General features: G+C 36.6%; 24 protein-coding genes and 1 long non-coding RNA gene across 36 annotated transcripts in view; 19 read left to right on the top strand and 6 right to left on the bottom strand.

Moving 5' to 3' along the window:
- Positions 1-2416: 2416 nt before the first annotated feature.
- LOC125665723 (uncharacterized) lies at positions 2417-16890 on the top strand. Of its 2 annotated transcripts, XM_048898516.2 has the most exons (10): positions 2417-3517; positions 4514-4620; positions 6154-6322; positions 6474-6633; positions 6743-6964; positions 7972-8149; positions 8261-8542; positions 10785-10904; positions 14318-14433; positions 15215-16890. In XM_048898516.2, the coding sequence occupies exons 1-10, from the start codon at positions 3498-3500 to the stop codon at positions 15557-15559; spliced, it is 1719 nt and encodes a 572-aa protein (XP_048754473.1). In that variant the 5' UTR covers positions 2417-3497; the 3' UTR covers positions 15560-16890. The 2 variants fall into 2 exon arrangements, with proteins under 2 accessions (XP_048754473.1, XP_048754472.1); XM_048898515.2 differs by having other exon boundaries at positions 2417-4620.
- Positions 16891-21583: 4693 nt separating this feature from the next.
- On the bottom strand, positions 21584-28281 carry LOC125665721 (RNA-binding protein 48-like). Its single transcript, XM_048898513.2, has 5 exons — positions 28170-28281; positions 25731-25924; positions 24747-24892; positions 22372-23126; positions 21584-21679 (listed from the first exon to the last, which is right to left on the bottom strand). Exons 1-5 carry the CDS (start codon positions 28275-28277, stop codon positions 21599-21601), a joined length of 1284 nt encoding a protein of 427 aa, XP_048754470.2. The 5' UTR covers positions 28278-28281; the 3' UTR covers positions 21584-21598.
- Positions 28282-28502: 221 nt separating this feature from the next.
- LOC125665722 (dephospho-CoA kinase domain-containing protein-like) lies at positions 28503-37545 on the top strand. The gene is made up of 4 exons (XM_048898514.2): positions 28503-28683; positions 30708-30911; positions 34021-34108; positions 37235-37545. Exons 1-4 carry the CDS (start codon positions 28569-28571, stop codon positions 37518-37520), a joined length of 693 nt encoding a protein of 230 aa, XP_048754471.1. The 5' UTR covers positions 28503-28568; the 3' UTR covers positions 37521-37545.
- Positions 37546-38212: 667 nt separating this feature from the next.
- Positions 38213-45832, top strand: LOC125665720 (uncharacterized). 3 transcript variants are annotated; one of them, XR_007366329.2, is made up of 3 exons: positions 38213-38354; positions 43753-43854; positions 44936-45832. It is a non-coding gene; the product is annotated as an uncharacterized LOC125665720 (long non-coding RNA). The 3 variants fall into 3 exon arrangements; XR_007366328.2 differs by lacking the exon at positions 38213-38354 and adding an exon at positions 38366-38779; XR_007366330.2 differs by lacking the exon at positions 38213-38354 and adding an exon at positions 38366-38921.
- Positions 45833-50907: 5075 nt separating this feature from the next.
- LOC125666221 (ATP-dependent DNA helicase RecQ-like) lies at positions 50908-51640 on the top strand. The gene is made up of 2 exons (XM_048899329.2): positions 50908-51072; positions 51183-51640. The coding sequence occupies exons 1-2, from the start codon at positions 50952-50954 to the stop codon at positions 51638-51640; spliced, it is 579 nt and encodes a 192-aa protein (XP_048755286.2). The 5' UTR covers positions 50908-50951.
- A 27699-nt stretch (positions 51641-79339) lies between these two features.
- On the top strand, positions 79340-88315 carry LOC125665717 (uncharacterized). The gene is made up of 3 exons (XM_056152426.1): positions 79340-80701; positions 87336-87450; positions 87677-88315. Exons 1-2 carry the CDS (start codon positions 79546-79548, stop codon positions 87446-87448), a joined length of 1269 nt encoding a protein of 422 aa, XP_056008401.1. The 5' UTR covers positions 79340-79545; the 3' UTR covers positions 87449-87450; positions 87677-88315.
- A 6742-nt stretch (positions 88316-95057) lies between these two features.
- LOC125667493 (uncharacterized) lies at positions 95058-97493 on the top strand. The gene is made up of 2 exons (XM_056152425.1): positions 95058-95788; positions 96429-97493. Exons 1-2 carry the CDS (start codon positions 95237-95239, stop codon positions 96441-96443), a joined length of 567 nt encoding a protein of 188 aa, XP_056008400.1. The 5' UTR covers positions 95058-95236; the 3' UTR covers positions 96444-97493.
- Positions 97494-99640: 2147 nt separating this feature from the next.
- Positions 99641-512095, top strand: LOC125674557 (uncharacterized). The gene is made up of 2 exons (XM_056152419.1): positions 99641-102916; positions 511029-512095. The coding sequence occupies exon 1, from the start codon at positions 100041-100043 to the stop codon at positions 100953-100955; it is 915 nt and encodes a 304-aa protein (XP_056008394.1). The 5' UTR covers positions 99641-100040; the 3' UTR covers positions 100956-102916; positions 511029-512095.
- On the bottom strand, positions 119685-126824 carry LOC125665716 (steroid 17-alpha-hydroxylase/17,20 lyase-like). Of its 2 annotated transcripts, none has more exons than XM_048898508.2 (6): positions 126176-126824; positions 124833-125042; positions 123189-123318; positions 121294-121556; positions 120816-120943; positions 119685-120179 (listed from the first exon to the last, which is right to left on the bottom strand). In XM_048898508.2, exons 1-6 carry the CDS (start codon positions 126725-126727, stop codon positions 119966-119968), a joined length of 1497 nt encoding a protein of 498 aa, XP_048754465.2. In that variant the 5' UTR covers positions 126728-126824; the 3' UTR covers positions 119685-119965. The 2 variants fall into 2 exon arrangements, with proteins under 2 accessions (XP_048754465.2, XP_048754468.2); XM_048898511.2 differs by having other exon boundaries at positions 125711-126788.
- Positions 135033-145541, bottom strand: LOC125665715 (calaxin-like). Of its 3 annotated transcripts, none has more exons than XM_048898504.2 (7): positions 145404-145541; positions 144614-144754; positions 144072-144176; positions 143359-143444; positions 136827-136895; positions 136039-136143; positions 135033-135565 (listed from the first exon to the last, which is right to left on the bottom strand). In XM_048898504.2, the coding sequence occupies exons 1-7, from the start codon at positions 145471-145473 to the stop codon at positions 135515-135517; spliced, it is 627 nt and encodes a 208-aa protein (XP_048754461.1). In that variant the 5' UTR covers positions 145474-145541; the 3' UTR covers positions 135033-135514. The 3 variants fall into 3 exon arrangements, with proteins under 3 accessions (XP_048754461.1, XP_048754462.1, XP_056008396.1); XM_048898505.2 differs by having other exon boundaries at positions 136827-136892; XM_056152421.1 differs by having other exon boundaries at positions 135033-136143; positions 136827-136892.
- LOC125665712 (glycylpeptide N-tetradecanoyltransferase 2-like) lies at positions 145606-163003 on the top strand. The gene is made up of 13 exons (XM_048898501.2): positions 145606-145841; positions 149343-149610; positions 149703-149838; positions 150268-150395; positions 150540-150631; positions 152915-153031; positions 153340-153510; positions 154381-154489; positions 155700-155771; positions 156082-156180; positions 156791-156955; positions 158363-158500; positions 162572-163003. The coding sequence occupies exons 1-13, from the start codon at positions 145741-145743 to the stop codon at positions 162590-162592; spliced, it is 1617 nt and encodes a 538-aa protein (XP_048754458.1). The 5' UTR covers positions 145606-145740; the 3' UTR covers positions 162593-163003.
- On the bottom strand, positions 169191-212842 carry LOC125665711 (sorting nexin-13-like). 3 transcript variants are annotated; one of them, XM_056152416.1, is made up of 26 exons: positions 212723-212842; positions 210563-210678; positions 208530-208629; positions 206425-206514; positions 205742-205863; positions 204740-204855; positions 202817-202921; positions 201750-201838; positions 199241-199324; positions 195498-195639; positions 191681-191784; positions 191429-191516; positions 190796-190851; positions 189831-189965; positions 187851-187955; positions 186738-186873; positions 182453-182484; positions 181940-182036; positions 180293-180444; positions 179030-179134; positions 176718-176828; positions 175045-175146; positions 174372-174428; positions 173417-173631; positions 172930-173042; positions 169191-172397 (listed from the first exon to the last, which is right to left on the bottom strand). In XM_056152416.1, exons 2-26 carry the CDS (start codon positions 210676-210678, stop codon positions 172135-172137), a joined length of 2835 nt encoding a protein of 944 aa, XP_056008391.1. In that variant the 5' UTR covers positions 212723-212842; the 3' UTR covers positions 169191-172134. The 3 variants fall into 3 exon arrangements, with proteins under 3 accessions (XP_056008391.1, XP_056008392.1, XP_056008393.1); XM_056152417.1 differs by lacking the exon at positions 182453-182484 and adding an exon at positions 185707-185729 and having other exon boundaries at positions 212723-212831; XM_056152418.1 differs by lacking the exons at positions 181940-182036; positions 182453-182484 and having other exon boundaries at positions 212723-212831.
- On the bottom strand, positions 227956-241228 carry LOC125665713 (porphobilinogen deaminase-like). The gene is made up of 11 exons (XM_048898502.2): positions 240998-241228; positions 237069-237141; positions 235144-235193; positions 234612-234745; positions 234423-234500; positions 232741-232816; positions 232393-232506; positions 231787-231945; positions 231460-231513; positions 231023-231115; positions 227956-229212 (listed from the first exon to the last, which is right to left on the bottom strand). Exons 1-11 carry the CDS (start codon positions 241040-241042, stop codon positions 228997-228999), a joined length of 1092 nt encoding a protein of 363 aa, XP_048754459.1. The 5' UTR covers positions 241043-241228; the 3' UTR covers positions 227956-228996.
- Positions 243515-326003, top strand: LOC125665345 (mucin-17-like). Of its 3 annotated transcripts, XM_056152412.1 has the most exons (94): positions 243515-243757; positions 247589-247777; positions 248743-248819; positions 249371-249478; positions 249951-250121; positions 250220-250425; positions 250582-250699; positions 251175-251342; positions 251560-251645; positions 254112-254222; positions 255249-255408; positions 255897-256134; positions 256717-256858; positions 257534-257863; positions 258040-258192; positions 258345-258591; positions 258903-259179; positions 259342-259552; positions 259761-259852; positions 259977-260026; positions 260137-260472; positions 260571-260776; positions 261042-261181; positions 261298-261407; positions 261640-261789; positions 261940-262033; positions 262118-262275; positions 262474-262596; positions 262850-262969; positions 263149-263271; positions 263595-263711; positions 264072-264194; positions 264676-264696; positions 265206-265531; positions 266027-266156; positions 266250-266285; positions 266482-266741; positions 267017-267161; positions 267406-267423; positions 268825-268884; positions 270346-270384; positions 270652-270669; positions 271096-271355; positions 271640-271787; positions 272295-272366; positions 272641-272682; positions 273029-273276; positions 273504-273639; positions 273935-274009; positions 275589-275636; positions 275849-276096; positions 276324-276459; positions 276755-276829; positions 278409-278456; positions 278669-278916; positions 279144-279279; positions 281700-281789; positions 282517-282770; positions 282932-283073; positions 283394-283573; positions 283939-284192; positions 284354-284495; positions 284817-284996; positions 285362-285615; positions 285777-285918; positions 286240-286419; positions 286785-287038; positions 287200-287341; positions 287663-287842; positions 288208-288461; positions 288623-288764; positions 289086-289265; positions 289631-289884; positions 290046-290187; positions 290509-290688; positions 291054-291307; positions 291469-291610; positions 291932-292111; positions 292477-292730; positions 292892-293033; positions 293355-293534; positions 293900-294153; positions 294315-294456; positions 300281-300364; positions 301589-301947; positions 302811-302937; positions 305710-305739; positions 306198-306272; positions 312129-312242; positions 314345-322381; positions 322884-322988; positions 323371-323516; positions 325481-325634; positions 325882-326003. In XM_056152412.1, the coding sequence occupies exons 1-94, from the start codon at positions 243678-243680 to the stop codon at positions 325953-325955; spliced, it is 22386 nt and encodes a 7461-aa protein (XP_056008387.1). In that variant the 5' UTR covers positions 243515-243677; the 3' UTR covers positions 325956-326003. The 3 variants fall into 3 exon arrangements, with proteins under 3 accessions (XP_056008387.1, XP_056008388.1, XP_056008389.1); XM_056152413.1 differs by lacking the exon at positions 300281-300364; XM_056152414.1 differs by lacking the exons at positions 300281-300364; positions 306198-306272.
- LOC130051095 (uncharacterized) lies at positions 333158-335093 on the top strand. Its single transcript, XM_056152424.1, has 2 exons — positions 333158-333537; positions 334234-335093. Exons 1-2 carry the CDS (start codon positions 333378-333380, stop codon positions 334530-334532), a joined length of 459 nt encoding a protein of 152 aa, XP_056008399.1. The 5' UTR covers positions 333158-333377; the 3' UTR covers positions 334533-335093.
- On the top strand, positions 338704-341213 carry LOC130051094 (uncharacterized). The gene is made up of 2 exons (XM_056152423.1): positions 338704-339657; positions 340354-341213. The coding sequence occupies exons 1-2, from the start codon at positions 339498-339500 to the stop codon at positions 340650-340652; spliced, it is 459 nt and encodes a 152-aa protein (XP_056008398.1). The 5' UTR covers positions 338704-339497; the 3' UTR covers positions 340653-341213.
- LOC130051093 (uncharacterized) lies at positions 344824-347333 on the top strand. Of its 2 annotated transcripts, XR_008799511.1 has the most exons (3): positions 344824-345777; positions 346474-346995; positions 347203-347333. XR_008799511.1 is itself a non-coding variant. In XM_056152422.1 (2 exons), the coding sequence occupies exons 1-2, from the start codon at positions 345618-345620 to the stop codon at positions 346770-346772; spliced, it is 459 nt and encodes a 152-aa protein (XP_056008397.1). In that variant the 5' UTR covers positions 344824-345617; the 3' UTR covers positions 346773-347333. The 2 variants fall into 2 exon arrangements, 1 of the variants encoding a protein (XP_056008397.1); XM_056152422.1 differs by having other exon boundaries at positions 346474-347333.
- Positions 347884-354852, top strand: LOC125665342 (mucin-2-like). The gene is made up of 11 exons (XM_056150915.1): positions 347884-348281; positions 348375-348525; positions 348730-348834; positions 349531-349808; positions 349902-350052; positions 350259-350363; positions 351139-351416; positions 353041-353191; positions 353398-353502; positions 354278-354555; positions 354649-354852. The coding sequence occupies exons 1-11, from the start codon at positions 347901-347903 to the stop codon at positions 354850-354852; spliced, it is 2187 nt and encodes a 728-aa protein (XP_056006890.1). The 5' UTR covers positions 347884-347900.
- On the top strand, positions 358052-359790 carry LOC130050690 (mucin-2-like). Its single transcript, XM_056150913.1, has 4 exons — positions 358052-358251; positions 358950-359227; positions 359321-359471; positions 359678-359790. The coding sequence occupies exons 1-4, from the start codon at positions 358092-358094 to the stop codon at positions 359788-359790; spliced, it is 702 nt and encodes a 233-aa protein (XP_056006888.1). The 5' UTR covers positions 358052-358091.
- LOC130051092 (uncharacterized) lies at positions 360328-362929 on the top strand. The gene is made up of 3 exons (XM_056152420.1): positions 360328-360835; positions 360929-361079; positions 361287-362929. Exons 1-3 carry the CDS (start codon positions 360401-360403, stop codon positions 361397-361399), a joined length of 699 nt encoding a protein of 232 aa, XP_056008395.1. The 5' UTR covers positions 360328-360400; the 3' UTR covers positions 361400-362929.
- Positions 363216-434659, top strand: LOC125665341 (mucin-17-like). The gene is made up of 53 exons (XM_056150912.1): positions 363216-363560; positions 363654-363804; positions 365859-366500; positions 368057-368716; positions 369542-369847; positions 370674-371057; positions 371886-372689; positions 373516-374073; positions 374899-375258; positions 376079-376474; positions 377301-378536; positions 379364-379723; positions 380550-381635; positions 382463-382816; positions 385766-388729; positions 390380-390616; positions 391184-391455; positions 392762-392897; positions 393486-393653; positions 394773-395888; positions 397114-398361; positions 399584-400567; positions 401790-402725; positions 403948-404931; positions 406154-408091; positions 409315-409884; positions 411047-411460; positions 421513-421980; positions 422511-422594; positions 423254-423304; positions 423382-423623; positions 424078-424222; positions 425035-425061; positions 425358-425411; positions 425526-425782; positions 425896-426034; positions 426653-426872; positions 427207-427253; positions 427514-427672; positions 427901-428050; positions 428339-428591; positions 428895-428938; positions 429216-429291; positions 429700-429849; positions 430505-430557; positions 430960-431127; positions 431333-431491; positions 432162-432314; positions 432822-433018; positions 433286-433387; positions 433511-433574; positions 433675-433971; positions 434433-434659. The coding sequence occupies exons 1-53, from the start codon at positions 363216-363218 to the stop codon at positions 434471-434473; spliced, it is 23409 nt and encodes a 7802-aa protein (XP_056006887.1). The 3' UTR covers positions 434474-434659.
- LOC130051091 (mucin-2-like) lies at positions 411478-421420 on the top strand. Its single transcript, XM_056152415.1, has 5 exons — positions 411478-413568; positions 414395-415228; positions 416198-416881; positions 417852-418535; positions 419511-421420. The coding sequence occupies exons 1-5, from the start codon at positions 413064-413066 to the stop codon at positions 420218-420220; spliced, it is 3417 nt and encodes a 1138-aa protein (XP_056008390.1). The 5' UTR covers positions 411478-413063; the 3' UTR covers positions 420221-421420.
- On the top strand, positions 441222-480395 carry LOC125665710 (heparan-alpha-glucosaminide N-acetyltransferase-like). The gene is made up of 17 exons (XM_048898498.2): positions 441222-441372; positions 451614-451792; positions 453919-454049; positions 459062-459177; positions 460149-460218; positions 461806-461875; positions 462126-462262; positions 463427-463534; positions 464160-464308; positions 464788-464906; positions 468127-468248; positions 469157-469283; positions 472412-472498; positions 472791-472865; positions 476935-477005; positions 478357-478469; positions 479789-480395. Exons 1-17 carry the CDS (start codon positions 441339-441341, stop codon positions 479965-479967), a joined length of 1887 nt encoding a protein of 628 aa, XP_048754455.2. The 5' UTR covers positions 441222-441338; the 3' UTR covers positions 479968-480395.
- Positions 483751-503024, bottom strand: LOC125665340 (uncharacterized). Its single transcript, XM_056150911.1, has 6 exons — positions 502964-503024; positions 502311-502706; positions 499134-499496; positions 495041-495550; positions 494620-494711; positions 483751-487478 (listed from the first exon to the last, which is right to left on the bottom strand). The coding sequence occupies exons 1-6, from the start codon at positions 503022-503024 to the stop codon at positions 487287-487289; spliced, it is 1614 nt and encodes a 537-aa protein (XP_056006886.1). The 3' UTR covers positions 483751-487286.
- A 28202-nt stretch (positions 512096-540297) lies between the features above and the next one.
- Positions 540298-551188, top strand: part of LOC125665699 (secretin receptor-like) — a 101205-nt gene continuing 90314 nt past the window's right edge. The window contains exon 1 of the mRNA XM_056152409.1: positions 540298-540478. Within this exon, the coding sequence (XP_056008384.1) occupies positions 540383-540478 (96 nt within the window). The 5' untranslated portion in view covers positions 540298-540382. The remainder of the gene's footprint in view (positions 540479-551188) is intronic.

The raw sequence follows: 551188 nt of genomic DNA, 5'->3' as shown, positions 1-551188 counted from the left end.
AAATACTGGCGTACTAGATATCCCTAGCAGCTGCCCCTCTTTAGCTGACGACTTGTCATTAATTGGCATATCACCACTATCGCTCCAAACAATGTTGGATATCGCTTACAACTACTCCAGTAAATGGCGATTTACATTCAATGCGTCCAAATCCTGCGTCTTGCAATTTCGAGCTAAAGGAACAAAGTTAGGAAAATTATCGTGGCACTTAGGTCCTTCCAAAGTGACATGCGAACAGTCCTATAACCATCTAGGAATTGTTATTAACCACAAAAGCAAACTCTCGGACAGAATACAGGAATCTTGCAACAAAGGGCGTAAATCTTACTTCGCACTATCCGATCTTGGTACACAGTTTCTTAGCCCAATGACAATGTCTCATTTGTACAAATCGATCGTACTACCATCAGTGCTTTATGGATGTGAACTCTGGAGCAACATGTCATCTGTTGATAAAGTTCGACTTAACACATTCCAACACTTTATTTGCAAAAACTCCCTTCATTTACCAAAGTTATGCAGGTCAGATATGTGCGAATCACTTTTCAATGTTGTACCCATATGTGCTGAAATTGACGTGCGGAAACTTTTATTCTTTGGAAGATTATGTCGTCTGAATCCAAAAACATTAACGAAGTCAATATTTCTCGCAAGACTATTTTCCTATCTGTACAGTCTCTCCGATGTTCATTCTGGTTTTATTCCCGATATTGTGAAGACTCTTCAATCATACGATCTTGTTTCCCATTTATGGAAATTTCTGGAGGATGGATCCTTCCCTTCGAAGCTGAACTGGAAGAATATGGTACGTGGTAGAGTCATGACCTCGCATCTATCTCAACGTCAAATACGAATGTTGCACGACCGTGAATTTCTTTCCTTTATACAAATTTTCTCGGACTCAAAACCGTCGTCTATCTGGTTTTTAGCAAAAAACTACAAGGAAATTGAACTCTGCAAATTCATATGCAAACTGTGCACCAATTCGTGCTCAATGGACCAATTCCAAAATTGCTCTCTTTGTGGAAGGTCTTTCTCTAATGTGTTTCAACATTCCTCTTGCGCATGTCCTGCAACTGCAATTATTAGGAACAATTGGTGGAACGTGATCACAAACTGTTTTGACATACGCCTATGTGCAGAGTTATGCGGATTGACAGAAAATGAAATGTTTCTTGTTCTTCTGGGGCGGTATACAATACACGAAACCAATAATCAAACCTTCCGCTTACTGAACTTCAATTTTGTTCGAAGCGCAGCTGCGCATTACCAGAGAGCTCTGGCTCAGTTACAGGTATCGCCTCCCTAGCTGTCAGACACCATACCGTTATCTGCCCCCTATCCATCACATACTTTAAGGGTAGTGTATATATGTTTATTCTTCTATATTCTTTTTGTTTGTATATATATATGTATGTTCAAAATGTAATATTCATGTATATGTAATTGTATATTAACTTAATATTGCAATATCTCCACATGGAGGAAATAAAGAATGAATGAAAGAATGAATGAATATCTAATAAATGGATGGTGGAATTTTTGTAATCATGGTATCATTTTGAAGGGTTCATCAAATAAAAATAATCCACCGTAGGAATTTTCAAAATTTTGTTTACTGTTTTATTTATTTCACCTAGGATTTAACATTGAAGTATATGGGAAAAGCATGTTTTATTACAATATTTTAAAAAGAAATTATATTTTCACACAAATCTCTTGGTAGAAAGTTACAAACACTTTCTCTTAGTGAAAATATGAAATAAAATTAATCATTGACCACACACATTTTTAGAAAATTAGATTTTTCTTGATTTTACAAAGGGCAGACAACTCTTCCAAAAAGTCTTCAGTGCAAAAAGGTCAGCTTCTAATCATTTACCAGTCATGTGAATTTCATCTGCTTCACTTTCATCATTATTTAACAATAAACATTTATGTTGATCTAAATCCTTCAAAACTGTTCATTATCCTTTCATTATACATGGAATACCTTAAAATATCCTTTTCCCAATTTCTATTCCTATGAAAATTTTCAAAGGGTTCCGATGCAACCACAGGCACCTGAAGTGTGGATAGCTTGTATAGATCTTAGGTACATACCCCCCCCCCCCCCTTTCTAAAAAGAAATTATTTTCATACAGAAACAATTATGTCAGTATTTCCCCACCGATCACCCTCATACGTCGTTCTAAGATGTACATATTAGTATCTCACAAGTGATCATCTCAAAAGCTTACAGAAGGTAGTTCAACTGACTATTCAGAACGACGTATGAGGGTGATCGGTGGGGAAACAACACAATTTGGAAAATTATTGGTTCTGTATAAAATAATTTCTTTTTAGAAAGGGTGGGGGGGTATGCACATTTATAAGATCTATACAAGCTATCCACACTTCAGGTGCCTGTGGACGCAACTGAACATGAATTCACATATTCTCTTATATATAGTGGATAGGCTTAGTCTGACATAGCCTAGAAATAACCTGCCTGTTAATGTAGGTAAATCCAGGCAATTATTTGCGACGAACCGTAAATCTACCGTCACCGGTTCATGAGTTTAAATACGTTTTCGATATATAATCAAAACATGAAGATTTGTGAAGAGAAGTGGAGGTAGGCTATGCCTGTCCACTTCTCTCAGTAAAGAGAATAGAATTCACACATGACTAACCCGGCATGACCTTCCTGTTCTGGGAGGCCAAGGTCACATAGACTATGGAATGAAATGAAAGTTCTTGTTGTAAGTTTTTATATACATATAATTAAGAAAAAGTACATGTACATGTAGGTCAAACTTCAAGGTCACAAGGTCAAACACTGTGGTGTCACAAGGTCATGTCATAAAAGAATTTAATCTAAATACGAAATATGACAGCACTTACTTACATTTATAGTTCAGGAGATATCCAATACAGTACCTGGGTCATCACTAAATTTTATTTTTTCAATATAATACATATTTCATTGAAAAAGCCTTTCTTGAAAAACTTGTTGCAGCTTTATTTGTGGATCATCTTAATGCATATGCTACAGTATTTTAAAAGAATACAGTTTCTTCACATAATTTTGAAATAATTTCATCTGTAAGCGTTGCGGTAAAATCACATGTCAAATGCAAAATTGAAATTTACATGTATAGGCTGTATATATTGGTTGTTGTTTTTCATTTTTTTATTTTTATGATTTTTATTAATCTAACCCTTGAAATTTGAATTTTTCTATATGTCGACCCATTCTGTTGTTTATCCCTATGTTTGGCTTATCACAAGTATTTCTCACAATTCATGATTTTACACGTGCTTGTCCATGTTTATTTCTTTGCCGCACGGTACCACCACGGCCCCCCGGGGACGTGTTTGATTGATGGCTCTATAACAAAGATGTAAGAAGAGGAAGTACAAAGACATAAAAATAACAAGTATTCTTCTGCTCAGTCAACCGTAAAATACCAGAGGCCCGGAAAGGAGAATTGAAGATAATTACAATTTTGCACATGGAATTTATTTTGATGGAGTTAAGTAAAACATTATCACGTTCGTGTACAATGTAGTAATAATACATTTTAAATGTACCTTTTATTAGCCTTTCTGCATTACTCTAACAGTAATCATGTCATCATAATTCTGATGACCCCCCTCCCCCTCACCTAAGTCCCCTTTTCTGTTGCATATTATACCCTCAATTACAACGCTATTGAGTACCTGGATATTCCGTATTTGTATGGTCGTAATTCTAGGATGTTGAAAATTAACAGATAAGGTAAGAATAACGGGTACTTTTATTTGGAGTAAAATACGAGTAGAATTAACAGCGCAGTGTTAGAATATATAATTATATAATGTATATTCAGTACGTATAATTTTAAGTTCATACAATGTATGTACATTTTTGTGTAAATCAATACACGATTAAATGTTGAAATAATTATAAGGCATACCATCAGCTGATCATTTAATGAAAGAAACGATCTGGGTCATAAACAGATACGGGGTCATACGTTCTGGTGGTCGGCTTCCACACAACAATGATAAAGTTTCTATCAGCTTTGAGACCCCCCCCCCCAAAAAAAGAAACCCCCACAGCAACAATAGAAACCTATACTTAAGTTACATGTACTACATTCTTGTTTGTATAATATATTACATCAACATCAATATTATCATCTTCATCTTCATCATAATCATCATCTTTTCAAAATATTCTTCGAATAATAGTTATGACCATATCATTATTCTTTGTTGTGTCAGAACACTTTAAATCGATGTTCTTATCATCATAAGCGAAATGTCTTAAACCCTTCTTCCCACTGATAAGGAGAATTTTTCTCTGCGTCGCTTAAAAAAAATTGAATTTGTGAACGAGATACTGAAATTTTGAGAGAAAAAAATTCTCCAAGCATGCAATTCTAATGAAAATACTACGTGAATGTAATGTGCACATCGTAAATTGTTTTCCGGTTTGTTTGTGTTTTGATGTTGTTTTGTATAGTAATGAACTTTCACTTTGCAGCATGATTTGGTTCCGATGTTTATTACTGGTTGTGGTTTGGGCATCTCATTGTCCAGTCTCTGTCCTGTGTGGTCAGTTTAAAACATTAGATGTGGATAACCTACTGCGTAAGTACATATCATAAACTCTGACTAATTACTCCCGGGTATGATTAATTGTGGTTTACCATATGAAACAACAAGTATTAACAACGAGTATCGACGCGCCCGCACCCGAAACGCTTAACTATTGTATAGTGTTTGCACATATATATGACATAATCATATATACATGTACATGTATAGTTACATGCCAAATCTAGACCCTTTGACCCGGAGCAGTGCAGTAAAGGTCCTGTATCATAAATATGTACCAGACTCTACCGTGGACGCCCAGCTAGGGGGTCTCCGAATGACTAGTGGCTTTCACTCATTAGTCCGCAACTCGACGAATCTAATCAAGGGCAGATTACTGATACTTTATGCACTTATGAAGCATATTCCATTCTTTTGTCAAAAATAAGTTTCAATCTCAGAACTCCCCGAGTATCTCTGTAGGATTACGACATGGCCTCCTCTACGGGAAGCTGTAGAAGTTTAGCTCTCTGAGAAATAAAATAACGTGGAATAATTTTAATTCGCGGGGGCCTATGTTCGTGATAAACAAAATTTTGCTGGTTCGTGGGGACGTAAGTTTGTTGGTAAGCAATATGATGTCACTAAGAGAGATAACTCTACTTCGTTTAAAAAATGTCCAAGGACACGTAAATTGTGTGTAAGAGTGAACCACAAAATCCACGAACATCAGTTCCCCGCGAACAATGATGATTCCACGGTATATGCAGATGAAGTTTGTTCCAGTTATTATTTTTTATGTTCCCTGAACATTTTCGGGGAAGCATACAGTCACCCTCATGTCCGTCCGTCCCATATCTCATAAACCTTTCATGATTAATCAGGACTTTTGGACCTAGATCTTTCAAGGTCATTTTGGAAAGATCAAGGTCACTCAGAATATAAAAATTCCTTATTTCAAGAATTTCCGATGAAAGGTTTCGGAGATAGGAACTATCTCCGAAACCTTTCATCGGAAATTAATCTTTAATTGATCACAAATATTCCTCGAGACAGAGACTTTTGAACCAAGGTCATTTCAGAAAGGTCAAGGTCACTCAGAACATAACCTTATATAAGTAAAAAGCTTCGTTATTTCAACAGTTTATAAACAGGTATTGATCATGTAAAACTTATACGGTACCAATATTATATCAAACAAATAAGTAATAGGTAAATGGCCTATCTGAAGATCATTTTGTAAAGGTGAAGGTCACTCAGAATATATACTTAGATGTGAGAAACCTTCATTTCAACAATATTTCGACGGTTATTGATCATTGTGCGATTCATTCGTCATATGCAGTTGATTGGTTAGATGAATTGTGGTGAGCATCCATCAATTTTACTGATATTCTGGTTTTACCAGAGAGCTACTGCATAGTTCTAACGTTATATCAATGGGAGGTAATAACCGCATTTATATATCAATAAAATCTGCCCAATTATAAATGGGTTTCGGCTTCTGATGTCAAACATGTTACATTACGCTAAAAGAAAAAAAGAAATACGGATACCACGTTTCATTTAATGACTTCTTCACTGCAGTTCTAAATGTTGCCGTAAAGGGCAGACTCGTCAACAAGCTCACTGATGCGATTGAAGAAACCCAAACAGCACGGCAGGCATTGACAGAGAAGGTCAAAGGTTGTTTGGTCAAAGCCTCGGCTAATCATGTGTTGTGCAGGGAATGTGTCCGAAATTTCTGTGAAAAAAGGTGAGATAGAACAAAGTCGATCTCTATAAGAAAAATGAAATACAATTTTTAAACTTATTTATTATTACTTTTTTTAAATATTGTATATGATTAGATATTTATAAATACATCGGATCCATTTATTTTCTACATGACAAATTATGCATTACAGAACTTTGCAGTGCAATGGTAATATAACCAAGGTGGAAATTGTAATGAAGAGGGAGGAAGAGACCCCTCTTCCGGAAGTAAAAATAGTGGAACCGGATGTAAAGCTGGCCGAATCAGTGATAGAAATATCCAACACAGCAACAGAAGATATTTTACTAGAAGTAAGCAAAGATGGATTCAAATTTACAATGATATCATCTACAGTGATGTATTTCATCCACGGTCACTTTTCATTCATTATAAAAGAAAACTTTAAAAATTCTTTCCCAGGTTCCAGATACTTTACAAGAGGAAGGACACTATATAGTAGAGGAGGCTGAAACCGAGTCTAAACTGGAGACCCTGGGGCGGACAATGAGGGAGGGCTTTAACATGGCCATGGACAATATTCCAAAGTTGATGCCAAAAGTGAAAGAAGCATTCAGTCAGATGGATATCCACCTATCCGACCCTGAAAGCATTGATCGTTTGGCCAATGACGCGGCCCATCAGGTACACAAACCCGCTCAAATCTTCTTTGCACCCGAAAAACCACATGCTTTTCTGCTCGAAAACCGCCGTTAAATGGCTGAAATATTGCTAAAACGGCACAAAACCGTAATCATTCAATCAATCAATCTGCGCGAAAGTGTTATTCTAGATCTCGTTTGCTAAATATTCTATCTCAATTTCAAATGCTATTCGATCCTATGCATTAATGTGGTATCTAAAGTTAGTTAAATGATTACATGGCAAACTCCGATATGCAATTATAATTCAGATTATTTTCAAATTATGATTGAAAATTAGCAAATCTGTATTTAGATAACTTTATTTGTGAATCTGTATTTATAGATTCACAAATAGTTATCTAAATATAGATTCAGAGTTTCACAAATAAAGTTATCTAAATACAGATTCACAAATAAAGTTATCTAAATACAGACTTACAAATAAAGTTCTCTAAATAAAGTTATCTAAATAAAGTTATCTAAATACAGATTCACAAATAAAGTCATCTAAATAATTTAGATAACTTTATTTGTGAATCTGTATTTAGACAACTTTATTTGTGAAACTCTGAATCTATATTTAGATAACTATTTCTGAATCTGTATTTAGATAACTGTATTTGTGAATCTGTATTTAGATAACTCTATTTGTGAAACTCTGAATCTATATTTAGATAACTATTTGTGAACCTGTATTTAGATAACTGTATTTGTGAATCTGTATTTAGAAAACTCTATTTGTGAACCTGTATTTAGATAACTCTACTTGTGAACCTGTATTTAGATAACTGTATTTGTGAATCTGTATTTAGATAACTGTATTTGTGAATCTGTATTTAGAAAACATTTTAAATACTGATGATGCACTAGAATGTATAGATACCGTTAGCCAGGTGGTTAGGGGTTTACAGCGAAAACACATTCACAAACTGCGCGTCGTATTGTACAGATTTAGATTACGCAATATTATATATATTTTGTACAATATCATCACCTTTTTTCTAACAGGTTGCTATAGCAATGCAAGGAAAAGAGGAGGCAGAGAACGAGTTAAACCGTAATTTTGGAATTATTCAGGAGAACCTCCCCCAAATTGTACACAAAGTCAACAACCACCTCAACAACATCATGTCGTCTGTTCAATCTTTCATGAAGTCCACGGTCAATAGGATTTCTCAGTTACCAGGTAAAAGGCTTAATGCTTCTCCCATCATTTAACGCAAAACAAGTCTAAATGGTAAAACGATTAAGCGAGAGAAAGAGAGAAAAACCCATATCAATCATCCTTATTTTTCAGGAAATGAAGGCTTTGAAAATGTCTTCAAGTTTCCTAAGAACGAAAAGAAATGGTCGACTTCAATCGTATCTTTACACGTCATGAAACCGAACGGTCAGGTGACGTCATGGAGTAATCGTCAAAATCAAATTCGCTCACCAGATGTCGCACTGAATCACAATCAGGCGCTGCACTCTACCCAATTTAACCGTAATTCTATCAACCCCCACGCAAGTCCGATTCCTGCACCGGATCAGCAGGTGTTACAGACTGCGCAGCCCACCAGTCCATTCCAAACCAGAGGTGTGTATATTACCTTTAAATACCGATATACTATCAATATTACCTTCTCAGTCATTCCCGCTAAAAATATTTTTGGCGAATTCCGAGAAACATATCATACACGGCTTTCTTGATTATCAGTTGTGAAATTAGGGCGACCAGATAGCGTGCCACGACCTAGAATCAAGGTCATTTGGGGAGAGTGCACTATCACATGAGCTGAAAGTATAATTAAATTCCTGTTAAAACCAAGACTACTATAAATTATAAATTTAAAGCTCATATGTCACTAGAAAGGTGGCTTACAATGCATAAATTTCTCGCTGGTGTTTTACACACTTAAGTATTTGGATACTTTTAAGAGATTTCACAGAAATTGGAAATACAATTTTTTCTCCGATGTTACACGAATTGTTTACATAACAATGTATTCCTGTGGGGATCCAGGTTAGAATAGATCCTCAGTACCCCTTGCTTGTCGTAAGAGGCGACTAAATGGGGCGGTTCTTCGAATGAGACTGCAAAAAACGAGGTATCGTGTCACAGCAGGTGTGGCACGATAAAGATCCCTCAAAGGCCATAAGCGCCGAGCATAGGTCTAAATTTTGCTGCCTTTCACCAGCAGTGGTGACGTCTCCATATGAGTGAAATATTCTGAGAGGGACGTTAAACAACATCCAATCAATCATTACAATGTGATACATAGAACGTGTATATTGATTTTTACTGTATTTTTTGAAAAGTAATCAACTCAGCTTAATGAAACACGGGATGCCTTCAGCTTCTCCGTCGTCAATTTCCCATATTTAAATAGCTATTGCATACGGTGTTTATGTTTCTTAACCCATTCGATACGGGAGAGCATGTCCTGTCTATGATCAATTTCAATATCAAGACAGGCTACTGACAAATAATTTTATGTTACATGGCTTTCAAAAGTTTCGTTTAAAGTCGCAATTGAATAGAACTATGATAATGCGGGTTTTCCCGAATATTTCTATCCCGTGAAGATCCGGGTTAAAATAGGTCCTCAATATGCCTTGCTTTTTGTAAGAGGCGACTAAATGGGGCTGTCCGCATAAACCAAAGCTCCATGTCACAACAGAAGACCCCTCCCTGCTCAAAGGCCGTAAACTCCGAGCATAGGCCTAAATTTTGCAACCAACCACTAGCAATGGTGACGTCTCCATGCGAGTGAAAAATTCTAGAGCGGGACGCTAAAACCAACCGATCGACCGAATATTGCTCATTAAAACAAGCATACCTAATCTGTATAAAGTAGCAATTTTCTGCCCTCAGAAGGTGTAAATTTGCGTAGTTTACAAAAATATCGGAAATGGTTCCCCTCAGTGTCAGTTGGTTATCAATGTCCGCTTCGGCTTCCTTTCGGCGTGTACCGTTGGGATCCGGATTAGAATAGGTCCTCAGTACCCCATGCTTATCGTAAGAGGCGATTAAACGGGGCGGTCCATCGGATGAGACCGAGGCCTCGTGTAACAGCAGGTGTGGCACGATAAAGATCCCTCCGTGCTCAAAGGCTGTAAGCGCCGAGCATATACCTAAATTTTGCAGCCCTTCACCTGAATAATGCTGATAACCACTAAATGCCTCCATATAAATACATTGATTCTACACAATCACTACCTGAATGCATACTAAAGCTTGATTTGGTTACTTTTCAACTTTTCAGCAAGTTTTGCTTATCGATTTTTTTCTTTAAAAATATAAAATTTGGATTTTCATGAAAATATGAGTTTTATTAGAATTTTGGAGCTTACATATGTAAATAAGGAAAATAAGGGCATCTAACAAAACATAAGGAAAAATTAGGAAAATGAGGGCCCGCTTGAAAGTCTGGGATTACGCTAAGCCACTGATCACCAAGTTAGAACATCATATTATGCTAACCTATCTTTGTTCTCTTCATCACTTTGATTTGTTATAATAATCAATATCAGTGCTGAATGAAGTCCCGTGGGGATTCGGGTTAGAATAGGTCCTCAGTATCCCTTGCTTGTCGTAAGAGGCGACTAGATGGGGCGGTAATTCGGATGAGACCACTAAAACAGAGGCCCCTGTCACAACAGGTGTGGCACGATAAAGATCTCTCCCTTCTCACAGGCCGTAAGCGCCGAGCATAGGCCTAAATTTTGCAGCCCTTCATCGGCAATGGTGACGTCCCATATGAGTTAAAAATTCTCGAGTGGGACGTTAAACAATGTACAATCAATCTGAATGATCTCTCTTAATGACTGAATTTTAGGGAAAAGAAGTTTCAGTGACGTTCAGTGTGACGACATAGCAAAGAATCCACAGGAAGCATGCGAAATTTTTCACTTCCGGTGTCAGCAGTGCGCCAATGACACCATACTTCTACAACACGGTAAGATAGCAATTACTTTAGGAAAAACAACAACACCAACAACAAACCTAAACATTTAAAATATATAATTTACTGTCCTTTTAGATGGAACTTAGAAGGAATTCTGTACGAGATCTAAAACTTTATTTGTGTGTGTTCCTACACAAAGCACATGCGCTAGATGCATTATTCTCAGACAATAAACACTACTGGTATAGATAACACACAATATTTTGTAAGGGTACTTCATAAGATATATGTATATAGTATAGATGCATATGTCCTTTTGACATAAAGTAGAAAAACAACGAAAGCGTGCAAGACAACGCGGTGCACAGTGGCGGATTAAAAAAAATTCTAACCGGGGGATGCGACCCAAGTCGTACATTTTCCAACCAAGAAAGGGAGGTGGAAGAACCAAAAGAAAGGGAGGTGGAAGAACCAAAAATGGCAAAAATTACTTTTAAAATACAGCCTAAGAGAGAAGGGGTTGCAACCCCCGTAAGCCCCCCCCCCCCCTCCTAGATCCGCCACTAGTACATCGGGGCGACTGGATCGAAGAAAATAAAGCGAAATCTACGGAGTTCTGCAGCGTATTGCATTTGTTTGTTGTCTTTTATCTATGTATTTTGTTACAGCATTAACTATTTGCTTGTTTGTTGTCTTAGTCTCAATCGAATTTTTCTTCTCTCATATAGAGACCTCACCATTCGTAGGTAAAGTACCACAACTCCTGACCTACTCATAGTATCGGCATCAAGATTTCAATTCCCATTGACGTCAATTTCAATAAAATACCAGCTGTGGCACGACGCATTTTAACGTTGAGAAAAAACTGTAAAAATAGTCATAATATTAAACATTTGGCATTTTCCTTTGGGTACCTGTAAAGTGCGAAACGAAATCGAAACGAAACGAAATCTACCGAAACGAAACGAATTCTACCGAAACGAAACGAAACCTACCGAAACGAAACGAAACAGATTGTATAACTGAACTCTTTTAATTATAATAATTAAAAATGGTATCTTAAGCCCCTGTGAAAGTTACCACATATAAATAAAATTCGCCTCCCCTTTGATGTAGGCTTTCGGCTTGACTGATACAAAGTTTTAAAAGTTGGAAAGGAGGGAGTAAGCACAAAGTACATATCCGTAGTTGATTAAATGCCATGTACAATTACTTTCGGATCCATAAATTTCAGAACGGAGGGTTACAGTCTCAGACGTCTGGGGAAACACACTATACGAGGGGTGGGGTCGCCGACGTTGGATTCGCCTTTGGGCATAGATACATTGTTTGAAGAAGCTGGTGTCTGAGAAAATTGAAAGCAGGAAGACCTCTTAACCTCTTATTTTATCTCTAACTGCTGAGGTGCGAGTACTTTCAGTAATGGAAAAACTCTATACATTTGGGATGTTGCTAAGACGGGGAATTGAAAACGGGACGGAAAACGGATTTTTTTTTAATGCAATAATATTAGCAGGAGGTCGGCATTTTGTAAACTGAAAAGGCTTATGAACAAGGGGATTTTAAGCAGAAATCACAAAGAGAACGGGAGGACACATTCAGAATCCACCGTTTGATATACTACATACAAATACACAATATCCACATGTATACATATATTTGTCTTTAGAGCAAAAAATACTGAAACATGTATTTATGCCCAAAATCGGATTCAACGCCGACGACCCCATCCCTCGTTTAGTGTGTTTCCCCAGACCTCTGACCTGTGAGACTGTAACCTTCCGTTCTGAAATTTATGGATCCGAAGCTAATTGCACATGGTATTTATGTACTCAGTGCTTACCCCCCCCCCCTTTCCAACTCTTAAAACTTTGTATCAGTCAAGCTGAAAGCCTACACCAAAGGGGAGGCGAATTTTATTTATATGTGTAAACTTTAACAGGGGCCTAAGATACCATTTTCAATTATCATAATTAAAATAGTTCGATCATACAATTTGTTTCGTTTCGTTAGGTTTCGTTTCGTTGGGTTTCGTTTCGGTAGATTTCGTTTCGTTTCGATAGATTTCGTTTCGTTTCGATTTCGTTTCGCACTTTACAGGTACCCTTTTCCTTTACGTTGAAACAACGTAAAATTTGAAGACTCTACAATTTGATGCAATGTAACGCTGAACCCAGATCAATGGTTCCATGTCGAAACAATGTTGAAGACGCAAAATGGCATCAACGATGAACTCGCAACGATTTTCCACATAAAAATAACGTTGAGGCTCCAACGTCTTTTCAACATTGAACTGATAGGGGATTTTTATTTTTTTTATTTTTACGTTGAAACAATGTTGAACTGATAATTTTTTTTGTTTACGTTGAAACAACTGATAATTTTTTTTGTTTACGTTGAAACAATGTTGAACTGAAATTTTTTTTGTTCACGTTGAAACAATGTTGAACAGGATAATTTTTGTTCATGCTGAAACAATGTTGAGCTGATAATGTTTTGTTCACGCTGAAACAATGTTACGATATACATCTAAAGTCAGTATATCTCGACGGGTTCTCAACGTTGAGCACGCAACAGTTTTGGAATGTTTAAATATTGAAGATTGACGTTGAATCAACGTTCAAATACCTACTGTGGTGTATCGTGATTGTATTATACGGCTGTTCACCTTGGCACATAAAATGTATTTTACCCTTGGGGATCTGGGTTACAATAGCTCCTCAGTACCCCTTGCTTGTCGTAAGAGGCGACTAAATGAGGTTGTCCATCGGATGAGACCGCAAAAACCGAGGCCCCATGTCATAGCAGGTGTTTTACGATAAAGACTCCTCGTTGCTCAAAGGCCATAAGCGCCGAACATAGGCCTAAATTTTGCAGCCCTCCACCAGCAATGGTAACGTCTCCATATGAGTGAAAATTTTCGAGCAGAACGTTACATAATATACAACCAATCAAACTTTGATATCTCTATAAATTGTAATGATAGCCATTTCCTCATGAATGTGCTGCAGTTGCAAACCATGCACGTACACGTATGAATCTTGATAAATATAGACTGAGTACGTCTATTTTAACGACTGGGGAATCCGACAGAAATGAAAGTATAATGCAAGGATAAGAAATAACTTTCTTTGTTTTTTAAATATACCAGTATAAGGGGGTATAAACTGCAGCACTGAATACGCTGGTATACATTAGGAAGCGCTTTATCTTTTAATAGCGCTTCATGAAGAGCATGCCGACGGGAAGCGTCGCACTTCATACCCTCCTGTATTTTCAAAAATCGAATATATATTCTTTAGAAGAAGTTAATTCCTGGTTCCTAAAGACAGTTACTAAAAATTGGTCCACACTGTCTTTGAGACCAACTTGGCGTTAAAACAACTTGCACATTGAACCATGCAATCAATCAATCAATCAATCTATCTATCTATCTATTTAATCGATGAATCGCTACCTTGTAGGATGCGGGAAAACTGCGTTGAAGACCATGGTGGACATAAAGATGCTGGACATGAAGACCGCTCTGTACGTCACGGTGTACAGGAAGTACTTAAGACGCGGTCTGGTCGTAGAGAAGGTAAAAGTTTTACAATAATCAAAGAAAGTACATTTTGTTTAAGGAGGTATGCTACACTAGAAATGTGATGTAGATGAAAAGTGGAGGATATGTACAACAATATTTTGAAGTTGAAAATTTTCAAATTTACATGTACTTTATTTTGTTAATCTGAAAAAGATTTAAAACCCCTGCTGGACTCGAACCTACGATCTACAGTTCAGCAGTCGGTATTCTAACTTATTATATACTTTCAATTTCATCTGTTCTTTTTTCTTTAAAAGTTTGCGGGCATATATCACACGATATATGCCCACAAACATTCCGGCCCGCAAACATTACGTCACAATCAAATTTCTAAGCCGTTAATTTTCAAATTTCTCGTGTTTTTCATCTTTTACTCAGTTAAACCGATAAAGTTATTGTTAAAAATAAAATTATTGTTAATTTCTAAGTGAAATTGAAAGTATATAATAAAAAGGTTATAAACTTTGTATGGGAAATATGACGACCTCGTTTTTTGTCGCGGACGGACCTCGCAAGCTCGGTCCGTCTACGCGCCAAAAAACTCGGTCGTCATATTTTCCCATACAAAGTCTATAACCTATAACTACTAAGCTACTTGGCTAGGTATTTAAATTGAAAAGGAAAAGTCAAATATTGCTGATATTGATTTTTTTCATCAATGTTTTTAAAGGAAGTTAGCCATTATGACGATGTAGAGTACCTCCTTAAATGATACTTACGTTTTTAAAAGTTCCCAAATGTTCTCATTACTGGAGAATATTGTTTTTTGTTGTAGGTGAAGTACGATGAAAGTAGTTACGATGCAGTGAATGAAATTTACAGGTCCGCATTTGTTACTGCAAAAATCGGAAAGAAAATAATCACTTACGAAACTTCCGCTTTGCCATCATTCACTGATTTAACGTCTTCCGGTGGAGAAATCGGCGAGGAATTGTGGGAAATTATGAACAATGAAGAGGAATTCGAACCTGGTCATTTTGTTAAATCTTTTGAAAATGAACTGGAAGAAGCTTTCCATCTAAAACAGACATCAAATTCTGGTTGTGTTCAATCAACCGTAAATTCTGTTGTCTTTACAGTGACCGGACTCATTGTCTACTTTGGATTTATTGCCCTGTAGACCTAATGAAAGATAAATTGAATCATTTATGGAAACTGGAATAGAGATTATAACTCATATTTCTTCCCCTGTAACAATCTTTTGCGAGATTTCATATTTATAGATAATCGACAGAATATCGAGAAATAAAAGCGGGTCTAACCGCATAGACAATTGGATGGGGAGTGGGGGGGGGGGATGTAGGTCTACATCTATCCCAATTATCAGTCAATAACCTTTTTATTACATGCATTATTTGCCGAGTCATATCCTACATCAACGTCATGATGTCATTATGAAACCAGCATACGGATACTTTATAGGAATATGTCACCCTCTTGGCAAATTGTTATGACATACTGAATGACAAGGAATATTATCATGTTTAATTGTAAAATACGTCTGTTCGTCAAGAGAATCGCAGCTCCTCGTGCTTATCAATAAACATCCCCTCCCCCCGCATCTTTGATTTCCTGTATGCAACTTTTCACATTTCAATGTCAAACTTATCAAGAATATTTTTGAGTAAACCGGATGCAGTTATGTATTAATGAGGGGACACACCCCTTTGAAGGCCTTCCAAGGGGAGGTAATAGGAAACATAAGTAATAACCAAGTGCAGTTTACATACAATTTCTTTAAATTACATCCCATTCCTCGGTATACTCACATTGGGTGTTCCATATTGCACAGGGATACGAAAAATGCTTAAGGAGGTACACTACATCATCATAATGGCCGACTTCCTTTTAAAATGTTAATGAAATTTTAAAATATAAATATTAGCAAGATTCCCGTGAAATTGATTGTCTAGCTGGGTAACCTAGCTAGCCGTCTGTTGATCTGTAGAATGTGTCCAGCAGATGTCCTAAAAAAAAATTTTTTTTAGATTACTCTCTACTAAAACTGCAATTTGGTCTAAATAAAAAATTCAAAATATTGTACATATCCTCCAATCTTCATCCATATTGAATCCTCTTAAAACTAACAAGGCCACAGAGGCGACCTTTCAAAATAAAACAGGATTTGTGTATAGCATGGTTCCCATGTCAAGAAAATACGCACACAATATAAATCAAACCATGGCCAAGGGAGACAAATGGTATGTAAGAAGCTTAAATCACGTGATGTATCGTTCCTTGCAAGCCTGGCGAATCTCGTCTTTGTAAGACCAAGCAGAACTTATGATTTTGACACATGCGTGTCTTGTAGGTCTCGCATTCTTTATTTATTTATACATGTATATAATGTTTACCTGTCTCGGACTGATTATGTCCCCTGAAAAAATTGTAATATTTTGTTTGTACCTATATTCTAATATCGTTTAAATTATTACATTACCATTACAATCAGATGTTTTTTGTTTTTATTTCAAATACATTTGCAACTTTTGTCATGAAATGAATTTTACGTGCACAACTGACAATAAAAATGACAATATCGCTGTGATTAATCTGAATTAGAGTATAGATCTACATTGTGGAATTGGTACAGGACCAAATACTTCACGATCATAGTACTATTAACTTGTAAGTCGCCGAGGTAATGGTAGGCCATCTACATGTAACAAGCACTGGCTAGATATATCCTTGTAATGAGCACAAAAAGTGATGACGTAATTTATCCTCCGCGAGAAGTCAAAAGCTTTTTAATACCCGGAGTAGCCGATTCGGAACTCTATTGTGTTAAGGTATTCAATGTATAATGACCATATCTCATATCTAATAAATGGATGGTGGAATATATGTAATAACATTGAAGTATATGGGAAAAGCATGTTTTATTACAATATTTTAAAAACAAATTATATTTTCATACTAATCTCTTGGTAGAAAGTTACATACACTTTCTTTTTATGAAAATATGAAATAAAATTAATCATTGACCACACACGTTTTTAGAAAATTAGATTTTTCTTATTTTTACAAAGGGCAGACAACCCTTCCAAAAAGTCTTCAGTGCAAAAAGGTCAGCTTCTAATCATTTATCAGTCATTGTGAATTTCATCTGCTTCACTTTCATCATTATTTAACAATAAACTTTTATGTTGATCTAAATCCTTCAAAATTGTTCATTATCCTTTCATTATACATGGAATACCTTAAAAGGAAAAACACTTGGGAATTTGCATACAATATACAAGTTACACACGGATCATTCCATTATCCAGTCCACAGGTGTCTGTGACCCCTCCCCCTCTTTTGTTTACATAAATATTAGTATTTGGAATAAGTATAACCATTTTCATTTATATTTCGTTTCACTATAACAGTATACACCAATAAACTTAAAAAAAAAAAATATAATTGCATCTTTAATAAATCTCCAAAACTTACTTCATACCAAACAACACGTTGTTTACAGGCACCTGTGATCAAGACAGTTTCGATGAACAATTATGATTATAAAAAAAATCTTCATTGAATAACCATATTGAACGGATTGCACGGAACGATGAACGAATTGCAAGGAATGATTAACGGTTCGCACGGAACGATGAACAGATTGCACGGAATGATGAACAGATTGCACAGAATGAAACAGAACACTTCAATGGAGGTGCAGTAGCACGTTTCAGAAGTAAGGACTTACCTACTAGCGCAGTAAATTAATACCTATTAAAGTAGAAAAATCGTAGAGACTGACGTACTAGCGCAGTAACTCCGCGATTTCCGACTTTAGGCAGACCGACAAAACGTCCAAGTCGTCGTAAGCTATTGATATCACACCGGTAATTGTCCAGTCAAAATGAACTTAGTGGATTTTTCTTGTTTTCTCTTAATTTTTGTACCCCTGATAAGGAAATTTTGTGTAATTTGTAGAAATAACCAAGTGTATACTGTGGTAGTTTGGGTTTTACTTTTACTTTTATTTCTGGATTTCGATCCCGATGTAAGTTATTCGCCCGTTGTATTTGACCACGCCCACTTTATCTTTCAGCCAATAACTTTAATGTCAGACAGTTTCTATTGTATAAAGCCATGCAGCTTACTATTCGTCGAAGCGAGACAGCTGGCCTTGCTAGCTACTCTTCTCCTTCCATTCTTCCTATATTGGAATTACGTTTTTGTCTACTTTGTCCTTTTTTACTTACTAAAGTATTATTACCTTTTATTTGGTTGTGAGGATTTCTTGATAGTTTCTAGGCTAAGTTCTAGGCTTTAGGAGTGTGTATTTGTCACATTCATACTGGTAATAAATTCGTAAAGTGTTATTTCTCTTATTTTCATTTCTATTGAATTTATTTTCAAGTTTAAAATCATAGTGTACTTGGGTCGCTTCGAAGTCGCCACTATCAAAATAAAATAAAACAAACACAACGCGAAGTACAGACAATACGAACGCCAGACCTGCTACAATACAAAGGAACTATTTGTTGTTGGTAGTTGAGGCTACTTCCTGAGGTGCACTCCGGCTGTTTACACACATGTGAAAAACACGTGGATTTGAGGGTTGTCTTGTTTGCGGGTAATTCCCCCCCCCCCCCCGAAAATGCCGCGTACGGTGTTGTTTTTCCGGTGTCCGCAGACGAGATAGGTAACATAGAACATTTCCGACTGCGTTATTCGGCATTAATTATGTAAACTGATTTTTAATGATTTTTTTTTTCGTCTATAGTAATATATAGTGAAAATAATTAGCGGTGTGATACCTATAGAAGTAAGGGCTTACCTACTTAACGCAGTAAATTAGTAGGGACTACCTATTTAAAAAGCAAGAAAATGGTAGGGACTACCTATTTAAAAAGCAGGAAAATAGTAGGGACTGACGTACTAACACAGTAAAATAGTGGGGAATGACCTATTAAAACAGTAAATTAGTTGGGACTGTCGTACTAACGCAGTAACTCAGCGATCGCCGACTTTAGGCAGACCGACAAAACATCCAAGTCGTGGTAAGCTATTGCTCTATCATGTATACACATAAACAATTGACATAACAAGAAATTAGGACACGTACTGGTATGGTATCATAAATTCGTACATTTTCTAAAACGATGATAATCTGACTCCCAAAGATGAAGCACCTGATCACAAGCTTTCGCACGATTCCTAGAGCCTATCAGAAAGCAGCGAGTACTGGTCATTATCTGATACTCCTTACACGATATGTGCACTGTCTAATCATGGTTTACTTTATGCTTAGCTCTTTGGGAGAAACATTAGGATGGTTTATCCCAATTTTCTATCCCGAAAGCTACTGTCGTGGAGCGTTGCACAGATAATTACTTTCGATACACAATTTCTCAAAATACGTCTACTGACAAATTCACCTATCTCCATTTCTCCTGGTAAAACATTTTGCAAGAATAAGCCCGTGGCCTTGCTGTTGCGATTTTTATTTTTTCAATCTTTATTCCCATGGAAAATTCCAAAGGGTCTCTACGTAACTGAGCATGGTGGTTTATCATACATGTAATTCATACTCAGAAGCCATAGTTATTATAGGATTAAACATTCTTTTTGAAGAATTCATCGATGTGTAAACTCCGCGGACATTTTACTCACAAACTGAATAAAAGTGCGAAGCACTTTTATGTAAAGTTTATGAGTAAAATGTCCGGAGTTTACACATCGATAAATTCTTCAAAAAGAATGTTTGATTCTTATAATTCCAATTCATTCACTTTATTAACAATTGCAAAAATTTGAATAGTTTCCCCGCACTATGTTATTTGTTTTCAGGCGTGTATGAATACATCGCGTTTTCGGATTTATTGATGTGTAAACTCTTGTTCAGCTTTATTTTTGTCCAATCAAAACAATTGTAATAAATAACATTGGAATTATTCAGCTTTGTAGTGTACTACTTTCCTCACGCCATTTTTTTTTTCAAAACGCATATACCGACTTTCGCTGATCTCCATCCACCTGGTAAAACATTTTGCAAAAAGTAAAAGCTCTCTAGATTTGTTGCAATCCTTTCATATCATATCCATATGAAATTAATGAAACATTATAAATATCAAATCATTTTTTATTATCGGTATGTATATTTACAGTACTTTCTTCCCGTGGGGATCCGGGTTAGCATAGGTCCTCAATACCCCTAGCTTGTCGTAGAAGGCGATTAAATGGGGCGGTCCTTCGGATGAGACCGCAAAAACCGAAGTCCCTTGTCACAGTAGGTGTGGCACGATAAAGTCATATTAAAGATCCCCCCTGCTCAAGGGCCATAAGCGCCAATCATAGGCCTAAATTTTGCAGCCCTTCACCGGCAGTGGTGTCGTCTCCAAATGAGTGAAATATTCTCGAGAGGGACGTAAAACAATATTCAATCAATCAATCTTTCGTTTGTATGCGCGATATTGTCACGCCCCTCTGTACAATAAATTTGTGTAAAACAAAAGAATCCGTAAATATCTTGTGTCATGAATATTCCAAATAACATTGCAAAATTACACGCTACATTCGATGTGGAGATCAGTGACGCTGACTTAAGATTTGGATGACTTTAAGTTACATCTCAAATATGCACGGTAATGGATAATGAAAAAAAAACCAAACAACGTTGATGATGGGTTGGGCACAAAAGTACTGTATATTGCAGATCGTCAGCTACATACAACACGTGCATTTTGCAATTGAGAATCATTAAATATGTGTTAATTAAACACGTAAATTTTGCTTAATCTAATCAAATGCTGCATTTCTTATGTTTTCATCATTGAATAAATGTTACAAAATTGTTGCTTTTCTATATGTTTGTAATTGAGAAGTTGTACTTCGGTTCCGTGGATGTTATTGCACAGCTAAGCTCCGCCCCTAGAAGTTATTGCACAGTTAAGTTCCGCCCCTAGAAGTTATTGCACAGCTAAGCTCCGCCCCTAGATGTTATTGTACAGCTAAGCTCCACCCCTATGAGTTAATGTATATTGAAATTCTCCACAAGGTTTTCTGTTTGAATTAAAGTAAGGCTAAGATCAACGCACTATGACACAATTCAAGTTTTCAGCACACATTCTAAATACCACACCAATCTCACTCTGCCTTCAGTGTGAAACAATAAATTTTATGAGTTCCAAAATAACCACAAAAATCTGAACACATTTCCTTTAATTTATTTCAGTGTATTTTCTTCATTTGTTTCATTTGGTTTCTTCTGTTTTTCTTTCTTTTCATATATACTGGGCTCAAAAACCTGCAAAACAAATTGATAAATTATTATCAACGAAATCTCTAAAACCCTACTGAAATATGAAACTGAAATTACCACATTCTATATATACAGTTGTAAACTTAAAAGTCATAGCTGTGGGAATCTGAAATTCAATTGTAAAATACTACACAGACCCTCTGAACACCATTTGTGTAGAAGCAGTATGATTGAATCACTGTATCACACATTTAAGAAATAAATTTCATTTTTGAAAATACATGAAAGCCTGAATTGCATGCGACACTTTATGCCAGCATACAACATACCTCCTGTAGAGTGATGGCTTTTCATGAAAATTAAGCTGGCTTGAGGTGTGGCTGTTTATACCTTCGTGCATTTTCAAAAATGAAATTTATTTTTCATATTTACATTTTACTTTTAATTAATTTCTTTTCAGAATATTCCCAGCCATCAAGATAGCCCTACTACATGGTATAAATCAAGATTGATATGCACATCATTCACATTCATGAAAAATGCTTATTATTTCAATTGGCTAAGATATCGGTCAAAGCATTTGAAATGTAAATGTTATAAAATTTATTTAATTTTTTAAAATTGTCAGAATAGAGTACCCAGTAATAAGATTTGTAAACACGCCTTTTTCTATCATACATATCAAGGGTACCCGTAAGTTCAGAAGGTCTGTGTAAATACCACACACGAACTGATACCTTTTGAACCCTTTTCCTGATTTGTGAGACAGTGTTGTTCATAGACTTGTCCTCTGCGCTGACCTCTGCCCTCCTCTCACCCCTTGTCTCAGGTCCATGTTTCTTTCCAAGCAGAAATGCATTCCTTTGTAATTCTGACCTGAGAGGGTCCTGGGTTATACCGTCCTCTGTGCTCGGCTTCAGTTGAGTTTTGACGATGTTCAGAGTTTGTCTTGGTATAAATTTAGGGGTGGATCTCTGTTGTGGAATATTTTTCACAATCAATCCATTCACAGTTCTAACTTCACTCTGTTTCTCAGTTTCATCACACGGTTTTGATTCACAGGGTACATTTTGTTGAATATCCACTTTTGAATTATTTCTCATTGTTTGTTGTTTATAGTCATTGCCATCATATTCCTTCCTAACAGGTTCTCTATGATCTTCATTTATCTCTCTGGGTAAAGTAGCATGAGAAGACGGGACTCTGGCATATTCATAGATCCTCTTTGACTGCAAGGCACTGGAAAATTTGGAACCATAATCTTGTTTGGGTGGGGGAGGAATGTGATAGCACTGCTCTGGCTGTGTGACCTGATAATCAGAATCTGTTTGTAAACATATCTGTGAAACCTGTGAGCTTGAATCAGGATTAAAAGGTAATTCAGTATTTTCAGAAATTCTGGCTTTCGTATCTTGGATTTGTGGGGTGTCATGGTGATCTATTTCAGCTGCAGGTCCATCTTTTCCAGTATTTTTCTTCTGTGTTTCAGCATCTGTGTTAACAAGAAAATGCATAGTTAGGATTTACATGTACATGTATAAGAATTAATAATAATAAAGTATACCTGTATTACATGCAACATGATCATATTGATCTAACTATTGGCATTAATTGTGTTTGTAATTTGCCCTAACTATTGACTTTGTCTGTAATTTGCCCTAACTATTGACTTTGTCTATAATTTGTCCTAACTATTGACTTTGTCTGTCATTTGCCCTAACTATTGACTTTGTCTGTAATTTGTCCTAACTATTGACTTTGTGTTTGTCTGTAATTTGTCCTAACTATTGACTTTGTCTATAATTTGCCCTAACTATTGACTTTGTGTGTAATTTGTCCTAACTATTGACTTTTTCTATAATTTGTCCTAACTATTGACTTTGTCTATAATTTGCCCTAACTATTGACTTTGTCTATAATTTGTCCTAACTATTGACTTTGTCTATAATATGTCCTAACTATTGACTTTGTCTGTAATTTGTCCTAACTATTGACTTTGTCTGTAATTTGTCCTAACTATTGACTTTGTTTGTAATTTGTCCTAACTATTGACTTTTTCTATAATTTATCCTAACTATTGACTTTGTCTGTAATTTGTCCTAACTATTGACTTTGTGTTTGTAATTTGTCCTAACTATTGACTTTTTCTATAATTTGTCCTAACTATTGACTTTGTGTTTGTTTGTAATTTGTCCAAACTATTGACTTTGTCTGTAATTTGTCCTAACTATTGACTTTGTGTTTGTCTGTAATTTGTCCTAACTATTGACTTTGTCTGTAATTTGCCCTAACTATTGACTTTGTGTTTGTTTGTAATTTGTCCTAACTATTGACTTTGTCTGTAATTTGTCCTAACTATTGACTTTTTCTATAATTTGTCCTAACTATTGACTTTGTGTTTGTTTGTAATTTGTCCAAACTATTGACTTTGTCTGTAATTTGTCCTAACTATTGACTTTGTGTTTGTCTGTAATTTGTCCTAACTATTGACTTTGTCTGTAATTTGTCCTAACTATTGACTTTGTGTTTGTTTGTAATTTGTCCTAACTATTGACTTTGTCTGTAATTTGTCCTAACTATTGACTTTTTCTATAATTTGTCCTAACTATTGACTTTGTGTTTGTTTGTAATTTGTCCAAACTATTGACTTTGTCTGTAATTTGTCCTAACTATTGACTTTGTGTTTGTCTGTAATTTGTCCTAACTATTGACTTTGTGTTTGTTTGTAATTTGTCCTAACTATTGACTTTGTCTGTAATTTGTCCTAACTATTGACTTTGTTTGTAATTTGTCCTAACTATTGACTTTGTCTGTAATTTGTCCTAACTATTGACTTTGTCTGTAATTTGTCCTAACTATTGACTTTGTCTGTAATTTGTCCTAACTATTGACTTTGTCTGTAATTTGTCCTAACTATTGACTTTGTCTGTAATTTGTCCTAACTATTGACTTTGTCTGTAATTTGTCCTAACTATTGACTTTGTCTGTAATTTGTCCTAACTATTGACTTTGTCTGTAATTTGTCCTAACTATTGGCTTTGTGTTTGGCTGTAATTTGCCCTTAGAACTGACTTTAACAATGTCCATGAATCGAACAAACTGATGTCCTTACCTAAGATCCTAATCCTGGATGCCAATGTCCTTCTTCTCTCTTGTAACTTTTGTCGCGTTTCTTCAACACTCTCAAATTCTGGAGCATAACTGATGTGCAACACACCTCCATACAATGAATAATCATCGAGTTTCCTTTTGGAAAACCTGCAAAAATCACAACCTCTTCATGAAGAAAGAAACATGCAACATTTGCCCATTTTTTTGGCCACTCAGTATAAGTGTTTTAAGAATTGCAGCATGATTGTAATTGACAGGGAATAAACTTTACAGATGAAATATTTTCAGATATAATTTAGATAAAAACAAAGGTCATAAAACTTGAAAACTGTGAAAGGAGTTAAATAGTCAAACCAATTGTACTGATTTTGTAATATCCCTCAAATTTAACTAAAGTTCAACAACTTGTCTCAAACATTAAAGAATATTGAAAATCTCAGGATGCCACATGTATATATTCAATACCCATACAAAAACTTTCTAAAACAGGAAGGTCCTCACTTAAAAACTGTGGGATAAGTTAAACAGACAAATCCTCATCCTGTACCCTCCACATTTAACTTGACAAATAAAGTTGCAAAACTCCAGCAAGGGAGATCAAAATGAGATCAAATTCTGGAATAATCCCCAAAGAAGATGCACAGAAAGTTTAAATTAGCTCGATATGTGACAGAGAAATGAAAATGGAAACAGATAATCCTAAACGGAGGGACATACACACATCGCCGTACTATAACACATCTTGACTATAAAGAAATCTGTCTGTCTCATTTAATGTTGAAATTTTTAGCCTTAGAGACTGCAGATTAATTTTTATAGGCCTAATGAGAAAGCAATTAACTTTGGTAGTTTATCAGCAAATAAATGGACTCTGTACAATCTTTACAACTCATAAACTTTAGGACACACTAATACAAACCTTTTACATGTAATGCATTTAGTTTAAAAATCAAATTACAGACTACTGTTACTAATTAATGCACACCTTGCTGCTTGAATTTTCTGGAACTTGATGAGATAGACATCCGTGTACTTGTCAGATGTTGGATATTCATCTAGAATTCTATATTCTTCAATAGCTCCATACACAGCAAATAATTTAATTAGGTCTTGACTGGTTCCCAAAGCTGGTACTCCTTGCACAATCAAGTACACCGACTCTTGATTGACTGTGTACACCTAAAAATTAATGTGATAGTTTTTATTTAGTACATATACCAGAAATGTATTGATGATTGTTAGCCATTAAAGTTAACAATTAAAATCTCATCCCAAGTCTACTTTCACGGTGTCATAGATAAATGTACAGTGTATTTGTATTAATTAGAAAGGAGAAAATGCTATCAATTAAGTCCGGGCTCCTTAAATTTCCAGTCAGGTGTGCTACCAACTACAAAATGTCTGACTGCTGCACAAGAACATTCCTCCACATTAAATGTATTTCCCACAAACTGACAAAGACAAACAAACTGGTTCCCTTTTGGCAGGAATTTTCACTTGTCTGTTCAAGATGCAAGTAACAGTGTCAATTGTTACAGAAAGTGAGAAAATGTAGGTCAAACCAGGATTTAAAACTGGACCATGAATCCCTAGCTTTGTTTGTATTACAATGTACATGATTATTCATTTTATAATGACTTAATTAAAAGCTATTTTACTTCACCATGTAATGTAAATCATAGAAAATATATAACGTCACAATCAAATCATGTCGCAGAAAAATCAGACATGGCTGTCTCACATGGGTAAAGTTGATCACACACTGGTGATAATGTAAGACAGAAAAATCTCACATGGCTGTCTCACATGGGTAAAGTTGATCACACACTGGTGATAATGTGAGACAGAAAAATCTCACATGGCTGTCTCACATGGGTAAAGTCGATCTCACACTGGTGATAATGTGAGACAGAAAAATCTCACATGGCTGTCTCACATGGGTAAAGTTGATCACACACTGGTGATAATGTGAGACAGAAAAATCTCACATGGCTGTCTCACATGGATAAAGTCGATCACACACTGGTGATAATGTTAGACAGAAAAATCTCACATGGCTGTCTCACATGGGTAAAGTTGATCACACACTGGTGACCATGTGAGATTTTTCTGTCTCACATGGGTAAAGTCGATCACACACTGGTGATCATGTGAGAATTTTCTGTCTCACACTGCTGTAATGCCATTGATTGTGACTTCATATATTTTCTATGATGTACGTACGTTACATGGTAAAGTAAAATATTTTGTATTGTTTTCTTTAAATTACAATTTGATATAGCTTTCTTGTGGACAGCCTTGGGTTTTTTAGTTTACACTTAAAGTGTAAACCACTTTCGGGTATGCTCTTTCTGGCTGTCTGATTAGTTTTTGCATTGAGGTTCAAATGAGGATTTTGATCATTTAAATTTTTTCAAAGCTCTTGAATTTATGTACTAAACTGTGGGTAAAATGTGAGAAAAATAATCCTTCATTAATTATCCACACATGTAGGATAAGGAAATTCTATCTCTGGAACAAGATATGCTGTCTAGGACTTGGCAAAGCCTTGTCCTTGCATGACTGCAAATCTTGTCCCCTCAGTTGAATTTCCCTATCCCACACTTGTACTAAATTAAAGATTCTATTTAAAATCTTTTATTTTTTCAAGTGACAGCGTGGTGCTTGGGTATGTAGGCTATTAATCCAAGATTCCTCTGACTCTAAACCCTGCTTTTATATTTTGACATGGAGAGGGGGGGGGGGGGGGGATTCAGAGCGGAGGCTGTATTGAAAAGTGGGAATTCAGCAACACCAGCTGGTGTTGTGACTCTGCCTACCTTTTACAACTTTATTTCGCGGATCTAACTTCTGAGACGCGAGGATTCAGCCATCACCACTACGATGCTATTCTCGTTTAAACGGCCCGATCACCGTGTTTGTGTGTTGACGTATGATGCGTAAAGAAATCAAATGGCAAGGAGGTGACCAAATTCAAAGTGATGCTTCATTTCTTGGTGTTAGGGCCGTTTAAATGTGATGATTAAGTTGTAGAAGACTCATTCCTTTACTGAATGCTCGCGTCTTGGAAGATAGATCCGCGATTTAAAGATGTACTTTACAATATGGAGTCCAGTCTGACTCTCCCCCATACATCTCACAATAAAAGTCAGAGGAATCTCGGATTAGTTGAGTATGTGTCGCACTTATTCAGCGTTGCACGGAATTTGCTATTATTTTCAATAAAGACGCAAAAACATTTGTTTATGGTAATGTTTACTCTCTCGCTAAAGAGGGATAATCGCGTTTTAGCGAGAATGTCTCGTTTATATAGGGGAAGTGTTCCCAACATGTACCTGTTAAATCTACTATTTAGTACGTTCCTCGACAATTAAAGACAGTGCAGAGTCTTATACTATGTTTATTAAACAGCTAAACTACTCACTTTCGTAGCCTTTGGGAATCTACCTTCTCTGTAAGCAGGCCTATTTGGAGCAACATCTCTTTTGATATGATGCGATGGCACTGTCATGGGTGCAGCCATTTTTGTCATAATGTAAAACATGAAATAGAAAAGAGACTGGAATGATATTTTTTTTTTTTATTTACTTCTAACGTTTTTGTGGAAGGTGTATACTTAGTAAATATTTTTGCAGTCTCATAGAAATACTTCAGAACATAAGTTCTACATAAACCTATATTTTAGTCTGAAAAGAGGCAAAACCTGTAGTTTAACTATACTTAGAAATCAACTCTTATATCCAGTCTATAATATAAACAATGCCAATAAAATGAAAGTAGACCAATAACTTCCGGTGTACGACGTGTGCCCGTGTTGGCAGTGATGTTTTTAGTGGGGTTGACAGGAGGCATTGCCTCGGGTAAAACTTCGGTGGCTAAGATATTAAAGGATGAACTGGGCTGTACTGTGATTGATGCTGACGAAGTAGCCAGGGAAGGTATTGTAGGCATAGATGAATAGCTCTCCATCGTCAACTTCCCATATTAGGCCACGGGGGCTCGGGTGTCAGATATTGAAGTTGTTCCCGAATAATAAATTGAAGTTTTGCATTACTTGTGTCCGAATAATAAATTATATAAATAAAACCCATCATTAAAATCCACTTTTTTCGTCGTTTATAGAAAGGTGTATGATATGACAAAACTTCAATATCTGACAACCGAGCCCCTGTATTAGGCCTAATTTTATCAGGTCCAGCACAATCTCTTGATTTAGTTATATAGCTTTATTAAGCTGTATAGCTTTATAAAGCTATTTGAAATAGGCTAGCTTGATTAAGTTGGTTTATGTAGCAATCTTTCATTATTTAACATGCATGTGGTGTATATGTCTCTCAGCTGATTCGATATGCAAAAGCTTGTTCTGCGTATGATCAGTATTTAAATCGAGGCAAGCTACTGACAAAGAAGTTGATGTTATACAGGGGTTTCAACAGTCTCGTTTAAATTCAGTATTTCGCAAATTCTATGATTGCTAAAACAATCTAGTTTGCCATTGGGGTCAAATGCTGTACGTCTGACATGTTTCAAACCAATTGTTAGGCCATTTTTTACACACTGATTTTAACTGCAGATCGTTCTGTCTACCTTATCGAGATGTAGGGCTCATGGCGGGTATGACCGGTCAAGCTTCCAGGCACCCGAATCCCACCTCTGGTGTGCCTAGAGGTCCATATTTGCCCAACTCTTAATTTGGTATTCCTTATAGGAGTTATTAGATTGATCACTGTTCGCTATCTTCACCTTTTCGTATCACTGATATTAATAGAATCCTTCATTAGTACAAGTGTGGGATAGGGAAATTCCACCGAGGGGACAAGATTCGCAGTCTAGGACGAGGCTTTGCCGAGTTCTAGACAGCGAATCTTGTTCCAGAGGTGGAATTTCCCTATCCCACACGAGTAAATAATGAAGGATTATTTTTCTCACATTTTACCTACAGTTTAGTGCATAAATTTAGGAGTTTTGAGAAAATTCTAAATTATCAAAATCCTCATTTGAACTTCGATGCAAAAACTAACTAGATAAGCAGAAAGAGCATCCCTGAAAATGGTTTACACTAAAAAACTCAAGGTTGTCCACCAGAAAGCTATACTACATTAAAATGTAAAGAAAACAATGCAAAATATTTTACTTCACCTTGTAATGTAAATCTTCACTTTGTAACGTATATCGCAGAAAATATATGACGTCAGAATCAAATAACGTCGCAGCAGTGTGAGACAGAAAAATCTCACATGACTGTCTCACATGGGCAAAGTCGATCTCACACTGGTGATAATGTGAGAAATTAATTTACTAAATTTCCCGTCAAGTCCATTATCAGGAAAGGAGAAAGCTATGGACCAAATTGGAACTTGAATTCCATTGTAGGGCCCCTAAGTCTTTAATAAGATGCTGTACCAACAGATTTATTTGACTCTGGTGATTGAACTTGTCAGGCTGTCACACTCCTCCCCCTTAAATCCTCACCTCTAGTTAAAACACACCATAGCCCATGTTCACTCCTAGATCTGGCAGGCAGTTTCACCTTTCCATTCCTGAAGGCAATCTGACTAAAGTCAGATCTTTGATCCGCTCCGTTATTGTTATGTCACTACACAAAGATCTGAAGACATCCTTTGTGTAGCGACATAACAATATAAACTGAGCGTATCAAAGATCTGATTTTAATCAGACTGTTCCTCACGGTGGTATATGCAGAGGAACAAATTTTCCTTGTATTTTATAGGCATTCGAACACATAAAACATAAATGGTCTGTTAATGGTGATGAATTTTATAAAAAGTCATGATCTATTTTTTTACTCTTGATTGGTTCAATGCTATTTGCTGTCAAACTTGTTATTTAATGTTAATTAGTAATGAATTATGGGAGGTCTAACTCTAAGGATGAAATATGAGACGACTGTAAAGATGACCATATCACAGAGATAAAGTAAGCTGGGTTGTTTTTTTTTCAGTTGTATTGCCAGGAACACAAGGATGGAAAAAAATTCAAAAAAATTTTGGGAATGATGTTTTCCAACCAAATGGGGAACTGAATCGAGAAAAACTAGGACAAATCATATTCAATGATGCAGAAAAGAGGAAAATTCTCAACTCCATTACACATCCTGAAATTTACAAAGCTATTGCATGGAAAGTCATGAAAAACTTTCTTCTTGGTAAGATTTATAGTTCTATAGTACTTCAGCTTAATGTCAGCAACGAATGAAACTGAATTTACCGTATAAGCAGAATTTTTAACAAGGATTTAATTTTGGCATTATTAGCGAGGGTGCTGAGATTGCTAAAATTGAAGATCGCTATTTACAATTTATTCCATATTGTAGGTAATAAAATATCTTTCTTGGAATTAAAATTTCGCTAAAATTAGCTCTTGCTTTAATATATGTACCAATTTTTATGGGAAAATAACTGAATTTGTGTCTTGCTAAAAATTCCACTTATACAGTATGCTACTTAATGTCAGCAATAAATGAAACTGAATTTATTCTGACTACTCTATTTGCAGATCAATTATTATAATAGCAAGGACATACCTTTAATGTTGTTTCATTTACAGTCGTCAACCTCAGATATCGATGTTTGAGATACTGAAGTTCAACTATAATGAGGTGAAGTCTGTAAGCTATAATTGAATTTTACATGATTAATGATTATCATGAAATTACTTTAAAGTCTACTTTCCTTTTCAATAAACTACCCTGAAATAGCGAAAATGGACATACATGTATTTATAAATGCAAGAATTCTCAGGTAAATGTAGAAATCATGGCTGTGGGAGGGTGGGTGGGGCCACAATAGGGGAACAAAGTTTTATATCGCTAGAATATATAGGGAAAGAAGTTTTTCATGAACAGCAAGGCCATGATTAATCACAAACACTAAAGTGCTGTAAGGTTAATTATAGAGCTGTGTATGATCACCTGTTGCCAGGGATCTCTCAGTCTGTCGATCTGTCTGTCTACTCCTCTCTAAACTTTACACATTATTTACTCCTTCTCCAGAACCAATGGATCAATTTCTATCAAACTTGTCATAAAGCATCCTGGGGTAAATGAGATTTACAGTTGTTCACATCAAGGGTTACACCAATATCAAAGGGGAGATAATTAAGAAATAGTGAAAATACGGTGGTATCTTTTTAAAAAAAATTTCTCAAGAACCATTGGGCCAGAAAAGACAAAACTTATGGAAAACTTCCTTTTTTAACTGTAGATTTAAAATTATTCAAATCATTTCGGAGGGGGGCCACACTTGTGGATAAATTTTACATGGGGTATATAATTTTAAAATCTTTTAGAACGTTCTCCTCAAGAAGAATAGGGCCTTAAGAAGTCATAGTAATATGCAAGCATCATCAGGTAGTTCAGATTCAAGTTTCTTCTAATTATGATAAGGTGGGGACACAATATGGAATCAGTTTTATATGGGAATATGTAGGGTAAAACATTTAGAATCTTTTTCTCAAGAACAGCATGAGCATGATTAGACATATGAATAAGCAATCATCCTCACTAGGTAGTGCAGAGTCAAGTTTGTTTAATGCGCGAGTCCTGGAGGTTGGATGGAGCCACCAATGGGGGATCAACAGTGAATGGTTTACATGGAAATATATGATAAAAGTCTTTAGGTATCTTCCTGTCAATAGGCAAGCATTCTCAGGTTGTGCAGATTCAAATTTGTTGAAATTGATGCCCCCGAGGATAGAATCAGGCCATAGGGGTTACATGGAAAGTTTTATATGAATATACGAAAAATGACATTGTCAAAACTTAATGATGCCTGTGTTTTCTTTCCAACCTTGTGCAATATATACAATATACAAATAAAGCTGACCAAAGATGTCTGAGAGTACTGAACTTTTAAAATTTTGACCCATTTCTTTCAATTGGGATGAAATCAAATAGTTTACATTGCATAAGTTATTAGAATGCTATATTTAAACCATATTAGTGTGGAAACCTAAAATCTTATTAATCATAAAAACATTATCCAGTATACCAGTATACATGTACATGTAGGTACCTTTAAAAATGGTTTATAATATTTCATAACAATGCCTCTTGAAATTAGGAATGGTGTGTCATTCTTGGATTTTCCATTCCTGTTTAATGCTCTGTATATACTGCACTAGCCAGCACAGTGGACTAACTAGTTTAACAAAGTTCAATTTGGATGCTAACGATGTATTCTGTGCTTCTTAATTGGATTTAAATTTAAGGGTCATTAAACGGTCATTCAAACTTGTGACAGAGCTAAGGACTTGCTACTTAATTGTGTCAGACTTAGTTTATTCTCAGACCACATCTATCCCAAAAGACTTTGTTTTATACCATTCACCTGTTTATTAGCTTGAATTGTCTATTTTGTTCAAAAGAGTGCAATATTTTTTTAATTAATGAACAATTTTTGCTCAAAGGTGGACACTTTCAGTTGGACTTATAATGGAAAGAATGAGTGGCATTACACCAATAATTGTATCAATGAAGGTGTAGACCTTCTGCTTTTCAACTTCCAAAGATAATCTCTTTTTCAGGACAGCAATTTGACATTGTTTAATGGTGGTGAACTGTTAAGAAATCTCTTTTTATGCCCCCGAGATCGAAGATCAGGGGGCATATTGTTTTTGTCCTGTCTGTCACTCTGTAATCCTATCATTCTGTCTGAAACTTTAACCTTGCTAACAAGACCTTTCCATGGGTACCGACATTTTTTACCCTGTGACCTTGACCTTGGAGTTTGACCTACTTTTTGAAAACTTTAACCTTTCTAATAACTTTCGAACAGAAAGTGATAGAGCTATGATATTTCACATGAGTATTCCTTATGACAAGACCTTTCCGTGGGCACCAACATTTTTGACCCAGTGACCTTGACCTTGGAGTTTGACCTACTATTTGAACATTTTAACCTTACTTTTGAACAGTAAGTGATAGAGCTTTGATATTTCACATGAGTATTCCTTGTGACAAGACCTTTCCGTTGGTACTAAACCTTTTGACCTTGACATATGACCTACTTGCATTTTTTTTTTTTACATTGGTCATAACTTCTAAATGGTAAATATTAGATCTTTCATATTGTACATGAGCATTTCTTGTGACAAGATCTTTCTACTGGTACCAAGATATTTGTCCTTGTGACCTTGGCCATCTTCGGAATTGGCCATTATCGGGGGCATTTGTGTTTCACAAACACATCTTGTTTCAGGACAGCAATTTGACATTGTTGTAATGGTGGTGAACTGTTAAGAAATCTCTTTTTCAGGACAACACTTTATTGTTCTTGATCTGCCCCTGCTGTTTGAATCCAAGAAGATGGTTCCATTTATGAGTTATACAGTGGTAGTGAACTGGTAAGAATTCAATTTTGACAGTGTTGTGAATTGATAAGACTCCATTGTCTTACAGTGGTGATAAAGTAATGTAGATACACATAATGCCCTGAAAAAGTCACAAGCTTCCTCTCCGGGGAATACAAGTTCAGTTTGCATTTCAGCTGAATTGCACTGTGACCTAATTTAGGGCTAAAAGTAGGTCAAACTGTTATCCATCCTTTTTTTTGTTGTGGATTAATAGATATTGGCCTGAAATTTAGTCACAAGCTTCCTCTCAGGCGAATACAAGTTCGGTTTGCATTTCAGCTAGATTGGTGCAACCATGACCTACTTTAGGACTAAAAGTAGGTCAAACAATTTTCCAGATTTTTTTTGTAATGGATACAGGTATTGCCCTGAAATGTAGTTACAACCTTCCTCTCAAAGAAATACAGATTCAGTTTGCATTTGAGCTTAATTGGTGCACCTTGACCTACTTTAGGGCTAAAAGTTTGTCAAATTTTTCCTGAGCCTTTTCTCATTATGGATACAGATATTGCGAAGAAATTTTATCATCACTGCAGTTCAACAGGTGTAAAAATTGCCATGTTGCAGAAGTTTTGTTAATTTGAATATATTTTTGTATAGAAATTGAATTAAAAAAGGGATGTAACTCTAGCTTTTTAGATCACATGATTTGAAAGCTCAAGTGAGTTATTCTGATCACTTTTTGTCCAGCATCAGTCTGTCTGTCCATAAACTTTTAACATTTACAACTTCTTCTTCACAGCCAAACTTGCCACAAAGATAAATAGGACTCAAGTTAGTTCAAATGGAGGGTCATGCCCTTTTGGAAGTGGAGATAATCAAGAATTAGTAGGATGGGGCCACAATAGGGGATCAAAGTTTCATATAGGAATAAATAGGGAAACATCTTTAAAAAAAATTATACCTTGATTTTTTTTTCTTGTGACATTCTATCATGGCTAGATTGGGGCCACACATTATGAGGTCAGAATTTTTCATAGGAATAAAAGTTGCAAAAAATTCAAACAATATCTAAAGAACAGCATACTGGGCTAAGGTGACTCGTGTGAGCACTGTGGTACATAGGCCTTTTGTTGTGAATAGAAATAGTGTTTATCATACTTTAAAAGTTCACTGTAATTTCTAAGGTTACAGAAGTTACAACTGTTTGAAAGTAAGGACGTGTATGAGGTGGGGTTTAGTATATATCTTTAATGGCTGTGGTAGTGTGGTATGAGCAGGACTTGGACCTGTGACCAGGGGGTTGTGGAATCAAGCCTTGCTTGCACCTTGTCAACATCAAACCTAAACCATAAGAATAAAGAGTGACTGCTCCTTTACCAAACATAGATTAAAGGTTAAACACATTGGCAGATGGGGATGGGGTGGGGGTGGACCCCCTTTCTCTGGGACATCTATGTAGTTTTTTTTTTTATCATTATAATGCTTTTGTAGATAATTATTTTTTCTTCATCTACAAGTTAAATATTGCAAGTCTTTTATCAACCAGCACTGAATGATACACACATTTATTTTTATTGATTGATTTGATATGACCTAGTGCAGTTGGACCCCTCCCCTTTTCAAATCGATGGATCCGCCTCTGAAACATTAAATTGACTATTGACAGAATTACAATAGCACACAGTATGCGCGGATTCATTTTTTTTTTTCAGTGTGGGGTGTCAAACTTTTGGCAAGGAAGAAAACCCTCTTTGAAAAAAAAAAAAGAAAAAAGTAAAAGGCCTAATTCAACCCAAAGCTCAGATTCCTTACTCTTGGGAAGGACGTCCTTCACTGCATTGATTCAATTCTTCCGCTCAACCTGACACGTTTCCACCACCTTTCACTAGTTGCCATCAAACAATGGGGGGGGGGGGGGTCTGTCAATCAAACTTTGCGTGTAATATACATGTATGTTAATGTAATTAATGGTCTTGGTATGTATTGTATAAATAGGAGGAAAAGTATATTGGTTAAAAAAAAGGGGGGGGGGGTCAGACACTCCCCCCCCCCCTTGCTACGTACGAAATTTAGCCAAATAGACTCTGAGGATTAAAATTAAAATATCTTCGTTTTCAAAGGTTTATTGTACATTGTCCGGAAGTTTGTTGTTTGCAAAATAGGTAAAGGTGTAAATATTGATACCTACCGTACGGTTAAACATCGAGTATGAATGAAATTGTGACATAGATTGACTGTACAATGTAATTCTGTGAATTGTAAATCAAATATACATGATATTAGTAATTGATTATTAACTTTAATACCAGTGTTAATTAATTAATTGGGGCCTCCGTGGCCGAGTGGTTAGAGCATCACGCTCAAAATCACATGGCCTCTCACCTCTGGTCGGCGCGGGTTCGAATCCCGCTTGCGCCGGTAAGTGAGAAAGTTTCCCAGTTTACTTTCGGAAGGTCGGTGGTCTCTTCCCAGGTACATTGTATTTGGGTTCTCTCTTCCACCAACAAAAACTGGGCGCCACCAGATAACTGAAAAATTGTTGAGTGTGGTGTGGCGGAAAACTGCAAAATCAAATCAAATTAATCAATTGCTCTTAATCACTACTCCTTTAGATTAGGGGGTAGAAAAATCTCTTCCTTGAAATTAGGCTTTAATTTAATTTTAAAATGCTGATTGATATAAATAAATAACCCATTTAATTTGTTTTAAAATTGTTTAATATTATTGAGTAAAAAATGGTTAATCTTCATTTTTGCTGTCTGTAAAAAAACCCCTTCCCCCCTGTGAAACAAAAGTTTTTGGTTAAAATTTGATAAATTTTATGATACATGTAAAAAGGATTTGTGGCTCACGTCCGGGGGGGGGGGGGGGGGGGGGGCAGATGTTCTATAAATATTTTCCGTTTTTCATTGATTTTAATAGTGTAATACGCGATTTTAACCCAAATTATAGAGTTATCACTCTTTGTTTAGTTAAATATATCAACTTTTTGAAAATTCGTATAAATATCAATATTGACATTTTAAAAAAATTATTTAAAAATTATAACTTTTAGAAATTGACCAGAGGTTAGACGGCGAAACAATACATGTACTATCGTTCGCAGTTCTTTTATACCCTGAGTCATCTGGATTGAGTTTATAAATGTATAATACGGTTTTCTCCTTTTCATAGCTCAGAGGAACAGCAACTACAGAGACTAATGAAGAGAAATAATTACTCACGGGAAGCCGCTGAAATTAGGATCAGAGCTCAAATGCCTTTGTCCGAAAAGTGCAGGCTGTGTACTCATATCATTGACAATACTAATGATATCGAAAGCACATATCACCAGACTGTAAAGTTTCATAAACAGTTGTCTCAGAGTCTTCTGTACTGGAAAGTTCGTGTTCTGCTAGCCGTATGTGCTGGATCAGTGATTGGACTGACAATTTATGTTGTGAAATTGATATTTAGGTAGCAATAAATCTTTGATATTAAATTCAGTATATATTCTTTATGATTGGTGATAATTCATAATTAATTTCAGAGTCAACCTCGCTAAAGGATACACATTAATCTCATACTAATTGCGAATTAAAGAAAATATTCTTGAGTCCTTTCGGGAGAGGGGGGGGGGGGTGATGAAAGAGACGGATAAAAGTGTAGAGGAGGGGGTGGGTGGGGGGGGGGAGATGACTTACAATAAAGGCCTGAAATTTACCAAATGATCCAGTTTTCGAGTATAGAGGCCCCACAAGGATATCATCCGGATTTCACGCGTCTAGGGGCTTAATCCACAAGGTCCCGGGGGGGGGGGTGATAAAAGAGATGGATAAAGGTGGCGGGAAGGAATGGGGCAGGGCAGAGATAGGACGAATTAAGTTCTGATTCAGAGATAGACCTTTAGATTTACAAAATGATCCAGTTTTCGAGTAAAGAGGTCCCAACAAGGATATCGTCCAGATTTCACGCGTCTTGGGCTTGGCGACGCCACCAGCAACCATCTAATAGGGACTGAAATCTGGCGACAGTCTCTCTGTATATTTAGACACTACAAGAGCGATTGTAAAGATGGGAAGTTTAGGGATAATATATTCAGGTAGAGAGAAAGAGAGAGAGAGGAGAAAGGGTTTATTGATTTATCGAGTGTTTTAGAAAGGCTGAGATTAATGCGGTTTATTTTCTACGAAGCAAGAGTTAGCGAGATAGCAACAATGCGGGAGTGATTTGATTTTTGTCGTGAAATGTAAAGCTCAGGACATAGATCTTTCAGACCAAGTGTAATTTGGAGTTGACGTGTGGTTATACCTCGGTAAGACTCCATTTAAAGACCCGGAGACCTACTATAGCAGAGACGTTGCATGTGTTTCTGATTATTGTAACTTCAAATCCGACATAAAATCAATTTGGTTGTGAGACGGAAAGCGCTAGCATCTTTTTCAGTGTAAAAGTGGGGTTTTCGGGAAAGCGCTGCACGTGTACATAGAAGGACATCGCACGGAAACTAACATGCATTTAGCTATATAGATATAATCGAATGAGTTAATACCTCATCTTTAGAGTGTTTCAGAATTTTTGAAATGATGGTTACCGAATGTATTACAGTTTCAATATCTACATGACTAGGCAATTGATCTAACCTTTGACGACAGGATGAGACGGGCGTGTGTACACACGTTTGGAACACGCACGTGTAGAGTCTGAGCCGGTACAGCTTGTTAGGCGCACGACCACGGGGTACGCATGCTACAGTGTATAATTTATAAGTCGTTTAAAAAAAATAGAATTACGAAGCATGCATGCAGTTGGGTAATATAATAAGGAATCAATAAATGCGTTATATTTCTGCTGGGGTTATCAAACCCATGTCATAATAAAGGTAAGTCAATTACATATATTATGAAATGTCGTATGGGGGTCTAAATCATTCATTACCAAAACTAGGCCATCATTTATGTAACATCTGTCATTGTCGGCGATTCTTGCGATACCTGGGGAAAGGATGGAAGAAGCGAAACTCTCGAAAAATCCGGAGGTTTGCAAAGTACCCCATGAAGCTCTGGGGGTTTAGCATACATCTATAAATTCGTGTTTTATTGTTGTGTTTGGCGTGTCTGTTTTCGCCAGTTTAAATTATATTTGCAGTCATTTTTACGACGATTGCGTGGCACAGCTGTCGTGGCCCTCTACCTGTATAATCAACAAATTCAGGTTTCAATTTTCCTAACTATGTAAGGCCAAGTAAAATTAATTTGTAGATTATCATTCAAACTTCACAAAAAAATGGGGCGGGTGGGAGGATTTTATTTTTTATTTTTTCGCCATGGTATTCTTGACCTCGAAAATGCCTTCTCTCATTGAGAAAAGGCTTTATAAATCATAATTACATGTGTATTTGGGTTTCTAAAAGGCAAGGTGAAACAAAGTACGTTTACGATACCGGACCGGACATAAAAATATCCGGAAATCGTAATTTTGAAAAATAAAAAAAATCGGGGCGGGGCGATTTTCGAGGGGCGGGCGGGAATGATAATCTACTAATTAATTTTACTTGGCCTAACTACAGTTGGTCAATCGTATGCATGCCTTCCCACAAGAGTGCAAATCATTGCATATTTCTTCAGAAAATTAAAAAAAAAAAATCAGGTGCAAATTTTTATAATTTTTCAGAAAGACTAGTAACAGTTGATAGACATTTTTGACATTCAATGGGAATAAAAAAAAATAGAGAAGTACATTTATGAACAGGTCCTTCCATTTATATTTTTCTTTCCAATTCACGTTTTAAGATATATATGAAAATAATAGCCTTGATAGATATTAACACTGCATACGATGTAGGATTTACGAGTTTGTGCAAGACAAATAAAAGGCACAGCAGATGTTTCATTTCGTGATCTCTACAATTGATTTTCCCCCATTAAAGATTTAGTTCGTTTTAAATTAAAGTATACTTAATTATCTTTGGGATTAAAACCGCTGCCGCTCGTCGGCGCTACACTATTTCTAGGCAAATCATTATAAGGAACTAGATCAAACGGAATCTAATTTCCCTGCAATTTAAATGCGACCTCGTGATCATGCAGATAAAAATCGAAATAAAAGTTTCACTTGTAAAGTGAATGCATGCTTGCTCAGGTAAGATGATTCGGATAAAGACTATCTTTCTTCTATAGAGGTATGAACCCTGAGCAAGCATGCGCTCATACCGAATGTTGAAATTTACAAAAACATTGCAACTTTTTGCACTCAAAGCCCGGAATGATTCAGAATGAGTCCTCTTAATTTCTTCACCTCTCTCCCTCCCCGCCCCCCCTCTCTCTCTCTTAGGACGATGAAACCTGTTAAAAGAGGACGTCCTCACAATGTTTAGAAAAGAAAACACGGATATCTTATTGTAAAGGCAAAAATTGTACTGTGTTAGGTATAGCTATACGGACACCTATAAAAGTTTATCTAATACTCTCTTTCGAATTGTGAAAAAATGGTTTTGAGAGAGAGTATTAGTGAGAATATGTCCCCGCACCACTTGTCCTCACTAATCTAATATTTTGTATCTACATTTTTCACATGCTGTGGATCACGTTTATGGGGACGTGACTGGGGATATAATTTTGTCCTCACAACTTCTGTCAAATGGTTAAAAATTGTCCTCACTTTACACATTTTATCATATCTCTCTCTCTCTCTCTCTCTCTCTCTCTCTATATATATATATATATATAATTATAATATTTCAACATAAATAGGGAGCATACACCAGATTGTCAAGTCCCTATTTATTCCTATATTTTCCTATAAACTTGAAGGTTCCTATATTTTCCGTAAAAGTCATTAAAATCCCAATTACGCACTGGTTTGACAATCTTGCTAGGCGGTGGGTGCCGTACGTCGCTGGTTCGTCCCCGGGCTGGGGCGAAAATTTTCAGTACCTAGTTGTGATTATTTAGTGCTTTATATATATAGATAGATAGATATAAATGCCAGTCCTATTTTCAAAAATGATAACCCAACCTCCCCCAAAAAAATCCAGGAGCTGATGCAGGGTTGATATTTAATTAGATTGTTATGAAGAGAATAACTAGTATGATGATTGTATAAGAACTGTCTGTTGGATGGAAAACTGTCCACATCTGAAAGGATTTTGTCTTTGTTTATGTTTAATATTATTTCTTTTCCAGTAAGATACTATGCTTGCTAGATTTTTATACAGAAACAATAAACTGTTATACAAATTCTTTAATAGAAACCTTATTTATTCGTATACATCTGCTGTAAAAATCCCTATATTTGCCCTATAAACTGCAAAAAAAAAAAAAAAAAAAAAAAAAAAAAAAAAATCCTATAATCCTATATTTTTCAGACCAAAAGTGGCTTGACACCCTGATACACTAGTAATGGCTCATCATTTGAGGCATGGGGTGTGTATGCCTCAACATTTCAAGGATTTTGATGGATTATGATATGATTGAAACAGAAAACTAGTCTATATAAGGTTAACTTGTAAAAGTTTGACACGTTTTATTGATAGGGCATTGTGAATGAATGTTTATTTCTGTTTATTATTCTCTCTCTCTCTCTCTCTCTCTCTCTCTCTCTCTCTCTCTCTCAGGGTTCCTAAGCCCGACCTGACGTTAAACGTACAAATTATTTTGAATGGTCTTACCAGCTATCACGCTATATATAGCTACTAATTAGTGTCTTCAGATGTGTCTCAGAAAATTGATGCTGTCTGGGAGGGGGTATATTGTTTAGCGTCCCGCTCGAGAATATTAAACTCATGGAGACGTCACCTTTGCCGGTGAAGGGCTGCAAAATTAGGCCTATGCTTGGCGCTTACGGCCTTTGAGCAGGGAAGGAAATTTATCGTGCCACACCTGTTGTGACACGGGGCCTCGGTTTTAGCGGTCTTTTCCGAAGGACCGCCCCATTTAGTCGCCTCTTACGACAAGCAAGGGATACTGAGGACCTATTCGAACCACGTTGAATAAGCCAATTTTGGGTCCTAACTCTGTGATACCATAAATATATGTATGGTATCACAGAGTTCAGGCCCTAAAACGGACTTAGCCCCTGTGATTCTAACCCGGATCCCCACAGGACTGGGGGGGGGGGGGGTGTTAAACTTTCGACATGGACATTGTAACATTACTCTCATAGCTAGTAAGTAGGTGTACTGTACATGGTTTTGATTTAATTCTATGAAGCATTTTGATTAGATATAAAAAATGTATAACCTTGATGAAAATGACTTTGAAAATAATGAAATATTGTCATGCAGTCTTTAGAGGTTATTGATCTGTGCTAGGCAGACAAACGGACAAAGAACAAGTTCACATTAAGCAGTCTCAAAAAAGGGGCGCAAAAGCGTACCTTTTGGAGAATTTCCCACGATTTTTTCAGCGAAATTCAAATAAAATCCACATGAATAATTGAAAAACTTGTTTCTAGATCAAGGCGGCCTTCCCTTTACACCGATTCATTTTAGTGGAAGAAGCCGGTGACTGGCGGTTTTAGCGCTTTTCTGTATTGCGCCTTGGTTTAGTGATGCGAATGTTCATGAAGCCCTATAAGCCCGTGATTTAATGCTCCCGACAGAGAGATCCCACGGAGTCCAATATTTTCTCTTCTTTCCTGATGTTCTTACTCGATGTTGAATTGTGAAATGGATTGCATAGCACTCGACAGAAATCAATACTACCAATCCATTAACAGGCATTCCTAGGGGATCTAGGGAATTTAGTGCCTCATTGGCGGATCCATAATAACGTTTTTCCCATGGGAATTTAATCCGATTGTCACAGATTAACTGATGGGGTGTGAAAAATGTATATGTGTCAGGCGACTGCGGAGGCTTATTCCTACCACATTTCTTTTGGTGGGATCATTTTATAGCGAAAGAATGTATTGCGATTTTAAATAACTACATGTATGTGAATAGTTTATGCGTTTAATTGCAAACACAATTACTGCGTTGAATTGCGAAAGATAGTTTTGAAAATATTTTCTCCGATATACACTCCGATCCCCTAGTGTGACTCATTCAACCTCCCCATGCGCCTTTCATTATGAATAAGATACAGCGGTTTTGTCAAATATTTTGACACCCCCTCCTTCCCCTTCCCTTCCCTAGGAAGCCGTGTATGACAATGTTACAATGATTTTTACAAGAAGTTGCGACTATTGAAATGATGACGACGGACGACTGATGGGCAGCAACAGAAAGTTACAAGTGCTTCAGGTGACCTGAAACGATAGCCTTAGCACACCCCGTAGTAATATATTAATTTGGTGTGGAGAAAAGTCCACTCCACCACGCCTGTAGTAAGTCATCAAATTATACCCCCCCCCCCTTCTGGGGGCGATGCTGCTCTATAACATGAGTTCTCCGGGGGTTGTATTGCTCTAATTAGAGTACATTTTCCCCGGGGGATATTTAATTCTAGAGCGGGATCGTGCGGGGAAAGGATATTCGGGGAGTTCCCCGGGGGTTGTACCGCTCTAGGTTTTCCTCCAGGGGGAGAGCTCACTCTAGAGAGGACTCATCCGTGGAGCATGTTCTTGATTTAGTGCTGGCCTTCGGGGGTGGGTGGTCACTCTACACATCGGCTTGACTGCCATGCAGCTGTGTCAGTTCCGATATTGTAGTTGAATTGATGAAATACATGCTTCATTAAATATACATGTACAGTCTTTTGTATATATTTCAGGGCAGTAGTATGAATTAGCAGTGACAGATAGCACCATGGATGCTGTAGGCGTTTTCCTTTTCTTGTGCAGTGCACTGATCTTTTACGGACAGACTATCCTAAGTAAGTCGGCTGTTACATGTAATTAACGCCCTTTCCAATCTGATTAAGATAAGATCTTTGATCCGCTCCATTATTGTTATGTCACTACACATAACGTTGCGGATCAAAGATCTGATTTTAATCAGAACGACGTCCTTTCACGATTACTCCACACTGCACTAAAGTTGTATGATGTTTTTAATATTAGTTTCCCCAGCTGTTAACTTACATCACCTATAAGCTGAAGTGAGCTTTTCTGAACACCTTTTTGTCCGGCATCCGTCTGGCGTGCAGTCTGTAAACATTAAAAACAATCTTAAGCATTTTCGACTTCTTCTCCAGAACCACCAGGCTAATTCTAAGTAAACTTTCCTATCTCCACCTCTGTAGCAATCATCTTAAAGGACTGTAATACGGAATGACAATCACTAGTAAGTGTAGTAGCTATTTCTGTCCTTTACGAATTATTTTTATCATTAGAATTGACCTAAACGTGTGATGTTTTCTACTTAGAAAGTCAGTAAAGACACCATCCCCATCCCGTATCCAGATTTGCAATGATCCTTGATTTGGGTGCAAGTTTGTTTTCCCATCAAAATATATTCACTTAAGTTAGTGGGTTATATTCCGCAACAATGCCGATACAGTCAAACCTTGCTATGTTGAACTCCATAGAGTCTTGAAAAAAACACCTCTCTGATATATCCTAGGGATTGAAATATTGAGGTTAAAATACATAAAGAAAATGTAGTTTAGACTTCCAACTTCCAGCTCACTTCGACATATCCATGGTATTCGAGATACATATATCAATGTTCGAGATATCAAAGTTCAACTGTTTTTGGATTTTTTGGTACTGTAAACAGGGAAATATTCGCCCCGTTTTATTTTTGTCCCTTTCGCCCTTGTTTTCAGTGGGTGAATTTAAGACTGGACGAAACTGTTCTTTTCATTATATCTCTTTTAACACAACTGTTTGTGGGTCAATTTAAAACAGAGCGGAACCGTCAGCAAGTGTAGAAAAACGAAAATAAAACAGGGCGAAAATAACCCTGTATATAGTATACCTTTATAATGGTGGTGTGATATGTCTGTTTTGTAGGTCTGCCCCAGTGTAAATGGGCAAACGACGAGTGTTCTGTGAACTCTGACTGCTGCAGTGAACATTGCGTATTAAAGAACCCCGGCACACACCATCGCTGCAAGCAGAGTTTTATCGGGCAGTACTGCCTGTACAGGTATCACTGTGAGGACCGACTGATGTGCGGATCCAACAAAAAGTGCTGTGCTTCCTACTGGGACCCTTGCTCTAACAACACACACTGTTGTGACCCGGAACATAAATGTTTACGAGTGGATGGATTCATCTACAAAGCCTGCCTTTATCGCTCTCCCAACGGCGCCCAGGCCTCGAGTCCATCTTCCTTGTGGAGTAAAATGGTTCTGTGTTGCTTTTTCTTCCTCAGATTTATTCATGCGAGATAAAAACAAACTTAACTGCACAACGTCATGCTTTTTCTATGCAAAATCGTGACAACCAGTTTGGACAAAGCTGTCGATCTTCACATCTCGATATCGTGACAACCGGCTTGTACAAAGCTGTGTATCACGTGATCTCTGGTTAATACACCATTGAGTAGTTTGGACAGAAATAATATATCACGACCAGTTAGGACGAAGCTGCCGATCCTCTGGTTAATATTCATGTATAGCAACGACTAATATATCGCGACATCCGCGCAGTTTTGACAAAGGCGTAGGCCTTCTGATATCTGTTTCATTTACATGTATTGTGATAACCAGTTTGGTCTATTTATCGAAACTGTAACTAACCGATACTTTTGGGCTTGGTTCACTCGAATATATTTTATATGTCTCGTTGTGAAGTTTTCTTCAATATATGTATTTATCATTTTTTTTCAATTAATAGAATATACCAATGTATCATGTCGCATATATATTCACGTTGGAATATTCATTAAATTGTCTTTAAAATTTAGAATAGTATTTAACGATATAAATGTTTTTTTCTAAAAGGAATTTGAAGTCAACAAACGACGTCAATTTATTCATTTCCACCTTGGTTTTCCTATGAAAAAGAAAATTCCATTAATTGCGTTGTAGGGCAATGACACAATAACCATGCTGACGTCACAACGTCAATCTAACCAATCAAATAAGCCTACGCACGCATGACAACGATACATCTTTCAGTCGTATTATGGTGACATATTTCTGGCATTACTAGTCAGATGATTGGCTGTTTGTTTTACGTCCCCTTGAGAATTTTTTTAGTCATATTGAGACGTCACCAGTTATAGACGAAGTGCCACAAATTTAGACCTATGCTTAGCGCTTACGCATCGTAGCAGTGGGGTTTCTGTAACGTGCCAACGCCTGCCGCGACACGGAACCTCCGTTTTTAATTAAGGCAATATCTGAAAGACCCGTGTTCCTCACTTCTAAATGCCGAGCCTCTGGCGAAGGATCAATCACTGCCTATGTTTTTGTCTTAGTTTGACGCGGCTGTGCCACGAGGGCGACTGGAACTTATGACATCCCGGTTACGAAGCGAACGCTCTACCACTGAGCTACCACAATCGGTCATTACTACTCAGATAATTAATGACCTGGCAAGTCCACAAAATGATCTGACGTCACAGGTTCACATAATGATCTGACAAGTCCACATAATGATCTGACGTCACAGGTTCACATAATGATCTGACAAGTTCACATAATGATCTGACGTCACAGGTTCACATAATGATCAGACAAGTCCACATAATGATTTAATGATCTGACAGGTTCATATAATGTTATGGCAGAAATATAGCATCATGCAATCGAGAAGCGTAATTCTATCTTAGATTCTTACAGTCCTGAGGTACATCAATGAACACGCGAAGATAATGTACAGTGATCAATGAACACGTGAAGATAATGTACAGTGATTAATGAACACGTGAAGATAATGTACAGTGATTAATGAACAAGTGAAGATAACGAACAGTGATTAATGAACACGTGATGATAATGTACAGTGATCATAAATTCTATAAAAATACAAAATTAGGAGAGGGGGAAACACGGAGCCCTGGATATACCATATAATATATGTGGGATCAGATGCGTAGTAGGAGTAGCATTCCCCCGTTGACCAGTCACATGATCCACCGTGAGCCTGATTAGATAAGTCGTACATTAAATTATATTGTAATTAACACTGAACAAATCAAATTAAAACAAATCAACAAAAAAAAAGGTACTCGGAATGAATGACTGTTTAGACGATTTAGTTACGTGAAATAATCTGAAACAAAGCAATAAAGGTACGACTCGAAAATTCAAGGTCAAAACTCAAGGAAAAAAGGAAGTTGGAGGAGTCGTAGGTTTATTTAACACTGGGCAGATTAAATTAAGGCGAGTCAATCAATAAAAACGAGTCGAGCAATAAAAATGAAGAGAGAACGGGAAGTCACTCCGGAATTCACCGGTGTGCCTCATTTGGGATCGGGTTATGCCAAGTGAAAGTTCGCACAGTTTTGTACATACCACACTCCTTGTTGTAGGTACACATGTACACTGTATTATATATAGAGAGATACGATAAAGACGTTTTGCTACGAGAAGGGAGAACCCCTGTGCGTTCTTTCTATTCTCTACCCATAGGTGTCGCTGATCGCCAACACCTCTGTCAATGCAGAAATTACAAGATTCTTGTCTAAAACGCATTGTAAGCTTTTATACAAACATTTAAATTAGATTAATCAATTTATGGTGCAGAATTTGAAGATAAAATTCTTTTACCGCCTGAAAACAAATTCCTAAAAAATTTAAACCACATTTCCACGATTTTAGGTGTTATCTTAGCCACAGGTGATTCTATCGCTTGAGTTCGAAATTGCTCTAAAACTGTACTCTTTGGTAGTAAATTGGAACCCAAACGATACAATTGCCTGTGATCTTAGCTACACCGTCAGTCTAATTTTTATATTCTTTTCCGTTACGTGTTTTCTTTTCTCTAAAAACATGCAGTGTCGGAGGAGGGGGAAGATGGGGTGGGTGGGGTGTTAAATTAATTAATTAGTTGAATAATCAAATTGAAACTGCTTCTGATCTAGCAGGTGCAGGAATGTTCATGTTATCAGATCTATAAGATATTATCAATATGTCCAAGCTGTGGCAGAGACGGACAAAGTATATATTAAATATCGATTCATTGGCATCGTATCATATTATACTTATCTAGTATGTCATTCAAAACACAATTGGACATTTTATAAGTGCGCTTTAGCGCACGCAATGAAATTATAATTTTATGAGTAAACTGAAGTAAGGTATAATGATGATGTATTCTTCCGCGTTTCCTCTATTCACAAACCTTTTAAAGATATCGGGCTCGGGATTTAAGATTTTAAAAATCCTGAGTCTTCCTTCTGACGTTTGGCTAGTCAGGTTCCCGAGACCCCTCTGCATTTATTATAGGGGTCAGGCAGCAGCTGACGCCATCTTGAAAACTGTCTGCTGCAATGGTAGGTCGAACCGAGAATTTCTCGGGCACACAGGAAATATTAATTTTTGAACACCATAACATTTTACAAGCCTTTTCTTTCACTGAAATCGATTCACGAGGGTGTATTTGCTCCATATATGAATAATTATACACGTACAATTGCTTATTGATTTGTTTAACCGACATTATTTAATGTAAACAAACATTCAACACTAACCCCTCTATTGAATTTGACACCGATAACTTCAGTTCTAGGGGTGAACTAATTCAAAACGATATATAAATGGAAAGCCTCATCATTTTACTCTCGATTGATACCAAAAACGTTTATTGTTCACGCATATAATAGTGGAAATCGACCCTCCATAGTCCGAATTTACTCGTCGTCTACGTAGGCCTAATTTTAGACGCTTTTAACAGTGTTTAACCCTCATCCTGTTCAAAGAAATAGGGAAAAACCCAATTCAGAGTGCTTTAAGGTATAATTGGGCTCCTTTTGACTTCGATTTGGTCAAAGCTTACCTCATTCAAATAAGCTTCTGGGCCAAAAAATAATATTTAAAATTTTAATAGCTACATTTAACTCTAATCCAGAAGTCATTGTTATGCCTTATAATTATCAATTCTGCTGCTGCGGTGAAAGTTTATTGTAAATATAGATATATATATATATATATAAAGCACTAAATAATCACAACTAGGTACTGAAAATTGTTGCCCCAGCCCGGGGTCCAACCAGCGACCTGCGGCACCCACCGCCTAGCAAGACTGTCAAACCAGTGCGCAAGTCCACTCGGCCACAACGACTTCCCTGATATATATATAGGTGTTATAATTGTTTGTTTGTGCTTTATATTAAATATTCTATACAATTGCATCGAGAGATCCACTCTCCTTATAAAATATCTTAAACACTGAATGACACAGCGACTGTGTGAGATTGCATCAGTATATATATATAGTTATACACTGTCACAGATGGTACAATTTTAAATACTTGTAACCTTCAACTGCATTATAAATATGAATAAACACCATAATTTTCAGGATTCATTGGATCATATCTTGAAAGAAAAGTTGGCTTTAGTGAACCACAATAAGAGATTTGGAACGAGCGTCAGCTACTTAAGGTCGAAACAAATTGAATGCCTTCGTGCATTAACAAAATCTGATGTAATGACAGTTCTTCCAACTGGTTATGGTAAGTCTCTTATATTTGAGCTTTTACCTTTTTACATGCAGTGTGTCTGTAAGCAGAACATTGTTGTAATAGTGTTAATGCCCCTGAATGTCATTATTCAACAAGAAGTAGAAAGACTTGGCAACCATGCTTTGCATGTTACAGTGGATTGCATAATGAATGCAAATAAAACATACAAATATTTCATTGGACATCCTGAAGACATTCTCATCCGTGTGTCAGATCTGGCTAAAGTATCAAAACTGTTTGATAAAACATTTATTGTGACAGATGAAGCACACTGTGTTATAGAATGGGGGGATGATTTCAGGCCTGATTACAAGTTTATTGCTGACCTTCATGTCCATTTGCCATCCTGCACATTCCTTGCATGTACAGCCACTGCAAGCAAAGAGGCCCAAAAGGAGATTACTACCCGTTTAGGAATGAGAAATCCGGTATTTATTAGAAACATACCCATTATTAACAACAATGTGTGTTTACTTTTAAACAAACGAATTCCATCTACTGGAGGACACAATTCAGCAAAAGATGCTTACAATTATGTGTACAAGCCTTTACTGCTTGAACTATTTGCATTGGGATGGAATTTTCCTCTAACAATTGTGTACTGTAAGCTACAATGGTGTGCGTATGGTGTGGAGCTGTCAAAGAGACTTCTTGGGCCATCTTTCACTCTACCTGGTGACAAAGCACAAGAGCATTTTTGTGTTGTACAATACCATTCACAACAACCCAGAGAGGTAAAACTCAATATTTTTAACAATGGGTAGAAATTAAACACTTATCATACTGGCAGTCTGTTAATAATTCCCTGCTATATGGCAGGTGCCTTACAGTAAACATTCTGTCTGTTTGCCAGTACTTTCTATGGCACATAATGACTTTAAATTTTCCATGGGACGTTTTACATGATACTCCATTCGTGAAAAAATACAATCTCCACCAGAAAATCGGGAAAAAAATGTAATGTGAGCAATAGTGTCTAGATATTAAAATCATGAATAATAAAATATTATAGTACATACTGAGATACACAGTATATAGTTAAAAGTTTATGGCAGTGGTCACAGAAATACTATCGATTAGTGAAATGAAATGATTTAACATTTCATTTTCCAGATTTATCATAGCCTTTTCAGAATGTTTATTGAACATGAATCATTCTCAAGATGGTTATGCAATTGACAGACTTTATGAACTTGAACATTAGTTTGCCATTGTAAATAGCTGTTTTGGATGATTTAACTCACAACATGATCATTTACTGCTGGACAGTTGGATGCTGGATCATCTAGAGATCTTGTGAGTATATCTATCACTCTACATATATGTATCATTTTGTACATGTATTCAACTTTGAACTTATCTTCACAACAGGTAAATGAACGAATCATCCAGATGATGAGTGCAGAGAAGTCACCAATCAAACTTGTATTTGCCACTGTGGCTCTAGGGATGGGTAGTGATTTGAGATTTGTGGAGAGGGTGTACCATGCTGGAGTTCCATCATCTCTTGAAGGTATATACTTTCATTTTATAAATTCATGTATTAAACATACATGAATAACTATGGTATGTTACGTAGTTATTACAAAATGCTTTGTTGCAACATTGTTTGTCTTGTTTTAGCATATACACAGGAAATAGGACGAGCTGGCCGAAGTGGAGGACAATGTGAGGCAAAGATGTTTTTTAACAATACTGACATTGCCCAGAGACATGTACCACAGTCCTTGAAAGACTTTTGCCAGCAGGAAATGTGCAGGAGAGAGCTTATTTCAGAATATTTTAATTCCCCAATAACCCATGCTCAGCTCTGTTGTGATGTATGTTTGAACATCTCAAAGTCTGTAAAGTACTTCTTGCCAAAACTTGAAGATAGAAAAATTGTGTATGATTTCCTTCGAGCATACAGAGAATCTGATTCTTCTGATATCAGTAGATTGGTTCTTAGTGATCAGCACATTATGTTTATAAGTGAGACTTATGAATTTGTAGAAAGTGTGGAATCTTTATCGCAAATGTACAGAATTCCAATTGTCATTGCTGAGGCATTGTTTAGCATTACAAATTTGACCAAAATATGATTTATAACACTGCATTCACTTACATGCATACACATGTAAATTGTTGCTTTTGACTACTTATACCTCAGAACTGTTTCACTTGATGTGCTTCATCCTATGATGATATCTGACATTGATAACTGTATTCTTTTCTATCAATTATGAATATTCCTGCTTTGATTGGCTGATTGGAAACACGTGTGCTATACTTGTACGTGATGCTTCGTGTTTGACATGCAATACATTTGAAATATATATATAGTATTGTAGTCCTACCTTATTTTCCTGCTTCAAATGTCAGAGCATTTTGATGATGTTTGATCCAAGCTTCATACTGATCTGGGTGAAGCATATCAGCTGGAGCTATTATATTGTTGAATTTATCAAGTTCTCGTCCCAAGACACACTGAAATGGTCTAACTGCCCTTAAATCAGAAAGAATCTTCAGCTCTTCAGGTTGTGCATCCTTAAGTTTATGTTTTTTACTTCTAATTATGACGTTGCTTGTTTCATCAAAATTATTGCATATTTGCATAAGTCCAGATAAACACTTTGACTTCTTCACCATGAATCCTTGAATATTGAATGGACCAGAATGTTTGTAAAGTTTTTTCAATCTTCGAATTATGTGCTCCATTTGGAGGTCTGCCGGGATATGCCCATCAATTTTACCTGTGGTATTCACAAAGAGTCCATAAAAGCTTTGATGTGCTTCTTGAAGACTGTATGTTGCTTGTTGATGACACAAAAATCTCAGCATTTCCAAGGCATACTTGCTTTTTGTATTCAAAGCTTTCAAAACCCTCATCATAAACTTAAAAGTTGTGATCATTCTTTGTCTGTCTGGCACTTTACAAATATCTAGGAACTGAATGAACAGAAGGCCAAGTTGAAGTACAGTATGTGCATAATGTTTAAGTCTATCATGGGATGTTTTTACTTCACTGGTTCTTGCAACACGTGTAACATTGATAGTAACAGTTTCTCCATCTGGAAGATTTACTTTTAGTGGGGTAACATTTGAAGCATCCCTATAGATTCTTTGATCACCAGAGGCATTGGTAGAAATGGCTAGCACATAATGATCAATAAATATATCCAATTTGTTTTGAAGCCACATCTTTTGCTCTTCATCATCCATCTCTTCAGGAGGTACATTCTTCGTTGGAATATCATTTGGCCCTTCCATCCCATAGAAATCACACAGCGCCTCAACAACGTAACTTTTTAAAAATGAAATGAAGAAATCTTTGTCATGGTCAAAGTGATTTTTTACATCTTCATGTACAGTTTTTCTAGCCAGTTTTATTTTTGCGGCATTTAGAGTCCCCTTTTCATATGAATCTGGCGAAAATAAGATTTTGAAAATTTGAGTGAGAAAGTTCATTCCTGCATGCCACATTTCAAATGAAATGGGATATAGGTGATCAAACCTCTGCTGGGGTGTAGCTCCTCCAGTGCGAAGGCCCTTGGCACCAGAAAACCTTTCACGGGTCAGTTGGTCCCCCCCAATATGAACATTGTGAAAATCTTGCTCAGCAGCTGTAAAAATTTGAGATAAGGTGGACTCGTAATTGTCTAAAATATCAACTACATCTGCATATTTTTGTTCGTTTAAGGGCAATGTTTGGAGGGGAACAACCAAGTTTTTCTGTTGCAGAGTGTCTGTGTAATCCCCCCTTATGACATTTTGTGCGTTTCCATGTAGGAATTGTAAATTGGGACAAAATTCTTTTGCAATGCGGCAGATGTGGACTCCATAATCATTTTTCAGGATTTTGTCATCCATGTCTGTAGGTTGGAAAGCTTCCATGGGGAGGTCTTTACTTTGGCCTTGTGGATGGTCATTAAGCTCTGAAAATGTATTGCTCTGCGTAATAATTGCAGATGCGAACCAGTTGAGCATGTTGGTATGATGGTTCAGACGCTCGTGTTTGACACCAACATGTATATTAATATTGTCCCCAATTAATCTTATTTTTCCACCTTCTCGGACACAATCAATAATCTCATCATGATTATGCTTTCCAACCTCATCCACTATCCGACCTGCTCCTGTATAGGATGTTGAAACTCCCATTATTTGTAGTCTGTCAAACACCTGTAAAATAATTTGGCAAGACTGTTCATTATTGAGAACATCTTTTTATGTGTAGATAAAATACATCTTTCCAAACATTTGGTTCTTTTTTAACACATGGCTAATAAGAAGTTCTAGGCCAAAAATATTTAACTTTTAAGCCCCCCTCCCCCTTGAGAAAGGGGGGATATGACATTGCACTGGTCTGTCACTTAGTAGACTATGTGTTGTCCATTTTATATCTTCTGAGCACAATGCTTGAGGGGCACTGATTACCTACAAAAAGCATATGACCTCTAGTGATTTAGAGGTCACAAGGTAAAAGGCAAGGGCTCAGTTAAAAAAAAAACTAGTTGATATTTAAGTGATTTTAACCACGCCAATCAATTGTCTGAAAATATGTACTTATATTAGGACTTTGGATCCATGTCAAAAATGAAACATTATTAACATTTAAGTATCATCAAATCAAAGTTCTGCATATGTGCTTAGTAGATAGTCCAAAAATATATCAAATGTAACATACCAGAGCCCATGTAAAATTCATATTTGTGTACCATGTTCACGAATTAAAACAGGAAATTTACAATTATATGTTGCAGATTCTTACTCCTCCTAGGCACCAGATCCCATCTCTGGTATGTCAAGGAGTCCGTGTTTGCCCAACTATCTATTTTGTATTCCTTGTGGGAGTTATAAGATTGGTCACTGTTCGTTATCTTCACCTTTCATGTCCCATGTCCGTAGAAGTTAAAACATTTTCAACAAGATGTGTTCTTAAAACTTCACTGCCCTCAAACAAGAGGTACTGTGAGCAATGCTCACTAAGAATACCCCCTGCTTACCCCAATCTCCCAAAGGGTGTTGGTAATAGGTATAAACTACCTCTTTTCTGAGTGTAAAAAACAAATGGCATGACAAACCGAACCATATTGCTACTTCGATGTCCAGTGCGCGTGACCTTTGACCTTTTGACCCCAAAATCAATAGGGAACATCTTCATCCCATAGGTAGTCCATATGTATGATATGGTGACTGTAGGTGGAAAGGATAACGCTTTAGAGCCCGGAAACCATATTGCTACTTCGATGTCCAGTGCGCTTGACCTTTGACCTTTTGACCCCAAAATCAATGGGGAACATCTTCATCCCATGGGTAGTCCATATGTATGATATGGTGACTGTAGGTGGAAAGGATAACGCTTTAGAGCCCGGAAACCATATTGCTACTTTGATGTCCAGTGCACTTGACCTTTGACCTTTTGACCCCAAAATCAATAGGGAACATCTATATCCCATGGGTAGTCCATATGTATGATATGGTGACTGTAGGTGGAAAGGATAACGCTTTAGAGCCCGGAAACCATATTGCTACTTCGATGTCCAGTGCGCTTGACCTTTGACCTTTTGACCCCAAAATCGATAGGGAACATCTTCATCCCATGGGTAGTCCATATGTATGATATGGTGACAGTAGGTGGAAAGGATAATGCTTTAGAGTCCGGAAACCATTGCGTCTACAGACGGACGGACGGACAGACAGACGGACAACCCGATTCCAGTATACCCCCCCCCCACAACTTGTTGCGGGGGGTATAATTATTAATACAAGGATGCAGAACAATAACAATAGGTCACCTGAGTAGTTGCAAATTTCTACCAGTCACATCCAAATTAATACATCACTGTTAGTACAGAGTGTACAAATATTGTAATCAAATGTTGCCCTTTTGAATAAATATCTTTCTCAAATGCTACTTATTTTTGCTCTGTAACATCAAGTATATACTCACCCACAATGATGTTTAACATATGTGCAAGAAAACTCCCAATGATAGATAAAAGGAATAAAATCTGAGGTATGCAACATCAAACATGTTGGAGATTGAAGGAATGTAACGTAATAAAAAGGTCATGCAAATGAAGTATGCAGTGTACATACAATACCCCTAGATGCATGACCCTTTTCTTAATTAAATCCAAATATAACTGCAACACTGAAAATATAAAACAAAACAAACAAGGTATGATTATAATCTGCTGATTATAAAGTCTCCCAAATAGAGTACTGGGCTTTCTCTGAGTACTATTGTTTTCCTCCCCATTAATAATTCCCTAATAATATTTGTCAAATATATATGGCAGTAAAGAAGATTTTCTAAGATTTAATGCATTTTCACTATGGGGCCATAGTGTGGGAATGGGGAAGATTTTCGAAAATTTCGTCCCTTTTCTTTTGTGGCATATTTTGACCCAGGGGAAGTATTGTCATAAATTTACAATTTATATTCCACTTATCCTAGAGATGTCTCAAACCAAAAATGGTAATGATTGGCCTTGTATTTTTCTAGTAGAAGTTAAAAATTTAAAATTGAGATAGAAGGACAAGAAGCAGAAGAATAATAAAAAATGAGCAAAAACAATAAGTCTGTAATAGACTTAATTACATTCTTGTTCAAGCACATACATATTTCAAGTACTAGTATAGTAGAACCTCCTTAAAGTGGTGCTCCAATCAGCGTTGCACAATATAATTCCCATGCTTATATGATCTAATGCCGTATATCAGGTATTTTTGGTGTTGGGAATGTGTAGTGGAATTTCCTTTAAAAAATTAGTTGGAAATCCTTGATTCACTATTTGTGCATTTTTGTCCAACAAGCATATCATTTATATACACTGTAGATAGAAATTTTGACGCTTCCATTAGCAAATTGAACTCATGCACCAAAATTACCCAATATACGGTAGCATAGCAATTAAAACATCATATTAAGAGTCTTCTACTATATTTGTATAATATGTATTTAAAATACAAATTTTCTTCGAAACTCTTTTAAACATGTTACCTTCTGATGAACATGTTCATCAATCAATGTTGAGGATACAACTTTCTGCAATCTGGACAATTCAGGGAATCTTGTTGACATCAAGATGCTGTATATTAGGCTAAGTTTAGGTACTAATCTTAGAAAGAAATCCTCATTGGAAAAGATTTTCCCAGTTGAAACTGCAACACTCAACAAATGGTCAAGCAAAAAAGGTTGGTAAGTTGACATTTCTGTGAAGACATCCGTGAAATTAAATTCTTTTAATTCGGAATACTTGCTGCCAAAAAGGTAGCTGTCCTTAGACCTTACACATCTTGATGAAGCTCCAATACTAGATGATGATAATACCGCAGCTTTCAAGTTAGTTGATACAGTTGGTTGCTGTAGAAGCACACTGACAAAATCCTCCACAGATGTGTTTGGTAATGTTAGTAAGTTAAGAAGATTGTTTCTTTCAGAGTCTGGAATGATATTGCCATCACTAGTAAGAGTTCTTTTCAAAGATGTCACTATTTGTTGAACCGATGCATTGTCACTTACAACATTTACATCATTAGCATCGACCAGAGGGATGTATTTTGTGAACACACTGTACAGGAAGTAAACAGAATGATATAAGAAATCATGTGTCAACATTAACATTTAAGCCTTAAAATAATTACTAAGTATAAAATTCTAATTTTACTAGGACTTATGGGATTTATTGTCATTTGTTATCTTCAACTATCTACTAATATATATCTGAATGACTGTAGTAATGTTTCTAAATTAAAGGGGTATGGACATAACTTGAGCTGAAAATTTTCAAATTTTATTTTTCCATTTTTAATGTTTAGAATACTTGACTATGATATTTCTAATTGTCAGCAATTTTCATTTGTTTTTTTTCATTAAAGAAAAAACCATAGTAACAGGTACCTCTTTTCATTATTCTGCACAGGTATTACTAAATCTGTCTGCAGTGACACAGTTTTGCAGCTCTGTTTGTCTCCTGGCACATCACAGGATGGAAATAGCTTCTTAACTTTGTAATATTGTGCCCTACACATAGCACCTACAATAATCAAACTTCATTTTGGTACACTGCTGACAATAGTTTAGGTTCTGAAAACACAATAATTACAAGAGGCCAATGGGCCACAAACTTGAATCTGCACTATGTCAGGAGGCTTTCATGTAAATTTCAGCTTTTCTAGCCCAGTGGTTCTTGAAAATAGGATTTTTAAATGACCCCACCCTATTTTTGCATTTTTGTGATTATCTCCCCTTCGAAGAGGGCATGACCCTTCATTTGAACAAACTTAAAAACCCTTCACCCAAGGATGCTTTTGGCCAAGTTTGGTTGAAATTGTCCCTGTGGTTCTGGAGAAGAAGATGAAAATGTAAAAAGTAGACAGAAGGACGGACAGACAACAGGCGATCAGAAAAGCTCACTTGAGCTTTCAGCTCAGGTGAGCTAAATAATCTTGGAGTGAAATGTAAGGTCTTGACATAAGAATCTATTTACAAAATATGAAAGCCCTTGTACTTTCAACATTATAATTATTCATAGTACATATAGAAGGATATCATTAACAATATTATATTACCTGTGCGACAAGAACTACAAAATGTGTTAAGTTTGGTTGCGCAATCTTCCCAAAAGGCACTTGAATTAGAATCAGGGATTCCACCTACGAGATCCACAAAATCATAGAGAAAATCTTTCTCTGCTGGTGTCCACCGTTTTCTTGAGGAACTTGGGTCCTAAAGAATTAATGTCAAAGATATCACTAAAATGTATGCAATTAAACTACTAGTAAATACATGGGTGAACATGTGCAGTATAAGGCCAATTCAATTTAATTAGTAGATTATCATTCATAATGAAAAAAAGGCATCATACAAAGTGTTAATCAAGTTAACATACAAAGAATCCTTGGTAGAAGATATAAAACCAGCATTCTGTGACTTCAATCATTCACCCATGTCAATAAAAAATATGTTTTGAGGGGCGGGCGGGAATGATAATCTATCAATTGATTTTAATTAGCCTAACAATGAAATATGTAACTAACAATGTTCTCTTGTTCCATTTGTTGGAATCGTTTTGAACTCTGAGTAGGAGTCTTTCCTGTAGGGGATGATTCAATTCTTCCTCTCTTGCGCTCACTTTTTGCATAGGAATGCATTATAAAACTGGGCCTGCGTCCATCCATATTCATCTGAAATAAAAACATAATAACATGGCAATGAATTGGGTGTACAAAAAAAGGATGTAACCAAAATTCATAATTTTGTATAATAAAAAAAATTACAGCACTCAAAATGGTTCATGCACAAGTAAAAATGTGCATTCCCTAATTTCATTGCAGTTTTTAAAGGAAAAGTATAGAAGATAACTTAAAGGCTGACAATAATAGTGATGGTGAAGTTGAGCAAATATTGTTTACTATAAAAATGTTCAGGAAATGGATTTAAAACAAAGTATTAGGAGAGGGAAAGCATTGTTGATACACAATGGTGATGGACTAGACTTGGTAATCAACCAAATTTAATGCCTTTGAAGCACAAACTAACTTATCCTGACATGAAGATTATAGAAACTTAAAAGCTAATAGACATTTTCTATATTCTTCCATCTATTGTATGGATTGTGCAAGATGTCAGTATGGTCAGTAGATACACATGTATTCAACCAATGGAAATGCATAGGTAACACAATATCTTGTCTTGTTTCGTTAATATAATGTGATACACAAGGTACATAAAGCTACAGACTACAATATTCATAGCAAAACAAAAAACATCTAGCATATCTCGCATATCATATCAGAAGTAATGGTTAAAGTCAATGCAAAACATCCCTACCCGGTGAAAAAATTAATAAGATTGTCAGTAGATTATAATCTGCTGCAGAGGGTAGCAAAAGACGATTGCTTTATGTAAAATATCCACTTCCAGGGACTTTTTAAGGGTCTGTAGGGGGTCCCATTCCCAAAATGTTAAAAATCAGGTATTTTCCCCAATTTTTGCTGTGAAATTCCCAAACGACGAAAACGAATCAAGCAGGGTAGTCTAATTGTTCATAAATCTTCTTCACAGGCCCACAGATTACAATTAAAAGCGTCTAAAATTAGGCCTACGTAGACGACGAGTAAATTCGGACTATGGAGGGTCGATTTCCACTATTATATGCGTGAACAATAAACGTTTTTGGTATCAATCGAGAGTAAAATGATGAGGCTTTCCATTTATATATCGTTTTGAATTAGTTCACCCCTAGAACTGAAGTTATCGGTGTCAAATTCAATAGAGGGGTTAGTGTTGAATGTTTGTTTACATTAAATAATGTCGGTTAAACAAATCAATAAGCAATTGTACGTGTATAATTATTCATATATGGAGCAAATACACCCTCGTGAATCGATTTCAGTGAAAGAAAAGGCTTGTAAAATGTTATGGTGTTCAAAAATTAATATTTCCTGTGTGCCCGAGAAATTCTCGGTTCGACCTACCATTGCAGCAGACAGTTTTCAAGATGGCGTCAGCTGCTGCCTGACCCCTATAATAAATGCAGAGGGGTCTCGGGAACCTGACTAACGTTTGGCGAAATGAACAGACGACTGACAACCAGGTTTTTGTTTTTGGTTTGGTTATATGTATTGGAAGCATGTATATGTATTTGGGTTGGGTTGGGTGGGAAGTACCTTACTTAAGTTTACTCATAAAAATTATAATTTCATTGCGTGCGCTAAAGCGCACTTATAAAATTTCCAATTTTATTTCGTAAACTGAAGTAAGGTATAATGATTTATTGTTTAAAGTCTCTAATATATATATATATATATATATATATATATATATATATATATATATATATACACAATTTCATGACACAGTTTTGATAAGTGTCCTTTTCTTCATTTATTGGTCTATTATAAAACTTCTGAAAGGTTTTGCATGATTTCCAGTTGCCTTTTGAAATGATTTGATCTATTGACAATCCAAATTTGTTTGCTTTTGATGTGCTTGCACCTCTGGTAGAATGAGGTTTGAAAATTGAGATATCTATTCCAGCCAGTTCCATGAGACATTTTAACCAATTAGCAATTGTGCAGGATTTAACTGCTCTGTGAGGTTTGATGTAGTTTACAAAGAGCTGTGTCTCCTCTCTTCTAAGGACTTTAGTTTTTTCTAGGTAAATTATTTTACATGAGATAATGTCCAATTTTTCATTCCCTTCAAATTTGTCAAATTCAATGCTTATTGCATTCTGTCCAACTTGTCTTGATTTAGTCAATTTTGACCAAGTGAAGACAATCTTATCACTGTATAAGCTCATGTTTCCAATATCCAGTTTATGGATTTCCGATGATCTACTTGCAGATGCAAGTGCCATAAGCATGCATAATTTCATTGTAATCTCTTTAAGAGAAAGATCTTGATCACTTTCCATACTGATGATGTATGATAGAACTTTGTTTACATCCCACATTTGTGTATATCGAGGTGGGTGTTTGTTATATATCCCTGTCATTAATTGACATATCAACTCATGCTTTCCAACTTTTTTACCCTCTACCCTTGCATGGAAGACAGAAATGGCTGACCTATAGTTATTAATGGTTCTATATCCATATCCTCTAGCATAAAGCTCTGCTAAGAAATCGGCTATATTTTCCACAGTGGTGCGAAATGGATCAATTTGCCGTGTGTGACACCAGCTATTCCACTGTCTCTAGCAGCTGTTGTAAGCTGTCTGAGTTCCTTTCCGCCATCCTGCTGCCAAAAGTTCGGAAGTTTGTTTAGAAACTCCTGCTTCTTCCTTGATTCTCCTGAAACTTTCCATGCCACTAATTTCAGCGTGTGGGTTCTCATTAGTGGATGCATCTGACCCTCTGGTGATAGTAGCATATCTTGAATGGGAGGTAACAGTACTGGATTATCTATTGACAGTGCCAAAAGCATTGGATAATATGGGTGGGTTTACCATGTTGGAGTTATTATTATTTCTGCTTTTTCCTTCAGCACTTTTGCTAGGCATATTGTTATCAGACAGAATGGGGGGAATGCATACCCTTTTATTTTTTGCCATGGTATTTGATATGCATCTGTTCCCTTTGCTTGTGGGTCTGGGCGCCAGATCATGTACTGTTGTAGCTGAGCATTCAGGCGATCTGCAAACAAGTCCATTTCTAATGGGCCCCATATCTGTTTGAAAATCCCCTGATTCAGCATCCAGTTGCTGGAGTCTTTCATGTGTCGACTTTCTGAGTCTGCCTGAATGTTCTGTCTCCCGGGGAGATATTCTGCAGTAAGCATGATCTGCTTGGATAGGCATAATGACCATATCTCTTTCGTTATTTTTAGTAACAAACCTGAATGGGTGCCCCCCATCTTGTTTAGATGGGCCACTGTTGTTTTGTTGTCTGACTTTATGTAAACATGAATATTTTTGCTTTCCTTCGTCATAGATTGAACTGCAAATTGAACTGCCTTCATTTCCAGTGCATTGATGTGCAGTTCTTTCTCTAATGGAGTCCATGGTCCTCCCATTTTTACTGATAGAATGGGACAGAACTGCCCCCACCCCGTTTTTGAGGCATCTGTCTCTATTATTAGATCCGGGTTCACTGACATTCGAATTTGTTTCCCATTCCATTGATCCAGCTGCTGGATCCACCAAGTTATCTCCTCTTTGCACGTTTTGGGAAGAACAATCATTTTCTGATAATTCTCTTGTGATTTCAGAAGACACGGTCTGGAACATTTGTAACTCTCTTGCGTACAGAGAAACCGGGATAACTGCCTCTATTGTGGCATTTAATGTACCGATTAACCTTGCTAATTCTTGAATTGATACAGTTTCCTTGCCTAGTAGATTTGAACATTTTTGCTTTATACCAGCCATTTTTGTTTCTGAAAGAGTTATCTCCATTTTTAATGAGTCTGTTGTAAGACCTAAGAATTCTAGTTGTTGACTGGGATCTAGAACTGATTTTTTTTTCCAGTTTACAAGCCAACCCAGATTGTGAAGGAGCCACAACAACGTGTCTCTGTCTTTTTGCAGCCCGTCTTGTGATTGATTTAGCAACAATATGTCGTCTAAGTATATCACTAGACGGACCCCTATTCGCCTCAGTAGGGCAACAACTGGTTTCATAATTTTTGTGAAAATCCGTGGGCCTGATGCCAGTCCGAAGGGTAGACTCCGGTACTGCAGTATCTGACCCTTGTGACGAAACCTCAGAAATTTTCTGTGATCTGGGTGAATTGGTATGCAGAAGTATGCATCCTTGAGATCTACTTTGCATAGCCAATCCCCCTTCTGTATGAGATTTCTCACAACCTGAAAGCCTTCCATCTTGAAGTGATTGTAAGTCACATATTGGTTCAGGCTTTTCAGGTTGAAGATTGGTCTCATTCCTCCATCCCTCTTGGGGTGTACAAACAAATGACTGACACACTGATCTTTTGTCTGAGACTGAACAAACTCCACTGCCCTCTTTGATAACATTTCCTTTACTTCTGAATTGAGAACATTTGTTTCCATTTCTGGCAGAACGATTTGATATTGTGAATATGTTTGAATTGGTTTTGTATGAAATTCTATCGGATATCTGGAAATACTCTCCAACAAGTATTTGTCTCTTGTTATCAATTTCCAATTTTCTAGAAAGTGTTTTAATCTTTCCCCTAAGGGAATGTCGTTTTGATAAATTTCTTTGAATTCTATCTGACTTACTGAGGCATGCAGTTTGTTCAGACTCGAGATTTTCACTATTTGTTGCAAAACTAGAGGTACGTCCTCTTTTAATTTCATACCTGCTGTCTCCAGTTCTGTTCTTCTTGGGGATCCTAAATCCAAAACCTCCCTTCTTTGGGCCTTGCCCACTTTGCTTGAAGGACTGATATGTCGAGACTCTGCCCCCCCCCCCCCCACGTCCTTGGCTATGACCTTGCGAGTATCCACGCGAGGGCGTCGTCCAAACGTCTACGCTTTGATTGGATCTCACGGGATATTTCCCTTGCACGCTTCTTCCTCTTGCATCTACGATCCAGGGCTTTATATATGGTGTCACCATACAGGGTATCGGTCTCCTGAGCTAAATCATACTCGTAAGTTTTTAATTGCTCTTTGGCCTTTTTAACACCTTTCATGATTTTGGCCAGGAAGTTCAGGCGTCGTTCGTACAAACAAGTAGCATTTGCCTGCCCGACCAGAACGACCACTTGCTCCATTAATTTGTGCATATCCATGACTGAAAAATTGTCATTTTCTTCCTGTCCTTTCCTATACCCATCAATGGCTGACCAAACTTTGACCAATGGTCCCATAACTTGTGTTATTTTCTTTTGTATAAAAGCTAAACTTTTATAATGCAGCTTAAGAAATTTCATAGGCACTGGTATTAAATTGATGATATTAACGATCGTTACTATCATCCCAATTATATCTATTTGTATTGTTTATTTTGCGAATGATATGTAGGTAAGAAGTATCATACACTAGCAACAATTACGATCAGGTGTTTTATCTTTTACACAGCTCATATGAACAGAAGATTCGTCGTTGAAAAAACAGCAAGGATGATAGTAACGAAAGTTTTACGTTACTATCATCATTCATTTCCATTACTATCGTATTTCTGTTGATGCTCTCATCTGTCAGATGTTTATAGAAGTACTTTCTACAGTACGATGCCATGTCAACATGAACGATGATTCACCCTCAGTAGGGTCAAATCTTTCAGAGTCTGACTCATTGTCAGCATATATTGACAAACTGTCCCCATTGTCATCCCTTTGAGCCTTCTGGACAATTTCACCCTCACTGAAATCTTCCCTACTCGATTCTTGACCCGACTCATATGGGTCACTATCAGAAGAATGGTCGCCAAAATGGCCTTTCTCCATAATGCACAACGTGCCGTAAAATAATCACAACACAACGTGTCAAAAAGTTGCAAAACGTGCCTATATAGTATACACAACGTGTCTATTAAAGCAAGTAATCAAATATTTAACCAAAAATCACGAATTTATCGAAGAAAAAGTCGCGATTAAAGTAGATTTATCTTAGCGATTTTCAGAGCGTCTGCTTATGAAAGAAGCCAACGGATGAAGGAAGACTCAGGATTTTTAAAATCCCGAGCCCGATATCTTTAAAAGGCTTGTGAATAGAGGAAACGCGGAAGAATACATCATTATACCTTACTTCAGTTTACGAAATAAAATAGTAGGATTGAGCGACTGAACTAATGCCGTAAACTGTTAAACACAATCAGAAATCAATTTTTGTACTGTACACATGTTACTGTTTGTTCATTCCTTACCTGTTTGTTATTGTTTGTTTTAAATGTGTGTACTTTCATGCCTCATGTGAGTCCAGGAGTGAAATAAAGTAATAAGTTTCAAAGTTGTATGTTTGTGAAAATCCCGTTAAAAGGAAAACATAATCCGTAGTCTTCATTGCAGAATGAGAAATTAAAAAAAATAAGATGGATGGAAAAATAAACTTCAAGAAAAGCAACTACAATTTTAACAAAACGGGCCTTAGTTAAGGTATTCAATATACAAGTACATGCGCGGATCTAGAGGGGGCTGGGGTCGGGGGGTCCGTACCCCCCCCCCCCCCGGAATTTGCAAAGATAAAAAATTTACAATATAACGACTTATAAGAAAAATGAGTTGACTGTTATTATAAATATTTCTGAATTAACTTTCTTAGTATTGTAATGTCATTATGAGGTTAGAATCAAATTACAAATGTTATTCGAGTTTCTAAACAGGAACGATTTGTTTAATATCCTATTACGAGTGATTGACGTCATAATCTTGTCGTTATGCTACTGCATCGTCATAAAGTCATCGGCTTTAGTATACCTCTGCTTCAGACTCAATGTGATAGACTAGTATTCGTTTATCATTCTAACTAAATATTAATAGAATCCTCTCACAGTAATCCGATTATCATTTCCTTCCAATTTTAACACTTGCTTAGTAATAGATGCAAAAGATATCATGGGTGAAATGGATTTTGATCTTTTACATGCCTCTTTACTGAAAGCAGCAGCCAAAGGTTGGCAAACCTTGCAGCTCAATGTATCTTTAGATACACAAGTTGCAAGAAATACTACACCTATGATCTGAGTAATGAGGTCCGGCCCCACCGTCACCAACATCACTCAACCCATTCCTCAGCCTCAACTCTGAGGTTTTCCCTCAAATACTTAACTTCACACTCAAGTCACCGTCACCACATAAATTTGAGGTTTCCTCAAGTGATAATCTTGAGGAAATCCTCAAATATTTAAGGTTAGCTTCATAGCAACCTTAAAAGTTTCCTCAAGCATATTCAATATGGCAGGTAGACGTCGCAGACGACGTAGGTTTCCGAGATATCGGAATCGACCATCAAAAAGGGTTATTCAGGACCGACTGAACCCTTTAGAAGCCTACACGGACGATAAGCTTTTCGAACGGTATAGATTTCGGCAGGCATCAGTCGTGTATCTACTGGATTTGATAGGTGGGGCTTTGATAGACAGCACAAAAAACAATTCCTTACCTCCGCTTTTGCAGCTGTTTATATGCCTCAGGTTCTTTTCGACGAACTTATAGGTGATAGTATTAAAGTGATTTCCTACACACAAAGAACACCGGAAAAACACTTATAAACAGATATATTCACAAATACACAGAAAAACTTACAAGGGGTTAATAAATACAATAACTACACTGCTGCACTTTCTAAGACACGTCCGCTTCCCTAGAGTTCGCGGGTAAGAGAGAGAGAAAAACACGTGCAGGCTCAGAGGACTCCGAGCCCGACCAGAAATACCAAAAATCCACCCCCCAAAATCACTACACTCCCCCCTGTTTTGAGGAGGAATGTCTCAATTCCGATAAATTAAACCTGCAACACTGTAGCTTACATTAGATACATACAATCTACAAATAAATGAATGAATTACACCTATGATTTACAGAATGATAAACTTTACACTATAAAATCATAGCAATTTAGCAGTCCAAAAAGTTCACAACACAGGAAGTCACGGTCACACAACGCATCACAGAAGATCCAGTAACAGTTAAGTCACATCACAGGGTCACATACGGTTACAAACTTTCCACATGAAAACGTCATAGGACAGGCATCATCTTGGACATCGGACATGGCACATCACACCCGAGGACATCACATATTCCAGGTCAGCAGATCCGGAAACACCACAAGGAAATACCCCTGCCCAAGAACAGCTGGGTTACGGCAGCCTAATCTACCCTTCCCCGCATTTCGGGGTACTGTGTGCATGGAGGAGTTCACACCCCTCACATAACTCATTAACTTTCTTTCGTACCCCCTTGCGATGACCAAACCTGGGTTGTCCCTGGTTCACTCAGTTCAACCTGAGATGCATAGCCATCACCCCACGACCAATGGAAACTCGCGAAGCCACAAGCAACAAACACATCCCATTCATTGCTTAGACGTTTATCAGGAGGAAATCTCTCAGTCAGAGAAGGAACACTACTATCCCACCAGGCCGCACCGGACAAAGCTACAAACCCCGCATCCGCGGGGTCATCTCCATGAGACGCAGACACAACACACCCTCCATCAGACCAACACACAATGGTACATTTATCAGGTGCCTTGGGGACAGACGCCCCTGGGAATTGATAGGCCACTGCTTCAATCATGGCTGGGGCATTGGTAATGATTAGATTGTGCCACTACAACTGAGGCCTGCATGCTTTCACTATTGCATGGAATACCAACACAGCCCTCATCACAAACCTCCGCGCATGCATCGATTCCAACCTGGAATAATCCAGACTCACTAACATGACACTCAACTGCATTCTCGCCCCCAGACTCGTCCTCTGCATCCGAGTACAGGCCATCAACTGAATGCAAAACCAGAGCCCGTGCCACATCAATTTCCCGCCGTCCAGCACTACTGGTCCAACCACTCAAACTCAGCTGATCATGAGCTGAGAGACATGATATACCGACCACACCAGACCGTGCCTCAACCAGACACCCCGACTCGACCGTGGAAGGATCATCATCCACATCGCACAACACATCAACAGCTATGTCAATATCAAAACCCAGAGAACACCCAGAGCTACCCTGAGAAGTCATATCACTATGGCAACCAACACTATCCCCGGTGTTCTCCAGCTCAACACCCTGGTGACTAACACCTGCCTCAGTGTCCTCCGGCCAACCACATAACTTCTCATCTGCGACTGGCAGCACTCCCGTCTGTGCCGACCCAGTGTCCCTGACCCCTACTTCACTCCGGGCCCTCTGAACAACCACACCCGTCGACAACAAAACACTACTGCCCACCACAGACTCACAACTACTCGGTTTCACTGGCATCCTGACCTCATGACATTCGACTGCCGACCCTGCTGTACTGGAGCTACCTAATAAGGGTTTACGGAGCACTTGCCCCGACCTATTGTGAGCCCCGGTCCCTGGAGACCGACCAACTAACACGCACTGACTAGACAACTTGGGACCATCCCTATTAGCAGCCTTACAGTCTTCTGTACTGACATGCCTAACAAGTGGAGATCTCGACCTTGACCTGCTATGTCTAATCCCACGTCTGACTGGCGAGAGACCGAAACGCATACCCCTATCTGCATTGTCCATAGGCCTCACCGGCACGTCACTCGTCTGCACCTTCAACTGTGATGCGCCAACACCTGACTGACCCTGCGAGATGCACTGGTGACATGGGGGCCCTGGGGAACTCTCGTTTGCATAGATGGGCAAATGATGGGGAGACTGAGGTTGGTCATGACTACCACCACTACTAGTACGGCTAATGTAATAGGTGTTCTCTAAAAATACCAACCCATTACTGCTGAGGACTCTATAGCATGGACCACCCACCACGCTGGGACAACCAACCTGCTCGTCCAATATAACTGGCAGAGTTGGTTCAGGGTACCCCCCCCTACTTGACCTACGGACAAGGTATCCCAACCTGGATTTAAAGATGAAACCCCCAAATCACCCCTGGGCAGAGGCCCTGGGGAAGAGTTACCTACATTCCCAGGACACCCCGTTAACTGCTGAGCCACTACTATGGAACTGTCGCCACCCCTACTGTTTCTCCTAGACATTGCCTGACTGATCATGTTACTAACATTGTTAGTCAACTGTGCCAACTGGGTCTCTAGCATTAGAAGCGCCTGTGACAGATTAACTGTCCCGGTCCCATGCCTGAAGCTACAACAGAACCCATTCTATCTAGCTGGTAATGTTGGTCCTTTTCAAGTCCCCCATGTGGCCCCGCATTCCATCCTTGGGTGCCCGTCACGCCCCGCGTAACATCACCCCCCGGAATACCCCTGCCACCCGGCGACCCTGCATCCCTTACTTGGGTACCCGCCAAGCTTTCCTGCCCGACTACCTTACCCCCCGGGATGCCCCCGTCACCTATCCATCTCGGACTAACCTGACCAGAATACCAGGCCATCAGAATTACTGCCTAGCCACAAACCAGAATATACAACACAAGTACAATAATTACATTTAACCATGTAAACTAACAAAATTAACTAAGAAATTCTAACATTTCAAAATGTCTCCCACCTGCGACCACGCGGCCCCCGCTATGATCCGCGGCGCAGGTGGGCAAAATATCCTACCGACAACGCCAATAAAGTGATTTCCTACACACAAAGAACACCGGAAAGCACTTATAAACAGATATATTCACAAATACACAGAACAACTTACAAGGGGTTAACAAATACAATAACTACACTGCTGCACTTTCTAAGACACGTCCGCTTCCCTAGAGTTCGCGGGTAAGAGAGAGAGAAAAACACGTGCAGGCTCAGAGGACTCCGAGCCCGACCAGAAATACAAAAAATCCACCCCCCAAAATCACTACTGTATCAATGTTTCTGAGTACACCGTCGGTAGATGCTGTAGATCGGTCACGGATGCCATCCTTAGAGTTCGACAACAATTCATTGTATTTCCCAGAGAAGCACAAGCACGAAAAACTAAGCAAGAGTTCACCAAAATAGCCGGTATGTTGTCAGTCGTTCTGTTTTCTTTTCTACTTTCTTTTCAAAATTCAGGGAGGATAGCTCGTGCTAAGGGGTCGTGCGTAAATTATTCGATTATATTCCACGTCCCCCCCCCCCCCCATCCAACCAGAATCCCTGGATCCGCCTCTGCTTTATCAATCAGTTCGGATACACAAGACGAGCGAGTCTGCAGTGAGTTGCACTTCGGGTTTACTCGAACAACGTCACCGTCGGAAATCCTCGGAAATATTCGCCAGACCTCAGAATATCCGCTGTTGATCATGTGAATCGTTGCAGATTTTCCCCTAACGATTGATGATTGAATGCACTTGGATTTTCAGCCGCAGGCGATTGATATGCTTTTTCTCAACATGTACAATTTTCCATGTATTTAGACCGAAAATCGTCCTCTCCTGAAATTTGGTTTAAACGTTCCTCCTCCTCCCCGGCCGGGAATTTAACAAAGGATATTCTGCTTGTGTCCATAGTTTCTTTAAACGTGGGCGCCAATTGCAATCAGAGAGACAAATATCATCAGCGGGCTATGTTTTATTAAACTATTAAATGAAAATTAACCTGAAATAAAAAGGAATAATAATAAAAAAAAATTCAATATGACAATGGATATCACAATTACCCATAATTAAATTGATAAATAATGAATAATTATCAAGCACCGACCGGAACACATATTCCGAGTATAAAAAATTAAAAGCTCGAATGCTAAGTAGCTTATCGTATGTTCCCTCCATGGGTAGCGCTGAAAGTGCGGGCCCTGGGTTAGTAAAAGCGGGAAAGTGAGTGAGTATAAGAAATCGGTTAAACAAGTATAGGGAAGTCCAGCGGTTGGTTATAGACACACACGTGGTCTGTCACACTTGAGTGCAGAAACAAAAACACATTTACACTTATGTAACAATGATAAATAGATGATTAATGATAATATATTAACAGAGGTTACCTATAAATAGCCTCACGTACATCAGGAAACTTTAACAAGTTCAAGCTGTATAAATAACATTGTATGGTGAATATTAAAGGAAAACCGTATCAATTCGGGTAATAATTCTATAGTTTTCAGGTTGAGGGTAACCATTCAAAACGTAGTTTTCTATCCCTATCTTCCAATATCCCAGGAGAAAAGGACTGTGAACATACAGGAGATACATCAATGGTTCATATTCATCAAAAGATATACTAGTTAAATCATTTTTTTCCTGGAAAAGAGGGGTAGTAAAAAGAGATCACAACCTACAGCTAAAGTGAAGAGGTCCTTTTCTATAAATATTTGTCTTTTATCTAAATTGTTAAGCAATGAGAACCCATTGTCAAACGTCTTTCCCTATATACAACATGGCTGTTCACGGTCTTAAAATTAATTAGAAATGCTAATGTTGTCTTGAGAGGTATTGTTTTGGTATCCTACCCTAACCCACCCGACCTTAATAACTCTTGTTTTACATCAGAAAACTGCAATATAACTTTGCTTTCCTAAAAAAATCCTCAAAAAATCCCACATAGGTCCCCTGGGTCTATACAGTGTGTGTGTCTTCTGCATTCATTATTCCCCTGTGACAATTCCCGGATCCACCCGTATAGTGTGTTTGATTATTGTCTACATACCTGTGTTTTAATAATCAATGTATTGATGACACTTTCGTTGCCAATCTTTAGGGATAGACACTAGGGTCTAGAGGAACATTGCTTTTTTTGGACTTGATTGGAAAAAAACCCCGAATATTATGAACGAATCAATACCTGTGGAAAAACCAAATGGCACAAAATGAAAAACAAAACACCCACCGCAAACATTTCTGATGAATTTAAAACTGAATAAATCTACATGTTTATAGAATCCAAGTGTGGTGTTTCAATGAAATTTCGATAGACACACGGAAACTTCAGTCGATTACATTACACGGTTGTACACCTGGTTGCGGAAAAGACCTACTTTAAAACTACCCAAGCAGTCGCCATTAGCGTGAACTTGAGGAACGCGGAACAAATTTTGAAAGCTGTGTACAATACACCGTTTACGGGTAAATCATAAACTGGATATCCCACAAGGACGCTGAGTTCTCCATTATTTAAAAACGAAACGTTCAATTAGTAGTACACGTGACTAAGGTCGAACCATTCAACGATCTGACTGCTAATGACTGTTCTTCAAAATGTCCCCTGACCCGCAAAAGGGTAAGTTACATGGTAAATATAAATCATGGGGCGCTGTCTGTTTTATTTTTTTGATATTGAAATGAAATACACTAGAACTTAGGTAACGTGTTTTTATTTACATAAAACAGCGTGAATACTACTTTAACGTAGTATTCATGGTGTTTGGTATGTAGATCAATAACATGTAACTACACATCATAAAAAAAAGTTTACTAAAGTGCAACACAATTTTAGGATTATTAAAGAAATATTATAGTCAATCTAAAATGTGTATGATGTTTTAATTTATATATCAAAATTTAACAACTCTGTCAATTGAAAGTCTTTGAAAATCTCTCCTTTATTGAATCACGTCATCCTCTCTAAGAACATTTCATCTGTGTCACTATCTACGATGTTGATTTCACTTCAGCTCTGACAAACATGCTATATGTCATGTAAAGATCTGGCGGACAATATTCTGTTGGAGTCTGATTTGTGAAAATGCCAAATCTCAACACAGTAGTGATTTAAATCTCTGTTGCACAAAAATCCATATGTTCTGTACTTCACTCGGATCCCATCTTTATTGTCTGTTTGATATATGCAAAATCTAAACTGAACCAACCCGAAATCTGGAATTTGTAATCGGTGAATCGAATCGAATAGTAGAATGGACTGTTTAGCAGGGAGACATCACATATTATCAGATCTTAGTAGGGTTATCACCCGCGGACGCAACCCTACTCAGACCTGATAATTTGTGATGTCTCCCTGCTAAATAGTCTATAATAGTTCGTTATCCTGAAGAACCTAAACATTGAAAAAAACATTAAACATTTATTGACTTGTACTACACTACATTTTGTTTTATTAAATGTATAAAAAATCTTAACTTTTTCTGCAGAAAAATTCGGATCAGTTTTCAATGGTTTTTAAGGGAAGAAATCGATCTTAACGTCAACAACATGTAATCTTTGTGTTAAGTCAATGTATATATAATAAAGAAAGGAAACCACTGAGGTTTGAGAAAGTTAATCGAGCAAAAACTTTCGAATGTAGCAGCACAGTAGAATGATGCGAACACGTAAAATCAAGCGAAAACATTTTGTAACATGTAGCGGTCACTCAGCCAAAAGCTGATCTCGCTCGCCGTTTGCTTAACTTTTGTGATCAAGAGAGACACGTTACCACATAAGCAGAAACGCTAGCTCACTAGGGACTTATACAGTTCCTCTTATCCTGACCGCTACAATTCCTCTTATCCTGACCGCTACAATTCCTCTTATCCTGACCGCTACAATTCCTCTTATCCTGACCGCTACAGTTCCTCTTATCCTGAACGTTACAGTTCCTCTTATCCTGACCGCTACAATTCCTCTTATCCTGACTGCTACAGTTCATCTTATCATGACTGCTACAATTCCGTAATGTATTTCAAAATAAGAATGTAAGCATGAAGGTAAATTTTCTCAAAAATACAATTAGAATGGGAATATTTTTCTTCTCATATTTTATTTGTGCTGTTAATGTTGACACTGCAGTCGCAATTAAACTTTATTGCCAATCAATCTCGCGCATGTTTTTTTCTTCTAAATAGTGGATCTATCTTACTTGGGCCATTAGGATTTATCTTCTAAAGAGAGACAACACAAATTGTCTTCCTTCACGTGGCCAGCCTGCAACCAATGAGATCGACTGAATTATTCTGAAGGATAATATAAATATCTGTTATAAACCACAAAGCTACATTTTCTCAATAGGTCTAAAATACAAACACTATTTTCTATGATAAATATACAAACACCCTCATGTTGTTTAGATTTGGTAGCATTACAAATCGAATGTGTTGACCACTACTCTACCCGGACACCAAAGGTTCAGGTCCCAGTTTAGGGCTATTTGGATTAATTGAGAAATAAAAACACTAAAGAATTCTTAGAAATATTCTCCTTTACACCTGAATAAATAGAAAACATATTGAAATTGTTAGTGTAATAGCAGCTGTAAACAAAGTTACATAGCAATCGCCGTGTCTGTCTGTCTACATGTTCATCTTCTGTCCTTCCTTTTTAATATGCATCAGGGAGACAACTTGTATATGTAATAATAACATTTCATGATCAATCAAAATATTTGAAATCATTCTGTTCTACAAGTTTGAAAATTGCACTCATTGAACCATCAATATGCAACACTTGCAACAAACATTTAAGGATTTCACGTGCGATACTCAGGTGACCGTTTCTGTCCATTGGTCAGTAACCTGAATGTTGAACTTTAATTGATTGATTGATTAGTAGTTACCATGGTCTTTTATAAGAAACTGTTTCAATAAGGTTAATGAGAATTTATCACCATGTTAATTTTTGATTTCTTGATTTTGTACAGGTTCATACTGGACTTTCATGATGTAATGCAGAACTGAGAAAAGGAAGTCGACGTCAAAGTGGTAATGTTCCTATCACACATAAAGTGGTAATGTTCCTATCACACATAAAGTGGTAATGTTCCTATCACACATAAAGTGGTAATGTTCCTATCACACATAAAGTGGTAATGTTCCTATCACACATAAAGTGGTAATGTTCCTATCACACATAAAGTGGTAATGTTCCTATCACACATAAAGTGGTAATGTTCCTATCACACATAAAGTGGTAATGTTCCTATCACACATTAAGTGGTAATGTTCCTATCACACATAAAGTGGTAATGTTCCTATCACACATAAAGTGGTAATGTTCCTATCACACATAAAGTGGTAATGTTCCTATCACACATAAAGTGGTAATGTTCCTATCACACATTAAGTGGTAATGTTCCTATTACACATTAAGTGGTAATGTTCCTATCACACATAAAGTGGTAATGTTCCTATCACACATAAAGTGGTAATGTTCCTATCACACATTAAGTGGTAATGTTCCTATCACACATAAAGTGGTAATGTTCCTATCACACATAAAGTGGTAATGTTCCTATCACACATAAAGTGGTAATGTTCCTATCACACATAAAGTGGTAATGTTCCTATCACACATTAAGTGGTAATGTTCCTATCACACATTAAGTGGTAATGTTCCTATCACACATAAAGTGGTAATGTTCCTATCACACATAAAGTGGTAATGTTCCTATCACACATAAAGTGGTAATGTTCCTATCACACATAAAGTGGTAATGTTCCTATCACACTTAAGGTAGTACTCTACATCGTCATAATGGGTGACTTCCTGTAAAAACATGGATGAAAAAATCGATATCAGCAATATTTTACTTTTCCTTTACAATTTCAATACCTAGCCGACTAGCTCAGTAGGTTTGAATACCGACTGCTGAAATGTAGGTCGCAGGTTCGAGTCCAGCAGGGGTTTTAATTTTTTTCCAAATTACTTTCTACTAAAACTGCATTTTTTGACAAAATTAAGTAAATTTGAAAATTTTCAACTTCAAAATATTGTTGTACATATCCTCCACTTTTCATCCACATCAAATTTCTCTGGTGTAGCATACCTCCTTAAAGTGGTAATGTTCCTATCACACATAAAGTGGTAATGTTCCTATCACACATTAATTGGTAATGTTCCTATCACACATAAAGTGGTAATGTTCCTATCACACATAAAGTGGTAATGTTCCTATCACACCTAGATAAAGAGTTTTATCTTTCGATTCTTGCCTGTCTGTCTGCAATTTTAACTTTGGTCTGATCTTCTGAATTTTACAAGATATATATTTTATACTTGATAAATTAAAAGGTCAAAGTGATTCAACTCATCAAGTCCAAGGTTATTATTAAAAATCAGAGTCAAATTTGCTAATAGCATTTGTGGCATGTCTTTCTTAAATTTATCTCTTTTCCACATGTCCTTTTTTGTGACTCCTTGCGAAAAAAAACAAAACTGTATGTAGATTCAGTGTTTCAGCTCCCTGAATTGAAAACTAGCTATTTTCTTCACCAAGTGCTCGACATTTGAAGTAAAAATCGCAGGTCTTTTGGAAATGACCCGAAAAACAGAGGTTCTGTCGTCATAGTATACGTTGGTTCTATGTAATGAACCATAGTAACTGTTCCGCCTTTGAGCGTCGTGCATAGGTCAAAATTTGTGACACTTCACCTACAGCTTCCGACGAAAAAGACGAAAATAACGAACAGCATTTCTGCATTAAATTTCTAATCAACAAACAAAAACAGCCATCTTTAGACTTGCAGTGTATGCAGTTGTGCATGGGTCGTCATAATGCATCCTAAAGACATCCTAAAGACCATGTCTCCGTCTCACTGCTCTAAGCTGACGAGTCACTTCACAATATAATTTTCATTTTTGAAGTTACACGAAGGTATAAATTGCGGTACTTCATGTCGGCATGCTCCATGAAACATTATACAGAGTTTTATGAATGGTATATGCTGACGTGAAGCATTATACAGTGTTATATGAATGGTATATGCTGACGTGAAGCATTATACAGAGTTTTATGAATGGTAGATGCTGACATGAAGCATTATACAGAGTTTTATGAATGGTATATGCTGACATGAAGCATTATACAGAGTTTTATGAATGGTATATGCTGACGTGAAGCATTATACAGAGTTTTATGAATGGTAGATGCTGACATGAAGCATTATACAGAGTTTTATGAATGGTATATGCTGACATGAAGCATTATACAGAGTTTTATGAATGGTAGATGCTGACGTGAAGCATTATACAGTGTTATATGAATGGTATATGCTGACATGAAGCATTATACAGAGTTTTATGAATGGTAGATGCTGACGTGAAGCATTATACAGTGTTTTATGAATGGTAGATGCTGACGTGAAGCATTATACAGTGTTATATGAATGGTATATGCTGACATGAAGCATTATACAGAGTTTTATGAATGGTAGATGCTGACGTGAAGCATTATACAGTGTTTTATGAATGGTAGATGCTGACGTGAAGCATTATACAGAGTTTTATGAATGGTATATGCTGACATGAAGCATTATACAGAGTTTTATGAATGGTATATGCTGACGTGAAGCATTATACAGTGTTATATGAATGGTATATGCTGACGTGAAGCATTATACAGTGTTATATGAATGGTATATGTTGACGTGAAGCATTATACAGTGTTATATGAATGGTATATGCTGACGTGAAGCGTTGCAGTTCATACCCTCGCGTATTATCAAAAATGAAATTTATTTTAGCTTATCTGAGTTGATTGTTCATTGATCTTTTCTGATCACTTTTTGTCTGGTATTTGTCTCTCTGTGTGCTGCCTGTCCACCCAGTCCTAAAATTTTAATATTTTTTTTTTATTTCTCCAGAATCACTAAGCCAATTTCATTTAAACTTGCCATAAAGCATCCTTGGAAGAAGGGAATTCACATTGAAAACCATGTCCATTTCAAAGGGGAGAAAATTAACAAAAGGCAAGGATAGGGTAGGGTCATTTAAAAATGTTCTCCTTTAGAATCACTGGGTCAGAAGAGTTTGAATTTGCATGAAATCTTCTTGACATAGTGTAGATTCACGTTTATTCAAATAATGCTTCAAGGGGATAGGGTGAGGTCACAATAGGGATTAAAGTTTTACAAAAGAATGTATAGGAAGGAAGGGAAAAATCTTTAATAATGTTTTCAAGATCCACTTGGCCAGAAAAGTAGAAATTTACATGAAGACTTTATGAAATAAAGCAGATTTAATTTTGTTCAAACCATGGTCCCTGGTGATAGGGTGGGGCCGAACTAGGTGATCAAAGTTTTACATGAAAATATATCGGCGATATATTTTAAGTCTCCTTAAAAATAACACCATCATGATTAGTCATACTGATATGCAAGCATCCTTAGGCATGCTACGTTGTACAGATTCTAGTACATATGTTCAAATTGTGACCCCTGGGGATAAGTTAGGGCCAGGCGAGGAGATCAAAGTTTGACAACAGAATTTATAGCGAAAAATCAAAGTTTTTTTTTATAGGAAGGGAAGGTAAACATCTTTAAAAATCTTCTTCTCAATAACTATTTAGCCAGAAAAATTATAATTCACAAGAAGGCTTCCTGACATGAAGTAAAATTTGTTCAAATCAAGGCTGTTGAGGGTAGACTTGGGTCACAGCAGGCAATCAAAGTTTTATATGGGGATATATACAGGATAAATCTTCAAAAATATTCTCAAGAACCACTGGGTTAGCCTTGTTTTAAGGGGTATTGTGGGGCTACACTGGGTTAGTCATGTTTTAAGGGGTATTGTGGGGCTACACTGGGTTAGTCATGTTTTAGGGGCATTGTGGGGCTACACTGGGTTAGTCATGTTTTAAGGGGTATTATGGGGCTACAATTAATTATCAAAGTATTACATGCGGATATAAAGGGACAATCTATAAAAATGTTATTCTCAAGAAAAAACAGCGCCATGATTAGTCATATTGATTTTCAAGCATCCCTAGGTAGTGAAAAATGCAGGTTGGTTCAAAGCAGGGCCACATTAAATCCATCTAAATGCAAATGCTCCCAAGTTGTGTGAATTCAATGTTCCCATTCCCCTGTGTGTGTAATTCTAACCGAACTTTTGAATAGTGGGTGATCTGTGCATATTCTGTAACAAGACCTTTTGATGGCAGAGTTTCTGTTTCTTTGTGACCTTGACCTTTGAGATTGGTCTCCTTTACAGAAAACCCAACATATTCAATATTTCCTGACCTTTCAAAGAAAAAATGTGCATGTTTTCTCTATACATGTACATATCCTTTAGCAAGACCTTAGAGAAAAACTTACTGTTAAGAAACCCTAACCTACTCAATATTTCCTAATACCAGTTAAGATAGAGCTTTCTTATTTTCTACATGCTTGTAGATATCGTATGGAAAGACGTTTCATTTCATACTATATCTGACTTTCTGACCTTGACTTTCTCCAGAATAACAAGGTCATGCTATTTTCCTATTGGTACCAAGGCACCCCCATATTGTGTGAATTCAAGTTTGGTTTTGTCATGACCCTTTGGGGCTAAGTTTGGGGCGACAATATGATTTTTAAAAAAGCTTAGAAAAAACCATAACAACTTAACAACAGCAGGACTCACGTGAGCGATGTGTGTCATGGTGCCTCTTGTTTATGCAGAAAAGGGGTCAATTAAAATTATTCAGTAAATTATGGAGATCTATTTAAATGTATTAATTACATTTTGGGAATGTTTATATCCAAATTGATGTAGGTCTTGGAATATGGATTATGTAAAAATAAATGTAAATTCAATGATTGCTACTTTCCAGTTTTTCTAGCTTTATACTGTTTTTGTTTGATTTCAGATTGTATTCCTAAAGACCCAGACCCTCCACATCATGGACACACTAGGACCCATCACTCAGCTAAAAGTACGACAATGTTCTCAATGTCAGGGGGACACTGCGTTCTACTGTAACACATGTAAACGTGATCTGTGTTTACAGTGTAAAGAGAAACATGTCATTGATCTACATACCAAACACCATGATGTTGTGATTTACCGTGAGAAGTTTAACTACATCCCTAGACAAGAGATCTGTGTCAAACATCCAGACATGTTCTATGAAATGTTCTGTCAGTCGTGTGAACTTTCTGTCTGTTTCTGATGTTTAGAGCACCGAAAACACCAAATACTGGACATTAGAACAGCCTATCAAACAAAGCGACAACAACACCGAGAAATCATTGACAACATCAGAAGTGAGACTCTCTATAACTGTCGTGTTCTCCTGGCAGGAATCCAAACTGATATCCAAACTTGTCCCCCACAAATCTGTCACCGTCAATCACAGATGTCAACAAAAGCCCAGAGACTGAAGGATCTGATTGACACTGTGGTATGTGATGTTAAAACAAGATACCGAGGTTTATTGATTGATAGAATGCAACAACAGAAGAGAAAAATGAACAGACAACTTGTTCACCTACAGAACTATGAAGACGGATATGAACAATCAGCAAACAGAGCGGTACATTTCCTCTTGTTTATAAAGACCAGTCGTGTCCCCCAGATAAAGAACAGTCCTTGTCAGTTATTGAGTGTCATCACAAAAATCCAAATGACAACAGGAAAACAACAAGTAGGAATAGACGAGGTTGTGAAACTGATGTCCACACCTGTATTGCACACGTCTGTCTGTGTGACAGGCATTAGTCATGTGAGACACATATCTCGTGTGATGTCAGACCGGGTCTGGGTCTCTGATGATGAACACAATCTCATCTTGACAGACACAACAGGAGACACTATACACCGTGTGACAGGTATAGCACCATTGTATATAGGAGTACACACAGTGAACAGTTCTGGTGAACTGATTTATATAGACAGGAAACATAACATCAACAATCTGTCTACAGACAATAAAACAGTCACCAGACTGATACAGAGTACATCACCATGGTATCCAGAGTGTGTGTACTGCTCCCCGTCCACTGGAGATCTGATGGTCGGGATGTATAACTATAATACAGATACAGGCAAAGTAACCCTGTACAACAGTAGTGGTCAACACATCCTGACCATACAACACCACAACACAGGTCACACGCTGTATAGTCATCCTCTCTACATCACAGAGAACAAAAACGGTGATATCATTGTGTCTGACTGGATTAAATATATGCGTGGTGTTGTAGTGGTGACAGAGCGCGGGGGGAGACATCGATTCTCCTACACAGGACCTCCATCAGGATCATCACTACATCCACGTGGAATCTGTACAGACGCGTTGTCACACATCCTGGTGTGTGATTATAACACCCACACAGTACAGATGATTGACAAGGACGGTCACTTCCTGTCTCTGTTACTGACACCACAACACGGGATAAACTCACCACGCGGCCTGAACTATGATGATAAAGCTCATCTTCTCTGGGTCGGATCAGAGTACACCAACACAGTGTCTGTATATAGATATCTACAGAGGAGGTACTCTCTGACTGGTAAGGACTAGTAGTACTGTAGTTTATTATACTATATCATATATCTACTGATGAGGTACTCTCTGACTGGTATGTACTAGTAGTACTGTAGTTTATTGTACTATATCAGATATATACAGAGGAGGTACTCTCTGACTGGTAAGTACTAGTAGTACTGTAGTGTATTGTACTATATCAGATACATACAGAGGAGGTACTCTCTGACTGGTAAGTACTAGTAGTACTGTAGTTTATTGTACTATATCAGATACATACAGAGGAGGTACTCTCTGACTGGTAAGTACTAGTAGTACTGTAGTTTATTGTACTATATCAGTCAATACAGAAAACACATGTACCGTGGGATATGAATAGATGTAGTGTCTAGTGTTAATTACAGTGTGGGTTATAATTAGAGGTAGTGTTTAGTTTTAATTACACTGTGGGCTATAAATACAGGTAATGCTTAGTTTTAATTACAGTGTTGGTTATAAATACAGGTAATGTTTAGTTTTAATTACAGTGTGGGTTAAAATTAGATGCAGTGTATAGTTTTAATTACAGCGTTGGTTATAATTAGATGCAGTGTTTAGTTTTAATTACCGAGTGGGTTATAATTAGAGGTGTGTTTAGTTTTATAATTACAGTGCGGGTTATAATTTGAGGTAGTGCTTATTTTTAATTACAGTGTGTTTTATAATTATAGGTAGTGTTTAGTTTTAATTACAATGTGGGTTATAATTAGATGCAGTATACAGTGTGTGTTATAATTATATACAGTGTTTAGTTTTAATTACCGAGTGGGTTATAATTAGAGGTAGTGCTTAGTTTTTATTACAGGGTGTGTTATAATTAGATGCAGTGTTTAGTTTTAATTACAGTGTGGGTTATAATTAGATGCAGTATGCAGTGTGCGTTATAATTAGATGCAGTGTTTAGTTTTAATTACAGTGTGGGTTATAAATAGAGGTAGTGTTTAGTTTTATAATATACAGTGTGGGTTATAATTAGATGCAGTGTTTAGTTTTAATTACAGTGTCGATTATAAATAGAGATAGTGCTCAGTTTTATAATTACAGTGTGGGTTATAATTAGATGCAGTGTTTAGTTTAAGTACAGTGTATTTTAGAGATAGTGTTTAGTTTTAATTACAGTGTGAATTATAAGGTCAATTCAACTTAATTGATATATTATCATCCCCGCCCGCCCCTCAAAAATTGGCCCGTCCCAATTTTTTTTTATTTTGCAAAACTTGCGATTTCCGGAATATTTTCATGTCCGACTCCGGTATTTGCACTTCTTGTTTACATTTCCGGTATAGCAACGTGAATCACACCGGTAATTATTTTCACTATATATTACTATAGAGGAAAAAAATCATTAAAAATCAGTTTACAAAATTGATGCCGAATAACGCAGTCGGACACGTTCTATGTTACCTATCTCGTCTGCCAACACCAGAAAAAAACCACCCTACGCGGCATTTTCGAAAATAAATTACCCGCAAACAAGACTACCCTCAAATCCACGTGTTTTTCACATGTGTGTAAACAGCCGGAGTGCACCTCAGGAAGTAGCCTCAGCTACCAACAGCAAATAGTTCCTTTGTATACATTTGGTTATTTCTACAAATTACACAAAATTTCCTAATCAGGGGTACAAAAATTAAGAGAGAAGAAGAAGAGGAAATGAGAAAAATCGCGCAAGGAAAAAAATATTTCTTTAAATATATGGAACTACAATTGACTGAGTTCATTTTGCTAAGTTCATTTTGATTGGACAATTACCGATGTGATACCTGAAAAGCCACGTGAAGAAAATAGATCTATATGCTGTTCTTAATTTCTCGCGTTCTTACAGGCGTAAATCTTGAAGAAGTTAGGTATATTTTTGTTTGAAATTAAAGCTTAACCTGGAATATGTCTGTGAAAATAGCATAGATTGATATCCACCTGGCATTAAACGATGCACATCTGTTGAAAAAAAATTCGTTTGTCTTTGATATTTTTCTCAGAAAATAAAAAAAAAAGAAAAAATCCTCCCACCCGCCCCATACTTTTTGCTGACCCTGGATGATAATAATACACCTATTATGTTATTTGGAGCCTTTCATCAGTGTATGCACTGATGAGGGCATTGAAGTTGTAAGAACACATCTTGTTTTATACTTTTGCTGAATGTTAAAATGTGGCTTAGATATTCGGAACAGGACATTTTTTTCTTCTAGATTTCATAGCCCTTGGGAGTATAGTGATAATTTTTCACTGGTACTCAGGTTACCGATAAGGCCTGTGGGTCTCTTGTTTGTATCGTACCTTCATTGCAACTCTAAGAACAACAGGAACAGCAGTCTGGAACGCACTTCTGGATTTTGTGAGCGTGTCAAATAAATTGCACAGGTTTTCCACCTATTGATTATTTTGAAATTCGTCCCAGTCAGTAGTCCAGTCACAGTCAATTCTAGTCTAGATACAGAGACACTGCTATTTAGTATATACTAGACTATATGCTTACTTTTATGAATGGATTAAACCTTTGTTCTGTTACTGCAAGGTTTAAAAATAAATTTAAATAAGATATTTTCTTAATTATTTATATTTGAATAATTAAAATTAAATGCAATTTACAATCAATAAACTAACAACTGCTCATTTTTTTTTTACATTAATAAACCACAACTAAAAAAATTCTAAAAATTGAATCATGATACTTAAAGATTAAATTTGTGTTTTACCGCGGTATTTTGCAAATACCATGTATCCCGCAGTACCTTTTTAGCTCACCTGAGCATTTTCAATTTCTTCTCCCGAACCACTGGGCCAATATCAACCAAACTTAGCCAAACGCATCCTTGGGTGAAGGGCTTTCAAGTTTATTCAAATGAAGGGCTATGTCCTTTTCAAAGGGGAGATAATCACAAAGATGTAAAAATAGGATGGGGTCATTGAAAAATCTTCTCAAGAACCACTGGGCCAGAAAAGCTAAACTTTACATGAAAGCTTCCTGACATAGTGCTGATTCAAGTTTTTTTAAAACCATGGCCCCTTGGGGTCTGAGGGCGCCACAATAGGGGATCAAAGTTTTACATACAAATATATAGGATAAATCTTTTAAAATCTTCTCAAGAACCACTGAGCCAGAAAATCTGAGATTTACATGAAAGCTTCCACACATAGTGCAGATTCAAGTCTGTTAAAATCATGGCCCTGGGGGTATGGTGGGGGCACAATAGGGGATCCAAGTTTTACATACAAATATATGAGAAAACTCTTTTGAAATGGTCTTCTCAAAAACTACTGGGTCAGGGAAGTTTAAATTTACACGAAAGCTTTCTGATATAGTGTAGATTCAAGTATATTAAAATTATGAACCTTGGAGGTAAGACGAGGCGACATTAAGGGGGAAAAATTTTACATACAAATATATAGGGAAAATCATTAAAAATCTTCTGAAAATCCACATGCTAGTAAAGTTTACATTCACATGAAAGCTTCCTGATATAGTCCAGATTCAATATTGGGAAAAAAAACCCATGGCGCCCGGGATTAGGTTAGGGTCACAATAGGGATCAAAGTTTTACATGTGAATATATAGGACAAATCTTTAACTAATGAGCCAAGGTGACTCAGGTGAGCGATGTGGTCCATGACCCTCTTGTTTCTGTGGTACTCAGATGACCGAGTGGGAATGTTGGTCTCTTGGCATGTGATGTAGGATTTCTGATTGATTATATTTATGGTCAAATACGACAGTGGGTCACTATGGCAGTGTTGACTTTACTTGCACATGTATTACAGGGATAGTGAGTTACGACTTAATTTCAACATGGTGGTGTTTTGTTTGTTATCAGCTTTTGTAGTTTACTTTAAGTGTTAGTTTGCTTTTCTATTTAGTTTTCGTTTCTATGTAGAAATTATATCGTCCTGAGGAAGAGAGAGGTATACCCGAGAATTTAAGAATTCGCTGTTGTTTGTGCAGTTGGTCAATTTAGTGCTTTTTATATCCTTATTCATTTGACATCGTATCTAATATTAGATCCGACACTTTAGATATTGGGTGTTGTTGGTTTTGGTGCATTGGGTGAAAATAAAGGTAAAACTTGATAGAACTAATTACGCATGCAATCAACATTTCTAACGTTAGGTTTAATATAACGCCCTTGTTTCAACAGTTATCATTTCAGAGAATTTTCATTTTGATTGCAAAGGGCAAAGATCAACCAGAATACATTGTTAAGATTCATGAATAACTAGTGATATATACTGGACCAAATTTCTAACTCCCCAAGTTAATAATTTCTAAATTTTACAACCCTTTACAGTTATGCAATTTGTAATTTAAATTATCGTCTGCTAACTAAAATGCTGACCTTTTTAGCACAAAGATTTCAAGAACGCGTTCGTAGCCACTGGACCGTAGCGGGTTTTGTTGAAATTGAAAATCTCGTGCTCGATTGGTTTTACTGGCTTGCTTTTCAAAATTATTTGTTTTCTTGTTCTCAATACACTCATTTGTATTTGGGGGGGGAAATACTGAAGTCAAATGCGGCGCATGTCGACAGAGGAACGCGCAAAAGCAGTTGGCATGGTCCATGCTGGGTGCAGTTTACGAGAGGTTTGCTTTCTTCTATTACATTCGATCTTTTGAGAAAAACTTTCAGATATACATTGTAGGAAACAATTTAAAAATTCAATTGAATTGATCATTTTCACAGGTTGCTAGAAATTTCATTAGAGGCCACAAGACCATCGCAAACCTAATCCGAAAATTCAATGGAACCGGAAGTGTAGCGGATCTACGCCGACGGCCCAAACGGCGTGTAACAACCCCTTAACAGGATCGCTACAAAGGAGTGACCCATTTACGTGACAGACATTTGACAGCTCGAGGAATAGCAAGGCGCACATTGAGAACACATGGAAGACCCCTCAGTGATCAAACTGTGCGAAACAGACTTAGGGAAGAGGGATTGCGGGCAAGAAGGCCTTATGTAGGGTTGGTATTGTCTGCAAGACATAGGCAACTTCGATTAGCATGGGCAAGACGCCATCTGAGGTATACGCGCGCGGACTGGGGACAAGTTCTTTTCACAAATGAGTCCAGATTCAATTTTAGGCGATCAGATGGACGGTCCCGCGTCTACCGCAGAATTGGCGAACGATACATTGACGCGTGTGTAAGGGAGCGAGGGCAGTTTGGAGGTGGTTCTGTCATGGTGTGGGCGGGAATATCGTTTCACACAAAAACACCAATGATCCCGATCCACCAGAACCTGAATGCAGCAAGGTACCAAAACCTTGTCCTTCAGCCAGTGGCAATTCCGCACATCCAAGCAAATCGCGGAATGGTCCTTATGCAGGATAATGCGACCCCACACACTGCAAGAACCACCCAACAGATGCTGCAGGGTCACAATATCCGCGTAATTGACTGCCCCCTTGCAGTGCAGACCTCAATCCTATTGAACATGTATGGGACGAGGTAGACAGGCGAGTAAGACAGCTTCCCCAGCTGCAGAATCTGACAGAAATTGAGAGAAACCTCATTAACACTTGGAATAACATTCCACAAAGGTTTTTACACAATTACGTGACCTCAATGCGAAACAGGTGCCAGACAGTTATTCGAGCGAATGGGGGACACACACGGTATTGATTGTTGAGAATTTCAAAATTTAGGGTACTGTTAAGTTTTCATGTTTTTAATTGAATATTTTAATAAATGAAGATTGAAAAAAAATTGACTTCTTTTGAAGATATTATACTTTATACCAATCAAAACCTATGTCAAAATAATAGAAAATAAAACCAGTGGATGACAAAACTTAGGTGGGGGGTTAGAAATTTTGTCTAGTATATATGTAGCACTGTATATTTGTAATGTAGTAAGTGATAAACTGGCCCCAGGGGAATATGTCACATGCTACAAAATAAATCTTTTCACTATACAATTATTATACTTCAGTAGTGTGGATGTGGCTTGAATTAAACTCCTACATGACCAGTATGAATTGATGCACAGTAATGATTTTTTTGTTATAATCAAGAAGAAAAAGCTACAGTAACTGTTTGATCAAGTGAGCAATGTGACCCATAGGCCTATTGCCTTGAATCCTAGCATGGCATGCAATATGTGATGAATATGATTAAATGATTGGATTTAAATGATTGATCAATATATAATTGATGTTGTCTGTGGTAGGTTGGGCCCATTTCAACAGGATTAAATGATTAACATCTGCCTCAGTTATAGACAAACTGTGATAAACTTGCTTGTGTTAAGGGTTGTTTTTTTCTTTCAAATAGTGATACTCAGATGACCAAGTGGGCGTGTCGGTCTTTTGGCATGTGATGTAGGATGTGATTGATTGATTATCTTCTGGCCGCGACACACCTAAGTCGTTAAAACAGGTAGTGACAGTTCCATCGCCAAACGCTCGGCATCAGGTGTGAATGTCACGGGTCCTCGGAGATGACCTTAAAAACGGATGACCCGTGTCACAGTAGGTGTGGCACGCTAAAGAACCCTCACTGCTCAATGGCCGTAAGCCCTTCACCGGTCTTGGTGACGTCTCCATATGAGTGAAACATTCTCGAGTGAGACGTTAAGCAAGATACAATCAATCAATCAACCTGTGTGTTTTTTATACCCTTAGACTATCCAGACAGTGAGGAAGAGGACACCAGAGAAGAATCTGACTCTGAGGACCAGGACGCCGGCGGAGAATCTGATCCTAAAATACGTTGCCAGCAGTGTATCTTGGCGTAGATGTAAGAATAAATTTTCCCAGTTGTGTCACATAATCTTCTAGTGAAATGTTGCTTTGATTTTAATATGTAAACATACAAACAATGAATTTCAAATTTTAGTGTGTTTATACATTTAATGAAACATATTTTTTACTCCTGTATATATATATAAATATCACATCTTCGGAAAAGTGTTCCCTTGCAAGTTTACAGAAATGACGTAATAATTGTATTTCATATATTACAGATTGGGTACGATTACCATTACCCTTCCTTCAGGAAATGGTTCTGATCTAATTTTCCTAATTTAGTGATGGTGGACATTGATTACATTTCCTCATCTAGTGCTGGTGGACATTAATTACATTTCCTCATCTAGTGATGGTGAACACTGATTACATTTCCTCATCTAGTTATAGTGGACATTGATTACTACATTTCCTCATCTAGTGATGGTGGACAGATTACATTTCCTCATCTAGTGATGGTGGACATTGATTACATTTTCTCATCTAGTGATGGCGGACATTGATTACATTTCCTCATCTAGTTTAAGTGGACATATATTACATTTCTTCACACAGTGATGGTGGACATTAATTACATTTCCTCATCTAGTGATGGTGGACACTGATTACATTTCCTCATCTAGTGTTAGTGGACATTGATTACATTTTCTCATCTAGTGATGGTAGACACTGATTACATTTCCTCATCTAGTGTTAGTGGACATATATTACATTTCTTCACATAGTGATGGTGGATATTGATTATAATGCCTCATCTAGAGATGGAGGATATTGATTTCTATTTACATTGATTCATTGAAGTTAAGCTCTGTGCTTTGTGTGGCCATTTTCATGATTTAAAACTAAAAATATTAAATCACATACATATGTATTTCCATTGAATTGATGTGTAATTTGTAAATACATGGCCAGATATTGTAATTCACACTCTTGTTTGTCCTGAATGGGAATTTTTTTTTTTAGAAACATTAAAATTGCGAAATAACCTCCCTACATGGTAAACAGAGCTATGAAGCAAACGTTTCTTTAATTTAAATTACATTGAGCAGGTGTTTTGGTGTGTTCACGACTGTGCGTGCGAATATGGGCGCAAGGAGGTATGTGTATTATTTACATGTGAAATTGTTAACTACTAGTATTTGTAAATTTGATATGAACCGTTTTTGATACAAATTAAGGCAAACGTTTATTTTGTTACAGTTTCACATGGAATTTATGAAGTCATGGAAGTTAGAAATGTAGATGCGTGCGAGATTATATGTGCGTGACTGTATGCATTGCGTAAACACAACAGATGAATAAACTTCGTAATATTCCCTAGTTTGAGCTCCGCCTATTTTTTAAATACTGGAACACATCAGAATACTACCCGTCACAAATTTCTTTGAAACTGACAGGTCCAGTCCAAAGACTATTTCTACCTACGTAGCTACTTACAACTACCTAGGTATATAAACCTACTCCAAGTAGCTATTTTTACCTACTTTTTCCTTTACTTGCATTTCGTGGCCAAACGGAGGAACGGAGCAATATGGTGTGTACCAAATTTCTTGATTCACTTACACTGACAATGAATACCACAGAAATATTGGACAAAAATAATTACTTTCTAACCTTTCAAATTTGCATCAATAACTGCACCGCACCCAGTTCCATTTTCTAGGAGCATAGGATCAAAACTACGTGATAAGAAGTCTAGAATGCCTTACAAATATGTACCGCGATATATACATGTATATGACAAATATGACAATTACCTTCATGCATTTCCTTTACATTCTTCATCCTCGTAAAGTATTCACATTTATGCTTTGAATTTTGCCGTGCACATGATACATAAAACTACTGACATGTTTAAAAGATGCGCCTTACTCCTTAGTTATCTATATTATTAAAAACAGTAAAAGTGGGTAGAAGTACATATTGTAGCTACTTTAAGTAGGATTAAATACCTAGGTAGCTTTTAATAGCTACGTAGGTAGAAATAGTCTTTGGACTGGACCTGACCGAGCCAAACGCAAATTGTGAAGGACATGACAAACACTACAGTACGGCCAACTCGGATCCCGTATCCCCCCGCGGAATAGAGCTACCACGATATATATCAGGTAACCCTGCATACCCCCCCCCCCCCCCCCTTGTGGGATAGAGCTACCACGGTATATCTCGGGTAACCCTGCATACCCCCCCCCCCCGCGGAATAGAGCTACCACGGTATATCTCAGGTAATCCTGCATATCTCGCGCTCCCCCGAGGTCCCGCGGTCCCCGCTGCGGTCTCGTATGTAGATGATTAATACCAACAACAAACGCGAGTTATCTCCCGTTAACATAAAAAATATATATCGATCTTAATAACTGAATACAGATCGCTGTTCATCAATACCATCAATAGATCAATTACCATATTACATGTGCATATACCGCTTGTAAAACACATTATACAAAAGCTTCTAATTTTACCTTTATTGAACCATACATTCAATATAAGGGTAGATTACCATATACCATCGTGAAAAGTTTAGAGACAGACGGACGGGCACAAAAAAGACTATCACTATCACCTGAAAAGCTCACTTGAGCTTTCAGCTCAGGTGAGGTAAAAACTACAAATGAAATCAGTTAGATATTAATGCATATCCTAGATACCGTTTCCATCTTGAATTCGTTAGATCTGTTCTCGGAATACAAGTAGTGCAGTGATGGAAGATTAATTGTTCTAATGCTGTGGATATTCTCAATACAAACTCTTCAATTACTGTGAAGATTCTTTGATGATGAATACAAAATGAAATGCACTCCAATTCTCAGTCAGTGTCGCCCAACTTCAAAACAGTGAAAGAAAGAAAGATTGTCGCGGGTTTCAAATCACGTGATCTACGGATCCATGATTTTTCTTCCGCCCAGAAAGGGCCCTTCTACATCTTCCAAGAGAGAGAGAGAGAGAGAGAGAGAGAGAGACATGCTAATATGCATGCACAAATGATATTGACAGGAAATATTAAATACATGTACTGTTTGAATTGTTGTGCACATGACTAAATGAACGATATCTTTACTGCAAATGAGTCTAAGAGCAGTATTTGAATAATTACGTGCGTTAATTATGCTTTTGATATCATGTACAGTGAATAAAACTCGATTATTAGGACGCCACTTGGACCTTCACATAAATTATTTATATCCATATAGAAAATTAGATAATGCAAGGTTTTCTTGGGACTTGATTTTTTTTCATTACGACAGAGAATTCCGAATCCGAGACTTCCAAATCAAAAAGTTCTACTGAAAACTTAAATCATTGCTCTTTAATTTGAATTACATACATCATGAATTATAATTAATGTTTGAATTAATGGGCTCTGTCATCGAAAATAACAACATTTAAAAAAAGACATACTATGCATTGTTATAAGAATGCCTTTAATTATAATTGAATTACTGATATATTTAGCTATTGTTTTAATCTGATTATATCATATTGCATTATTGGCCGGGTTGCACGAAGTGCAAATCCGGTCTATAGTATGGTGAAGTGCGGGCGGGCGGGCGGGCGGGGAAATTTTGTGAAATCAACTCCTCCTACAGTTTTTTATGTACAACCTTGAAACTTTGCAGAAAGTAAGTATATATATTGAAGTTATGCACTAGGTTTTTTGAAGTCTGACCTGTGTCGAATATGGGCGCTACAGCAAAAAGTTGTTACTAAAAATAGAGTTCAACTTGAAAAAGATAAGTGAGATTATCTTTTGTGGTTAAATTTAGTTGCACTACCTCTGAGGAAAAATTCAATTATATATGAATGTCAAATTTTCTGGGCATGAGTTGTAAATTTGCAATATAAATAGAGAAATTCTGTTTATTTATCATATAATCATATACAATTCAAGCACCTGAAGTTACTGTTCATTTTAGTTATTATTACTTAATATTACATATATCAGCAGTGCTCCAAGTTGCGAGTAAAACGGTCGCATTTGCGACCAGAAAATCAATTTTGCGACCAGAGATTATAATTAAGTCGCATTTTCGCGAGTGAAGAAAATTTGGGCAACCAGTAAAATTTTAGAATCGGGATCGGAAGTCTGAATAAATATTTTTAGTCTCGGTCAAAACAATCAAGATGGCGGTGTAGCGGTGATCGCGGTCGCTGGTGCTCAGGGTCGCTCTAAATATAGCGGTAGCCCTGCTTTTCGACGCTCGCATAATTCGACCCATAGGTAATTGTAAACATTTTATATGGTTGTAATCAGCAATAAGTGTGAAGTTTGGTGATGAAAAAAAAACCAAAAGACAATAAAACAATTGGTATTATTGAATTATTTTGTTTTAAAAACCAGAAAATGCTTTGGTTTTTAATTCTACATCTGAAATTGTGATCGGCATATGAACTTCATTTATGCACATATTTTAATAAGAAGACGTGCATTTTAACTAATATATTAAATTATATAACTAGTGCATCTCCTTTAGCAAAAATATCAACAGAAACTTACTAATAATTATTCAATTTACATGCAAGAATCATCGAGATCGGCATCCCACCAATGTCGTCCTGTACTCGAGCGATCGAGTCTCGACTGATTTATATCATTATGATTATGATAACAATACCTTGAAAGTAAGATAGTGGTTTAAAAAGAAAAAGTAAATAATATTGTTTTTATTGTCTATGATTTAATTGCTAGTATGAATAAATGCGAATCATGATCACACTGTACCAGTTTAATTCAAAACAAAGTTGTGACTCGAATTTCCTCTATTGTGTTTTTTAATATCGAAAAGCCATCAGCTATGTCAATGAAATATTTTTATGTAGGTGTTGAAATGCTTAGGTATTTAGTTTTAATTTTTTGCGCAATTACTTATGAATTTAAAGCAGATTTTCGACATAGTTTTGTGGTCAGAATAATCCAAGCCCCGTGACTAATTTTCATTTGTAATTAAATGAGCACAAAGCACAACTAGCCAATCCAATAAACTTATCATGGTTATGTAACACTAACCTGACTAAGAAGATAGGTGCCTGTTTTTTTGACCGACTCAGGTTTACATTTCTAGGTAAACATCAGATCTATAGATATATCTAGTGTTTTTCAATGATAATATCAGACATTCAGTATTTGAAAAGTGGATAATTTATGTTGAATTAATGTTAAGAATGGAGATGTGTGAAAAAACCACGTGACCCTGGGCCATGACGGTCGTGCCGCAGTAGGCTCCGGTGTTTTGGCTATTTTTGAAGTTCTGTGAGGGAAATTTACTTTCTTCATTCAGGATTTTCATTTCTAACTACAAACTGTAAGTCCATATAGTGAACATCCTGTTAAAAACGTGTTACTTATCGTGTTACTATATTTACATCGAAGTTTACCTGTTAATTCCGTCACGCACGGTTTACCTCACGATATTTAGTAGTGAACACGGCTCAACTGACTTAGTTTTTTTCTCCTATTTTGTATTATATATTATAAAAATCTCATACAAACAATCTACCATGGAGACTGGGATGATCAAACCTGTCTATATTAGAAACTCTGACATTGTAATTGGCAACAATACTGTTACCGATTATGAGATTCTAGAATCTGTTATCAAATGCACCAGTGATATCAAATGTATACAACGAGATCGTGGACTCTGGAGGATCTACGTAAATACTCTCCAAAGTAGAACCAAACTACTGTCTGAAGGTTTCGACTTTCGAAACACAAATGTTTATGCTTTTGAAACAAACCCTTTCTCAGCTGGTACAAACTCTCCCAAGGAGGAAGTTTTGAGAATCACAATCAAAGGAGTTCCTCTATCCGTTGATGATGGAGAAATTATAAAGATGCTTGATAACTTTGATGTATCTCTTACAAGCCCAATAAAATATGAAAATATACGGCATCCAATAACCCGGAAAATGACAAGTATTCTAAATGGAAACAGGTTTGTCTATGCCAAACCTCTTCCCCAGGGAAAATCTTTGCCAAGATCAGCTATTTGTGCGGGCTTAAAATGTCTCATCTATCACAAAGGTCAACCTTCAAATAAACAGACGCCTATGTGTACTAACTGCTGGGGCGAGCATTGGAGATCCCAGTGTACGAAAACCAAACGCTGCAGAATCTGTCTACAAGAAGGACATGATCCAGGATCTGAATTATGTGATGCCTTTGTAGAAAACCAGAAGGAAGTCATGTCTTTTGCTGGTTCTGAAAATCCTCTTTCCAACTTTTTCCCGTGCTCCCTACATGTATTTGGCGTTCACCATCAATCCTCCAAACACGCATTTCAGTATGTCAAGGCCATTCGAAATGGAGACATCCAAAAAGCGCAGGCTATTCAAGATGTAAACTCAGCCTTAGAAGCCAAAAAACTGGGGAAAGAGATTCACAGCAGTGATGAATTCCTGTCTAAGCGAGAAGAAGTAATGGAGGAAATTCTAAAGGCTAAATATAATCAAGTGGAAGAATATCACGCTGTACTGAAGAAAAGTACGCCCTCCACTATATATGCTGAAGCCGTCTACGACGATTTCTGGGGCACTGGCCTAAATCGGATAGGAACGGATCACACAGATCACAATAAATGGCCCGGCAAAAATATCATGGGTAAGCTTACTCACAAAATCGCTTGTGAAAACAGACCCCCGAGTCGATCAATATCCGTCCCCAGGAACACTCAGTTGTCGGACCAGAGGAACATCTCAGACATGCTCAGCAGCATTCAAAAGAACGATGCTAAAAAGCCGAGAACTGGACGAAACTCCCGAAACAGGAACACAAAAAATAGTGTTAATTCAAAAAAAGAATGTGATCAATCTGTCAATACGCCACAACCAGTGACAACGGATAGGTAACAATCATATATTGCGATTCACGGACTGAAACTGGACAATGGAATTAGATATCTACAACTTATACAAAACTATCTTTCTATATTTTTTTTTTGCAATTTTATAGATATGCAAACTTTCTTCAACTTATATACATATACATGTATTTACATATTACTGTATTTTTCCTCAAATTATAGCCTAAATGGATAAGTTTGAAATACTGTCGGTAAATGTTCGAGGATTAAACTCGGACGAAAAAAGAGTTAAGTTATATACATGGTTAAATGATATGAATGTAGATATTATCCTTTTACAAGAAACACACTATATTGAGAAAAATATATTTAAATATGACTCAAGGTGGTTCGGTAAATCGGTTCATTGTTTTAGTGATTCACCTTTTAGTAGAGGTGTTAGCATTCTTTTTAAAAAAGAATTAAAACTAGAAATAATTGAAAAACACGCATCATTGGACGGAAGAAGATTGTTTTTAAAAGCAAAAATACATGGAAAAATAGTTTCACTTGTAAATATTTACGCACCAAACACTATAAAAGAAAGATGCACATTCTTTAAAAAATTGAACAATTTTCTGCAAAAACAAGGTATAACAGAAGATGACAATATCATAATATGCGGGGATTTTAACTGTAAAACAGATAACTTTCATGACCAAAGTACGTCGAAGCTTAAAAAGATTGTTTGTTCTTTTGATTTGTATGATACTTGGCAATCAACACATCCAACTTTTAAAGGTCATACATGGTGTAATTATAATTATATGCGGGTGTTTTATAGGTAGTCGGGTTCGAATATCATTTGTATTGGTCACGTGGTGAAGGCATATAAATAGGCGAACATGTGTTTGTGCGGCATTCTAAGCACGCTCGCTAGTTCTACGTACAGGTAAATTTTATACACTACAAAAACTCTATGGCTGAAAGTGACATTGCATGGAAACTCCGGGAGAAGAATTTGGTTTATCTAATGAAGAGGCCGTTTCTTTATTCAGTTCTTCACTGAACAAAGCTTTAGAAAGGCAGAGCAATGTTATTGTGAGCACTATAACGGGCCTTACAGAAAAGTTGACAAAAAGCAACGCGGGGAAAAACGTGCCGCACGTGGAGGAATCAACAGTTTCAGTTAACGGGTCACCAGGATTCGAATTCAAACACGAGGGACACAAGATTCAGTTTAACTTTAATCAAGCAAGATATTCCAAGTTGTCAGAGCTAGGAAAGTTGATTCAGGAGTGTGATTTTCAGAAAGCAGCAGACATCGTAAAAGAGGAACAAGCAGCAATACTTCAAAGAAACAAGATTTTAAAGATTGCAGACCGGCACGGATGGGATACCGTGAGTGAATACCTTGACGACCCCTTAGCGGACGACACCGAAGATGCTACTAAGCTTCGTTACGCTGTTAGTCGTGCTGCTAGGAAACGCTCCTATCGAAGCAAGCCCTACGACAAACGGAGAGGCAATTTCGCGCCAAATGACTTTTTTGTTCTACGTGGCGAGAGTTAAAAACTATCTGTATTCTTATTGAGAGTTTACACAGTTATCTATCAGGGAAACTTGTGAAAGTATATACAGATAATCAAAATGTTGTACTGATTGCATGTAAAGGAAGTATGAATTTTGAGCTGCATCAGCTCGCTTTGGAAATGTTTGGATTGTGTGTAACACATTCAGTAAAATTGGAAGTGGAATGGATTCCTAGAAATATGAACTCGTTAGCAGATGAGTTAAGCAAAATTTACGATTTTGATGACTGGGGTGTTTCAGACAGGATTTTTGAATTTTTGGATAAAACGTGGGGGAAAGTTTACATGTGATTTATTTGCAGACAGTAAAAACAAAAAATGCAAAAAATTCTTTTCAAAATTTTGGACACCCGACACTTCTGGAGTTGATGCTTTTGCGCAAAATTGGTCAGATGAAAACTGTTGGATAGTACCTCCACCCGTGTTGATTTGTCGAGTACTTACGCACTTGCAGATATGTAAAGCTTTTGGTACACTAATTATTCCAAAATGGAAATCTTCAATGTTTTGGCCTCTGATTTGGAATGCAAAGCAAAACAATTTTCATTATTTTGTAAAAGGATTTATTGAGTATAATAATCCAAAAAATTTTTTCAAAGCTGGATCAGATATAAACAGTATTTTTGCGGCATATAAGTTTGCTAGTAATGTTCTAGTGCTGAGAGTTGATTTTAGATAGATCATATGGATGATCAACAAGGTTCCATGAACCACATGGCATATCTTGCATGGCACCATGTGCATAATGAATTCTAGAGCAGTATTTTGAGCACCATGTGCATATACCTTATGAGCTACATATAAAATTGTAAACAAAGCACCATGTGCGTTTTCTTGTGTATACTAAGAGAATTTTGAATTGAAACGAAGTGGGATTTTGTGAGCTAAATATGAATTAGAGATAAGGCACCATGTGCGTTTTCAGAAAATCAAATGTAATTGAATGGGGCATGCATGAACTATATCTTAAGTCTCAAGGTGGAAAGTTGTGGGACAACTTTGCATTGATAAAATCTGTCTTTTTTATAGGTACACAATAACATTCTGTCGGAAATCCAGGAAATGAAAAAAGACAGCAGGTTTGCATCGGCAGCATCACACATTCATTACATTCTACGGAAAGGAAAGAGCGACAACTCTAATAGAAAATACGACACTTATTTCCAAAATTTAAAGGCTGGTGTTCGGCTCACGATGTTTTCTATTAATAACAAATGTGTTACTTCCGCCATTAGATTTTTCTCTCTTTGTTTTTCTAAGTGCTAGCGAGCTGCCATCCTACTTATACTATATAGTTTCTTGTTTTTTGGTAATTAGCATCTAATTAATTTATATTCGGACGAACAAAGTGAGGGAGAATATAATTATAATTATATGCGGGTGTTTTATAGGTAGTCGGGTTCGAATATCATTTGTATTGGTCACGTGGTGAAGGCATATAAATAGGCGAACATGTGTTTGTGCGGCATTCTAAGCACGCTCGCTAGTTCTACGTACAGGTAAATTTTACAATATTTCTATGGCGGATAGTAACCATTTATCAGATGACATTAATCTGTGTATATATTGATGTGTATTAACATGAGTAGTTTTGTTTGCGATATATTTCTTAAGGACATTACGAGTGATGAATAAAGTGCTAGCGAGCTGCCATCCTACTTATACTATATAGTTTCTTGTTTTTTGGTAATTAGCATCTAATTAATTTATATTCGGACGAACAAAGTGAGGGAGAATATAATTCAGAGGATATCCCTAGTAGTAGAATCGATTATATATTTCTGAATAGAAACTTTACATTCGATTTAAACAATATAATCATACGAAAAATTCCAGGTACAAACTTTGGGAAAAGAATGTCTGACCATAGGTCATTAAAAATAACGTTTAAAATAGATGCAAATAAAAGGGGAAATGGATATTGGAAACTTAATAACTCCCATTTAAATGATTTAAACTATAAAAAAGAAATTCATAGAATTATCGATGAGATACATAATGAAGAATTAGACCCAGTAGATAAGTGGGAAACATTCAAAATAAAATCTCGGGATTTTTCTATTCAGTTTTCAAAAGAATCAAATCTAAATACAAAAGATCGCATTAAATCAATAGAAAAAGAAATAAATGGTATAGAGGAGCTTGATTCTTATAGTATAGATATGAATAAAAAACGTAATCTAGAATCAGAACTAGATAAGTTATATGACAAAAAATGTAAAGGTGCCTTCGTAAGGTCACGATCAAAATGGATGCTGGAAGGCGAAAAATGTTCAAAATTCTTTCTAAATTTAGAGAAAAGTAGGCAGAAACAAAGTGTCATAAAAGAATTGAAAGTTAATGAAGATACTCGCATAGAAAACACCAACGATATTTTGGGTGCTATGTGTGATTTCTACAAAAGTCTATACTCGTCTGATAATATATCAGATGAATGCATAGATAATTATCTATCGTCTATTAATTTAGAAAATGTACTGAGTGAGAATGATGCAAACTATTGTGAGCAGTTTCCATCTCTTGAGGAATGCACTGATGCTGTAACAAATCTAAAAACGAACAAATCTCCAGGACTTGATGGTCTTACAAACGAATTTTACCAATATTTTTGGAATGACATAAAAGACCTATTTTACGAAGCGCTAAAAGTAATATTTGATAATGGTCAAATGACTTTTTCACAGAGAACTGCTGTTATCTCCCTCCTGTATAAAAAAGGAGATGAAACGAACCTTAAAAATTATAGGCCAATTAGTTTGACTAACACGGATTATAAAATAATTGCTTTTATTTTTGCGAGAAGACTTCAAAAGGTTGTAGGAAATATCATTAATGAACATCAATCGGCATACATTAAAGGAAGATATATTGGCGAAAATGCTAGAGTAATTTTAGATATATTCGAATATTGTGAGGGAACAGAAACAGACGGAATATTGCTATTTTTAGATTTCGAAAAGGCGTTCGATTCAATAGAATGGAACTTCTTATTTAAAACTTTAGAGAAATATCATTTTAAACATAATTTTATAAAATGGATGAAAATTCTTTATAAAAATCCGCTATTTCGATTAAAAAACAATGGATGGATCTCAAAAACATGTCCCATGTCGAGAGGCATAAGACAAGGGTGTCCTATTTCGGCAATTCTATATCTATTTGTCGCAGATATTCTAGCCTTAAAGATAAAGAAAAATGATAAAATTTTAGGAATTAAACCCTCTGAATTTAGTAAAGAGTATAAACATGTTCATCATGCAGATGATCTGACACTATTTCTTAAAAGTGTAGAATCTTTAAAGGAGGCTTTAAAAACAATCAATGAATTTTCCAAACATGCAGGATCAAAGCTAAACGTGGATAAAACCGAATGTATATTGACAGGTCCACATAGGTTGCATCGTAACATAGAAAAACTTGAGGGAATAAAAGTAAATACATCATCTGTAAAATGCCTTGGAATATATATTGGCGTAGATAAAGAAGAATGTTACAAAAGAAACTGGATTGATAAAAGTGAAAAAATGCAAAAACTGTTTGAGTCATGGAAGAAGAGAAAACTTACAATTTTTGGTAAAACTGAAATAATTAATACTTTAGGCATAAGCAAATTCATTTATGTTTATCAGCTTCTATTACCCAAACTCTGCTTACCGTAGCTCGTTTTTGCTGTCATAAAAAATCTGAACAAAGAATGATTGAGATTGAAAATTTGTCATTTATTACAATACCAAATGACGAAAGAAATCTTCAACATAAGATTTTGGGGGAAATCAGATAATACATTCTACATGAAAGTACCTGCAATTCATTTATGTTGCATCTATACTACCTCTCCCTAGTGAAATTTTTATTAAACAGCTATGTAGAATTATTTTTAATTTTCTATGGGGGTCAAAAGATAGAATAAAAAGAAAAACACTGATTGGTAAAATAGAAGATGGTGGTATTGGAGTAATAGATATACTTACTAAATTCCACGCATTGAAAGCTGCCTGGATACCGCGACTTATAAAAAATGACGGTCATAACTTTATACGTTCACACCTTGATAAACTATTAAGAGCTTATAATGTAAATCTAGAATATATATTGAAAATGAATTGTACTGATTTAAAGAACTTTGATATATTTACCAAACTTCCACAATTTTATAAAGAGGTGTTTATTTACTTTAATCAATGTAAAAAAAAATTCCTAATGTGCAAAATATGAACAATAACGAAATATTACAAGAACCAATTTGGAACAATAAGCATTTTTTGTTTAATGGCAAGACTATATATTTTAAAAATTGGATAAAAAATATTAAATATGTAAAAGATTTGTTCAATGATAGCGGTTTTAAGACCATTGATGAAATAAGCAAAGAAATTTGCAAAAAAGCAAATGTACTTTGTGAATATAAAATAGTCAAATCAGCTTTTAAATACATAAGAGAGAAAATTCATGGATACGAATCAAAATTTATAAACATAAAAGATAAAAGATATTTCAATTTTACTAATAAATATTGTACGGTTGAAAAACAAAAACGTAAATTTTTCTATGAAATACTTTTGAGTAAATTGTTTATATCACCTAAGCACCATAATTTATATCACAAAGAATATAATGTCAGTAAAGAAATGTGGAAACACATTTATCAACAAAAAATCAAGTTAGCTTTAGATAGAATTATTGCTGAATTTAATTATAAACTGATGCATAATTTGCTTTCCTGTAAAAAATACATGTTTAAATGGAAAAAAGAATCTTCTGACAAATGTTCTCTGTGTCTAGAAACAGAAGATATGAGACATCTTATATATGAGTGTAAAAATGTTTCATTGGTTTGGAATATGGTGTCTTTGGCGTGCAAAGTCAATATTCAATGGAAAAGTATTGTTATTGGTTTTTATTTTGAATGTAATCAAAGCACACGCCTGCTTAATAACTTTATTTCCTTCATTGCTTTGAAGATATACAAATATAAAATGTTTTGTAGACTAAGTAATCTTGAAGAAACTGAATATAGCATATCAAATCATGTCAAGAAGTGTACAGTTTTGTGGTGTAAAGTTATAAAGTATAGTAATTATGCATTGAAAACAAATGCTATTGAACATTTCATAAAACTGTTGTAATTTGTATCTATATTTTTTCTGCAATGTATTGCATTGTACCTGTGCTATTGTACTACTGATGGTATTAATATGAGTAATAAACTATGAAATCATAAAAAAAGAAAAAAAGAAAAAAAAGAATGGAGATGTGGAGTTCATATCCCATTAAAATAATTTACTTCACGTAGTTCAAAACACGTGAAATTAGTTTAAATTCATTTCTTTGAAAACATGCCAGAAGAAAATTTATACTAATGCAATAATCAATTATCTTTGGAATGAACAATATGAATTACTTACCCTGTGAAAAACGAATAGAGAACATCCTATATATTGGACATTCTCGAGCATACAGTAAAAATGTGCATAATCATTTGCATGAAATTTCTATATGGTAGAGCCTTGATATTTAGAGGTCAAAGGGCAAGTATTATGACATCATTTACTGATCCTTTTAATTCTTTCTGCATTGAATTTGTCAATTCTCCAAAACATCCAAATTTCCCTCATTGTGATACATTTTAATCTGTGATCCATTTCAATCAGTCTGTTGATTTTTTTGTTGGATTTGAATTATACATTTTTTCGAAGTAATCTGTAGAGTAGCATAATTTCATGTGAATTTGCAATTTTTGAGCTACGTCTGTTCTTTAATAACATCAGGTTGCACTCAAATACAGTGGCAAATCTATACCTTACTGTGGGGTTTGGGGGGAGGTTAACCCATTTAAAAAGAATGATTTAAAATGGTGCATTTTAATGCATTTCTTCCCTTCATTTGTAGTCACCACATCTTTTATATGTTTGGGTGTGGTAAAACAGAAAAGAAATATGCTGGTGTGACATGTTGTCAGTATATTTTTCTGAATTAAAGTAACAGAAAAGCAGTTTTCGAAATTCGTTTAAAACTTAGTACAGACTGGGTTTATGCCAAAACTAGATGACATAGACCTCATTGAATTGGCATAGACCGCAACATTGAAAAAAATAACACAAATTTAAAACATTTTTATTGACTTTTAAAGTACTTATAAAGCATATTTTCTTTCCATTTCCAAAAAAGTGTTCTCTTTTCCTCATAACGTTTATCAGACGTTGACTTGTGGGATAACTCAATTGCTTTAAACTAAGAAAATTAACATACACGTTTTGTTATATCCCAATTACAATTGTTATAGACCAGTGCCATTTGACATAGACTCGGTCTATGGTTAATTTCAAACACCAAGAAACATCCTAAAGGTCAGTTATAAAACAGCATCACGCATATTTGTAATATATCAACAAGTAATTTTGAAACAGTGAACTTTCTTATGTTGACTGTCTGGTATCACCCTCATCTTACTGGAGTTTGATAGACTATATATCAAAATAGCAAAACCGGCTGAAACCTCAAGTGAACTTTTATGATCACCTGTTGTCCGTTGTCTGTCTAAACTTTTTACATTTTCGACTTCTTCTCCAGAACCACTAAGCCAATTTCAACCAAACTTGGCCCAAAGCATCCTTGGGTAAAGGGCTTTCAAGTTTGTTCAAATGAAGGGCCATGAGCCTTTCAAAGGGGAGATAATCATAAAAATGCAAAAATAGGGTGGGTTTCATTTAAAAATCTTCGAGAACCACTGGGCCAAAAAAGCTAAAATTTACATTGAAGCTTCCTGGCATATTGCAGACTCAAATTTGTTCAAATCACGGCCCCCGGGTGTTGAATGGGACCACAGTAGGGGGGTCAAAGTTTTACATACAAATATATAGAATAAATCTTTAAGAATCATCTTCACAAGAACCACTGAGCTAGAAAAGCAGATATTTACATGAAAGCTTCCTGACATAGTTGCAGATTCAAGTTTGCTCAAATCATGGCCCCCGGGTGTTGAATGGGACACAATAGGGGATCAAAGTTTTACATACAAATACATAGGAAGAAACTGTAAAAATCTTTTCCTCAAGAACAGCAAAGTCATGATTATTCATAGTTATATGTAAGCATCTTCAAGTAGTGAAGCAGTTTGCTCAAATCTTAACCCTCCAGGGGTAAGTGAGGAACACAATTGGCAATGGGCAATTTAGTTTTAGATAGGAGGAATGAAGAAATTTGTTTACAAACAGTGATCAGTCTTATTAATATGGAATCATTCTCAGGTATTGTAGATTCAAGCTTTTTCAAATCATGACCTCTGATTTCCTTAATTAAATAATTGCCAAAACCATAACATTGTCAATCCCCAAAAAAGTAGACCAGGGGTCATAATGTGAAAGTGCGTTCTTTTTAAACTAGATACAGATATATATTTACAATACGAGGATGTCTGCTAATGTCACTTCTTTTAACCAAAGTTTTCAAGAATGTCTTGCCAATCAGAATTTCATGCTGTGCTGAATTTTTTATTATTATGGATCCATTGAAAATGATAAAGTTGTTATTTTGCTGTTTTCAAATTACCTTCTACACCATGAATAGTGACCCCCATAATTGTTTTAACTACCACTTTCTTGTACATTATCTAATCAAAGCATTATTATTAGTATTAAATAAATTCAAATTGTGTAATTCTCTTAATGCATTACATGTAATTCAAGTAATTTTTTTTCCGGATTGTGTGAAGTAAAAATATGAAACGGTCATTCTGAAGAGCGACCCCAGACACCGACGCTCATAATTAATTCAAAATAATTATTTTCCCCATTTTTTCTCTCCCGAATTCTGAAACTACACTTAAATTAGCTATTTCAAATCAAACCGCCACCCATTTGCACCTTGTGCAACTTTTACAGACCATACCCTAGTCAGTTCTGACAAAATATGAAACGGTCATTCTGAAGAGCGACCCCAGACACCGACGCTCATAATTAATTCAAAATAATTATTTTCCCCATTTTTTCTCTCCTGAATTCTGAAACTACACTTAAATTATCTAGTTCAAATCAAACCGCCACCCATTTGCACGTTGTGCAACTTTTACAGACCATACCCTAGTCAGTTCTGACAAAATATGAAGCATGTTTTATTACAATATTTTAAAAAGAAGTTATAGTTTCATACAAATCTCTTGGTAGAAAGTTACATACACTTTCTCTTAATGAAAATATGAAATAAAATTAATCATTGACCACACACATTTTTAGAAAATTAGATTTTTCTTATTTATACAAAGGGCAGACAACTCTTCTAAAAAGTCTTAAGTGCAAAAATGTCAGCTTCGAATCATTCACCAGTCATGTGAATTTCATCTGCTTCACTTTCATCATTATTTGACAAACATTTATGTTGATCTAAATCCTTCAAAATTGTTCATTATCCTTTCATTACACATGCCATACCTTAATTCAAAATATAAAGAAGTCTACATATCTATGCAGTTGCGGATTTAGAGGGGGTGGGGGTAAGTCCCTTCCCCTAGGTCTTCTTATTTCTGTCTAGAATCTGTCCCACGAGAACAGTTCCAACTCCGCTGTCTTCTAGGACCTGCACCAGTTGTAGGACGTTTTCAGCCACCTTCCTAGGTTGTCCGTCAACGCTAATGTCGTTTCCACCGAGATGAATGAAAACTCGATCAGGGGAATACTGAAGCAGGTTTTTGCAGGCAGGTTTGATTTGGCTCCTTTGCTGTCATGCCACCAACTCCAAAATATTTTATTCTCGGGTCTGCTTCGGTAGATCTTCCGAGACGCGAGACAAAAGACGATCCAAAGACAGCAGCTTTCATGATGATATTAAACAACTGGACGTCGATACCGTGGCTTTTGTACATACTCGTGAAGCCAGTTCTATCATATTATTGGCTGACTGCAAAGAATGAGATTCACTCAAAGTACTGCTCATTTTTACGTAGTTCCTTGTCATGAATTTGATATAAGAAAATTGTAATTTTATGATATATAAAAAATGATTCAAATAAATGCTCCTAATTAGAACCAGGATCATGAAAATATTTCAACTTTTAAAGTCATAATTAATATATACATTGTGCTGAAATTATGTACCTTTCAAACCATTTACAGCTTTACAAATTACAAAAAGACACGGCCAATATAACCATGGGAAAGTAGGACAAAATGTCACAGGACAAAAAGTCACAATTTTATAAGAAAATAAGACCAAGTCACAATTAGAATTTTATGATAGTAGAACAAAATGTCATAGGACAAAAAGTCACAGTTTATAAGAAAATAAAAAACTATTGATTTTTTTTATATATATTTGAAAACATATCTGTTCTTTTTGTAAAGTTTAAGAAAATATATATGCAAACTTTATATTTTCTATGAGATTTTGATAATAATTATAAAATTGTTATTCCTTTTATCATATTTATTGTAAAATATCATTTTGATTTTTAAAAAGAGAGATTTCTTATTTCGATGAAATAAGCTTGATGATCATTTGGTTTAGTATACTACATATTACATGTAATGATTGTCAAAACAAAATCTGATGACAGAATTATGGTTGGCTTCCTTTCACTCCAGATCATTGTCAAAACAAGAAGTAAGTGAACTATCATATAATAATTGATATATAAACAAGTTAATGATTTTTCCTTTCTTATTATCTGATAATGAACATTTAATAATGAACTGAAGGTGCTAAATGTGGCAAAACAAACATCAATAATGATGACATGTATTCCCTTGTACCTCCTATCCACTGTAAGAAATGTCTGGTGTCTGAACAACAGCTTTAGTGAGCATTTGGGTACCACCTGTTATTATTATCTTAAAAGTATATATGGGGTCTCATTTGCTAAGTCATTTTTGTGACTTTTCTACATATTTTGTGACTTTCTGTCCAGTGACGTTTATCCTGTGACTTTTTGTCCGTATACCAAACATGAATCCTATTTTGACTAATTTCGTGAAACTGAAACGTGTCCTTTGTAAGCAATTATAGTTGGGGCATAAGTGAACAGATATACGTTGACCTTGAAAATAAATAAATAGATATTTGGTAAATAAAGACGAAAAAAGCCGCCAGACGTTAGTTTTGTTGTCTTATGGTTTTTATTGGGAATAAGAAGGATGGAACGATCCCTCATGCCTGCTGGTTCCTATACACGATCCTGCTATATGTACATGTATATAGGGTCTAGTTGGTTAAATTTTAACACAAAAAGAATTATCTCGTAATAGGAAAGTCTTCCACTTTTGTACAAAAACACCCAAAGTAAACCTCCAAGTTGTATACAGTAGATGTGTGGTTGTTCGCATATCGGAGATAATTTGAATTCAGATAATCAGAAAATATATTTGAAATAAAAGAGGGTGAGAGAAGAAACATACTATGCAAAATAGATAAATAAATAATAAAACAATGTTGAATATGTGCCTACGTATTGTTCGTAAATTGGGCGAGTGGTATTTGTACTTATGATTACGAAGGTTGGTCACGGTAGAATAACCTGGTGTTATTTTATTTACAGGTAATTGTTTACACCTGCACGTTAATCCAAGTTCAAGGCGTCTAGCTGTGCCTTGTTCACACCTGTTATCATGTGATTAAAATATAAAAGATGACTTAGGAATTGTTATGGAGATAACACTATTGTAAATATGCTTTGAATAAACAGCCATTGTATTCAAGTTGTTTATTCGTTATTAGATATCTTAGACATAATTCAGAAATCTTATGCATTAAAATATCAATTTTGGAGTTGGATAATACAAGATAATTTGTATCTTTCAAGTTATGATGTGCATACGAAACAGAAAACTGAGAAGGGGGTTTATTATTACTATGGATTTAAAACCAGTAGGGCACCGCTTCGAGTTAAATACCACGCATGCGCAGAAGCCGGTGATCCGAGTCGTTCTTTTCCCTATATATTCTATTAAGAGCGACCCTGGTCACCAGCGACCGCCACCACGGTTACAGCGGGAAAACGAGGTTTAGAGCACTTGGGATTTATCAATAGTAAAAAACAGAAGCCTCAGCCTTGTACATGTAACAAAGAAATTTAAGAATCACACGGGGAAAGTTCTGCATCAAAAGATGGCATAGCAATGTCTAAAGAGAAATGCAAAAGTAAAGGAAGAACCCCAGTCCTGAAATGGCGGAGGAAATTTTCGTGATGGCAAAATGTTTTGCAGAATTTGTGAGGCCAATAAGCCAGAAACGTCCACAATTTCTAGACATCCATTGTCCTATTTCGCCACGACCGAGTGTACATCTTTCAAACGTGGAAATGTGAGTATTCACGGTAACAGTAAGAGACATGTCGTTGTCCTTGACTGCATTATTAGCAGTAAGTCGAGCGGGGCAACTTTTGCTGTTAATTTTCAAAGACAATCAAACTCGGGATGTAGTGTTCTTATTGATGCTGGTACTAATTGTTCAGCAAAAGATCCAACAAAACTAGGAGCTCGTATTCGCGCATAACATGATAAGCAGTGAAGGCCCACTTATTGATAACTTTAAAGCAAATCCTTGTGTAGAACGCTGGGTTTCTTTTCCAGAAGCGTACTGTAAAATATACAGGATGGCCCAATGCAATACAACTTTAGCCAGAGTAAATACTTGACTTGTTAGCATCCAGCATGTTTCACAGTACATTTCTATTCAGTTTCAAAATATAAACAAACAAAATGTATACATGGTGTTGATTTTTTACTTGCAAGATATTCACATTTTAAAAAAAAAACAACCTTGTAAGTCTTATATTTACAAAAGCTTTTACTATGGCGAGTAGAAATTTTGAACATGGCGTCTAGAAATTTGAAAATGGCGACCAGAAATATTTTTAGGTCGCCATTTTGCGACCTGATAGCAGATGCGACTTGGAGCACTGTATTATGTTTTTTTTATTAATCAATAAAAGCCCTGCGGCAATATGTGATGTGTGTTTTTTTATATATATATATATCGGCATTTTTACAAGACAAAAATCCGTACCTGTATCCGGAAACAATCGTGTCCGCTCACGTTACCGATACGGAACTAACATTTTTTCCACTCGTCAAAATTCTGCCTCCTTCAACACTAAGGCCATAACAAATCATAACAGTCCTCCAGATAACTACCACCAAATAAATCCCTACCCAAATTATTTACACTAAATATTGCAACCCGGCCAATTGAGTCTTTGACCCATTTTTAGCTCACCTGAACCGAAGGTTCAAGTGAGCTATTCTGATCACATTTTGTCCGGCGTCCGTCTGTCTGTCTGTCCGTCTGTCTGTAAACTTTTCACATTTTCGACTTCTTCTCCAGAACCACTGGACCAATTTCAACCTAACTTGGCCAAAAGCATCCTTGGGTGAAGGGCTTTCAAGTTTGTTCAAATGAAGGGCCATGTCCCTTTCAAAGGGGAGATAATCACAAAAATGCAAAAATAGGGTGGGGTCATTAAAAAATCTTCTTCTCAAGAACCACTGGGCCAGAAGAGCTGAAATTTACCTGAAAGCTTCCTGACATATTGCAGATTCAAGTTTGTTCAAATCATGGCCCCCGGTGGTAGGATGGGGCCACAAGGGGGGATCAAAGTTTTACATACAAATATATAGGGAAAAACTTTAAAAATCTTCTTCTCAAGAACCACTAAGCCAGAAAAGCTGAGATTTACATGAAAGCTTCCTGACATAATGCAGATTCAAGTTTGTTCAAATCATGGCCCCCGGGGGTTGGATGGGGCCACAATAGGGGATCAAAGTTTTACATACAAATATATAGGAAAAATCTTTAAAAATCTTCTTCCCAAGAACCACTGAGCCAGAAAAGCTGAACTTTATATGAAAGCTTTATGATATAGTACAGATTCTAAATTGTTAAAATCATGGCCCCTGGGGGTCGGATGGGGCCATAATAGGGGTTCAAAATTTTACATACAAATATATAGGAAAAATCTTTAAAAATCTTCTTCCCAAGAACCACTGAGCCAGAAAAGCTGAGATTTATATGAAAGCTTTCTGATATAGTACAAATTCTAAATTGTTAAAATCATGGCCCCCGGGGATCAGATGGGGCCACAATAGGGGGTCAAAGTTTTTTTGGTTTTTTTTTTCGTTTTTTTTTTTTTCGTTTTTTGTTTGTTTGTTGATATAGTGCAGATTCAAGTTTGTTAAAATCATGGACCCCGGGGATTGGATGGGGCCTCAAGGGGGGCATCAAAGTTTTACATACAAATTTATAGGAAAAATCTTTTAAAATCTTCTTCTCAAGAACCACTGAGCCAGAAAAGCTGAGATTTATATGAAAGCTTCCTGATATAGTGCAGATTATAAATTGTTAAGATCATGGCCCCCGGGGGTCGGATGGGGCCACAATAGGGGTTAAAGTTTTACATACAAATATATAGGAAAAATCTTTAAAAATCTTCTCCCCAGAACCACTAAGCCAGAAAAGCTGAGATTTATATGAAAGCTTTCTGATATAGTGCAGATTCTAAATTGTTAAAATCATGGCCCCCTGGGGTAGGATGGGGCCACAATAGGGGATCAAAGTTTTACATACAAATATATAGGAAAAATCTTTAAAAATCTTCTTCTCAAGAACCACTGAGCCAGAAAAGCTGATATTTACATGAAAGCTTTCTGACATAGTGTAGATTCAGGTTTGCAAAAACTATGGCCTCCAGGGGTAGGTTTGGGGCCATAATAGGGACTACGGTTTTACATGCAAATAGATATGGAAAATCTTCTGATATGGACCAAGGTGACTCAGGTGAGCGATGTGGCCCATGGGCCTCTTGTTTAAAATAAATCACCAATTGAATACGGAATTGCTAAATTATTCCATCCAGCAGGAAGAAAGTAGAGATGAAGAATAGCAAGCTATCTTCAAGAAGCCCTTCCCCCGACTATACTGTGGGGATCCGTGGGCGATCGACTCTAGGATGAAAAGATGGATCCATCCACCATCTTCTGCAGGACCTAACTCGGAATCCGAGGGTCGACCACAATCGCCGCCTCGCTGCAACGAAACCTAGTGTAGCAGGGCCCCTATTGGACAGTCTGCACTATAAATCTACACCATCATCATATTCATTTAAAACATTATCGCCTAACTGAGTAGCTAAAATGGTTAGCACGTCGACTGCTGAAATGTATGTAGATCGGGGGATTCGAATCCAGCAGGGGTATTAAATTTTTTTCCAGATTGCTTTTTACTAAAACTGTATTTTTGACTAAGTAAAGTAAATTTAAAAGTTTTAAATTTCAAATTATTGCTGTATATATCTTCCACTTTTCATCCATATCAAATTTCTCTGGTGTAGCATACCTTCTTATAAATCGTATTGACTTTTGTCATTTTCTCATCCGTAGCTTTGACATTTGTTATTCTCCCATCAATTGCAGTCAACAACAATAATGCATAAGGGTGGAGTAACCATGAACGTATTTGAAAGCTTGACAATTAGCTAAAATTAACAGCAATAATGTCTTATATTTGGTCAGGTTAAGAAGGAAATGGGTGAATTTATTGATCAAAACCTAGTTTTAGTTTAGGTTCAGCACTTGAAAATAGTTTTCATGATGTTCGAAACTGGTTTGATGGTTTAATGGTGATGTTGTTGTTGTTGATATTATAGCTGTTGTTGTTGTTGACGATGATGTTGTTGAAGTTATTGTTGTTGTTGATGTTATTGTTGTTGATGGTGATGTTGATGTAGGTCCTCAGTGCCCCTTGTCGTAAGAGGCGACTAAATAGAGTTGTGTTGATATTGTCCGACTTTGTATCATTTAACGAAATTTTACAAAATCAAATTGATTCATTATGTTTGAACTTTGAAATTTAAAAACAGAATAAAATGTTTTTGAAAGAATATTCCGCATTTTCAATGTTAGATTTATTATATTTGTAATTAAGGTAGTACTCTACATCGTCATAATGGCTGACTTCCTTTAAGAACATGGATGAAAAAATCGATATCAGCAATATTTGATTTTTCCCTTTCCATTTAAATACCTAGCCGAGTAGATCAGTAGGTTAGAATAACGACTGATGACCTGTAGGTCGCATGTTCTAGTCCAGCAGGGGTTTTACATTTTTTTTCAGATTACCTTCTACTAAAACTGTATTTTTTGACAAAATAAAGTAAATTTGAAAATTTTCAACTTCAAAATATTTTTGTACATATCCTCCACTTTTCATCTACATCAAATGTCTCTGGTGTAGCACACATCCTTAACACATTCTAATTAATTTCAATTACATTTTTTGTTAAGTTTCACGAGTTTGATCGATCGGAATCGGTGAAAGATATATTTAAAACTAAACCCAGGACCGAAATACCACCGCTTCAGGATATTAAAGAAAATGGCGAGGTACATATTACATACAGCGATACCGACAAGGTTGAAACGTTGAATATTTTTTTGTGCAGATTTCATCAGTACACGAAGATGAACCTACATTTCCAGCATTTTCTTTATTTTGTAAAAGTGTATTCAACAGCATTAAAATTGTGGAGCAAGATATTATTGACATAATTTCTATTCTATAGGTCAACAAAGCCTTAGGGCCAGATGAAATAAGCCATAGAATGTTAAAGGCTACAATCTTTAGCGTCTCAACCCCTTTGCGTTTTCTGTTTAATCGGTCTTTAAAATAATGCGAATTTCCTAAACAATGGCAGGTAGCTAACGTACGTCCTTGGTTTAAAAAAGGTGACCCATCAGTATTGTCAAATTATAGACCTGTATCATTGTTGAGTTGTGTTGGTAAAATTATGGTACGAGTTATTTTTAAATATGTATACAATCATTTTCAATCAAATGATCTTTTTTACAAATACCAATGCAAGCTGGGTTTTTTACTTGGTCATTCAACTGTCTATCAGCTTATTGAAACATATGATCATATAACGAAATCTATAGATGAGGGCAAATGTTGCTGTATGGTGTTTTGTGATTTGTCAAAGGCTTTTGATCGTGTATGACATTTATAAGGGACTTCTTATTAAGCTACTAACTTATGGAGTGAGTGGTAACTTATTACAGTGGTTTCAAAGCTATTTAAATTTCAGAACCCAAAGGATATTGCATAGAAATGTAATGTTTAATTTCAAAGCTTTACATGTTGGAGTCCCTCAAGGGTCCATATTAGGTCCTCTTTTATTTGTGATTTATATCAATGATGTTGCTGAAAACATGTCAAGGTTATGTAGGCTTTGCACTGATGATAATGCTTTGCAGAATTGTTCTACCAATATCTATAATATCCAATGCGTGCTGAATAATGAATTACTTTGACTTGAACGATGGTCTAAACAATGGTTGTTAAATTTTAATCCTTCGAAAACAAAAGCCCTCCTCTTTAGTACAAAGAAAAATGCATATTTCCCTTGTGTACATTTTTAAAATTGCAATTTAGATTTTGTGTCAACACACAAACACCTTGGTATCACTTTTTCACATGATCTTACATGGTCGGCTTACATTGATTCGCTTTTAACCAATGCTTATTAAAAAAAACTTGGAGAACTTTAAAAACAGTTCAAGGTCAGTTCGAAAACTTTAGCTATTTTATATACTACTTTTTTTACTCTGAAGTATGGGGTGGGTGTTCAAATCAATATTCTGAAAAAATTGTAAAACTACAGTTAGCAGCAGCAAGATTAGTTACTGGACTAACATCATTGGCATCACGGGGATCTCTATATTTCGAAACTGGATGGGAACAACTTATTTTTAGAAGATTGACAAAATTAAGAATAACTATGTACAACATTTGTCACAATATGGTACCCGAGTATCTGAAAGAGATTTTACCAAATATTCGTTCACATGAATCAAATTACGTTACTAGACAATCGCAAAATTATGGCATTCCTAAATGCAGATTAAACATCTATAAATCATTTTTGTAGGGGGTACGTGAATGGAATTCCTTGCCTCCTAGGAATAAGACAATCTACGACACTAAGCTCATTTAAAAATTGTTTACGGTTGGCGCCTCCAAAAATCGCACCTTCCATCCTTTTTTTCTTTCGGAGAACGCAATTGGAACGTAATCCATACGAGACTAAAACACAACTGTGTATTGACTATAAATTTATTTAGATGAAACATCATTGACAGTCCTTTGTGTACTTGTGGTCTCTGGTCTAGTGAAATCAAGATAAGGTAACTCTTGTGACATATTCTGAATGTGTACAGATGTAGCAGTTACTTCCCCCTATTTGACCAATGAGAAGACACGGTATTTCAGTGGGTAGGCGTTACCTTTGCCAACATTGGGTTTATGCCACCCAATGTTCGTATATCCCTGTCTAAGTGTGACATATATAGGGGCAATTGTCTGCTTCGATTGATTGATGTTTTCCGCCACACTTAACAATTTTTCAGTTATCTGGTGGCGCCCAGTTTTTATGGGTGGAAGAGAGAACCCAGATACAATGTACCTGGGAAGAGACCACCGACCTTCCGAAAGTAAACTGGGAAACTTTCTCACTTTACCGGCGCGAGCGGGATTCGAACAAGAAACGATGTAGGGCGTAAGCATGGGTGGTGAAAACCTTATGTCTTGAATATTCCCGAAATGCTCACGTGGATTCATGTGACGGGACTGAGGCAAATTTGCAGAGGCCAAATTAAAATGAATACGTGCATGTGTTTTGGGAATTGTCCTTGTAGATTAATCCAAGTAACTGATAGGGGTACTTCTGTAAATGGGAGGCTTTTCTTTCAGAGTTCCACTTGAGCTGGTAATTTAAGAGTTCCCATTTAATTCCAGAAATGCAAGGTCAGATTTTGAAATATTTTTATCTCCATTATCCCTTTCCGAAATAAGAGAAAGTTTTGAAAATACCTGTCTAATTTCTTTTCGAATATTTTACCTGGATTCTTAGGTATCAGGGACACAAAAACCACTTTTTGGTTTTACCAAAGTGGGAGACTTTGCCTCAGTCCAGTAAGGTCGTATTGTGATAAAGAAGTTTCGTCAACAAGGTCGCCTGTGTTTGAATGATATCCATCAATGATAAACAATGACTGAGTCTCGTCTATTATGTCATGTATTGTTTGAAAAGGAGTTATGTAATCAGGTCTATCTCCTCGGGGCGCACGAGAAATATGTGCACTTTTCAGAATACGGTCAGATACTCGAACACTTGGAGTTTTTCTATCTTAAACTTCTAAATCAGCAGAATTCTGCTTTGATTGACGAAAATCTTGTGAGTTTGATGATATATTCGTTTGAGACGGCATAGCCATTTTCTCAAAATTTCACAGATTTCAAACTGATTATACCAAACAGTTGACTACAAATGCAGGGATGCGAAACGCACAAGTGGTTGTATTAATAACCCAAAAAGCACAAAACAGTGGGTTCATATTCTCGGTAGCGGCTCCATGGCCACTTTTGTGATAGGAAAGGTTGACCGTTTTGACACACTTTACTAAAATTTGTCACTCGGACATATTCAAATATCTTCAAAAGTGGTTAAATTTTATGAAATTTTCCTCAAAGCTTCGTTTTATTTTTGAGACAAGTGTATCTCCGTCAGTAAGTTTGATTCAACATGCATTTCATTTCATTCAGATGGCCAAATATGATACCAAACGAACTTAGTTCTTTTGATTATTTCCCAGGCTCTTTAGGGTCGGAGTTCTGTTTGCTCTTTGAGAATACTGGTTTATGAACTTCACACCTTGAGTCAGCCGTAATGATAACATCAGTTCATCAAACACCGACATTTACTGAACAACACATATAGAAAAATAAAAGGTTCATCAATTTCATACACAAATGATGAGAAAAAAATGAAAGTTGAGAGATTGAATACCTGATCAAGATATTGAGCTCAGTATTCTTTATACTGTTCATTACCTCTACTTGTTCATTGATCTAATTGTTAAACCTTTCTTTAAACATTGGTTTTGACTGCGGATCACTCCGTTTACCTGATGAAGATATAGGGCGGGTGTGACCGGTTGACAGGGAGGGGGAGGGGGTGCTTACTCCTCCGAGACACCTGATCCCACCTCTGGTATGTCCAGGGGTCCATGTTTTATCCTACTCTTAATTTTGTATTTATAGGAGATATCCTCTGGCATTTCGATCACAATTCACTCGGACCTATGTGATCAATCCGGAACGGTTGACATTGTTTCAGATTTAATTCAACTTCCATGATTGGTAGAGCGAATTTTGAACATCTGAGTAAAAAGTTGTTGGAATTAATAGAAATGTGGCGAATTTGTGTAGATGAATTAATTTCATTGTGGTTTTTTTATTGAACACGTCTCACTTTTCGACGAGTATGCGGCGAATTTGTCGACTTTTTGGTATTTACTTCTTTCGTGTGGCACGAAAGGGGACAAGGTAGTTGTAAGCTTTGTTTCGTTTTAGTATACGGTGGGTGAAGTAAATTTTCAAACGTTTGTGAAATTAATTTTTACAGCATACCTTAATATACATCAAGATAAATACATTATAAACAACAACAAAAACTCCACATCAAGAAGAGGAAGAAATTTCACGATCATAGTTCGAATTTCCTCTATATTTCTATTCTCTTTATTTACATTATTCAAGATCTGAGCGCCTACGCTTTTGTATCAGTTTAAACATCATGCACATTCAAGCTTCTTTGACAGGTGCTTTTTGTAATTTCACATTTAAGCCATGTACATTTACTTAATGGGATTTTAAGGAACCAACAGAGAGGCAATATTTATCACAATTAAAACGTTCATATTTTAGACACGAGAACCAGTCATTCTCAGCATGCTGGAGTTTTCTATTTATTCTCTTGAAGCAGAACAAATGTCGAATGAGTTATCAAGAAATCCTTCTCGTAAAATAGAGCTGGAGGTAAAGTTCAACAATTTAATCTTGGCTTCCTTGTCCTCCTTGTGCAAAAATTATCTGGAAATAGCATGTCTGAATCTATTTCTGAAAATGTCTGAAAAACAGAGGGCATCTAGGACGATGTAACAAAATTGTTTGTAATGCATCTTTGCCTGCCTTTTAACGTCTCTCATGTTTAGCTTTTCCCTAAAGTTCAGTAGTACTTGGTACTTAGCTTACCCCACTTCCAGATTTGTATGTTAGTTGATGAATAGCCTGCTACAGATAACGATTACGCTCAGTTACGTAATAATTGGTGTCCCCAATGACAAAGTGATGATAAAGAACAGTGATTAATCTCATAATTCTATAAAAAATGCAAACTTAATTTCTCAATGGGCGAGATTTCATTTTCCATAACACTGTTTTATTGACGAGTCTGTTACATATTATATATGAATTCATAAAAGTTGTTAGGGAACTCGTATTACAGAAAATGTAAGTAAAATCATTATCATGTATAATGTACAGTATATGTTATTTGCAGTAAGTATTACCAAATACAACTGATGCTACTATTCGATTAGCATTAACTGAAACATAAAACTCAAAACGTTTTCTTCAAAAAAAATTTTTACGCTGAAATATAAAAAAAATCCCACGTGTGTACTGAAAAATTATTATAAGTTAGATATTTTTTCAACTTTCTGTCAAAATGAAATCATTTTGGTTGCTGTTCTTTTTAGTTGTTTTTACTTAAAAGTGAAGATGAAAGGTGAAGATAACGAACACTCATCAATCTCATAAATCCTATAAGCAATACAAAATAGAGAGTTGGGCAAACACGGACCCCTGGACACACCAGAGGTAGGATCAGGTACCTAGGAGGAGAAAGCATCCCCTGTGGACCGGTCACACCTGCCGTGGGCCCTAAATCTTACCACATACAGGTGAGGTGATTATGGAATATTGCTATATAAATATGGGAAGTTAACAATTGAGAAGCTGAAATCATCCTGTTTGTCAAAAAATGATAGAGAAGGTGAAGTCATGCGGGTTGTCAAAAAGTGATAGAGAAGGTGAAGTCATGCGGGTTGTCAAAAAGTGATAGAGAAGGTGAAGTCATGCGGGTTGTCATAGATTTATTGATCACCTTAGATAACATCTTTTATAAATTTGATAGCTTTCTATCAATAAAGTATCAAACCGTGGCATAGCTTAGCTGAGCTTTTGAATACTATCGACCTGTCGACCAGTCACGACCCCCTTTGCAACCTTTACAGCATTCTTCTTTTATAAGGCTATGAAGGCACTTTCATTGCATTTGGTCCTGCGTGGCTGAGTGGTTAGAGCATCGCGCTCAACATCACACGGCCTCTCACTTCTGTCAGCGCGGGTTCGAATGCCGCTCGCGCCGGTAAGTGAGAAAGTTTCCCAGTTTACTTTCGGAAGGTCGGTGGTCTCTTCCCAGGTACATTGTGTCTGGGTTCTCTCTTCCACCAACAAAAACTGGGCGCCACCATATAACTGAAAAATTGTTAAGAGTGGCGGAAAACATCAATCAATCAATCAATTCATTGCATTTGGATATATTCTCATTCATATTACCTGTGTTTGGATTACCATCTGTCTGGGCCTTGCAGATATTCCTGACCACGGTATAGATTTCGTGGCTATTTTGACCGGTCGACAGGGAATGCATACTCCTGGGCACCTGATCCTCTAAGGATCCATGATTGTCATACTCTTAATTTTGTATTCTTCATACATGTACGACTGTGAGATTGATTGTTGTTCGTTATTAAACTACGGTAGTTCTTGGTTGAAAATCAGACTAACATGCGGATGATAGGCTGCGTCAGACGTTCAATGTTTAACATTTTCCCTTTAAATGCTAGACTTTGGCTTCATGATACAGAGATATTGATTTCCCTCTGTGAATATACACTTTCTTTCTGATATTGTTATTGGTATTGAAACTTTTTAATTACAAACTTTGCAGTGCCCAGAATTAGACACTCGTATATTTAATCCACCTATGTGTTCTTCTTTGTTTCCTTTCAACTATAGTCCTAACTGGACATGTCATTACTGGTGATGTTGATATACATGTAGTTGAAAACGAGGACCAGAAATCACTTATTTTAAATGGTCCTAAATTTTAAAAACCTTTCAATGGGCGACAGAACTTCATCTCTATTATGGATTCTGTCAACGATTATGTCAGACGATGGGCAAAATATGAGAAAGTACTTGATAACTCGTCAGAATGGATTAAAAGTACCAGAGGAATATCAAAATCCCGTTTTAGACACACTTAAACAAAAATACGAACAATCTATCCTTCTGTGCTTAGTAAACTAGAAGTGATAAAAGAATTAGTAAAATGTTTTGGTTCCAGCATACAAAGCTTGTAACAACATTGTCTTTGTTTGTAAGGCTCATTATTACAATTGTATTTTAAACGAACTTGGCATCAATCCCACTTTTGGTAATCGTACTTATACTCCAACTGCTCTGTAAAAAGATGAAATGATTCAAAATCATGCTTCAGTTGTAGATACATTTAATATCCCAGTTAATGGAATGGGTGAATACGAGCTGCCATACCTATGCATCTCTGTACTGGATTCCTAAACTTCACAAAAACCCTTACATAGAAAGATACATTAATATTGCTGGATTGAGTAAATGTTATATTAAGTCTCTATCTTTGCTCCTCACGAAAATTTTAATAGCTGTGAAGGAGAAACTTCAAAGTACGGTGTCACAACATATGCCAGAAGAGGTGTAAATCAAATATGGATTCTTTAAAAAAATTAAAGAACTTTTAGTAAACTTGAAATCGTAAAACCTTTCTCTAATCAACACCATCAAGACCTTTCAGCACGATAAATTAAAGACTAAATGTTTTAACATCATGGTCAATTGCTTCAACAAAAATGGAAAACGGAAATATTCGTAACTAACGATCATAATCCAAAAAATTACTTTGTTATACTCCACCCTGTTTCCACACACAAGTACTCTGAAGTTGAAATAAAAAATATGCTAGAGTTCCTCATTAACAACATCTTCATAGTCTGTGGTGATCAGGTCTTCCAACAGTCTTTTGAAAATTCCCATGGGAACGAATTGTGCTCCTTGTTAGCTGACCTGTTTTTATATTCTTATGAAGCAGATGTATTCAAAAGCTTATACACGAGAAGAAAAAATTTCTTGCTGTGGCCTTCAACTCGACATTTAGATATATCGACGACGTTTTATCTATTAACAATAATCATTTTCATTCACATGTCGATTCGATATATCCCTGTGAACTCGAAATAAAGGACACCACAGAGTCATTTACATCTGTGTTTTACTTAGATATTTTATTGAAAATAAATATTAACAGCAAACTAAAAACTCAACTTTGATGACAAACGGGATGATATAAGCTTTTCCATCATCAACTTCACATATTTATGTAGCAATATTCCATTATCACCAGCATGTCTTGTTTATAGCTCTCAACTGATTTGATACGCAAGAGCATGTTCTACGTATGATCAGTTTTTAAAACGAGGCAGGTTACTGATGTTACACGAGTTTCAACAGTCACGTTTAAAGTCAGCATTTCGCAAATTCCATTGTCATTATAACAATCTAGTTTGTCAATACAACCTATCATTGGGTCAAATGCTGTCTAGCGTGTTTCATACCGATAGTTAGGCCGTTATTGACACACTGATTTGACTACGAATTACTCCATTAATCTGATAACGATATAGGGCTCATGCCAAGTGTGACCGATCGACATGGGATGCTTACTCCTAAGTATCTAATTTCACCTCTGTTATATCCAGGAGTCCGTGTTTGCCCAACTCTCTATTTCGTATTCCTCGAAGGAGATTGATCACTGTTCGTTTATCTTCACCTTTCATTGGTTATCCCCAAAATGGAATGCTGGTAAAGAGAACGTCAACCCAAAGTCGAATTGCCATGTACGTAATTTTCGATTAGATATATATAAAAAAAAATAATCTCAATATGTTTTATTTCAATCTTGATTAAATATGAATATACAAAGAAATCGGAAATGAATTTTTACAACAATTAAACATACAGGAATATTTCTGTCAAACTATCAGTCAATCAACGATATGCCTAGCTCCTAACGATGTCAAGCAAAATCATGTATCCAATGTCCGTGATGTGCACCAATTGTATATGATTTGTATGGGTCATGTTAGATTACTCAGAGGTCAGTTGAATACAGCGAAGCAGCCTCTAGATGTACTGGGGCATCGTTCTTCTTGCGTTACTTTTCTCTCAGTATGAATCGAACTTTGTAAGGTTTGGGTTGTAAGATATGACCAGTTTCCATCTCTCTTGGCAAAAGGTCCGAAAGGTCAGCGTCATCAGGTTCCGTGATGGTGAAACTCTGAAGAACAGTAGCCACGAACAGAAACATCCGGGCCCTGGCGAATGCTTCTCCAACGCAGCTGCGCTTCCCTAATCCAAATACAATCATTCTGAAAAAGAGGATGAGATGATGCCAAATTATTTAAACGAAGGGAACCAAATATCGGCGATAATTCTGAACATATATACAATGAATTTTCGACATCTCTTAATTAAAACGTCCCCAACCTGTCAATGCAAAAATGTATTAACAAATTAACAAAACGCATTTTATTGATTCATCTGATTTCAAATAAAACTGGATCCTGAAAAGTGGAAAACAGTCGGGTAAGAACAGAAGTAAAGCGGGTATAGTTACATGTACCGGATTTGGAATGATATTGATGAAGAACATTTTGACATCTATGTCGCTCAAGGCGATACCAGTGAGGAAACTTTATCTCGGTTTATAAGAATTCATTTGAAAGGTCCCAAATGTAGGTTTGACGCGGCCGTATGATGCAAAACATGCCTCCAAACAACTAAGCTACCTTGGTCGGTAGCCCGGTATTATGTGTTTGACTTTGCATTATTGTCAGTTTTACGCCATTATTTTCCTTTCTGCTTCGTCTTGGTCAATATCTTTGAATCCTTAGATTAACCAGAACAGTCAATAATTGTTTACCATCTTTCATTGAATATGTCTACAAATATTTTTCTTGATTTAAAAAAAGAAGTCCATGTTTAAGTACTGTATACTGAATAACCTTTTCCTAACAGGATCAGTTGAAGGCAATAGACTACCGTCCTTGTCTAAAAACCGCTCTGGTCTAAATGAAAAAGGTTCCTGCCATTCTTCTGCGTTGTGATGTATCGTCCAGAAGTTGAGGAGAATCTAGTAAAGAACAATAGATGAACATGATAATATAGTGTCATAAAGAGTATGTAAGAAAACTTTCAAAATAATTTTCTCTAAGAGATTGATTGATTGATTTTATATTGTTTAACCTCCCTCTCGAGAATGTTTCACTTATATGAGATGCCGCCAATGGGGCAAAAAGTAAGTCTATGCTTGGTGCTTTATCATGCCACACCTGCTGTGACACAGGACCTCGGAATTTGCGGTCTCATCCGAAGAACCACCCCATTTAGTCGCCTCATACGACAAGCAAGGGGTACTGGGGACCTATTCTAACCCGGATCCACACGGAACCTCTAAGAAAGATAAAGAGTCAAACAACATGCCGGGGTATTTTTGCCGACAGGAACACCCAATATTTCTGTGGCCTGGGATGTGCAGTGAGGGGTGATAACTCCATGGGATATGTATCGTAGGGTCTCCAAAGTAACAGCCTCCACCAGATGACATTGATGTCTGTCTGCCAAAGCAGGTTCTCTGGTTGTTCCAGTAACGCTGTCAATTTCATCTTGCATTGCCCTCTGGAGTTCAGGTCGTTTGGCAAGAATTTGGATCAGGGATAGCAGTGCTCCTCTTGTTGTCAGGTAACCTATAAGAAAATATGTCTTTGCACAGCTTTTTAAGAAAAGATTCTGGAAATTCGAATTTTTTTTTATCTGTAACTACGTTGATTGAAAGAGTCTGTGATAAGCATTGAATTCAATCTGTATTCTGGTATAACAAAATCCAAGTATAAACTAGCTTAGGTTTCTTCATATAATCTATTCAAAACTTTCAATGCAACGGAGTAAACTTTTTTGTGTGTGAATAGGATGTAGACCTTATTGTTTGTTGACGTAAGGTAAAAGTGAAACAAATGAGACCTCATGTACATTTGGTTTGGTATGAACGATATCCATAGATACGAATACGTATTTTTGTATTGAGAAAATATCCCATCATATTGACTTTATTTCCTGGTGGACTAGTCTGATTCCCCACATTAACTATGTTGCTGTACCCATATCGAAACACTGGCGGAGTGTAGAGTGTCTGAATCGCATGGTGTTGTTGTCTACGAAATGGAGTACTTGTATGTACAGGTGGACTGTTAGTGCAATGGTAATTTTTTCAATTGAATGAACAAGAACTTGAAATTTTTTCAATTGAATGAACAAGAACTTGAGATGGACAAGAACATATCCCACCATACATGCATGCATCGTGTTTTATCGTTTAGCATATCAAGAATAACGTTGCCAGATTGTATGTTCTGCGTATGATCAATTTTTTTGAGTTGGTTGAGTGATTGATTGTATCTTGTAATGTTTAACATCTGTCTCGAGAATTTTTCACTCATATGGAGGCGTCCTCAAGATCGGTGAAGGGCTTCAAATTTAGGCCTATGCTCTGCGCTTACGGCCATTGAGTAGTGGGGTTCTTTAGCGTTTCACAACTACTGTGACACGGGTCATCCGTTTTTGACGTCATCTCCGATGACCCGTGACATTCACACCTGATGCCGAGCGTTTGGCGATGGAGCTGTCACTATCTGTTTTAACGACTTAGGTCTATCGCGGCCGGGATTCGAACCCGGGCCTTCCACACGCTCTAACCCTTAGACCACCGCGGCGGTTCTTTGAGTGCAGACATGCTAATGAGAAGTAAGTTACTGTTTGAGTTTCAACAATTTCCTTTAAAGTCAGCATTTCGTCAATTCTACGGTCGTTATATAACGATCTAATTCACAAATTTATACAACTTGGTGTGACAGTTCGACAGGGGATGCTTACTCCTACTCTTCCTGGGCACCATATCCCACCTCTGGTATGTCCAGGGGTCCGTGTATGCCCAGTTAGTAATCTTGAATTAATTCTTTACAGGAGTTGTGAGATTGATCATTGTTCTTGAGATAAAGATTTTGACTACAGATTAACGGTGGACAAGGAATGCTTATTTCTCCTACGCACCTAATGCCACCTTTTGTGTTTACAAGGATCTACTCTCAATTCTGTATTCCTTATGGTATTCATGATATTGATCACTTTTCGATATCTTCGTTTTATTTTCACCTAATGACATACCTATCGTCACCACAGGCAAACATTCTAGTCTGTTATTCTCTCCTTGACGACCGCGAGGAGATCGAGTGGTGGACAGAAAATCTTTGTCCTCCAAATTGATTTTGCAAACTTTGTTGGAATTTGTCATAAAAAGTTGAACTATTTCACAGTGTACATACCTCCTGTGACAACGTTTATAAGAAGACAATGGACATTGACATCAGTGAACCACTGCTGGCCATGGCTATCTTTTTCTTGGGTAATTTTCTTCAAGGAATGATAAATCCCTTTCTTTCCGGCATCATGTACCTGTAACAGTCATAAAGACTAATGCAAAGCACATGTACCATTTTCCAATGAACTTGAATGCACTCCAGAGGGAATTAAACAACATTCATAATTAAGCTTTTTCAGTCAAACTTGCGTACAATGCAGAATTAACTTCCATCCATGATTATGTTTAAAGTCTCCATGCTGTGCACTATTGTGATTTAGTCCAGTAGAAATAGAAAATTATTGTGAACTAATTCCAACAAAGTTTTTCTTAACGAAAAAAAGTACCTTGGTATATCATATTTAAACATCCGAAAGTTCAGAAAAAATCATAAAGGGGAAAACCTATAAATATTCATTGAAAAGTTAGCAATTTCGACATTTAAAAGTATGGCCAACGGACGTTTCATACACGTCTATATGACAATGATAGGTTACGACGATTTAAACAAAAACGCAGAATAACGATGTAATACACGTGAGATTGAAAATAAATCACTTAACTTACATTTCAAGTGCGTAACAAAAAGTATCTATTCCTCCAACGTCCAAATCTGCTATTTTAAATAACATTATCTCCATTGTCTTGAATGTCAACTTTCACACATGTAAGATTTAGGCCTATGCTCGGGGCTTATGGCCTTTGAGCAGGGAGGAATTTTTATCGTACCACACTGACACCTGCTGTGACACGGGGTCTCAATTTTTGCGGTCTCATCCGAAGGACCGCCGCATTTAGTGGCCTCTTATGACAAGCAAGGGGTACTGAGGATCTATTGGATAACCCGGATCCCCTCACGATCGAAGACCACATAGGGGAATAATTTTCAGCCAGATAAGTTTTTCTCATGTTTGCATCATTTTATATTTGAAGATATGTACTCTGCATATAAAAAGAAAACTTGAAAATGGCAACTGTTGTTCGGCAGACACACAAGCTCCCTAAATACATCCAATTTATCAAAGCAGAGGTCAACCTAGCCATCACAATATTTTGAAAAATATAGTAAAGGATTTTGAATGGAGGTTCACAGTTTCTGTAGGTTTTTCACTTTAAAAAGTAACGTTTTTGGACTTCAAGCTTTCAGTTCTTTTTTCTAAACCGTCATATTTATTAAAAGATTATATTACATTGATATATCGAAATATAATACATATCAAAGGGCACCAATTGAAACATGGATTTCCAATTTTTGACGATTTTTCGTCAATAAATTGTGTTTCAACCTCAAAATAACAGTTTTCCCTTTAAAAAATATTTCTAAACTTGTCACATCTGTTAAATGATACATTAATGTTTTCAAATATGACATAAATCAAAGAGTTTATTTCGAAACATTTTAATTTTAATTGGAATTTCCACTTCTTGGCGATTTTTATTCATTAAATGATGTTTCAGCCCCAAAATAAGAGCTTTCCAAATCAATATAGATTTTACATAACCTTTTTTGCAATTAGTTCACATTTCGAAGAATTTCTCTATTTCTACCGGACTAAATACAGTTACAATTGTAAGCAATTCATTTGAAATGTTAATTTCTGGAACTTACCGCTTGTTTCTCAAGGGTTCCTATAAATTGCTGTTTCAATTTAAACCACTCTTTGATTTTTTGGGAATAGCTGAGTGGCAAAAATCGCAGAAAAGGGAAAAAGGAATATAGCATATCGATTCCGACGTTCCCTAGGTCATTGCTGATATGATCAAACTGTTTCATAATTCTGTGCATCTCGCTGTCTCTACCTGTGCAATTTCCAGTCATCTGTAAATTAGATTAGTGTTAAATGACTTAGTGAAATCAAACGCGTAAAATTATTGGAAACATTAATTTCTTAGAGTTATTTTTACAAAGAAGACAGAAATCTATCAGTAGAAAATCAATTGAAGAACAGAAATGGCCGGATTGCTTTAAGATATGTTATCTATCAAAGAGACAGCAGTATAAAACATACTGGAGAAAAAACAACATATTAATGTAGAATATTAAAAAAAAAACAGAATAACTTTTAAAATGCCACATGTATACCGCCATTGTACAAGGTCTTCAAAATGTCAAGTAAAAGCTGTGAGTTAGTTACACAAAGTAGGTACCATGCTTAAAAATGACGAAGTTCAACTACATCAAATACATGGGTATTTTTCGAAGAATGTCCGATCACTTCAAAACAGACAAAAGCACTGTTCCATGCGTCCATAACACCTGTACAAGGTCTGAATGGTGTCAAATAAATGCTGTAAGAGGAGTTGATTACACAATATAGGTACCGTCTATTCAAGACATGCTTTAAAATGACAAAGTTCAACTACATGCATTTTTTCCAAAAATGTCCGATCACTTTCAAGAAGACACATGCACATCATCAATGTGTCCATAACAACCGTATAACGTTTGAGGAATTTCAAGTCAGAGGTGGAAGGAGAGTTCATTACACAAAATAGGAACCGTCTATTCAAGACATGCTTAAAAATGACAAAGTTCAACTGCATGTAATTTCTTTTAAAAATTTCCGATCACTTCCAAGAAGACACATGCACATCATCAATGTATCCATAATAACTGTACAAAGTTTGACGTATATCAAGTCAGAAGTGGGAGGTGTGTTTATTACACAAAATAGGTATCGTCTATTCAAGATATGCTTAAAAATGACAAGGTTCAACTGCATGTATTTTTTGTTTTCTCTGAAAATGCATGTTCGATCAATTTCAAAATGCCCCATGCACATCTTCATTGTGTACATACCATCTGTACAAAGTTTGACAAATGTCAAGTTAGAGGTGTGGGAGGAGTTGATTACACAAAATAAGTACCCTATTACCGCCATTCACCATTTCATAAGCAATTTGCACTTTATGCAATCCGACCAAAAATGAATATAGTGAATAAGATTTCACCAGATTCTCAATCCCATTTAAGATGAACTCTTCTACATTGCTTCTTGGGTCAAAGCATTGGTCATGCAGATTCTGAATTTCCTTGATCAATCCGACCAGGTTTTGTTTGATCTGATGTTCGTTGTTCACGAGATCCTCGCCATAGGCATGAAGCAACCGATGCACTAACTTTCTTCTTTTGGTCCATTTCGAATCGGGAGACGCAAAAAAGACATCCTCGTAATTTTCTTGCAAGTACTTTCCAAAGAACGTACTTGGACGAGCAGCTGCGATCGACGCGTTAGGCTCCTTAAGAAAAATTTCTCGAGCAGCATCCGAACAATTCAGGACAATAAATCGCTGTCCCATTACTGCAAACTCGAAAACATTTCCATGTTGTTGACTCCATTCATATAACTTTAAGTGTAAAGTTGTCAAGTCAAAATCAAATAGTACTCCGACAAAGGGTTTGCCAACCGGACCAGGAAAAGTCTTTCGGTTTCGCCATCTTTTCAGAAGCCAAAATGACAAGATGGTTATGATGAAAAAGGAAATGAGAGGAACAGTACACATTTTGTTAAGACTTCAACAAGACATCGATATCAAAGCGAGGCTTAGATACGAATGAATTCCTATTAATACGTCGAGATAACCTATGCACGAGGGAACTACGTCACTGTAGCCGATAAAACTTATTTTTATATCTTTGTTTGGTTATATTTTCAAGATTCCCCACAAGTAAGATGTTTTATTACCAATTAGCACCAGTCATAATTCATTTTAAGCTAGATAAATGTTAATAATGTCTAAAAGAGTGAAGATAACGAACAGTGATCAATCTCCTAACACATGATGTATATTTAATTGCGGTTATAAAATTTAGAAATTCATTTCAAAATTAAGGATTATCTCCCTCATGCATAGCTCTTATCCTTGGACGAATTTGGCTCCACTTTTTGGCACGCTGTTTTTGGCTATATTTAGCTCTAAAACTTCATAGTTATTTCGGATTTCAAACATTTCGGTTGAGCATCACTGAAGAGACATTATTTGTCGAAATGTGCATCTGGTGCATCAAAATTGGTACCGTATAAGTTTTACAATATAAGGAATATAAAATATAGAGTTAGGCAAACACGGACCCCTGAATATACCAGAGGTGAGATCAGGTGCCTAGGAGGAGTAAGCATCCCCTGTTGACCGGTCACACCCGCCGTGAGCCCAATATTTTGATCAGGTAAAACAAAGTAATACGTAGTCAAAATCAGTGCGCCAAGAACGGCTTAACAATTGGTATGAAACACGTCAGACAGAATATAACCCAATGATACGTTGTATTGGCAGACTTGATCATTTTGATTTTGAAAAAGTTCTTTAGAATTTTGTCGAATCCACATTTGATTTACACCACTTCTGGTATATTTTATGGCACAGTATGTTGGAAGTGTTCTCCTTCACAGCTGTTAATGTTTTCGCAAGGAGCAAAAATATGGCTTTGGTCGAACATTTACTCGATCCAGCAATGTATCTTTCTTTGTAAGTTTTTGTCAAGTTTAGGAATCCGGTATAGATACGGTAACCCATATTCATCCACCTCATTGACTGAGGAATTAGATGTATTTAAAACTGAAGCATGATTTTGAATAATTTCATCTTTATTTATTTTTTCTTATAAAAGTTCTTAATCTAGCTATACCGTAGTTCGAATCTTATATAAAGATAAGGAAGAATTTATATAACATTGACAATTAAAACATTCATTTGTAAACATGGTGTATAGCATTCCTTTTGAAGACTTATTACAATTTGATAACCATTTACTTGATACTCAAGATCACTGAGCATTGATATCAATAATTCGTGGTTGTTGCGTATCTGACAGATAATAAATGCACCGTTTCACCACTGTATGTGAATTCCCAGTGAAAACTAGTTGTCACTTTGCAGCAGTGATACTTATACGATAGATTCATTTGGGCAGATTTTATCTCCATTTTGCGACGCAACTTTAGTTAATATTTCAAACAGGCGAAACCACAACTTACAAATGGATGAAATATAGCGATGCGAATCGGCTCATTTAAGGTGATGAAAACGAACAGTGATCAATCTCACAACTCCTATAAGCAATACAAATTAGAGAGTTGGGCAAACACAGACCCATGGATATATCAGAGGTGGGATCGGGTGCCTAAGAGGAGTAAGCATCCCTGTCGACCGGTCACACTCGCCGTGAGTTCCATGTCTTGATCAGGTAAACGGAGTTATCCGTAGTCAAAATCAGTGTGCCAAGAACAGCCTAACAATCGGTATGAAACACGTCAGACAGCATTGGACCCAATGATAGGTTGTATTGGCAAACTAGATCGTTATAACGGCCACAGAATTTGCGAAATCCTTACTTCAAACGAGACTGGTGAAACTCCTGCACCAACAACTTTTTTGTCAATAGCCTACCTCGATTTACAAACTTACCATACGCAGAATAAGCTCTTGCATATATGTATCTAGTCAGTTGAGATATATAAAAACCATATGCGATTGATAATGGAATATTGCTACATAAATATGGGAAGATGACAATGGAGAAGCTGAAATCATCCTGTTTATCGTAAAGTTGAGTTTGTCGTTAATATCTACTTCCAATAAAATAATCTAAATATGAATGAGAAGTTGAAGACTCTGTGGCGTCTTTTATTTCGAGTTCATATAGATATATCGAATCGACATACGAATGAAAAGAATTATTGTTAATAGATAATACATCGTGGATATATCTAAATGACTAATGGAAGACCACTACAAGATATGTTTTTCTTCTCACGTTGAAGTTTTTGAATAAATTCTGCTTCATAAGAATATAAAAATAGGTCAGCTAACAAACGAGCGCAATTCATGCCCATGGGAATTCCAACAGACTGTTGGAGGACCAGTTCACCCAAAGACCACGAAGATATTGTCAATGAGGAACTCCAACATATTTTTTATTTCAACTTTATTTCAAAGTAAGTTTTGGATGACTGATCACTAGATATGAATATTTGTGTTTTCCATAGTTGTTGAAGAAACAACTGTCTATGATGTCAAAAAGTCTAATTTTTAATTTATCGTGAGCAATGGTCATGTAAAGAGTTGAAAAGTCAAACGTTTTGATGTTGTTGATTTGAGAAAAAATTTGAGATTTCAAATTTACCAAAAGTTCTTTAGAATTTTTTAGAATTCACATTTGATTTACACTACTTCTGGAAGACCTTGTAACACTCAATGAAAACCGCAAGAGAAGGTTATGATTTACTAAATTTCAGATTTCAATAATAGAGAAATCGCTAACTCAGGGTGTTCTTCCTGTACCTAACATGAAAATAAGCAAGAACTGCGAACAATTTTTAAAAGTTATCATTTTGAAATGATTTTAAGTCAATATAGATATTTATATATATTTTAATAAAAGTTGATTTATTTGACAAAACAAAGATAGATAACTCTATAATTTGGGTTAAAATCAGGTATTTTACTATATGAATCAATGGAAAACGGAAAACACTTTTAAAACAGCTTTCCCCGTGAAACACGAATTCCTTTTTGCAAGCATTATGAATTGTCATTTAGCAAATTATTACCAAAACGTTTGTTGTTTCACGGGGGGAACATATGTTTACAGATCAAATTACAGCGAAAATGTTCACTGCAAATGGGGTTAAAGTGTGAGGAATGAAAATTAACATTTTCTTACTTGGTAGTATAAAGTAATTGGACAAATTAAAACAATTATTTATTTATATCAATAGACATTTTAAAATATATGACTTTTCAAAGTTCAGTTTCACGGAACATATTTTTCCTCCCTTAATCGAAAGGAGTTGAAATTAAGAGCAATTAATGAATTAACATTGGTATTAAAGTTAATAATCAATTACTAATGGATTCTACTTTGCATTTCAAAAAATATCTTAGCAAAATTGCAAAGCTTTTTAAAATATATGAGTTGAAAATGTAGGCGGAAATCCAAAGTTAGTGTGCGTAGTTCGTCAGTTAGGGATGGAAAGTTCGGTTTACTGATGCCAAATGACGTATCGCTTCAAACTCTAAATTGGGGTTATTGGGGGGTGGGGGTGGGAACTATTTATGGTCAATATCCAATGCCCTGTTTGCCTCGTAAGGCTAACATGTCGAACGTTGAGTCCGTTGAATTGTTGAACTAATGATGTTCTTTAACAGGTACAGATACATACATCTACATCTCGTCCAACCGGACAGATTTGCAGTATGTTCTTGAAACGTTCGTTTCTGAAGACTATAGGGTATCAGCTGACAGGAAAAAAATCTCTGCAGAATGAGATATTATGATCGATGAAAGACATCATTGATCCATATCTATGCACCTGTATATGCCTTGAATCGATCAATTGTCACACCATTTCCATCAATACGAAATGTGACAATAAACAGGGATACACTTAATCAGACAATATATATGTCCTCTTCCTCAACCTTCACTACAACGTCTTCCTATGTTTATGATGTGGACTCATACGTCTAATACATACAGATTTAATCAATTAGAGGCCAAACCATTTCGTATCTTGTCATGAGAAAAACATTTCTTCTCAAAAGTCCACCTCCGAAAGTCCACCCTTGAAAATACAGAAGTCTTAGATATTTTTCCTGTTCAGGATTGTCATTCCAATGACGTTTAACAATCTCGACAAAGATGTACCAAGTAACGACCCAGAAAGACAAATACATGTACAATTTACTTGCCAGAGGAATCGACTTGTAACAAACAGTCACACTTGTGATTCGAATTTAGTCAAATGTTTACTGGCAAAACATTTCTTTCCCCTTCATCATCATCATCATCATCATCATCAACAACAGAAAAGGTAAAGTTAGCAGAAACTACATTTGAAACAGTATCATTAGAAAATTCAACGTTTCGATCTAAATCAGTTGGCAAAGATAAAAGGGAACAAAATATTTACATCCAAGCATCATGGATGCAAAAACACAGATGGCTAATATAAAGCTATGCGCTCTGTGTAAAATCTGAGTTCTTTTCCCACAGGTTGGTATTCATGAGAAGATGTGACCATTATGTATCCATCAACTTCAAAAAAGCAGTAGGCAAATCACAAGAATTCCGATTATCATAGGGCGACAAGTAGAGAGTATCAGCCTATTAAAACAAGTTTGGCAAAACCAAAGAGTACTCTACCGTACAAAATTAGTCAACAAAGTATTTTTTTTTTTACTTTGTTCGCTTAGAACGTACCGTCGGAGCAGCGATATCTACCAAAATTGTCGAAATTTTGAAATGAATGGTCTGTCTGTTGACAATAATAGAGGTAACATTTATGACGCCGGTGTTTCTTCAATGGCCTCTGAAAACCACGGTTGCCGAGGAAGAATCAAAGAATTCCATAGGTTGGCTGTGTATATATGCTGCAAAAGCCACGTGCTCAACCTGAGCATTGCACATACTTGCAAGCTTCCTCTTGTCAGAAATATGATTGACGGAATGAATTCTACATGGATGTTCTTTGATTCTTCACTGAAGCGACAACGATATTTTGAGCATGTTCTGTCACAAGAGACAGAGGTGACCAAAAAGAAAATTATAGGTCTGTGTAAAACGAGGTGGATTGAGAGATCTAGATATTTGCTTCGACTCATTCAAGAGTGTGCATATTGGCATTACATTGTGTTTGCAATATATTCTCAATCCTGGTCTGGACAAAAATCTGTAGGATATTTGGACATGGAATGTTCAGACCAAAGTCACCACCCAAGGCTTTTTGTCTACACTGACATCTCCTAGGCACCTGGTCCCACCTCTGGTGTGTCCAGGGGTCCGTGTTTGCCCAACTATCTACTTTCGTATTGCTTGTAGGAGTTATGAGATTGATCACTGTTCGTTTTCCTCACCTTTCATCTTTCTCTTTTCTTGTGACATTTATGTACATTAAGGCTATCTTCCAAATAAAATTAAAGCCATTCGCAGTCAAGCTTTAATAACATGATTTAGATTGTTACCAAGCTTTTACTTTCGTTGAACAACGTATTACGACAGTGAAAGATATACGCACAAACATCGATGCTGAATTTGAAAGTTGGTTTACGGAAAGCAAAAAGATTGTTGATGAGTTGGAGATGGATGTAAAGGTCCCAAGATTGTGTAAGAGGTACACATACAGAGGCAATGCTGGTGATAGCACTGCTCCTTCTCATTATTTCAAGGTCAGTATTGCTATCCCTTTTTTATTCTTTATGAAAGGTGAAGATAACGAACAGTGATCAAACTCAGTGTGCCAAGAACGGCCTAACAATCTGTAAGAAACACATCAGACAGCATTTGACCCATTGATACATTTTAGGTTGTATTGGCAAACTAGATCATTATAACGACCATATAATTTTCGAAATGCTGACTTTCAACGAGACTGTTGGAATCCCTGCACCATCAACCTGTTTGTCAGTAACCTACTTCGATTTCAGAACTGACCATATGCAGAACAAGCTCTTGCGTATCGAATCAGTTGAGAGATGTAAACACCATATGCAGGTGATAATGAAATATTGCTACATAAATATGGGAAGTTCACGATGGAGAAGTTGAAATCATCCTCTTTGTCACATATGATATCAATAATTAAGTTGCAGGTTCCAGAGAGATGATGGCCCGACTATTCAGTATCATGACTGGCCCATGATCAAATGGCTAAACTGGGCGATTCTGACGTTAGTTGCTTAGCTATTGATCTGATGTTTTGGAGGAAAAACTTGGAAAGTGTACATCCTGATGACCTTAAGTCTGTGCTGTTTAATTTTTGTTTGTCTTTTTTTTTAATCATTTACATGTATGTATTATTTTTTTGCGTACCCATCGAGCTGAGTTAGTATTGAAACTCATTTGATGAAAGGGAGAATTTAACTTTATTCTCTTTAGAGAAGTGGAGAGGCATAGATTACGTCCATGTACGTAGTCTTGTACGGTAGGCTATACCTGTCCGCTTCTCCCAAAGAAAATAGTTCAGTCTGAGAACTTTATCCAATAAGTTCCGAGTTAATGTTCGGCCGTTCTATGGACATACTGTTTAAAATGATATAAAATGCCATCGGTTGTTTGAATAATCTGCAGATGGTATTATCACGAGTGTCTGTGAGATAGACTGATATTGGTACTTGATATACTGGCGCCGTTACCAAATGACTGGCAGAAACCGGTAATGTCGCCCGCACAGCCATGCAGGCAGCGAAATTGTAAGTCTGCATTTTTTTTTTACCATCGATTTTCTTTTGTCGGGGTTGATGGCAGCATTGTTCAATTTCAGTTTATGTTAATGTACAGTCAAAACACACTTATAGCAAAAAAACCGAACAATTACAGTCAGTGAAACACGGTTATAGAGAAGTATTGAGGACAAATAATTACAGTGAAACACGCTTATAGTGAAGTATTGAGGACGAATAATTACAGTCAAACACGCTTACAGAAAAGAGTTGAGAATGAACAATTACAGTGAAACACGCTTATAGTGAAGTGTTGAAGATGAATGATAACAGTCAAACACGCTTACAGTGAAGTGTTGGGGATGAACAATTACAGTCAAATATGCTTATAGTGAAGTGTTGAGGACGAATAATTACAGTCAAACACGCTTATAATGAAGTATTGAGGACACACAATTCAGTGAAACACACTTATAGTGAAGTGTTGAGGATGAACAATTACAGTAAAATACACATACAGCAAAGAGTTGAGAATGAACAATTACAGTGAAACACGCTTATAGCGAAGTGTTGGGGGATGAACAATTACAGTCAAACACACTTATAGTGAAGTATTGAGGATTGATTGATTGATGTTTTCTGCCACACTCAACAATTTTTCAGTTATATGGTGGCACCCAGTTTTTTATTGGTGGAAGAGAGAACCCAGATACAATGTACCTGGGAAGAGACCACCGACCTTCCGAACTTTCTCACTTACCGGCACAAGCGAGTATTGAGGACGAATAATTACAGTAAAACACACTTGTAGTGAAGTGTTTAGGATGAACAATTACAGTCAAACACACTTATAGCGAAGTTTTGAGGATGAACAAATAGTCAAACACACTTATAGTAAAACAATTACAGTAAAAAACACTTATAGTGAAGTGTTGAGAACGAACAATTACAGTCAAACACACTTACAGCGAAGTGTTGAGGACGAACAATTACAGTAAAAAACACTTATAGTGAAGTGTTGAGAATGAACAATTGCAGTGAAACACGCTTATAGTGAAGTGTTGAGAACGAACAATTACAGTCAAACACACAAAAAACAAAGTGTTGAGGACGAATAATTACAGTAAAACACACAGCAAAGTGTTGAGGATGAATAATTACAGTAAAACATACTTATAGTGAAGTGATGGGCAGAATATTTTGATTCGTTATAGGCCTATACGTACTAATTCATTATATCTAATAACTTCATAGTATGTTTTATAATAAATAGAATGAAAATCACCACTGTAAGTGTGAGTTTATTATATAAGCACATCCACTAGTTACTGTTTTACTGTAAGCTAAATTTATAATAAACACAAGACTTAAACGTTTTCCACAGGATTTGGCACTGGAATGGTGGAATGTGTGCATTGAAAAGTTTTTTAACTTAAAGAAAAAAAACCAAATTAATTTATCCGAACGACAGGGGATTGCTTACTCCTCCTGGGCACCTGATCCCACCTCTGGTAAATCCAGGGGTCCGTATTTGCCCAACTCTCTATTTTATAATCCTAATAGGAACTATGAGATTGAGTTCGTTATCTTCACCTGTTCACACTATGTACAATTATAACTCTACATTGAACACTCTTGGACGATAGGATTGTATTTTCAATCTTTATTTTCTATACATATAGGTACATGTAACAATTAGAACAAAACAAGAGAAAGATCTGTCTGAACACAAACTACAATATTTTTGACATTAGCTCTTACTAGTTATTATTTCATACCTTTCGTCACCTGAAAGTGAGTATTTCATACAATATAGAAAAGAGGTTCGTATTGAATATAAATATAATGTCAATCAACCATAACGAGAACAATAACAAAACAACACGCCCTGAAACAAACACCCATCCTATCGACCTTCGTTTTTAACAGGTATACATTCCAAGAGTTTAGAGATGAAAACTTGAATCTGATATGTGTGAACACCAGTGATGTTACATCAGTACTGATTTACACATAATACACGACCCTCCATCAGTATCTGAATATGATTTCATTTTTGACAAATAATTTGACATAGCAGTGAACAAGTGCATTTTCACGAGGTCCCCTGAAATCAGCCCCGCCACTTCTCTAATACTTGGACTCCTTCTGGGAGAGCTCTTCTAGAAATGCATCTCTAAGCTAAAAAATAAAAACTAAATGTGAGCATTAAATAGGTGATTTTCAAGTTGCACAAAATATACAAAGTTTTTCAAATATAAATGCATATGTTCTGCAAAATCCTATGATTAAGCATTTCTTCCAATGAAATTGGCTCACCAGAATCTTGGATAAATGCCGATTCTTGATTTTTCCATAGCAAAGCATTAGTACAATATAGTCACTTATTCACAACATAAATTTCTTGAATCCAGGCCAAACCACAGAGACAGATTTCTGTATTTCCAAAATTTAGATCTGGTTTCAAAAACGAACATTCTCTGCAGTTCAAACTTTGGATTTGGTGTGTAATAATCAAACATGGTATCATATCCATACAGTACTTGTCATAACTATGGTCGACTGGTCAACAAGACTAAAATAAAGGTCATATCTCATTAACAGCTCGTTCCTGGAATTGTGTTGCTGGCATTAAACAGTAAACTGAAACAAACCTTTGGACTGGGTAAACATGGGCCAAATGCCTCCAGTAAAAGGATTTCTGATTCCACTGCTTGTTTGAAGTCGCTCATACTCAGGCGACTATCGTGGTCGTGGTCCTGAAACATTTTTTAAAAAGAATAATTATGTAATAACACCACAACTCTTCTACCTTCAAAATATTTTTCTTGACACAATTAAGATTGACGGAAATGTTTTCTGTTAACAAGGTGGTGGACAAAATGCAGTCTCCTTATATCAGACTTCTTGGAACACGCCCCATATGCTCTGTGTTTGTAACTGACTGTCTATGGAAGTATGTCGGGTTGTTAATGTCCATAGACAGCATACAGTGTAATTCTGAGAAGTATGATTTTCATTAGATTGGACATTACACATGAAAGTCCTGGTGGTGCTAGATTAGGATACTTCATTATCATATTGCCTATGGATGTTATTCATGTTTGGGTCATAGGTACATGTATCAAGAAATTCAATAATTACAGGGTCTTTATAATCCTTGACCTTAAGGTCAGAACCTTAAATTTGCATAAAACAATGTCACTGTACTCAGTCTGCTTATGGACAATTAATGTTTTAAATTGCATCTTTATCTATTCAACTCTCTGTGTCTATACCCACTTTCAATGCCTGCATGCACTAAATGACCCAATTCAAGCAAACAGAACCTTATAATCAAAGAGTCTGAAAGCAAAATGATGTGTTCTATATTCAACATAATTCTCTCTCAACAAATCGCTGGGTTAATGACGTGACAGGGTGTATAGCTACATGTACATACCATCTTTTTCAAAATGAGCTCCACCAATTCCTTGATATTTTCATCTTGGTCTTCCTCAGAGGAATGCTGCTAGTAAAGAAAAAAAAGAAAAATTCATAAATTCATTCAGTTCTTTTATTGATTCATTGCATCTTTGAATATAAGATAAAATTCACTAAAAAAAAAACCAACACATTACAAAAGCAAAACTTCAATTTGTTTATATATGCAGTGCTCCCTTGGTATATTGCCAACTTTTGTTCCAGGTGAATTTGGGCAATAAAGCAGGGGTGGCAATATGCATTCTTGACAATTCACTGAGCAGTCAAAAGAAATTTGATTCTGTAAATTTATTTGGACTCCATTCTGTATAAACGATTAGGTATGCAATCTTAGGTTTAATTCAGCAATTAACCTGAATACAGACAGTTATACACATTTATACTTCATTGCACTATCAAAGTACCAGCGTGATTATGGATGTGTGTTAGGTAATTGACATTATTATTGAGGATGATTATCCCTATAAAATCTTACCATTTGTTTGTGAAAATCAGTGGCATAAGGCATTATGCGGGGTTGGCATTATAATGGGGGTGTTAACATGGGAGGAAATCTGTTCTTTACGATTTTCAGGCAATAAGTGGGGGTGGCATTATAACGGGGGTGGGGGTGGGGGTGGGGGGGGGAGCACTGTATATATTATTTATCTTATACAACCCAATAATACACAGTATAGTTAATAAAGACATTCTTAATTATCACCAAACTACAGACCAGACAAATTCATATCGTAAAACTCACATACATGTAACAACCATTGATTACATGTACATGCACTAATTGTGTATTGTAACTAAGACTAAACATGCTGACATTTTTCACAAATCTCTAAACTACAGGTTACTATACACTATAGTGGCAAAAATTCTGTCTTGTTTGGCATAAGGCATGTTGTCTTTGAAGGAAAATGAAGTTTAAAATTTCTCTATCAAAATCATATTGTTATGATGAAAAAAAATCAAATTAATGATACTTGTGTCACAAAAATACAAGGTGAGCTTGACAGAATGAGTCTATTAACTAAATTAGGGTTTATTTTCAACTCAGAGTTTAGTAAAATACATGTATCTATTCCTTAATTGAACAATGAGTTTTAGATGTGTAGGAGTACATGTATTATACACAAAAACATATGTTAATTATCTGCAACAATTTTCACAGTCTGTCATACTGCCAGATAGTCAATATTTTTGGTATACAATTTTATAATGCGAATCAATTGATTCTTTGCATAAAGATATTGATTCCCTCATATTAGGCGTAAATTTCACAACATGTGTAATGAAACTTGAAGACATGTGAATAAACACATCACATATAAATAGGTTGTAAAACAATCTGTAAGGCGCAGATGAATTTCATTTCATTTGACTCAAATGTTCACTGTTTGATAATCTATCAAAAGTATCCGAAAGAATATCAATTACATGTACATATTACAAAATGCGGCCGACATGCCTAATTATCGATCACCTGAGTATTGATTAGTTAAAAAGTATCACTAGTCTAAAGGGCTATGAAATACATAATAATATTCCTGTTCTGCATTGTCTAGGTTAAATTCTAATATTCAACAGCTAATAAAACAAGGTGTGATCCTAAAACGCAAATTCTAATGCCTCTGAAAAGTGCCCATGCTGATGAAAAACTTTATATAATATACTATAGCAATTCTGTTATATTATATGTAATATTACAAGTACATGCCTATTTTGAACCCAGCCACCTGAAATGCTGGTGTTGCAAAATTCACAATTCTGGTACATCGATATTTTTAGCTTTTCCTAAATATGCATTTAGTTTTATACTGTATCAGCAAAATTAAAGAAGTCTTTCAAATGATAAAGATAATCACTATAATAATTTTGGTCCCACCCTTAAGTTGGTACCAAAACCTCTACACCTGGGGTCATGAAATTTACAACTTTGGTAAAGGGCTACATGAACCTGTTCCTTTTAAATATCCATTTTATTTTAATCTAGTATCATATAACCTTGAAGAAGATATGTCATTTAAATGCTTTACACATAATATATACTATATATATACCAAGTTTGGCCGTCTGCTGGAATCAGAACCTCTACCCCAGGGATCATGAAATTTATAAGTTTTGTAGAGGACTTCCTTCTCTACTTGACTATATATGCATTTAGTTTTTTGTATACAGATGAGGGATTGTAGAGAGGAAGACTTTTTTGTTTTTAAAAATTGACAATTCTGGGCAGTTTCTGGCCCGTCCCAAAGGCACTGGGGATCATGCAGGAGTCCTGAAAATTATGATAATTATTTATTAAGTTCTCTTTGTCCTAAAGATGCTTCATACCAAATTTGAAAAGAATTGGAATATTGGTAGATATCAAGAAGAAATTAAAAAAGTTCAATTGTTGATGCACAACAAACGACGACAGATGCATTTGTCAGTATTTGATGTGATGTCTGTGGCCCTAAGATATAAAACTTCAATATCATGAGTTATCTTTCTTACAAGTAGTTGGAGACAGCAGTAATTATTGATGTTCGCCTTGTAAGTCTTGATTTGTCCTGATCTGTGAATGTGCTAGTTATAGCTATTTGAAACAGACCCTTGATTTTTACACACGTGTAGCGGTCGGCCAGGTTTGATCGCCGGTGGCCTGGTACCTCAGTTCAGGTAGATCATCTGACTAGAGATTTTGGGGGCCTAGGTTCGAATCCTGGTCTGATCCATTGCATTTTCTCCCTTCCTGTTATATTTGGTGCCGTTGACCACCCCTGGACTTTCAGGTGAAAATCCTGCCAGGTGCAGAAAAATCTGTGTTGTGTGTCTTCATTCAAGGGCAAAGACATTTAAGGAGGGAGGAATGTAGCGGTCAGACGGGTTTGATCGCCAGTGGCCAGATAGCTCAGTTGGTAGAGCACCTGACTATAGATTCAGGGGGTGCAGGTTCGAATCCAGGTCTGGCTCATTGCATTTTCTCCCTTCCTGTTACACATGCAATTAGCAAGTCAATTTACAGACCATGCAGAGGATGGAAGTTTATTAGAATAGAAATACTGAGGAAAGACATAATTTGTTTTTGTTAAAAACAAATCCTCCCCCCCCCCCACCCCCCCACCCCCCCCCCCCCCCAGCTCGCAAAATTGAAAAAGCTCCAAAGAAGTAGGTACAGTTTCTACAGTCATCTGGCCCAAAATATTGATGATTTGACTTGGAGCTCAAATCCTGGCATTCAATTAAGGAGTAGTTTAGCAAACCCAAAATTCACTCAGTTTGATCAGCAAAATGACTTGTGTCATATGACGAGAGCTTGAAGTTGGCATAAAATTGCAAAAATGCCATTTTCAATGAAAATATCCACAAATTCAGGTGGTTTTCCTTTTAGAAAACATACAGCGCATGCGTCGAGCAAATTCATATTGAAGCATGTTTTTCATCTCAAAATAATACACAATATATATCATTTTCATTTTGCTCGACAAATGCGCACATCTTTTCCTGAGCAATAATTTGTATGACATTTGACAGTTTTCGGGCTTATTTTGAGAAAAAGGCGGGAAATGTCTTATTCATGATGTCATAATGCTATCCATTTAAAACTATCATTCTGATTTTGTTGACATAGTATACCTGGCATTTATTTTACTTTCTTAAAACGCTGATTAAGGTTAATTCCAGACACATTTTATAGAGAGAAATTTTTTGGGCCTTTTTATGTATACAACCGTACCTTGTTCTTACACCCTTTCTCCTTAATGTACTGCATGGTATGGAGTAAAAAGTATGATCAGGAACACAGACATTAGGAGTTGCACTTTGTGCTCTGAGGAGAAAAGATTCAACGTCGATATGACTAATGTCACTGCATGTTGTATATGATACAAAAATGACTGTTAAGCTGATCGCAAGTACCAGTACTCAGCAGAGGTGGAAAATGAACATGCCCTTGTGCAGGAAAAAAAGCTGTAAATTAAACATATTCCATTTTGATTTTGATCCTCTGTAAATTGTAGGAAAATATGAGATTCCGGGGTCAGAACAATGTAAACATCATTCGGATAAGCCATATAGGAGGAAAAGTGTACACAAGATAATTTAAATCCTCCACCCCTCTTCAACATTCACTTTTAGGAAATTAATTGGATCCACAATTTTTAAGTACTGACAATATATATGCTAATCTGCAAATAGCAATGAAGCACTGCTCAATTTTTTAAGTCTGATGAAACATTGGCCTGACAAATCAGTACTTGTATTAATGGCTAACTAATATACATGTAGTTACAAAGTTTGGACTACCCCCCCCCCCCCCCCCCTCCAATATACTGAATAGTATATATATCATGATACCTGAATTCATGCATACACACATAATTTGTGTTTACATTTTGTACAATAGTGAGAAGAAACATTGAAAGCAAACTACACTGAGCATCATGCTAAGATTTATATTATCATTAGACACTATGCTGTCTGTATAAGTTAATTAGCTAATTAAATCACGATTAAACTGAACATTTACCAAGGTTACCCCAAATTATGTTTATACAACAATGACATTCAAGAAGCAAAAATATTAAGTTTTTACTAGTATGTAGCTTAATAAATACAACACAAATTATTCATACCAATCTGTTCAATCTAACGCTTCACCTACAACACAAAACAGTATTCAGGGTGTACGGCATTATACAGAGAAAATCTAACAATCTGAATATGATAAAAACTTGCCGTGGATCATTCTGCTAAGTATGGCCTCAGCCTCACAATGTGGGAAAATCTTAGATTAAGGTAGCTCACTACACTAAAGCTTATACTCTGTATGACACCACGTCACAAGATGGCGATTTAAATGTTTTGTGAAATTATTTGTATCGATCGATTTGTTTGTCTATCATCATAGCTCGATCAGTGGTTAAAGCATTGGGCTGGTGAACCGCAGATCTCGAGTTCAAATCCGCCAGAGTCTTTTGTTCATATGTGTTGAAATAATTTTTTTGAAAATCATGATTTTATCCAAATTTGTATATTGTTTGCCTTTTTGGCATATATACTTATTGCATATCATCTTATCTTTTATAATTAAATTAATTTGTACTGATTTGAGAAACTATTTCTGGGTGTAGTGAGCCACCTTAAATGTCTTTTACTAGAAACTTGACCTGTCAACTATAGGGTCCCACAGAGTGCTACAATTTGTAAAGAAATCATCTTGAATTCAATAATTCAAGGACCTCAGACTGCTATTATGTCACCTTTGGAAAATTCAGACTCATAAGTGACTAAATATGTGTCAACATTGTGATCTTTAAAAAAAAAAATACTTTTTCCAGTATGTTTTGAAATTGCTATAATGTTTCAGATGATTGGAGGAATGAAGCATGTTTTAGCCATATGCAATATTGTACAAAAATGTGAAAATTTCCAACATGAATATAAGCAATTCCAGTATCACAAGTTTGTGTGTTCGCATAAAAACCTTGTTTATGTTTAGAAAAAACATGGGGACTCCAGTTTAACCCAGTACAGCTTTATTTGATATGAATCATGAAATTTTTGGCAATTTTGTGAAAACTTCATCACTGAATTTATCATGATAGCCAGAATACATAATCCTAGTCAGTATAAAAACAGTGTGTCTTTTAATATCATGATTGAAATTTCTCAACCTTGTTAACATTTTGATAAAACACGATTCTATAAAGGCATTTCAGAGTTAATTGTTACAGGATATCAAAGAAATTGCTATGATTACGACAATCATTTAGATCATACTCGGTAACATACATGTTCATGCATATCAAAGTTTTACAGCACTTTTCTATTTAGTCAGCATTTTAATTCAGACTGAAAAAAAACTCCCACAACTATAGATACAAAGCTCAAAACTGGCCCAGTGTTGAGCTACTAGGTTTTTATCAAGCATTTAGATATAACTATCCATTACACATCTAAAGGGAATTTTTGAGGATGCATGCAGGCATGAGCTCCCTGTCGGGAGCAATCCTTCTTACATTAAAATGTATAAATGACTGATTACTGATATTGGATTCTGATAGCAATAGAAAATGAAATATGTGAAAGGAGATATTTGTTTTAATTCATTACAATCTTTTGTAAGAAAATTCTCAAATCTAAAAGTTTTCTACAACTGAATTAAAGGAAATGTACTTTTACCTGAAAAAAGGGTGATGTTCAGTTTTTGTCAAAAGGGGTACCCTTTACTGGTAGTATAAAGAACCTTTATAAATTCCTGGCTACCTTCAGATTGTTCAACAAGTATTAATATCCATATATCCATTCTGGGATATATGGCAGAGCTCTATCAATTCTTCTTTTACAACAGGGCAATTGTAAATTCAGAAATGGGTGGCACTGGAGCGTTGCACCTATACCAGGTTGTCGCCCAACCGTGGGTTTCTGATGATGGTTGTCGCCACAATATGAGCACCTAGGGAGACATGCAGTAATATTACTGCCCCTATCTATATATATACTTATTTAATGCTCACTTTCAGAATAGAGGTTTTCAAAAGTTGGAACATCTCTTCTCTGGAAATCCATCCATCACCATTCAAATCGTAGACAATAAAACAGTCTGTAAACAAAATGATATTTAATTCCTCTGAAGATCAGAATTTTTCTTTTAGCAGAAACATTTCGTAAACAACAATCCTGAAACTGGGATACATGTACTTTATAAAATTTGACAGACATACAGCAAAATAGAATTGTTCCTGGCAAATGACTGTGGTTCTGAATTGTTATAGAACATGTACACATCAAAATGTTCATTTATTTTAAATTTGTGTTGAAATTTAATCTGGTCTGCATATTTGGTTTGTTGCTTTTTTTCTTGAGTATATATGCCACAACTTTCACTGTTCTTGCAAAAAAATAAAAAAATAAATAAATGTGCCAATTATTTGCCTCGATCACCATTCAGCACAATGTCATGCTAGCAGTTTTTTGGTTAAGTTTTGAAAATCCTCCACGTCCTCTCAGTAGGTTTACTGGTGTTTTGTCAAATTTATCATTTCCTTTAACACTATAACTATATTGTTTACATTTAGAGGAGGGCATTATTTGTGCATTTTATTATATTGTATAAGAATTTTTGTGTGATGCTTGCATTATATTTTGCTAATTCCTATAGTTATACTCTTAAAGGCAATTAAAGTTTTCATCTGACTCATGTATGAATAGGTTATGTAGTAAAACTTACATTTGATTTTGTCATCTTGGGCACCTTTCAGAAATGTGGACAGGCCCAGCACCCATTCATCATGACTCAAATAATTATCACTGTCTTGATCAAAAGCCCTAAATACTGAAAACAAAAATATTTAATGAAAACACTTATTCATATATTTATTTTAAATGATCAGATATAATACATGAATCAAAGCTAGTCACTGGGGTGATTATTATGTGCATTTTCTCATTAAAAATAAATAATAATGCAAACATAGTTCTAAAAAATCATTAATTACCCACATCTGAATGTACAATTTATCTAATCATGATATCAAAATTTGAAAATACTTTAGATTTGTTCCTAAAACAGAGAAGTTGTTCCATTTTTGCTTCCCACATATAGCTATTTCAAAGACAACTTTTAATATTCATGATTTAAAAGATATAAAACAAGATTAGAAATTTTAGATATGAGATTTAAACATTCTTATATTTAACAATATGTACATAATTATCTATTTAACACATGTCAACATTTAATTTAATGAAGAAGAAAAAATTAGCACCTACCCCTGTCCATTAAGATATCATCTGTCATGTTGAAACTGATGTGCAAAATGTCACGAAACTTGGTGCGATCCAACCTATTATTTATACCACCCGTAATGTTGGCAAACATCGTTATCAACTTTTCAATTTCTTGTTTTTCAACTGCAAAGAGGATACAAAAAGAGAACATGTTAAAGACATGGTGTTAAAGCGATATCACTGACTATGCCTTCATGTTTGGGATCTCTAAACAAGTACCATGGAAATATTTGAATAGAATTATATTTTTGTAGTCGATCAAGTTTTCTTTACAAAATTGACAAAGTGTCATTGCTGCAAAATGTCATGAACAGTTATTAACCCAGATGTTTAGGTCTTAATTCATGTAAATAAAGTTGACTTCCATATATGTACCCACTATATACCAAAACCCAAGTACTGTGCTAATAACAAAATATTTAAATTTGAATTGAAACAAAACGCATAAGACACAGAAATACTATTTCAAGGGACTTGCATGAATGTGAATTTTAAAGTAAGTAAAAGAAATTTTATTTAAAGTCGGCACTGTGTACAAATATAAACAAATAATATGAACTCTAGAGAGCTCTTAAACCTACTACGTAATTAATTTGGTACTTGTGCCAATATTACAAAATGAATAATGACAAGGCGGGAAAAAACTACAACAAACAGTTAATAATGTAGAGATAATTCGAGCTACTGAATATGTAGAACATGCATTACGTTATGCAGTTATTTGTTATTAACATTTAGAATGATATACTCAAACTGTAATAATTGTACATACATCTGCATTCTTTCTTTTTTAACAGCTTTTCTGTCAATTTTGAAAGATCTTGACGTTTAATAACTGACATTTTCGATTTCCAACCGCGTCCAAATGCGTAAAGAGCGTGTTGTTGTCAAGCAAATTGAACGCATGCGTAAAAATTAGTTGAGTGCGGTCCTATTGTTTTGTTTTTTGCTCGTATATTATGCTTAGATGTGCAGTAGAAATTAAACTGAACGTAACAAAATATTTTATTTGAAAAATGTACATAAACAATAATTTTCTTTCCATTATGTGAAAAATATATTCACTGTGCGACATTCGTTCGAAATTTCTCTGCAAACTTTGCAGAAGCATGGCGGACGTAGATTCTCTGCACGATTTGAGTTCAGATCAAAATGAAGACCAAAGCGCCATGGATGCTGACGTTGAAGAGGACGAGGTTTCGGAACGAGGGTAAATTATTGTATCAATGAAATATTACTTAATTACTTGTTGAAAGAAAAGTCAGACAGAAATTTGGTTATTGGGTGGGACCGCTGGAGTGATACAGGGTTCTTCTTTCTTGCATATTCAGAAAAATACAGTATCGCCTTTAAAGGAATCCATTTTAACAAATTGACGGACAATGTTGCGACAGGTTGATATATCATATCAGATTCAGGGAGTTTTTTTGTTAAATTTGACAGTACGAAGGTTTTCTACTAAAAAAATTTCCTCCGGACCCTGACAAGTGATACTTACACAAATTTATTAAAATGTCCAGCATGCAGTTCTCATATTTAAAAACCTCTGCAGATCTTGTTGAAATTTTTATGCCCGATATATGATGGATTTTAATTTGTTGATAAGGCCGCCTACTGTAGAGCAAGCACAGACACATGAGCGGATCCAGGAATTTTCTCCATGAAAATGAGCTTTGGTAGGGGTTCACTAGCCAGAGGTCTCAATGTAAGCACTAGAAGCAATTTGTGCCTTGTGTTTACACAGAAATATGCAAAACATTTCAAATTGAGAAGTTTGTATCCGAGTAATCTCAGCTGAGATTCGGCTCGGCTGAATATTTGAGACTGAATCTTGGAGCAGTCCTTCATCATTCATGTCTGTTCAGCAGGGTCACCTTAGTGCACATTAATTGCTAGAACCGGCCGAAGCTGCACATAAATTTCCAGACATGAATTATGAAGGACTGCTCCAAGATTCGGTGAAGGCATCAGTCCAAATATTCAGCCAAGCCGAATTGAGAACTTTTGCATCCAGAGGAAAGCCATTGAGGTTGTTTTCATTAGAAATGATTTCTTTGTTGACACAAAAAAGGAGTGGTAAATGTTCCTATTGTAAATACTAAGACCAGTCTATACGAAGGTTTTAAAGGTCATTTGGCACATAAGACTGACCTAAATTATGTCAGACCGAAAACCCACACAAACAATCTGGAATAAATAGGAAAAGTGCAGAATGAAGGAATTTTTTTTTTTGATTTAACCTATCTGGGAATTACCCCCTCACAATATCATAGTTACCAACCTTTAACCTGTAAAAAGAGGGTCATGACCCTCTTTGGAAAGCAAAAAATCTGGTCAAAATGTGTAATGCCATTCATGACATATTTACTTGGATTATGTATTATAAGTGTTTAGATTTCAAAAATATTTACAATAGAAATGTGTGTATTGCGTATTTGTTGAAGAGAAGCATTGTAACTGACAGTGGCACATTTTGAATTTTTCAAGACTGATGGAGATGGAAAATATTAAAAAAAAAAATGGACAGATTGATTAAATTTACTTCTTCAAATTAAATCATGAAATTAAAGTATTTTTTTTACATGATTTTATGTTTTGACATGTTCTGTCAGATCCTTTTTAGCTTCAGACCCAATAATGTGATTTACACAACGGACAATAAGCTTCATGCTGTCCTCAATAACTTTTTTTTTACCCATGATAATGTACGTAGCCATCGGCATTGTTTATGTAGATCCAAACGTGGGTTGCAAACTGGAAATTACACACGCGAACTAATTTACAAAATCAAATCCGGCAGTCGGGTGAAAGGTATGACCCGCCAGGTCATAAAAAATAATCAGGTTACGGATCGAAAAATCGGGTGTAGCCCGACAAAATCGGGTGAGTTGGCAACTATACAATATTTAAGCTGATACATGTGGTTTAGTTGTAATATCAATACGAACTTGAATTAAAGTGGTAATTTATTATATGAACAAGTATTTATGCAACACCATATAAATGATAATTAAAACTCCCAAACACTGGCTATTGAGGTCCATTATATAGACTTGACACATCGGACTTTAGACACAGTTCATTGGAGGATGTGGTCCGATGTCTATTGATTCACAATCATGATCGATACTCTCATTGGTTGTCAAAGCGATGAAGGAAACTCGAAAGCTGTAAAAATTTGGTGACACAACCTACAGGTTTCTTTAATCCTGATTTAGATTTACTCCATCAGGCGTTGTTATATTTTTAACACATTTTGATTGGATGTGGAGTCATCTCACTTAGTCTACTAAAATTCAGTTTATTTAGGATGCAAAATTCGAACTAAGTCAACCAAGGGAGAAGATGACACATGAGGGATCGCAGATTTACCAACTAATTGCTAAACAGTGTTAAGATCAATAAACAAATTCAAAGTTCAAGGTAAATAAGAAACTTGTAGTAAATCTGCTAATAAAGAAGATGAGAGTAGTTAATGCAGGGATTTTTTTAGGGTCTTTAGAGGGCCGAAATTCGGCCCCATTCCCAATGCTGAAAAGCAGGTGTTTTTCCCAAATTGATGCCTAAAAATTCCCAAATGATGGATACTTTGATGAAAATATGCCATGAGGGGCCGTCCAACCTCAGTGCCACTCTGTTGCAAAAAAAATTGTGACAGTTTTTTCTCTGCCAAAGACCGGAAATTAAAGCTTGTTTAAGCCTGTCACATTAATAATAAAATATCAAATGGTTAACTTTTTGCTTGTTTTCCTTATTTATTTGTATGAAACAAATTTTCCAATTTCAATCAAATATCGCCATTTTCCCCAAACTTGAAGGTCCTGGCCCCTGGATTCAAGGGGCAAAAAAATCCCAGTAATGGAAATCCTTAGGTAGCTAAGTTGGATAAATATCAATAGAATATGTTTGAAATTTATATGTCATGTTATAGGCAGAGTTCTGAAATCTATTGGGCCAAATTTTGTATTCTTTATCATTGACTGTACTCATTAGGTTTTTACACATGTGGCAGTTCATGCCCATTTTGGATAACCTCTTTTTACTGGACAGGCAAGTAAGTGTACATTCATTTGAAAACATGAAAATAACAGAATGGTAAAAAACCTTTCATAAAACTTTATATGTACAATCATTAATGTTGGAACATAATGGTTTTTCATTTCAAGATCAGTGTCAGTACAAATCTTGGTTTTTATCGGGGGGGGGGGGAGTTATTGCTTACTATTGCATACAATAAAATATTTTATTTTTTTTTAGATAGAAAAATTACTTTTAACTTACTGTTGATAGAAAATCCATAAGAATCAATATGTTTGGTATTTTGATAATCCCACTGTGATAAACTGTAGAGAGTTATTTTTGTGCATGGTGCAATTTTATTTGTTCTAATGTAAAGGCAGTGGCTGTGAATCAGATGACTCATTGGTCCTCTTGTGTACCGTTGTACAATACACAAATGTGTTTCACGTCAGTTTGAAAAAATAAGATAATTTGATGGAACAGCATGATCGTGATGTACATGTAATTGAGATGTGTTTGATGAGTTGAAGAAAGCACACAGGATCATATTGATTATTTCAATATGTTTAAATTCATTCAACATGTTGCATGTGGACTTAGCTTAAACAAATTAAAGAAACATGATAAAAAATATATATTTGAATGGAGATGAAATGACAAATATGATAATTGATTTTTATCATTTGATCAGTGGGGATCCATCATCGAGGAAGAAACATAAAAAGTTTCAGAAGAAGAGACGGCACAAAGACTTAGAGCGATCCAGTGGGGACTCCGTTACTGAAGACGACGAGGGGAAACCCGAGCTTCTCCCCGTGATACCCAGTGAAAAAGACCAGCTACAGTCGGGAATGGAGGCTGATTACGAGAGTCAGGACACGGCCTCCAAGACTGGGGAGGACAACAAAAAGAAGGCATCCGCCGGGGCCGAGGGGCCGATCCCATCCGACGCCCCAGAGGTGAGGGCTTTCTAGGAGTGGACTAACATTTTATTGAATTCACAGGGAAGAGTGTTTGCATTGATCAGATGGCCTCTTGATTTTCTTTGCAGACTTCCATCTCAGGGCTACAAAAGATTCAAAAAGCTGTGGAGTTGCTGTCTATGTCCCACGGTGCACCTAAAAGTTTGGAGGAAGCCACAAAGAAACGATACAAGTTCTGGGAGACTCAGCCCGTTCCTGAAATCAGTAAGATGGATATACAAATGTAAATTAGTGAGACAGACATACAAGTGTAAATTAGTGAGACGGACACACAAGTGTAAATTAGTAAGACAGACATACAAGTGTAAATTAGTAAGACAGACATGCACTTATAAATTGTTAATAAATCGGGAAGACAGAAATGCATTTATAAATTAGTAAGACATGTATGTATAAATTAGTAAGACATGTACGTAAAATTCCTGAACCGACCCAACCTGAAAATTTTTGGATCCATGGCAGTCCTAGTCATTCTTGTATATCTCTGCAGTAGACACAGAAATGATAAGTAAAATTCCATGGCTACCTCACCTATCAGCATTATAATTATCTAAGTTATAACTAAATCTTCTTAAATATTGATGTTATTTCTTAAGAAATTGATGGAAACGTGCCACACTTTTCTTTTAACAGATGAAAAAATTCAGGATGTGAACCAAGCCATTGAGGAGGACAAACCAGACGAGGAAATCCGGCACGATTCCTACAGTCTACCATCAGGCTTTGTTTGGGATACGCTTGACCTCTTAGACCCACTGATCGTGAGTTTCACATTAGGGTTAGACGTTTGAGATATTATCATTTCTGGATCATTCGGAATGTCATTGATAAAGGAAATCCTGTTAGGTATATTATCTTCTATTTTTCAAATACAAGTTATTTTTATATCAGTTCTTAATTTACAGCTAAAAGAACTCTACACTCTTTTGAATGAAAATTACGTGGAGGATGACGACAACATGTTTAGATTTGATTACAGTCCAGAGTTTTTACAATGGTGAGTTATAGTTTGTGGAATGTGGACGTTTTTAGTTTTATTAATTTTGACAGAAATTTTAAGTTCACTTCCAGTGTTATAATATAGGTGATATAAGTAGAAATAGCTGGCAGTTTTGTGTGATATTCAGGGTTTCTGGACTCGTGGTTTTTTTTTTTAGAAAAGACCAAGTCCTAGTAAAAAAAAACTTTTAAGTGTCCTGAAGTTAAAATGCATATGAACATGACTACCCTTGTTAGTGTACATGTATTTAAGACGTTGATTAATCACATCAGACATCCTTATTTAAAGCAGAATTGCATGCACAACATTGGCTGGTTTTTACAGATTGTGTGATCATTTGTAGGGCCCTTCAGCCCCTGGGCTGGTTTGGTTTTATAGATTGTGTTTTTATTTGTAGGGCCCTTCATCTCCCGGGCTGGTTTTTACAGATTGTGTTATTATTTGTAGGGCCCTTCAGCCCCTGGGCTGGTTTCTACAGATTGTGTTATTATTTGTAGGGCCCTTCATCTCCTGGGCTGGTTTTTAGCTCACCTGAGCTGAAAGCTCAAGTGAGCTTTTCTGATCACCCGTATTCCGGCGTCCATCCGTCTGTCCGTCCGTCCGTCTGTAAACTTTTAACATTTTTAACTTCTTCTCAAAAACCACTGGGCCAATTTCAACCAAAGTTAGCACAAAGCATCCTTAGGTAAAGGGAATTCTAAATTGTTAAAATAAAGGGCCAGGCCACCTTCCAAGGTGAGATAATCAAGAAAAGGTAAAAATAGGGTAGGGTCATTATAAATCTTCTTCTTGAGAACCACTGGGCTAGAAAAGATGAAATTTATAGATAAGCTTTATTAGGTAGTGCAGATTCTAAATTGTTAAAATCATGACCCCCGAGGGTCGGATGGGGCCACAATAGGGGATCAAAGTTTTACATACAAATATATAGGAAAAATCTTTAAAAATCTTCTTCTCAAGAACCACTGAGCCAGAAAAGCTGAGATTTATATAAAAGCTTCCTGATATAGTGCAGATTCTAAATTGTTAAAATCCTGGCCCCCGGGGGTCAGATGGGGCCACACTAGGGGATCAAAGTTTTACATACAAATATACAGGAAAAATCTTTAAAAATCTTCTTCTCAAGAACCACTGTGCCAGAAAAGCTGAGATTTATATGAAAGCTTCCTGATATAGTGCAGATTCTAAATTGTTAAAATCCTGGCCCCCGGGGGTCGGATGGGGCCACAATAGGGGATCAAAGTTTTACATACAAATATATATGAAAAATCTTTAAAAATCTTCTTCTCAAGAACCACTGAGCCAGAAAAGCTGAGATTTATATGAAAGCTTCCTGATATAGTACAGATTCTAAATTGTTAAAATCCTGGCCCCCAGGGGGTCGGATGGGGCCACAATAGGGGATCAAAGTTTTACATACAAATATATAGGAAAAATCTTTAAAAATCTTCTTCTCAAGAACCACTGAGCCAGAAAAGCTGATATTTACATAAAAGCTTTCTGACATAGTGCAGATTCAAGTTTGTTCAAATCATGGCCCCTGGGGGTTGGATGGGGCTACAAGGGAGGATCAAAGTTTTACATACAAATATATAAGGACATTCTTTAAGAATCTTCTTCTCAAGAACCACTGAGCCAGAAAAGCTGATATTCACATGAACAGCGTCCTAACATAGAGCAGATTCAAGTTTGTTCAAATCATGGCCCCCTGTTGTAGGATGGGGCCACAATAGGGGATCAAAGTTTTACATACAAATATATACGAATTTTTTTAAAAAAAATCTTCTCAAGAACCACTGAGCCAGAAAAGCTGATATTTACATCAAAGCTTTCTGATATAGTGCAGATTCAAGTTTGTTCAAATCATGGCCCCTGGGGGTAGGATGGGGCCACAAGGGGGGATCAAAGTTTTACATAAAAATATATAGGAAAAATCTTCAAATATCTTCTTCTCGTGAACCATTGGGCCAAAGAAGTTCACATTTACATGAAAGCTTTCTGACATAGTGTAGATTCAAGTTTGCAAAAACTATGGCATCCAGGGATAGGTTGGGGCCATAATAAGGACTACGGTTTTACATGCAAATATATATAGAAAGTCTTCTGATATGGACCAAGGTGACTCAGGTGAGCGATGTGGCCCATGGGCCTCTTGTTACAGATTGTGTTATTATTTGTAGGGCCCTTCAGCCCCCGGGCTGGTTTTTACAGATTGTGTTATTATTTGTAGGGCCCTTTATCTCCCGGGCTGGTTTTTACAGATTGTGTTATTATTTGTAGGGCCCTTCAGCCCCCGGGCTGGAAGAAAGACTGGCACTGTGGGGTGAGGGTGGCTAAAAGTGCAAAGCTTGTGGGCTTCATCAGTGCTGTACCTGCTTTTATCAAAATTTATGAAAAGTAAGTGAGGGTCATCAAAAATTAAACCGTAAACTCCTGTAAGTAAGGGTAAAAAATGTACGTCTATATAAATGATTTTTTTAAAAAACCACACTTTTAAGTTCATACATGCAAATGCCTCTGAGTATGTTTAGATTAAATAATACCCACAAAGAATATACAATACATATGTATGTGAAATTTTATAAAATATAAAAAAAAATATTGTTTTACAAATTCATTGTTTTTTCGGATTTGATATATTTAGTGCATCTGTATGGTACAGGGTTTTTTTTATGTGTAAATGCTTGTAAATTATGTTTTTGTAGAAAGAAGCACATGGTTGAAATAAATTTTCTGTGTGTCCACAAAAAACTGCGATCCAAACGTGTGGCTCCGGTATTGATCCGGGAGATCACAAGGAGAGTCCATGTCAAGGGGCTGTTCCAGGCGGTGTACACAGCGGGTGTGGTTCTCCCCAAACCTGTCGCCTGTTGCAGGTCTGTTCAATTCCTGTCTTTTGTATAACACAGTATGTCCTACTGCAGCAGAGAAAAAATGTAGGCATTTGATTGGACGACAAGCCAGGAATATGAGGCCGTGTACCCTGCCAAAAATAGATGGGATACAGAATGGCTTCTTTAGATCTAAATACTTAACCGCTTCGAAAAATGAATATTCATTGATCGCTCTGCTGTACGACGTATTCGTTATATGGATTCTTGGAAGGGTATATGGACGTACATTTCCTGTCAAAATATATATTCTTCCTTGCTTAACGGCTTTGGAGAATAAAAACTTTGAAAGGGAATGCGAGTCCATATACTCTGCCAAGAATCGATATAACAAATAATGTACACAAGGACCAGCGCTATCTGCTTTTCTTTCAATAGGCATCTAGACAACTTCCTTTGTTTTTTCTTACGGTTTCACTAGTGTAGTGGACTTCTCAGGTTTATGTATTTCAGATACCCGGGTAATATTAAGCAGATTTGTGTGAAATATTATGAACTTTTTAGCTGAAAGTGATATTCTGCATGTGGTGATATAGATTGGTTTTATGTAAGGTGATCCCAGTATGATTTTTAAGCCTGATACTGTCCATTCTATATTTTATGCGAGTACTTAATGTTACGAAGTGACTCCTAGGTTTCAAATCACGAGAACATTTTTAACTTGTATTTCAGCTATGGATTTACCTGCCAATTAAATTCTAATGTATTTTTTGCAAAACCATAAGATTTGAAAGCTGTAAGCATTAATGAAACCACCGTAATATTTCTTAATCCGTGTAAATCAAAAGGACTCTTTCTCCATTACACTTCATGGATGATGGTGTACATGTGTTTATATCTTCCTATGTTTTTCAGGTACTGGCATAGGTCTCTAAATCCTAGGAAATTGATAGCAGTCAAATTTTCACATTTGACGAGAAACATGACAATGCAGCGGACGTTAAAGCTGTACAAGTTACCTGATGTAAGTATATATAGTGTACAAGTTACCTGATGTAAGTATAGTGTACAAGTTACTTGATGTAAGTATATATAGTGTACAAGTTACCTGATGTAAATATATATAGTGTACAAGTTACCTGATGTAAGTATAGTGTACAAGTTACCTGATGTAAGTATAGTGTACAAGTTACCTGATGTAAGTATAGTGTACAAGTTACCTGATGTAAGTATAGTGTACAAGTTACCTGATGTAAATATATATAGTGTACAAGTTACCTGATGTAAGTATAGTGTACAAGTTACCTGATGTAAGTATAGTATACAAGTTACCTGATGTAAGTATATATAGTGTACAAGTTACCTGATGTAAGTATAGTGTACAAGTTACCTGATGTAAATATATATAGTGTACAAGTTACCTGATGTAAGTATAGTGTACAAGTTACCTGATGTAAATATATATAGTGTACAAGTTACCTGATGTAAGTATAGTGTACAAGTTACCTGATGTAAGTATAGTGTACAAGTTACCTGATGTAAGTATAGTGTACAAGTTACCTGATGTAAGTATATATAGTGTACAAGTCACAGGAAGTACAGTGTACAGCTAGAAGAACTGTAAAGTTCCCTGATATAAGCACATACACTATAGCTATGAAAGTTGTACAAGTTACTGTACTTAATGTAAGTATAGTATAGTGCAAACAATTGTACAAGGTACCTGATATAAGCTTGGTTCAATGCAAAAAGTATAGGTATGAAAATAGTACAAGTCACATGATGTAAGCAAAGAATAGAACTTGCAATAAAAACTTGTATATTTACAGCATATATATAATTTTAAGTTAAACTGCAGGGGCTTGCTCCCATTAAAAAAATGTAAACAAAATTACGTTTATATTTTAACAAGGGTGGACACGGTGTCAGACCCTTCATTCATTTCTAATCTAGTTTTCCTTGTTATTTTCGTATTTTGCCCACTCACTGCCTTAGATCTTTAAAATAGTCACTATTCTACCAAGGCATCTTTTAAAAAAAATTTAACAGGAGGAAGCCCCTGTGGTTAAAACAAACATTTCTTAAATCCTGCATTAAAAACAATTTTTAAACACAGTAAAGTTATTTTAACATAAATTTGCAAGGTTGCTATAATGCAAAAATTAATGTTGAATTTTTTGCAATGATGTGCTATTTACAAGTGATAAGGACTATGTTTTCTTGTGCTTTTACAGAACACGAAGACCCCAGGCTTCCGAGCATTCACACCAGCAGATGTCTCAGATACTTTTAATTTATTAAGAAAGGTGAGTAGTTCGAGGGCTTTGCCAAGAGTGTGTAAATTGACAATTTTGTGTAATTAGTTAATTATTTTAAACAACATAATTATTTCCCTGATTTTATTTTTGTTAATTTTACTCTGATATTGCAAGAAAGGGCTTTGAATGATGTTGGTATAAGATTTAATAGTTTTTCAATGCATCTGGAAAAATCTAAAACAGAGTAAAAATTTCTTGGTATGCAATATGTATACATGTATGTACATGAATATCTGATTGGGAGTGATTTGATGCACAAAATAATTCACTGACACTTTTCACCATGAATTTTTGGCAGTTTTTAGACAAGTTTGACTTGTCACCAACCTTTTCAATGGAAGAATTCCGTCATTGGTTTATCCCAAGGCCTGGAATTGTGGACACATATATCGTGGAGGTGAGTCTTCTTGCGTTAGATCATCTTCACAAGTCAAGGGTTATTGATTCGTTACCTTGCACTAACTCTTGACATCAGTGACTATCGGGCTTGTTCTGATTGGTTCCACATAAGAGTGGGAACCAATAAGAATACGGTTCTATTTATAACAATGCGAAGCGAGAGATTCAAATAAAAACATGTGTATTAGGGTCAGTGCGAGGTAACGAATGAATAACCCTTGACTTGTGAAGATCGCATTAGATGCTAGGTTTATTTCTAGACCAGGGATTGTTGTCATGCATGTCGCTGAGGTGAATTTTCTTACGTTAGATACATGTACAAGGTTTGTTAATGCTTGGTTTTCTTAGTCTGTTGTGTGGTCTTTAAATTTTCATAAATCATGTCGTAACACTTGATCTGAAATTCATTATATGTAAATAATCAGATATATGGAGGTATCTACTGTATGAACAAAGTCAGTAATTCCACAATTTAGTCGAGCATTTACGTTTAGCATCAACTTCGTTATTTCTCAGGAGCACCACATCTTTGTCAATTCACATTGCTGGAATGCATATTTCCCATATAGATCCAGTGTCAATAATTATTGGGTTTTTCTTTCTCGCAGAGGAATGGAACGATTACGGACTTTGTCAGTTTCTACACGCTTCCCTCCACGGTTATGCATCATCCACAACACAAGCTCCTGAAAGCAGCGTATTCCTTCTACAACGTCAGCACCGTGACCCCCTGGGTAGATCTGATGCAAGACGCACTCATCGTAGCAAAAAATGTTAGTGAGACTTTCTTTGTAGAACTTGTGTGAGAGTGAAGTACAAGCAATTGTGTTTTTATACGCCCGTCAAAGATGGGATGTATTATGGTATGGTGTTGTCCATCTGTCCGGACCTTGTTGGCAAAAGACGAAATGAACTTTACACTGCAGGATCTTACAACTTGGTACATTTTATCACCATGATGAGAGAAAACTGCCATTTGTTTCTCAAGGTCAAAGGTCAAGTTCGTAGTATCAGTTAATAGGAAAACCTTTTAGGCAGAATACAGACTGAACTATTGGGGTTAGGACCATCCAACTTGGTACACATACACCTTATGCCAAGTGGAGGGTGTCTTTTGTTTCTCTAAGTCAAAGGTCAAGGTCATAGTATCATTTAGGAGAAAAACCTTATTTTCGCTATAGATACAGCATTTTAATCATAAGCTGCCTCTTGGAGGAATAAGTTCAGTTTGCATTTCAGCTGGATTGGTGCACCATGACCTACTTTGGGGGTAAAAGTAGGTCAAAACAGTTTTCCAGATTTTTTTTTCATCATGAATACAGGTATAGCCCTGAAATTCTGTCACAACCTCCCTATCAGAGAAAGAAATATGTACATAATCAACTCACATTTTCATTTGATTGGTGCACCGTTACCTACTTTAGGGCTAAAAGTAGGTCAGATAGTTTTCTGGACTTTTTCTCATCACAGATACAAATACATGTATTGCACTGAGGGTGTAATGGGGGTATGTTGTACCGTTTGCGGTACTCTTGTGAGGGTAGACAACCTGGACAGCTGCCAACCAGGAATAGTTAGGAATGTAATTCTTTGTACTGGGGATATTTCTCTGCCATTTAAGAAATAAATTTCACTTTCGAAAAATACACGAGGACGTGAACTGGGATGCTTTATGTTAGTAAGTTAACTGTATAAAGTGTGTTAGGGCTTCACGAAAAGTAGGCTGGTGTGAAGCGTTGCAATTCATACCCTTGTGTACATATGCATGCATTTTAAAATTGTATGTTTACATTTTACTTTCATTTCTGTCGAAATATTCCCAGCTGTTGAAATTATCATACTACATGTATATTCAAAAGTCTCTTTATTAACAGATTTTAAATGAAAGTCTACATACTGTATATACAGTTGAACTTCAGTATCTCAAACACTGATATCTTGAATAACATGGATATGTCGAAGTGATTCAGAAGACCCAACCACTTATTCTTCAAATATTTTACCCTCATTATCTCGAATCCTCAGATATCTCAGAAGTTTTTCCTTGGTCCTTTCGAGTTTGAGGTGACGAGGCTTGATTGTACTAGTAGCTGTTTGTTTTAAGAGCACATCAAGTTCAGAAAAAGAAAAAATGTCTGTAAAAACAAAATGATGACTTGCTGTTCTGCGGCTTTTTGTAGATGGGTTTTGATGTCTTCAATGCATTAGACCTTATGGAGAACAAAGAATTTTTGGAGAAGTTGAAGTTTGGAATCGGTGATGGAAACCTCCAGTATTATCTATATAACTGGCGATGTCCCCAAATGAATCCTCATCAGGTACAATTTATCTATAGGATAAATACAGGTTACAATTATCATCTCATGAGGTACAATTTATCTATAGGATAAATACAGAAATACAGATTACAATTATCATCTCATGAGGTACAATTTATCTATAGGATAAATACAGAAATACAGATTACAATTATCATCTCATGAGGTGCAATTTATCTATAGGATAAATACAGTTTACAATCATCATACTAAATGAATCCTCATCAGGTACAATTTATCTATAGGATAAATACGGTTTACAATTATCATACTAAATGATAACACATAGGTTGTAATCATCCAACTAAATGATAACACATACACTGTAGGTTATAATCATCATACTAAATGATAACACATAGGTTATAATTATCATACTAAATGATGGTATGCAGGTCACAATTATTATAAGGTGTGATAATGTGCAGGTTACAATCATTGAATTATAGGATATCTTTTCTACAGGACAGGTTTTTCTCAGATACATGTTACTGTTATACTAAGATGATTTGGATCTCTTATTAATAACAAATTATATTATGTTTACATTAGTTTTGGGTTAAATTGTATATTGACTGGGCTACAGATATATTGACCAGGCTGAAGAGATATTAACTGGGCTACAGATATATTGACTGGGCTACAGATTTATTGACTGGACTACAGATTTATCAGATATATTGACTGGGCTACAGATTTATCAGATATATTGACTGGACTACAGATATATTGACTGGGCTACAGATTTATTGACTGGGCTACAGATTTATCAGATATATTGACTGGGCTACAGATTTATTGACTGGGCTTCAGATATATTGACTGGGCTACAGATATATTGACTGGGTTACAGATAGTTACTGTTCCAAAGATTGGAGAAGGATGCTATATTTTTATTTTCCATCATGTAAATACCAGAGCAGTTGGTGTTCATTGTGTCCATCTGTCCCCTCTTGTGTTCATTTCTAGATCTGAATTATCTGCTTTCATCATACTTGATTCACAGATACCTCATAATAACAGCATGACTGCCAAAGTTTTCTTACTACGACCTTCAGTATGACCTTGAATTTCCGGATTTGGCAATTAGCTTGTTTCTGAATTACCTGTAGAAGCTGCTTTCATTGTACTTTATTTACAGGTAGTGTTTAATGACAGCATGACCTTTACCTTCCATATAAATTCGACCTATATTTCTGGATTTTGCATTACCTTGGCCTCACATTACTGCACTTCGTAGCTCATTAGATATTTATTTCTGGATTTTGTCTGTGGCACATAAGTTTTCTATTTCTGGATTTTGCCTATAGGTCATTAAATGGTAGCTCAGTGGTAGAGCTTTTGTTTCATGACTGGGAGGTTGTGAGTTCGAGCCCCAATCATGCCATGACCATGTCAAACAAAAGACGTCAACATGCATGTAGGAATTATAGTGATTGTTCCTTCGCCAAATGCTCAGCATTTAGAAGTGAGAATCACAGGTCTTTTGGAAATGACCTTAAAAGCAGAGGTCCCTGACGGCTAAGCATAGGTCTAAATATGTAGTACTTTATCTACAGCTGATGACCATCTCAATATGAGTGAAAAATTCTCAAAGGGACATAAGATAAAGAAACAACATATATTGAATTTCTATTTCTGGATTTTGTCTGTAACTCATTAGATATCTATTTCTGGATTTTGTCTGTAACTCATTAGATATCTATTTCTGGATTTTGTCTTTAACTCATTAGAATGATATCTATTTCTGGATTTTGTCTGTAACTCATTAGATATCTATTTCTGGATTTTGTCTTTAACTCATTAGATATCTATTTCTGGATTTTGTCTGTAACTCATTAAATATCTATTTCTGGATTTTATCTGAAACTCATTAGATATCTATTTCTGAATTTTGTCTGTAACTCATTAAATATCTATTTCTGGATTTTATCTCAAACTCATTAGATATCTAATTCTGAATTTTGTCTTTAACTCATTAGATTCCTATTTCTGGATTTTATCTGAAACTCATTAAATATCTATTCTGGATTTTGTCGGTAACTTATTAAATATCTATTTCTGGATTTTGACGGTAACTTATTAAATATCTATTTCTGGATTTTGTCTGTAACTCATTAGATCTATTTCTGGATTTTGTCTGGAGTTCATAGAATATCTATTTCTGGATTTTGTCTGGAGCTCATAAAATATCTATTTCTGGATTTTATCTGAAACTCATTAGATATCTATTCTGGATTTTGTCTGTAACTCATTAGATATCTATTTCTGGATTTTGCATTATCTTGTCCTCATACATGTAATGTATGACTGAATTTTGTCTGTAGCTCATAAGATATTTATTTCTGGAATTTGCATTGTCTTGACCTCAAATGACTGGATTTTCTCTGTAGCTCATTAGATATTTATTTTCAGATTTTGTCTGGAGCTCATAAAATATCTATTTCTGGATTTTGTTTGGAGCTCATAAAATATCTATTTCTGGGTTTTGTCTGGAGCTTATAAAATATCTATTTTTGGATTTTGTCTGGAGCTTATAAAATATCTACCGTATATACTCGCCTATAAGTCGGATTTTTGGGAGTCAATTTTTGGTCCTAAACTCTATGTCCGACTTATAGGCGTGTCCTAAGAAGATTGGTATTTTTCTGGGCGGCGAAATGTAGTGTTTTTTAAACAACTCTGACGATTATCATGGACTACCACACAAATGATTATTGTTCACAAATATCTAGACGTATTGTTTGTGTATTTTAAAATCATGTATAAAGTACAAGTATTTACATATCTTTATCTAGTTAAAAATTATTTACATACCGATAACTAATATTTTCAATTCAACTAATCTATCGTTTATCGGTAAAATTGAATTACGAACCCGATTTAATATTGAAATATTCATATGTATACCGGCTGAAATATATTTCATAACAGACTGAATATTGTTAACAGATAATTTAGATCATCATTCTTGACTCTTTTAACTTTATTGTTGATACAATGAATTATACCAGAATCCCACAATAACAGTTTGCGCGAGGCGCGTGCCACTAAGTAAACACGGTGTCAGGTACTGGTAATTAGGAGACCATAATTGCTTGGGTAACAAGGGATCATTGCCCATAATAGAACAAGGGTTGCGTTTAAACCCCAATAGATATGGCTTGGATATTGAGTAGATCATAATTATTAATTTCTCGAAATATTTGTTGAAACATAGGTAAAAACACTAGAGCATTGACTTGAAATTGTCAACCGAATCTGACAAAAATTTGTACCGACTTATAAGCGGGTCAATGGCAAATTCCTACAAAATAACCTTAAAAAAATACAACCGACTTATAGGCAGACCGACTTATAGGCGAGTATATACGGTATTTCTGGATTTTGTTTGGAGCTTTTTAAAATATCAATTTCTGGATTTTGTCTGGAGCTCATAGAATATCTATTTCTGGATTTTGTCTGGAGCTCATAGAATATCTATTTCTGGATTTTGTCTGGAGCTCATAAAATATCTATTTCTGGATTTTGTCTGCAGCTTATAAAATATCTATTTCTGGATTTTGTCTGCAGCTCATAAAATATCTATTTCTGGATTTTGCATTGCATTGGCCTCACATGACTGTATTTTGTCTGTAGCTCATTACATATATATGCTTTCATCAATCTTCATGCATGCAAGGATAGATCCAGATGAGAACATGAGTACTGTGTCGAGGTATTTCTTCCTTTATCTTTTGTATGACCCTTGACCTCGCATCCAGATTTTACAATGAACTTTTATAATTGGGCTTTGTAGATAAATTTTTGATGGGACATTCATTTTCTTTCTTTATCCCTTTTGAGCTTTGTGAGATATATTTCATGTTTGATGATTTAGGTGAGGGGCTAGGGTAGGTAAATGCATCGGAAGGTCAAGTGCAAAAAATCAAATTTTTGTCACATGGGTTTAGTAATAATTTACACCAGGAAGGATTTTCTAATTACTTTATGATTTATTTTGAAATTAGTGTGAGAGAGAGAGTTAGAGAGAGAGACAATGATCTAAGTAATGGTTAATTTCTTTTGCAGGTTGGACTAGTACTACACTGAGAGTTACACGGATTAGATTTCCCAATTAATTTATGAGGATACAATGAATTAAGCTTTTTAAAAAGAATGAGGGCAAACTAATCTCCCAGAGACAACAGACCATGGTGCAGACTCGCAGCGGAAAACCCAGTCCCATAGTGCTGAGTTTTCGCAACCCAAACCTGAGTGAACAAACCATTACAAGGAATTAAACCTTCGCGTGCCAACAGATTACATGCAATCCCTTATAGGGTATGATATTATACGGATCATGTTTCATGTGTTTGTTTCCATTGTACACTTGTAATACAATTTTCGGGTCTGCTTTTTTAATTTATGGCACATATACATAGTACTTGGTCATCTGTGCATGGTACATATAGATATTACAATTTGTATTATTGAATCAATAAAATTGAATTACTTTATTTATATTTGAGTGACATATTATTATTATGTGTGTGTGTGTGCTCGAAGCTGAAAGAGCCAATTTCGGGAAAAGTGACAGCAAGGGTGAAAATTGTCAGCTCTTACACTGCGTGTGTAGACAAGATTACATATACTTTCGCATGAATTTCATTCTAAGGACTACTTGTACATGTATAATAACAGCATCAACATTTGAAAGCTTTAAAGAGACTAAATCCCCTTTTATTATACTCCCACAAAAAAAATTGTGGGGGGTGGGGTATACTGGAATCGGGTTGCCGTCTGTAGACGCAATGGTTTCCGGGCTCTAAAGTGTTATCCTTTCCACCTACAGTCACTATATCATATATATGGACTACCCATGGAACAAAGCTGTTCCCTATCAATTAAAAGGTCAAAGATCAAGCGCACTGGACATCAAAGTAGCAACATGGTTTCCGGGCTCTAAAGTGTTACCCTTTCCACCTACAGTCACCATATCTTACATATGGACTACCCATGGGACGAAGATGTTCCTTATCGAATTTGGGGTCAAAGGGTCAAGCACACTGGACATTGAAGTAGCAATATGGTTTCTGGGCTCTAAAGTGTTATCCTTTTCACCTACAGTCACCATATCATGCATATGGACTTCCCATGGGACGAACATGTTCCCTATCGATTTTGGGGTCTAAAGGTCAAGCGCACTCATAGAGAAGAGACTACCCAAGGTTTTGTCATGCCCTTTCTTTTGTATACTCAGGAAAGAGGTAATTTATTAACAATACCCTTTTGGAGATTGGGGTAAACGGGGGTATTCTTAGTGAGCATTGCTCATAGTACCTTTTGTTTCATGACTGGTCACGGTAGCTCAGTGGTAGAGCGTTCGCTTCATAACCAGGAGGTTGTGAGTACGAGCCCTGCTCGTGCCATAGCCGTGTCAAACCTTAGACGTTAAAATAGGTGCTCCTTCACAAAACACTTGAATGACATTAGAAGTGACAATCACAGGTCTTTCGGATATGACCTTAAATATGGAGGTCCCGTATCGCGGCAGGCATTGGCTCGATAAAGAAACCTCGCTGCTACGGCCCTGAGTGCTAAGTATGGTACTTCACCTACAGCTGGTGACGTCTCAATATGAGTGAAAACGTCTCGATGGGACATAAAACAAATAATCAATCAAATCTTTTATTTCATAAAGTTGATCATGTCCAACACTGCAGTCCTACATAATTTGTGTTTGATAAAATATTTACAATCTTTCAGAGTACATGATAAGTGACACATTTTCTGCTCATTTTGATGTGAATATAAAGTTTGTCCAATTTCTAAAGAAAACGAGTACTGCAAATGGTACATCATCCGTGTGTCAGACAGGGATGACAAAATTTCAGTGCAATATCCCAATTCATTATGAGAAAAAATCCAGGTAACTATTTTACATACTTTTAACCCTAAAGTATGTCACAGTGTACGAATTAAGCTGAAATGCAAACTGAATCTGTATATCTCTGGATTGATTGATTGTATATTATGTATGTAATGTCCCTCAGGAGAATATTTCACTCGGTACATGGTCACTAATGCCTGTGAAGGGCTGCAAATTTTAGGCCTATGCTCAGCACTTATGGCCATTGAGCAGGGAGGGATCTTTATTGTGCCACACCTGCTTTGACACGGGGCATCAGTTTTGTGGTCTCATCCAAAGGACAGCCTCATTAAGTTGCCTCTTACGACAAGCAAGAGGTACTGAGGACTTAGTCTAATCGGGATCGCCGCAGGAGATGGTGCACCAATCCAGCTGAAACGCAAACTCACTCTTGTAACCAAATTTCAAAGCTACACATACATCTGTTATGGAAAAAAGAACAGCATCTGTATCCATAATGTAAAAAATCTGGAAACTGTTTGACATACTTTTAGCCCTGAAGTTGGTCATAGTGCACCAATCCAGCTGTAATGCAAAGTCACTCTTGTAACCTATCCATGCAATGGAAATAAAAGGAAAAAGTCTGGAAAACATGACCTCAAACAAATGACAGCACCAAGATTTAATACGTCCCCGTCTGATAATGGACATATAAAAACGTGAAAAATTGTCATTTTAGGTCAAAATATCGAAACTAGGGGGGAAATATAATGTTTGTGATGTCATTAATTCTGGTTGTACATCATGGTCTAATTTTGAATAACTGAGTTGCACAAAATTCACTGGATTTTAAAGCAAAAGCACTATCAGTTACACACATTAGAAGTATATGTGGAGGAGACTATCAGTTAACACACGTTTACTTAGAAGTATATGTGGATGAGAATATCAGTTAACACACTTTAGAAGTATATGTGGATGAGACTATCAGTTACACACATCAGAAGTATATGTGGATGAGAATATCAGTTAACACACTTTAGAAGTATATGTGGATGAGACTATCAGTTACACACATCATAAGTATATGTGGATGAGGCTATCAGTTAACACACTTTAGAAGTGTATGTGGATGAGACTATCAGTTACACACATCAGAAGTATATGTGGATGAGGCTATCAGTTAACACACTTTAGAAGTGTATGTGGATGAGATTATCAGTTAACAACTTTTAGAAGTACATGTATATGTGGATGAGACTCGGTTACACACATTAGAAGTATATGTGGATCAGAGACCATCCGTTAACACACATTAGAGGTATATGTGGATGAGACTATCAGTTACATTACAAGTATATGTGGATGAGACTATCAGTTAACACACATTAGAGGTATATGTGGATGAGACTATCAGTTAACACACTTTTAGAAGTAGTATATGTGGAGGAGACTATCAGTTACACACATCAGAAGTATATGTGGATGAGGCTATCAGTTAACACACTTTAGAAGTGTATGTTGATGAGACTATCAGTTAACACACTTTTAGAAGTACATGTATATGTGGATGAGACTCGGTTACACACATTAGAAGTATATGTGGATCAGAGACCATCCGTTAACACACATTAGAGGAATATGTGGATGAGACTATCAGTTACATTAGAAGTATATGTGGATGAGACTATCAGTTACACACATTAGAGGTATATGTGGATGAGACTATCCGTTACACACATTGGAGGTGTATGTGGATGAGACTATCAGTTAACACACATTAGAGATATATGTGGATGAGTCCATCCATTACACACATTAGAGGTATATGTGGATGAGACTATCAGTTACACACATTAGAGGTATATGTGGATGAGACTATCAGTTAACACACATTAGAGGTATATGTGGATGAGACTATCAGTTAACACACATTAGAGGTATATGTGGATGAGACTATCAGTTAACACACTTTTAGAAGTACATGTATATGTGGATGAGACTCGGTTACACACATTAGAAGTATATGTGGATCAGAGACCATCCGTTAACACACATTAGAGGAATATGTGGATGAGACTATCAGTTACATTAGAAGTATATGTGGATGAGACTATCAGTTACACACATTAGAGGTATATGTGGATGAGACTATCCGTTACACACATTGGAGGTGTATGTGGATGAGACTATCAGTTAACACACATTAGAGATATATGTGGATGAGTCCATCCATTACACACATTAGAGGTATATGTGGATGAGACTATCAGTTACACACATTAGAGGTATATGTGGATGAGACTATCAGTTAACACACATTAGAGGTATATGTGGATGAGACTATCAGTTAACACACATTAGAGGTATATGTGGATGAGACTATCAGTTAACACACTTTTAGAAGTACATGTATATGTGGATGAGACTCGGTTACACACATTAGAAGTATATGTGGATCAGAGACCATCCGTTAACACACATTAGAGGTATATGTGGATGAGACCATCAGTTAACACACATTAGAGGTATATGTGGATGAGACTATCAGTTAACACACATTAGAGGTATATGTGGATGAGACCATCCGTTACACACATTAGAGGTATATGTGGAGGAGACTATCAGTTAACACACATTAGAGGTATTTGTGGATGAGACTATCAGTTAACACACATTAGAGGTATATGTGGATGAGACCATCCGTTACACACATTAGAGGTATATGTGGAGGAGACCATCCGTTACACACATTAGAGGTATATGTGGATGAGACTATCAGTTAACACACTAGGGAGTCCTAACAGAGGTTACTGGTCTCAATATTCATTTAAAAGGCATTGTAGTAAACTAACTGGTGATCAAACTAACTGGTCAATCAATTACTATAAATGTTAGACAAGATGGTAAGCAGTATATGCATGCAAGATATTGCAAAGGCCCAATTCTGCAAGATGGGTTTGTGTAACACAATACCCCCAAAGCATGGGCACATGGAATTATAGAAAATTTTGATGTTTTTAAGTAACATTGACACTGACAGTTCACTAAGTCTCTACCTTGTATGAGGGGGTTCGACAGGGCAGTCTGATTAAAACCAGCCCCCTTCTCCTATCATTGTCAGGGTCTGACGGGTATCGCTTGGAGGTCATCTTAAGATGACCTTGCATAATTTAAATTTCAACCAATCATATTACCAGTAACGCTTATCGATTCTTGAAAACGTAGCTCTTTCGATATAGAAGGTGAAAAAAGATATGATGATGCAACAGTAAGCGATAGAAGGGGGGCTGGTTTTAATCAGACTGTTCAACAGGGTAAAACCGAAGGGGAGAGAAGAAAAGTGAGGGGAGAGATAAAAGGCATGGAATAGATGGTCCCCCTTGTATAGTCGAGGAGGTATATACTAAATCATCATTATGGTCGATTTTCTTTTAAAACAGGAATGACAAGAGGCCTATGGGCAACATCGTTCACCTGAGTCACACTGGCCCTTGTGATTTTCAAAAGATATTTTTTCACCAATCTTTATTCCCATGAAAATTTTTCACCGCATATTGTAGCCCCAAAGGATCACAACTTACCTGAAAATAAATTCACATAACGGACATGCCTCAACAACAGGATCTTGCTGATTTGGATAAGACCAAGGTCACAAGGTCATAGATCATGGTTCATGACATATTGAATAGGTTGGATTTTTACTTAAGTAGGGTGTCCGGATAGCGCGGAGCTTTTCACCACTACGACCCGAGTTTGATTCCTGTGATCAGCAGTGGTTGTATGTGAGAGGGTATGGCGGCTGCCCACTCAGACTTAGGTTTCCTCCCACATAAATGACACTTTAGTGCAAACATCCGTGCATCAAATTACCTTATTGGAAATAAGCCTTTTGAGCTTTCATGGATTATCCTTGGCATTTATGCATGTATATACATGTACTGAATAAACATTTATCCATTCCAGGTCAAATAATCAAACACCAATGCTTCAAATGAGCTCTTTCTGTAAAGAATGTATGTACAAAATAGGAAAGCCCTAGTTTGAATAGTTCTAGAGATATTTCTAAAGATTTTTCCTATATATATCAGCATATTTTTTTTTTATCCCATATCATGGCTTCATCCTACCCCCAGAGACCATGATTTGCACAAATTTGGATCTGCTCTATGTTGGGAAGCTTTTATGTAAATTTTCACTTTTCTGGCCAAGAGGTGCTCGAGATCTTTATATTCCCTATTTTTGCCTTTTTGTGGTCATCTCCCCTTTGAAGGAAGCTCATGGCCCTATATTTGAATAAACTTGAATTCCCTTCACTCAAGGATGATTTGTACAAAGTTTGTTTGAAATTGGCCAAGTGGTTCTGGAGAAGATGAAAATGTGAAAAGTTTACGGACGAATGGACAAACAGAAGGTGATCAGAGAAGCTCATGAGGTTTCAGCTCATGCGAGCTCAAAATATACATATCAGCAATATTTGTATATTCCCTTCAAGTTTGATTGCATAGCTGGGTAGCTTAGTCGGATAACACATCAACATCGCAGGTTCGAGTCAAGTAGGGGTTTTAATTTTTTTCTTTCAGATTACTTTCTACTAAAACTGCAGTTTTTGACTACATGTAAATAAAGTAAATTTGAAAAATTTCAATTTCAAAATATTATTGTATGCATATTCTACTCTTCATTCACTTCAAATTTCTCTGGTGTGTTATTCCTCCTTTATGTTACAAACAAATGGACTAAAAAAATGTCTGCCCCATCTTATGAGGGTTTTTTTTTTTGGAGGACATAAAATTTCAAACTGTGGCTTTGTGTGCCATTAATAATAACAAAATGAAATCAAGCTTAAAGTATTTTATTGACTGCATATCATTTAATTTCAATAACTTAAATGAAAGTATGTAATTATTTGATACATGACTGAATGAACAAATAAAAGGAAAGCTGATGTAGAATTTTACAAACCTTGATGCTCATCAGCTATTTACCACTAAAACATGAAATTTGAACTTAGCATACTCACTCTTTAAAATGGCATATCTCAGTCTTCTGAGTATGCTAAATTAATAAACTTCTTAGATAATCGAGATCAACTCGAGAACCATTTGTATAAATTAATCTCCTGTCCAGTCGCTAAATTTAAAACAAAAACTTTTTTCATTAAGGATCGATTTATATGCATATATCTGTGAAATGGCTAATTGTAATCTTAACCAAGATTTCTCATGAAAGGTATGGAGTTCTTAATGTTGGGGGAAATATGATTGTCTTAACTACAACTTCACATCAATGAGAAGACAACAACCATAATCAGAGAGCGTTCACGTTGTAAAAAAAAATAAATGGAAAGTACGTAATGTTTTATACATACAGGAGCCATACAACTTACATCAAAATACTAAAAAAAAACGAAACAAAAAAAACAACAAAAATAATTAATAAATAAGAGTTTTGTCCTCTCTACTCTTGACCTAAGCTTTAAATTATCTGGAATAAGTCTAACAATACTTCTCATCTTTGCCGCCCACAATGTACTTATATGGTCGATCACCTTATGTCAGGATTAAGTATAACGAATTAATTACGTGCAGTGAATGAGAATTTTCTGTCATGATTGAACAATGATGAAGCAACAAGGTCACAACCTTATAGAACACTTACTCAAACTGATATTGAGAAGCCCTGCCTATTCAAAGACTAAAGACCCCAAAACCTTGTCTACCAATTATACATAAATACTGTGGTCAATCATGGGGCATAAATCCAGCCCACTGAAACACAACATGGAGAAGATGTTCATGACCACAACAGGTTGAAAAAAAAAAAGTGGTACATTTAATACCCGCTGAAAATCATCCATCCCACTAATACATGTACATAGATATTGACCTATTTCTATTATTGGACGAAGTGTAGAGAAGCTAGACTACAGAATAGATTTATGTCTGACTCGGTGCAAATAAGCAACCCACAAAGAGTTACAGAACCTCTATTTATGCATCAAATTATGGAAACACTATCTAATATTTTGATGCATAAAGATAGTTTTAAAAGAATAATACTTATAACGGTTCAAGTTTTACAAAATTAATGTAATCCTATTAAAATCTCATCATCTATGGAAAAACATACAAAGAGACACCATGAATTTTTTTTTTTACCATGGTCTCATATAAATATATTGGAAAATAAAATATACATGTAATTTAGAAATAGAAAGCTAGCTTAAGAAATGAAACAAGCCCCTTGTCAAAGTCCTGTCATAACAACATACATTTACATTTATTTGGATATTACTCCCTCCATATCACATCAATGTCTTTAAAACATTTTACATAATGTGGAAATATGTACATGATTGTGTTCTGTAATATCAATCAATATGCATTTTTAAAATTTGCTTGGCATCATGTAACACATTCATAATTCATAAATATACATAAATTACATGGCATGATAACAATGAAAAAAAAATTCATTTAATTGTACATAATCTTGGCAACATAATAAATAAAATGGCCAGTTACACTCAGTATCACAGTCAGAAATTCACATTTTAACAATTGTCAAGGAACATGCACATTTAGATGATTTAACTTCCCCAAACGCTAGTCACATCTCTTTTCTAACCATGTGCAAAATTTTCATTACTTTTTACGATCTTTATAAATTGATGGCATTTTGTATGATCCATTTGTTTAATTAGGTACACTTATCTACTGTAAAAGTGGTTATTTACGCGTGGGGGAAATTTACACTAATTACATGAGCATGTAATAAGAATGTAAATTTCCCCCTCATTTATAGTTATATATATTTGATATAATATATATTATATTCAGTTACTACATATTTTTCCCCAACGCATAATGTTGGAATTGGAAAAACGCGTACTTAACCCCCAGCGTAAATAACTACTTTTACAATATACAATAATCATTTAAATAAAATATCATCCACCATGTCCACTGTACAGAAGTACAGCTCATAAAAAACTCTCCTCGTGTATAGCTTTTTTCCCCATGCAGTATATTGATGGAAATCAACCCTTTACTATTACACAATAAAAAAATGACACAAAATTATCAAGATAATACTTTGAAAGAAATCTGTTGAAAACATAATGTTACTGAAGAAAATGATTTTTTATGGAGTTGAAGACACTACAGTATTTCCACGTCCACCATTTTTTGAATACATTGAAATTGCAGATGATACTTTCTGATCTACGTACAGTGTGAATCGATTGATGAGGAAAAGCAAGTCTGATCTGGCACACTTAGTGCATGTTCCCTTGAAATTAACATGGTTTTCTTAATTGGAAAACTTGGAAAAAAGTACCCAGTTATGGAACTCTCTGCCATTACGTTGTACCACCTCTAACCACCCTGTAATAAGTCAGATCACTGGGGTCAATGTCATAGCTACCAATCTTTCTCCAGAGTTCACCAAGCAAAGTAAATTAGCTTTTAGCATGGCTACAAAGTCACATTCCCCGCTCAAACTTGTCAGGGCCTATACAGCTGGATCACTGGTGGTAACAACCCCCCCCCCCCCCCCGTAAACAGCCCCTCACAACTGGTTTGACATTTGAAATCTCTGAGGTTTGAATAATATTGCAGTAATTTTTTGACAATGGTGGACAATCACAGATTAGTTTCTGGATGACATCCATGTCACTGAGGTACCCCTCACAATCACTTCGGCCACCACTGTCTGGTGAGGTAACCCCCCCCCCCCCCCCCCCCACAATCACCTCTGCCTGGTGAGGTACCTCTCACAATCACCTGCGTCTCCGTCTAGTGGATGATTCAGCACTTTCGCTGTCCTCCTTCATTTTGGCTAAGTGAATGGCCACCCTCTCAGATCGGGAATGTAGTCTCTGAAACAGCTCTGCGAATTTATTTTGTGGAAACAGTGTAATAATAACTCCCTCAAGAAAGACGTACACAAATCGTTTGTTTAAAGTCTGATGTTGAAACATATCGAACATTCGACTGGTTCCGACACGAATTGTTTCTGTTCCCATTAAGTGTCGGAAGTCATCTGAAATAAAAATGAGAAAGCATGTAATTTCAGCATATTCTTTATTGCATTGAATATTTTTCATTCATGAAGAACGTTAGCACTTCATGAAAAGCACACCCGTGTGAAGTGTTGGAGTTCAAACCCTCATGTACAGGCATTTTCAAAAATGTAATTCATTTTTCATATTTACATTCTACTTTCATTTTTGTCCAAATTTCAAGTCGTCAAAATAGACGTACTATATTTTGATTCATAAACACATTGTTCACAACTGCAGCACATTCATAAGGAAATTGCTATCATTAGTCTGAATTGGTAGTGATGTAAAAAATATACTAGGAAAAGTAAATTTAACATGAAAATTTCTTTTCAAAAGAAATTTTAAAACATTTATGAGAAGAAGAGTTAAATACACGTCAGTTTGACAAACACCATTTGCCATGGTCTGTATGATAAAACACCAGATAGATTGGCTGGCGTTGCCGGTTGACGAGAGAAATCCCTCCGTCAGCTCTGCTACACAAAAAAATGTGCGGAACTGCATCAATACCTGAGACAGATCCTAACATTTTAGCTTTACACAACACCCGCGTCCTCATTTTGGTGTGGTTGTCTCGCTGGGCACGAGGCTCTGCTAGACTGCCACCAGGCCAGAAGGAATCCCTACACAATAAAATCGTCAGTTATCATGGTTACACACAAAACTCTCTGGTCTCCTTCACTCCAAATAATAGATGAGCCTACGTGTACGGCATTTATTGAGTTTCAGTTACAAATATATAGATCTTAAAAATGAAATTGCCATCACTCATCATATTCTGAAGTGAACACTCTTTTTTCATTAACAATCTTCCTCTTTGATACTTGTAGTTTTCAAATATATATATATGGACTAAAATTGATTCACGTACACTTTGTAGATTTTACTAGACTACTGTTCTAACACAAAAACATCTAAATCTCGTACAAATTATAGATACGAAGTAAAATAGAAAATTTCTCTATCACTGTGAGTGCCTCCAGTGCTGTTCCTTCACCTGAACTTTCGGACGTTCTCTGCCATCTGCTCGGCAGAAGTCATCAGCTCCACATAATCCACAATTTTCTTATTAATGGAATCCCCGAACGTCACCTTGATCAGCTGCTTGAGTACGGCAACGATTCGACGTCGTAGCCAGGTGTTTTTCTCTCGTAGGTCGAATACTTCGTCCATCAGTAAAAGCATGACCCGCAAAGGGATGTTGTCTGCATCCTGTCATGAGTACAAAAGTATACCATAATAAATATCATACAACACTTTAATAATCAGGGGGATGTTGTCTGCATTATGTCACGAGTATGTTAAGTGAACCATAATAAATGTCATACATCACTTAATCAGAATAAACAATACTGCAACATACTGTGTAAGCAGAATTTTCAGTGAGGATTCAATTTTGGCAATATTAGCGAGGGTGTTGAGATCGCTAAAATTGAATATCGCTATAAACAATTTATTGACTGTATCATATGTAATACTTATCTTTCTTGGAATCATAAAGTCGCAAAAATTAGCTGTCGCTAAATATAATATATATTAACCATTTTTATGATAATATATATTAACCATTTTTATGAGAAAATCACTAAATTTGTGACTCACTAAAAATTTCACTTATACAGTACTGTATATGAAAATTTCAGTTTAGACTCCTATTATTTGCTAGCCCAGTGCAGTGGTTTTATTGGTGACATAAGAAAGATTCCTAGGCTGTGTATTCTGGGAACTGCGAGGCTACTTAGTCTTTCAGATTAAGTCTAATACGTGTAAATGATTTGTGTTGTTGCAAGCACAAACAAATTTCAAAAGAACACTCCATACTTCTATGTAAATCAGCTGCACAGGTCAAACTGATAACTGCACAGGTCAAACTGATAACAGAAGTGGACTGTCATTGACACTGATAATCATAAAATGTTGCTGAAGCGGCAGAAAAGAAAATTGTAACTTACAACATCGAGTCCATCTGCTACTTTTCCACTGTTCAACATTCTACGATCATTGGGATCCTGTCAAAAATATTCATCAAAAGCTCTTTCAATTTGGCAGAAATGTGTGACAGACGAGAGGAGAGATCAAAGACAGACAGACTACATCATTTAAAACAATGTGCAGATGTGATCATACATAACATAACACATAATGGCAAAAAACTGTAGTCAAATCTTATTTTCATGTAATTTCAGATCGTTTATTGTGGCTACCACTCCTTGTAGTTTTGATCTACCGATACCCTTTAAGGTCCCCATCTAAAAAAACAAAATCCCTCTTATAATTGGCCGCTCTTTTTAATGGATTAACCCCCCTCCAATATAATTTTTTTTCTTTTGTAATTGGCCTCTCTTTTTACTGGATTAAGTCACCACCACCTTAATAATTTTTCTTCTTAAAATGGATCCATCATTTTACAAGATCAGCACCCACCCCTCCCACCCCTTTTTTTAAAACTCTTCTTATAATGGGTTTCTCTTTTTAATGGGTTACCCTCCCCCCTTTTAAACCATCCCACATTTTTAATATCCTCTTATAATGAGCCTTTTTTAGCAGGCTATCTAACCCTAAAAATTTTACGCTACCCACTTTTAAAAATATATTGTCTTATAGTGGACCTCTTTTTCAACTCACACTTTTGAAGACTTTTCCCAGACCGTCCACTAAGGTCTCCGTCGACACAGCTCTGCCCACCGTTTTCACGGAGGTCTTGATTGGATTCACTATTGTGTCCACCTGAAAGAGAATATTAGGACTAGTATAAGCACAAATGACCTCTACCCTGGATATTACACAAATTACCTCTACCCATGGATATTACACAAATGACCTCTACCCTGGATATTACACAAATGACCTCTACCCTGGCTATTACATGTTGTAAACACTTATAAGGGAGTTCCTTCCTCCCGTTTTTCTGGAAGGGAGAGAGATCAATGATATACAGCGTATCACAGATCCCTTACATTACACCAGTACTTCTTCATAATCATCTTTAAATGTCAATGCGCGAGAACATAAAGCTCAGAGTCCTGTTCTCTAATGGACGAAATTCTATATAGATTCCTTGGAAATCATTTTTACTGATTTTCATATCTCTATATTAGTACAAAGCTTCACAAATTAAAATGCTGTTGCCTCCTAGTCACCAGACAAAAGCTACATGTAATATACTGCACATACTCTTTGATCTGTGTACAGGAAAAAATTCATCTTCCAGAAACCTGGAACTCTGAGTTAGGGCCGTTCCAGAAATGATCAAATGGGGGGGTCGGGCGGCAAATGATATTTTTTTGTGTGGGTGGTCGTATTTTTTCATATTTTATTTGGTCCGTGGTTGGATTGTTCAAAAAATATTTATTATGGGTAGTGGGTAGTTTCTATTGTTTTATTTTGTGCCACGTAGGTGTTGAGTTTTCAGAATATTTTTATTGTCGCTCTTGTCGTGTTGGTTACAAAGGAAAATTGAAAACGTGCTTTCGAAATGCTGCTTTCGAAATCGGAAGTAACATAGAACTATTCGAGTTGTCGCTCTTTGCAGTGCATAACTTTCCATTACGGTACTCTTCAAATTAGAGGCGCGTTTAGTAGGGTCCCTTTGGATGTGATGGCGGCGAACTCTATTCTGTAGATTATTACAGTTTACAGTGCATCGATTTTGGGAATATTTTGAAACCAATAGGTATTCCGTTTTCTAATAAAAATAGGCAAACCTTAGTTGATTTATACGAGGGTACCGATGCGTTATATTTATCAGTCAGTGTGATGGTGATATAGAGGCCTCCGGGCACGGGCTCCATTAGAAGACGAACGATTCGTGGAAAAACATATCCATACCCATTTCATGATAATAGCATCGTTTGGACTCCCAATCTTTCCAACATTCCCGCCATAGATGCCTTTGATTGTTGATGTGACATCGTTTCTTCAGAACTACTGTGATACAATGTCGCACAGGCATTACCGCGTCATTGACTAGAATGTTTGTCCCGAAAACCTCGCGAGATTTGTACCGTTTTCATTTTTAAAAATATTTTTGTGGTGGGTCTGGTTAGTTTTTTTTTTTAATTAGATGGGTCATTGTAAAATGAGTTTATCAATTTGATGGGTCATGGGGTAATTTTTAATTTTTTTTTATGGGTGCTTGGTATATACAAAAGGTGCCTCCCGACCCCCCCCCCCCCCCCCCCCCCCCCCCCATGTATTTATTTCTGGAATAGCCCTTTGCATTCTTTACAGTCTGCCAAGTAACGCATCTTTTCCAGGATATTACTGTTACTGTAACAGATTTTACACAGAAATATCACCTTTCTGGCCAGTTCGCTTTTGTGTTTCTCCCAAAGTCCCGGGGCAACAAATTTGAGAACTAGGTCCTTCATTCCTGGGTATTTGGCCCAAATCTCAGGTTTCATCAAAGTCTGTAAATACAAACAGTCCACACAGATCTGTACGTAAAGTTACTTTTCCATGTCTAACATTACACATTGGGTAAAAAAATACATGTTAACTGAATATAATACATATTATATCAAATATTTATAACTATATGCGTGGGGGAAATTTATGCACTTATTATAAGACCGCTTCTAATTAGCATAAATTTCCCCCACGTGTAAATAACCACTTTTAAAGTATGCATAAAAAATTCTTAGAATATGTTAACTCATTTGGTAAACTGTAATCTAAAACATGATTCAATAGAATATTTTGTTGCTAAACTGTAATCTAGAACATGATTACCAATGGAGTATATGCCATGAAGTTTCAATGCTTAAGCTCATTGACAAATGGTATTGGAAATATCTAAAAATACTGTTTACCATATGACCTAGTGACCTTCACTTCTTAACCTATTGACGCAAACATTGTGGGGGGTCATCCTTTTAATAGAGGTTCTCCATGTAAAGTTCCACTGCTAACGAATAAGTGGTATTCACAGTGTATAAGATATCCTACAGAACTCAATAATGTTACCTAATGACCTTGACTTTTGACTATTATATTATAATAGTCATACAGGTTTTTCAAGTGAAACTTCATTGCGAAAGAACATGATATTGAACTATCATTATACAAGGGTATTACAGACACAGGAACAGGGGCAGATAACAGGCCCACATTCACCTCTATCATGTCTACTGAAGAGGGGGCAAAATCTAAAGAAGGGACAAATCTAAAAAGGGGGCAAAAACTAAAGAGGGGGCAAAAGTAATGGGGGGCAAAACTAAAGAGGGGCAAGAACTAAAGAGGGAGTAAAATCTAAAGAGGGGGCAAAAACTAAAGAGGGGACAAAATCTAAAGAGGGGGCAAACACTAAAGAGGAGATGTATCTTTTAACATTGGACAATTGCAGATTCCATTGGTCTATCATAAGGTGTCAAAAATTCATATATCATAACACAAAACTTATATTTCATTTTTCTTTATGATTAAAGTACTTAAACAATCATGTTATTTTAATGAATTCTATGAGTCTCCCTTAAATCTGTATGCATATGTTGTTGTAAAGAACCTTCCTTTCAAATACCATGTACAGTAAAACATCTCTATCTCGAAGTCCGAGGGACCTCAAAAAAACTTCGAGATATCCGGGGGTTCGAGATATCCAAAATCGATCTTGGATATTTTTTTTTTTGAAGAAGGATATTTGATGCATAGTATGGGATTTGCATTATAAAAAAAAAACCCGTTGCCATTTCTTATAGTTTAATATAAGTTGATAAATTAATATTGTGGAATTTCAAAGACAAACATTTCGTTTTTTAAATATATATAAACAACCAATTGAATTCACAATGTGTTTCAAAATTAAGATGATCGTGCCTATATGCTTACTTTAAGTTTACTGATGTCCAGGCTCGACTGGGATGTACATGTAGTTATTGCGTTGTAATGAAAGAACTTATCATGTACGAAACAAAAAAGACGGATTAAAAAAAAACAACAACTTTTAAATGTTTATTAAAGAAATGTTCGTGTTTTCTCTGTACTAGTTTTAATGATGAAGCGTATATTATTAAATGCATTATCGTTATTAAGAGCATTACCTTCAAGCGTACTTCGACGATTCTGTGCGTTTATCTAACCCACATGTTAATGATAGAGCATGTGTCATTCAAAACAACATCCCTGGAATCGGGTGTATTAGTACATAATTGGCGGTGAACTTTAGCCATAATGTTGAAAGGCTTCACTAATCACCCAAGCTGTTGAACCATTTATTGCGACCTGGGTCTACTCGGAAAAGGCGAGCGTGGATTAGCGGTCATTAATTATAATTGATGTAGCTGCGGGTGTGAATGTGTGACTTAACGACCCCAGGTATGGTAAGCAGAGCAGAAAATTGACTGCACTTCGAGATAAACCAGGTGAATTTAGGGTATGGGACCTTGAAAATACTTCGACATAAGCGGAGTATTCGAGATTACCATGTTCGAAATATCAGAATTTTTTTTTAATCACATAGGGAAAACGGCCGGGACCGGCGGTCGACTTCAACTCAAGCGGGGTATTCGAGATAAACCATATTCGAGATACAGATATTTTACTGTACATCACTATATAATACTGTAGAACATTTTTTTGATACTTGAAATAAATATTGGTGAGAAAGGTGTACCTGCAGGTAGACATTGAGAGACCTTTTCCTTTTCTCTAAGAAGTCTTTGTTCATATTCTTAAGAACGGTTTTCCCAGGCAAGGGTGGTCCCTGAAAATCTGGATACTGAAAAACAAAAACAATATACAGTAGGAATTATATATCTTGAATTTTCACAAAAACATAGGTCAAGGTCAATTCAGTAGTATCTGCAGAATGAGAAAAATTAGAGGGTGATTAATTTTAGCTCTTTTAGTGCCTAAGTGCCTGACCAATGATCATGTGCACCATTTAAATAGTGGGCTAAATCACATCATGTTTCTGGAATGAGTGACCCCCCCCCCCCTTACCTTACAAAGGAAATGTACTTTTCATTTCATTGTATCAATGGTAACCATGTTGTATGATCTTTTAACACAACACTTCTACATGTATTGCTATGCAGTGACCTTTTCTCAGATTAACATGACAATTCTACTGCACAGTACAAACCTTTTCTCAGATTAACATGACAATTCTACTGTACAGTACAAACCTTTTCTCAGATTAACATGACAATTCTACTGTACAGTACAAACCTTTTCTCAGATTAACATGACAATTTTAATATACAGAATAACCCGGAGTACAAACCTTTTCTTGGATTAACATGACAATTCTAATATACAGAATAATCCAGAGTACAGACCTTTTCTTGGATTAACATGACAATTCTAATATACAGAATAATCCAGAGTACAGACCTTTTCTTGGATTAACATGACAATTCTAATATACAGAATAATCTGGAGTACAGACCTTTTCTTGGATTAACATGACAATTCTAATATACAGAATAACCCGGAGTACAGACCTTTTCTTGGATTAACATGACAACACAGAATAATCCGGAGTACAGACCTTTTCTTGGATTAACATGACAATACAGAATAATCCGGAGTACAGACCTTTTCTTGGATTAACATGACAATTCTAATATACAGAATAACCCGGAGTACAGACCTTTTCTTGGATTAACATGACAATACAGAATAATCCGGAGTACAGACCTTTTCTTGGATTAACATGACAATACAGAATAATCCGGAGTACAGACCTTTTCTTGGATTAACATGGCAATAAAGAATAATCCGGAGTACAGACCTTTTCTTGGATTAACATGACAATACAGAATAACCCGGAGTACAGACCTTTTCTTGGATTAACATGACAATACAGAATAATCCGGAGTACAGACCTTTTCTTGGATTAACATGACAATACAGAATAATCCGGAGTACAGACCTTTTCTTGGATTAACATGTGTAGGTCGTGAAAGTCACTGTATCTGCGGTACGTCTCGGACACGTCCTCCTCTTCTCCGCAGACCTTTGTAGCGCGGACGGCAAAAACCGCATACGTCTTCCCTGAATTTTTGTCAGATTCCTTAACGATTCCTATTAATGACAAAAATCAATGAAATACAAGATCTCCGCGGATTCCTTCACGATTCCTATCAATGACAAAATCAATAAAATACAAGATCTCCGCGGATTCCTTCACGATTCCTATCAATGACAACAAGAGATGTTTGTAAAACACATATGCCCCCCATGGTGCAAAATTGAAAAGGGTTATACACACACATCATTTAATTGATAGTAGTATCATCAATTCAAAATATTGAGCAGACAATATCTTCCTATGTCAAGAGTGGATTGACCATGTGACCTCAAAATCAATAGGGGTTATCTACTCCTTAGGATGTACCAGCGTACCAAGTTTGATGTCTGTCAAGCACAGGGTTCTCAAGACATTGACCGGACAGTATCCGACCGATATGTGCAAACCAATATGCCCCTCTTCTTTGAAGGGGGGCATAAAATTCAGTAAAATACAAGATCTCCACAAAGCAGGGCATCCCATTGACATGTAGGCAATAAGTTTGTAAGTTTTTTGTATGAAGTCCCATAGTAACCATGACCTTTGGATCCTGACATCAATAGGGTTCTTCCTCTCTTGATAACAAAGCTACATGTGATGTATCAAATCAATTTAGCAAAAATTGTGGCCTTTAGAGTGTCAACAAGGTCAGTGATGTACAAACACATGAATGTTCCTGTTACTGTACACACACATGAATGTTCCTGTTACTATATACTCTCTATTGCAATGACTTGCAAGGGGATATCAAATACCCACAGCATTATCATACTGAAAGAATTGCAATTTGAGTTTGTGCCCAATGGACCTGGCTAATGATAATTTGGTCAGATGTGGCCATATGTCAGATTGCAATAATAACTTTGATGGATTAGTGCGGATGTTGATAATGTTCAATAATAGCTTTGTTGGATTAGAGCAGATGTTTATAATGGTCAATGATAACTTTGTTGGATTAGAGCGGATGTGGATAATGGTCAATGATAACTTTGTTGGATTAGAGCAGATGTGGATAATGGTCAATAATAACTGTTGGATTACAGCGGATGTTGATAACGGTCAATAACTTTGTTGGATTAGAGCGGATGTTGAATTGCAGTGCAACACATGTCAGTGAAGAAGACGGAGATGAATGAGCACGGTGAATAAAGCACTAATGATTCAGTATTGGATGGATGCATACCGTATAAGCGCTATTTTTAGCAAGACACAAATTTAGCAATTTTCCATAAATCATAGGTATAAATATCTAGCGAGAGATAATTTTAAAGACTTTATAATTCCGAGAAAGATAGCTGTTACCTCCAATATGGAATAAATTTTTAGCGATTATCAATTTTAGCGATCTCAACAATGTTGTTAATAATGCCAAAATTAAATTCTCGCTAAATATTCTGCTTATAGGGTATCCTGGATATTTCTCATGCTAGATAATAGAATAACGATTTTAATTCAACATGCACACCAATCTTACGTCACTAAAAATAATATTCCTGACTAGTTTTATACCTGTCTGAGATATAAAGGCTGTAATAAATGTTTCCATGGTTACAGGTGACCCTGACCTTGACCTTGGCAATGAAGAATCTTCGGAACACTCATCCATCTGAAATTGAATACAGTGATATATAGCATGCTTATGATTTTCTCTTTACAGTGTGACACAATATTCTCTATGTTATAGTATATAAAGTGTTGAATATCATATCATATATTACGTTATAACAATCAATAATATAGATCTCTAATACTCATTTTGTAAACACTATCAATTCTTTAATGCAAGAAATTTATGGATTATTCACTTGAAAGTTATAGATGTCATCAATGAATACATTTATATTGTTCTTTCAAATGTAAGAAATGGATACTGTTATTTCAGATATTTTCTTTAAAGAGTCAAACATACAAACACTATGTGTTTTATAGAAACAAGAAACTTGCTTTTAAATATACAGTGTAACCTTTTCAATTTACACCAAAATATTTTTAAAAATAGGCAAAAGTGAAAGTAAAACTTACACTCATGGATGATACCGACTTTGTAGATGCATCTGATGAGAAGCAAAATAGAAGCTAGCTATATTGTGTGTTAAACAGTTGTAGCATGCATATATCGATACAGCACAGGTTACAAAAAGACAATGTATATACTCCATTCAATTCAGAAATTCGCTCTTACATCTCCTTCACTGAATTAATTCATAAAATATTACATGTGACTTCCTCTCAAGTACTGCATTAATAGAGACAGAGAGAAACTGCCAGCATGCCCTAATTCAATTTCTTTTTGACGTTTATTACATCATTCATAATCATACTTTAGGATAACTGAAGATCTGTATTTTTAACTCTCTGGGAAAATAATGGGACAAATCGGAGAATCTCTGTTCCATCCAAATATTTTCAGATCTGCAGCTACCGTAATAGCTTAAAGTCACTGAAAATTGTAAAACTGGCACAAGTACATATCACAGCCAATTTAGACCGATGCCACTAATTACACATATTGACTTCATTAATCCAAATTGTCAAGTACCAATGTTAATGTGGTTTGGATACAATTAGACATATCAAGTTTTGTAACTTTATAAGACTTGTTATCAGCATAATTTGTGTCCTATATTGGATTATTGTTTACTAAAATTAATTTTTGAGCCTTGAAATCATTTTGGGTCATTCATCCTTCTTGGGTATTTAGTGTCACCGGTCAAAATAGCTGTCAAAAGTGAAAGTGCACACAGCTAGGTTTTACAATTTTCAGTCACTTGAAGTTGGAACTATTACGGAAATCATTTTACGAATTGGGGTAAGAAATTCGACTTAAAAATGATATCTAATGTTGCACATTTTATGTAATTGTTTGTTGCAATGCACAAACAATGCCAGGACCTGGCTAAAATTCAGTTACAATAATGGAACATTTTTCTGAAATTGTTTCTGCCTATCTTGGGAAGTAAAAGGAATTTCAGGATGAACCTTGGTAGTAATGTAGATTGTTTATGTGTAAATATTCTAGAATACAGAGTAGCTTTGTATTAAGTCTACATAATTTGGTTTATTGCTTTTCTCATTGGCAAACTTGAGTACCCTATATATTAGGAGCTCTGCAGTTTCTAGTTCAGATGACCAGGCCATTCTGTTGTTTATGACCAAGATCAAGGACAGTCTATTGTGTTTATGATTCAGTTATAGAACTTTTACATTTAAAGTCCCCCCCCCCCCCCCAACAAGTTTGGGATTTAAAAAAATGCCTCCCTCATCTACATCGTATTTTATTGCTAATGAAAATGAACAATAAAAAACCTCCCTCCCTCATCTGTTTTAGAGAAAATTGGCTTGAGAACCAGAGAATTAATTTTATGTAGCCTTATTTCAGCAAGATTGAATTAAAGGAAGGATACTTAGTGCTTAAGTTGTATTTAGTTGGCTCAGTGATTCTGTTTTCTTTATGAATTTAAAGTGAAGGTTCAGGACAACTCCAAATATTAATCTTATCCCCCACCAGAATTCATATCCTTTTTCACATCTGTATGATTAATATACACTGTGATAAATGTTTCTGCAATATTTATAACATACTACAGTCCTCCTACACGTCAAGTAATTCTGATTATTTTCATGAATTTACATAATATACAGTAAAATATTGAATGCTGTATCTAGATATTAATAATATATCAAGCTGTTTGAAATGACAGGTACAATACATATTTGTTTACTATTCACACATCTAAGCATTCTGGTGACCTGGAGTATCTACTCTCTAATTTATTTCATATCATGCCTTGAATACTGTGGAATCATAAGAATTCATGGTGGCTCAATTTCTGTGGAATTCGTAGGTACCCCTCTCCCATGAATTTACACCCCCAACGAATAACTTGTTTCAAACAAAAACAAACGTTCCAGAGTTATCTTTCTTACAAATATATAAATCCACAAAATTACGTCTCAAAAAACCCTTAAAAATTCAGCAATCCCTGAAAATTGCCCCGCCCCCAAACAAATTTAAATGATTCTACAGTATGCAGTATGCCTATCGAAACCTTGTATTGCGCCATAATGTTTATACCTAATACCCTTACCCCTACACTACTGTGTAACTGTGACTGCCAGTGGGTGCAATATCTAGAACACAGTACATGTTACATGAATACTAACACTAGAAAAGACAATTCCCATCCTACAGTATCAGCTGTTTACTGACTGTATATGTACAGTTGTGTAGACACAGTCAGGTCTGTAGCTCAATAGCGCTGTTCTCCAAATCACAGCTGGCAGACCACACATTATGATCCTAGATCAATTTCAAGTTTTAAGTCTTAAAATTAAATTTAATGTAATGACACTGTGATCCTTTTTATTCAGAAAGTGTGTGTGGGGGATGGGGGGGGGGGGGGGGGGGGGGATGGGGGATGTCCACAGTCTCTGTGGATATTTTGTGTGTTTGGTGGATCTGAAGCTAAACTGTATCTGAACATTGCAGATTAAGAGAACAAAGAGAAGAACATGTAAGAACAAGAAACAGTCAAACCAGACAAATGATTACCCAGCATGCATCCACAACACAAGGGAACCTCCCACTAAAGGATACCATGACCAGAATTTGTGACATACTTAACCAAAAGAAACTGTAGGACAGCAATTTACTGTAATTCAGAGCACGTACCGTCACTGGTAACCGTGACTGTATTTGTCCGTTATTCTGCGATTAATTTCTGGGAGAATGTCGTATGAAAAATCGGAATGATTATAAACTGTTCTGTGTGTTACATGGTTCCAAATGTTAAAACAAGATTTTTTTTTTTAGCAGAGTTGCACAAATGGCAGACAGCCTGCTTACTATCAGTGACGGTTGAATTAGAATTTGACAAATTTCAAGCATGTCACAAATTTACGCAGCCAAAATACAAATGCAAAAATGTCACATGTCCCAGTCTGATCATTCACAATAAAAACTCTGACAAATATTCTACACCTCATTTCTGCTGTTGCTGTGTTGGAAATCTCCAAAAAATTAAACATCTACATAGTAAATAAAGACCACCATGTTGTACTGCAGGATAGAATATCAGAATGAAGAATTCTTTTAAATAGGCAGTAAGTTAGTTGAATTTTGTGTAGAGAAAAATTTCAGCTAGTAAGCCATTACTTGTAATAAGCTTAATATGTCTTTTTATTGCTTGAATGATAGGGCAAAAGCAGAAATAAGATAAAACGTTGACATGACAAAGACACCATATGCCTCAGAAGGAGACAGTTTTCCAACATACTTTGAACCAGATTATCCGGGGCACTGGAACATAACAAGGTAAGAATCAATCACTAAAATGTTTTACAGAGCACTGGAATTTTTACAACTGTCAAACATCTTAAAGATCAGTCTCCTGGTTAAAACCTCTAAATTGAAATCAGATAATCTGTACACTTACTAGTATATTTAACAAGAGACCCATGGGTCATATCGCTCACCTGAGTCACCTTGGCCCATATCTAAAGATTGTCCATATATACTCAAAAGTAAAACTTTGATCCCTATTGTGGCCCCAACCTAACCCCGGGGGCCATGATTTGAACAAACTTGAATCTGCACTATGTCAGGAAGCTGTCATGTATATGCAAACTTCTTTGGCCTGATGGTTCTTGAGAAGATTCTTAAAGATTTTCTATACTATATATTAGTATGTTAAACTTTGATCCCCTTTAAAATTTGTGGCCCCATCCTACCCCTGTGGGCCATGATTTAACAAACTTGAATCTGCACTATGTCAGGAAGTTTTCATGTAAATTTCAGCTCCTCTGGCCCAGTGGTTCTTGAGAAGATTTTTAAATGACCCCATCCTACTTTTGCATTTTTGTGATTATCTCTCCTTTGGAGGGGGCATGGCAACTTGAGAGCCTTCACCCAAGGATGCTATGTGCCAAGTTTGGTTGATATTGGACGAGTGGTTCTGGAGAAGATGAAAATGTGAAAAGTTTACGCCGACGACAGACAACGGACAAATTTTGATCAGAAAAACTCACTTGAGTCTTCGGCTCAGGTGAGCTAAAAATCAGTAACATATAACAAACATCAAAATAATCAGTCAGTGATACTTATAATCAATAGCTTATCCAAATGCCATAGAATGTCTTTAATAATTTTTATATTATTTTTTTCTTTTACCACCACCTGACTACAGAGTCATCAGATTTCAACATACCCCAGTTTGTATGCATGGTAATACCGAATGCCAGCACTGGTGTTTGTGGGAAGCTGGTGACACCTGGGTCAGATACTGGTTCCTATTGACTGGTTACCTACCCTCGTCAAGACTGCTGGTGTCACCATCCTCTGGGTTGTCCGGTTTGGACAATCCCATTTCCTGCAACATTTTAAGGTAGACTTGGCTTTGAAGGAATGCTTCATAATACTGCTCAGAATGGAGAATTTGATACACCTGGAAAAAAAGAAGAGTTTTCACAATACAAAAGTTACCTTCCTCACAGTCTCAACTACATCTCATACTTTAAATATTCAGAAATCACTGTAAAAAAAATTGAAACATCAAGCTTCACTTCAGAATTCCATTCAATGACATGTGGGAAGCAGACTGAATTTAATAAACACAATATGTCATTTTGCATTGGATATGAATATTTAGAACATAACATTCTGATACAGTGCCAAACACATGGTGATTTTTGTTTTTTGGCATTTTATGTATACATAAAATATAGACCTATTTATATTCTGCAAAGAGAGGTAACCAGTCATAATTAAATTTCTAAATTAAATTGTGTACTATCCCATTACGCCAACACTTTATTCTAAGCAAAACTTCTTGCTTATGCTTCTACTCCATAACAAAATGATATCCAGTCAAACCTTGTTATCATGAACTCGATGCCCAAAAAAACTTTCAAGATATCTGAGGATTCACAATATCGAGGTTAAAATACATAATATTTCAGATGTCTATGTTTGAGATACCAAATTTCAACTGTAATTAAGGAAGAAACTTGATAATTAATTAAATATGCCATACCACATACCTAACTATACAGAGTCCTACAATCCTATCTCTTGATCCCCACTCACAAGCTTAGGACAACTCAAGATAAAACTAACCGCTAGCCCTTTAATCCAGTCTCTTGATCCCCACTCACAAGGACAACTCAAGGTAAAATTAACCCCCCAGGCCTACAATCCTGCCTCTTGATCCCCACTCACAAGGACAGCTCAAGATAAAACTAACCCCCAAGCCCTACAATCCGTTTTCTTGATCCCCACTCACAAGGACAGTTCAAGATAAAGCTAACCCCATGTCCTACAATCCAGTCTCTTGATCCCCACTCACAAAGACAACTCAAGATAAAACTAACCCCCAGCCCTACAATCCATTTACTTGATCCCCACTCACAAAGGACAACTCACCTTAGACTGGACCTCATCAAACAGATCCTCAGATATATATTTATTTTTTATCTTCTGCAAAGTCCTTTTCACAACATCACTTTCTATTTTGATTTTGGATGATGCCTGCAAGATTCAAGATGTGTTTGTGAGTCATTACATATTTTACCATTTAGTAATTATCCTTCTAAAAGAGTTTAATTCTGAAACTAAGACACAAATCAATGAAATGAATGCATTTCCTCAAAAATACTCGATTTCCAGTATCTTGCATGAACAAATATGTCAACTGGACCATAATTTTATAAAAACTAAAAGAAAACCCGTCTGTATTGGGGAGTTATGTCAAAATCTGTCTGTACTGGGAAGTTATGTCAAAATCTGTCTGTACTGGGAAGTTATGTCAAAAATCTGTCTGTACTGGGAAGTTATGTCAAAAATCTGTCTGTACTGGGAAGTTATGTCAAAAATCTGTCTGTACTGGGGAGTATGTCAAAATCTGTCTGTACTGGGGAGTATGTCAAAATCTGTCTGTACTGGGGAGTTATGTCAAAATCTGTCTGTACTGGGGGGTTATGTCAAAATCTGTCTGTACTGGGGAGTTATGTCAAAATCTGTCTGTACTGATGAGTTATGTCAAAATCTGTCTGTACTGGGGAGTACTTCAAATTTAAGCACGTCTCTACTGAGGAGTATATGAAACCCCGTCTCTAGGGGAAGCATATAGAAACCTGTCTGTACTGGGATCTGGAGTATTTTAAAATCTGTCTGTACTGGGATCCGAAGTATTTCAAAACATGTCTGTACTGGGGAGAATATCAAAACATGTCTCTCCTGGGGAGCATTTCAAAACACGTCAATATTACTGTTACATGTAAGTATGGCAATGTAGTGTCAATATCATTGTTTAATGTGGCATTGTGATGTCAATGTTTAGTGTGGTATTGTGATGTCATTGTTTAATGTGGCATTGTGATGTCATTGTTTAGTTTGACATTGTGATGTTATTGTTTAGTGAGGCATTGTGATGTCATTGTTTAATGTGGTATTGTGATGGCATTGTTTAGTTTGACATTATGATGGCATTGTTTAGTGAGACATTATGATGTCATTGTTTAGTGTGGACTTGTGATGTCATTGTTTAGTGTGGCATTGTGATGTCATTGTTTAATGTGGCATTGTGATGTCAATGTTTAGTGTGGTATTGTGATGTCATTGTTTAGTGTGGCATTGTTTAGTGAGGCATTGTGATGTCATTGTTTAATGTGGTATTGTGATGTCATTGTTTAATGTGGTATTGTGATGGCATTGTTTAGTTTGACATTATGATGGCATTGTTTAGTGAGACATTATGATGTCATTGTTTAGTGTGGACTTGTGATGTCATTGTTTAGTGTGGCATTGTGATGTCATTGTTTAATGTGGGATTGTGATGTCAATGTTTAGTGTGGTATTGTGATGTCATTGTTTAGTGTGGTATTGTGATGTCAATGTTTAGTGTGGTATTGTGATGTCATTGTTTAGTATGGTATTGTGATGTCAATGTTTAGTGTGGTATTGTGATGTCATTGTTTAGTGTGGTATTGTGATGTCATTGTTTAGTGTGGTATTGTGATGTGATTGTTTAATGTGGTATTGTGATGTCATTGTTTAGTGTGACATTATAATGTCATTGTTTAGTGAGACAATATGATGTCATTGTTTAGTGTGGACTTGTGATATCATTGTTAAGTGTGCCATTGTGATGTCATTGGTTAGTGTGGTATTGTGATGTCATTGTTACGTGTGGCATTGCTGTGGTGGCCTAGAGGTTAGAGTGTCTGCCCTGTATAGTTGTGTCAATATGATTGGTCACAAAATAGACATATTATATTTATCAAGTAGTCCCGTCTGCTAACAACTGCAGAGTGTTCATAATGAAATGCTCATCATTACAATGAGTAGAGATATCACAGGCAAAAACATTATAAATGTATATGCATAATAATCATGACTGCCCACCTTATCAGATAAATATTGGTCATGTATAATCATGGCTGCTCGCCGCAGAGATTCCAGATCCACTTCTGTGGAGATGCCGTTCATGGCTCTCTGATGGGCAGCCAGTATCTGCTGACCTGCAGCTGTGCGGAAACCCTGCAAACACGAAAAAATGTTGATAAAAACTTCAACATCACAATTAGGACCCATACTTTCTTAATAGGAATGATTGATTGTGCTTTGTTAAACATCCCGCTTGAGAATTTTTCACTCATATGGAAACGTCACCATTGCTGATGAAGGACTGCAAAATTTAGGCCTATGCTCGGTGCTTACAGCCTTTGAGCAGGGAAGGATCTTTATCGTGCCATACCTGCTATGACACAGGAGCCTCAGTTTTTAGTCTCATCCGAAGGACCGCCCCATTTAGTCACCTCTTCCAACAAGCAAGGTGTGCAGAGTACCTATATTCTAACCCAGAATTCCATGGGAACTTAATAGGGATAAGATACTGTACATGTAGTGCCCAGATGGTGCAAAAATTCATTTCTCCTTGGATCTGACCCAAAACACTTTGAACAAAAAAACCCAAAAAGATTGACCAACTGTAGATAAAAAGATTTTAAATCTCTGATGTAAAAAGTTAAGCAAAATGGAAAGAAAACTGGAAAACTGACAAATTGGAAATGGCCCTGCAATGATGCCCGGTAGATGCATGGGCAGACAGGGTGAGTACTAAGTGAAAAGAAGGCAACAACTCCAGATTTTGCAGGCAGATATCAAGATGAAAGCAGTTTTAGTGGGTAAACAACTAGAGGGTGGACATAAGAATATCAGTAGATGTAAATATGCTTGATTACAAACTCTCAGGTCTTTATCAATCCAATAACCTGTTTGAGAAGATTACACACATTAGGAATATACAGCTACTAATCACTTAGTTTTACTTCAAATGTTTTAAAAATATCAGAAAACTAGTGACTCACCTCGACATTTAAATAGAAAAATAAATACTGCTGTCCACAAACACTGGTCATAAACTCTGAAAAGAAAGAAATGTGGACTGGAATTGGTGCAGCATTATATTTGTGCATGTACTTAATATACTTACATATCCGTATTCACAGATCAAATTGTCCAAAAAATAAAATGTACATCAGTACATGTGAACTGCATAATACATATAATTATGTATATGCATGTAGCTGTTTGGTTTGCACAAGTAAATTAAGAAATTGATTAAATTTTGAAAATACATGAGGGTATGAACTGCGACACTTCATGCTGGTATACTTCCCAAAGCGTGTCTCAGCTCTTCATGAAAAGTATGCGGGCATGCAGTGTCAGTTCATACCCTCATGTTTTTTTCAAAAAATGAAATTTACTTTTTACATTTAATTCTACATGTACTTCCATTTTTGTCAGATTTCTCGGGCAATGAAATAAATATGTACCATATTTATCAAGATTCCTAACTGCAATGCATTCATGAGGAAACAGGTTTTCATTACAGGTTGTAAAGATATTTAAGGCAGTAACATTAAAAATGTGGATATTTCCATCTGTTTATGTATGTACCTGTTTGGATGATAATGATAAATAAGGAATTAATTTCTTACCTATAAATACAGCTAATGCAATGTTATTTTCAATAATTTCATCTAGACTAAGTACAAATATATTTTTGGCTCTGCATATATCAGGTGCCTACAAAATAAAAAAGCATGTACAATACACATGATAAATACATACAAGTGAATACAAATCAAGATTTGGGGACTGCAACCCTCTGAAAGACAGCACCCCCCAGCATCTTCAAACCTTCCCTCATTTTTCAAAACCACAATTTTTCATATGATTATTTTACTTACTTCCTCCATGTCTTCTAAGCTTCCTTCCTTAATGCGTCTAATTCTCCCTTCACATATATTCTTCACAAATATCAAACTGTTCAGCTTTTGTTTTATTTCAGCGTCTGTTTCAAAACAAAAGTTATCAAAATGTATGGAGGAGGGCATTCAAGGAATTTTAACATTTATGAATATATATCATTATATATCATTAATGACTGTGATAAAACATCCACACGAACTCCTGCATGTTTTAGTCCATTAGATAAAATTCCCTCTAGCTAGCAGACAGCTAGAACCCTCACTGAAGGGATTCAGACCATCACCATAATTATCAGCCATGAGTTGTAGAACTTTACTTAAGGTAGTATTAGCTATCATCAGGCTGTGACATACTTGTACTTTCTCATAATGTATAAATAAAAAAGGTTCTAGCATAAAGACTGTGACAAGAAGTAAACAGACAAACCAAGAACACTGTTTGCAAAATATTTCCCCAAAATTGTTGAAGTTCAACAACTTGTAATTTTTTCAGACTTCAAAGAAATTTTTAAAAAATGTTGAGAGTCAAAATCCTTGCAATATGCACATCTTCAAGTTGTTTGCAAAGGCCTTAACTTTAAAACTGTCTCAGTGGTAGGTTGATTGATTAATTGTTTAACATCCCTCTCGAGAATCTTTCACTCATATGGAGACGTCACCATTGCCGATGAAGGGCTGCAAAATTGAAGCCTATGCTCAGCGGTTACAGCCTTTGAGCAGGAAGGCTGGGATCTTCATTGTGACATACCTGCTGTGACACGGACCTTGATTTTTGCAGTCTCATCCGAAGGACCGCCCCATTTAGTCGCCTCTTACAACAGCAAAATGGTACTGAGGACCTATTCTAGCCCAGATCCCCACAGGATAAACTGTGGTAGGCGTTAAGTGGACAAATCATGTACTCTCTTTGAAATATTTCCTCAAAACTGGTTAAGTTCAACAATCTGTTGTTTTTTTAAAAAGTGAGGAAAATTAAAATTCTTCCCACATGCACATCTTCAATACCCATACCAAACCTCCGTAAAAGAAATGTCTTCACTTGAAAACTGTGGCAGAAGTTAGACAGACAAATCAAGTTCTTTCTACGAAATATTTCCTTAAAACTGACAAAGTTCAAAGTGTAATTTTTCAAAACCTGAAGAAAATCAAACCCTTGCTACATGTATATCTTCAATACCCTTACAAACACTCTGTAAAATATGAGGGTCCTCACTTGAAAACTGTGGGAGGATTTAAGGAAGCTCACTACACTAAAGCTTATACTCTGTATGACACCACGTCACAAGATGGCGATTTAAATGTTTTGTGAAATTATTTGTATCGATCAATTTGTTTGTCTATCATCATAGCTCAGTGGTTAAAGCAATGGGCTGGTGAACCGCAGATCTCAAGTTCAAATCCCCAAGAGTCTTTTGTTCAGATGTGTTGGAATATTTTTTTTTTGAAAATCATGTTTTTATCCAAATTTGTATTTTTGCCTTTTTGGCATATATACAGTACCCGCAACGTTATTCTTGACATTCCTATCGTGTTCTACCGTGCGTGTATCCTATCGCATCATGCGTGTATCCTATCGTATCCTGCGTGTATCCTATCGTATCCTGTGTGTATCCTATCGTATCGTGTTTTGCGTTTATCAGGTTTTCCGTTTTCTATCGTGTTTTGCGTTTATCAGGTCTATCGTGTATCGTGTTTTGCGTATATCAGGTTTTCCGTTTATCATGAAAATCGTTTATCGTGTAGCTTTGGAAACTATCGAAATTGTTTATCAAATCTAATGAAAAAGTACAATACTTTTCGAAAGCTTTATTCGTTTTGTTAAAGAAGCTATTTTTAGGAATCGAGAAAAGACAGTATATTTGAAGGAGAACATAAAGCTGTCGATTTTAAGGCAGAAAAAGAGCTATTTGTCTGTCTCGAAAGGGTGAAAATTCATCACAATTTCATTCTAAGTAATATGAAAAGTAGGCAGTGGTTTGCCGAGCAAACCGGGGACAGTAAATCTCCTTCATGTACAGTTCATAAACATTTGCGTGTCTAGAAACAATTATTTTTTTAATTAACACTAACAGAGAAATAGGAAGTTGTAAATTACATTGTTTATTACATATATTTTAATAAAGGCTCGTTTTCTTCCGATTTTTTCCCACCTTTGTTCTATTTATATACCCACCATTAAACTTGTGCGCATCTGTGTATCACCTGTGTTTCGACTGCAAACATTCTCAGGGACATTGTATTTGACACATTTAGAAGATTAAGTTTTAAAACGGTGCAAGGGTGTTGCATCTCCCAAAAGTCTGCCCAACTGGTCACGACTCAGTTATCATCGTTGTTATTTTTTTTACTTGTACACTTGTACATGTACCAATAGTCGTACGGGTAGATACTGGAAATTGATACCGGGTTTGTTGATTATTTGTTTTGTTTTTTTTTACATATCTAAACACAATTTTTTTTAAGTGTTTCAAAATTATGAATTTAAAAAAGCCGTGTTTTTTTTTTGGTTTTTTTTCCATAGTTTATTTTTGTTATTAAGATATCAATTCAAATACATAGGTTCCAATTACTTATGGATATCAATCATCACTCATCGTGTAGAAATATCTAACGTATGAAGATTTGGTGTAATACAGTGGATCTTTTTAAAGCGGTCATGACGAAAATAATTGTAATTGTTGAATGACTGGTGATCTTAGAGCTTGATGCAAAATAACCCCCTCCTCGCTACACACAAAATATTCCTTGGTTTATTTCACATTCAAGAAAATAGATATTAGAATTAGAGAGCTACTGAAGCATGATATCACTACATTATATTACATTTAATTAATTCACTGTATAATTTATATATTAAACATTAGGTGACAATTATAATTTTAGAATCATTGGCTGGGAAAATTCAAATAGATATCAAATAATGAATTAAATACCACATACAATTTAGTTTTCTGATTTTAGCTGTGATGGCGTAAAAAATTCAAATAATTGTTTTTTAAAGTACGACCTTGTATTATAGAAATTATACGTTTTAGGTGTATAATGAATATTGAAATCCTTCAGTATTATTACCAACATAATGTAATTATGTAAATTGATTCTAAATTTACAACATTTCTATCAGGTTTTCCGTTTATCGTGAAGATCGTTTATCGTGTTTTGCGTTTATCAGGTCTATCCTGAAGATCGTTTATCAGGTTTTGCGTTTATCAGGTTTATCGTGTATCCTATCGTATCGTGCGTGTATCCTATCCTATCGTGCGTGTATCCTATCCTATCGTGCGTGTATTGTGTTCTATCGTTTATCATGTCAAGAATAACGTTGCGGGTACTGTACTTAATGTGTATCATCAAATCTTTTATAATTGAATCAATTCGTACTGATTTGAGAAACTATTTCTGGGTGTAGTGAGCCACCTTAAACAAATGAATTACATGCATGTAACTCGATATATATGTAGTTTAGATTGAATTTTACATGAGTGGCAAAAATCCAGCAAGAGATATCAAAAGGGATAAAAATTGCAACATGATCTAGAGTGACCAACAATGAAGCTCCACAGCAAGTTTCAACTTGATGTGTGACAGAGAAATGAAAATAGAAACAAACCCCAAACGAACGGACAGACAGACGGACATACATTTTGTATAGACATCACTAAGCCATTACGGATCCCATCAAAAGACAGATACATAAACACTTCTCTCCTTGTAGTCTTATCCACAAGTCATTCATGGTCTGAACTGTTATCACACGTTCCATGCGTCAGGATTATCATACTGACAACCATCTTACCATCGTCTCCTCCCGTGTCCTTCGATCGCCACTTGGCGATGTTCTGTTCTGTGATTTCTTTCACGGCCTCCAGTTCATCTACCAAATGTGAAGACTTAATAACATTCAGAAAGCTCTCATTTGTGAAGGAGCCATCTTTGCACTGAAAATAGAATTTTTTCCAATGAATTCATGTTACATATGTAAGACTCTAAAGTGTGATGGTCACTCCAAAGTGCGACGGTCTGTACCTAAACACCGTGTCATTTACAAACCAATGGACTTTGATGTGTCACTCCATCGCACTTTGGTGCATTAGTATGCACCATCAGACTTTGTTGTGACGACAACATCGCATTATGGCGCATTGGTTTCACACCATCGCACTTAAGTGTGTCAGACCTTCGCACTTTGGCAACTCACACCATCAAGGTTTGGCACAGACCATCGCACTTTGGCATGACCATCGCACTTTGGAGTGCCATCGCACTTTGGAGTCCTACACATATACTGTTGAACTTCAGTATCTCGAATATCACAGATATGTCGAAGTTCTTCAGGTGTTTTACCCTTTATATCTCGGTACTTAGATTTTTCTTGATCCCATCGAGTTCAAGATAACGATGCTTGATATCACTACTACATTTTAAAAACCTTGAAAATTAGCTGCAGCTGTAACACATGGGTTTCAAGTTTTAGTAAGAAAATGGGAGCTTTGTTTCAAGACCAACTCATTTTTAAAACCTGGCTTATTTTCGAATCTAAAATTTTGTAAGAAATAAACAATGACTGTCAGGTTAAAAAATAATGCAAAAAGTATAGTACCACAGATTTAGACCTATGCTTAGTGCTGAGGGCTGCTGCAGTGAGGGCTTTTTAACATTACAACACCTGCCACAATACGGGACCTTCATTCATAAGGTCGTATCTGAAAGACCCGTGATTCTTGCTTCTAAATGCTGAGCATTTGGTGAAACAGTGACTATCAATGTTTATGTCTTAGGATTGATGTGGCCATGGCACAAACAAGGCTCAAACTCACAACATGTCAGTTACAAAGTGAATGCTCTACCACTGAGATACTGCGACAGATCTACAGTAACTGTATGGTGGACAGTAAGTAACCATGTGGTGTTAATAAGAGTGTGGTGTAAATAAGTATGTAGAGTAAATAAGCATGTGGTGTAAATAAGTATGTGGTGTAAATAAGTATGTAGAGTAAATATGTATGTGGTGTAAATAAGTATGTGGTGTAAATAAGTATGTGGTGTAAATAAGTATGTGGTGTGGTGTAAATAAGTATGTGGTGTAAATAAGTATGTAGAGTAAATAAGTATGTGGTGTGGTGTAAATAAGTATGTGGTGTAAATAAGTATGTGGTGTAAATAAGTATGTGGTGTGGTGTAAATAAGTATGTGGTGTAAATAAGTATGTGGTGTGGTGTAAATAAGAATGTGGTGTAAATAAGTATGTGGTGTAAATAAGTATGTGGTGTAAATAAGTATGTGGTGTAAATATGTATGTGGTGTAAATAAGTATGTGGTGTAAATAAGCATCTGGTGTAAATAAGTATGTGGTGTAAATATGTATGTGGTGTAAATAAGCATGTGGTGTAAATAAGTATGTGGTGTAAATATGTATGTGGTGTAAATAAGTATGTAGTGTAAATAAGTATGTGGTGTAAATAAGTATGTGGTGTAAATATGTATGTGGTGTAAATATGTATGTGGTGTAAATAAGCATGTGGTGTAAATAAGTATGTGGTGTAAATATGTATGTGGTGTAAATAAGTATGTAGTGTAAATAAGTATGTGGTGTAAATAAGTATGTGGTGTAAATATGTATGTGGTGTAAATAAGTATGTGGTGTAAATAAGCATCTGGTGTAAATAAGTATGTGGTGTAAATAAGTATGTAGAGTAAATAAGCATGTGGTGTAAATAAGTATGTGGTGTAAATAAGCATGTGGTGTAAATAAGTATGTGGTGTAAATATGTATGTGGTGTAAATAAGTATGTGGTGTAAATAAGTATGTGGTGTAAATAAGTATGTGGTGTGGTGTAAATAAGCATGTGGTGTAAATAAGTATGTGGTATAAATAAGCATGTGGTGTAAATAAGTATGTAGAGTAAATAAGTATGTAGAATAAAAAAGTATGTGGTGTAAATAACTATGTGGTGTAAATAAGTATGTGGTGTAAATAAGCATGTGGTGTAAATAAGCATGTGGTGTAAATAAGTATGTGGTGTAAATAAGCATGTGGTGTAAATAAGCATGTGGTGTAAATAAGTATGTGGTGTAAATATGTATGTGGTGTAAATAAGCATGTGGTGTAAATATGTATGTGGTGTAAATAAGTATGTGGTGTAAATATGTATGTGGTGTAAATAAGTATGTGGTGTGGTGTAAATAAGCATGTGGTGTAAATAAGTATGTGGTATAAATAAGCATGTGGTGTAAATAAGTATGTAGAGTAAATAAGTATGTAGAATAAAAAAGTATGTGGTGTAAATAACTATGTGGTGTAAATAAGCATGTGGTGTAAATAAGCATGTGGTGTAAATAAGTATGTGGTGTAAATAAGCATGTGGTGTAAATAAGTATGTGGTATAAATAAGCATGTGGTGTAAATAAGTATGTAGAGTAAATAAGTATGTAGAATAAAAAAGTATGTGGTGTAAATAACTATGTGGTGTAAATAAGTATGTAGAGTAAATAAGTATGTGGTGTAAATAAGTATGTGGTGTAAATAAGTATGTGGTGTAAATAAGTATGTAGAGTAAATAAGTATGTGGTGTAAATAAGTATGTGGTGTGGTGTAAATAAGTATGTGGTGTAAATAAGCATGTGGTGTTAATAAGAGTGTGGTGTAAATAAGTATGTGGTGTGGTGTAAATAAGTATGTGGTGTAAATAAGTATGTGGTGTAAATAAGTATGTGGTGTAAATAAGTATGTAGAGTAAATAAGTATGTGGTGTAAATAAGTATGTGGTGTAAATAAGTATGTGGTGTAAATAAGTATGTAGAGTAAATAAGTATGTGGTGTAAATAAGTATGTGGTGTGGTGTAAATAAGTATGTGGTGTAAATAAGCATGTGGTGTTAATAAGAGTGTGGTGTAAATAAGTATGTGGTGTGGTGTAAATAAGTATGTGGTGTAAATAAGTATGTGGTGTAAATAAGCATGTGGTGTAAATAAGCATGTGGTGTAAATAAGCATGTGGTGTGGTGTAAATAAGTATGTGGTGTAAATAAGTATGTGGTGTAAATAAGCATGTGGTGTAAATAAGCATGTGGTGTAAATAAGTATGTGGTGTAAATAAGCATGTAGTGTAAATAAGCATGTGGTGTAAATAAGCATGTAGTGTAAATAAGTATGTGGTGTAAATAAGCATGTGGTGTAAATAAGTATGTGGTGTGGTGTAAATAAGTATGTGGTGAAAATAAGTATGTGGTGTAAATAAGTATGTGGTGTACAAAACCAGTCTAGAACAAGAGCTCTGCAAGACCCCTCACAAAGACTGTCTACAAGCATTTTCTATAAAGTTCCCAGAGCAACCTTGATTCCCAAAACAATAAGGGTTCTTCCTCTCTTGATGTGAAGTATGAAATCAATCGAGCAAGAAACGTAACCTGTATAGCAGCCACACAATGCCCCTTTATCCAATGAAAATTGTCGACACATCTCACTTATAAAACATTACTAAATATCCTTTACACCTTGTCATAATACACTCTTGCCAAGATACTCCCATTTTATACTTACCAACCAGGATACATATTGGTTTACATAGTCAGGGTCAGACAACAATTCTATGGTGGGAATGAAGATACCATTGACCAACACTTCCTGTGAATAAGCAAACAACTGGTTATGTAAAATTGATGTGTATTATTGTTTTATAGCAATTCTAATATTCCAGTATTATATTTGTTAATTCAAACTACAAGTATTTGGAATTTAAACAAGAGGCCCAGGGGCCTTATAGGTCACCTGAGTATCATGTAACAACCTTCCAATGTTTGAATTAGGTTTGTGTTTAAATATAAGAATTTTACTTTTGGATGGAAGAAACATTGAATAGCTATGTGGTCATGAAGTACATGTGTCATTTTTATGTTCAACCAATAATCCTTTTTAAAAAACCTAGGTCTGAGACATCATAAAGAAAAGGGTTATTTACTCCTTAGATAAAACCAATATAAGAAGATTTTCAAAGAATTTCTACATTTTCACTATATGGCCAATAGAGCCCCACCCTAACACAAGAACCCCTGCCCCAGGAGCCATGAATTTCACAATTTTGGTAGAGGGCTCAACGCTCATTATAATTATGCCCACAGTTTGGCTTCTTGATGTCCAGGAGTAAAGAAGAAGATTTTTTAAAATTACACTCATTTTGATGGTTTTTGCCCCACCCCTCAGGCCCCAGGGGGGCAGGGACCACGAATTTCAAAATTTTTGTTCCCCTCCACCCACAGATGCTATATGCCAAAATTGGTTGAAATTGGTTCAGGGTTTTCAGAGAAGCTGAAAATGTTCAAATGTTAACGCACGACGACGGACAAAAACAGATAGCAATAGGCACCTGAATGATTCAGGTGACCTAAAAATCTTGAAACTCTAAACACTCAACATCTCAAAAAGTGAAAAATAAATTTTTGTCCTTAAGTTTTTGAATCAACAATATACAAGTTACAGTCCATGATTGATGTGTAACCTGGTAATACATGTGTAACCTGGTAATGTATGTGTAACCTGGTAATACATGTGTAACCGGGTAATATATGTGTAAGCAGGTAATACATGTGTAAGCGGGTAATACATGTGTAACCTGGTAATACATGTGTAACCTGGTAATACATGTGTAACCTGGTAATACATGTGTAACCTGGTAATATATGTGCAACCTGGTAATACATGTGCAACCTGGTAAATGTGTAACCTGGTAAAACATGTGTAACCTGGTAATACATGTGTAACCTGGTAATACATGTGTAACCGGGTAATACATGTGTAACCGGGTAATACACGTGTAACCGGGTACTACACGTGTAACCGGGTACTACACGTGTAACCGGGTACTACACGTGTAACCGGGTACTACACGTGTAACCGGGTACTACATGTGTAACCTGGTACTACATGTGTAACCTGGTAATACATGTGTAACCTGGTAATACATGTGTAACCAGGTAATATATGTGTAACCTGGTAATACATGTGTAACCAGGAAATATATGTGTAACCTGGTAATACAAGTGTAACCTGGTAATATGTGTAACCTGCTAATACATGTGTAACCTGCTAATATATGTGTAACCTGCTAATACATATGTAACCTGGTAATACATGTGTAACCGGGTAATATATGTGTAACCTGGTAATACATGTGTAAGCGGGTAATATATGTGTAACCTGGTAATACATGTGTAACCGGGTAATATATATGTAACCTGGTAATACATGTGTAACCTGTTAATATATAACCTGGTAATACATGTGTAACCGGGTAATATATATGTAACCTGGTGATACATGTGTAACCTGGTAATACATGTGTAACCTGTTGATATATAACCTGGTAATACATGTGTTACCGGGTAATATAAATAATGTGTAACCTGTTAATATACATGTATGTGTTACCGGGTAATTCATGCATAACCGGATAATTTATGTATAACCTAGTAATTTGTGTGTAGCCTGGTAATGCATGTGTAACCTGGTCATTCATATATAATGTATACATACAGTCACAGGTTCTTATACTATTATCCATGTTGTCTTCAAGCAATGAAACCAAATTAATCTACAATTTTATCTATATCTGTAAGTTTTAACACTGTACAATTTTTTCTACATCTCTATGTTGAAACACTGTATGATTTTATCTACATCTCTATGTTGAAACACTGTATGATTTTATCTACATCTCTATGTTGAAACACTGTACAATTTTATCTACATCTCTATGTTGAAACACTGTACGATCTTATCTACATCAGTATGTTGAAACACTGTACGATTTTATCTACCTCTCTATGCTGAACACTGTACGATGTTATCTACATATGTTAAGTTGCTACAGTGTACAATCTTATCTAAATGTATATGTCCATCTAAAAGTCGAAATAATGTACAAATTTGTCCACTTCTATAGGATACAACCTTGTACTATTTCATTCTTGCAAAATGGATACCACAAAAATTTATACTTCTCAGGAATGATCCACTTCTGTGAAATGTATGTTTTTCAATTATGTACACGTACCCTTAAAATATATCTAAATGATTTGTTCTGGAAATCATCTGGAGGAAGAAGTAAAAATAGAAGCACATCACTGAGGTTCTGCAGGTACTCTGAAATAGATGTTAGTCAATTACCTCATTGGTCAGTATTTAAAGAACTACATTATTTGTGAATGCAGACTGTATCAAATATAAAAAAGGCAAATACTGTGCAATTACTTTCAAATTATTCTGTGATTTACCAAATGATATACTGGTTCGTGGCGACTAATTTACCCAACGAACATTATCTTAAACATACAAGATACTTTAAAGGACTGATTTGTAGTGAGAAATATTCGCAATGATGAGGTTTTCCAAAATCTCACAAAAATTACTCACAAGTAAATAAAAGTTAGTTTACAGTCATTTGTCAGTCAGCAAGAGAAATACATTTGTAAATGCAGACTGTCCATTAAAGGGACTGACTCACGATTTTCCCCAAAATTTTGTTTTTTGCTTTTTACTGATCAGAATCTACAGTCTAATGAGTTCAAAAGATTTCACATAAAAATCAAGGTTATACATTATTACAGAGGCTCATTTTAGAGAGTCTCTATTTGTTTTGTAAACAAAGATTGTGGTATGTTATTGTTTAGAAAATTTTCAGAGAAAATGGTTATGATCTTTAAGTTTTATGACATCTTTCACATTTCAAGCATTCTTCGGATAAAATTTGTCATCTAAAAGTTAAAATTTGTGTTTATGCAAATTCAAGATGCTTTTTATTAGAAAATTGATATTTCACTGGTTTGTTTGTATACATAAAAAGACTTGAGTCTTTGTTTACATAAAACAGATTTAAGGCTAAAATATTGCTATTATTCTTGCATTAAGTAGGTCGAAAGGTTGGCTGATGACATTAAATGAGTAAATGTACATAATATGACAGCATAAAACTTCACAAATAAAGACAACAGATCATCAGGAGGCGTGGCCTGAAATTAAGTGAAATTAAGTTCAAGTTCTATTGATTCAAATTTCTTTCCACATGTCTCGTATTATGCAAAACAAGACTTTGAACTTTCAAAATAGTTTCCTTAAGCTTACGTTTTTCTGCCTCGGGATCTAAACACACCAAATCTCGACATTTGTCCTTCTCCATAGCAACCTCTAAATCAAAGAATGCGGACTTCACTCGCTCGGCGTAAGTTTCTGAAAAGGCAAATACATGTAATCCATTACGATCCATACAACATGGTTTAAAAAATCAAGGCATCACATGGGGGAGGGGGGGGGGGGGGGTGCAATGAACTTATAGACATGGATATCATCTCATTCTCCAAAAGCAGGTTTAAATTTTAGACAAAAGATTCGCTATGAAGTCCTGTAGTGGCCTTGACCTTTGAAATTTCAAACCCAAAATAGAGCTAGAAATTGATATATACATGTCAGTTCGTTTGGAAAACCCACTTGTCTAATGTCAAACATGCATTTAGCACTCCCTTTATAGATATCAGGGGAACCTGGGAACTAAATAGAGATTTAACAATTTTGTCTGAGGCATATAGAGTTAACATCCAGTAAATTGTGACCACAATTAAAAACCATGGTGAATTACATAAATTCAGTGAGGAAGGAGAGAGGATAAGAAACAAATTACAGCAGGGTCATCTCAGACACAAATGATCGTGTAAAAAAAAAAAAGAAAACAGAAATGCTGTGTGTCGCTTAGTAATGTTAGTGGACGACACATTACCTGAGATCCTTCTATGAAATTCTGAGTCTGTGAGACAAAGAATGCCAAATTACATGAAGGAGGAGCCAGATTATAACAATGACAATGAATCCGATTTTCATACCGTTCCTTAAACAAATGATGTTGCAGTACCGAATGGACTGCAGATGAAGAATTATAATAAAATCTAACATTAAACATGTACACTAATGTTGTTTTATTTGAATGACACGAATTAAATATGCTTGTTAATTTCACGAACACTCTGGACCCAGTTGCTCAAAGGTTAGTTAACCTTACCTAACAGTTAGTTAACTTTAACTAACAGTTAACTTGCCACTAACTCTTATATTCATATAGTGATGACTAGAGTTCACTGTCAGTTAAACTTGACTAACTTTAGTGCCACTGGGTCCTGGTCTGGTAGATTGTTTAGCAGACTTTATACCCCATCAGTCCAGCTAGACTTGTGACATAAAACGTTAAGTTTCAAGCCCTGTGTACAGTGTATACTGTCAGAAGTGGGTTCTTCCTCTCTTTTAAAATAACAAAGCTCTGGTTTTTCTCTTAATAACAAAGACACAGGTCAAGTATGTAATACATTGAGGAAAAAAATGTGGCCTGCAGAGTGTGTACAAGCTCAGTGTTACACACACCACACAGACTCCCCCACACATGAACAGTCCCATTATCCCTCTGTAATGAATTGTGAGGGAATACCATATTCATCCTATCGATTGCCCTTACCTCTAAAAGTGCCCCCTGTGAGACTTTACTCAAGTCTTAAAATGAAAACCCCATGACCCCCCCCCCCCCCCCCCCCCTTTTGAATGCAGTATGACTTCCCTTATATCAGTAATATCTACTATATCTTTGTATATTCACTATGTTGTTTTGACCATTTGAAATAATGATTCCGGGAGAGGGCTAAAATAGGCTATGCCTGCTGCCCAATCCCATTCACTTATTTGAGAATAAAATATAATTGATTAAATGAAATCAATATAATTCTTTAGGAAAGTATAACAACAACTCATTTTGAATTTTATATAGCTAACTGGACATTTCTCAAAGTCAAAATGTTACAGCAAAGACATCAAAACAAAGTTATAAATAACCACCTCCCTTTTTCCAATTTTCTAAGTGCCCAAGTGGCTCAGTAAGATGAATACAGTAATAGAGAAGAATCAGGGTTTACATCAGAACATTTTTTCAGCCTTTCATTAGAGTTCAGGATATTATAAAGGCTACAAGTGACAATGCCTTTTCATCACTATATTATAGATCTGTCCTACCATCCGTTTGGGGTACTGCTGCATGCTCCCGGGCTCGTCTGTATAACCGCAGATGAGATGCGAAGTCATCCACGAGTCTCTGAGAGAAAAATGGCATCCAGTCTACGTCCTTTGTTCTAAAATATAAATACAAATGCATAGTTTTCATTAAGTTAACATACATCATGCCTGACCCCCTATTCAGCCAGCATTGATCAGATAATGTACAATAAAACACAGTTATAGCGAACCTTCAGGGCCAGCAAGCCGAAAAACAATTCTGTTATACAGTAAAACATGGTTATTACAAACCTGCAGGGTCAGCAAAAAACAGTTCATTGTACTCAATTTCGTATATCCAACAAAATTTTCGTTATTTTCCTTTCATGGGGGAATAAACATCACTTCGCGATAAACGTAAATTCATTATAAGTGTGTTTGTTAAAACCGTGTTTGTTATAAGCCTTCATTATAAGCGTGTTCGTTACAAGCAGGTTTGTTATAAGCTCGTTTGTTATAATCATGATTGTTATAATCATCATGTTCGTTATAATCATGATTGTTATAATCATGTTCGTTATAAGCCCGTTCGTTATCATGTTCGTTATAATCATGATTGTTATATGCCCATTCGTTATAAGCACGTTTTGCTGTAATGTCATGGACCGTGAGTAAATGTAATCTTAGGTATAAGAGAATGAAATGTAGGGAGAATTAGTTAAAATGGGCATAGGGCTAAGGTAAGGAGTTAATGATGGCGGTGAGGGCTTGTTTAGTGATTGATCGATTGTATATTGTATAACGTCCCTCTCGAGAATATTTCACTCATATGGAGACGTGGACTTCTTTAGTGTTATGACTAGCAATTAATGAGGCTACGGATACAGATTAGAGCATACCAACCCATCACGGTTATAAATAAAGACAACTTTATTGAGGTTTTTTTTGGGGGGGGAGGGGCTGAGTAAGAGTGATATATCAACACAACTCGGTTTTATCTACAGGTGTTTACAAGTATCTTACCTGGATGCGAATGTGATAGTGAGCTTCTGAACACATTGTCTAATGTCCAGTACAAATCCATCGTGGTCAGAAACCTGCCGGTACCACGACTTGATATAATCTCTGATGGCGTACGTAAGAACCTTAAAAACAAATCCAATCAAACAGTTCTCATTTGGATGAATGTTATTCCATTAATTCGATTTTAATTTAAAGAATTTTTTCTCTCTCTATTTTCATTCAGAGAGTGATATTGTCCAATCAACACCCATTGTCTTTGAAATGATCTATAACACCTTTTTGGGATTACATGTTCCGTTGACTAATTTTGTTGAGACTATGAAAACTTAGCTGGTGTAGAAAGAAAAAACAATGGACTTCATTTAAAATAAGTTGTTTTTAAGGATATTGGCAAATCAGTTGAATTTACAATTGAATTTCATTTTATACAGACAGTTATCCATTATACAACACATGTTTCTATGAAGCCAGCCTTGTTATCAAAATACAGATCCAAGTTAAGAGTTACTCCCCTTGAAAAACAACATTTGATACTTGACAAATAGTTATTTCTTGGGTTAAATTTCAAGAAATTACTGTTTAATGATTACTGAAGAAAGCCTTGTCCCCCTACACCTCGACTTTTACATGGACGGAACACTGCTTCAGTAATAACAAAGTGAATTTCTGCTGATCAAGCTTACCTCGTGAAGAGCTTCGTCTATAACACTGGCACCAGTCATACGTCTGTCGAAGTTCTTCCCTCTGGGAGAAGACTCCATCTTGTTTGCAACCTGACAATGAAAATCAAAATGCATCCAGTGAAAATCAACCAGTTTGTCATCTATGAAACATTTACAGTGAAACAGAAAATGAATAAATCCATGCAGGTAAAAAAAAAATTTTAATTTTCAAAATACTACAGTTTAACTATTCAAATATTACCGCCATGTTTACAGTACATAACTGCTAGCTGATTCACATTTCATTGATAAGGTTATTGAAGGTCTCTTTCATATTTTTCTGTCTCTAATACAAGTATATGTCCACTGATAAAGATCAGTCCTGTAATTTGTTTTATATCTTGATCAAAAATAAATTTCATTAACACTAATGTAACCATGGACACTAACAATATAAGCCAACTCCCCTAACCCTACAGCTGTTTTGTTTGTCTACTCTAAAAGGGACTGATTCACGATTTTCCGCAAAATTTTGTTCTTCACTATTCATGATCAAAATCTACTGTCTAATGTGTTTAAAAGATTTCACAAAAAAATCAAAGTTATACATTATCACAAAAGCTCATTTTAGAGAGTTTATTATTTGTTTCGTAAACAAGGATTGTGGTATGTTATTATTTACGAAGTTTTCAAAAGAAATGGATATCGATCTAGGTTTATCAAATCTATCACATTTCAAGTACTCTTTTGGTATAGTGTGTCATCTATAAGTTTAATTTGTGACTTTGGAAACTTAAGATGCTTTATATCACAAAATTAGTATTTCACTGGATTGTTTGTAAATATAAAAAGACTCGACTCTTTGTTTACATAACACAGAGTTTAAGCTTAAATACTGCTTTTATTCTTGCATTCATCAGGTCAAAATTTTGGCTGTCAACATTAAATGAGTTGTAATTCTAATATTGAACATCAAAACTGAAAAATATTGTTTAAAAAATTGTGAACCAGTCCCTTTAATTAATTAAAATGTCGATATTCTATGCATATTCATGAATCAAGTAATATAACATATCCGATTTGGGGGATTATCTTCGCGTATATAGCACAAAATATTATTGAAAAAAGCTTTTCAAAAATTGTTTACTATCATACACATATAATTTTGATAAAAACAACTCCATTTTTTTTTAATTTTTGCCCGCAAATTATGCCACTAGGGTCCCTGTGTATATACAGTAATGCCAACTGAAGCGATAGCATAAGACAGTGACTATAAATAGCCACCATTTAAAAATGAAACAATTCTCATAGATTTAGAATATTCATATTCTGAGCTTCTTTGCTAGTCAAGGGTTTCCGGTCCACTCAGCTCCCCATAATCGGGGAAGATGATTCTGAGCGGGGAAAATACTTCATTACATAACCTGCTTTCCTATAAATATCATTCAACATTTTTTCATTAATAAAAGACGTTCATGTTGTTCACAAAAGGTTTGTCAAGCATCTTTGAAGATCAGTGAAAGTGAAATGTCGTTGGACCAACGGACATGTCCGGTAATTTGACTATCGGTTTGGTAAACTTCGTTATATTTCTGGTCCAAATGTCTGGTGACTTTTCGGCAACGGTTTCAGAAACTACGTTTCGACTTCCAGTTCCGTTTATAAAAAAAAACATACGAAAACGGCAACATATGCCAATTAAAATGGAACAATAATGCAGTCCCCGGTAAACCTTTAAAATAAAAATCCAATGACCAGGAGGCTCAAAGTCTTTAATGTTTTAATATAAAAATAATACTACTTTATTCGGTCTGGTAAAATGTGATTCGGTCTTGTAATGTTCCTGTGTTTACCAGACTGAATGTCCTGTAAAACATTTCAACATTTCGCGATCACTGAAGACAAATATGGAAGTACATTAAGAACTCTAAATTGAGTTTTATCCCAGGATAAACTTGTGGGAGACTGTAAGGGATGTAAAATGGTGTCTGAAGGATTATGAGCAGGTATAAATGTAAAATGGTGTATGAAGAAATTAGCAGGCATTGATGTAAAATGGTGTCTAATATCACCGTGGTTACACACGTATGCTAAGCACTGCTCTTCAAAAGCTGCAGACTTACTGTGAGTATCCCTGGTTTAGATCTCGGTAGATCTGGTAGCTCAATCGTTAGAGCTATCTGTGAGAGTTGCCTGCCATAATACAGGGTCATAACCAATCCTCTGTAATAGAAAAACACTGTTAATGGCAGTCAAAGTCAACATCTTCATAACATTTAATAGAGTAGGACTAACACAGACTGTACTACTAAACCAATACTCTGACAATTGTACTAAGTTAAACACCGACTGTATTATCAAACAGTTTATTCAATGCCCTGGTAGAATTAGACTTTAGGTCACGCTATTACACAATTCAATGCCCTGCAGTATGTGTTTCATAGTATAATCAAGCTGCACCTATATACAAATGTATGTACATATAAAACGGGCATAAAAAGTAATGCAGTATTAATCTAAACACCGTTATATTACGCAGGATCAATATTGCATTTCCACTTATGACAGTCCGAGATCTTCTTAAAAAGAATTAGATTTTTTTTAAAAATAAGTATGTAAAATACTACATATAAATGAAATTTCATCAAATATTGTGATTGAACAAATGTAAGATCGGAGAAATGGACACAAAATGTTAATGCATATGAAAATTAATAGAACAACCACTACACATGTACTTCACAGTAGTTTTAATAATGCCGATATTTCTAATATTATAAAGAAATCTCTACCTGTCTATGACTGCAAAGTAACCAATAACAATACATGTAAAATCAGGGATTTGTCAACATTCTTTTCACAACCAGTAAATGGTACCTTTCTCCTTTTGTCACAACAATGATTAGTTTCCCTTTCTCAGACTGACAGTGTTACATATAGATAACCTAATCGAAACAATGTGCTGTACAAATAATTAAGGGTGTAACGATATAACCAATATATCAACACATATCGGTATTAAGCTGTCTGGCTATATCTGCTACAGCGGGCAGCCAAAATTTAGTCGGATCTTATAAATGACAATAAGTCATTAAAGGCGAGATTGACATAAATTACACAGTGATTTTTCTACTACTACTAGACCTTAATTACATTGGGAAAAATCAACAATTCTTATCAAATTAAATTATTTTTTATAATATTGTAATTATCCATAATTGATATATGTAAAATACAATATATAATTTTAAAGGGTTCTGAATTAACTTTTTTCATGCAATAGTCCTTACGGACTTAAGTCACTATTGATGTTCACTAGTCTGTAAAGCATTTCACTAGTCCATCCAGTATACATGTATCATAAAATGATCCTATAAATTCATTTTATTCATTTATATTTTATCAAATCAAACATCTAAAAGACTTAGACAAATTTGCTAAATTCTTAAACCAATTAAAGATTGATATCCGGATTTTCATTAGTTTGAACCAGAGTTCCAGATAAGGTGCGTATGAGCGTAAATACCCATTGATTTTTACCAAATATGCATTAAAGTTGAAAACGCTTCGCATTCTTTGTAAAAATTTTAAAGTACATACTACTCTCTCAAAACAAAAACTTTGGGGAAATTCCTGTTTACAACCAGCTGTCAAACATTTCGTCCTCAACATCATGTAAAAACATTTTTAAAACATGAACGTGTAGGAGACTGATCCCAGAATTAACATGAGATTGATCCCACAATTAACATATATCTTCTAATATTAATCCCACACTTAACATATAGAAGACTGATCCCACAATTAACATATATCTTCTAAGATTGATCCCACACTTAACATAATGGAGATTGATCCAACACTTAACATATAGAAGATTGATCCCACACTTAACATATAGAAGATTGATCCCACACTTGACATATACAAGATTGATCCCACACTTAACATATACAAGATTGATCCCACACTTAACATAATGGAGATTGATCCCACACTTAACATATAGAAGATTGATCCCACACTTAACATATACAAGATTGATCCCACACTTAACATAATGGAGATTGATCCCACACTTAACATAATGGAGATTGAACACACTTAACATATAGAAGATTGATGATACTTATTCTAATTTACAGGAATTACTTACCCACATAGAATACAGAGGACATAGCCCAGACTCAGGAGACCCACAGAACCAAACGTCACCAGAAACAGAAACAGAGCTAGTGCTGGCCACTTCCATCCCTCATCTAACGACAGCATCTGAAATCAGAAAGAAAAGTCACAAAATGTCCAGTCAGTCACATCTGAAATCAGAAAGAAAAGTCACAAAGTGTCCAGTCAGTCATATCTAAAATCAGAAAGAAAAGTCACGAAGTGTCCAGTCAGTCACATCTGAAATCAGAAATAAAAGTCACAAATTGTCCAGCCAGTCACATCTGAAATCAGAAATAAAAGTCACAAAGTGTCCAGTCAGTCACATCTGAAATCAGAAAGAAAAGTCACGAAGTGTCCAGTCAGTCACATCTGAAATCAGAAATAAAAGTCACAAATTGTCCAGTCAGTCACATTTGAAATCAGAAAGAAAAGTCACAAATTGACCAGTCAGTCACATCTGAAATCAGAAAGAAAAGTCACAAAGTGTCCAGTCAAATACATCTGAAATCAGAAATAAAAGTCACAAATTGTCCAGTCAGTCACCTATTTTAGCAAATCAATCAAGTGTATAAAACAAATTGTCACCAAGGATATGTGAAACTGCATTCTCAGTAAACCAACATCAGAATGACTATCCAATCAGAACGAGACTTTGTAATACATACATGTACCAGTAAATACATTGTATACAGATAATCTGTTTACAACAATGGAGGATATGAAAATTATGCTGTGATATGTTTATTCCTGTATTTTTTTTTATTTTCATTGGGGGGGGGGGGGGGGGGGGGGGGGTGTCAAAGTTATGTGTTAAAGTTACTCCACCCTCATATGACTTAGCCTTTTGAAATTAAAAACCTTCAATTAAATATGCACATAGTGAACAATCCAAGGCATCTGACAGTTGGACAAAACTGAGAGAATAATAAGGTCAACTGGTGAAGGTCAAACACCTGGCCATTCATCAGACTCCAAGGTGGTGAATGATGATATCAATTTAGGAGATGAACTTGATCGATACACTAAATGTTACATATAAAATAAACAAATATTATGACAGATATTTTTATGGCACTCTGAGGAGGGGAAATTTCTGTACAGAAAAATAAAATTGTGCAACTCTATTTTTTTGTTCTTACTTCAATTTCGGTTAGACAAAGTTCATTTCATTCCATGACAGATGCTTAATGCTGTACATAGGACCAGTCGTCCTATGCAGATAAAATAATAATACAGTATTTACAGTTTGATGTGATGTATAGCCAATAGGTAAATAAAATAAATGAGCATTTTTTTTATATTTAATTTTTTTTTAAAAAAAACAACATAAAATAGATGAGCAGTAAAATGCAGTTCTATGTAGTATATTCAACAATGGCACAGTGATCACTTGTATAGGCACAAGATTTTTTTTTACTCAAAATTTAAACAACCTACTGACCATAAGCAAAACAAACCTTTTCAAAGCCTCATCTACCACAAAATTTTAGGTGATTTGTGACACTGAGTATTGTGAAATTCAGTATTGTTCTGTTATGCGGAACCTCGAATTACCGAAATGCCAGTGATTTACAGAAAAGCCCCTAGTACTTACCGAAATGCCCTCTAAAACTACCAAAGTTCCCCTTCGTGGGCATTTCAGTAATTCAGGGGTACCCATCTGATATCTGTAAGAATTTAACACAGGGTCTGGGGTAGCCTTTGATCACTGTAGGAACTCAATCAATATGGTCTGAACATCGATTTTAAATTATTTCCTGTTAAGGACTTCAGAATTTGCCAAAATAATACATGAGCATCTATACGTTAATGGTCATTAATCGACACCTTCCCTGCAATTCTGCCTGCCTATTCTCACGTGTGTAGGCTCTGGCAGGTATTGATTTTCTTGGTTACAGTCGACTTCATCGAATCTGTCTTCTGCAGACTATATTGCAGATACATCGATTCATTCACATTTAAAGCAAACATATTGTCTACACAACACACTCGTTTCTAGTCTACAATCAATTTTACAAAATACATTTTCGTAATATTCAATTTCATCAAGCAATCTGACACTAAGTCGAGCAAAGAAATCGTTTCCCTCGCCCAAATATTAACTGCATTTAACTTGATGCTATTTTAATATGAAGGTAAATTCGTTTACCTTTTCCGTAAATTATCCTGTTATACAGCACAAATTACATTATGGTTAATTTCAATTTGGAGGCTTTCCTCCTACCCACGTCCATATTGGTGAACCTTGCAACCTATTCAGTAGACCAATGAAATCTAACCTTACATCTATGATTTGTTTACGTGTAACTTTTTGTTAAACCCAATGTTGATTGGCTAATATTTTGAAATTTAAAACTGGAAACTGCATAATCTGTATTTCCGGATATATCAAATTATGAGATTTTTATTGCACGTGAAAAGTTTTCCTTTGTCGGGGGTAAAATCTCACCACTTTTTAAAAAAATTCATTGCATTACTACATATGTGCATCTGTATAGATTAAGATTCATAAACTTATGTACATTGTATTTCCTATATACATGTATTCGCTATCAAAATGCAATTTCATTCAGGGATTGAATAATATTCTCTCTCTCTCTCTCTCTCTCTCTCTCTCTCTCTCTCTCTCCCGACCAAACCTACTAAGTGAGGACGTTCCCACAATGTGCAGAAGAGAATACACACATATATTATTCTAAAGGGAAAAATGTACTGTGTTAGGTATAGCTATAGGGATACATATAAAAGTTTATCTAATAATCTCTTCCGAATTATGAAGAAGAAAAAAAGGTTTTTGAGAGAGAATATTAGTAAGGACATGTCCTCACACCACCTGTCCTTACTAAGCTAATATTTTGTACAGATCTACGTCTGAGGACGTAATTATGAGGACATTTTTTTTGGGGGGGGGGGGGTCTCATAGTGCATTTCTGTCCTCACAACTTCTGTCCATTGGTTGAAATTTGCCCTCATTTCACACGTTTAAGAATTCTCTCTCTCTCTATCTCTCTCTTTCTCTCTCTCTCTCTCTCTCTCTCTCTCTCTCTCTCTCTCTCTCTCTCTCTCTCTCTCTCTCTCTCTCTCTCTCTCTCTCCGGATCTAACTCGTCTTGGTTTATCGCTGTTTTACGGTGCTATAGGGTCAATATCTGCACGCGGTTAAAATTCTACTGATTTATTATAAGGCGTGTGTTTTACTGTGACCAACGCCACCAACCATGTGCTATAAAACACTCTTACGATACGACACGCCCCCGGTCATCAGAGACGCGGGGGCACGTCCGTGTAAACCTGGAATGGATTAAGATATGAATGTAATATTCTCCCGGCTGGGATCGTTTTGAAACGCAAACCAAAAAATCCATTGCCAGAAATATTACCGTTTTACTAATTCACGTCAATCGACATAGCTGACGGCCGAATATTAAAGGATTATATAAGGAAAATATATTTAACATCTATTAAATTCCCATGCTACATACAGGTTTGAATTTATAACATCTTAAAGAGGAGACGTTACATTCACGAAAGAACTTCTGTCTTCAAAAAAGGCAATAAAATTTATAAAAATAAATTAATTAATAAAAAGTAAAGAATGAGGCGTAAATTACCATATTTTCAATGACAGTTCATAGAAAAAGATCGCAAAATGTCTTTTAAGAAAGAAAACAAAAACAAAAAAATCAAGTGGACATTCTTAAAAGTCACGAATGGAGTAATACGAAAAATTAAAAATAATTAAAAAATTTAATGATAGACTGTCAAATTTGAATTATGAAGTAATACGAACAATTCGAGACAATTTCAAAAATTAAAGATAGGTTGTCCGGTTTAGATTATGAATACGAAAAATTAGAGACAATTTTAAAATTTAACGATAGATTGTTAGATTTTTTCCGTAAAGTTTGTGTATTATGCCTGTACTTTTAGATGGTTGTGAGATATAGGGTTTTGAACATCCTCACATTTTTAACGTACAGATGTATTCACACAAAAGTTTTGAAATATATATATACATGTATTTTTTATTTTAAAAAGTAATATTAGCTCTAAATCTGAAAGTTTTATTTTGTTTTAAAAATGTGCTATTATGATAGTTTTGTATATAACTTAATTAACCATATTCATTGATAAAAAATAAAACTAAAGGCATTATATAGAAATCATTTTTTTTTTTTTTTGTACGGGAAGACAATTCCGTAATGTAATTTTGCTTCATTCGGAGCCTCAGGATAGGTTTTCTAACACAACTATTATCACAAAAGTTTATAAACCTTATTTTTCTGTCATTGAAGTAGTAAAGCACAATTCTGCAGCAAAAATTTTCGACACCAGAATGGTAGTATTGCTTTGAGAAGTAGTACTTCTAGCTACATGCATATTGTACATGTATGTATGGAGAAACAGGCAATTTACTGTTATAGATAAGATAAGTTTATTCCAATTTTGGCCCCAGAGGGCATAACAGTAAGACAGTTTATAAAGAAGAAAATTCAAAAAAGAAAGAAAGTTTACAACATTAACTACAGGTTACATAGACTGCAAACTGCATGTGGATGCAGCATGTTGGGGAAACAAGTACATACATATATGAATTGCTAATCATGTGTATACACAAGTAAATGGATAGTATCAGTATTATACCAACATATGAATAATAATTAAACTATAATGATATTTGCAGTTTTAAAGCATCACTTCTTTTTCTGAAAGTTTGCACTAAATATTCACTCAATTTGACAATTACTGGTTTGTCTTCATTAATCATCAACCAAGTAAATTTGTCCTTATTTGTTAGATAGATAAAAAATTTGTTGAGCTTGTATATACCATTAAAAACATATTTCTCTCTTCAACATAGAATGGACAATCAATAATATGTCGCAGTGATTAGAAGACTTGTAAACTCTGAATATGAGACTGTTCGAATTTAATATTTTAATTATTTTTTACGAGTAGTTTTGTGATAAAAATTATAACGAATTGAACAAGCCTTTACAAACATAAAATGGGCAAAACAACCTTTTAAATGCTTAGTATATATAAAAGTAATTCATTTGTGTAAAAGGTAAGATATTTAGTATACATTTAAATCAAATTTTGACTTGAAAATATATATTACTGCGTTACCGAGAACAGCTAGAAAAGTAATCTATTTAGAACCGCAAACCATCTCCTCCTAGTCGAGACTGGAAAATATGGTATGGCACTCCAAAAATGAGTAATATTTGCCATGTCACCTAGCCAGTCATTTCCATTATATCCTTGATCGTCAGTTTATTGCCGAATCCGTATAAAACTTTTTTGTGACATATCTAATTTTTACATATTTTTCTTATCATTGTCACTGCCGACTCCACTGAATTAACAAAATTGTATATTTTCATATAGATCGTGTTTATCTTCCATAGTAAATTCTCTCTCAGGGGCGACTGCATCGCTTGGGCTCCTTGAATAATAGTGGATTCGACCCCAAGCGATGCAATCCCCCGTATTCCCTCTGTTAACTCGCATTTCCCTGCGTGACGAGTTTTCACCTGCACAGGATTTATTGTTTGTGTGTAATATAATGCGCATGTCATGTACCATTTTGTCATACATGTCCAAGACCGAGTGTAATGTCGATATCGACGACATCGACAATGTCGTGTCGATATCGTTTCGATATCAACCATATGGAGTTTTTGTAATTGACTGAGATTTGTGAAATAATTAATATTGAAAATTTACCACAGACTAACTATCATGTCGATATCGACGATATCGGCAATATCAGTTCGATATCGTATCGATATCGATAGTTGTATGGATTTTGTTGTTGAAATCAATCATCATAAATGACGCTGGGTGCTTTGTCGATATCGTCGATATCGACAAAACTGTTCCGATATTGTATAGATATCGATCGTGTTTCGTGAATTTTAAGGGTAAAAATATATGTGCACCATTATTGAATTAAAAGTTGACATAAATATGTTGATGCATTCGTGAATGTAGTATTACGGCAAAATGTAACCAATGTTATATAAGGAGAAAATAATTATCATATGTTGTTTAATTTACCAAACCTTGATTCAAAACTTCAAGCGATCGTAATTTAGTATCGATGTCTGCTACCTTACAAAGTTACTTATATGAAAATATTTCAAAATGTTCACAATAACTATGGTATCAAGTACAAAAAGGACTTTTCAAATGATAAGAGTTCGATATCGATACGATATCGTCGATATCGACGATATCGACAATAAGGAAAACTTGGGCAATGAGATATTTCTAATCATAAGCACAAGTTTAAAGAAGGATAGTAGCAAAAAACTTCATAACTTACCAATCCTGATTCGATATCGACATGATATCGTCGATATCGACAGTAATAGAAACTTAATCAATTTAGAATGCTTAAACACATGCACATCTATATAAAAAAAAAAAAATGGCAAGGATGGTCACAAAAAACTTATAAATATCATGGTTCGATATCGACATGATATCGTCGATATCGACGATATCGACAGCAAGGGATACTTTGTTAATGCAAATTACCTAAACATCTGCACAATTATCAGAATGATGCAGGCAAGGACATGAACAACCATTTGTTTTATAATCATGATTCGATATCGACAACAAGGGAATCTCAGTCAGTGTTAAATTTATAAACAGACAAACAACAATGAAGAAATATAGTTGGTAAAATGTCACAACAAAATCTTGAAACGGTAACGATTCGATATCGATACGATATCGTCGATATCGACAGTAAGGGGAACTCATTTAGTGCAACATAGCGAAATTTATACATAAGTGTAAAGAAATATAGTAGCTAAGACAGTCATAACGAATTGTTTACAATACTGATTCGATATCGACACGATATCGTCAGTAACGGTATGTGATTATTAGAGTGGTACATATATATATATATCGGTACAATGTCATGTTTGGTTCGTCGATATCGTATCTACATCGTGTCTTGGACATAACTCCAGTTTGTGATTTGAGTGAAATATAAAATTGAATATAGACATGCTTATTAATTAATTCCATGTAATTACTGCATCACATTTGTATATTTGATCAATGGTGATCGAGATCTACACACCCTTGATATCACTGTGACTGTTTGAAGAAATGAAATTATTCACCAAGGGATTGTTTTTTGCAAAAATTAATTTTTCCTCATAAAATGTTGCTAAATCAATTTAACATTGAAGATTATGAGAACACTACAATTCCTGTCAATATGTTAAAAAGAAATAATACAATATGGTTACTGTTCGTGTCACTGGTCATTTCATGTTGTATAATATATATATGTTCACGCACGATCAGTTCGACCTGTATACATGTAATTAAAAAAAAAACCCACAAAAAATGCGCAGTTAACAAGATTATCTATCTGTCTGTCTGTCTGTCTATATATATATATATATATATAAAGAGAGAGAGAGAGAGAGAGAGAGAGAGAGAGAGAGAGAGAGAGAGAGAAGAGAGAGTTTATTCCAATTTTGGGCCCAGAGGGCATAACAGTAAGACAGTTTATAATGAAGGAAATTAAAAAAAGAAAGAAAGTTTACAACATTAACTGCAGGTTACATAGACTGCAAACTGCATGTGGATGCAGCATGTTGGGGAAACAAGTACATACATGTATGAATTGCTAATCATGTATATATACAAGTAAATGGACAGTATCAGTATTATACCAATATATGAATAATAAACTATATATATATATATATATATATATATATATATAATGAACTTAGTCTGAGTTTTGCGTTTCAAGTCTAGCCAGTTACATCAATTTACCATCAACATGTCACCGTCAGGGCACATCTCAAAATTATGTTCCTTGTTCTGAATAAAGATGATTATACTTGCATGCACTACGTCATCATCTGTGGTCACAAGGACCAGGGGCGACAGTGGTCCCCTGATTGACAGGTGTCGCGTCGTAACCGGTCACTCGATCATGCATCGATGATAATGTATTTAAGTTAGCTGGACACCAGAGTCCGAACGGAAATAACTCTTCTAGGTTGGACCTTAACGTTGCTGGTCACTATGCTTTATCGTCTGCTTCTTCTGGGATGTGTCGTCTGCGTCTGTTATGGACAGTTCTGGGGATTTGACGACATGTATGATGACCGCTTTGAAAATAGATTCAGCAGTCCCTATGCACAGAGAGATGATTTTTATGACGACAGATCGTTTGGTTTCGGTCTGCAAAGATATTACCAACCGTATAGGAGACAGAGGCAAGCGACATTCAGACAACCTCGTTATTTCCAGCCCAGACAGTTTTACCAGCCAGCATTTGGTAAGAGTATTTTTGCTGAATTTGAAATCTTGCTCTGGTTGATTCTTCCAAATGTCTATCCTTTAATGTAGAATTTGCGTAAAGAATTTAATATATACGTTTTTAATTCAATACATCTAGCAGCCGACCAAGATTGCTGATGCCCCGATCCTCTTGAAATCAGTAGAATTTCAGTGACAAATTTTGAACACCCTCTTATTTTTATTCAATTACATGAATATTCTTTATGCATTCTTTTATCACTTTCTATTCATTGAAGGCGCGATAAGTATCCGTCTCCAAAATACCTCTTAGAATTGACTATTTTGAGTCATGCATTTAGACCACACTTCTAGTGGATCAAGCCCTTGAATCCAACTAGAGGAATTTTCACTTGGGCATTCATGTCCTTTTTGGATGAAAAATCCAGGATCCACCTCTAAATTTTGTAAAATAAAACTAAGGTAATGAAGTTTGATTGTAATCTTAAAACATCTAGAAACAAATTCAGACTGTGATATCCTAGATCCATCACTACTTGTACAAAGGGGGGGGGGGTTTACATAATTGTCCAATCATGTCTAGGGCCGAAGTTCCGAAACTACTGAGTTATGAGAAAATGAGAGAGAGAGAGAGAGAGAGAGAGAGAGAGAGAGAGAGAGAGAGAGAGAGAGAGAGACAGACAGACAGACAGACAGACGGGGGGGATCTTATTTGTGAAGGGGCGTGCTTTCTGTGCGTCTACGTTGGATCCATACTCGTAAGTATACTCGTGAACTAGTTTGTTAACGTGTACATATGATATGGTGTCATGTCACGGTAGAGAGTGCTCGAACAGAATTGTGGAGAGGGGAATTGGTTACAGATTTGAGTTTTAAGGTATCGAGCTAGCTTATCCTTGCAGTATAGAGTAGTGTTTGTCATAGTGTAAATTAAATTACAAAATATACGTTGTCTTGTTATAAATTTATTATACACCCACCATATAAACTTTCAACATATGGCATGTTAGAAGATTTTGATAAGAGATGAATATGTTAAAAGAGTATAAAATCTTTGCGAGCCATATCCACTTTTATAAACTGTGACTGAAACTTTGCATATTATGTACCATCTTGCTTCCCACCCCTCCTTTAACATTTCCTGGATCCGCCCTTGCTGTGAAAAAGCCCCCCCCCCTCCCCCCTCGCCAGGTGTGAAAACCTTACTTTTAGGCATGCATTAATGCATAATTTATTCATCTACTCACTAGCTATATTCTATAATGTCTTTACCTAGAGTTACCTCAGCTGATGTACCTGTTCTCGTGAAATAAACCACCTGCACTTCTGTCTATCATATAGATTTAAAACGACAGTCATTCCCTAACACACTGTATATTATTCTATGAATATAACTGCTCTGTTGCTTGTGAATGTTCCACTTTACAATGCCTTTGTCAGTAGACATTAACTTTTTTATCGCTATATTTTCGGCAGGCAATTTCTACAATGACGACTTCGGATTTGATTGGTAGACCCAGAGGAGTCTAGCCTAGTGACCAGAAACTCATTCAACTGTGATATCCCTATCAATATTGATATAAAACTCCCAAAATATGTGTTTGTGTCGTTTTTATTATATATTTCACAAAAGTATTAGAATATCACAAGATTTCTTCTCTCCTTAAATTGCTATCAAAAACTACTTTGAAATGAAGGAGGCCTTTTATACAGGACTATGTATTGAATACATGTATGTCTCATATTGGTGTGCAATGACGTCATTGATTTAAGGGGGAGGGGGTAAATTGTGGCATAGGCGTAGCTTGGGTTCGAATATTACCGAGGCATTTTAACAACGCAAAAGGTGGTGTTTTTTTTTTTTACCGAGGCAGCTGCCTCGGTTGCCTCAATGGAAGCTACGCCACTATGTGGTATCTTGTTTAGAGAAATGTACTAGACGATAAAAGAAGCAATAATTCCTTCCACTCCCGGAGAAATAAATGACAAAATATTTTGATTTCTTGAATTACTTTATTGGGAGAGCTTAATATTTTTTTCTCTCCAAAAATCCTTAAAATTTTGCTCATTTTATCATTTTCACCTTATCTAAAATGATAGAAAATAGTTCAAATGACTAAGTAGGAGATATATTTCAAGCCCTATAAAATCTGTAATACCCAGAATCTTCCGGGCTTCACCCCCTGGGCCCACACCAGGGCTTCGTCCTGAACCCCAGACCCCCTGCCTCATAAAGTTGAGCCCCCCGTAACTGCAATTCCTGGACCCGCCCCTGTTGATTATTTATCCATTCATTCATTGTTAAATTATATATAAATCAAAATTTCCATTTCTTACCGAAGAAGTCTTGGCAGTTAAATCTCGAAATGCAAATCAAAACTTTAAAGGTCTAACTACATGTAACAAATGAAATGCCAATTTCACTATGAACTGTTTAAGTGTGATGGGAACTCGAAGTCTACATAAACAAGATAAGAATAAAGTTGCTACTTGGGGTGGATTTAATGGGGGGGGGGGGGGGGGGGGGGTTAGGGGTAGGAACGTATACACAGTGATTTCCCTCTCATACAATCCGCAAAATTTAAGTATAAAACATCTGACTCCGACTAAGGACTGTGCAAACTATTCATTACAAAACACATGAAACATCAACTTGGGCACAGTGGCATATCAATATTGAATATTAAATTCGATTATCAAAGAACTTAGTACTATTTCAACACCAATCAAAATACAATGTTAAATAAATAAACAATATTCAAACTCTCTCTCTCTCTCTCTCTCTCTCTCTCTCTCTCTCTCTCTCTGTTGTTACATATAAAAATGCATATGATCGCCAATATTTATTTAAATTAATTATATACATGTAATATCGTAATTGTATGACTTATGAATATGGGTCCAATGGGCTGGATTCATCTCTCTTTTTACTAGCGCATTGTACATACTAATGTCCCAATGATTATAAATCTATATTACGAAACTGAAGTGCATGTACACCGAACGTTAGACCTATATTCACAAATTTTAAAAGTGAAAAATGATTAAGGTTTATAATGCTTATACTTTAACATTTCGGTGAAAATGGTATACAAGACCAAAAAAAAAATCAAAAAAAATAAATAAAGTCTACATGGAGCAATATCCGTACAACCCTTTCGTACTCTTAGATAAACAGATATTGACGCACACCACTAAAGATTATCCTATTTTAAGCTATAACGTTATAACAACAGTCTTGCATAATCATCTGTTACAGATATATAGGAAAGCCATTTATCATACTAATCTTTTAAATTAATGGCAAAAATATCAATATTTGATTCACAGATGTTTCAGATGAGCATAAAAGAATACTAGAATAATTAAAGATCTGTTTTCTTTATCTTTTTCAAGTCGATCCTCAATTAACAATTAATCAATTACTATTAGCATTATTACGATAAGAAAATGATTTTACAAAATCGTTTATTGAAATCAAATTGACTTGATTTAATTCATTATATTTACTTTTACTATCATTTGAAAATCTTACAGGACTTATAAGTCATTATGGAGAGAAAAGAAGGAAAAAAAGAAAGGCTTTTTATTTGTAATAGTACTAGCGGTTTATAGGACGACACGAAGTAAATATAATTATATATATATATATATATATATATATATATATATATATATACTTCATTTGCCTGACATTTCATTTAAACAAACTCGAATCCTCTTTAAATAACCAAGCATGCATTGTGGCAAGTTTGGTTGAACGAATAAAATGTTAAAAGTTTATGGACGGACATTTGCTTCAAGTGTGCATGTATGACTGAAACAAAGAGCAGAAAATGCAGTCTGATTAAAATAAAACCTCTCACTTCACTCGATATATATACGGACAATCGCTGCAGCGATTATCGAGCTACGTGAAAGATTTGATGATTTTAATTAGACTGCAGAAAATGAGATATGTTTGTTTTTTCAAAGTCCTCAATCCTTTTAAAAATTATTTAACATGAACCAAACTTTACCTGCATATTTTCATCTACTAGTATATCCCAATTCTCAATTCAAATGTCCGTATAAGAAGTGTGAACACCAAGGGGCATAATTCTGCCAATTTCATTTTTTAACCTGAGACTAGACGTGTCATGATTGAGATAAAAAGCGGAAATCAGAAACTGTTTGAATTTTTCTAAGTTCAAGGGGCATAACTCTGAAAAATTATTCAACCAGAAGACCTGGGTATATCTAAATTTCTGTTGAACATGTGCATCTGTAGCAGAGAGGATGAACGGAAGCTGAAAAGTGTTGGTGGAATGACAGAAGGACGGAAAATGCCCCGGAGCAACATCAATGTACATGTACACTTTACAAGCCACTGTAGTGAGGTTTTTTAAGTCCATAGGAACAATGATCTATCTTTAAACTGAACGACAACAATAGATCGATGAATATTGCCGCACAACACAGTATCGATATCACTTTTTTTTCCCTTCCTTTATTTATGGTGATGAATATGATGTGACAATGTTGAAATGTTTGAATCTGTTCAAAACTTATTTGAAAACCAGGATATATTGAGACATATATTTCTCTACGGTTGTTGGATTGTACAAGTTACATGTATATATCTAACCTTATCCTGCCCCCCCCCCCCCCCCCCCCACTTCTTTTTTCCTAAGCTCCCATTATCAGCCTTTTCTCTGTTTTGCTTAATTTGTATGTAACTCCTTATCATTGTACCTTTTCTTGTTGATAATAGTTTCACTTGTAATATCTTTAGACAATACAATTAGTCATTAAGGACCATAATTTATGTCTTATAATTGCAAAGTACTTTGTATCTTAAAGGGGAAGGTTTAGACCCAACTTGCTGCCTAGTCGTAATCATGTTTTACATAATAAATTTTGTTTTTAAAAACAATATAGAATACCCTAAACCCCAACCTAATTAGAATTAGCTGTTTTGAATCCTCCTGACGTTTCTTTGAGAAGCGGTAGCGGAATAAAATATCTATAATTTTAATATTGAATTGGCCCACACCCAGGATACACATATTTCATACAGATACTGAGATAGAAGGAAGGGCTGCTGATCGATTGTTCAATTTGTTTGCTATCCACAGAATATGCAAATTCTCTGTCGATATGTCGGGATTTACAATATTTGTTGCTGTCTCTCTAAAGTGCATGTTCACCCAGACATCGTTAAAAGAGTATTATTACCCCCCCCCCCCCCCCAAAGAAGTTTAGGCCACTCAAAGTGTGGCACAGGTGACATGAAAATCATACACCGCGAGCTACGCGTTTATTTATTGCTTTATCTAACTTTGATATCATTTGAAAGAAAGAAATTTTATTTTCGAAAAAAAAAACCACCCCAACATAAATTCTTAAAATCGATGATATACTTCCTTTTTGTTGAAAGAAAACATGCGGTTTAATGTGTATGTTAGTATCTAACATGCTAACGTACGCAAAAAAAATAAAAATAAATGTAAATTAAAACATATTCTCGGAAACTCTCAATCAATACGCATTTCTTTTGAGAACAAGAAATATTAGAAGTCAAGCATTTGACATGCGACTGTCATGTAATGGAGAGACCAGCTGTCGACGGGGCTATAAGTGTTTGTACATTGTTTATTCAATACACAACTGTCAGTTAACAAAATGTTTTGTGGAAGCGTGATTTTGATAGAAAATCCATCAATATTCATCCCCTCCCAAACACGGCAGATAATGGTTTACTTAATGGATTTTCATGTCACAGATGGGCTATCTGCTTGCTTTTGAGAAAGCTTCGATCGTTTTATGAAATTCAAAAAAAAAAAAAAAAAAAAAAAAAATCATCAATGGTGTGATTTTATGGCCGATTTATTCAATAGAATAAAAATGTGTTTTATCGTTTAAAAAAAATGTCATACTGAAATGAAACAGCATACGATTTTACATGTATGTACATTTTGAATATTTTTTATGAATATTTCGATGACTTGAAATTTTTATCACAAATGGGGATATTTGGTTTCTAGTATGTACATTTATGTATTTGTCAAATTCCAAATTCCTTAAGGTTACGTGTCTCTTCAAAAGTACAAGAACTATTTGTTAAAAATGACGAGAGGTAACTAATAATACTCTTTTCGATCGAGTAGTGACATGCGCGTCTGTCCTATCTTGTCAGTTCTAAGTAGACATACTCCTAATGTACCCATTTTTATTGCGGCTGCAGAATATTTTCGACATTGACACATTGTACTGCAGTACCGATAGGAGGTATGGAAGGGCTAGCGAATCAATCAAGTGTAACGACCACAGAGCGTACTCGGTTAACAGGCAGATAGAGCGTATCAGGCATGCGCGAAAAGATGATGACCTCACAATAGCTTAACTCCTGTCAACAGCAATACATATGGTACATAGTAATATTGAATGCAAACTACAAGATAAATTGTAGAATTTTCAAAACAAATTTTGGTCTAGAAAATTATCTGTTGAATTTGCCTAGCGTTATCTAAGGCCAATTCAACATAATTAGTAGATTATCATCCGGGGTCACACAAAAAATATGGGGCGGGTGGGAGGATTTTATTTTCTAATTTTTATTTCCCAGAGAAAAAAAAAATTAATGACAAAAGGCATCACACCAAGTGTAATCAAGTTAACATTCAAAGAATCCTTGGTAGAAGATATAAAACCAACATTCTGCGACTTTAATCAGTCACTCATGTCACTGGGAAGCAAGTTTGTTTGAAATCGTAATTTCTGCGAAAATAGAAAAAATCGGAGCGGGCCTTTTTTTGAGGGGCGGGCGGGGGTGATAATCTATCAATTAATTTTAATTGGCCTAAATTGTTAACTTGTAATCATCGTCTTTCTGTGGAAACTGGTAGACGGTATAATATTGTGAGTAGGACTTGTGCAATGTGTGACTGCAATAACATTGGGGATGAATTTCATTATGTCATGGAATGTACATATTTATTTCAAACGACAGAAGAAATAATCTTAACAAAAGATTTTATAAAACCCCGACATTATTATATAAAGTTTAATGAACACAAACAATGTAGTATTTTTAAAATCATTGGCAAAATTTGTTAAGAATTTTTTTTAGTGCTACCTGCTCTTCCTGAACTAATGTACTTGCACCCGGTCCTATATGTTTATTTATTTTTCAATATGTATACCTGTAAATTTTGTGGTTATTACCTGTAACCTTAGTTTATATGTACATATGTATATGTATTTGTTTGTATACCTCATGTACCAGTGATCTGGTTTTGAGTGAATAAATAATTGAGTTTTAAAGATGTTAAAAACTGAAAAATCCATCTCTCCATTCAGGTGTTGTAGCGTGGAGACGGCCTACATGTTACCCCCCCCCCCCCCCCCCCCCCCCCCCCCCGAAAAAGACAAATGTTAGATATTCACCCTAAGAAAAATAAACCCATCCACTGATGATAAATGTTGCACTAAAAACCCCAACTAATGTTGATATAAAATCCACGAATGATAAATGTTGCGCCATGCAACGAATGTAAATAAAACTGATGTAAAATACATTAATGATAAATGTTGCACTAAAGAATGCTGATATAAAATCCACTAATGCATGATAAATGTTGCACCAACGCATGCAGCCATTCCTGATATAAATCCACTAATGATAAATGTTTGCACTAACTAATGCATTTGTATTAACCACCGATATTTTGAGTTGGGTCTAGTAAAGGAAAATCTTTTGGACATCGATCGATTTTTCACGATACACGATACATTTCGTTCTTTTGATAAGAAAAATGATATATTCTGGGTTCTAGGAACCTTGAGCTTTGGACACCCGGGTTTCTAAATAAAAATATCACGTGTTGCTTTAAATTCGCTCGTGGTCAATTTCACGATTTTTTTTTTTTTTTTTGGTCTTACATCAATTTTCCCGCCATAACTAATCACAGATCTAATGTCCACTTCAGGTAATTGTTATGACTAACTATGTTTTCGCCTCTCAAAAACCGCAAAAATTAAACAATAGAAAAAATAAAGCTTTGTATTTTGTTAAAAAATGTGTTTTCGTGGAATGTGTAGATATTTTCCCTATCAATTTCAAACATAACACTGTAAGCGTCATGCATTTTATCGCACGCGTATATATATCTTGTACAGTGAATATTTTTCTATCACAGTTTAAGAGCGGGAAAGCAAAATATCAACATACATCATTGGACATAATCTTCAACAAGTTCCCAAAACGATATCTTGCATCATTTCTAAGATTTAATGTTCTTTTTGATTATGTTACAAAATTGAATACGAAAACTAAATAAAAGTTCAACTTTTTCTGCAGAGAGGTCAACTATGAATATATCTAACTCAGAAGTACACATAAACACGGACATGCAACGTCTCCATTTTCTTCCTGGTTTTATGATCGTTCATAATGATAGACATCATATTTTGTAAATTATTCTTGATGAAATTATTCTGAGAGGAGAGGGCAAATATTGACTTTTCTTTTAGGATTCGAGCTCTCTCTCTCTCTCTCTCTCTCTCTCTCTCTCTCTCCACAAATACATTCATCTTTACTAAGGTTTAGTCTGAATTTTCTGATATACATGCATTTGATTTTTTTGTCATATAAAATTTACAGCAACGTGTCGTGATCATTTTTATACATGTGCATTGTATTGTAATTGAACGTATAGTCACCAACAGCTGGTTTACACATAAAGGTTTATATCTTCTTTCAAAAAATGTGTTTTATTACCAGGCATTAATACTACATGTATTCATAACAACTGTTTTTGTTTTATCTTCAGCTTTCCTCTACAGTGGTTGATCCAAGGGGGGGGGGGGGGATTCAGGGGATCGGATACCCTTTGGTCAGAAATTTTGCTAAAAAGGTAAAAATAAAAAAGAACGCATTTGAGGGTGCCCCCCTTGGAAACCAAAATTAATGGTAACACCCCCACCTTTCAATTTTTTTTGGGATCCGCCCCTGCTATATACAAGTACCTACTTATACATAGTGTATCTTAAATTTCCTCCCTGTATGACAAAATACAACAACATTTACAGAATAAACACTGCACAACTTTATTGGAATGTTGATTACAAGATTGCACACTGCAATTTACAACGTTGTTACAAATTTCATGTAGATCTATTGCACCAGGATTCACAATAATAACATTGAAGAAACTTGAGTAAATAAACAGATAATCTTTATTTTTGTATAATTATTCATCTATCACTCAGAGAGAGAAAAAAAAACCTGCACAGATCTACATTCATAAGACAGAAAACACCATATTGCCTTCCTTCTCCTCAAAGGTTTAAAAAAAAAATGTATAACATATAGGCCTATAGATAAATTTGTCTGATTATAAAACTATGCGAATCAGCGATGAAGCATTGTGCATTTAGGATTTTTATTAATTTTGTGTCTAATGTGATACATTGGATGAAATTAATCAATTCTCCCTCCCCTACTTGTGCTCTGAATTAATTTGTTTTAATTCTACATGGCTAAAAGGAATTAATATCTAGGTTTTTTTTATTGTCCACTATTACGCCATTAGTTTATACCTCCAAAATACAACTGTCCAATTTAGTCTAAAGTAAGCAAGTTAAAAATCTAGACAATTTCGTCTATGAAATACAGTAAGTATTCAGCCTTAAATACAGAAATTAGAATATTTCTAAAAATCTGACAAAATATCACAAGTGTTACAATTATTAATTATTGTTTTCGATATATTTACATTTCCAATGATTTTACCTTCGATATCTTTATATAAATGATAGCCATTTCCTCAGGACTGTGAACATTGGGTGTATGAATTTTGTTAAATATAGTGCGACTGTTTCAACGGCTGGGAATATATTCCGACAGAAATGAAAGTAAATTGTATATATGAAAAATTCCACCATATTGTAATAGTTAATAGATAAAGTGCTTGTGCATTTCAAATAGGCATACATGTACATACAGTGTATATATATGTACATGTATATATACTTTGTATATGACAATATCTCTCACATACGAAAACTTAAGACATTGTCAATCCTTAGCATTTGAATGGAAAATAGATATACCCCCCTCCCGTCTTTTTAGCACTCAGACTTTGATTGCCCGCCGTGTTCTCTCCAGTAAAATGGCATTTTCCGTAGACACTTTAGCTGTCATCAGTACGTCCTTAGCGGCCGAGTTGAGAAATTCCTCCGCCAGTTTGGCCCCAGTACGCTGCGCTACTGCCATCTCCTCCCTCGGGGCCTTGCTCCCCACCGCTACCGACATATAGTTAGCGTTCTGGGTAGGTATCACATCCCCTTTCTGTCAAAGGAAACGTATATCGAAATTTTCAGGATCATTCATGCACAATATCTTTGCGTATATCCATTGTTAATTGTCCACTAAGCATATATTTTAAAGAATTGATATACATTGTACATGTATTAATGATAAAAAGATATCATATATAAGGCACCAATTGAATACCGCGTAACACATTGAAAGACTTGGACGTTATAAAACAATATCAGGATTTTTTTTTTTTTTTTTTTTTTTTTATTGGTTTCTGACGACAGAAAATCGTCTTTATAGTTTTCATACCGTGAGATTCTATTTCATGGAGATTCATATTTTGTTCATCTACTCATTATCCTCTTATTTTTATACCCCCCGCAACAAGTTGTGGGGGTATACTGGAATCGGGTTGTCCGTCTGTCTGTCCGTCCGTCTGTCCGTCTGTAGACGCAATGGTTTCCTGGCTTTAAAGCATTATCCTTTCCACCTACCGTCACCATATCATATATATGGACTACCCATGGGATGAAGATGTTCCCTATCGATTTTGGGGTCAAAAGGTCAAAGGTCAAGCGCACTGGACATCGAAGTAGCAATATGGTTTCCGGGCTCTAAAGCGTTATCCTTTCCATCTACAGTCACCATATCATACATATGGACTACCCATGGGATGAAGATGTTCCCTATCGATTTTGGGGTCAAAAGGTCAAAGGTCAAGCACACTGGACATCGAAGTAGCAATATGGTTTCCGGGCTCTAAAGCGTTATCCTTTCCACCTACAGTCACCATATCATACATATGGACTACCCATGGGATGAAGATGTTCCCTATCGATTTTGGGGTCAAAAGGTCAAAGGTCACGTGCACTGGACATCGAAGTAGCAATATGGTTCGGTTTGTCATGCCATTTGTTTTTTACACTCAGAAAAGAGGTAGTTTATACCTATTACCAACACCCTTTGGGAGATTGGGGTAAGCGGGGGGGGGGGGGGGGTATTCTTATTAGTGAGCATTGCTCACAGTACCTCTTGTTATGTTGAAGAACAATTAATTGCACTTTCCAACTGTGAATTTTTAGAAATTAAAAACAACTAAGCACACAATTACGCTCCAATGAAGATGTTACTTTCTAGCAATCCAATACTTCATTGTATCACACTAAACATATTACTGATCTAATATCAGATATAAATACAGTAGAACCCGCTTATAGCGAAGTGTTGGAGACGAACACTTACAATAAAACACACTTATAGCGAAGTGTTGGGGGGGGGGACATTTACAGTCAAACACGCTTACAGCGAATAAGGACAAACATTTACAGTAAAACACGCTTATAGCGATGTGCTGGGGGATGAACATTTACAGTAAAACAGGCTTACAGCGAAGTATTGGGGATGAACATTTACAGTAAAAACATGCTTATAGCGAAGTGTTGGAGGACGAACAATTACAGTAAAACACGCTTACAGTGAAGTGTTTGGGACGAATAATTTCGATTTGAATAGTTATGTAAACATAATTTGTTATATCAAATGAGTTCATTTTTAAACTACAGGGAATGAAAATCTCTTCGCTGTAATCGTGAATTTATAATAGGCATGCTCGCTGTAACCATGTTTTACTGTAGTCATTTTCGATGTCTTATTTTCGTCTGTATCCATGTTTTTATATTCGCATTTCCAATATTTTGGCCTTTGCTATCTTGATAGCCATTTCATCATGAATGCGATGCCGTTGTGAACCAAAAATGAAATTGATATCTGAGAGGTGCACGTGTGTTAATTTAGGAGGATGGGAACAAATACTAATTGTATATACATATGTAATACATACTCCTCTTTGTCCATCAGGATGAAGGTCAGCTCGTTTGTCCAGCACCTGCGATTCTTGACCATCCAGACTGTACACAGCTCCACTTAGACGGATCTGTTAATTATATGAACTTTACAGTGTGTCACAGAATAAACTACACAACGTCATGGGCATGCGCTCTATGCTTGCGTTAAAAAAGAAGACTTCTTTGGCATGTCGCCAATAAAAATCATGGATTTCTGATATGCTTAGTATGGCAAAGAACTAAAATACAAGCATGATATTACTTTAGAATAAGACAAAGTTTCATTTGGATTAATAGTGCATGTAGGATGACGTAACTCATTCAATGCTACATGTATATTTATAAACTTAGATAATTAATCTTTAGTGGTGGTGGTGGTAGTGATGGTGGTGGTGGTGGTGGGGGGGGGGGAGGGGGGGGGGCTAAGGCTTACCTCATCCTTTGTGATGTCACAGTGTACACACACAGGCGCTTTGTATCCTACACCCTGAGACATAAAAAACATGGATGATGCAAGTATTTAATAGAATTAGAATTATTTCAATAAAAAGGATCAATAAATACAGTTTAATATGAGTTAGTTCAATCCAAAGGATAGGAATGTCCAGTTTGACCGGAATTAGTTCAATCCGAAGGATATACGTGTGCAGGTTAACCGGAATTGGATCTACATGTACATTTTAACCGGAATTAGTTCAATCCAGAGGATCGACATCTACAGTTTAATCGGAATTGTCGAGAGAAAGCGGATAAGATGTACCAGATGTTTTATGAAAGATCGCTCTGTAACACACTGTAGCATCGTCTCCCGATCTGTGATGGCGTCTAACAGAGACAACGTTTCTTTATCGTCTTCTCGGCATTCTACACCAATGGCTCCTTGACAAACTGCATACAGACAACCACTGTCCTCAAGTCTCTGCATAATAGGAAACAATGGACGCTGAATTTGGTAATCTAACTCTTTAATTTTCGCAAGTTATATAATTAAAAGCAATCTGAGAACAGCAACATCTAAACAAAAATGACATATAGCAGTGTTATACTTTCATATCAATTTGACGAATTTGATTGGTTTAGAAACATTTGTTAAAAATTACTGTAGCCCCAGTGCGTGCATAAACCACGCCCTCCGAGAAACAGTATATAGCAACGATTAACAATGCATGACGACGGGTAACGATATCAAAATTGTTAATTGCGCCGAATGTTTGCGCGTACGGTTTAAATATTCAGTTTTACAAAAAATATTACATGTTTTGCAGAATGACAATTTCACATGTTACCCTACAAAACATGTTATTTTATAGTGTGTGTGTGTGTGTGTAGGTGCCTCGCCACCCCCACTCTGCTGAAGCTAGCTTACCTCAGACAGTCGGTTCTCCCACCCCATTCTGGATAGTCCGGCCTCCGCCAAAATCAGGGCAGCATACTTATTGCAGTCGTCGAGCTTCTCCAGACGGGAGTTCAAACTCCCTCTCTATCACAAAATGGTTATAGTGATTTTGTGTTCATTTGATAACATATAAATAGATATCATATGGAAAATACCTATCTATTTTCGTTGAATTGTATATATGTATACCTTTCCCACATAATTTATGATAAATTTAATGCAACTGAAATTGAATTTCAATATCGAAATTTTTCATCATAGTTCTATAACTATCCCTTGCATTGTTATAGTTAATTATGCTTAATCACATTTACTTACGATGCTTTCGAACTTGAGATGGGGGTGGATCCTGGATACCTGTGCAATTCGACGCAAAGAACTCGTACCTACAACACTGAAAAAAAGATAATAGTGAAATACATGGGCGGATCATGCATCACAACGTGCCAACAACACTGAAATAGAAGTAATCGTGAAATACAGGGGCGGTTCTTACATCACATCGCGCTTACAACACTGAGCTAGAGATGTATCGTGTATCATGTATTCTCTACAACACTGAAATAGAGATGTACACCGTGTATCATATCCTCTCTACAACACTGAGATAGAGATGTGAACCGTGTATCATATCGTCTCTACAACACTGAAATAGATATGTACACCGTGTATCATATCGTGTCTATCAACACTGATATAGAGATATACACTGTATCATATCACTTCTACAGCACTGAGATAGAGATGTACCATGTATCATATCATCTCTACAACACTGAGATAGAGATGTACCGTGTATCATATCATCTCTACAACACTGAGATAGAGATGTACCGTGTATCATATCGTCTCTATAACTAAGATAGAGATGTACCGTGTATCATGTCGTCTCTACAACACTGAGATAGATATGTACCGTGTATCCTACCGTCTTTACAACACTGAGATAGAGATGTACAAATGTATCGTGTATCACATCGTCTCTATAACTGGGGTAGAGATGTACTGTGTAGCATATCATCTCTACAACACTGAGATAGATATGTGAACCGTGTATCATATCGTGTCTATAACACTGAAATAGAGATGTATACTGTATCATATCATCTCTACAACACTGAGATAGAGATGTACACCGTGTATCATATCGTCTCTACAACACTGAGATAGAGATGTACACCATGTATCATATCGTCTCTACAACACTGAGATAGAGATGTACACCGTGTATCATATCGTCTCTACAACACTGAGATAGAGATGTACACCGTGTATCATATCGTCTCTACAACACTGAGATAGAGATGTACACCGTGTATCATATCGTCTCTACAACACTGAGATAGAGATGTACACCGTGTATCATATCGTCTCTACAACACTGAGATAGAGATGTACACCGTGTATCATATCGTCTCTACAACACTGAGATAGAGATGTACACCGTGTATCATATCGTCTCTACAACACTGAGATAGAGATGTACACCGTGTATCATATCGTCTCTATAACACTGAGATAGAGATGTACACCGTGTATCATATCGTCTCTACAACACTGAGATAGAGATGTACACCGTGTATCATATCGTGTCTATCAACACTGATATAGAGATATACACTGTATCATATCACTTCTACAGCACTGAGATAGAGATGTACCATGTATCATATATTCTCTACAACACTGAGATAGAGATGTGAACCGTGTATCATATCATCTCTACAACACTGAGATAGAGATGTATACTGTATCATATCGTCTCTATAACTAAGATAGAGATGTACCGTGTATCATGTCGTCTTTACAACACTGAGATAGAGATGTATACTGTATCATATCGTCTCTACAACACTGAGATAGAGATGTATACTGTATCATATCGTCTCTACAAGACTGAGATAGAGATGTACTGTGTATCATATCGTCTCTATAACACTGAGATAGAGATGTGTATTAACAGAATATCTGGAAATGACCCATTAAAGAGGAAATCCTACCTGCCCGCAGGGAGTTCCGACAGGGTTTTCCCAGTGTTTTGAATGTTCATCACCACCACATCATAAGGACTGTCTCGTCTGGAAAAGATGTCAAGAAGTTTCAAACTTTGTCTACACTCGGAATAAACATAACTACTTATAGCACATATTTAATTCTTCAGAAACGTTTTAAGGGTGGTTATTACTAACTTGAATACAGTTCCGATGACTAGACCGTTGGGAAGCAGTGCCGGACAATCCTTCATGGAATGGACGACAATGTCCACGTGATTCAAGAAAAGGGCTGTTTCCAATTCCTTTGTGAATACTCCTGACAATCCAATCTAAAAAAAAATCCAGACAATCCAATAAAAAAAAATCCAGACAATCCAATCTAAAGATCCAAGATTCACGATCCAAGATTCACACACTGTCAATACTGTAAATCCCTAAATATACATGTACACGAGGACTTTATTATAACATAATTTTGTGAGAGGCATCCCTCGCGAAATAAGACTACCCGCTTTTAATTTTCTGTTGCTAAAATACATGTAAAAACTCTTGATTAACAGACGACACGCGAATTCATGTTCACGCGATTTCACGTATGCAAGCCATTTCGCCATATTTAGTCATCGAGTAAAATAAGGAATCCCCAGTATCGATGCACCTCGTGTGAAATAACCGAAATTCTATTTTTCAAATCCATTTTTTTGAAAATGTCATACACTTAACTTACCTTTGGTAAAGCGACATCCTGGACTTTATCTCCAATGGTTTCCATAGAAACTGAAATGTTTAGAAAACATTGAAAGAACTACATGAAAGGCGAAGATAACGACCAGTGATCTATCTCATAACTCCTATAAGCAATATAATATAGATAGTTGGGTAAACACGGACCCCTGGACACACCAGAGGTGGGATCAGGTGCCTAGGAGGAGTAAGCATCCCCTGTCGACCGGTCACACCCGCCGTGAGCCCTATATCCTGACCAGGTAAACGGAGTTATCCGTAGTCAAAATCAGTGTGCCAAGAACAGTCTAACAATCGGTATGAAAATATGATATCAACCTTTTTTGGCCCCCTCTCAAACTCTCAGTTTTCATGGTTTTTAGAAATATGAAGGTTTTATTATTTTATTTCATAAAAAGATAGGGTGTAAGTACTTAAGTTTTATTTAATATTTACAGTTATTTGAAGTATTAAAATTGGCAAATATTAAGTTAAGGGCTTTATTTGCACACCCCAGTCTACATCAGTGCTTTTGCTTTAAAAACCAGTGTTTTGCGCAAAAATTCTGATGTAGCTTGGTTTTTATGATCATAATGACGTACATGTACAACCGCATGACATCATAATCGTTTTTGCTGCTTTTGTTGTCATTTTGACATAAATTGGCTATTTTCACGCAGTTTTTATTTTGGAGAAAACATCGACCGCAGGTTTGGACAACATTCATATTCAAACCATTTATTTATCTTTGCATTACACATATATATCAGATATCAAAATTGTATCCTCAAAGCTGCGATCTGTTTTCTGAAAATGGAGAAATTGCGTCAATATAAATGGTATTTACTCCAAATGACTTAAAATATGTGAAACTGCGCTAGACACGTTCTCCTTCATATGAAATAACGGAGATTTTGGCTTCCTTTTAGCAAACGAATTCCAAAAAATTAAATAAGGGACATGGGACTTGTATGTTCAAAAGCTGAAATATATTGTCCCTCTCTCTATATAGCTATCTATATTTTTTCTCTTTGTAGAAATTATGGGAAGAAACTAGGAAGAGTTGTTTTATCACACTAAAACTTCCATTTTTCATAGTTTTTTAAAAAACATTTTTAGGGATCATCTTTAAAGTAGAAAATTAAGAGTTACGGTACATAACAGTCACCTATATGTATATGTACTTCCACCAAGGAACAGTTCACATGTGATAGTAAATTATACTTGCCAACACATCAAACATCAAAGGCCTATGTAAAAAAAAAAAAAAAAAAAAAAAAAAAAAAAAAAAGATATGGTCCGGACGAGACTGATTGTATATTGTTTAACGTCCCTCTCGAGAATATTTCACTCATATGGAGACGTCACCACTACCGACGAAGGGCTGCAAAATTTAGGCCTATGCTCGGCGCTTATGGCCATTAAGCAGGGAGGGATCTTTATCGTGCCACACCTGCTGTGACACGGGACCTCGGTTTTTGCAGTCTCATCCGAAGGACCGCCCCATTCACCGGTAGTCGCCTCTTACGACAAGTAAGGGGTACTGAGGACCAATTCTAACCCGGATCCCCACGGGACTAGACAAATGCCAAAAATTGTACTAATTGATCTTTACATTAAAGGTCATGGTAAGCGACACACCCTCTAATCATGGTATACCAACATGCCAAATATCAAAGGCCTATGTCAAAAAGAGTTAATTATGGTCCGGACAAAAAAAAAATGTCCCCCCAATTCTTTTATTTGACCTTTACATAAAAGGTCAAGGTTACAGGTAATAAAAATGATACACTACACACTTTCTTATCATGGTATATCCACATACCAAATATCAAAGGTATATGTCAGAAGAAGATAAAGTTATGGACCGGACAAACTTTGTATGAGAAGAAGAAGAAGAATTCACACTGATACAATGTATGCGCTTACCGACTTCAAATGAAACATCCGGGTGTGCTGACGTCAAGGCCTCTATGATGGTGGTAGTTTGTATCATAGCCAGCTAGAAAAAATATAGTCATGATGTTCATACAATCGGCACAAAAGTAGCATCGTTTTACAAAGTGAGGGCAGTCAAAGAAGATGACTTGACTACCCCCTACCCAAATAAAACCAAAAAAAAAAAATAAATAAAAAAAATCACCAGGATAATTTAGAAAATTTTCAAAATCCTATACCGAGAGGAGGAGGGGGTGTTGTTGCCGTACCTACATCGATCTACCTCAAAAATTTCTTTTGCCCATTCTTCGATTTCTTAAATCGTGGGGAGGGGGGGGGGGGGGCTTCAATACATGGGGGAAATATTGATAAATTCAAACTAGCATTCTTACGTCAGGGAATTTTGAAACTCTGAATTTTAAAGATCAGTTCATTTTGGTTCATGAGAACAAGGACATCCTATATTTAGAAACTGTATTATTGTGTTTTGGAGCCTTGTAAACTCTTTTGTCATTTTTAAGTTTAGATGTACTGAAATATTGTATTAGTAGGTATTTGTATAAATTTCATGTTCCCTCTAACTTGAATAGCATACTTGGGTAGCCACGTACTCATAAACCCCGATAAATAGGGGATATTTTATTTATGTCAATTTTTCCAAACTCTTGGCGAGTTTTGCAGGTAACTTAAAAAAAAAAATAATAATAATCTAACCATGCATGAGGACAAAATTAAGTAAGCGATTTCCTAGTATGTTAGAACTTTTTTTTTGCTTACATACCAGTCCTAATTAAGAGGGGGGGGGGGGGTGTTGGGGGTGTGACCCAAAACTCAAGTTTGTATCTTTTCCGCCCAAGATTGGGGGAGGGAGATTCATGACCCAAAAATGGCAAATCAATGACCTTTTAGAAAGATAAACCAAAGTGGGTGGAGGTAAGTTTCAACCCCCGTTACACCCCCTCTAGATCCGCCACTACACATTATAATATATAAAGGTACATGACGTGCAGTTGAGACGGAATGGTTATTATAACATTGATTTAAAGGTATACATGCATAATTAATCATGTTTATGAATATGCATGATGTACATAGTAAATGTTGGTGCTGACAATTCCTTCATGACCAAGGACACGATAACTGGTACAGTGATGCTATATATAGACCTGTAGTAGACGGTTTAACATTTGATAGTTGTGATCGGGAGGATCATAATCATAAATCAGGGGCGGATTCAGGAAATTTTCATCGGCGAACTGAAATCCAAATTTGGTACTTTTCCCGTTCAAAAAGGGGAAGTGAGAGCCTAAAATAACAAACATGATCATCTTTTTTTGTTTAAGGTGTTCAACCGGGGGAGGGGTGCAATTCCCGAAACCGTTTCCCTAGATCCGCCACTGTACATACATGTATATACTATTTTCTGTTTTCTTTGTGGAATACACAAAAATTGTGTGTATTGGATAGTTGTATTAATGCTGTTCTTCCTGGGACCTTGATCACATTGCATTGTGCCATTAATTATTCGATGTCAGTTTTAAAACATGGAGGCATGAAAAGATTCTGGAATTAGTCAAGTTGACCTTGTCGATGTAGAAGTTGATCTTGTCGATGTAGAAATCGCACCAAGTTTAAAGCTGGGCGAGACCGGAGGTTGGGATGATTCGATAGTTCTGTCAAGGTCATTAATGATACACGTACTTGTAAATTGCAGTATACATGTAAGTAAAAAAAAATCGTGGAGAAGAGGATTCAGTGAAAAGGACACCAGGCGATTATATCGCTTGGGTTAGAATTTACTATTAGACTAAGAGAGTACCTTTGCTTTTTATTAGTAAATTGTAACCGAAGCAATATAACTGCCTGTGAAAAATATTACATATTTCTTTAATGTTTTGTCCCGAAATACTGAAGTATCACAGATTTGTGAAAATAATAAATGTGAAAATAACAACTTTTATTCAAAGGATAAATTCCAGTATTTCACTGTTGAAAATGTAATAAATTTTTGTATCCTATAATAATCATGAAAAAAATATACATAGAAAGGAGTAGAAATGTTTTCTCAATAAAATTTTATAGAAATGTGTCAGTGGTGTATCATGAATTATAGATATATAACACACACCTATATAGTATAGTAAGAAACATTATTTTCCATATGCTCTTTTAGTTTTCTTTATTGTGCGATTCTGAGAAAGATTGCTACTTTAAAAAAAAAATCTGAATTACAATTTCCGGTCATCTAGTATAGCAAGATAATAATAATAATAGCATATTAAAAACAAATAATGCTAATGAAAATTAAGCATTACAAAACTAATAATTAAACAAAATTGAATAAATAAATGAAGCAAAGTTATGTGTAACAAATTCTGAGTAAAGGGAAGTCCACCCACACGGTTTTTGTGAGGTCCTACGAATCTTAGTCCAGTCGTCTAAGTTTTCCTTTTTGTTAAATTTTGTGGTTTAATGGGAATATGAAAGCTATATCTGATGCATTTATGTGGACCCGGTGTTGTAGCATAGACCTCCTCCAACAACCCCCCCCCCCCCCCCCCCCCCGCATAGACTTCCCTCCGGAAAAACGGGCCCGGGATAGATCTTCCCCCATAGGGGGAAAAACCGCCCTGGTATAGAATTTCCCCCCTCCTGTTTCCGAATTTCATCGACCGGAATCTTTTTTCTTCTCATGTAGAAGCTTTTGAATAAATATAGAATGAGGCAAACTCTTGAAATTGAAGATATTAATCAATTAAATTTGCTACCATTGCTATAAAGAGTTGAATGTTATAAAAAAAAAGTTACAAAAAAGAAACAAATATTTGCTGTTAAATTGTTATAGTTTAATGAAATAGAATAATTAATATTACGATATTCATAAAATAAAGGAATTTTGTTTTAGATGTTGAAGTTGGGTTTACACGCTGAAAACTTTAAATTGCATATTATAGTAAATACAATACGCTTCCCAAAAGACTTTAACGATGGTCAATATCATTAGGGTTTTTCATAAAATGTCGACTAAAAGATATATAATTAAGATATCTGAAAAGTAAAGTAGATGCACTGTATGAATAAAAGTAATTTAATTTTTCCGTTTATTTAAATTCGAAATTTTAAATTAAGAAAAATTTAACTTCTTCCCAACTTCACTATTTCAGATGTTAACAGCAAAGACTTGAGATGTCTGAAAGAATTTTGATATACCATTACACGACCTTAATAATTTCCTTTTAAAAAAATAAGATGATGATTGTGATACACAAGACCCTACTCAAAATTAAAAAGAAATGATCAGAATGCCTGGGTCTAGATAAGCAAGAAAATTCTAGTAATAGAACAGGAAACGGATACATAGCTAAAATGTAAGAAGGGGGGAAAAGTGTACTGTCATTTAGGGGGAAATTCTATACTGGGACGGTTTTTCCTAAGGGGGGGGGGGGTTTAGACCCGGGTTCATTCTTCCTAGGGGAAAATTCTATGCTAGGCCCATCTTTCCGGGGGGAATGTCTATCCCGGGCCCGTTTTTCCGGGAGGAAAGTCTAAGCGGGGGAAAAATTCTATGCTACAACACCGGTATCTCAGATGCGTGGATGAAAAGATTTTCTCCGAGGATGGTCCAACTAAAATGTATTTTATAACTGAAATTGCATAGAAATTGGGCAAATATGATTTCTTGACCAATACCATTGGAGTCCGGAGCCCCGTCTCCCCTCTAGGTCCGCGTCTGAGATGGCAATTAACCCACTAATTGCACGAGTATGATCCAGAACTAAGATATCGCGTAAAAATAATGTATAGACTAAAATTAACGGTGGTTGGAATACTTTATAACAACGCATGCAAAATCTTATTTAGACCAGTCATTTTTTTCCTGTTTTTTTTATTTTTACATACGTAAATGTTCGCTTACGTACCTGACTTTTTCTGGAGCCAACACGGATTATTTTTTTCGGGTCCATATCCAATTATCTCCTCCAACTTTATGAAAATGAGGATTTGTTATTCCTATATTTACCAAGGTCTGTGTATTTCTTTTAAGACCTTCTATCACATGATGGCCTTGGAAAAAGAGTTTTCTGCATGATTGTCACAAGGCATGAATAAACTGGAACAGCTACAAGAGGCATGAGATACGGCACCAACGGTTTTAGAATAAGTTCAATTAGGAACCAAATTAGACAATATTTCAGAAATATGTTCACCTTATGACACTATCAAACACAATCTAATTAGAATTAGATGGTAGATATGCTTGCATAACTCGCATATATAACGAGTATGCGAGCGAACCAACATCTAAATTTAATTAGATCGTGTCAAGCACCACATTTTCATGACCCCCCTCTTAAATCTAAGTTAACCTAAACGTCGAGATATTTTACAAAATTCGGCTTAAAATGATTAGTCTAATAAAACAGATTGAAGAATAAAGGAATGTAAAATAAATAAATAAATGAATCGAAAAAAAAAGCTGTATTGATGTTGTTAAAACATATATATCATATAAGTATGTCGTAATTTTCAATAACGGATTTTCCAACACCAAAAGTTTTGAGTTAATTCTCCGGTAAAACAAATTTCTGCCTATAGATCCGCCCCCGGTCTTCCGAAGGTTAAACGCATCTACTCATGTGATCGGGGCTATTCAAATCACACGACATGTTTACACTCAAGTGACGCGAGCTAAATGTGTAAAACTTTTGATCGTAACACCGTGTTTATTTCTCTGTCGTTACCTGTGGTACCTGCATGTAGACTAGGATTTACCTTTGATTAAATGCCAGGTGTAAACACCATGGATTATATACAAAAACTAGCATATTTTATTCAGTTACACAATTGGATCGACACTTTAAACTCGTGCATAATTCTTAGTGTTTTCATACATGTATTTTATTAGTTTTGGTCTTGGTGGGTAAGGTATAAATTTTTACCTTGATGCCCCCCTCACCCCCCGCACATAGACATGGACTAAGAAACCTATAGATAGCACTATTATTATTTTAGTATATGATATTTTTGTTCTATCTAATGGACAGGAGTTTCATGTACATATGAAAACGTTTACCGGTAGTAAAGATTTAGTTTGATTACTAAATTATGAAATAAACAATCTATTGGTGTGTCACTTTTGTAGATTATAAACATTTGTCGTTTTTTCGTAGTGTGTATAGTATGTGATATTTGTTTATGTATTAAGTGTCTCCTGGTAAAGACGCGGGTTGTGTCGAAAATTTGATGTTTAAATAACCAAGTGTCATGGCCTCTCTCTCTCTCTCTCTCTCTCTCTCTCTCTCTCTCTCTCTCTCCTTAAAAAGAAAAGAAACATTTGCAGTTCAAAAATATATCGAACACATTCACAAATCACAGGCGCTTTTTGGATATTGTGGGGCCCTGATTTGGAAATGAATATCTATCATAGGTGGTGATTAGAAGAGTTTGATCGCCGAAGGCCGAACAGCTCAGTGTGTGTAGACCACCTAGCTAGAGATTGTATAACACACCGTTGGTTTCTTATTACATTGTACAACATACAGTTCATTTCTTATTACATTGTACAACACACATTTAATTTCTTATTACATTGTACAACACACAGTCGATTTCTTATTACACTGTACAACACGCAGTTCATTTCTTATTACATTGTACAACACACAGTTCATTTCTTATTACATTGCACAACACACAGTTCATTTCTTATTACACTGTACAACATACAGTTAATTTCTTATTACATTGTACAACACACAGTCGATTTCTTATTACACTGTACAACACACAGTTCATTTCTTATTACATTGTACAACATACAGTTAATTTCTTATTACATTGTACAACACACAGTTCATTTCTTATTACATTGCACAACACACAGTCGATTTCTTATTACACTGTACAACACACAGTTCATTTCTTATTACATTGTACAACACGTGCACACAACTGATTTTCCATTACATGTCACATAACTGATATAAATTCAGTAGAATTCTGTTGTATAATTGTTAAGAAAGATAATGAATACATTATTCCATTTGAAACCTATCAAAGGTATTATTGAACATTTGAATGGGGAAAAAAAAAGGCTGCATTAAATGCATTTTGTCGGGGAGACAACATATGAAATCATGTCCTCGATGAGTGATCTTGTCAGATTTTTTTGTACCCCGGACACGGACATCAAACAAAGAGACAACAAAAGTCGCTATCGACCCCCGTCCCATCTCGACATCGATTCCCCTGTCCCTCCCCGCACTCACGAATCACGTCCCTTCAAGCTGTCGCGGAGTCTAGTAAGTATAAAGGAAAATCTTTAACAAATTATTGATATGCTGTTTTCTGCGCTTTTTGTTTTGTAGAACCTTTTGTATCCGAAATAGATATCCACAATGCCCAGCTTACGTAAAACGTAGGTGTATAAAATCTTAGTCCTCCGTTACTCTGCTTCAGTGGACCAAACTAGTCCCTCCTGATCATAACTCCGAGTTTTAATTTTTTTTACAAAACGAAGGCGCAACAGCAAAAACGAAATTTCTAATTGGACTCTGTAGTTTTAAGACTGTTTGAAGTGAGTTTGCCCCTCGTAGGGCGATGGAAAGGGGGTCTATACCCATACACCTTGGACTGTTACTATGGATTCTGACTCTGACCCCGGCTGTTCTCACCCAGAGGTAAGATCAACGACAGAAAAAAAACTAACATAACTCGTGTTTTGTAAAGATTCTAAATTCACCCGCTCACCTTTTACCAGTTTGTCATTTCTTCTTTACATGTCTAAATCAATTCCTGGAAATTTTATACATATATCTCCAAATTGGGTTTCTTTTTTGTAAATATATTGCGTTTATATCTAACGTAATGACAAATCATTTTCAGTGCCATTGGCTTTAGCGCGATTTCTCCAAATTTAATTGTAGTGGCATTAATATAAGTACATGTACATATAGTACATATATATTGCATAGTTAGTACAACGTATGATATAATGTTTCTGGATAAAATATTGTTTAAATCAGTTAAGAGATGAAAATCGGGAATAGTTGGTGTGTAATACGTGTAAGATGCGGAGCACGGGAAACGCCACTCGATATAATATCGATGTGATATACATCTAACAATACATATGAATACATATTCACAGCAGTGTTTTTTGTGTCCATCCGCAGAGAAACCCAGTGCGGTACAGGGTTTTAATAGTTCAATTGTCACAGCTGTAAGGCTATGAAGGCCGCTTATCGTGGACATTTCAATTTTTTTTCTTCATTTCAAAGTTTTATACAAAAACTAATTTTGATGTTTCAATAAGAAATATAAAATGCTACTATTAAGAACTGATTAATCCTGAGGTCGTTAAATCTGAAAGTCAATATGAAAATACCCTTAAAATACTGGAGAAATTTATACTTGCTCACCCGATTGAGTTACAATTTTCCAAAATTAGTTTGAAGAGTTTGAAAAACGAAAATTATATGTAGAATTGCAAATAAAATGCTCTGAAGGCTAAGTTAAGGGAAAAAAATATTCAGATGGACGTGATGTACATCGAAGAGGCAGTGTTTGGATAATGTTCATACCGAGGCCGTAACTATGTAGAATAATTAACTACGGAATTATGACTGTAACTATGTAGAATAATTATATACGGAAATGATTATAAATGTAAATCTGACACAAAGATGACCGGAGGGATATGCACTACAGAGTTGAAAACAGAATGAATTCCTATCCAAATTATCCTCTAGATAGTATTGTATTATTCCAATAAAAATGTAAAAACTCAAGTTTTTAAAAAAAAAAAAACTGTAGCAGTATAATAGATAAATGTACCTATACCTAAAAGAGCGGCGGATCTAGAGGGAGTGGATTAGTAGGGGAGAGGCTGTAATCCTCTTGGGTTAGAAATGTTTAACTAAAGAGGTTATATTGTGCCAGTTTTGTTGCAGGGGTAAGGGATTACCAGCAGCAGCCTCCTTTTTTGTGTGGAAAAAGTATTATCTAAGTTATTACGGTCGCACTCCTCCAATTGAATTTACATGGATCCATAATTCCTTTCTCTTTAAAAAAAAAAAAAAAAAACCCACAAAAAACAACAACACACACAAAATAAATAAATAAATAAATAAAAATAATGATAAAAAAAAAATAAAGCAAAGTACATAAAAGTAATCTAAGTTACATTAATGAATTATTCTAGTGTGTTCAATTCTGCGTACCATGTCGAAATCACCTCGACAATGCACGTTGAAATACTCCGTGCCTGTAAATCATGGATTAAGGTAGATTGTAACAAGCAGCACAGCTGCTGCAAGCGATGATACCGGTACTCTGCTACATCATGCGATGTGAACTTTCCTCGAGAGAATCGTATAGAAACTAATTCAAGTTTACCGATCGCCTAATTTATATATGTGTATTAATTATTAATTTAATCTATCAATCTATGTGAAAGCATTGGATACTAAAACTAAAATGTAAATTTTTTACGCTTAGAAATTATAGGTTTTCTGCCTCGTGTATGTACAGGATATGACCGAACTAAGGCACCTATTCGTTTTTCAATTTTCTTTCAATTTTCCCCATCTACATGTGTATTTGTTTCTCCGCCTAGATTCTCCCTCCTGGCGGATTTTTAAAAAAACTAACCGCGTCTACCAGCCTCTTTTCGATAGCTTTTATTTCAAAAGCAACATTATTTGTCATTTTGGTGTCGGGACTTTTTGTTGTATAAAATCGTGATTTTGTATTTCAATGACAGGAAAAACAATCAGGTTATAAAGTTTTGTTATTGATAATTATATTTAGAAAACTTATTCAAAGTATCTGAATTGAAGCAAAATTACGTCATTGTCTTATCATACAAAAATTGATTTCTATATAATGCTATATATTCATTAGAACCGATAGAACTATCATATTAGCTCACTTTTACAACAAAATAAAATTTTCAGATTTAGAGCTAATACATGTATTGCTTCAAGTTGAACGCGGCGCGCCCGGATCGAGAATCTAACCCACAAAATCGCTGATGAGAAGCGATCACTCTACCCATAAAAGCTTCAATAACCACACAGGCTTTGATAATTAAAAACTTGGCCAAAGCAAATGCCGTATTCTACTTCTAAAATATCTACACTGTCATGCGCTTGTTGACGTCATTCACCTCAATATCTGAATTCTGTCTACGTGTCAATGTAGTATTTTTCATCATATGTAGTACTATGTAAATATGGATTTACCCTGAACACGCATATATTATGTAAATGTGGACTTGCCCTGAACATGCATATGTATTATGTAAATATGGATTTACCCTGAATATGCATATTCAAAATGTCTCTACTTTGATAGCTAGTAATGATTTCTGAAATATTTAATGTCGATGTATTTACTGATATGATGGGGTGGTGGTGGTAGGGGGGGATCAAAAAGAAAACAGAAATGGGTTTTTACCAAATATCATGATATCACAAATTTAACAAAAGAACACGTATAGGGGTATTACATATGTACCGGGTACGGATCCTGACAACTACCAACAGCTGACATGTTTAGTCCCAATCCACACGCCTAGTTTGCTAATCTGTACAAAGGATACATGCACCGATGAATGAAAAATAAATTCGATAATACGCATTTTTTCTGGTTACGGCATTAGTTGAAAAAAAAAATGGAGATATGATAAGAGGGAAATGTTACTACAATCCACTAGCTATTAATTGTTTAAAAGCGTTCTCTCCCTTGCTGTTTCTTTAACACATTTTGTCTATTACTTATTAGTTTATCATTAATTAGGTAATTTTTAACCGGGAATTTTCTTAAGAAATTCCCTTTTTGAGTTCTTTATGAGCCAAAACAGATAAAATGTTATAATAATAATTATTATCATATAATTATGCACTATTTATATATTATTATATATAGCGCTACATATAATTGGTAAAGATCATTCAAGTCAAAGCGCTGTACCATATGAATAAAAAATAATTACAATAAAAATCCATAAAAACATTGTTAGGAGTAACTGAAATGACGGTTGCTCTCAGAGATGAAAATTACATTGTGACTGTGAAAAAGTTAAGTTTAGATATGCTGCGAGTTAAAGTAGAGTCCATGATGATTACTAAAAGACACAAATTTCTATGGGATATACGATATATTAGGTACATTTTGGAAAAGGAAAACTAAGATGTGTTCATGAAACATTAAACCAAGCCCCCGCTCATCAAAGGACCCTCACTTATATTTTCAAGACTAAAAAGCAATTTATTTATTATATCTTTGATGTTGTAAGTTTCACTTATTGGATCCAATTGATCCAATTCAACAATTATTCTATTTCATAAATAACTTTTCTCTATTGTAACTTACGGCGAAATCCCAAAAGAATAAAAAGTTGTGAAACTGACAGGGAAATACACATGCACGCTCTAAATGTGCCAGTCATTTTGTTTCCTATATTGAAACATTGGTTCTGCGTCTAACCATTTTCTTTCTACTTTCAGCAATAGTCATGTCTGCAACAACACACGGACGGTGTACGAACGAGAAACTGCCAAGTGTAATAAATTCATAGACTACATAATCAATGGATTCAGTCTAAATAAGACAATGTCCTTCCCAGGGAAAACATCACAGGAAATCAACGTCATCCTCAGCAATCCTGGGCCTGACATCGACTGCTATTTTTACAAGTAAGATTGATACCATCCTAGCCAACATACAAATTGCAGGACTCCTATTTATACAGTGTTGTAGAGGACAGATAAGAATTTTAAAATGCTAACGCTGCCAAACATTCAGTAAATACGTCATTATTCTTGTTTTATCATTGACGATTTACTGGCGTTATGTACAGTTAGTGCTGTACTATTCCCCTAGTGAAACACTCTCCTAATGGTGAGATACTATCAACTCTTAATACTGTGTAGTCTGTTACTCTCCTATTGGTGAGATGTTGTCCCCTCTAAGTGAGAAACTCTCCTATTGGTGACATACTGTCCCCTCTAAGTGAGAAACTCTCCTATTGGTGACATACTGTCCCCTCTAAGTGAGAAACTCTCCTATTGGTGAGATGTTGTCTCCTCTAAGTGAGAAACACTCTCCTGTTGATGAGATATTGTCTCCTTTAAGTCAGAAACATTCTCCTGTTGGTGAAATACTGTCCCCTCTAAGTGAGAAACACTCTCCTGTTGGTGACATACTGTCCCCTCTAAGTGAGAAACTCTCCTATTGGTGAGATGTTGTCTCCTCTAAGTGAGAAACTCTCCTATTGGTGAGATGTTGTCTACTCTAAGTGAGAAACTCTCCTATTGGTGAGATGTTGTCTACTCTAAGTGAGAAACTCTCCTATTGGTGAGATGTTGTCTACTCTAAGTGAGAAACTCTCCTATTGGTGAGATGTTGTCTACTCTAAGTGAGAAACTCTCCTATTGGTGAGATGTTGTCTACTCTAAGTGAGAAACTCTCCTATTGGTGAGATGTTGTCTACTCTAAGTGAGAAACTCTCCTATTGGTGAGATGTTGTCTCCTCTAAGTGAGAAACTCTCCTATTGGTGAGATGTTGTCTACTCTAAGTGAGAAACAATCTCCCTTGATGAGCTGCTTTCTCCTTTAAGTGAGGATCTGTTACTGAACAATCCGTTTTTGTGCTTTATAGGAAGAAGGATGAGAAGTATCAGACATGTTGTACCGGGTGGATCAGTTCCATAGAGGGGAGTCTGTTGTGCGACATTCGTAAGTACACACTCATTAGCCAATTATTAGTCATAAATACTTTTTAGCATGGACTTAAATTATCGATAGTTTCGTTGATTACCCATATACATATCAATCTGGATATTCATTAGTTTCATTTCGAACTGAGAAATGTTAAGATCTACCTGAATGAAAAAGTAGGGGAACTGAAACGCAGTTATCTTCCGTGAAATAGACCAAAGCGAGATAACTCACATTTTTCTCCGATATTACTAATTTACTATTCATTGTCTTCAACATTGTTTATTACTTTGTACTAGTCTACTGTGCTCCATGTAGAGCCTCTTAATGTAAAAAAAAAATTACAAAAAGTTTAAAATTTTCAAGAGAGTCTGGAAATATAATAAGATATACCTCACAACTGATAGTCTGCCCCAACTTCACACCAATGTAGCTAATCATCGTTGATAAAATGCATCCCCGGCTAAATACTCAAGATTCAATGCAATATGAATATATAATCATTTGTAGCACATTCCAAACTTCCAAGTTTACACCTTACGACTCAATGTCATTATATTTGTTTGCAGCACAATGTACCCCGGCTTGCCAGAACGGTGGCAACTGTACGGAACCTCCGAACGTCTGCTCATGCCCAGCAGAATATACCGGGTTCAGGTGTGAGGACAAGATATCAGGTAGGGAAGAGAAAAAAGTCAAGGGTTAAGAACAGTTTCTTTCGTTATATCTCGGTTTATAAAAAGACAATCTTTCTCTAAGAACCACAGTGTTTTGTTAATTTTTCTCAGCCAGAAACATTTGTACTTCCTGTCTCAGCCAAAGTAATATTTCAGATATGTGAACAACATTCCGATATGTGCTTTCTTCAACTACACAAAACACATTTCTTACGCTGGTTTGCGTTAAATTCTTCCTCGATGAAAAATTTTAAATTGCTGGGAACAGTTGTCACAGTTCGTGATAACATTTTCTATAACATGTAATTGTTTTTCTAATCAACAACATACGACACTTACTTTACAGCTGGTTGTCTCATTTTGCGATAACATTTTCTATACTATTTGAATTTTCTGTCATTAACAACACAGCGCTTACGTTAGAGCTGTACGTTGACACGGTTCGTGATAACATTTTCTATACTATTTCCAGCTGCATCCTCCACCCACAAGTTTTGTTATACTGACCACTTCTGCTCCTACTCCAAGATCGAAAAGTACTACTCACAAGTCGTGACGGAAGCAGATTGCTGCACCAATGGAGGAAAAGGATGGGGTGTCGGTCAGGGCACGTGTACTGCATGCGCAAACGCAAATGGCACAGGTTAGTTTAGAATTCTGCTATTACTGTCATGCTAACGTAATAAATGCGCTAAGAATTATTTCTTTGAGAGCTAATTCTTATAAATCATACCTTCGCAGTTCCAGACACCTCGGTGATAGTGCAGACTAATGAACTACCATTCAAGACTTGTTTGAACTTTGGGCCCAGCTATTACAGGACCTTTGACGGTTTGGAGTACGAGTTTGGAGGAATGTGTACATACACGATTCTTAAAGACACAGACAAAGGCTGGAAGGTCGAACTCACGCCAAAGGACTGCGCAAAAGTCGGCGATTGTACGAAGGTACACCTTTCTGAAAATGGTTTCACACGTAACAATCAGCAATGAATACAACGTAATTTGTTGTAGACCACTCATTTAGAAGACGCAGAATTGATCTTATTGCATTTTCTATTTTTCTAATATACATATGATAGTGATTGGTTTGATGGGTTTTAGAAAGTCACGATGTTCCTGGGGAGCGGAGAAACTATCACGGTTGAGGGAGGAAGTGTCAAGGTCAACGATGCGGAATTCCTCCTGTCGGGCGAGACCCCCAAGTCTACCCCTGAAAACAGTACGTACATACATCATTGCGGGACTAAATGAATTCACATGTTTCACAATAGTATCCTGGCGATGACTCGAGAACACTAGAATAGAAACATCCCATTGGCGGATCTAGAAGGGAATAAGCACGGGTGGTAGCACCCCCTTTAGTGGAAATCGTTGGTTCAAAAGGTCATTTTGAATGCCAGTATGAAGATTTTAAGGAATGGTTCGAATATATGTGACTTGACCAGAAATTGAACTCAGAACCCCAGCATCACAAGTCAGGTGCTCTACCTATTGAAATATCGCACGGGTTCGATTCCCTATCCAGCCACATATTTTCAAAAAATTCCCTGTTCCTAATCACATTGGTGTCCAACAAAATAGCCCTTGTAGAATGGATATAAGTTAACATTAACATCTCACTGCCTTTCAGCTTACAAAGTGCGCAACATAAGCGGATGAATATTAATTAACATTAACATCTCACTGCTTTTCAGCTTACAATGTGCGCAACATGAGCGGATGGATATTTGTGGATTCTGCTAAAGGCGTCAGTCTGAAAGTGGATAGTAAGTCTACAGTGGAGGTTACTGTGTACAGCGACAAAGTTCAGGGCGACATCAAGTTCCAGGGTTTATGTGGAAACATGAATCGTGACCCCAGTGGTAAGACACTACAATTAAACACCTCTTGTGCAAAAATCAGCTGAATATGTCGTTTTTTTTCCGTCTAGGAAAGAGTTGAATCTTCCTCAAAATAATGACATGCAATATCGTTTCATATTGGGTTTTTTGAAACAAAGTAATGAAAAGAGATTATTCAAGTTTAACGCAGTGTCCTGCTGCAGATTTTGATGAGAAATAATGGCGGTCATTCTTGCAGACGAGTTTAAGACGTCCTCAGGCTCCATGTCAAGCAGCGCTGTGTATTTCGCCAACTCCTGGCAGGTGGTCAACTCAGTGGACGGGGTAAGTCAAAAGAAATTCAACATATTCATCTTCTAGAGTACACTCGGATCACCTCGGCCAATTTCCTTATCCCTCTAATCTCGGCTGTATGACGTAATTATAAATTACAATTTCCCGAATTGATTCGTTATTGAAGCCTCTTTGTAACTTGTATCTGGAATATTTCGGTTCCAGTACCCTCGTTCTTAGAAAATTCCGGACAGTCCATCATTTGGAGCTAAATTTGCAAAACTGTAATTGCACGCTTTCCACCGATTTCCCTATGTAATGAAATATAAGCAGCTGGAAATCTACACTTTAGAGATTTCCCTAGAATTAGGTTTAAGTTGAATCAATTTAATATATGTACACATCACGTGACATGTTAACCTTAAATCTCCCACATGACATGAAGAAAAGACTTTCTACTCTTCATGGAGTAATTGGGTTAAGTTCCGGTGAATAATTGTGACGTAGACACGAATCACCTACCGTGATATAGTCGAGGTTAGAGTGAGAGTGGCGAGATCGGCTTAGGTTCGCATATTACGTTTTAATGTACTTGTCTTTAGGAAAAACTTCTTCTGATTTTGAATGTCGTCAAAGCAGATTAATTATACTGTATTATGACTAAGTTCATGAGAGAAGTACAACCTCGGCAATAGAAATACATGTAAAGTGCTGCATTGTTAGAGTGATTGGTTGATTATTTACATCTCTTTATGTGCGAGAGGAGTGATGTGATTGGTTGATTATTTACATCTCTTTATGTGTTAGGGAAGTGATGTGATTGGTTGATTATTTACATCTCTTTATGTGTTAGAGGAGTGATGTGATTGGTTGATTATTTACATCTCTTTATGTGTTAGAGGAGTGATGTAGAAGAAGTAAGTGTTGCCTAAATCCACACGATTTGCTTGTTTAAAAGGGAAGCTGGTTTGAAGTGCTTTTACAACATCTGAAATACCCAAACAATTAAAGCTTTTAAAAGATAAATCATATTTACTATTTTTCAAATATCTGAGCAGACGTCATCAATGAAATAGCAGTATTATTACGATTATTTTTTTGTTTTTATATCAACTGGTCACCTTTTGTCTGGCGCCCGTTTGTAAACTTTACACATTTTTAACTTCTGCTACAATTTCAATTTCAGTTAATTCAACTGTGTTCAAAGCATGTCCCCGGAGGTACGATGGGGCCTCAATAGGGGATCAAAGTTTTATATGACAATATATGTATGGGAGAATTCTTTAAAAGTCTGCTTCTTTGTCTTGGGATTAAAGAGGATAAAAATCTTCTTCTGAAGTGCAACAGGGTCAATGTGACTCAAGTGAGCGTTGTGGCCCAATGGGCCTCGTGTTACGAATTTACACATTGCATCTTTGTGATGCCCATATAACGGCATATTATGCAATCGTTTTCATGAGAGTTTAACACCAATACTATATATAAAAAAAAACCCACTTTCAAACGAAAGCGTTGCATGTAAGTCTGGTTCCGATTACAATACGGTTTAATTGAAAACTTGAAAATAAATCTGAGCGAAAGTTTTGAAAAAAGTGCTGCAAATAATGTTAAATTAAGTAATATCCAAATTACAGCTACACTCTCTAACACGCATGTCCTCTGCGCACTTCTCCATTGCCATTCATTGTCCTTTTTGGAAAGAAAAATCCTCTTCGGTGTATGGCGCGCACTTTTCCAACTGTCACTTCACAAAATTTGTCACACAATCCACGTGGGAGAAAGGGTGAATTCCCCCCAAATTTTCTTCCCATATTGTCATACAATTTCTTTTGTAAATATAATTTATTTGAATTGGTTCTGAGAAGGTAAGTTTACAAAATAATGTCATATCTTCCAAAACCATATGCGGCAATAATTCAAAATTATTTTTCGCGTATTCTAGTTTACGTTAATATGAGTTTTATATCATTACGAGGTTAATTTTATAATTTACATTCTAAAACATGTGAAGCAATCTAATTAACTTTGATGTTTCCAACCGGTAACCCCCCCCCCTACTTTTTTTTCTCTTATTTTATAATTGATTTTCATTTAATAGTAAGTATACTTTTCTTTCTTTTTCCTATATATTTTTATAATTTACAAAATATATCTACACGTGTTTGTTCATTGTGATCTTGATCGGGAGAGGGTAAAAATAGGTTGTGCCTGCTGCCCAATCTCACTCACTCATTTGTGAATAAAACATTGTTTAAATCAAATTTTATTGAGGCTATATTCATTTTCGCAGAAATATGGCAAAGTGAATAATCTTCGTATTATATATACACATGTATATCGTTTGATTTAAATGGATATGAGTTAACTTTACTGTTGTTAAGATTATATTAATTATCGCAGAATTGTGGCATTGAAAGACATTCAATGATTACATCTGTTCACATACTGGTCTTGAAGTTTGCAACAACAAGAAAAAATGATATTCAATATGTCATAATGCTTTCTATCATATTACAGTGCAGTCCTGCTGGTTATATGCCAAACTACTGCCGGACACCGGAAGAAGAAAAGTCAGCAGCTGACGCATGCGCCCTCATAAACACGTTGCTTCATCCCTGTCATACAGCAGTACGTCAATTGAACATTAAGATATATATCAAAGATGGCAGACAACTAAATCCTACAGCGTTATCAAACTTTGAAAATAAGCAAGACTTAACAAAGTGACAAAGCTTGCCAATACAACCTATCATTGGGTCAAATGTTGTCTGACGTGTTTCATACCGATTGTTAGGCCGTTCTCGGCACACTGATTTTGACTACGGATAACTCCGTTTACCTGATCCAAATATAGGACTCACGGCGGGTGTGACCGGTCGACAGGGGATGCTTATTCCTCCTAGGCACCTGACCCCACCTCTGGTATATACAGGGGTCCGTGTTTGCCCAACTCACTATTCTGTATCGATTGTAGGAGTTATGAGATCATTGTTCGATATCTTGACCTTTCATCCAAATAATATTTTCAAAGGATTTTTGGGTGCATAGGTCAAAGGTCAAGGTTACGTTATGATGATACTGAAAGGTCTTTGACCAGTAAGTAACTGTGATACTATATGGAGGCAGTAAGATCATGTTGAAGCTGGAAATCATGTCGAAATTACAACGCTAGTTATATGTCTTCTCCCAAAGTTTTTTTTTTGTAGTCAGCATGTAAATATGTACATTGAATTTTTGAAAATATTGACCAGAAGATACTTCTGATAGATGTATGTATCTGTAAAACATGAACATTTTCAGATAAACATATCGCGGTCAAACTGCCTCTGAATGAGATAATTATGAATATAAAAAAAAAAAGATAAGCGAAACCGAAAATTAACCCAGATCATCTGGCAACAGTATAAGAACTTGATACTTGATTTCCTGATATTTTCAGTATGATGCATGAAAAAACAATATGTGACTCACTTGCACCGCAGTCTTATAATTCAAATAGAACAGTGCAGATTAATAATTATCACATTTACACAAACATTTAATATGACGAAAGTGAAACAACTGATTTAACATCTAGTGTAAATTGCACATTTCCTTTTCTTCTTTCTAAAATTACGAAGAAAGAAATTTCACAAGGTATGTTGCTTTTCACAGATTAACCCAAAAATGTACTACACGATGTGTAAAAATATGCACTGCAAAGCCACATCCGACGAGGAGAGAAACCAAGTACGATGTGAATATGCCAACTCTTACTCTCAGGAGTGTGCCGCTATCAACATCGTCATGAAGTGGAGGTCCAAGTACTTATGTCGTAAGTATGATAACTTACAGGGAGGGGAACTGATCCTATTCTTAGTAGCTAGTGTCATCCAAATTGTCGTGACGTCAGTGTGACGTACAGAGGTATTGGCGTTCGTATTCGTATGAGTTTCTTGTCAGCATTCTTAACAAGTTGTTTCAACGAATCTGATGAACTGAAAACACCGTGCTTTTTGATGGGTTCTTCCTATATGTTAGTCACATTAGCTGGATTCTGCTGCGTTATCTCCCAGTATGCACAACCCCAGACTCGGGGGAGGGGGGGGGGGGACCTACGTCAGGGTACACGCAGACAATAGATTGCTTTAGATATCAACTTCTATTTCCACTCGGCATTTATCACGTGGGAAAAGTCAGAGGTTTTTTTCTGTTTGTAAACAGCTTGTGCCAGTTTTAAAATTAGTATATGGTTGTATATGATAGTGCATTGGGCCTATAAATATTTGAGTCGAAGACTCACCCTCTGTTCTTCTACCACAGCTCGGACCTGCCCCGCCCCTCTGGAATATTCAGAGTGCACGTCCTCCTGCCCTCGCACCTGCAAGACGCTGTACCTGGTGGAGCCTGACGAGTGCAAGATGTGCATCAGTGGATGTCAGTGCCCCCCAGGGACCTTCCTACAAAACGGCCAGTGTGTCAAACCAGAGGCATGCGTGTGTGAATTCAACAAGAAGCAGTATAAACATGGAGACACTATCAAACAGAGATGTAATCTCTGGTAAGTATTATTGGGCTGTTCTAAAGCTATATTAGTTTCAAAATTACAATCTTCTTTATGTTTTGAAATTCTGACAATAGTCCGAAATTACTCGGAAGAATATTGAATAGGAAAATACTAGCACTGTATGTTAGCTTTTGCTTTAGACATAAAATTGTTCTGTAAAATTTTCATAACACGGGATAAATTTGCCCTTGTATTAAGTATTTTGGGGGAATATAAATATGTTGCTGCAAGAACTGAAAATCTAGATTAATTTATTTAGTAATAGACATCTATTCATTTAAAACTACTGTTTATTACCGTAGCTGTCGTATTTCACGGAATACTTAATATCGCGAAATAACTCGTAGACATCAAATCGCGAGAGCATGAATTCGCGAGGGGATCGTTGATCAAGACGTCTTAAATGTAATTCACCAATATGATAATAACACGATTATAAATTCCTCGCAGAGTATACAGGAGTCTACAGTATTTTAGAGTTTGTTTTTCTACTAAGCGATGTCTATTACGCGATTATAAATTCCTCGCAGAATATACATAAAAACACAGTATTTTAGAGTTCGTTGTTTACTTCAGTACCTGTGACAGAGGCAAATGGACGTGTGAGGAAGATCGGTGTTCATCCAGCTGTGAAGTCGTGGGATTGAATCACATGACTACGTTTGATGGGAATCGCTTCAGTTTCGCACCTGACTCGTGCTACTACACCTTAGTGGAGGTATCAATCTCAGAAAGCATGGGGATGGAGTCTCATATGATGCTTTACAAAATAATTCTTTTTAAATAATTTTATTATTGGGCGTTATTGAACATGTATAAAGTCTCTTTCATACATTCAGCTTTATCCACTGTTCTGTTCGGTATGTTGTCGTGTAAATTTAATGTAATAAATATAAGCATACACATGTATAATAGGAATCATAGTATATAAATATAAATATATGCCACGCATATACTATAATCTTAACAGAAAGACATAAACACATACACAGAAAATTCAAAGATGTAGAGATAAAATAATTTCAAAATATTAAAGAGTTTATACAAATTTTGATTTGTTTTTCTGATCTATCTAATGAACATATAGAAGTATGAAATAAAAATAGAAGATGCATGCACTCTGAATTATCTGTGAGACCACATCACCACCACAGTGGCGAGTCTATTATTGTCTCCAAGATAAATCATATTTTGGATAACCGTTCTTATTCTGAAATGAGACCATGACTAAAGTTAGAAAAAAGTTACCAAATCAAATTGATTGATAGATAATCAGTCATGATTGACATGCAGAAGAATTAAAAGAAAAATATGGATATGACACTTTCAGATATTAGATTTGTAGACACAGTAAATTTCTTTTTGGTATAGCGTGTAACTTATGAATTTTCAGCCGGACTCTCTCATTGCACAAGATAATGAACGAGCGAATATGACAATCAAAGTGAAAATGGACAAGTGTGCAGACTTTCAGGACGTGAACTGTTTAAGTGGCGTCACACTGACGTATCAGAACGCCATTGTCAAGATGGAGAAGGACAAACTCTACATCAATCACGTGGACTACAGCGACACCATTCAAAAGACGCCATACTCCTTTGGAGGAATCTACGTGAAAGACGTCACCAATATGTTTAGAGTTGTCAAAGCATTTGGCGTCAAGATTCTGTACGACAAGAAAAGAACACTGTACATAGATCTTAAACCATTTTATGCAAACAAGGTAAAAAAAAATTGTTCGTGTATTTGTGAGCAAATAGAGATATTTATTATTCTATTTATTGTGATAAGATATCAATATCTTTTGCATCTGAAAGTAAAATGATTTGGATTTCATTTTTTAGGGGTGGGTGGGGTGTTGCATTTGCAGGAAATATATCATATGTCACAAATTTATAGGTAAGGGGTATGTGTGGACAATTTAATTACGACATCACCGACGACTTCAAAGTCCCTAATGGCGGCGAGCAGGCGGCCATCCAGAACTTTGCAAATGCCTATGGAGATTCGACCTGTCAGACGTCAGTTTACAGCTACAACCTAGAGATGGAGGTTAGTAATTCTGAGAACCATTAAACATAACAGTAGCCGATCTTAAACTTAAAATGGTGGAATAGCTTCCTTCTTTAAGACGTTAACAGATTTTAAGAATCTTGTTGACGTTTCAATGACGTTGTATGTTTCAATGACGTTTTATGTTTCAGGAGAAGCATGAAGCCTGTTACCCTCTGATGAATACTTCTCGTGGAGCATTGTTTTCCGAATGTATCCAGAAACAGGAGGATCTGTCAAAGTACTATTACACGTACTGTAACTATGACATGAAGAAACGAAGCACGCAAACCAACATGGAGGCACTGTGTGACATCGTGTCTGCCTTCTCTCGCCATTGCACATTTAGCGGGTTATTTGTACCGTGGTATAATAACAGCGCCTTTATAAACCGATGTGGTACGTTTGATATACATAATTCACGTAAAACAAATATCTAAATAGGTACCTTGTGGCATTCATAACTAGGTAAAGGCTTGAAAAACCTTTTGCTTTATTCCACAAGGTAGAATTCTAAAGATGCAAGTAAAATTAACTGACATGTAGGGACAACATCCTCGATGTCTGTCTATACGTCTGTAATGTCCGTCTGTACGTCTGTAACACCTGTTTCCTCATGCCTACATTGTTTCCTTTGAATATTGTATCAGCAGGCTCCATGTTGTGTTCTGTCGAACAGAAAGTGATTAATCGTTAATTTGTTTTTAAAGAGAATTACCTGAGCTGTACCCAGCATGGTTCCGGTGCCGGATCAGTCTACACAGACTGCGCGAGAATCTGCCACGGAACATGTCGAGACCAGCAGCTAGCGGATAAAAACTGCGAGGAGGAGTGTGTGCCCGGATGTATGTGTCCCAGTGGTCAGGTGCAGGACGATTATGGTACCTGTGTCAACATTGAACAATGTACCTGTTATGATCAATACTCTCCAAAAGAAAACAGAATAAAGAAAGCCGGTGACGTGGTATCGAGAAGGTGTACTGACTGGTGAGAATAAGTTCAAACTTGACGTAACTACACGTATTCATGTAACTAAAAAAGTCTTAATTACCTGCATCTACTATCTATTGGAATATCGATAAAGAAGATACACGTATTGACTTTTCTTCTATTATCTCTTTGACAATTTCTTTTACACAATTTTTCTAGTACTTGTACAAACGGTACATTTGCTTGTGGAAAAGAGAGCTGCGAGGAGGAAATAGTCTGTCCAAAGAACCAAGTGTACCAGAAGGGCGTGTCCGCTTGTCGTAAGACGTGCGAGATGTACGGTCGAGAGATGATTTGTGATAATGACGTCCTGATGGATGGCTGTATATGTGATGGCAAAAACAACCAAACTGCTTACATGGCACCAGATGTAAGTAATGAATAAAACATTTGGCTATTCGTAACCTTACGATTATTCATTTTATGTTAGATAAGTAACATGTTCATAACTCTTAGATGGAATGAATTAATCTAACACGATTTCTTTACACACTGTTGGCATGATTTCTTAACATACAATTGAGTGCTTTGATTACGATTGAATGAGTTTTTGTTGATGTGTAAATTGTTTTACGTAGGGTACCTGTGTGTCTGCAGACCAATGTCCCTGTCTATTCGGTACTAAGTGGTACAAACCCGGAGAAAGCGTTACATACGGATGTAAAGTTTTGTAAGTTTCAATTAGAAATTAACGTCCTGATCTTTTATAATTTTCTCATAACATTTAACCCCAGACGACGTTATAAAGAACCTAATGGAATCTGTATTATATGTGTCTGCTTGTCGTTCAACAGTCGATGTGAGAACCAGAATTGGAGAAAAATTGAAGACAAAAATTGTCCAGGTGCAGTATTATGCTTTTGAATATTTTTCCTAAGAGTCGCGCATTCACTACATAATCTCTTTTATCGACAACATCAGGCAAACAAATCTACCATTAAAAATCGTTTGTAGCTGTCTGCCGAGCCTCAGGAGACCCCCACTACACCACGTTTGACGGAGTTGGATATTCCTTCCAAGGAGTCTGTTCCTATATTCTCTCCAGAGCAAAGGACAGAAGTTTCCAGATCATCACAGAAAACGTCAAGTGTGGAAGTACGGACGTGTCCTGTACTAAATCCATCCAGATCTCCATCAAAGGTCAAGAAATCAACCTTGTCCGAGGAAAGGATGACGTAAACAGCACAGCAGACAATACGTATAAACTCAATGACATCGTCATTACTAAACAGAGTTTCTGGACGTCCATTCACGCCCCTAACGATAACATCACTATCTTATGGGACAGTGGTAAGATGTCTGCTCATGAAACTGCATTTTTGCGTTAGATCTAAGGATGTTTCATGTTGCCGACTTACGTTTAATGTCTTTGTGTTTCTTTTCGACAGGTACCCGTGTGTATGTGTTCTTGAAGCCGATTTGGCAAGGTAGAGTTGAAGGTCTCTGTGGTAACTACGACGGCGACTCCGTCAATGAGTACAAGAAGGTAGATGGAAGTGAAGGCACAGCCTTAGACTTCGCCAACAGCTGGGCAGCCTCTACCAGTTGTCCTACAACCTCTGTTGGATCTTCGTCTGAAATCATTCCTTGTTCGGTGAGTGTCATTCCTGCATTTCCATAATCTGTACACTCCATTTCATATGTTTAGACCCTTCTCTATTCAATAAACAGAATTCGAATTGATTTACAATGGAAGTTAAAGACTGGCATACACTTCTGTTCACTATTGAAACTGTACAATTTGCAAATTTTGTGCATGTAATTTGATTTCAGAAATGAAAACGTATCTACTTCGATACAGATGGCGCAGGATTTACTTTATGAATTAGACATGAACAATTCATCTTTTTGTATTACAGGGAGAGCTGTCACATAGAAAACAGTGGGCGGAAGAATCTTGTGGTATAATCTACAGCGACATCTTCAAGTCCTGCCGGGAATTCCTCACCGACACAGTGGTTACCAGATATCATGAAAACTGCTTGTTTGATGCCTGCAGGTATGTTCTTTTAGGTGTACTGAATCATACAAGCTCACTGGCTACATCTTGACCGAACAAAATAAACGTTCACTGTTTTTCTATTTCACAAAAAAATATGTTCCCCTTCTGCACAGATGTGACAGTGGTGGTGATTGTGAATGTTTCTGTACGGCTGTTGCTGACTTTGCTGAGCGCTGTAACCAAGCCGGATATCCCGTCAAATGGAGGAGTCAGAAAGTTTGTCGTAAGTAGATCCAATCTAAATAAAGAGAGGGGGGGGGGGGATTGAATCCAAACAATTTCAAAGTTACTCTCGGAACGACAAGACTGTCTTGCATCTTATTGGTAATTCCACAGCGTAACATAGACTGAATAGATTTAAATACATAAAATAGTCCAGTGTTTACTTGCATTCTTGTGTTGAATAAAGCGTTTAAGCGGAAGTGGTTATCGTTGTCTAACGCTTAACTTTCTAGCTATCATGTGCGAGAATGGATTCCGTTATACACCCTGCGCTTCCCCTTGCCCTCAGACTTGCAGAAATATCGGCGATGAACCGGAACCTTACTGTAACGACACACAGTGTGTGGAGGGCTGCTTCTGTCCCGAGGGATACGTCCAGAAAGGTACGGATCTAACAAACGGAATCTAAGGGGCTCATCAGATAAACCTTAATCTCTAATGGATAGTTTTAAGTAGTATTTGTTTAGAAAATCGGATAAACGAACTAACAAAGAAATGATATTCACATGCTTGTTGATGTGTATCGTTCACAGACATAAGATGTGTTTTGGCCGAAGATTGTCCTTGCTTCTACAATGGTCAGGAGTGGCCGAAGGGTGCAGTCATCACCAAGGACTGTCTTAACTGGTGAGAGTTAGGGAACTGTACATTGATGCGAGTATACCGAGTCTTGACAATTCCTGTTCTGAGTATATGCCTTTCTATTTACAGTACTTGTATTAATGGTAAATTCCATTGCGCTGGAGAGAACTGTACGTTGTGTAAGGATAACGAATTTACTTGTAATCGGACTGGGGACTGTATCAAAGGCGAATACCGCTGTGATTCTCATGTGGACTGTCGTGACGGAAGTGACGAAGAAAATTGTGGTAAGTGACTTACGCCTTGCACAGCTGCAATTGACTTGGTATGAGAACATGAATGACAATTTTCATTAACAATACCCAAACAAAATAAAAACATATGGAACTCTGAAATGATACATTGAATTTGCAATTCAGTTGAAAATATGATCCGCATATTTAATCTTATGTATACACATTTATACCTTCTTTATTCTAATGTAGAATACAAATGCAAAGTTGGTCAGTTTGAGTGTATGAACTTGAACAAGACTTACTGCGTGGATAGCAATGTGCTTTGTGACGGAATGAGAGATTGCATCAACGGCGAGGATGAGATGAATTGCAGTAAGTGGTCGATAACGTTATGGAATTTTATGTAAACGGACAGAGGAGTGTAATTTCGGAAATTTACCTTAAACAAATATCAGAAAATAAAGGAGTGTTATTTCTGTTTTTGGACTATTTTAGATAGCAACAGCAACAAAACGATATCTTTCACGAAGTAAAATGTGTTTAGTGTAATGTCTCTCTACGCCATATGGATATTTCTAGATGTAAATGTACTTAACTGTATAGGAAATTTTATTCCTCTTTCAAGCTTACACGTGCTCCGAAAACGAATTCACCTGTGATGATGGAAAGTGTATCCCGAGCACGTTCAAATGTGACGGCAATATGGATTGTGGTGTAGGAGACGATTCTGACGAGAAAGATTGTGGTAAGTCTAAATTCGATTAGTTTGAAATAAAAAAAACCCCATGAATATTTAGCCCCGCCCCCAGCGAAAAACTGAGGTGTATGGAAACTGCATTAAATGATGCGTTACCACATTAAAACAACCATTGTGCAGTACTTGCATTACCATTTCTTAAACAAGCATACATATTTTCATTTTAGGACCTCCTTGTCCCCGTGTTCGCAGCTTCCGGTGTGGCGCGGACAACGACAAATGTCTACCGATATCACTCAAATGTGACAAACATGACGATTGCGGGGATGGATCAGACGAAATTGGATGCAGTAAGTTATCAATTTGTACCACAGATATATTTTCATTTAACAGGGGTAAATACAGAAAGTTTCACAAGGGTGAATAAAGAAAGTTTAGCAAGGGTGGATACAAGAAGTTTAACGGGGATGGATGCAGGAAGTTTAACAGGGGTGGATGCAGGAAGTTTAACATGGAGGGAAACAGGAAGGTCGCTGAAAGACAGTGACGTCTCAACACTCAACATTAGTGAAATATTCTGGAACGTAGAATAGCAAGCATATGCCATAATGACTCGTTGAAGATCCTCTATTTATAGACCCGTCATAAATGTGGTAAATGTTTTTATTTTTAGATTGCACCTGTGATAGCACCAAATTCACCTGTAATTCGTCATGCGAGTGCATATTTCCCACACAACGTTGCGATGGAACTTTGGATTGCGGGGACGGTTCCGATGAAGTGGAATGTCGTACGTATTAATCAAAGAACAACCAGCAATTCTGAGAAGATCATCGTTTTTTACATGTTGAATATGTTAATTTGATTATTATTATTATTTTTTTTTATAATTTCATCATTTATTAGAAATTATACATAATATTACTTGGGATAAAATATCCTCGGATACTGCCGCATAATTCTCACCAATGCTGCCATGGGCCATCGAATGGAATGTATTTTATTATTATTATATTATTTCATGTAAGGCATATATATGATTGATATAAAAATACATAATATTACTATATGTATAATAATATATATCAAATATTTGTTAGATGTTAATTTGATTAAAAAATTAATAATGTAATAATCTCTTCGACATCAGCATGTACCTTGAACGAATTCACCTGTGACAACGAGAAGTGCATCAACGGTACCCTCCGGTGTGATGGAAAGTATGACTGTTCTGACAACTCCGATGAGAAGGACTGCCTCACTACCACCACAGGTCAGTGGGAACCAGTTTTCCTTATGACGGAAATTACGTCTGTTCGGTATTCTATGACTAATCTCTAAGTATCACGTGCCAGCATATTGTATTGCGTGGTAACCGTGCGCGTTAATGTGACGTCATTCTCGTCCATGATCAGATACCGCTTTGTCCCCAAACATCGATTAAATTTTGAACACTGCGTTCCTGTAGATTCTGTATTTTAGGCGAGTACTTAATAAGGTGAAATTACCTGCATACAGTACTTCAAATCGCGTGTATATGAATTCGTGAGCCGTATGTTAATCAGCAGTTTTTTTTAATACATTGTAGCAACAGAAGTTAAAAACGAGTAATTTTATTTTGCGAGTGACGCCTCTCGCGAAATTACGCTATAATAAAGTCCTCGCGTATATTTAGGGATTTACAGTATACGGTAAACGTTCACGTGATCTACATCGTTACTGTTTTAAACATGACATTTTTTTTTCCATTTCAGCAACAGTTACAACAACAATACGTACGTATATTCAAACATTGCATAAACCTGGAGGGGTGAGGGTTAAAATTGAATAAAAGTCATTAAATTCCACGAAATCAAAGGACTATTTTCAAGCTCATGAATTTATTTTTAAATGAAATGTTGAATAATTTACTTTAGAAATAATTCTGCATAGATGCAGATGCAAGTAAAACAATACTGCGGTTTCATCATTATTCGTTGTGCATGATTTTCCTCGTTGAGCAATACCACGAAATCATGTGATAAATAAAGCACACCTCTTGTATGGAAAGGTAAAGACTATAGTCATCAACGAATTTACGTGCCAGGGAAATCATATTCCTCAGTAAAACCACGGAATTTGATGTCTACTATACTTAATCGAGCCACAGTATATAGAAAGTCTTAATGGAAATGATATTTAATTTCACCTCAGATATCTCAGATATATATTAGGGCTTAATTGCATACAACACAGCGATGATTAACAAATATATTTTCATAATTTCACCTTTATAAACAAACAGCCTTGAGCACCACACCCACTTCTGTGACCCCATGTGTGACTGAGGAGATCATGGCGAACCCTGCAGCTCTACCGTCAAGCAAAATCTACATCACCCCAACTCCTGTGAGTCCATTCACTACCGAAAATATCCGGCCAGGATCTTCCACTCCCCTGGAAGTAGACAGCAGTACCGTAACTATCAGCGTAGATCTTACCTCCACAGACAACCCCGAGGGCAACGTTATAAAGAGTCTGAATATCCTCGGAGACGATAGCAATGTGGCGCAAATCTCTGTCTCCTACAAAGCAACACCCACATCGTCCTCAGAAGACTTTACAAGCTTTGTAAGTGGTGCCAAAATGGAGTATTCTTTTCTAAAGATTAAGCATTGTCACCTTCTGCTGTCCTACATGTATTTACGTTTTTGATTTCTTAAACGTTATACTGAAAGACGTATGGGAATGAATATTGACCACAGAACGATGTACGGTAACCCATACCTTTATTTCGTGATTTACCAGTAATTTACTAGTTCTCAGCGACTAATTTTATGACACATCTGTAACAAATACAAGATACATTTAGGGACTGCGGTGAGAAATATTCGCGACGACGAGGTTCTTGTGAATCTCGCGAAAATTTTCGCAAATTAAAGTTGGTTTACAGAATCATGTTTATAATGGTTATTTGTTTTCCCCAGTGTATGTAGTGACATCATACGGGGAATATTGATCTGTAAAGAAGCCTAGACTATATCGACAAATACAATATATTCCATACTGGGAACATCAACTAAAATATTATTTCACAGTATGTCTATATTTCAATCTTGATTTCAGACTGGTATCGGCCCGGTGACTTTCCCACAGAACTTTAAAGCGGCGGAAGTAGAAATCACGTTCACAGAAAGAACTGAGGACAGCCAGCCTTACAAGATAAAGCTCGAAATCATAGCCTGCGTACACGGTGGTTCGTGCTCACTTTTGAAATAACGCAGCATGATATATTCAAATAATAGATATACTTTAAAAATTTCTTATTCAACAATTTCTTTTGTTGCAGTTACTCCAACACCCACTGTAACTACACCCACAACACGTAAGTCAATTATTGTGACTAGTCATAGTAGACAAATTATCTTTAAAACAATAATTGCTGTCAAAACTAAAGTAAACAGCACAAACGGAAAGATGATACCATTATCATATCATTTATTAAACATTGTGCAATATCTATAAAAGACAAGCCATATCACTGTTGCTTGGATATGAAAAGAACTATTTTTTGCACTCAGCTTGCGTGGACGAGATGCTGCAGACGACAACATCCGTCATGACTGTGACGACCACTGGTCTGCCTCCCGCTACTGTACCCACTGACGTGTTTTCGACCACTGGTGTTACGTCAGCACCAGGATCGGTGGCCCCGGTTACAATTCAATTGACCTTTAATACTCCACAACCTCCAAAGGTCACCGATGTGGTTTTCACGGTAACCAATGGAAAGGATATCTCGGTCATATTCACAGACGAAAACGGAACTCCCACCAATCTGGTTCGTTCATTTGATAAGTGTATGCCAATCTTCATTTTTGTATGTTTGTTGTAGTGGACAATGGTAACAGAGAGTTACATACTTCTTAACGATGATCGTGTGACTTATACCATTGTCGTTTATATCATTTGTATTACTATTCCAAAGTACACATCTCTATGATTTAAACTAACAAATATTAGTACATTATTCCGTATACCAATCTGTATTTCATATCGTTCAGTTTGACATTCAATAGCACAGGTATATCATAATTCAAACCCAATTTTCACTAGACACCAGTTGTAACCCCAGGTGGAAGGATCATTTTGGATTTTAATGGAAAACCAAGCAATGGAATATTCATAACAGTCACTCCGAAATCGTCCACGGAGCCCGTGACGATCAAAGAGGCGGAGGTGAAGGCTTGCACACAGCCAGGTACGCTGTCTCCACTTCTCCACAAATCTGACAGAAGCGTTATTTTGCTATCTCAAAGAATACTTCTGTTCACAAATATGAGAGAAACCTTAATTAACTATTTTAAGGAATAGTCTTTCTACCCACAAATCTGATAGAAGCCTTATTTTACCATTATTTTCCTTGATTGAATATTGTACAATATTTCAACTTGCGATTTCCAAGAAATGCCCAATTATGTATGAACTCCTAATTTGTATTTCAGCTACAACACCAACAACAGGCAAGTTGATTTTTCTTTGGTGGTTGTTTGACTCCAAGACATTGTGCGTCACTGTCTGCTATTTCTTCTACTACACTCATCCACTTCATTAAAGCGGATTAACATTTCTTAAATTACTAAATTCATCTGAAGTCGATATTGCACTCCTGGTTGGTGCAATAGAACCATGGAGTGACGTCTTCAAACTACTACAATTATATAATATGCAGCAGAATCTGCTTCTCCGCATGCAATCAGCAAATGAAGAAATGATATGAAGTTCTATAAGTAAATTGTAATCACGCAAATCTCTCTCTCTCTCTCTCTCTCTCTCTCTCTCTCTCTAACGTTATTATCAAACGTTTTAAGTAACTATGGTAACAGCATCATTTGCATTGCATCTAGCTGCGTCAACTACTTCGACAACTCCGCCCACACCCCCTACGATTGCGCCTCCAACACAAGGAAATCCACCGGAAGTGTCAACTACTGCAGGTAATGCGGCATTGCGCCTTCAACGCAAAGTGCCAACCATTTCACGAATTCCTGCAACACGTCTTCAACATAAACAAAACCACCCGAAGCGTTAACTATTTCAGATAATTCTTTTCATTTTTAAAAAATAAATTCCTTTGGGTGACATTGCCATATATATAAAAACTGACCCAGGTAAACTAGTTTTTAAAATTTCCAAAGCTATAATCTACATTAAAGTAGACATACTCGCCCTAGTCACAATCAAATTCAAATGCGGAACCACGCTTCCGTCTTCTGAAATGTGCTATTTTAACGATATCGGTTTGACTTTTACATAGCGATATAAATATCCAATATCGATTCCTTGCAGGGCGTTCTTGTCAACTACGGTCAAATTTAAGTTGAGATTTGTATTTTAAAAAAGGGGGGTGGTCTAAAGATGATTCAAGCTTTAGAAAAAAATCGGTTGGAGAACAAAGCTTATATATGTGTAGTTATAAAGGTAGATAAGTTTTCATAATTTTTCGAAATCCTCTTATTTCCTGCAACTACGCCACTCTGCGTTTTTTTTTTGTGCTTGTGACAGGTCATCAAATACTGTTCAATGTATCTTTATGTGTGTTTAATTTTCAACTTTTCAACTGATATGTCCGTAATCAGACAGTATCAAAACGTGTATGATTGGCTTCCTGATGTTATATTTCCAAAGTGTACTCCATTTTATTTCAGTATTCTGAGTTTTTCCTTGTCATTGAAATATGAATAGCAATGTTTCAATTTGTTCTACCATACACGTGTTCTTATTTTTTGATTCTGAGGGAGCAAATCGCCAGGGAACAACCATGTTTCAAATTATGCCAATTTACCATTGATTCTGTGATTTGTGAAAAAGACATAGGAAAATAATGAAATATGTTGTATATATTTGTGAAATGTCTTTTTCAGCAACTCCTTCCACGACAGCAACTGTTCCGACCCCCACCACATCTGCTACAGCCCCGACAAGTAATGTGTTATTTATGATAACTGAAAAAGATATATTTGTGTTAAGAGGCTGGGTACATCAGGCAGTGATTGAGACATCAATTTCCAGATCGATTTGCATAAGATTTATCAATGGAATAGGATGAGACACCCATATATTGTTTAAATCTAGCATTATGTTTTGAAGTTTTTGGTAGTGTTTGGTGTGTCTCATGTTAATAAACATTCTATATAATGTATCATATGAGACAGATGACTCTTGTTGATGTGTTGATACAGGGGGAAATCAGGCCTGCATTTAATCAAAGTAAAACAAACCATTAATATTGTTGTAACAAATGTTATTGAGGTAAAAAGCGGGACAGAAATTGGAGAAACTGTTATTCCATGTGATATCAATAAGATAACCACTGGTATTTCCTAGTGATAAACTCTCAATGATTACCACTGACTGATATTTCCTAGTGATAAACTCTCAATGATTACCACTGACTGATATTTCCTAGTGATAAACTCTCAATGATTACCACTGACTGATATTTCATATTGATAGCCTCGCAATGATAACCACTGACTGATATTTCCTATTGATAAACTCTCAATGATAACTACTGACTGATATTTCCTATTGATAGACTCTCAATGATAACTGCTGACTAATATTTCCTAGTGATAGACTCTCAATTATAACCACCACTGATATTTCTTATTGATGGACTCTCAATGATAATCACTGACTGATATTTCCTATTGATATACTCTCAATGATAACTACTGACTGATATTTCCTAGTGATAGACTCTCAATTATAACCATCACTGATATTTCCTATTGATAGACTCTCAAAGATAACCACTGACTGATATTTCCTAGTGATAGACTCTCAATGATAACCACTGACTGATATTTCCTATTGATAAACTCTCAATGATAACCACCACTGGTATTTCCTATTGATAGACTCTCAATGATAACCACCACTGATATTTCCTAGTGATAGACTCTCAATGATAACCACCACAGATATTTCCTAGTGATAGACTCTCAATGATAACCACAGATATTTCCTAGTGATAGACTCTCAATGATAACCACTGACTGATATTTCTTATTGATAGACTCTCAAAGATAACCACTGACTGATATTTCCTATTGATTGACTCTCAATGATAACTACTGACTGATATTTCCTAGTGATAGACTCTCAATGATAACCACTGACTGATATTTCCTAGTGATATACTCTCAATGATAACCACCACTGGTATTTCCTATTGATAGACTCTCAATGATAACCACCACTGATATTTCCTATTGACAGACTCTCAATGATTTCCACTGACTGATATTTCCTAGTGATAGACTCTCAATGATTTACTTAGACATACTTATTAAATATCAAAACATTAGATTCACACAGTTGTTGTTTGTTTGAGCTGTTGTACAGTGTATGTTTGAGTGGGTTTTTTAATTATATTTTAGGCACCACTGTACCCACCGTTACCACCTCCACTGCAACAGGTAAAATTAAATTTATAATGCTTTTGCTTAAGACATGAATTGTTTTATCTATACATATTACATTCAATTTTCACGAAATTATTTAACAAAATGATCTCTTAATCATGGGATATTGAAATTAGTGGATTTTTTTCCTTCAAAATAAGTTAGTTATGTAATCTGTAGTTTCGTAAGCGATGTAATATGTTGTAAGTTGCATTGCGTATAAATCCCATATACTCTATGTATCTATTGATACAATAAGTGTAATTGCTTTATTTTCTTCAGTTTCAACAACGCCAACTCGTAAGTAATTCTTTTACAAAGTTTTCCTTAATTCTGATCCATTCATTTACGGTTTCTAATGTGGTCAAACTGTACATGTATAATACTCTTTTCAACAGTGTACAAATGTAGCAAGTAATAGGGAGATTTCGCATGCGTTTCATATATTTGTTATAAAGGATTTCTGAAAATATTACTGATAAAAAGTGACTTTACATTCATGGAAAAAGTTTCAGTAGAAAACAATTACGATGAACAACATGAGGGATGAAATAAGATAAAGCGTAATTGAATGCACGATGTTTGATGAAAATCTGATCATGATATATCATTGCCATTTGATTTTAATACAGCATTACGTGTATATAAATTTCTTTTCCCTTAAAAACGTGGAAAATAACAATAGTTTTTGAAGGAGCTACCTTGTAACACGTTCCTTGTTTTTAGCCTGTGTCGATGTTATGCTGACTCCGACAGACAGCTCCGTAATGACTGTCTCTAGTTCGTCATTCCCACAAACCGACTTGCCAGACCTGTTTACTTCCGTCGGAGTGATATCGACTACGTCAGGAATAACGACCGAGTTTATTGTGACCTTCACCACAGCCACCCAACCCAAGGTCACCACTGTCACCACGACAGTTACAAATGCTCAGTCTGTGGAGTTTACACTGCTGGACGAAACCAACACTCCAGTTCAGACTCAGGTGTGTTGACGATAGTAATAATGATATCAATGTTAGCATAATAATAATGAGGATGATGATGAAAATATAATTCTGCTGTAAGGGAGGTAATTCGATTAGTACTATACACTATTTTCCTCAGGGTGAATATTGTGCTTCTTGGAAAATTATTGTATTAACCAAGAACTTGTCAATAATTGTATAATTTCCCAATCAGAGCGATTTCCTGTTTAATTTATGAATATATTACTGATAACAGAATATAATTTTTTCTAACTTCCATTCGTATCAATTTTTCCAATTAGACTCAACCAGTAGCAAGTGTGACAGAAACACCGGTGAGTACCTCGTTTGATGGTGTGCCAGGTACAAAAGTGAAAATCGTCATCACGAAAGCAGGATCCGACACCCAACCGACAGTGAAAGAGACCTCCATCCGGGCGTGTATTGAGGGTGAGTAGAACATGCTCTGTACGAATTGAGATGTTAAGAGTTGGAATTGGGCTTACTTGGCACACTGCTTTTGACTACGGATTACTCCGTTTACCTGATCAAGACATATTATTCACGGCGGATGTGACCGGTCGACAGGGAATGCTTACTATTCCTAGGCATCTGATCCCACCTCTGATGTGTCCAGGGCTCCGTGTTTGCTTAATTCTTTATTTTGTATTCCTTGTGGGAGTTATGAGATAGATCACTGTTCGTTTTCTTCTCGTTTCTAAATATTTCTCGATTTAAAGAAATCCTTTTAAGCATATCACCATGGTGTTTGGAGATCATATATTTTTTTTATCTAAAAGAAACGAAAAAAGAAAACAATTCTTTTAGAATGCGTTTTCGGACTACACAATTTTGTGATTTGATTGTGATTTTTGAGATGGAAGTGTTTATGGCTTCCGTATGACGTTATGATGGAATAAAAAGTGATTGAGAATAGAAAAGGAACTTTTTTTGCAGTTTCAACTACGACTGTGCCAACACTACCTACAACCGCGACATTCACGGAAACTACCCCCATCATCTCCACAAGTATGTATGAATATTAATGTTCGAAGGGATAATTAATGTAACTCGCAGGTGTCCTGATGTCACAATTAATTATCATAAAGATTGCCAGAGTCTGTAAAATTTGATACACCTTTTAGAAATTACCATGTAAATATTAACAATAGATTTAAGGCAAAAAAGGACGCTGATCCCTTTGTATTTCATTAAAATAACTCTACATGGGAATGAAAAGTATGTAAGAATATTGGCTAACTACATAGCTTTTGTTAACGGTATCTATGACTATTTGTTACAGCTCCGTCAGTGTCAACAGAGACTACTCCAATTACAACCACATGTATGTACAATTATTCATTAAAATTAGTAGCCCTTTCATCTATGCAAACATATCTTAAAGATTTAGAGTTCTTTGAACATCTTCTTCGCAAGAACCTGTTGTGGATAATATGTTCAACGAACATGCAAGCATGCTGATGTTGTGAAGATTCAGAATTGTTTACATCATGATTTTTGTGCTCAAGGTGAACCCATACATTGGGATTTGATGATTTATAGAAAATAAAATTGCCCTGATTAGTAATGTGACTCAATGGTATTTGTCATAAGAGAGATCGTCATTGAAAGTGACCAGTTTCGAAACTTTGTATTTTAGATAGTAATCGTACCGATTCTTCTCTGTTTAGACTGTCAGGATATCATGGTAAATGAAGCCAATTCTGGTATGGTAACAGTGACTAGTAGTGAATATACCAACCCCAAGGACATGTTCACTGTAACAGGAACCACCGAAGATGAAAAGCTGTCCCAAACTAGTGCTACCTTGACGTTTAGCAATAATGCTAAAATCGGCGAAGTGAAACTGACTGTAACAAACGCATACAAAACCATTGTGGAGGTTTTCAGAGAGGATGGCACGAAAGCAGATACTAAAGTAAGTTATGATTGGCTGTTATCAGTAATGAATTAAATGAACATAAAAATTGCTATAAAGAAATGATTTTTCTGGAAATATCAATGTTTGAATATTGGGCAAAATGCCATGACATCTTTATTGTTGATTTGATACTTACTTGTATATTAAATTTAAACTTGTTGAATCGATATATTTTAAGGACATTAGAGATTGGCATATGTTATATCATAATGTATTGTATTCAGACGCTCACCTACACCGGCCATTTGATGACAAACTTTAATGGAATTGAGGGAAAAACTATAGTAATCCGAATTTTAAAATCTATAACCGCAACTCCTTCAACAATCTCCGCTGTCCAGATCCAGGCATGTACACAAGGTAATGCCACACTCCTTGCGCTGAAAATGTAGTCTACACTGAGAATAGTAAAATGTTAGACTAGACAACACAAACTGACTTTGCAGTATTGTTTGTGTAATAAAAACTGTTTCATTATTGTAAAACACTTCAGGTTTAAGGAAATATCCTTTTTTATGCTAGCTGATAATATTGAACAGCTTTTATGATCTATTTCTTTATTTCGATAAGGATGAACATACGTTTTACAAGGTGTGATTGATGTTGACAATGGTGACGATCATCGAAATAATCATCATTCTAATTATCATTTTAGTTGTTACAACCACAACTGCTTCAACAACACCGTCAGTGACAACAGCAAGTGTGTCAACCAGCACTACAATTTCCAGTGAGTTAGATAGTTTTTATTTCACATTGCATACTGGCTTTTTCAATCATATTTTGCTTGGTATCTAACCGTTGTTGTAAACTTTTCACATATTTTCCATCATCTCATAAAACATGGATTCAATTCGACCAAACCTAACGTAAACTACGACCAAACCTAATGTAAAGTATTTTTAAGTAGAAGGATCTCGAGTTTATATTATGGAATGTACGTTTTCGAAGACGTGTAATTGGGCAACACTTCTGAAATGAATAGATGCTTCAAAAGCCCCTCAAAACGCATAAAACCAGCTAAAAAGTCAGATGTTGAACGATAGTTTTCCTATATACTTTAGTTTCAAATTTATTCAATTCATTCTTGAATTGACTAGGGCGTCAAAGCGTGAGTCTAACAACTTTTGCATTGGAAAACAGTGGACGAATGTTGAAGAAATCTTATCAAGCATCTCAGCTATTGTAGATTCACTTTTCTCGACATTTTCGTTCCTAGTTCGGGATATAAAACAAATTCGCTTAGATATATGCAGAGGTAATATTCAGAATGTTCCCTTTAATTAGAACCACGATGACACAAGGCATGAAATTGATTTGCAATGGTCCATGAGTACCGTGGATTCATTTAAGTCACACTATAAGCTATTTAGCCACAATAGGAATTGAAAGTTTCACTTGTATCACAGAAGAATACCGGAGACATGGGCGTATTGACGAATTTAAAGTGCATGTCAGTTTCATCGTTCTAAAGGCCTGCTGATTTCAGAAATGTGGTGCGGCCAGTGGAAATTTGGACGAATTTTTCTCATCTCATTCAAAATGTGTTTTATGGATTCATTGATTGATTTCGTATTGTTTAATGTCCATCTCGAGAATGTATTCGTAAGAGATTTAGCGGTGTTTGAAAATGAGCCAATCAAAATTGAGTGCATGTGCTGAAGCGTGGTGTTCAGTAATGGAAAACATGCTTATTATTTTACAATTTAAAGACATACTTACAACATAAATTTCTAAAGAATTCATTGAAAAGCACAAGTGTTATACCTCAATAATTGATTTTAGATGTTACAAATTACATTGTTTGATTACACAATCTTTGTCTACACCATTCTATAGGCGTCTTTGTCGAAAACCTACAGCAAAAACCAATTCTATTTGAGATTTAATTTGTAACTCCAATATTGATTAAGTAATTGTTTTACGTCCCGTCGAATTTTTTTTCACTCATATTGTGACGTCATCAGCTGTAGGCTAAGTACACAAATTTAGATCTATGGAACCCGAACTTCACAAATTCCAGGAAGTTGACAGCTTTCCGGACTGAGTTGATGAAAGTTTATAAACGAACTTGTACCATGGAATACAGATCAATTTTGAGTATCGGATTAATTGACCTAATTAAAAAAAGAATTATGGACCGTGAAACTAGCAAATTATACCACACAGCGAGACAGGTTTGCTGTGATCCTAATGATACCTAGTTTGTCTACATCTGTTTAAGCGATCTAGTGCGCATGTCAAGCGTTGATAGAAGCTTCGAAGTTTAACCACTGCTCCATATTTTAACGTACGTAACTATCTTGCAGCTTCCACTCCGTCGGTGTCCACAGTGACTACTCCAATTACAACCACATGTAAGTTCAAACATCACTTTTATCTATATAATTCCATTTTAGAATTAGTCCAGATTAACTTTATTTGAGATGATTACCAAGACAATCCTGATGGTACATGTTCAGTGCCAAAATTTGTCTGATTTATAAATTTTAGAAAGATCCCCCATTCAAACTATATCAATTACTTAGATTTGTACGGCTGTTAAACGTCACAGTTCTTTTCTGTTTAGACTGTCAGGATATCATGGTAAATGAAGCCAATTCTGGTATGGTAACAGTGACTAGTAGTGAATATCCCAACGCCAAGGACATGTTCACAGTAACAGGAACCACCGAAGATGAAAAGCTGTCTCAAACTAGTGCTACTTTAACGTTTAGCAATAATGCTAAAATCGGCGAAGTGAAACTGACTGTAACAAACGCATACAAAACCATTGTGGAGGTTTTCAGAGAGGATGGCACGAAAGCAGATACTAAAGTAAGTTATGATTGGCTGTTATCAGTAATGAATTAAATGAACATAAAAATTGCTATAAAGAAATGATTTTTCTGAAAATATCAATGTTTGAATATTGGGCAAAATGCCATGACATCTTTATTGTTGATTTGATACTTACTTGTATATTAAATTTAAACTTGTTGAATCGATATATTTTAAGGACATTAGAGATTGGCATATGTTATATCATAATGTATTGTATTCAGACGCTCACCTACACCGGCCATTTGATGACAAACTTTAATGGAATTGAGGGAAAAACTATAGTAATCCGAATTTTAAAATCTATAACCGCAACTCCTTCAACAATCTCCGCTGTCCAGATCCAGGCATGTACACAAGGTAATGCCACACTCCTTGCGCTGAAAATGTAGTCTACACTGAGAATAGTAAAATGTTAGACTAGACAACACAAACTGACTTTGCAGTATTGTTTGTGTAATAAAAACTGTTTCATTATTGTAAAACACTTCAGGTTTAAGGAAATATCCTTTTTTATGCTAGCTGATAATATTGAACAGCTTTTATGATCTATTTCTTTATTTCGATAAGGATGAACATACGTTTTACAAGGTGTGATTGATGTTGACAATGGTGACGATCATCGAAATAATCATCATTCTAATTATCATTTTAGTTGTTACAACCACAACTGCTTCAACAACACCGTCAGTGACAACAGCAAGTGTGTCAACCAGCACTACAATTTCCAGTGAGTTAGATAGTTTTTATTTCACATTGCATACTGGCTTTTTCAATCATATTTTGCTTGGTATCTAACCGTTGTTGTAAACTTTTCACATATTTTCCATCATCTCATAAAACATGGATTCAATTCGACCAAACCTAACGTAAACTACGACCAAACCTAATGTAAAGTATTTTTAAGTAGAAGGATCTCGAGTTTATATTATGGAATGTACGTTTTCGAAGACGTGTAATTGGGCAACACTTCTGAAATGAATAGATGCTTCAAAAGCCCCTCAAAACGCATAAAACCAGCTAAAAAGTCAGATGTTGAACGATAGTTTTCCTATATACTTTAGTTTCAAATTTATTCAATTCATTCTTGAATTGACTAGGGCGTCAAAGCGTGAGTCTAACAACTTTTGCATTGGAAAACAGTGGACGAATGTTGAAGAAATCTTATCAAGCATCTCAGCTATTGTAGATTCACTTTTCTCGACATTTTCGTTCCTAGTTCGGGATATAAAACAAATTCGCTTAGATATATGCAGAGGTAATATTCAGAATGTTCCCTTTAATTAGAACCACGATGACACAAGGCATGAAATTGATTTGCAATGGTCCATGAGTACCGTGGATTCATTTAAGTCACACTATAAGCTATTTAGCCACAATAGGAATTGAAAGTTTCACTTGTATCACAGAAGAATACCGGAGACATGGGCGTATTGACGAATTTAAAGTGCATGTCAGTTTCATCGTTCTAAAGGCCTGCTGATTTCAGAAATGTGGTGCGGCCAGTGGAAATTTGGACGAATTTTTCTCATCTCATTCAAAATGTGTTTTATGGATTCATTGATTGATTTCGTATTGTTTAATGTCCATCTCGAGAATGTATTCGTAAGAGATTTAGCGGTGTTTGAAAATGAGCCAATCAAAATTGAGTGCATGTGCTGAAGCGTGGTGTTCAGTAATGGAAAACATGCTTATTATTTTACAATTTAAAGACATACTTACAACATAAATTTCTAAAGAATTCATTGAAAAGCACAAGTGTTATACCTCAATAATTGATTTTAGATGTTACAAATTACATTGTTTGATTACACAATCTTTGTCTACACCATTCTATAGGCGTCTTTGTCGAAAACCTACAGCAAAAACCAATTCTATTTGAGATTTAATTTGTAACTCCAATATTGATTAAGTAATTGTTTTACGTCCCGTCGAATTTTTTTTCACTCATATTGTGACGTCATCAGCTGTAGGCTAAGTACACAAATTTAGATCTATGGAACCCGAACTTCACAAATTCCAGGAAGTTGACAGCTTTCCGGACTGAGTTGATGAAAGTTTATAAACGAACTTGTACCATGGAATACAGATCAATTTTGAGTATCGGATTAATTGACCTAATTAAAAAAAGAATTATGGACCGTGAAACTAGCAAATTATACCACACAGCGAGACAGGTTTGCTGTGATCCTAATGATACCTAGTTTGTCTACATCTGTTTAAGCGATCTAGTGCGCATGTCAAGCGTTGATAGAAGCTTCGAAGTTTAACCACTGCTCCATATTTTAACGTACGTAACTATCTTGCAGCTTCCACTCCGTCGGTGTCCACAGTGACTACTCCAATTACAACCACATGTAAGTTCAAACATCACTTTTATCTATATAATTCCATTTTAGAATTAGTCCAGATTAACTTTATTTGAGATGATTACCAAGACAATCCTGATGGTACATGTTCAGTGCCAAAATTTGTCTGATTTATAAATTTTAGAAAGATCCCCCATTCAAACTATATCAATTACTTAGATTTGTACGGCTGTTAAACGTCACAGTTCTTTTCTGTTTAGACTGTCAGGATATCATGGTAAATGAAGCCAATTCTGGTATGGTAACAGTGACTAGTAGTGAATATCCCAACGCCAAGGACATGTTCACAGTAACAGGAACCACCGAAGATGAAAAGCTGTCTCAAACTAGTGCTACTTTAACGTTTAGCAATAATGCTAAAATCGGCGAAGTGAAACTGACTGTAACAAACGCATACAAAACCATTGTGGAGGTTTTCAGAGAGGATGGCACGAAAGCAGATACTAAAGTAAGTTATGATTGGCTGTTATCAGTAATGAATTAAATGAACATAAAAATTGCTATAAAGAAATGATTTTTCTGAAAATATCAATGTTTGAATATTGGGCAAAATGCCATGACATCTTTATTGTTGATTTGATACTTACTTGTATATTAAATTTAAACTTGTTGAATCGATATATTTTAAGGACATTAGAGATTGGCATATGTTATATCATAATGTATTGTATTCAGACGCTCACCTACACCGGCCATTTGATGACAAACTTTAATGGAATTGAGGGAAAAACTATAGTAATCCGAATTTTAAAATCTATAACCGCAACTCCTTCAACAATCTCCGCTGTCCAGATCCAGGCATGTACACAAGGTAATGCTACAATCCCGGCACTGAAAATACACACATTACACTGAGGGGTTAGACTACACTAATTACAATGAGAGCTTATACTACATTAAAGGACACAACGCATGTTTCTAAACTTATTTATTTTTTCAGCAAAATTAACTCTTTTTATGCCTAAAACTACTTTAAATGTGTTTTAAATGAAATATTTTGCGTAGTTTTTGAGTTTGAAAGCGATGAAATTCAAATCTTGCGATATGCATATTTTCTTTCGCTAGTTTACGCGCCATTTTGTGTGACGTCAAATGCGCCCTAGGGTTTGAAAACATATATTAGCCATTTCATAAACAGATTAGATTTAATCGACAAAAAACCAATTGTCACGTTAACGGCTTGTAAATAATAATGCATTAAGATGTTTTGTGCCGTGTTCGGGTGTACTAGTTGTCGGTAGAAAGGATTTAGAGTATTTTTCAATTTTTCGAAGGAAGGTACGAGAAAAAAGACGCGGATAATTTTTTTGTTGGAGCAAGAACTTTACCTTAAAAAACACACCCAGTCACCTTTTCAAACATCGCTTGGACAGAAACCCTGATAAACTGCGAGAAAATGGATATATCGAAGCTATAAGCAGTGGTAGGCCTATAGCATACATTCTGTTTTGCTCTTCAAATTCAATACACACTCGGATCAACTGACCTTCACCTTGTAACAACATATATCGACGATACAATGTAACTACCAACTGGTAGATTTACAACAACAAAAAATAAAGATACAAAATAATTGAACTTTTAATTATACAAATAATAGAATATTGTATTTCCTAACTTTAAATTGAATTATAAAATTATTTCTTTATTGAACTCGTAGCATCTTGAGTGCGTCAGTAGGCTATAACGCCGTGCTCCCATTTCGTACTTCCTAAAGACGTGCAGATCACAATTCAAAAATAGTAATAAGATTGCTTTATCAAAATAAAATAATGTGATTACCACTTTAAATTTGAATATTTTTATTGATTTGTGTATGTGTTATCTTTTTCTTTCTTTCCGAAATGCACGCGTGACAATAGCTTGGCATAGGGCCTAGTTGTCAACAATTTAACGTATCATAATTTGTCTAATCCAAAAATAAATAATGATTGCACTGTTTATTTTAGAAAAACAGCGCCAATTACAGATGTATAAAGGAATAACATCCCCAAACAGTTTGTAGACAGCGACCCATATAAACATTATTTACTCACAATTTTGCCGATTTCATACACGCTTTACTCGCTATATTTGGGTATTTACATCGTTATATGTGTGCACTGGTGGCGAACACATATAAAACTCGGACAATTTATCAACATCGATTTAAATGTTGCCCATGGTAAATTAATTAGGCCCCTAAAAGTTGAGTTTTTAATAATATATCGCAGTACTTTCACAATCCGAAGGGCGCATGTGACGTCACTGTACCACGTGACTACCTACCTAATTAACTTGACTTTTTGAAATCGGGGCTTAGATTTAAGTCTGTATTGTGGTTAATTATCGCAAAATTTCGGCGAACGAACTATTAGAATTAATTACTATAAGCATAAAGAAGACAAAATGCATGTAATATTGTATACTTTGAAAACATGAGATGTGTCCTTTAATTACACTAATATCTTAGATATATTCTTCTTAATGTTTGTCTTTCACCCTTCAGTCTTGTTTAAGGTTGAATAACACGGACACCTGGACATACCAGAGGTGGTATCAGGTGCCTAGGAGGAGTAAACATTCCCTGTCGACCGGTCACACCCGCCATGACCTCTATGAATATATTCTAATGCTCTTTCGTAAATCATGTCTATTGTACTTTAAAGATAATTAGGCCTGCACTAAGTGACTTACTAGTTTTTGTTAGACTACAAAGTTCATTAGACTTTAATAGTTGGTACAGCTAAGATTTACTTGAATTTGAAGTACTAAATTTAAAGATTAACCACAGATGAAAATATATTGCTTCCCTATCCTTTGTTGGCTTTTTATGGAAAATGAAGTTTGTTAAATGCATAAAATGCATAATTCAATGAAATATTGATGTTGTATTGTATGATCTTTACAATGGTCTCGTGAATCACATCTAATCGCCTGCAAGATATTTGGATGCAAATTGTGAACACAATGACATAATATTATCTCGATACGTTGGATTATATGATGAAGCGTTGTAATGTTCCTGTATGCAAACCTGATCGTCATGAAATATGTCTTGCACTTTGCTTTGAATTAAATATATTGCTTCATGTAACTAAGAAATTTGAATTTTAAATCCATGTTTCATTATTGTTTTCAGCACGACCCACGGTATAAGGCCAATTACAATAAATGTGCAACACCTATGTTGTATAGATTACATACATGAGTGATTTAAAATTGAAACTAATGATCAAATTGTCATTGTAGTTGTTACAACCACACCTGCCCCAACAACCAGTGTTGCAACACCATCAGTCACTGAGTTGACGCCAAGTGCAACTAGCACATTAACCACTAGTAAGTGAAATGTTTTGTTTCTATGAAAGGCGCAATGGCAAGTGCAATTTGTTTTATTTGAATACAAGACTTGATAAGGTACATTGGACTAATAGATATTTTTTCTTTCCAAGCTAAAATGGTTAGTGTATCTATAATGGCGATATATACCTTATGCACCGATAACTATTTGATTTCATCCAAAACGAAAGAATAAATCAAAACATTAAGTTAATTCTTAGTTAAATCTCGGGAATCTTTGCGTAATAAATGCATTGTGCGATCCGTCTTCGTATGTGGTACGTGCAGGAAAGAAAACGATAGCATCGATTAGTTATGAAATCAAGTTAAACAACTCTAGATATAGGAGTAAGAACGAACCAAAAATAGCTGGAAAATAGGACGTGTCTTTTCAGTAACACAGGCCGTGGTCACTACTTGTCTAGTTTCGAAAAGAAAGTGTGTCAAACACAAATTGTCTTTGGAAACTATTTGAATTTATATCTTCACAGCCCTAGCGTTTTGCATGCATGTTCAGCATATTTTGTTTATGTTATTTAATCTATTGAATACACGTACCTTAGTATTTTATTAACGAAATAGCTTAATTTTGGAATATATACCCTATTGATTTTTCGATAAACGTTTGTACGGATGTGTTTCGAACATAACTCATTGAGGATTGTGACCCACGGCCTCTTGTTATTCATAGAATATATCTATAATATGAGATCTTATGTATTATTAGTTTGCACGGACGAGATGTTGGCCGCTGGTACGAGTGTACTGTCTCCTAGCAGTGACGATATTCCCTCGGAATCACTTGCAAACATCTTCACCCCCACTGGTGGTAGTACCACCACAGACAACCCTAACCCCACAGTTGTATTCACGTTAGACGAGAATAATCCTCCACATGTGACTGAGGTCAGTGTGACAGTCACCAATGCACATGAAGTAACTGTGGAACTTCTGCTACCCAACGGAGACAAAACTACGAAGGTAGGCAAAAATGATATATCTACTGGTTAGAAGAGTTGTGTATCGTTTTAAAAGGAAATTGAAATGTGTTGATTGGATATATTGCTTAGTGTATGTCTGGAAGAGGCAAAAACATTAAGCATATTTATTGTGTATACATTGGAGTCCTTATTTGTTTACAGACACCAGTGTTGACTTCCGGTGGTGTGGGAACAGTGAATTTCCTTGGAGAAGCTGGAACAAAGATAACAGTGAAGATAACGAAGACAGACACTACTCAGCCAGCAGGAGTGTCTGGTGTCACCGTAAAGGCCTGCACAGCGGGTGAGTTTTTAATGAGTGAAATTACTGTTCATTAATGTAGGAAATTGGAAATTGTGAATTCATCTGATGTTTGCTAGTAAAGATGTTAAAAGTATGAGAAAATAGAGAATTTTTTTTAGAATGCATGATTTTGTAGTTGAATGTCAAAATAACTGAAAGCAAGATTTGTTTTGTTGAGGAAGTGGAATTGGAAAAAATAATTGATTTTGGGTAGCTTTGTAAAATAGAAAAAGATAATCACAATAAATGCTGGCAGTGCTCAGTACAAAGACTTCCGAAGCATGTATGAAAAAGAATTATCAAATTGTTTCGTTTTATAGTCACGACAACACTTCCTACGACAGTGGTCAGCACCACACCGTCCGTAACAGGACCTACAACGACACTAACTGGACCAACACCATCAGTAACAGGACCAACTCCAACACCCAGTGCACCAACACCGTCCGTTTCTGGACCAACGCCAACACCCAGTGCACCTACAACTACTCTCACAACAAGTAAGTCAAATTCATCCATCTTGGGCTAAATGTGTATAAATGAAGTGGTTAAGGAGGAAACATCTGCCTAGGGTCAATTGATTTGTAATTTGAGCTGACATGAGCCCATGGTTAACATGAGCTTTCTCGCCTGGGCCAAATAGGAGAGATAGTAGATATTCACAAATTTTACGTTAAGGTGTGTACAAAATGTTCGTATGAGAAGCACAGAGCAATATACAATGATTGTGAAATAATCAGTTTAATAGAGGTCTTTAGTTATGGTTGAAACATTATTTATAATCTAAACATCTTAGTGTAATTTCCCCGTCTGTAAGGTAGGTCGTTAAGAGTTATCTATAATATGAGATCGTATGCATTATTAGTTTGCACGGACGAGATGTTGGCCGCTGGTACGAGTGTACTGTCTCCTAGCAGTGACGATATTCCCTCGGAATCACTTGCAAACATCTTCACCCCCACTGGTGGTAGTACCACCACAGACAACCCTAACCCCACAGTTGTATTGACGTTAGACGAGAATAATCCTCCACGTGTGACCGAGGTCAGTGTGACGGTTACCAATGCACATGAAGTAACTGTGGAACTTCTGCTACCCAACGGAGACAAAACTACGAAGGTAGGCAAAAATGATATATCTACTGGTTAGAAGAGTTGTGTATCGTTTTAAAAGGAAATTGAAATGTGTTGATTGGATATATTGCTTAGTGTATGTCTGGAAGAGGCAAAAACATTAAGCATATTGATTGTGTATACATTGGAGTCCTTATTTGTTTACAGACACCAGTGTTGACTTCCGGTGGTGTGGGAACAGTGAATTTCCTTGGAGAAGCTGGAACAAAGATAACAGTGAAGATAACGAAGACAGACACTACTCAGCCAGCAGGAGTGTCTGGTGTCACCGTAAAGGCCTGCACAGCGGGTGAGTTTTTAATGAGTGAAATTACTGTTCATTAATGTAGGAAATTGGAAATTGTGAATTCATCTGATGTTTGCTAGTAAAGATGTTAAAAGTATGAGAAAATAGAGAATTTTTTTTTAGAATGCATGATTTTGTAGTTGAATGTCAAAATAACTGAAAGCAAGATTTGTTTTGTTGAGGAAGTGGAATTGGAAAAGATAATTGATTTTGGGTAGCTCTGTAAAATAGAAAAAGATAATCACAATAAATGCTGGCAGTGCTCAGTACAAAGACTTCCGAAGCATGTATGAAAAAGAATTATCAAATTGTTTCGTTTTATAGTCACGACAACACTTCCTACGACAGTGGTCAGCACCACACCGTCCGTAACAGGACCTACAACGACACCAACTGGACCAACACCATCAGTAACAGGACCAACTCCAACACCCAGTGCACCAACACCGTCCGTTTCTGGACCAACGCCAACACCCAGTGCACCTACAACTACTCTCACAACAAGTAAGTCAAATTCATCCATCTTGGGCTAAATGTGTATAAATGAAGTGGTTAAGGAGGAAACATCTGCCTAGGGTCAATTGATTTGTAATTTGAGCTGACATGAGCCCATGGTTAACATGAGCTTTCTCGCCTGGGCCAAATAGGAGAGATAGTAGATATTCACAAATTTTACGTTAAGGTGTGTACAAAATGTTCGTATGAGAAGCACAGAGCAATATACAATGATTGTGAAATAATCAGTTTAATAGAGGTCTTTAGTTATGGTTGAAACATTATTTATAATCTAAACATCTTAGTGTAATTTCCCCGTCTGTAAGGTAGGTCGTTAAGAGTTATCTATAATATGAGATCGTATGCATTATTAGTTTGCACGGACGAGATGTTGGCCGCTGGTACGAGTGTACTGTCTCCTAGCAGTGACGATATTCCCTCGGAATCACTTGCAAACATCTTCACCCCCACTGGTGGTAGTACCACCACAGACAACCCTAACCCCACAGTTGTATTGACGTTAGACGAGAATAATCCTCCACGTGTGACCGAGGTCAGTGTGACGGTTACCAATGCACATGAAGTAACTGTGGAACTTCTGCTACCCAACGGAGACAAAACTACGAAGGTAGGCAAAAATGATATATCTACTGGTTAGAAGAGTTGTGTATCGTTTTAAAAGGAAATTGAAATGTGTTGATTGGATATATTGCTTAGTGTATGTCTGGAAGAGGCAAAAACATTAAGCATATTGATTGTGTATACATTGGAGTCCTTATTTGTTTACAGACACCAGTGTTGACTTCCGGTGGTGTGGGAACAGTGAATTTCCTTGGAGAAGCTGGAACAAAGATAACAGTGAAGATAACGAAGACAGACACTACTCAGCCAGCAGGAGTGTCTGGTGTCACCGTAAAGGCCTGCACAGCGGGTGAGTTTTTAATGAGTGAAATTACTGTTCATTAATGTAGGAAATTGGAAATTGTGAATTCATCTGATGTTTGCTAGTAAAGATGTTAAAAGTATGAGAAAATAGAGAATTTTTTTTTAGAATGCATGATTTTGTAGTTGAATGTCAAAATAACTGAAAGCAAGATTTGTTTTGTTGAGGAAGTGGAATTGGAAAAGATAATTGATTTTGGGTAGCTCTGTAAAATAGAAAAAGATAATCACAATAAATGCTGGCAGTGCTCAGTACAAAGACTTCCGAAGCATGTATGAAAAAGAATTATCAAATTGTTTCGTTTTATAGTCACGACAACACTTCCTACGACAGTGGTCAGCACCACACCGTCCGTAACAGGACCTACAACGACACCAACTGGACCAACACCATCAGTAACAGGACCAACTCCAACACCCAGTGCACCAACACCGTCCGTTTCTGGACCAACGCCAACACCCAGTGCACCTACAACTACTCTCACAACAAGTAAGTCAAATTCATCCATCTTGGGCTAAATGTGTATAAATGAAGTGGTTAAGGAGGAAACATCTGCCTAGGGTCAATTGATTTGTAATTTGAGCTGACATGAGCCCATGGTTAACATGAGCTTTCTCGCCTGGGCCAAATAGGAGAGATAGTAGATATTCACAAATTTTACGTTAAGGTGTGTACAAAATGTTCGTATGAGAAGCACAGAGCAATATACAATGATTGTGAAATAATCAGTTTAATAGAGGTCTTTAGTTATGGTTGAAACATTATTTATAATCTAAACATCTTAGTGTAATTTCCCCGTCGGTAAGGTAGGTCGTTAAGAGTTATCTATAATATGAGATCGTATGCATTATTAGTTTGCACGGACGAGATGTTGGCCGCTGGTACGAGTGTACTGTCTCCTAGCAGTGACGATATTCCCTCGGAATCACTTGCAAACATCTTCACCCCCACTGGTGGTAGTACCACCACAGACAACCCTAACCCCACAGTTGTATTGACGTTAGACGAGAATAATCCTCCACGTGTGACCGAGGTCAGTGTGACGGTTACCAATGCACATGAAGTAACTGTGGAACTTCTGCTACCCAACGGAGACAAAACTACGAAGGTAGGCAAAAATGATATATCTACTGGTTAGAAGAGTTGTGTATCGTTTTAAAAGGAAATTGAAATGTGTTGATTGGATATATTGCTTAGTGTATGTCTGGAAGAGGCAAAAACATTAAGCATATTGATTGTGTATACATTGGAGTCCTTATTTGTTTACAGACACCAGTGTTGACTTCCGGTGGTGTGGGAACAGTGAATTTCCTTGGAGAAGCTGGAACAAAGATAACAGTGAAGATAACGAAGACAGACACTACTCAGCCAGCAGGAGTGTCTGGTGTCACCGTAAAGGCCTGCACAGCGGGTGAGTTTTTAATGAGTGAAATTACTGTTCATTAATGTAGGAAATTGGAAATTGTGAATTCATCTGATGTTTGCTAGTAAAGATGTTAAAAGTATGAGAAAATAGAGAATTTTTTTTTAGAATGCATGATTTTGTAGTTGAATGTCAAAATAACTGAAAGCAAGATTTGTTTTGTTGAGGAAGTGGAATTGGAAAAGATAATTGATTTTGGGTAGCTTTGTAAAATAGAAAAAGATAATCACAATAAATGCTGGCAGTGCTCAGTACAAAGACTTCCGAAGCATGTATGAAAAAGAATTATCAAATTGTTTCGTTTTATAGTCACGACAACACTTCCTACGACAGTGGTCAGCACCACACCGTCCGTAACAGGACCTACAACGACACCAACTGGACCAACACCATCAGTAACAGGACCAACTCCAACACCCAGTGCACCAACACCGTCCGTTTCTGGACCAACGCCAACACCCAGTGCACCTACAACTACTCTCACAACAAGTAAGTCAAATTCATCCATCTTGGGCTAAATGTGTATAAATGAAGTGGTTAAGGAGGAAACATCTGCCTAGGGTCAATTGATTTGTAATTTGAGCTGACATGAGCCCATGGTTAACATGAGCTTTCTCGCCTGGGCCAAATAGGAGAGATAGTAGATATTCACAAATTTTACGTTAAGGTGTGTACAAAATGTTCGTATGAGAAGCACAGAGCAATATACAATGATTGTGAAATAATCAGTTTAATAGAGGTCTTTAGTTATGGTTGAAACATTATTTATAATCTAAACATCTTAGTGTAATTTCCCCGTCGGTAAGGTAGGTCGTTAAGAGTTATCTATAATATGAGATCGTATGCATTATTAGTTTGCACGGACGAGATGTTGGCCGCTGGTACGAGTGTACTGTCTCCTAGCAGTGACGATATTCCCTCGGAATCACTTGCAAACATCTTCACCCCCACTGGTGGTAGTACCACCACAGACAACCCTAACCCCACAGTTGTATTGACGTTAGACGAGAATAATCCTCCACGTGTGACCGAGGTCAGTGTGACGGTTACCAATGCACATGAAGTAACTGTGGAACTTCTGCTACCCAACGGAGACAAAACTACGAAGGTAGGCAAAAATGATATATCTACTGGTTAGAAGAGTTGTGTATCGTTTTAAAAGGAAATTGAAATGTGTTGATTGGATATATTGCTTAGTGTATGTCTGGAAGAGGCAAAAACATTAAGCATATTGATTGTGTATACATTGGAGTCCTTATTTGTTTACAGACACCAGTGTTGACTTCCGGTGGTGTGGGAACAGTGAATTTCCTTGGAGAAGCTGGAACAAAGATAACAGTGAAGATAACGAAGACAGACACTACTCAGCCAGCAGGAGTGTCTGGTGTCACCGTAAAGGCCTGCACAGCGGGTGAGTTTTTAATGAGTGAAATTACTGTTCATTAATGTAGGAAATTGGAAATTGTGAATTCATCTGATGTTTGCTAGTAAAGATGTTAAAAGTATGAGAAAATAGAGAATTTTTTTTTAGAATGCATGATTTTGTAGTTGAATGTCAAAATAACTGAAAGCAAGATTTGTTTTGTTGAGGAAGTGGAATTGGAAAAGATAATTGATTTTGGGTAGCTCTGTAAAATAGAAAAAGATAATCACAATAAATGCTGGCAGTGCTCAGTACAAAGACTTCCGAAGCATGTATGAAAAAGAATTATCAAATTGTTTCGTTTTATAGTCACGACAACACTTCCTACGACAGTGGTCAGCACCACACCGTCCGTAACAGGACCTACAACGACACCAACTGGACCAACACCATCAGTAACAGGACCAACTCCAACACCCAGTGCACCAACACCGTCCGTTTCTGGACCAACGCCAACACCCAGTGCACCTACAACTACTCTCACAACAAGTAAGTCAAATTCATCCATCTTGGGCTAAATGTGTATAAATGAAGTGGTTAAGGAGGAAACATCTGCCTAGGGTCAATTGATTTGTAATTTGAGCTGACATGAGCCCATGGTTAACATGAGCTTTCTCGCCTGGGCCAAATAGGAGAGATAGTAGATATTCACAAATTTTACGTTAAGGTGTGTACAAAATGTTCGTATGAGAAGCACAGAGCAATATACAATGATTGTGAAATAATCAGTTTAATAGAGGTCTTTAGTTATGGTTGAAACATTATTTATAATCTAAACATCTTAGTGTAATTTCCCCGTCTGTAAGGTAGGTCGTTAAGAGTTATCTATAATATGAGATCGTATGCATTATTAGTTTGCACGGACGAGATGTTGGCCGCTGGTACGAGTGTACTGTCTCCTAGCAGTGACGATATTCCCTCGGAATCACTTGCAAACATCTTCACCCCCACTGGTGGTAGTACCACCACAGACAACCCTAACCCCACAGTTGTATTGACGTTAGACGAGAATAATCCTCCACGTGTGACCGAGGTCAGTGTGACGGTTACCAATGCACATGAAGTAACTGTGGAACTTCTGCTACCCAACGGAGACAAAACTACGAAGGTAGGCAAAAATGATATATCTACTGGTTAGAAGAGTTGTGTATCGTTTTAAAAGGAAATTGAAATGTGTTGATTGGATATATTGCTTAGTGTATGTCTGGAAGAGGCAAAAACATTAAGCATATTGATTGTGTATACATTGGAGTCCTTATTTGTTTACAGACACCAGTGTTGACTTCCGGTGGTGTGGGAACAGTGAATTTCCTTGGAGAAGCTGGAACAAAGATAACAGTGAAGATAACGAAGACAGACACTACTCAGCCAGCAGGAGTGTCTGGTGTCACCGTAAAGGCCTGCACAGCGGGTGAGTTTTTAATGAGTGAAATTACTGTTCATTAATGTAGGAAATTGGAAATTGTGAATTCATCTGATGTTTGCTAGTAAAGATGTTAAAAGTATGAGAAAATAGAGAATTTTTTTTTAGAATGCATGATTTTGTAGTTGAATGTCAAAATAACTGAAAGCAAGATTTGTTTTGTTGAGGAAGTGGAATTGGAAAAGATAATTGATTTTGGGTAGCTCTGTAAAATAGAAAAAGATAATCACAATAAATGCTGGCAGTGCTCAGTACAAAGACTTCCGAAGCATGTATGAAAAAGAATTATCAAATTGTTTCGTTTTATAGTCACGACAACACTTCCTACGACAGTGGTCAGCACCACACCGTCCGTAACAGGACCTACAACGACACCAACTGGACCAACACCATCAGTAACAGGACCAACTCCAACACCCAGTGCACCAACACCGTCCGTTTCTGGACCAACGCCAACACCCAGTGCACCTACAACTACTCTCACAACAAGTAAGTCAAATTCATCCATCTTGGGCTAAATGTGTATAAATGAAGTGGTTAAGGAGGAAACATCTGCCTAGGGTCAATTGATTTGTAATTTGAGCTGACATGAGCCCATGGTTAACATGAGCTTTCTCGCCTGGGCCAAATAGGAGAGATAGTAGATATTCACAAATTTTACGTTAAGGTGTGTACAAAATGTTCGTATGAGAAGCACAGAGCAATATACAATGATTGTGAAATAATCAGTTTAATAGAGGTCTTTAGTTATGGTTGAAACATTATTTATAATCTAAACATCTTAGTGTAATTTCCCCGTCTGTAAGGTAGGTCGTTAAGAGTTATCTATAATATGAGATCGTATGCATTATTAGTTTGCACGGACGAGATGTTGGCCGCTGGTACGAGTGTACTGTCTCCTAGCAGTGACGATATTCCCTCGGAATCACTTGCAAACATCTTCACCCCCACTGGTGGTAGTACCACCACAGACAACCCTAACCCCACAGTTGTATTGACGTTAGACGAGAATAATCCTCCACGTGTGACCGAGGTCAGTGTGACGGTTACCAATGCACATGAAGTAACTGTGGAACTTCTGCTACCCAACGGAGACAAAACTACGAAGGTAGGCAAAAATGATATATCTACTGGTTAGAAGAGTTGTGTATCGTTTTAAAAGGAAATTGAAATGTGTTGATTGGATATATTGCTTAGTGTATGTCTGGAAGAGGCAAAAACATTAAGCATATTGATTGTGTATACATTGGAGTCCTTATTTGTTTACAGACACCAGTGTTGACTTCCGGTGGTGTGGGAACAGTGAATTTCCTTGGAGAAGCTGGAACAAAGATAACAGTGAAGATAACGAAGACAGACACTACTCAGCCAGCAGGAGTGTCTGGTGTCACCGTAAAGGCCTGCACAGCGGGTGAGTTTTTAATGAGTGAAATTACTGTTCATTAATGTAGGAAATTGGAAATTGTGAATTCATCTGATGTTTGCTAGTAAAGATGTTAAAAGTATGAGAAAATAGAGAATTTTTTTTTAGAATGCATGATTTTGTAGTTGAATGTCAAAATAACTGAAAGCAAGATTTGTTTTGTTGAGGAAGTGGAATTGGAAAAGATAATTGATTTTGGGTAGCTCTGTAAAATAGAAAAAGATAATCACAATAAATGCTGGCAGTGCTCAGTACAAAGACTTCCGAAGCATGTATGAAAAAGAATTATCAAATTGTTTCGTTTTATAGTCACGACAACACTTCCTACGACAGTGGTCAGCACCACACCGTCCGTAACAGGACCTACAACGACACCAACTGGACCAACACCATCAGTAACAGGACCAACTCCAACACCCAGTGCACCAACACCGTCCGTTTCTGGACCAACGCCAACACCCAGTGCACCTACAACTACTCTCACAACAAGTAAGTCAAATTCATCCATCTTGGGCTAAATGTGTATAAATGAAGTGGTTAAGGAGGAAACATCTGCCTAGGGTCAATTGATTTGTAATTTGAGCTGACATGAGCCCATGGTTAACATGAGCTTTCTCGCCTGGGCCAAATAGGAGAGATAGTAGATATTCACAAATTTTACGTTAAGGTGTGTACAAAATGTTCGTATGAGAAGCACAGAGCAATATACAATGATTGTGAAATAATCAGTTTAATAGAGGTCTTTAGTTATGGTTGAAACATTATTTATAATCTAAACATCTTAGTGTAATTTCCCCGTCGGTAAGGTAGGTCGTTAAGAGTTATCTATAATATGAGATCGTATGCATTATTAGTTTGCACGGACGAGATGTTGGCCGCTGGTACGAGTGTACTGTCTCCTAGCAGTGACGATATTCCCTCGGAATCACTTGCAAACATCTTCACCCCCACTGGTGGTAGTACCACCACAGACAACCCTAACCCCACAGTTGTATTGACGTTAGACGAGAATAATCCTCCACGTGTGACCGAGGTCAGTGTGACGGTTACCAATGCACATGAAGTAACTGTGGAACTTCTGCTACCCAACGGAGACAAAACTACGAAGGTAGGCAAAAATGATATATCTACTGGTTAGAAGAGTTGTGTATCGTTTTAAAAGGAAATTGAAATGTGTTGATTGGATATATTGCTTAGTGTATGTCTGGAAGAGGCAAAAACATTAAGCATATTGATTGTGTATACATTGGAGTCCTTATTTGTTTACAGACACCAGTGTTGACTTCCGGTGGTGTGGGAACAGTGAATTTCCTTGGAGAAGCTGGAACAAAGATAACAGTGAAGATAACGAAGACAGACACTACTCAGCCAGCAGGAGTGTCTGGTGTCACCGTAAAGGCCTGCACAGCGGGTGAGTTTTTAATGAGTGAAATTACTGTTCATTAATGTAGGAAATTGGAAATTGTGAATTCATCTGATGTTTGCTAGTAAAGATGTTAAAAGTATGAGAAAATAGAGAATTTTTTTTTAGAATGCATGATTTTGTAGTTGAATGTCAAAATAACTGAAAGCAAGATTTGTTTTGTTGAGGAAGTGGAATTGGAAAAGATAATTGATTTTGGGTAGCTTTGTAAAATAGAAAAAGATAATCACAATAAATGCTGGCAGTGCTCAGTACAAAGACTTCCGAAGCATGTATGAAAAAGAATTATCAAATTGTTTCGTTTTATAGTCACGACAACACTTCCTACGACAGTGGTCAGCACCACACCGTCCGTAACAGGACCTACAACGACACCAACTGGACCAACACCATCAGTAACAGGACCAACTCCAACACCCAGTGCACCAACACCGTCCGTTTCTGGACCAACGCCAACACCCAGTGCACCTACAACTACTCTCACAACAAGTAAGTCAAATTCATCCATCTTGGGCTAAATGTGTATAAATGAAGTGGTTAAGGAGGAAACATCTGCCTAGGGTCAATTGATTTGTAATTTGAGCTGACATGAGCCCATGGTTAACATGAGCTTTCTCGCCTGGGCCAAATAGGAGAGATAGTAGATATTCACAAATTTTACGTTAAGGTGTGTACAAAATGTTCGTATGAGAAGCACAGAGCAATATACAATGATTGTGAAATAATCAGTTTAATAGAGGTCTTTAGTTATGGTTGAAACATTATTTATAATCTAAACATCTTAGTGTAATTTCCCCGTCGGTAAGGTAGGTCGTTAAGAGTTATCTATAATATGAGATCGTATGCATTATTAGTTTGCACGGACGAGATGTTGGCCGCTGGTACGAGTGTACTGTCTCCTAGCAGTGACGATATTCCCTCGGAATCACTTGCAAACATCTTCACCCCCACTGGTGGTAGTACCACCACAGACAACCCTAACCCCACAGTTGTATTGACGTTAGACGAGAATAATCCTCCACGTGTGACCGAGGTCAGTGTGACGGTTACCAATGCACATGAAGTAACTGTGGAACTTCTGCTACCCAACGGAGACAAAACTACGAAGGTAGGCAAAAATGATATATCTACTGGTTAGAAGAGTTGTGTATCGTTTTAAAAGGAAATTGAAATGTGTTGATTGGATATATTGCTTAGTGTATGTCTGGAAGAGGCAAAAACATTAAGCATATTGATTGTGTATACATTGGAGTCCTTATTTGTTTACAGACACCAGTGTTGACTTCCGGTGGTGTGGGAACAGTGAATTTCCTCGGAGAACCTGGAACAAAGATAACAGTGAAGATAACGAAGACAGACACTACTCTGCCATCACGAGTGTCTGATGTCACTGTAAAGGCCTGCACAGAGGGTGAGTGTTAGGAAGTGTTTTTGATAGGAGACTAGTGTTTATAATATTTGGTATAGTAGTACAAATGACTAATTGCATCTGCCTTGGTTTTGCCTTTGAATTCTGTATGAAAATTTATATATAATTTGATTCAGTTTTCATAGTGGCAAAATGGAATTCTTATAGATAGATCAGTGATTTAGTTTTGGGAATCGTATATACGCTGAATCTTAGAATGTCATCAAATCATGTCACACATATGTTATCCCAGATTATATGTTACAATATTTCAAATGTTTCGGGATCTAAAATGGAAAACTGCATGGACTTGTTTCAGTAATAAGTACAACTGAAACAACAGAAAAACCGAAAGTTGTCACAACAACAGTAGTTGCAACAACATCAGTTATCACCACTTCAACGGCAACAACACTTGTCAGCACAACGACTGGTTTGTTTTTTTGAAAGCTATAGCTTTTTATTTTGAAGCTATCTATGTAATGTATTGTCAGTATTATTTCACAATATATAACCATTCACAATTGAAATGCTACTTAACATTGTGATTGTTGATTCTAAAAAATGTACAAGAGAAAATTATTGAAAGCCGTATGATAATTCTATGAAATCGGACCATAACATTGGGAAAGTTGAAACCCTCCGTTACAGAACAAACAACCAAAGCTACTAGTACGACAGTGTCTCCAACACCTACTACTTGTGGGTCATGTACAGGTCCAACTCCAAGCGGACCGACTCCTTCAGTCACACTAACACCATCGGTAACTGGGTCAACATTAACACCAAGCGGGACAACATCGTCCGTTACAGCGACGACAGCAACATCGACGGAAACTACACCAACAGCAACAGGAACTACGTCAACACCTAGTGGCCCAACACCATCTGTTACTCCAACACCATCAGTTACAGGGCCGACTCCTTCAGCCAGTGGACCAACCCCATCTTTTACAGGACCAACACCAAGCGGACCAACACCGTCCGTTACAGCGACAACGGCATCTTCAACACCAACAGAAACTACATCAACTGCCACAGGAACTACACCAACACCTAGTGGTCCCACGCCATCAATAACACAGACACCATCAGTTACAGAAGAAACAACCAAAGCTACTAGTACGACAGTGTCTCCAACACCTACTACCTGTGGGTCATGTACAGGACAAACACCAAGTGGACCGACTCCTTCTTTGACACCGTCGGTTACTGGGTCAACGCCGCCATCAAGCAGAACAACACCGTCCGTTACAGCAATGACAACAACATCAATATCAACGGAATCTACACCAACTGTTACAGGAACTACAGGATCAACATCAAGTAGACCGACACCTTCAGTAACCCTGACACCATCAGGTCCAACACCATCACCAAGCGGACCAACACAATCCGTTACAGCGACGACGGCAACATCAACAGCAACAGAAACTACACAGAGTGTTACAGGAACTACAACACCTAGTGGCCTAACACCATCGGTAACACCGACGCCATCAGTTACAAGGTCGACTCCTACCCCCAGCGGACCAACACCATCTTTTACAGGATCAACACCAAGCGGGCCAACACCGTCAGTTGCAGCGACGACAGCAACATCAACAGCAACAGAAACTACGCAAAGCGTTACAGGAACTACAACACCTAGCGGCCTAACACCATCAGTAACACCGATACCATCAGTTACAGGAAAAACACCTACCCCCAGCGGACCAACCCCATCTTTTACAGGATCAACACCAAGCGGACCAACACCGTCTGTTACAGCGACGACGGCAACATCAACAGCAACAGAAACTACGCAGAGTGTTACAGGAACTACAACACCTAGTGGCCTAACTCCATCAGTAACACCAACGCCATCAGTTACAGGGTTGACTCCTACCCCCAGCGGACCAACCCCATCTTTTACAGGATCAACACCAAGTGGGCCAACACCGTCTGTTACAGCAACGACGGCAACAGCAACAGAAACTTCGCAAAGCGTTACAGGAACTACAACACCTGGTGGCCCAACTCCATCAGTAACACCGACACCATCAGTTACAAGGTCGACTCCTACCCCCAGCGGACCAACCCCATCTTTTACAGGATCAACACCAAGCGGACCAACACCGTCTGTTACAACGACGACGGCAACATCAACAGCAACAGAAACTACCCAAAGTGTTAGTGGAACAACAACACCTAGTGGTCCCACGCCATCAGTAACACCGACACCATCAGTTACAGGGTCGACTCTTACCCCCAGCGGACCAACCCCATCTTTTACAGGATCAACACCAAGTGGACCAACACCGTCTGTTACAGCGACGATGGCAACATCAACAGCAACAGAAACTACGCAGAGTGTTACAGGAACTACAACACCTAGTGGCCTAACTCCATCAGTAACACCAACGCCATCAGTTACAGGGTTGACTCCTACCCTCAGCGGACCAACCCCATCTTTTACAGGATCAACACCAAGCGGGCGAACACCGTCTGTTACAGCAACGACGGCAACAGCAACAGAAACTACGCAAAGCGTTACAGGAACTACAACACCTGGTGGCCCAACTCCATCAGTAACACCGACACCATCAGTTACAAGGTCGACTCCTACCCCCAGCGGACCAACCCCATCTTTTACAGGATCAACACCAAGCGGACCAACACCGTCTGTTACAACGACGACGGCAACATCAACAGCAACAGAAACTACCCAAAGTGTTAGTGGAACAACAACACCTAGTGGCCCCACGCCATCAGTAACACCGACACCATCAGTTACAGGGTCGACTCTTACCCCCAGCGGACCAACCCCATCTTTTACAGGATCAACACCAAGTGGACCAACACCGTCTGTTACAGTGACGACGGCAACATCAACAGCAACAGAAACTACGCAGAGTGTTACAGGAACTACAACACCTAGTGGCCTAACTCCATCAGTAGCACCAACACCATCAGTTACAGGGTTGACTCCTACCCCCAGCGGACCAACTCCATCTTTTACAGGATCAACACCAAGTGGACCAACACCGTCTGTTACAGCGACGACGGCAACGTCAACAGCAACAGAAACTACCCAAAGTGTTACTGGAACAACAACACCTAGTGGCCCAACGCCATCAGTAACACCGACACCATCAGTTACAGGGTCGACTCCTACCCCCAGCGGACCAACCCCATCTTTTACAGGATCAACACCAAGTGGACCAACACCGTCTGTTACAGCGACGACAGCAACATCAACAGCAACAGAAACTACGCAAAGTGTTACTGGAACAACACCTAGTGGCCCAACACCTTCAGTAGTATTGACACCATCAGTTACAGGACTAACACCTACCCCCAGCGGATCAACCTCATCTCTTATAGGATCAACACCAAGTGGAACGACACCATCAGTAACACTGACACCATCAATATCAGGTCCAACGCCAACACCAAGCGGACCAACGCCGTCCGTAACAGCGACGACATCAACAGCAACTGAAACTACGCAAAAATCTACAACACCTAGCGTTCCAACACTATCAACAATAGGAACTACGCCAACACCTAGTGGAGCAACACCTTCAGTAGTATTAACACCATCAGTTACAGGGCTAACATCAACATCCAGTGGACCAACCCCATCTTTTACAGGGCCAACACCAAGTGGACCGACACCGTCAGTAACAATGACACCGTCATTAACAAGCCCAACTCCAACAGCAAGTGTACCAACACCGTCCGTTACAGAGACGACGTCAACAATAACACCAACGGAAACAACAGCCACAGGAAGTACCACAACATCGAGTAGCCCAACACCTAGTGGCCCAACACCATCTGTTACTCCAACATCTAGTGGATCAACACCTTCAGTAGTATTGACACCATCAGTTACAGGGCTAACACCTACCCCCAGTGGATCAACCTCATCTCTTACAGGATCAACACCAAGTGGACTGACACATTCAGTAACACTGACACCGTCAGTAATAGTTACACCATCCGTTTCAACAACAACACACAAGGGCACTACAACTGCTATTGTTACCACACAAAGCAGAGAAACACCTTCAGTAACTGCAACACCAAGTGGCCCTACTCCATCGGTTACAAGTTCATTGACAACACCCCGTACAGGGACACCATCTGTTACATTCAGTGGATCAACGCCTTCAGGAACTCGAAGTGGTACAACTACAACTTCTAGTGAGTGTTTTAAAAATTTAGTTGTGGACTCTGATAAAGGCAGTGCTTTCTGCTTGATGTGTAATGTATGGAATGTACGCTAATATATATATATATATATATATATATATATATATATATATATATATATATAGAAGCAGTATCTATGTTATTTGCAAATATGGGTTTTTAGGACAATGTCGTTTTTAGAATTTATATTTTTCACATTTTGTGCGGATTGATATTTACTAAAAGTAAGGAGAGATATAATAAACTTTCTTGATGAAATGAAGATTATGATAAATAAAACATCCTCTGTTTTGTGGTTGGATATCTATGTTTTTATTTCCTTGCTAATGAAACTCGCTGATATTGAATGAACCATGTCCCATCATAAAGCAAATTATAATTTATTTATTATTCTGCTTTGAAAATACAGTAGTAGTGTTCCGTTATTTTGATATGAAGTAATGCATAAGGAGTGAATGTGAAACTTTTATGATGATTGATTTATTTACTTTTACTATTTTGAATTAAAGTGTTTAATTTATTCTATTGTTAAAGTCACTGTGGAAATCAAATATGCGTTTATTTCATGGCAGTACATAATCACCAATATAAACAGCTGATGCCAAATTCAGATTACAATTGTATTGAAAAGCAATATGGATTCTTGATGATAATTGCAGCAAAGCTGACTTATTTTTTAAGTATCGTCCTTGGACAACGCTAACCTATTCGGTATTCTTTTTGATGTAAAATGTCGAGTTCAACACTTAGTTTTCTTTTCAAATTATTGATGTAAATACTCATATATTGATATACGGGATTGAAAGGTTTACTTACAGTGACAGGAACTGCGGTGGGGGAAATCAATTATTAAGATTAATGACATATAACGGAAATAAATGTTATTCAGAGATGTACAATATCAACGATAATAGATTGCATAATATTAACAATAAAATACGAAGCTTTCTGTATTTATAAGTTTTACAAACATGATAATATACATGCATTTTCTGTTTGTAAAGTAGTAATAAGCTACATGTAGGAGTCTACTTTTTCATCCTTGACAAAGCTATATATTTGATAACCCATTTATTGTTTACGGAAATTGAATCTTGTATCACATGAATTTTGTACGTTCAGAAACGTTATTCGATTTTCGATTTTCAATTTAGCTGCAGAACTTTAACACTTGTAATGTTATGATTTATACCCTAGAGAAACAGGTCTAAACTTTATAAAACATATTTCCCCAGCAATCTACTGTTCTGCAGGTATTTGATTTTTCAACCACGATAGGGATTGAACAGTGTTTTTTATCATCATCATACGTTCTGACCTAATGTGCATATGTGGACCAAGCTATTTATTTGACACATGTTTGTCAAATACGTTTGATCATTCTCAATTGAATGTTTATGTTTTCTTCATTGTAGTAGAATGCACATGTTTTCATTATTCAGTGTACATGTTTCCGCAACTGATGAAAATGTGTTTTGTCTTTTGCGGTTGTTAGCCTTGGAGTTAACATTTCACCACAACATCAATTTCTCCCGAACCAGTGGGATAATTTAAACGAATTTGGAGAAAGAAGATAATCCTGATGTTGTGTAATACAGTCTCTTGGTAATTTTGATGTTTTTTCTAGTTACAAGCACAACCGAAACAACAGAAAAGCCAAAGGTTGTCACGACAACAGTAGTTACAACAACACCCGTTGTCACAACAACTGGTATGTTAATTCCTTTTACTTCCGGGGATTGTTAAGAGGAAACCCTTGATTTAAGGGAACAGAAAATAAAGAATGTCTACGTTGACTTCTAAATACTTCAACAACGTTGTATTCAGAGTTTAAAATGTATTTATTCAAACAAGCATTTAGTGCTAAGTTAGGTATACATGTACATTTGACACTGAATGTTACCGGTATGTCTTGTATCTTTTTTATGTGAAACTTTGTTGACAATATCGTGCTATGCAGTTGTTGTTATTGTATTATTTTATTGTATATCAACAATATCAACTTTCATTCATATGTCGATTCGATATATCCCAAATGAATTCGCATTAAAGGACACCAAAGAGTCTGCCACATCCGCTTCATATATGGATATCTTATTGAACGTGAACAGCAAAATAACAACTCAACGTGGTGACAAACAGGATGGCGGTAGCTTATTCGCCGTCAAATTCCCATATTTATATAGCAATATTCCATTATCACTTGAATATGATATATATGTCTCTGAAAGGTGAGAACAAATTTTAAACTGAGGCTGGCTACTGACACGCAAGTTGATGTTGTAGGAGTTGCAATCGTCTCGTTTAAAGTCTGAATTTCTCAAATTGTATGGTTGTTATAATGATCTAAATTGCATGTACAGCCTGTTGTTAGGTTGATTGCTGTCCGATGTGTTCCATAGCAATTGCTAGACTGTTCTTTATATAATGATTTTTACTACGGATTACTCTGTTTATGTGATCACGATATAGGGCTCACGGCGGGGTTGACTTGTCAACAGGGGCGCTTGCTCCTCCTAAGCAACTAATCTCGCTGCTGATGTTCTGGAGGGGGGGGGGGGGGTCCGTGTTTTCCCTACTCTCTCAATCTTGGGTTCTGTGTAGGATTGATGGGATCGATCACTGTTCGTTTTCAATGTTGCTACAATAGTTCTCCAGTACTTAGTTAATTTTAAACAAAATGGACACACAATTATTTTGGGACGCAATAGAAACTCACGTGGCAAGTTAAGATGCTCGCATCTGATACAATCTTTAAGAAAATACCACAGTTCACTGTCATTAACTACTAACATGAGAAATATGCTATTCGGTGCGAAACATCGATTTACTTTACTGATAGTAAAGTAGTACCCTATATCTAAGAGAAAATGTGAAATCATTTTGTCATATATTGAAAACTTTGACAAGTTAATACTGATACCCTCTTTTTAAGGTGTCACTGCATCATCAACCTCAACGACAGTGTGTGTCAAGCATGAGGGGATGGAGGATTTTGCACAGATCCCTTCCGCTAATATAGACTTTCCAAATAATGATGTTCCATCATCGGATGTTGACAAAGTGCGACCTGGAAGTGTTGATGGTCCTCTTGCAATAACACAAACTTCCCCTACTGAACCAATAATGATTGTGGTCACTCTTCCCCCTAATGGTGTAGAAGTTGGAGAAATTAAAATTAGCCCTGATGACCTTCTACCTCAAAGTAATGTCGGTCAGAGCAATGTTGACTCTTTCACAGTGTCATATAAAAAGCCAGGAGATACCACCCTATATCCACTGGACAGTGGCACAGTAAGCATACTTCTTTTCTGAGCGTTATTGATTTGAATTGTTTTGTAATATAATCCATTTAAATCACATTACATTCCTCATTATTTGATTGCTTTTATATTGTTTAACGTCTATCGGGAATCTTTCACTGATATGGATATGTCACCATTTCCGGTGAAGCGCTGTACAATGATTGTATTTGTCTCAGATATGAATGATTTGTTACTCTGTTTACATCCTATTGTTTATTGATTCGAGAAGAAGATTCGTAACAAAATCCATTACATTCCTTATTGTATTTATCTTAGATATGAATTATTTCTTTATTTGTATGACATCATATTCGAAAATATTTCACTCATAGAGAAACGCCTCCAACTGTAGGTTAAGTACCACAAAATCAAATTTATGCATAGCACTCGGGGTCTAAATAGTGAAGGTTTGTTATTGTGTTAATACTTACCGCAATATGGGATTTCCATTCCTATGATAACACCGTTAATACCCGCGACGCTTATTATTAGTTACCGAGCCTCTGGCGAAGGATGAACCACTACCTAATTTATCGTCTAAGGTTTGACGCCGCAAAACAAGAGTTGGAGCTTCCAAAATGTGAGTCACGAAGCAAACAGTCTGTCAAACGGAGCCATGTACAACTTGTAGGTTGGAATAATTATAAGATTTTTCATAGTGTTTGGTTGTAAAATGTCAGCTCAATAGGTACCAAAGGTATTGTTCCAGATATGTTGTCATGGACACATCATCATGATTGTAATAGGTCCGGTCAATAGGTTCCAAAGGCATTGTTCCAGATATTTTGTCATGGACACCATCAGCTGATATTTTGTTTACAGAAGAGTTTTGATTTACCTTATTTGTTATAGGAGTTCCCAGGAAGTGGGCCAGCTGATCTGAGAAGTAAATTGGCTACGGAACTAGTGATAACAATTAAGCCCATTGATTCAGCTTCAGATGTATTGCTGGTACTTTCCGTGAAAGCCTGTTTTGGAGGTAAGTTAATTCCAAACAATATGATAAAGTAGAGCAAACAACAGGACACAATATGTTAGAGGTTAACAAATTTATCTAATGTATACGTGGGATACTGCATCTGCAGTGCAACTAATGTTTAAAGATCAGCGTTTATTTCAATTTTCAACGGTTTAGTAGCGCATATATTGCACGATGGTATAATATGTCGGAATTCTCATTCAGGTTCATATAAATTATAGTTTTCAGGAACTGAACTAAAATTTACTATTTTTCCCTAAAATACTATAATCGTTTCACGTCCCGACCACGCCTTTCCCTTGTGATATTAATGCGATATTAAGAGTGTAGATACCTGTATGCCATATTATGAACCAGTATATAATACCAAGATAAAATACTAGATGGTCCGAATTCATCTTTGATTGATTGAAATTTGATCTTTTGATAAAGATTTGATTAAAAGTGAGATCTACAAATATTTGTTTACTCAACATCAAATTAGACGTATGAAATTGAAATGGATATCACGGGTCATTTTATTTTTCATTTCAATAATTGATCTTTGAAATCGAAGCCTTCGCACGAATTCAATTAAATGTAATTATCACAAGTATGAAGTAAAAAACCACACACAGTAGGCGTGTTGTGCTTCTGTGATCGTTTTGTGTTTGTGTTGTGAAATTTTGTTTATGGTTCATAAAGTCACAGATGCAGATATATCTTCCTAGAAAATCCATGCTTCGAATATACATATACTGATTTCCTTCACAAATAGCCCTCTTATCACCATCAATTTACCCTGTTTTGCACACATTGTACTTTGCGAACAGGCATTACAACAACGATAACCCCATCAATAACAACATCAACGTCTTCGCCTTCTTCGTCTTCAACAACACTTACTTCAACACCGACTGTAGTGTCAACGACCGGTAAGTAGTATATATGTCCATGAATAGACGTATATATCGAAATTTTGAAATTACTTTCGACGATGTATAATTTGGTGGTGCATGATGATAACAGGAATAACAAACCAGGCTGGTGTAACACCGGCAACTATATCTGCTTCCACTCCAACTTCAACATCAGTATCTTCAGTAACATCAGCAGGAACAACAGCTGCAGCAGGACATACACCGGCAACTATTTCTTATTCTCCTCAAACTGGTGGTGCTCCGACGTTACCTCCGCTACCTACTACTACTCTATCTTCAACAGGTATACAAATTTACATAGCTCAAAAGACTGGACTACCCAATATTACCTGGAGTAGAGTGTAATTGATCTACGTCAGACAAGATATAGGCTACTGCGACTAGTGTGTATTAATTAGCAAAATACTTTCAAATTTACGCCTTCATTCTAGCAGTCACCTTCGGTAGTTGGTTTTTTCTTCACTCGATTCTTAATGACATTGTCAGGGACGATATTGCTTTCCTGTATAAGGTAGTTTATCGCCGGTGTATTAGAATAGGTCATGATAATTTGAAAATAGATAAATAAATGAATTGTTGTGGTTTCGATATTAATCGACATAGATATTTACGATGTTATTTAACCTTTAGCATTGTAAATGCAGATAAGCCCAATGAGACATGGAAGACTGTTAAAACATATGAGTTTTCCCGTCGAGTCAATTGTGTCTTACATGTATAAAGCTAGAACGATGGCGACATAATGATGCACACAAAACAGTTCTTACTGTAACTTTGATACTTTCTATAACCAAAAAAATTCAAAGACTGTACGATGCACGCGTATTAATGAATTTCCTTTCTTGGCATATCCACATATGTTCATTTTCGCCAAATTTTACATAAATTAAACGGGCATTGAAACATTTCATAAACATTCATACATATTTAAAGCTATAATGTAGTGAAGCATATCGGCACACAATAATTAGTATTCATAAGGTACGTAAAGAAACCTTTTTATTTAATTTGCATTATTCTTACTGCTTTACCGATAAAGAAATTGGGCCCAAGCTACTGTGTTAAAGCTTTTTCTTACTGTTGGTATTGCTAACTATCAACATCTTCATTATACTCGGACTGTGACACTTGTTTTTCAAATATTCGAAATAGAAACGCTTAGAAGACGGATGTACGGCATAAGTGCTCTTATACCTATCATTCTGTCAACGAATTTTTATTATATGAACGATGATTTTTTTAAAATGAAATCCAACATTCTTTAATTGGAATAAAATGAAATACACCAGAGGGCAGGAATGTACAATGGTATGTAATGAACATTAGCGTGAACTTTCACAATGTTTGAATGGAGTTGAATTTTAAAAGGAATACCGATACATTGCTTACCAGAAATACAGAAGAGTTTTTATCACTTTGAGTTCTCGGACCCTGATTCGTATTTTATAGCGTTTGTTAAATACATAATGCGTATTGTTAGTCAAGAGAATATAATACAGCGAATCAATGGGTTAAAATCCTGCTGGATATTCATACAATTCCTTTACACTTGTATCATACATAATCTGAGTTTTCCGAGAGTTTTGTTTTTCTATATCCTGTATGGAAACCCTATTTTTAGGTTAGTTGTATTATTCTATTATTACTTAACTTAAACGCTGAAAAGTATGCGTTTATTGTGAAAACATTAGGTTCCGGGACTCCATAAGTGTCCGATGCAGATATGTGGCTTTATGGTTCACTTATAAAGTTGTTGTTTTAAATGTATCATTTGTTGCATAACTGTTCATTGTATCAGTTCTACTTGGCATTTGCGGTCATTACTTAAACATGTAATTTTACTTACTTTCAGCTCCACAAACAACGGTTGCTACTACTACAGGTAAATCTTTTGAGATTTGGAGTTTTGAAATAAGATTATGAGGATATAAACGTTTAAAATGAGTTATAATGATCTCGATTTAATCCTGTAAGAAATGGAATTACCTTTGATAAGATGAAGTAAATAAATATGTTTAGTTTGATAAAAAGATCAATATTATTGATGCAGTGATGTTCACACAAGCAAATCAATCTTGTTAATCAGTACTAGTAAAGCACATAGTTTTGTTGGGAAACTGATGGATGTTTCTTAACACCTATGTGATTTTATAAAAATATAGCAATCAAAATCATGGTAAGAAAAGACATGACTGGTGTTACTGAACAAGAGACATAAACTGGTTGGAAATAAAAAAAAAGAATATACTTTTCTGTATAGAAACATGAAAAACTAGGTATTTGCCTACGATCGAAAGAACACTTGATGCAGCAAGTTCTGCTTTTGCGTTTTGTCTTAAGGGGCGACAACTCCAGTAACCACCGTACTCCACGAGAGTCCGCCTACTCCTCCACAGTTCACATTGCCAACACCTGGTATATATACGTATCATAGAAAACAGTGCATTACATGCAATTAGCGCAATAGCTCGCTTCCGCAATTAACAACACTTCAAGTACAAGCATCAACTTTAGCATCTACTTCATAGAGTGCTACACCGGCTTCTATAGTGCATTTGCTACGCATTCTTTCAACATCACCACAATGATAGCAATTTACCGTATATTGAATATTCTCTTTGATATAGTTGTGTATCGTAAATGTTTAGAAACTCTTCCTTTGCTTTTTAGCATTTTTCTTCTTCGTATGTTTCATAAAATATAGGTTATATCCTACATAGGTATGCGTGTATTTTCTCACATTGAAACAATATTCCAATGTGTCACACCAACCGTTAAAGACTCGCTTCATGTTACGCTGAAATTTGATTTAAGTGTAGACAAAGCATTAAGTATATTTACAAGAAATGACACTAGAAAGGCGATTATTAGATCGGAATGTGTATGATTGTATGTAAGTGTCATGATTGTATTTTATGTAAACTCAAAATAGATAGCATGATTAGTTTTTGCTTAGACTGAAGAACAGGTACCCAATATATTCACAATCCATATCTTATAAAATACATACACAGTGGCACTACAACGACCAGTGTGCAGCAATCCATAATATTTGAAATAAAACGTCTCTCAATAGAACATCTGACACCAGTATTACCTTTGATTTGTCCTCATACTTATATATGATTTCAAGGATATTTTCAAGGCCATTTTCAAGAATGTTTAAAACTTTCCAAATGATTAATGAATGCATCTATCTGCCATAATAGAATGAACAACAGTTGATAAATACTGTCAAGAGAAAGTAATATTTTAAGGAGGATTAATATAGTCTGTCAAAAGTGACATTGAACATATAGAGAAGCCCACTAAGATATAACTTGCGACGCCAGGCATTTCACCAAGCATCAAAACATCTGGTACACCTAGCGTGACTAATTTCTGGTACACCTAATATTCCCCCAATATCACACAAAGCGTAACACTAACGCCATCTGCTACCCCAAGTGCAGTAACTTCATGTGTCACTCCTATAGTCACTCCAAGTACCACACCAAGTGTGACTCCATCTGGAACTCCTAGTGTTACACCAAGCGTAACAGCAACGCCATCTGCCACACCTAGCGTGACTCCATCAGGTACCCCAAGTGTCACACCAAGCGGAACACTAACACCATCTGCTACAGCAAGTGTTACACCCTCAGTCACTCCAAGTGTCACATCAAGCATCACTCCATCTGGAACTCCCAGTGTTACACCAAGCGTTACACCTACACCATCTGCCACACCTAACGTGACTCCATCAGGTACCCCAAGTGTCACACCAAGTGCAACACTAACACCATCTGCTACAGCAAGTGTTACACCCTCAGTCACTCCAAGTGTCACATCAAGCATCACTCCATCTGGAACTCCCAGTGTTACACCAATCGTTACACCAACACCATCTGCCACACCTAGCGTGACTCCATCAGGTACCCCAAGTGTCACACCAAGTGCAACACTAACACCATCTGCTACAGCAAGTGTTACACCCTCAGTCACTCCAAGTGTCACATCAAGCATCACTCCATCTGGAACTCCCAGTGTTACACCAAGCGTAACAGCAACGCCATCTGCCACACCTAGCGTGACTCCATCAGGTACCCCAAGTGTCACACCAAGCGGAACACTAACACCATCTGCTACAGCAAGTGTTACACCCTCAGTCACTCCAAGTGTCACATCAAGCGTTACTCCATCTGGAACTCCCAGTGTTACACCAAGCGTTACACCAACACCATCTGCCACACCAAGCGTGACTCCATCAGGTACCCCAAGTGTCACACCAAGTGCAACACTAACACCATCTGCTACAGCAAGTGTTACACCCTCAGTCACTCCAAGTGTCACATCAAGCATCACTCCATCTGGAACTCCTAGTGTTACACTAAGCTTAACAGAAACGCCATCTGCCACACCTAGCGTGACTCCATCAGGTACCCCAAGTGTCACACCAAGCGGAACACTAACACCATCTGCTACAGCAAGTGTTACACCCTCAGTCACTCCAAGTGTCACATCAAGCATCACTCCATCTGGAACTCCCAGTGTTACACCAATCGTTACACCAACACCATCTGCCACACCTAGCGTGACTCCATCAGGTACCCCAAGTGTCACACCAAGTGCAACACTAACACCATCTGCTACAGCAAGTGTTACACCCTCAGTCACTCCAAGTGTCACATCAAGCATCACTCCATCTGGAACTCCTAGTGTTACACCAAGCGTTACACCAACACCATCTGCCACACCTAGCGTGACTCCATCAGGTACCCCAAGTGTCACACCAAGTGCAACACTAACACCATCTGCTACAGCAAGTGTTACACCCTCAGTCACTCCAAGTGTCACATCAAGCATCACTCCATCTGGAACTCCTAGTGTTACACCAAGCGTAACAGCAACGCCATCTGCCACACCTAGCGTGACTCCATCAGGTACCCCAAGTGTCACACCAAGCGGAACACTAACACCATCTGCTACAGCAAGTGTTACACCCTCAGTCACTCCAAGTGTCACATCAAGCGTTACTCCATCTGGAACTCCCAGTGTTACACCAAGCGTTACACCAACACCATCTGCCACACCAAGCGTGACTCCATCAGGTACCCCAAGTGTCACACCAAGTGCAACACTAACACCATCTGCTACAGCAAGTGTTACACCCTCAGTCACTCCAAGTGTCACATCAAGCATCACTCCATCTGGAACTCCTAGTGTTACACTAAGCGTAACAGAAACGCCATCTGCCACACCTAGCGTGACTCCATCAGGTACCCCAAGTGTCACACCAAGCGGAACACTAACACCATCTGCTACAGCAAGTGTTACACCCTCAGTCACTCCAAGTGTCACATCAAGCATCACTCCATCTGGAACTCCCAGTGTTACACCAAGCGTTACACCTACACCATCTGCCACACCTAGCGTGACTCCATCAGGTACCCCAAGTGTCACACCAAGTGCAACACTAACACCTACACCAAGTGTTACACCCTCAGTCACTCCAAGTGTCACATCAAGCATCATTCCATCTGGAACTCCTAGTGTTACACCAAGCGTAACACCAACGCCATCTGTTACACTAAGTGTTACACCCACAGTAACTCCAAGTGTCACTCCTTCAGTCACTTCAAGTGCCACACCAAGCATGACTCCAAGTACCACACCAAGCATCACTCCATCTGGAACTCCCAGTGTTACACCAAGTAGTACACCAAGCGTAACACAAACGCCATCTACTACACAAAGTGTGAAATCATCAACTACTCCAGGTATTACGCCAACAGGTACACCAAGTGTCACATCATCTATTACACAAAGTGTCACACCAAGCTTGACTACATCTGTTATTCATAGTACCACGTCTTCATTAACCCCGAGCATCACATCAAGTATTACACCATCAGCTACACAAAGTGTCACACCTAGCTTTGGTACTCCAAGTGTCACAACTTCAGCAGGCACACCTAGCGTGACTCCAACACCTTCTGTCGAGACAAGTACAGGAACTGAATCAACTCCATTTACTACTTCATCTGGAACACCAAGTGTGACACAAAGTATAACTATTTCAGGTACACCAAGTATCACACACAGTTTTACGCCTTCTATAACACCAAGTGCAACACCATCAACAAGTAGTACAGCAAGTTTTACACCAAGCGTTGGTACTCCAAGTGTTACACCTTCCGTTGGTACACCCAGTGTCACATCAAGCGTTACACCATCTGGCACATCAAGTATAACACCAAGGGTGACTCCATCAGGTAGTACTGGTATCACACCAAGTGCAACTTCAAGCGTTACAGCAACACCAAGTGAAATTCACTCCGGTACAACAAGTGTCACACCAAGCATCACATCATCGGGTACGCCAAGTGTCACACCATCTGTTACACAAAGTGTTACACCAAGCGTAACTCCATCCGTTACTGCAAGTGTTACACCTTCCATTGGTACACCTAGTGCCACATCAAGCATTACACCATCTGCTACATCAAGTATAACACCAAGCGTTGGTACTCCAAGTGTTACACCTTCCATTGGTACACCCAGTGTCACACCAAGCGTCACACCATCTGGCACATCAAGTATAACACCACGCGTGACTCCATCAGGTAGTACAGGTATCACACCAAGTGCAACTTCAAGCGTTACAGCAACACCAAGTGAAATTCACTCCGGTACAACAAGTGTCACACCAAGTGTCACACCATCTGTTACACCAAGTGTCACGCCATCAGTTACACAAAGTGTTACACCCAGCGTAACTCCATCCGGTACTCCTAGTGCTACACCTTCATTTACACCAAGTGTCACATCAAGTCTTACATCATCAGGTACAGCAAGCGCAACAACGACACCAGGCACACCAAGCGTGACTCCAACACCGTCTCTCGAAACAACTACAGGAACAGAATCAACTCCAATAACTACTCCAACTGGTACTCCACTTACCCCAAGTATAACACAAAGTGTCACACAAAGCTTTACACACTCTATCACACCTAGTGTGTCACCAAGCGCAACACCATCAACAAGTACATCGAATGTCACACCTAGCGTTGGTACTCCAAGTATCACACCTACTGCTACATCAAGTGGCAGACCAAGTACTACAACTTTAAGTACACAGAGTTATACACCATCAGGTAGGTTTTCTGTCAGTCCAAATGAAGTATCATATGATACATTATATGGAAAACATTTGCCAAAGCGCCAGTTGCAGTTAACATTGTTGCATTTCATACAACAGAAGTATTGCATTATCACGAAATGACCCAATACATATGATTTCGTATGGTATGTAGTCTCGTCAAAGTTTAGCAGAATTTAAGTTTACATGTATGTACGCTGACGGTTGAAGGGAGCATTTGTTGTTGTTACAAGTCGTATCCCACTTCAGGGAAATATGATAAGCAATTAGGAAAGTGGGATTTGCTAATTTACGATTACAAAATGCAATAATCATGTGATCAGAGAATAAGAAAAATACAGATAGATAATTTGATAGCAGATAGAATGATTGTAAATATATCAACTTCACTACTTTTCAAAATATTTGTTTTTATCTATCTACATGTATCTATCTATCTATCTATCTATTTGTGTATATCTATCTATCTATCTATCTATTTATCTATCTATCTACTTATCTATGTATCTATCAATCTATCTATCTATCTATCTATGTAATCTCCCTTTTTCTCTATTTTTCTATCTATCCATCGATTCATCTGAAAACGGTAGCTTATTGAAGCATCCGAAGTTAAAATAGCATTGAAGATTGTAAAGCATATAATGATGGACCGATATATTTTGATTTAAGCATAATCATTGGAGAAAAAAAATCAATGACACTTCCGTTGTTTAGACAATATAGCTACTATCAATGATGTAACGGACTTAATGAGCATAATGTGATTAAATTGTTATAAGCTGTTGTACGAGTGAATTGCTATATATTATATCATGTGATTGCAGTTCCTGTATATTAGCATATCAGTAGAATAACCACGTCACGTTTTGCTATTGTTGTCACAAAGCTTGATAGCTAGCTAAAAAGGAAGTTGCACATTAAGATATTTACAACACTTAGTAATATAGAGTGGCACCACAGGGCAGCTATACATCATGTGTAGCTAAATACTATGATTTTTGCCATTGAGTATTGCATGTGCATCATAAAAGCAATTTTATTTAAGGTATGTCTAGTACAATTTCTTTTGTTAAATAGCTTCGGAATGAATATAGTCATTAAATGATTTCTTATTTTATGAGCAGGACAGACACCTTCCACAACATTGACACCCAGTGGTACAACCACCACCCCATCATCTGTTCCATCCACTCCTGCCACTAAAGTTTCCACTCCTTCAATCACTACACCTTCCTCAAGTAAACCATTTGTTTTCCTTTTTACCATTTTCTTCCTGCCTTTATTTGTTGATTGGATGTTGATGTTCTTTAGTAAAAGGGTTTTATTTCAGCTCAGAATGCCATTATCTTCATGTATTTTATTTATGCGGATTAAGGCTGTGTAAATATTATTGAGACATCTCCTCCCACTCCTTAGTTAATTGCATCATTACATATCGTACGACAAAGGTAATCTTTTATATTTTATATGTTAATTTATCCGGAGTAATTAACAGATATTTCCCCCACGTCATTGTAACTCACGTGTTCCAATCACAATTATTCTATTTTAATGAATGCTCCGTTTAAGTGGACACATTTTTGTGTCGAGCTGCCCAATTCTCATATTCAGTTTTGCACCAGTTGCTATTCAGGGATTTAACAACAGTTAGGGTGACATACTTTGATTCTCTATTATCTAATAATTTAAGAGGCTAAATCCGGCCTTTATGTCGAATGCTGAAGCTTTTGAAGTTTGATTAACCCGATTTCCAGCTACGTATTACATGCTTTTTTGCGTTGTTTTTATGGAAAAGGAATCCGTCAAGCTGACCGCAAATCTGGTCGTTTTCTTAGGTTGAATGACTCGTCTTAGTTCCTAACCAAATAAAATATGCTCACCATCATATATTATGTCTTTTAAACGGACTTGTATAAACTATGGAAGTTAAGTTGCCAAAAGAAAATAATATTTGGTTACACTTTTCATATCATTTACATTGATGAGTGTTGTTTGGTCTCTGTGTCATTGTAAAGAAGTCGGATCTTGTGCATGTTTTAAATTCTATCTAAGAGCTTCCCACCATTATATCTGAAACGCGAAAGGCTTGGGAGTCGTTTTTCACAGAATTAGTATAATAAAGCTATTTCATGTTGACGTAACAATTCATGTAAATAGGTTCTTGTAGCTTAATAACAAATGTTGATGATTTCCGGTTTTGTAATTGAAATTCTATCACATTTTCACATCATAAAGCCACAACATAAGTGAAACTGAAGTTTAAAATCGGTCGACGGTCTTTGATCGACGTAAACTTTTAGAACAGTATAACTTCTTCACAAACACTATTTCAACAGTTGTCACCAAAATTGAATGTGGAATCTGTAGCCACTTGGAATAATTGATGTGGAACAATGCTCTATTGGCGTTCTAAGGGTGGGGATCAAGCTATTTCATAATGAAATCTTTGAATAAACACTTCTATACTCCATGTTGGGGGTAGTCAATAGTTTTAGTTCTGAGAGGCACGTGAAGGTGTATCAAAATTAGGAAATCCATAAACTTTCACACAATCTATCATTGAAATGATGATGCCTCCTACACCACGCTAATTACGTAACACTGTAACGCCCGAGCAGAACAGCACGGATAGCCCTCTCGCAATATGTTCTTTACGACACGAGGACTTATCCGTCGATGCCCATGGATGCTTCTAACGGTCAAAAAAGCCGATTAGAATACATTACGCAAATGCGACATCTGTATAATTATAAGTATATTAATGAAGCGACGTCCTGATCGTGTGTGGTCCAGAACGGTGTCAGTTTGCTGATATCGTTTTCATAAAACATTTAGTGTTAACATGAACTCAAAACTGCCTTGCCACATTTATTTCAGACTTCCCAGCTTTCAGAATTCTAAAAGCATGCAAATGATCATTTTCAATCATGCAAGGCATCTCTCAATCAAAATATTATTATAAAAACTAATAATTTTCTTTTTTCAACACATTGAATACTGTCAATGAATTCAAGGAATTCTAATCAATTACTAACCACGTATCACTTAAGCCCAAAACTCCAAAAAGGCATGCTGTAGCTGCTATCAAGGTGAAGATAACGCAAAATTAAACACATTTAAGTCCTCATCACATGTATCGTAAATCAAACATTGCTTTTAAGAATAAAGAGCGATCACAGAATATGTTTCATGTTCTAACTGATTTTCAAGCATACAGTTTCCCTTTTCCGCTAGTAAACATTTGAAGTTAAAGGTTCTTCTGGATACCCATTACAAATTGAAATAATGTGAAAAAGTTTTAAAAAATGTAACACAAGTAAGAATATTTCATATGTTTCAGGGACTACAACCCATTCGTTTACAACATTGACTCCATCCGGTACCCCAAGTATCACACCTAGTGGCACCCCAAGCTTAACACCAACGCCTTCTGCAACACCAAGTATTACACCCAGTGCAACACCTAGCATAACGCCAACACCAAGTGTTACTCCAAGCGTGACTCCATCTGTTACACCAAGCCTAACACCAACACCATCTGGAACACCCGGTGTCACACCAAGTGCTACACCCACTGTCACTCCGAGTTTAACTCCATCAGTTACTCCAAGTGTTACACCGAGTGGAACTCCTAGCATTACACCAACACCGTCAATAACACCTTCTGTTACACCAAGCGTGACTCCATCAGTTACCCCTAGTGTCACACCAAGCGTGACTCCATCTGTTACACAAAGTGTCACCCCAAGTGTGACACCTTCTGTTACAACAAGTGTCACTCCTAGCGTAACACCTACACCATCAGTTACACCAAGTGTCACTCCAAGCGTAACTCCATCAGTTACACCAAGTGTCACCCCAAGCGTAACTCCATCTGTTACACCAAGCGTGACTCCATCAGTTACACCAAGTGTGACCCCTTCTGTTACGCCAAGTGTCACTCCAAGCGTAACACCTACACCATCGGTCACACCAAGTGTCACTCCTAGCGTAACGCCTACACCATCGTTCACACCTAGTGTGACTCCATCAGTTACACCAAGCGTTACTCCATCGATTACACCAAGCGTTACTCCATCAGTAACACCAAGCGTGACTCCATCGGTGACACCAAGCGTGACTCCATCCGCAACACCAAGTGTCACCCCAAGTGGAACCCCTAGCGTAACACCTACACCATCAGTTACACCTAGTGTGACTCCATCAGTTACACCAAGCGTGACTCCATCAGTTACACCAAGTGTTACCCCAAGTGTCACTCCAAGTGTAACGCCTACACCATCCGTCACACCAAGTGTCACTCCAAGCGTGACTCCATCAGTTACACCAAGCGTGACTCCATCTGTTACACCAAGCGTGACTCCATCAGTTACACCAAGTGTCACCCCAAGTGTAACTCCTAGTGTAACACCTACACCGTCGGTCACACCTAGTGTCACTCCAAGCGTAACGCCTACACCGTCGGTCACACCGAGTGTCACTCCAAGCCTGACTCCATCAGTTACACCAAGCGTGACCCCATCAGTTACACCAAGTGTCACCCCAAGTGTGACACCTACACCAAGTGTCACTCCTAGCGTAACACCTACACCATCAGTCACACCAAGTGTCACTCCAAGCATAACTCCATCAGTTACACCAAGTGTCACCCCAAGCGTAACTCCATCTGTTACACCAAGCGTGACTCCATCAGTTACACCAAGTGTTACCCCAAGTGTCACTCCAAGTGTAACGCCTACACCATCCGTCACACCAAGTGTCACTCCAAGCGTGACTCCATCAGTTACACCAAGCGTGACTCCATCTGTTACACCAAGCGTGACTCCATCAGTTACACCAAGTGTCACCCCAAGTGTAACTCCTAGTGTAACACCTACACCGTCGGTCACACCTAGTGTCACTCCAAGCGTAACGCCTACACCGTCGGTCACACCGAGTGTCACTCCAAGCCTGACTCCATCAGTTACACCAAGCGTGACCCCATCAGTTACACCAAGTGTCACCCCAAGTGTGACACCTACACCAAGTGTCACTCCTAGCGTAACACCTACACCATCAGTCACACCAAGTGTCACTCCAAGCATAACTCCATCAGTTACACCAAGTGTCACCCCAAGCGTAACTCCATCTGTTACACCAAGCGTGACTCCATCAGTTACACCAAGTGTCACCCCAAGTGTCACTCCTAGCGTAACACCTACACCGTCGGTCACACCTAGTGTCACTCCAAGCGTAACGCCTACACCATCGGTCACACCAAGTGTCACTCCAAGCGTGACTCCATCCGTTACACCAAGCGTGACTCCATCAGTTACACCAAGTGTCACCCCAAGTGTGACACCTGTTACACCAAGTGTCACTCCAAGCGTAACTCCATCAGTTACACCAAGTGTCACCCCAAGTGTTACTCCTAGCGTAACACCTACACCATCACTTACACCAAGTGTCACTCCAAGCGTGACTCCATCGGTTACACCAAGTGTCACCCCAAGCGTAACTCCATCTGTAACACCAAGCGTGACTCCATCAGTTACCCCAAGTGTGACTCCATCAGTTACACCAAGTGTAACTCCAAGCGTAACACCTACTCCATCGGTCACACCAAGTGTCACCCCAAGCGGAACGCCTACTCCATCACTCACGCCAAGTGTCACTCCAAGCGTGACTCCATCAGTTACACCAAGCGTGACTCCATCAGTTACACCAAGTGTCACCCCAAGTGTAACTCCATCGGTCACACCAAGTGTCACTCCAAGCGTAACACCTACACCATCAGTCACACCAAGTGTCACTCCAAGCGTAACTCCATCAGTTACACCAAGTGTCACCCCAAGTGGAACCCCTAGCGTAACACCTACCCCATCAGTTACACCTAGTGTGACTCCCTCTGTTACACCAAGCGTGACTCCATCCGTTACACCAAGCGTGACTCCATCCGTTACACCAAGCGTCACTCCATCTGTTACACCAAGCGTGACTCCATCAGTTACACCAAGCGTGACTCCATCTGTTACACCAAGCGTGACTCCATCCGTTACACCAAGCGTGACTCCATCGGTCACACCAAGTGTCACTCCAAGCGTAACGCCTACACCATCAGTCACACCAAGTGTCACTCCTAGCGTAACACCTACACCATCGGTCACACCAAGTGTCACTCCAAGCGTAACTCCATCAGTTACACCAAGTGTCACCCCAAGTGGAACCCCTAGCGTAACACCTACACCATCAGTTACACCTAGTGTGACTCCCTCTGTTACACCAAGCGTGACTCCATCAGTTACACCAAGCGTGACTCCATCAGTTACACCAAGCGTGACTCCATCAGTTACACCAAGCGTGACTCCATCAGTTACACCAAGCGTGACTCCATCAGTTACACCAAGCGTGACTCCATCAGTTACACCAAGCGTAACTCCATCCGCTACACCAAGTGTGACCCCAAGTGGAACCCCTAGCGTAACACCTACACCATCAGTTACACCTAGTGTGACTCCATCAGTTACACCAAGCGTAACTCCATCAGTTACCCCAAGCGTGACTCCATCAGTTACACCAAGTGTCACCCCAAGTGTAACTCCTAGCGTAACACCTACTCCATCGATTACACCAAGTGTCACTCCAAGCGTGACTCCATCAGTTACCCCAAGTGTGACTCCATCCGTTACACCAAGTGTCACCCCAAGTGTAACTCCTAGCGTAACACCTACTCCATCGATTACACCAAGTTTCACTCCAAGCGTGACTCCATCAGTTACCCCAAGTGTGACTCCATCCGTTACACCAAGTGTCACCCCAAGTGTAACTCCTAGCGTAACACCTACTCCATCGGTTACACCAAGCGTCACTCCATCAGTTACCCCAAGCGTGACTACATCCGTTACACCAAGTGTCACCCCAAGTGGAACCCCTAGCGTAACACCTACACCATCAGTTACACCTAGTGTGACTCCATCAGTTACACCAAGCGTGACTCCATCCGTTACACCAAGTGTCACCCCAAGTGTAACTCCTAGCGTAACACCTACTCCATCGATTACACCAAGTGTCACTCCAAGCGTGACTCCATCAGTTACACCAAGCGTGACTCCATCTGTTACACCAAGCGTGACTCCATCAGTTACACCAAGCGTGACTCCATATGTTACACCAAGCGTGACTCCATCAGTTACACCAAGTGTAACTCCATCGGTCACCCCAAGTGTCACTCCAAGCGTAACTCCATCAGTTACACCAAGTGTCACCCCAAGTGGAACCCCTAGCGTAACACCTACCCCATCAGTTACACCTAGTGTGACTCCCTCTGTTACACCAAGTGTGACTCCATCCGTTACACCCAGCCTGACTCCATCAGTTACACCAAGCGTGACTCCATCCGTTACACCAAGCGTGACTCCATCAGTTACACCAAGTGTCACCCCAAGTATAACTCCATCAGTAACACCAAGTGCCACTCCTAGCGTAACACCTACACCATCGGTCACACCAAGTGTCACTCCAAACGTAACTCCATCGGTTACACCAAGTGTTACCGCAAGTGGAACCCCTAGCGTAACACCTACGCCATCGGTCACACCAAGCGTGACTCCCTCTGTTACACCAAGCGTGACTCCATCAGTTACACCAAGCGTGACTCCATCCGTTACACCAAGCGTGACTCCATCACTTACACCAAGCGTAACTCCATCAGTTACCCCAAGCGTGACTCCATCCGTTACACCAAGTGTCACCCCAAGTGTAACTCCTAGCGTAACACCTACTCCATCGGTTACACCAAGTGTCACTCCAAGCGTGACTCCATCAGTTACACCAAGCGTGACTCCATCTGTTACACCAAGCGTGACTCCATCAGTTACACCGAGCGTGACTCCATCTGTTACACCAAGCGTGACTCCATCAGTTACACCAAGTGTCACCCCAAGTGTAACTCCATCGGTCACCCCAAGTGTCACTCCAAGCGTAACGCCTACACCATCGGTCACACCAAGTTTCACTCCAAGCGTAACTCCATCAGTTACACCAAGTGTCACCCCAAGTGGAACCCCTAGCGTAACACCTACCCCTTCAGTTACACCTAGTGTGACTCCCTCTGTTACACCAAGCGTGACTCCATCCGTTACACCAAGCGTGACTCCATCCGTTACACCAAGCGTGACTCCATCAGTTACACCAAGTGTCACCCCAAGTGTAACTCCTAGCGTAACACCTACACCGTCAGTCACACCTAGTGTCACTCCAAGCATAACGCCTACACCATCGGTTACACCAAGTATCACCCCAAGTGCAACTCCATCGGTCACACCAAGTGTCACTCCAAGCGTAACGCCTACACCATCGGTCACACCAAGTGTCACTCCAAGCGTAACTCCATCAATTACACCAAGTGTCACCCCAAGTGGAACCCCTAGCGTAACACCTACACCATCAGTTACACCTAGTTTGACTCCATCCGTTACACCAAGCGTGACTCCATCCGTTACACCAAGCGTGACTCCATCAGTTACACCAAGTGTCACCACAAGTGTAACTCCATCAGTCACACCAAGTGTCACTCCAAGCGTAACGCCTACACCATCGGTCACACCAAGTGTCACTCCAAGCGTAACGCCTACACCATCGGTCACACCAAGTGTCACTCCAAGCGTGACTCCCTCCGTTACACCAAGTGTCACCCCAAGTGGAACCCCTAGCATAACACCTACACCATCAGTTACACCTAGTGTGACTCCATCAGTTACACCAAGCGTTACTCCATCCGTTACACCAAGCGTAACTCCATCAGTTACACCAAGCGTAACTCCATCAGTTACCCCAAGCGTGACTCCATCAGTTACCCCAAGCGTGACTCCATCCGTTACACCAAGTGTCACCCCAAGTGTAACTCCTAGCGTAACACCTACTCCATCGGTCACACCAAGTGTCACTCCAAGCGTGACTCCATCAGTTACACCAAGCGTGACCCCATCTGTTACACCAAGTGTGACTCCTTCCGTTACACCAAGCGTAACTCCATCTGTTACACCAAGCGTGACTCCATCAGTTACACCAAGCGTGACTCCATCTGTTACACCAAGCGTGACTCCATCAGTTACACCAAGTGTCACCCCAAGTGTAACTCCATCGGTCACCCCAAGTGTCACTCCAAGCGTAACGCCTACACCATCGGTCACACCAAGTGTCACTCCAAGTGTAACTCCATCAGTTACACCAAGTGTCACCCCAAGTGGAACCCCTAGCGTAACACCTACCCCATCAGTTACACCTAGTGTGACTCCCTCTGTTACACCAAGTGTGACTCCATCAGTTACACCAAGCGTGACTCCATCAGTTACACCCAGCCTCACTCCATCAGTTACACCAAGCATGACTCCATCCGTTACACCAAGCGTGACTCCATCAGTTACACCAAGTGTCACCCCAAGTGTAACTCCATCAGTAACACCAAGTGCCACTCCTAGCGTAACACCTACACCATCGGTCACACCAAGTGTCACTCCAAGCGTAACTCCATCAGTTACACCAAGTGTCACCCCAAGTGGAACTCCTAGCGTAACACCTACACCATCAGTTACACCAAGCGTGACTCCCTCTGTTACACCAAGCGTGACTCCATCCGTTACACCAAGCGTGACTCCATCAGTTACACCAAGTGTCACCCCAAGTGTAACTCCTAGCGTAACACCTACACCATCGGTTACACCTAGTGTCACTCCAAGCGTAACGCCTACACCATCGGTCACACCAAGTGTCACTCCAAGCGTAACTCCATCATTTACACCAAGTATCACCACAAGTGGAACCCCTAGCGTAACACCTACACCATCAGTCACACCTAGTGTGACTCCCTCTGTTACACCAAGCGTGACTCCATCAGTTACACCAAGTGTGACTCCATCCGTTACACCTAGCGTGACTCCATCCGTTACTCCAAGCGTGACTCCATCCGTTACACCAAGCGTGACTCCATCCGTTACACCAAGCGTGACTCCATCAGTTACACCAAGTGTCACCCCAAGTATAACTCCATCAGTCACACCAAGTGTCACTCCAAGCGTAACGCCTACACCATCGGTCACACCAAGTGTCACTCCAAGCGTAACACCTACACCATCGGGCACACCAAGCGTGACTCCATCATTTACACCAAGCGTGACTCCATCCGTTACACCAAGCGTGACTCCATCAGTTACACCAAGTGTCACTCCTACACCATCGGTCACACCAAGTGTTACTCCAAGCGTAACTCCATCTGTTACACCAAGTGTCACCCCAAGTGGAACCCCTAGCGTAACACCTACCCCATCAGTTACACCCAGTGTGACTCCCTCTGTTACACCAAGCGTGACTCCATCCGTTACACCAAGCGTGACTCCATCCGTTACACCAAGCGTGACTCCATCTGTTACACCAAGCGTGACTCCATCCGTTACACCAAGCTTAACTCCATCAGTTACACCAAGCGTGACTCCCTCTGTTACACCAAGCGTGACTCCATCCGTTACACCAAGCGTGACTCCATCAATTACACCAAGTGTCACTCCAAGTGTAACTCCATCGGTCACACCAAGTATCACTCCTAGCATAACTCCATCTGTTACACCAAGTGTTACTCCATCAGTTACACCAAGCATAACTCCATCAGTTACACCAAGTGTCACTCCTACACCATCGGTCACACCAAGTGTTACTCCAAGCGTAACTCCATCAGTTACACCAAGTGTCACCCCAAGTGGAACCCCTAGCGTAACACCTACACCATCAGTTACACCCAGTGTGACTCCCTCTTTTACACCAAGCGTGACTCCATCAGTTACACCAAGCGTGACTCCATCAGTTACACCAAGCGTGACTCCGTCAGTTACACCAAGCGTGACTCCATCAGTTACACCAAGTGTCACCCCAAGTGTAACTCCATCGGTCACACCAAGTGTCACTCCAAGCGTAACGCCTACACCATCAGTCACACCAAGTGTCACTCCAAGCGTAACTCCATCAGTTACACCAAGTGTCACCCCAAGTGGAACTCCTAGCGTAACACCTACACCATCAGTTACACCTAGTGTGACTCCATCAGTTACACCAAGCGTGACTCCGTCAGTTACACCAAGTGTGACTCCATCTGTTACACCAAGTGTTACCCCAAGTGGAACTCCTAGTGTAACACCAACACCTTCTGTTACTCCAAGTGTAACTCCAAGCGTGACCCCATCAGTTACACCAAGTGTTACACCAAGCTTGACCCCATCAGTTACACCAAGCGTGACTCCATCTGTTACCCCAAGTGTGACTCCATCTGTTACCCCAAGTGGTGGAACTCCTTCTGTAACTCCGAGTGTCACACCATCTAGTACAACTAGTGTTACAACTTCAAGCACAGGTATTAATTATTTTTATGATTAGAGCACATATTTTCAAAGATATTCGTAACGGCTTATGTTAGGTTTGAATGGCCGCGTCAAACTTAAGACATAGCCACAGATAGTTGATTGCTTCTACGTCCAACGCTTGGCATTTAAAAGCAAGATATAGGGGTCTTTTGGATATGGCCTTAAAACGGAAGTTCCATCATTGGTTGAATGTTAAAGAACCCTTGCAGCTCCAGTCTTTATGGAGAAACATAAGTCTATATCTGTAGTACTTCACTTACTGTTGGTAACGTGTCAAAATGAGTCATAAAGCAAAACAAACAAACAAATACACAGAACACTTAGTCAAGTAATCATGAAACATTTAACAATGTAATGATGTTATATTTTGTCCAAAAGCTAAATTTGTTTTTGTAGCTTCTTCCTTTATTCATTGTGAATTTAATTTTTGTACTTCGAAGAAGTCCCCAGTCATTGAGTAAGTAATGATGAAAATATTTATATCCTGTTTAGTGTGTGACTATGTGGATATTGGATCGGAAAGACCGATGGATTTTATACTAACATCACCCAGTGAAGATCCTAGTTTCCCAGTGGTCAATATTCTTCAATCGAATGGTAAATATATCTTTACACGTTTGTTAGATTTATCCATTATTAGGTATGTAATATCAATAAAATGCTGAAAAAATAGGGATTTTGCCTCATAAAAGATGAGATGAAATGAAATTTTGGAAGTAATGAAATCATGTTTGTCCAATATTAAAAAGAATGAACACATCTGCTTAGAATTCTGACTATCTGAATAGTCGACTGCCCATGTTTCTCAAGCAGTTTATATCTTAAAGGCCACTTCAACTTCCATGTTTTTTTCCCCTTCAAATATCTAACTATTAGAAGAAAAATATGAAATTGAAGCAAAGGCTAAGTTGAGTGGACTGTTCATCTACATACATACACTGTGTAGTATTACAAAACAATATATTTTGAATTCATCCAGATGTGTACAAACCAGCACAAGAGCTTACCTATGATGAGAACGTTGTCGTGAAGATTGTTTCACAAGACACACCAACCATATTGAAGGTTACTTTCGTGATTGATGGAGCAGATACAGTCGGTTTGGAATATTTGACAGATTTCAAGGTAATGCACACAGATGTACATACCACTGAAAATATAAACCCGATGTTTGGCCAATTATCGCTCTTAACTCAAGATGGATGGATTTTCTATAGCATGCAATCCCCAGACTTTTATTTTCTTTAATGATCACGCAAATTTCCGAGTACTGTTTAGAATTTCTACAATCAATTCAAACTTTTCTCCAGCCGTAACTGCTCTACTTTTTCCGTGATCGACATGTAATGTCCGGAAAACAGCGAAGGTTGTTCCGAAAGTTATCAACCTCTGTGTAGTTAGCGACACAATTGATGGATTATTTAATGTACTAATTTAAACCCTTCCCTTTATTGTGTAAAACGGTGGCCTGGAGATTTGTGTCGAATTTCTTGTGAAAACAGTTTTTATGTGACGTTGTTGCTGTTGTTGGTGTTGTAATCAATTCTGTTTTATGCAAATATTTGAACTACCAGTAAGTGATTTTATTAAAATCAAAGCCTTTCGCAGAGTGATACAAAGTGGAAAATACTCCTTACACAAATCGTACGGGAACAAGGAACTTAATTAAACCGTGAAAAGTTAGCAAAATTTGATAGGAACTGGAGAATACAATGTTTCTAAGAGAAATATATTTTACAAGGGAGACATGCTTCTTCAGTTCACTTACCTTCTCTTGAAAGTGCACGAGAAATGTGTCCGCTGTCTACTTTAGTCAAGTTCTTAAAATATTCACACATTTTGTAACATATTTTTATATTTCTGCGCAAGCACTGGCTAAATCCTCAGTGATTAAGCCCATTTGGACCCGAACTCTGTGATACCATAAATATAGAAGAGGGTATAACTCTGACCCAGATAAAAAAAACTAGCCACGCGCTTCAAATGCCTACAAAATCAGAAACTAGGTGCGGTATTCATAATTTTCCGGTGTGTCTGCATATATTAATGTTTTAACTACTTTCATGCTACATTCCAAGCCATGGGTTCTCGAAATAACAGAGACATGCTTCATCGTTCTCTCGCTTTTACTAGGACATTTACCGGTCCAAGTCACCGGGTGGTTTCTCGCCTATGACAGCAGCGAAATTCACTCAAGTGTCGAAGATTTCAGACCTATCAATTAAAATTTCACATAAAATATACACTTAAAAATATACATGTATGAGAGAGGATAACCGGATGTTATCGGGAAAAGTCTCTCACAATATCATGTTTAACGGGATTGGTGATGTTTCACAAACCGTTTTTATGTTGAAAGAAAGTATTTTTGATCAAAATTGACAATATTCTGATCAAATAATATTAGAAACACTTGCAAGTAAATTACAGTTCTATTGGCAGTATATTAAACGGATTTCACCATGTTTTGTAAATTGCAGTTACAATATTATTTCCACAAAGAAAAGTACCTCTGGAATCACTTTCCATATCACAAATAAAATACAACCAGTAAATAATGCTCAAATACACAGAAACGGAAATATAAGCAGCGTAAACAAAACTGAGCACTATATGCACAAAACTTCATCACACGAAGAGTATCTATAAAGCATGTGTTAAAAACTTTATGGTAGGTGTATTTACACAACAACTGACTAGTGGCAGCAGGGCAGGTGGGGGTCAGGGAATTCAACACAATACAAACTGTTCTTCTTGGTAAATGCTGACACTGTGAAGAAGCTATCTTCCAACCGTTCAAAATGCACCAAAATAATATACAAAGAAGGCGTTCCCCATAGGGAGAAATTATTCAATGTTGCTAAGGGAAAGTGTTTCTCAAAAAGAAAAAAAAAGAAACAACATACATGTATCTATAATTATTAGGATATCCATCTGCAGATATATATAGTTAAAATATACACAATAAGTAAACATCATGCAGAAAAAAGACAAATTAAATATCTTTTGAATTACACCAAGTAAAGTTTAAAAGGAATAACAGCTTACAAAATTTCAAAGTGTTTTATAAAGTTATCCTTGCTTTTCAGCAAAAACCAGTCACGCAGAGTAACCAAACGATAGAATTTATATTTGGAACGGGAATAAATACAGACACTTTTACCATCAACATCAAGAGCAACTCTCCTATTCAACCGGAAATATCCAATTTAATCGTTCGGACATGTTATACGCCAGTGTCAGGTATTTCTATTTTAAATATGAATATAATGTAAAGGTGTTTGTATTTGTTATGTGAATCGTGTTCTGCATTTGTTATTTTAATCACAACATTTTGAATTGAATATATAAACCTATTCCAAATAATTATGTATTGAAAGCACTATCAGCTAAATTAAGTGATGGTCAACCATGTGTTTCTTGACTTTTATTATTGGGTATATATATATTATATCAAATGTCTACTTAATACCGTTGTATGTTTATTTAGCTCCAACTACGTCAGCTTCCACCACTCCATCGGTGAGTAATATTTTGATAAGGGGATGGGGGCTCAATCTTTAATTAAAGATGGTAAACTGAGTCTTTGTATCAGTGAAAAGTTCTGTGAAATCGAATTGTCGATAAGGTTTCGAATTATATATTGAATTGACATTCACTGTAAAGAGTTTTCATTTTCACTCTTTGATATACAAACCTTTACGTTTTTTTACAGACTTCAAGTGGTAAGTGAAATTGTGAAATGTATATAACTCTACCCTTTACATAGTTAATCTCTAGCGACTACGTTTATCACAACACAAGTACTACATATCCTTCGTTATGTACTTGTATTTATGTTATATATTAGATCTATCTTTATTTTCTTTCACTTTTTCAACTTCTCCTATTAACAATTAGCGTTTCATGCACGTTTATCTAAAGTATACCCTATCGTTCATTTAACAACCCATACCCATTACGGTGTAAACATTAAATACAGATTATGTTAATGTGAACCACCTGTAAATAAATTCATTTACCCACCAAATACGCTAACCACACACGCACACACACGCACACACGTAACGGGATTAATATCTACCGAAATTTGAATTAAACATAATTCAATACAATGCTTATATATATATATATATATATATATATATATATATATATATATATATATATATATATATATTAACATATTTGTTCTTTTGTTTCACGTTTAATTTAGATGTTGTTCTCGTCGGAATGATAAAGTGACACATTATGAAAAGTATTACAACTTTGCGTTATCATAGCATATGAACATAGCGAACACTATACTGTTTGTGCTGTATATTCCTATACAGTCAATCCCGTGGGGATCCGGGTTAGAATAGGTTCTTGATACCCCTTGCTTGTAGTAAGAGGTGACTGAACGCAAACCGAGGTCCCGTGTCAAGCAGGTGTGGCACGATAAAGACGACTCCCTGTCCAATGGCCATAACGTAGAGCATAGGCCTAAATTTTGCAGCCTTTAACTGGCAAAGGTGACTTCTCCATATGAGTAAAATATTCTTGAGTGAGTCGTTAAACAACATACAACCAACCAACTTATACAGTCATCTTTTACATTTAAATCAAAACACACAAAATACTTCAAATGGTACTCATGAACATGTTATTCATTGTAACCAAAACTTTCCTTTTCGAATGATATTCAAACACCCTAGTACATTTAGTTTATAGTTGTTTACCTGTTTTTCATTTTCTCCCTTTTAACCTTGCAAGAAGCGATATCCACAGCAACTCCCCCTTGCGATTTCTGGTGCAATGATGGTAAAACCTGTATCGCTGGGTTCCAACGTTGTGATGGCGTAAAACATTGTCCTAAAGGCGAGGATGAAGAAAGCTGCACTGGTGAATTTAGTGTGACGTTTTGCGTGACGTTCATGTCGTCTGCGTCTTTTTCTGTTTTACGTTTGCGCTTTTTTATATATAAGTATTTCTCACATAGGGATTTCGAATCATGAAATCCAGATACAAATCACACTGTCTCATATCGAGACTTTATCTGCACTTTATCATACTTAAGCTTTATAGATGGTCAATTAAATTAAAAGTAATGATTTGTTACCACAGCGATTAATTCTTATGTAACATAGTTTGATAGTTTTTCAATTAGAACAAAGAAGTACTTTTAAAAAAAATCTTCTTAGGAAGTGACGTTGTTCTTCAATATAGTAAAATATTAATACTAATTTGTTCATATGATCCCCTATTGTGAATAGTTACAGTTTGCTTCGTAAAAAAATAATTACAATGACTAAACTCATTGTTATTTTCTATCACTATCAACAGTATTCATCAACACAGTCTAAACTATTTTTGTGTAGGAACAACAACTCCAGTTTTAACAACAACGTATCAATGCCCACCCTCTACCATTCCCTGTACTAAGGAACCAATTTGCTATGTGACTAGTGAAAAATGCGACGGAAAATGTGATTGCCTGTTGCATTGCGATGATGAGAAAGACTGCAGTGCGTATTTTTTTCTATTCTATGCGCATACGCAAATATTTCATTTCTAAATATTATGGCATTGCGATATGTTTGACCTCAGTTTGAAAACAATGCGTTTGTAATCATCCTTATTATATTAAAGAATTGTACATATGTACAGTCCAAGCAGCCATTAGCCAAGAGAAATAACAGCTGGTTGAAACATCCCTCATATTCAAATAGTAATATAGTGACTCGTGTGAGAGGTGTGGCATGAAGGCTCATTGTTCGAGAATAAATGTAATATGTTCATATGTATGTTTCAAACATATTTTGTATGTAGTGTACCGGGAAAATGTTGTCTCCGTTTTATTTTCTTCCAGTTCCTTTTCACATCGAATTGCAAAATTTCAAAATTATTCATCATCCAGAAGTATCTATCATTAGTTTGGGGCGAATTTGAAAAAAAGGACAAACTCGTTTGTCAATGCATATACAAGAATATGATAGGAGACAAAATTATCGATACTCGTGTGTCATACAATTTAAGGTTATAATATTTAAGCATTTATTGTTTTACTACAGAACACACAACCACTTCTACGACAACGACAACACCAGGTGAGCGGACATTTTAATATTTTTCGATTACATATATGTAGGTGTCAGCAAAAAATCTACCGCATATGATTGTGTTCAGTATATTAATTTCATTTGGTGTAGTTGAATGCTTCCATTGACATGATTTTACAATTTATTTAACATTTAGAATCCTTGTGTGCAGTTATGTAGCTCCGTGAAAGCAATAGAAATCCGATTCAGCAAGCACCACAGTCAAATTAATCTAAAATTCTTTGAGGCACACATTCGATCCGTTTAGGTCTTCCGTGGTGCAGTACTCACTTGCTGATATTTGTAAATTTCTTTAGCTACATGTCGCACATGGACTGATATAATTTCCTAGATATATGTATTCACCTTGTATTTTCAGGATATCCATAATGTTTTTGTTTGTTGATATATGTATATTTTATCATCTATTTTACCAATTTGGTGTTGCGAAGTGCCCTGTTTTTATAATATGTTACCATTCATATGGCACGAGTTTCATCTGTAGCAAGGGGACGAGAAAACCACCACAACTGTTCATATACATTATTTGAAAACCTTGCATTTACACAGTTTATTTTGAGTTTGCAAATATATCCATGTCGCTTTGAACAACACTGTCCAGAATTGGTATGTGAAGTTACACAACAATTATAACAACCACTCATCGACATTCAAGCAAGTACATTTATCAATAAACAGGTAACATAACCGATCACACGATATCTTTGATCTTTTCTATTTTCAGTTTAAACAAGATAGACAATAGCTGTAAATGTATTACATTGATGAAATTTATTCTTTTTGTAAAGATAATAATGCTATTTTATTAACTAGCACAATTCTTTAAGATAATTTGAGTAATTTCTATTGTGTTTTCCATTCAACTTTTAAATACAATTGAAAACTTATCTTAATCACATTTGAATGGATGTACTTTAGGTGAGTCTATGTTAATTGTGTTTTGTTTTTTAGGTACTGTTGCATACAGACCCCAAACACCGGCAACACTTGGTAAGTAAATACTTAGGCAATCAGTGAGTTTAATGTCAATTGACGATATGTTCATTTGAAATCCACATCATCAACCATCGTTGTTTATAACAACCATCGTTATCAGTGATATGTAGGCCTATATTGTGTGCAATTATATCAAAGGTTAGACTTTGGTGGAGTGTTATATTTTTTTCATTTTCTACTAAAGTGCATTCGTGATTTGTTCATAACAACCATATGATGATGTGATACTGAAACGCATATTTTTCACGTTATTGTGATACAAATTGTTCTTAACGTTTTGAAGGTTAGCTGCTTTTTGTTTAAGACAGAATTCAAAAACCGAAATATAAATGCATTATTGGGATTTACGAAAAAGTGACTTTAACGAGCAGAGATCACTATATTTCAAATTCAATAAAGAATACAACTTAGCAGTAGGCCAAACATGGTACCCCGGACACAATAAAGGTGGACTCATGTGTCTAGGAGAAGCACCCCATGTTGGCCGGTCAAACCCGCCGTGTACCCTTTACGTGATCAGGTAAACGGAGTAATCCGTAATCAAAATCCGTATGTAAAGAACGACCTAACAATTGGTATGAAACATGTTATACAGCATTTGACCCAATGATAGATTATATTGTCAAACTAGATCATTATAACAACCATATAATTCACGAAATTCTGAATTCAAACGAGTGTTGAAACCCCTGTAACATTAACTTATTTGTCAGTAGCGTGCCTCGATTAAAACAATATTATACGCAGAAAAGGTTATCGTGCATCGAAACAGTCGAGAGACACAAGCACTCTATTCAAGTGATATTGGAATATTGCTACATAAATGTGGGAAGTTGACGATGGAGTAGCTGAAGTCATTCCGTTTGTCATAAAGTTGAGATCATATTGCTGTTAACTACCGTCAACCTGTCTTAACTTCATTCAACAGGATTACGTTCATTTGACAACAAAGTGCAAATAGAATATACAAATGTTATAGGTTTGTCATCGTCAATAAATATATGTCTCAGAAATATCATGTAGATATTATTTGTCTTGTAGCAGTTTTCCATTGAAGAAAATCTCTTTCATATATATGATGAAAATGTAATTCATAAACATGAGACTAAGTGGTTTGGACATTTATATTTAAAGGCGAATGATTTATAGCTTTTGAGTCGACTCGCGTAGCGAACTACTCCTTGGCATCGCATCCGTCCTGCGGATTCAGCGCTTCACTACCTTCTCAACTCATACGCAGTTGAATATAGTTTGACTGACAGTGTATGTTTTGTTAAAGAAAATCATTGCCGTGCACATAAAATTCTTAATAATGTCAATGGAACGCATATATTGTTTGTAAGAGAATGTGGAACTATTTTCAAATCAGACATCGACCTAGCAGGTCTGCAACTGAATACAGTTGGGAGAAGATGGGACTCTGTGGATATGAAAGCAGACACTGCATGTATTTCATTGAATTTGATTGATTGATTTTATATTGCTTAACGTCCCGCTCGAGGATTTGTCACTCGCATGGAGACGTCACCATTGCCGGTGCAAGGCTGTAAAATTTAGGCATATGCTCGGCGCTTATGGCCTTTGAGCAGGGAGGGATTTTTATCGTACCACGTCTGCTGCGACACGAAGCCTCGGTTTTTGCGGTCTCATCCGAATGACCACCCCATTTAGTAGCCTCTTACGACAAACAAGGGGTACTGGGGACCTATTCTAACCCGGATCTCCACGAAATTTGTTAACATGGTTAATAAAGTTACATGTATGCATGACATATTAAAATCTTAGCTAAACAATAATGGTGAATGCCTTATGAAGTCTATCGAAAAACAAATTTAATTGCGCATGAATATGAGGGGTACGGTTAGAACTCGGGTTAGATGATAAGGACTTTGATATATTGCATTTAACTTTCCGTGAAAATAAATGATATGACGATTTTTGAACTGATTTTCTAACATAATTCTGGGGAAAATGAATCAAAGAATCCTATATTTGCTTTGTTTAAATAAACATACAACGAACGAGTTAATGTCATTTACACAAACACGTGGTACACTGTACATTTATGCGGGAAATCATGTAAACAGAAAGGAAGAGGCAATCAAGATATTTGAAGACTTCAAGAGAATAATTTGCATCGATACTTACTACAAATTGTGTCCGGGCAGTTACTGTTTTGTCTTTTGCTGTAGGCTTTTGATATTTGACATGTACCGATAAGTGATCACTCATGTAAATGTGCTGGGTACCATGGATAGTGACTTTTGATCTTAAACCTTTATGTTCGAACAAAGTTTGAAGCTTTTGTGGGTAAATTCCCCAAGCCGATATGTCGTGTTCCTAGTTTGGGACGTTGTGATTCCATAGATATATAGTTAAGCATAATATACTTATGTACATGTACATTTTGTTTTACCATACTTTAAAGAAGACGGTGCTATACTTATATACCCCCATCCATTGTTAGAAATCATGGACGAGTCGATTCTGAGGTTCTTGAGGCCTTTGGTTAAATATTGTACTAATACCATTTCCTGTATATCTTGTTGTCAGAAACACTTTCCAAAGTAATGAATTTTTGAAGCATTTAGTTACTGACACAAGTGACAAAAATCCGATAACAAACTATACCACCATGCAACCATTGTATATATAGTAAATATATCGAGTGTGTGTTTTAATTAGATATAAAAATGTTCAATATACACGGTTGTATATATACCTTCCAAATGAAATTAATTGAAATGAATAATAAGTAAAGTCTATGAAAACTGATTTAGAACCGTACTATATTCTTGGAGAAGACGCATTTCCATATTTCAGCGTGTCCTGTACCTATTTAAGACGATGTAGGTAAAGGTAAAATACCCAAACTAGTAGACTTCTTTGTTGAAGAAATTAAGTCTCCCAGTTCATTCTATTAAAAGAATCGCCCTTCCATAAGAAGTACTGAACAAATAATCTACCAACAAAGCACTACACGGCAAAATTTCATTCGTTATAAGTATATGCATGAACGATCACAATGTTGTGGTGTACGTGATATTGCACCTTGAAGATGCTTTGAATTCGCATGAATATCATAAAACTCCTTGATTAAACCAACTTATTTATTAAAAAGACTAAGATTACAAAGATCGAATCTAGAATGAACACATGGAGAAGAGGTAGAAGAAGAATGTTTGTTGAACGATTTGTGTATTTCCTTCTTTCAGGCTGTCCTTTTCCCATGTTGGACGATGCTGGTACAGACGAATTACCCGATCTGGTAGAGGTCTTTGTTGACGAACATAAGTCTCCTACTTCGTCTCCTCTAAATGGTACCCTGGGAACGGTAACTGGCGAGCCCGGCCAGGAGGTGAAAATCAGGATTGTCTTTAAAGACAAGGATGATAAATCTCCCATAGGAAAGATCACAGTGACCACTAAAAATACACAAACCGTTACCTTCATTGTTACCACTCCAGAGGATACTGAGTTGAGAAAGGAAGAGGTACGATGTAGTCCCGAGTAATTTTGAATGCAAATGATTATCTTCATTCATGTTTGAGACGTTTTATGTATGCATTTTGTATGATATTTGCAGATCGTAACCAATCCAAGTGAGGAGAGTACTGTTGAGACAGACTTCATGGGCTTGGAAGGCAAAGAATTAGAGATTGTCTTCAACCCACAAGCAGAGGAAACAGAAAGTATTTCTGTCAGTAACTTGGGAATCGAAGCATGTATTGAAAAAGGTATACCCGCTGTTTTATTTCTCTATTTTCCTCATATTCGACTTTTCTGTTGATATGTCCGTCGGTCTGTCTCTTTCCGTCTCTTTTCTCTCTGTCCATTTTTGTGTTTTAATTGTCTTGGTAATTGCTTTTTGAGTTGACATACACCATAAATGAATAAAACCGGAGGATATACTTTGACATTTGATGCATGTTTTTGTTTTTCAGAAGCTGTTAGTACACCAACTACTGTGTCCACACCAACGACTACCACACCACCAGGTCCACCCTACTCAACAACAATCTCACCATCTGCACCGACTAGCCCGTACGGTATGTGACATGGATACTACCTTCTGGCATTTGTATTGCATAAAACGCTGGTGATTGTAACGCATTATATAAGCAGAATTTCCCTTTGATATGAAGTACAGAACCCGAAATATGGCAAGAATAGACTATAAACTTTCCTCCTTAGAAGCTTATGTGTAAAGGAACACCAAAAATAGCCACTCTAAAGCGCTGCAGACAATAACAATGATACAGAATGTTATAAACGTAATGAAAGGAAATTATAATAGCACTAAGACAGATAATGTCAGAACAATGCTAGAAAAACATGAATGATGTGAAGTAAAATTACTAAAATCTAACACATGATATGCATGAAAAAAGTTCCACGCCGTACAATCAAATGGTATAAAATACAATAGTTGAAATGAATATACAATTATACACTTGAAAAGGTCATGTTAAAATGATTGTAAAGAAACCATGAAGATTAACCACCTATAATACTAATGATATGCAAGTCTTAAAAGATGTGTTTTTAAATGTTTTTTAAAACTTTTCAAATTCTGACATCTTTGAAAATGTTTCAAATTTGTACGAGTGTCGAAGAACACCTAAATAAAAGCAATTGTTGTATGAAACTGACTAAGATTACAAAGATGAAATTTGGAATGAAGACATGGAGTAGAGGTAGAAGAAGAATGCTTGTTGAGAGATTTGAGTTTTTCCTTCTTTCAGTCTGTCCTGTTCCCATGTTGGACGATGCTGGTACAGACGAATTACCCGATCTGGTAGAGGTCTTTGTTGACGAACATAAGTCTCCTACTTCGTCTCCTCTAAATGGTACCCTGGGAACGGTAACTGGCGAGCCCGGCCAGGAGGTGAAAATCAGGATTGTCTTTAAAGACAAGGATGATAAATCTCCCATAGGAAAGATCACGGTGACCACCAAAAATACACAAACCGTTACCTTCATTGTTACAACTCCAGAGGATACTGAGTTGAGAAAGGAAGAGGTACGATGTAGTTCCGAGTGATTTTGAATGCAAATGATTATCTTCATTCATGTTTGAGACGTTTTATGTATGCATTTTGTATGACATTTGCAGATCGTAACCAATCCAAGTGAGGAGAGTACTGTTGAGACAGACTTCACAGGCTTGGAAGGCAAAGCATTAGAGATTGTCTTCAAACCACAAGCAGAGGAAACAGAAAGCATTTCTGTCAATAACTTGGGAATCGAAGCATGTATTGAAAAAGGTATACCCGCTGTTTTATTTCTCTATTTTCCTCATATTCGACTTTTCTGTTGATATGTCCGTCGGTCTGTCTCTTTCCGTCTCTTTTCTCTCTGTCCATTTTTGTGTTTTAATTGTCTTGGTAATTGCTTTTTGAGTTGACATACACCATAAATGAATAAAACCGGAGGATATACTTTGACATTTGATGCATGTTTTTGTTTTTCAGAAGCTGTTAGTACACCAACTACTGTGTCCACACCAACGACTACCACACCACCAGGTCCACCCTACTCAACAACAATCTCACCATCTGCACCGACTAGCCCGTACGGTATGTGACATGGATACTACCTTCTGGCATTTGTATTGCATAAAACGCTGGTGATTGTAACGCATTATATAAGCAGAATTTCCCTTTGATATGAAGTACAGAACCCGAAATATGGCAAGAATAGACTATAAACTTTCCTCCTTAGAAGCTTATGTGTAAAGGAACACCAAAAATAGCCACTCTAAAGCGCTGCAGACAATAACAATGATACAGAATGTTATAAACGTAATGAAAGGAAATTATAATAGCACTAAGACAGATAATGTCAGAACAATGCTAGAAAAACATGAATGATGTGAAGTAAAATTACTAAAATCTAACACATGATATGCATGAAAAAAGTTCCACGCCGTACAATCAAATGGTATAAAATACAATAGTTGAAATGAATATACAATTATACACTTGAAAAGGTCATGTTAAAATGATTGTAAAGAAACCATGAAGATTAACCACCTATAATACTAATGATATGCAAGTCTTAAAAGATGTGTTTTTAAATGTTTTTTAAAACTTTTCAAATTCTGACATCTTTGAAAATGTTTCAAATTTGTACGAGTGTCGAAGAACACCTAAATAAAAGCAATTGTTGTATGAAACTGACTAAGATTACAAAGATGAAATTTGGAATGAAGACATGGAGTAGAGGTAGAAGAAGAATGCTTGTTGAGAGATTTGAGTTTTTCCTTCTTTCAGTCTGTCCTGTTCCCATGTTGGACGATGCTGGTACAGACGAATTACCCGATCTGGTAGAGGTCTTTGTTGACGAACATAAGTCTCCTACTTCGTCTCCTCTAAATGGTACCCTGGGAACGGTAACTGGCGAGCCCGGCCAGGAGGTGAAAATCAGGATTGTCTTTAAAGACAAGGATGATAAATCTCCCATAGGAAAGATCACGGTGACCACCAAAAATACACAAACCGTTACCTTCATTGTTACAACTCCAGAGGATACTGAGTTGAGAAAGGAAGAGGTACGATGTAGTTCCGAGTGATTTTGAATGCAAATGATTATCTTCATTCATGTTTGAGACGTTTTATGTATGCATTTTGTATGACATTTGCAGATCGTAACCAATCCAAGTGAGGAGAGTACTGTTGAGACAGACTTCACAGGCTTGGAAGGCAAAGCATTAGAGATTGTCTTCAAACCACAAGCAGAGGAAACAGAAAGCATTTCTGTCAATAACTTGGGAATCGAAGCATGTATTGAAAAAGGTATACCCGCTGTTTTATTTCTCTATTTTCCTCATATTCGACTTTTCTGTTGATATGTCCGTCGGTCTGTCTCTTTCCGTCTCTTTTCTCTCTGTCCATTTTTGTGTTTTAATTGTCTTGGTAATTGCTTTTTGAGTTGACATACACCATAAATGAATAAAACCGGAGGATATACTTTGACATTTGATGCATGTTTTTGTTTTTCAGAAGCTGTTAGTACACCAACTACTGTGTCCACACCAACGACTACCACACCACCAGGTCCACCCTACTCAACAACAATCTCACCATCTGCACCGACTAGCCCGTACGGTATGTGACATGGATACTACCTTCTGGCATTTGTATTGCATAAAACGCTGGTGATTGTAACGCATTATATAAGCAGAATTTCCCTTTGATATGAAGTACAGAACCCGAAATATGGCAAGAATAGACTATAAACTTTCCTCCTTAGAAGCTTATGTGTAAAGGAACACCAAAAATAGCCACTCTAAAGCGCTGCAGACAATAACAATGATACAGAATGTTATAAACGTAATGAAAGGAAATTATAATAGCACTAAGACAGATAATGTCAGAACAATGCTAGAAAAACATGAATGATGTGAAGTAAAATTACTAAAATCTAACACATGATATGCATGAAAAAAGTTCCACGCCGTACAATCAAATGGTATAAAATACAATAGTTGAAATGAATATACAATTATACACTTGAAAAGGTCATGTTAAAATGATTGTAAAGAAACCATGAAGATTAACCACCTATAATACTAATGATATGCAAGTCTTAAAAGATGTGTTTTTAAATGTTTTTTAAAACTTTTCAAATTCTGACATCTTTGAAAATGTTTCAAATTTGTACGAGTGTCGAAGAACACCTAAATAAAAGCAATTGTTGTATGAAACTGACTAAGATTACAAAGATGAAATTTGGAATGAAGACATGGAGTAGAGGTAGAAGAAGAATGCTTGTTGAGAGATTTGAGTTTTTCCTTCTTTCAGTCTGTCCTGTTCCCATGTTGGACGATGCTGGTACAGACGAATTACCCGATCTGGTAGAGGTCTTTGTTGACGAACATAAGTCTCCTACTTCGTCTCCTCTAAATGGTACCCTGGGAACGGTAACTGGCGAGCCCGGCCAGGAGGTGAAAATCAGGATTGTCTTTAAAGACAAGGATGATAAATCTCCCATAGGAAAGATCACGGTGACCACCAAAAATACACAAACCGTTACCTTCATTGTTACAACTCCAGAGGATACTGAGTTGAGAAAGGAAGAGGTACGATGTAGTTCCGAGTGATTTTGAATGCAAATGATTATCTTCATTCATGTTTGAGACGTTTTATGTATGCATTTTGTATGACATTTGCAGATCGTAACCAATCCAAGTGAGGAGAGTACTGTTGAGACAGACTTCACAGGCTTGGAAGGCAAAGCATTAGAGATTGTCTTCAAACCACAAGCAGAGGAAACAGAAAGCATTTCTGTCAATAACTTGGGAATCGAAGCATGTATTGAAAAAGGTATACCCGCTGTTTTATTTCTCTATTTTCCTCATATTCGACTTTTCTGTTGATATGTCCGTCGGTCTGTCTCTTTCCGTCTCTTTTCTCTCTGTCCATTTTTGTGTTTTAATTGTCTTGGTAATTGCTTTTTGAGTTGACATACACCATAAATGAATAAAACCGGAGGATATACTTTGACATTTGATGCATGTTTTTGTTTTTCAGAAGCTGTTAGTACACCAACTACTGTGTCCACACCAACGACTACCACACCACCAGGTCCACCCTACTCAACAACAATCTCACCATCTGCACCGACTAGCCCGTACGGTATGTGACATGGATACTACCTTCTGGCATTTGTATTGCATAAAACGCTGGTGATTGTAACGCATTATATAAGCAGAATTTCCCTTTGATATGAAGTACAGAACCCGAAATATGGCAAGAATAGACTATAAACTTTCCTCCTTAGAAGCTTATGTGTAAAGGAACACCAAAAATAGCCACTCTAAAGCGCTGCAGACAATAACAATGATACAGAATGTTATAAACGTAATGAAAGGAAATTATAATAGCACTAAGACAGATAATGTCAGAACAATGCTAGAAAAACATGAATGATGTGAAGTAAAATTACTAAAATCTAACACATGATATGCATGAAAAAAGTTCCACGCCGTACAATCAAATGGTATAAAATACAATAGTTGAAATGAATATACAATTATACACTTGAAAAGGTCATGTTAAAATGATTGTAAAGAAACCATGAAGATTAACCACCTATAATACTAATGATATGCAAGTCTTAAAAGATGTGTTTTTAAATGTTTTTTAAAACTTTTCAAATTCTGACATCTTTGAAAATGTTTCAAATTTGTACGAGTGTCGAAGAACACCTAAATAAAAGCAATTGTTGTATGAAACTGACTAAGATTACAAAGATGAAATTTGGAATGAAGACATGGAGTAGAGGTAGAAGAAGAATGCTTGTTGAGAGATTTGAGTTTTTCCTTCTTTCAGTCTGTCCTGTTCCCATGTTGGACGATGCAGGTACAGACGAATTACCCGATCTGGTAGAGGTCTTTGTTGACGAACATAAGTCTCCTACTTCGTCTCCTCTAAATGGTACCCTGGGAACGGTAACTGGCGAGCCCGGCCAGGAGGTGAAAATCAGGATTGTCTTTAAAGACAAGGATGATAAATCTCCCATAGGAAAGATCACGGTGACCACCAAAAATACACAAACCGTTACCTTCATTGTTACAACTCCAGAGGATACTGAGTTGAGAAAGGAAGAGGTACGATGTAGTTCCGAGTGATTTTGAATGCAAATGATTATCTTCATTCATGTTTGAGACGTTTTATGTATGCATTTTGTATGACATTTGCAGATCGTAACCAATCCAAGTGAGGAGAGTACTGTTGAGACAGACTTCACAGGCTTGGAAGGCAAAGCATTAGAGATTGTCTTCAAACCACAAGCAGAGGAAACAGAAAGCATTTCTGTCAATAACTTGGGAATCGAAGCATGTATTGAAAAAGGTATACCCGCTGTTTTATTTCTCTATTTTCCTCATATTCGACTTTTCTGTTGATATGTCCGTCGGTCTGTCTCTTTCCGTCTCTTTTCTCTCTGTCCATTTTTGTGTTTTAATTGTCTTGGTAATTGCTTTTTGAGTTGACATACACCATAAATGAATAAAACCGGAGGATATACTTTGACATTTGATGCATGTTTTTGTTTTTCAGAAGCTGTTAGTACACCAACTACTGTGTCCACACCAACGACTACCACACCACCAGGTCCACCCTACTCAACAACAATCTCACCATCTGCACCGACTAGCCCGTACGGTATGTGACATGGATACTACCTTCTGGCATTTGTATTGCATAAAACGCTGGTGATTGTAACGCATTATATAAGCAGAATTTCCCTTTGATATGAAGTACAGAACCCGAAATATGGCAAGAATAGACTATAAACTTTCCTCCTTAGAAGCTTATGTGTAAAGGAACACCAAAAATAGCCACTCTAAAGCGCTGCAGACAATAACAATGATACAGAATGTTATAAACGTAATGAAAGGAAATTATAATAGCACTAAGACAGATAATGTCAGAACAATGCTAGAAAAACATGAATGATGTGAAGTAAAATTACTAAAATCTAACACATGATATGCATGAAAAAAGTTCCACGCCGTACAATCAAATGGTATAAAATACAATAGTTGAAATGAATATACAATTATACACTTGAAAAGGTCATGTTAAAATGATTGTAAAGAAACCATGAAGATTAACCACCTATAATACTAATGATATGCAAGTCTTAAAAGATGTGTTTTTAAATGTTTTTTAAAACTTTTCAAATTCTGACATCTTTGAAAATGTTTCAAATTTGTACGAGTGTCGAAGAACACCTAAATAAAAGCAATTGTTGTATGAAACTGACTAAGATTACAAAGATGAAATTTGGAATGAAGACATGGAGTAGAGGTAGAAGAAGAATGCTTGTTGAGAGATTTGAGTTTTTCCTTCTTTCAGTCTGTCCTGTTCCCATGTTGGACGATGCTGGTACAGACGAATTACCCGATCTGGTAGAGGTCTTTGTTGACGAACATAAGTCTCCTACTTCGTCTCCTCTAAATGGTACCCTGGGAACGGTAACTGGCGAGCCCGGCCAGGAGGTGAAAATCAGGATTGTCTTTAAAGACAAGGATGATAAATCTCCCATAGGAAAGATCACGGTGACCACCAAAAATACACAAACCGTTACCTTCATTGTTACAACTCCAGAGGATACTGAGTTGAGAAAGGAAGAGGTACGATGTAGTTCCGAGTGATTTTGAATGCAAATGATTATCTTCATTCATGTTTGAGACGTTTTATGTATGCATTTTGTATGACATTTGCAGATCGTAACCAATCCAAGTGAGGAGAGTACTGTTGAGACAGACTTCACAGGCTTGGAAGGCAAAGCATTAGAGATTGTCTTCAAACCACAAGCAGAGGAAACAGAAAGCATTTCTGTCAATAACTTGGGAATCGAAGCATGTATTGAAAAAGGTATACCCGCTGTTTTATTTCTCTATTTTCCTCATATTCGACTTTTCTGTTGATATGTCCGTCGGTCTGTCTCTTTCCGTCTCTTTTCTCTCTGTCCATTTTTGTGTTTTAATTGTCTTGGTAATTGCTTTTTGAGTTGACATACACCATAAATGAATAAAACCGGAGGATATACTTTGACATTTGATGCATGTTTTTGTTTTTCAGAAGCTGTTAGTACACCAACTACTGTGTCCACACCAACGACTACCACACCACCAGGTCCACCCTACTCAACAACAATCTCACCATCTGCACCGACTAGCCCGTACGGTATGTGACATGGATACTACCTTCTGGCATTTGTATTGCATAAAACGCTGGTGATTGTAACGCATTATATAAGCAGAATTTCCCTTTGATATGAAGTACAGAACCCGAAATATGGCAAGAATAGACTATAAACTTTCCTCCTTAGAAGCTTATGTGTAAAGGAACACCAAAAATAGCCACTCTAAAGCGCTGCAGACAATAACAATGATACAGAATGTTATAAACGTAATGAAAGGAAATTATAATAGCACTAAGACAGATAATGTCAGAACAATGCTAGAAAAACATGAATGATGTGAAGTAAAATTACTAAAATCTAACACATGATATGCATGAAAAAAGTTCCACGCCGTACAATCAAATGGTATAAAATACAATAGTTGAAATGAATATACAATTATACACTTGAAAAGGTCATGTTAAAATGATTGTAAAGAAACCATGAAGATTAACCACCTATAATACTAATGATATGCAAGTCTTAAAAGATGTGTTTTTAAATGTTTTTTAAAACTTTTCAAATTCTGACATCTTTGAAAATGTTTCAAATTTGTACGAGTGTCGAAGAACACCTAAATAAAAGCAATTGTTGTATGAAACTGACTAAGATTACAAAGATGAAATTTGGAATGAAGACATGGAGTAGAGGTAGAAGAAGAATGCTTGTTGAGAGATTTGAGTTTTTCCTTCTTTCAGTCTGTCCTGTTCCCATGTTGGACGATGCTGGTACAGACGAATTACCCGATCTGGTAGAGGTCTTTGTTGACGAACATAAGTCTCCTACTTCGTCTCCTCTAAATGGTACCCTGGGAACGGTAACTGGCGAGCCCGGCCAGGAGGTGAAAATCAGGATTGTCTTTAAAGACAAGGATGATAAATCTCCCATAGGAAAGATCACGGTGACCACCAAAAATACACAAACCGTTACCTTCATTGTTACAACTCCAGAGGATACTGAGTTGAGAAAGGAAGAGGTACGATGTAGTTCCGAGTGATTTTGAATGCAAATGATTATCTTCATTCATGTTTGAGACGTTTTATGTATGCATTTTGTATGACATTTGCAGATCGTAACCAATCCAAGTGAGGAGAGTACTGTTGAGACAGACTTCACAGGCTTGGAAGGCAAAGCATTAGAGATTGTCTTCAAACCACAAGCAGAGGAAACAGAAAGCATTTCTGTCAATAACTTGGGAATCGAAGCATGTATTGAAAAAGGTATACCCGCTGTTTTATTTCTCTATTTTCCTCATATTCGACTTTTCTGTTGATATGTCCGTCGGTCTGTCTCTTTCCGTCTCTTTTCTCTCTGTCCATTTTTGTGTTTTAATTGTCTTGGTAATTGCTTTTTGAGTTGACATACACCATAAATGAATAAAACCGGAGGATATACTTTGACATTTGATGCATGTTTTTGTTTTTCAGAAGCTGTTAGTACACCAACTACTGTGTCCACACCAACGACTACCACACCACCAGGTCCACCCTACTCAACAACAATCTCACCATCTGCACCGACTAGCCCGTACGGTATGTGACATGGATACTACCTTCTGGCATTTGTATTGCATAAAACGCTGGTGATTGTAACGCATTATATAAGCAGAATTTCCCTTTGATATGAAGTACAGAACCCGAAATATGGCAAGAATAGACTATAAACTTTCCTCCTTAGAAGCTTATGTGTAAAGGAACACCAAAAATAGCCACTCTAAAGCGCTGCAGACAATAACAATGATACAGAATGTTATAAACGTAATGAAAGGAAATTATAATAGCACTAAGACAGATAATGTCAGAACAATGCTAGAAAAACATGAATGATGTGAAGTAAAATTACTAAAATCTAACACATGATATGCATGAAAAAAGTTCCACGCCGTACAATCAAATGGTATAAAATACAATAGTTGAAATGAATATACAATTATACACTTGAAAAGGTCATGTTAAAATGATTGTAAAGAAACCATGAAGATTAACCACCTATAATACTAATGATATGCAAGTCTTAAAAGATGTGTTTTTAAATGTTTTTTAAAACTTTTCAAATTCTGACATCTTTGAAAATGTTTCAAATTTGTACGAGTGTCGAAGAACACCTAAATAAAAGCAATTGTTGTATGAAACTGACTAAGATTACAAAGATGAAATTTGGAATGAAGACATGGAGTAGAGGTAGAAGAAGAATGCTTGTTGAGAGATTTGAGTTTTTCCTTCTTTCAGTCTGTCCTGTTCCCATGTTGGACGATGCTGGTACAGACGAATTACCCGATCTGGTAGAGGTCTTTGTTGACGAACATAAGTCTCCTACTTCGTCTCCTCTAAATGGTACCCTGGGAACGGTAACTGGCGAGCCCGGCCAGGAGGTGAAAATCAGGATTGTCTTTAAAGACAAGGATGATAAATCTCCCATAGGAAAGATCACGGTGACCACCAAAAATACACAAACCGTTACCTTCATTGTTACAACTCCAGAGGATACTGAGTTGAGAAAGGAAGAGGTACGATGTAGTTCCGAGTGATTTTGAATGCAAATGATTATCTTCATTCATGTTTGAGACGTTTTATGTATGCATTTTGTATGACATTTGCAGATCGTAACCAATCCAAGTGAGGAGAGTACTGTTGAGACAGACTTCACAGGCTTGGAAGGCAAAGCATTAGAGATTGTCTTCAAACCACAAGCAGAGGAAACAGAAAGCATTTCTGTCAATAACTTGGGAATCGAAGCATGTATTGAAAAAGGTATACCCGCTGTTTTATTTCTCTATTTTCCTCATATTCGACTTTTCTGTTGATATGTCCGTCGGTCTGTCTCTTTCCGTCTCTTTTCTCTCTGTCCATTTTTGTGTTTTAATTGTCTTGGTAATTGCTTTTTGAGTTGACATACACCATAAATGAATAAAACCGGAGGATATACTTTGACATTTGATGCATGTTTTTGTTTTTCAGAAGCTGTTAGTACACCAACTACTGTGTCCACACCAACGACTACCACACCACCAGGTCCACCCTACTCAACAACAATCTCACCATCTGCACCGACTAGCCCGTACGGTATGTGACATGGATACTACCTTCTGGCATTTGTATTGCATAAAACGCTGGTGATTGTAACGCATTATATAAGCAGAATTTCCCTTTGATATGAAGTACAGAACCCGAAATATGGCAAGAATAGACTATAAACTTTCCTCCTTAGAAGCTTATGTGTAAAGGAACACCAAAAATAGCCACTCTAAAGCGCTGCAGACAATAACAATGATACAGAATGTTATAAACGTAATGAAAGGAAATTATAATAGCACTAAGACAGATAATGTCAGAACAATGCTAGAAAAACATGAATGATGTGAAGTAAAATTACTAAAATCTAACACATGATATGCATGAAAAAAGTTCCACGCCGTACAATCAAATGGTATAAAATACAATAGTTGAAATGAATATACAATTATACACTTGAAAAGGTCATGTTAAAATGATTGTAAAGAAACCATGAAGATTAACCACCTATAATACTAATGATATGCAAGTCTTAAAAGATGTGTTTTTAAATGTTTTTTAAAACTTTTCAAATTCTGACATCTTTGAAAATGTTTCAAATTTGTACGAGTGTCGAAGAACACCTAAATAAAAGCAATTGTTGTATGAAACTGACTAAGATTACAAAGATGAAATTTGGAATGAAGACATGGAGTAGAGGTAGAAGAAGAATGCTTGTTGAGAGATTTGAGTTTTTCCTTCTTTCAGTCTGTCCTGTTCCCATGTTGGACGATGCAGGTACAGACGAATTACCCGATCTGGTAGAGGTCTTTGTTGACGAACATAAGTCTCCTACTTCGTCTCCTCTAAATGGTACCCTGGGAACGGTAACTGGCGAGCCCGGCCAGGAGGTGAAAATCAGGATTGTCTTTAAAGACAAGGATGATAAATCTCCCATAGGAAAGATCACGGTGACCACCAAAAATACACAAACCGTTACCTTCATTGTTACAACTCCAGAGGATACTGAGTTGAGAAAGGAAGAGGTACGATGTAGTTCCGAGTGATTTTGAATGCAAATGATTATCTTCATTCATGTTTGAGACGTTTTATGTATGCATTTTGTATGACATTTGCAGATCGTAACCAATCCAAGTGAGGAGAGTACTGTTGAGACAGACTTCACAGGCTTGGAAGGCAAAGCATTAGAGATTGTCTTCAAACCACAAGCAGAGGAAACAGAAAGCATTTCTGTCAATAACTTGGGAATCGAAGCATGTATTGAAAAAGGTATACCCGCTGTTTTATTTCTCTATTTTCCTCATATTCGACTTTTCTGTTGATATGTCCGTCGGTCTGTCTCTTTCCGTCTCTTTTCTCTCTGTCCATTTTTGTGTTTTAATTGTCTTGGTAATTGCTTTTTGAGTTGACATACACCATAAATGAATAAAACCGGAGGATATACTTTGACATTTGATGCATGTTTTTGTTTTTCAGAAGCTGTTAGTACACCAACTACTGTGTCCACACCAACGACTACCACACCACCAGGTCCACCCTACTCAACAACAATCTCACCATCTGCACCGACTAGCCCGTACGGTATGTGACATGGATACTACCTTCTGGCATTTGTATTGCATAAAACGCTGGTGATTGTAACGCATTATATAAGCAGAATTTCCCTTTGATATGAAGTACAGAACCCGAAATATGGCAAGAATAGACTATAAACTTTCCTCCTTAGAAGCTTATGTGTAAAGGAACACCAAAAATAGCCACTCTAAAGCGCTGCAGACAATAACAATGATACAGAATGTTATAAACGTAATGAAAGGAAATTATAATAGCACTAAGACAGATAATGTCAGAACAATGCTAGAAAAACATGAATGATGTGAAGTAAAATTACTAAAATCTAACACATGATATGCATGAAAAAAGTTCCACGCCGTACAATCAAATGGTATAAAATACAATAGTTGAAATGAATATACAATTATACACTTGAAAAGGTCATGTTAAAATGATTGTAAAGAAACCATGAAGATTAACCACCTATAATACTAATGATATGCAAGTCTTAAAAGATGTGTTTTTAAATGTTTTTTAAAACTTTTCAAATTCTGACATCTTTGAAAATGTTTCAAATTTGTACGAGTGTCGAAGAACACCTAAATAAAAGCAATTGTTGTATGAAACTGACTAAGATTACAAAGATGAAATTTGGAATGAAGACATGGAGTAGAGGTAGAAGAAGAATGCTTGTTGAGAGATTTGAGTTTTTCCTTCTTTCAGTCTGTCCTGTTCCCATGTTGGACGATGCTGGTACAGACGAATTACCCGATCTGGTAGAGGTCTTTGTTGACGAACATAAGTCTCCTACTTCGTCTCCTCTAAATGGTACCCTGGGAACGGTAACTGGCGAGCCCGGCCAGGAGGTGAAAATCAGGATTGTCTTTAAAGACAAGGATGATAAATCTCCCATAGGAAAGATCACGGTGACCACCAAAAATACACAAACCGTTACCTTCATTGTTACAACTCCAGAGGATACTGAGTTGAGAAAGGAAGAGGTACGATGTAGTTCCGAGTGATTTTGAATGCAAATGATTATCTTCATTCATGTTTGAGACGTTTTATGTATGCATTTTGTATGACATTTGCAGATCGTAACCAATCCAAGTGAGGAGAGTACTGTTGAGACAGACTTCACAGGCTTGGAAGGCAAAGCATTAGAGATTGTCTTCAAACCACAAGCAGAGGAAACAGAAAGCATTTCTGTCAATAACTTGGGAATCGAAGCATGTATTGAAAAAGGTATACCCGCTGTTTTATTTCTCTATTTTCCTCATATTCGACTTTTCTGTTGATATGTCCGTCGGTCTGTCTCTTTCCGTCTCTTTTCTCTCTGTCCATTTTTGTGTTTTAATTGTCTTGGTAATTGCTTTTTGAGTTGACATACACCATAAATGAATAAAACCGGAGGATATACTTTGACATTTGATGCATGTTTTTGTTTTTCAGAAGCTGTTAGTACACCAACTACTGTGTCCACACCAACGACTACCACACCACCAGGTCCACCCTACTCAACAACAATCTCACCATCTGCACCGACTAGCCCGTACGGTATGTGACATGGATACTACCTTCTGGCATTTGTATTGCATAAAACGCTGGTGATTGTAACGCATTATATAAGCAGAATTTCCCTTTGATATGAAGTACAGAACCCGAAATATGGCAAGAATAGACTATAAACTTTCCTCCTTAGAAGCTTATGTGTAAAGGAACACCAAAAATAGCCACTCTAAAGCGCTGCAGACAATAACAATGATACAGAATGTTATAAACGTAATGAAAGGAAATTATAATAGCACTAAGACAGATAATGTCAGAACAATGCTAGAAAAACATGAATGATGTGAAGTAAAATTACTAAAATCTAACACATGATATGCATGAAAAAAGTTCCACGCCGTACAATCAAATGGTATAAAATACAATAGTTGAAATGAATATACAATTATACACTTGAAAAGGTCATGTTAAAATGATTGTAAAGAAACCATGAAGATTAACCACCTATAATACTAATGATATGCAAGTCTTAAAAGATGTGTTTTTAAATGTTTTTTAAAACTTTTCAAATTCTGACATCTTTGAAAATGTTTCAAATTTGTACGAGTGTCGAAGAACACCTAAATAAAAGCAATTGTTGTATGAAACTGACTAAGATTACAAAGATGAAATTTGGAATGAAGACATGGAGTAGAGGTAGAAGAAGAATGCTTGTTGAGAGATTTGAGTTTTTCCTTCTTTCAGTCTGTCCTGTTCCCATGTTGGACGATGCAGGTACAGACGAATTACCCGATCTGGTAGAGGTCTTTGTTGACGAACATAAGTCTCCTACTTCGTCTCCTCTAAATGGTACCCTGGGAACGGTAACTGGCGAGCCCGGCCAGGAGGTGAAAATCAGGATTGTCTTTAAAGACAAGGATGATAAATCTCCCATAGGAAAGATCACGGTGACCACCAAAAATACACAAACCGTTACCTTCATTGTTACCACTCCAGAGGATACTGAGTTGAGAAAGGAAGAGGTAGGATGTAGTCCCGAGTGATTTTGAATGCAAATGATTATCTTCATTCATGTTTGAGACGTTTTATGTATGCATTTTGTATGACATTTGCAGATCGTAACCAATCCAAGTGAGGAGAGTACTGTTGAGACAGACTTCACGGGCTTGGAAGGCAAAGAATTAGAGATTGTCTTCAAACCAGAAGCAGAGGAAACAGAAAGCATTTCTGTCAATAACTTGGGAATCGAAGCATGTATTGAAAAAGGTATACCCGCTGTTTTATTTCTCTATTTTCCTCATATTCGACTTTTCTGTTGATATGTCCGTCGGTCTGTCTCTTTCCGTCTCTTTTCTCTCTGTCCATTTTTGTGTTTTAATTGTCTTGGTAATTGCTTTTTGAGTTGACATACACCATAAATGAATAAAAACGGATATACTTTGACATTTGATGCATGTTTTTGTTTTTCAGAAGCTGTTAGTACACCAACTACTGTGTCCACACCAACGACTACCACACCACCAGGTCCACCCTACTCAACAACAATCTCACCATCTGCACCGACTAGCCCGTACGGTATGTGACATGGATACTACCTTCTGGCATTTGTATTGCATCAACCGCTGGTGATTGTAACGCATTATATAAAAAGAATTTCCCTTTGATATGAAGTACAGAACCCGAAATATGGCAAGAATAGATTATCAACTTTCCTCTTTAGAAGCTTATGTGTAAAGGAACACCAAAAATAACCACTCTAAAGCGCTGCAGACAATAACAATGATACAGCATGTTATAAACGTAATGAAAGGAAATTATAATAGCACTAGGACAGATAATGTCAGAACAATGCTAGAAAAACATGAATAATGTGAAGTAAAATTACTAAAATCTAACACATGATATGCATGAAAAAAGTTCCACGCCGTACAATCAAATGGTATAAAATACAATAGTTGAAATAAATATACAATTATACACTGGAAAAGGTCATGTTAAAATGATGGTAAAGAAACCATAAAGATTAACCACCTATAATACTAATGATATGCAAGTCTTAAAAGATGTGTTTTTAAATGTTTTTTAAAACTTTTCAAATTCTGACATCTTTGAAGATGTTTCAAATTTGTACGAGTGTCGAAGAACACCTAAATAAAAGCAATTGTTGTATGAAACTGACTAAGATTACAAAGATGAAATTTGGAATGAAGACATGGAGTAGAGGTAGAAGAAGAATGCTTGTTGAGAGATTTGAGTTTTTCCTTCTTTCAGTCTGTCCTGTTCCCATGTTGGACGATGCTGGTACAGACGAATTACCCGATCTGGTAGAGGTCTTTGTTGACGAACATAAGTCTCCTACTTCGTCTCCTCTAAATGGTACCCTGGGAACGGTAACTGGCGAGCCCGGCCAGGAGGTGAAAATCAGGATTGTCTTTAAAGACAAGGATGATAAATCTCCCATAGGAAAGATCACGGTGACCACCAAAAATACACAAACCGTTACCTTCATTGTTACAACTCCAGAGGATACTGAGTTGAGAAAGGAAGAGGTACGATGTAGTTCCGAGTAATTTTGAATGCAAATGATTATCTTCATTCATGTTTGAGACGTTTTATGTATGCATTTTGTATGACATTTGCAGATCGTAACCAATCCAAGTGAGGAGAGTACTGTTGAGACAGACTTCACGGGCTGGGAAGGCAAAGAATTAGAGATTGTCTTCAAACCACAAGCAGAGGAAACAGAAAGCATTTCTGTCAATAACTTGGGAATCGAAGCATGTATTGAAAAAGGTATACCCGCTGTTTTATTTCTCTATTTTCCTCATATTCGGCTTTTCTGTTGATATGTCCGTCGGTCTGTCTCTTTCCGTCTCTTTTCTCTCTGTCCATGTAGTGTTTTAATTGTCTTGGTAATTGCTTTTTGAGTTGACATACACCATAAATGAATAAAACCGGAGGATATACTTTGACATTTGATGCATGTTTTTGTTTTTCAGAAGCTGTTAGTACACCAACTACTGTGTCCACACCAACGACTACCACACCACCAGGTCCACCCTACTCAACAACAATCTCACCATCTGCACCGACTAGCCCGTACGGTATGTGACATGAATACTACCTTCTGGCATTTGTATTGCATAAACCGCTGGTGATTGTAACGCATTATATAAAAAGAATTTCCCTTTGATATGAAGTACAGAACCCGAAGTATGGCAAGAATAGACTATAAACTTTCCTCCTTAGAAGCTTATGTGTAAAGGAACACCAAAAATTGCGTTTTACGCGATATTGTTCTTTAATAATAGTAATGTTAATATTTATTTATATAGCGCCCTATATGACTATAAATAACCACTCTAAAGCGCTGCACACAATAAAAATGATACAGAATGTTGTAAACGGAATGAAAGGAAATTATAATAGCACTAAGACAGATAATATCAAAACAATGCTAGAAAAACATGATTAATGTGAAGTAAAATTACTAAAATCTAACACATGATATGCATGAAAAAAGTTCCACGCCGTACAATCAAATGGTATAAAATACAATAGTTGAAATGAATATACAATTATAAACTGGAAAAGGTCATGTTAAAATGATGGTAAAGAAACCATAAAGATTTAACCACCTATAATACTAGTGATATGCAAGTCTTAAAAGATGTGTTTTTAAATGCATTTTTAAAAGTGTTCAAATTCTGACATCTTTGAAGATGTTTCAAATTTGTACGAGTGTCGCAGAACACCTAAATAAAAGCAATTATTGTATGAAACTGACTAAGATTACAAAGATGAAATTTGGAATGAAGAAATGGAATAGAGGTAGAAGAGGAATGCTTGTTGAGAGATTTGTGTTTTTCCTTCTTTCAGTCTGTCCTGTTCCCATGTTGGACGATGCTGGTACAGACGAATTACCCGATCTGGTAGAGGTCTTTGTTGACGAACATAAGTCTCCTACTTCGTCTCCTCTAAATGGTACCCTGGGAACGGTAACTGGCGAGCCCGGCCAGGAGGTGAAAATCAGGATTGTCTTTAAAGACAAGGATGATAAATCTCCCATAGGAAAGATCACGGTGACCACCAAAAATACACAAACCGTTACCTTCATTGTTACCACTCCAGAGGATACTGAGTTGAGAAAGGAAGAGGTAGGATGTAGTCCCGAGTGATTTTGAATGCAAATGATTATCTTCATTCATGTTTGAGACGTTTTATGTATGCATTTTGTATGACATTTGCAGATCGTAACCAATCCAAGTGAGGAGAGTACTGTTGAGACAGACTTCACGGGCTTGGAAGGCAAAGAATTAGAGATTGTCTTCAAACCAGAACCAGAGGAAACAGAAAGCATTTCTGTCAATAACTTGGGAATCGAAGCATGTATTGAAAAAGGTATACCCGCTGTTTTATTTCTCTATTTTCCTCATATTCGGCTTTTCTGTTGATATGTCCGTCGGTCTGTCTCTTTCCGTCTCTTTTCTCTCTGTCCATTTAGTGTTTTAATTGTCTTGGTAATTGCTTTTTGAGTTGACATACACCATAAATGAATAAAACCGGAGGATATACTTTGACATTTGATGCATGTTTTTGTTTTTCAGAAGCTGTTAGTACACCAACTACTGTGTCCACACCAACGACTACCACACCACCAGGTCCACCCTACTCAACAACAATCTCACCATCTGCACCGACTAGCCCGTACGGTATGTGACATGGATACTACCTTCTGGCATTTGTATTGCATAAACCGCTGGTGATTGTAACGCATTATATAAAAAGAATTTCCCTTTGATATGAAGTACAGAACCCGAAATATGGCAAGAATAGATTATCAACTTTCCTCTTTAGAAGCTTATGTGTAAAGGAACACCAAAAATAACCACTCTAAAGCGCTGCACACAATAACAATGATACAGAATGTTATAAACGTAATGAAAGGAAATTATAATAGCACTAGGACAGATAATATCAAAACAATGCTAGAAAAACATGAATAATGTGAAGTAAAATTACTAAAATCTAACACATGATATGCATGAAAAAAGTTCCACGCCGTACAATCAAATGGTATAAAATACAATAGTTGAAATGAATATACAATTATAAACTGGAAAAGGTCATGTTAAAATGATGGTAAAGAAACCATAAAGATTTAACCACCTATAATACTAGTGATATGCAAGTCTTAAAAGATGTGTTTTTAAATGCTTTTTTAAAAGTGTTCAAATTCTGACATCTTTGAAGATGTTTCAAATTTGTATGATTGTCGCAGAACACCTAAATAAAAGCAATTGTTGTATGAAACTGACTAAGATTACAAAGATGAAATTTGGAATGAAGACATGGAGTAGAGGTAGAAGAAGAATGCTTGTTGAGAGATTTGAGTTTTTCCTTCTTTCAGTCTGTCCTGTTCCCATGTTGGACGATGCAGGTACAGACGAATTACCCGATCTGGTAGAGGTGTTTGTTGACGAACATAAGTCTCCTAGTTCGTCTCCTCTAAATGGTACCCTGGGAACGGTAACTGGCGAGCCCGGCCAGGAGGTGAAAATCAGGATTGTCTTTAAAGACAAGGATGATAAATCTCCCATAGGAAAGATCACGGTGACCACCAAAAATACACAAACCGTTACCTTCATTGTTACAACTCCAGAGGATACTGAGTTGAGAAAGGAAGAGGTACGATGTAGTTCCGAGTGATTTTGAATGCAAATGATTATCTTCATTCATGTTTGAGACGTTTTATGTATGCATTTTGTATGACATTTGCAGATCGTAACCAATCCAAGTGAGGAGAGTACTGTTGAGACAGACTTCACGGGCTTGGAAGGCAAAGAATTAGAGATTGTCTTCAAACCACAAGCAGAGGAAACAGAAAGCATTTCTGTCAATAACTTGGGAATCGAAGCATGTATTGAAAAAGGTATACCCGCTGTTTTATTTCTCTATTTTCCTCATATTCGGCTTTTCTGTTGATATGTCCGTCGGTCTGTCTCTTTCCGTCTCTTTTCTCTCTGTCCATTTAGTGTTTTAATTGTCTTGGTAATTGCTTTTTGAGTTGACATACACCATAAATGAATAAAACCGGAGGATATACTTTGACATTTGATGCATGTTTTTGTTTTTCAGAAGCTGTTAGTACACCAACTACTGTGTCCACACCAACGACTACCACACCACCAGGTCCACCCTACTCAACAACAATCTCACCATCTGCACCGACTAGCCCGTACGGTATGTGACATGGATACTACCTTCTGGCATTTGTATTGCATAAACCGCTGGTGATTGTAACGCATTATATAAAAAGAATTTGCCTTTGATATGAAGTACAGAACCCGAAGTATGGCAAGAATAGACTATAAACTTTCCTCCTTAGAAGCTTATGTGTAAAGGAACACCAAAAATTGCGTTTTACGCGATATTGTTCTTTAATAATAGTAATGTTAATATTTATTTATATAGCGCCCTATATGACTATAAATAACCACTCTAAAGCGCTGCACACAATAAAAATGATACAGAATGTTGTAAACGGAATGAAAGGAAATTATAATAGCACTAAGACAGATAATATCAAAATAATGCTAGAAAAACATGATTAATGTGAAGTAAAATTACTAAAATCTAACACATGATATGCATGAAAAAAGTTCCACGCCGTACAATCAAATGGTATAAAATACAATAGTTGAAATGAATATACAATTATAAACTGGAAAAGGTCATGTTAAAATGATGGTAAAGAAACCATAAAGATTTAACCACCTATAATACTAGTGATATGCAAGTCTTAAAAGATGTGTTTTTAAATGCTTTTTTAAAAGTGTTCAAATTCTGACATCTTTGAAGATGTTTCAAATTTGTACGAGTGTCGCAGAACACCTCAATAAAAGCAATTATTGTATGAAACTGACTAAGATTACAAAGATCAAATTTGGAATGAAGAAATGGAATAGAGGTAGAAGAGGAATGCTTGTTGAGAGATTTGTGTTTTTCCTTCTTTCAGTCTGTCCTGTTCCCATGTTGGACGATGCTGGTACAGACGAATTACCCGATCTGGTAGAGGTCTTTGTTGACGAACATAAGTCTCCTACTTCGTCTCCTCTAAATGGTACCCTGGGAACGGTAACTGGCGAGCCCGGCCAGGAGGTGAAAATCAGGATTGTCTTTAAAGACAAGGATGATAAATCTCCCATAGGAAAGATCACGGTGACCACCAAAAATACACAAACCGTTACCTTCATTGTTACCACTCCAGAAGATACTGAGTTGAGAAAGGAAGAGGTACGATGTAGTTCCGAGTGATTTTGAATGCAAATGATTATCTTCATTCATGTTTGAGACGTTTTATGTATGCATTTTGTATGACATTTGCAGATCGTAACCAATCCAAGTGAGGAGAGTACTGTTGAGACAGACTTCACGGGCTTGGAAGGCAAAGAATTAGAGATTGTCTTCAAACCAGAACCAGAGGAAACAGAAAGCATTTCTGTCAATAACTTGGGAATCGAAGCATGTATTGAAAAAGGTATACCCGTTGTTTTATTTCTCTATTTTCCTCATATTCGACTTTTCTGTTGATATGTCCGTCGGTCTGTCTCTTTCCGTCTCTTTTCTCTCTGTCCATTTTTGTGTTTTAATTGTCTTGGTAATTGCTTTTTGAGTTGACATACACCATACATGAATAAAACCGGAGGATATACTTTGACATTTGATGCATGTTTTTGTTTTTCAGAAGCTGTTAGTACACCAACTACTGTGTCCACACCAACGACTACCACACCACCAGGTCCACCCTACTCAACAACAATCTCACCATCTGCACCGACTAGCCCGTACGGTATGTGACATGGATACTACCTTCTGGCATTTGTATTGCATAAACCGCTGGTGATTGTAACGCATTATATAAAAAGAATTTCCCTTTGATATGAAGTACAGAACCCGAAGTATGGCAAGAATAGACTATCAACTTTCCTCTTTAGAAGCTTATGTGTAAAGGAACACCAAAAATAACCACTCTAAAGCGCTGCACACAATAACAATGATACAGCACGTTATAAACGTAATGAAAGGAAATTATAATAGCACTAGGACAGATAATATCAAAACAATGCTAGAAAAACATGAATAATGTGAAGTAAAATTACTAAAATCTAACACATGATATGCATGAAAAAAGTTCCACGCCGTACAATCAAATGGTATAAAATACAATAGTTGAAATGAATATACAATTATAAACTGGAAAAGGTCATGTTAAAATGATGGTAAAGAAACCATAAAGATTTAACCACCTATAATACTAGTGATATGCAAGTCTTAAAAGATGTGTTTTTAAATGCTTTTTTAAAAGTGTTCAAATTCTGACATCTTTGAAGATGTTTCAAATTTGTACGAGTGTCGCAGAACACCTCAATAAAAGCAATTATTGTATGAAACTGACTAAGATTACAAAGATGAAATTTGGAATGAAGAAATGGAATAGAGGTAGAAGAGGAATGCTTGTTGAGAGATTTGTGTTTTTCCTTCTTTCAGTCTGTCCTGTTCCCATGTTGGACGATGCAGGTACAGATGAATTACCCGATCTGGTAGAGGTCTTTGTTGACGAACATAAGTCTCCTAGTTCGTCTCCTCTAAATGGTACCCTGGGAACGGTAACTGGCGAGCCCGGCCGGGAGGTGAAAATCAGGATTGTCTTTAAAGACAAGGATGATAAATCTCCCATAGGAAAGATCACGGTGACCACCAAAAATACACAAACCGTTACCTTCATTGTTACCACTCCAGAAGATACTGAGTTGAGAAAGGAAGAGGTAGGATGTATTCCCGAGTGATTTTGAATGCAAATGATTATCTTCATTCATGTTTGAGACGTTTTATGTATGCATTTTGTATGACATTTGCAGATCGTAACCAATCCAAGTGAGGAGAGTACTGTTGAGACAGACTTCACGGGCTTGGAAGGCAAAGAATTAGAGATTGTCTTCAAACCACAAGCAGAGGAAACAGAAAGCATTTCTGTCAATAACTTGGGAATCGAAGCATGTATTGAAAAAGGTATACCCGCTGTTTTATTTCTCTATTTTCCTCATATTCGGCTTTTCTGTTGATATGTCCGTCGGTCTGTCTCTTTCCGTCTCTTTTCTCTCTGTCCATTTAGTGTTTTAATTGTCTTGGTAATTGCTTTTTGAGTTGACATACACCATAAATGAATAAAACCGGAGGATATACTTTGACATTTGATGCATGTTTTTGTTTTTCAGAAGCTGTTAGTACACCAACTACTGTGTCCACACCAACGACTACCACACCACCAGGTCCACCCTACTCAACAACAATCTCACCATCTGCACCGACTAGCCCGTACGGTATGTGACATGGATACTACCTTCTGGCATTTGTATTGCATAAACCGCTGGTGATTGTAACGCATTATATAAAAAGAATTTGCCTTTGATATGAAGTACAGAACCCGAAGTATGGCAAGAATAGACTATAAACTTTCCTCCTTAGAAGCTTATGTGTAAAGGAACACCAAAAATTGCGTTTTACGCGATATTGTTCTTTAATAATAGTAATGTTAATATTTATTTATATAGCGCCCTATATGACTATAAATAACCACTCTAAAGCGCTGCACACAATAAAAATGATACAGAATGTTGTAAACGGAATGAAAGGAAATTATAATAGCACTAAGACAGATAATATCAAAACAATGCTAGAAAAACATGATTAATGTGAAGTAAAATTACTAAAATCTAACACATGATATGCATGAAAAAAGTTCCACGCCGCACAATCAAATGGTATAAAATACAATAGTTGAAATGAATATACAATTATAAACTGGAAAAGGTCATGTTAAAATGGTGGTAAAGAAACCATAAAGATTTAACCACCTATAATACTAGTGATATGCAAGTCTTAAAAGATGTGTTTTTAAATGCTTTTTTAAAAGTGTTCAAATTCTGACATCTTTGAAGATGTTTCAAATTTGTACGAGTGTCGCAGAACACCTCAATAAAAGCAATTATTGTATGAAACTGACTAAGATTACAAAGATGAAATTTGGAATGAAGAAATGGAATAGAGGTAGAAGAAGAATGCTTGTTGAGAGATTTGAGTTTTTCCTTCTTTCAGTCTGTCCTGTTCCCATGTTGGACGATGCAGGTACAGACGAATTACCCGATCTGGTAGAGGTCTTTGTTGACGAACATAAGTCTCCTACTTCGTCTCCTCTAAATGGTACCCTGGGAACGGTAACTGGCGAGCCCGGCCAGGAGGTGAAAATCAGGATTGTCTTTAAAGACAAGGATGATAAATCTCCCATAGGAAAGATCACGGTGACCACCAAAAATACACAAACCGTTACCTTCATTGTTACCACTCCAGAAGATACTGAGTTGAGAAAGGAAGAGGTACGATGTAGTTCCGAGTGATTTTGAATGCAAATGATTATCTTCATTCATGTTTGAGACGTTTTATGTATGCATTTTGTATGACATTTGCAGATCGTAACCAATCCAAGTGAGGAGAGTACTGTTGAGACAGACTTCACGGGCTTGGAAGGCAAAGAATTAGAGATTGTCTTCAAACCAGAACCAGAGGAAACAGAAAGCATTTCTGTCAATAACTTGGGAATCGAAGCATGTATTGAAAAAGGTATACCCGTTGTTTTATTTCTCTATTTTCCTCATATTCGACTTTTCTGTTGATATGTCCGTCGGTCTGTCTCTTTCCGTCTCTTTTCTCTCTGTCCATTTTTGTGTTTTAATTGTCTTGGTAATTGCTTTTTGAGTTGACATACACCATACATGAATAAAACCGGAGGATATACTTTGACATTTGATGCATGTTTTTGTTTTTCAGAAGCTGTTAGTACACCAACTACTGTGTCCACACCAACGACTACCACACCACCAGGTCCACCCTACTCAACAACAATCTCACCATCTGCACCGACTAGCCCGTACGGTATGTGACATGGATACTACCTTCTGGCATTTGTATTGCATAAACCGCTGGTGATTGTAACGCATTATATAAAAAGAATTTCCCTTTGATATGAAGTACAGAACCCGAAGTATGGCAAGAATAGACTATCAACTTTCCTCTTTAGAAGCTTATGTGTAAAGGAACACCAAAAATAACCACTCTAAAGCGCTGCACACAATAACAATGATACAGCACGTTATAAACGTAATGAAAGGAAATTATAATAGCACTAGGACAGATAATATCAAAACAATGCTAGAAAAACATGAATAATGTGAAGTAAAATTACTAAAATCTAACACATGATATGCATGAAAAAAGTTCCACGCCGTACAATCAAATGGTATAAAATACAATAGTTGAAATGAATATACAATTATAAACTGGAAAAGGTCATGTTAAAATGATGGTAAAGAAACCATAAAGATTTAACCACCTATAATACTAGTGATATGCAAGTCTTAAAAGATGTGTTTTTAAATGCTTTTTTAAAAGTGTTCAAATTCTGACATCTTTGAAGATGTTTCAAATTTGTACGAGTGTCGCAGAACACCTCAATAAAAGCAATTATTGTATGAAACTGACTAAGATTACAAAGATGAAATTTGGAATGAAGAAATGGAATAGAGGTAGAAGAGGAATGCTTGTTGAGAGATTTGTGTTTTTCCTTCTTTCAGTCTGTCCTGTTCCCATGTTGGACGATGCAGGTACAGATGAATTACCCGATCTGGTAGAGGTCTTTGTTGACGAACATAAGTCTCCTAGTTCGTCTCCTCTAAATGGTACCCTGGGAACGGTAACTGGCGAGCCCGGCCGGGAGGTGAAAATCAGGATTGTCTTTAAAGACAAGGATGATAAATCTCCCATAGGAAAGATCACGGTGACCACCAAAAATACACAAACCGTTACCTTCATTGTTACCACTCCAGAAGATACTGAGTTGAGAAAGGAAGAGGTAGGATGTATTCCCGAGTGATTTTGAATGCAAATGATTATCTTCATTCATGTTTGAGACGTTTTATGTATGCATTTTGTATGACATTTGCAGATCGTAACCAATCCAAGTGAGGAGAGTACTGTTGAGACAGACTTCACGGGCTTGGAAGGCAAAGAATTAGAGATTGTCTTCAAACCACAAGCAGAGGAAACAGAAAGCATTTCTGTCAATAACTTGGGAATCGAAGCATGTATTGAAAAAGGTATACCCGCTGTTTTATTTCTCTATTTTCCTCATATTCGGCTTTTCTGTTGATATGTCCGTCGGTCTGTCTCTTTCCGTCTCTTTTCTCTCTGTCCATTTAGTGTTTTAATTGTCTTGGTAATTGCTTTTTGAGTTGACATACACCATAAATGAATAAAACCGGAGGATATACTTTGACATTTGATGCATGTTTTTGTTTTTCAGAAGCTGTTAGTACACCAACTACTGTGTCCACACCAACGACTACCACACCACCAGGTCCACCCTACTCAACAACAATCTCACCATCTGCACCGACTAGCCCGTACGGTATGTGACATGGATACTACCTTCTGGCATTTGTATTGCATAAACCGCTGGTGATTGTAACGCATTATATAAAAAGAATTTGCCTTTGATATGAAGTACAGAACCCGAAGTATGGCAAGAATAGACTATAAACTTTCCTCCTTAGAAGCTTATGTGTAAAGGAACACCAAAAATTGCGTTTTACGCGATATTGTTCTTTAATAATAGTAATGTTAATATTTATTTATATAGCGCCCTATATGACTATAAATAACCACTCTAAAGCGCTGCACACAATAAAAATGATACAGAATGTTGTAAACGGAATGAAAGGAAATTATAATAGCACTAAGACAGATAATATCAAAACAATGCTAGAAAAACATGATTAATGTGAAGTAAAATTACTAAAATCTAACACATGATATGCATGAAAAAAGTTCCACGCCGCACAATCAAATGGTATAAAATACAATAGTTGAAATGAATATACAATTATAAACTGGAAAAGGTCATGTTAAAATGGTGGTAAAGAAACCATAAAGATTTAACCACCTATAATACTAGTGATATGCAAGTCTTAAAAGATGTGTTTTTAAATGCTTTTTTAAAAGTGTTCAAATTCTGACATCTTTGAAGATGTTTCAAATTTGTACGAGTGTCGCAGAACACCTCAATAAAAGCAATTATTGTATGAAACTGACTAAGATTACAAAGATGAAATTTGGAATGAAGAAATGGAATAGAGGTAGAAGAAGAATGCTTGTTGAGAGATTTGAGTTTTTCCTTCTTTCAGTCTGTCCTGTTCCCATGTTGGACGATGCAGGTACAGACGAATTACCCGATCTGGTAGAGGTCTTTGTTGACGAACATAAGTCTCCTACTTCGTCTCCTCTAAATGGTACCCTGGGAACGGTAACTGGCGAGCCCGGCCAGGAGGTGAAAATCAGGATTGTCTTTAAAGACAAGGATGATAAATCTCCCATAGGAAAGATCACGGTGACCACCAAAAATACACAAACCGTTACCTTCATTGTTACAACTCCAGAGGATACTGAGTTGAGAAAGGAAGAGGTACGATGTAGTCCCGAGTGATTTTGAATGCAAATGATTATCTTCATTCATGTTTGAGACGTTTTATGTATGCATTTTGTATGACATTTGCAGATCGTAACCAATCCAAGTGAGGAGAGTACTGTTGAGACAGACTTCACGGGCTTGGAAGGCAAAGAATTAGAGATTGTCTTCAAACCACAAGCAGAGGAAACAGAAAGCATTTCTGTCAATAACTTGGGAATCGAAGCATGTATTGAAAAAGGTATACCCGCTGTTTTATTTCTCTATTTTCCTCATATTCAGCTTTTCTGTTGATATGTCCGTCGGTCTGTCTCTTTCCGTCTCTTTTCTCTTTGTCCATATTTGTGTTTTAATTGTTTTGGTAATTGCTTTTTGAGTTGACATACACCGTAAATGAATAAAACCGGAGGATATACTTTGACATTTGATGCCTGTTTTTGTTTTTCAGAAGCTGTTAGTACACCAACTACTGTGTCCACACCAACGACTACCACACCACCAGGTCCACCCTACTCATCAACAATCTCACCCTTTCCACCGAGAAGCCCCTACGGTATGTGACATGGATACTACCTTCTGGCATTTGTATTCCGTAAACCGCTCGTGATTGTAACGCATTATATACTCAACAAAAAAAGAAAGGCATATTTTTCACTCATCAAAGAAATCTTGAAACAGTACATGGAATAACTATCACGTCTATCAATGGATACCTGTGGCCTATTTAAAACAGCATAGCCCTTTCAAACGCCAGTGTCGAAATGTTTCGCTTGGTTAATCATGTTGATAAAAAGAGTGTTTTGCACGGTTTCTTGTAAATCGGGGGTCTATTGTCATTAATATTTTGGATTTGGGGAAACAACAACTACTCCTATCAAACCCATAATTAAGATTTTGAGGCATCTTTGATGTGCAATGTCGTGCCTAAACAAAGATGAACGTAACCGGGTTGTAACGATGCTACTAGCCGGAGCTACGCAACAGGTTGTTGCAACTGCATTTGGAGTATATCAATCGACTGTGCAGCGGTCAAATGTTCGTCTCCACCAGCTGGGAAGCACAGATGACAGGCCAAAAACTGTCCGTCTGCGGGTTACCACTCCCAGGCAGGACCGTCAGATCCGCCTTCAACACCTGTACAGTCGATTCAAAACTGCTGTAGAGACTGCTGCTACAATTGCTGGACGAGGAAATCAGCGTATAAGTGCTCAAACTGTTCGTAACAGACTGCGAGGAGCTGGAATTCGTGCACGACGTCCATATATTGGAAATCCACTAACGCCGAGACGTCACCAGGGACGAATGGATTGGTTAAGACAGCATGGCCCTAGAATTTGGAGGCGACGACAATGGCATCAAGTTCTCTTCACAGATGAGTCGAAATTCAACTTGTATAGAGCTGATGGTCGTTCACGTGTGTATCGCCGGAAGAATGAGCGTTTTGCAGACTATTGTGTCATTGAAAGAGATCGCTTTGGTGGTGGAAACGTAATGGTGTGGGGAGGTATTGCTTACGGAAGGAGAACACCACTCCACGTAATTCATGGCAATATGAATGCACGAAAATATCGTGATGAAATTCTTGCTCCTTTGGCTGTTCCATTTGTCCATCAGCACAATCTGACTCTGCAACAGGACAACACAAGGCCGCATGTGGCAAGGGTGTGCTCGGATTTTCTGCAGACGAACAACGTGGATGTTCTTCCATGGCCAGCGTTCTCACCAGACCTTAATCCAATTGAACATTTATGGGATGAGCTGGATAAATGAGTTAGACGCCGTCCCAGTCCACCAACCACCATCCAGGATTTAGAGCAGGCCTTGTTGCAGGAATGGAACAATATCTCTCAGGTTACCATCAACAAGCTTATTAACTCTATGACAAGACGTGTTCAGTCTGGAATTGATGCAAACGGAGGACATACGCGATATTAAAACTCACTGTAATGCAGTCATTAAATTGTTACCTTGTATGGACCGAGAGAAGCTGTGATATTATTCCTATCTGTTCAACACAGCAACATGAGACATGTTTGATTTTGATCATAGGACCGTTTACTGCATTTAAACTTTTAAAAAATAAAAATAAAATGTAAACTGAAGAATTAAATTATTATGTATAATCTGAATATGCGTTTCTTTGTTTGTTGAGTATATAAAAAGAATTACCCTTGATATGAAGTATAAAAACCGACATATGGGAAGAATACACTACAAACCTTCTTCCTTGTAAGCATATGTCTAAAAGAACAACAAAAATTGCGTTTAACGATATTGTTCTTTGAAGATGTTTCAAATTGCTACAAGTGTCGCAGAACACCTCAATAAAAGCAATTGTTGTATGGAATTGACTAAGATTACAAAGATCAAATTTGAAATGAAGACATGGAGTAGAGGTACAAGAAGAATGCTTGTTGAGAGATTTGTGTTTTTCCTTCTTTCAGTCTGTCCTGTTCCCATGTTGGACGATGCTGGTATAGACGAATTACCCGATCTGGTAGAGGTCTTTGTTGACGAACATCAGTCTCCTACTTCGTCTCCTCTAAATGGTACCCTGGGAACGGTAACTGGCGAGCCCGGCCAGGAGGTGAAAATCAGGATTGTCTTTAAAGACAAGGATGATAAATCTCCCATAGGAAAGATCACGGTGACCACCAAAAATACACAAACCGTTACCTTCATTGTTACAACTCCAGAGGATACTGAGTTGAGAAAGGAAGAGGTACGATGTAGTCCCGAGTAATTTTGAGTGCAATTGATTTTCATCATTCATGTTTGAGACGTTTTATGTATGCATTTTGTATGACATTTGCAGATCGTAACCAATCCAAGTGAGGAGAGTACTGTTGAGACAGACTTCACGGGCTTGAAAGGCAAAGAATTAGAGATTGTCTTCAAACCACAACCAGATGGAACAGATAGCATTTCTGTCAATAACTTGGGAATCGAAGCATGTATTGAAAAGGGTATGTATGCATATTGGAATACCAAAACTCAAATTCTGAAAATTATTCTTATGTTTATTCTGTAAATCACTATTTGTTTGCAATTAATCTTATTCCCCGTTTATAGTTTAATGTTGTGATATTTGATATTATATGCAGTTATAAATATCAGGATATTTCTTTTCGCTCAACCCTTACCTTTTCCTTGTAATATGTTTGCCTCTGTGTTTAATGTATTTTTAATTCAGTTCATTTTAATTGTAGACGCTGAAACATGTACACCGTTACATCATTGTTTGGTCCCTGGACATAATGCATTTTAATTTGCTGTTTAGTTGTATTAGTATAGTACATATATTGACGAATAATATCATTGAACTGTTGACATCAACTATTATTTATTGTGTGGTAGTTTTCAGTTTGATTTATTTACGCACTAATTCAAAGGAACTTCTTGATATAAAACGGTAAGGTACATATATTGAGTCATACTCGATAATTCATGCTGTCACAACTAATTCACACAGTGATCATAAGTGACTGTGCCTCACACTTCCCACTGTTTGGAATGGTTTATAATGTTTGATTTGTATACAGTAATGTATAAAATTGTCATTTATGATTCACTATACGTATGTTATTTCACTGTTTAGTAAATATATCTTGAATTCGTATTTCCAGCAACAACGACAACGACCATGACAACGAAAAGTAAGTACTCTATACTTATGAATGTTTTGGGCCACTTAAGTAAACTCGATTGACCTACTGCAATTTGTATGCGTTCGACTTCCGTCGTGTGTTAACAATAAAAAAAATTCAACTTTTTCATAACTACCATTCCAGTAAAATCTGCCAAAAATTGACCAATTTTCAAAAATATTCTTCTCTACAACCACACATGTATAAGAAATAATAAACGTATCGTGATGTAGAGCAGAAAGACATCTACCAAAATATTAAATTTGATGATCCCAGGGTTATATATTTTGTATCAGTATGGGACCAAAATGGTAGTTATTAAATTTGTCAAAATAGAACTGTTCACTTCTTGATAACATTTTGATAACTACTATTTCAACTGCTTTCAAAGCTTACACTTTCTCCTTCACTTTCACTTAAAAAAGGAAGTATCAAATAGCATTATTCATCCAATTATTAGTAAATTGATGCTGTATATATCTTTTCCTCAATTAATAGGCACACCAAGTGTCACACCAACACCATCTGTTACACCAAGTGTCACACCAAGCGTTACACCAACTCCATCGGTTACTCCTAGTGTCACACCAAGCGTGACTCCATCAGGTACACTTTGTTCAATTCGCTTTTATTACATTGCACTCACTTGATCAACAAGGTTCGCTTGCCATTTGATGGTTTTTGTGGAATTATTTTTCAAGGCGGATATTTTATTGGTTGCAAAATGAAAAGGATCATTTAGTATTAATAACATTTTAGCAAGAGAGGCATTTTAGTGGAGAGGAGGAAAAATGTCTGCAATAAATCAGATCTGTTTGTGGCAATATTTTCCATTCAATTAAGTTTGGAAAGAATAACCCTTTGCAATTAATTCACAATCCGAATTCTATTGTGTCTACAATGACCTAGGTTACCAATACATTTTACTATCGGGTCAAATGATGTCTGACGTGTTTCATACCGATTGTTAGGCAGTTCTTAACACACTGATTTTGACTACGGTAAACTCCGCTTACCTTATCAAGATACATGACTCATAGCTAATCCCACCTCTGGTGTGTCTGAGATCTCAATTTATCCAACTGTTTATTTTGTATTCCTTATGGGAGTTATGAGATTGACAACTGTTCTTCGCCTTTCACTTTGCTTTGATAAATATCGTGTAAATTGTGCCGATAATTCCCAGCAACAAACCATGTGTAAAGTTGAAATGGATTCTTCATAATATGACTTCTACTTCTGTCCCGGTGTACATCATACCCTCTATCTCTCTTTCACTTTAACCGTGGAAAAGAAAATATCATATGGTATTACATTGTATTCATCCAATTATTAGTGAGTTAATGCTCTATGTATCTTTCATCAACAACTAGCCACAAGTGTCACACCAACACCATCTGTCACACCAAGTGTCACACAATCGGTTACTCCTAGTGTCACACCAAGTGTCACACCATCAGTTACACCAAGTGTAACACCATCGGTTACTACAAGTGTCACACCAAGCGTTACACCAACACGATCGGTTACGCCAAGCGTCACATCATCTGTTACACCAAGTGGCACACCATCGGTTACTCCAAGTGTCACACCAAGCGTCACACCATCAGTTACTGTAAGTTTCACACCAAGCGTCACACCATCAGGTACTCCAAGTACCTCACCGTCAGTTACACCAAGTGTCACACCACCACCATCTGTTACACCTAGCGTTACCCCATCTGGTACTCCAAGTATCACACCAAACGTTACACCAACACCATCTGTCACACCAAGTGTAACACCATCGGTTACTCCAAGTGTCACACCAAGCGTTACACCAACACCATCGGTTACACCAAGTGTCACACCATCGGTTACTACTAGTGTCACACCAAGCGTCACACCATCAGTTACACCAAGTGTCACACCATCGGTTACTCCAAGTGTCACATCATCTGTTACTCCAAGTGTTACTCCCAGCGTGAATCCATCTGTTACACCAAGCGTCACACCAACACCATCTGTAACACCAAGTGTCACACCCTCAGTTACACCAAGTGTCACACCATCGGTTACTCCAAGTTTCACACCTAGCGTCACACCATCAGTTACACCAAGTGTCACACCATCTGCTACACCAAGCGTGACTCCATCAATTACTCCAAGTGTCACACCTTTGGGGGTTGTGAGCGGTCGTTAGAGGATGGTTACTCCTCCTATGTACATCATTCCACCTCTGGTGTGCCCGATATCCCTTTCTGTGCAACTGTGTAATTTGTATTCCTTATAGGAGTTACGAGATTGATTACAGTTCCACTGTTTGTTATCTTCACCTTTCACTTTCCTTGATAAAATATGGTGTAGATTGTTCTGTTTATTACGAGGAAGAAATCATGAGTACAGTTGGAATGGTTTCTTTATAATATGACTTCTTTCACTGGTGTACATCTTCCCTATATGTCTCTTTCACTTTAACCGTGAAAAACAAAATATCAAATGGCATTATTCGTCCAATTAATAGTAAGTTAATGCTGTATATCTCTTTTCTTCAATAAAAAGGCACACCAAGCGTTACACCAACACCATCGGTTACACCAAGCGTCACACCATCAGTAACACCAAGTGTCACACCATCGGTTACTCCAAGTGTCACACCATCAGTTACACCAAGTGTTACACCCAGCGTGACTCCATCTGTTACACCAAGTGTTACACCCAGCGTTACACCTACGCCATCAGTAACTCCTAGCGTGACTCCATCAGGTACTCTTTGTTCAACGCGCTCTTATTACATTGCACTCACTTGACCCATAAGATTCACTGTCCATTTAATGGGATGTTTAAGATTCTTTTTCAAGGAGTATTTATTGATTGGTGGCGAAATGAAATGGATCATTTAGTGCTGATAGCATTTTGGCATGAGAGGCATTTTAGTAGGGAGGATAAAATATGTCTTGAAGAAATCCAATCTGTTTGGGGCAAGATTTTCCATTGAATTAAGTTGGTAAAGAAGAGTTCCTCTCCGATTCATTGTTAATATACTATCCAAATTCTACGGTCTTTATAACTATGTAGTTTGCCAATACAAACTATCATTGGGTCAAATGCTATCTGACGTGTTTAATATTGATTGTTAGACCGTTCTTAACACAGTGATTTTGACTACCGATAAATCCATTTACCTGAACAAACTATATGTCTCATTGGGGGTTGTGAGCTGTCGGTAGAGGATGCTTACTCCTCCTATGTACATTATTCCACCTCTGGTGTGCCCGATATCCCTTTTTGTCCAACAGTGTAATTTGTATTCTTTATAGGAGTTCGAGATTGATTACAGTTCCACTGTTCGTTATCCTAACTTTTCACTTTGCTTGATAAAATATGGTGTACATTGTTCTGTTTATTACGAGGAAGAAATCATGTGTAAAGTTGGAATGGTTTCTTTTGAATATGACTTCTTCTTTCACTGGAGTACATCTTACCATATATGTCTCTTTCACTTTAACCGTGAAAAACAAAATATCAAATGGCATTATTCCTCCAATTAATAGTAAGTTCATGCTGTATATCTCTTTTCTTCAATAAAAAGGCACACCAAGCGTTACACCAACACCATCTGTCACACCAAGTGTCACACCATCGGTTACTCCAAGTGTCACACCAAGCGTTACACCAACACCATCGGTTACACCAAGTGTCACACCATCGGTTACTCCTAGTGTCACACCATCGGTTACTCCTAGTGTCACACCAAGCGTTACACCAACACCATCGGTTACACCAAGTGTCACACCATCGGTTACTCCTAGTGTCACACCATCGGTTACTCCTAATGTCACACCAAGCGTCACACCATCAGTTACACCAAGTGTCACACCAAGTGTCACACCATCAGTTACTCCAAGTGTCACACCATCAGTTACTCCAAGTGTCACACCATCAGTTACACCAAGTGTTACACCCAGCGTGACCCCATCTGTTACACCAAGTGTTACACCCAGTGTTACACCTACACCATCAGTCACTCCTAGCGTGACTCCATCTGCAACACCAAGTGCCACACCAACTCCATCGGTTACTCCAAGTGTCACACCAAGCGTTACACCAACACCATCGGTTACACCAAGTGTCACACCATCGGTTACTCCAAGTGTCACACCAAGTGTCACACCTTCTGTTACACCAAGTGTTACACCCAGTGTGACTCCATCTGTTACGCCAAGTGTTACACCAAGCGTGACTCCATCAGGTACACTTTGTTCAATGCTCTCTTATTACATTGCACTCACTTGACCCATAAGATTCACTGTCCATTTGATGGGATGTTAAGATTCTTTTTCAAAGAGTATTTATTGATTGGTGGCGAAATGAAATGGATCATTTAGTGCTGATAGCATTTTGGCATGAGAGGCATTTTAGTAGGGAGGATAAAATATGTCTTGAAGAAATCCAATCTGTTTGGGACAAGATTTTCCATTGAATTAAGTTGGTAAAGAAGAGTTCCTTTCCGATTCATTGTTAATATACTATACAAATTTTATGGTCTTTATAACTATGTAGTTTGCCAATACAAACTGTCATTGGGTCAAATGCTATCTGACGTGTTTAATATTGATTGTTAGGCCGTTCTTAACACAGTGGTTTTGACTACGCATAAATCCATTCACCTGATCAAACTATATGTCTCATTGGGTGTGTAAGCGGTCGGTAGAGGATGCTTACTCCTTCTCTGTACATCATTCCACATCTGGTGTGCCCGATATCCCTTTTTGTCCAACTGTGTAATTTGTATTCCTTATAGGAGTTACGAGATTGATTACAGTTCCACTGTTTGTTATCTTCACCTTTCACTTTGCTTGATAAAATATGGTGTACATTGTTCTGTTTAATACGAGGAATAAATCATGAGTAAAGTTGGAATGGTTTTTTTATAGTATGACTTTTTCTTTCACTGGTGTACATCTCACCCTATATGTCTCTTTCACTTTAACCGTGAAAAACAAAATATCAAATGGCATTATTCGTCTAATTAATAGTAAGTTCATGCTGTATATCTCTTTTCTTCAATAAAAAGGCACACCAAGCGTTACACCAACACCATCGGTTACACCAAGTGTCACACCATCGGTTACTCCAAGTGTCACACCAAGCATCACACCATCAGTTACACCAAGTGTCACACCATCGGTTACTCCAAGTGTCACACCATCAGTTACACCAAGTGTTACACCCAGCGTGACTCCATCTGTTACACCAAGTGTTACACCCAGCGTTACACCTACACCATCAGTAACTCCTAGCGTGACTCCATATGTAACACCAAGTGCCACACCAACTCCATCTGTTACACCAAGTGTTACACCAAGCGTGACTCCATCAGGTATTCTTTGTTCAACGCGTTCTTATTACATTGCACTCACTTGACCCATAAGATTCACTGTCCATTTAATGGGATGTTTAAGATTCTTTTTCAAGGAGTATTTATTGATTGGTGGCGAAATGAAATGGATCATTTAGTGCTGATAGCATTTTGGCATGAGAGGCATTTTATAGGGAGGATAAAATATGTCTTGAAGAAATCCAATCTGTTTGGGACAAGATTTTCCATTGAATTAAGTTGGTAAAGAAGAGTTCCTCTCCGATTCATTGTTAATATACTATCCAAATTCTACGGTCTTTATAACTATGTAGTTTGCCAATACAAACTATCATTGGGTCAAATGCTATCTGACGTGTTTAATATTGATTGTTAGACCGTTCTTAACACAGTGATTTTGACTACCGATAAATCCATTTACCTGATCAAACTATATGTCTCATTGGGGGTTGTGAGCTGTCGTTAGAGGATGCTTACTCCTCCTATGTACATCATTCCACCTCTGGTGTGCCCGATATCCCTTTTTGTCCAACTGTGTAATTTGTATTCTTTATAGGAGTTACGAGATTGATTACAGTTCCACTGTTCCTTATCTTCACTTTTCACTTTCCTTGATAAAATATGGTGTACATTGTTCTGTTTATTACGAAGAAGAAATCATGAGTAAAGTTGGAATGGTTTCTTTTTCATATGACTTCTTCTTTTACTGGTGTACACCTTACCCTATATGTCTCTTTCACTTTAACCGTGAAAAACAAAATATCAAATGGCATTATTCGTCCAATTAATAGTTAGTTAATGCTGTATATCTCTTTTCTTCAATAAAAAGCCACACCAAGCGTTACACCAACACCATCTGTCACACCAAGTGTCACACCATCGGTTACTCCAAGTGTCACACCAAGCGTTACACCAACACCATCGGTTACACCAAGTGTCACACCATCGGTTACTCCAAGTGTCACACCAAGCGTCACACCATCAGTTACACCAAGTGTCACACCATCGGTTACTCCAAGTGTCACACCATCAGTTACACCAAGTGTCACACCTTCTGTTACACCAAGTGTTACACCCAGCGTGACTCCATCTGCAACACCAAGTGTTACACCCAGCGTTACACCTACACCATCAGTCACTCCTAGCGTGACTCCATCTGCAACACCAAGTGCCACACCAACTCCATCTGTTACACCAAGCGTGACTCCATCAGGTACACTTTGTTCAATGCGCTCTTATTACATTGCACTCACTTGACCCATAAGATTCACTGTCCATTTGATGGGATGTTAAGATTCTTTTTCAAGGAGTATTTATTGATTGGTGGCGAAATAAAATGGATCATTTAGTGCTGATAGCATTTTGGCATGAGAGGCATTTTAGTAAGGAGGATAAAATAGGAGTGCAAGAAATCCAATCTGTTTGGGGCAAGATTTTCCATTGAATTAAGTTGGTAAAGAAGAGTTCTTTTCCGATTCATTGTTAATATACTATCCAAATTTTATGGTCTTTATAACTATGTAGTTTGCCAATACAAACTATCAACTTTAAGTCAAATGCTATCTGACGTGTTTAATATTGATTGTTAGGCCGTTCTTAACACAGTGGTTTTGACTACCCATAATTCCATTTACCTGATCAAACTATATGTCTCACTGGATGTGTAAGCGGTCGGTTGAGGATGCTTACTCCTCCTATATACATCATTCCACATCTGGTGTGCCCGATATCCCTTTTTGTCCAACTGTGTAATTTGTATTCCTTATAGGAGTTACGAGATTGATTACAGTTCCACTGGTCGTTATCTTCACCTTTCACTTTGCTTGATAAAATATGGTGTACATTGTTCTGTTTATTACGAAGAAAAAATCATGAGGAAAGTTGGAATGGTTTCTTTATAATATGACTTTTTCTTTCACTAGTGTACATCTCACCCTATATGTCTCTTTCACTTTAACCGTGAAAAACAAAATATCAAATGGCATTATTCGTCCAATTAATAGTAAGTTAATGCTGTATATCTCTTTTCTTCAATAAAAAGCCACACCAAGCGTTACACCAACTCCATCTGTCACACCAAGTGTCACACCATCGGTTACTCCAAGTGTCACACCAAGCGTTACACCAACACCATCGGTTACACCAAGTGTCACACCATCGGTTACTCCTAGTGTCACACCAAGCGTCACACCATCAGTTACACCAAGTGTCACACCATCGGTTACTCCAAGTGTCACACCAAGTGTCACACCATCAGTTACTCCAAGTGTCACACCATCAGTTACTCCAAGTGTCACACCATCAGTTACACCAAGTGTCACACCTTCTGTTACACCAAGTGTTACACCCAGCGTGACTCCATCTGTTACACCAAGTGTTACACCCAGCGTTACACCTACACCATCAGTCACTCCTAGCGTGACTCCATCTGCAACACCAAGTGCCACACCAACTCCATCTGTTACACCAAGTGTCACACCAAGCGTTACACCAACACCATCTGTCACACCAAGTGTCACACCATCGGTTACTCCAAGTGTCACACCAAGCGTTACACCAACACCATCGGTTACACCAAGTGTCACACCATCGGTTACTCCAAGTGTCACACCAAGCGTCACACCATCAGTTACACCAAGTGTCACACCATCGGTTACTCCAAGTGTCACACCATCAGTCACACCTTCTGTTACACCAAGTGTTACACCCAGCGTGACTCCATCTGTTACACCAAGTGTTACACCCAGCGTTACACCTACACCATCAGTCACTCCTAGCGTGACTCCATCTGCAACACCAAGTGCCACACCAACTCTATCTGTTACACCAAGTGTGACTCCATCAGGTACACTTTGTTCAATGCGCTCTTATTACATTGCACTCACTTGACCCATAAGATTCACTGTCCATTTAATGGGATGTTTAAGATTCTTTTTCAAGGAGTATTTATTAATTGGTGGCGAAATGAAATGGATCATTTAGTGCTGATAGCATTTTGGCATGAGAGGCATTTTATAGGGAGGATAAAATATGTCTTGAAGAAATCCAATCTGTTTGGAACAAGATTTTCGATTGAATTAAGTTGGTAAAGAAGAGTTCCTCTCCGATTCATTGTTAATATACTATCCAAATTCTACGGTCTTTATAACTATGTAGTTTGCCAATACAAACTATCATTGGGTCAAATGCTATCTGACGTGTTTAATATTGATTGTTAGACCGTTCTTAACACAGTGATTTTGACTACCGATAAATCCATTTACCTGAACAAATTATATGTCTCATTGGGGGTTGTGAGCTGTCGGTAGAGGATGCTTACTCCTCCTATGTACATTATTCCACCTCTGGTGTGCCCGATATCCCTTTTTGTCCAACTGTGTAATTTGTATTCTTTATAGAAGTTACGAGATTGATTACAGTTCCACTGTTCGTTATCCTCACTTTTCACTTTGCTTGATAAAATATGGTGTACATTGTTCTGTTTATTACCAGGAAGAAATCATGAGTAAAGTTGGAATGGTTTCTTTTTAATATGACTTCTTCTTTCACTGGTGTACATCTCACCCTATATGTCTCTTTCACTTTAACCGTGAAAAACAAAATATCAAATGGCATTATTCGTCCAATTAATAGTAAGTTAATGCTGTATATCTCTTTTCTTCAATAAAAAGCCACACCAAGCGTTACACCAACTCCATCTGTCACACCAAGTGTCACACCATCGGTTACTCCAAGTGTCACACCAAGCGTTACACCAACACCATCGGTTACACCAAGTGTCACACCATCGGTTACTCCTAGTGTCACACCAAGCGTCACACCATCAGTTACACCAAGTGTCACACCATCGGTTACTCCAAGTGTCACACCAAGTGTCACACCATCAGTTACTCCAAGTGTCACACCATCAGTTACTCCAAGTGTCACACCATCAGTTACACCAAGTGTTACACCCAGCGTGACCCCATCTGTTACACCAAGTGTTACACCCAGTGTTACACCTACACCATCAGTCACTCCTAGCGTGACTCCATCTTCAACACCAAGTGCCACACCAACTCCATCGGTTACTCCAAGTGTCACACCAAGCGTTACACCAACACCATCGGTTACACCAAGTGTCACACCATCGGTTACTCCAAGTGTCACACCTTCTGTTACACCAAGTGTTACACCCAGTGTGACTCCATCTGTTACGCCAAGTGTTACACCAAGCGTGACTCCATCAGGTACACTTTGTTCAATGCGCTCTTATTACATTGCACTCACTTGACCCATAAGATTCACTGTCCATTTGATGGGATGTTAAGATTCTTTTTCAAGGAGTATTTATTGATTGGTGGCGAAATAAAATGGATCATTTAGTGCTGATAGCATTTTGGCATGAGAGGCATTTTAGTAAGGAGGATAAAATAGGAGTGCACGAAATCCAATCTGTTTGGGGCAAGATTTTCCATTGAATTAAGTTGGTAAAGAAGAGTTCTTTCCCGATTCATTGTTAATATACTATACAAATTTTATGGTCTTTATAACTATGTAGTTTGCCAATACAAACTATCATTGGGTCAAATGCTATCTGACGTGTTTAATATTGATTGTTAGGCCGTTCTTAACACAGTGGTTTTGACTACCCATAATTCCATTCACCTGATCAAACTATATGTCTCATTGGGTGTGTAAGCGGTCGGTAGGGGATGCTTACTCCTCCTATGTACATCATTCCACATCTGGTGTGCCCGATATCCCTTTTTGTCCAACAGTGTAATTTGTATTCCTTATAGGAGTTACGAGATTGATTACAGTTCCACTGGTCGTTATCTTCACCTTTCACTTTGCTTGATAAAATATGGTGTGCATTGTTCTGTTTATTACGAAGAAGAAATCATGAGTAAAGTTGGAATGGTTTCTTTATAGTATGACTTTTTCTTTCACTAGTGTACATCTCACCCTATATGTCTCTTTCACTTTAACCGTGAAAAACAAAATATCAAATGGCATTATTCCTCCAATTAATAGTAAGTTCATGCTGTATATCTCTTTTCTTCAATAAAAAGGCACACCAAGCGTTACACCAACACCATCTGTCACACCAAGTGTCACACCATCGGTTACTCCAAGTGTCACACCAAGCGTTACACCAACACCATCGGTTACACCAAGTGTCACACCATCGGTTACTCCAAGTGTCACACCAAGTGTCACACCATCAGTTACTCCAAGTGTCACACCATCGGTTACACCAAGTGTCACACCTTCTGTTACACCAAGTGTTACACCCAGCGTGACTCCATCTGCAACACCAAGTGTTACACCCAGCGTTACACCTACACCATCAGTAACTCCTAGCGTGACTCCATCTGCAACACCAAGTGCCACACCAACTCCATCTGTTACACCAAGCGTGACTCCATCAGGTACACTTTGTTCAATGCGCTCTTATTACATTGCACTCACTTGACCCATAAGATTCACTGTCCATTTAATGGGCTGTTTAAGATTCTTTTTCAAGGAGTATTTATTGATTGGTGGCGAAATGAAATGGATCATTTAGTGCTGATAGCATTTTGGCATGAGAGGCATTTTAGTAGGGAGGATAAAGTATGTCTTGAAGAAATCCAATCTGTTTGGGGGAAGATTTTCCATTGAATTAAGTTGGTAAAGAAGAGTTCCTTTCCGATTCATTGTTAATATACTATCCAAATTCTACGGTCTTTATAACTATGTAGTTTGCCAATACAAACTATCATTGGGTCAAATGCTATCTGACGTGTTTAATATTGATTGTTAGGCTGTTCTTAACACAGTGATTTTGACTACCGATAAATCCATTTACCTGATCAAACTATATGTCTCATTGGGGGTTGTGAGCTGTCGTTAGAGGATGCTTACTCCTCCTATGTACATCATTCCACCTCTGGTGTGCCCGATATCCCTTTTCGTCCAACTGTGTAATTTGTATTCTTTATAGGAGTTACGAGATTGATTACAGTTCCACTGTTCCTTATCTTCACTTTCCTTGATAAAATATGGTGTACATTGTTCTGTTTATTACGAAGAAGAAATCATGAGTAAAGTTGGAATGGTTTCATTTTAGTATGACTTCTTCTTTCACTGGTGTACACCTAACCCTATATGTCTCTTTCACTTTAACCGTGAAAAACAAAATATCAAATGGCATTATTCGTCCAATTAATAGTTAGTTAATGCTGTATATCTCTTTTCTTCAATAAAAAGCCACACCAAGCGTTACACCAACACCATCTGTCACACCAAGTGTCACACCATCGGTTACTCCAAGTGTCACACCAAGCGTTACACCAACACCATCGGTTACACCAAGTGTCACACCATCGGTTACTCCAAGTGTCACACCAAGCGTCACACCATCAGTTACACCAAGTGTCACACCATCGGTTACTCCAAGTGTCACACCATCAGTTACACCAAGTGTCACACCTTCTATTACACCAAGTGTTACACCCAGCGTGACTCCATCTGTTACACCAAGTGTTACACCCAGCGTTACACCTACACCATCAGTCACTCCTAGCGTGACTCCATCTGTAACACCAAGTGCCACACCAACTCCATCTGTTACACCAAGTGTTACACCAAGCGTGACTCCATCAGGTACACTTTGTTCAATGCGCTCTTATTACATTGCACTCACTTGACCCATAAGATTCACTGTCCATTTGATGGGATGTTTAAGATTCTTTCTCAAGGAGTATTTATTGATTGGTGGCGAAATGAAATGGATCATTTAGTGCTGATAGCATTTTGGCATTAGAGGCATTTTAGTAGGGAGGATAAAATATGTCTTGAAGAAATCCAATCAGTTTAGGGAAGATTTTCCATTGAATTAAGTTGGTAAAGAAGAGTTCCTTTCCGATTCATTGTTAATATACTATCCAAATTCTACGGTCTTTATAACTATATAGTTTGCCAATACAAACTATCATTGGGTCAAATGCTATCTGACGTCTTTAATATTGATTGTTAGGCCGTTCTTAACACAGTGATTTTGACTACCGATAAATCCATTTACCTGATCAAACTATATGTCTCATTGGGTGTTGTGAGCTGTCGTTAGAGGATGCTTACTCCTCCTATGTACATCATTCCACCTCTGGTTTGCCCGATATGCCTTTTTGTCCAACTGTGTAATTTGTATTCTTTATAGGAGTTACGAGATTGATTACAGTTCCACTGTTCCTTATCTTCACTTTTCACTTTCCTTGATAAAATATGGTGTACATTGTTCTGTTTATTACGAAGAAGAAATCATGAGTAAAGTTGGAATGGTTTCTTTTTAATATGACTTCTTCTTTCACTGGTGTACACCTTACCCTATATGTCTCTTTCACTTTAACCGTGAAAAACAAAATATCAAATGGCATTATTCGTCCAATTAATAGTTAGTTAATGCTGTATATCTCTTTTCTTCAATAAAAAGCCACACCAAGCGTTACACCAACACCATCTGTCACACCAAGTGTCACACCATCGGTTACTCCAAGTGTCACACCAAGCGTTACACCAACACCATCGGTTACACCAAGTGTCACACCATCGGTTACTCCTAGTGTCACACCAAGCGTCACACCATCAGTTACACCAAGTGTCACACCATCGGTTACTCCAAGTGTCACACCAAGTGTCACACCATCAGTTACTCCAAGTGTCACACCATCAGTTACTCCAAGTGTCACACCATCAGTTACACCAAGTGTCACACCTTCTGTTACACCAAGTGTTACACCCAGCGTGACTCCATCTGTTACACCAAGTGTTACACCCAGCGTTACACCTACACCATCAGTCACTCCTAGCGTGACTCCATCTGCAACACCAAGTGCCACACCAACTCCATCTGTTACACCAAGTGTCACACCAAGCGTTACACCAACACCATCTGTCACACCAAGTGTCACACCATCGGTTACTCCAAGTGTCACACCAAGCGTTACACCAACACCATCGGTTACACCAAGTGTCACACCATCGGTTACTCCTAGTGTCACACCAAGCGTCACACCATCAGTTACACCAAGTGTCACACCATCGGTTACTCCAAGTGTCACACCAAGTGTCACACCATCAGTTACTCCAAGTGTCACACCATCAGTTACTCCAAGTGTCACACCTTCTGTTACACCAAGTGTTACACCCAGCGTGACTCCATCTGTTACACCAAGTGTTACACCCAGCATTACACCTACACCATCAGTCACTCCTAGCGTGACTCCATCTGCAACACCAAGTGCCACATCAACTCCATCTGTTACACCAAGTGTCACACCAAGCGTTACACCAACACCATCTGTCACACCAAGTGTCACACCATCGGTTACTCCAAGTGTCACACCAAGCGTTACACCAACACCATCGGTTACACCAAGTGTCACACCATCGGTTACTCCAAGTGTCACACCAAGCGTCACACCATCAGTTACACCAAGTGTCACACCATCGGTTACTCCAAGTGTCACACCATCAGTTACACCAAGTGTCACACCTTCTATTACACCAAGTGTTACACCCAGCGTGACTCCATCTGTTACACCAAGTGTTACACCCAGCGTTACACCTACACCATCAGTCACTCCTAGCGTGACTCCATCTGTAACACCAAGTGCCACACCAACTCCATCTGTTACACCAAGTGTTACACCAAGCGTGACTCCATCAGGTACACTTTGTTCAATGCGCTCTTATTACATTGCACTCACTTGACCCATAAGATTCACTGTCCATTTGATGGGATGTTTAAGATTCTTTCTCAAGGAGTATTTATTGATTGGTGGCGAAATGAAATGGATCATTTAGTGCTGATAGCATTTTGGCATGAGAGGCATTTTAGTAGGGAGGATAAAATATGTCTTGAAGAAATCCAATCTGTTTGGGGGAAGATTTTCCATTGAATTAAGTTGGTAAAGAAGAGTTCCTTTCCGATTCATTGTTAATATACTATCCAAATTCTACGGTCTTTATAACTATGTAGTTTGCCAATACAAACTATCATTGGGTCAAATGCTATCTGACGTGTTTAATATTGATTGTTAGGCCGTTCTTAACACAGTGATTTTGACTACCGATAAATCCATTTACCTGATCAAACTATATGTCTCATTGGGGGTTGTGAGCTGTCGTTAGAGGATGCTTACTCCTCCTATGTACATCATTCCACCTCTGGTGTGCCCGATATGCCTTTTTGTCCAACTGTGTAATTTGTATTCTTTATAGGAGTTACGAGATTGATTACAGTTCCACTGTTCCTTATCTTCACTTTTCACTTTCCTTGATAAAATATGGTGTACATTGTTCTGTTTATTACGAAGAAGAAATCATGAGTAAAGTTGGAATGGTTTCTTTTTAATATGACTTCTTCTTTCACTGGTGTACACCTTACCCTATATGTCTCTTTCACTTTAACCGTGAAAAACAAAATATCAAATGGCATTATTCGTCCAATTAATAGTTAGTTAATGCTGTATATCTCTTTTCTTCAATAAAAAGCCACACCAAGCGTTACACCAACACCATCTGTCACACCAAGTGTCACACCATCGGTTACTCCAAGTGTCACACCAAGCGTTACACCAACACCATCGGTTACACCAAGTGTCACACCAAGCGTCACACCATCAGTTACACCAAGTGTCACACCATCGGTTACTCCAAGTGTCACACCATCAGTTACACCAAGTGTCACACCTTCTGTTACACCAAGTGTTACACCCAGCGTGACTCCATCTGCAACACCAAGTGTTACACCCAGCGTTACACCTACACCATCAGTAACTCCTAGCGTGACTCCATCTGCAACACCAAGTGCCACACCAACTCCATCTGTGACACCAAGCGTGACTCCATCAGGTACACTTTGTTCAATGCGCTCTTATTACATTGCACTCACTTGACCCATAAGATTCACTGTCCATTTAATGGGATGTTTAAGATTCTTTTTCAAGGAGTATTTATCCATTGGTGGCGAAATGAAATGGATCATTTAGTGCTGATAGCATTTTGGCATGAGAGGCATTTTAGTAGGGAGGATAAAATAGGTCTTGAAGAAATCCAATCTGTTTAGGGAAGATTTTCCATTGAATTAAGTTGGTAAAGAAGAGTTCCTTTCCGATTCATTGTTAATATACTATCCAAATTCTACGGTCTTTATAACTATGTAGTTTGCCAATACAAACTATCATTGGGTCAAATGCTATCTGACGTGTTTAATATTGATTGTTAGGCCGTTCTTAACACAGTGATTTTGACTACCGATACATCCATTTACCTGATCAAACTATATGTCTCATTGGCGGGTGTGAGCTGTCGTTAGAGGATGCTTACTCCTCCTATGCACATCATTCCACATCTGGTGTGCCCGATATCCCTTTTTGTCCAACTGTGTAATTTGTATTCTTTATAGGAGTTACGAGATTGATTACAGTTCCTCTGCTCCTTATCTTCACCTTTCACTTTCCTTGATAAAATATGGTGTACTTTGTTCTGTTTATTACGAAGAAGAAATCATGAGTAAAGTTGGGATGGTTTCTTTTTAATATGACTTCTTCTTTCACTGGTGTACACCGTACCCTATATGTCTCTTTCACTTTAACCGTGAAAAACAAAATATCAAATGGCATTATTCGTCCAATTAATGGTAAGTTAATGCTGTATATCTCTTTTCTTCAATAAAAAGCCACACCAAGCGTTACACCAACACCATCTGTCACACCAAGTGTCACACCATCGGTTACTCCTAGTGTCACACCAAGCGTCACACCATCAGTTACACCAAGCGTCACACCATCGGTTACTCCAAGTGTCACACCAAGTGTCACACCATCAGTTACTCCAAGTGTCACACCATCAGTTACACCAAGTGTCACACCTTCTGTTACACCAAGTGTTACACCCAGCGTGACTCCATCTGTTACACCAAGTGTTACACCCAGCGTTACACCTACACCATCAGTAACTCCTAGCGTGACTCCATCTGCAACACCAAGTGCCACACCAACTCCATCTGTTACACCAAGTGTCACACCAAGCGTTACACCAACACCATCTGTCACACCAAGTGTCACACCATCGGTTACTCCAAGTGTCACACCAAGCGTTACACCAACACCATCGGTTACACCAAGTGTCACACCATCGGTTACTCCTAGTGTCACACCAAGCGTCACACCATCAGTTACACCAAGTGTCACACCATCGGTTACTCCAAGTGTCACACCAAGTGTCACACCATCAGTTACTCCAAGTGTCACACCATCAGTTACACCAAGTGTCACACCTTCTGTTACACCAAGTGTTACACCCAGCGTGACTCCATCTGTTACACCAAGTGTTACACCCAGCGTTACACCTACACCATCAGTCACTCCTAGCGTGACTCCATCTGCAACACCAAGTGCCACACCAACTCCATCTGTTACACCAAGTGTCACACCAAGCGTTACACCAACACCATCTGTCACACCAAGTGTCACACCATCGGTTACTCCAAGTGTCACACCAAGCGTTACACCAACACCATCGGTTACACCAAGTGTCACACCATCGGTTACTCCAAGTGTCACACCATCAATTACACCAAGTGTCACACCTTCTATTACACCAAGTGTTACACCCAGCTTGACTCCATCTGTTACACCAAGTGTTACACCCAGCGTTACACCTACACCATCAGTCACTCCTAGCGTGACTCCATCTGTAACACCAAGTGCCACACCAACTCCATCTGTTACACCAAGTGTTACACCAAGCGTGACTCCATCAGGTACACTTTGTTCAATACGCTCTTATTACATTGCACTCACTTGACCCATAAGATTCACTGTCCATTTGATGGGATGTTTAAGATTCTTTTTCAAGGAGTATTTATTGATTGGTGGCGAAATGAAATTGATCATTTAGTGCTGATAACAGTTTGGCATGAGAGGCATTTTAGTAGGGAGGATAAAATAGGTGTGCAAGAAATCCAATCTGTTTGGGGGAAGATTTTCCATTGAATTAAGTTGGTAAAGAAGAGTTCCTTTCCGATTCATTGTTAATATACTATCCAAATTCTACGGTCTTTATAACTATGTAGTTTGCCAATACAAACTATCATTGGGTCAAATGCTATCTGACGTCTTTAATATTGATTGTTAGGCCGTTCTTAACACAGTGATTTTGACTACCGATAAATCCAATTACCTGATCAAACTATATGTCTCATTGGGGGTGTGAGCGGTCAGTAGAGGATGCTTATTCCTCCTATGTACATCAATCCACCTCTGGTGTGCCCGATATCTCTTTTTGTCCAACTGTGTAATTTGTATTCTTTATAGGAGTTACGAGATTGATTACAGTTCCTCTGCTCCTTATCTTCACCTTTCACTTTCCTTGATAAAATATGGTGTACTTTGTTCTGTTTATTACGAAGAAGAAATCATGAGTAAAGTTAGAATGGTTTTTTTTATAATATGACTTCTTCTTTCATTGGTGTACACCTTACCCTATATGTCTCTTTCACTTTAACCGTGAAAAACAAAATATCAAATGGCATTATTCGTCCAATTAATAGTTAGTTAATGCTGTATATCTCTTTTCTTCAATAAAAAGCCACACCAAGCATTACACCAACACCATCTGTCACACCAAGTGTCACACCATCGGTTACACCAAGTGTCACACCATCGGTTACTCCAAGTGTCACACCAAGCGTCACACCATCAGTTACACCAAGTGTCACACCATCGGTTACTCCAAGTGTCACACCATCAGTTACACCAAGTGTCACACCTTCTGTTACACCAAGTGTTACACCCAGCGTGACTCCATCTTTTACACCAAGTGTTACACCCAGCGTTACACCTACACCATCAATCACTCCTAGCGTGACTCCATCTGCAACACCAAGTGCCACACCAACTCCATCTGTTACACCAAGTGTTACACCAAGTGTGACTCCATCAGGTAGACTTTGGTCAATGCTGTCTTATTACATTGCACTCACTTGACCCATAATATTCACTGTCCATTTGATGGGATGTTTAAGATTCTTTTTCAAGGAGTATTTATTCATTGGTGGCGAAATGAAATGGATCATAAAGTGCTGATAGCATTTTGGCATGAGAAGCATTTTAGTAGGGAGGATAAAATATGTCTGTCTGCAATAAATGAGATCTGTTTTTGGCAATATTTTCCATTCAATTCAATTCGAAAGGAAGAAATCCCAAATTCTCTCTCTCTCTCTCTCTCTCTCTCTCTCTCTCTCTCTCTCTCTCTCTCTCTCTCTCTCTCTCATTTAATTATCTAGTAACAGTCTCTGAATATTTATTTGAAAACATTGGTGAAAGAAATTGATAATCTAAGACTTGACAATCTATTTGGTAATAAAAATGATATTGTATGTAAAACTTATACGGTACAATTTTGATTCACCAGATGTGCATTTCGACAAATAATGTCTCTTCAGTGATGCTCGACCGAAATGTTTGAAATCCGAAATAACAATGAAGTTTTAGAGCTATTATATGGCAAAACAGTGTGCCAAAAAAGTGGAGTCAAATTCGTCTAAGAGATATGCGTGAGGGAGATAATCCTTTCATTTCTAAATTTTATCACGGTAATTAAATATGCATCCGTATTTTCAAGCTAGTAACGAAGTACTTAGCATACTATGTGCACATTGAGAATGAATGAGGGTGAATGTAGTTAAAAAATTCTAAATGTCAGGTTTATAATTTATCTTGCTTTTCCAACTCTGACGTCATGCCGTGAACACAGTTCAACCAGGGTCATATCTGTAAGCCTATGACAGTGATGAAGTTTGAGTTCTAGTGTAGTAGAGCGTGTGAGCAGGTTTTTATCGTCACCTTTGTATCCTTCTTTTGAATAGTTTTATCCCTCAATTGGCACATTTTTGACGGTCTTAAATTTTGTCGTCTGTTTACTTTCACGACAGGGTTTAACTAAATATAGTAAACTTAGTGTAAACAATGTTTCCATCTTGAAACTAATTCAGGGATTTCAACAGTCTCGATTGAAGTAAGCATTTCGCAAATTCTACGGTCGTTATAACGATTTAGTTGGTCAATACAACCTATCATTGGGTCAAATGTTGTCTGACATGTTTCATACAGATTGTTAGGCCGTTCTTGGCACACTGATTTTGACTACGGATAACTACGTTTACCTGATCAGGATATAGGGCTCACGGCGGTTGTTACCGGTTGACAGGCGATGCGTACTCCTCCTAGGCACCTCATTCCACCTCTGGTGTGTCCAGGGGTCCGTGTTTGCCCAACTACATATTTTGTATTGCTTATATGAGTTATGAGATTGATCACTGTTCGTTATCTTCACCTTTCATCACAAGCATATCCCTCTTATGATATATAAAGTATGTTGAAAATTGATAGTCTGGTATTTAAGATATGTTTGTTTGGAGATATCAGGACAGGTCAGGAGAAGTGAAAAATTCTCAATATTTAATCTTCATGGTGATATTCTAAAATTGATGTCATAATGTACTGGATTCATGGTTGTGCTTTATATCACATTTGAGCATTTATTGCAACATTGTGGTAATTTTAAGCAAATTATTTTATTTCATGAAGTTTGGGGCAATATATCTCGAATACAGTACTGCAAAATTCTCCCTAAAAGTTATCATTTTCATAAGTTATCAGACATAGGCATCTTTTATGCAGAAAATAAATTGTTCTCCTTTGCATATATGGCAGCTTCCTGATATAGTACAGATTCAAGTTTGTTAAAATCATGACCCTCAAGGATATGATGGGGTTGCAATAAGGTATTAAAGTTTTACATATAAATATATAGGGAAAATCTTTTGAAATATTGTCTCAAGATTCACTGAGCCTGAAAAGTTTACATGACAGCTCCCTGACATAATGCAAGTTCAAGTTTGTTAACATCACGCCCCCCCCCCCCCCCCGGGAAGGGGAGACGACGAAGGGGAATCAAAGGTTTACACACAAATATATAAGGAAAATCTTGAAAGGTTTTCTTCTCAAGAAGCATTGGTCCAGAGGAGTTTACATTTACATGAAAGCTTTCTGACATAATGCAGATTCAAGTTTGTTAAAATCATGTCCCCCCCAGTGGGAAGGGTGGGGTCATAATAGGGGATGAAATGTGTACATATAGATATGTAGTGAAGATCTTTAAACTTTTTCTGAAGAACCATTAGGCCAGATAACTTTACATTTACATTAAAGCTTTCTAATATACTGGAGATTCAATTCTGTTGACATAACGGACCACGGGGGTAGGGTGGGCCCCAGTAGGGGGTCAAAGTTTTACATACAAATACATTTGGAAACTCTTTTAAAATCATTTTCTTAAGAACCACTGGGCCAGGAGAATTTACATTTACATAAAAGCTTCTTGAGAATGCAGATTAAAGATTGTATACAAAATCATGCCAACGGGGGTAGGTTTGATCTAAAATGGGGATCAAACTTTTAGATGCGAATATATAGGTGAAATCTTTAAATATGCACCAAGGTGACTCATGTGATGAGCGATGTGGCCATGGGCCTTTTGTTATGAATTCATATCTAAAACACGTTCGATCGGTACTACTGCGTCCAAAAACTTCATGAATCGTGTAGTGCATATGAGTTTGGGGAAATATTTTCCATTCATTCAAGGATGAAAGAAATGATTCCTTTCCGATTGTTAATTCCCTATCCACTATGGTTGAATAAATATGGTGTAAATTGCTCTGTTTATTTTCAGCAACAAATCATGTGTAAAGTAATGACTACTCGTTCTCCTCCTGGTATATGCAATGCCTATGTGTATCTTTCTTTTTTAAATAGAAAATATCAAATGCCATTCTTCATCAAATTATTATTACGTTAATGCTGTATATATTATCTCTTCAATGAATAGGCACACCAAGTATTACTCCAACACCATCTGTTACACCAAGTATCACACCATCGGTTACACCAAGTGTCACACCATCAGTTACACCAAGTGTCACACCATCTGTTACCCCAAGTGTTACACCCAGCGTGACTCCATCTGTCACACCCAGTGTTACACCAACACCATCTGTAACACCAAGTGTCACACCATCGGTTACTCCAAGTGTCACACCATCGGTTACTCCAAGTATCACACCAAGCGTTACACCAACGCCATCCGTAACACCAAGTGTCACACCATCTGTTACTCCAAGCGTTACACCAACACCATCTGTAACACCAAGTGTCACACCATCAGTAACTCCAAGTGTTACAACAAGTGCCACACCATCAGTTACACCATCAGTTACTCCAAGTGTCACACCAAGCGTCACACCATCAGTTACACCAAGTGTCACACCATCGGTTACTCCAAGTGTTACACCCAGCGTGACTCCATCAGTCACACCCAGCGTTACACCAACACCATCTGTTACCCCAAGTGTTACTCCCAGCGTGACTCCATCTGTTACACCAAGCGTCACTCCAAGCGTTACACCAACACCATCAGTGACACCAAGTGTCACGCCATCGGTTACTCCAAGTGTTACACCCAGTGTGACTCCATCTGTAACACCAAGCGTTACACCAACACCATCTGTAACACCAAGTGTCACACCATCGGTTACACCAAGTGCCACACCAACTCCATCTGTTACACCAAGTATCACACCATCGGTTACACCAAGTGTCACACCATCAGTTACACCAAGTGTCACACCATCTGTTACCCCAAGTGTTACACCCAGCGTGACTCCATCTGTCACACCCAGTGTTACACCAACACCATCTGTAACACCAAGTGTCACACCATCGGTTACTCCAAGTGTCACACCATCGGTTACTCCAAGTATCACACCATCAGTTACTCCAAGTATCACACCAAGCGTTACACCAACGCCATCCGTAACACCAAGTGTCACACCATCTGTTACTCCAAGCGTTACACCAACACCATCTGTAACACCAAGTGTCACACCATCAGTTACTCCAAGTGTTACAACAAGTGCCACACCATCAGTTACACCATCAGTTACTCCAAGTGTCACACCAAGCGTCACACCATCAGTTACACCAAGTGTCACACCATCGGTTACTCCAAGTGTTACACCCAGCGTGACTCCATCAGTCACACCCAGCGTTACACCAACACCATCTGTTACACCAAGTGTTACTCCCAGCGTGACTCCATCTGTTACACCAAGCGTCACTCCAAGCGTTACACCAACACCATCAGTGACACCAAGTGTCACGCCATCGGTTACTCCAAGTGTTACACCCAGTGTGACTCCATCTGTAACACCAAGCGTTACACCAACACCATCTGTAACACCAAGTGTCACACCATCGGTTACACCAAGTGCCACACCAACTCCATCTGTTACACCAAGTATCACACCATCAGTTACACCAAGTGTCACGCCATCTGTCACACCAAGCGTTACACCAACACCATCTGCAACTCCTAGCGTGACTGCATCAAGTACTCCAAGTGTAACACCAAGCGTTACACCCACACCATCTGTAACACCAAGTGTCACACCATCGGTTACTCCAAGTGTCACACCATCTGTTACTCCAAGTGTCACACCATCAGTTACTCCAAGTGTCACACCATCGGTTACTCCAAGTGTTACACCTAGCGTTACACCAAGCGTTACACCAACACCATCAGTGACACCAAGTGTCACGCCATCGGTTACTCCAAGTGTTACTCCTAGCGTGACTCCATCTATCACACCAAGCATTACACCAACACCATCTGTAACCCCAAGTGTTACACCCTCTGTTACCCCAAGTGTTACACCCAGCTTGACTCCATCTGTTACACCAAGTGTTACTCCTAGCGTGACACCAACTGGCACACCGAGCGTTACACCAACACCATCTGTAACACCAAGTATCACACCATCGGTTACACCGAGTGTCACACCATCTGTTACTCCAAGTGTTACACCATCTGTTACCCCAAGTGTTACTCCCAGCGTGACTCCATCTGTTACACCAAGCGTTACACCAACGCCATCTGTAACACCAAGTGTAACACCATCGGTTACTCCAAGCGTCACACCATCAGTTACACCAAGTGTCACACCGTCTGTTACCCCAAGCGTTACTCCCAGCGTGACTCCATCTGTTACACCAAGCGTCACACCAACGCCATCTGTAACACCAAGTGTCACACCATCAGTTACACCAAGTGTCACACCATCGGTTACACCAAGCGTCACACCATCAGTTACACCAAGTGTCACACCGTCTGTTACTCCAAGCGTTACTCCCAGCGTGACTCCATCTGTTACACCAAGCGTCACACCAACGCAATCTGTAACACCAAGTGTCACACCATCAGTTACACCAAGTGTCACACCATCAGTTACTCCAAGTGTTACACCATCTGTTACCCCAAGTGTTACTCCAAGCTTGACTCCATCTGTCACACCCAGTGTTACACCAACACCATCTGTAACACCAAGTGTTACTCCCAGCATGACTCCATCTGTTACACCAAGCGTTACACCAACGCCATCTGTAACACCAAGTGTAACACCATCGGTTACTCCAAGCGTCACACCATCAGTTACACCAAGTGTCACACCGTCTGTTACCCCAAGCGTTACTCCCAGCGTGACTCCATCTGTTACACCAAGCGTCACACCAACGCCATCTGTAACACCAAGTGTCACACCATCAGTTACACCAAGTGTCACACCATCGGTTACACCAAGCGTCACACCATCAGTTACACCAAGTGTCACACCATCAGTTACTCCAAGTGTTACGCCCAGTGTTACACCTACACCATCAGTTACTCCTAGCGTAACTCCATCTGTAACACCAAGTGTCACACCAACACCATCTGTTACACCAAGTGTGACGCCATCAGGTACACTTTAATGAATGTTCTTTTATTACATTGTGCTTACTTGACTACTGAGGTTGGCTGACTGTTTATCGTTTGCTTTGAATTCTTTTAAGGTTAATGTAAACATCATACTTTGTGAAATGAATTGGATCAGTTTGAATGGAATGCCTTTGGAAACGATTTTTAGGAAGGAGAAAATATGTCTTTTTTAAATCGCAAATGTCCTATCTATACTCGTTAAATATTAAATGTTATTAATGTGTATAAGGGGTTGTTGAATTGCTAGTGTATATATTTATACGTATATAGATAGCATTAATATGGTTTCTGTTCTAAAACTTAATGCTGGTGCATACTTTAAGATTAATGAATTAGTGCTGTTATGCAATACATTGTTACGTAGACGTTCGAAATAAGAGCTAGGAGGCTTCACCGAGAGTTTTTTTTTTATTATGATAGAAATTCGATGACCCTATGAAAGCAATTGAATACCCACTTTGAATGAAAACTGCATATCCACGACAACTTGAAAAATGTTTCATCGTGATGTCATTAGACAGATACATTTATTAGCACAATAATAGGACTCAGACAAATGACTGAATATTTCTTTTCGAAATGCAAGGATTTCAATCTCAGTTCTGTATCAACTGAGGTTTTGAAAATTTGCTGCATTAGGTGCTAAATTTTGAAATGGGAATTTTGGATTTGGTGACAGTTGTCAAACCTTTACTGCTACATGCAAGGTGAAGATATCGAAGAGAGATCAATATCATAACTACTATAAGTAATAGAAAATAGAGAGTTGAACAAACAATGGATATACTAGGGATCAGATGCGTAGGGGGAGTAAGCATCCTCTGTCGACCAGTCACACCCCACTGTGAGCCCTATACAGTTGATGTTAGATGGATTTAGGGATTTCATTGACTATGTGGTTTGAAAAGCATGCATTATGAATGGCAGGAAAACACTTTCGTCAAAACAATATCTAAATCATAGTCGATGAAGTTTTAACCATACTATTTCGTAACCACAGCATTTTGTAAAGAATTTAACATTATTCAACAGGGATTATTAATCCATGTTGGACACATTCGCAATCGATACAACTTTGCATCCGAATACTTTTTCAAACGAATATGGTTTGTGACTATAACTGTCACAGAATCTGTTCATTTCGTAAGGAGTCAATTCGTTTAGGTTCTATAATAATCTTATTATTCCCTATATTGTAATGCATTTAGTGTATTGTACAACTGACCAGATGATGGGTAAAGTGGACATCAATCAATCATAAAAGATTTTTGTTATATTCATGCTAAATATTTTGTTCTCACTCCAAAACTGAAACTCTCTCTCTCTTTTACTGTGAAAAATATATTGATAGGCCGTTCTTGACACACTAAGTTTGACTACGGAGTACTCCGTTTACCTCATTAAGACATAGGGCGCAAGGCCGGTGTGACCGGTTGACAGGGTGTGCTTACTTCTCCTAGGCACCTGATCCCACCTATTGTATGTTCATGGGTCCGTGTTTGCCCAATACTTTATTTTGTATTCCTTATATTAGCTTATAGATTGATCACTGTTCGTTATCTTCCCCTTTCATCACGCTTCATGTCATTTACACAGAGCATGATTTTTGTGTATCGTTTCCGTCATAAATAGGTACTCCAAGTATAACTCCAACACCATCAGCTACTCCAGGTGTCACACCATCAGTTACTCCAAGTGTCACACCCAGTGTGACTCCCTCTGTTACACCAAGCGTTACACCAACACCATCAGGTACTCCGAGTGTCACACCGAGCGGAACGCCAACGCCATCTGCTACACCAAGTGTAACACCATCGGGTACCCCAAGTGGCACTACAACCTTATCTACTACTCCAAGATCAACAACAGGTTCATATGGTTGTTGGAAATGATTCAAAGCATGCATAATTTTCATACACATATATAGACGTCTTCATATGAGTGAAAAATTCTCAAGCGGGACGTTGAAATTATATATTTCTTCCTCTCTTTTTCCATTCTATCCCGTGGGGATCCCGGTTAGAAAGGGTCCTCAGTGCCCCTTGTTTGTCATTAGAGGCGACTAAATGGGTCGGTCCTTCGGATGAGACCGCAAAAACCGAGGCCCCGTGTCACAGCAGGAGTGGCACGATAAAGATCCCTCCCTGCTCAATGGCTGTAAGCGCCGAACATATGCCTAAATTTTGCAGCCCTTCACCGGTAATGGTGACGTCTCCATATGAGTGAAATATTCTCAAGAGGAATATTAAACAAGATACAATCAATCAATTTACCATTCTAACACTATCACACATACGTATCGATATACAACGACTAAGAACTCTAACAGCGTTCTAAGTTTATGTTATTCAACTAGAGTTTCGTTAAATGTTAGAGTGAAACTACGAAACTATTGTATTTGAAATTCTAATTAAATTTAATTTTTTTCCATGGCAGGAAATCCTTGTCTTGAAGTGAATGGAATGCTTGATTCTGCCATTATTCCTAGCAACTATATAACATTAAGCGAACCATCCCTTCAGTCGGAGGTGGACAAGCTTAGAAATGAGTCGCTCGTTGTACCAGTTGGAATTTCAACATTTACAATAACAATTGATTTGCCTGGTGACACTGAGTTGGGCTCCATTGATTTGGGATCACCCTCAAATATCAAAAAATTTGAAGTGTATCTGAAGAAATCTACTGAGATCTCGGCCACTCTCTACACGGTACTGTATCAGCTCATTACAGTTTTCTTTATTAAAACATTATTTGTCGTCTATTTAGACATGAGTCATCTGTTTAACACAAAACTTGAGTAATTTGAAAATAATTTTTTGCAAGTACTGTCCCTAGATTAAAGGAAGTTTAAAGACTTGATTTTAGATAAATAGACATGCCGAAAACCTAATTGGACCTATTAAGGAGGTATGCTACACCAGAGAAATTTGATGTGGATGAAAAGTGGAGGATATGTACAACAATATTTTGAAATTGAAAACTTTCAAATTTACTTTATTTAGTCAAAAAATACAGTTTAAGTAGAAAACAATCTGAAAAAAATTTAAAACCCCTGCTGGACTCGAACACACGATCTACAGTTCAGCAGTCGACGTGCTAACTTATTGAGCTATTCAGTTAGGCGATAGTTTTTAAAATGAATGGACAAATATTGCTGATATTTTAATTTTCATCCATGTTTTAAAAGGAAGTCAGCTATTATGACGATGTAGAGTACCTCCTTAAAAGACTTATCAAAAACTAATGGGTAATTTTACCAATACAACCTGTCATTGGATAAAATGCTATTTAACATTTTTCATGCCTATTGAGACCGTCTTTTACACACTGATTTTACTACGGATTACTCTGTTTACCTAATCAGGATATAGACCCCACCGGCGTGTGTGACCGGTAAACAGAGGATGCTTACTCCTCTTATGTACCCAATTCCACCTCTGGTATGCTCGAGGCTCCGCGTTTGTCCTACTCGTATTCTTGTATTCTTTATAGGAGTTATGACATTGATAAATGTTCGGTATATTTAACCTTTTCATGGGAGTCATTCCATACAGCTCAAATTTAATAGTATGGCCTGCATTATCCGGAAAGAAATCATTCAAATTCCTCTTCAATAGAGGACTTCAATTTTAATAAATATTGTAGAAGCCTCCAAATGTAAGGTAAAATTGGTATTGTATGTAGATGATTATACATCCGTGCATTTCTATTCATTTTGATTTAATATTTGATATTACAACACCGACATGTTCTTTCCGAGACAAGTACGCGCGATCACAATGCCATTAAAGTAGGAGAACCACAGTTAGGCTTCAAAACGTGCGATGATATATTTCTGCAGTAATACGTTGATTTGATGGGGTATCAAAAGTTGATGGCGAGTGTTGATAATTTTTCCTAATTATGTATATGTTGCAAACAGAAAATGATATATCGAACTGAGTTAAGGTATCGGGTCAATTTGTGAAGTATTTCCCCCTGCACATAAAACCCTTTGTCCTCTCTTGTTTTTAGGAAGTAACAGACTCGAACTCATTGGTTTTCCCTTCGGGGACAATAGCAGATCAAGTGACCATCACTCTCCTGGAAAAGATTGATATTAACCAAGGCTATGTAGTGGAGCTTGATCTACGCGCATGTTTCGAAACTGGTAAGGATATGATCTACTTATAGATGTAGACGTTTATATAATACTATTGAAAACACAGTAATGGTAACAATTTTAGGAATAGTCTTTTAGCTCGAATATTAGAGTCTATATCCAATTGTGTGCATTGATAGTTTTTCTGATCTAGAAATAATATATGTTTTCACAGAAGAGATTTTCAGAATTCAGGTATACATGTATTTCATCTAACATCACTTGATAGAAAAGATCAAAGAACAGGGATTAAATGTATATACGGCAAATGATTTTAATGACAGACTAAAAAATCCCTAGATCGCATGTTGTTTTTTTTTTACTGATCATAAAAGAGATCAATCGTGACTGACTGTAAATTCTCTCTTGAACCGGTTGCTTCAGCTGTAAATTCTAACTCAATATCAACTGTGTCTTTAAAGGTATCGACCAATAATTTCATATTGAATGTTTACATGTTTGTTATTGTGACATGATTAATGACTTGAGAGAGAGAGAGAGAGAGAGAGAGAGAGAGAGAGAGAGAGAGAGAGAGAGAGAGAGAGAGAGAGAGAGAGAGAGAGAGAATATGGTGGTACAATCAATTTCTTTGGACAGGAACAACTAGTGTTAAACCTCAAACCCCACCATCTACAACTGAAGCAACTGAATCGACACCAATAACCACTCCAAGTGGATCAACACCAAGTGGAACCACATCTATCACAGTCCCGTCTACACCGGCAACAAAGGTCTCCACCCCATCCATAACAACACCTTCTTCAGGTCAGTTGTTTTTCTTTTCATAAATGTTACCGAAATTCTTGAATTAAGTTCCTATTTATTTGTTAATTTCATTTTTTATTAAAGCATGAAATATTGCTATGAGTTTCTATAGTGTGGTGGAGTGATGGTGAATTGTATCATCCTATCTAACTTGATTTTCAAATGATTGTAAAATGACAATTTAGGAATACTCTTGCAAGCTTTTCATCATATAAATATGAAAATGTAACATATTTATTAAAAAGTAAACCTTATCTCAGAATTTGTTTTCATCTGTTTTTCACTCACCCTTTATTTGCAAAGCTAAGCCCTTCTAATCCCAGCGTTTGCTTTATTAATGTAGATACATAATTTTTCTATTATAGAAATAGATATCCGAAAATGATACATAAAGACATAGTGATATTAATTATATCTAAGGTGCTCATAGTGGACGAAAATGTTTAACAGCATTGAAACTTTTGTATACTTTCTGCTTATTAATAACTGAAATGTGTCCAAAATGCAATCGTTTATTTGAATGATATTCCTTGGACATTTCCTGTCATATCAAGGTACTGTCTGTTTTAAGACCCTCAATTCGCAAGATTAATTATGAATATGTATTCCTAAATGCAGTCACATATGATATTGTAAATTTAAAAACAAACTTTCATGGACTTGGCAGCAATATAATCTACAAATGGAGGAGCAGGGTGTGAAAGACAAGTACAGCCGCTAAGACATAAGTCAGATAGTATTTAAAATACATTTTAATAATACATATCGAATTTTTAATTTCTTTATTTCTCTACGGAATAGTTTAGCTATATTATCAACGTGACGCAATGTTTAACTAATGTATGACGTCAAAATCTATACATATTTCTTGATCATCGAAAAAACAACAACCACGAATACCTACCAACAATGGTTAGTTTATTTTCTTAAATGTACGATTTAAGCATGGATATTTTGCTCGTAGCATTGATTTATCTTTCTTGTGTATATATTAGAAATAAGCATATACGTTCTTCAATAATTGTCATTTTGCAGTCATTTATACTATAGCCTATACTACTAATACAATAGTATTTTAAGCAAACAAGGCGAACTAAACAGGTGCGATCAATATTGCAGTATCACCAACACCAAGCATAACAATCCCTACTCAATCAACACCATCAGTTACCCCAAGTGTAACACCTTCAGCTACTTCAAGTGTCACACCCTCAGGTACACCAAGCGTAACACCAACCCCATCTGTGACACCAAGCGTCACACCATCAGTTACACCATCTGTAACACCAAGTGTCACACCATCCGTTACACCAAGTGTCACACCATCTGTTACTCCAAGTGTCACACCATCAGTTACCCCAAGTGTTACACCCAGCGTGACTCCATCTGTCACACCCAGCGTTACACCGACACCATCTGTTACACCAAGTGTTACTCCCAGCGTGACTCCATCTGTTACACCAAGCATCACACCAACACCATCTGTAACACCAAGTGTCACACCATCAGTTACACCAAGCGTCACACCAAGTGTCACACCATCTGTTACTCCAAGTGTCACACCATCGGTTACCCCAAGTGTTACACCCAGCGTGACTCCATCTGTCACACCCAGCGTTACACCAACACCATCTGTTACACCAAGTGTTACTCCCAGCGTGACTCCATCTGTTACACCAAGCGTCACACCAACACCATCTGTAACACCAAGTGTCACACCATCGGTTACTCCAAGTGTCACACCAAGCGTCACACCATCAGTTACACCAAGTGTTACACCATCGGTTACTCCAAGTGTCACACCATCGGTTACCCCAAGTGTTACACCCAGCGTGACTCCATCTGTCACACCCAGCGTTACACCGACACCATCTGTTACACCAAGTGTTACTCCCAGCGTGACTCCATCTGTTACACCAAGCGTCACACCAACACCATCTGTAACACCAAGTGTCACACCATCGATTACTCCAAGTGTAACACCAAGCGTCACACCATCAGTTACACCAAGTGTCACACCATCGGTTACTCCAAGTGTCACACCATCTGTTACTCCAAGTGTTACTTCCAGCGTGACTTCATCTGCTACACCAAGCGTCACACCAACACCATCTGTAACACCAAGTGTCACACCCTCAGTTACACCAAGTGTCACACCATCGGTTACTCCAAGTGTCACACCATCAGTTACACCAAGTGTCACACCATCTGTTACACCAAGTGCGACTCCATCAGGTACACTTTGTTCAATGCTCTTATTACATTCTTATTACTTGACCAATAAGGTTCGTTGGCATGTTGATGAATTGTTTGTAATTCTTTTTTATAGGCTGATGTAAGCCTAGGTTGTGAAATGAAATGCATCATTTAATATTTATATCATTTGGATACGGAGATATTTCTGAATTTTTGTGGAGAGGAGAAAATATGTCTGCAGTAAAGTAGATGTCTTTTAAATTCACTTCTTCAAATTTGAATATTAGAGACCACAATAATGATATCCTTTACCTAAAGGTAGAGGATTGTTGGATTTTTGAAAGCAGTAAACGTTAGGAACATTTACCCAGAATTTGAATTATGAATGAGAATTGATGACTATTTAAAGGCAAATCTTATCGAATAACTAATTTGATTGCAAAATTGCATATCCGTGACAACTGTAAAGAAATCCCCTTGTGTAGTCATTAGTAATATAAATTCATCAGAACAATTGCAAAGTTCAAAACAGGTTTGAAGTTTTTCTTTCAACCCAACAATTTCATTGTCGGTGCTTGTGTAGTAAGGCTCTATTTATACATGTGATGCAGTATTACCAGTGATAGAATTCAAATTTGCTTTAATCTTGGATGGGTATACATCAAGTGACAAATCTTTAAGAATTTCCTACTGTTAATGTTAGATGCAGATATAAAATCCCTGGAGGCATTTCAGATGCACAACTTAGAAACGTCATGTCACAAGTAAAGAGTACTTGTAGAATTGCAAGAAATCCTTTATTATCAGCCATGTGTACTTAATTACCCATGGGGTTATAATGGCACTATTTTGAATTACACCACCCTGTAAGCACTTTACAATCTCCTTCCGCTTTGTATTAATTCAGATCCAACATAATTTCAATCTTTACATATAACTACGTCTGAAAAGATGATGAATCGCGTAGTTTAGGTGATTTTGTTGTAATGCAACAAGGCTTGAAAGGACTAACATCTTTCCATTCAACGTAAATTCACTATCCACTATGCTTGTATAAGTATGGTGTAAATTGTTTTGTTTATTCTCAGCTACAAATCACGTGTAAATTGGAGTGAATTCCACATCAATTGGCTCCTTTTTCTGTCCTTGGTGTTCATTATACCCCATATGTCTCTTACTCTTTTACTGGGAAAAAGAAAACATCAAATCTATTCATCCTTTGTCAGAAAGTTAATACAGTATCTAACATTTCTTCAATGAATAGGCACACCAAGCGTAACTCCAACACCATCTGTTACACCAAGCGTTACACCAACGCCATCTGTGACACCAAGCGTCACACCATCCGTTACACCAAGTGTCACACCATCCGTTACACCAAGTGTCACTCCATCTGTTACACCAAGCGTCACACCATCTGTTACTCCAAGTGTCACACCATCGGTTACCCCAAGTGTTACACCCAGCGTGACTCCATCTGTCACACCCAGCGTTACACCAACACCATCTGTTACACCAAGTGTTACTCCCAGCGTGACTCCATCTGTTACACCAAGCGTCACACCAACACCATCTGTAACACCAAGTGTCACGCCATCTGTTACACCAAGCCTTACACCTAGCGTCACACCATCTGTTACTCCAAGCGTCACACCATCGGTTACCCCAAGTGTTACACCCAGCGTGACTCCATCTGTCACACCCAGCGTTACACCAACACCATCTGTTACACCAAGTGTTACTCCCAGCGTGACTCCATCTGTTACACCAAGCGTCACACCAACGCCATCTGTAACACCAAGTGTCACACCCTCAGTTACACCAAGTGTCACACCATCGGTTACTCCAAGTGTCACACCAAGCGTCACACCATCAGTTACACCAAGTGTCACACCCTCGGTTACTCCAAGTGTCACACCATATGTTACTCCAAGTGTTACTCCCAGCGTGACTCCATCTGTTACACCAAGCGTCACACCAACACCATCTGTAACACCAAGTGTTACTCCCAGCGTGACTCCATCTGTTACACCAAGCGTCACACCAACGCCATCTGTAACACCAAGTGTCACACCCTCAGTTACACCAAGTGTCACACCATCGGTTACTCCAAGTGTCACACCAAGCGTCACACCATCAGTTACACCAAGTGTCACACCCTCGGTTACTCCAAGTGTCACACCATCTGTTACTCCAAGTGTTACTCCCAGCCTGACTCCTTCTGTTACACCAAGCGTCACACCAACACCATCTGTAACACCAAGTGTTACTCCCAGCGTGACTCCATCTGTTACACCAAGCGTCACACCAACGCCATCTGTAACACCAAGTGTCACACCCTCAGTTACACCAAGTGTCACACCATCGGTTACTCCAAGTGTCACACCAAGCGTCACACCCTCAGTTACACCAAGTGTCACACCATCGGTTACTCCAAGTGTCACACCTAGCGTCACACCATCAGTTACACCAAGTGTCACACCATCTGTTACACCAAGCGTGACTCCATCAGGTACACTTTGTTCAATGATCTCATTACATTCCGCTCACTTGACCAATAAGGTTCGTTGGCACGTTTACCAATTGTTTGTAATTCTTTTTATAGGCGGATCTAAGCATATGTTGTGAAATGAATTGCATCATTTAATATTTACATCATTTGGAGAACGCAGATATTTCTGATTTTTTGTGGGGAGGAGAAAATATGTCTGCAGTAAAGTAGATGTCTTTTAAGTTCACTTCAAATTTGAACATTATAGACCATAATAATGATATCCTTTACCTAAAGGTAGAGGATTGTTGGATGTTTGAAAGCAGTAAACGTTAGGAACATTCACCCAGAGTTTGAATTATGGATGAGAATTGATGACTATTTAAAGGCAAATCTTATCGAATAACTAATTTGATTGCAAAATTGCATATCCGTGACAACTGTAAAGAAATCCCCTTGTGTAGTCATTAGCAATATAAATTCATCAGAACAATTGCAAAGTTCAAAACAGGTTTGAAGTTTTTCTTTCAACCCAACAATTTCATTGTCGGTGCTTGTGTAGTAAGGCTCTATTTATACATGTGATGCAGTATTACCAGTAATAGAATTCAAATTTGCTTTAATCTTGGATGGGTATACATCAAGTGACAAATCTTTAAGAATTTCCTATTGTTAATGTTAGATGCAGATATAAAATCCCTGGAGGCATTTCAGATGCACAACTTAGAAACGTCATGTCACAAGTAAAGAGTACTTGTGGAATTACAAGAAATCCTTTATTATCAGCCATGTGTACTTAATTACCCATGGGGTTATAATGGCACTATTTTGAATTACACCACCCTGTAAGCACTTTACAATCTCCTTCCGCTTTGTATTAATTCAGATCCAACATAATTTCAATCTTTACATATAACTACGTCTGAAAAGATGATGAATCGCGTAGTTTAGGTGATTTTGTGGTAATGCAACAAGGCTTGAAAGGACTAACATCTTTCCATTCAACGTAAATTCACTATCCACTATGCTTGTATAAGTATGGTGTAAATTGTTTTGTTTATTCTCAGCTACAAATCACGTGTAAATTGGAGTGAATTCCACATCAATTGGCTCCTTTTTCTGTCCTTGGTGTTCATTATACCCCATATGTCTCTTACTCTTTTACTGGGAAAAAGAAAACATCAAATCTATTCATCCTTTGTCAGAAAGTTAATACAGTATCTAACATTTCTTCAATGAATAGGCACACCAAGCGTAACTCCAACACCATCTGTTACACCAAGCGTTACACCAACGCCATCTGTGACACCAAGCGTCACACCATCCGTTACACCAAGTGTCACACCATCCGTTACACCAAGTGTCACTCCATCTGTTACACCAAGCGTCACACCATCTGTTACTCCAAGTGTCACACCATCGGTTACCCCAAGTGTTACACCCAGCGTGACTCCATCTGTCACACCCAGCGTTACACCAACACCATCTGTTACACCAAGTGTTACTCCCAGCGTGACTCCATCTGTTACACCAAGCGTCACACCAACACCATCTGTAACACCAAGTGTCACGCCATCTGTTACACCAAGCCTTACACCTAGCGTCACACCATCTGTTACTCCAAGCGTCACACCATCGGTTACCCCAAGTGTTACACCCAGCGTGACTCCATCTGTCACACCCAGCGTTACACCAACACCATCTGTTACACCAAGTGTTACTCCCAGCGTGACTCCATCTGTTACACCAAGCGTCACACCAACGCCATCTGTAACACCAAGTGTCACACCCTCAGTTACACCAAGTGTCACACCATCGGTTACTCCAAGTGTCACACCAAGCGTCACACCATCAGTTACACCAAGTGTCACACCCTCGGTTACTCCAAGTGTCACACCATCTGTTACTCCAAGTGTTACTCCCAGCCTGACTCCATCTGTTACACCAAGCGTCACACCAACACCATCTGTAACACCAAGTGTTACTCCCAGCGTGACTCCATCTGTTACACCAAGCGTCACACCAACGCCATCTGTAACACCAAGTGTCACACCCTCAGTTACACCAAGTGTCACACCATCGGTTACTCCAAGTGTCACACCAAGCGTCACACCCTCAGTTACACCAAGTGTCACACCATCGGTTACTCCAAGTGTCACACCTAGCGTCACACCATCAGTTACACCAAGTGTCACACCATCTGTTACACCAAGCGTGACTCCATCAGGTACACTTTGTTCAATGATCTCATTACATTCCGCTCACTTGACCAATAAGGTTCGTTGGCACGTTTACCAATTGTTTGTAATTCTTTTTATAGGCGGATCTAAGCATATGTTGTGAAATGAATTGCATCATTTAATATTTACATCATTTGGAGAACGCAGATATTTCTGATTTTTTGTGGGGAGGAGAAAATATGTCTGCAGTAAAGTAGATGTCTTTTAAGTTCACTTCAAATTTGAACATTATAGACCATAATAATGATATCCTTTACCTAAAGGTAGAGGATTGTTGGATGTTTGAAAGCAGTAAACGTTAGGAACATTCACCCAGAGTTTGAATTATGGATGAGAATTGATGACTATTTAAAGGCAAATCTTATCGAATAACTAATTTGATTGCAAAATTGCATATCCGTGACAACTGTAAAGAAATCCCCTTGTGTAGTCATTAGCAATATAAATTCATCAGAACAATTGCAAAGTTCAAAACAGGTTTGAAGTTTTTCTTTCAACCCAACAATTTCATTGTCGGTGCTTGTGTAGTAAGGCTCTATTTATACATGTGATGCAGTATTACCAGTAATAGAATTCAAATTTGCTTTAATCTTGGATGGGTATACATCAAGTGACAAATCTTTAAGAATTTCCTATTGTTAATGTTAGATGCAGATATAAAATCCCTGGAGGCATTTCAGATGCACAACTTAGAAACGTCATGTCACAAGTAAAGAGTACTTGTGGAATTACAAGAAATCCTTTATTATCAGCCATGTGTACTTAATTACCCATGGGGTTATAATGGCACTATTTTGAATTACACCACCCTGTAAGCACTTTACAATCTCCTTCCGCTTTGTATTAATTCAGATCCAACATAATTTCAATCTTTACATATAACTACGTCTGATAAGATGATGAATCGCGTAGTTTAGGTGATTTTGTGGTAATGCAACAAGGCTTGAAAGGACTAACATCTTTCCATTCAACGTAAATTCACTATCCACTATGCTTGTATAAGTATGGTGTAAATTGTTTTCTTTATTCTCAGCTACAAATCACGTGTAAATTGGAGTGAATTCCACATCAATTGGCTCCTTCTTCTGTCCTTGGTGTTCATTATACCCCATATGTCTCTTACTCTTTTACTGGGAAAAAGAAAACATCAAATCTATTCATCCTTTGTCAGAAAGTTAATACAGTATCTAACATTTCTTCAATGAATAGGCACACCAAGCGTAACTCCAACACCATCTGTTACACCAAGCGTTACACCAACGCCATCTGTGACACCAAGCGTCACACCATCCGTTACACCAAGTGTCACACCATCTGTTACTCCAAGTGTCACACCATCGGTTACCCCAAGTGTTACACCCAGCGTGACTCCATCTGTCACACCCAGCGTTACACCAACACCATCTGTTACACCAAGTGTTACTCCCAGCGTGACTCCATCTGTTACACCAAGCGTCACACCAACACCATCTGTAACACCAAGTGTCACGCCATCTGTTACACCAAGCCTTACACCTAGCGTCACACCATCTGTTACTCCAAGCGTCACACCATCGGTTACCCCAAGTGTTACACCCAGCGTGACTCCATCTGTCACACCCAGCGTTACACCAACACCATCTGTTACACCAAGTGTTACTCCCAGCGTGACTCCATCTGTTACACCAAGCGTCACACCAACGCCATCTGTAACACCAAGTGTCACACCCTCAGTTACACCAAGTGTCACACCATCGGTTACTCCAAGTGTCACACCAAGCGTCACACCATCAGTTACACCAAGTGTCACACCCTCGGTTACTCCAAGTGTCACACCATCTGTTACTCCAAGTGTTACTCCCAGCCTGACTCCATCTGTTACACCAAGCGTCACACCAACACCATCTGTAACACCAAGTGTTACTCCCAGCGTGACTCCATCTGTTACACCAAGCGTCACACCAACGCCATCTGTAACACCAAGTGTCACACCCTCAGTTACACCAAGTGTCACACCATCGGTTACTCCAAGTGTCACACCAAGCGTCACACCCTCAGTTACACCAAGTGTCACACCATCGGTTACTCCAAGTGTCACACCTAGCGTCACACCATCAGTTACACCAAGTGTCACACCATCTGTTACACCAAGCGTGACTCCATCAGGTACACTTTGTTCAATGATCTCATTACATTCCGCTCACTTGACCAATAAGGTTCGTTGGCACGTTTACCAATTGTTTGTAATTCTTTTTATAGGCGGATCTAAGCATATGTTGTGAAATGAATTGCATCATTTAATATTTACATCATTTGGAGAACGCAGATATTTCTGATTTTTTGTGGGGAGGAGAAAATATGTCTGCAGTAAAGTAGATGTCTTTTAAGTTCACTTCAAATTTGAACATTATAGACCATAATAATGATATCCTTTACCTAAAGGTAGAGGATTGTTGGATGTTTGAAAGCAGTAAACGTTAGGAACATTCACCCAGAGTTTGAATTATGAATGAGAATTGATGACTATTTAAAGGCAAATCTTATCGAATAACTAATTTGATTGCAAAATTGCATATCCGTGACAACTGTAAAGAAATCCCCTTGTGTAGTCATTAGCAATATAAATTCATCAGAACAATTGCAAAGTTCAAAACAGGTTTGAAGTTTTTCTTTCAACCCAACAATTTCATTGTCGGTGCTTGTGTAGTAAGGCTCTATTTATACATGTGATGCAGTATTACCAGTAATAGAATTCAAATTTGCTTTAATCTTGGATGGGTATACATCAAGTGACAAATCTTTAAGAATTTCCTATTGTTAATATTAGATGCAGATATAAAATCCCTGGAGGCATTTCAGATGCACAAGTTAGAAACGTCATGTCACAAGTAAAGAGTACTTGTGGAATTACAAGAAATCCTTTATTATCAGCCATGTGTACTTAATTACCCATGGGGTTATAATGGCACTATTTTGAATTACACCACCCTGTAAGCACTTTACAATCTCCTTCCGCTTTGTATTAATTCAGATCCAACATAATTTCAATCTTTACATATAACTACGTCTGATAAGATGATAAATCGCGTAGTTTAGGTGATTTTGTGGTAATGCAACAAGGCTTGAAAGGACTAACATCTTTCCATTCAACGTAAATTCACTATCCACTATGCTTGTATAAGTATGGTGTAAATTGTTTTGTTTATTCTCAGCTACAAATCACGTGTAAATTGGAGTGAATTCCACATCAATTGGCTCCTTTTTCTGTCCTTGGTGTTCATTATACCCCATATGTCTCTTACTCTTTTACTGGGAAAAAGAAAACATCAAATCTATTCATCCTTTGTCAGAAAGTTAATACAGTATCTAACATTTCTTCAATGAATAGGCACACCAAGCGTAACTCCAACACCATCTGTTACACCAAGCGTTACACCAACGCCATCTGTGACACCAAGCGTCACACCATCCGTTACACCAAGTGTCACACCATCCGTTACACCAAGTGTCACTCCATCTGTTACACCAAGCGTCACACCATCTGTTACTCCAAGTGTCACACCATCGGTTACCCCAAGTGTTACACCCAGCGTGACTCCATCTGTCACACCCAGCGTTACACCAACACCATCTGTTACACCAAGTGTTACTCCCAGCGTGACTCCATCTGTTACACCAAGCGTCACACCAACACCATCTGTAACACCAAGTGTCACGCCATCTGTTACACCAAGCCTTACACCTAGCGTCACACCATCTGTTACTCCAAGCGTCACACCATCGGTTACCCCAAGTGTTACACCCAGCGTGACTCCATCTGTCACACCCAGCGTTACACCAACACCATCTGTTACACCAAGTGTTACTCCCAGCGTGACTCCATCTGTTACACCAAGCGTCACACCAACGCCATCTGTAACACCAAGTGTCACACCCTCAGTTACACCAAGTGTCACACCATCGGTTACTCCAAGTGTCACACCAAGCGTCACACCATCAGTTACACCAAGTGTCACACCCTCGGTTACTCCAAGTGTCACACCATCTGTTACTCCAAGTGTTACTCCCAGCCTGACTCCATCTGTTACACCAAGCGTCACACCAACACCATCTGTAACACCAAGTGTTACTCCCAGCGTGACTCCATCTGTTACACCAAGCGTCACACCAACGCCATCTGTAACACCAAGTGTCACACCCTCAGTTACACCAAGTGTCACACCATCGGTTACTCCAAGTGTCACACCAAGCGTCACACCCTCAGTTACACCAAGTGTCACACCATCGGTTACTCCAAGTGTCACACCTAGCGTCACACCATCAGTTACACCAAGTGTCACACCATCTGTTACACCAAGCGTGACTCCATCAGGTACACTTTGTTCAATGATCTCATTACATTCCGCTCACTTGACCAATAAGGTTCGTTGGCACGTTTACCAATTGTTTGTAATTCTTTTTATAGGCGGATCTAAGCATATGTTGTGAAATGAATTGCATCATTTAATATTTACATCATTTGGAGAACGCAGATATTTCTGATTTTTTGTGGGGAGGAGAAAATATGTCTGCAGTAAAGTAGATGTCTTTTAAGTTCACTTCAAATTTGAACATTATAGACCATAATAATGATATCCTTTACCTAAAGGTAGAGGATTGTTGGATGTTTGAAAGCAGTAAACGTTAGGAACATTCACCCAGAGTTTGAATTATGAATGAGAATTGATGACTATTTAAAGGCAAATCTTATCGAATAACTAATTTGATTGCAAAATTGCATATCCGTGACAACTGTAAAGAAATCCCCTTGTGTAGTCATTAGCAATATAAATTCATCAGAACAATTGCAAAGTTCAAAACAGGTTTGAAGTTTTTCTTTCAACCCAACAATTTCATTGTCGGTGCTTGTGTAGTAAGGCTCTATTTATACATGTGATGCAGTATTACCAGTAATAGAATTCAAATTTGCTTTAATCTTGGATGGGTATACATCAAGTGACAAATCTTTAAGAATTTCCTATTGTTAATATTAGATGCAGATATAAAATCCCTGGAGGCATTTCAGATGCACAAGTTAGAAACGTCATGTCACAAGTAAAGAGTACTTGTGGAATTACAAGAAATCCTTTATTATCAGCCATGTGTACTTAATTACCCATGGGGTTATAATGGCACTATTTTGAATTACACCACCCTGTAAGCACTTTACAATCTCCTTCCGCTTTGTATTAATTCAGATCCAACATAATTTCAATCTTTACATATAACTACGTCTGATAAGATGATAAATCGCGTAGTTTAGGTGATTTTGTGGTAATGCAACAAGGCTTGAAAGGACTAACATCTTTCCATTCAACGTAAATTCACTATCCACTATGCTTGTATAAGTATGGTGTAAATTGTTTTGTTTATTCTCAGCTACAAATCACGTGTAAATTGGAGTGAATTCCACATCAATTGGCTCCTTTTTCTGTCCTTGGTGTTCATTATACCCCATATGTCTCTTACTCTTTTACTGGGAAAAAGAAAACATCAAATCTATTCATCCTTTGTCAGAAAGTTAATACAGTATCTAACATTTCTTCAATGAATAGGCACACCAAGCGTAACTCCAACACCATCTGTTACACCAAGCGTTACACCAACGCCATCTGTGACACCAAGCGTCACACCATCCGTTACACCAAGTGTCACACCATCCGTTACACCAAGTGTCACTCCATCTGTTACACCAAGCGTCACACCATCTGTTACTCCAAGTGTCACACCATCGGTTACCCCAAGTGTTACACCCAGCGTGACTCCATCTGTCACACCCAGCGTTACACCAACACCATCTGTTACACCAAGTGTTACTCCCAGCGTGACTCCATCTGTTACACCAAGCGTCACACCAACACCATCTGTAACACCAAGTGTCACGCCATCTGTTACACCAAGCCTTACACCTAGCGTCACACCATCTGTTACTCCAAGCGTCACACCATCGGTTACCCCAAGTGTTACACCCAGCGTGACTCCATCTGTCACACCCAGCGTTACACCAACACCATCTGTTACACCAAGTGTTACTCCCAGCGTGACTCCATCTGTTACACCAAGCGTCACACCAACGCCATCTGTAACACCAAGTGTCACACCCTCAGTTACACCAAGTGTCACACCATCGGTTACTCCAAGTGTCACACCAAGCGTCACACCATCAGTTACACCAAGTGTCACACCCTCAGTTACACCAAGTGTCACACCATCGGTTACTCCAAGTGTCACTCCAAGCGTCACACCATCAGTTACACCAAGTGTCACACCATCGGTTACTCCAAGTGTCACTCCATCTGTTACTCCAAGTGTTACTCCCAGCGTCACTCCATCTGTTACACCAAGCGTTACACCAACACCATCTATAACACCAAGTGTTACTCCCAGCGTGACTCCATCTGTGACACCAAGCGTCACACCAACGCCATCTCTAACACCAAGTGTCACACCCTCAGTTACACCAAGTGTCACACCATCGGTTACTCCAAGTGTCACTCCAAGCGTCACACCATCAGTTACACCAAGTGTCACACCATCGGTGACTCCAAGTGTTACACCATCTGTTACTCCAAGTGTTACTCCCAGTGTGACTCCATCTGTTACACCAAGCGTCACACCAACACCATCTGTAACACCAAGTGTCACACCCTCAGTTACACCAAGTGTCACACCAAGCGCCACACCAACGCCATCTCTAACACCAAGTGTCACACCCTCAGTTACACCAAGTGTCACACCATCGGTTACTCCAAGTGTCACTCCAAGCGTCACACCATCAGTTACACCAAGTGTCACACAATCGGTTACTCCAAGTGTCACTCCATCTGTTACTCCAAGTGTTACTCCCAGCGTGACTCCATCTGTTACACCAAGCGTTACACCAACACCATCTATAACACCAAGTGTTACTCCCAGCGTGACTCCATCTGTGACACCAAGCGTCACACCAACGCCATCTGTAACACCAAGTGTCACACCCTCAGTTACACCAAGTGTCACACCATCGGTTACTCCAAGTGTCACTCCAAGCGTCACACCATCAGTTACACCAAGTGTCACACCATCGGTGACTCCAAGTGTTACACCATCTGTTACTCCAAGTGTTACTCCCAGTGTGACTCCATCTGTTACACCAAGCGTCACACCAACACCATCTGTAACACCAAGTGTCACACCCTCAGTTACACCAAGTGTCACACCAAGTGTCACACCATCGGTTACACCAACACCATCTGTTACACCAAGTGTTACTCCCAGCGTGACTCCATCTGTTACACCAAGCGTCACACCATCGGTTACTCCAAGTGTCACACCATCGGTTACTCCAAGTGTTACTCCCAGCGTGACTCCATCTGTTACACCAAGCGTCACACCAACACCATCTGTGACACCAAGTGTCACACCCTCAGTTACACCAAGTGTCACACCTAGCGTCACACCATCAGTTACACCAAGTGTCACACCATCTGTTACACCAAGCGTGACTCCATCAGGTACACTTTGTTCAATGATCTCATTACATTCCTACTACTTCACCAATAAGGTTCGTTGGCATATTTATTAATTGTTTGTAATTCTTTTTATAGGCAGATCGAAGCCTACGTTGTGAAATGAAATGCATCATTTAATATTGATATTATTTGGATACGGAGATATTTCTGAATTTTTGTGGGGAGGAGAAAATATGTGTGCAGTAAAGCAGATGTCCTTTAAATTCACTTCTTCAAATTTGAACATTATAGATCATAAGAATGATATCCTTTATCTAAAGGTAGAGGCTTGTTGGATTTTTGAAAGCAGTAAACATTAGGAACAGTTACCCAGAATTTGATATATGAATGAGAATTGATGACTATTTAAAGGCAAATCTTATCGAATAACTAATTTGATTACAAAATTGCATATCCATGAGAACTGTAAAGTTCCCTTGTGTAGTCATTAGCAATATAAATTCACCAGAATAATTGCAAAGCTCAAAACAGGTTTGAAGTTTTTTCCAACCCAACAATTTCAATGTCGGTGCATGTGTAGTAAGCCTTTATTTATGCATGTGATGCAGTATTACAAGTGATAGAATTCAAATTTGCTTTAATCTTGGATGGGTATACATCTAATGACAAATCTTTAAGAATTTCCAATTGTTAATGTTAGATGCAGATATAAAATCCCTGGAGGCATTTCAGATGAACGACTTAGAATCGTCATGCTACAAGTAAAGAGTACTTGTGGAATTGCAAGAATGTTTTTATTATCAGCCATGTGTACTTAATTACCCATGGGGTTATAATGGCACTATTTTGAATTACACCACTTTGTAAGCACAAACTCCTTCCGCTTTGTATTAATTCAGATCCCACACACTTTCAATCTTTTGATATAACTACGTCCGGAACGATGATGAATCACATACTTTTGTGATTTTATGGTAATGTTTCCATACAATAAAACTTGAAAGGACTAACTTCTTTCTATTCAATGTAAATTCACTATCCGCTATGCTTGTATAAGTATGATGTAAATTGTTCTGTTTATTCTCAGATACAAATCACATGCATATTAGAGTGAATTCCACATACATTGACGCCTATCTCTGTCTCTGGTGTACATTATACCCTATCTGTCTCTTACTCTCTTACTGGGATAAAGAAAGTATCAAATCATTATTCATCCTTTATCAGAATGTTAATAGAGTATCTATAATTTCTTCAATGAATAGGCACACCAAGCGTAACTCCAACACCATCTGTTACACCAAGCGTTACACCAACGCCATCTGTGACACCAAGCGTCACACCATCAGTTACACCAAGTGTCACACCATCTGTAACACCAAGTGTCACACCATCAGTTACACCAAGTGTCACACCATCTGTTACACCAAGCGTCACACCATCTGTTACTCCAAGTGTCACACCATCGGTTACCCCAAGTGTTACACCCAGCGTGACTCCATCTGTCACACCCAGCGTTACACCAACACCGTCTGTTACACCAAGCGTCACACCAACACCATCTGTAACACCAAGTGTCACACCCTCAGTTACACCAAGCGTCACACCAACACCATCTGTAACACCAAGTGTTACACCATCAGTTACACCAAGTGTCACACCATCTGTTACTCCAAGTGTCACACCATCGGTTACCCCAAGTGTCACACCATCGGTTACTCCAAGTGTCACACCAAGCGTCACACCATCAGTTACACCAAGTGTCACACCATCGGTTACTCCAAGTGTTACACCATCCGTTACACCAAGTGTTACTCCCAGCGTGACTCCATCAGGTAGACGTTGTGTAATGCTCTCATTACATCCCGCTCACTTGACCAGTAGGGTTCGCTCGCTGGGCTATTGATTGATTGTTTTTATTTCCTTTTGTAGAAGGATCTAATCGTAGGTTGTGAATTGAAATGCATCATTTAATAATAATATCATTTGGATAGGGGATAGGTTTCTGATTTTTTAGGGGAAGGAGAAAACATGTCTGCAGTGAAGTAGATGTGTTCTAAATTCACTTTTCAAATGTTGAACTATAGACTATAAACATTATATCCGTTAACTAGAGGTAGAGGATTGTTGGATTTTTGAAAGCGGTAAACGTTAGGAACATTCACTCAGAGTTTGAATTAGAATGTATGACTATCTAGAGGAAAATATTACCGAATACCTATTTTGATTGGAAAATTGCACATCCGTGAGAGCTGTTCCATCGTGAAATCATTTTTTTCAACCCGGCAATTTCAATTTCGTTGCTTGTGTATTAATGCTCAATCTATACTTGTGATCTACTAGTACTAATGATGAATTCCACTTTAACTTTATCTTGGATGGGTATAGATTAATTGACAATTCTTGAACAATCGTACTTTTGTTGACGTTAGGTGCAGATTTAAAATCACCAAAGGGTACTTGTGACATTGCAAGAAATTCTTTATTATCAACCATGTGTACTTGATTACCCATGGAGTTATAAAGGCACTTTTGTTTGAATCAAACCACCCTGTAAGCACTTTACATTCCTCATCCCTTTGGTATGAATTCAGATCCAACAAACTTTCATTCAGTATACAATCGATTTAACTTCGTTATAACAGTAATTTCGCTGTATCCGTGTTCGTTATATTCGAGTGTTATCTGTATGTAATTTTGTGGCAGTATTTCTCATGCATTCAAGTTTGAAAGGAATAACTTCTTTCCGATTCAATGAAAATTCACTAGCCACTATGATTGAAAAGATATGGTGTAAATTGTTCTATTTATTCAAAACAACAAATCATGTGTAAAATTGAAATGAATTCCCCATAAAATGACATATCTTTCTGTTCCTGGTGTTCATTATACCCAATATGTCTCTTTCTCTTTTACCGTGAAAAAGAATATCTCAAGGCATTATTCATTCAGTTATTCCTACGTTAATGCTGTATATATCTTATCTTCAATAAATAGGCACACCAAGCGTAACTCCCACACCATCAGTTACACCAAGCGTAACACCTAGCGTGACTCCATCGGTTACTCCTAGTGCGACACCAAGCGTTACACCAACACCATCGGTTACACCAAGTGTCACACCATCAGTTACTCCAAGTGTCACACCATCAGTTACACCAAGTGTCACACCATCGGTTACTCCTAGTGTCACACCATCAGTTACACCAAGTGTCACACCCAGCGTGACTCCATCTGTTACACCCAGTGTTACACCAACACCCTCTGTTACGCCAAGTGTTACTCCCAGCGTGACTCCATCTGCTACACCCAGCGTTACACCAACGCCATCTGTAACACCAAGTGTCACACCATCGATTACACCAAGTGTCACACCATCGGTTACCCCAAGTGTCACACCATCAGTAACTGGTATGTTATGAATAATTTTAGCTTCATAGAAATTTTATTTAGCTTTGTACGAGTTGAAATTTAAGATATTTAGACTTCAAAACATTTGGCTTAAACGTACGAGGTATGCATTATAGAGCATATACTTAATCTATGAATAGCCAAAAGTTCGTTTTTCTAACTATAGGAATGAATCTTCATACATTTCTGTTCTTTCTGATGGCGAATTTTATGTCACCATCATAGTTTATGACCTGTAACATTTTTGCTTTATTTTATGAGCATTTTTTTTGGTTTGAAGAGTACTACGATACTTTGGTAAAGGCAAGAAGGGGTTGATTTTCTCATTCATATTTTTAAGCAAAGTACAGAATTGTATTGCATGTGGGAAACAATATTTTGAGGTTGTCTAACTTCTTGTCAACAATGCTAAATCAAATTCGATATAATGTTTTAATTGTATCATGATTATTGTCAAAATCGTACAAACTGCTGCCACAGAACTACAAAATCAATTATATATACTTTATTAGAAATACGAAAGTGTTGGATTTCTTTTAATTAAAACATGGATAAAAACATAATGAAGGGTGAACATTTATGCGTTTTAACTGGTGATGAAAGAGAAACGTTAGATTTTTTTCAGGTAAAACGGTATATCATTTGGCGAAAAAACATGAATGAATCTTAGTGTAATGAATAATTCATTTTACTCGTTCCCAGACTCGCATGTTTAGTCGGAATAATTAGTGCACACATGTACTTGCAAATATAATAGAAAGAATTTGTAATCATCCGTTTTCGTGCAATATTTAGCCACACGACATAAAGTATGAAATCAGTATGTGTGGAGGAAATTTGTGCAAAGAAATATATTATAGATATATTTTAGGATGTTAAGTATTACATATTTTGAATAAATACAAGTTGATGTACAATCTACTACTAGTTCTGTACATTTTGGATATTTTTGTGTGTGTTTCAAAAGGATTTTCCCCTACTAATATTTCCATACAAACAAAATTATTGCTATGTCTTTACGGTATACAAAGAATATATTTCAATTTTTCCTTTCATACACAAACATATACAATCGCCGAGAAACCGCCCAGGTTATCATAAAGTACCATCAAATATACTAAGGTCTACGATATAAAATCTAGGTATCACTAAATTAACTCCCGTTAACACTGCAGTCCGTCAGAATCTTACTTACATTCTCAAGGTTAGCCTTAAATCGTGTTTGAATTCTAAAGAAAAGGTTAAATTCTCTAACGAAAGTAAGACCGCTTCTTCTTCAAATTTATGAACATCTGCAAGAATCAACCACGAAATCACATTGAGGACAGTGTTTGCAAAATATCGCATTTTGCTAACCATATCATTTTAATGGATAGCAACAACGAGTGAAGGAACTGAATCTACACCAATAACAACTCTAAGTTTCACACCAAGTGTAGCCTCAACACCATCTGTAACACAGAGCGCCACACCATCAACGACCGGCACATCAAGTTTCACACCTAGTGTTGGCACACCAAGTACACCACCTTCCACTGGTACACCTAGTGCTACATTAACACCATCTGTTACACCTAGCATCTCTCCATCAGTTACTGCATCCATGACACCAACCGTCACTCCATCAGGTACGCCAAGTGTCACTGTATCTGGTACACCAAGTGTTACACGTAGCGTGACTCCATCTGGGATTCCTAGTATTACACCAAGTGGTACAGCAAGTGCTACACCTACACCATCAGTGACGGCTAGTTTGACTCCATCTGGTACATCCACTTTTACTCCAAGCCTAACATCAACGCCGGCACCATCTACCACACCAAGTGTCACACCAACACCATCTTCCACATCAAGTATCACACCAACACCATCTGCAACACTAAGTGGCACACCAACACAATCTGCCACACCAAGTATCACATCAACACCATCTGGCACACTAACACAATCTGCCACATCAAGTGGCACACCAACACCATCTGGCACAATAAGTGTCACACCATCGATTACCCCAAGTGCAACTCCAAGTGCCACAGTATCATTTACACCAAGCAGCACATCAAGTGCAACACCTTCTGCTACACCAAGTATTACACCATCTGTAACCGGTATGCATTTTGTTATTTTATTGTGGGTGTTCTAGATACTAGAAATATACTAACTCTGAAGCTCCAAATGCTATTCTCTACATAATAATTGTCTTTGGATATATTAAACTTTATAGTGTTAACATTTTGTTTAATGAAACATACGGGATTTTGCAAAAGCATATACCATTCTAAACAGTCCTCAAAATACCTGCAACTGACGTTAAAATCCCCTACATATGGCCTCAGGACAAAGAGTGTAAAATTAGTAAGGACGCAGTCAGTTTGTGTACAGGAATGTATTGAAGAATCACTTTCAGTATTTTCGTATGAGGTGCGTTAATTAAATACATTTTTGTGCAAACTCTATTTTTAGACAAAGGTTTACACGTATTTTCATTCAACTTGATTGTATTTAAAAAGTATTGACAACCACTAGTATTTGTTTACAAGTAAAATGTTTTGTATCCCCTTCGTAACCAATAAATCTACAGTATGCAACGAATACAATACAATTCTTCCTGGCGAACACAAAGGTATACTATTTTTCAGAAGCCCGTCATTGTTAGGATACACATTATTCATTATTTGACGGTCAATGTTATTTCATCCTGATATCACTGAATCAAATGTATTGAACACTAAGTCCATATATTCCTTATCCATATACACGAAGTTCCATTGAATTCGTGTTTGAACTTTAAAAAGGGAGGATTTCTCTTGTAAACCACTATTTCTTTACTGACAACCGGATCAATGAAAACCTACATTACAAAATAAGAAATGACATTGAGGACGCTGGAAAATGAATATCGCATTTTTCTTACAATATCATTTTAATGGATAGCAACAACGAGTGAAGGAACTGAATCCACACCAATAACAACCCTAAGTTTCACACCAAGTGTAGCCTCAACACCATCTGCAACACAGAGCGCCACACCATCAACGACCGGCACATCAAGTTTCACACCTAGTGTTGGCACACCAAGTACAACACCTTCCACTGGTACACCCAGTGTTACATCAACACCATCTGTTACACCTAGCATCTCTCCATCAGTTACTGCATCCATGACACCAACCGTCACTCCATCAGGTACGCCAAGTGTCACTGTATCTGGTACACCAAGTGTTACACCTAGCGTGACTCCATCTGGGATTCCTAGTATTACACCAAGTGGTACAGCAAGTGCTACACCTACACCATCAGTGACGGCTAGTTTGACTCCATCTGGTACATCCACTAATACTCCAAGCCTAACACCAACACCGACACCATCCCCAACACCAAGTGTCACACCAACACAATCTTCCACACCAAGTGGAACACCAACAGCATCTGCCACACCAAGTGTCACACCAACACCATCTTCCACACCAAGTGGAACACCAACAGCATCTGCCACACCAAGTGGCACGCCAACACAATCTGCCACACCAAGTATCACACCAACACCATCTACCACACCAAGCGGCACACGAACACAATCTGCCACACCAAGTGGCACACCAACACCCTCTTCCACATCAAGTGGCACACCAACACCATCTGCCTCAATAAGTGTCACACCATCGATTACCCCAAGTGCAACTCCAAGTGCCACAGTATCATTTACACCAAGCAGCACATTAAGTGCAACACCTTCTGCTACACCAAGTATTACACCATCTGTAACCGGTATGCATTTTGTTATTTTATTGCGGGTTTTCTAGATAATAGAAATATACTAAATCTAAAACTCTAAATGTCATTTTCTATACGATAATTGTCTTTGGATATGTTAAACTTTATAATGTTAATATTTTTTTTAATGAAACATACGGGATTTTGCAAAAGCATATAGCATTTTAAACAGTCCTAAAATACCTGCAACTGACATTAAACGCCCCTAGGTATGGCCTCAGGACAAAACGTATAAAATTAGTAAGGACGCAGTAAATTTTTGCACAGAAATGTATTGAAGAATCACTTACAGCATTTTCGTCTGAGGTGCGTTAAGTACATTTTTGGTTCAACCTCTATTTTTAGACGAAGGTTCACGTCTATTTCGATTCAGCTTATCTGTTTTTATAAAGTATTTATAACCACTAGTATTTCTTTACAAGTACAATGTTACTATTTATGCCGGACAACAGGAAATGCTTACTCCTCCTAGGCACCAGATTCCACTTTTAGTGTGTCCAGGGGTTTGTGTTTGCCCAACTATCTATTTTGTATTGCTTATAGGAGTTATGAGATAACTCACTGTTCGTTTTCTTCACCTTTCATCCCCTTTGTAATCCATAAATCTACAGTATGCAACGAATACAATACAATTCTTCCTGGCGAACACAAAGGTATACTATTGCCCAGAAGCTCGTCATTGTTAGGATACATATTATTCATTATTCGACGGTCAATGTTATTTCATCCTGATATCACTGAATCAACTAACTTCAACACTATAGCCCATATCCTCCATATCTATGTATACGACGTTTCATTGAAATCTGATTTGAATTTTAAAAGGGGGAAGGGCTCTATAAAACAAAAATGTCTTTACTGACAACGGGTCAATACAAATCTGCGTTATAAAATACGGAATGCCATTGAGGACGCTGGAAAATGAATATCGCATTTTTCTTACAATATCATTTTAATGGATAGCAACAACGAGTGAAGGAACTGAATCTACACCAATAACAACTCTAAGTTTCACACCAAGTGTAGCCTCAACACCATCTGCAACACAGAGCGCCACACCATCAACGACCGGCACATCAAGTTTCACACCTAGTGTTGGCACACCAAGTACAACACCTTCCACTGGTACACCCAGTGTTACATCAACATCATCTGTTACACCTAGCATCTCTCCATCAGTTACTGCATCCATGACACCAACCGTCACTCCATCAGGTATGCCAAGTGTCACTGTATCTGGTACACCAAGTGTTACACCTAGCGTGACTCCATCTGGGATTCCTAGTGTTACACCAAGTGGTACAGCAAGCGGTACACCTACACCATCAGTGACGGCTAGTTTGACTCCATCTGGTACATCCACTAATACTCCAAGCCTAACCACAACGCCAGCACCATCTACCACACCAACTGGCACACCAACAGCATCTTCCACATCAAGTATCACACCAACAGCATCTGCCACACCAAGTGGCACATCAACACCATCTGCCACATTAAGTGGCACACCAACACCATCTGCCACAATAAGTGTCACACCATCGATTACCCCAAGTGCAACTCCAAGTGCCACAGTATCATTTACACCAAGCAGCACATTAAGTGCAACACCTTCTGCTACACCAAGTATTACACCATTTGTAACCGGTATGCATCTTGTTATTTTATTGCAGGTTTTCTAGATAATAGAAATATACTAAATCTGAAGCTCCAAATGCTATTCTCTACATAATAATTGTCTTTGGATATGTTAAACTTTATAATGTTAATATTTTGTTTAATGAAACATACGGGATTTTGCAAAAGCATATAGCATTCTAAACAGTCCTAAAATACCTGCAACTGACATTAAACACCCCCTAGGTATGGCCTCAGGACAAAAAGTATGAAATCAGTAAGGACGCAGTAAATTTTTGCACAGAAATGTATTGAAGAATCACTTACAGCATTTCCGTCTGAGGTGCGTTAATTAAGTACATTTTTGTGCAACCTCTATCTTTAGACGAAGGTTTACGTCTATTTCAATTGAGCTGATCTGTTTTTATAAAGTATTTATAACCATTAGTATTTCTTTACAAGTAAAATGTTGCTATTCATGCCGGATAACAGGGGATGAGTATTCCTCCTTGGCACCAGATCCCACTTTTGTTGTGTCCAGGGGTTTGTGTTTGCCCAACTATCTATTTTGTATTTCTTATAGGAGTTATGAGATAAATCACTGTTCGTTTTCTTCACCTTTCACCCCCTTTGTAATCAATAAATCTAAAGTATGCAACGAATACAATACAATTCTTCCTGGCGAACACAAAGGTATACTATTGCCCAGAAGCCCGTCATTGTTAGGATACATATTATTCATTATTTGACGGTCAATGTTATTTCATCCTGATATCACTGAATCAACTAACTTCAACACTATAGCCCATATCCTCCATATTTATGTATACGACGTTTCATTGAAATCTGGTTTGAATTTAAAAGGGGGGTGCTCTACAAAACGAAAATGTCTTTACTGACAACGGGCCAATACAAATCTGCGTTATAAAATACGGAATGACATTGAGGACGCTGGAAAATGAATATCGCATTCTTTTTACAATATCATTTTAATGGATAGCAACAACGAGTGAAGGAACTGAATCCACACCAATAACAACTCTAAGTTTCACACCAAGTGTAGCCTCAACACCATCTGCAACACAGAGCGCCACACCATCAACGACCGGCACATCAAGTTTCACACCTAGTGTTGGCACACCAAGTACAACACCTTCCACTGGTACACCCAGTGTTACATCAACACCATCTGTTACACCTAGCATCTCTCCATCAGTTACTGCATCCATGACACCAACCGTCACTCCATCAGGTACGCCAAGTGTCACTGTATCTGGTACACCAAGTGTTACACCTAGCGTGACTCCATCTGGGATTCCTAGTGTTACACCAAGTGGTACAGCAAGCGGTACACCTACACCATCAGTGACGGCTAGTTTGACTCCATCTGGTACATCCACTTTTACTCCAAGCCTAACAACAACACCGACACCATCCGCAACACCAAGTGGCACAACAACAGCATCTGCCACACCAAGTGGCACACCAACACAATCTGCCACACCAAGTGGCACACCAACACCATCTTCCACATTAAGTGGCACACCAACACCATCTGCCACAATAAGTGTCACACCATCGATTACCCCAAGTGCAACTCCAAGTGCCACAGTATCATTTACACCAAGCAGCACATCAAGTACAACACATTCTGCTACATCAAGTATTACACCATCTGTAACCGGTATGCATCTTGTTATTTTATTGCGGGTGTTCTAAATACTAGAAATATACTAAATCTGAAACTCTAAGTGTCATTTTCTATACAATAATTGTCTTTGGATATGTTAAACTTTATAATGTTAATATTTTGTTTAATGAAACATACGGGATTTTGCAAAAGCATATACCATTCTCAACAGTCTTCAAAATACGTGCTACTGACGTTAAAATCCCCAACATACGGCCTCAGGACAAAGTGTATAAAATCAGTTAGGACGCAGTAAGTTTGTGCACAGGAATGTATTGAAGAGTCAGTTTCAGCATTTTCGTCTGATGTGCGTTAATTAAGTACATTTTTGTGCAACCTCTATTTTTAGACGAAGGTTTACGTCTATTATGATTCAGCTTATCTGTTTTTATAAAGTATTCATAACCACTAGTATTTCTTTACAAGTAAAATGTTGCTATTTATGCCGGACAACAGGGGATGCTTACTCCTCCTAGACACCTGATCCCACTTTTATTGTGTCCAGGGATTTTTGTTTGCCCAACTATCTATTTTGTATTGCTTATAGGAGTTATGAGATAACTCACTGTTCGTTTTCTTCACCTTTCATCCCCTTTGTAATCCATAAATCTACAGTATGCAACGAATACAATAGAATCCTTAATGGTTGACACAAAGGTATACTATTGCCCAGAAGATCGTCATTGTTAGGATACACATTATTCATTATTCGACGGTCGATGTTATTTCATCCTGATATCACTGAGTCAACTAACTTCAACACTATAGCCCATATCCTCCATATCTATGTATACGACGTTTCATTGAAATCTGGTTTGAATTTTAAAAAGGGAGGATTTCTCTACAAAAAGAAAATATCTTTACTGACAACCGGGTCAATACAAATTTGCGTTATAAAATACGGAATGACATTGAGGACGCTGGAAAATGAATATCGCATTTTTCTTACAATACCATTTTAATGGATAGTAACAACGAGTGAAGGAACTGAATCCACACCAATAACAACTCTAAGTTTCACACCAAGTGTAGCCTCAACACCATCTGCAACACAGAGCGCCACACCATCAACGACCGGCACATCAAGTTTCACACCTAGCGTTGGCACACCAAGTACAACACCTTCCACTGGTACACCCAGTGTTACATCAACACCATCTGTTACACCTAGCATCTCTCCATCAGTTACTGCATCCATGACACCAACCGTCACTCCATCAGGTACGCCAAGTGTCACTGTATCTGGAACTCCTAGTGTTACACCAAGTAGTACAGCAAGCACCACACCTACGCCATCAGTCACGGCTAGTTTGACTCCATCTGGTATATCCACTTTTACTCCAAGCCTAATACCAACACCCGCACCATCTGCAACACCAAGTATCACACCAACACCATCTGCCACACCAAGTGGCACACCAACACCATCTGTCACACCAAGTGGCACACCAACACCATCTGCAACACCAAGTGTTACAACAACACCATCTACAACACCAAGTGTCACACATTCTGCAACACCAAGTGGCACACCTTCAGTTACTTCAAGTGCCACCCCAAGCGTCACAGTATCACTTACACCAAACACCACACCTAGTGCAACACTTTCTGCTACACCAAGTATTACACCATCAGTAACCGGTACGCATTTTGTCACCTTTAGAATTTGTTGTGTATAATTTATTTGAAATCTGATACAATGATTTGACACATCAAATGTAATACTGTTATTGAGTTTTGGCAGTGGTTATAGCCTTTTATCTTGTTAATCAGTCGTGAATTGATTAGAAGAATGGAATATCTCCATAATGGCAGAGAAGATGGACATCACATTTTTTTTTACAAGATATGTTCAATCTGTTGCTGGTTAGTGACAACCATTAAAAGAGGTTTGAAGTTATATAGAGCCAGGTTGTTATATCAGTACGTACAATTGACCGAGACCGTACGTGTACACCCTATTTTACTTTATTTGCGACGTTAATTCGATTTAATAAGAATAATTTCATTACTATCATTGCATTGTGTAACGATGACTAGGATTTGTGAAAGTATCACTGGATTTAAAGAAACGTGATAAAGACAATGCGAAAACGATATCGTATTTTCCTACCGTACCGTTTTGAAGGATAGCATCAACGGGTGAAACAACCGAATCCGCACCAGTAACGCCTCCCAAGTGTCACACCAAGTATAGTCTTAACACCATCTGCAACACCAAGCATCACACCCGCAACGACCAGTACATCAAGTTTCACACCACATAGAGCATCAACACCACCTGCAACACCTCACGACACACCATTAGCGGCCGGAACATCACGTTTCTCACCAAGCATAGCCTTAACACCATCTGCAACACTTAGAGCCACATCAACAACGACCATTACATCAAGTTTCACACCATATATAGCATCAACACCATCTTTAACACCTAGCGCCACATCATTAACGACCGGAATCTCACGTTCCACACCAAGTATAGCCTTAACACCATCTACACCAAGAGACACACCATGATCGATCAGCACATCAAGTTTCACACCAAGTATAGCCTTAACACCATCTGTAACACCTAGTGCCATGCGATGAACGACCGGATGAATCATTATATCAGATGAAATGATAATAATATATATACACAATGGAATGATCTACATTTCTGTTATCACATTTTCCAATATTTTTAATTGATGTTTAATCACTACCAATTTCTTTGATGACGTCAAGATGAATGTTGTTTAATGTGTTATTGCTTCGGCAATAAACACGACTGCAGAATCGTGAAACGAGGTGTTTTACATTTACAATTCTATTTTCTAAACACCTAAGCTATGAATCCTAGCTAAGCCCTGAATCATCTCTCTCTCTCTCTCTCTCTCTCTCTCTCTCTCTCTCTCTCTCTCTCTCTCTCTCTTAATATATTTCTGAAAATATCTCATCATACGGTTATTCGTTTTTTCATTAATAGAAACTGCAACAACAACCATTGCAACAGAAACAACACCAGTTACAACACCAAGTGTCACACCAACCCCATCTGTTACTCCAAGTGTCACTCCCAGTGTAACGCCATCAGTTACTCCATCTGTCACACCAAGTGTCACACCAACACCAGCTGTCACACCAAGTGTCACACCAACACCATCTGTCACACCAAGTGTTACACCAACACCATCTGTTACACCAAGTGTTACCCCTTCGGTTACTCCAAGTGTTACACCAAGCGTTACTCCATCAGTTACACCAAGTGTCACACCAAGCGTCACACCAACACCAGCTGTTACACCAAGTGTCACACCTTCTGTTACTCCAAGTGTCACACCATCTGTAACACCAAGTGTCACACCAACACCATCTGTTACACCAAGTGTCACACCTTCAGCTACCCCAAGCGTCACACCTAGTGCTGGTACTCCAAGTGTCACACCAAGCACAGGTACTCTAACTTTTACATTTTCGACTAACGGTTGCACGTGATGATGTTTAAGGAATGAATATTACTGGTATAATTAGGACAGACATATCAACCTAGAATTTATCAACCTAGAATTTGCGTTTGGAATATATATATATATATATATATATATATATATAGAGAGAGAGAGAGAGAGAGAGAGAGAGAGAGAGAGAGAGAGAGAGAGAGATTTCTACGTGTCCTGGTCAAATAGTATTTGAATTCATACAAAAATAAAAGAAAGTTGAAAAAGACGTTTCAACAAGAAGTAACATTATTTTATGCTAGGTTTAATATATACGGGTACGTCATAGACAGACTATATTGAGTATTAATATAAGCAGTAATCAAACAATTACCAAATACATACATGTATAATACGTGTTTACAAATACACAGATCCGTCAACCTGAAATATCATCACTGCTTGGAAGTAGACCACGCTTACAATGTGTTTCTACTAAAAAGTCGTTGAAATACAATGCATATCTGAGTTGTTGTTTTTCTTCTAGAAACAAGCACAACAGAAACAACAGAAAAGCCAAAGGTTGTAACGACAACAATACTCACCACAACGCCTGTCATCACAACAACTGGTATGTGCATTCGCTCTGATTCCGGTGAATGATAAAAAGTTGCTCATTTATGGGAACAGAAAACCAGGAATTGATGTACATACATATTACACAAATGTTGCAGCTCCTATTAAGCATACTGGTTTCCTTATTTTTATTTCTCACCCTTTTGACAAATTAGAGTGGATTAAAACCCTACGCCACTAAGAACTACAATACAGTTCTAATTGGTTGTGTTATTGCAACATTTCGAATGTATGTATAAATACACATCCATCTCAATCTAACAAAACCAAATTGCCACTACAAATCTTTTGGAAATAAAAACATCAACCCCTTACCTCATTTGATTGATTTGATATAAAAGCAAAAATAGCGTTCTGGTTGAAGAACTGGAAATTCATGAGAAGGACATATACGTGTACGACCCGATTGATGCACATACACATGTACAACCCGATTGATGCACATACACATGTACAACCCGATTGATGCACAGTTATTGCAACTGATAGTGATTTTTTTTATATGTTGCAATATTTTTTATTTGTTCAGAGATACGGAGACTATCATATAGCTAGATAAAGACCAGTTTGAAAAGAAATGTAAAGCTGGTGTTCAGAATGTATGTTGCTGTTTGCATGAATTATTCTGACATGAGTATATTATTCTGTTTTTAGGACCAACGATTTCAACCACAATCACACCGACAACTCCTTCAACAGGAACACGTAAGTGTTCTCTCTCTCTCTCTCTCTCTCTCTCTCTCTCTCTCTCAAAATATTTACTATCATATTTCTAATTTCAGCATGTGTAAAGACTACTCTGACCTATGCCAACGTTGGCGATGCTTTGACGGTCTCGCCAGTCGCAGCCGAATACTCTCTGTTGAATTCTGGTGGTACCTTAACCGAGCAGACTAGTACCGTGACCTACAGAATCAATGGGGAAAACGCACAAATATTCTCTATCTCGCTCACAGTGAAGAACATCGAGGAATTCACAACTGAAATTTGGTCAGGCGAGTCTTTGGTCACTTCCCAGTCAACGGTGAGTATAGTGATTGATAGCAGAAAAACTTCAAATGTTTAGTCCACCTAGAAAGATACGATACTGAAACAATTCAGTAATATCAAATTACAATAATACCGTTGTATTCCAGAGGCATGGTTTTATAAAGTTTGCATAAACACACATTCTGAATGTAAAACTTATTATTTTCAGTTAATCATGGTTAAATGGATTTTAGATATAAATTGTATGTGTATATTTTCCGTCTATTCTTTTTTGTGCATTCATTAGAAGATGTTTGAAATCTTTAATTACACTAAAACGCAAAAACAATTCGTGGTTACGTTAGTCATTTCAAAAAACTTATTCTACATAAAAATTCAGCATACTGTAGCAAAAATTTGACCTAATTTCATAAATTTATTTAAACTATTTTGTTCTTGATTTTATTCTATTAAAAAAAATGTTCTGAATTATTTTGTTTTATTCACAGAACGTGCCAGTGACCACAACAACAACATCTCACACAATACAGTTGAATGGAACCGTCGGAAGATTTGTTAACCTGGTACTGACTCCGGTAACAGGACAGACTTTATTACTTTCGGATGTATCCATCGTAGCGTGCTATACCCCAGGTAAGTCGAATTAGAATCATTTCTGGTCAAACAGAATGCAATTATCTTATTCTCACAACAATATACTGTGATTTAATACTATGTGCACTTGATTTACACACAAAATTAATCTATCAAACTTGCATATAAAGTTACAATACTGTAAATTCCATATTTTACGCGAATACTCAATATCGCGAAATGAATCGTATACGTCAAATCACGAGGACGTGAATCTGCGTGTCATCTGTTAATCAAGAATTCTTACATGTATTTTAGCAACAACAACAAACAAACAATAATTCAAGCGAGTGACTTTGTTTTGCGTGTGAAGCTTGCGAGATTACGCAATAATAAATTTCCCGTGCATATCTAAGAATTCCCAGTGCTCTCTCATTGTATAGTATTATTCCACATGAGTTGATATACCGAATGATTGCAAAAGACAATTAAACTCGACAGGTTGTGGTAAGGGTTTGACCACATTCTTGTAATAATGGGTACATGTAACACCTCTGTATTACAGTTGTGATGACTGCATATTGCCTTAAATTCAATGGTGACAGGTTCCATACTTTTCTGAATTTTCTTCAAATTTTGGATTGTTAAGTGTTGTTTCTGTTAAATAATCACACTGCTAAAACAAATAATGCATATCATTAAGTGGTATATATATATATATATATATATATATATATATATATATATATATATATGTGTGTGTGTGTGTGTGTGTGTGTGTGTGTGTGTGTGTGTGTGTGTGTGTGTGTGTGTGTTTAAAAAGCATACTATATGACTCAGCGATGAAGAAACACACATTTTTATCTTTACAGTGACAACACCAACCGCTCCCACGACAGGTTAGTGAGCGATATAAACAACACATGAGGCTTATTTAGTTAGATTCACTATACTGTAACTCTCTTTTCCGAAAGATGATATTTTTGTTCCAGTTGATATGATCATATAAAGATGGAATTTAAAACTTTCGGTGAATTAATTCATTAATTTGCTACATATTGTAAATAAAGTATCTTAACGTGGCAAATATGAACTGTACAATTAAGACCATATTGAAGTAATCTATGACTCGCATATAGCGAATGCTCACACACATGTTCATTATTGTAAAGCTGGCAATCATTCTTTCTTCTAGTATCGCCAACCACACGGCCAACGACCCCCACCACTCGGAAGCCAACAACCACACGTAAGGCTAAATCTGCTTCATCATATTTATCCGCACTACTCCATTTTATTGTTTGTTTGCATGACCACGTCACATCCGCAATTTATTCGTAGAATCCATCTGTGTATATTGTAGCGTGTGCTGAAACGATGATATCCGAGGGAAGCAATATGGATGCCGTAGATATCGTTTATCCAGCATTGACCAATCCACTGAATGTATTTATCAGTAGTGGAATAACAATTACCGGATCCACCCCTAAACTTGAGTTCGTCCTGCGTGACCAAGACAAAACCGCAGCCGTGTCCACTGTGTCTTTCGAAACTACCAACGTTTCTAAGGTCAAGATCACTTTACTGGACAAGTTGGCCGCCGAAGTTAAGAGTGTTGAGGTATTTTTGATTTACTAAGGACATACAACTCCGTAATTTATTCGCTGACGGGAAAGCTTATTGAGATTTGAAGTGCAGAAATACTAATTTATTTAAATGTATATAACCAACAGAGCAACCCAGTGAATGGTGCAGTTAGCGTGAATCTTGATGGATCCGAAGGAGAGAGAATTACGATTGAGTTTACTAAATCTTCCTCAACACAACCTGTAACAGTATCGTCTCTGGGAATCATGGCTTGTATCGAAATAGGTAGACATCCCTTTCTAGCGCACAGTTATATATCTACACGTGCAATGTTTTTGCCTTTGATATCTTTACAAATTATAATGATAGCCCTTTCCTCATGAACGCACTGCAGTTGTAAACAATGCAAGTATGAATCGTGATAAATTTAGATATATGCATATAGCACATTGTATATATAAATATAGCATTTAACGACTGGGAATTCCTACAGAATAAAATGACTTTCATTTTTGAAAATACATGAGGTAATGAACTACCACTCTTCACGCCGGCAGACTTTTCATGAAGCGCTCCATGAGGAATGTCTGCTTGACGCATCACAGTCCATCCCCATATGTAATTTCAGTAATGAAATTCATATATCAAATGACTATTGAGTATATGTTTGGTGAATCTTCAAGACACTTCTTAGTATCAACGATAATTAGATAATCAATTATTGAATTAATCCCCGGTTCATTCTAAATTTTCTAACTAATAATGAACATCGAAAATGTAATATGAAATATACCACATAGTATATTAGTATTCAGATATATTTGCACAAATCTACAAATCAATTGATGTTTGATGGTGTTATTTATCGTCCGTTCGTTATCGTCACATTTCTTTTCGTTTCAGTTTCAACCACTACCACCGTTACACTGCCAACCACCACTGTTAAACCATGTGTATTCAGCAAGGAGGACTTCGTCAATAACTTTGGATATGAACCTGCTCACGTCATCGGTTACGTCAACAAAGACAATGACGATTCTGTGATTTCCGAATCGGAGAAAATTTACGTCGGAGACTCTCTTGACGACGGTGTCATTGTTATCATCAACGGCTGTAGTAACTGGTTTGTCGATAAAACGATTATCTTTACTGAAACAATGAAGATTCTTTCATTTAAAAAATTCTTTTAAATCATTGGGCTCACATAGAAAACATCCTTTTGTAGAAAGTTGAGCGCATTAGTGAGATTTCATAATTACCCGCGGAAATAGCCTTGTGTTTGGTTAATCAGAATATAAAACTAACACTACTTTTGAGTCATTCAATTTCTGCTCTTTTATCCATATCTAAATTTGACAGAAATGAAAATTACAATATTTCCAGTCTTTTCCTGAATAAGGAAGAACAAGATCACTGTTCACATTCCATTTTCTTTAACTTCTTACACTTTGTTTTAGTTCTTGCGTGGACGGTTACATCAACTGCATGATCGGAACATGTGAAGGTACGTCAGTAAACCACGTGACTGCAACAATCATGCCCAACTGCAGATATTCAAAGTAGAAGGATCTCTGTGCTAATCTGATGTTAAAATGCAGTGCAGAAAAGCATCTTTTTAAAATTAAGTTGGTTGTAACGGAAAACGTTTTTAGGTGGCAAAACAGAATAAATCCTATGAAATCTTATCTATCCAAAATCCTAATATAACGATACAATATCTTCCATGGACGTTCTTTATAATAATGGTTGACTGCATGTTTTTAGAATGTACTTACTCGACCTGGAGTGAATGGTCGGGTTGCTCCAAACCGTGCGGTGTCGGTCGCAGGGAGAGGACAAGAACTGTCAACACAACCCTGAGTCCAGATCTGTGTAAAGAAACATTACATGAATCTGAGGAATGTAACGTTGATCCATGTCCAAGTAAGTATCGCCTGTAAAACATGGGCCACGAATTCCAGAATTTTTTCTAGCATTCTTTAACGCTCTGTAGTTCGTAATTAAATTGAAAACTGATAAACGTTATTTTTCTTCACTCCGAGTCCATTTTATATATGTATAGAAATTGCTCCATTCTAGCCACCACGTCTGTTTGCGAGGCTTGGCTATTGATATTGTACATGTATAAGTATTTCAAATGTTCCATTCTAGCCACCACCCCAGTGTGCGAGGCTTGGTCTCAGTGGTCTGAATGTAATGCTGTTAACTGTACACCCGGAACAAAGACAAGGACCAGAGACTGTGCCGGAAATGTCGACAGTGAAAACGAGGCATGTTTTGTTTCCACAGACTGCGGCCCAGGTAGGTCCTCGTAATAAGTACTGATGCTGTCGTTTCGTCACGCCATGCATTTGTTATACGAGTAACTCTAAATGACTTTAATTGTGATATTCTAATTGTGATATTCAAACAATCTGCCATTCCATATAGCAATAAAATGAAGAAGACATACTTTAGACAAAGCTCATCGAGACATTCCTACATTTATGAAAATAAATATGAGAATATGTTGACAACTGGAGCTTTCCTATCATTTCAAATATGTAATCGAAATAAACATGGTACAACCTATTGATATTTTTTCCGCAGTAAACTGCACGGATAATGAGATTTACAACAACTGTTCCGAACCTGTCCAACACTGCCCATCTACATGTAAAGACTTAAGGAATCCTGACAGCTGTGTGGAAACTGACGACTGCGAACCAGCTTGTTACTGTCGTCCAGGATACGTTAGGGACGAAAACGGCAATTGTATTAAGGAGGTTGAATGTCCCTGTTACCATAACAACGAACCGGTACCGGAAGGACACGTCATCGTAGTATCGGATTGCGAGACATGGTAGGCTGTTGCTACATACACTTACAATTTAATCGTCCAATCGAAATTTACGTATTAGAGTCGGGTGATATGCATTGTCTTTTTAAGCCTTTATAAACAGATAATTAAGTCATTATAAGACCATGACGCTAAGAATTATTGTACATGTGATTAGTTGGAAAATAACCAGTGTCTGTGTAAAAGAATATGCTATAAAAAGCCCCTAGACGAGTTTCAAACTTTTTTTCTCAAAACTATATGTATATGTGTAAATGTAGATTTTCTCGTCATATAGAACTGCTAACTCGTATTTTTTGCTTTCAGTAAATGCGAGAACAGGTCAATGTCGTGTTCTGTAAATACATCATGTAAGTATACTTATTGTACATGTACGTCCAGTAGTTGTAAGCATATATGTAGAAAACAAGCTTTTGTATACATCCTCCTGTTCCGTACATGTAAGATGGAAACTTGTTCAGGACGAAACGTTTAAGACTTGTCTAAGTACGTGGTGTACGTTTTTGAAATGTAGATATGTTTCTGATTTCAAAAAGAGTAGTTTGGACAATGATTAATGGATTGTATATATTCCTCCGTATTGTGCTGTGAATACACTGAATGTACAGTCGGATTGTGATCTTACAGGTTGTGAGTACACTGAATGGCAGACGTGGTCAGAATGCAGCACCACATGTGGTACAGGACTCCAGAGCCGATACAGGTAATCATAAACCATGTTTCTCCATCCAGGTCAGATCTGATTCCACTAAAAAGGCGAAAGGTACCCGTAGCAAAATATCACAGATCACAGATATTTATTGTTCTACAAAGAAATTAATTTCAAATCCTCATTTAAATTTAATCGAGACAACGCGAGCTTTACGAATTAAAGTAGATGGATGAACACGCTTTTCGCATTCCTATTTTAGATAAAAATTGAATGGTTAAACGGATCAATTCAGAATATCCGGGTATAGCCAGGGGCCCGTGTTTGCCCAAGTCTCTGTTTTGTATTCCTTATAGGAGATATGAGAATGATCACTGTTCTTATCTTCACCTTTATAGGAGATATGAGAATGATCACTGTTCTTATCTTCACCTTTCATCAATATCGATGTTTTCTTTGTAGATACGTGAAGAAGGGTGATGGAGACAAATGTCCTAATCTGCACGAAACCAGACAGTGCGAGAACACGTCCACTGAGTGTGTACAATGTATCTACCAGGGTCAAACTTACGCCACGGGCGACGTTGTATCCACAGCAAACTGCAAGATATGGTAAAGAACTACAAATTTATCATTTCCCTTTCGTCGTCAATTGTTAAAAATATCAATTGTTATCGCTGCATTTCTATGATAAATATGAATTAAACCTTGTCCCAGTGAACTCGGTGTGAAAGACACTACAGAGTTTTCCACATCGACGAAAAAAGCAACTCACTTTTATGACAAACGGGATGACTTCAGCTTCTCGATCGTTAACTTCCCATATTTATATAGCAATACCCCATTATCATCTGAATATGATATTTGTGTCTGTCAACTGATTCGATACGCAAGAGCTTGTTCTGTATATGATCAGTTTTTAAATCGAGGCAGGTCACTGACAAACAAGTTGTTGTTACAAGAGTTTCAACAGTCACGTTTAAATTCAGCATTTCGTAAACTTTTTTGTCCTAAAAACGATTAACTCGGCCAATACAATATATCATTAGGTCAAATGCTGTCTTGTGTGTGTTCCTACTAATTATTATGCCGTTTTGTACACACTGATTTTAACTACGGATTACCCCGTTTTAATACCTGAGCAAGATATAGGGCTCACGCCGGTGTTACCATTCGAAAGCGAATGCTTACGTCTAGGCACCTGCCCCCATCTCTGGTATAATTGTGGTCTGAATTATGATACTATGTTTTTATAATTATTTCACAGTTACTGCTACAGTATCGGCAGCGTCATGTGCAAAGATGATCCAACGCAGGACGGTATGTATCTAGTGTCTGTTCAAATACAGTGAAACACGGTTAAAGCGAACCTCCAGGGTCAGAGAATAACAAAACTGAGTTATATCCAATAAGACGTCTGTTATTTTTCTCTCATTGGGGAACGGGTATTGTTGTAACCGTGTTTTACTGCATATTGTAACAGATAGAAACATATATTTTAGTAGTGTGTGTCTTTAAAATAAATCAAACATCTCAAAGTTCAACATCATTATATTCGTATATGTAGAGTTAAAACAACACGAGTGCATGTATGCTTTATTATCATAAAATTCCTTCCATCTATTCTTAAAACCTTCTGACCGACGCCGATAAAGGTGAAGTGCTTAAAATTGCTAAATTACATGGATCATGATATTCTGAGATTTCTTTCTGATTTGATAGTAAATGGAACTTGGTCAACATGGCAATCATGGAGCACATGTAGTTCCACGTGCACAGGTGGTCACCGGAAGAGAGTTAGAATATGTAACAACCCAACACCGACCTGCAACGGATACCCATGTTCCGGCTCAAACGAGGAAACGGAACAATGCAATGAAGACAAATCTTGTAATATACTTCACCTTTCACTTAGATGCGTTTTATTGAAAATTTTCTCCATTTGTCTGTATTTCTCTTGATAGATTATATCAGTGGTTAAAATATTCACAAACTGAAATTGCCTTCGATCAAATATAACGTCAATTGCCTTGTTTAGAAATTTTAGAAATCAAAATGTTTCACGAGTATGTTGACCCATTTCTGTGCTGCTCAGGTTGTGTCACTACACCATGGAGCACGTGGTCAGACTGTACTAAGACCTGCGATGGGCCCGGACAGCAGTTCAGGAACCGTCAATATGTCAATGTAGACAACCCCAACTGTAATGAAACGCTAACAGAAAGTCAACCGTGTGGAGAGGAACCGTGCAACAGTAAGTAAAGTTTATATAGGAAACTGATAGTTCTATACAACACCGACAGTTCTACACAACTCCGAGAGTTGTACAAAACATCGACAGCTCTACACAACATCGACAGCTCTACACAATACCGACATTTCTATACAACACCCAAAGTTCTACACAACACTGACAGTTCTACATAACACCGACAGTTCTACAAAACACCAAGAGTTCTACAGAACACCGACAGTTCTACAGAACAACGACAGTTCTACACAACATCGACAGTTTTACACAACACCGATAGTTCTACAGAACAACGACAGTTGTACAGAACACCGACAGTTCTCCACAGCACCGATAGTTCTATACAACACCGATAGTTCTACAGAACAATCACAGTTCTACACAACACCGATAGTTCTACAGAACACCGATAGTTCTACAGAACACCGACAGTTCTACAAACCACCGACAGTTTTACACAACATCGACAGCTCTACAGAACACCGACACTTCTACTCAACACCGACAGTTATACACGACAGTTCTGCAGAATATAATACGGAAACGTTTACTTAATTACGTCTTAATTAATGATTATGTTTAAAGAGGGATGCGTGGAATTTGGGGGGATCACACGCTATTACAACCAGCATGTATTAAAGACTTCTAAACATTATATTTGGGTTTTTTACAGAGGAATGCGTGATTTCCGAATGGACGAGCTGGACAGAATGTGTGGTGCCATGTGGACAGGGTAAAGTCACACGAGAACGAGAAATCATTGTCAATGCAACTGACTGCCCCGATAATCTGTATGAAGAGAAGGACTGTGACAACGGAAACTGCAGTAAGTATAACACAAATTTGAGTAAGGTACCAGTTTAATGTAATGATATGGTTATACATGTATAATGTTGAGTAAGGTACCAGTTTATTATAATAATACAATAATATAATGTTGAGTAAGAAATTAATATGGCTATATGATGTTGAGTAAGGTAGAAGTTCAATTTAATGATATTGTTATATAATATATATTATTGAGTAAGTTACCGCTTTGATATATAATAGTATCGTGTACATGATATTGAGGACCAAAGTGGAATTCAACACAACCAAGATATTACAATACACAAAAGGAAAATTAGTTAACATAGGCAACACTATTTTAGAGTGTTAAGTAAAGTTTGACCTTACTATAGTACATGATTGCATGTCCACAGTTTTAAACATGACGGGATGATACACTATTCTGAAACTCCTCATCATGCTGTTCGGAACTTCTCTAAATGTTTTTGTGTAATGTAACAGTGTGAAACTGGCGTATACTGATGTGATCACAATCACTTTGTAGCATGTCCCGACGGACAGATCTGGTCCAACTATTCGCTCTGCCAAAGAACGTGTGTAACACGAGACCAGAACATTGATGACGAGTGTAATAAGATCGTCCCCGGATGTAAATGTCCTGAAGGTTATTTCATGGAATACAATAAATGTGTCAACATTACCGACTGTCAGAAGTGTGTTATCAACGGAACCGAATACCAGGTAACGGCATAGATCATCCATTTTAAAACAAGGTTTTAAAATTTCTCATCGAATTTAGAAAACATAGACCGGTATGATTGAAAAATTAGGTATACGGTGATTTTTGAAAATATCATCTTGCTATTTTCTATTTTGAATAATGAGTAAGAGTGCATATATATACATGAACGAAAACAAGATCACGTTAAGTGGTAGAGTGTTTCATGGAATTGATGTCCTTGAAAAGGTGGAACGTTCCTTAGACTGGTTTTTTTCTTTTTGTTTCAGCCCTCTGATCCAATACCATCACCAGACCCGTGCAAGTACTGTGAGTGTGTTGATGGCGAGATGGTGTGTAGCCGGCGTTGTGAGATACCAGTCTGCAAAGAGGTAGGAATCAATCGTCAGAAAACGTCCATATTGAACGAAGACAAAGCTGTGGATGAAGGTTTTCGATTTCGAAATAACTGGTTTCTATTTCATTGTCATGGTTATTTATTCGTTTTTGTTTAGGGTGAAGAACTTTCCTATGAAGGCATAACCGATCAGTGTTGCCCGGTCTGTAGACCAAAACCTAGTAAGTTATATGATGTACACTCATACAATTCCTCTCATTCATCAATAAGTATTTTCTGTCAAAGATTCCATTCTACGATGTTGGTGTTTTGTTCTTGTAGCTACATGCGAGCTTCACACAGATAAACGAGTTATTAACGATTCCATCACTGGATGCGTGTCAGTTGGAGAGGTAGAATACACTTACTGCTCTGGTTCCTGTGGTGATTCCAACTACATGCCACTCATAGTCCCAAGCGGTTCCACAGAAGACGGCTTCTCCAAGACCTGCAAATGTTGTACTGGAGAATCTTCCTCCGAAAAAGTGATCAATGTGAGGTGTGGTCCTCTACAGACGCTACAACAAGCCAGGATAAAGATTATTGACAGCTGTTCTTGTGATATATGTAGCACGACGGGTGAGTCGCGGATTTATATTCACTGTCTTTAAAATCCTACATAAACAACGCCATAAATTCAGAAATACATGAAATGGATGAAAGACACATACACTACATATAAACACAGTCTACTCCAGATATAATGAAATTCAGGGGACCAACCAGAATTTTTCATTATATCCAAAGTTCAATGTAACCAATGCTGAAGTACAACAATATTGCTACAGGGGAATTTGTTTTAATATAACAGATAGTTCAATATGACCGACTTCAATATAAATGGAGTGGACTGTATATGTAATGGAATACATGGAAAACTACATGCATATTAATCTAGATTTCTTCTCTACTTTGTAAAATACAATTTGTTACGTGACATGAAGATTTTGCCATTTTTTCACTTTGTCATTGTATGGTAAAATGCAGACAATTTTGCTTACGCAAAAAATGGTTCATCCAATGTGTTTTCTTTTTTATAGTGAGTGAAGAGAATCGAGCTAACGCCGCGCCGGGACAGTAACACCACAACTACTATGAGGACTGTGAATACTAACGTTAGCCAATGAAAACTAAATAAAGGCTGTGATTAGTAACATTAACCAATGACTTACTCGCAGAGACCATTTATTTTTATGTTGAAATGAATTTACATATCACGTGTTTATTTGTTCATTATTGAAACATCTATTAAAAGAATGCAATTATACTTAGCTTCTTTTTTTCTTTCTCTTATCTCATGGAAATAGTAGTAAAGGTACATTGTATGCAAAGAACTGATGTTCTTTATCATGAGCCAAGGCGTTTAGGAGGTTCACTTACTTAGATCACTTGTGTTTTCGTTACTCAACTGATGAACATGAAAGTATAACCCAGGACGTCACTTTAACCATACAGGTGCACACTTGAACCATGTGGGTGCACTTGAACCATGCGAGTCAATTCTTGACTATTTAACTGCACTTTTAGTTAGTTGTACTTTGTACTTAATCGTTGTGTTGATCACATTGAGTCCTATAGAGGTCGTATACAGAAGCACTCTTCAATGAAATTAAATGCTGTCCCGAACTTTCATTTCACTACATACCAAATGTGCTTATTAGAAAACAACCACATAATTCATTTAATTCAGAGACATGCTTTCTTAAAAAATTGTTCATACATTGTACCATGTCCAATAACGAAAGAGTCTCTGTTCACATGCTATGAACAAGGGAGTGTTATGAACATGATAAATAGGTTTAATGCTACTTGAATCATAATTTGGAAGCTATATTCAATACAGTGGGGTGTCAGGTGTAAAAATGTGGCACATTTAAGAGATAAGCATATCTTGATTAGTTTACTTCAGAATATGTATATCGTTGATCAAATAAGAAAGCTGTATTTAGTGTTGGTTTTCTGTTTCTATGTGTATGTTAGTGTTTACATTCGCATGTTAATCAGCATTATTCCAAATCTACATTTTGACTAATTAATGTTTGAATACTTAAATCAAACTTCGAAATTAATAGTTGAACGTGGATTGTTTTCTTTCATCTTCAGAAAATTGACATTTTTTTCCGCATGTGCTTGTACAAGTATATCAAAAATTTTATATAATACATTTTCTATATCATGGTATTTATTCCATTTCTGATTGATCACACTCTTGATATATACGTAGTATAACCGTTCCCATTGCTAAAATGCTGTGCTGCTTCCTCTATCTGTACGAAAGTTGTCATCAGGTCAAATGCTGATCATGAGTGACGTGTTTCATACCGATTGTTAGACCGTTCTTGGTACACTGATTTTGACTATGGATTATTCTGTTTACCTGATCAAGATATAGGTCTCACGGCGGGTGTAAGTGGCGCCTCATCTTTAACAAAATGGTGAAGATAACGAACGGTGTTCAATCTCATAAGGAATACAAAGTAAATAATTGGGCAAACACGGACATATGCACATACCAGAGGTGGAAGTAGATACCTTGAAGGAGTTACCATCCCCTGTCGACCAGTCACACCCGCCGTGAGCCCTATATCTTTATAGGGTAAAAGGAGGAATCCGTAGTCAAAATCAGTACGCCAAGAATGGCTTAACAATCGCTATGGAACACGTCAGGCAGTGATATCCTATTAGCGAACTAGATCCCACCTCTGGTGTGTCCAGGGGTTCGTGTTTGCCCAACTATCTATTTTGTATTGCTTATAAGAGTTATGAGATTGATCACTGTTCGTTATCTTTACCTTTCATAATTATAACGACCATTGAATTTGCGAAATGCTGACTTTAAACGAGACCATGGAAACTCCTATAACATCAACTCGTTTTTCAGTAGCCGGTCTCGATTTTAAAAACTGATCATATACAGAACAAGCTCTTGCGTATACAATCAGTTGAGAGATGTAAACACCATATGCAGGTGATAATGGAATATTGCTACAAAAGTATGGGAAGCTGAAATCATCCCGTTTGTCATAAAGTTGAGTTGTCAGTTCGCCGTTAATATCCATTTTCAACAATATATCTAAGTACGGTATTTAAAAGTCTGTATTAGGGAGACCGCTGGATTAAGGAGACATTTATTGGACGCCTTAATAATTTGACTTTAGCCATACATAAGTCACTCGCTTTACAGACAGACAGACATTCTTTATTTCCTCTGCAGCAGAGATTAAGCAATGCATCAATACAACTATAAACTGTGCAAATATTCAAACGTACAAAAAATAAATGTCAGTGAGTCTGTAACAATATGTCTGTTTGCCTGTTTTCGATGGAAATGTGAACGTTTAACATTTACAAGATCTTTTTTATTTCATCAGGTACACATTATCAGCTGTAATCCCCACGTCGCGTCTATCAATTATTTCTTTGATTAAAAAAACAGTTTGGCTGAAATTTCCCCATACCAAATTTTCACATGATGTAAATATAGATAATCAGTTTCACAATGAGGTAAATGTATCAATACGACAACAAATTGTGATCATATCTTCATCTTATATTATGTCGTTAAAGTTGTATTTTGCAGATCGAGTCTTAATAAGATAAATTCAAGCATTACCTCTAAACTTAGAGAGCAACCAAAGACACCTTGTAATGACAGTCTGCATTAAACTTTAATTTTGCTCTTTGATCTTGAAAATGACATATTTACATATATACAGTGTTACTTAGTTATGGCCATTTCAGCTCCGAAACTGAAAGCAAAAGAATGTACGTGCGTACACGAGCATGCAAGTATGACTCAGCACTTTTGTTGATGTCATGTATGATTACATGTAAATGTCTACAGTATGAATTGCATATTGTTCGTATCATTTATAGAAAAGTTATGGTGATTTTAAAAAAATGACTATGGAGGTCGTCAGTCCATTGAATTTTGTCTTTGGAGTCTTTGCCAGAAGTGGCAGCATCTAAAGGAGATATAATCTGTGAGCATCCTTTTAAGACACGTCCTAGAACTTTGAAAGCACCAATGAATGACCTCAAGCCGGTGACAGTAGATGGGGGTTGACAGTTGGCTAGTGCAGCAATGCGATGAGGGCTTGCACGAAGGGTGCCTTCACGCCATATCCATCCCAAGATTGTGGCTTCCCTTGGTGCAATCATAGTTTTTGATGCAGACAAGTTAAGGCCATTTCTCTGTAGAGCTTGAAGTGTCCTTGTGAAGTTTACCTTACACAATGGACAGGATTTCTGGACTTGTGGTGATGAAGTTTTTTTCACTGAAGGAAACTGTGTGCGCATAGCTCTGGCATCCTCTGTGTTACGTAGTTCTTCCAGCAGTGAATCAAGGGCTTGGGAGATTTCAGGCTTCAATGTGGCCAGTGTACGCGATCTTAGTTCGGTCCCATACCGTTCTTTCACTAATCTTGGGAGCTCAGGATGGATTAGGGTAAGCCAGGTAAGTACGATAAAGTTCTCCATTGTAGGGGTAAGTTCCTCATCCTCTTCGATTTCTTGGCCATTGTGTGTAATAACCAGTTCTGTTTTCAGGAGGTTATCTTCAGTAAATGCCATTAGTCGCTGAAACAAGTCCTCGGGTCGTTCGTTAGGCTGTAATCGAATGTTTACAAAGTCAAGGAAATGTGCACCCGTTGACTGAAATCCATAATGTAAGCGAATGATCTGCCATATGTCCCTAAGTGTCGTAGAATTGTTAACAATAGTGTTCCTTGCTATAATAGGTGTATAATTTGCGATTTGACCGAGCATGAGTTCGAGGATTCTGACTTTCTGTGCGCGGGTCTTTCTATTGGCCTCGGGGACATTCTCGTCGTCGTTCTCGAAGTTTCTAAGGGGGTTAGCACGGGTTTTCTTCCCCCAATTTGCACCGTCCTCTAGATATGGTAAAAAATTGGGGTCCAGGGAGAGAGTATATAATAAATTTTGTCTCCAGTTTTCATAGGAGTTAACAGTTTCTACTTTTGTCAAGCACCACTGTTTTGGCGCTCTATTCGCCATGTTGTTCACGATATTATGCCAAATACGTTAGTGCCTGTGTGTCCGGGGTGAATTTTATCACGTTGTTACTGTCCACTTCTAGGAGAGTTGAATATACGTCAAAAATAGCTTGGGTTCATGAATGACCGCTGCCACCACGCCAGTTAGTGTATATCCAACACAGCAACAAACACTCAGTTGTAAACGCAGCACATTTATTTAACCGGAAACGTAAGATGAATAGAAAAGTGACAAAACATAGAACCATACCGGTTACATAATGCTAACCCGGAATGCAAGTAATTAACATACTGGTGGTAGCCATGTTAGGGAGCCAGTCAATTCGAATCCCGGTTCATATCCATACTAACACAATAGTGTCTAGATGTGAACTAATAGCACCCCGCAAATATTTTAGCTAAATATTTTAAATAATATACCATCCCAGTTCCATTAAATGATAATTATTCAAATAGCTGAACTCACGGCAATGCGGCTTTCATTAGTCTGGGCCGGTCTCCATCTCTGCCACACGAGTGTTAAGGACCATAATGGGCTTATGTAGCATTTTCGTTAATCAAGAGCTTATTATACCTTTACAAAAACTATATTTTGTTTTCTGTTAATTATTCGTGTTGATAATAAATGAAGAGCGAATGCATAACTTACAACCAATTTTATGAATAGATACCAATAGCAACAGAGTTCGAATTGACCGGCTACCTAACATGGCTACGTCAACAAACGAAATCATTTGAAGCTGCGAGTTTCCGGGTCGTGTGTGGCTTTATTGTATAAGTATAATAGGAAAATATGTTAAGATTTTTTAAATATTGAATTTATGAGACAGCAACATAAGTTTACACCGATATCAGGCCTCAACCGTTCTTAGCTTTTTGTGCCGCGTAAATCGTCGGTTTTTATAAGAGGTGGATCTGTAGCTCTCTGTTCCGTCACAATATTTTTTTCAGAGAGCTACAGATTTTATCTGATCACCTGAATCCGCTCGAGAAAGTGGGCGGGCTGTAATCGCCCAATTAAAACTCTTGTTGTATTACATCAAACATGTCATTCAAACTGCAATCCATTATCTCACCAGAGGGCGCGTTACGCTAGCTTCACATAGTGCGAGGAGCTCACGGAACTCTGAGTAGAGAATGCTGTTCAATCGTCTAATTCAATTGTGTCGTCACACAACGCAGTACTATATCAGGTAAAGCGTTCTAATTCAAAGGAGAATTGCGATAACAGAGGAAGAATTGAGATTATTATCAAATATAGAAATGAATATTCTTATAAACCAACCAATTACTAGGGAAGAAATTCTAAAATGTATAAAGATACTAAAGAATAACAAATCATGTGGAGATGACAAAATTGTAAATGAAGACCTTAAGGAGGTATGCTACACCAGAGAAATTTGATGTGGATATGTACAACAATATTTTGAAGTTGAAAATTTTCAAATTTACTTAATTTTGTCAAAATATACAGTTTTAATAGAAAGTAATCTGGAAAAAAAATTAATACCCCTGCTGGACTCGAACCTGCGATCTAAAGTTCATCAGTCGGTATTCAAACCTACTGAGCTACTCGGGTAGGTATTGAAATTGAAAAGGAAAAGTCTAATATTGCTGATACCGATTTTTTCATCCATGTTTTTGCAGGAAGTCAGCCATTATGACAATGTAGAGTACTACCGTAAATCAACCTCTAATATGCTATTAAACCAGATGTTTGAAAAAAAAATTTTTTTTCATTTTTGATGTTAAACATTAAATAAATTATATAACTCATTTAATGTTGACAGTTAGAATTTTGACCTTCTGAATGGAAGAATAAAAGCAATGTTTTAGCCTTTTATATGTGTCATGTAAACAAAGTCTTTTCATGTATACAAACCAGTGAAATGTTATTTTTTTTAATTTAAAGCATCTTAATTTGCATACTCATAAATTTTAACTTTTAGATAATACATTTTACCCAAAGAATGCTTGACATGTGAAAGATATAATAAACTTAGATCGATATCCATTTCTTTTGAAAATTTCGTAAACAATAACATACCGCAATTTTTGTTTACAAAACAAATAATAAACTCTCTAAAATGAGCTTCTGTGATAATGTATAACCTTAATTTTTATGTAAAATCTTTTAAACACATTAGACAATAGATTCTGATCATTGCAAGTGAAAAACTAAATTTGGGGGGAAATCGTGAATCAGTCCCTTTAAGCTTTTATGTAGTACTATTTAATAAAATATTTGATTCTGGTATAATCCCATCACAGTGGACATGCGGCAATATAATTCCTATATATAAAAATAAGGGTAACTCAAGTGACCACGGATTTTAACTATCAGACCACGTTCTGAAAAAGTAAGTTTTCACCACACTTTCACTGCCTGTGGAGGAAGAAGGGTTTATGGCGAGTTTTGTACGTGCATGCACATCTGGCAAATGTATCGCATTCTAAGGGAGCTGGAGGGGAGGGGGTGGGTTGACCATCTCATTGACACATGTACTAACTATTGGTATGAACGAGAATCAGTGCTCTGTGACCCAGCTTCTGAAATTGACGTCTGTGATACACGTACAAATCCCACTACAAACTATTTCTGGATCCGCCCTTCACAAGGGTTGCATCAAACAAGAACGAAATCATGACTACGATCACTCCAACGAAATTGACACTCTTTTGTAGCGCTGATAGATAATCCGGCCCCTCCCCCTCCCCTGTGTTCCTCACATAGCAAATCGCCCTAAATTTTGGCGATAACGATTCGTTAAACTGTCACAACAAAAATGTGCCCCTTAACAGTGAACAGCAAAGCATTTCATCGAGGTGTTTTGAATATTTCACCTGTATAAATCTTCTGTCGTGTAACAGTCGCGCAGCAGACGGCGGCACGTCAAAGAATGTAAACAATTGTCAGGTACCTGAAGCACGATGGACACACGCGGACAAGTAGCTTTAATTTTAGGTAGGTAAAATATCTAATATCCTAACAATCTTATATTCGTTTATTGATTTACAGAGAATTGCGCCACATAACTGCTGCGACAAGTGCATGTCCCGTGTGTGCGTGTATTGTTTTTTAATCATCATTTTTACCAGCCCACATTTTATGATAATTTTATTTCTTAGTAATAACAAAAATTAGATGGATGATTTTCATATTGAGAACATGTGAAATTAATATACGCTTTTTAATTGTAACATTGTAGGTTTCTATATCTTGTTTTCATTACTGCAATCAACGGATTAATTTCATTATCGATGTGTGTATGCATCATTTGCAAATCTTGATTAATGTTTTCATTTTAACTGAATGAAGATATTCAGATGTGGAGATCTGGTACGCGCGCTTACAACATATGCCAAGGACACATGGTATATTACATAATTTCCCCGATAACAATTTACTAAATTATGATCGGATTCATTTGAACCCATGTACATGTATCATATTTTTTCAATCGAATTGCAAAATCAGTAAACATGATTGTCATGTGAAAATGATCGCCATGTGTCTATGAGTAGGACTCCTATACATTCATATCTTGATTATATGGCAATCGTCACCGCTATTTCGTTTTCTACACCAAGTACTCCTTGTAAACCGTTTATGAAAAAGTTTTGAAATGCTCGATAAAGAACTAGGTACTTTTAAGGTCCATTTTGGCCTTTGAAAATCAAACAATTTAGCCATGTATACGCCGTTAACGTCACAAGCGTCATCCAATCCTTCCAATTAAACTATCTGATTGGTTGATGTACATAACGATAAATGTTTGATGGATTTCGGAGATTCTATTTCCGTTAAAGAAAAATGTCACCTCATTATAATGGATACTGACTCTACGTTAGACTACACATTAAAACACGAGACTACACATAAAGCCTCCAGCTCGCATCCGTGTACAATCAGAAGCGGGAGTTCTTTATTATGTCAACGCAACACGTGACCTAATATTTCACAAGGAAAGCGATGTCGGAAACAGGGCACAAACCCCTATCCTCTACAAACGAAATAAGCGTTGTACGGATTAACCAATCACAGTGGCTGTTATAAACCATGAAACATGATGGACTGCGATACCATTTGCCACTGAAAATTGTACAAAATAATGATAGCATTTCCCTCTAAATTGTGAATATATAATGTATGACATCATATTTTCACAATCGGAGATGTGTATCTTAGCAACCTTTTCTTTCAATTTTGATGTGCAAATTTGAAACTTGGATCATCGGGAATTTCGAATCTCCGATCCTTCACTGAACTTTAAATTTTGGATTACATTACGTAGCATGTCTTCGTGTTCTCAATAAAACATAATGACATGTGTAACGGAGTTTGCGTATGGACAGAAAGATTATCCAGTACGACATGGGCAATCTTTTCACGATTTATTGTCAAATAAGAATTGCAATGGGTGTACACATTTATGCGTCGCCTGGTACACGGAAATATTGGCAATTTGTTTTTAAGCACAACATCCAAACAGAACGCGCCAGGAAGACTATGACTCACACCGCGGAGTCTAAGGACACGTGTTAGAAACAAAAATGTGTAGCCATGGGTTGATATGATACAAAATGTATATATTTTTTGGCTTAGTTTGATTGTAATAAGTACTGAGATAAAATTCATAAAAACAAAGGGACTTGAAAATTATAGGATGCTCAAGAGTTGAAATATCTTACCCCTCTCTATAAATTTCTCCTAATGCTTTGAACTTCGTTGATGAGAATAAATTACATTCGATATGGAAATAACTTATAAAACCATAAAATTAGTTTTCATTTCCATCAATTTTTGAAAGAAACAACATTAGTGTTTGGTGTAAGTGTCAATGAAGACTTTCTAGATACGAAATTCTTTCTGGACAAGAAGCATAGCATTCATACTCACGTCCCAGTGGGCGTGGCATGATATAGCATCCATACTCACGTCCCAGTGGGCGTGGCATGATATAGCATCCATACTCACATCACAATGGGCGTGGTATGATAAAAATAAACTCTCACTGCTGCCAGCCTGGGAGCCATGCATGCTAGTATGTCAAATATTTGCGGCGCCTCTACATGAAAATTTCTTGAATTGAGTCTAAAGCAGCAAACGAAATAAAGCATTTATCAGCCTTTATTGGTCAATATATAATTCATATTTAAAGGTATTTTGTCACAAAGTGTGAAGTCTGAAGAGTGTATTGGAGAAACCAGAAGGTAATGTAGCTGGAGGAGAAATCTTTGTATGGTAGTACTGTATTGCAAAATCTATTAAAGGAGCGGAACAAGAGCATTTTAAAGGGGTGGGAGGTCGGGTGGGGGTGACCCAAGTTTGTACACTTTCCACTCAAAAAGGGGGAGATGAAAATGACAAAATATCAAAGAATGTATTTGGGATTGCAAACCTCCGTAGTATTTTCAAGAAATTCGATAGCGAATTCATGCTCAAGGGCAGATAACTTAAAGTACAACTTAGAAGAACTAATACATTCTAACCATCTTGTGTGAAAAAATACACTCACATTTATGTTTGTATGTACCCTGGATAAAAATGGCTCCATTCAATGAAAAACCAGAATATCTTGATGATTAAATAAAACATGTTTTCTTTTCAATTAAAAGGCATTCAATGGGACATGATTAACCTATTCAGCAAAGTTATGTTAATGAATTCAGCATTTGAAGTTTTGTGAAGAATGACATGCTTTGACCTCTGAAATGATAAAATAAAAAAAATAAAAAAACAACCCAGATTTACATACGATTTGGTCGAAATATGACTTTTTAAAATTTATCCAACGTGTTTCTATCTAGCTGAATACATGTAGTTTACCCCTAGCGCCACCCCCTACCCTCAATGTAGTACACCCCAAGCGACACCCCCTACCCTCAATGTAGTACATCCCCAGCGCCACCCCACCCTACCCTCAGTAAACAGTGTGTGTTACATATGTAATCCTGTTAAACATTTAGCACTAGATCCAAGATGCAATATACCTGGTGAAACTAACAAATGAAACATTAGGTCGGTTGTTTGTAGGTCTTTCAACTAGTGTTTTTCCCTGTTAACAAATGAGAGTGAAATTTACACCACACCCTGGGGGTGTACTTGACCTGCATGTGTCATTCATGTCCCTTCTGCGCTTAAGCTACTGCTAATACTGCAATTACACAATCATGCATTTTACCGTGTAGTGAAAATTGTACAGATAATAGAAATCTGAGAGAAAGGAAAACTCCTACAGATATTAAAATTCCTACAGATAATAAAATTTCCACAGATATACATGTGCATACGAAAGCCGATTAGTATCATATGAAAAAATAAATTCACCATCCACTATCTCGTAATTACGAGATAATTATCGCGAAATTATGAGAAAAGATCTCGTAATTACGAGAAAAGATCTCGTAATTACGAAATAATTATCTCAAAATTACGAGAAAAATGAATGAACATTGGTCACATGATATCTTTCTTTATATGAGCGCCCCTCTCCTAGTTCCGACAGTGTGTTTTGGAATATGTTTTCAATATAAGAAGTCACTTTCCATTCAAAATATGCAAAATAGATCATTAGAATTTTTAAATCGTTAACTTACCGAGTGAAAGTTTATTCATGCATCTAAAATACAAAGGAAAGAAGACGACGATTTATTATTGTAGGTTTCTGCACTATCGATTAATTAAATTTCACAAGTTTTATGATGATATAAGCTAATGATAAAGTTAAACTACCATATTGCTTAGTGTAACTGTGTATGGAAGTTCAGGACTCTTGTAATTCCGGCGTTGAGTGCACACTTTGATGGTACATATTGTCATGTGGCACATATCATCATCAGCGACGATATGTACGTACCCTCACGGTACAATATATGATGGCATTAATCAATGGGGAAAAAAATATTGTATACATTTGTTTATATAGTCTAGATTTAATAAAAGTCCAAACTTATTTCAATAAGTCTTATTCCTACTCGAGATATATGGGTGAGCGCCTGATGGTACATGTACATCTAATAATGGTGAGGGTTTGTGTCGGTACATATTGCAGATTAAGGAGTCACATAACAACTCTACATGTATCTATACAAGTTTCACACCTAGAGTTAAATTACAATCCTTTGAATTGGAGATCAAACATCCGTAATAAAACAAGAATAAACACCTGTTTATCTGACAATTTTTGGTTATTGAAAACATAAGAATAGACGATGTATAAATAACCCGGCTCTAATGATATTCGTCTTTGATTATTGTATACTAGTAACCCGATGAAATAAACAAAACCCACAAGAAATGTGCGTATACAGCGGACCAGAACGTAAATTATAATCAGGAACGAAAATTATAGGTATTTAGCGCTCCTACGAGAACTATGCGTAACTAAATCATGCGACACCGGACGACAATATGTACCGTCACACACACTTTGAATGCGATCATCTCGATTTGCTGATCAAGAAACATAGAGGGAAATATTATCAAACGCTTCCAAGACTATCCAATAGTTGTGCAACTCGGCTTAAATTGATATAAATATATTTTCTCGTAATTACGAGATCTTTTCTCGTAGTTTCGAAATAATTATCTCGTAATTACAAAATCTTTTCTCGTAATTACGAGATCTTTTCTCGTAATTACAAGATCTTTTCTCGTAATTTAAAGATAATTATCTCGTAATTACGGGAACTTTTCTCGTAGTTACGAGATTTTTTCTCGTAATTACGATATAATGAAATGTGAGTTATTTTTTTTTTTTTTACAATCTATCAATAGGCTTTAGTATGTATAATAAAACTCCAACAGATAATGAAAGTTCTACAGATAATAAAAAATCCTACAGATACGCATGTATGATAAAACTCCTACATATATACGTGTATAATAAAACTCCTACATATATACGTGTATAATAAAACTCTTACAGAAATACGTGTATAATAAAACTCCTACATATATACGTGTATAATAAAACTCCTACATATATACGTGTATAATAAAACTCCTACATATATACGTGTATAATAAAACTACATATATACGTGTATAATAAAATTACAGATATACGTGTATAATAAAACTCCTACAGATATACGTGTATAATAAAACTCCTACATATATACGTGTATAATAAATTTCCTACAGAAATACGTGTATAATAAAACTCCTACATATATACGTGTATAATAAAACTCCTACATATATACGTGTATAATAAAACTACATATATACGTGTATAATAAAACTACAGATACACGTGTATGATAAAACTCCTACAGATATACGTGTATGATAAAACTCCTACATATATACGTGTATAATAAAACTACCACAGATATACGTGTATAATAAAACTCCTACAGATATACGTGGATAATAAAACTATAGATATACGTGTATAATACAACTCCTACAGCTATACGTGTATAATACAACTCCTACAGCTATACGTGTATAATAAAACTCCTACATATATACGTGTATAATAAAACTCCTACAGATATACGTGTATAATAAAACTACAGATATACGTGTATAATAAAACTACAGATATACGTGTATAATAAAACTCCTACAGATATACGTGGATAATAAAACTATAGATATACGTGTATGAGAAAACTCCTACAGCTATACGTGTATAATAAAACTCCTACAGATACACGTATAATAGAACTACAGATATACGTGTATAATAAAACTACATATATACGTGTATAATAAAACTCCTACAGATATACGTGTATAATAAAACTCGTACAGATATACGTGTATATTAAAACTCTTACATATATACGTGTATAATAAAACTACAGATATACGTGTATAAGAAAACTCTTACAGATATACGTATATAATAAAACTACCACAGATATACGTGTATAATAAAACTCCTACAGATATACGTGTATGATAGAACTGCTACAGATACACGTGTATGATAAAACTCCTACAGATACACGTGTATAATAAAACTCCTACAGATACACGTGTATAATAAAACTCCTACAGATATACGTGTATAATAAAACTCCTACAGATATACGTGTATGATAAAACTCCTACAGATATACGTGTATGATAAAACTCCTACAGATATACGTGTATAATAAAACTACATATATACGTGTATAATAAAACTCCTACAGATATACGTGTATAATAAAACTACATATATACGTGTATAATAAAACTCCTACAGATATACGTGTATGAAAAAACTCCTACAGATATACGTGTATAATAAAACTATTACAGATATACGTGTATAATAAAACTCCTACAGATATACGTGTATAATAAAACTCCTACAGATATATGTGTATAATAAAACTCCTACAGATATACGTGTATATTAAAACTCTTACAGATATACGTGTATAATAAAACTACAGATATACGTGTATAATAAAACTACAGATATACGTGTATGAGAAAACTCCTACAGATATAGGTGTATAATAAAACTACAGATATACGTGTATAATAAAACTACCACAGATATACGTGTATAATAAAACTCCTACAGATATACGTGTATAATAAAACTCTACAGATATACGTGTATGATAGAACTGCTACAGATATACGTGTATGATAAAATTCCTACAGATACACGTGTATAATAAAACTCCTACATATATACGTGTATGATAAAACTCCTACAGATACACGTGTATAATAAAACTACAGATATACGTGTATAATAAAACTACAGATGTACGTGTATAATAAAACTCCTACAGATATACGTGTATAATAAAACTCCTACAGATACACGTATAATAGAACTACAGATATACGTGTATAATAAAACTACAGATATACGTGTATAATAAAACTACAGATATACGTGTATAATAAAACTACAGATATACGTGTATAATAAAACTCCTACAGATATACGTGTATAATAAAACTACAGACATACGTGTATAATAAAACTACAGATGTACGTGTATAATAAAACTCCTACAGATATACGTGTATAATAAAACTCCTACAGATATACGTGTATGATAAAACTCCTACAGATATACGTGTATAATAAAGCTACCACTGATATCAGTGTATAATAAAACTCCTACAGATATACGTGTATAATAAAACTCCTACAGATACACGTGTATAATAAAACTCCTACAGATACACGTGTATAATAAAACTCCTACAGATATACGTGTATAATAAAACTCCTACAGATATACGTGTATGATAAAACTCCTACAGATATACGTGTATGATAAAACTCCTACAGATATACGTGTATAATAAAACTACATATATACGTGTATAATAAAACTCCTACAGATATACGTGTATAATAAAACTACAGATATACGTGTATAATAAAACTCCTACAGATATACGTGTATAATAAAACTACATATATACGTGTATAATAAAACTATTACAGTTATACGTGTATAATAAAACTCCTACAGATATACGTGTATAATAAAACTCCTACAGATACACGTGTATAATAAAACTCCTACAGATACACGTGTATAATAAAACTCCTACAGATACACGTGTATAATAAAACTCCTACAGATATACGTGTATAATAAAACTCCTACAGATATACGTGTATGATAAAACTCCTACAGATATACGTGTATGATAAAACTCCTACAGATATACGTGTATAATAAAACTCCTACAGATATACGTGTATGATAAAACTCCTACAGATATACGTGTATGATAAAACTCCTACAGATATACGTGTATAATAAAACTCCTACAGATATACGTGTATAATAAAACTATTACAGATATACGTGTATAATAAAACTCCTACAGATATACGTGTATGATAAAACTCCTACAGATATACGTGTATGATAAAACTCCTACAGATATACGTGTATAATAAAACTCCTACAGATATACGTGTATAATAAAACTCCTACAGATATACGTGTATAATAAAACTACATATATACGTGTATAATAAAACTCCTACAGATATACGTGTATAATAAAACTACATATATACGTGTATAGTAAAACTATTACAGATATACGTGTGTAATAAAACTCCTACAGATATACATGTATAATAAAACTCCTACAGATATACGTGTATAATAAAACTCCTACAGATTTACGTGTATATTAAAACTCCTACAGATATACGTGTATAATAAAACTACAGATATACGTGTATAATAAAACTACAGATATACGTGTATGAGAAAACTCCTACAGATATACGTGTATAATAAAACTACAGATATACGTGTATAATAAAACTACCACAGATATACGTGTATAATAAAACTCCTACAGATATACGTGTATAATAAAATTCCTACAGATATACGTGTATGATAGAACTGCTACAGATATACGTGTATGATAAAATTCCTACAGATACACGTGTATAATAAAACTCCTACATATATACGTGTATGATAAAACTCCTACATATATACGTGTATGATAAAACTCCTACAGATACACGTGTATAATAAAACTACAGACATACGTGTATAATAAAACTACAGCTATACGTGTATAATAAACCTCCTACAGATATACGTGTATAATAAAACTCCTACAGATATACGTGTATAATAAAGCTACCACAGATATCAGTGTATAATAAAACTCCTACAGATATACGTGTATAATAAAACTCCTACAGATATACGTGTATAACAAAACGCCTACAGATATACGTGTATAATAAAACTCCTACAGATATACGTGTATAATAAAACTATAGATACACGTGTATAATAAAACTACAGATGTACGTGTATAATAAAACTATAGATACACGTGTATAATAAAACTACAGACATACGTGTATAATAAAACTCCTACAGATATACGTGTATAATAAAACTCCTAGAGATATACGTGTATAATAAAACTACATATATACGTGTATAATAAAACTCCTACATATATACGTGTATAATAAAACTACAGGTATACGTGTATAATAAAACTATAGATACACGTGTATAATAAAACTACAGATGTACGTGTATAATAAAACTATAGATACACGTGTATAATAAAACTACAGACATACGTGTATAATAAAACTCCTACAGATATACGTGTATAATAAAACTCCTAGAGATATACGTGTATAATAAAACTACATATATACGTGTATAATAAAACTCCTACATATATACGTGTATAATAAAACTACAGGTATACGTGTATAATAAAACTACAGATATACGTGTATAATAAAACTCCTACATATATACGTGTATAATAAAACTCCTACAGATATACGTGTATAATAAAACTATAGATATACGTGTATAATAAAACTCCTACAGATATACGTGTATAATAAAACTCCTACAGATATACGTGTATGATAAAACTCCTACATATATACGTGTATAATAAAACTCCTACAGATATACGTGTATGATAAAACTCCTACATATATACATGTATAATAAACCTCCTACATATATACGTGTATAATAAACCTCCTACAGATATATGTGTATAATAAAATTACCACAGATATACGTGTATAATAAAACTCCTACAGATATACGTGTATAATAAAACTCCTACAGATATACATGTATAATAAAATTCCTACAGATATACGTGTATAATAAAACTACAAATATACGTGTATAATAAAGCTACAGATATACGTGTATGAGAAAACTCCTACAGATATACGTGGATAATAAAACTCCTACAGATATACGTGTATAACAAAACTCCTACAGATATACGTGTATAATAGAACTCCTACAGATATACGTGTATGATAGAACTGCTACCGATACACGTGTATAATAAAACTTTTTTGCCACGGGTGGGGGGGGGGTATATAAACCACAAGTTTATTCATTCTCTACCCATAGGTGTCACTGCCCGCTAACACCTTTGTCAATGCCGAAATTTCAAAGTGTTTGTAAATTCGCTTAATCAATTTATGATACAAAATTTTAAAATAAAGTTGTTTTATCGCATTTAAACAATTCCCAAAGTGTTGATTTTAATCAAAATGAATGATTTTTCACCCATTTTTTTTTTGGCGTTATCTTATCAACATTAATCATTCTAATTCTTAAATTCCGTTCTGTTCCGTCTTCCGTCCCGTTTTCCGTTCCGTTTTCCGTTCCGCGTTTTAGCAACACCCTTTTTGAGTGCCTTACATTTTTTGAAAATTATCATACAGTGCAGGTTTTCTTTTTAAGTTTTCCTTGTACTCGAGACTTCCGGGTTATCGGACTTAGAATACGCCAAGGAATACAACAGCAAAGAGGGAAACCTCAAATCGAAACCGGAACTGAGACTAGACGAAGCATGGCTCACAATCAACTCCACTGTTAATTTCCATATACTGTTATACTCATTAAATGATGAGTGCTGGAAGGTAACTTTGATCTAAAACGGAAATGCAGATAGGGGGTTCTTAGCGTGACGTCACAGGATACAGTGCAATACGCTTATAGCTTGTAGCGAAGTGCTTGGGGACAAACAATTACAGTAAATCACGCTTATAGCGAAATGCTGGGGTACAAATAATTACAGTAAATCATGCTTATAGTGAAGTACTGAGGACAAACAATTACAGTAAATCACGCTTATAGTGAAGTGCTTGGGGTACAAACAATGTAGTAAATCCCGCTCATAGCGAAGCACTGTGGGGGCAAACAATACAGTAAATCACGCTTATAGCGAAGTGCTTGGGGACAAACAATTACAGTAAATCATGCTTATAGTGAAGTGCTGGGACAAACGATTACAGTAAACACATTTATAGTGAAGTGCTGGGGACAAAAAATTACAGTAAATCACGCTTATGGAGAAGTGCTGGGAGACAAACAATTACAGTAAATCACACTTATAGCGAAGTACTGGGACAAACAATTACAGTAAATCACGCTTATAGCGAAATGCTGGGGTACAAACAATGCAGTAAATCCCGCTCATAACGAAGCACTGTGGGGACAAACAATTACAGTATATCACGCCTATAGCGAAACACTGGGGGGGGGGGGGGGGCAAAGAATTACAGTAAATCACGCTTATAGCGAAGTGCTTAGGGGACAAACAATTACAGTAAATTACGCTTATAGCAAAGTACTTGGGGGCAAACAATTACAATAAATCACGCTTATAGCGAAGTGCTGGGGGGGGGGACAAACAATTACAGTAAAACATGCTTATAGCGAAGTGCTGGGGCCGGGTGATTTTGATTCGTTAAAAATAATTCGCTATATCCAAGACGTTTGTCATGTTTTAATCACTTCACTCTCATCTCGAATTAAGAAATAATGATTGCGTTACCAACGAGGTTATTCTGCAATATACACGAAAACAAGAACTTTATTTCTATTCTACTACGGCTCAGAAATATACAACTAATCGATTTCCAATATAGCTACGAATTAGGCCACCGTGACGTCATGGCAATTTCCAAAATAATCTACATTGTTTCTGCTGACTAAAATGGTGAGATGGTAGGGGTATTGTAAATCTATTTTGAAAAAGAAAATATTTTAATTATTTAATTTGATGTTAACGAATTATATATATATATATATATATATATATATATATATATATATATATATATTAATTGCTTTGAATACAGTTCAAGAGAAACTTGTCTGTGCATCGCCATGTTTACATGTGTATCGCTCTTGGAATGCAGACGATTTGTTTATACCGAAGGACATATGTTCTTCAGTCATTTATTAATTTATTAATTTATTGATTGATTTTCATGATTATAAAATTTAGTTATCAGTCAATAACTTTATTGTTGCATTAGCAAAACTCGAAGTGCAAGCGAGATGTGTATCAGTTTTCTCATAAACAGTCTCGTTTAAAGTCAGCATTTCGCAAATTCTATGGTCGTTATAACGATCTAGTTTGCTAATACAACCTATCATATTTCATACCGATTGTTAGATCGTTCGTGGTAAACTGATTTTGAATACGGATAACTCCGTTTACCTGATCAAGATATAGGGCTCATGGCGGATGTGACCGGTCGACGGGGAATGCTTACTCCTCCTAGGCACCTGATCCCACCTCTGGTGTGTTCCAGGTGTACGTGTTTACCCAACTATCTATATTGTATTGTTTATGGGATTTATAAGATTGATCACTGTTCGTTATCTTCACCTTTCACTATTAAGGTATATCGTAGAATACTGACCGCGATATTCCTTTGATCTTTGCAATAATCGTGGAAAAATCATTATAAATGTGTTCGATGTAACCGTGTTTTACTGTATATTGAAAAAAAAACCCCATACCAACCTTCACTAATTGTAAATATTATACCTTTTATTTGGGTTGGGGGGGGGGGGTATGCCAAGTGCATTGACTCATATGATGTGTTCACGACAAGTTAGAGATTTCATACAGCTATATAATAAAAGACGGTATCATTTCCATATACATGTAATTTGTTCTGAGTACAGCGTTATTTTAAGTTCTGTGATATTCTTGTTTCTGTAGTATTCTTCTGTTTTTCTAACACTCTAGTGCGACCCCGTGTTTGTGGACACTATCCCGAAGTTTAGTATATACACTGTAAAAGTGAACACAACATTTGGTACCACCATCTACCTGAAGGAGAACGACCTGACAGGGACAAACGATGAAACCTTCTGCACGTAAGATAAACAAGAATTACTCTCACTTGTTTGTTTTTTTTAAAGTCGCTTATGTAAAACTCTTGCGGTCACAACCCATCGTGGCAGCAATTGGAGTCACGTGCAGAGATCCACTTGAGGTAATTCTTTGGTAAATGGATTGACTGATCAATCGAAATACGCCTAGCAATAAGTCGTTGGTAAAAGTTATTCATTTTGCAGAACAATTACACACATTGACCCCTGCATCCTTTCTCTTCTTCAAACTATAACTCAATATTCTGCTACCTATAAATTATTTTCTAAATATTCGTCTTTCTTTTACTCACAAACGCATTCATGGTGATAGTCCCTGTGATTTATCGTTTTACTTTCTTACTGAACACTTAGTTCTCCCCATGTCAGAAGACACAAACTCTCTACAAACCACTCTGGCTTTATTCCAGCTTCTCCATCCTGCACTCCTTCCACCGTGTCCTTTCCTCTTCTGGTGTCCAACCTAACACCATCTCACAATCGTTGTCATCTTCCCTCCGTAACACGTGCCCTACCCAGGTCCATCGTTGTCTCCTCAACTCGTCACTTATTGCATTTGTGTCCACCCTCTCTGTCTATTATCTGTTTGTTACCATCTGCTGTCACCTTATCCCCAAGATACTCCGTAAACAACTTAACTGAAACGCATTTCATCGAATCTGTCTTTCCCATCTTCCACGTTTCGCTACTATATAGCAGCTTTGACATCACTAGCGATTTGAAAAGCTTGACCTTCGTTCTAACTCCAATGCTCGCTGCACTCCATACTTTCCCCGGCTTCCCATAAACTATCCTGTTCGTGATCCTGCACTGGATTCCTAAACTTCATAAAAACCCTTACAAACAAAGATACATTGCTGGATCCAGCAAATGTTTTACCAAGGCCCTATATTTGTTCCTGACGAAGATATTAACAGCTGTGAAGGAGAAACTTCAAACGTACTATACGACTACATATGCCAAAAGTAGTATAAATCAAATGTGGATTATAAACATTTCTTGAGAACTTTTAGTAAACTTGAAATCACAAAACTTTTCACAAATGAACAACATCAAAACGTATGATTTTTCAACTCTTTACACGACCATTCCTCACGATAAATCAAAGACTAAACTTTTTGACATCATAGACAGTTGCTTCTTCAACAAAAAAATGGAGAATGCAAATGCTCCAACAGTTTGGTGGATGTCATTTGGATTATCTTTCGATGTATATCAAAGATTTGTCGCATGTACAGCCAATTAATTATTAGCTTTGGTACAGAAATCAAATTAAAGATTGTCATGTTCCTGTAAGGGATATTTTCGATGATTCCTTTTCAGATCTCATGTATTCGATCTAAAAATGTTCCGTAAAAATTGTAAAACTTGTGACATACTGATCACTGGAAATTCATTTAGTAGTAATCTCACTGGACGTAGTTTATGTACCAAAACTTTTGATAATTTGACTTGTAAATCTTCTAACGTTGTCTGTGCTATTGTGTTGGAGAAACTAAGAGTTCACTTAATAAAAGAATATCGGGTCACAAATGTCAAATAAATAATGGTGGTAACCAACTTCTTTTAAAGCACTTCAACTCACCGGACCACTCCATACTGTCCATGAAGGTAAAGATTTTAGAAATAAATTACCATCACACAAATAGTCCAACATTAAGTACCCCTTTCCGTAGAGAAAGCGAAGATCACTGGATCAGGACCCTAGGTATTGAATTTCCATACGAATGCAATGATAATGTATATGATATGGGAAATCTGACTAGTCCACAAGGAAATAACGTGAATGTGATGGGACTCTTTCCCAATACTTAAAGACAGAAACGCAGTCATGGACATCGTTCATATAAAAGATCAAGTATAAATGATGTCACGTTTTATTCACTTTTACCTTACGTCAACAGACATTTAGGTCCACATCACATTCGCACGACATTCTACTCTGTTCCTTTGAAAGTTTTACATACTTTATTTCAAGAAGCCACAGCTAGTCTATACTTGGATTTTTCAACACCTGAATATAGACTGAACTCTATGATTATGGATGTTGCCAATCATAGGCTCTTTAAACCACCAAGGGTTTAATCAAGGCACGCTCAAACTCCAGTGTATAGTTCTCTAATTTTCTTGACCATTAAAGAAGTAGGACACGGTTTGAGCAGAACATTTTCAAATTTTATTTTTATTTTTTTCATTTTTAGTGTTTAGAATGCTCAACTAAGGTACATGTATTTCTGATAGTCAGCAAATATTTGAATATCAGTTGTTGAGGTACATGCGAGATACAGAGGGCACAATTCTTTGTGATGTAAACAAGACTTGTGCCATGTTTTTGTTTACACGGGTTAAATATACTAGTAACTTTCGCTTAAAGCAGATTTTTTGTTGTTGTAAATTTACGAACTAATTCTGTACCCAATTAAATAATTTTTAGTGTTAAGCACATCTCTTTTTGTTTTAAACATGCTATTTTATATTGAACAATCTATATCTAAACAGGAACTTGACATGAACCTTGTTTACATAACACGGAGTTGTGAGTGCTGTATCTCACTCGTAACTCAACAACTGATATCTAAATTTTGGTTGACCATAGAAATAGGTAGATTTTACCTAAGAATTGTAAACAATAATAATGGAAAAATAAAATTTGAAAATGTTCACCTCAAAATCATATACATACCCCTTTAACGATTATAACATTTTGCACAAACTCCCCCGATGCACAGAAGCAAATGTTTTCTCAAAGTCCACGAAATGCAAACACAGTCCAGCATTTTATTCGTGTTCCTGTTTGATGGCAATCCTCGGAACGAATATCTGATCACATGTTCATTTTAGTGGTTTAAATCCTGCTTGTTTCTTCCTTGGTGTTTTTCCCACTCGCTTCTTCATTTGGTCTATAATTATTCTCCCAAACATCTTACACATCTCCCTTGGGGATTCGGGTTAGAATACGTCCTAAGTACCCCCTTGCTTGTCGTAAGAGCCGACTAAATGGGGCGGTCCTTCGGATGAGACCGCAAAAACCGAGGTCCAGTGTCGCAGCAGGTGTGACACGATAAAGAACCCTCCCTGCTCAATGACCGTAGGCGCAGAGCATAGGCCGAAATTTTGCAGCCCTTCACCGGCAGTGGTGACATCTCCATATGAGTGAAATATTCTCGAGGGACGTTAAACAATATTCAATCAATCAATCAATCTTACACATCACATCACATCACGTTGGGATTCGGGTTAGAATAGGCCCTTAGTACCCGCTTGGTTGTCGTAAGAGGCGACTAAATGGGGCGGACAGCAAAAACCGATGTCCTGTGTCGCAGCAGGTGTGGCACGATAAAGATCCCTCCCTGCTCAATGGCCATAAGCGCCGAACAAAGGCCTAAATTTTGCAACACTTCACGAGAATTGGTGATGTCTCCATATGAGTGAAATATTCTCGAGAGGGACGTTATACAATATTTAATCAATCAATCTTACACATCACAGTGTCGCTCATTTCCAGATGTTGCAGTTTTTTCATGTTTACTATCTTCAAAATCTTTCCAATTAGCGCATATTCCCGCTTTTCTGGAACTCTTTCCTTTTTCCATATAATGTTGAATAGGCCCGTGGGTCCCCTATTTGTGTCTTTCATATCGACAGGTCTTCACTCACATTGTCTACTCCATAGACCTTACTCTTCTTCCCCTTTATAAGTGCTGTCATCACTTCTTGTTGACTAAACTTTCCGGAGTCTATTTCTTCCACTTCTTACGTCATCTGTATATCTTCATCTGCTGCTGTGAGCTCTGATTCTTCCTTGTTGAGATCTCCCTTGAACACTCATCTTCTCTGGTTTCTCTGTCATATTCTCTCCTCCTGACTGCCTCCTCCCTGTAACAGCCATGTTTATGTCGTACAACTCCTTCATCCTTCCATTTTCCGTTACTATTTCTGCTTTTTCTGTCCGATTTTCCGTCCACTTTCTCTTGCCTTTTCTCACACTCCTCCTCTTCACTTCCCGGTCTTTATTTCTACTGCCTCAGCCTCTCATATGCTCTCTCTGAACCCGAAGCAGCTGGCCCCACATTCACCACTCATCGTGCTTTGACTTTCCCCTCCTATCCGAGACTGATTCTTCCTATTGGTTTTACGTTTTCTGTTGCCTCTATATACACTGTTTCAGTCTTCTAACGCCTTTAGCTCCATCAGTGCTTGGAACCTGTTCCTCACCTCTACACTGTACTTCTCCATGATATCCGGGCTTTCCAGTTTCTGAAACATATTGAAGAATTGGATGAAGCAAGTTATATTCAGGAGTCCGTGTTTGCCCAACTCTCTATTTTATACTGTTTTCAGTATTTATGAGATTGATCACTGTTCGTTATCTTCACCTTTCATCATTTAGTTAAATTTTATAAATTCATGTACTTAACCCAAGTTGTCTAATTTTCAGTCATCGCATATTATTTTTCTCTCGTTTATTGATATTTCATAAAATAGATCCCAGAAAAGAAGAACAATGTTGAATCAGATTTTGCAAGGTTCAGTTGTCATCGATTCGTTCAACAAAATTCATTAATCAACGAAAGACAAGTCTTGTTGCCATTCAATGTGTAAAAACCATACCCACAATTATCTTCCTTAAAAACTGTCAATATACCGACGTACACACGTTTCATTGGCGGGACATAGATTTGGTGGATTTCGGGTCTATATTGTATGTCATTAATTTTGGTTAACTCATTTCTATTTATTGATACAATGTATATGTATACTGATGTATCTAAATCTAATGCCTTCCATTTTAATCAATGTTTAAAGACCACCAAATAGGTCAAAACTATATACCGGTACTATGAAGAATAGATATTTAAGTTTGTATCATGTGATGATTTCACAAATTACCCCATGCATATATTTTTATATCCCTATAATGCAAACCTTTTTCATTAGATAACAGTCACTGTGCCATAATGTATGATGAGGACTCATTTTTCATTTTTCAATTTCAGATTTCACAAGAAATTTACTGAAACCGGAGATTACTGGGTTTTCGTGTCCAATCAAGAATTCCTTAATCATGACTGCATTCTTCTCCAGACCAATGATCCACTTCCGGCAGAGATGCGTAAGCCTTTAGTCTAGACAATTAAATCGTTTGGTCTCCAATTTATTATCAAAGAGTAAAGGTATAGAACTCTAAATATAGGGTACATGCATCCAAGTTTGCCGATGTAAAAACAATAAACCAAAGGCTATAAAAGTCTACCTGTATTCTAATATATCCATACATATATCAACCTACATTAATACTAAAGTTCATCCCAAAACTCCGTATACTTCCCAAGATATGCAGAAATGAATTCAGAAAAAGTACTATAATTTTTTTGGTATAAATTTAGCTGGCACTATACCACTAAACAGAATGTTGAGCATTGCAACAAGCTATGAAATAGCATGTTCAGCATTAAATATCGTTTTTAAGTTGAATTTCTTACCCCAATTCATAAACGAAAGTCCATAATAGCTGCAAATTACTGAAAATTGTAAATCCGTCTGCTCATTCATTTATCACAGCCATTTTGCCTGTGCCACTAAGTACCCCAAAAGGATGAAAGGACCCATAACGATTTAAAGACTGAAATACCATTTTTTCTCAATATCAATTTATCATAGTACATATATTATGCTAATAAAAAGTCTTTTAAAGATGCAAATGTCTTATGATGTCCTACTTTTATCCCAACCACATTTACACAGGTGTTTGACGATTTATAGAAATGATGTTAATTTGGGTAGTTAGTGGCACCGGTCAAAATGGATGTGCTAAAATGTATAGTGAAAGTGCGCTCTAAATGTAAACAAATGTGACCAACTAGGCGTCGCCTTGTAGGCTTCAGTAGCCAGTTTCCATGTTCTAAAGCATTCAATCATAATGGCATGCTTGTGATCAATACGATGATTCATATTTCCTCAAAATATCCCCCTGGTTTGATGTGAAATGTACATGTACGACCCAAGTAGCTAAATAATTATTGACCTCTAAATTCAATTGCCTAATTACATATCTGATTGGTATTTTTATTTCCCTCTTTACAGCGATAGTATATGTGTTTGGCGGCCTCCTGGTTCTCTGGGTCATTGGTGACATGGTAGTCCGGCTGGACAGGTGAGTGAGTGTGACTGTTAAGGGGGTTGGGTTGGATTAAAGAGGTATGCTACACCAGAGAAATTTGATGTAGACGAAAAGTGGAGGATATGTACAAAAATATTTTGAAGTTGAAAATTTTCAAATTTACTTTGTTTGGTCAAGAAATACAGTTTTAGTAGAGGGTAAAAAAAATATAAAACAACTGTTGGACACGAACCTGCGACCTACAGTGCGGCAGTCGTTTTTTTTTTTTAATATATTTACAGAATCGTAATTTACGAACTAAACGTGTGCTTTCAATCTTTGAGAATCCTAATGGAAAATTGTATCTTGATTGATCGATCATATCCCACAAGGGAAATGATGTCCAAATTGGGAAATTAGAAATAACCCTTTATACTTGCCGAAATATGTAATTTAAAATAAATTCAAGTTTTTATGTATCTTCCCAAACTCTTAGTCACGTGATCAATAGCTTTAAGGAAAAATGAGCTCCTCAGCTTGTGAGCACAACTGCACTGAATGCTACAACTGCGCAGCTACATGTACGTAGGTTACAAACATACTGAACATAGATTTGTTACTGAATTTTATCCAGTATCGATTCAAATTTTGAAAGGCGTTGGAAAGGACTATATTTTGTGGCAGAAGGATTGTTTGACAAAAAAGTCCTGATATTAACGATTTTACAGTTTCTGTTTTATCCAACGTATCGTCAATATGTACACTCCTGGGCGTGGATTTCGATTTTGTAATTCATAATGCGCAAGTAGTAGAGACTTGCAACTCATTCAAATATTGTAAAGTCATTAATTTGGTGGAAACCGATTCCAAGAAACATTTATATCAATTAAGCCAATAATTCAAAAATATGATTCATAACCCCCACTTTTTAAAGTTCCATTTTGAATTGTAAGGCAAGACTTTGTAACTTATGTGCAATTTTTGAGAAATGTCAATGTTCCTAATTTAACATCTCAAATTCTCGATGATGAGTTTTTCCGTACATTAAGTTCATAAAGGTCATTATTTATTTCTAATTAATTAACATTAAACCTCTTTTATATCTATTTTATTAGAAGACATGAGGATGTATTTATTTTATGTATTAATTAATTTGTGTTGCTCAAGTTGTGCTATCATTAACAGACAAATCAACTTTATGCGAATAAATCAGCCATAAGGACACTGTAAGCGCACAAAAGTCAATTTTAATACACAATAACATAATAATAATAATATAATAAAAATAAAAATATTTTAATAATCAATAACATTATAGATCAATAACAAGCATTGTGACCCCCGAGTTTTTCCTTTTAATTCATAATTCCCTTTCAATAAAGAAATAAAAAAAATTCCTCTGAAAAAAAACTTTTAAAAAACTCCAAAACTCAGGAGGGAACCTCCAGAAAGCTATCTCTCAAAGAAATACTAGGAAGTATGGTGATTTATGTCACTTTGCAGGGAAAATAGAGACGTGTTGCTTAACCTGCCATGCCGGTTCTGCCAATGGAATATGTGGAGTTTTTTTCACAGAATTGTAAGGATACATCGATTCTAGATCCCTATCTAATGACTAATAAAGATGATTTTAATTTCCAGAAAATACAATAAATCTCAATCTGTCAACATTACGGACCCAGAAAACGCACCCCGCAATCTACGAATGAAGGTACACTATTTATAATTCTTATGATTGTTCATAATTTCATCCGGGTCAACCTTATGATAGACCAATTGATTTTCGTCATGTGTCACGCATCATTACTGCCTAGAATAGCCATATTGAGCTTACGTCTTCAACAAATTTAATCTAAAATGCGAATTACACTAAACCTGATCTGCATATTTTGAGATTTTTTTTTTTTTTTTTGTTGTTGTTGTTGTTGTTGATTTTTTTGGTTGGTTTTTTCGTTTTGCAGCATCTTCGTCAAACATCTAACGGTTTTTCCAATGTGAATGGCGACATTGATGCCGCGGACAACGGAAGCGAGACACCACAACATTACTCTACACACAAGAAACGAGAACGGCTGAAGTCCCTGGACACGTTTAGAGGGTACGTCATCGCTATATATAGATATATATCACGCATAGCTCTTATCCTTAGACGAATTTGACTCCACTTTTTTGGCACATTGTTTTTCCCTATAATAGCTCTAAAACTTCATTGTTATTTCGGATTTCAAACATCTCGGTTGAGCATCACTGAAGAAACATTATTTGTCGAAATGCGCATCTGGTACATCAAAATTGGTATCTTATAAGTTTTACATAGAATACACACCACAAACCACTCTTTTGGAATTACTCTTTGGTTCAATTATCAACTCTACGTGGAATCACACAATCTAATTAAAATTAGATGTTAGATCCGCTCACATGCAATTCATTATGCATGGGTGTGTTTTCCTTATAATGATCCTGATATTTGATACATAGACCAAGTCTAGTGATCACGGTATTCGTTATAGGCTAAGTATAATGACACACCGGTATTTCTTTTAGGTTAATCTAAGGATTAAGATATTTTATTGGATTAGGTGTAATGACATATTTGTTTTAAGTTAATCTAAGGATTGGGATATTTCATTGGATTAGGTATGATGACATGATATTTGTTTTAGTTTAAATCTGATTCATTTTAGGTTGAGTCTGATAATCATGATATTTATTTTAGGTTGAGTCTGATCATCATGATATTTATTTTAGGCTGAGTCTGATAATCATGATATCTATTTTAGGTTGAGTCTGATCATTATGATATCTATTTTAGGTTGAGTCTGATCATTATGATATTTATTTTAGGTTGAGTCTGATAATCATGATATTTATTTTAGGTTGAGTCTGATCATCATGATATTTATCTTAGGTTGAGTCTGATCATCATGATATTTATTTTAGGTTGAGTCTGATGATCATGATAATTATTTAGGTTGAATCTGATCATCATGATATTTATTTTAGGTTGAGTCTGATGATCATGATAATTATTTAGGTTGAATCTGATGATCATGATATTTATCTTAGGTTGAGTCTGATCATCATGATATTCATTTTAGGTTGAGTCTGATCATCATGATATTTATTTTAGGTTGAGTCTGATCATCATGATATTTATTTTTAGGTTGTGTCTGATAATTATGATATCTATTTTAGGTTGAGTCTGATCATCATGATATTTATTTTAGTTTGAGTCTGATCATCATGATATTTATTTTAGGTTGAGTCTGATCATCATGATATTTGTTAACTACGGTGGAGGAGGATACTGGTTTTTTGAACATCCTCCGTGGAATGGAATTACTGTTGCAGATTTAGTGTTTCCATGGTAACGTACCGCTTTGCTTTGCATTTCTTTCCAGTTATATGTGTTTTTGTTAAATCTTCGGATTGTCAGACTGGAACCATAGAAATAGCCGAGTCTTCAAAATATTAAACAGATAAGACATGTCTTTTGGCCGAAATATCTGACATTTCCCTGGCCTTTTCATGATTTTGATATTTACCGTGCCAGGAAAACGTCAGAACCGGCGCCATTACGTAAACTGGAAATTCTTGGGCCGATTCTAAATACTTGTGAGCCAAATTCAATATTAAACTCATAACTAATCAATAAAACGATGCTTCTTATACTTACTATTATCGATTAAAAGAAAATATCACTCCAGAATTCGATAACAGAAACACATAATTGTAGTCAACCGAATTTTCGCTGTCATTTGAGCGACGAGTCACGTGACTCAAAACAAAGCTGGACAGTTTGTTAAAATGTTTTAAGAACCTATAAAATCAGATATTTCGGACTAATATGTCTTATGATTTCCATCACATAACAAGAGTATATATACACGTGAAATATAAAATCAAGGGTAAAACCCTGCTATTTGGATCTATCAACAGGTGTCAATAATCTTTCGTTCAGACATCTACCTATGTTTACTACTTGTTCATAGGTTTATTTTCATCATGGGGACAGCGATGAACTACTCATTTCGTGGGATGATGAGGAGGGGGACACCCCGGTACAAGATGTTGTTCAAAGTCGTCAGACGGGCTATTCTTCTGTTCTTCATCGGGATCGTTCTAAACACGAACTGGGGGCGTAAGTCTATTAACCTGATTTGCTTCATCTCAAAATATCAATCATAAAGTCGCTCGACCCTTTCCGTATAATAGTGAAATGTTAGACGCAGAATACAGCGACTTTCATGGTGAAAATGTGAATCGCTTCCGGCGTATTACTGACTATTTTCTTGTAGTCTGTTTGATACAAGAAACATACAGTTTTAGTGGAGTGAACGTTTTATAGGAGAAATGACTGCTTCAAAAGGGGGGGGGGGTAGACGTCTTCACAATGACAACAAATAACAATGTTGGGGGTTAAAACTTCAACATAAGAGGGGTTGCAACCCAATACCCCTTCTAGATCCTCTTCTGTTTTGAATGTTTCAATACTCTCAAGAGCAAAGACGTTGTGCTATTTTCTCAATAACTGCTGGGGTGTTCTCATCCAGTATTCAGAAACATGGGGTTACCGCTGTTTGTACGATTAAAATCAGGGTTTTTTCTTTGTTTTTGCAGCCGTTAACCTGAACAACATCCGGATACCTGGCGTATTACAACGCTTCAGCTTGACCTATTTAATACTTGGTCTACTTGAAATCTGTTTCTCTCGCTATGATACCCCTGAGAAATATCAGGTGAGACAACACGAGTTATCCTTCTTGTCCCGCTTTATCTCATGTAGAGTGAAAAGAGTACCAAATTCATTTCAAAAGACCTTAATGCAAACATTTAGGGCTCTCACTAATTCACTTTGTTGAATTTAGACAAATGCCCACCAATGTCTGAATGTTCGTTCCAGGCTCTGGTGAAATGAAAGTATAGAAACTACTGTAACTTTTAGGAATTTAGGTACAATTTGTATTCATGTTTTAAATGTTTTCTATGTTGCCTCTGATCTTTTTATAGTTTTACGCAATGTTTTGCATGACGTTGCATTTCGCTAATTCTATGGTCGTTATAACGATCTAGTTTGCCAATACAACCTATCATTGGGTCAAATGCTGTCTGACGTGTTTCATACCGATTGTTAGGCCGTTCATGGCACACTGATTTTAACTACTGATGACTCCGTTTACCTGATCAAGATATAGGGCTCACGGCGGGTGTGACCGGTCCACAGGGGATGCTTACTCTTTCTAGGCACCTGATTCCATCTCTGATATATCCAGGGATCCGTGTTTGCCGAACTCTTTATTCTGTATTGCTTATAGGAGTTACGAGATTGATCACTGTTCGTTATCTTCGCCTTTCATAAATGTCATTGCCTATTCAGTAGTTTGTTTCATTCAAATTATAAAATTCAATCACGTGACATATAGGATTGGTCTCTAACACGGTGTCCCGTGGAGATCCGGGTTAGATTAGGTCCTCAGTACTCCCTTGCTTGTCGTAAGAGGCGACTAAATGGGGCGGTCCTTCGGATGAGACCGCAAGAACAGAAGTCCTGTGTCACAGCAGGTGTGACACGATAAAGATCCCTCCCTGCTCAATGGTCATAAACGCCGAGCACAGACCGAATTTTGGCAGCCCTTCAGTGGCAATGGCGACGTCTCCATATGAGTGAAAAGTTGTCGAGAGGGACGTTAAACAAGATACAATCGATCAATCAATCTCTAGCATGGTATATTTGTTCAGTGTATTGCTATGTCGTCCAAGTATCTGTTCAATAAATTTAATGATTTTTTTTTTTGACTATGTATGAAATATCTTTATCTTTGCATTAGGAATATAATAGTTACTTTTTTATGGATTTATAGAACCTGATATTTGTATATATTGACCAGAAACAAGGCATTTTAAAGTAACTCTACCCTCTACTGACGCAGACGTCAGAGGTTTCTGCAAAATTTTCAAATTTATTAAGATCTGTACAGGACACATATATTTTGTTAGGATGTTATTCACTAACTATTGTTAAACTTATGGTTAAGTGTAAAATATTTCATAAATTTACAATATCTATAGATAATCAAATCAATAATTTATCAAAATGTTGATTCCAAGGGCAATCACTTTTATTCTTCAAGTCTATTATATGGTAAATGTCCTTCGTATTCATGATTATTTTTTACATTTTGTGATGGAACAGTTTCGGGAAACTTTTATGATTAATATTATATATGTTATTAGACTCAATTATTGCCTTATTCTGATATTGCTACTTTGTGAAAATTGCAATTTTCTGATGTTGAAAATACTTCTGTTTATGTATGTCTCATACCGATTGTTGGGCCGTTCACGGCACACTAATTTTCACTACGGATAACTCCGTTTACCTGATCAGGATATAGGGCTCACGGCGGGTGTGACCGGTCGACAGAGGATGTTTACTCCTCCTAGGCAACTGATCCTACCTCTGGTGTGTACAGGGGTCCATGTTTGCCCAACTCTCTATTTTGTATTGCTTATAGGAGTTATGAGATTGGTCACTGTTCGTTATCTTCACCTTTCATCTAAAGAAGGGTGTTGACCTTTTTATTTTCTTTGATTAGATTTAACTAAATATATATTGAGTTGAAATATATGCACCTCTCTTTATAAACTTTGAACCTATTATAATGTGAGTATGGAGTTACCTAAAGCAGGTTTAATTTCCCTTTAAATGCGCTATTCGGAGTTATCTATCCGTTGTATGAAATCATACAGAAGCACTTGCAAACCTATTAACACTGTTCTCTTAATTAACAGCTTAATCTTTATAATTAATAATAATTTAATTGGTTAACCATCTGCTTTAGGAAGAATACCGGATTAAAAAAGAATTATGCAATATCATTGTCTGGAAATATTTTTTTAAAAATGAGAAAAAAATTGGCAAACTGCAAAATGAAAAAAGTCCCCACTTTATTTCAATTTATTCATGTAAATATGATGTCTTCAGAAAAATGAAATAGTTTTGTATTTCATTTACCTGGATCTTTTTAAAAATTCTCTTGAAATAAAAGGTAGATTAAAATGAGAAATAAACTTATGAAAAAATGAAAATTTTAGCCATTTTTTAGTTACCTCCTGAAGAATTTGCATTGACTATGTTTTGCAGAACAGGCCTTAAGACTATAAACCGAGAATAGACTTAAGTAAAAATTTTGATTACACGTACTTATATCTTAAAATTTATCTAGTCCCAATGTTTAAAGAAACTGCTTGTTTAAAAAAAAAACATTAAATGCGAATATATTCTGAAATTTCATATTTGTTTATGAGAATTATTTCATAAGTTAGTTAGATTCGAAATTTAGATTTAAATCTATTCTCAGTTTATGGTCTTGAGGCTAGATGTTGGTATGTCGATGTTTTTAGTGAGTATTTACTTCTATGTTTTACAGAAAAGATATTGGTATGCCAATATTTAGTGAGTAGTTACAACTATATTTTACAGAACAGATGTTGGTATGACAATGTTTAGTGCGTATTCGGTTCTATGTTTTGCAGAACAGATGTCGATATGCCGATGTTTAGTGCGTATTCGGTTCTATGTTTTGCAGAACAGATGTTGATATGCCGATGTTTAGTGCGTATTCGGTTTGTATGTTTTACAGAACAGATGTTGATATGCCGATGTTTAGTGTGTATTTGTTACTATGTTTTACAGAACAGATGTTGATATGCCGATGTTTAGTGTGTATTTGGTAATATATTTTACAGAACAGATGTTGATATGCCGATGTTTAGTGTGTATTTGTTACTATGTTTTACAGAGCAGATGTTGGTATGTCGATGTTTAGTGTGTATTTGGTCTATGTTTTACAGAGCAGATGTTGGTATGTCGATGTTTAGTGTGTATTTGTTACTATGTTTTACAGAGCAGATGTTGGTATGTCGATGTTTAGTGTGTATTTGGTCTATGTTTTACAGAACAGATGTTGGTCACCCTTTAGAGACATCCTGCTGTTCCTTCCGCAATGGATTCTGTGCCTGGGGATTCTGGCTGCCTATATATGTCTGACTATGCTTCTTCCAATTGGCGATTGTCCCACGTAAGGTTTACAATCTAAAACAACGTTACGGGAGAACTGATATTATGTATAAAACCAATAATCAATAAAATGATGTAGACGTTTACATCTAAGCCGCTAAAACTGATTAATTGATCATCGGAAGAAAACAGTACAAAAACAAATATAATCTAATTTCATAATTCCTCACTGCTATGTGTTATTTATAGTATCAAGAAAACGGCACATGATGCATGTAATAGTCCGTTTTCTTATCATCACTAAGACGAGAAAACGGTAGACGACGGTGAAGTGTCTGTCTGTCATCCGTCCGTCCGTCCGTACGTCCGACCGGCCGTCTGCCATGGGGTGTATGTGAACTTGAAGTTTTCAACATATAATTTTTTTTTTTTTTTAAACTCTTTAGTTTTCATAATGTGTTTTTAAATTCTCTTTCAATTTTTGTTTTATTTGAATGAAACTTTGTACACAATCTTTCTATCTTTCTATCGATTTGGACATTGTATGAAGATACCCAATCAATATCCACCTGTTATATAGTCTTATTCCGACTTCAGCTTTGCGCAAACCATACATATACATGTACATATAGTTAGAGTTTCATCAATTCGATCGAGTAATATGGTTGCTGTCTCTAAAAATATATTACTTTAACAATTCATGTTAACCCACCGTCTCTGTTTTATATAATTTTATCCATTATTTTCCTCGCCTTAAACTTTTTCAAAGAAAATCTCCACATTCATTGATATGTATTTGAAATTTTCCTTTATATGGGGGATACATATGCCTTGGAGGTCTGCCTGACTCCGGAAAACATTAATATGTATTTAGAATTTATATTCTGTTTTAGGGGATACATATGCCCAGGAGGTCTGCATGACTCCGGTAAACATTGATATGTATTTAGAATTTATATTCTGTTTTAGGGGATACATTGGTCCGGGAGGTCTGCATGACTCCGGTAAATATTACAACTGTACGGGAGGAGCCGCCGCGTACATTGACATGACGGTCCTGGGTAGGAATCACATATACGGCAAACCCACGCCACATGTAAGTATTGGTGTATCAGATCTGATTAGATCAGATCTGATATCCATTATACTGAGATCTGATATCCATTATACTGAAATATGATATCTATTATACTGAGATATGATATCCATTATCCTGAGACCTGATATACATTATACTGAGATCTGATATACATTATCCTGAGATCTGATATCCGTCATACTGAGATTTGATATCCATTATCCTGAGATCTGATATACATTATTCTGAGACCTGATATACATTATACTGAGATCTGATATCCATTATACTGAGATCTGATATCCATTATACTGAGATCTGATATCCATTATACTGAGATCTGATATACATTATGCTGAGATCTGATATCCATTATACTGAGATGTGATATCCATTATCCTGAAACCTGATATCCATTATACTGAGATCTGATATCCATTATACTGAGATCTGATATCCATTATCCCGAGATCTGATATACATTATCCTGAGATCTGATATCCATTATACTGAGATATGATATCCATTATACTGAGATGTGATATCCATTATCCTGAGATCTGATATCCATTATACTGAGATGTGATATCCATTATATTGAGATCTGATATCCATTATACTGAGATCTGATATCCATTATACTGAGATCTGATATCCATTATACTGGGATCTGATATACATTATCCCGAGATCTGATATACATTATCCCGAGATCTGATATCCATTATACTGAGATATGATATCCATTATACTGAGACCTGATATACATTATCCTGAGATCTGATATCCATTATACTGAGATCTGATATCCATTATACTGAGATGTGATATCTATTATACTGAGATCTGATATACATTATGCTGAGATCTGATATACATTATACTGAGATCTGATGTATTTGCCACAGTAAATTTTCAAAATGAGTTCGAAAATTATTATTAAATTATCATTATTACATTTATTTATCTATTTATTTTACTTTTATCCACGAGGTCTAAATATATAGTTCATGGTCTGGGGACGGGCGTAATGTTTTTGTCTAAAGATATAATTATGTTTTCTAACCAAGAGAAAAACACGGTTCATCTTTGTTTTATGAGTTATTCTATGTAGTAATAAACAACCGTTACATTTTATATACGCAATGAAGGTATTCAACCACTAATAACTACATGTGTACTTTTTTATTGTTGATCTCGAAGAGAATTCTGAGAAGAAAACTTGTTCCTGCGCTTCAGTCAAGAAAATATGCTAATTAGTCAAATAAGCCCTACCGAAAATATAGCTCTTTGTAATGAAGTATACCAGAAAGGCGCGATATTCCTAAATTAAGCACATTTTAGAATTTCGGTAGCTACATGTACATAATTATTGATAGTAGCACCAGTTTTCTAAATCCGTGCGCGCTATGCTGCAATGCTTACAAACACTACCCACGCCATGAATCGCTGATAATTCAAGAAGATATTTTCAATTAACGTCATTTCCTTTCGATTATTCTATTAGTAAACATATATTGGTAATGAAAACTAAACGGGTATCTGTCGAGTTCTTTTGAATGACCTGTAAAATGTATTGACCAATTTGAAGTAGGTCACGTCCGCATATTTTTTTTATCAACTGAGCTGATCTAACCATTTCAGTTGCATAAACCTTTCTTATCTAATATTGATTACATTGATTGGTCAGAACGACGCAGCGCTCGGTTGCTTTTAATTCAAAATTTGTAGGAACACGTCTTTAAGGGGATACTCTACATCGTCATAATGTCTGACTTCCTTTTAAAACATGGATGAAAATATAAATGTCATCAATAATTGTCTGACTACTGAACTGTAGATTGCGGGTTCGAGTCCAGTAGGGGTTTTAATTTTTTTCAGATTTCTTTCTACTAAGTTGGCATTTTTGACAAATAAAGTAAATATGTTTTCAATTTCAAACTATTGTTGTACATATCCTACATGTTTCATCCATATTAAATTTCTCTGGTGTACAATACCTCCTTAAATAGAATATAAAAAAGACTATTGGGGGAAAATGGCGAAGAATAACTGGTGTGGAAAGCAAACTTGATTGTATTAAGTTAATCAGACCAAAAACATCCAAGAGAATAAGAGAAAAAAGATATATATATATATATATATATATATATATATATATATATATATTGAGAAAAATGTGTCACTGCCAACATTCACCAGGGCTCCAATGTATTTTTGTCCCTGAAGGAAGCAGAGGCAGACAATGCGTAGTCTATCCACCTGTTTGTATTGTTCATAAAGAAGTTAATTAATTAACTTAACTAGGATTGTGGACTCCAGGAGATGCCCAGCTTTTGCTCCGAAAATTATAGAGTGATTAATTGTACAGACATGTCAGCGTTCCTTGTAATCACTCACATCTTCATCTACCCGTCTAATCAAATCAATTAACACCTGTTTCTATATCGAATGTTTACCTGGATGATACGTGTATGATATATGGTTTTAAAGACAATGGTTCTTTCCTTTATCTTGGTTCTGCATATCCGTAAATCAGTCAAAACGATGTGGTGCAATTTTCACATGTTATATTTATTGTGGATTTCAAATCACGTGTCTTTAATCCTCAGTGGAGTTAATGATTTCGAGGCATTCTAATGTTGCTTGGATTCAAGTCCAGTTAAGTCACAACCCAACGGGGATAAGTTGGGGTCAACATTTGTTATGGGATTAAAAAGAGTGTAAATGTCTTTTTTTTAATTTCTAAAGAAAAAAAAACCCAACAGCATGGCTGCCTTAGCTCATGTGAGCCTTGTGGCCCAAGGACCTCTCATAAAACACCTATATTTAGATTACATGTCAGTATCAGAACAGCCTTTTTAGTTTGTGTCTATGGAGTGCACCGAGACATACCTATTTAATAGTTTTCTTCAGCGTGAACTGACAACAGAAGGATGAACATGGAAATCAAATTTGAAAACAATCCTGTCCTTGCTATTCAAATCTAAATATACACCTGCTACTTATACATGCATGCTAGTCAAATCAAACACGATGTATAATAATAGATGACACGCGAGTCTCACTACAATGTATATAGCCAAGGACGGGCCATGTCCTGAATGAATACTTGTCGAAGTATATTCTGATTTGTTGAACTTCAGATTATCTACCAAACCATAACTCCACACGATCCTGAGGGCATTTTGGGCACTTTATCTTCCGTATTCCTTTGCTTTTTAGGATTGCAGGTAACATTTTGTCTTTGAAAATCAAAGTGCACCAAATGTATGAAATTATTTTCCCTTAGATGAATATAATATGAATATCATAGATATAAATAACCATAACTCTTAAAGATTGAAAATGAAACCGGTTGAGTTATTTTCGTCGTTCTAATTTTTCTTTATCATACTATTACTTGTGTGGATATTTACTTATATTTTGGATTTTATATATATATCTTAAAATTTCAGGAGAATTCAAAATATTAAGTGGTAAACAGTTGCTTAACATATTTTTGTTTCTTAATATACTTACTAGTCTGGCCGGATTCTGTTGTATTACCTCGGTCACGCCAGCCGTGTGATCAGATGGCTTATCTGGGCGCTCATCACAGTAAGTATAGACGTCTAATACTGCACGTGTTCTTATTTTAGCGCGAATCAAAGTTTAGCGGCATTGGTGACGAAGCAAGAGCGTTAATTCATAGTTGCACTAATATGAAATTCCCTATTTATCCAGTACCATTTCGACTGCGCCAAAGTTTGAAAACGCTAAGATAAATATACGTACAGTACATACTATGAAATATATACATCAATGTACTCTCTCTCTCTCTCTCTCTCTCTCTCTCTCTCTCTCTCTCTCTCTCTTGTATGGATACTTTAACTCTTGATGTGTTTATAAGAAGGAAACCTTTAATCATGTAAAATTGCTTATCGGATTTCCTTTTAAGTTTCATTTCTATTTTCGCGGAAATTCATTGCATTAATGTTAAATTAAATACAGCTTTCTCGATTAATTTTGAATGAATGGATAAGAAAGTGAATACTCATATCTCTGCAATATTTGATCGCGAAAGAATAATCTCGGAGAACAGAAGTGCTTACAGGTTATTAATGAAGGTATGAATTGATTTGAGAGATAATACACTATTCGGGATTCGGGGGTGGGGTGGGGTCGTAGTTCTATTTTAAGCTTTATTTAAAATAGGAATTCCTGGTTATGACATGAAATCCTAGGAAATTATACCACCGCGAAAATTTGTGAGTTTACAGCATCAATAGTTTTTGATTACTTTCAACGCAATTATTATATTACTGGTTAATACATTAAACACCTTTCAGTGTCTCAGTTGTCCCTGTTTCAAGTGCATACAATTCTCTTAATTCTCTCCCTTTCTCCCTTTTCATTGTCTCAATCTCTCTTCTCACTGCCTCTCTCTCTCATTCTCTCTCTCTTCCTTCTCACTGTCTCTCTCACTGTCTCTATATCCTTTCTCTCTCTCTCCCTTCTCACTGTCTCAATCTCTCTATCTCCCTTCTCTCTCTCTTTCTCCCTTCTCACTGTCTCTATCTCCCTTCTCTCTCTCTCTCTCTCTCTCTCTCTCTCTCTCTCTCTCTCTCTCTCCCTTCTCACTGTCTCACTCAATTCTCAGTTTCCTCTCTTAATTTTGTCTCTCTCCATTCTTTCTCAAATATCTATATATTTTGTGTCTCTCAATGTCTCAATCTTATTCCTTTACCCTCTCTCTCTCTCTCTCTCTCTCTCTCTCTCTCTCTCTCTCTCTCTCTTTCAATTTTCAATCTCTCAATTCTCTCTTTCAATTATATCTCTAAATTTTGTCACTCGTTCATTTCTTTCTTTAGTTATTTCATTTTTTTTTTTACATTAACAAAACGTAAGTTCATTTCTAGCGGAGAAAACAATAATGAAATCAATACCATTTGTCATTTATCTTTGAACCTTTTATCTATATGACAATAAGATAAATCATAGATACTGTTAATAACATAGAAATAGGGTCGTCAGTCTGCAGAGACTCAGATGTCTGGCAAACAAAGGAAATATGAATTGATTTTAAATGAAATTTCCACATCAAAAGGATTTCTGTTGGACTCCCACGTGTCTGAACCTGGGTTTCATTTCATAAATAGATATGAACAATCGACCTCGAGATCATCGACTTCCACACAAATTATAGATGTATTAGACAGTATATTATCGTATACTTTGATCTACACTTGATAATTGAACAGTACACATCACCAAAAACAGTGTTCCTATTGTGCAGAATGTCACTTTTCTACGGAAGGCAGTAGGTACATCTGTACCAGGGTAGAGAACTAATAATGATTTAACTGGCAACCTCCACTTAATTCACTTTACTTCGTACCCCAGAGTTATTTTGAGAATTGTCTTCTTAACCTTTTAAGAAAATTACCCTAGGAAATTTTCTTTTTATATTTTTTAATCGTTTGGGGCACCTTTAATTCATCCTTCAATTAATCTGTTCGATAAAGCTTACATTCTTACCATTCATTCAGTAATATAGTTGGGGGTAGGGTGGGTGGGGGTGGTGGGCAATGAGCCAAAATCAACAAAAAATCAACGTTGTCAAAGAAGTGGACGGATGACAGTCTCTTTGTTGCACGTGTCTAGTACGTTGATCTGCACATATCTGTTGACATTTGACATCATTGAGATAACTTTGCTAATCGACAGCAAGTTTAACTTAGTTAGGACACAAGTTAGACAACAGCTTACTACATAAAAAATTTCACCCTATCAAATCAAAGTTTTTATCGTAGGAAATCAATCTTTTTAACTTATCACATCGAAATTTTCATGTTTGGAAACGGGTTTTGCATTCTATTGATCTATGCTTACACCCTAGCTATTTAAGGCTGAACCCGAATAGATAAAAAAAAAATTCACCCTAGGAAATCAACGATTTCACCCTAGTAAATAAATGTTTTCACCGTTTTAATAAATTTTATTAAAGTGTTTAGACCTAAAACCAAACTTTTCACCCAAGTAAACCACGATTGGACGTCACTAAATCTAAATTTCATCTTACCAGATCAAAGATTTTACCCAAGTTAATCATAGTTTTCAACGCCGTAAAAATCTACTCGTAGATTTCACTGTACAATGGTGCTTCTATACAAATGGTTTGGGCACTTATAAGATCTCAGCCATAAACACAAGCAAATTTTGCATTTGCTTCAGACTGTTTAGTAATTAGAGCAAGTTTTTTGAAAAAGTTATTGACAAAATGATTATACATTGAGTAGATTTAATAATACGTCTTTACACATTCGGTGTTTTTGTCCTTGATATCTTTAGAGATTGTAATTAGCCATGAATGTGTTGCAGTGTGTGAACAATGCGCGTATGAATCTTGACAAATATAGTACGTCTATTTTAACAGATAGGAATTCTGCCAGAAATGAAAGTAGAATGTAAATATGATATGTTTTTGTTAAAGAAAGAAATATCTCTCCAGCTCCTCACATTGAAAGTGTGCAAAATTACACCCCCTTTCTTAAAGTGCACTGCATGGTATGGATGAGAAAGCATGAACAGGGATATGGCATTATGAACTGCACATTGCGCATTGAGGAAGAAGACGGAGAAAAGATTCAACATCGATGTGACCAATGTCATTGTTGTATATAAAACAAAAATAATGATTGTTATTTTGAAGTACTAGTAGAAAAGTGAACATACCCTTGTACATGAAAAAAACCCACCTTTATAAAACACTCTTCTTGGATCCGCTGTAAATTGAAGGAACATATTAAAGTCGATCCCTGGGTAAGAACAATGTGAACATCATATTGGATGCTCCTATCCCGACAATATGCACATCCGTAAATTGCAATGAAACATTGTACAAAGTCTCAAGTCTATCGGATTAAAGAAGTCTATCTGATACGCCATATAGGAGGAGAACTGCATGTTCACAAGCTATTTTACATCCCCCGCTCCTCTTAGATCCCCTATAACTTTTAGGAAATAATTGGATCCTCCTGTCCTGATAATATACATATCTACAAATGGCAATGAAGCATGGTACAAGGTTCTAAGTCTAGTCAATAAGCCATACAGTAAGGGAAGGCTCACGCGATTTTGTAACAGACGGACACACGGTGCAACAACAAAATGTTTCCCCCTGAAAGAATGGAGACACGAAAACAAGAAATAAATGAAATTTTTGAAAATACATGAGGGTATGAAATGCAACGCTTCACAATGTATGCCGGTTTAATTCCAAAATGAAATTTATCTTATGAATATTTGTACACAGGACATGAGTATTATTGATATCATTTAGTATTGAATTATCACTCCATAGTAGATGATGAGAATCGGAAGCCGGATTAACTGCAGAGTTTATATTGACAAATCAGATCTATTTCTGGTCTTTACAGCATACTTTTTACAGCAAACCAAAAATCATCTCCAGCTACTATAATATTCCGCGGGTAAATCAAACTTTCACTCATGTAAATCAAGATTTGCAGTCTAGTAAATTAGATTTTTAATCCTAGTAGATCAGAGCTATCGTCCTATTAAATTAAAGCTTTCACCCTTGTAAACCGAAGTCTTACTCCCAGAGATTCTAATCCAAAACAATTCGACCATCAAGATTTGTCACAATATTTTCAATCGTTTCTAGGGAGCCATAGGAGGAACTCTGTGCAAGTTTTCCATAAATGATGGCTGGATTCCCCTCAACAAGAACCTATGGTAAATAACATATGTCACTTTACATTAACACACACTATTGGTAGTTATACATATGTAAACATACTCAATGTATATTAACACACACACACACACATACATGAGAGTAATAAGTATACTCAATGTATATTAACACACACATGAGAGTTACACTTATACTCGTGTAGAGCCGTCGCCACCTTTGAGGTGAAATGCCACAAAATTTGACCTCTGCATGGCCGTCTGGGCAGTGGGAATTCTTTATCAACTACATTATTAGTTATACTCTCCGGAGCCGTTAGCCGAGGGAGAATATATACTTTGACAGGGAATGTGAGTCCAAAAACCCTGTGAAAATTCCTTATAACGAAGACATGTCTGTCTGCTGCAGAGCGATGTTTATAATGTTTATTTTACGAAGCGGTTAAGTATATATAGATCTATCGAAGCCATTTTGTATCCCATTTTTCTTGGCAGGGTACATGACCTCATATGCCTGGCTCGTCGTCCAATCAAATGCCTAGATTTTTTTTCTCTCTGCAGTATGTGCCCGTGGGGATCCCGATTAGAATAGGTCTTCAGTACCCCTTGCTTGTCGTAAGAGGCGACTAAATCTAAATGGGGCGGTACTTCGGATGAGACCGCAAAAACCGAGGCCTCGTGTCACAGCAGGTGTGGCACGATAAATATCCCTCCCTGCTCAAAGGCCGTAAGCGCCGAACATATGCCTAAATTTTGCAGCCCTTCACCGGAAATGTTGACGTCTCCAGATTAGAGAAATATTCTCGAGAGTGACATTAAACAATATACAAACAATCAACATTGCAGTAGAAATGCACCTTTATTAAACTGAGGATTCTTTATCGTGCCAACCTCCTGCATTAAATGTCTAAGGTTCAGTACGCCACCGAGATCGACCAGTACGTTGTAATCTCCAAGTACTATGATGTATGGTTTTTTCTGAGATAAACAGAAACCTTATCAAAACTATGATTTATGCTATTTAAGATTGAACATTATCGACACACACTTTTTAACACACTTACATAGCTTAGAGGGCCTCTTGTTTATCCAGATATATGACAGATCTTCAACATTGATGGAAAGCCATGTAAACGATTCAGATCGAATAAATGGTTAAACATACAATGCAGTATAACCAGAGCATAGATCACTCGTGATCTTGTAATGGAGGCATGCTATTCGTGGTCTGTTAATGAAGTTATGACCTTCCTGATCTTTTGTTAAATGTATGACACTCCCGATCTTTGGTTAAATGTATGACATTCATGATCGTTTGTTAAATGTGTGACACGCATGATGTTTTGTTAAGTGTATAATAATGACATTCACAATCTTGGGTTGAATATTTCAGGTCCGTTTCGTTTATCTTGGTGACCGCGTGTTTCGCCTTCATACTTCTTTCCTTGCTGTACCTCATCATCGATGTCGCCAAAATTTGGGACGGAACACCCTTTATATTTCCCGGTAAAACGTTTCATTTGGTTTTTTTTTTATATTCTAGAAAATGTCATTAATCTGTGTTTACATAACTTGTATTTTGTTTTCCTTATAGGAGTTATGAGATTGATCGCTGTTAATTATCTTCACCTCTATAGGAGTTATGAGATTGATCTTTGCTCATTATCTTCACCTTTATAGGAGTTATGAGATTGATCACTGTTCGTTATCTTCACCTTTAAAGGAGTTATGAGATTGGTCACTGCTCATTATCTTCACCTTTATAGGAGTTATGAAATTGATCACTGTTCGTTATCGTCACCTTATACAGGAGATATGAAATTGATCACTGTTCGTTATCTTCACCTTTATTGGAATTATGAGATTGATCACTGTTCGTTATCTTCACCTTTATAGGAGTTATGAGATTGATCACTGTTAGTTATCTTCACCTTTATAGGAGTTAGGAGATTGATCACTGTTCGTTATCTTCACCTTATATAGGGGATATGAAATTGATCACTGTTCGTTATTTTCACTATACATATATATAATAGTTATGAGATTGATCACTGTTCGTTATCTTCACCTTATATAGGAGTTATGAGATTGATCACTGCTCGTTATCTTCACCTTTCGTGTATAACCACCATGCCGTGCATGTATACTGGTATTTAGTATGATTAATGTAATGCAAACCGGGTGTTTGTATTACTAAGCCCATGTCTCTTTTGAAAATTGGTTATATCTTACTGATTAAAAAAGAAATAAAACAAAAGCAGAATGGTGTTTCCTCAACATTTGTAGATTTCACTATTGTTGATTTTGTAGCTGTTGTTCGTTATAGTTAGTCTAACGGACTAGTTTCTATCATTTCAGGCATTCGTGTAGGTTAGATTCTGTGGAAAAACTGTGAAAACTAAAGACTGTGTGTCTTAGTTTTCGAGTACCATTTTGTGATGTTTTATTAAAAAAAAAAGAATTCTATGTTTTAATGTATTACACCTGAGACATTATATACTGTGTGAGTGTGCGTTTATTTCATTATTATTATTATTATTTTTTAAAATACGCCCTGAAACTGATGTTTATTCTTATCTAGCATATTTATGGTATCTTGTGTTTTCATGTTTTATATGTACAATCAGGATAGGTACAGCTTTTAATGTTTTATTTATTTTCTATGTATTATGTGTATAACATTCTGTTGTAAGGTATATATGCATTGCAATGCACCTTTGAGCGTACATAGTGTATGAAAAGGGTGCTATATAAATATGGTATTATTATATTATTATTAATGTACATGTAGAAGTTCATTAAAGGACCCCCTTCTTATTTTACAGGTATGAATTCCTTAGTGGTCTATGTGTGTCATGACGTCTTTTACCGATTTTTCCCCGTTAATTGGGCCATGGAAAACCCTTTACACTGGCACCTCTTGCTGAAGGCGGTCTGGGATACAGCTATATGGGTTGTGCTAGCTTATATTTTATACAGAAAGAAGATATTTGTTGCCCTCTAGGTGTGCCATGTGGTGTCATGAATAGTATATAAAAATCACGGGAAGATGACAGCATGAGTTTAGAATACTTTTGCGAAATGCTGTCAAATTTTCTCATTTTATTGTACATGTATTTAGAACCATAGTTATTGTCTCACAAATTCAAGAAAATTAGTTTATTGCCATTGTATATTAGCCTTGTGATACATATATTAGCCTTGTAGCTTATTGATAAGGTGATTGTGCCCTCCATTTACCGAATCGTTTTAGAAATGTGCTGAAATGTTAAACGCCATTTTTATGTGGAGTATTTACACAGTTTATAATTTTCTTAGCGATCTGTGCACGCATCCACTTGAGTAGAATATATAGAGTGTTCGTCTGAATTTAGAATATATTGCTGATCCTTCATCTTATTGTCAGTGAATAAAATTTCTTTTCAACATGCACTTATTCTATTCATTGAGTATCGCAACTTTTCGATGCAGCTGCAATCTGACTTTCATTCGCGTGCGAGAAATTTTTTGAGGCTCACGAGAACTTGAGATATCGCGAATAATTCTCGCCGTGAAATAAATCGTTGATGTCTCGTATTTGTCGCTGCGAAGCAGATTATCACTGGTAAATCGCGAAATAAAGGCATAGCTAATAAAAGTTGATTTCAGTTTTCAGGCACGTATCGTCGTTTTATAAAGTGGATGGGGTATTCTCGTTAGAAAAGTGGACATGTATAACCTACATCAACTTCTTTTTGCAAACCTTGATGTTTTCATTCTGGGAAAATGTGTAAATGCCGGAACCGGTGGCGGTTCACGCTTCGAACGAGTTTTTGACTCAAACATAGCTGGATTTACTTACCAGACAAGTTATCCACACTTCATCTGATCAGAACATGTCCTACGTCCGAACACAAACATGTAGAATGGAGCATACAGACAGAATTCCGAACACAAACATGTAGAATGGAGCATACAGACAGAATTCCGAACACAAACATGTAGAATGGAGCATACAGACAGAATTCCGAACACAAACATGTAGAATGGAGCATAGAGACAGAATTCCGAACACAAACATGTAGAATGGTGCATACAGACAGAATTCCCCGTGTTGAGGGAAAACTATAAACCTTCTCACCTTCTACTCTTGAAGACCATTAATTTAATTTTATTCGACACCTGTTCAATTTTTGCAAGTTTCACAAATGTAGTAGAGTCTGATTTATAGGTTAGGGAATAACAACAAATTTGAATCATTATAAAAATGTTCAAACCTTGACATACATACATAAACAATTATTCAAAGAGCGGAGGAAATCAGCCGTTTGTTTCGCCACACATTACCTCTGAATATCATTAGTTTTGGGTGCTCCTTTTTGGAAGTTTCCTACACTGGTCCTACATGGTTGACACTATAAGAGGTGTAGTGCAGTCAGGATTTAACGCCCGTTTCCACGGGTTGCTGGGATACCTTAGGGGTCATGTGCCGACACGCAAATCATGCTAATGAACATCGCATCTCATGTTGATCTTTTCCAAGTCATTAGTATTATTACACATTGTACGTGCGTGTCATAAAACAGGGATGTGACTGAATTTCTCAGAAAACCAAAGGAAAACTGGTCAAAAAGGGAGAAAAACACCTCACCCTACCTGGAAAAATATCATTTTCTGCCACTTTAGATCAAATCCAGAGTGTTTCATTTTTTCGAAAATTGAGCAAATTAGAGGATTTCCTCTGCAAACTGGAAAAATCACACCCCTGCATCAAAACTTTTCCCCAAAAGTGTTCCACGTGAGAAAACATTTGTGACAAGTTATATACAAACATGACACTTATTGACACGAACGTCAAAAGAAGGTCGTTAACGGCGTGTTTGTAAGCTCGTAGGAAATCTCGTAGTATTTTGTTGTGTCTACAGAATCAAATCAAACATATTTTGAAATATTTGCCCAAAACAAAGTATGCATGCTTAATTTTATGACAGTTTAAACAATGATCCGTAAATATGAAAATAAAAGAGTAAACGATTTCTTTATCACGATCTTTGTTTTAGATTATGCTTTCTCTACAGACTGGGAATAGGTTCGCAATTCAAGCTGTGTTTTGCAGTGTATTGGATGACGTACTTCCAAGAAATCAAAGATTAAAATGTACTCCTGAGAGTCGAACAGTTTTTAAAAAAATATCAATATAACCTGAAAACATATGACTTTTCAACACTTTACACAACCATTCCTCACGATAAGCTATAGACTTTTTGACATCATAGACGGTTGCTTCGTTTTGATGTTGCTGATTTGCGAAAAGTTTTGTGATTTCAAATATAATAGTAAAAGTTCTTTAGAATTTTTAGAATCCACATTTGATTTACACCGCTTCTATCATATGTTGTGACACAGTACATTTGAAGTCTTTCCTCCACAGCTATTTTCGTGAGGGGCAAATACTACTGGACGGAAAGCGTCCCATGCAGACATAAAGTAAAATACATACATAAAATAGTCATAAGTGTTTTACATGGATAATATTTAATAAAGAATATTTGAGAACAAATCGACGTTTATACGATCTTGTTTGTTATAAAGTTCAGTAGTTAGTTTGCAATGTTCATCTATGTTCAAAAAATATTTAAGTATAAAGCAGATGTGGAAGACTCTGTGGTGTCTTTTATTTCCAGTTCACTAAGATATATCAATGCATGAATGAAAATGGTTATTGCTAATAGATTAAACGTCGACAATATATCTAAATGTCGAATTAAAGGCCACAAGCAGATAGGGTTTTTTTTTCTCATGTTAAAGCTTTCGAATAAATTCTACCTCATAAGAATATGAAAACAGGTCAGCTAACAAAGGAGCATAATTCATGCCCATGGGAATTCGAACAGACACCTGATCACCAAAGACTACGAAAACATTGTGAATGAGGAACTCCAGCATCGTTTTAATATCAACTTAGCTCATTAGAATTGTTGGATTTTCCAATGACGAAGTTCTGTCACTAATTCAAAGACCGACATTCTCTGAATTTAGGACCTTTTAGAATAAATGATTTCACCTCCTCGTTTTCAACTATATCAACAACACCAGTATTGACATGTCCAGGTCGACTATAGCAGAAAGAAGACGAAACATAAGAACACGTAGGTATATTAAGTATAAGAAGGTCTATAATATCTACTCACTGTAAAGTTTGTTTGTAATTGAAAGGTTTGGATGCAATAGTAGAAGTTTATTTGTAGGAAACACAAGGTGTAAGTTTGAACCTGAAATATGCTGGAATACAAGACTAAACTTTTTTTATGACGAAAAATGTTGCTTATGTTGACGGCATATATTCCTTTGGTAGTAAATTTAAGTTTAAGGAACTGGCGTCACGATTCGGAAGGAAGCATCATCCATAATCTGTGGTAGTTAAAAGAGCCTGTGATGGACAAAATCCAAAATCATAGAATTCAGTCTATATTCTGGTGTTGAAAAATCTAAGTATGGACTAGCATACTAGGCATCTTCAAATAACGTGCGAATATGTTGTGGACCTAACTGTCTTCCCGTGGGGATCCGGGTTAAAATAGGTCATCAGTAGCCCTTGCTTGTCGGAAGAGGTGACTAAATAAGGCGGTCCTTCGGATGAGACCGCAAAAAGCGAGGCCCCATGTCACAGCAGGTGTGACACGATAAAGATCTATCCGTGTTCAAAGACCGTTAGTTCCGAGCATAGGCCTAAATTTTGGAGCCTTTCATCGGCAGTGGTGACGTCTCCATATAAGTGAAAGATTCTCTCGAGTGACGTTAAACAATATACAATCAATCAATTTATCAACAAAGGAAACTTTGAAACATTTCACTTCAGGCTCCACAAATAAAAAAGTGAAAAGAATAGAGAATATAAAAACTCATAAACAGTATGACAGAAGAATACATTAGATACATATTTGGTAGTGTTAGTGATATGGCATTCCTGTTAGCTCTGCCTAATGGCCATATGCATGGGTTAATCCTTTAGCTGGATTGGTTGAGTGCTGGACTTGCGTGCCAGAAACCCGGGATCAAATCCCATCAGAGTCATACAATACGGGATATCGGAACTAGAAATTTTTGGAACTCTTCAGAAAATTATGCGTCACTTGGGCAACTCTTGTACATACAAATTGGTGATGGCTAAAGACAATTCATTTCTGATACAAAAATATCTGCCTGGTTTGAAGATTATTTTTCAGAATGTTGCAAATGAATGCCCCCTGGTACCAAAACATGAGATATTGGATTAAATTACTGAAGTTTGGCAGCGGAGACAAAACAAAAGATCTCCAGACACCCCCCCCCCCTTTTTCTGACATCGCGTTAAATTATTACATACATTTGTTATTAGTACATGCAAAGATCGATTTATTAGCTGGTCACTTGATATAGTTAATAGTAGCGGTGAATGGTAGTGTAAATGCAAGGTTAAATTGATGGAAAGCATACATGTACTAAAGGATACCCACCCCCCTTCTTTACGAATTAGGAGTATGAGCAGAACAGCTTTTCTTGCTAAGATTTTTCATATTAATATAACGGGTGCCGCTTTTTCTTCTTCTTTTGTTTCCCATCCCTCAACTTTCAAATACGACGCTAAACTGTCCCTAAACTCACTATATCTGATAGTAAGTAAGTTACATGTGCTTGTTTACTGAAAAAGTTGCCCAAGTTCACGCAAAAAAAAACAAAAAACAAAAAAACGCGATCTCGTTAGACACACTAAATATTAAAACCGGTCTGTTACATTTGGCGCCCACATTGGGACCTGGTTTATCTCTTTTGGGTGAGAGAGATTGTACCTCAGTACTTCGCCCAATAGGTGTTGGTACTCCGAAAAGTCAGGGACGACGCTTAAAAAGGAGGGGGACAATGTGGTAGTGTGAGTGATATGGTATTCCTACTAGCTCTGGCAAGTAGGTTAACCTTTTCGCTTGATTGGTAGAGTGCTGGACTTGTGTATGCAACAGAGACATTGTTCTGCCTCTGATGGGATTTGAACCCAGGTCTCTGGCACACAAACATAATAGGTTTATATATACATGTATAAAACAGACTTATACATACAAATATCCAGAACATATTTACATACCAATATATTCAGAATAGATTTACACATACAGGTATACAGAATAAATTACATAGAGAGGTATATAGAATAAATCTCGTATGCAGATATATAGAATAAATCTCGTATGCAGATATATAGAATAAATCCCGTATGCAGATTTATAGAATAAATCCCGTATGCAGATTTATAGAATAAATCTCGTATGCAGATTTATAGAATAAATCCCATATACAGATACTTAGAATAAATCAAATATGCAGGTATACAGAATGAATTACATATTTAACACGATAATGACATGTGTTGCCAGTGCACATTTTGAGAAAACCCCGCGGCCGCGATCCGGGTCCCGGAAAAAAAGTATATATATAGGCCTATATGCGGACTTATCTTTTTTTATTTTCTTTGTTTGGCAGAAAAAAATATTACTATTCCGAACAAATATTACATAAAGTTTATATCTGAATTTGGAGTATTTTATTTATTTATTTTTCAATTTACTCTACCGATACATTCTCGATGGCCTAGGTGTTTTATGAAGTTACATTTATGTTGTGTAACTGCCATATACCAATAATGGTTTTATACTTTAAAAAAAGAGCAGAGAATACCTGGCTGATTATTTCATACATTTGTGTATATTGTTTAAGTGTATCAAAAAGTATTCAATTTACCAATAGAGGACAATCACTATTTTCTTGTGCAGGTGTGTCGATCGCTTACAGTGACAACGTTTCGTCGCTAATTTTAAAGAAAACCGCGCAGCATGTCCCAATTTTATTTTATCGTAATATAAAAACTACCGAGAATTATATCACGAATAAGGGCCCATCAAAAAGGAAATTTACTCTACTTTTACAGGCTGTAATTATTTTTCCCTGATTCCATATATGAATATAGGTAAAACGCCGATCTGTTTAAACACTGAGAAAGAAAATCTTAAGAAATTGTACTTGTGCAAAAAATTGCTATTTTCTTATAACTCTGCCAGGTATTGAAATATTTTTTAAATGTGCTGAAAGCAGGGAATATATGCTATTCAAAAATATAAAAAGTACTGCATAAATAGGGAAAATTAAGAAAAATCATATGAGGGGGGAAATGACCTTGCGACAAAGCGTTGCGTCATATTTAGACGAAGCCATCATTCACTTCTTTTAAAATTAATTTAATGGCTTTATTTACATAGTTGATTTTTACATAGTTAAAAAATAGAGAAGATTTCCAAAAATATGATAGATACTACATCTCATGGCCGTAGTTTCAAAGATTTAGAGGCACTCCTTTTGCGAAGTCCTGTTTTTACGCGCCACCGGTCAAACTGACCGATACGGAAGAGAAAGGGTTAAGAACGAATGATGTGACTGTTTAGATAGAGGATATCTATATTGCGTGTTTTGATATTTGGTTTATACAACGAGATGATATATGGTGTATTTATTTGCGGAAGTGCTTTATTAAACGGGCGTGTGATAAAGCTAATGCTTTATCTCACTCTCAATATACACCACACGTATGAGATAAAAAATAACGTGTGACGTAGCAATTGATATATGAAGTGATTGTAACAAATGAAATGTGACGTAACAATGGACATTTAACGTGACTTTAACAAATGACATGTGACGTAACAATGACCATAGCATGTGCCTATGTAGCAAATGACATGTAAGGTAACAATGCACATATATTATAACTATGTAACAAATGACATGTGGCGTAACAATGAACATTTTATGTGATTGTAACAAATGACATGTGACGTAACAATGGACATTTGACTTTATTGTAACAAATTGCATGTGCGCAACAATGGATATTTGACATGATTGTAACAAATGGCATGTGACGTAACAATGGGCATTTGACGTTATTGTAACAAACTGCATGTGCGCAACAATGGATATTTGACATGATTGTAACAAATGACATGTGACGTAACAATGGGCATTTGACGTGATTGTAACAAATGACATGTGACGTAACAATGGGCATTTGACGTGATTTTAACAAATGACATGTGATGTAACAATGACCATATCATGTTCCCATGTAACAAATGACATGTGATGGAGCAATGGACATTTGACGTCATTGTAGCAAATGACATGTGCAGTAACAATGACTATATCATGTGCCTATGTAACAAATGACATGTGACGTAACAATGTATATAATTATGGTATAGTCATGTAACAAAGGTTATGCAAGACACATTCAACGAATTGAAGCTATATATCAGACCATTAATCCTGTATCTTAAGGCTGATTAATGTCGGTTCTTTTACGTATTTATTTGGTGAATCTATTTTGTTGAAGTCACCACCTTTGTCATCCCAAGCTAGAGTTGTCTGTCTTGCGGGGGGAAGACTTGAGATCACCGGTAGATGGCTCTGTAGTGCCGGGTCAATAGAGTCATCCAACACCTGATGCGTCTTCTAAAGAAATTAATTCACACATCGTAAAAATATTAATTTACATATCGTAAAATCATTTACACATCGTAAAAAAGTAGATACACACATCGCTAAAAAACCTAAAAATGGTCAGTAAATATTGACTGTATTGAGCCTCAGGCACACTAGGCATGTTATGTTGCCTTCTGACCAGTAAATATTGACTGTATTGAGCCTCAGACATACTAGACATGTTATGTTGCCTTCTGATCAGTAAATATTGACTGTATTTAGCCTTAGTCACACTAGACATGTTATGTTGCCTTCTGACCAGTAAATATTGACTGTATTGAGCCTCAGACATACTAGACATGTTATGTTGCCTTCTTACCAGTAAATATTGACTGTACTGAGTCTCAGACACACTAGACATGTTATGTTGCCTGGTGATCAGTAAATATTGACTTTACTGAGCCTCAGGTACACTACACATTGAGAGATGTTTGCATAATGTTATGAGATCATGACCTGATGTTCTTGAGAAGATTTATTTTAAACAGGATAACAAAAGAAAAGACCAATAGGGGAAAATTTTCCCAGACACAGTACAATTTGGTTTTTTTCTTTCTTCGTTTCTAATGATTGCTGTATATATGTTTGAATTTTTCAATCCTAAAATTTGAACCTAAAGCGTTGCTGAAATTAATTTCCAACTGTGTTTCCCTATTTTGGTGTAAATGTTGGCCTTTGGTCCTTCAGAGCAAGCCTGTTCCTAAATGAAATTATGATTTCTCTATAGGTTGCAATCTTAAGTACAATTCACAGTAGGTTTTATTTAGGGACACCTCTGAACTGGAGTCAAAATTCGCTAAGAACATAAAGACTACAAAACAATTGGGAACCCGTCTTTCGACAATCTGGTACATGAAAGGTGATGATAACGAACAGTAATCAATCTCATAACTCCTAACAGGAATACAAAAAAGAAAGTTGGGTAAAGACGGACTTGAACATATCAGAGGTGGGATCAGGCGCCTAGGAGGAGTGAGCATACCCTGTCGATTTATTTATGCCCTGGGTTCTTGATGTAAGCACATGCATAGCTCAGTCAGCTACATTTATGTGACTATGTTGAGATGCACATGTATAGTTCAGTAAGATATATTTCTGTCACTGTATGCTGAGATAAGTATGTGTATAGCTCAGTAAAATACATTTCTGTCAATGTATGCTGAGATGTACAGGAATTACACTTAGTCTATTTGATCCACAGTGTAATTTGAATATGATTACATTCTATGTCCCGCAATAAATCACATTCTATGTCCTGCAGTAAATCACACTCTGTGTCTCGCAGTAAATTACATTCTGTGTATCGCAGTAAATTACAGTATGTGTCCCGCAGTAAATTATATTCTATGTCTCGCAGTAAATTACACTTTGTGTCTCGCAGTAAATTACAGTATGTGTTCCGCAGTAAATTATATTCTATGTCCCGCAGTAATTTACACTCTGTAACTCACAGTAAACCACACTCTGCGTCCCGCAGTAAATTACACTCTGTGTCTCGCAGTAAATTACACTCTGTGTCCCGCAGTAAATTATATTCTATGTCCCGCAGTAAATTACAGTATGTGTCCCGCAGTAAATTATATTCTATGTCCCGCAGTAAATTACACTCTGTAACTCACAGTAAACCACACTCTGTGTCCCGCAGTAAATTACACTCTATGTCTCGCTGTAAATTACACTCTGTGTCTCGCAGTAAATTACAGTATGTGTTCCGCAGTAAATTATATTCTATGTCTCGCAGTAAATTGCACTCTGTAACTCACAGTAAACCACACACTGTGTCTCGCAGTAAATTACAGTATGTGTTCCGCAGTAAATTATATTCTATGTCTCGCAGTAAATTGCACTCTGTAACTCACAGTAAACCACACACTGTGTCCCGCAGTAAATTACACTCTGTGTCTCGTAGTAAATTATATTCTATGTCCCGCAGTAAATTACACTCTGTAACTCAAAGTAAACCACACTCTGTGTCCCGCAGTAAATTACACTCTGTGTCCCGCAGTAAATTATATTCTATGTCCCGCAGTAAATTACACTCTGTGTCCCGCAGTAAATTACACTCTGTGTCCCGCAGTAAATTACACTCTGTGTCTCACTGTAAATTACACTGAATATGACCCGCAATAAATTACACTCTTTGACCCGCAGTAATTTACACGCTGTGTTTCGTTGTAAATTAAACTTCATTTTCCACTATGAAAGGCAGTTAATTAAACGCTATGTCTTACAGTAAATCAAACTCTATGAACCACTGTAAATTACACTCTATGACCCGCAGTAAATCACACTCTATGACCCGCTGTAAATCAAACTCTATGACCCGCTGTAAATCAAACTCTATGACCCGCAGTAAATTATACTCTATGAACCGCAGTAAATTACACTCTATGAACTGTAGTAAATTATTCTCTATGAACTGCAGTAAATTACACTCTGTTACCCAGAGTAAATCATGTCCTTCAATTCATATACATTGTCCATCCATTCATATGTCATATCTCAATTTTGTGCAAAGATTTCTTATCCAAACATTTAATTCAATGTCCGACAACATTTCTTTTTCATTTGAGCCAATCATGTAATGAAATATTTAGTCATTTTTGTATGTGCTATGCCTTGAATACACAGTTCTGTAATATAAAAATCCGGGGATGAATGCACTCATTCCAATAATGTCGCCAAAAATCATGCTACTTTGGATATGTTATAAATTAGTTAGAGGAAATGAGGATTTTTTTCAATATCCCAGAGAGGATCTCTCTCTTTAATGCCACATGGTCATATCAGTCACGTGACTCAATAAATGTATCTTGATATTCAGATGCTGGATGAAGTAATGCTACAATGTACCTGGGTCACCGCTAATACCAGCATCCATAATGTTACCAACGATGATACCAATACCAAACCATTTGATACGAACATTGATTGGTCAACCCATTAACTCAAATTTGCACTCTAGAAACAAATTTATTCCTTCTTTTTTTTTTTTTCTTCTTTTTTTTTTTTTTTTTTTGTTTGGTCATTTTGAAACATCTTCTGCTGATATCACTGTTGTATTATTTGAGTTTAAGTGACTCACGCGTGCGTTTTCAATGATGTTATCAATAACACAATTTAAATAAAATCAGATCCTAAGATACGCTCACAATCGCTGTAATAGGCAGAGTATACGGCGCAGATCTACGAAGTCTGATTTTAATTAGATTGATCAATAACAGTACATAAAATTTTAGCATTCTTCAATAAAATTTTTTTAGTACTTTCCAAAAAATTCTCCATGGTTACTGACAGCGTCTCTTAATGTTTCTAAAATACACGGAATTAAAACACTACACAAAAACTTAACATTAAGGTAAATCCATACTCGCAGTTTTATCTGATACAAGTTTTAAAAGTGTATTTATTTCCATTCATTAGAGTTAAAACTAACAAATTATCAAATAAAATACATAGGTCATCACACTTTTTAAGATGCGAGATATACATAAACAGAATCATCTATAACCGTCAGAAAATTGCAATTTTTCTTAAACAACGTTATCAAAATTTCATGCAAACTGGTTATGACGATATAATTACATTCATAACAATTTCATGAAACTGTATCTTCACAAAAATATATAAAATGTCTGTAAAAATAAAGGAAATATATCAAATAATAGACGTGATAAAGAAATCAATAAAAACAGGGTTATTGCCCTTTGATTCAATATTTTAAAAAATGTATCATTGACTATTCATCTATAACTTACATTTTTGAAAAGTTTTATTAACAAGATTTTTTACAATAGCTATCAGAAAAGACTCTAGCAAAATTTATGTTTCTATCATGCATAAATCAAAATAAATCATTGATTTTGCAAAATATGATGACATCACAGGAGGGTGGAATCACTTTAAACGGAGTTTTTGTCGTTAATGTAATCTAGCACCTTTAGATGTAAGCAAAACATTGATCGCGATGCAATTGTCATCATGACGTCATCATGATAGTCTTACACATTTCATTCCCAGTAAGTGGCAGATCAACTGTTTTTCTTAATGAAAAAAAAGAAGAAAAGAACTACAATTAAATGGGAAAATGTTTGAAGATATTTATCAGACTATTAATTTTAGAACAATGCCTACCTTAAAAATTTACTGAAATATTTTCTATTTATCCTGTAGGAAAACATTAATGCTAAATTATTTATCTAAAAAATTCCCCTTGCGATAAACGCCCTGTAACATCTAAATATGAAAGAGGAAATATACATGTATGGGGATAACTATAGGATCCACCTATTTATTTAACTCAATGTTATGGGAATATGACGCCAAACGACGTAAACCGTGCATTGTGATGTCACATTTAGCCTCAACTTTTTCTCTCTTTCAAATCAAACAATTAAAACCAAAAATCAATACATCCCGTTTACAATTCAAAAGACAGTTAAATCTATATAAAAAAAAAATAACTAACAAATTCAACATGGTAAAAAGGTAAGCATAAATGTATCTATATCTTTATCTAAAGAAACGCATGAACTCGTTCATCTATTTAGTCGTATTACTGTTTTTCTTTTTGATGATTTGCTAAAAACTGTAACAATAATCATAATAACATTCATTATTAACAAAATGAGTGTTTGAATTACATATTGCACGTCAGTCTTGTATATTTGGCATTCAAAATTAAAACACGAATAACTGTAGAAGCAACTAATGAATACAACAAAATGGCGGCGCCCATATGGATCAACAAATTTTCAGTGAACGTATGTAGAGATTATCTATCTCTATTCATTTGCTGATATTCTCTTTTTTTTTTTCATTTACATAAGCGTTACCTTCAGCGCCTTGCTTCGCGAACGGACCTTCGGCTCGGTATAAAGTATAATCGTCATGAATATGTATATAGCCCATCATATTTTGATCCAATATCAAAAGATTCTAAAATGTTCCAATTGTCCTAAGAAATTATGTTTTTCAATTACATCTTTTCGGGCAAAATTTCCATTGGCCACCTTACAATGCGTGGTTAACTTACCAACTTAAATATCTTAAAAGTTCCCAGTACCACTTTTTTTTTATTAAACATTCCCAATATCAAAATACACTTTGGGTCATAAGCTTTCCGTGTAAATATGACAGATGAAGGGAATATATGTTTTAGTCATCGGTAAATATGATTTGTCATATCATCGAACAATCTAATTAGAATCAGATCTTCAGTAACCGTTACACTGGAAAAGGATCTGACAACATTGGTTTTGAGTACATGTTATTGACCACATTCTCATGAATAATTCAACAAATATTCGACCAATAAAATAGCTTGACAAGAATCAACGACCAATCAGAAAACGTTTTACTGAAGCGTATTCGGAATGTAAGTTTACAAAAAAAGGTGTCGATCCATGGAAAGTTTAAACAAATTGCAAATATCAACGTCAAAGAAAGATTTTTATAATACAATGTACATCGATTATTGTTGAAATATATTTTCTGTGACGTTCTAACATCGCTCATGGCCGCCGCCATCTTCTTCGATTATTCTCCCGTGCTTCTTGGTAATTATTGGCATGCATGTGATTAATACCAAGTATGTTCAGATGTTCCGATATAACAGCAAAACTTTCATGATAGCGAAAACCATCATTTGATTGGTCAAGTGTGAAAGGTGAGATAATATGACCTCCAACGCAATGCTTGTCAGATCCTTCTCCAATGTAACGGTTAAAGATCTGATTTTAATTAGATTGGTAAAATTTCGTGAAATTACACGAAAAGGTTGTAAAAATCACGGACAGGTGGTCGTTTAATACAGGTAGAATATATAGGGCAACGTCTTGGGGGACTTTTTATGGTCACATACAACAGTAAGTCGCTTAGAACAGTGGGTCGCTGTAGCAACTTTGACTGTATATTGATTTGTTTAATTCATTTCTAACCTCTACTGTTAGTAATTTTAAATCAACAGTATAGTTTTGAATTCATTGCTTGTCGGAGTAGTGAATAAAAACGTGATTTTAGGAAATGGAACTATCTTATACTGATGACACGAACCATTTACAGCCCAGAAGATTGGTCTGCATCGATCCTACGACTTAAACAAACAAAATGTCTTTTCTCGGACAATAAACAAGAATTACATTAATCTGGCTAAGGAGAATTCGGGATATACATGTACTTCCACCCGATGAACATGTTTACCCGTTTCACATGTCAGATTTAATCCTCACAATCTATATGCAGATATAACGAAATTAAATGCTATGTGAATCTATACAACGGCATTTTACATATAGATAGAAAAGGTGCTAAAGATCAGATTTAGATTTGCTGCGGAGGTTGTTTCCTCCCACTATCGTCCGGAGATATGTCTTTCAGTTACGTTTTGATTTTTATTATTTTGTTCCTAGAAAGTAAAATTGTGATAATTTGCCATACTTTATAAATTCATAACTTCTAATATACATGTATGTGAAAGCAATGAAAATACCGTAATTTAGCATTGTACGGAAGCGTACGTCTATGATTTTGTTGATTATGATGGAGTCACCGTTTTATTCTTGTTTCATTGGGAGGTTTGTGTTTGGATGTTTGTTTGTCAATAACAATGATAACTACGGCGACGACATCCACGACCAACACTACTACTACTACCACCACCACCATTACTACTCCGACGAGTCAGAATACATGTAGGTCCTCAGTACCTCTTGCTTGTCGTAAGACGCGACTAAATGGAGCGGTCATTCGGATGAGACCGCAAAAACCGAGGTCCCGATTCACAGCAGGGGCGGCACGATAAAGATCCCTCCCTGCTCAGAGGCCGTGGGCGCCGAGCATAAGCCTAAATTTCGCAGTCCTTCACCGGCAATGGTGATTGGGTGAAAAGTTCTCGAACGAATCGTTAAACAATATACAACCAACCATTTACTCAGTAGTAATAATAATTATTGCCATTATGATAAGAGTAGGTGATAATTATCACCATCAACATCATTTTGATTTTTATTCTCTGAATACATTCATCAATTCATATGTACATCATTCTTTCAAGGTCAAGGTCACTTGTACTGGTTAAAAAATGGCTATTTTGAATACAGTGGAATGTTACCTTTTTCTTGCATTTCCAGTAGAGGTAGAACATAAGCCCGGCCGCTGCTATCGATCCGAGCATCGCTCCCAGAGCGGGTAAAAGTGCTGAATCTGCAAAGTGAAAAAATAGCTGCATTTGCTTTCATTGAATTACGTTTTCGGGCGTGAAATCTTTAATTACCACGATTTAGTTCGAAGCCTGGTTCTTCTCGTCTTACGAATGAGTTTTCAGCTGATTATCAGGGGATAAGTAATAGCGTGATTTTGTCACGTGATACTCTTTACTATCTGTGATGTTTTGAGGTAAAAATTAGAAACTACCATAAAAAATAAAAATGCTGTTAAGGGATATCAATTACAACAAGGCTTGCACACGGCATGTTCTGAATTGAAATCAATTTCCTTAACAGAAGGAATAAAAACTTCATAATGAAATATACCTTGCTTGTTGTTATTGTTACGTGGTACGTTATCTTTAGCGGACGACTGCGTGGTTGTCTGGTTTGTTCCAGGGGTCAAAGGTTGGCTGACGATGTTCAACATTGTGCTGGTCGTAGTAAGCGTTCCGTGATTGACTGTTGTTGATTCGGCACTGTCCGTTGTGTTTGTTAAAGAGTCATTGCCACCGTTAGAATTTACTACAGAAAAAGTAGTCCCCGCGGAAGAATCTGTCGTTGCCTCTGTTGTAATAGTCTCTACGGTGGCAGTTTCAGTCATTACTACGCCGGTGTTAAAGGAGGGGGTGGTGGTCGTGGTGTCAAATGTCGCGGATGAAACTGAGGAGTCGGTTATGTCTAGATTGGTTGTCGATTCCGCATCATTGACAGTGGTTAACGACAATGGACTTTGTGTTGTAGTGGTGAGGTTCAAGATCGTGAATGTGTCGTTACAAGAAACAACTGGTGTCGAGTTCTGACACTGCACGATTATTTCGTCTGAGGAGTTTGTGGCTGCAGATATATTAAGTGAAATCAACATATGCATTATCGTGAAATCAACATATGAATGATCGTGAAATCAAGATAGGAATTATCATGAATTCAAAATATGAATTTAGAAAAGGCTTATTTTGAATTATTTTGGACTTTAGGGAGGGGTATGCAAGACGTTGTATTGCAAATATTAGACATATTTTCAACAAAAAAAACAATTAAATCAACTCATGTAGCTTATTCGAAAGGGGGCCGGGGGAGGGGGGGGGGGGGGGGGGGGGGGGCAAGCACCTGTGGAAGATTGGTAAAACATTGTCGAATCTTACACAACGTCTGATCACAATTATATATGTAAATTCGTAAACTTTACAAATAAAACAATTCCCCAAAATACCTACACCAGCACGCAGGATTAGCTCAGTACATGTGTACCGTCAACAGTGTAATTTTGAAATAGTCTATCGCGTGGTACAAAATATGCTTAATCTGTTAAAACCTATTAATATCAATCGACAAGAAAATTAATCTTAATATGTATATTAAAAAAAAAAAAAAAAATGAAAGAAAGAAAGAAAAACAAGCTCATTTGGTTCGGGACTTTAGTGTAAGTTTTTTTTTTTTAAATTGTAAATATAGAACTGAAATGCTGATTTTTTAAAATGACTTTCTTAGAAATGGTCCTTCATGTAATGTACATGTATGATGGTTATAAGGATAGTATCCACTACATTTTGCAATGCCCTGTAATTATTTCTGAGAGAGGGAGATTATCCACTATATTTTACAATGCCCTGTTTTTACTTCTGAGAGAGAATAGTATTCACTACATTTTACAATGCCCTGGTATTATTTCTGAGATAAATCATTGTATGCATTTATTGTGAACACTCATTGCTGTTCATATTCTTTTTAGGGGAAAAGATGATTAATTTTGTCAATAAAAAACTTTGAACTGTTAATTAAAACACTTTCTTTGCCGCTCATACTTATATATACGAATGTAAGCGCTTTGATTCAACAATTTCGCTACAACAGTATACCATGCCTATAGGGAAATGTTGGGAGAAAACAGTTTTGATAAGTTATTGCTTTTAAAGGCGTGAATTTATTTTAAACATATTTGTTATAACTCAAATATTTTAAACATCCAGTATACATATATATGCTTGGAATATTTGCTAATTTATAGTTTGCATAGTTTATAATCATTGAGAATTTTTCTTCTTTTTCGTGTGTACCCTTTTCTCTTCATTTTAATCTTTTCTCTTTGTTTTGTCTTTATCATATTTGATATTTTATCTTCATTAGAATAATGTTCTTGTTGCATGATAATTTTGTAATCATATATAGATCAGACGTTAAATCTTGTTGCTTGATACATCTATGAATTGAATAAAATATTCATGGGTAACCTCAAAATATCAGAATCAAAATAAGATACAAGGCTCCAAGAAACCTCCGTTGCCCTAAAAATTCTAAATAAAATAACAAGCTGTGAAACCCGAGAGACTGAAAGTAACCCAAGAAACTGTGACATTCGTCAAACTAAAAAAAAAGCGTTACATTCGTTAGATTGTGAAAACAAATCCGAATACACCTTTTATTATCATTATTATTTAATGGGGAAAATTTCTGGATCCGCTCTTATACATGTAGCTTCACCCGATCTAACGGTGTCTGAAATTCTTCACTAGCAAAATGAACAAAAATAGAAAGAGAAAAATAAAACAAATTAAAGAGTAGTTCTATCCTAACCTCAAACAGCTGTGCTGGGTGGGCGTGGAGGGTTATCTTAATTCATTGGCCTAAGCTTACACTGTCATTCAGTATTACTATTAGGAGGGACAGCCAGACAATACATGCAATTCTGCATATGAAACTAATGAACTTTGCATGTAAAAATAAAGAAAAAATGTATATTGTAAACATAGTGTCCCCCACCCCCACGTTAATATGTGCCCGAGTTGCACATCCTTACCGCAGCATACACAATACCTCAAGCTATCACTAATACAGAGGGGAAATAGAAGTGAGACGGACTGTTGGGAGAGAGAGATATATATAGAAACAAATTCCTTCCGGTTCCCATACATCCTTTTATATATGTACCTTCTAAATGAATCAAGAACTTTCCACCCCCGGAAATAGCCGTGTTATCTAGTCGTATGGAGATACTATTGCTTCTGCTGGTATACAGGGTCGTTCTGAGAGAGGGAGATTATCCATTATATTTTACGATGCCCTGTTTTTACTTCTGAGAAAGAATAGTATTCACTACATTTTACAATCCCCTGGTATTATTTCTGAGAGAAGTCATTGTATGCATTTTTGTGAACACTCATTGCTGTTCATATTCTTTTTAGAGGAAAAGATGATTAATTTTGTCAATAAATAACTTTGAACTGTTAATTAAAACACTTTCTTTGCCGCTCATACTTATATACACGAATGTAAGCGCTTTGATTCAACAATCTCGCTACAACAGTATATCATGCCTTTAGGGAAATGTTGGGAGAAAACAGTTTTGATAAGTTATTGCTTTTAAAAGCTTGAATTTATTATAAACATATTTGCTATAACCGTATTTTAATGTCTCACTCAAATATTTTAAACATCCAGTATACATATATATGCTTGGAATATTTGCTAATTTATAGTTTGCATAGTTTATAATCATTGAGAATTTTCTCTTGTTTTTCATGTGTACCCTTTTCTCTTCATTTTAATCTTTTCTCTTTGTTTTGTCTACATCATATTTGATATTTTATCTTCATTAGAATAATGTTCTTGTTGCATGATAATTTTGTAAGCATATATAGATCAGTCGTTAAATCCTGTTGCTCGATACATTTATGAATTGAATAAAATATTCATGGGTAACCTCAAAATATCAGAATCAAAATAAGATACAAGGCTCCAAGAAATCTCCGTTGCCCTAAAAATTCTAAATAAAATAACAAGCTGTAAAACCCGAGAGACTGAAAGTAACCCAAGAAACTGTGACATTCGTCAAACTAAAACAAAGCGTTACATTCGTTAGATTGTGAAAACAAATCCGAATAAACCTTTTATTATCATTATTATTTAATGGGGAAAATTTCTGGATCCGCTCATATACATGTAGTTTCACCCGATCTAACGGTGTCTGAAATTCTTCACTAGCAAAATGAACAAAAATAGAAAGAGAAAAATAAAACAAATTAAAGAGTAGTTCTATCCTAACCTCAAACAGCATAAACTGTGCTGGGTGGGCGTGGAGGGTTGTCTTAATTAATTGGCCTAAGCTTACATCTCCACTGTCATTCAGTATTACTATTAGGAGGGACAGCCAGACAATACATGCAATTCTGCATATCAAACTAATGAACCTTGCATGTAAAAATAAAGAAAGAATGTATATTGTCAACATAGTGGAGGGGGGTGTCCCCCACCCCCACGTGAATATGTGCCCGAGTTGCACATCCTTACCGCAGCATACACAATACGTCAAGCTATCACTAATACAGAGGGGAAATAGAAGTGAGACGGACTGTTGGGAGAGAGAGAGATATATATAGAAACAAATTCCTTCCGGTTCCGATACATCCTTTTATATATGTACCTTCTAAATGAATCCAGAACTTTCCACCCTCGGAAGTAGCCGTGTTATCTAGTCGTATGGAGATACTATTGCTTCTACTGGTATACAGAGTCGTTCGAGCGAAATCGTTTATGTCATCGCATGCTATATCACAAATTGAAGTGTTATCTGTTATTAGCAATCTCTGTTTACATTCCCCTGAACTTTCACTAAACTGAAGGTCAAATCCTGTGATACGAATTGTGGAGGTACCGCTAGCAGTGACCTCGCATGTAGCGCCGGAAGTTGTTCCACAGGAAGACATTTCCAACGGATATCCTTCACTTGACAGGAAGACTGACTGGGCTGTAAATGTGGCATTGTTGATGGACTGCACGGCTGAATCTGGAAATGAATTATACAAACCATAATGACACCAAGTCACGCACCATCGAACAGAGAAATGTCAAGTAATTGTCAGGATCAATTAACGCAAGTTGATCGCTTCTATAACAAGAAAAAAGAAAGAATCACAGTGAAGCTCATTTAGCCCAAAGTTATCCGATGTTTGGACTCATACAACATAAAATGTGCAAACTAAAGTAATAAGAAATATTTCTTGCAAAGTCATGGACTCTATGTCTACTGGGTCTACTCTGCATTTCCCATATTGCTTTTTCCCCCCAAACTCTTAATTTAAACATGTTTACTAGATTAAATGATGTATAGATTTTCGGCTCTGATTTATAGATTCCCGGCTCTGATTAATAGATTCACGGCTCTGATTAATAGATTTCTAGATCTGATTTATAGATTTCCGGATTTGATTTGTAGGTTTTCGGCTTTAATGTATAGATTTCCGGCTCGGATTTATAGATTACCGTCTCTAATTTGTAGATTTCAGGCTCTGATCTAGAGAGTTTTAGATCTGATTTATCATATAGAATTCCGGCTGATGCATAGATTTCCGGCTCTGATTAAAAGATTTTTGGCTCTGATTATAGATTTCCGCCACTGATTCATAGATTGCAGCCAGCTGCATATTACATTGACAGATCCAGAAATTTCAGAACGGGAGAGGGGAGTAAAATACAAGGAATATAGAGGGTGTCTTGAAGTCCCCCGTAGACGGACCGAGCTTGCGAGGTCCGTTCGCGACAAAAAACGAGGTCGTCGTATTTCCCATACAAAGTCTATAACCTTTTTATTGTATACTTTCAATTTCATTTAGAAACTAACAATAATTTTATTTTTAACAATAACTTTATCGGTTTAACTGAGTAAAAGATGAAAAACACGAAAAATTTGAAAAATAACGACGTAAAAATTTGATTGTGAGGTAATGTTTGCGGGCCGGAATGTTTCCGGGCATATATCGTGTAATATATGCCCGCAAACTTTTAAAGAAAAAAGAAGAGATGAAATTGAAAGTATATAATAAGACATTATATTCTAGTGGTTTCTGTAAAAAGGGACCATATTTGAGAGGGGAGGGCGTACGCCCGGCTTGCCGACGTTGGATCCGCCACTAGATCAAGAAAATGTAGTTTATCTACTCTATATATTCATTCCGAGTATCCCTTGATTCCCCGGATCCAGAAAATAATTTCTGACGGGGCTGCTATTAAAGTTTGTAACACCCCCCCCCCCTTTCCAGGAGACTGAAGACTCCAATATGGCAAAAGATATTTTTTATTAAAATGTTCAATCAGAGGAGTTCCGATTAAATGACTTAACATATCCACCAATGCTATATAACTTCGAAAAACTATCGCAATTAATACTGTATTCTATCAAACGTCATGTGATGCCGAGTGGGCGGAACGTGCGTCGTAAAAGTTGGAGGTAGTATGCAGTTTTTTTAGTCACCTAACGTTTCCAATTTACAGGTAAAACCCGATCCTTCGACAAAACGTTTCAATTTACAGGTAAAACCTGATACTTCGACAAAACGTTTGAAAATCCATGAATACGTCTACATGATATTCGTGTTACATATCAAGTTTTGGCGCTACAAAAAATGTTCATTACATAGGTGTAATTGCACAGAATAGGTGTAAATTGCCATTTCGTTGGTATGGTTTGTAGAAACCTTGAAATGGGAAGCATTGTGACTAATTCCTTATGGTGATTATCTATTTTTTTTTTTACTTTACGGATTCCATGGAAATTGGAAATTCTCGACAGTGATTGCCGACTTCTGAATCTTGGTTAGATTTATTCGCTATCTTTGATCTAGACACATGTTACAATTTATCATCTCACATGCAACGATCGATTTCAACAAAAAACGAAGTGATTCTCATTTTGGAATATTTTAGAAATTGTATTCAGATGTATTTTGAATCTTGGGAATTGAATATCATAAGTCACAGACATTGGGCACCCCCCCCCCCCCCCCTGATATGTATAAGTTTACTTAAAAAACGAATAATAATCTAAAAATCTTCATGCGTTCAGATTTTAACGAAGCTTTAAAATTATATAAGTCTTGAATTTTGTGGGTGGGTGGGTGTGGGGTGTGGGTGAAACGTGTAAATTTACATCAGTGACAGGTCTCAGTCGTTTCATTATTTTTTGCATGTGTAAACATATTTACATTTCAAATCTCTAACTGTCCCGTTTTGATCCAGAACTGGTAATGAACACATATTCCTGTTCTTAAACATTTGCTAGGACTTCCGATTAAACGAGAGTTTAAGGATGAGTATTAAGAATAAAGATGAAAATAAAAAGATCTTAAAAGGAATACAAAATCGAGAAAAGGACAAACCTGGACCCCTTGTAACACGAGAAGTGGGATTAGGTGCCTAGGAGGAGTAAGCATCCCCTTTCGATATTTTTCATTACATGAATTACATGCAGTCTAGCATGTATAATCGTATCAATTTCAAAAGCGTGTTTTTGGTCTATCATTGGGAAGAGAGAGAGAGAGAGAGAGAGAGAGAGAGAGAGAGAGAGAGAGAGAGAATTCGATTATATTACAATCTCTCTAAAAGTTTCAAATTAAATAAAATAGCAGTTTTTGGTTTGGAATCATCTTGTTAAGAGCATACAATACATTGTGGTTTTCATTATTTTGAATTCAGATACTCATTTTCAATGTAACACCACATCCAATTTCAGACACATAAGTGCAGACCTTAACTACGCTGTTAATAAACATTTCTGATCTACAGATGGACTTTAAGACGCATACTCCCTAGCAGTGTGTCTAACCTGGTAGACAGTTGTACCACATTTTCATGTAGTTGGACTTTTCCATGAAGACACTGCTATTGCAGACATCGTTAGTAAAGTTCCAAGACGCCTGTACGCCTTGTCCACAGTCCTGGCGTCCAGAACACCGGGAATAATGTTCGTGCTGATACGCATGCTCAGTTCCATAATACCTCTTCCCACAATCCTCAGTTTCGTTGACATAATTGCAGCAATATGAGATGTTCCGGTTGGTGACGTCAGAGATTGCGGGGCAGTTGCGGTCTATTCTTTTGGAATATGTGTAAACATCGTACACGTATATTTTATAGCCCACTGGACAAGATGGATTCATGTAATCCTCGAATCCATTACCGTAGCAAGCTTGAAGAGTGTATATTGATAAGCCCTGTGTACCTACAATATACATATACATACAATTTACTTTTAGATAGTTTGTTTCTATACCCTTTCAGTTTCCATTCAAATAAGAAATATAGACGTTCATCTAGATATATAGCTCGACGAGGATGCCAACATATAAAGTTCATATAAATCAAAAATATTTGGTATTCAATTTTTCTACATAAGCACACTAAATGTGCACTTTATAATTGATAGCTAATTAAACTTTCTTTTATAAAATACCTTTATCGGAAAGAAACACACCTTACCTATGAAGGCGAAGACGGATGAACTTAAAATACAACACAATAACGATATGGAAGAGGCCATACTTAGTTCATTTAGGAAAACTACACAGTGTTTTCAAATTTCACCGACTTTAAATGTCTTGAAAGCTATCAGGTGACAATAATTTTGAAATGATATTTTAAAAACAAGTGTTCTATTGACCTCATTGTCATTCATTAAACCTTTCAATGGATCATTCGTCATGTGTAATCGCCGTTTCGTTCGCTGTTTTAGTTACATGCATTATTGCCATATCTTGATTTTTAAAGATTTACTTGGGGTGAAAACACAGGCACTTGTTTCTGTAAATGACTTATGACCTCTGTATACTAATAATAACACGTGTTATTATTAGTATACAGAGGTCATAAGTCATTTACAGAAACAAGTGCCTGTGGGTGAAAAGACAAACTTAAAACATAACAATACGATTAGCACGGTTAGTTTTATGGCCATACACATTATTTCGTTTTTTCTAATTTAGTAATTGTTTTATGTACCGTCGAGAATTTTTCACTCATACTGAGACGTCACCAGCTGTAGGTGAAGTACATGCACCAAAAATAGACCTACGCTTAGCGCTCATAGCAGCAACAGTGAGGATTCTATATCGTGCCAACCTTTGCCGCGACACGACACCTCTGTTTTTAAGGTAATATCCAAAAAGACCCGTGATTCCCTCTTCTTCCGAGCAATTGGCGATGGAGCAATCACTACCTGTCTTAACGTTCCCGGTTTGACTATTACATAAGATCGATATTCCGTTGGTTTTGATTTAGCAATGTATTAGATTTTGTGAAAAAATAAAGAGGTTTACTGGCAATAATAAACGGTGATAACTCATCTGTTGAGACAGTAAGACAGATCAAACTGAAGGCAGGATTTATTTAGTCCATGAACTCCTGAACGTTTTAATATTCAACTCTATCGACATGTTTGTTTTAGTATCATAGCGAAGATTAAAATAGCTGCGAAAAGCAATACTGATTTGTCTATCACAGTAGCATAAAATATGACTGGATTTTCTTTCTTTTTTTTCGCTCGCCAGTGACAATGACAATATCTTTATTCTCTTAAACTGATTTACAGTGTAGAGAAATAAACAAAGTGAACGTAATATAGATATACATTTGAGTCGTGGGTAAAGGTACATTTTGAGAGAGAGAGAGAGAGAGAGAACTAGAATACAATGTTGTCAGTGGGTGGATTGATTAACCTGGAGAACATACTCTCTCAGAAATGTTTTTGATAAATTTACTTAAATTGATTAATTTACTTCTGTTTTGTGTATTAAAAAGCTGTACGATTGTATGAAGCGCTGATGCACGTCCATTCATTTTCCAGCGTTAACGCTGTTTTCTGTCATCTCCTCCAATGATGACAACAAACCAATGCTGCTGGTGTACCCGGGGTTAGCGCAGAAATATCACACACGCTTCTCACCACTGCGACCCGAGTTCGATCCCCGTGGTCGGCAGTGGTTGTATATGAGAGGGTATGGTGGTCGCCCGCTCGGACACGTGGGTTTCCTCCGGGTACTCCGGTTTCCTCCCACATAAATGACTCCCTAGCGCCAACATCCGTGCATCAAAGGACTCCACTGGAAATAAACGTTCGAGATTCCGTGTGCTATCCTTAGTGCGTACACATATTAATTTGTATCTAAATATCGGATACACATTTATTTTGGAACACTAACTTTAGAATTCATTCTATTATGCATTATTTACATCTTAAATCAATCATATAGTTAGAAATTACACATCTTACAGGGCTCACGGCGGATGTGACCGGTCGACAGGGGATGCTTACTCCCCCTAGGCACCTGATCCCACCTCTGGTGTGTCCAGGGGTCCGTGTTTGCCCAACTATCTATTTTGTATTGCTTATAGGAGTTATGAGATTGATCAATGTTCGTTATATTCACCTTTCATCTGGATGATTACATTTTGTAATATTACATCTAGTTTACATAACATTCTGCAATCTTACATCTGGAATCGATGGTACGGCGTGTGTGTCATTACCAATGAAATTAATAACATGCGATAAACCCATTGGAATCAGTCATATAACATTAACATCACCACTGAAATTGATTATACGATGAACAATGTAAGCGAGGACAATATGTAATACACGTCATACCAACAACCCAACTCCAAGTACCATTTCTCGTAGACAACGAGAAGATCACGGGATCAAGACACTGCGCACTGCATTCCCATACAACTATATCTACCAACGATAATTTATACAATGTAGGGAATCTGACTAATTTCTTTAGACCATCATTTAACAATCGGGTTACGGATGTAATTCTTCCGAATCATGCCATCATTTCCTTCAACTTAGATTTACTAACAAAGGAATAGATACCTAACTATCCACATAAACATTGCAACATTTTTTGATATAAAAAACAACCTTCTATTATCGCATCCAAACTTTTTGATTATAAACAAGCTTTACAGTCCCTAAATATGGACTATTTTATACTTAACCAAAGTGTCGGGTTCACTTTGTGAATCCAGAATAAAATACAAGAATCATGCAAAGCACTATAATGACCAAATGGCTCCAAAAATTAGATGGTCAAATTTTCGGGACGACCCGTCCCTTCCTCGGGACTAACGAAATTGTTTACATAGTGTGGCTAACCATTGTGTCTCAGCTGAAATATCGAAATATCAAAATTAGCATAATGTCCAAACTGTCGTTGACATTGATACAAGGTCAGTGAATGCGTCATAACATTTTATATATGATAGAGATATTTAAATATATCTCGAGACATAACTCTATCCATAAGTCATGTATATATTGGTGTGTGAAACATATAATAATGAAGGTATTAGCAATTAGAAATTCATATATTTCTATCATGCATACAATGTTATTATTTTTTACTGTCCATATAGCCATTATAATCTGGAGTTCATATGTTACAAATTTTGACGACATTTTGATTTAGATCATTTATGCTGTATGTGATTTTGATACCGGTATATCGAATTTTGGCGCCTTTTCTGTAACCAGGCGTCGCTATTTTATTAATAGCCGTTTCTTTCATAATGATTTGGCGATATGACATCTGTTTTCGTTTGATGTTCTACCAACCAGCTACAAGTACATAATCATTTAGGAAAATCATCGTTGTAGCAAATCGTACCAAAATGAATTGCTGTTAAGTTCATTTCATTTTATTTCAAATTTTCAACAGTATTTTATCCATGTATACATAGAAAATACATACATAAATAGGATTAAACAGTAGACACAATGCCTATATTTATAAGCCCTCTCAGTGATTTTTTAAGGCTCATTTTGGGTCCGAATTTCGGCCCTTTCCCTTCCTTAGACTTGTCATTTTTTTCCAATTTAGCTTGCATTTTTCCCAATAATAAAATTATGCAAGGAAAACGTATTTCAAAAAATAAACATTTGATGTGAATTATATACATAAGACTTAACAAAGAGTTATGGGAATGATGATTTGGACAGAATAGCTGAAAATTTTAGAAGGTTAAGGTAGAGACCGATAGCAACCACGTGATCAGTAAAAATCGTGTATTTTCACGTGAAATTATTTTTCGGAATTCCGTACATCGCCATAGAGTAGTTGAAAAACAAAAAGGGGTTCCGAAAGTACAAGTTGTTGCTGTGACTGAATCGATGATTGAGAGGATCGTCCCGACGAAAGATATAGAAATTTGGCCATAGTTTAGATTAGGAATACGTCAATGTAATAATAGTGGACTAAATGTTTCGTCCGTGCAGAATGGCACTTTTTACCTCACGAAATTCACCACCATGCATAGCTACCCTACGTAAACAAAGTTGTTGATGTAGCGTGATCGTGATGTCCGAGTGCTGCATGCTGCGAGTTTCAATACTGTTTATGTAGTCATTGAGAGTTTAAACAAAGTTTCTTCTGAGAAGAGGAATTCGATGGATGCATTCAACGTGGACAACGAAATCATAATTTCGTTTGGTAAGTGAAAAAAATGGCAAATTGAATTTGTATTCAACCCACTTTTCCTCTGCTATTTCACAACGCGATTTTATAATAACATCTGTAAACGCACAATTTGGAGCTGTTTCATTTTTTGTGCATTTATGTATTCCATATGTGCCCAAAATATAACTCCTACATGTGCATGTAATTGTAAATGGATGTCATGTATATGCCAGATTTGAAAAAAAATAGGGCTCTCACAAGTTTGAGGGTTGGGGGGGGGGGGGGGGGGGGGGGGGGGGGGGGGGGGGGGGGGGGGAGTGTTGCACTAAACTTCTATTTGGTATAAATGATAGTACTTATAGTATCTTGAAATTTCATTGACCTAAGAGATATTTCAAATCTGGGGTTTCATGTTTCATGCAAGCATGTAGGTCTACAAAACTTTATTTAAAATATTTGTAAAATCACAAGCCCCCCTCATAGACAAATAAATGTATTGTATGAAAATAAGATATGTATGTCCTTCTCTTGACCCACACTCCGTAAAGGAGACAGGTCTGATAAATCTAGAGTTGACTTGTTTTGATATTATTAGAATGAACTGGCAGTTTATGAAAACATATCTGTCATCTCATATTGATAATTATGATGTTTATTCACCTCATTAAGGACCCAGGGGTGGGAGGGTATGTACAGTTTAAATAGAAGGTAACTATAACAATATGAAATAAATAACAATCATGCAGATGTACTACTACTGCAAGAGTTCACATTGCTGCACTGCACACATTTAACATACATGAAGTGTTACATATGTAATAATGATTTCAGACAAGATTTTAAAAATTAACATTATAAAATACATGTTATGTGTGTAATTTTCAATATATCAGCATTTTTTATAAGTTCACTAAACATGCATTGAGACACACAATTTTAAAATTGACATTGTCTGACACAGTATAATTAATGATTAATACTGACTGTGCAAATATTAATTATGATGATTTTTTTCTAAGCATCATCCTAAGGACCAGTGCAAGTTGAAATGGGCTTCCAGCCAACAACTTCAACAGCAATTTGCCATGAAAATCAGCAAGAAAGGTACAATATTTTCTATCTTAGTAAGATAGAATTTTTCATTTTAACACCAGACATTTATAAAGACAATTCTTAGTATATTAGATATTCATCTTTTTTTCAATATTTGAATATACAGAATATATTTTTTATAACAGGTACTTCATTTACATTGATGATGTCATATCCCCTGGACCCCACAACTTTACAGGTTACAGAGAAAATTCAAGAACTTCTGCAAAATGTGGGACTTGGATAGAATCAATAATGTATTTGTGAGCCCAGAGCAATGGATATATTGTGCAACATACTAAAGTGTGAATTTAATGGAAAACAAGTACATGTACTCATGTATTACAATAATATTGTATAAATATAGAGGAAGTGTCATTGTTGATTATTCTAAGTTTTTGATATATCAAAATCAGTAAACATTTCTAAATGAAAATAAAATACCAATTTTATAATTTTAATTAATGTGTTTGAATTTCTCATTTTCTAACCCCCACCCCACCCCCGTTACACACACTCAGTGCATATATACTGTGAATGCAATATGCATGCATTCTAGGTTATCCAAGCGAGTTTTTGTTTCAGAGTGAGACTACAAGTAGGACTCATAAACTTATGAAGAGACATATATATTTGTGAGAGCAAGATAGCTGATATGAGCCTTGAGATCAATGGGTCGAGCCGCGGTGGTGGTCTAGAGGTTAGAGCGTTCGCCCCGCATGCGGAAGGCCAGGGTTCGAATCCCGGCCGCGACAGACCTGAGTTGTTGAAACAGGTAGTGACAGTTCCATTGCCAAACGCTCAGCATCAGGTGTGAATGTCACTGGTCCTCGGAGATGACCTTCAAAACGGATGCCCAGTGTCACAGTAGATGTGGCACGCTAAAGAACCCTCACTGCTCAATGGCCGTAAGCGCCGAGCAAAGGCCTAAATTTAAAGCCGTTCACCGGTCTTGGTAACGTCTCCATATGAGTAAAAAATTCTCGAGAGAGACGTTAAACAAGATACAATCAATCAATCCATGGGTCGATTGGGTGGAAATCTTTCCATTGATATCAAATATAAACTTGTTATTTAAACATATTTGGTGCACTATGCTGTATAATCATATCAATTTCTTATAATAGGTAATCGTGTCTGGTTATTATAAAAAAATGTATGAAAAATAACTAAATATTAATGCAATCATTGTGAGTGCAAAAAGGTCAATCGCAAGAGCACATACATAAATGCATTGGCGGATATAAGGGGTGGGGGGGGGGGGGGGGGGCAACCGGCGCGAGCCCCCCTAAAATTTTCAAGTTTAAAGTAAATCGTGGTCTCTTGTTTAGAGAAATATATACGATAAAAGAAGCCATAATTTCCTCCACTCTCAGAGAAATAAATGTCTGACAAAATCTTTTGATCTATTGAATTACTTTTAGTGGGAGAACTGCTACTTTTTCCAAAAACCCTTAAAATTTGCGTTATTTTATTAATTTCACCTTATTAAAAATGACAGAAAATAATAATAATGACTACATTGGAGACATATTTTAAGCCCTAAAAAATCTGTAAAATCCAGGAGTTTCTGGGGAATCGCCCCCCCCCCCCCCCCCCCCCCCCCCTTCAAGGCGGCCCCCAGACCCCTGCCTCATACAGTTGCACCCCCCCCTCCCAACTTCAATTCCTGATCCGCCCCTGAAATAGCTTATAGAAACCTTCTTATTGTCATGTTCAATTTTCAAAGAGGTAATTTGGGAATGCTTAAACATTCTAAGTTATAAAAAGGTCAGTAGTTTATCTCTGCTGGCTGAATCTTTCTTCTCAATGCACCGAGTGCAATTCATGACGTCTATGTTCCTGCTCATTCTTTCTCCTCCATATCATGCAGTATATTAAAGGGGTTGGGATGTAATGGAGACATTTGTTTTAACAAATATAAATTGTATATCAATTTTTTGTGGGGATTTTTATTTGGGAAAACTCTTGATATTAATCATCAAATATGATGACGTATGATAAATCTATATTCTGAGTGTAAGTGCACAAAGGTCAACAACGAGAACTACAACAAAATATAAGCTAAAATTTGAAATACATACTTTCTATATTATATTTATTAATTTAAAAAAGGTATTACAAAGAATCTTCGAATTTCAGCAAGCTGTTTTTGATGGATTGTTTACAACATCTTTTAATAACCCTTTTTCTTACGAAAATGTGTAGTTTGTTAAAAGGGGGTGGGGTTAGGAATTTTTTGCTAGTTCCATATTGAACCCCATTATGGTGTATAATTTTTTTCATATATTTTACTTACTAATAGACTGACCACTTAATGAAATAAAATAAGAAATTTGATGGGTAATTTTTTTGCAGCTTAAGCAAAGGTATGACCCTGTGTGCAAATATTGTGCACTGTTTTAAGGTAATTGGCCAATGTAGCTCTGTTGAAGTAATGTTGTTGCATGTTAATAATGATTGCTGAACTTGAAATTGATATGTAATATACAATTATGTGAAAGGTTGTTTGGAACCATATATGACAAGTTATGATCCTTTTTACAATAAAAATGTTATAGCTCTATTTGTATATTGCTCTCTACTTATTTTTCTTCACTTTTTACGCTTTACAAGGACTAAAGAGGGTGTTGTTAAAATCGCCATATTTCTCAAAAACAAGGTCGATTACCTACATTGATTTTTTATTATGTTTTATATCGAAGCTTCATCATAGACATATATCAAAATAAAAAAAATTCAATGGTTATTTTTTTTAGCATCAACCTATCAATCTCTACCTTAAAGAAAATTAGATGTATAAAATAAAGATAATATAATGTTTGATATGATTTTGAAACTTATTTACTATAAAATTGATTTTTCCCCAATTTGAATGAAATGTCGACAATTTTTCCCAATTCGAAAGCCACAGGACCCTTGTAAAAAATGTAGAAAAATCACTGCCTCTCCATAGGTCAAAGGTCAGTTTGACAGAATAAAATTAATGTAAGGGGAGAACATTTTTTATAAAAAAGAAAAAAAGAAATAAGTTGTATCAGATGGGATTCGAACCGGGTGCCGAGAGAAGGTCGCGTGTGATGGACGATAGGCATTAACCTCTGCGCCATTGAGACTCTGCAACTATGTAGATATTTTTGGTATTCTGTGTGTCTGATTATTATTGTAAAATTAATTATAATTGACTTTGAAGAGTATTATATTCTATAAATTTTGGGTAAAAGTATCTCTTGTTGAGTTAAAATAATTTCGTGTAATATTTTTCACACTTATGAAGACGGTCAGTGATTGGTCAGTGTGTGTAATAATAGAACCTGCTATTGGCGGTATTTTTGCACGAGATACAGAACAACAAAGACGTGGCTGATGTTGTGTAAGTTTTTGGTGATATATTTGTCATTTTCAAGTACACAATAATTTGTCAGTGAATATTTTGAGTGCATAGATTCACTATATCGTGTGCAAGGTATTGTAAGAGATTCTTTGCAAAACAATGCTGTTAGGAAGCAGAATTCAATATTTAGCATTTGCTTTAATCAGACATATAGAATTGAGAACTAGTTTGTAGCTTAATGTTTTCTATTTATACTTAATGGGAGAATATAATTGAGTTTTACATACATGTACTTCGGTGACACAACGGTGTTTGAGTTATATGTGTGTTTCAGTATATTTACAGTGTTTATTTTATTAATAGGTCTAAATGTAGGTGATCAGTGTATTACGTTGACCTTGACCTGTCGTGGTGGCCATTTTTTGGGCCGGTTATTGCGTGCCTTGTTTAGGTTTGTGAACTTTGCGTATTTGCAATTGCTATTTGTTCATGTTGCTAATTATGCATGTTTATAATACATGTACTACATATGAATCCTTGCAAAGGAAATATGTTTGTATATATGATTGAGGTCAAGCAAATCTTGTACATTGGTTAAGTCACTAGAACAAATTATAATGTGTTTTTATTTATTTATATTTATAGGAGCACTGTCATTGATTCATTCATTGATTCATCATTGATTGATCACATTACACTACAACTGTGAATAAAAGGTGAAAAGAACTTGTGTGTTACAAATGGCGTCGTGGACAGGATTCACTTCGATTTAGTGTTCGTGTGACAGTGTGCAATACTCGACGAGTCATGGAGCAGCTCATCCAAGTCCTCGTTGACAAAGTTAAGGCCTTAGAAGCCAGGGAGACACAGGAACATCAGGCAAATCTGGATATGAAGAAGGAGTTGCACCAACTTCAGAAAAAATTAAAATCTTACGAGGAGAAGGAGTCTAGAGAGAAACCTGCACCAGTTGTGTATGTGAAAAGTGAGAGGAAATTTCAAAAATTCAGTGGACGTCCTGAGAAAGATACAGATCCGGATGTCAACGACCGGATAACCGAAATGAGGGAACACGTAAGAGCAACAACATCCAAAGACGGTCATGCAGATTTTGTGATGGACCATTTGGCTGGTAGTGCAAAAACAGAAGTCCGCTTACTTCCTATAGAGCAACGGAAAACCGGCGAGGAAATCTTAAACATTTTAGAACAAATTTTCGTCACTAAAGATACTGTTTCACAATTACTACAGAAATTCTACCAACGGGATCAAAAAGACAGTGAAACGATTGAAAATTACTCGCGTGTACTACTGCAGATGATGGAACGAATCAACAGACGAGTCGACAAGAAAATGCAAATTTTGGACATTAATATAACCGAACGTTTCATAGATGGAATCAAAGACAGAACAGTCGGTCAAGAACTTAGAAAGATCGTAGTTGAAAAAGGACCTATTCCATTTCAAGAATTTCGTTTGCGTATGTTGAAATGGGTAGATGACAACCCCCCGAAAGAGCGGAAAGTGTGTGCTTCAGCATCAGTGTCAACAGAACGCACAGACGCATGGAAGGAACTTTTGCAAAAACAACAACTTATGCTTGAAAAACAACAGGAACAAATTAACGCATTACAAAACACACTAGAGAAGGTGAACGAAAAAAAACCATATTCTAGCCCGAATGGACGAGGACGAGGCAAAGGGAACAACAAGGACATTGTTTGTTATACGTGTACTGGTAAAGGACACTTTGCTCGTGACTGTACCAGTCGTCCCAATAAAAAGAGCAAACCGAAGAGTGACCCAAACGGAAATCCCCCACAGTAGCGAGCCGTCTAGTGGAGGGTCAGGACAAAGGCTCAACAGACAACATTAAAAATAAAATTCAAAATGCAGTCGGGGACTGTCCGGTGACATCAGTGGAAATAAATGGACATAGTGTTGACTGTTTATTGGATACAGGAGCAGAGGTGTCAACAGTCTCAGAACTATTTTATAATCAGTTTCTACAGAAAACTAGTATAATGGACACTACCAAGTTTTTACGACTTACTGCCGCGAATCAGGAGCAAATTCCGTATATAGGATATATAGAAGTGACTCTAAAAATACAAGACAGTGTGTTCAGTAACGTGGGCATGTTAGTTGAAACTGTGACAAAAGACCCAAATCCTATTCAAGTGATATTAGGATGTAATGTGTTAAAGAACATCAGAACTTCAGAACATTCTTGTTTGTTAATGGATAACCCAGTATGGAATAATGTCATGTCTGTCTTAACTTTAGCCGACAAGGAAAACTCTGTAAAAATTGGACTTGTTAAAGTTGCTGGTACAGAGTGTGTTAGAATTCCCGCTAATTCGATGAAAGTTGTCATGGGATCTACAAGACAAAACAAGCGGAACGAACCCTACACTGCAGTTGTACAGGCTGTCACTGCAGAAAATGGATCTCTGCCGAGAAACGTCATGGTGATAGACACTCTTGGTGTTGTTGACAATGGAAGAATTCCTGTTAGGATAATAAACATTGGGCATGAAGACGTTTGGATTCAACCAAAAAAGTCGCATCGGTACGTTACACCTTGTTGATATTTTGAAATCCACAGAGGATGAATATGTTGTTGACATTGAGAAATCTGAAATCAACATCCGTAGAGTTTCAACGTCGCCTTATACAGATTCATTTGATGTTGAAAACATTTTATCTGACTTGGATGTGGGACATGAAACATTCACAACAGAACAAAAGGATAAACTACGTGAACTGTTTGTCAAACATCATGATGTTTTCGCCAAAACTGACGAAGACTTAGGATATACACAAACTGTCACTCATCCTATTACCTTGACAGACGATCAACCAGTAAAAATTCCTCATCGTAGGATACCACCAAATCAGATAGTGGAAGTGAAACAACACATAGAAAACTTACTAAATCAAGGAATAATCCGAAAGAGCATCAGTCCTTACGCATCGCCTGTGGTGATAGTTAGAAAAAAGGACAATAGTATCAGACTCTGTGTAGATTATAGAGCTCTCAATACGAAAACGATAAAGGATGCATACCCTTTACCGAGGATAGAAGAAGCATTAGATGTGTTGAATGGAGCCAAATACTTCAGCAGCATAGATCTAATACAAGGATATCATCAAGTGGCCGTCAAAACTGAGGATATTCCAAAGACCGCATTCCGAGGAACTGGAGGACTGTTTGAGTATGTGAGAATGCCGTTCGGTTTGTGTAACAGTCCGGCAACGTTCCAAAGACTGATGGAAGCGTGTCTCGGTGATGAAAACTTTGATATTCTTGTACTGTATTTAGATGACATTTTGGTATTTTCACGGACTATAGAAGAACACATTCTTAGACTGGACAAAGTGTTTACCAAACTTAAGTTACATGGACTTAAAGTGAAAATGTCAAAGTGTCATTTTTTCCAGAAGGAGGTTAGGTTCTTAGGACATATTGTGTCCGAGAACGGTGTTGCAACCGACCCAGATAAAACAGCAGTAATCCGATCATGGCCCATTCCAGTCACCGAAAAACAACTACGTTCATTCCTTGGACTGGCTAGTTATTATCGTAAGTTTGTACAGGGATTTGCCAGTATCGCATCTCCTCTCCATTCTTTATTGTCTAAACCGAAAAACACCAAACTGAAATCCGAACAATTTCAAGCACTATGGACTGAAGAGTGTACTCGGGCATTCGAAACATTGAAAGAGAGACTTACGTCTGCACCAGTGTTGGGATTTCCTGATTTCACTCGAGAATTCATCTTGGAGACGGACGCTAGTCTTGAAGGTCTTGGAGCCGTTTTGTCGCAAGAGACACCAAATGGTAAAGTAGTGATTGCCTACGTATCAAGATCACTCAGAAAAGCAGAGAAAAACATGGAGAAATATAGTTCTATGAAACTGGAATTATTAGCACTCAAGTGGTCAGTTAGCGAAAAATTTCGGGACTACCTTCTTGGATCGAAATTTATTGTGTATACTGACAATAATCCGTTAAGTTATATCCACAAAGCCAAGCAGCGTGTCGACGCAACTACAATGCGCTGGATCGGAGAATTGGCTCAGTTCAACTTCTCGGTGAAATACCGTTCTGGAAGGGTCAATCGAAATGCGGATGCTCTGAGTCGACGACCTATTTCATCGGAGATAGAAAGTGTTGTGGATACACTAAACAGGATTACGCAGAGTACATCATTGGAGGTGTTAAAGGGAAGCATGAACTATATTGGTGAAGAAGCAGCTAACGTTCAGTTGCGTTCCGTGTGTGCGACAGCTACATTACCTGAATTTATCCCAACAGACATTGCGGCACTTCAGGAACATGATCCGGTCTTAAGTAGAGTGCGTTATTGGATGGATCGAGACGATAAACCGTCAGTTTATGAATTGAAACAGGAGCACAAAAGTGTCAGGAAACTACTTAATCAAAGAGACAGACTATTTTTTGAGAACTCTGTGATATTCAGGAAAATTCAGGATGAAACAGGAGAACAGAATCAGCTTTTGCTTCCGGAAGTTCTAAAACAAAAAGTTCTACAGAGTGTTCACAATCATGCGGGACACCAAGGCATTGAAAAGACATATTCATTGCTAAAGAAAAGATGTTTCTGGCCAAGCATGCTACAAGATGTTCAAAAATGGTGCAAGTCCTGTGAGAGATGTTTGATAGGGAAGGCTCCCCTTCCTGCCATTAACCCCCCAGTCAGCAATCTTATGGCATACAAACCCTTAGAAATTCTCGCTATCGATTTCACAGTGTTGGAAAGGTCGTCAGATGGACGTGAAAACGTGTTAATTATGACGGACATATTTACCAAATTTACGCAAGCTGTAGCTTGCAAGGATCAAAAAGCAACAAATGTGGCAAAAATCCTTGTTAAAGACTGGTTTGTCAAGTTTGGCGTTCCAGCACGTATACATAGCGACCAGGGACGAAACTTTGAAAGTTCTGTTGTCCGAGAACTGTGTAATTTTTATCATATAGAAAAATCACGCACAACGCCTTATCACCCTGAAGGCAACGGACAATGTGAGCGATTCAATCGCACCATGCATGATCGCTTAAAAACGTTACCACCTGAAAGAAAACAGAGATGGCCGGAGTATCTTCCAGAGTTGGTTTATATATACAACTCCACAGTGCACTCATCTACGGGATACTCTCCACATTTCTTGTTCTTTGGTCGAGAACCTGTCTTACCGGTGGACTTCCTCCTTGGAACCAGGAATTCGTCAAGTAGTGATGCTAACGTACCTGTATCCTTTGATGATTGGTTAGAGAGCCACAAAAAGAGGATGTGTGAAGTCTACGAGTGTTCATCCGCTAACTTGAGGAAATCGGCTGAACAAAGGAACAAACAGAGGAACAAAAAGTCTACAGATTCATTTATTCCGATAGGAACCCGAGTTCTAACGAAGAACAGAGTTCTTGGACGCAACAAGATACAAGACACGTGGTGTTCCACTCCGTATAAAGTTGTGAAATATCTTGGTGATAATGTGTATTCTATTCAACTCGCGGATGGATCTGGTCCAATAAAAAACGTCACTAGGAAGGAAATTTTAGACACCGGTGAAAAAGTGACCGCTAGTAGTGATGATTCCGAGACGGAGGATTCAGATAGTGATTACATTCCAGAACAAATACAAGAAGTGATCCAGGCTGAGGAGTCGTCGAGTCATCGCAAATCAGACGAAGAGTTCGTTGAACCAGAACAGCCGCGCCGGAGTAAACGAACAACGGCTGGAAAACATTCCAATCCGTTTAAATTACCGCAAAGTGTCGTGTCGTCAAACTCTTGTAATCAGATTTCGGTCCAGAATTCAAACTTTAAGGAACTTAGTGATGCTATTGTGAATCTTGGTGTTACATTAAGCGCAACCCTTAGTGATTCTTGGACTAAACAAAGTCAGAATAGAGACATAGTTTAGAGTGTCTTGTGCAGAAAGAAATATTGTATATATTTTTAAAATTTATTTTGATGTCAATGTTTACATATTTTTAGAGTTGAAGTAAATTTTCCCATTGCTGTGGTAAGCAATGATAAAAAGTTGGGAGATTTGTAAGGGGAGAACATTTTTTATAAAAAAAGAAATAAGTTGTATCAGATGGGATTCGAACCGGGTGCCGAGAGAAGGTCGCGTGTGATGGACGATAGGCATTAACCTCTGCGCCATTGAGACTCTGCAACTACGTAGATATTTTTGGTATTCTGTGTGTCTGATTATTATTGTAAAATTAATTATAATTGACTTTGAAGAGTATTATATTCTATTAATTTTGGGTAAAAGTATCTCTTGTTGAGTTAAAATAATTTCGTGTAATATTTTTCACACTTATGAAGACGGTCAGTGATTGGTCAGTGTGTGTAATAATAGAACCTGCTATTGGCGGTATTTTTGCACGAGATACAGAACAACAAAGACGTGTCTGATGTTGTGTAAGTTTTTGGTGATATATTTGTCATTTTCAAGTACACAATAATTTGTCAGTGAATATTTTGAGTGCATAGATTCACTATATCGTGTGCAAGGTATTGTAAGAGATTCTTTGCTAAACAATGCTGTTAGGAAGCAGAATTCAATATTTAGCATTTGCTTTAATCAGACATATAGAATTGAGAACTAGTTTGTAGCTTAATGTTTTCTATTTATACTTAATGGGAGAATATAATTGAGTTTTACATACATGTACTTCGGTGACACAACGGTGTTTGAGTTATATGTGTGTTTCAGTATATTTACAGTGTTTATTTTATTAATAGGTCTAAATGTAGGTGATCAGTGTATTACGTTGACCTTGACCTGTCGTGGTGGCCATTTTTTGGGCCTGTTATTGCGTGCCTTGTTTAGGTTTGTGAACTTTGCGTATTTGCAATTGCTATTTGTTCATGTTGCTAATTATGCATGTTTATAATACATGTACTACATATGAATCCTTGCAAAGGAAATATGTTTGTATATATGATTGAGGTCAAGCAAATCTTGTACATTGGTTAAGTCACTAGAACAAATTATAATGTGTTTTTATTTATTTATATTTATAGGAGCACTGTCATTGATTCATTCATTGATTCATCATTGATTGATTACATTACACTACAACTGTGAATAAAAGGTGAAAAGAACTTGTGTGTTACATTAATATAATACATGGAAATATAACAAAATGATTGAAAAAAAAATGTTAACAAATAAGAGAAAAAACGAAACAATTATTTAAAAAAAAAGGAGGTTTTAACTATGTGCCGGTTAAGTTAAGAATATAACAATACAATTAATGTTGTTTTAAAAGTTCGAGGACAAAATGGGTGTTGAAATGAGTATGGGTATTTTATCATGATGGTGACTTTCGCCCCTTGCAGTGATGTGATACAAGCATTACTTGCAGGGTGCGGAATTTAAACGATGCATTAATTACCTACATGGGTAGACATCTTGATAAAGTGACTTGAAACAGGATTTGTATTTTTATTGATTCTTTTTTTTTTTTTTCCACAAACCTGAAGATAACTAAGCCCCTGTGTTGAACAAGGGATGGATAGCAGATAAAAAGCTATAAATAGGTACATGTTGGTGACTGATTTGTTCTTCTATTGTATGAGTATTGGTCTCCAATACTCTTCTGAAAAATTAGGCAGGGGAGGGATGAAAAATTCAAACAGCGAAAACGTGTACAAGATGGAGGAGGTCCGCATGCTGCGGAATAGATGTGGAGCGTGTGTGTTTACATAATTTTCTAATTCATATTTCTAAAACAGATAATTCACTATCGGTTTTTGAAAGGCGAGTAGAAGGGATCGCCACTGAAAAGAAACAGAGAATATTCGGCAAATCAATTTGAGACATTCCTTCAGAGCAATACATGGAATAAAAAAGTCGCACCTTAAGCAGGAAACCATGTTTTACAAAATACCAATAAAGCATAAAATCATTATTTCTGGAGTTTCATTATGAATTAATCAACCGTCAACCACCACTGCCTTGACGGAGAATGTCTGTCGAATCCCACAGTGGTTAATAACGATATGTCGCCCGATTGATTTAATTAATGTCACGGTTTATTTGATTAAATGTCCTTTCGGCTTGTATCTGAACACTACCGCTGGGTATGAAATCGCAACATCTTATTTCCATCTGTAAGACGATGTAGATTGATTCGTGTTAATGAGGAAAAACCACCTTGATTAATGTGACTTTCTACCAGCTGTTACTGAGCGGAAAACATTATTGGGTAGGGCCATTTACCGGTCATTTCATGCTCAGACCACCCCCAGACACTAATCATTCACCTATACTGAAAATTTGTGATTAACTGCAAAAGTCTAAAATGTCTATATATAATCATATGCATGTAATTATTTTTAACATTCTTACAACACAAAATGGGGCCTACGCGTTTTCTGGTAGGAATCATGACTTTTGCTATACCGCTACAGTCGACCAAACATGTACAATGTGTCTCCTGTGTATTTCATGGTATATGTAAAGTTATCTACACTTAATGTAATGAGATACATGTAATACTTATTGTTGTCTTTTATCTCCCACAAAAGAACAATGGTACATGTACAAATCACAGATACGCGTGAGGATTTGGAAACAAATTATAAATATTTTACACCCGGGGCCTCCTAATCAATCACTCTGATTCTAACAAGAACAGAGACTCGGGTATAGCCATGTAACAAATCAATATTCGCGCACCTTGTGCATGTAGGTAAAAACAGAGAAATGCTTCTGAAGTTTTCAATATTGCGTGGCTTCCTCTCATCAATTGATTTAAAGAGATAGCCTTTGTATATACATGTAGTAACAGCACAAGCGACTATCATATGTACCTACAACCTCCGGAGTGTATCTTCAATTAGAAGGGACAATCACCCTTGAGTAGTTCTAATTGTGTTTATATGTTCCGACGTTAGAAACATCGCCGAGGAGACTTTGATTTTTTTTTTTGCTTGAAGGAGGTAAAAACCCAACACCAACTGAATTGAAACTTGTCATTTATTATTTAAGTGACGCAATTAAAATATACAGTTGTATATCGAAAAAATACAGCAAACGTGATTAGGGTAAGACGAGGCTAGGAAACATTGGACTTCTCTTGCTTTGACCTTCGATTCACCGTTTAGGTTTTGGCTGTTGACAACAATCATTTTTATTCGTATGTCGATTCGATATATTGTCTCGGTAAACTCGAAATAAAATACAACACAGTCTTCCACATCTGCTTCATACTTAGATATTTTATTGAAAGTAGACATTAAAGACCCAACTTTAAGTTAACGCCCCCAAATTTTACCTGTATCGCGATCAATGATAAGCCGCTGGTCAATCAAACTTTTAACAATAGAGCTTAGGTTGATTGACGTTTGCAGAGACTGTGGTCTACAGCTACCTGAGAAAGATGTTTTGATAACAATCATGGCTAATGATGACCGGCAGTCTTCAGATCTCGAGGAAAGCCCCAGTATACCTGAGTTTTGATAGCATTGACTCGCACCTAGAATATTTTAATTTCTAACGTCCCCTATACAATGCAATTTATCATTGTATTTTCTCTCTCCATCTTTATACATGTATTATAGATTAAACAATCAGAAATCAAACAATAATAATAATTTTAAAAAAAACCAAACAAACATAAGTTATTGGAATATTTTCTATTAATGATTTATTGTGGCTTTATATTTATAAAAACATGAACAATTCTTTATTGGCGCAGCACATCAACATGTATAATAGTTATATTGCCCATGCGTAAAACTGTTACAGTAGTTAAAAAAAATGCTTCTGTTTGAGATACCACATGGATTATGAATTACACAATCAGAAATCAAACAATAGTAAAAAAGCATAAATAAGTTATTGAAATATTTCTATTTATAATTTATCACGGCTTTATATTTAGAGAGAGAGAGTTACTGAGATATTTCTATTTATAATTTATCACGGCTTTATATTTATAGAGAGAGAGAGAGAGTTGTTGAGATATTTATATTTATAATTTATCACGGTTTTATATTTATAAAGAGAGAGAGAGAGAGAGAGAGAGAGAGAGAGAGAGAGAGAGAGAGAGAGTTATTGATCTATTTATAATTTATCACGGTTTTATATTTATAAAGAGAGAGAGAGAGAGAGAGAAATGTGTAACACTGTAGCAGTAATATAGATGAAATTGTGACGTGTAACCGAGCGGATTTACCAAAATTATTCAAATACAATAAATAATAATACACTAAAGTAAAACTATTTTCCACAATTTAAACTGAGCTAACTGCTCAAAAAATGATTTGTTCTGATTCGTGGGATAAGCCCAGATAACTTCTGAGAACCGTTAAAGAGACAAAAATAATAAAACAATCAATTACAACTTTGAGACGGAGCAATGATTCTTATCTAATAAAAAACTCAAAATGGGATGTGAAAACTTGTTGATTCAGATGATGGCTCACTTAACTAAGTATGTATCTTTTATTATAAAGATTGTCCTTATTATTAGGGAGATAGGGAAGGAAAAGCTTGTTCAGCCACGTCTAATCCCTGTCTAACCTAAGGTGTTTTCAGCTTGTCTTCTACCAACGAAGTGAGGAGCTGCAGTGACTGCGCTCTTTATATACTACCTAGACTGATTTTGATTGGCTGATAACCTTTCTTGATTTTCAATGCATAAAAGAGTTCTAACATATTAATCTGAATTTTCTCTGATCATCACAAAATAATATGACATGGCAATAGTGTTGCATACGTATGACAATAATTACTCATTTAGTCAATGATTGAGAGTAAGGGAGAGAGAAAGGGGGGGGGGGGGTAGACTAGCTATGTGTCAGCTTCTGTTTGGGATACCATCGTTACACAAACACTACGTCCACAGAAACCCTAAAGAGAGAGAGAGAGAGAGGGGGGGGGGGGGACTTCGTGTCAGCTTCTGTTTGGGATACCACCATTACGCAAACACTACAGCTACAGAAACCCTACAGACGGCCCATATTGAGGGGTATCTTGATCATTCTTCATTTGGTTGTACATGTACACGGATCTACTTGGATTTATTCATTCTCTCGAAACATGGATATTTTACCTACTACACTCACGACACCGCGAACTCCCAGGACACCAGGAAGTGCCCGGAAACGCCGGGTAATATTATATTTAGGAAATTATTTATATACGATATATAACAATTTAATTAGAAGTTTTAAAAAGCAAAGGTTTAGAAATGTGCTAAACCTGTCATTTGCAATACATAAATATGACCAAGTTTGAAGGTTTACGGGAAATAGAAATGCGGTATGCATGTAGGTAGAAATTTTAATTATTTTTTTTGTGCACAAATCAAGACACTAAGCATAATTTGTAATAACCTGAGAAATTTCCTGTGTATATCATAAAAATATACACAACAACTGATCTCTTGGCCAGGTAAATTCCAGGTAAATAACATTGACCATGGATAAGCTCCGCCCACATTCAGTGATCCGTGGAGCAACCGTACGGTGTTGTTTTTTTTTTTGGTCTTTAACGGCAAACTGAAAACTCAACTGTATGGCAAAGGGGATGATTTCAGCTTCTCCATCGTCAACTTCCCATATTGATGTAGCAATATTCCATTATCACCTACATATGGTGTTGATATCTCTCAACTGATTCGATTCACCAGAGCTTGTTATGCGCATGATCAGATTACTAAATGGAAGAAGGCTACTGACAAACAAATTGATGTTATAGGTGTTTCAACAATCTCGTTTAAAGTCAGCAGCATTTCGCAAATTATATGGTCGTTATAACTATCTAGTTTGCCAATGCAGCTTACCATTGAGACAAATGCTGTGTCACATGTTTCATACCAATTGTTAGGCTGTTGTTTACACACTGATTTTGACCACGTGTTACTCCGTTTATCTGATCAAGACATAGGGCTCACGGCATAACTCAGCAAGCGGACAGATATAACTCAGCAAGCGGACAGACATAACTCAGCACGCGGACAGACTTAACTCAACAAGCGGACAGGCATAACTCAACAAACGGACAGACTTAACTCAGCACGCGGACCGACTTAACTCAACACGCGGACCGACTTAACTCAACACGCGGACAGACTTAATTCAACACAGGGACAGGCATAACTCAGCACGCGGACCGACTTAACTCAACACGCGGACCGACTTAACTCAACACGCGGACAGACTTAACTCAATACGCGGACAGGCATAACTCAGCACGCGGACCGACTTAACTCAACAAGCGGACAGACTTAACTCAACACGCGGACAGACTTAACTCAGCAAGTGGACAGGCATAACTCAGCACGCCGACAAGCATAACTCAGACCGCAGACAGGCATAACTCAGGATGCAGACAGAATGAGGACGAAGACCCGTGTCCTTCATTTGGGAGCTGTATTGTCTTGACGTGGCTTCGCCTCCTCCACCCGAGCATCCGCGACTTGTCAAACAGAGTATACAACTAACCTACATGCAAGGACATAAGCCTCCATCAAACTTGAGATCTCTCAAATCATTTCTTGGAGAACTCGGAACAAATAAGGATGATAGGGCCATGAGAACGTCTGTATGTAAATTACCACGAACAAAGATACACTTCGGTATTCAATCGCTCATCACCAAAGTCCTGTCCTCTTTGTAAAGCAGTTGGACGCCCTATTCGTCATTTTCTTTGTAAGTTTACTTTCTTACTTTTACAGAGTTCTTGGATAAGACCCGTTCCATATCAAAGAAATTTATGACAACGATGAAGAATCTACTGTTTGTATTGAACCTGAAGAAAATTTACCTTCAGTATCTTTGAACCATCTCTGGCACGTTCAGGGTCCATGTTTGCAGTTCTCGTAACCATGCATTCTTTATAGGTTTTATATAGGGCCTTTCATCCAAGTCATAGGGTCACCATACCTTGACACGTTTCATGGTCATAAACTGGTGTGACTCACAATAGACAATGGCGTCACTGACAATATGATTAGAGCCTCTACTGTTACTAGACTAGGCTGTAAAGTTTCGGTTAGTCCACAGTCTACTCATCTGGCAGACGGCTCATCATCTGAAAGTAAATGGGGAATCCAGAATCGACTTTCCTTAAGTCACGGCTTTTCTGAAGGCCTTGTGGTTGAAAATCTCGATACTAAACTCATCATACTTTAAGCTTGCTGTTTGATGTATAATCATGTGAGTTTTTTTGTTGTTGTAAAGGATGGAATAATCTCTGAGATCTGAAAGTACGTAGTGGTCCCAGTAGTGGAAGTTATTTCATTGTATTAAAAAAAAGAGAAGAAAATAGTGGTACTAAACAGTTATATATATTCCAGATCTTAGTGTTCCGTTCATTCACGATTCTTTTTGTTAGATACATGTGTCATTATTTCCTGTCGGGTACACGTTATTGAGGTGGCGCTAACGCCTATTTTTTACGTGTTGTGATTTCTTTCACCTTAAAGAATGCCTTGGTGTCGATACTCTGCGGGAAATGAGGTAGGGAAGGGGCGAAAAGGCGAATCGAACACGATGAAGGGAGTCCAAATACTTAAAATCGGATGTGGACATTTTGTTTGCATATTTCTCTTCCTTTATCTTTCTTTAGAAAGGTCATGTTAGGAGTGATTTGACGCCATTGCCACTGAAGAAAATACTATAGAAATTCGGTAAATTGGATTTGAACTTCGGCAAAATATGTAATAGAAAACAGTCCTTTACCACCTAACAAGCCATATAACACTGATTCAGTTCAGCACATTGGAGTTATGACGTTTTAGTTGTGAATGGTTACAGAGGGAGCTATGCAAGTTTCTGTAAATCCTGGAATTGATGTGTCCTTCCTCAAATTGTCTTCATGTAACACACACAGTCATATAAGATCTCCATCAGTAAATGTTGCAGCATGAACAATTGAGGATAATGATCAGTCTCATAAATCCTACAAAAGATACAAACTGCAAACATAGACCCTGAACATGCCAGCGATGGAATCAGGTGTCAAGAAGGAGTAAACATCCCCGTTGACCGATCACACCCGCCTTGAGCCAGATAAACGGATTAATCCGTAGTCAAAATGAACAGCCTAACAATTTATATGGAGCATGTCCAATGACACTCGATCAAAGGATTACTTATAGACCATGTAATTTGCAAAATGCTGGCTTTAAACGAGTAACCCCTGTAACATTACTTTATTTGTGAATAGTATGTCTCGATTTGAAATTTTATCATACGCATAACATGCTCTCAAGTATTGAATCGATTAAGATGCATAAACACCACATGCAGGAGATAAATATTGCTACACAAACATGGGAAGTAGACGATGGAGAAGTCATCTCGTTTGTCTGAAAGTTGTGTCAAGTCATATCATTAGATTGTTGATTTTTCAGATTTCATTTCAAGCGATCATATTTGTTGGGGGTGTCTGAAATTTATATTGGATATGTTCTATATTCAGAATGCATGGAGTATGGATATGTGTTGGCATGCATGTCAAACATATAGTAAATATCTGAAATATGTTTTATTGTTTCCATTCTTATTAATAAGTTTTGATGCTACAGGATTTTCGCACAATCATCATCAGAGAAAGCATTTACGTATTTTTATGTTTCATATTGCATATGACATCAAATTCCTTTCACGGGATACGTGTATGTGGGAGCCCCCGTAGCAATATGAAAAGTGATGAAGTACCAACGTAAGAGTTGAATAGTTACAGGCTTCAAACAAAGACACTTTATCAAATTTTAGATTTAGTGTCACGATATGTTCAATTCCATTGTTCTTTGTTAAATCACAGTACACGCGTATATGGTTAGTAGACCTCACTGAACACCATCATAAATGAAGAAATTATCAATCATTATTATGATACTGAGAGTTGCAAATACCTAATATTTGGTCAAATGCTGTCTGACATGTTAGGCCGTTCTTTACACACTGATTTCAACTACGGATTAGTCCGTTTACCTGGTTATAATTTAGGGCCCAAAGCGGCTTTGACCGGTCGACAGGGGATGCTTACTCCTCCTATGAACCCGATCCCACCTCTGATATGTGTAGAAGTTCTAATTTCGGTTTTATATTCTTGATAGGATTTGTGGGATTGACCACTGCTTCTAATATTGACTTTTCATCATTCTGTTCTGAAGGAGGGGAGGTATAGTGCACATATACCCTGGTATTTCTCAGTCTGAGTGTATGTACAGACTGTATATGTACACTGGTATAGCCATGAACAGACTTTATTAGAATATGAAAGGTGAAGATAACGAACAGTGATCAATCTCATAACTCCTACAAGCAATACAAAATAGATAGTTGGGCAAACACGGACCCCTGGATACACCAGATGTGGGATCAGGTGCATAGGAGGAGTAAGCATCCCCTGTCGACCGGTCACATCCGCCGTGTGCCTTATATCCTGATCAGGTAAACGGAGTTATCCGTAGTCAAAATCAGTGTGCCAAGAACGGCCTAACAATCGGCATGAAACACGTCAGACAGCATTTGACCCAATGATAGGTTGTATTGACGAACTAGATCGTTATAACGGCCATAGAATTTATGTTTATCGATGTTTATGTCCCATATATCAGAAACGTATTCCTTTGCAATGTTCTGTCTCTCTGTCTTAACTTTGTCCAGTTTTAAACTACAGTGTACAATTAAGAGAATTCATATTTGGGGAATTGAAGGGTCAAACGTGAAACAATGTGATCAATAAAGTCATTGTCATTTGTCAAGGTATCTAGCTCCAAAGCCATGTGGTAATTCTCAGAGACGTAGAATTTCACAAAGAAATCTTTAATAGTCTTGTTTCGTGACAAATTTAGCAATATCAAACTGTAGACTGGGAAATCGACACGATGGTTTTAATTTCACTATACTCATGATTTATCATTTCCCTGCGAAATTAAAAAGAGGGATACTATATTAAAAGCTTTTCAACGCTTTCATAATCGAAATTTTAAAGTCGATTTTCCTATAACGTGAAATAAAAACCCTTGCGTTTGTACCCTTGTAACAAATTGATATATTTTAGCACAATAGAATTAAAGAAAATTACAGTATTCAGAAATAGTTTTGGAAAACAAATGCTCTCTTTCTCAACAGGAAAAAAATGAAAAGGTTATTGAGATGAACCATTCTCACCTTACAACCAGTGTGAAGTCGACTTTACCCATGCGAGAGAGCCATGTGAGATTAATAGAATCCTTCATTAGTACGAGTGTGGGATAGGGAAATTACACCGAGGGGACAAGATTCGCAGTATAGGACGAGTTTTGCAGAGTCCTAGACAGCGAGTCTTGTTCAAAAGGTGAAATTTCCCTATCCCACCCGAGTAAATAATGAAGGGTTATTTTTCTCACATTTTACCTACAGTTTGGTGCATAAATCTAGGAACTTTGAGAAAATTCTAAATTATCAAAATCCTCATTTGAATTTCGATGCAAAAAGTAATTAGATAGGCGAAAAGAGCTTACCCGAAAATAGTTTACACTGTAGGTGTAAACTAAAAAAACACCAAGGTTGTCCAGCAGAAAGCTATATACATTAAAATTTAAAGATTACAATAGTAAGTATTTTTTACTTCACCGTGTAACGTAAATCATAGAAAAATATGACGTCACAATCAAATGACGTCGCAGCAGTGTGAGACTAATAGAATCCTTCATTAGTACGAGTGTGGGATAGGGAAATTCCACCGAGGGGACAAGATTCGCAGTCTTGGACGAGGCTTTGCCGAGTCCTAGACAGCGAATCTTGTTCCAGAGGTGGAATTTCCTTATCCCACACGAGTAAATAATGAAGGATTATTTTTCTCACATTTTAACTACAGTTTAGTGCATAAAATTAGCAGCTTTCAGAAAATTTTAGATTATCAAAATCCTCATTTGAACTTCGATGCAAAAACTAATTAGATAGGCAGAAAGAGCATACCCGAAAATGGTTTACACTGTAAGTGTAAACTAAAAAACCCAAGGTTGTCCACCAGAAAGCTATACTACATTAAAATTTAAAGATAACAATGCAAAATATTTTTACTTCACTGTGTAATGTAAATCTTCACCGTGTAACGTAAATCATAGAAAATATATGACGTCACAATCAAATGACGTCGCAGCAGTGTGAGACAGAAAAATCTCACATGGCTGTCTCACATCGGTAAAGTTGATCTCACACTGGTGATAATGTGAGAAAGAAAAATCTCACATGGCTGTCTCACATGGGTAAAGTCGATCTCACACTGGTGATAATGTGAGAGTGTTAGTATCACTGTATTAATGTGTTAACATCACTGTAATTCTGTGCTAGTATCACTGTAATTCTGTGTTAGTATCACTATAATTCTGTGTTAGTATCACTATAATTCTGTGTTAGTATCACTATAATTCTGTGTTAGTATCACTGTAATTCTGTGTTAGTATCAGTGTAATTCTGTGTTAGTATCACTGTAATTCTGTGTGTTAGTATCACTGTAATTCTGTGTTAGTTTCACTGTAATTTTGTGGGTTAGTATCACTGTAATTCTGTGAGTTAGTATCACTGTAATTCTGTGTTAGTATCACTGTAATCATGTGTTTTAGTACCACTGTAATTCTGTGTGTTAGTATCACTATAATTCTGTGTTAGTATCACTGTAATCATGTGTGTTAGTATCACTGTAATTCTGTGTTAGTATCACTGTAATTCTGTGTGTTAGTATCACTGTAATTCTGTGTGTTAGTATCACTGTAATTCTGTGTGTTAGTATCAGTGTAATTCTGTGTGTTAGTATCACTGTAATTCTGTGTGTTAGTATCACTATAATTCTGTGTTAGTATCACTGTAATTCTGTGTGTTAGTATCACTATAAGTCTGTGTTAGTATCACTGTAATTCTGTGTGTTAGTATCATTATAATTCTGTGTTAGTATCACTGTAATTGTGTGTGTTAGTATCACTGTAATTCTGTGTGTTAGTATCACTATAATTCTGTGTTAGTATCACTGTAATTCTGTGTTAGTATCACTGTAATTCTGTGTGTTAGTATCACTGTAATTCTGTGTGTTAGTATCACTGTAATTCTGTGAGTTAGTATCACTGTAATTCTGTGTTAGTATCACTGTAATTCTGTGTGTTAGTATCACTATAATTCTGTGTTAGTATCACTATAATTCTGTGTTAGTATCACTGTAATTCTGTGTGTTAGTATCACTGTAATTCTGTGTGTTAGTATCACTATAATTCTGTGTTAGTATCACTGTAATTCTGTGTGTTAGTATCACTGTAATTCTGTGTGTTAGTATCACTATAATTCTGTGTTAGTATCACTGTAATTCTGTGTTAGTATCACTGTAATTCTGTGTTAGTATCACTGTAATTCTGTGTGTTAGTATCACTGTAATTCTGTGTGTTAGTATCACTGTAATTCTGTGTTAGTATCACTGTAATTCTGTGTTAGTATCACTGTAATTCTGTGTTAGTATCACTATAATTCTGTGTGTTAGTATCACTGTAATTCTGTGTTAGTATCACTGTAATTCTGTGTTAGTATCACTGTAATTCTGTGTTAGTATCACTGTAATTCTGTGTGTTAGTATCACTGTAATTCTGTGTGCTAGTATCACTGTAATTCTGTGTGTTAGTATCACTGTAATTCTGTGTGTTAGTATCACTGTAATTCTGTGTTAGTATCACTGTAATTCTGTGTTAGTATCACTATAAGTCTGTGTTAGTATCACTGTAATTCTGTGTTAGTATCACTATAATTCTGTGTGTTAGTATCACTGTAATTCTGTGTTAGTATCACTGTAATTCTGTGTGTTAGTATCACTGTAATTCTGTGTGTTAGTATCACTGTAATTCTGTGTGTTAGTATCACTATAATTCTGTGTGTTAGTATCACTATAATTCTGTGTGTTAGTATCACTGTAATTCTCTGTTAGTATCACTGTAATTCTGTGTTAGTATCACTGTAATTCTGTGTGTTAGTATCACTGTAATTCTGTGTGTTAGTATCACTGTAATTCTGTGTTAGTATCACTGTAATTCTGTGTGTTAGTATCACTGTAATTCTGTGTGTTAGTATCACTATAAGTCTGTGTTAGTATCACTATAATTCTGTGTTAGTATCACTGTAATTCTCTGTTAGTATCACTGTAATTCTGTGTTAGTATCACTGTAATTCTGTGTGTTAGTATCACTGTAATTCTGTGTGTTAGTATCACTGTAATTCTGTGTGTTAGTATCACTGTAATTCTGTGTGTTAGTATCACTGTAATTCTGTGTGTTAGTATCACTATAATTCTGTGTTAGTATCACTGTAATTCTGTGTGTTAGTATCACTATAAGTCTGTGTTAGTATCACTGTAATTCTGTGTGTTAGTATCACTATAATTCTGTGTTAGTATCACTGTAATTCTGTGTTAGTATCAGTGTAATTCTGTGTTAGTATCACTATAATTCTGTGTTAGTATCACTGTAATTTTGTGGGTTAGTATCACTGTAATTCTGTGAGTTAGTATCACTGTAATTCTGTGTGTTAGTATCACTGTAATTCTGTGTTAGTATCACTGTAATCATGTGTTTTAGTATCACTGTAATTCTGTGTGTTAGTATCACTATAATTCTGTGTTAGTATCACTGTAATTCTGTGTGTTAGTATCACTGTAATTCTGTGTTAGTATCACTGTAATTCTGTGTGTTAGTATCACTGTAATTATGTGTTAGTATCACTGTAATTCTGTGTTAGTATCACTGTAATTCTGTGTGTTAGTATCACTGTAATTCTGTGTGCTAGTATCACTGTAATTCTGTGTGTTAGTATCACTGTAATTCTGTGTGTTAGTATCACTGTAATTCTGTGTGTTAGTATCACTGTAATTCTGTGTTAGTATCACTGTAATTCTGTGTTAGTATCACTGTAATTCTGTGTGTTAGTATCACTGTAAATCTGTGTGTTAGTATCACTATAATTCTGTGTTAGTATCACTGTAATTCTGTGTTAGTATCACTGTAATCATGTGTTTTAGTATCACTGTAATTCTGTGTGTTAGTATCACTGTAATTCTATGTTAGTATCACTGTAATTGTGTGTGTTAGTATCACTGTAATTCTATGTTAGTATCACTGTAATTGTGTGTGTTAGTATCACTGTAATTCTGTTTGTTAGTATCACTATAATTCTGTGTTAGTATCACAGTAATTCTGTGTGTTAGTATCACTATAAGTCTGTGTGTTAGTATCACTGTAATTCTGTGTTAGTATCACTATAATTCTGTGTGTTAGTATCACTATAAGTCTGTGTTAGTATCACTGTAATTCTGTGTTAGTATACTTGTAATTCTGTGTGTTAGTATCACTATAATTCTGTGTGTTAGTATCACTGTAATTCTGTGTTAGTATCACTAATTTTGTGTGTTAGTATCACTATAATTCTGTGTGTTAGTATCACTGTAATTCTGTGTGTTAGTATCACTATAATTCTGTGTGTTAGTATCACTGTAATTATGTGTTAGTATCACTGTAATTCTGTGTTAGTATCACTGTAATTATGTGTGTTAGTATCACTGTAATCCTGTGTTATTATCACTGTAATTATGTGTGTTAGTATCACTGTAATTCTGTGTGTTAGTATCACTGTAATTCTGTGTTAGTATCACTGTAATTATGTGTTAGTATCACTGTAATTCTGTGTGTTAGTATCACTAAAAGTCTGTGTTAGTATCACTGTAATTCTGTGAGTTAGTATTACTGTAATTCTGTGAGTTAGTATCACTGTAATTGTGTGTGTTAGTATCACTGTAATTCTGTGTTAGTATCACTGTAATTGTGTGTGTTAGTATCACTGTAATCCTGTGTTATTATCACTGTAATTGTGTGTGTTAGTATCACTGTAATTATGTGTATTAGTATCACTAAAAGTCTGTGTTAGTATCACTGTAATTCTGTGTTAGTATCACTGTAATTCTGTGTGTTAGTATCACTAAAAGTCTGTGTTAGTATCACTGTAATTCTGTGAGTTAGTATCACTGTAATTGTGTGTGTTAGTATCACTGTAATTCTGTGAGTTAGTATCACTGTAATTGTGTGTGTTAGTATCACTGTAATTCTGTGTTATTATCACTGTAATTGTGTGTGTTAGTATCACTGTAATTCTGTGAGTTAATATCACTGTAATTGTGTGTGTTAGTATCACTGTAATCCTGTGTTATTATCACTGTAATTATGTGTGTTAGTATCACTGTAATTATGTGTATTAGTATCACTATAATTCTATGTGTTATTATCACTGTAATTCTGTGTGTTAGTATCACTGTAATTCTGTGTTAGTATCACTGTAATTCTGTGTGTTAGTATCACTAAAAGTCTGTGTTAGTATCACTGTAATTCTGTGAGTTAGTATCACTGTAATTGTGTGTGTTAGTATCACTGTAATTCTGTGTGTTAGTATCACTGTAATTCTGTGTGTTAGTATCACTAAAAGTCTGTGTTAGTATCACTGTAATTCTGTGAGTTAGTATCACTGTAATTGTGTGTGTTAGTATCACTGTAATTCTGTGTGTTAGTATCACTGTAATTCTGTGTGTTAGTATCACTAAAAGTCTGTGTTAGTATCACTGTAATTCTGTGAGTTAGTATCACTGTAATTGTGTGTGTTAGTATCACTGTAATTCTGTGTGTTAGTATCACTGTAATTCTGTGTGTTAGTATCACTAAAAGTCTGTGTTAGTATCACTGTAATTCTGTGAGTTAGTATCACTGTAATTGTGTGTGTTAGTATCACTGTAATTCTGTGTTAGTATCACTGTAATTCTGTGTTAGTATCACTGTAATTCTGTGTTAGTATCACTATAATTCTGTGTGTTAGTATCACTGTAATTCTGTGTTAGTATCACTGTAATTCTGTGTTAGTATCACTGTAATTCTGTGTTAGTATCACTGTAATTCTGTGTGTTAGTATCACTGTAATTCTGTGTGCTAGTATCACTGTAATTCTGTGTGTTAGTATCACTGTAATTCTGTGTGTTAGTATCACTGTAATTCTGTGTTAGTATCACTGTAATTCTGTGTTAGTATCACTATAAGTCTGTGTTAGTATCACTGTAATTCTGTGTTAGTATCACTATAATTCTGTGTGTTAGTATCACTGTAATTCTGTGTTAGTATCACTGTAATTCTGTGTGTTAGTATCACTGTAATTCTGTGTGTTAGTATCACTATAATTCTGTGTGTTAGTATCACTATAATTCTGTGTGTTAGTATCACTGTAATTCTCTGTTAGTATCACTGTAATTCTGTGTTAGTATCACTGTAATTCTGTGTGTTAGTATCACTGTAATTCTGTGTTAGTATCACTGTAATTCTGTGTTAGTATCACTGTAATTCTGTGTGTTAGTATCACTGTAATTCTGTGTGTTAGTATCACTATAAGTCTGTGTTAGTATCACTATAATTCTGTGTTAGTATCACTGTAATTCTGTGTTAGTATCACTGTAATTCTGTGTTAGTATCACTGTAATTCTGTGTGTTAGTATCACTGTAATTCTGTGTGTTAGTATCACTGTAATTCTGTGTGTTAGTATCACTGTAATTCTGTGTGTTAGTATCACTGTAATTCTGTGTGTTAGTATCACTATAATTCTGTGTTAGTATCACTGTAATTCTGTGTGTTAGTATCACTATAAGTCTGTGTTAGTATCACTGTAATTCTGTGTGTTAGTATCACTATAATTCTGTGTTAGTATCACTGTAATTCTGTGTTAGTATCAGTGTAATTCTGTGTTAGTATCACTATAATTCTGTGTTAGTATCACTGTAATTTTGTGGGTTAGTATCACTGTAATTCTGTGAGTTAGTATCACTGTAATTCTGTGTGTTAGTATCACTGTAATTCTGTGTTAGTATCACTGTAATCATGTGTTTTAGTATCACTGTAATTCTGTGTGTTAGTATCACTATAATTCTGTGTTAGTATCACTGTAATTCTGTGTGTTAGTATCACTGTAATTCTGTGTTAGTATCACTGTAATTCTGTGTGTTAGTATCACTGTAATTATGTGTTAGTATCACTGTAATTCTGTGTTAGTATCACTGTAATTCTGTGTGTTAGTATCACTGTAATTCTGTGTGCTAGTATCACTGTATTTCTGTGTGTTAGTATCACTGTAATTCTGTGTGTTAGTATCACTGTAATTCTGTGTGTTAGTATCACTGTAATTCTGTGTTAGTATCACTGTAATTCTGTGTTAGTATCACTGTAATTCTGTGTGTTAGTATCACTGTAATTCTGTGTGTTAGTATCACTATAATTCTGTGTTAGTATCACTGTAATTCTGTGTTAGTATCACTGTAATCATGTGTTTTAGTATCACTGTAATTCTGTGTGTTAGTATCACTGTAATTCTATGTTAGTATCACTGTAATTGTGTGTGTTAGTATCACTGTAATTCTATGTTAGTATCACTGTAATTGTGTGTGTTAGTATCACTGTAATTCTGTTTGTTAGTATCACTATAATTCTGTGTTAGTATCACAGTAATTCTGTGTGTTAGTATCACTATAAGTCCGTGTGTTAGTATCACTGTAATTCTGTGTTAGTATCACTATAATTCTGTGTGTTAGTATCACTATAAGTCTGTGTTAGTATCACTGTAATTCTGTGTTAGTATACTTGTAATTCTGTGTGTTAGTATCACTATAATTCTGTGTGTTAGTATCACTGTAATTCTGTGTTAGTATCACTAATTTTGTGTGTTAGTATCACTATAATTCTGTGTGTTAGTATCACTGTAATTCTGTGTGTTAGTATCACTATAATTCTGTGTGTTAGTATCACTGTAATTATGTGTTAGTATCACTGTAATTCTGTGTTAGTATCACTGTAATTATGTGTGTTAGTATCACTGTAATCCTGTGTTATTATCACTGTAATTATGTGTGTTAGTATCACTGTAATTCTGTGTGTTAGTATCACTGTAATTCTGTGTTAGTATCACTGTAATTATGTGTTAGTATCACTGTAATTCTGTGTGTTAGTATCACTAAAAGTCTGTGTTAGTATCACTGTAATTCTGTGAGTTAGTATTACTGTAATTCTGTGAGTTAGTATCACTGTAATTGTGTGTGTTAGTATCACTGTAATTCTGTGTTAGTATCACTGTAATTGTGTGTGTTAGTATCACTGTAATCCTGTGTTATTATCACTGTAATTGTGTGTGTTAGTATCACTGTAATTATGTGTATTAGTATCACTAAAAGTCTGTGTTAGTATCACTGTAATTCTGTGTTAGTATCACTGTAATTCTGTGTGTTAGTATCACTAAAAGTCTGTGTTAGTATCACTGTAATTCTGTGAGTTAGTATCACTGTAATTGTGTGTGTTAGTATCACTGTAATTCTGTGAGTTAGTATCACTGTAATTGTGTGTGTTAGTATCACTGTAATTCTGTGTTATTATCACTGTAATTGTGTGTGTTAGTATCACTGTAATTCTGTGAGTTAATATCACTGTAATTGTGTGTGTTAGTATCACTGTAATCCTGTGTTATTATCACTGTAATTATGTGTGTTAGTATCACTGTAATTATGTGTATTAGTATCACTATAATTCTATGTGTTATTATCACTGTAATTCTGTGTGTTAGTATCACTGTAATTCTGTGTTAGTATCACTGTAATTCTGTGTGTTAGTATCACTAAAAGTCTGTGTTAGTATCACTGTAATTCTGTGAGTTAGTATCACTGTAATTGTGTGTGTTAGTATCACTGTAATTCTGTGTGTTAGTATCACTGTAATTCTGTGTGTTAGTATCACTAAAAGTCTGTGTTAGTATCACTGTAATTCTGTGAGTTAGTATCACTGTAATTGTGTGTGTTAGTATCACTGTAATTCTGTGTGTTAGTATCACTGTAATTCTGTGTGTTAGTATCACTAAAAGTCTGTGTTAGTATCACTGTAATTCTGTGAGTTAGTATCACTGTAATTGTGTGTGTTAGTATCACTGTAATTCTGTGTGTTAGTATCACTGTAATTCTGTGTGTTAGTATCACTAAAAGTCTGTGTTAGTATCACTGTAATTCTGTGAGTTAGTATCACTGTAATTGTGTGTGTTAGTATCACTGTAATTCTGTGTGTTAGTATCACTGTAATTCTGTGTGTTAGTATCACTAAAAGTCTGTGTTAGTATCACTGTAATTCTGTGAGTTAGTATCACTGTAATTGTGTGTGTTAGTATCACTGTAATTCTGTGTGTTAGTATCACAGTAATTCTGTGTGTTAGTATCACTATAAGTCTGTGTTAGTATCACTGTAATTCTGTGTTAGTATCACTGTAATTATGTGTTAGTATCACTGTAATTCTGTGTGTTAGTATCACTGTAATTATGTGTGTTAGTATCACTGTAATTCTGTGTTAGTATCACTGTAATTCTGTGTGTTAGTATCACTGTAATTGTGTGTGTTAGTATCACTGTAATTCTGTGTGTTAGTATCACTGTAATTCTGTGTGTTAGTATCACTGTAATTCTGTGTTAGTATCACTGTAATTCTGTGTGTTAGTATCACTGTAATTCTGTGTGTTAGTATCACTGTAATTCTGTGTTAGTATCACTGTAATTCTGTGTGTTAGTATCACTGTAATTCTGTGTTAGTATCACTGTAATTCTGTGTGTTAGTATCACTGTAATTCTGTGTTAGTATCACTGTAATTCTGTGTTAGTATCACTATAAGTCTGTGTTAGTATCACTGTAATTCTGTGTTAGTATCACTGTAATTCTGTGTTAGTATCACTGTAATTCTGTGTGTTAGTATCACTATAATTCTGTGTTAGTATCACTGTAATTCTGTGAGTTAGTATCACTGTAATTGTGTGTGTTAGTATCACTGTAATTCTGTGTGTTAGTATCACAGTAATTCTGTGTGTTAGTATCACTATAAGTCTGTGTTAGTATCACTGTAATTCTGTGTTAGTATCACTATAATTCTGTGTGTTAGTATCACTGTAATTCTGTGTTAGTATCACTGTAATTCTGTGTGTTAGTATCACTGTAATTCTGTGTTAGTATCACTGTAATTCTGTGTTAGTATCACTATAAGTCTGTGTTAGTATCACTGTAATTCTGTGTTAGTATCACTGTAATTCTGTGTGTTAGTATCACTATAATTCTGTGTTAGTATCACTGTAATTCTGTGAGTTAGTATCACTGTAATTGTGTGTGTTAGTATCACTGTAATTCTGTGTGTTAGTATCACAGTAATTCTGTGTGTTAGTATCACTATAAGTCTGTGTTAGTATCACTGTAATTCTTTGTTAGTATCACTTTAATTCTGTGTTAGTATCACTGTAATTCTGTGTGTTAGTATCACTGTAATTATGTGTGTTAGTATCACTGTAATTCTGTGTTAGTATCACTGTAATTATGTGTTAGTATCACTGTAATTCTGTGTTAGTATCACTGTAATTCTGTGTGTTAGTATCACTGTAATTCTGTGTGTTAGTATCAGTGTAATTATGTGTGTTAGTATCACTGTAATTCTGTGTTAGTATCACTGTAATTCTGTGTTAGTATCACTGTAATTCTGTGTGTTAGTATCACTGTAATTATGTGTGTTAGTATCACTGTAATTCTGTGTTAGTATCACTGTAACTCTATGTTAGTATCACTGTAATTCTGTGTGTTAGTATCACTATAATTCTGTGTGTTAGTATCACTGTAATTCTGTGTTAGTATCACTGTAATTCTGTGTGTTAGTATCACTGTAATTCTGTGTGTTAGTATCACTGTAATTATGTGTTAGTATCACTGTAATTCTGTGTTAGTATCACTGTAATTCTGTGTGTTAGTATCACTGTAATTCTGTGTTAGTATCACTGTAATTGTGTGTTAGTATCACTGTAATTCTGTGTGCTAGTATCACTGTAATTCTGTGTGTTAGTATCACTGTAATTCTGTGTTAGTATCACTGTAATTGTGTGTGTTAGTATCACTGTAATTCTGTGTTAGTATCACTGTAATTCTGTGTGTTAGTATCACTGTAATTATGTGTGTTAGTATCACTGTAATTCTGTGTTAGTATCACTGTAACTCTATGTTAGTATCACTGTAATTCTGTGTGTTAGTATCACTATAATTCTGTGTGTTAGTATCACTGTAATTCTGTGTTAGTATCACTGTAATTCTGTGTGTTAGTATCACTGTAATTCTGTGTGTTAGTATCACTGTAATTCTGTGTTAGTATCACTGTAATTCTGTGTTAGTATCACTGTAATTCTGTGTGTTAGTATCACTGTAATTCTGTGTGTTAGTATCAGTGTAATTCTGTGTGTTAGTATCAGTGTAATTCTGTGTTAGTATCACTGTAATTCTGTGTGTTAGTATCACTGTAATTCTGTGTTAGTATCACTGTAATTCTGTGTGTTAGTATCACTGTAATTCTGTGTTAGTATCACTATAATTCTGTGTGTTAGTATCACTGTAATTCTGTGTGTTAGTATCACTATAATTCTGTGTGTTAGTATCACTGTAATTCTCTGTTAGTATCACTATAATTCTGTGTGTTAGTATCACTGTAATTATGTGTGTTAGTATCACTGTAATTCTGTGTGCTAGCATCACTATAATTCTGTGTGTTAGTATCACTGTAATTCTGTGTTAGTATCACTGTAATTCTGTGTGTTAGTATTACTGTAATTGTGTGTTAGTATCACTGTAATTCTGTGTGTTAGTATCACTGTAATTCTGTGTTAGAATCACTGTGATTCTGTTTGTTAGTATCACTGTAATTCTGTGTGTCAGTATCACTGTAATTCTGTGTGTTAGTATCACTGTAATTCTCTGTTAGTATCACTATAATTCTGTGTGTTAGTATCACTGTAATTATGTGTGTTAGTATCACTGTAATTCTGTGTGCTAGCATCACTATAATTCTGTGTGTTAGTATCACTGTAATTCTGTGAGTTAGTATCACTGTAATTCTGTGAGTTAGAATCACTGTGATTCTGTTTGTTAGTATCACTGTAATTCTGTGTGTCAGTATCACTGTAATTGTGTGTTAGTATTACTGTAATTCTGTGTGTTAGTATCACTGTAATTCTGTGTGTTAGTATCACTGTAATTCTGTGTGTTAGTATCACTGTAATGCTGTGTGTTAGTATCACTGTAATTCTGTGTGTTAGTATTACTGTAATTCTGTGTTAGTATCACTGTAATTCTGTGTGTTAGTATCACTGTAATTCTGTGTGTCAGTATCACTGTAATTGTGTGTTAGTATTACTGTAATTCTGTGTGTTAGTATCACTGTAATTCTGTGTGTTAGTATCACTGTAATTCTGTGTGTTAGTATCACTGTAATTCTGTGTTAGTATCACTGTAATTCTGTGTTAGTATCACTGTAATTGTGTGTTAGTATCACTGTAATTCTGTGTTAGTATTACTGTAATTCTGTGTTAGTATCACTGTAATTGTGTGTTAGTATCACTGTAATTCTGTGTGCTAGTATCACTGTAATTCTGTGTGTTAGTATCACTGTAATTCTGTGTGTTAGTATCACTGTAATTCTGTGTGTTAGTATCACTGTAATTCTGTGTTAGTATCACTGTAATTCTGTGTGTTAGTATACTTGTAATTCTGTTTGCTAGTATCACTGTAATTCTGTGTGTTAGTATCACTGTAATTCTGTGTGTTAGTATCACTGTAATTCTGTGTGTTAGTATCACTGTAATTCTGTGTTAGTATCACTGTAATTTTGTGTTAGTATCACTGTATGTATGTGTGTTGTTTTTAGTGATATATAGCGCCGTATTACATAGTATCACATCTCGCGGTATTTTGAGCGTAACTCTGATACCGTCTTGTGTTTCATAACACATTGTTTGAAGTAAGCCTGTATTTCCAATAACGGTCATGCAGCGCTTTATAAAAGCCGATTTTCCATTACAATGCGGACGCTTGGATATATTGTCATTTTAAAATTTGGATCTTTTAGCATCCCTCTCTCCTTATGACATTGATTGTTAAAACAGACATGGGATATCTTATTGTTCTATTAGTTTTATCAATCCATTTTGACCTGACGGAAAGTTATGAAACACGAGATGTAAGTAAATGTTTTTTTCCTTAATTATTCACAGGGTGTTCTAGTAATACCTTTTTTTGAAATGTATTTTTCATCTCTATGATTTATTGATATATCGTGATGCTTGATATATTTTAACTTACGCCGTTTTAAACTGATTCTTTATTTTCCTACCTTCGGGCCGGTACCCAAAGTGCCACGCTAAAACAATGAGTTGAGTTTGCCAAAAATCACACAAATAACAATTTTAAGTTGTTTCCTTGATAATGGAGACTTGGTTTCGATAACCCCGACTCTGTATCAAGACACCTGGAAAGAACTGCGGAGATAAAGTGCTATTTTTATTATATTGTGGAATTTACGTCAGTGTATAAAACAGCTGTATATTCTTTATACACTGATTTTGCCTACGGATTACTCCGTTTAACTGATCAAAATATAGGACTCACGACACGTGTGACCGGTCGACAGGGGATGCTTAAGGCACCTGATTCACCTTTGGTACATGTATGTGGCCCATGTTTGCCCAACTCTGAATTTTGTATTCCTTATAGAAGCTATGAGATTGATCACTGTTTGTTATTTTCACCTTTATAGGAGTTATGAGATTGATCACTGCTCGTTATCTTCTCTTTTATAGGAGTTATGAGATTGATCACTGTTCGTTATCTTCACCTTTATAGGAGTTACGGGATTGATCACTGTTCGTTATTTTCACCTTTATAGGAGTTATGAGATTGATCACTGCTCGTTATCTTCACCTTTTCCTGATCACTGTTCTTCCTTATAGGAGTTATGGGATTGATCACTGTTCGTTATTTTCACCTTGATATGAATTATGAGATTGATCACTGTTCGTTATATTCACCTTTTCATTGAATGTAAGACAAATCGAGTAGAATGTTTACATGATGTACGGTACGGATGACAGACAGTAACCATGGCATGTTTACACGTACAAGTTAATTGGTAGGGAGGGCGGCGCTTGAAACCATGCAAATTCACCCCCTCCTTAGCGAATATTTAGTTCCATTCTAACGTCCCTTTGTATGCATTTCTTGTTTGTCAGTAACCTCGCATAGATGACAATCCACAACGTTTGTTAAGTTCACTTGTCTAAATTTAGCAAGATATGAACTCCAGATTTCTCAAACACTTTTCTAAGGAATTAAATTAATTCTTACTCATATAAAATAAGTTGAGGAAGTAATCAGTTGGTAGAGCATCTGACTAGAGATTCAGGTGTCCGGGTTCAAACCTCGGTCTGGTTCTTTGCATTTTCTCCCCTCCTGTTACAATATCAATCCCATTGCTATGATGTCAAATGGGAAGAACAACACGTGTTATGTTTTACTTTAACCGATACCTACATAGTATCTAAAATACATTATCTATTTATAGGAAATGAAAAAAACATAAAGTAATATATGTCTAAACATTTATTGTTTGGTGTTGTTGGTCGTGGCATAATACATAAGCAGCAATGGGTCGCCAAGCAGGGCAGACCCAACAATCAAGCAACAACACAATACAAAACAATTAAGCAGGATTCCGATTATTTTTTTTAAATTTTCAAGAGCTTAAATTGTATGCTACCTTTTCTGTTTGAAGAGCATGTAAAAAAGGAATTAGTGTATACCAAACCCGATCGTGTAGGCCAAACCCAAGCCAAAATCAGACATCTCCTCATAAGATAAAGGCATCTATATTATAATTATATAGAAGCTAATATAAAACTTTTTAAAAAGTTTTATGTCTGAAAGATGACTCCTACGTATTCTAGATTCAAGGGTGAAGGTCACTCATTCCTCATTTAATCTAGTCATTGAAATAGTTTCCATGCCTTTTTTTAAATGCATGTACGATCTCAGATTGAGCACAGAAACTTGATTAGAAAAGCCTAACCATTGATATGATGAATCTATTGATCTTGAGATCAAATATCAAGGCCGGTCTTGGTGACCTCTCCATATGAGTGAAAAAGTCTCGATAAAATCGTTAAACAAGATAGAATCAATCAATCATTCAAGATCACTAATATACGATTTGTTAGGGCCCCGCATGAAATGCGGGAAGTCCTATAGAAATCACATTGTCCGTCCATCTGTCCGTCCGTCTGTCCGTCAACACTTTCTTTGTGACACGATAACTCAAACAGTTTTATCGTACAGTTTTCAAATTTGTACAGAAAAAATCTACAATAAGAAGAAGACGCCTATAGAGTTTGGGGTCATGTCACTTTGTCTGTCTGTATATCATGATCTTTGTTATTATGAACACTTTCTTTGTGACACAATACCTCATACAGTTTTCATTGTACAGTTTTCAAATTTTGTACAGAAATACTTTACAATAAGAAGATACCTATATATTTTGAAGTCATGTCACTTTGTCTGTCTGTTTATATGGCATCATCTTTCTTTTTATGACCGCATCTATTTACCACTGTCTAAGGGAGATAAATCAATTTGAATTATGATATACAATGTATTGATGTAGAACATTTACAAAAATTAACTCTACAACATTGTATATTGAATAAACACGTCATTCCCAGTCAACAATTCTCGATCGGGATCGGAATACGAAATAAAATGTCTTATATCCGGTAGCAAAGTGAAACTGCTTCAAGAAATTGAATTATGTACTAATTGCACGTTACACCTATGAGAACTGTTCCTTTTAATAAAGAAAGTCATGGAATATATACAAAATGAGTGTACCTTATTCATTACTGTTACCGAACTTTCGTCGGTGAAAATCTCGATATGGCGTGTTACACTGCGCTTGTTGACGGTAAGGTCCACATTTTCTACGCGAGTATTTTGATATTTGCTTTTGAATTGTTTAGCGCATGCATGGTATGTCTCGGCTAGGAATAATGGAAACTTTCTCACCTATGTATGTAAAGACATATTCTATAGATTTCTATTTTTAAAAATGTAGAACACTTTTATCAAATGGCGATCTCTTTGAAAACGCTTAGAGTCCGATGTCAGAATTTCCTTTTCCAAGATATAAATAATTATGTCAAATTCATATCCTTTTCAAATAGTATGTACCATATTTTGTTCCAGTTATCTATTTTGAATCCCCTATTACAATGATATTTAGTTGCACTCTGTTGTGTTTGAGTGGATGAGTGTGTGTCGAACACAATTTAAATTTGCATCAGTATCTGATAAATATGCTTCATGATTCCTTTTTCACAAATAAATTTACATTCCAATGTATCTTTGAATATTATTAATTCTAACATATATACCAGCCCCAAACATTGCTATATCAAATACAAACCCTCAGCGGGGCCCTTGCTGACCGTGTCAGTTTTCTAGTTTCATGTTAAGATCACCGTACCTAATTAAACGTGTCAGGCAGAATTGTAGCAACGAAGCTTCACATTACAAATCTCCTTAGGGTATGGATGGCCCATACAATATGTAATATCGATGTCTTTCATATGTTACAAACAGTGGCAATGTATTTTCTTAAATCGTTATCATGATTGGCCTTCGGGGTGTGTGTGGGGGTGTAATAGACGTAATAAATTACATTTCATATGGCTAATTGTATTCGTATTACTTACAAAAACATAAATTTAGTTTTCATCTATATCATTTTTGAAAAAAAAAAAAAGTTTTATTTGAAGCAAGTTTCGTTAAGACGTGTTACGACGGAGCATGGCCTAAACCGGAAGGGGGTGTGGTAAAGAAGTGGGTGTGGTTGTAGTTAAGGTGCGGTTTATCTTATTATTCAGACACGTGACAACTATATGTGGGCGTGGTTGTAGTTAAGGTGTGGTTTATCTTATTATTCAGACACGTGACAACTATATGTGACTTGTGTCAGACAATTTGACAGTGAAACATGACATACATGTATATCACAATCATATCGGCGTTAACCAGATGAGTCATGTCGACGATAATTAGATGAAATTGAAGGATTACACCGGTAACTGATACGCCTCTTGTCTCATTGAACAATTTTACTCATTTGCACATGACGTCACCAGGTTTAAGTAAAGAAACACAACGGTTGACTCTTACGCCTACCATGACATGTGACCTCCATTGTTGGGGTCATATACGAGATACTCGTGACTTCTACTAACTAATGCCGGGCAGTTGAAATTTATTATGGATAAAAAGTGGAGGATACATATAACAATAATTTGAAATTCAAAACTTTTAAAGAAGGTGTTGCACGTCTCATGTCAATTTCCCTAAAGGCGTTGCATGAAAGATCGATAAAATGAAGTTAATCAAATTTACGATAAAACCAATTGAAACTTAGTGTCTTGATTCAAACATTTTTGAAAATAAGTTTAAAAGACGTGTATTGACAAAATTTGCCAAGATAATTCGAGTTTAAATCAAGCAATAAGCGATTTATATGATTTTTAGAGTTAAAATGGAGGGATATCCCCGAATTTTAGAAAAGCTGCCTCCGTGAAACAAATTGAATTTAGCATGAATATGTTCTTCGAGTTTTCCGCTAAAAAAAATGGCATTTTTTAGTAAAATTCAAAAAATCGAAACGACTTTACTGGTATTATTTTCATTTTCACCTGTACGTTGGTGTTCCTAAGAAATGTATGAGCTATTGCGTGGTTCAGTGGGTAAGAAAAAAAAGGTCGTCGAGTTCCATAGGTAAACACGAGTCCTTTTTTAAAACTACCGGGTTCGAATCCCTCACGAACACAATTTTTTTTTCATATTACATTTTCCATCTTTATTTTGTTTCTTAATTGAAACACACTTCTAGTTTTTATAAATGTTTCAGGTCAAATCTCTGTTTATTACAATGTGCCAATTTTGAAATCAGCTTCCAACCTGGACACTGTTTAGTTTGTGAATAGGATTCGCTGTAAACACGCCGAACACAGCATGCGATACCTGTGTTTTAATAGTCAAGGCTGCTAACGAAAACTGGTATGTTTTTCTGAGTGAAAGGTGTTGACAAAGGAATAATTTGGTGTCTTTCACGAAAAACCGCTGTAAACTTTGCAAACCCCTGAAAGAAAAACTTTAAGGCCAAACAAGGTAAATCACCGTTAAACAGTTTGAGTGGATATAATGTTATGTATTCCAGTAGCATATTGCTATGGTGAATTAATGTTTTCAGGTGCATGTACATATAATTTTCTTGAATTGTATTAATGCGTATTAAACTTCCCATATTTTGTTTGTGGTCAGAGTCATGTACAGTTGCTAACTGTTGGTTGTAGAAAATAATACATACAAGTATAAGAGCTTCTAGACTGTAGTAGTATAGAATATTAGACATTTGATACACTCATAACATGTAACTGTATATATTGTTTCTGATACTCAGAAGAGAGAAAAAACCACAATTCAATTTTTACGATTTTAAAACTATTTATGTTTATACTAAATGCATAATGTATTGACACATAACATGTCTTAGGCTTGCCCTTAGTAATGGGGATAAATGGCAAATACGCAATAAGTATAAATATGGATGAAGGTCAGTTCTACGTCACAAGTGCTGGCACCGAACTCCGATTAGGGAAAATTCCCGCGTCGGTGCAACACCCTCAAATTTACTTTATTTAGTAACAAAAATGCAGTTTTGAAAGAAAGAAAAACCAATGCCCTTGCTGAACTCGAACCCGCGATGTACATTTTAACAATCGACGTACACAAAAAGTACTAATTTATTGAGCTACTCAACAGGGCAATGATATTCTAAATGAATACACAAATATTGCTTATGTATATTTTTTTTCATTCATGTTTTAAACGGAAGTCAGCCATTATGACGATGTAGAGTACCTCCTTAAGGTCTAATGCATCATGGGTATAATGCTTTGCGATTATGTATCTAACCACGATTTAAAATTCAGCGAAACAAACATTAACATCTTTAATATAGTTGTAGCTTTGATTTTTCGATTAACAGCGACATAAAACAATAATTGACATTTGGGTGTAGGGTTTAATTATTTGATTTACTATTGTGAAAAATATTATGCTTTGATTTCTTGTGGTTAAACTTCGACATTTCCTTATCATTACGTACAGCGACGTCGAACGTTCACGATTCTCGATATTCAGTCAATGAGCTAAAAGTATAATGATTGTGTTTTATAGTGAATTCATATGATAAAAAATCCAATACATTAACGCGTTAGAAAAACTGGTCTAAAAAACTCTTGACTTATAAGTGGACAATATACAGCTTTCAAGAACTGTCGGTTATTGATGAAGTTGATGCTGTTGTTTTATATCAGAAGTCTCTCAGATGAAACGTGACCCTTTCAAAACAAGACAAAAAGTTATTGAAAACATTATTGGGAATCAATGGGTCTTCATTGGCTGTATGCACAGCTGAACTGATCTGACCTAATTCAAACTATCATCTTTTTATCACAGGCTCCAAATTTAAACAGCCTCTCTTCTATAAATATGCCCGACAGATAAGTTTTTGATTTAAGGGGCCTTATGCATATTCCTTGACTTCCGCTCATAAGCAAACCTTTTAGCAGCTCCTGACCAATGCGCAAGGTCTAGCCGGCTTGATCATCATAGTTATGAAATCGCTGCGCTGACACACGCTACATGGTCATTGAGAAAAGTACTAAATGTCAAGTTATTTGCTTAAATCTAAGAGGACTATACATGATGCACATTCACTTTGCATTTGAAAAAGAACCCAATGCAGTCTATGTGTTTATATAAAAAAGACAGTCCCAATGGTTAATCGCAGCTACCGGTACATGATTGTTCTCTCTCTCTCTCTCTCTCTCTCTCTCTCTCTCTCTCTCTCTCAGGATGTAGAATCAAGTCCCGAGCAAAACCAAAAAGAAAACAAAAACGGAAAACAGAGACACGTGTATACGATTATTTGAACTTCTGAAAGAAAGCACAAATGGAGGAATATATCTGGTATCTACTCGTACTCGCTCCTAGTACAAGAAAAGCTATTTATCATTTGCAAATTACCCTGTGTAAGTAGAAGATAGGATTTTGTCAGAGGAATATGGTTATTTTTTCCTTGTTCACCAAACTTGAAGTTTTCTTCAATATATGTCATGACTCTTAGTACACAGAGGGAAAACCAAAACCATCAATAGAAAGTTATTTCATTTTATTTTAATTCTAATCCACAGCACCGAAAACTATATGACGCGTGTTTGTGACGTGAGAACACATTTGTGTATTGTGTTTTAATCGACATGGAGTGCTGTCATTCCCTTGTATCTAAGAGTATCGTTGTGTTTGGTAATTACTACTTAATCCGGAACTATCACTTCCTTCCTCTAGTCACAATGATATAGATTTTTAGGAATATTTGAACGTCGCACGTTTCATAATCAATCGCCCTAAAACCAATGGTGCGTCATTCAATACTGCGTGACGTCACCTCTGCACTGCTAAACCATGTGATCAATATTTACATGTACTTTGTAATGAAAAAGCATCCGGGGAATAATTTAAAAATGATCTTTGTGGATTGAAATGTAAAAATAAAAAAGTTATCGAAAAATCTCACAAGTCCCGCAAGATTTTCGGTTTATTTTCTAATAATTCAGTTATTGTATTCTAGTTTCTGATTGGTCAAATTCAAATTAGGTAATGCAAGTTATATTTGTACACCATGGTTTGGTATGGGGACATGTATACCACTTTGACAACCAGCAGCCGGAACTACTTGTGTGGTTTTTTTTTTTTTATTTACATCACAGTACTGTTTCGGGGTCTCCAATGAAATAAAAAGTCAACGTGTGCAAGAAAACATTTCTGTTTGATACACAGAGTTTAGCAAGACGTACATACATAATGTATATGTAATCTACTTAATCACTGTTATAAAAAGTCAATACAGTCTCTATATGATGTTCTAATAGTAGATTAAAACAAAGATAAATATTCAAATCAATGGTATACCAAGTATTTTTAAACATTCCTTTGTTCATTTTGAAATACATTTCTCGCTGGGAACGGGGGATTGCTTGATCCGCCTCCCAAAGTAAAACAAAAATCAAGTGCGTCACATTTTATCATAATGACGTCACATCACATTAACACATGGATCACGATTGGTCACTTGCTTATACATTTTTTCCTGTCGGATTTATTATTTGCGACAGTATTGCATGCAAGGATTGGTCTTGATGTAGTACTTAGAAACTTTCATAACATCAAAAGTCGCAAATTTTTTCATTTTCTGATATTTGATGGCTTGTTTTGGTTAGTGTCAAAGACTAAACAATGCAATTTCCCGTATTTTTTCAATCTCTACCGTAGCGACTTCAAAGCCGATCTTTAAATGAAGCGCAATGTGTATTGCATGCATAGCCTATATATATTTTCTGTGATGAAGTTCGTAACAAACTTCACCTTCGAGAACTACCTTTACAATTTTGATAAATAGGCTTCGTACAAAACTAAGATGGTTGTTTTGACTGCTTGGTGAATCATTGCGCGGCGCAAGTGATTTGAATTCTTCAGTATTTAGGCCCTATGTACATTTTTTTTAACGAAGATTAGTTGGTTTGTCTTTTTGCATAAAATTATAAGGAATTACTTTATTTTTTTTATGATTTATACTTATTTATACATTACTTTCATTTATACTTTAATTCTTTTTTATAATCCGCTTCGCCCCCAAAGGCATTATGTCCCAAAATTAAAGTCGTTTCATAAATAATTTTGAACTAAAATGTCCTCCTTCTTTGGCTACATATTACTTTTAAAAAAAAAATATTCCAACAACACTATACGTCTGCCACGTTTTAAAAATGGATCGAGTATCCTACCGTCACGATGTGCGATCAGGTATCTTACCGTCACGATGTGCGATCCACTCAAATGCTGTAAAGCCTTGACAGTGGGATTATATAATTCATGACGTAGACAGGAGTCATCAAATTCGTAGTATTTTCTGTCACTATTGTATATTGTTAATATTGTTTTCCAGGGCAGAGTGCAAGATGCCCACACTCTATATCAGGTAATGAAACTTACAATGACACATTCGTTTTGTAAGTACCGTTGTCCCAGTGCATTGTTTTAAAAAGTGATAAAGTATCCCTGTATTACATGTAATACATGGTGTATTAATACACGGACATGTAATAATTCGTTAATTTCAATCAATAAGCAATAATAAATGTACGCTAAACTGTGTTTTTGATCTTTATTATTATTATTTTTCCTTAAAGAAAAACAATGTGCGATTGAATAAGCACATCAGAAAATGCTTGTTAATGTTTTATGTCAGGCACTATTTATTCCTGCGCTCTGGAATACCTTTGAAAGGAATTCATCAAAGTCTGACATTTTTCACTCCGCTAGATACGTGTTAGATATAGTTTCACGCCAAGGAACTAAAACAATAAGTTTGAGACACATCAAGGATGTTCACTCTTCAGCTTTTCGTTAGATGTTATAACTTTGTAGAGAAAGGGCCAAACATATGATGAATGTATTACTTAAACCTATCCAGTTTAACATTTTTATGTTAATTCAAATTTTAAAGGGTTCTGAAAGAACTACATTTTGTGGCGGAAGGACTACTTAATGAAAAAGCTCTACATCTGCACGATTTTACCGGTTCTGTTTCATGTAAGAGGTTCTCAATATCTATACCTTTAGACAAATATTTTTTGATAGTAGAGACTTGAAACTAATTCATACGTTTTAAATTCATTAATTTGGTTGATACATTTTCCCAAACAGATCTTAAAAACGTCTACACATGTATATTAAATTACCAGAAATATATGAAAATTTTGATATTTTGGCCAAAAATTAAAAAACATGGTATGAATAAGTTGCCTCTTCAATGTAGAGATACAAAATATACTTTAAAAAATAACATGGCAATAGCACAAAACTCAGTGCAAACTAATCTCAGCGAGATTCGTCGAGGCTGGATATTTGGACTGACGCCTCTTCTAAATCTCAGACCAGTGTTACACAAAGTGACTCGGGAAATCTTGCCTGAACTTCGGCCGCTTGTTTCGATTAAAATGGTTAAACTGAATTTCCTGTCCGCATTTACTTTTTGCCTTAGACATCCTATTAATTCCCTATCACAATGAAACATGCGTTTTTTACCTTTACATGATGTAAATCCCACAGTAAAGAGAGTTTGCTATTTTCGAAGCCGTTGCAATGGCCACCATTTCATATTTACCTTCTCAACAATAAAGAGTTCCGATAAACTATTTCATGAACAGTTTGTACTACGATTGGAAATACAGAACTTACTGATTGACAATTACTTTGTGCAAAGCATTCACATTGTAAGCATAAAAAATTAAAAGCAATGAAAAGGAAACTGTGTAATATTTAATCAATCTATTTGAAGGCGTCCTAAACTATTTAAACTAATGCCCCTTTAATATGCTTGTTGTAAATTAGTAAACATTACGGTTCAAGGCCATAATAGAGGCTGAACAGGATAATATATATCACTTTAGATTGATAGCAGGTGCCCGTTTATTTGAATTGGAACTTCGTATTGTATTTATCGGGTAGTTAAAACATCGTATTGACCTCAGCAATGTAAATAATAGAATATTATTTATATCCTTTGTAACATCGTATTAACTTCAACAATGTAAATAATGGTATACTATATCTGTCCTTTGTAACATCGTTTTGACCTCAGCAATGTAAATAATGGAGTAGTATTTATATCCTTTGTAACATCGTATTGACCTCAGCAATGTAAGTAATGGTATAATATCTCTGTCCT

Source organism: Ostrea edulis, chromosome 10 (assembly GCF_947568905.1).
Source record: "Ostrea edulis chromosome 10, xbOstEdul1.1, whole genome shotgun sequence".
NCBI classification, from domain to species: Eukaryota; Metazoa; Mollusca; class Bivalvia; order Ostreida; family Ostreidae; genus Ostrea; species Ostrea edulis.
This window is presented reverse-complemented; position numbering and strand designations above follow the sequence as displayed.

What these genes read in the sequence shown, in the direction of transcription:
- LOC125665723 (XM_048898515.2), top strand. Translation starts at nt 4,413, where the DNA reads ATGAAAATACTACGTGAATGTAATGTGCACATCGTAAATTGTTTTCCG. An exon ending in CGAAATTTCTGTGAAAAAAG is followed by an intron (nt 6,323 to 6,473) that starts GTGAGATAGAAC and finishes TATGCATTACAG; the next exon opens with AACTTTGCAGTGCAATGGTA. An exon ending in CCAATGACGCGGCCCATCAG is followed by an intron (nt 6,965 to 7,971) that starts GTACACAAACCC and finishes TTTTTCTAACAG; the next exon opens with GTTGCTATAGCAATGCAAGG.
- LOC125665721 (XM_048898513.2), bottom strand. Translation starts at nt 28,277, where the DNA reads ATGACAAAAATGGCTGCACCCATGACAGTGCCATCGCATCATATCAAA. An exon ending in CAGAAAATTCAAGCAGCAAG is followed by an intron (nt 24,893 to 25,730) that starts GTGTGCATTAAT and finishes TGATTTTTGCAG; the next exon opens with GTTTTCCAAAAGGAAACTCG. An exon ending in TCAGGAAAAGGGTTCAAAAG is followed by an intron (nt 21,680 to 22,371) that starts GTATCAGTTCGT and finishes TTTGTTTTGCAG; the next exon opens with GTTTTTGAGCCCAGTATATA.
- LOC125665722 (XM_048898514.2), top strand. Translation starts at nt 28,569, where the DNA reads ATGTTTTTAGTGGGGTTGACAGGAGGCATTGCCTCGGGTAAAACTTCG. An exon ending in TGACGAAGTAGCCAGGGAAG is followed by an intron (nt 28,684 to 30,707) that starts GTATTGTAGGCA and finishes TTTTTTTTTCAG; the next exon opens with TTGTATTGCCAGGAACACAA. An exon ending in CATGAAAAACTTTCTTCTTG is followed by an intron (nt 30,912 to 34,020) that starts GTAAGATTTATA and finishes TCTCTTTTTCAG; the next exon opens with GACAACACTTTATTGTTCTT.
- LOC125666221 (XM_048899329.2), top strand. Translation starts at nt 50,952, where the DNA reads ATGATGAGTGCAGAGAAGTCACCAATCAAACTTGTATTTGCCACTGTG. An exon ending in AGTTCCATCATCTCTTGAAG is followed by an intron (nt 51,073 to 51,182) that starts GTATATACTTTC and finishes GTCTTGTTTTAG; the next exon opens with CATATACACAGGAAATAGGA.
- LOC125665717 (XM_056152426.1), top strand. Translation starts at nt 79,546, where the DNA reads ATGTCAACAAAAGCCCAGAGACTGAAGGATCTGATTGACACTGTGGTA. An exon ending in GAGGAGGTACTCTCTGACTG is followed by an intron (nt 80,702 to 87,335) that starts GTAAGGACTAGT and finishes TTATACCCTTAG; the next exon opens with ACTATCCAGACAGTGAGGAA.
- LOC125667493 (XM_056152425.1), top strand. Translation starts at nt 95,237, where the DNA reads ATGGAAACTCCGGGAGAAGAATTTGGTTTATCTAATGAAGAGGCCGTT.
- LOC125674557 (XM_056152419.1), top strand. Translation starts at nt 100,041, where the DNA reads ATGAACAATAACGAAATATTACAAGAACCAATTTGGAACAATAAGCAT.
- LOC125665716 (XM_048898508.2), bottom strand. Translation starts at nt 126,727, where the DNA reads ATGTGTACTGTTCCTCTCATTTCCTTTTTCATCATAACCATCTTGTCA. An exon ending in GAACCCTTGAGAAACAAGCG is followed by an intron (nt 123,319 to 124,832) that starts GTAAGTTCCAGA and finishes TGACTGTTACAG; the next exon opens with GTACATGATGCCGGAAAGAA. An exon ending in TATAAACGTTGTCACAGGAG is followed by an intron (nt 121,557 to 123,188) that starts GTATGTACACTG and finishes ATTTTCTTATAG; the next exon opens with GTTACCTGACAACAAGAGGA.
- LOC125665715 (XM_056152421.1), bottom strand. Translation starts at nt 145,473, where the DNA reads ATGTCAGTTATTAAACGTCAAGATCTTTCAAAATTGACAGAAAAGCTG. An exon ending in AAAAAAGAAAGAATGCAGAT is followed by an intron (nt 144,755 to 145,403) that starts GTATGTACAATT and finishes TCCTCTTTGCAG; the next exon opens with TTGAAAAACAAGAAATTGAA. An exon ending in CCAAGATGACAAAATCAAAT is followed by an intron (nt 143,445 to 144,071) that starts GTAAGTTTTACT and finishes TTTTGTTTACAG; the next exon opens with ACTGTTTTATTGTCTACGAT.
- LOC125665712 (XM_048898501.2), top strand. Translation starts at nt 145,741, where the DNA reads ATGGCGGACGTAGATTCTCTGCACGATTTGAGTTCAGATCAAAATGAA. An exon ending in GACGAGGTTTCGGAACGAGG is followed by an intron (nt 145,842 to 149,342) that starts GTAAATTATTGT and finishes TCATTTGATCAG; the next exon opens with TGGGGATCCATCATCGAGGA. An exon ending in TTTATCAAAATTTATGAAAA is followed by an intron (nt 153,032 to 153,339) that starts GTAAGTGAGGGT and finishes ATGTTTTTGTAG; the next exon opens with AAAGAAGCACATGGTTGAAA.
- LOC125665711 (XM_056152416.1), bottom strand. Translation starts at nt 210,678, where the DNA reads ATGCTGTCGTTAGATGAGGGATGGAAGTGGCCAGCACTAGCTCTGTTT. An exon ending in AGTCGGTATCATCCATGAGT is followed by an intron (nt 182,037 to 182,452) that starts GTAAGTTTTACT and finishes ATTCAATTTCAG; the next exon opens with ATGGATGAGTGTTCCGAAGA. An exon ending in ACATGTTAATCCAAGAAAAG is followed by an intron (nt 179,135 to 180,292) that starts GTCTGTACTCCG and finishes TTTGTTTTTCAG; the next exon opens with TATCCAGATTTTCAGGGACC.
- LOC125665713 (XM_048898502.2), bottom strand. Translation starts at nt 241,042, where the DNA reads ATGGACCCGAAAAAAATAATCCGTGTTGGCTCCAGAAAAAGTCAG. An exon ending in AGGATGTCGCTTTACCAAAG is followed by an intron (nt 234,746 to 235,143) that starts GTAAGTTAAGTG and finishes ATTTTTTTTTAG; the next exon opens with ATTGGATTGTCAGGAGTATT. An exon ending in TCGGAACTCCCTGCGGGCAG is followed by an intron (nt 232,817 to 234,422) that starts GTAGGATTTCCT and finishes TCTTTTTTTCAG; the next exon opens with TGTTGTAGGTACGAGTTCTT.
- LOC125665345 (XM_056152412.1), top strand. Translation starts at nt 243,678, where the DNA reads ATGGAAAGGGGGTCTATACCCATACACCTTGGACTGTTACTATGGATT. An exon ending in ATCAGACGAAATTGGATGCA is followed by an intron (nt 263,272 to 263,594) that starts GTAAGTTATCAA and finishes TTTTATTTTTAG; the next exon opens with ATTGCACCTGTGATAGCACC. An exon ending in GATCCAGGCATGTACACAAG is followed by an intron (nt 273,640 to 273,934) that starts GTAATGCCACAC and finishes TTATCATTTTAG; the next exon opens with TTGTTACAACCACAACTGCT.
- LOC130051095 (XM_056152424.1), top strand. Translation starts at nt 333,378, where the DNA reads ATGAATAAAACCGGAGGATATACTTTGACATTTGATGCATGTTTTTGT. An exon ending in TGCACCGACTAGCCCGTACG is followed by an intron (nt 333,538 to 334,233) that starts GTATGTGACATG and finishes TCCTTCTTTCAG; the next exon opens with TCTGTCCTGTTCCCATGTTG.
- LOC130051094 (XM_056152423.1), top strand. Translation starts at nt 339,498, where the DNA reads ATGAATAAAACCGGAGGATATACTTTGACATTTGATGCATGTTTTTGT. An exon ending in TGCACCGACTAGCCCGTACG is followed by an intron (nt 339,658 to 340,353) that starts GTATGTGACATG and finishes TCCTTCTTTCAG; the next exon opens with TCTGTCCTGTTCCCATGTTG.
- LOC130051093 (XM_056152422.1), top strand. Translation starts at nt 345,618, where the DNA reads ATGAATAAAACCGGAGGATATACTTTGACATTTGATGCATGTTTTTGT. An exon ending in TGCACCGACTAGCCCGTACG is followed by an intron (nt 345,778 to 346,473) that starts GTATGTGACATG and finishes TCCTTCTTTCAG; the next exon opens with TCTGTCCTGTTCCCATGTTG.
- LOC125665342 (XM_056150915.1), top strand. Translation starts at nt 347,901, where the DNA reads ATGAAACTGACTAAGATTACAAAGATGAAATTTGGAATGAAGACATGG. An exon ending in TGCACCGACTAGCCCGTACG is followed by an intron (nt 348,835 to 349,530) that starts GTATGTGACATG and finishes TCCTTCTTTCAG; the next exon opens with TCTGTCCTGTTCCCATGTTG. An exon ending in CGAAGCATGTATTGAAAAAG is followed by an intron (nt 350,053 to 350,258) that starts GTATACCCGCTG and finishes TTTGTTTTTCAG; the next exon opens with AAGCTGTTAGTACACCAACT.
- LOC130050690 (XM_056150913.1), top strand. Translation starts at nt 358,092, where the DNA reads ATGAATAAAACCGGAGGATATACTTTGACATTTGATGCATGTTTTTGT. An exon ending in CTGAGTTGAGAAAGGAAGAG is followed by an intron (nt 359,228 to 359,320) that starts GTAGGATGTATT and finishes TGACATTTGCAG; the next exon opens with ATCGTAACCAATCCAAGTGA. An exon ending in CGAAGCATGTATTGAAAAAG is followed by an intron (nt 359,472 to 359,677) that starts GTATACCCGCTG and finishes TTTGTTTTTCAG; the next exon opens with AAGCTGTTAGTACACCAACT.
- LOC130051092 (XM_056152420.1), top strand. Translation starts at nt 360,401, where the DNA reads ATGTTTCAAATTTGTACGAGTGTCGCAGAACACCTCAATAAAAGCAAT. An exon ending in CTGAGTTGAGAAAGGAAGAG is followed by an intron (nt 360,836 to 360,928) that starts GTACGATGTAGT and finishes TGACATTTGCAG; the next exon opens with ATCGTAACCAATCCAAGTGA. An exon ending in CGAAGCATGTATTGAAAAAG is followed by an intron (nt 361,080 to 361,286) that starts GTATACCCGCTG and finishes TTTGTTTTTCAG; the next exon opens with AAGCTGTTAGTACACCAACT.
- LOC125665341 (XM_056150912.1), top strand. Translation starts at nt 363,216, where the DNA reads ATGAAGACATGGAGTAGAGGTACAAGAAGAATGCTTGTTGAGAGATTT. An exon ending in ACCAAGCGTGACTCCATCAG is followed by an intron (nt 398,362 to 399,583) that starts GTACACTTTGTT and finishes TTCAATGAATAG; the next exon opens with GCACACCAAGCGTAACTCCA. An exon ending in ACCAAGCGTGACTCCATCAG is followed by an intron (nt 404,932 to 406,153) that starts GTACACTTTGTT and finishes TTCAATGAATAG; the next exon opens with GCACACCAAGCGTAACTCCA.
- LOC130051091 (XM_056152415.1), top strand. Translation starts at nt 413,064, where the DNA reads ATGACACCAACCGTCACTCCATCAGGTACGCCAAGTGTCACTGTATCT. An exon ending in TATTACACCATCTGTAACCG is followed by an intron (nt 413,569 to 414,394) that starts GTATGCATTTTG and finishes TTTAATGGATAG; the next exon opens with CAACAACGAGTGAAGGAACT. An exon ending in TATTACACCATCTGTAACCG is followed by an intron (nt 418,536 to 419,510) that starts GTATGCATCTTG and finishes TTTAATGGATAG; the next exon opens with TAACAACGAGTGAAGGAACT.
- LOC125665710 (XM_048898498.2), top strand. Translation starts at nt 441,339, where the DNA reads ATGGACACACGCGGACAAGTAGCTTTAATTTTAG. An exon ending in TCCACTTCCGGCAGAGATGC is followed by an intron (nt 459,178 to 460,148) that starts GTAAGCCTTTAG and finishes CCCTCTTTACAG; the next exon opens with CGATAGTATATGTGTTTGGC. An exon ending in ATGGTAGTCCGGCTGGACAG is followed by an intron (nt 460,219 to 461,805) that starts GTGAGTGAGTGT and finishes TTTAATTTCCAG; the next exon opens with AAAATACAATAAATCTCAAT.
- LOC125665340 (XM_056150911.1), bottom strand. Translation starts at nt 503,024, where the DNA reads ATGGCCTCTTCCATATCGTTATTGTGTTGTATTTTAAGTTCATCCGTC. An exon ending in GTTCTGGATTCATTTAGAAG is followed by an intron (nt 495,551 to 499,133) that starts GTACATATATAA and finishes ATATATCTGCAG; the next exon opens with CCACAAACTCCTCAGACGAA. An exon ending in TAACAATAACAACAAGCAAG is followed by an intron (nt 494,712 to 495,040) that starts GTATATTTCATT and finishes TTCACTTTGCAG; the next exon opens with ATTCAGCACTTTTACCCGCT.